We start from the raw sequence: 576,716 nt of genomic DNA on the forward strand, positions 1-576,716 counted from the left end.
GTCGGTGATCACTTAACTTCAGATGGGTGAGCGGGTTATGGAAGAATCACTGTAGAAGAAATGATCAAGATTGCAGAGCTAATCGAAGACAATTCGTATTTTATGAGGGGGATTGTGAGGGGATTCTGATTTGTCGGAATTTGCATTGATATTTTGTCTAACGGGCACCATTAAAAGTGTGACCAAGTACAACCCAGTGAAACTTGACCACAAACGTCATGATAATTGAAATAAAGTCTAAAGAGCATTGACATTTTAAAGGGAATAAAGTGTATTCACCCCTCGGCCATGAACTGACAGCATGTTTGAAGAAATGTGGAGCAAGGTGAAGCATGATAATTCATCCAATTCCCGGACATCTTTATTCCTCTGGCGTCTTAAACTATAATATACTTTTTTTTTAAAGATCACACGCTCAGTAAACCATTGCTTTTAATTCTCAAGCAGGGCTTTGCCTTCAACTGCCCAGAAAAACACGTCCAATTCGGTACAGATAAGAAATTACAATTATGTAAAATGCACATTCTGATTTTAATTACCGACAAGTGATAAAATATTCACATCAAATGATGAGAGCCATTTGTGTGCTGATGGAACAATTCCCATTAGTGGCACTAAGCTGATAAGTATTGCCAGTAAGGTGGATATTTTTAAACTACACTGTCATTTGCTGATGGATAGATGAGGTTTTACAGTATCCCGTAATCTCTCTCCAGTGAACACTATGGATTTGCATGAAGTTTGAGTATGGTAACTATAGAGAAGTGTTTAGTTAAAGGGCTCAGTTTTTACCGAGTCAACAGAATTGCTTTAATCAATTGATAGCCTCCAGTCCAACTCAGACACCGACTGCGCTCTGGACAGTTTGACGTGGTGACTGCTTGGATGTGAAAATCTGACCTGATCATAGCGAGGAGAGACGACAGAATCATCTTCCAAGTTCTGATTTGATTTAAAGAATTTGTTCTTTAGAGTACACTCTTCGATTCTGTGAGTCACTTTAACGCAATTAAATAGTTTGTCATTCTATTAGTAGGAGGAATTTGACCATGAGGAGCTCTCACTGCCTCAGAAAATGAATACAGTTTATTATCCTTCAGAAAAAGCTCCATTTGTTTAATTCTGTGCTCTCACTTTATAACTACTAGTAACTATGCTTCTGCTTGCTCAAGATGTGCCTGTCATTTCTATGGAAGAAAAGCCTGGTGGATGTAATAGGTCTTATTTTACAAACTCACAGAAAAACCTTTAGTAGTGGTTAATTAATCCATCACCCCTGGGTATCTTGTCTCGAATCACACACCCAATAAACCATTTTCTTTTCAGTTGCCACGGTCACATCATTGCTAAAAAAGGACCACAACCAAGACCCAATCCAAGTCAAATAAAAAGACACAGAAATTGGAATTTGTGGAATATTCTTTGCTCATATATCGTCCTAATAATTCCATTGCATTGCATTTGTAACTATATTTTATCAAATAGAGATTGCATTGTGACAGCACTCTTCTAATCATTATGCTGGCACAATAACAAGTCAATGATTATTCCAATCAGATCAGAAAATAAGCAATACTTTGTTTCATTGTCCAAGGTTGTACATTAGAAATATCAAAATCGAATATTTGGACTCCAATGTAAACATATTATTCACATTAGCGCACCAACGTTGATAAACCTCACAACCCGGTCACACTGCGTGTGTGAGCGGCGAATGTGCAACATGGACTGTTTTGCTTTTCATGTAGGCGTCCAAGGTTTAAGCCTAGAGCAACGTATATCAGGCATGCTAGAGATTCTTGAGATTCAATCTCTCGCCTATTTTTTCTGCGTGCTGCACGAGGTTCACGGCAAATTAGATAGTTTCAAAGTCTCTCTGCTGAATATGTCACAAACATAAATATTTACAACATAGAGCCACCTGGCGCTGGTTTCAACTTCAGTCAAAAGTGCTGACTTTTAACACAGTGTTAGTTTTTGTTAGGTGTTAATTGGCAAAGTACAAACCGAGATGTGCTTGTTAAATTTGATGTGAAAAAAGAATTACTTCACACACACACACAAGTAAAACTATGTGAAATAGAATGGCACAGGCATTGCATTTATTTCAATATCTGTCACTTTTTGTGGTATTGAGAAACACACAAAAAAAGATGTGAATCTGCTGATTTGGATCTATAGACCGAATAATGGCGAGTTGGGAAAAGGGAAACTGAGCAGAGAGCTGGGAGAGTGAAGCGATGGAGAAGTGGATGGAGACTGTGATTGTTTGCATTTCCAACAAGTGGACAACAAATGAACCACACAACAAAGGATTTGACTTTGTCTCAGTTTGACCTTTTATGATATATTTGCATTCCTGGGGAAGTCCCCTCACTCTGGGAGTACGGGTGTACTCGTGTGTACTGATTGAGTACTTATACAGTTTTGCACAGCTATAAAAATCAAAATGGCTAAATCGTCATTATGTTGTTAGAGCCATTTATCCATCTCCAAGATGACAGTTGAAGGGAGGATGTGGATAAAGGATATGAGTGGTATATCCATGTGTACATAACAAACAGGAGTAACAAATCCAACATACTTTTGACGCCTTTAACCCTTTTAAATCAGCGTCACAACGACAAGTACCTTGAAATTATAGACAAAGGAACTTTTTTCAAGGAAGGTTTGCCTGCGTTTCATCTGTAGTCTAAAGACCAGGGGAGGAACGGCAAACAGCCGGGTGACATATTTACAACCGATAATATAATCTTCTTGGCTGGCTTTGTTCAGAAAGCAACATTTGCAATTCATAAAACATAAACCCGATAAGTTTTTTTTTCTGGGGCTGCCTTTACTGCTTTGCGAATGGGATGATATTAACACTGGAAAAGAGATAAGCTCTCAGAACCAAACAGATTCAACACACCCATAATAGTGGACTTGAAGTAGGAAAACAAATTTTATGAGCTAACGATCGACAAGCAGAAATTAAACACTGGAGTATTCAACCAGTCAGGTATCTTCAGCCCCTCAAGCCCCATCCAAAAGGTTCCTGTGCTTTTGTAGAGTAATTACCCCTGAGCAGGGGGTGGGGCTAAGTTCCTGCAAAATGTCCTAGTTCCATGGAAAAGCAACAAACTAAAATAATGGGGAGAATGTTGTTGTAACCTACTGAATCAATTGTGACATTTTTCTTCTATTACCATCCCCCAAATGTACTTCAAAAACGTCATAATCCGTAATTATTCTCCATATGGAAGATGCAGTTTTCACACAGTATTGACTCCTGTCATAATTTATAAAGAAATTTGTACACACTGGCATTACATGAGACTCTCCTTACACCACATTACAATTACATACAGTCATATGTGTTATGCAAATTATAATATGTGTTGGGGGCCTTCATCCTTCAGGTTTCTCCCCCGCATGCCAACAGACGGTGCCACCTTAATTCCCACTTTGATAGACACCTTAAACCCTTTCTGAGGTCTGTGAAAAGCCCAACTGTTTACAGCTGCGACATGACTGTCACTACAAAAGATAAACAGAGGCCCGGCTTGAATAATAATGAGACCTGGCCACCTTTGAACAGATATATTCTGAATCAATCATAATTAGCTCAAATGAAATCTTTCAACGTGTTGCGTTTTCCCTCTCCTTTCCCTTCATGCAGCTCATCTCCCTCCCTGCCTTACATTCTCCATCTGTTTCCGAGGAGGCACAAAGTCATCGAAGAAAAATAAAATCATTTGGCTGTCCTTAATGTGTTTTGATTTTCCCATTAGCAACCCAGTCATTCTTCCCCACATAGGCAAGAGCATAATTAGTGTCTTTCATCTGCATAAATTTGGCCTCTGAACCACACGAATATCGATCAGGCTCGTGAGCGCCGGTGTACCTGCAAATGATGAAGTCTCCAGCGGCAGCCATAGTTGCTGTGAGACCAGGATATTTTTTGATTTTGCTCGTGACAAACGCATTAACAGTGTAAACTCGTGCCGCAGCTGTGACTGCCTGACATCACGCTGCCAGTTTCCTCGTCAGGTGATACAGAGACATCTGACAGTTCATCTTGGAGCAGCAACAACAACAAGTAATAAAATTCACTTTTCATCATCCTCTCAACATTCGTGCTCGCACGTTAGCTGGCATGCGATAATGGTACCACCGAAAAATCTCTGCTTTCACCTCCCTCCCTCAAGACACAGGCCTTTTAGATTCAAGTCAAAAGATGGCTGAATTAATCCTGTCACGCAGCCTGTCTCTGTGTGTTTATTGTTTACAATTAAGAGTGAGTATCTTTGAAACATCTGAGGGATGTGTGAGAGAAGCCCAGATGGAAGTTCACACACAAATACATTTATCAAACGCGGAATGCAGCCAACTGTTTAATCCGAGCTCACCAACACTGTGGGTATGTCAGAATAGTCAAAATAAAGATTGTATCAACTCATGTATGCTCAGCAGATATTTCAAAGTGTCATATTGCCTCAGTGGTTGTGAAGTTGTTTTGTTTGTGAAGCTGTTTAAAATCTGGAGTAATATGATCGAATTTTTTACTTCCATCATGGTTTGCCCTCTCTTGTCATGTGTAGAGTGTTACAGAACCCTGCCACAACTACAAAGAAGAACGTGTTAAAGGGGACATATTATGAACATTTAGGTGGACCTCTAAACGTTGACTCAACAGTGTGGAAGGATGCTGCTGCTGCACCAGCTCAAGCTCCCACTGCTCCCACGGCTCCCACGGCTCCCACGGCTCCCACTGCGGGGCTCCGCTGCGGAGCTGGGGCTCTCGCAGTCATGCTTACCGGGGGTGAGGGGGGCGGGGCACTCAAAACAGGTCAATCTGAAGAGGGCTGTTTTAAATATGTAACAGACATTTCATTAAGACCCCAAGGAACCATATCAACTGTGGTAAAATGGGCATAATAGGTCCCCTTTAATATCCTTACTTGAGCTGAATTCTGTGCGTCTTTAAGTGTCTTTGCCTGACAGGAATGGATTAAGTTCTGTGATTCAAATGAAAGGAAAGAGGATGGGCCTAAAGCTGAAGTGAAAACTACATTTTCTTGTTTGTCTTTTTCATTTTCCTTCCGTGGCGCGATTGAAAGGCGGTGGTTTTCCTTCTGCTAATATACACTAATCAAATTCAAACGCAAAATAAAGATGAAGCACAAACAAACAATCTTGCAATCATCAATTATGAATGAGCTGTGAACGTGTTAAATATGGCTGCAAAATACTAAAAGATGCACGACTCTAAGCAGAGCTGGAGCTAGAGGTTGCTGTGCTTCTGAGAGGCTTTCAGAGGACATCAGGGGTAAATCCTGCTCATCGTCACTTCTGGGTGTGATCGCAGTATCCTCACCCTCAGACACACATCCTGCTAACGCCTCTCCACTGCTGCAGCTTTTTCCTGTAATACTGTTTAACTGTGCAGCCTGGAAGGCATGACTACATGTTTCCAAGAGTTTAAAGAGATGATAATATTAATTGCTGCATTTAGAGTAAGGACACAGTCTCGATCGAGTTGGATTTCATCCTAACATCTGTCTGCCCCCTAGTATCTGGAATGAAGTCGACAAAAGGAATTAGGAAACTTCTCAAACTTTTAATTGCAAGTTGCAACGGTTGCAGTACGTGCCAACAAATATAATACAGAAGATGTCACATTAAACATTGACATATTCTTTTTTTCAGTTAAGTTAATGTCAGTGTTAACGACCAAGATAACTGGTTACCTCAATTGATCTACTAAACAATTTTTTTCACACTGAGAAATGTTTTAAAGCAGTGTAACATGTACTCCAGTACAGACGACTGTCACCCAGTTATATTGGAGCAGGGGTAGGCAAACTTTACTATCGAAAGAGACATTTTTCCCCCTCTGATTTAAACATATTTGATCACACAGGTTATAAAGTTATATATATAGTTACACAATATATGTAAAAACGATAGTTTGTTGCATTTATTAAATTATAGAACGACAAAAAAAAAACTGTTGACATTTAACTGCTATTTTTACCTGTTACAAAAAAGGAAAACGCCAAACTCTCATGAAGAGGAGAACAAAATACATGTGTAGGCCTACTTTGAAAGAAATGAAACACAGAACTATGCTTTTTTTGCTCATCTCCAGCTTGGTACTTTTCAGCAGAAGCTGTGTGCTTGCTCTGGAAATGTCTTTAAAACATTCTTTTTTTTGTTTGCTATTTCCTCCCGTCTCTTTATCTCCCATGATGCACTGTTTTCAGTGACATGTCGTTCTGTCATATTCTGTTCCGCTGGGAACTTTCGCATGACTTTTTTTGAACTTTCGCATTCTTTGTTTTGGACTCTGTTCTGATCATTTTCCTTTTTATTTTGTTATTCTATACCTTGTGTGTCTGGTTATCTCACGTTTTCCCTGCTTCCTTAGTGTATCTCATCTCTGGCTGTGTCCCAATTCAGAGGCTGCATCCTTCAGAGACCTCATTTGAAGACAGATAGTGTCACAGCTGCACGCCTAGGCTGAAAGGCTCCTGCAAATGAAGCAGAGAAATGCATACTTCCAATCCCAAACAATGAGGGAGCCGATGTGTGGATCCTTCTCATGCTAACCCACGCAGGATTCACTGGGGGCCAGTGAAAAGCCACACGAGCTGTGGGTGGTAGATGTAAGGGCACGACAAGATGGCGACACAAATCCTTCTGTAGACCATGCAGCCCATCTCATTGTTGTATGTTCGGTCTGAATGTGCAATTCACAAGCTCCTCTGAATGGCTCAATTCCCGATATGTGAAGTCGTTGTTCCGACTACTGTGCATTTATGTGTCTGGAAATCGGGAATTGGAAAAGAAATAGATGCTATAGACAAAATGTGTTGTATTTGTGTGTTTAAACAACAATCTGGTACAACTTTTAAATATTTGCTTAATAATTAATTGCAAATAAAAAGGATCAGGAATATTCGTAATTTTAAACATATGCATGCAGGTTATATAAAGACAACCGTATTGGTTGTTGGGTGTTTATGAGAGGTGAATAATACATGTTGTCAGTGACGTTGTAACATTTGACAAGTTGACATTAGAAGCTTCTATTTCAAGCTGATTGTAACATTGTGTTAATTGTTTTATAAATAAGGCTGACAGCAACCCAACAATTAGTGTAGCTACATTTGAACTTTGCGATTTGAGTTAGCGTTCTGAAAATTTTCCCGATTGTTCTGACACACACATAAGCATGTTATCCATAGGCTGAGTCCTCGGAAGGATGCAGCTTCTGAATTGGGAAAACTGTTCCTCCCTGCTCCTCAGTCTTCTGTGTCAGTTCATGTGTTGAGCTTTTATTTGTTTCAAGCCGCTGTTCGAGCTCCGAAGTGGATTCTTGTGTCATTTTGTATTTTGAGACTTTCTGGTTGCCCACCTGGCCTCTGGAATCTGCTGCTTTGTCTGCTTATATAATTCCTCACTGCACCAACCCACCTCTGACCGAGTCTGCGATTGGTGCCTGTTAACCACAGACATTACACATCCCTGGTGCATGTGAAATTGGGATGGAGCCCTATAAATGGCCAGTGATGGATATGTTGATAATATTTTGATAGTTTGGTCTATTATTTCAAAGATTATACCACCAGGGAACATGGCCAGTGGAGTTTGAAGGACAGACAGGTTTTAGCCAAGCAGAAAGTTCACAGTTAATAACTACTCAACGTTAGAATGCATCATTGATTTCATCAGTATTTATATTATTATGAGCAATATATTATTCATGGCCTTCACCCAATTATGATACAGCTCAGCTCGCGTGCAGACACCCACTCGCTGACATTCGCTTCTGTATCTGAGAGCGCAGAGGCAGCCAAAACAAACAATGCCCTACATTTCCATAATCTATCTCTGTTTTCAACACGGAAAGTAATAAAACTCATAACCAATGCTGTTATCTTGTGTGTGTGACACAGCTAATAAACACAAAGTGCAGTGACGTGACTAAACGGAATGAGATTTCACTTTGTTGGTTCTTGACTGATGAGGTCAATCATCCCCCAGTGGGCAGGCAAAACCAAGGAGAAGAAGAAGTTGTACATATGCAGGTATTTTTCTCAGAACTTGAAATAAGTGAAAAGATGGACCAAACAAAGACTCCTTCTCAATTGGTCACATATTTGGCTCTTAACCCCTTACTGCCTGAATTAAATTCCAATTATATAAAAAATATATTATTTGTGATTTTGGCTGTCATACAGATGCTTAATTAAGTGGAGATTGTTAATTTCAATATAGCATATATATTAGATATAAAATGAAGGTATGAGGCAAATTAGCGACATTAGGCATAATGAGGTAAAATCGTAATTTATCATATTATCCAGTCTTTTGTATGTAGATTATTGCTGCTTTTGCTTGATATCGAATAACAACATATGTTTCTGTACAATCATGCTGTTCCATCATCACAGTAGTTCAAATACAACTTAATACCTCAAAATAACTTTGCTGCACAGTCCCAAGGCGCTAGTATGTATTTTCCACTCCGACCACTAGATGGCAGCAGAGTGCTTCCAATACCTACCTTGGTATGTGTAGTATTTGCACCATCAGACACAATCGTCACCTCGGCGGCATTTAGACTGGAATGGGGTTTAATGACATCCGTCTACAAGGGGTTAAAGGCCACAGAGGAGCTCATTACAAAGCATCAGTGCTTGGTTAGAAATGGAAAATTGTCTGAGCTGAAGAATTCTAATTCCACTTATTGCCGTTTCCATGGACTTTTTTCCAGTTTATACAGGGAAGCCCTGGATCAGGAGGTAGAGAACCAGAATATTGGCGGTTTGATCCCAGGCTCCTTCATTCCGTGTCCCTGGGAGGGATACTGACCCCAAATTGCCTCTGACAACTGTGTCGGCAGCTTGTGAGTGATGAGTAATAGAAAAGCCGCTGCACATAGATGCACTGAATGGGTGAATAGCAAAACTTTCCTGTAAAGCACAAGTGGTCATCAGGACTATAATTTAAATACAGAGGATTTACCGTTTGCAGTACAGCAGGTACACGTACTTTACCCATCAAGGATTTTTGTGTCTGGGCATGATCAAAGTGATGCTCCTTCCCAGTGAAGCTTTGAAACTGCATTGAGAGTCTGATCTGTCTTCCATCCGTTCCCTATATTCCCCTTTTAACTTTATAACAATCCAAGGTCATGATTGGACTCTATTAGAAACCAAAGCGTTAAAGCATTTGTGACAGAACAAATCAGAGAGAGAGAGAGTTGATGAAGGAGTCGGGCTGGAAAACCGAGCCGGGTTTCTGAGAAGGGTTATTTCCCTCCTCAACACCAGCGGCGCCGAGTCCATTGTCAGCTGAATAACAATCATATCTGGAGTTGAAACAGAATGTGCTTTTGTGTGATTCCAGGAGAAAGCAACCTCAGAAAGGCCCTCCATTTAAAAGAAGCAGCTTTACACAGTGCATGCCTGCATGGCGGGAAGGAGACACCGGATGAGATTTGACGGGTAAAAGCATTTGGGTCCAAGGGGACGGGGAGTCTGCATGGATGTTCCTCTTTGATGTGGAAAAGTAGCACTTGAAAAAAAAAAACAGGGCTGTGTATGGTATTGATTGTCCATCGGTCTCTACCTCCTGCCCAGCCTTTGTTACTTGGAACATCACAGGGGCCACAAACGGGAAGGGATAAATGGAGGGAGAATCAGAGCACTAAGTCCCTATGCCATCAGACACCTAGGGACAGAACTCAGTTATTAGAATCCCACACAAAAGCAAATAATCTCATATGCTTGGTATTTAGATGAATACACGCAATTAATACCTTCTAGCAAGGTTGCTGAGAGCTTCAGCGTTAACAGCGAGCTGCAGCTGCACTCATTAGGCTTCACAGTAGCTGTTTGCATTTAAATGAACAGCGAGAACCTACAGTAAGCCCTGTTCATCGATGGGGATGGATCCGAGCTGCGTGTGCTTGTCAGAATGTAAAAATTACTTATGTATGACTAATAACTGTATCATCCAGTATCAGACCTGTGAAAGGTGAATCGCAGTCTCTCCATAATTTAAAGTGCTGTGAATTCCCTTAATGCAAACTCTCAAAAAATTTCAACACAGCCCTGGCGGCCACAAACAGAAAGAATTAGAGAGGAATAAAAACATAATCTGGGTGATGTACTCGCCTCAGCAAACACATACAAAAAATGTTTCAAATATGTCCTCCTGACTCATTTATTTCGATGAACTCTTTGCTACCGGCTGGTCGCTGTAGTTTTTCGAAAAGATGTTTACTTGTTTGGAAACTCGGACACTGTTTTGAAAAGTGGTTTATTCATCCACTTTTGGTGCTGTAGTGAATTTATCCACAAGCAGGGCAGTGTGTTTGTGTGTGTGTGTGTTTTGGGTCTGTGTGTGTGGTGGTGCTAATGGAGGAGTGTGTCACTCAGTGGGTTTTAAACTGAGGATTCATCGACAGATGAGTTTGGGTAACAGCATTTGGTGACATTTAGAAAAATACAGATCAAAGTTATTCTCAGACACAAAATATATAGTCGGTTTATACGCTCAAACGGAAAAAGTGAAAGTATGTTTTGCGAAATATTCACATAAGTGTGGACAGGGCATCTAATTCAGAGACAAATGTATGAACAACACTACCCCCCCCTGACTGACTATTTTAATATTTTTAGACCAGTCATTTCGATAGTCTTAATTAAGTGTGCTGTCTTTCTTCCTCCTGCCTAAAGATGTGCTTGATTTGAAAAGACACAATCAAGCACACACACACACACACAAAAACACACTCTCACACACACACACACACACACACACACACACACACACACACACACACACGCACACACTATCTTTAGGAAGGAGTCGATTCCAGATGCTCGCAGTGATTCTCTCCACTCAGGAGATATTTCCCTGACGCCACTATATCTCCTCTCTCTCCTCCGAAGCTCAAACTGAATTACACTTCATCTCGTTTCTCGGCGCCGCCGCTCCATTCAAATGCAAACCATTTTTCCAACTCTAATCATGCGCCATTCCCTCCCTGCCGTAAGCGCGCCTTTTTACATCCACCTGTGCCCCCGCCTCGTCAGTGCGCGCTGACGGTGCGTGCGCTCGCGGTGGCGCGCGTCGCTCCTGGTAAATCCTGATCGCGTGCTGGGAGCCGCAGAGCCGGGTGGCGTCGCTCGGCGCCACACCGGAGCGGGACGTCCACTGTCAGGATCAAATCACTGCGCATCTGGGAGGCATGCACCGCCCCTCGCCTCGGTACAGGGAGTCCAGTTCCTCATTATCCTAATAGATCTTATTCACCTTTCATTAGTTTTGGGACTATCCAGCAGATTAGTTTCAGTTTGCTTGTATCTTCCTCCACTCTCTACTTTTAGTTCTCAGCACAGACTCGTTCCACATCACATGATTTCATAGTGCGTCAAAGCCGCGCGGCTCGGAGTTTCTGAGCCGTTTTCTCTTTGCAGGGGATTTGTCTTCAGTCGCTGTGAGAGTGTTTTACCTTCCACTCGTCTACACGCTCTTCAAGATCAGTCCCATGCTCGCAAGGAAAGTCTGCGGTTTAGGAAGAAAGGGTGTTTTTAGTTGTACCTAGGGTATGTGGGATGGAGAGGGAGAGGCAACCCTGCGTACAAGCGCACGTCAGCGAGCCAGACCGTCACCGGAAACAGTGCAGAAAATAAAAGCATAAAAGTCCCAATGAGAAAGAATAAGCGCCGAACCCAAACGTGCTCTATGCGAAAAAAGACAATATATATTATTAGTATAAAAGATTATATATATTATAGTATATAGTAATCAAGTGTAGAGTAAGTGCTTAACCATCTTCGTGGATAAATCGGGTGTTATACTTGGTGGATCATTTACACCCTCTTTCATGACATTATAAGCTGGATGCAGTAATTTGAGACTTTGAGTATCTATAAACCTCTTCATTCATCTGCTCTCGTCCTTTGGTCACATACTTTACACACAAACAGAAACAAATATCCCAAAGTTGCATTGGAAACCGTAAAAACTCATCCTAAACTGACCCGTGTTTCTTCTTTTTTATTCGCACCCACCTCCAGCTCAGTAAACCAACGCTCTTATTGTGACAGTTCACACCGGGAAGCGTTGCTGGCATCCCGTCCCACTTGACGCTGGGTCCCTGCAGTGACGGGGAGAAGTGTGGATCGGAGGTTCACCACCTGGCGATGCGAGTTTTCTGAGTTGTGAGGCGTCTCCAGGTGTCAGTCTCATCCAGCGGCTGTCCCACCTCGTTAACCCACGCTCCCCCCCCCCTCTCTTTCGCTCTCACTCTCTCTCCACACACACACGCACACACACAGATCTCACTCACACGGCCATGTGTGACTCTCTGTGCTGAGGACGGGATGTCCGCTCTGTAAACAAGGCGACGGACTGGATGGATTCTAGGGCGCGCGCAGGAATAACGCAGTGAACTGACAGCAGGATCGGTGTTGTGGCTCGCTTCTTTTTTTGCCCGGAGTTTTTTTTTGTTCAAACCATCTCTGGAATAGTTACACACACACATACACACACACACTGGTGGGAACGTGGACGATTTGTTCCTCGGGTCCAGAGCACCTGCTATGAGTCTGGTGTGGAAAATACCTGGTGGAAGGTGTTCCGCGGGATCCAGCCTGGGAGGACAGGACATCTTTAACTGATAGAGCTCCGTTCCGTCTCCTTTTTCTTTTTCCTTTCCACCATTTCTTTCCTAATTTGTGCGTAATGTACGTGGAATGAAAATAGAGGATGGATATAACCTGGGAAATACTGCTCATTCTTCAAGCCAATTTCATTGTCTGCATATCAGGTGAGTTTATGGGCGTCGTATTTTTTTTGGGGGGTGGGGGGGGGCAGTTGCCTTGGAATAAACACGGATAAATGGTCTTTAAGCTTTTAAAAACCCGGGGTTAGGTTGGGGAGAGTTAAAAAAAGACACTAATCCACGAAGAGTGCTTGTCGGGACGCACGGTGGCAGGTGGGGGGACATAATGACACAATGAGTGTTAAAGTATTCCTGATGTTTTAATCCGTAGTGAGTCCACTTATAGATCTATGAGTGTGCGTGTGTGTGTGTGTGTGTGCGTGTGCGACCCAAGACAGCCACTGTTGTAGCCTCCAGCTCTGGATGCGCAGGCTTCTGACGCACGAATGACATGGGTGGGCTCTTTCAATGCGAATGAACATTACGGATTGTTTTTACGCTCTTTTGCTCCACGGACGTTTTTTCTAGATTCTCCCCCCCCCCCCCCCTTACCTCACTGTGCAGTGTGTTGGGCTCCAGAGGCAGGTCAGCCGGAGTTAATATTAAATAAAGCAGCTGTGCGCACCGGTGAGCGCGCGGCTCTGCGCGGTGCGAGGTGCGGATGCAGCGGTGTAGGTCACGCTCCTCTCACGGGTCTGTCTGTGCGCGCCGTGCGGGGAGAGGCGTCCGAGGACAGCAGCACTTCCGAATGGAGCAGTTTATAAAATGTCCTTACTTTACAGTGCTCTGGTGGATGCGTGACTCTTGAACGGCACTGTCTTGTCACTGTTAGTTTCCAGGCTTTGGACCGGTGTGTTTTAAATGACCTGTCAACCTAAAAACAGCGTCCTGAAGACATACAATATCATCACGCTCACAATTTGGCATCTTTTTAACACCAGTTATTCAAATTTGTTCAGAGAATTAAAAAAATAGTAGAAACATATTCATAATTGTGTGTTTTTCTTTTCAAATATGGACACGCCCAAAACAGGTAAAGCTGCATTCTGGACACAAGTTACAGATATGGCATTTTATCGTAGAACAGAAGGGCAGACACCAGGATCTTTTCTTTTTACCTTCGCCTTCAGGTTCTCATCAGAACTACGTCATTCGCCAGGCCAAGCCCTTTAGTTTTGCTTGGTTTAAGAAGGTTTTAATTTGTCATTTTCTTTAGCATTATAACATGTAATACCATCCCAAACAGGTCACAACATATGCCACAACCAGAAAGAGTCACTGTGGTAATTAGACAACACCAGTTCATCCCCCTTGTTTCCCTCTAATCCTTTTAGACCTAACCTCCATTTTGATGGACATTAAATATTTATTGGTTTAAACCAACGAGGATAAACAATTTAAATGACTGCGTCTGATTGAAGTAGATTGTATTTCATAAATACATGTCAAGTTGGACATTGGCAGATTATAGATGAAATTTGACACCCGTGGTTGCTACTGCTGCCTCAGAGCCAGAAGCTCCAGGGTTTGAACGTGCTGAATATGTTCTGTCTGTAGCTGCCCGGGCACCTCGCTCCACTTTCCTCCCACTGTCCAGAGACTCTAAATCCTGAGTGTGTGAGTAAATGGTTGTCTGCCTCTGTATGTCGGCCCTGTGATAGACTGGTGACCTGTCCAGGGTGTACCCAGTCTCCTGGCCAATGTCAGCTTGGATTGGCTCCAGCCCCCCTGCCAGCTAATAGATGGATGGGGGTCACTTTCATGGGGAGACTTACTTGGTTCTTCTGGCTTTGTAGGGATGTGTAGATGTGTAGTAGTGTAGAATTTAGGATTTCTCATCAATTTTGACTTGGAATCCTTATGTTCACATATTTAAACACTGTTTTGTTTCAAATGACTTGTCCATTAATATATTCCTTTAGATTTTTCTTGGGTTTGTGAAAGTGAGAGTATTTTCATATCACTAAACTATTTATCTTTTTAACCAATATCTGATTGAATATGGCTGTTTTATTAGTCTATTGTTATCATTAAATACATTAATGTAAAGGTTAATGCGGTGGTGTAATGCAGCAAAGTACATTTACGTACGTACTACTTAATTGCTTACTTTTAAAGTTAATGTGGTGATTTTCGTGTATTTTTTTGTACTTTTACTTTTTGCTATTTCCCTCCAACGCTGGGATAATGGGACCACATTGGACTTCAGAGGCAGAGACTGGTATATCTTGCACAGCTGATCCTGGATTGTGAACATGAGCATTTACTTCGTGCCAAGACTTTAATCTGTGATGTAATCAAGAGGCAAAGTTTGCCGTCGGTCCAGTGACAGTGAAGAGGACAGAGACAGATACTCTGTGGACACTGGGACGGCACCATTAAGTCATTTGAAAAGAGAACAAGCTGCAGTCATTAATTTGAAGCGGACAGAAGTCGATAAATAGAGTTTCTTTCTCTGATTTCTAAGCTGCGATAGACCTTTAGTCACAAAAGACAAGGATCACTGAAGAGTGCAAATCATTATCAGGCTACAAAGATATGTATCATATCTATGTATTCTGACTGGGACCGAATGATTACTCTTGAGAAGGAGCTAAAATATCAGGAGCAAAATTAAAACCTTGTAAGTACCTTAAAGGGCTTTATGTGATGTGTGTCAGTGCTGTTGCAACAACCACTGAGTGTTGACAATCCGAGCAATTTTCTCTTGATGAAGTAGACTCTGGGGGCAACGTAAAATACTTGGGGGCTTCATATTTCCATAGGTTATATCCGGGCCAAGATGTTTATAGTCCAACCATTTCTATTTTCACCGGTGCTGAACAAATTCCCCACGCAAAACACAAAATCATCAGGTTCTTTTAGCTTTTTCAGGTCCAGAAGACATTTTGGCTAAAGCAATTATTTTGAAAACCACATAGTTGATGCATTTCCCTTATTGTGTTCCGCCTCATTTGTTCTCCACACAGCCAAAGCTATAGCTCAGTCGTGACCTCAAAATCCTTACCCCCATCAACAGATTCAGCATATTCACACGCGATAATCGGTTTATTGAGGTTAGTGTGTTGATAAGTGAAACAAGCAGGGCCAAACTACCATAACCATCTAGCTGTTATCTTCAGGGCACCTGCATGGACCCTGTCCTTGTTCTCTGCACCTCCAATTAACTCAGGGGAGGGCCCCTTTTTAAAACCGTGCTCTTCTTCAGAAAACAGGGGGAATTCCTTTGCCACATTAATATATTAATACATAGTCATGGAGTCATTATATACAGTTTCTTTCAAAACTGAAGTTGGCTCCCTGCTGTGACTGGATCGGTGAGACTCAACCTCAACAGTGAAGCTGTGGAACACATAACCATGTGATCCATTGTTAATATCAAAATGTTCAGCTAGCTGCTCTAATGAGCTGCCAGGACTTTCATCGCCAGGGAATTGAACTACTTTGTATTGCTCCAGTATTGTGGCCACTTGAGAAAAAAAAACTGCCCAGTTGGAGCTAAGTATGCAAATTACATGCTTAACATGCCCCAAAGCTTTAGGCTCATTAGAGACAAGAGAGGATGCCTCTTTTTATCTTTAGTTTTTATGTATTACTATTCCCTTTCTATTATATGGTCGAATTGTTCTGAGTGAGGTCTGTGGGTTATCCAGAGTAACCAGGGCGTTACTTCCTGACACTAATGTCGAAGCTGGAAATTTTTTAAAGCAGTTATTTCAATGCTTGCAAACAAATCCACTTCTGTACTGTGGTAGAGGGATGGCCAATTAATACTGATGTTAACACAGAGTGGTGACAACTCCATCTGGAGTCTCCACTTTGAGGCCTCGTACTCCATTTTGATTGCAAACAGTTTTATTTACTTCCCTAAATTTCTTTTGTTTTGTAAATATTGGAACAAAAGTGTGTTTAATCCCTTGTTTTCCTAAGTTAGTAAAGGGGGACACAGCTTTTCTCACGACTCTTCAAGAAGGAGAGGGGAGTAATCGTCTTGACAATGATGTCATTTCATTATGGACTGCTAATTTTAAACCCTGGTTTCATGGTTAATTGACAGCGGTGCTTTGATGTTACACAGGCTACATATAGCCCGTTTGAAGTTGAACCTCCTACTCAGTCTCTATTGAAATCCATACAGCCTGTTTCATCTATGTCATATTCATTTGATCACTGGCCTGTAATTTGCTGTATTGTTTATTTTCCTTAATACGAACACTGCATATTTTCCCTGAAGTCCAATCCAACTATAGCATGATGGAGGAGGCCTCGTGTGATATGCATGCTGATGGTGTTATATGCCTATAGCTATTCAACAGAGGCAGTATGTATATAGATGATAGATATACAGCACTGGTATGGATATAATGCAGGACCGGACTAAACCACTATGGTGTCCATGCAGGTGAAATAATTGAATGTTGGGACCCTATCGGCTCTCTTTACGTAAGGATCACAGCCAATGTGAAAATTGGAAATTGTGTTACTTCACAAGAATCACACATATTCTTTTTTTACCTACAGACTCTGACAATTAGCTTTGTGTAGTTTCAAACACTCAACTTTAGTTTAGCATTTGCACCATGCAAACCCTATTTCCTAAAATGAGCTCAAAAATAGATTAAGACCGAGGGAGGGCGAGGAACAATCCAGAGCTTGTAATGTTTAGCCACACCCAAAATGCATTTATTTTTAAAATATATTGATAGTTCTTCTATTTATCACCCACACGCAGAACAAAATACCATACGATAGTAGTAATTTGGCCACAAATGAACACATCATTACGAATCAATGTGATTTTATTATTCTTGTTTATTATTCATCACCTCTGCCAAGGAGGTTATGTTTCTAATTGCATTTGTGTGTTTGTCTGTCAGGATTACACAAAAAATCTGAAGGTCTGGGTTAGGGAAGACATTCTAGTGTGGCTCCGGATCCAGGAATTTCTTTTTCACTTTCTTGAACATTATGATACAGGGCTTCTTTCAAGTATTTCTAAGAGAATACTTAATGGATCCTGATGACATTTTTTTTTGTCAAGTTTAATAGTCTGAAACCTAAAAATGTCTGTAATGTGGTGCAAATCATAATAAAAATCCAGATCTAGTGAATTTAATTGATGATTTTATAAAGGGACTGTTGCTTGACCACTTGAGTCTGGTTCTGTTTGAGGTTTCTTCTTCATAAAAGGGAGATGTTTGTTCATCGTGGGAACTGTTGTTGTAGGGTGTTGACCCTCACTATGTAAAGTGCCTCGAGCTAATGTATGTTGCAATCTGGTGCTTTACTAATAAAACCGAATTGGTATAATTAAGATTGTACTGACAATTATCACTTCAACTTCTGGCTCATTGCACACTTTAAGAAACGCGTGTGTGTGTGTGTGTGTGTGTTGTGGCTGCATCTGGGGAAAATAAGTCATACGCTCAATTTAGCAGCAGATTTGTGAAGGCAGGAACAATGATTTTGACAAGATCATGATGTGATTTCAATATAAAGCTGGTTAGTTGATCAGTGAGCTATTACCTGTGTTTTCCATTTGTTATTTATCAGTATTTCGGTCATCTTAACCCCTTGTGGACGAATGTCGCGAATTCGCCTCAAACCCCATTCCGGTGACGCCTGATGATACAAATACTACACATACCAAGGCAGGTATTGGAAGCACTCTGCCGCCATCTAGTGGTCGGAGTGGGAAATATATACTAGCCCCTAGGGACTGTGCAGCACAGTTATTTTAAGGTATTAAGCTGTATTTGTAATAATGTGATGATGGAATAGGAATGATTATACAGAAACATATGTTGTTATTCAATTTCAAGCAAAAGCAGCATCAATCTGTATACCAGAGACTGGAAAATTAAATTTAGGTTATGCCCCATTATGCCTAATGTCGCTTATTTGCCTCATACAATTTATATTAAATTTTTATCTATTTGTATATGCTATATTGAAATTAACAATCTCCAATTAATTGAGCAACGGTATGACAGATTGGAATTAATTAATTGGAAATTAATTCAGGTATTAAGGGGTTAAACTGCGTAGCTTCCCAGAACCCAGTATTAAAAACCTTCAAGGACAGTTTGGAGAGATATTATCCAAAATGACCAAGGCATTTATTTGTCTTCCATGGCAGCACAAACAAAATATTGGCATACAGGTTACTGTGCTATCCTGAGCATTTCCTGATATTTACGGCTGAATAACCACTTCACCCCAGCATGGCTGACTGCGTGCAAGGACTTTCTTCACAAACTACAAAGACTCTTTCTTAGAAGACCGGCTTGCCCAACTCAATAAATGGACAGCTGCTGTCGAATGTTCTTGATTTTGAAATATTCAACAAAATCTGGAAAACATAAATGCTCAGTGTTTAAGATTTAGGTGAAAGGTATATCTATTGGCTAGTTGTCAGACTCACAATTCTAGTCAGAATGGGAGTCTGAGACCGCTCCATTGGGCTGTGATTATGGGGCGTGTTTCAACCGAACCAGGAAATAAAATTCCTCTTCGCTCAATTGGATAGACCTACAACCAATCAGAGCAACGTAGTATGTGACGTATGTTAAGCAAAGCATTATGAGTTATTTAACGTCGGGTTCACACCGGACGCTGAAGCGATGCCGAAGCGACACTTCAGCGCAGCGCCAAGCCTTAAATAACAGCTGGCTCCCATCCACTCCCATGTTAAACCTTTGTGCTGGTCACACCGGAGGCTGAAACGCCGCGCTGCGCCAAGGCTGCCTCGCTCTGTGCAGCGATCGTTTCGGCGTCGAGTCTATTTTTTGAGCTTGACTCGAATGTATCGCACCAGGAAACTCACTGAAAAACGATTTTAAACTATATTGATGACATATTTTAAATGATATAAATGATCAAATATGCATCCCATACTTTGAAGTCCCCTTCTGTTGTCCTGGAGTTTTAATTTGACCAATGACATTATTAAATGTCCCCCTCTGCCCATCCACTACAGCCACACAAGCAGTGATACAGATAAAGAGAGAGAGAGAGGGGGCTACGTATTCTCCACATAGGCTTGAGTGGAGAATACGTAATTTACCCCCGACACCCGACATTTAACGGAGCAAACAGCGAAGTTCTTCAACATGGATGACATTAAATTAATAATTGAAGTGGAGAAGTACAGTGAGTTGTATGATCCTCAGAACATGTTGTATAAAGACAACAACAAGAAAGACAAATGTTGGGACGCTGTTGCTTAATGTTGGAGCAACAAGTAAGTATATGTTTTTAATCTACTGGATCAACGGGTGATATTATTAGCGCTGCCCGGCGGTTCAGCGTCGCTTCAGTGTCCGGTGTGAACAGCCAAGCGCCGGTGCGATTAGCGCGGTGCTTTGGCGTCGCCTCCATGTTCTCTGTTCCTTTTTCAAAAGGAATGCGCTGTCGATGTCTTCTTAAACACTCAATGGCAGCATCTACCCATCTCAGCTCTCCAGCGGCAGGCATGTTTGTTGAAAACGAATTCAACCTAAGGGCACTTTGATGACGTGGTTGATTACGTTACCGTTGATCATCTGTCCATCATCGTATAAAGCCCGCCCTGACAATCTGATTGGCCCGGTCGGGCATAATTTCTCCCCAACGGAGCGACTCCAGACCGAACTTCCCGACCTCAAATGTTGTTGGAGGGGCTAAGTTCGTCTGGCATCCAGGCTATCTATTGGCAGAAATTGAATACAAAATAATCCTAGTGATGTTTTCACAATGTTTGTTTTAACTAAATTGAACAAATGGTATATATTTACCCTAGAATGAGCCAATTATATCTGAATACTTTATATTTACTTCGGGAACGGGTCTTCTCTATGGAGGCTGCCATGTTATTTACAGTTGTCCAAACTGGACAAACTGAACACCTTTTGATTTTTGATTAACTATTTATGCAACTTCACCACTAGATATCACTAAATCCTACACACTGAACCTTTAATTTATGGACTAACACAGAGTGGGTCTGGGACCTTCAGGGGCAAGGGCCAATGAGAGTCCTGGTAGGTGATAAGGTTTTGATGCAACCACAATCGAAATCAAATGATGATTTTCAAAATGAATTGAGTATAATAACCAGCATCATTTATCAGCAGTGAATTTCGAACCTACTTTGAGCCTCTTCAGTATAAGAGCCTCCATGGTTTGTAGTTTGGGGAGAGATATCTTTAATGCCCTTGTGTATTGACTAAACTGTCTACCAATATATAAGTAATTACTCTGCCTTTAGGCTGGATTTTTCCTCCAAAGACCGAATCAGAGATTACAAAAATCAGACCAACCAGATACGCAGAAGAGTCTGGCTGTTTCAGATATTCCAGAGAAAATTGTGCATCGATTTGTGGACTCCTGTTGTGGCGAAATCTATAAAGACTTGTGTTTGCTCTTATAGAGTTCATATCTTTTATGGCAAAAGGCCAGGGCAAGAATATATTATCAATGTGCTGGGTTAAAGCAAACATTCAGTGGAGTGATTTCCACCTCTCCTCCTTACATAATCTTTTCTCCTGCAGTATTTGTTTGCTTCCTCTGCCCGGAAGTGCTCAAAAAGCCATTTTCAAACAGGACTTGACACAGTGTGCCGAGTAAACAGTTTTGGCTGCTGTTCTCCATCTGTTCAGACACACAAATGCCTTTTTTATTTTTTCACGCCGCAGCTTTGCCTTAACATAGTTTCAGCATAAATTGTCCTATCCCCACACTGTGACAGATCGGTATAAAAACACTGAAAAGGTCTCTTCTTTTTCTCTACTCTAACAGAAAAATACGAATGGAGGAAAAGTTACTTATTAGAATAGACATAAACCAACTTGCTTGAAGGAAAATATCACCTTTTGGTTTAGCAGATTGTAACTTTAAGATAAACACAGTCTCCAAAAAAACAGCACAATAAAAGATATGCTGAGACGGGCATGTTTGTGTACTGTTAACATACTTAACATCCGTTCTTTTCTTTCAGTATATGTCTCTCTCTGCCTGTTCATTGTCCATTCTTAACACCTTCGGGTTGATACAGCAGCTTGAGAAGTTTCATAAAATGGTTAAATGTAAAAATTTAACTTTTTTACTACCGACAAATACAATGACACATCAATGCGTTCATCATTTGTCATTTGGACACCAAATTAATCCACATTTGTTGCTGTAGTGAGGAAGTAGTTAATTGTTAGTTTCAGACACTGAGAAAAAGATCCTGACCCATTGTAATTGTTACATGATTTACTCATTTTCACAGATTTTAACGTGTTAATAAACCATACATATATATTTGAGATGAATTTTTAAAATAACTGAAAAAAAAATAAGCACAATTAATCTCTAAAAAACTTAAAATGTATATCTTGATTTGGATTTAAAAAAGTGTGGCTAACCACTTGTCATGATAGAAAGTACAAAATTCAACATATCATTGTGTTCAGTAGGAATTATTGTTATTTAGTAACGTCAGCCCATCGTCTATCGTCAAACACGCTTCCGGGGACAGCAGCCAATATTTGATGCATCTCGTGTAGACAGCAGATATCCAGGTCGTCTTCCATTCTCTTTACGGCCCAATGGGTCAACAGGATTTGAACATTTCTCCAACCAAAACGCAGAAAACATTACTTTTTAGGTGTGTTAGGTTCAGATGACATTTTGATGAATGTTTATCAACAGCTATTGGCATATCGAAAGAAGATAAAAGCTGATGCGTTTCGGTCAATGTGTTCCACCTCTTTTGCCCTCAACATGGACTGTTTACCCGCGGGCGACCGGAACTTGCTCAAATATGATTGGTCAAACTAGAAACGGAAACCAGACGGCTTCGGGCCCTCAAATCTTGCCCCTCGCTTACTGACTCATGCATATTCACACGCATAATCTGTTTGTAGAGATTAACGGCGGCCGTATCCTTTGAGATATTTCACGTCATGTTCATCAAAGTAAATTACTTTACAGCAATCAGCAATCAAGTTGCATTTGAGCAAAGACAACTGAGACTAATCATCATCATTTCACTGTCAGATTTTCTAATTTTTTCTATCAAACTCATCGTCTATTTGCTTGACTCACAGACTATGTCTCGAAAATGAGGACAGATGATTAGATTTTGACTTGGCTCACTTGACATGAGAGCTCCCTAATGACTGGATTTAGTTATTGAACTTTCAAGCATCCAGTTTTGCTGTGACAAAAGTCTGGAGCAAAGTCTGGAACTAAAATAATAAAATAAACACTCCAAGGACTTCAGCCCCCAAGGATTCAAATCATTTTGACACAAATCTCTGTTGAGCGACGGGAAGTAGAAGTGAAGGTCTCTAAAAAATGTGATGGCATGTGCTAAAAGTCAACAGAGTCCAAAACGGACATGCAGCTTAAAGGGTTTGTTGGCTTCTGTTAGAGAACTAAGTTTTGTCTGTATGACAGTGGCACAGCTCTGGACTTCAGAGAGAGAAGAGGAGTCAGACTGGACAAGTCATGATTGCGTAAGTTCACTGCACGTCACACTTTGTGCCATGGTCTAATAAATTCTTGATGGCAGTCAGTGTCATAGTGTACAACCTTACTCATGTCCTGTGGCCCTTATGGTTTAAAATTCAGCAAAACAATCCATCACAGTTATTTCAGAGAGTCTGAAATCATCATTTTGGCCTTCTAAGAAAATGCTGTTCATATTCTGACTGGTTGGTTTGGAGACAGGGATGGTAGCAACACTCACATTGTGGGAATTCAGTCCTAAATATCAGAGGCTGTCAACACAGCTTGAAAGATAAATGTTCACATACGTTTAGTTTTAGAATACAATCTGAAATCTGAATGAACAACTTGAGATATGCCCCAAAAGATCAGAAAGTAGCATTAAAAAGTAGCAAATGTTAATTAATAAAAATACAAATACATGTAAGTAGCATATTGTGGACCTTTAATATGCATCTAACAATGGGGCTTCATTTGTTAAAGGTATAATGACCACGTATTTTTGTTGTGTGACATTTGGATCAGAACTTATCAGAGAAACAATCTGAGTAATTGAGAGTTCAGAACACAACTTTGCAGAGGTTTCCGGTGTCAGCAAAACTGCAGACGAAACAGTTATTCTAAAAGTGAAACTGCTTTATTCAATATCTTTCACACGTCTTTCACAGCTCCTGGCAAATACCTCCTGAATGTCTGGATTTTAAGTCGTCAAAGAAAAAAAAACCTGAGCAAACCCAAGTGGCAGCGCATCTAGCAAGAGGATTTTTAACCTCAACTGCTTTATTCAGTATTTTTACCGATGCTAATCACCTGCTCTGCAGATAATTTGGCCGCGGGGAGAAGCTGACTGCGCTGACGGCAGTAGTGAGGAGTAGTCCCATGATGCCACGCTACTTCATGAAATCATGGTTGCATGATATGACTTACGTTTTTTTACTCATTTTCATTTTATACAAAATTTAGAGCCATTATCTGCTGTTTATTCTCTCCAAAGATGATGTGTTTGATCTCCTTCTGACAGCTACAATATAGTTGTAATTTTCAGCTGTAAAACTATTAACTTCAGGAGTTTGTTGGTGTGAATATTGCACCTCTCTTTACTATTACATGATCCCATCACCCTGTATGCTTTCATGAGAACAGAACTCTGTTTTAGTTGTACGTATGTTTTGCCACTGTTGTTCCCTGACAATACGAGAGGTAACAAGTGTCCAACTTGACGGCTGTCAGACCAAGTCTATGTTGAACACAACTGCTGTTTCTGACTTTGAGTGGCAGAAAAGTACATATTGTGCATTTAAAGATGATATTAAAAAGAGAGCGCATGTTGTAAAAAAATATTTTTTTTCTCTGGCCCCTATAAGAAAGCTAACTGTATATGTTCCTCTTAAATAATGACTGCATCCACTGCTGATTTATCATGCAGCTCTGAAACACATTGCAGTGTTATCCACAGTGTGGATCAGCTCTCCTGCTGAGAGTACACAATTTATCCCTTGTACCTTAAGATTTCACAGTGGTGTAGCAAAACAGACTATTGTGCTGTAAGCTGTAGTGCTGTCGCAGTCTTTAGCACAGCTGCTTTTATGTCAGTTGTGCGTGTGTGTGTGTGTGTTTATTTAACCAATCTGACAATGTCTACCCAGGACCTGGGTAGACAATGTCTTCAATGTTTTCAGTTGTTAAACTCATTCGCTCCCTTCTTCCTCTTTCCTCTGTGGCCTCCGGGCCAGACGCTTAAAATGGAATTTCACCTTGCAGGACATGTTTGATGGAAGTGCGGAAAGTTTATGAAATTCAATATTGAATTCCTCTGCAGTCGTGGCATTGAAATTGCAAAGGCAGTAATGAAGTCCCCACCTCACGCATTACTTGAAATGTTCAAAACAAGCTGTGCAAGCCAAGTGTTGGCTCCGAGGCAAACTAATATAAACAGCTGATTGCTGCCAGGGACAGGGGCCCATTAGCGGCTCTGCTTCCTCTGCTCAAGCGCATTTTGCGAGCAACTGTGACCGCCGCAGATAATCACACGTTACCTTTATAGGGAAAAAAACGTGGCCTCTGGGAAGCTTAGGAATTTAAATGGGATGATGAAATCACGGGGTAGAGCCTTTGGTGTATTTGTGAGAATAACACGTGTACCCAGCAGCCGTCCATATGCCGCTGAGCAGAGATCGCCTACAATAACTCCCTCCTCTGCTCTGAGTGGATGTATCTCACATTGCAACCCCGCAGTAGCCTCTGCAGTGAGCTTCTGTTTTAATCTCTATCCACCCACCTGTGCATGGCTGTCTGGTCCGCTGCCCTTTTGATTAGCATTTTGAGTTATGTAAATAATAATTTATTGGTCCTCAAATCTATAGCAAGCTACATAAAAGCATTAGAATCGAAATCATCTGGAATCTGATCAATTTTTCATTTGATCCTCTTATGTTTCGCTTTTTAAAGGTAGCTGAAGATATGAGGCAAGACAATTTTATTTCTAAAGGCAATTTTTATTCATAATGCACCTTTCATACACAGAAGTGGATTCAAGGTCGGATCTTTCCTTTGGCCCCATGGTGCAACGCAGAACTTAAGAGTTTAAAGAACCGATATCAGGAAGCACCACTGGTTTAGTGACAGTACCTGTGGTGGTTTCCACAGTAAAACCAGAAATGTCTTGGCTGCGGTTTGGCCAGAAAGCCAGATTTATTTTTCTAACTTAGCAATAGGAAGCTGATATTTCTCGTTTAGGGCAAAATAAGGGACTGATTTATTGACTTATGACCATACGGACTGTTCCTCTGGGCATTCATAAAACATATGTGTAAAAGTATTAAGGTATCTCTGTGAAAATGAGTTGACAAAAAGGTGATAGAACTAAATCAATGGGATGTCTAATTCCTGGTGTTAAATAAGTTCTATGTATAAATCTTAGATGGTTGACGATCATTATTTTTTAACTTGTTTAAAATTAGATCAAATCACTTGCTTTGAGTCGTAGCTTCAGTCAGCCACAACCTGAAAATAAGCATCATCAAATAGGTCCACTAAATATGTATTTGGCACATTGAAATACAAAATGTGGCCTACTAACTTTTACGTATTTTTTGAAGAATCTGTTAGAGACTCTGACCTTTCCAGTAGATAAACTTCCACCGACCTTATTGATACACTATGTATGCAGGTTTAAATGCGAGACGATTATCTACTGGGCACTTGTCTCACCGTCTTTGCTGACATTAATAAATGCAGGTGGCTGCCGCTCGTGAAAAGAGGTCTCAGCAACTTTTCCGTCAAATGACAACACTTGACATTTAGTCTGTGTGCACAGTTAATGTGTCTGCATGGCTAATATGCAACCCTCCCTCTGCCTCCAGGACTGGCGGCTCCTCCATTAGAAGAAAAACGTCCTCGCCCGGAAAAAGGACAAACTCACAAATGTATCTTTGTTTACATCTTGCTGACCTGCGGTCGTGGTAATAATGAGGGTCCTCGTCTGGGCGCAAAGGTGCAAAATGCTGTTTACAGCGCAGCAAAGCCTCTCAGGGAGGCGGATGGAAGTGTTTACATCCTGACTCCTGCCAAAAGCCAATGTTGAATTTTATTTTAAGCATTTTTGACAGTTCTCCCTAACATGAACCAAGTAGGGTAAGATGTTCTAAGATTCTAAGATTAACAGATTAGATGACTATATATAAACATAACAAAAGTCGCAGCATCACCCAAATCTGCAGTTTCTACTTCTGAAAGCATTTGCATCTTTCATTTTTTTGTTTTGTTTTTTTATCCTGCACCAATGACATCAATTGGTACCTAAGTCTGAGGCGTAGTGATTAGGGGATGGAGGAGCAGTGTGCAACCAATTGCGAGTAATTCTCAGCTGTCTTAATGATTCAGTCTATTTTTACAGCAGCAAATAACTTAATTAAATAATACATAAAGTGCACTTTGACTATTTTTACTTTGTTCCATATCCCATCCACCAACATGGAGGAGGGAGGGTTTATGACCCATACTGCTGAATGCCACCTGTCATGATTTGGCTTCACATTCCCTGAAGATTACTTTATCTAAGTAGTCTTTGTTGCCTAAACTTCACCAATCACAAAACAATTTGTTTTTAGAGCGAATAACATATGTTATATATAATGTCAAATTATGGAAGGCAATGCCAATCAACATTTTAGTTCATTTATACATGGTATAAGGATATAAAAGCAGAAAGTATACAGCCAAACGCTCAGATTATGCCTCCATTCATTATTTTAATTTCATGTTTGGTTGATAAGGACGAGTACAGTGCACATAGGGAGATGTCATTACAATTGTTCTAATGCAATGAGCATCCTTACTCACAACTCGCTTTTAATGTTACGGATCAGGGTTAATGTTGAGATCAAGGAATGAATGGAACAGATTAGAAGTCTTCTTTAGCAAATACAAACGTGTGTGTGTGTGTGTGTGTGTGTGTGTGTGTCAGCGAACAGGACCATGTGTATGTGTGAGAGTGACCACCTTCCCAGTCCCCAAGCATCAGCAGCTCATCACATCTGCTGCTCAGGAATCTGAGGTCTATCAGCCAGCTGGAGTGAGACGACCTCCACGCCAGCTGTAATTTACCACAGGGAGATGGGATGGGGGGTGTGTGTACGTGTAAGTGTGTGAATGTGGGTATTTGTGAGAGATTGACTCAGTCGGAGGAGGGAAATGAGTAAATCAGTGATGGGGGACTGGCTGAGAAAGTACAGGAGGAAGAAGGACAGTCACTGGTGAGATGGAGGCATCGCACCGCAGGTGGACAGTTTGCTTTTGTAAGAACCAATCAAAAAGCAGCTCTGCCCGCTGGATACGTACATCAGCGCCAGCCAAGCGCCCCAATTCACTCCCAAGCACACACAGGCCCTGTCAGGGAAGCCAAATCTCTGCTAATCTGATAATCCTGTGCAGATGTGTGTCCTGCCACAGGAATAGGCATAGTGTGAGGGAGATGGAGGGAGAGAGAGAGAGAGAGAGAGAGAGAGAGAGAGAGAGAGAGAGAGAGAGAGAGAGAGAGAGAGAGAGAGAGAGAGAGAGAGAGAGAGAGAGAGAGAGAGAGAGAGAGAGAGAGAGAGAGACAGAGAGAGACAGAGGGAGGGAGTGTGTTCTACAGTAAGCGGGTGGGTCACACACTGAGAGCTAATGTTTATCCAGGCGTCACTGTCCCTTCTCTCTCTGTGATAGTCACTGACTGTTTTGCCATGTTACCAGTCCTTCTGCAATCGTTTGCGGCCAATGTTCACAAAGTCTGCAAAGAGAGTTTAATGCAACTGACAGGCAAATCTTAATACCCTGACATCGGGCCTGAGTTAAAGTGATGGTTCAAGTTCTAGTCAGTGTGTGAATGCACTTGGGATAATAAGTGACAAGCAAATAAAAGTCCACAAATTTGAAATTTTAAAGGTCTTAGTTATGATCATGAACATTTAATTAAACTTTTTAAAGTAATGAGTGATTTTGTGTTCATCCAAGGTTATGGGGTCGACAGGGAAAATGTAGGACGATTGTTACCATTCACCAAACTATAAACATGAGTAGAAAAGAAATGCCAGAAAATGGGATGATGCCTTCACACGATGTTGGCAGATTGACTTATTACTGCTGCGAGTAGAGGGCATTATTAGTCCTGCTTCCAGATACGAGCCCACTCCAGATACAAGCCCTAAACAGAGAGTGTATATAAACATGGACAACGTGTCTCCTCTTTCTCCCACTGCACCAAAGTTAATCCATTATAATTTGGTTTGAGTCTGCACAGTAGTGATCATGGTGTGGAGCCATGTGATCCAGCAGACAGACGGGCTTGACCATCATCCAGCCCTAACCCAATATTTGAACACACATGACTCTGAGAGGAACGGCCAGAAATGACCCAAAACATCTTTAACAAATGTTTTTGCCATGTTCTTTGACATTTTAGTTTGAACCATGTCCAATCCACTAACATTGATGAGGCAGGTATAGGGATAGCTTTGGAAACTTTCATGTTGTATACCTCTATGTTAAGTCTTTGCATCCATATATCCCATCTATAAAAAAAAAACAACTACTTACTTGTTATGGAATTCACCTATAGTGTCTGATGCTGTCGGTTCTTGAAGGTGTTTTCCTGAAGATGGCGAAGATGTAAAGTTAGCACGAGCAAAATCAGTTATAAAAATAAGACTTATAGGGACCGATGGGCTCTGAACAGTTTATATTTGTGCAATTGTTAGTTTTTTCATTGAAGATGTTAATATTCTTACTACACATCTCAAGGGATGGTATTCTTCATTCTTTATTTGGAGGGTAGCAGGAGGAGCTGGAGCGAATCCCAGCTGACATTGGGCCAGAGGTGGGGAACACGCTGGATCTGTCAAATTGAGTGTTTCCTGTTCATATATATATATATAGAAGTGAGTTTAGGGTGCGTATTAAGTGTATGTCCCTGCTCTGTGATAAATAATGGCTGAATGACTGAGTATGGTTGACTGAGAGGACACTGCAGCAGACTCTCCCCAGGAGCTAATCTTGACTCTATGTACAGTAAGGGCATAGAGAGAACTGACGGTGGCAGAGTGGATACACACTGGGGTAAGTGCGCCGTCTAGTCACTGTCTGGTCACTGTTACAGGTAAACAGCGATTTTTGTTTTTTTCGCCCGATAGGATCCAAAGCCCAGGGAGGACCGATGTACTCACCTTCTTTAAACCTCATCAATTATTGACGGGTGCTACCGTTTCCCTCCGCCTCACCTTTTCTCTTTGAGCACAAACAAAATAAGAGATTTCTACTCTATTTCTGTTCCCAGTGGAGGAGAGTGACAACGTTTTAGAGATGAGAAGTGGGACAGAGCAGCAGTCAGACAGGTCGCCGTCATTGATCCCTTCACACGCAGCCACTTCTCTTGTGACTTTCAACAACACACCTCTGACACCATCTGGAGAGGGAGCACCACTCCTTTAATCAGTCGTCGTTTTGATGTCTTAGCTGATACTGGGGGGTGTTAAGGGTTCTCTGTTATCGCGATTTATGCTGCAGTGTGCAACCCTAAATAATGATGATCTGTGTGTTCACGCTCCACATAACATACTTTCAGTGCAGGACGCTGTCTGGAACATCAGTCACAGGGACGTGATAGAGGCTGGATTCAGATTTGTGCCGTGTGCAGCTAGCTTGTCGGTGTTTGTTTTCGGGAGCCAGAAAACTTGGGCAAAGAGAGTCAGGGAGCGCTCTCTCGGTTTTGAAGCCTGAGAGAGCTGTCAGTCAAAAGCGAACCTGGCTACAAACACAGCACTCTTTAAGCCTCCTTATCTTCAAAATAAATTTCACAACAGCACGAGTGAAATTAGCAGTTCAGACTGAGCCTCGGGCAGAAAGAAAAAAAAAAGTCACACTAACATAGTTTGCATTTTGAGTGGAAGTCAGTTCCTTTTGTGTTGTGCAGTTTCACCCAGGGGACAGGACACGCGCTGCATTTTTAATCAACCCAGTTGCCAGTTGGGATGTTTCTACATGCACCATCTAGAATCGCATGTGTGTGGTGTCTAATGTGACGGAGCAGGGATGCTGCGCCAAAGCACGGGCAGCATCCATGTTCCCTTATTCTGTTCATCATTTGACACATTTGCATAATGTCTTCTTTGACTCTTGACAAACTTTGTTAGTCTGAGAAATCAGCCATTATAATGCCATCAGGGTTGCGTTGCCTCAGGCTTGTTCACGGAAACCTTTTGTTGTGAAAGCGAGTCATGGAGTTTGAAAGACAGGGGGCATTTACCAGGCAAAGAGGGTCTGATGAAAGTCACAAATGAGTTGCATCAAAAAAACTTGATTTCACCAGAACATTATACACCTACATGCAAGGGAATTTTCTTTAAAGCCATTAACGCAATATCCATCCATCCATTTTTTACACAGCTTTACCATTGAGAGCCAATCTCGGATGACATTGGGTGAGAGGCGGGGTACAACCCTGGACAAGTTGCCAGTTTATCAGAGGGGATGACATGTAGAGACACTCACATTCACACCTTCAGTCAATTTACAGCCTCCAATTAATCTAATCCCAAATCTGCATGTCAGCGGACTGTGGGAGGAAGCAGGAGTGCCCAGGGAAAACCCACGCAAACACTGGGAGTACACACCAGCACCAAACAGGAAGAAGCCGGCTGGGATTCCAACCGGGAACCTTGGGAGGCGGCAAAGCTCACCACAGCAGTGCAGTCCCATTTGGGCAATATTCTAATTGATATGGGCTGAAACTGTGTCTCATTTAATGAGGCAAGACTGCAGTAAGCAAGATATTCATGGGGAGAAGTGTGTTTGTTTGTGTGTGTGTGTGTGTGTGTGTGTGTGTGTGTGTGTGTGTGGAAAACAATGGCATCATGCATAATGCTGAACTTCAGGCTTCAAACCTGCTTTAATATGACCTGATATATCATGCCCTTCGTTTTATGAAGTCCATAAAACAGCAAAGCCACAGCTGTGTCTTGGAAGCGTAGGTCAGAGACGTTGCCCCTCTCAGCACCTAAAGTTTTATTATCTCAGCTGCGAGACATTCAGAAAGGACATGTATCGTAGTTTCATCTACCGTGGCTCCTCCAGTTAGAATTAAATTAGGGCCTGCATGTGACTTCCTTACATACGTTTTACGATGTAAACACTGCTATATAATCTATATGCTATAAGTATTTTGTAAATTCCATAAAAACAGAATATTTACTTTAATACAGAACTGATCCAAAAACCAAGCAAAAGCACTGCCACACATTGTCATAAAGAAATAGACAATCAGGCAGTTCAAACAAGATAACCACAGTTTAAGTAGGCACAGCTAGCTGGGGAGATAGCCACGGCTAAAGTGACTTTACACATTTATAATTTTTCCTATAGTGGCTAAATTGAAAAATATCTGTATTGATAAGCAAAGAGTTCTGGTGCTTAAGTAATCAAAAACTGGGTGTTCAGCTATGACTGCCAAAAGCAGGACTTAAATTGCATTTTTATCAATAGAGGACAGACCTTTAGCAGAGTAGGGCTACATGATGAATTATAATATGCAACCCTGAGGTATAAAATTACAAGTTAATGTTGTTAACTGGTCAAAATGGATGAGCAAATTTACAGGACACTATCTATTGATAGAAACTGCCTTTCATAGCCTTTTTCTATGAAAAGTCTCCAAAGGACGAGTGTAATCCATGGCATTGATTTCTTGTGGTGAACCTTTTCGGCCTTTTTTCACAACAACACAGAACTCTGTGGAGCGTTCAGGTGAGGGATGGCACGGCGGGCGGAGGCAGGACGCAATGTTTGAATTCCGCTGCAGAGCACATTGACACGTCGTCCGCCCTCGTCACCAACAGCTCTCGAATCTTGTGATCTTTAAGTCGACAGCTTTTTCCGTGTTGTCTACATAATTGCCGTCCGTCGTGACTTAGAAACATCATCAATGTGCTCCTAGTGAATCCTTAGGATAAACACCTGCTGTAAAGTCTATTTGACATTATCCAGAGTTTCTACCAGTGGACTGGCAGGAGAAACTCCAGAGAATGTCCACAGCAACCCATGTTCTCACATATAGCCCCTCCGGAGAGTTTCAGGATATTATCCGGATGTCAGTTTATGAAATCATCATGAGTGTCTGGTAGCTTAGGAGCCAGCACATGAAGCTGATTGCAGACTGTATTCTAGGTAGGACCCTAACTGGTACGGCTTGATTTGTCTTCAAGGCCCAGATCTTTCGCAGCGGTAACTTGACACACAAACACACACACAAGACAATTTAGGTCATTGGACTTGCTTTTTGTTCCAGTGAGGAAGGCAGCTCCACATTTTGCTAATGCTAATGAGCGATTTTGGTCCCCACAATGTGAGGAACACCTAGACCACACACACACAGCCGGGGCTATTAAATACAGGCAGCAACAGGAGCTTGGTGAGATATAATTGTCTCATAAGTCAGTAAGCACAGCTGTTGGCAAGGTCAAGTTTCATTAATGGACGCACTCACAACTCGCTTTTTGGCTCTGTGTCTTTTCCAGTCCGCCGTTCTTCTTTTCTCGCTTTTTTTACGCTATTCTCCCTCTATCTGAGTCTGTCCAGTAACTGTCTGGACCCTGTCACTCCCCTCCATCCGTCCCTCTCTCTCTCTTTCTGCATGGCTGGGCTTCAGGATTGCTTGTGCCCTTCAATGAATATTAATGGAAGAGTTTGGATATTATATGAAAATGAACTGTTTATTTACTGAGTCTCACTCTTCTGGCTTTATGGGAAGGTTTAGTGGGTGCTGGCTGAACGCCGCCAGACTCCCAAGTATGAGGATGAAATAGGTTGGGGCTGTGCTAAATAGGATTCAGGTCAGTAAGAGGCTGTGGCCAAATGGATCCGTCATACAGCTTTAACGGAACCTTTATTTTTTTCAAAACAATACTACAGCAAAGCGTGGCATTGTTTGGAACCAGGGGGATGGGGGTTAAAGTGGTGCAAAGTTTGTTTTAGTGGGACTTGGTCCTGAATTGGTTTGGCTGGTTCGGTCAAATCATTTAAGGCTGTGTGCTACTAGGGAGGCGGAGGGCAGACTCCAGCCTTGATGGATCGACTGTCAGCTGAAAAAGAAGTGCTCGCATTCTTCACAGCAGTAAAGTGGAAAATACTCGCTTTCAAATGACTGCACTGCAATAAGTAGTAAAATATGAGAACGTTTCCAAATTTAAAAATATTTAATATTTAATTGAGGAAAGGCACAAGAAAATAAAGCAAGTTATACATTTGTTGGGGAGTGCAGAAGGAAAAGAGGATTAAGGAAAAAATGGGGGAATAAGCAAAACAAGGAAACAAGTGATGTCAATAAGGAAGGAAAATTAACGGCAGAGGAAAAGGGACAAAAAGGTATAAAACTGGAAGAAACATAGATGAAGAAAAAGAGGAAAGGGACAAAATTAAAAAAAAGGGGAGGGCAGGAAACAAAGAAGAAGGAACGCAGCAGGAGAGACCAAAAAGAAATGGATGTAGGATGAGCCAAAGGGAGGCATAAAATGGAACGCTGAGAAAAAGGGGATTTTGACGTATTTGCTGCAACTTGGACGACAGGGAGAAGGAGGAAGGTGATAAATGAAGCATAAAGGAAAATAAAGAGAAATGGGAGGACAAAGACATAAAGACAGATGAGGGAAAGCAAAAAGAAAGAGATTTAATGAAAATAAACCAAGAAAAATGGAAGATGTAGTAAACGTAGGAAGTGAAGAAGAAGAAAGGAAGGACGACCAATCAGGTGAAGTCCTATGATATTGGGGATTTTGGCTGTAAACTCAAATACATTGAAGTTGAATTTGACATATTTTCCCATAATTTAAGTTGAGTAGTTGTTTTCTGAAATATAACTGTTCAAAATCAGTTCCATGTAGGCGAGATGATGATACACGATCATAGATTTAACTGGATTATCGTTTAATCAAGGTTAGCTGAAAGAAATTCTGAGAGGAGTCTTTAAGAGAGAAGTGAGGAGATAATTAAAATTTTGGTAGATTGATTGCTACATTTAAAAGATAAAGGGACAAAAGTAAAACATTTGCAATAGTTCTATACTTGTTGCTCTTGGAACTAGGCCTATGTCAAACTGCATTGTCCTGTCAAATAAAAGTATATTCAGCTCTATGTCTAACAACCATTGCAAACGGCACCAAGGACGACGCAAGTGTCTTCACCAGTTTCCGACCGATGCAGTTTTCATCTTCCCTGCAGCACCCACATTGTTCAAATAGCAAATGTACTTGCCCATCTAATCACGCATTGTGGTGTAATCAGGCCCATTGTTTGCACATTACCAATCTCTCCAATCTTTAGTTATCATCTAATGTCAAATTAGCCTCTGAGGCCAATGGTCAATATTATGGGGCTTTCAGTGTAGGCAGAGGATATCTGGGCAAAGGCTCTCTTCCATTTGCTGTACACTTTTTTTTAATCAGAGAAGTCAAGGCCAAGCTAATGCATTTTGCTCTCCACACGGACCATTTAAATTCGGGTAACCAGAGCCTGGTCAAACATGATTGGTCAAACTAGAGTCCAGAAGGCTTCCAGTCCCAAACTCATGCCCCTAGCTAGATTCATTCATTAATTCATATTCAGAATCTATTTATAGGGACTAGCTCATGCTATATTTAGCCAGTGGGAAGCATTTGCACAGTTGACCAAAAAAAACCTTGTCTAAAATTACTTTTATGTTATGGATGCATTGCAGTAATCAGACCGACCGTAATATATACCCACATTACATACAGTTTCAAAAAACTGTAATTATGAAACTGTAAACTGTATCCGCATTCTCAGCCAAATTCACAATTAATTTATCAATCCACCAAGGTGCAAGTGGACCACGCTTTGAAAGGGAATAGAAGTTTTTGATTTGTTTTTTGCATTTTCTACCCATTGAGAGTCTAAGCACAACCCCTTTGTCCCTGCTCCAGTGACAACTGCTGTCAACCATCAAACTACCTACAGTGGTTTAGGACATGTCCTAAATGCTCCTCCAGTTTCCACTTAAGACCATGAACTTAGATCGTTAAAAGTGAGTTCTCCGATTCAGTTGCCCCGAGGAACAGATTGTCATCTGATGAGTCGGCCTGTGAATTTTTTTCGTCAGAGTAAAGACATGCCCAGAACAGAGATGTTACAGACAAAACAAAGCAAGGTTTAACACATGAAACTGATTACTCTCAAGTGTTAATTGGCCATTGTTATGTCACCGATTCCACGTTCACATCTCAGCAGTGAATACGATACGCCATACAGTGCCTGCTGAGACTAGCTCTACAAATGTCTCTATTAAATGAACATAGTACCTCCGGTAAGCTGGTGATCTTCCGGTGTGCCATTACCATCTCTGCCAGTATGGACAAAGTGTTTTTATGGTTTGCTTTGTTAGTACAGTTTGATTTCTGCTGGAGGAGCATGTTTTCATGGCCATGCGTACATCTAAAGGGTTTACAAGCTCCAGCTAGTAGTGCGTGACAGACTTCACACAGGGAGAATTTCTGTGACAGCAGTGCGGGGGGAGGGGGGGGGATATCAGACCTTCTGGAGGCGTCAAAAATAATTCAATCAACTCGGACATAAAAATTGGAAATTGACCCTAAAAGACAAATCCATCTGCATCTGCATCTGGAAAGTCAACCATTTTTGAAATGCAGACCCGAACTGTCCTCTCATGGTGCCAGCAATCCAATTACTTTGACAAATGTGCCATGCTTGGCTCAAAATAAGGACCAAGGAGACGACCTGCTGCATTTACAGGCAAAGAATAAAATGCTAGGAAGGCAAGATTTACAATTGTGTGGCAAAGCCTGAGTAACAGACATATCCCAAATGCCTATCCCAGCCCCCATTAAATACCAACCCATCTGAAAACTATTATCTAAATAACACCCAACTTGATGTCACCATGCTACTTCAGTGCATGTCTAAATGTTCCATTCCCCATCCCTAACCTGACCAACACAAAGTGACAAAAAAGCAAAACACAATTCAAAACAAAATGTCATTCTGAAGCCATAACACTGATACAATCGAATTTCACTAGACATCTTGTCTCATTGTCTGTGTTTGCTAAGAAAAAGTGCCTCTATTTTTAATGTCATTCGAAGGTTTGAATAAGGAGGCTGGCGAGAAATTCCAAGAGCTTAAAATTGGCTGTCGACAATTTAATATTCTGAGTATTGACTAAGGTGGAGGATACAGATGTACACCAGACGCCCCAGAGATAAATTCAGAGAATGAAGCATCATCACCAACAAAGTCTAATCCATCAGCTTTCGTGTGTTGGTTTGCAGTTTCATGCACACAGCTCATGTCACACTCTCTTTTCTGCGTTGTTTATTTTTGAACTGTTTTTCTCACACAGCAATACAAGGGGGTCGATTCCTAATAAAGAGTCAGATAAAGTTCTGTTAATGCACCTTCACATTTTTCATACTGGCAGCCTTGCATCAGTCCCTCCGGCCTGCACCCTTCATGTGACTCGCACTGAGTCGTCCTTTAGGTGCTGATAGTTATCACACGTCTCTTTTATACGGCCTTTGCATTTCTATTCAGTTTTCCAGCGTAGGAAAATCATTTCCCTTATCAGTAAGTAGCATACACTCACCTGACACAGTAGTTAATTGATAGTTTAAATGTCATGTTTTTGTATTTACCTTGCCTCTACTGTTTATCTGGGACCCTATAGAATAGAAAATGGATGATCCATCAACTCCTTCTCCATCCCACCTCCTGCCGCGTCTCGTCTGCATTTCCCGTTATAGATCGGAGGCATTTCCTTTCTGCTGATGTCAGGAAGTGTGTTGTGGGACCAGGATCAACTTTGCTCTTCACTCTCTGTCTCTTTGTTTTGATGAACCACAGGAAGTGATTATGTCTCATCTATTGGCTAGAAGTTGCTACCGCTTCCTCCCGCGGCAATGACAGGATTATATGTGATATAACGCTTTCTCATGGCAAATACGGAGGTTGGAATGTACCATTATAGACTTTTGTTTTGGATTAACAAGTAAATGAATAATTTGATTCATTTTAAAAAAGGATCATGAAAAATTAAGTTTAATTTAACTGAATGGACTAAGTAACACTAAAGGCTCTGTTATAGGCACATGGAAGAGAGGTTGAATGCATTATTAATAAAAGCAATACTAGGTCAGTCATTTGAGTCAGTAATAATTACCTGAGCTCCTCTCTTCTATTTTAAAAGCAGCAAAAGAGGGAAAGTGGATGAGATCTGAAACAACCTTTGCATCTTTAATTTAAAATCCTGGTGTCTCGTGATGATTTACAACATTAATAAAGGTGTCCCCGGTATGCTGGCTGTGTAATGTAAGCAGGGTTTGGATTATAGGTGTGAGTCTGTCCTGCTGGATTTATGCAGACTTTGTGTGGCCCAACCTTTTCACCTTTTGCTGTAGGCATGAGATCTGAGCAGATTTTTAATTATGGGTAAGTTGATGAATGATGTTGTGCTATTAGAGCTTATTGGATATGCTTTTATGAGTATACGTTTATGGGTGGAAATAATAATCACATACGACTGTTCCAAACCAGTGAGTTAGCAGCAGCTAGGCAGCGAGCAGCCATTAGCCAGGAAACACACAAAGCTGTCTGCATATTCAAAAACATCCGTGGATGGAGTTAAGACAAGACCAAACGAAAAGCACAAACTCACAATAGCACAGCTTCACAGATGGCTGCCGTCTTTGTAGTTTTATTTTTCATCTGTCCCTCTTATTTTGTTGTCTTTTGGACCCGTGTAGAAGGGAGGAGAAGGTGACAGAGCGATCAGATCTATTTCTAAATGTGGACACTCGTTTTAATAGCAGGTGTAAAATGAATCACTGAACATTATTCACGGTTATTTCCTGACTTATCCTGTGGCTGTGTATGGAGATTTAAATAATTAATGAAACCCTGTTGCTGTGCCACCCATTTGTAAAATTATCCACAGCTTCCCTCTCAAATCAGAGACGGTTTTATTATTTGGTTACACATTTTATTTCTGCTGGAGGGTGAGGAACCTAGTTGTTAAATCAATTGCCCTGTAAACCTTCTACAATTTGTTGTTGTAGGCCGCTCACTCATCACATAGAATGGCAGATTCTGATTCTGCCAATACAAATTTGGTAATTTCTCGTGTAAATTTGTTGGGTAAAAGTGTACGAGATTTTATTGAACAATTATTTGTATTAATTATTTTTACACTACGTAGATCGCTAACCATCAGAAAAGTAGGCAAATTTATTATGTGACAGTTTATTATGAAATAATCAAATATATCATTATTAATTGTAAAGCAACATATAATGCAATACATGCATTACAATTGCATATTGCAAAGTGCAGCTATCCCGAAACTAGCATATACATAATTAAATATAAAATAGAATGATGTAAAAGGGAAGGATATAGAAAGAAAACAAATCCTACAATAGAGAACATTTATATATCCGTAAATTATGGAAAACAAAAAGAGAGAATCAAAATTAATTAGACACCATGAATTAATTAAGATGACAATTTTCTTTTTGAATGGACCATTTGCATGATTCAAATGCAAATTTATTTATTGAATTCATAGATGCAGAAATGTGTCAAATTAATTAAATACCATAATCATTTGGTTAAAAACTGAAACAGATATGGGCCTACACCAGGGGTGTCCAAACTTTTTGTCCCGAGGGCCACATACAGAAAAAAATCCGAAGGACTGGGCCACTCACGCCGCCACGCCTCCTGCCATGGAGCGGACTGTTGACAGGGTGGGAGGGCGTGGCAGCGTGGCGGCGTTTTGAGGGACGTGGCGGCGTTCTGAGGGACAGCTGGCAAGTCAGGGCTGAGAAATGCAATAGTCCATTATATTACATTACATTTCATTCACAGCTCCGTACCTTCATCGACCTGCAAACCGACGTTAGCCGAGATGTCCTTCCAGGAATTGCAGGCCATCTGCGTGTCCTTGTATTCCGTCAATGACTGGTTATACAAGTGGTCATACTTTCAGGTCTCTTCTGCCAAACACTCTTCTATTTGGTCCATATTCGTTTTTTTTTAATCTTCCGTGGTTTCTGCCGGTATTATGAGGCATGAAACTGGAAATGTGACTCCGGAAAGGCTGCGTGAGGCTTGCGTAGCTTTGTCGTATAGTTCTAAAAATTGGGCAATGCACGCAAGCATGCAAGGTGCACGCAAGGGGCTCTTGAGCGTACCCCTTCTTGCATGTCTCTGAAAACACAGTATGCGCCGGCCTTAAGTGCATCAACCCCGAGGGTTCAAACCCAGAACAACAAGAATCAAGAAAGTACAATTTCTTCAAAAATAAAGCAAAAAAAAGTGCTATAAGTAAGTCTCATTTAAGTGCTACTAAGTTGTTAGTCTAAAAAAAAAAGAGACAATAATGCGGGCCAATTAAAAATGGACGGCGGGCCGCAGTTTGGACACCCCTGGCCTACACCCTCACAAAGGTTGATACAATCCTCATCTTGAATGGGTAATTCATATCCATATAATCAATCACTTTTCTATATAAAGTTGTAATGGTGTGTGCCCTGTGGAATGCTCTGCCAGCTCAGCTTTCCCACAGGGATCACACAACCATAAATAGACCTCATGGGATTAAACAGTGTCGTATCTCATCTGCTATTTCTCCAAAACTGATGATAACCAAACAGTTTCACATTCACGCTTACTAGAGTGAAATTATGGGCGGAGTGGTCCTCGCAATCTATACGGGGGGGGGGGATATTCTTTTTTTTTGTCTGGGACAGCAACTGCGTTATAACAGCCTCCCTCTATTACGGTGCACATGTGCAGCATGCAACTAAGAGAGAGAGAAAACTGAATCTGTATTGTTATTGTCAGTAGCTCGTAAGAGGATCATGTCCCAGAACTCCAAATCTCCTTTATATTATTACTTACAGTAGCTGGGATCCCAAGGGCTCTCACTTACACACACTACCACTCCCCCTCCTGTACACAAACACACAGAGTTACACTGCGCACGGTTGTTATGTCTGACCGCTCATTATTTCTTCTTAGTTCTCAGCTTCTATCTCGTAAAACATGGTGAAAATGTTCTGAGGTTGATGTAGTGGTGAACCAACGTCTCAGTGATTGCTATTAGGTACTTTTATCTTCCTTGTCACACTTATCACACTTGTCATAGCCCACTTTAATTAGCTGCCACAATGTTCAATCACTTGCACTGACACATTGCTGGGTCTTAAAAATAGAATGAAATAGAAAATACTTCACCATGTAACTTTGTTTAGGCGGAAGTTTGTCTTTGCTTACATGCTTTCATGTACATTCAAAACACATCCAAACAGACTTATTTAAAGGAAATCTGAGCTCCCACACGCATGTGTCACTCCTGATGCTTGAAGCTGGTGTGAGTTTGGTTGTTGGGGTGGTCATGGTCCAGGATTGGACATTGGCCAAATGACAATTGCTGAGAGGGGGGCGGGGCACTCAAAACAGGTCAATCTGAGGAGGGCTCTTTTAGACAGGGTAAAAAGGTCCTGTTTTAAGGTCCTGTGGTTTTTTGACCAAAATATGTTACAGACATTTCATTTAGACCCCAAGGAACCATATCAACTGTGGTAAAATGGGCATATGATGAGTCCTTTACTTAGACTGAACCGTTACTGTCAATATTTCTTATTGACATATTGACTTATTGATATGTTTTAATGCAAATTAGTGTTGTAGGAGTTACTTCTCCTGACTGACGGGACTTTATTGTTTTGAGTGACATTAAGTGGAATGATTTAACTACATTTTTATGATACATGAATAAATTAAAGCATTAAGTAGTGGTAATAACGTTTTTCACAAGGCAGGAATACAAAGGAAAGAAAAAATGAATACATTTAGTCGATAACTAGGCAAACAGAAGAGCAAACAGGACTTTACTCAAACAATACTGGTGCATACATGCATAGAGCTCTTATTCATGACCATTTAGTAGGCCTCTGTATTTGGCCAAGCTCCACCGTCAGCCACCTCTTTTGGCTAAACCAGGAAGTTTGCACTGATGGAGTTAAAATGCTAAAACCCCAAAACTAAATTGATTAACTCAACTTACAATGACAAAACGTGGTACGCACCTCAGTTAGAACACAGTCTGGTGTGTTGATGTGTTATCAGTTAAAAGAAAATGTACACCCTGTGATAATGATGAGGGAGAATGCTGTCTTTTGAATTTTTGAATGTGCCGAGACAAAAGTCCTTTTATCATATCCCTACCTCAGTTGTGCAGCTCTGGATACTGCCGTCACTCCAAGATCTGGCATTTCAACATTCACTGGCAAACTCTCCCATCCTACACTGAATTCACAAGTGATTGGTCTAAATGGCTGTCAGTCAATCAGTGTGTAGTTGTCAAGGCTGTATGTTGCTGGCGCCTCTTTCTTACAGATCCTGACATCACTCTAACAGTTAACTGTCACTGAAGCCACCATCCGTGTCCTGGTGGCTCAGTCTTTCTTCTGTAAGGTACCTGGCATCCATGATGTTGAAAGGTGGACTCGGTGTGTTGATATAATTGTCCCCCATCCTGATAAAAACAACTGTGGTGCATGCATAAGCACATGCATGTGGATGTGCAGTTCCCTTAGGGGTTCTGGTAATGATTTTGAAAATCTCTTTACCTTATTTATCAAAGAAAACAGAGTGTGAACAATCTGGATTTACCTTGGGTGTTTTTAGGAATACATCCCCAACTGCATTAAGGTTTTTAATCAACTCTCAGTGCTTGCGCTACTTAAGAATTTCTTTTAATTTGAAAAATGTACACATTGGATACATGAAAAAATTTCCATTATATTGGAAATTGCAAGTTTGATCATTATCTATCTTCTACAAAAAGTGTCCTCAAAGATTCATTTCCAGCTTTAGCCAATGGTAAAAATCCTTTTAAATCTGATTTGGCCTTTATATGAAATCGGAGAGTGTGTGTGAGCCATGAAGCTTCTCTGTTGTGTACAGTGACTGGAGATAAACTTCTGCTGTTAAGTAATGATCTCCAAACCGTGGACTGATTGCTCATTAAACCACATATTGATGTTAAGTGGTCTGCTTGGTGTCAAGCAGAAACGTTGTGTTTGAACAGACAAGAAAGAGGGTTTGTAGAAATAAAAAGAACATTTGTGGGTTTGTAGAAAAAACACTTCTAATAATCCCACCCCGGAGACATAGAGGCTCCTGTCATCTCCTTTCATGATGATTATTACGCCAACGAATTTATGCATTGCCAAGGTATCTACCAGAATGCACGTTGCAATTTCAACATGAAATTAAATTCTTTCATCCAAAAGAGATAGCAAATTTGTTAAAAAAGCACCTTGACTGGTATGGAGTGATTCTGCTTTTTTTTTTTAGTCCTCCATTTTTATTGTTTTATTTGTTTCATGCAGGATAAAAGTGGTGTTAACCTAAATTTAATTTACGAAACAATTTATCATTATGAGAAAAGAACTGACAACAATGTTGTTTTTTTTTCCCATGAAAGGGCAACTACCATTTCCCTCCCTTTTAGGCTTGTGCCGGTGAAGATCGCCCTTAGAGAAAATAGCCTTTTCTGGATCGTGCTCAACTGGCCCACCCCTCTGAAATTGAACCTTGAAATTGAAAATTGACAAGCAAGCTCGGTAACCTCCAGACCCTCGATTAAGCTGCACTTTGCGTGTTTGCTGAATGAACAGGTGAAAAAAAGAAAGTGTGAAAAGTAATATCCTGAAGGCTCAGTGGGTAATTCTCGATCACAACTCTCTCTTTGTGTTGAGACCTTTGCTCACCTCAATTATACTGTACCACCTTGTTCTAATCAGGGACTTTCTTCCACAGCTCACAGGACAGCAGGGATTTCCATGCTTATGTCTCGGAAGGCATCGGATCATGAGGGAGTGTCCATGTGCGTGTGTGTCTGTGTGAGAGTGTGTGTGTGTGCTCAGCCGGACAGAAATGAGAGGTTGCATTCTAATGGGAGGCCTTTGCTCCAAGGCGATCTCAGGAGACTTTATGTGCAGAGCCCTCTCACTGAGGAGGTTAGCAGGGTGTCTTGAAATAATGAGGGTAGGGGAAAAAAATATTGTTTTAGTTGGAGAGCTTCGAAACTTGGCAGGAGTTTTTTTTTTTTTTTTTGCTTTCTTGTCTGAATTTCAGTTCCAAGTGATTGATGTATCTGTGTCTCTTCTCCTCCTCACAGCACAGCCGAGTACACCGAAGATTCACGAAGGATGGTGGGCGTACAAGGAGGTGGTGCAGGGGAGCTTTGTTCCAGGTAGGCCTCAAACAGAGTGTGACACAGGTTTCCCCACTTAATACTAATTTCCCTGCATGCACTTTAAACACACTGTGCGCTCGATGCAGATGTCAGAGCTTATTACATATTTAGGATAACGTAAGGCCACCTTGCCATTGGCAATAGTTTTATTTTCTTATTCACAAAAGGCCTCTCTGTCCTTCCCACAGAGTTCATGCGTTTTTGCTGATTGATTGACGACATCTCACTGTTCCTTCCACTCTCTCCATCTTGTTGTGCATCTGCGTGTCAGGCCAATTATTTTCCAGAGATTGTGTTTTTCTGCTGAGCTGAGGTGCTTTTGGTGGCAGTTTGTGAGACTGTGGTAAATAAAGTTAATATCTTTCCTTATGAGGACCAAACGTCTGTGTGCAGAGAGAACAATTGCGATAATTCACATTTAGGACACATTTTGTGAGTACTCACTGATGCAAACGTTATGTTTGTGTTTAGTTAGCGAGGACATCATATGGTGGAAGTTAAGGTACTAAGTGGTAAAGGCTCAAAACTCATGAAGACTCACCGGAACCATTAGATTAGAACTTTTCACCTGCTGTCACTACAACTGCACAAGTTGTGAAATTGCACATGATGGACCATGGCTTTCAGTGAACTCTTCCTCACTTATTGTAATGTTAGCAGAGATAAGCTGCGATATCTCAATGACGCGTCTCGACGGAGGAGACTCTCTCTTTACTGCGGCAACAGTTATAAAAAAAACTACTGTAATAACAGTCTCTGCCCTGTAAAATATGGAAGGACATTTCAGAGAAGATGAAGATAACGGGTTAGAAAATGTAATTTGATTGTTGGCATTCTGACACATTCCAGGTGCTCCATGTGCTTAATAGGTTGAGTCCTCTTGAGCAGGGCTCCTCATCCTGCCCTCCGCTGCTTACAAACTATGCATGCTTGTACATTAATTGTGACAGACCGGCCCGGGATCCCTAGGAATTATGAACGTATGTTCATCGTAAATGCAGCAAGTAATTTTCCTCTTTATGTAGCAAGGCATAAAGCCAGGGTGTGGAGGTCAGGGTGGTAGATGGATGTGTATTGTGCTGCAGTTTGCATTAATGGTGGCCTTCATACTATTATTTACTTATAGTAAGCATTAAGCATTCAATTTAAAAAGGTAAGTTGATGAGACTCCGGCTTTCTGGTTGGATTAAGTCCTGAAAGCAACAAGCAAACCAGATGAATCTGTTCCATCAAACCTGGATACACTTTAGAGCATATAAAATATGAATATGGCTCCTTTAGATTTGTATAAAAATCAAAAGAATAGGAGCAACTAGGTTCACACCAGAGACTGTATACAAAGATGGACGGATAGAAATGAAGCCAATGAAGCCAGAATTGACAACAAATTAAGCCAAAATATCCTGGATACAACACACGTATAGCGATTGGAGGATGGAACCGTGGTAGTTTGCACTTTTGTTGTCCCATGTCCCACCTGCTAACGCGGAGGAGGCAGGTTAAGGAAGTCTACTGCAGCCAACCATCTGGGGGACATCCAGACGACTTTGCTTGACTCTTGTGGAGCAATCATATTGTCATTTAAATGAATCAACAACAGTCAATCACATTTCAGGTAAGGCATTCGCTTAAGGTGTTGAACAAATATACAATCGATGAAAAAACAATTTAATCCTTTCTCTCTGAGCATGGACATTTCATTTATTTGGACATCTTGACTCTACTCGATTAAAAATCCTAATTATATGCTAGTTATACCATACGGGGGATTGTGGTGATCATGCATAGGGAGAAATAAGGTGGGGTTGAGAAATCAGCCATTACAGAGTGTTAACCCTGAGTCCTTTCAATTCAACTACACAAGGGCCTTTTTATATGATGAGTCGTTCACATTATCCTCACTAAATAACACAGCAAAAAATAATCAGTTTTTTTCTTTTTGATCAAAATCACCTTCAGAAAATACGCAGGTTTTGTGGAGCCAGTAGAGCCAGTCTGTAAATGGACTGCATGTAGGACTGTGTGGTGATTCAAACCAGTTTACACTACAAGTCACATTCACGCACAAACTCAAAGTTCTACTTTCCTATTTCCTTTCACACATTCGTGCTCAGATGGACTGGAGGGGCCAGGGATCTAACCGCCGACCTTTAAGTTTGTCAACCTACTCTATCGCTCGTACATTAAGACATGACTCCTCCCCCAATTTAAACTGGGCATCTTGAAGGGTTTGAATTTTTTTGTATTGACAACATTTTACAAGTTGGTCTTGTACTGTTGAGAATTAACCTTGGCATATTGTGCTGAAAGCTGCTGTTAGGGATTGGGCCGATTAGGAAATAAAAGCAGACCATATTTGGATGATTACGCACCAAGGTATTGTGGTGTGTTTACAGTAAGTAAAAAGCATCTGTTTCCCAAAGCAAATGCAACAACTTTCCCAGTGCGTACAGGCATACATAAATAAGTGCCCGTTTGTCCTTCCCTCTGGCACCAACCGCTTGGCGGTTTGCTGCCCTGTTTAAATCTCAGCTATCTCTTCGAGCAGTTCTCCACGGCACACTTGCTTTACTAACCACCGTACAACAGCTGGAGCTGTTAAACCCTATTCATGATCCTCCTGTGGTCGTGCAGAGAATTCCCACCTTGTGCTGCAGCCGGCAGGATTTCATGGCTGCGGCATAATAGAGAAAGGAAGGAATTTCACTGCAAATGAACCTAGTATAATATCATTCTAATAAGAAAATATGGTCCCTCAGTATTATTTCTCTCTTACTCTACATGGACAGTGAGTGGTGATAAAAGATGTCATTGAATATGTATCAGTTTGTGAATTTAAACTGACATGCACATGGGGCCACAAAAAAGTGTAACGACGTTTGCTCATTTTCAAAGTAGCGCTTCTCTACTTCCCAGGCTATTTCATATATTGCTTATTTATGAGATTATCAACAACTTCAGGGACGTCGCTATAATCTAGGTTTTGAATATTGTGTCATCAGACTGTTATGGTGGCTCATATCAAATCTCAGGACCTATTTGATTGGCAGCCAAAGTAATATTGTAGAAATTGAAATGAAAATGAAACTTCTTCCTCACCAGGAAAAAGCAATAATATAAGTCACCACTCAGCTTTGGTACCAATGGCTGATTTGGCATCTCAGAGAGACGTCTCTCGGTGGAGGTCAAAAAGCGTGGTCCAGCATCTCAGAACATTTGCGCTCCAAGGTTAGCCAAGCAAATGTAATCATATTCTCAGGCCGGTATCACTGAGACTGACCTTTAGAATATTGCTTATCCTTTCTGAGCTCTCTCAATTACCTTTGCTTTCTCACATCCTCTGGTTGTTTTGACAGTGCAAACATGCCCTCGCTGAACCATTCATTCCAGTGCTGGGTCCAGAATAAGTAGTTATTTTACTGCGTTATAATTATTTGTATTTCAAGTAAACCAACATTAACAGAATGTAATTTATTCTAAACTAAAATTCAAAGTCAGTCAATCGAAACAACAATACAAAAATAAATATAAAAGTATATAAACATATGCTAAAAACTAAAAACAATTAAATAAAAGCAGCAAATCACACAAAATAAGACCAAATAAACAAGTAAACAATATTTCAAAGCAGTAGTTTACAGGTTTTCTACATCAGTATTTGCGTTCTTAGCATGCATCCATCCGGCTTAACACTCATGTTTACACATACAGACTTCTTCCATATCAATAAAACATTAAACGTGCATCATTTTGAAAGTGCAAGATAATGGAGTCACTTTACAAAGCAGAACACAGCCCATTCTATCCATATTATTTATTTAAAGACCCTTTGAGTGTATGTCAGGTGTTTTCAAGTTGATGCAACCCTAACCCGAAATAAAATAGGGGGGGGAGGGGGGCTGTTTCATTTCCTTCCTTGGCCCTACCCCTCCATATAAAGAGTCCTTCACTAAATGTCCCCCTCCACACTGAGCCACAAGGGTTCTGGGAAGAAAATCTTCCCCTAGGAATAAGGACACCACTCGCAACATCATCATGGCTAACCAACGATGTTACAGTGACAAAGAATATTAACTACCCTTACTATATTAACACAAATATTCATTTATTAATAAATACATAGTAAGTTAGCATGTTTACATAGGTTATTTCAATGTAACGTTAGTCCTGTCCATAGAAACTTCTGCCCTGCACTGAAAATATTGCAACATGAGTAGGGTCTTTTTTTCCCAACGTCCTATATGGACACAGGAGTAACGAAGGTTACTCATTACTCTCACTCATAATGTGTACATGCTTTATTTGACGGTGTGAATATTGATTTAACTGAAACACTTGCAAATGATATTTAATTAAATTTGACATTTTCTTTGGTGGATAAAAAAATATAAAAATCATGGGTATTTTGGTGTTCATTATCTTGCCAAAGGACTCTTTGGCACACAGATGGGAAAGATAGGATCGAACTGCTGACCTTCTGTTTGGAGTATGACCGCTCTATCCCCTCAGCCACAGCCGCGGTCCATGATGGGACATGAACCAAGAAAGAACCCATCACAGCTTGGTGTGATAGGTGGGCAATTTGGTGCAAATCCAAATACAAATCTGACTCTACTTCATTTAAATGTGGTTTCATCAAGGTACTATTGGGCTTTGCCAGAGGTGTGTGCTCTCAGAGTGCCGTTTAAATAGTCTTAAGCTCTATGATTGCATTTACACTGTACAAGTCCCAATTTAACAAAAACAGTTTAAGCACCTTTTCCAATTGTTCTCTGGATATCTGTCCCCCAATCCCTCCTCCCATGATGAGGATTTCACATCGCTTAGTGAATAGGTTTGTATAGAGCAAATTTGTCTATAGACTTTCAGGGTACTTTTCAAAGTGGGAACTGGGGTAAGAAATTCAATCAGTAACCGTATTGCCTTTATTAATTGGTACGTGTCATATGTTTACTTAAAGAAATAAGTCAGTAGCTGCTCACTACTAATTTAAAACAGAGTTAATGCATCATAATAAAATATTTCAGGTAATGTACTGCATCTGCATCCTAACTGCAAAGAAAGTAGAAGTGTACATTTTGTCACTTCCTTGACATTTGTGTAGTCCTGTGTGAAACCAAACAATCTAAATTTAATCTGATCCATGAATTCTTCAAACTGATTATTGTCTGTCCTGAGAATGAATCCACTCCTGAATAGCTTGGATCACAACCCTCGGCTGCTTTTGTGGTTTAACGCTGCATTTATTGAAGAGATTACTCTCTGACAAGTTGTCTTGAGAGAACTTTTCAGCAGAGAGACCAGGTGTGAGTGGAACGTTGGTCATAAAATCATCAGAGCTCAGGGTGTGGTTATTGGCTCCCTGGTATATTTCATCACCATGACCACAACGTAGTCATTGGTGAGCACTTTTCACTAATTTACACCAAGTAAGAGTCAACACTGACAATGTATGGTGTTATTGTGGAAGTAACATTTTAACATAATTTAGTAACTGCATAATATGTTGGAAGGGATCAAGCAAAATTGAACTGGAAAACACCATCAGCTTGAATCCAAACTATAATTTGTTCCTGAGAATATAAACTGTGTATTCTCCCCTAATTTCTACTCTGAACGGCACAGTCATCTTTTCTTTGTGTAACCTTGGAGTAAAAGTTTATCGACATGCACATTGGTTCTGTTGGAACAGATTAAGATGCCGAAGGTCACCCAGCATGACTGGTTATTTTAAAAGCAACACTTAGATAGTAAGTAGAGCAGAATCACATGGAGGTGATGTGGGAGTCTTCAGAGAAGGCAAGAGGGTGTCCTCACAGAATCCATTGTTTGAAAAGTAAACAAGAAGTCTGAAATGTCCAAACCCCAAAACACAAATTTACACTTTATTGTCTTTCTCTTCTATTTTCATGAAAAACCAAACATTTCAATTAACCTTGAACATTTGATGGATGTCTTTATACTCTTTTCTTTTTATTTTTATGGTATTGAGCCAGTTCATTATTGCTATTTTTGTCCCTTGTTTAAATCGGTGGCAGGGGGCTCATGTGAAGCAGAGAGGCATGGTAGAGATTGATTTAAAGAGGGAAGGCCTCTGCGTGCCTCAGGCTGTGTACATGTTCTTTTCTTGAAGAAATACTATGGTCCATATTTCTGAATGTTTGGCTACTGCAGAGGGTGATGTGTGCATTGAAAGAAGTGGGTCTGAATGTATTTAGATGACATGAAATGAGCTGAGAAAAATGCTGATGCTGAAAATGTACCTGGACGTGATACTACACCTGTTCCTTTAACCATCCTCCTCTCTTTTGCAGGTCATCCTAAAGTTTAAAACTGAACTCGTTCACTGTTAGTCTTAGTTTGTACACGGACCAATCAGTGTCCTCTGCAGAGAAAAGTTCCTCTTTACTATCTTTCAAATCTGCTTTTACACTGGCTCTCTGCCAAGGTATGAGCACATCTCTTTTTTAAAGGGAACGTCAATCTGATGTTTTTTTATATTGCGGCTGTATTCTCTGGTCAAGTGACTGCAGCAGTTATGAGCTTTGATCGGGTCAAGCTCCGATTGGCGTGGATGTAAAAATGACACCTGTCACCCGCTCGCCATCTATCTGGTGGTGAAAAACTAGAAACTCCACAACGACACCTTATTTATAATCCACTCTACGGAAGCCGCCCACACATTTCTTCCTGCTTCTGTTGGTGTGTTTAGGGGACATTTTTCACTGCAACACCCATGGAGACAAAAACTTGCTGAAATGTGGCTGGTGGGAGGGCGTAGGTGCGGGCGGCCGATCATTTGATTTGGCCCGAAACACCGGAGCTAGTGTGACATCTTGAGGTAGTGAATATTGTAGATAGAACCTTTTAACTCAAGTTAAAGTTATAGATACACTAGTTTAGGGTTGAAATCTATTCACCTACATGGATCAATCGTTACTATTGCTCCACCAAAAAGCTGTGACACAACGTAGGTGGGAGAGACCAAGTACATTTGCATTAAGTTAGTCTGAATCAGGGTTAAAATGTAATTCTCTGTTTGTATTAAGGTCAATCTGAAGAATAGTCCGTTGTTCTACAATCAGGCCTTTGTCTTTACAGTAGCAGTACATTATATATTGAGTCAGTGTGATTGCAATGCTCTTAGTTTAGTTGAGCTCAATTTAAGATAAAGGAGTCCTACTTTATTTCAAAAGAATTTCTGCATTTTTCTTATCTTTTTCTACTTTGTTTTTCATTAATTAAGTTTGTGGTGGCGTTTGACACCTGTTTTCTTTGAGCCTTGTGGCTTTGTTCCTTACTATGTTCCTCAAACAGCCCGAAATGACAGAATATCATAACTCAGATGTGAGGCAAAGAAAACTGAAACATCAAGCCACTGTTGTGTGTTCGGACTATTTGTGGGTTTCAAAGAAAATGAGTAAATCTAAGTTGGGAGTTGAGAGTGCGGTGGATGTAGAAAATGTCTCCACACACGAGTGACATCCTGGTATCCTGGAAGATTCCTTTCGCTTTCCCACATGCTCAAAAACAAGTCAACCTGAACTGATCCAAAGTGTTTCCTGTTCCATATGTGGATACCTCAGCACTAAGCTAGAAAGGAAAAAAAAAAGAAGAAGACTGGGATGGTACCACTGTGTACCAAAGTGGAAAAATACTGCGGCAGCATATCAGTGCAGGATGTAATCTTTCAACATGATAGGTTGGAGAAATTTCTCCTCCAACTGTTGTCTCCAGTGGAGCCAAATCTGTTTAGTTAGATACTCGAGACCCATCAAACAGCCTCTGGTGTGCAGTGTTGGCTGTCAGAAACCATCCTCTGCACTCTGAATGCAATGATCCCACCACCGAGAGGCTTTTCCTCGTCAGACCTGCCCCCACGCTACAGTGGCTCCCTCACTTTTCAGAATCTTATTTCCACCTACAGCACAGGGGCCACCTTGGGTACACTCAAAACAAGCTGGCAACGTGCTATTAGATATCCATTTTCTTCCCATAAACCTGCTGACGGCAAATGGTGCATGGCCCTGCCGATCGGTGCCTGTGCTCTTTTAATTGGTATACGATCAGCAATTGTCACTTGAAGAAGGGGTTTGCTACCTGCCAGACATATACCTGCCAATTAGCCTCCTTCATTGACTCAGAGAGTGGCTCAGGATTCAGTTAAAATAAAACGTTTAAGGGGATTTTTCACAACGCCGCTTTTTGGACTTTACCACCTGTGGCTAAAATTCTATAATTGGTGCTTGGTTCTTTTCTCAGTGGAAGGAAAAGGAAAGATGTTAATCAGATCCCAAGCTTGCTAGAAAAACCACGACCCATTTGTCTGATGGTTGGGAATGAAATCAAACAAGAGCAGGGGGAGAGAAAGACACGGGGATGAATCACATTGTGGTGATGAGGAGCTGTGACAAAACGCTCTGACGGGGGGTTCAGGGCCTCGGAAGATGGAGCATCAGATGTGCAAATTCCTGAAGAGGTCTGATGATCAGATAGGATGTTCGCACGTACAAGTTCAAGAGCTGTCCTCCTTGCTTTGTTAACATCAAAAGACAGAACAATAATCCTAACTAGAGCAGCAGTACACCACTCAGCAGCGTGACAATGCTTTTTATCCTATTTTACATCAGGAGAGTGGCTGACATGACAACTGAGCGCCGAAATCTTTCAGCAAAGCTTTCTAGAGGGTCACTTCAACCACTTTGCATCAAAGCATCAAAGCATTTATTTTATCACTTTTAAGGATAGATGATAGATAAATGTACTTTATTGATCCCAATTTGGGAAGTTATTGTAGGCGGTGCCATGCAGGTAACGTAGTTTTGGTTTGATTCAGCTGGGTTTCAACAGATCTGCAAATGTATTCTAATTAACTTGACGGAAATAGAATTCATAGACATATCTTTAATATATTATATTTAAATATAAGCTTTCTGACAAATAATCCAGCAACATTTCTGAACTTTATACAATTTTATTGTTAATATTTTTTTTTTTTTCTATTCCAATTTTTCAATACATTCTACCTGTCCTTACATAGGTGTGTTTTTATGCAATAGGAAATACCGGTTTACTACTTGCTGGATGTTCAGACATGACGATTAGGGTTGTTTGCATAATAAATATAGCAAAACTTGAACTGATGCATACACTGATATGGTGACAAAATATTCATATGACCTGCTTTGCACTAGGTGTTGTTTTATTTACATTAGTTTTTTTTTTCTTTTTCGGCAACACAATTAAACTCCAAATTCAGTCTGTCAGGCGCCTCGATGATCACTGAAACAGTTTTAATTGCTCACTCCTCGTTTTCATACTGCAAAGAGATGTGGTTGTTGAATTTTTTTTTTTTTATGTTATATCCATCAAGGCAGGAATCTTAGGTGCAGATCTGTATCTCATTGGAGTGAGCAAACTGTGCATACATATAATAAATACTGCTTGTCTGATTTTTCCATTTGAAGGACAAGGCCCTTCACTGGAATGCATTGACTGCAATCCTCAAATCCTTCAAATCCTTCATTATTTAGAAAAAATGTATGATCTCAGTGTGTTAATATGCTAGAAATGATCCTAATTACTGGATGTGTGACTATGACATCTATGACTAGACTCTCGAGTGTCATTTATCCAGATTTATTCCCGACATGCAGTATGAGTAGACAGTTAAACAGTTTAATCCTCAATCAACAACAATAAATTCTTCTAATATGGATCCCTGGGAGCAAATCTGTTCATGTCGAGGGCTGCGCCACGGGCCGGCCCTAGCACATTTGGCGCTCTAGGCAAGCTTCACTCCTGGCATCAAAGTATTGGTTGGAGATGTATGTTATGGGTCCCAAAATTGATACCACAGCAACAAAGTATATCTGTAGAATACAGCAGGAATGCAGCAGCAGTAACAAAACGGAGCCTTCAGTTCCACATCCAGACTGCATCTTATTCAAATTAAACACAATTTCCAGTACAAACATTTCTTTTAGTGTAACTGCATTTTTAAAGTGCATAAAACATACATTCAATCATTATGGTGTCTCTTTTCTCCAAACATCTTAATATACATCATCACTCGTAAAGAAATATAAACATTTATAATATTGACCTATTGAACATTAGCTTATAACTGGTCTTTTTAAGGCACAAAAACAATACATGAATTACAGAGTCTGTGTGTGTCGGAGCTGAACTACACACTGTAAAGTAAACAATATACTATCGCGACCCGCCTGCAAGACGACGTGCAGGTAAAATAAACACCTATACAGGCGATTGTAGTCCCGCCCACCTAGTGCGGGAGTGTCTCTCCTCACTGCCCAGCGGAGTTTCTAAGTTTCACCAGTCTAACTCTAAGTAGACAATCAAAACAACATCAACACGTCTCAATGACACCCGTGGTGATCAAGCGAGGCTTTAGGAGCTAACGTAGGAGACTCTCACCCACTACTAACCTGTAGAATACAGGATGAATGCAGCAGCAGTAACGACACGGAGCATTCACTTCCTCATCAAGACTGCATCTGACAGGACGGGGTGCAACTGCTCCAGTGCCAAACGTTCCACATGAGTGCTGCTGTCATTTACTGATTTCTCTAATGAAACTACTTAAATTATTGTTAAAGTAGTTAAATATAATATTTTACCATACCACATATAGAAGGGGGCGCAAAAATCTCTGCCTAGCAAAAAAATAAATATTTTATTTTATTTTTTGCTCGGCGCAGTTTTTGGCTCCCCCCTCTGAGTGGCGCACTAGGGAACCGCCTATGTCGCCTGTAGGAAAGACCGGCCCTGGCTGCGCCTCTAAAATATCTTTCTCTGTGTATGTTTAAAATCCAGCCGGATTTCATGGTTACAACATTAGCGCTGTAAAATAAATCTGGTGTCAGACTATGAGCCCTAGCATCTTTTTTCTCTGCCCACTCCAAGGTTCCTTCCTCTCTCCTGCCATTCAGCCCATTCTGCCCATTCTGCCCATCCTCCCCCTCATCCTCCTCCATAGCTCTGCCACTTGCCCCGGGTGAAAGCCAACATGGGGAAAGCCCTCTACTGCTCCGGGATGTGCTGTAAAACCCCATTACGTTGCTTCGACTGAGAACTTGCTGCAGGATTATGGCCACACAGAGTGAAAATGTAAACAGACCCTGAGCTCTGTTGGCATGCAAGGATCATCAGATGGCTCATCTACGAGGAGGGAGTTGGCAGTGAAATTGAGATGGCACGGCTGTGTAGCTATACCATTGATCCCACTTGGTCATGTGCTTTGATTTTTTTTCTAGACCTTTGTGTCAGTAGCTCCAAATATATCACAGTATTTATATGCAAATAGAATGTAGTTAGTTGTCAGGGGCCAAATGGACAAGAGGTCATTAAAGTGCAAAGAGGGAGGGAAGGTTTGAATATCTGTGGTTTCCTTGACAACTAACCTCTCTGTGGTTGTGGTAAAGTTAAAACACATTGATTAATCGAGTGCTGTGTTCAAGGTCAGCAACCAACTGTCAGACTCATTCTGGAGCTTAAATTATGCCATTTATGTAAAGCTAGACGACAATAGAGCTCCCAAAGTGAAGCCCAAAAATCTCAAACTCCCCCTTGTGACTGGCATGAATGCATTTCATAAACCCTGCCTCCTCCATGTTAGCTGATGTGACATGGGCCAAACTAAAAAGTCAAAATGTACATTAAATCCATTTTCACAAAGGTGGTTTCTGTCATTTAAGGTAGTTCTTATAACACAGTCTGCTCAAGTTTCAGAAAAGTTTAGTCTTATTTAGGAATACAAACAAGGTGAAGTGTCGTGATTGACGGCTCAGACTCACTCATGATTGGTAGAGTATCGACAGAACCACCACTTCATGATTACTACTGTACAGACTTTGGTTATTTTTTAAATCACCGGCACAGGGTGGCAGCGCCTGCAGCCAGGATATTTCTGGATTTGTTTTTGTACAGTGGGCGTTTTAGCCAGGGAGAACAGGTTGTCGGAAGGATTGTTTTTGGTTTTGAGGAAAGTAAGAAACAGAAGCTTGGGTTATAACACAACGAGTTTGAAGCCATTCTCGTCTCAGAACACTCAGTCCATTATTACAAAAGGATTGTTGGAATGGACTGTCATAAACTAGCTGCACTGGACTCTGTAAGAAGAAATTAATGTATGTTGCAGGAGAAAAGAAAAGGACAGAAATAAGGTAGGGGAGGTAGAAAAGCAAAATGAACAGAGGAAAGGAATATAAATAATTGTATTTCTTTAATTTTTCTTTCCTTCACCTCGAAAAACCCATGTCAGTGGGATTATAACATGCTTACACTGCACCAATATTGATGACCTGGCTCCCTCCTCCATGTTGCAGGCCTTCCAGCGCTTGATGGACATCTCTCTTGTCTCAAACAAAAGGCCTCTCCTCTACAACTCGGGTCCAGGTGTCTCCTTATGTTGCTGCTGTCTGTCTAACCGAATGTTCGTATGATGGAGTCTGTTCACATCCAAAGACCCTCTGTAGCAAAAACCCTGTATGGTGTTGCCGCTCACTGTCGGAGCTGACTGGCGGAGCGGTGGAGCCGCTCAGCAGGCCTGCATGAAGCACACACACACTCATCTGATCACAAACACATGTTAGAAAATAATTCCGACACTTTTAGCAGAGAGGAGGAAAACATGTCTGGCTGCTGTTAGGACAGTGTTTACATTTTAATAGACCTTCTTTCAATTTCTAATGTGATATTTGGAAAATCATATCCGACTGGAATGCTCAACACATACTCGTATATGCACAGGACCAGCTGTGGGTATTAAGTGACAGCGTGATGGATGGGGTTCAGACAGGATGGCCCTAATAGCCTCCCCTTTATTTACCCTGCGCTGACTGACAGAAGAGAGGAGACGGGAGAGGAGGAAAGGAAACAGATGGAAAGAACCAAGGGGAAAAGGAAATGGATGTGGGGAGAGGAGGGAAGGAAACACATTAGGAGAGGAGAGGAGCGAAGTAAAACAGATGAAAGCTGGAAGGCAGGAACGAAAAGGATGAAATAAGGGTAGAAAATGAGGAGAGAAAGAAAATTATGGAAAGGAAATGGGTCAGGAAAGGAAAGGTTTGACGGAGTGAACCGAAAAATCTGATGAAATGAAAAAAAAAAACGAGTAGAGGAGAAAATACAAAAATAAGTGAAGAGGGGAAAAGAGGTAAGGACATAAAGCAGACAACATTAGAGGGAGGTACAGTCAGAAAAAAAATGAAGAAATGACAGCAGAGAAAGAAAAAAGACGACGTGCAGATGACGGGGGGAGATGAAAGAAGAAGGGCGAGATGGTAGATGGGCAGGGAAGGGTTGAAGTGGGAGTTTAAGAGAAGAGGAGTCAAGTCTGTGTATGAACAAGCGAGGAGATGAACGCAGAGGTGGCGAAGAGGAGGTTAAGAGAAAGAGAGAGAGGCGATGAAGGGTGTTGAAGGTTGGATGGAGGGATGGTGGGTTTTCTTAAAGAGACACACAACGAAATAAACCAGTTGGAAATTGAAAAAAAAATAGTGCTCACAGTTGACGGTAACCTTGTGATGATGGGTGCAGGCGCTTTCCTCTCCTCCTCTAAATCCCTCAGTAGGTCAATGCAGATCCGTGGCCGGCTGTCAATCACCGTGAGCACAGCCGGCCTCCGACTTACACAGACTCCGGGAAAACCTACTCTCACTGTGTGGATCTGTACTGATCACTTAAGAGTTACTATGTCAAAACTGGCGGCCTGGGTTACTGCGTGCCTTCGCTCCAGCCTTATTTGAATCAAACCTGCCTGTTCTCCATTTCTCGCCTTTTCCTGCCTCTCTCTGTTTAGTTTCCTGAAAGCTCCTTTTTCTCGTTCTGCTGTTTTGATTATCAGTCAGCACGGATTTCAGGAATCAGGGGTTGTATTCATAAAGCGTTCATCAAACAAAGGTTTACTCCTTGTGACAGCATTCTTAGACAATACTTAGAAGTTCCTCTTACAAGATTAGAACTTGGTAGATAAAATATTTACAAGCTTGTTTAATCCCTTTAGAGAGCTCCAACTGTGAAAAACTGGAGGACTACTCCAGAGTTTAAAGTGCCCCTAAAACTGTGAACTTTGGAAAAGCTCTGGTTACATTTTATTTTGAAAACTCTGGACTGGCCGAAACTGAGACATTTAGAAACCACCAACCACATGCGCTTGCTGATTTGTTCTTATGAGTCCCAACTCGACTGCCAGTGGTGAATGCAAAGCGTTGCTAACACATGTCGTCTGTCCATCAAAATGAACCTGTCCTCTTACTTTTCTGCAACTAAGCAACAAACTCCAAGTAGCAGATCTGTTTCCTGCACACGCATGTCCAGTGTGCGTGAAAGGTCCTGTGAAGCACTTCTTCAGGTTTCTAAGTCGTGGACAGACATATTGAGCTGTAACGCTTGGGTGGATGGAGATTGTTTTAGCCCTAGACTACAGCACATCCCACAGCAAGGCATCAATCTGGGCTGTGCTGTTACATGCCAACAAAAGCTGCTACTATAAGATCAGCAATCGCAGAAACTGAGGAAACCCGGGCTGAAATCGAGATAAAGTGCTGATACTAACATCATCAACAAAAGCAAATAAACAAAATGCAATTCAGCATGTGAAGAAGCAACTGTTCAACCAGTTTGACACTTTATAACTTTATTTAACATTTCTGCTTCTTTGTAAATCAAACAATCTTATCCTTTAAAAGAGTCTGTCACACTTATAGAAACAGTCCACACATCCCCACTAACCCGAACTAGATTCCTAATCCTTACTGATACAGAGATGCTCTGTAAGGTTTCCCTAATCCCTCCTGAGCTCTGACTCACTGGCTAGACTTTTCTGAGATCATTCCTTAGAGTAATGCTGAATACGGCCCATGGTTTCTGTGCACTACCAAATACAAATAAGCAAACAGGCTTTTCAACTTGTCAAGTTCGCTAACAGTGTTTAACCTGTCATGAAAAGTATACACAATGCAAATCTTAACGTAGAGACCAGCTTTTAAAATGTGAGTAATAATAAACATTTTCACTGATTGGTTTCTCAGTTTTAATGATTTGTTTGGTCTATAAAGTCTCAGAAAACAGTGAAACGTGTCATATCACTGATCACTGAGTCCCCAAATGCTATTTTTTGCCACATATGTTGTCACATATGTTGGAAAAGTTACTGAAAGAGTTGATAGTTATTTCTTAAGTAATTAGTTACCAAGGAAACAAGCTTTTGATATATATATATATATATATATATATATGATATTAAGTGTTGATTCTATGACACTCTTTGATTTATCTTTTATCTCACAACAGTTTTTCAGACATTTATCAAATGTTTCATTGAGGCCCCTATTGTTGATGTGAACTTACCAGTATGGGTTTCTCCTTGACCTTGCGGTGGGAATTGTAATTTCAATATCTAATATTCATATTTTTCTTTAAAATAAAAAGAAAATCATACTCTGATTTTTGGTCACTGTGTGATGCTGATGGATTCATTCATTTGCAATAACGTTGAATCGAACTGTTTATCTGCTTGTCTGCATACGCTTATTCCACAGAGTACAAAAGAAATAAGAGGAATTTAATTAAATTTCAATAAATGCACATGGAATACTTAATTTCAGTTATCAGCCTAGAGTAGTACCTCTACAGTAAAGGTTAGTGTTACACAGCAGAGGACGAAGAAAACCAACAAAGATTAACATTTGAGAACATAGAATATTTGTTCCATTAATCAATAAAATTGTGGCGTTAAATTGCCGCTTTAGGTACAATATGTTTTGTATTTTGATGAAGACATAATGAATCATTATCCTGTCACGCTGTCTATCTGCAATGATTTAATCATCAAAAATTCCATTCAATCATCAGTGTTTATCTTCTATAACCATTACAGTCAACTAATGCATTGTTAAAGTTTCTTTTTATGATAATTGCTGCTGTAGTTTCATTAAGGCTTGTAGAAGACCTAAGTTCTGCTCAAATATGCATGTGTGGCTACGACACTGATGGTTATTCGCTGTGCTTGTTATTCGCCATGTGTGTGAATCTGATCTGCTCGTCAAATCTCTCTCAAAGTGAAGAACTGTCCTTCGATGCAATGTGTTAGCTGTGCCCATTAGCATTTGGCAGGTTAAGTGTGAGCCAGCATTCAGCCGAGGGTCCAGGCAGCCACAAGAGGCAAAGCTGCACACATTGAACACACATTCAAATCTCCCAAAGTCTCTGTCGTATCAGAGAGAATCGGGTTTATATTTCACCACAGATGTTGTTGGCAAACAGCATTTCCTTTTATTGATACTGATACTATGGACCGAGGGGATTACAAATTGCGATATAAGTCAAATAATCTGCAGTCGTCTGAGTCGGGCACGGGACAATGAAGATTACGGAGGAAAATAGACGATTACATCTGATTCCCCTTGTCTGCCTGTCCTGTTTATTTTAGGTTATGTGCTAGTCTGTCAGCCGCTGCGCTGTGTGCTTAGCTTCTCGGAGTGGCATTTAGGAGAATTAGCGCAGTAGGCCGAGCATCTGTGTACCTACAGTGCTGCAAGTTGCTGCTGCGTGTACTCCAGTCATGTCTCTGATTTGTACTTACCTTGACAGAATCGTCTCCTGTTCAAACTCCTTACATATGCTCCCGGAGGGAAACAAATGGAGAAATTGTTAAAAGCAGATTGCTAACATATGCTACATGGGGCTTTGACTCACCTCCACTCCTTCGTTTATCTGTTGTTACCTAATGTGAAGAAAGATTCAATGTTTTTAGAGTGATATTGTTTTTTAAAGATTTGGTTTGAGTTCGTAGATTTTTTCCTTTTCTTTTCCTTTTTATTGTAATAACTAAACCTGCAGCCGGAGGCAGGTGAGTAAAACAATCACCACAGAGTGACTCAGTGTTGATAAAACTTATTTTTGTTTTCGAGGATCTGCAGAGGGATGTTGGCAGAATGCAAAAGATGAGTATTATATCTAAGGTTTGTACTGTGGTGCCCGCTGTGCTCGAGAGATGTGAAGATGAAGCTGCATCCTCAGGCTTCCTGCGCTCCATACTTTGCTTACGGAGGCAGAATAGCGGTATGCATAGTAAATGTGAGGTGGCTGGTGGAGAACGAGGGCGGCTGAAGACATTATGCACTGTGGGTCTTTAACAGACAGATAGTTGCCGGTCAGACACACAAACACATTAGAATACAAGAGCCGGCAGGATCCACTGACAACCAAACCCAGGGCACATTAATTTTATTATTTTGGTTTACCAATGATGGAGTAAAACCAATAATCTCAGTGGCTTTTTTTATTAGGCTTTATCAAAGTCTTCATCAGGGTTTCCACTTGCCCTTTTGTCCTATGTTGACCAACATCACAATTTCATACTCGGGTGGAGCTAGGACAATCTGATCAAGATGCACACTCAATGCTTCTTCGGTGCATTTACATTTATTTTCATGTCAAACCCATTTTAATGGACAGATTTAAATGTGGTTACTGTTGAATAAATAAAAAGCTGGTTCAAAAGCTGATTCATACCTCTGAGCTGTTTATTTTTGAATCAGTGTAGAGTGACAGAAGCCCTGACTCTGTTTGGATTTTACACACTTCACTCGAGCTGTTTAATTTTCCCATAGCCTGGTGAGCTCATAAATTTGCTGTGATTGGCTGGGCAGCTATTCAATCAATCGAGCCCGGCCAGCTGTGGAACTCTGTGTCGTTTCATCAATTACCTCCTTTAGTAAAAAGGGATTGAAATAGAAACCATGCTTGTCTAAAAGTGTGGGTGTTGCGAGGGCACCCGCGGGTGTGATACCCTTGAGTCATCATCCTGTTGCTCGCACTCACATGCGTGCTCGCACTCAGTAAGTAGGCGTGACCAAGCATCCCGGGCACGGCTGGTCCCACACACAGAAACAGAAAAAACCTCTCTGCTGCATCTGTTTGAGTTGAGCATCTGGGTGAGTGGGAGTTTTTACTGGTGAACTGGTGGGTGGGAGTGCACTGACATCCCATTAAACCAAAGAACAAAAAAAAGCAGATATCTTGCTGTTTGATGTGGCCTGATAAAGTTGAAGAAAAATTCAGATTTTCTCATGTGTCCACTCTTCAAGGCCTGCTAAACTCACTTTGGTGCTTTCCACCTGCTGTAATGAGCGAAATGAATGTATCATGCATAAATCATGAGCATAGAGGAAACTAATTTTGATTTTAAAACATCTCTGCGTGACTATTTCAAAACCCCTTCTTATATAATTGCAAACACATCTTTCAGTGTTTGCAGTCTTCGTACGCAACCACAAAGCTCGAGTTTCACATTCAAACACTTACTTAACTCAGCTGACAATCACACAAATGAGATTTGCTCTTCATGCACGTTAATAAATACAATTTCCTCATTTTGGATCCCATCTTTCCGTCTGACTCACTTCCACCCAGCCCGGTGTTTTGCCCTTTGTCTGACATTGAGGAGAAGATAACCACATGCAAAAACATGAGCTGCTGAGGGTTGGGAGACTCCATTAAGCTGGGTACTACAGCACGACGCTGTGTAAACAAAGCTCCTCAGCAGTTCAACCCCAGTGCCAGTAGGAATTCCTCAACGGACTGTGGTTCCGAGGCGGGTGAGCCCCCCCCCCCCGCTGATAACCAAATCTTCTCCGCAAGAACCGGCAAGGACACAAAGATGAATTAGCAACGTGGAATTCAAAGTGGGGACCGAGTGAGATAGGACGACAATGACATAACTATTCATTTGCCCTCATCTTTGGCACTCCTTTCATCACGAGTGCCCAGCAGTGATTTTTTTTTTATGTTCTACCACACCGTATGCGGAATGACATTATGTTCAATCTCCAAGGGATTGCAGTAAGATGGTGATGAAAGAGAGCTGCAAAGTGTGTGTCAGAGAGAGGGAGGAAGGATGGGGTGTGTATGGTTTACCCTCAATGCAGTGTGACAGCCTTTTTACTCACTCTGCTCTTTGGAGGAATCATTTTCCTGCTCTGACTGATTGAGAAATTACAAAAATGGCACGAGACGTTCAAAAAAATCAAATCAACCCACAAAATCATTTTCAATTTAGTTACATTTGCTGAGCCTCAACTGAGTCTTTAATCCAACAGATCACTCCGTGTAATGAATATATCATTTGATTCCAGTGTTTTCTCTCAAAAGGAAATCCAACCTCTGTGATTTGTTACCTAAACCTTGACTCACCGGTTTCGTAAAGTAACACATTTTACAGGATGTGGGCTTGAAATTAATTAATGGTGTTATGCATACATGGTATAAGACCAATGAGTCTGTTCAGCTTCACTTTAGCCTTCACTGCAAAGATTTTCCACCATCTTTCATGCACTTCATCGCCATAAAGTTCTAAATTCAGTATGCCTTCTGCATGGCAATGAGCAAGTGAATCGATGGCAATGTGAGGCTGCTGAGATTATGATATTATCTACAAGCGAGCGATTGTGCCAATTCCAATCAATCTATCCCAGAGCGGCGTCCAAAGCAAAGGACTCAGTTACTGTACCTGTCAAACTCACCAGAGGGAAAAAAACAGTCACTCTTAAAACTTTGATCGCTGTGTTGAATTGTAAAAATAATTGTGAAACACTGCCGCATTGATTTCCAATCTGAAAATCTAAGAAGTAATGAGATGAAATTGTTTAGCAACACAAAAACAAGCTGAAGACTCTAAATCGCATGAAGGTGTGACTGTGAGCGTGAAGGCCAGCGTGCATTGAGCTCCTGGTGCTTAGCAACCATAAGTAGGTATAGCTAATGGATGGAAAGACTTTTAAGACATTAAATCATGTTGTTGTGACACTTAGTTTCGAGCATTTCAGCACTAAAAGGGTCGTTCACCCCCGTTGCATCTGAAAGTGATGTGAAATTTGTATTCAGTCAGTTTCAAACTGGGTGTACTCGATAGACTGGCAACAAAGGCTTTGTCTTTTAGCTCTGGGTTTGTATATCCAGTCTACAAATTGCATTTCTCTACAACTTAACTGTAGCAGCAACAACTGTATATTTTGTTGGACACATATTTGGTGACTGGGTCTTCATGTCTGAGCAAATACTGCTGAAATGTCCTTTGAAGGCTCATATAGAATGTTTATTTTTATTTTCATCAAGCTCTAGTTCTGATTCTCGATCCTTTCGATTTAAGTGGCCAACTCTTTCACTCACTACTACTACTACTAGCTTGCAAAGCCTCAAACCATATGCAAAAATGTATGTCCTCATCAAGGTAGTCATCAAGGTTTTTTATGATTTCATTGTTTCTGTCAATATTTTACTCTTCAATTATGTGACTCTTAAATCATTGAATGTAACTGTTCATGGCTTTGATGTCCACAAACACATTTATATTCTCATCCATTGTACTGACACCTCAAAACCTGGGCAAAAAAAAATAGGATTATCAACATGGCTTTGTGAACTCCTCCCTTAATATTTGCACTGTATGCATTTTCCCTATTTTTAAGTTTAATAAATGAGAGCATAATGTCATGTAATGAACCATAATCCGGGTTAACCTGGTTTAAGAAAAGTAAAGGTCTCAATGGACCTTGTTTAAACTGACACTTGATCCCGTGGAGAATTTTCCGCATTGTGAATTTGACACTGTTTGTTGTATCAGCCATCCCATTATTCCACGCTGGTGCTTAGAGCCCACCCACTGCCCTCAGACATGACAGATCGCTTCTCAGAGTTCGAGCCATTTCACACGGCCCACAGGGGGAAGCTGCAGGGCGCTGCTCCTCAGCTAAAGGTTAACCAGGGTAATATCAGTTTCATTATCACCCTTGTTTCATTTGACTTCATCCATTTCCCCCTCTGAGCTTCAAGGGGCCATGTGTCGGCCTGTCAGGCCACAGACCTGGGGAGAAATTTATACCCTGCTCGGCCTGATGTAAATTCAGTCGGCATTTTTATGAGCTGTGGAGAGGCGCGCTGAGCTGTCCTGCTGCAGTAGAAGCAGACAAATGGATATAGTTGACCAGCATCCGCAAACAAATCACAGTCAGGGGGAATCCAATGCGATTTGTTTGTGTATGTGTGAGTGTGAGTTGCAGTGAATACTTCATTTATTAGAGTTAAAACAGATTTAGATGAGATGGGCTCAACAGTCAGTCTCGTTCTGTCTTATGCTGAGTCTGCCCTCCTGGCTCTGTTTACACATCCAGCACACACTACACGATCTAAATGGTATAAATGTTATCAAAAAAGTAGAAGTGTCTTATTGGAAGGTTGAAGTGAAATGTGATGCCCTTTTCGGGTAATATAAATGCTACTGCAGAGCCGGGGCGGCGCTGCTTGATAGGGTCACGCCACAGCCTCGAGGTGATTTGACATAAGGGAGAATTGCCATTTCTTACAACTTGGGTCTTATCGTGGAAATCTGATCTTTGAGTTGCGATGACGCTGAGTTTACTGATGAGATCTGGGAAAGCAAAAAAAAAAAAACAGTCCAACAGGATAAAACAGCTAAGGGCTGACAGCTTAGCCAGCATATCTACCACGTTCCTTTCCGCGGTAATCCCTCATCACGAAAACGGTGTGCACAACCACTACAACTACGCTGGGTCACAACTGAACCAGGACGTTTCTGTCAACATTGATTATATGTTTGGAAAAGAGTAAGAATCCATTTCTGAACTAGGACAGGACTTTTCCATGAAATTTACGTTTTAGGACACTTCTCATCTTGTTGGATATTTTCGAAACGATGTTGCAACATTCCTACATCTTAACTATTTCAGTGTCAAAGCTATTTTCCAACAATACCCAAACGTAGCAGACTGTACTTCTGTGGTAGGACATCATTTTTGGCGCTGACTTTTAAGAGTTATCAAGTCAACTGGGGGTATTAAGAAATTACCCTACGCAGCTACACCTCCTGACCAAAAATGTCACCCCTGCAGATCTATGTCATCACCTCGGAAAACTGTCCTCTATTAGACCATCCTGACCTGTAGCACTGTCTGTGGCTGCAAGACCTTACAGTGTAGTGCACCAATGTCCTCAGATTAATGAAGAAACCCACCCTCAGCAAATAGGTCCATCAGAAACAGTATTGTATACATTCAAGTATGTACAAATTCGGGGCAGCTACGTTGGAATGGGTTCTCCACTAACAAGAAGGTCGGTAGTTTGATTAGTGTCTAATGGATGTGTTATAGGAAAGTGCTGCAAACAGATGCACTGTATGAATGTGTGTGTGAATGGGTGAATGGAAAAACTGTACTGTAGAGCACATTAAGTGTTCTTCCAGACTTGAAAAGCGCTGGAAGAATGCTAAACATAACATTTTCATTTATACCCTGCCAAATGGTAGGTTGAGTTAACAGAACATGAATATGTAAAGTTGATTGTACTTATTATTTTTCAGGATTAATACAGATATATGATGGGTTCAGTAACATATTATTTTAGAATATAGGAAAATGCGGTGAATAATCAGTTAAATAAGCCAGGTTGAAGCATGTTACATATACAGGGGGTCAGAATAAAAAATATTTTATACCATAGTGATGGAAATTCATCTTGAGATTTGAAATAATGAAATTCTCAGACTGGAGTTGCCATTGAGTCTTAACAATAGTAAGCTCTGCAGAGTTTATACAACAAGCACGGGTGCTCAGGATGGAAAAACTGGCTGCAAGTTCACAGAAGCCAGAAATTATACAAAGAGGCATTTCATAAGACATGATATGAAAAAAAAGAAGACATGAAAGACATGAGATCATCCTCTGTCTTATCTGATGTGTCCTTCCGTCCCCGGTACCAGTAAGAAGAAAAACCTCACCCTACCGTCACTGGTACGAATTAAAATAAAAACATCACCCAATAAGGGTTCCATCCTGTCAGGTAGACAGTATCACAGCAGTGAGACACCTAGTAAGGGGATTTCCAATACCTTAGACACTGGTCAGTGATATTTTCCGTTACACCATACATACAGTATAGGGCAACATTACTCATATTCATGTCACACACAAAAATGCAGCTGCAGTTTATTTACAGATCTACATTTTGTATTTGCTCAAGACTATCACACCTGTTTCTGATTTATTTTAAAATCTTGATGGTATTCTCTGTTACGTCTATCAGAAGGCCTCATTAGATTTGTTGGGCATTGTTGTGAAATTGCGACGATTAATTATTCATTATTGTTATGCCACCATTTACAGAATACAAACATCCTTCTTTTTACAGAATGAACTAAATCATTAATGCTGTGAAACCTCTATTTAGTCACACAGTTAATGATGTTGGTAGCAATGACTGTCAAAAAGGATAACCTCTTTCCTCTGAGTATACATCTCTGATATGAAGCATTAAAAGATTATCAGTGCAGTGTATTAAACACATGTGGGTGGGGTTCATCATATCCTGGCATAAATACGTATGATTCCCATAATCTCCTTTACAACAACTATTTACAAACATCTGCTGGCTGTCGAGTCACCTCTGTCCGTTGAGACCTTGACACACTGAACACAAGTTGCGGTCGGCAGATGGTTTTAAACCGATGACACTTCATCGAGCTGGTCTAGTGTCTTTCCAAGGAAAAGATGCACTGATTTCATTGCACTGCACGACCGGCTGCACCATGCTTCCTGTCAAACATGTGCAGGCCTGTGGGTTTGGCGTATTATTGAGTGAATGTCGGAAAAAAAATCTACACAATATGTCTATTTATGTTCATTACCATCATTACATTCTCCCTGCAGGCTTAAATAGATTCTGCGCTCCGTGCACATCTGTGCTGTTAGACTTTCAGTGTATGCATTCTATATGAATGTATCAGCACCTCCCATGTTTGCACAATTTCACATGTGCTAGTGCTTTTCTAATGAGAACATATGGCACGGAAGAGCAAACATGTAGTAATTGTGTACTTTGCTATCAGCCAAATCAGCCCCCCCCAGCATATACAGGCTTTTCTGCTGCCTTATATTGGCTCCTCCGCCGCTCGCTCCCACAATGCTCTGATTGGAAAGACTCATTATGCCGTTGTTTGCCTTTGTCTCCCATTGTGGACCTACTCATCTATTGTGGTTGATTTAGTTCCAGCACATCTTAGGCTTGTTTGTCTTTAAGTTTTGTTTCCCCAAGTGAAGTTATTTAGTTCAGTCCTTCACTTTGTCCTTCTGCTCCTGTCTTCCTCTCCCTTATTAGATACAACCAGCAGATAGGGCAAATCACTCAGTCAGGCCTAGAAATGTCAGAATGTGCTGTTCCTTTTCGATTGCATATTTAGAAAGATAATATGCACCTGGATTATTGAGGATTTTTTTTCTTGCTGAAATAAAGCTTTGCCCCTCATATGGATGTGCATTGCCAAGGCATCAACAAAATGGTGGAATCCAAAGCATCTTTCTAAGGAAGTGGATGCTCAATGCTGAAGCCAAGCAAAACTTACACTATAAAATGTCCTCAATTAAACATCATCATTAAACAAGAACATCATCCAAAACCCTACAAGGTAAATACGTAAATACGATAAGTTAGATTGCTTTCACAAACCTACAATGTTAGAAGAGAGAACCATATTGTAGCTAAACTAACATTTAAGTGTGCTAGCAATCTTGTAGTTTTAGGTGTTTGACATTTAAAATGTATAATCAATTACCAAGAAATCCTGTTCCTTCATTTATCCTTCTTTCCAATGTGATTATGTTGATATATGTACCGCTGTCCCACCACTGCCGGTAGAAGTTACCACTGACTTCCATCAGCATTCCCGATCAATCCAATTCAAAACTTTACATGGTTTGGCAGCGACAGCATGTTGGACTCCCTCTTCTTCCCCTAGAAATCATGAAATCTGTCACCATGTGCTAGTTTTTCCATTTCTCATTCCCATTGCACCCTTTCACCCATTTTAGCTATTCTCCTCTCCTTTCCCTCGCGCCATGCACAAGACGAGGAAAGGTTCCTGATCGGCTGGAAAAGAGGCTCAGTTCCAGCTACTTGTTTTCCGATTTACAGAGCCAGGGCTGTGTGCAAACACTGAATGTTTTCCCAAAGCACACTGAATGTGCAACTAGTGGAGCGTGAGGAGATATTCAGAGTTTAACTGAGAGTGTATTGTTAATCCACAGTTGTAGTTTATGACCGAGTGCCATGAAAAGGTTTGGGTTCTGTCGGCCAAAATGACTAGCCTGTTGTTTGTGGATAGTTTTGTGGGGAGAAGATGACCTTGTTAAGTTGCAGAAAAAAAAAAGAAAGGCAAAAGGGCACATTTGTTGGGCACACTAAACAATTTGAGCTCTCAGATAGCTTAACCAAAGTTTCAGAGTTGTTCAGCAGTCATCATGAGGGAAGGTCGGCAATGCATATGTGAAAGCTTCATTAACAATCTGATTCCTCAGACCTCGTCCCACAAATCAGCCGCCATGGACTCCTCTAAGCAGCAGCCTAGCACAAAAACGTAATATAATGTATGCCCATTAAGCAAAGGACTAAAAAGAAGAGAGCAGATCTTTTTCAGGTAGCTCGACTTTTATTCAGTTTGTAGTGTAATTAATAAATGGCAGTTACCAGGAACATAGTGGTCAAGTGGCGGTGTAGGTGAAAAAGGCGAACAGCTGGAAAGAAAGACAAAACTTCTGCTTGAGTGCAAAAGACCTTCATGATGGTTTAGCAGACTCTGAAGTGGTGGTTCATTGTTCTACAGTGCAGTCATTAAAATGAAACCTTGCATGCATCCTTCAAAAAGGAGCATTTCAAACAAGTCTGATGCAACTTGGAAACAAGTACTGTTGACTGATGATGTTAAAATAGACGTTTTTGGCTGTAATGAGCAAGGGAGTGTTTGGAGAATAAAGGGGATAGAGTGCCAACTGTTAAGCAATGGGGTAGATCCATCATGCTTTGGCCTTGTGTTTCAACCAGTGGCACATCGAATATTAATATGGCAGAGGAAAGAATGGATTCAATTAAATACCAGAAAATCTTAGAAGCAAATATCTCACTGTCTCTAAAAAACTCTGAAGATGGAGAGAGGATTACTTTCTAAGACAGAATAATGATCATACACACGCCTGATGTCCACAATGGACAAGATCAAGAGGTGCATGCCCCCCCATGCAGAGGGTCCAAGCTTTTGTCAGTGGTGAACATTTTAAAAGGACAATTAAAAACATGCATGTCCTGCAATACTCCCCTCTGCTCTTCCCCCTTCTTGTTCAGAGAGAAATACCCAACCGTTTTTTATTTAAATTTTATTTCGTCCATTAATTAGCTTTTAGAAAATGTGCATAATCTAGTAGTCTAAATTATAAAAAAAATATATCCTAGTTATGTTCTGGTGGCAAGTATTGCCTGCATTTTGATATATTTAAGTGATGTTCAACATTTTTATACATGCAGGGAGATGACTGTAGCAAGTTCAGGACTTTGCCACTCAAAGTCAAGATTCACGTCCAGTGTCCCATCTGGGATTATGGTGACAAGTGCCCTTTGGTTAAAGTTAGGGAACAGATATATTGAGTTTTCTGCTTCAGCTGATTTCAGATTTATGTATTAAAGAAGGTGGAAGAATGCAGAATATACCAATTTGTTGGATGGATGGGATAACAAAGATCTTCTGAATCTCAAAATCTCATGCTTGTGCCAATTTATTATGTGATATAAATCCTCTGAGAGTATATTTGAACCCATGGATGCACACTCCCTGTTGACATCCAACATTATGTCACACATTATCACAGTGTTTTTTTTTCTCACCTGATCTGAATCAGATCAAACCAAATTCAATAGGTTAAAGGCTTCATATGAGAACCTTGATCAATGGCCTGATCGATTACATCATAAACACACACTCAGACCGCATTCAATCCCCACTGTCACACGGGGGTATAAGCTGACCAACCCACGTGCCACTGCTGATAAAACTCTATTACCCAACCCATAAATCGATGTAACCCCAACTATCCGGTTCGCAACTCCTCACTCTGGGTCAAGAAAAATGACCCAGACAGAGCAGTTGTATTGGCATTCCAGAGTGATCATGTCTGGGCCATGCTGGAAATCAGAGGAGTCTTATCTAATCAATTCAATCTGGGCCAGCAGCACGTCTGGGAGAGAGAGAGACAGAGGGAGACCGCAAGAGAGAGAGGCCGAATAATCAACAGAGACGAGGCTCCGCACCCTCCTCGGCCCCTGTGATCTTTCCTTGATGCTGTGCCCCAAAACATTGATTCCTTGTTTCTGCTGCTGGCAAAACACCAAAAATTATGATAAATAGGCCCATTAACCAGCCGGCTGTGCAGAGATCTGAGCAGCGTGTGGACCTCTTGCTCTGCTCTGGTTGTTTCTTCCGACCGCATCTACGTGTGCCGATCTCCAGGCTCAGCACAACAGCACGCTGGTAGATATCCCCCTGTTGCCACTGCTGTTGTGATTGCATTTGATTTGTATTCAAATCAGCCTTCACAGGCATCGAGATGAGATTCATGGTATATTGTGTTGTTTTATTTTACAGCCAACAAATAGTGCTGGGCCACTTTGTGGTCCTCTCCAGCCCGCTGCTGCATAACTGCTGCTCAGAGGCTTTTAGTTGAGTCCATTTTCTCAATTCCAAGCAGTCAAATAGATGAACTGCCAGCAATTTGATTCAGAAAGGCGGCAAAGAGGGGAAGGCTGAAGCAGGTGTTTCAAAGAGGAAAGTCAAGAAAAAGACTGTGACGTTGGTCCTTTTGCTAGGAATTTGTGATGGTATACAGAATGGTGTGTGTTTGTGTAAACACATGTATCTAAAGTGTGTGCTTGTGCATTTTTGGTGCATTTGCAATGTTTTGCATTGCAAGTTGTGAGAAGTGATGAATCACCTCAGGCCCCTGGTGTGCAGTACCTGGGAGTAAAACCACATAATTTGTTATGGTTGTGCGTTTGTTTGTGTGTGCATGTGTGTGTGTGTGTGTATGTGTGTGCGTGTTCAGGCATGTGTATGCATGCCAGATCCTCACTACATCTCAGTGTTTTAATAAGTTGACCCGGGGAGCCACAGAGGCTGCCAGGGTGGAGTTTCACTCCCCTGAGATGGCTGGTGACAGATGGAAATACAGAAACACAGGAGATAGGCCAAAACCACAGGGGATCTTGTGCAGTCTACATATATGTGATTGTGGCGGATTTTGTTACCTCAATGTTAAATCATTGAGTGGAAAAAGGCACTTCACCTCTATCATATTTAATCAAAGTGAGGAATAATAATTTCAGCAAATTATGTCGGGTCTTAATGAAGTAACTACTGTAACAAAGGGAAAAAAAATATTTTATATATATTTTAAATCTAGAATTTTTTAGACCTGTTTGTTTTAATATTAGCATTATAGGACAATGATTCTGTGCTTGGCAACGGGTCTAAACTGTATGAAATGACTATAGAGACTCAGTAGAATGCAAACATTTGTCAAGGAACACACAAATAAAGGATGTGGTGTATGTGATGTTGGTATGATTTTATACACATGCTTTGACTCCTGAGCAATAGTAATTCATATTTAAAAACAAATCATATCTCCAAATACATAACAAAAATACATACAGAATGACGGTTATAGAGCAGCAGTTAAATGTTCAGTTAAGCATCTTTCAATTACATTATAGAACAACTGTTTTTTGGGTTATTCGCCCGATTGTTTTTTGTGTACCGGAAAGATCTGAAAACATGAAAACCTCACTCAGGAGTCCTATAATCATTTAGTTAATCTTAAGGTGCCTTTACATTGTAATGTTTGTACCATCTGTGATGAGAGGTGACAGTTTGGATAGACATGTGGAGGTCTGTGGTCGTCTATTCAATTCATTTTGAAGCAGATTCAAACCATACAGTGATGCAGAGGGAATACATTCCTCTGCTTTCATGTCCTTTTTACTATTTACATTGGAGCACTTTGACGAGTTCTCAATCTTTGTACAATCTGTACAAGCTAATGACATTCAGCCTGACACAGATTGAAACTAAGATTTTATCAGATCCATCTCTCACAGTGTGCCGTGAAATACAAATTACACCATAGATGTTGTCTTTCGGTTTAAGGGCAACTGCAGAAGATGGCGAGGAATCAAAGGAAACACTTAAATAATCTGAAAAACTTTAACAGAAGTAACAGCAGCAAACATTTCAGTGTAAATTACAATGTATTGCATCCACAATATTATAATTAACACCTATAATTGTCAGAATCATAATAGACCAATTTATTTGGTAGCATTAACACTATAAACCATCTTGTCACGGTTTATGTTTGCGTCAAACAACAGACATGTCAGCCAATGTGTGGACATTCTAGTGTTCAAGAATCAGTTCTTAACCATTTCATCAGAAATGAAGGTGTGCTTGTCTCTATTGTAGCATTGAGCCACAATCGCTAATCAGAGATTACCAGATGCCCACAGAGGCCTGGTAAATCTGCTTTTTTGTAGCTCCATCCCCAGATTATTGTTTTTAAACTTCAAATGAGTCGTCAGCCAAAATAGATTGAACACGGATTGAACTAAGATCACTCAAGGATGCTTCTCTTATAGGTCTCCCATGAGCCTATACACCTCTTTTCTCATGCTATAGGGTTAGCACAGGCATCCATTACACCGCACGGTAAATCAAGTCACATTGTGATTGTGATAGTGTAGAATGATTCTTCCCAATGATGAACATATTTACGGCCAAGCGTGAATTCCGCAACACATTTCCTCCCATGTGTAAAAGTGTGAAACATGCCATCAGTGGTGTGGGGGTGAATGTCTATTCAATGAAGCTCTGCTGAAAAAACAGTTTACAGTTGATGAGCTAATCTGTAAGTGTTGAATGGTGTCATTATCATTTGCTTAATGTGCACGTTTTAATGTGTGCATTTGTTCTGAAATGAAGACCTTGAGCATTGACCCATATGTGGAACAAAGTAGTATTAGTATGTGCTATGTATGCCAGGGATACAGTAATTAGTTTAATGAGCATTTAAGGTATCTAAGACATGGGTAGATCCAGAGGCGGAGCTGTTTCATACTTCAGTGTTTGTACAGCAGGGGTTTATGGGTTAGAAATACAGCGAGCTGGGTCCTGCCCCCTGGGTCCCGCCCCCTGAGACCAAAAAGACATAAACTAAATTATATAATCATATTTTACTTGTACAATGCTTCTGTTTGACCGCAAGCGACTGTGATAATGTAAGTGGTTTTCAAATTGTATTTGTTGTTTTCAAAAAGTTTTTGGGTGATCTTTAATTGGTTGTTGCACATTTTCACCACAGAATGAAGCTCTCTGCTCTGACCCTTTTATTTACAGACAATGGGTATTGATTTTCAAATCAAATGTGATTGGTCGACCCTGACTGCGTCTCAGGTACACCCGCTGTGAGCTGACCAGCTTCAGGGCAACTGGAGCAAAAGGGATTTCTTTAAAAAACTCCCCCAAAGATAAACATTTCTGGGCAGAGATTCACAAAGCATTAAAAAGCATTCTTAATACTGACCTGCCCCTGCAATTTAAAACATTATTTTTTGGAAATGTTGATTTTCAAACAAGGCACCCAGATAAATATATGATTGGCATACTAATAACCGCCTGTAAAAAAGCGCTCACAAGGCGCTGGCTGCTTCCTCAGCCCCCCACGATAGAGGAATGGATAGATATAGTAAATGACATTTATGCTATGGAAAGGATTACTTTCTCCCTTCGTCTTCGGAAAACTGTGTTCATCCAATTATGGAGCAAACGGGTGAGATATGTAAAACCCCTAAGACCAGACTTTGTGGAAGTATTAAATTAATGACCCTGTAATGTTGTCTTGATTTAGTGAGCCTCACCGACCCCTATCCCATTCTCTCTCAAGTCAACCTCTAACGTGTTGTTTTTTATTCGGCTTGTTTTTATTCATTTATTTGTTTTTCTCTATTGATCTGTGATTATTGTCTACATGTGCGCACTGTACCTCTCCCAAAATGTACAATGTTACCCAATTCTGAAAAAGGTTGACAGCAGAAGAAAGAAAATTGCCCTTGGGCTGATGTAAATTTTTGTATACAACTGTCAAATAAATAAAGAAAAAACACCCCCAAAGATAAAAAGAGGATAAGGAGCTTGGTCCAGACCGACTGATTTACAGATTCAGCAGCAAGTGATGAAGAAGAGCTTTCACCCGGGGCCTCTCCCGCTCTTCTTATGAGAAACAGAGGTGACTCTCTGGATCTGGTGTAAGTAATGCATTTGATTGCTTAACCTTTTGTCTTGTGAGAGGCCTGAAACCTTCCTCTGAAAAATGCAAATGGCATGAAAGTTGCCACAGTCCCAATGAGGCTACTTTATCGATGTTTACCCCCCCTAATATACTTTATCACCAGCTACCACTGTTTGGAACCATATTATCTACTATACTTGATGGGAACAGGGAGTATAATGTTACAAGTAAGTCAGTGAGCAACCCTGTCTCAAAGAAATAGATTTTGGTAGTGAAGAAAACTATGATATTTTCTATGATCGGGTTTATGAGTATTTATTCACAAAGGGCTTTGGAGTCTTCCATGGAAAGTGCCAGTCACAATGAATCTGTAAATCGCCTCTCACACAATGTCAGCTGGGATTGGCTCCAGCTCCCTGCGCAACCTTCAAAGAATCAGGGGGCATGGATGATGGATGGGTGGGTGGAAGAATGGATAGATGGATAGTTGGATATTTGTTTGTTCAGATTTGATTTATTGTGTCCTTATGATGATGGTACTAAATTTTGTTAGTTACTTTTAGGGATGTACCGATATGGATATTCTTGGCCTATACCGATGTTTAAAACAACAATCTAGCAGATAGCCGATACCGATGTTTGTTTTTTTGTTTTTGTTGTAATTTATTCAACCTTTTGTGCCAGGAAAATATTAAATAATTATTTAAAAAGCACTTTTTAAAATTATTTCAGCCCTTTATCACTCTTATCTTTAAATAAGCACAAATTCAATCAGATTTATGAAACAGTCTTTGGTTTAACTAAAGTTTATTTAACGGAGACATATTATGCCCATTTTACCACAAGTTGATATGGTTACTTGGGGTCGTAATGAAATGTCTAATGTACGGCCGATACATCGGTGCAACACTAGTTACAATACAACACATGATCATAGTGGTGCTCTTCACCTCTAATGACTATTTCAGTTTGGACAGCGTATAGATGGCTGTGGAGGAGCTATTCAGAACTAATCAATCACAGAGCTAGTGTCATTAATCATTAATAAACAGTGTTAAGTGTCATTATATATTTTTTTGTGCGCTCATGGTTTGAGTTACAGTGTGTGTATGCATCACGTTCGAACATAACTAACTTAAACATGTCAGCAACGACCAAAATATCCTGTGTTGCTTTCGTCTCTTGTTGGAATCATTTTCTGTGCTCTCTGTATTTGTTCTGCTCTTACCTATATACTTCTCGCTGCCATCTCCACAACCCACACAAGGATCATCCAAGCTCAATGTTATTTAACCTAATCTTATGACTAATGTATGTGTCTGTAGATTATGTGCAGGAATTTGAATATGGCAGCAGAGAATATTGCTGTAGATCAGTGACATGACCCACAATCTACTGCGTTTTTCTGCAGAATCTCTGAGGTGCCAGATGGCAGTAACTCAGCCTCATCGTACAGTAATTGGTCCGAAAGCACAGGGAGAGCAGTGCACCCTGCACAGTTAGAATCTCAATGAGAATTTCAATGGAATTGTTTTCATAATTGTTGTTTTCATGAACCATTGGCTGAAACCCTTGAACCTAAACCAAAAGCATAGAAACGCTAACATGTTTAAGCATCCTGCTCTCAGAGGCAGTTTATTCTGCTTTAACATTAAGTGCTGTTGTCTTATCCGACCCAACCCCTAACCTACAGTAAGAGCTTTGTCTTCCGTTGTTCTCCTTCTGCTTAATGTACACATTTACCTTTCGGCTGCGCAGCACTTCCCACAAATCACTTAACAACAGTGAGGCCAATGCTTTTAAATGTCTGGAGTGACAGCAACTCCAACATCTCCAAACAACCAAGCCTGTGCTTGGTAACACAATGAAGTGCCGCCAGTCGTTTTCATACATGTTCTGCAGAAGATCTCTGGAGAACAGGGTCCATACTCTCTCCAGTTTTCCTTTCAGACATGCACAATGTTGTGGGGGGTCGGGGGTTCACTGCTCAGGCATGTTTACAACAGCAACACATTCTCTGCAGGATTCAGATGAGGGGTGGTGCAGAAGGCAGACACTGGAAGTAACTTATTAATTCTGCTGCAGTTTTCAGCGTGTTTTTTGTTCACAGCACATCAACACCAGAGTTGGCTCTGATCACCACAAGCCCCCTTGACAACTCTGTCAGTGTCTTCTACGTGTATGGCATTGCTTTCTCATCCCCTGATTTGCTGCTCTGCGCGCTCACGTTGGATTTTTTGCGGACTTTGCACTTTGACTCGGACATTTCAGTTTACACATGCACCTCCTCCGGGGAGAAAGTGCGAGTTTTTTTTTACCATTACTATTTAATTATGTCGACAAATCTACTCAAAGCTGAACTAATCAAAGAATGAAACCAAAACCTACTTATCTGAGTCTGAGTTTTCTGTTGTCCCTTCTCACTTCCGGGTCCTTTCCGTCTAGTAAAAGCATTTTCCTACCACCCCCCTTTTCGCATGCTTGTCTTCCCCAGATTGATAAAGATATTCTTTGGATTTGATGTTCTTTGTCTAGTCAAGCTAAGAAGCGCTCCGCTCCAGCAGTCTTAACTCCATTCTTCAATTCAGTGCAAAAAGACTTCTATTGCTGCAACTACAACAAACATAGAAGTTTCTGTGTTCCTTTTATTCAGGGCAAACCCAACACTGGGATCTTGACATTAAACAGTCTGACACTTTCTCAGTTTTCAAATCCTGATGCTATTTCGGTCTTGCAATGGCTGATTTGTGTAGATTACCTTTTGCCCCTTTCATATACAACACACGCTCTATGTTAAATTTAGCTGTACCACAGACATGTTTTTCTACATGGCTTGCTCATATACATTTGCGCAATCAAATTTTCAAAGTGTGTTAAAAAGGAGACACTCCTGGTGATAAGCACCAGGAAATTCTTCCACTTCTGCTGAGTAGAAAACCACCACTGGGGAAAACTGAAATTATCCCCACTTTGTAAACCCCTGCGCAGTGAGAGTGAGACACCAGCTCCTGCGGTAAATCACAGTCCTTTTCTGTTACTCTGATCTCTGAAGCAACACATGAGCTACGACTTGAAAGAGGATTTTGAAAACAGCCTGAAAAAAAGAATAAAAAGGAGCACTCAGAGGAAGCAACAAATTAGCTCTCACTGGGCAAAAATATCTCAGCCTTGGTGGAAAGTAAAGTTGGTGCTGGGGCGTTGCATCAGCTTTTTAATTACACCGCTACAGTATGTTGTGGTAAACAGGGCAGACTAGATTACAAGAGGAAAACATCACATTCACAAGCAGGTAGCAAGAACATTACATTTCAAATATGAATGAAAGCTCACAAAGTGCATTCACAACATCCAACATCAGTCATCACCATCGCTTGATCAGTTTAAAGAAGGCAAAATGCTTCTTTATGAATTTTTGGATTCGCCACAGTCTTTTTCATTTTCTCTTTACTAATAGAATGTAAGAGTGTAGTGGACATAATTACATAATCACACTGTTCTAGTGGTTTTCCTGGATCTATTCATAAACTCACTACCACATGAGCAGGGTTAACGACACGCGATCAACAACTTACTGTGGCAATCGCCTTTCAATATTGACAAAGTAGATCTGCAAAGTTGTTAAAGGCAGGTTTAATGAAAATAATCAGACAGTCGGCGTTACAAACCATCTATCTAATAGCAACTAATATAAACACCATGATAAAATTGTCTTAGAAATAAGGTCAATAGTTGGAAGATTGGTGTCCATGTAATCAATATGTTAACATGATCACTCTCACATTACAAACATTATTTTAAAAATTAATGATTAGTGGGGTTAATTAAGTGTATGTCGCACATTTTAACAATGAAAAAAAGATATAATCTTACTTAAACATACTTTGTGTACAAATCAGAAACACAAATCTACATAAGGTAACATTTAAAAATACCATCAATCTTTCAGTCAAAAGGTAATATCATACTTTTACAGCAGACATTTTGAGTCGTAGCAAAGGAAGTACAAGTGCGATTCAACACTAATGGCTGCATGACATTTAGTTCTGCATGTTCCTATGTTCCGCTGTTACGCATGATGGCTCGATGTGACACTTAAGATGAACAAAGTCATTATTAGCGCTGTGGTTATCCTGCTATACTCTTAGACGTGTCAAAGCCCTTAAGTGACATCACTTATGTTTAATTGGCGAATGCAATTTAACAACTGAAATTCCCAAGTTCTAAATAGACAGGAGCAAAGACATAGATTTATTAAAGATGTATTAAAATAGCAAAAGTATGAAGAATGGCATCCATAGCGATCGTCTCATGCCACTCCAGCTGCATGGATGGATGGATGGTAGTATTTTCATTATCCTTTTATGCACCAATCAGCCAAAGCATTAAAACACAATTCATGGTTTTAATGATCTGTGACGTTAAGCAAAGCTGCATGACAATATTTCATCTGCGCTCTTTTTTCTGACATATTGAGAACTCGTTTGCCGGCTCCTCTCCGCTCCTGTTACCGTCTCCTTCATTCGGCACCCTCTCCTCTTATTTCTGGCTACTTTAACAATCCTCTTTCAAGTCTTTTGGCTTTTCGTTGGCTCACACTGGGCTGAGCCCTGCCCGTGTGATTGTGAGGCTCAGCTTTAAGGCACGACTCAGCCTGCAGCGGCCAGATTCATTCCTGTTTCTCCTTAAGGTCCCTGACACTGTGAAACGTGCAGAGGAAAAAAAGAGGAACAATTTCTGGTTAGTTCCACAGGTTTCTAATGGGTCAGGACATTTCTCTGATTAAAGTCACTCTGGTTTTCTCATTTAGTGAATTAGGGCTGTAGTATAATATATGTTTTCAGTTTGAAGTAAGTTCAGCCAGACACATAAAATCCTAAAGTATACCGCAAGGAAACAAATGATCATCCTCACTAGGGTGGAAATACTTCTGACCAACGCACTCTTCTTGTTCATAACCTTAGTTGTTGGAACCACCAAGTTTGCTAGAACCAGGCCACACTTCAAGCTAGCTGAACTAACTGGTCCTTTAAGTGGTCCTTACAACCCAGCTGAGGGACATCTGACCCATAATCCTTCTGAAATGTTCGACAACTTATCAAACAATTTTCTTCAACAGGGCAAAACCAGGAAAAAAACACACATTCTGCACACAAAACCATAAAATAACAAACCATCCAAGTCACAAGTTCACTTTGTTGCTTTCACCAGGAGAAGCCACCCCAAAGGTAAAAGCTTTTGCGATCAACACGATTAAAACATTTTCCAGACTCCTGCTTAACTCTTAAAGGGGACATATTATGCCCATTTTACCACAGTTGATATGGCTCCTTGGGGTCTTAATGAAATGTCTGTAACATTTTTTGGTCAAAATACCACAAGGATCATTTAAAATAGCAACCTTTTTACCCTGTCTAAAACAGCCCTCCTCAGATTGACCTGTTTTGATTGCCCACTTTATATAGTTTCTATGAAGCTCTTGTAGTTCCAAAAGATGATCTTTTATATCATGGCTTGCTGAGATGTTTGTGGTTTTATCACACAGATGCACACAGCCACCAGATTTTTACCATAGTGTTGAAAAAACCCAGCTAATCAAATTTCACCTGGGAATGTCACAATGTGAAATTCTTGTTGCTCTTGCACAGAGACATAGGATTGTCAGGAATCATTTGCTGTGCATACTGAAAGGAAAACGGGCTCAGGCGACAGAAGGGCTATGTTTTATCATCCAGTCCTCCATTCTCTACTACGCAGATATTAACTCTGTGTGCTTATTTATCTTGTGAGATAGTACCTTGTTCCCTCAAGATAATAACTTATGTGCACAAGATGAAAACATAAATGCCACCATTTGATTAGAAAAAACAAATTATACCTATAACTTATTTGCATCTGTTGTCCCTAGGCGATAACAGAGGTGAAAAAAACATACAAGTACAACATTTTTGTTATATCCCATCAAAATCTGGATCTTTCCCAGACCCTCGTTATGGAAGTTCCCTGGAAGCTGGTGAAAAGTGAACTCCGGCAGCAGATGATGTCTTATGCAAAATACTTTAATGTAGACTTGATGCATCAAGGAGACCAGAAAGTGAAACAATATACAAACACTAACAGAGTAAGATGAGAAATTGTCACTCCCAAGTCTAAAGATGTCTCCCACAGCTTCCACACATATCTCCCTCTACTCCCGTCACCCAGTCCATCAGCGCATCCGTGAATTGCTAGAATTGCTATCCTCCACATAGTGAACAGATAATGTGTGAGGATGGTCTACAATTTTCTCACAATCCCAGAAGCTGCTTTATATAACAGAAAGAAGCCATAAATATCCGACATATTCTGTATTATTGCCACATTAAGGTCTGCTTCACATACCCAGCAGACACAGAGCATCTTAAAAAGTTTTATATTATAGGAAACAGGGTTGCAGTACTCATCAGACATTGTTGACTAAACTTTAAAATATATACACAATAGATCATTAAATATGTTTTTTTCTACACACTGAACCTTTATTGCACTCATTCCACACACATAAAACATTGCCGACATGGAGTTGCCTGTAGTTTTTAGCGATTTATCAAGCTTGCAATATCTATTTTATAAGACTTATTGTCTTTTTTTTTCTTCTTTTCACATCATCTGATTATCTTGTCCTAATTGTTTTAAAATTTACCATTTCCAATTTGGTCAGCTCATGTATTGTGTTGTTTTTCATGGACCGTCTATTAGTGGCTTCACTCCAACACTCATCCCCATAGTGAGGCCCTGAGGTTAGCTGACTCAAACGTCTGTGTGAATGCATTACTTTAATCTTGTGCTTTTTTAAAGAACAAACAGCAAAGCCAAGACTTGTACACAAACCAGGATGGAAGACAATGCTCCTATTTTTAGAGTAGTAGTCTGGGAAGGAGTTAGATGTACAGCAGGCAGAGGATTACTCTGCAGATTCCTCTATAGTCAGCACCCACCCCCTCCCCCGTCAATGTCCCACTTGCCTCCCTCAGTCTTTAACTTGTAGCGCAGCAATAAGGTAGATGCGTTGTGACTGATGCGAGAAAGCGCGCGGCTAAGTATAGCCCGGGCCCTTTGTGCTCGTACCTTTCCAGGTCACAGCAGCTCGGGGGATTACAAAAGCAATTGTACACCTACACAGCCCTACATCAAGTGATACAGCCGAGTGTGCTCCTTCAGACCATTAACCCCCCAAGTGTGTTGGTGGTTTTACTCTCCCAGTGTAATAATCACCAGACGCACTGCCCACCTCGACACACACACACACACACACACACACACAAACACACACACACACACACTCCAGATGCCTCAACCTCTAAGATGAGCAACTTAGTGTAGTTTTCAGGCAATGCAGTGCTAGAGTCTGGATATTAGTCTTGGTTAGTGGGAGCGTTTCCACCATAGAGGTCAACCCAATGCCCAGGCCACACAGGATGCGTCAGCGGCATTTGTGCGTCACGAAAAGTCTTGCTTTCCATTTACATGTTATCTGGTCAGAGCAGCCACACGAGCTTGCACAAGACGCGAGCCTTAGGCGCATCTCCTGCGAGTGAGTCGTGCTGGGTCGGGCTCTCGCCTATTTTCTTTGCATGTCACGTGCGCTTCACAAGAAGACAGGCAGTGAAAATGATATTTCGCCACAGTTTTGATGTCTATCTGTCAAATAAGTGTCAAACACTTCCTGTTTCAAATCCAAAGCAGTGAATCTGTCTACTGAATCCATTCATTTGTTTTAACAAGGTTTGTAATCGTTAATATTGCAGGACCAGAAGAGGTTTGGCTTCATACAATGGAGTCCTGGCTTTAAGAGTATATAGAGCTACATTTATTTGAAGAAATACAAGTCATTCCAGAAACCCACGTAGCAGACACGCTCCCTGTGTGGACAGCCCGGTGTAGCTGAAAGGTAGAGCAGTAGTCCTCCAACCAGAAGAGTGGCAGTTTGATTCCCAGTCTTCCCCATCTACATGCCGAAGTGTCCTTGGGCAAAATGCTGAGCTGCTCTTCATAGAAAAAAAGAATGGTTTTGTGAATGGGAAAGTGTTTTTTTTTTTTTACCCAACCATTTCATCCTGAGGTCTTCCCTAAGCTGTTGTGCAGGCAGGGTTATGGTTTGCTCCGTCACGGTGCCCCCATCATTAATATCTCTCACAGTCATTACTCACTGAGCCACAAGGAGTCCGGCTGAAGAAGTCTTAACCGTAGGTTGTTTTAAGCGCAGGAATAAATGACTAATGCTCTCGCTTTTTCCTGCTGGCAGCCTCCTTATTCACTGTAACCCCTGGAAACTTAAGCCTTATTCTTCTTTCACGCCAAATAAAACTAAGCAGCAAAATTCATGCTCAGCACTCGTAGCTTGTAACAGGCAGTGGTTTAGGCCCTCTACTCCTTTCTTTATTTCTCTGTCATCTCCTCTCTCTCTATCTCTCTCTCTCTCTCTCTCTCTCTCTCTCTCTCTCTCTCTCTCCTGCAACTCCTCTCATCTCCCACTCACGGCAGGAGTGGTGGCTGCTCTCAGCAGGGTGTCCATTTTGTAAGTGCTGCAGGAGTATGTGGAGTGGCAGTTCTGCCGGCGGTGCTGCAGCGGCAAGGAAGGGAAAAGAGGTGATGATGAAAAGAGAGAGCGATCTAGCGGCGGGAGTTAGAGAGGGAGAAGGCAAGAGTCCAGTTTGTAGGAGGTTAAGGGAAGCAGGGAGCAATGCATCAAATCAGAGGAGAAAGGGAAAAGGAGAGAATAAAAAAGGGAGGGGTGAAAGCGATCTGGATGTCACAACAGTGGCCCATCAAAGGCCTTCATGTCCTCTTCAAATAATCAACTTATTTGCGATGCCATTTTGCAAAAAAACGACACGAGCCACTCGGATCAACAGTGTCACACTCAAGTCATCATTTCCAGGATGCCACTGTTGCCTTCAAATGTCCTGTGATATATGGAGGAAGACAAATTCTAAGTGTGATCAAATCTTTATCCTAAAGTTTAAGGGCACTGCAAAGGGAGGGAAAAAAAGCCCTGCATCAAACTCATATTCCTTATTTGTTATTCATGCATAAGCCCCAGCTCCTCTTGCCTCATTCATATCATACTTCAAATAATTTGGCAATCAGGCCTCAGGGGGTGTACCGGAGAGGAGGGGAGAGGAGACAGGAGAAATATGGTATGGCGTTTCAGCTGCTCAGTAATTATTTCTCAGGCAGTAGCAGAGACGCCCAGAGGCTGATGAAAGACCAGTAGATCTTGGGGGTCCTTAGAGAGCTCCAGTGCTCCATGAGAAGTGCTCCATTAACTGAGGCATCATGGGAAATATTGCGCTTGGAGCTGGACCGAAGCCCACTGCGAATCCTCTCATCAAGTAACATCTGAATACTGTACATTCTTTTTATTCTTTCAATGCAACCGTTAAATACTGTGGATTATTTGCTGTGTCCCTCAAATGAAATCCCATCCACCTCTTAAATGTTAAGATGGGGTCGGACTGAAAACATAACTATTTGGAAGGATAGAAACTGCATGCTTTTCAATCTCAGTCTAGTTATTATATCTCCTTGACCCAGAGAAATACTTAACCTTGCCAGGTCCGTGTATCTCTTTACATGGACTATAAAGACCACAAATGATACAACTCTGAGATAGAATAATAGATAGATAGATAGATAGATGGAAACTTTATTAATCCCGAGGGAAATTCAGACAATAATATATCCACTGTTTAGAATTTGTTTTGGTCTGTTATTGTAGCCAGCTCATTTCATGTTGTACAACCTCTGGTCAAGTGGATCAGCAGGAATGTTGATGAAGTACCGGAACCTTGTGGTGAAGAGCTGTCTGGCCCGGAATGCTAAGCTTTTTGATTTGCCGGTAAATCTATGTTTCAACACTTGCTCCGGATAGTGTCTGATAGAATAGGATTTTGGATAGAAGTGCCCAAAATTATCTTTCTCCGTCTGGTGGCTCAGCCTGAGAGATAGCTAAGAGTAGAGCTGCTGCTTCTTCTGAGGCAAACACACCAGTTGAGGCAGTTTGTTCATCTGATCCAGATGCCTACCGTGTGCTTTCCAATGGAGGTTTTCGGGCATGACCAACAGAGCGGAGAACCCTGGGTATAGACAGATCCCCAAGGAGGAACGGGAAGCATTCCTTGGGAGAGGGACATCCTGGACAGCCTGTGCCTACTGCCACTGCGACCTGACCTCAGATAAGGCGGGAAAAAAATGGAGGGTTGGGTTGATACAACCTCACCCTCCCCCCCTTTTTTTCCCAATGATTTATACAATTTGATCTGGTTTTAAAAGCAACCGTAGCTCTATGAAGGTCACAGGTGCTGTTACTCTCTCCACGACCAAATACACTGCATGACCATAAAGGTCAGAGTGGCAAAGCTTTAGTGGTTAAGCGGGGCTTGACGTGCTGATTACATACTGTTGGATGGCCTTGACCCATCCATTCATGGACCACATGCTTGTTTAATGCTGGATGATCGAACCTCACCGCCGAACTGATGACTGAATTAGACTAAATATATAAAAACAGCCCCTGTTTGGCGTGAACACACACACACATGTAAAAGCACAAACAGAAAAATAGCCTATCCTGTTTTCCAAGTGAACAGAAATGCAAATGATGCCGGAGAGATAAGGGATCAATGTAATTAAAAAGGGGATATGGAGGATATGTGGGATATTGTGGGAGTGCTGCACGGTATGAGGGATTAGTTGGGATTAAAGCAGCGGCAAGGGCCTCTGCTGTTTTACACAGCTCCCTTGTTTACCACAAAGAACCAAACACAAAATGTTTTGAGGCACAAATATTACACTTTCTATCTCTTGGTAACTTGGAAAAAATCGCCTCTGCTCTTATTCTTTCAAGGGGCTGCGAGGGAAAAGGCTCTCTAGCACTGGCGGCATGCATCGCAGAGGCTTTTAAATAGACAGAGATGTCAAGCATGATGTTGTCCGTTCAGTTTGTTTGTGTGAGAGTACTTTGAGAGTTGTCTAATTTCTCTAGTGTCACACTTGAGCTCCATTTCTGGCTATACAACAAATGTCCTATGCTGCCTGTGTTGATGGAAGAAAATCCAGTGTCTTAAAGTGACCTGCCTGGAAAACTTCACAATGCAGCTCTGCGTATTGGCAACGTCACATGCCTTGGAGGGGAAACTGGGAAAAACTGAGAAATACAAGTCCCATAAATAAATCATGTAGTAAGACATTGGTAAACCTCACACAGCATCCTTATGCCTACTGAGAGGGCTCATCTGTGAGGGAGACAAAGGGGAACATACAAATGTAATTCTGTAGCAGCAGCAGAGCTACTCTGCATTTCAGTGTTAAAAGCTTATTCTCAAACTGGGAAATAAAGGTTTTCTTGTTTTATATACCCACTTAGATACATATTCGTTCCGATTTTGAGAAACCTGACAAAGACATTTCTCATCCGTAATACAATGGAGTTGAATGGAATCTGATTTGTTGTGCTCACAGTAGTGACAAATTACCTCGTATAAAACAAATCACCGCCTACTCACAACAAAAATAAAACTGTGAAATTTTTAGCAAAGTTAATTCTATTTTAATGTAATCACCATGGGCAGATTTACCTGCATTTTTGAATTGAATACAAATCTTTTGCATCTATTTCAGGTTTGAAATGTGACAAGTGCTGTTGTTCTGTGTAAAATGAGCATGTTGTGCTTTTTTTTTTACAAATAAGTCTGTTTCAGTGACCATCAAAAGTCCTCCCCTCCCTGTCAGCTGGACCTTAAAGCAAGTGAAATAAGAGAACGCAGTCACCTGTGACCATGTGGCCAAATGGACTAGGCGTCTGACTTTGGATCAGAAGATTGGGGGTTTTAGTCCCTTCATGGTGGCCTAACATCGAATTGGATTTCATTTCGTCCTTCATTGTTCATTCTGTCAAACACGGGCACTTCTTTTATTGAACTCCAAAAGATCAGGCCGGTCAGCTCAGACGGTTGGAGTGAGGTGCTGTTAATGTCAAGATCAAGGGTGGTGGCCGGCATTCACCCAACTAACTGAACGCCACTCGCTCATTCCTCCCCACCAACACCAACCTGGAAATCTGGAAAGGCCAATAATGTCAAGGGCATGGTTTCAACCCCACACTGGCCAGTAATCTGTAAAACAGATGATCCAGGGGAGAGCGTGTCCTAGGGGATAGAGCAAGTGTTCTGCAACACGAGGGTTGCTGGTTCGAATCCCTCTCTTTCCCATCTGCATGCCTTAGTGTCTTTGGCAACATACTGAACCCCTAAATGGCCCCTCATAAATGTTGAGTGTACTAAAAATGTAAGTCAATTTAGACAAAAGCGTCAGCTAAATGACATGTAATGTTATGCAAAATAGAAATCTTCTGCTCTGTTGTTATAGAATAATATCTCAAAGTTATAATAATAGATAAGCAGATTATGGTGAATGAATTAAACGTTAAGTTGTTGAACCAAGGTTTTGGCAGATAGTGTATGTATATGATCTCATAATGAAGCATAGTGGTTTAGTGGAAGCTTGCCGGTACGGGATTGAACCTCTAGGTTTTGGCGTTATTAGCACCATCCTCTAACCATCTGATCTAACCCGCCACGTTTTAGGGAATTTATCTCGGGGCAGGATGAACCTCAGTGGAGATGACAACAGTGCAGATGTTCAGTCAGGTGTAATAACCTTGCAGCCCTGTGTAGAATAACATCAAATTGTGAATCAGCACCTTAATCTACAGCTGCTTTCACACCTACCATGCTCAACCCTCTTTAGTCCAGACCTAAAATAAAAGGTGTGAAAGGTGAATCAGACCAAAATGGAACCATTTGTCCGATGATATTTCAGTGTCAATGTAATTAATGACGTGAACCAACCCTTTCTGTATTTCACCTTGTTTAGTGTGTTTTTGCTTTGTTTTTTTGCCGACTTTTGCATTTAAAGCTGTGTTAGAATCGGCAGGATCAGTAAGACATGCACAATAACAGCCACGCTGGATGTTTTCACTTGCTAACAATCATAGCAACAGACTTTATTTGCTCTACACACTGAAATAACCCCAAAGCAAATAGGACCTCGCTTGATCTTTTCTCAAAGACGAAAGACGACGGAGGAGACGTGATTTCAGCTGAGGTCTTTGTAGATTCTGACGCGTGCGCCTCGCTTCACGTCGAGATGTGTAGTACTCGCTGAGGAGAGCAGCAGGAGTTTCCTCTGGGTTCTTATTCTGCTCAGTATTCCCTGCATAACCTTCCCTGCCAGAGCCAGCCTCAAGGCTCGCCCCCAGCCTCAGACACGCAACACAGGACTGATGGTTCAAGTTCTGGTCGGGACATGGAACGAGGAGGAAATATACATATCACAGTGGAGTTATATGTCACAAATGTTTAGATATACTCTTTGTTTTCCATTCTGATGGATTTGTCAATGAGGAAGAGGGAAAGATAAAGGTTTTCCCGGTGGAAGAAAAAATCAGATTAGGGATTCACTGACGTGTCTGTGTGTTTGCGGCCCTGGGAACACATGACACTGCAGATAATCTGCTCTAATAGCTCACAATAATTAAAACTATTCAGACACAAATCAGCCTCGAGCCTTCATTTTCTTTAAGCAACCGGTGTCAACATGTGCCAACATGGAGCACGCACATGCTCCCAGACTCAGCCTGACATTCATACAATGCGCAACAGAGGCATAAGGAGCTTTGCAGTGCATTTAAAAAAAGAGTCAGTGGTAATGTGTTTGTTTCATGCTTTTGCTCGCACACAAAGGGGGTGTAGTTGTACATGAACTCTGGGAGACGAAGCCATTCTAATCCTCTGCGATGAATCTTTTTTTTCATCTGAATTCTTTAAACTCACTTCAAAACAAATGTGTTAATGCTGGTTTTGCAGTGCCGCTGATGCTGTCTTTTTTTTAATCCTGGTGGCATTACACATAGTTAACAACTTTCTTTTGGTCATAAATTACAGCCTGGCTAGTCCCAGTCAGGTCCAGTCCATTCAATGCAGACACGTCATAATGCTGGCGGGTGTTCTCAGCGCTTTTCTATGGCGTAACACCAAGCCCACACTTGAAAACCTCTAGATATGAGGGGCGTCATATCCGTGTAGACTTTCAGATAAGGTACACATTAAGGTCTGTGTAGCCTTACACTGGGATTCTGCAGCAGAAGAGGTGGAGGTCAGTCTGAACTGAATTTTAGCAGTACAAATTTACTTTTAGATCAGTTATTGATGGTTTAATTCAAAGATATATTTGCATATTTTATTAGATTTTTCCTTGGAAATTTATGGAGGACCATACATGACATAAGTAAAAATAAATAAATAAATAAATGTATAAATAAATACAGAAATAAATAAATAAATGAATAAATAAAAATGGAAATAAATAAATAAATACAGAAATAAATAAATAAATATGTTAATACCAAAAGAAATGTCAAAAGAAATGTCTTAAATATATTTTAACATTTATTTTTTCCCTGATACATTTCCTTTGCATTTGCAGTGTCCTTATGCTAATGAGAAAGGCGGGCCTAACCGCAGTCTCATGCAGGATTGGTCACAGGAGTGTAATGATCCAGCCCTACTACTTCTGCCTTTCAATGCTGGTGTCCAGTAGCTGTTTGCAGCGTTGAGCCAGTTCACACTTAAAATGAACTAGTTCAAGTTCAGAGGGTTAGTTAAGGTTATTTTTTATTGGGATGATTTAGGTGTCAGTAGTCCTGACTGTGAGCGTCACGTCTCGTGTTGTACTGAGCACAAGGAGCGAGCCGAGAGGAGGAGGAGGAAACAGAAACTCCAGCTCGGTACAAACCACCTGCAGCTTCTGCTGTGATCATGAAGCCGCTGATCTCTGAGCAGATGTGACCAGAGAAACTCTGTGTTTCCACTGTTTCCACTGTTCCACAGAGTCACTAACTGGCTGTTGCACGGTGAAGAGCTCAAGTCTCAGTCACTGCCCGTGTCTCTGAGCGAGTGTGTGGCACAGCGCAGGGGCTGTGTGTGTGTAGCTCAGTTGACCAATCCTGCTCGAGACTGAGGTTAGGCCCGCCTTTCTCATTAGCATAAGGACACTGAAATCGAAAAATAAAAGTTGGAATAAATGTGGAAATAAATAAATAAATATGGAAATAAATGCAGAATTAAATAAATCAATGTCTTAAACTTATTTCCACATTTATTTATTTATTTCCACTTTTATTGCAACTTTTATTTATTTCCACATTTATTTATTTCCACATTTCAGTGTCCTTATGCTAATGAGAAAGGCGGGCCTAACCTCAGTCTCGAGCAGGATTGGTCAACTGAGCTACACACACACACACAGCCCCTGCGCTCCGTCACACACTCGCTCAGAGACACGGGCAGTGACTGAGACTTAATCTCTTCACCGTGCAACAGCCAGTTAGTGACTCTGTGGAACAGTGGAAACAGTGGAAACACAGAGCTTCTCTGGTCCCATCTGCTCAGAGATCAGCGGCTTCATGATCACAGCAGAGGCGGCAGGTGGTTTGTAACGAGCTGGAGTTTCTGTTTCCTCCTCCTCTCGGCTCGCTCCTTGTGCTCATTACAACACGAGACGTGTCGCTCACAGTCAGGACTACTGACACCTAAATCATCCAAATAAAAAATAACCTTAACTAACCCTCTGAACTTGAACTAGTTCATTTTAAGTGTGAACTGGCTCAACGCTGCAAACAGCTACTGGACACCAGCATTGAAAGGCAGAAGTAGTAGGGCTGGATCATTACACTCCTGTGACCAATCCTGCATGAGACTGCGGTTAGGCCCGCCTTTCTCATTAGCATAAGGACACTGCAAATGCAAAGGAAATGTATCAGGGAAAAAATAAATGTTAAAATATATTTAAGACATTTCTTTTGACATTTCTTTTGGTATTAACATATTTATTTATTTATTTCTGTATTTATTTATTTATTTCCATTTTTATTTATTCATTTATTTATTTATTTCTGTATTTATTTATACATTTATTTATTTATTTATTTTTACTTATGTCATGTATGGTCCTCCATAGAAATTGGAGCTAATGTTTTTTCCATAATTTCCGGTAAAACAGCAAGATCTCAATTCATTGTATTCCAGCCTGGAACCAGACACTTCAAGTTCTGGACATGGCTTGCTGTGTGCACATCCAGAGGCTGCCTGGTGTCAGTCAGGCAGCTAAGTATTAAAGTCGCTCAGGATTGCTCTCACAATTCAAATCTGCCCATCTGCTCTCGTCTCGCCTAGCTTCGGCATCCAGCCCAGAATTGACTCTTCTCTTTAGAGCTGATTAGATTTCCCCGCCCCCCCCTCCTCTCTTTCCCTCTCCTCATATGTACTCTCCATCCATCCCTCCGAACTGCCTGGAGTGTGTGTCCAGCTATTAGCTCTTTACCCTGCACATTCCGCTTCACTCCATATGTCTAATCCCTGCATTGAGCTGGTAATACCAGGAAAAAGGGCGTGTGCATTCATGTAAACATGCATATTCCCACATGCTAGTCACACCCATCACTGAGCATGTGACCCCGTCACTGGGATGACCTTCACATCGCAAAACCAGACGTTCTATAACAGATTAAAGAAGCTCTATGGAGGCATTTGACTTCATTCTCAGTTTATCTCTGTGCCGCTGCTATCTGGCTGCGATTCACAAGCATGCATAGAAGGAGCTATTTGTATGATAATGTAAAACAGACTCTGTGGACCGGCTGCGCTATGTGATGCCATGCAGGAGACAGCTGACATAAGCACTTATTGAATCTTGCTGGAGATTCAGTACAAATGTGAGTAATGCAGAGGGATTGAAAGGGAGAGTGAGAGAAATATGGCGGTGCTGGTGGTCCACCCCTTAGAAATTTCGGCGTCACCGGGCCGCTGTATGTTTGCTTCCGGGCTCGTTAGTATTTAAAAGAGGAAGACAACAATCAAAGACATAATGTGAGTCTCTTGTGCTTGTGTCAGCACTGAGAGTGGACTACAGTGTCCAGAGTAATGAGCAGCCAAGTCTCCCTTCCACCCACCTCCACTCCCACGCTGTCTTCAGAGGCTTCCAGCACACTGTGGATGATGTGACATGATATAACACACTCTCCCATCTCAATTCATATCTCCTTTTTTTTTGAGGTGCCTTTGAATAATGGGAATGTACATTAGTATACTCAAGGCTCTGAAAGCCTGTCTGGTGCCATTACCGACCAAATGTTTCATCCAGAGATAAAACACAAATGCACGGTGAGGGCCGGTCGAGAGTGTGCCATCAGTGCAAAGTATGAGCCATTGATTAGTTGTACATCTATTGTATCTGGTTTGTAGAGGAGCAGAGTAAAAACAGATATTCTACTCTGATTCACAATCCCGACTGTTTATGGTCATAACAAGTTCCAATTTAACAATTTTAAAGCATCAAAGTGCCAGAATGCACCACCTCCCCTAATTACAAATATTTTCAGATTTTCATTCTAAAAGTGAAATAATTCGAAATTCTGTTTGCTACTGCCGACTGCAACATCTCCCAGGACCACAATTGCCTGATTTATTGCACAAAGGACGTCTGTCAGCAACTGTGCGACCAAAACAGGAAGAAGATGGCCCATTTGTTCTCCCCAGTAGCCACTGGTTGCTTCCCGCAGGTAGTGCAAAAGACAATTATGGAATAATAAAAAAAAAAAGACCAGTTGAAAGGCAAGCAAATTAAGGCAAAGAGAAAGCATGATGGAAACCGACATTCAGTAGGTTTCAGTCGTACTTGATCAGTAACAAAATATGTCAATGCAACCAGGTATTTAACTTTGTCAGAGCCAAGTGGCTGAACCACAGAGTTGTTACCCATTGTTTTGTCAGCTGCCGTTTTGTGGTATTTTGCTTTCCGAAACCAGAAGTAACCATATTTGGAGAAGCAGGGGTTGAGCCTGACTGACACTGCACGCCTCCTCACACCTGCTACCATTGGACAGTGCAGTCATTCAAAACATTTTGTTGATTTAGATTTCCGTATAAACCCTGACACCGAAATATGTAATATGATCAAGCTGTAGTTTTTCTTTTTCTCAAATAATTATTTATCTGTGAAACTCTCATTACTTGACAGACAAGATGTGTTTATTGGTTTTACTGTAAGAACTTGGCTGTTATGGTTTAAAAGTCGGTTTTAACGCTACTGATGTAACCAAATGCATGATATAACTTTAGAAAACTGAACGATGCAAGTAAACCAATACAAATAGTGTCTTTGTGTTACACCCTTGCTGGCCACTATATTAAATAGACAGCAGACTGAATAACTGAATATCCGATAGATGTAGATGTAAAAAACAGACCTGTTGCTAAAAACAGGTCTGTTTTTAGCAGGATTTCACACAACACCAAGTGTCCTACAAAGGTTGCAGCCTGCGGGTTGTTGGATAAGGGTACATGATATTACTCATTACCCTTCTCCTCACAATGTAAACTTGGGCCGTGTCTTTGCTGGTATGACTTTAAATAGCTGGTGATGCATTCGTCCATCTTCCTGATTCTCTACCGAATCGTGTGTCGAATACCACTTGGACTGTCTAAGTATCGGATTGGTTTTGAGCACTCAACTGTTCTTTTATGGCTCTCATCTGTTGCGTCTCTCCCTACTGTGTGGCATGATTCTGGCATAGGAGGTAAAAGAGGGACATGACGTTTGTTTCAGGGGTCGTACTGCCTTCAGGTCTGTGTTAGACTTTTCACAACCACCCATTTGACTGAAGAAGCCACTGTCTCTGTCAAAATCTCCTCATTTTGTCTTGATTGGTCGTTCTGTGTCACATTCACTCCCCTTTATTTTGGTTTGTGTTGTCTTGATGCAATTTTGCCGCCTGCTTTGGCTCCATGTGGGAGACAGCAAATTGCCGTCCAAATGACGAGAAATATGGACATAGAGAGAGTTCTGTGGCACAATTGAATAGACGACAGAGCATAATGTGAAACGTCATCGTGAGACACCTTGAATAGACTTCCAAAGGCTGAAACCTCCCACGGAAGCAAAAGCACAAGTGTTCTTCAGGGAGATTCTGTATCCCTTTCAGCTCCAAGGCTGCTCTCCAGATAGCTACGACTGGCCTCTGACCTCCCTTTTAGTTAGGAACCTTGCAGGGCTCGAGAACAAATCCCGTTATTGTTAGCCGTGGGTCGTGCTCATCCACAGTCCTGTAAGTGGGTGTGTGAGACTTTCATGTCACCGGTGAGAGAGAAGAGGGTTTCTTTTTTTTTCTAATACCAGCGACAACAGAGAGAAGCCTGGGCTTTCAGCTCTAATATACTCCATCACTTCATTAGGAGGAACAATGTGTGTGATTGCGTGTGTGGGACAGAGAGCGAGGCAAGAGCAACGTTGATGCTGTCACTCGGCTGCCATTATGCTTAAAACATCCCACGCGGTGGCCCACGGAGTCAAAGAAGAGCCACCATTAATACCTCCCTTCTGAAATGAGACCAAGAAGAAAAGGCATACGAGGCTCATTGTCTGCCGCCATTGAAGTCCCTTTTTTGGGGACATGAAAGCAGACACAGAGATTTCTATTACCGGACCTTATCAGGCGTTTAGCAAAGAGATTAGTGGTGGTAATTTTCTTTTTTGGTGAATAGGTCATTTTTTTTTATTCTGAGCCTGTGAGTGAGAGGGTAGATAAGGCAAATGGGAAATAGATTAATTGAATAGAAGGGGAAAGAACGTTTCCTAAATGTAATTCAGTCAGAAACTAGGGGTTTTAGCACATCCTCAAGAAAACAAACAGGCGTCTGACGGTTCCCCAGGTAAGACTCAGTGGTTTCACAGAGGATCCCATCACCTCTGACTGGGGTTTCGAGGAACTGGATGTTGTTGTCACAGGTGGCATCATCCAGACTAAACAATGAAGCACTTGTGTAAATACAAGACCGAGTGCGAAGTCAGAGAGCTGTGCGCCTCATCCCCATCGTTATTACTTCAGCCTCCATATCCAGCTTTTTCTCCTAGACTTTCTTCAAAATATGTTCCATTCTGACCCCCAAGGACTCCTGTCAGTGGCACCGCTTGTTTTAATCATGTGAGATTACCCCCTGCACATTCTCCCTGGGATTTGAAGCGACAAATAAACCTGCATATGTGCCTGGACGTGCTTTTCCGCGTAGTCTTACAAACCACAATAAAATGCAATGACATGGACTGTCGACGAAGGCCGAGCCCCCTGCTGTGGTTGAAATGGAGACACAAGAGCTGTGGGGAAATTGGACGAAAAGCCGGGGCTCGGCTTTACCCTGCCGCATGCAGCAAGGTTGTTCCACTCATTTCCGCTGTGTAAACCTCCCCCCTTTTGATGCGTTAAGCCAACACAAACCCCTCTTAAAAAGGACCATTAAACATTTAGTCCATTATGTTTGCGTTTCCCCCCAAGACGTCCACCTGTTTTAACACAGACGACTTCAAAGGATAGTGATGTGTGGAAAGAAAACCTTGATTATCTCCAGGGCAGATTGTTAGAGCTGGGGATCTTTTACCTTCAGGTAATTATTACTGCAGTTGTTTTTCTGCTTGTACCTGTCTTCAGTCTCCGTGGGGGCCTGAGATATTGATGCGAAGCTCCTGAGGATAAAAGTACATTGCGAGGCGAGTTGCAAGGCGTGTGTATCAGTCAGGGGATGGAGTCCTGAGCCTGTTCTCTGCTGCTCTCTGTCTGTGCGGGGATGAGAGTATTTAGCCGTTGTAGAACTCAGATAAGGACACGCTGCTAATGTAGTGTGAGAAGCATGACTGCTTTGGTTCCCTTCAGTGATATCTTGTCACTGCTCTTGGTTTGATGTAATTGCTTTCTGTCAATGTTTTGGGCATATTCACAAAATTCACACATATTGTACCATCACTGTCAGCTGGCCTTTCATGCACTTCCTGTACACTTCTATCATGGTTACAGTCACTGGAAGCTGGAACCTGTCCCACCGTGTAGTCGTCCAGAGTCAGGGTACATCTTTTGTGACCAGTCTGTCATGTAACTGAGGATGGAAGCCCTTAGCTCACTGATGGAAGAAAGTAAAGGGGCTTGTGTGATTGCAGCACTACAGGTGTGAAATGATAAAATATGACCCAGGTCACCATGTCTGAATAATACATTCTTGAAGTTTGGCCCAAAGTCTTGCAAAGTTTTGTAGAAATTCACAGATATGCAGGAGGAGAGGGAGAACTAAAATATGTTTTAATTTCTGGAGAAATCAGAAATTAAAATGATTGAACAGCATTTTGAACATCCATATCAGCTTTAGTGAAACCTAGTCAGCTGCAAGGATTTATTTTATATTGAAAGTCTATGACACTGCTTTGGACCATTTCACTTCCACTCAAATAACGTTCACTACCGACACAAATACATTTCCAAAGAACACACACACGGAAAGTCACATGTTGTACGCTCTGGATTTGACTCGGAGATGATAGAGGGTAATGGGTTGGTTGTGGTACTGAGCTTTGCAGGGTTCAGGTAGGTGTGCTTTAAAAAATGCAACTGTGGGATACCTGTATCAGTTTTGTATTTGGGGGCATTTTGACACACGAGTAGTATCTACTAATCATTAAGCTGTATTTGGCTTGAAATAAAATGACTCTGATGTGCCAACATTACAGTGTAAATAGATAAGAGGATTAAATGTTTTATATTGTATATTTCTAATATTAATCTCGATGCAGATTAAGTTCTTGTCAGATTCTCTATCTTTGTCAGAAACACACTTTCAGATGGTGAAATCGATAGGGCCTTGTGCAAAAATAATGTTAACCTCTCCAAAACCTAGAATTGAACACTTTATGCAGTGACTGAAACAGTGTGTGGAGGTGTGAAACTAGTCTGGGATTTAACTTCTCTCTGGACCTTTTAGGGTTAGGGTTACACACATTCCCATCAATTTTGTATAGGACTACACAACTGAGAGAGACACCAGAGATCCTCTGAGAATGTGTGCCCCTGTCCCCATTAGTGCAGCGGGGATGGAAATAAAAGAGTGTTCTTGTGGAGGTGTGCTGTCTTTGGAGCATAATGAACCATTAACACATACAAAAAATATATTTACACCATTAGATAATGCCCATCTTTCTACCTAACGCTCATGTTTTAGGACTGGGAGAATACAGAGCACCTAAAGGAAACCAACACAGACATTATAAGAGAGGGGCTGGAGGAACCTCCCTCTAACCATTGGCTGACAGTTTGTCCCCTCTGTCGGCCAATGGAGGACCACTCAGACACCCTTGTGTTTTTACCATCCTCCCCCAGAACTTGCAGGCAACACCTATACCATCTAGTCCCAATACCACATGATGTATCTGCAGAAACAAATGCCCCATCTTCCTCCCCTTAATAGCAGGACATTGCATCCTCCCCCTCTTCCTCCGCTACCCCTCCAGCTCCTCCTCAACCCTCCTTGAGGGACGTGGTATTTATTATTCTGCTCCTGAGAGCGAATGCCTCTGCTGGCCGCCAGCTTGTATATCCCGGGCCATTAACAACATGACAGGAGGAGTTAGCTTGACTGGCATGTTTATTGTTCTGTTGACTGGGCAGTGCTAATGAGGCCTGCACGCTCTGCTCGGCCAGCAGGATTACCCCAGCATCGCAGGACAAGCTCAAACAGGACCGACTGTCACTGACCATTTCCCTGAGAGCACCCCGACGTACACACTCAACACACGCTCAGGTGAACATGGACATGGGACTAGTGTTGTCTTCCGGTGGTTGGATTAAGGAGTTTTATATGTGACTCCTTGACTCATTCAGCTTTAGCAAATACAGTGGTTTGTATTGGATATATACTGGACTCATTTTAAGGCTTTTTCACACACACACACATACACGCACACACTAACACTTATATATACAGTACCTCTTTTCAACAACACACTATTCAAACACAGTTGTCAGGAGCTGTCAGGAGCAATTTGGGGTTCAGTGTCAACATGCAGACTGGAGGAGCCGGGGTTCAAACCACAAACCTTCTGGTTATAGGGACAACCTTAGCCAAAGCTGCCAAACATTGTAATAAGAGAATAAGAAAGAGATCATCTCCTGGAACCGTCACCTTATCGTGGTGGAGAGGTTTGCGTGTCCCTATGAACCTGAGGGCTATGTTGTCTGGAGCCTTGTGCTCCTGGTAGGGTCTCTCATGGCAGAGTGGTCTCAGGTGAGGGGCCAGACTAAGAATGGTTCAAAAAACCTCAATGAATAACGGAAGGAGAGGAGATGTAACCCGGCCCAGAGGAAGCCCGGGGCCCCCGTCTGGAGCTAGGCCCAGACGGAGGGCTCGATGGCGAGCGCCTGGTGGCCGGGTTTGCCACGGAGCCCATTCGGGCATAGCCCGAACAAACTACGTGGCACCCCCCCTCTCTTCATCCCATGGGCCCACCACCTGTGGGAAGACCCGTTGGGGTCGGGTGCGCAGCCACATGGGTGGCAGCGAAGGTCTCTTATAATGTCTGGACACTCGGGTAAAGAGAGGGGTGGAACTGTCAACCGACCACATTCTGATTGTGAGTTGGATCAGGGAATGGGGGAAATTTCCGGATAGACCTGGTAAGCCCAAACGAGTAGTGCGGGTGAACTGGGAATGTCTGGAGGAGGCCCCCGTCCTAGGTATCTTCAACTCACACCTCCGGCGGAGTTTTTCTGGCATTCCTGTGGAGGTTGGGGGCATTGAGCCAGAGTGGGCGGTGTTCAAAGCCTCCATTGCTGAAGCTGCGGTGGCTAGCTGTGGCCTCAGGGTCTTAGGCTCCTCAAGGGGCGGTAACCCTCGGACACCGTGGTGGACACCGGTGGTCAGGGAAGCCGTCCGATTGAAGAAGGAGGTCTTCCGGGATATGATATCCTGGAGGACTCCGGACTCGGTTGCAGGGTACCGACAGGCCCGAAGGGCTGCAGCTGCTGCCGTGTCGGAGGCTAAGCAGCGGGTGTGGGAGAAGTTCGGAGAGGCCATGGAGAAGGACTTTCGGTTGGCACCAAAGTGTTTCTGGAAGACTATCCGGCACCTCAGGAGGGGGAAACGGGGAACCATCCAAGCTGTGTACAGTAAGGATGGGACACTGTTGACCTCAACTGAGGAGGTCGTCGGACGTTGGAAGGAACACTTTGAGGAACTCCTGAATCCGAATAACACGCCCTCTATGTTGGAGGCAGAGCTCGAGGTTGATGGTGTTTCGTCGTCAATTTCCCTGGTGGAGGTCACTGAGGTAGTCAAACATCTCCGCAGTGGCAAAGCCCCAGGGATTGATGAGATCCAGCCAGAAATGCTAAAGGCTCTGGGTATTGAGGGGCTGTCATGGTTGACACGCCTATTCAACATCGCGTGGGAGTCGGGTACAGTGCCGAAGGAGTGGCAAACCGGGGTGGTGGTTCCCCTGTTCAAAAAGGGGGACCAGAGAGTGTGTACCAATTACCGGGGTATCACACTTCTCAGCCTCCCTGGTAAAGTCTACTCCAAGGTGCTGGAAAGGAGGGTTCGGCCGATCGTCGAACCTCAGATTGAAGAGGAACAATGCGGTTTTCGCCCCGGACGTGGAACTACGGACCAGCTCTTCACTCTCGCAAGGATCCTGGAGGGGGCCTGGGAGTATGCCCATCCGGTCCACTTGTGTTTTGTGGATCTGGAGAAGGCGTATGAAGGGAAGTCTGGGGCCCCCTGCTTGAGCGACCCCGGATAAGCGGATGATGATGAGTGAGTGAGTGACAGAGATCATTTGCATTATCAAATTGATGTTTTAACAACGAGCAGGAAAGTGCACAGTGAACTCAAAGCATCAATTAATCCGCAGTGATACTGACTATCAATGTGATCCATTTCTGTTGGAGACAAATTATATCAGTAAATGTAACATCATGAAGGAAATTGCAAATCAGATACAATATTGAGTGGTATTTGTTTGATCTACAGATGTGTCACCTAGTAATTATGGAGTCCCTGGAGAAGTGCAGCAGTTTGAAGCTGTTAATGACTCTCTACCTCATCCACACCTCTCCTGTGAGAGAGACAGAATTTAATCAGAATACAATTATGCTATTTTGGAGATAACATAATAAACAGCAGGTCACCAAGGTAGCAAATCACTGAGAGGCAGCTGGCTGTAGTGACCTTTGTGTCGCTAGATACCTTTGTGAAGCAAAATTTATTTCAAAAGTCCACAATTTTACAAATAGTTTTCTAAAAAACTACCTGTCTCCTGAACAGAACAAAGCAATTTGGTGTCGAATAGGGAAAGTTCACTTTGAACACTTTCAGCAAATGAGCTGGATTAACACAGTCTAAAATAAAACACATTTTATTGGCAAGTATACAGGATAAGCCAAGAAAATATGAAGACTAAAAAACATTGTTTAAAAGTTACAAATGAATCAATACTTTGTTTTAAATTGAACTTTTCTTTAAACCGCTTGGAATATGTCCAAAGTTCCATTATTAGATCGTTAATGGAATCCTGTAAAAAAAGCATATCGTATGCACAACATTTTAATGCTTTACCAGAAGAAAAAAAGCTGAACATTATTATTATTAACAGCAATAATATCAAATAATGATATGATAATAATGACAAAATGAGATGCTAGAACAGCTAACACAGGACAAACAGTAGGAATATGGAAATGTATGTATTATTTAACAGTGTCTTTGGTAATGACACCATACAATTTATCCTTTGCATTGCTGATGGCCCATTATGTATGCAGTGTATCCAGGTCACACTGTAAAATCACTTTGATTCACTGACTCTTAAACCAAACACTGATGCATATCAGTGCTTTCATCACTGCTTCCTCTGGACACTGATTCAATCTGATCTCTTATTACTGAGTATTGACTCATCCAGTCCTTTCTACTATTTGCTGTCATTCATGTGCGATTAATCTTCCAGTGTCCATTTGTGTCTATATTCTGACTATGTAACTGTATCCATCTTTAGTTTTCTCAAAGATTGGACAAAGAGTTTGAGTAAATTTGTAGGCAGTTGGTTAGAATGGAAGTGAGTTGTGACAGTGATAGATTTGATGAAGATGAAGAGCTGGACGACGTCAGTGTAGCAGTGGAAATGGAGACCATGCCAACGAACGGTATTGCCAATGGTGAGGATGTAGAGGATAAAGAGAAGAGGACCAAGCACTGCACCCTGGAGGACGTCTTAGGACAGAGGATCAGTGCAGGGGATGCAATTATTGTTTAACATCTCAATTAGATTTTAGACAATTCTATGTGTACTATGCGAATCAGAGGCATTACAACTACTTTAGCAAATTGTGATTCTATCCTACAGTAGCTAACTGGGCAAATTTGTTAATCTGTTGTTAAACTTATTGGGTTTAGAGAGGCAGGGTGTATGTGGTTCGAGCTAACTAATTGTATCAACTTGCTGTTTCTATGTTCTGAAATGAGCTCAAGCAATATGTGACACTTAACACTCCACCCTTTTTATTTTCAACCATCTTGTTTAATTTTCTCCAGACCCAAGATATGACTTGAAGGGCGCACCACAGAGGATAGACAGAGTAGTGACAGCTCACACAGACTGTAGACCTCAATTAATGCAGACCCTCCTGCGCTTCTCTCTCTCTCTCTCTCTCTCTCTCTCTCTCTCTCTCTCTCTCTCTCTCTCTCTCTCTCTCTTGCTCTCTCTCTCGCTGTTTCTCTCTGTCCCTCTCTCCCACAAAGATGCATTCAATCACTCAATATATCTGCTTCCTGAAAGACATTCAAGTACCTGCGACACCCTGCCTGTAATAGCTGCCTTGTTCTGCTCATAGTCAGCTGTGCCAAGTGGTGGCCCCATTAGCACTAATGCTACAGCTGATAAAAGGGGACTATTGATGAACTGTGGTAATGAGTCTACTGTGGGCCAGGTGATTAAAGTCTCGCTACGACATGATAGTGTGTCATTTGCTGCACCAATCTTTTGTGTCTGTTGTTGTGTTCAGATCCGATGAGGAAGCAAATCCCCCTTTCCAAATAACCTGTTCATCAATTAGTTGATGCAGTCAGGAAAATGTCAGTCACGAGTAGTATTGAGGTGCTCAGACACATATTTTCTTCACATTTAAAATAAAGTTGTTGTGCATTTTTTTTTACTTACCAGTTCAATAGAGTTGAAAAAACTGTAGCCCAGTCCAGCACAGGAACTGATAACCTGCAAATAGCCAATCATGGGGCAGCAGTGCAAAGCATAATATAAAGCAGATACAGCTCAGGAGCTTCAGTTAATATTCTCATCAGAAATCAGAATGGGGAATAATGTGATATCAGTAACTTTGACTTTGACACAACGGGCTGGTTGGAGTAGATCTGCGGCTGCTGCTCTCCTGAGATTGTCACACACTGAATAAATACAGTATACTCAGGTTGGTGTGTAAATAAAAACATATGCTAAGCCGTATTGTTCTGTAAACAGAAACGCCTTGGTAATGAGCTAATGACGGAGGAGAACGTTCAGACTAACAAGAGCTGACAGAAAGGCTATGGTAACTCTAATAACCAGTCGAAATGAAAAACTCCCAGCCAAGTACAGAAATGTGTGACTGAAAAACTCTGCCTGGTCTATTAAATGTGGATTTCTGCTAAGGTTGCAGATGGTAGAGTCAAAATCTGGGGTCGAGAGTACAAACCCATAGAGCCAACCTGTCTCATGTCAACAGTTCAGGCTGCTGCTGGTGTCAAAAACCAGAAGTCATGTAAGGCTAGTTTTATGAACATGACGTTGAGTTTATTAAACTTCAGTGAACTTGAGCAAAGTCCATGAAATATCTTGTTTTGTCTTGTTTCCGCTCCCTTAAAAAATGTCATGCCCCCTCAGACTTTTTGACATTTTGGAAGGGGCCAAACCTTTGGCTGGGAAACCACCTGACTAAGCTATCTAACTGTATAGGAAGCAATACATTGCAATCCTACATCCCTGCCCCTCCCATTGGCCCTCTCCTCAAAGCTACGCCCCGAAAAAGCATGAACGTGCATGCCTTGTTAAGTGACTCGCTCCCACACTACACAGGTATGCTCACAAAGACATGAGTAGCTGTCTTTATTTCAGATGGCATTGTTTCTACATTTCTACATCCTCTCACACTGGAAGTGGACGCTGCACCAGTCACAGCCTGTCTGTCCCACCCTCGCAGCTGGAGCTGTCCAAGGTGCTAATTTCTCCACTCTCCTCTCTGACGGAGTGAAACAGCTGCACTTCATACATGTGACTGTTGTGCTGCTAAGTGTCTGACTGCTAAACAGTAATTACAGAGGCACTGCCTGTGCCTGTAGGCTTGTCTAATGAAAACAATCATTATTATTAACTTAATGAATATAGCGCTTTCATGCATTTTAGTAAACCAACATTAGCGGGAGTCACTGACTTCCTGTGTTGCCCTCGTCCTGTTGGTGAGTATAATAGTTTGTCTTACACAGGTCGGGTATAATTCCTGTTAGTTACTTTTGAAAATTAAATTCCAAAGCTTTTGGTGACCAGGGCTAAAACCTGTGTTGTGCTGTAAACAAAATCTGTGATCTCCACAGGTAATTTAGTACTCTATGTCCTGCCTCCTGCCTTCTACATGCTGCATCACCTCTTGTCTGAACTTTCCGGAGATTTTCCTTTCGTTGTGAATGCGTCTGGGCAGAAGAATTGCCTTCTGCATTCTTTGTGTGTGAGAAGCAAGCACCCGTGGAAATCGAAAACCCATTGTCCGAAAATTTTCTGGAGTTCATTTGTGATCTTTTTGGTGTTTTCTTTAGTTTTTTGCCTGTTGTCTATTCCCTAATTATGTGTTCGTGTTCATTAAAACTCTTCCCTGGCCCCTGCTCTCCTGTTAAAAGAGCCACTTCTACATATAGCTTTTTATACTTTTTGAACACCTTTCAAAGATGCAATACACTGCATGTAGATACTGTCGATGTAGCAATTCAAGAATGTGTGTTGTACACCAGCCCTCGCGCTTTTCTCTTTTCTTCCCCCGTCAAACTCACAGTCTCCATGTTCCCTCCGCCACAGATATAACATTGACAACTTTTATTTTTTAATAAATGTACTGCACCTGGTCCCTGTCCAGAGCTTTGATATAAAGCACATCTCCTTCTGTTCACAGACGCCACAAAATGTCTGTTAAAACGCCCCCCTGGTGAGAAAACAAGATGGAACCTGCAGTGCCAGAGCAGTGTTGCAAATTGAGAGCTGGCAGACTATGACAGCTCCTTTAATGCTGCTCTTAGACATTCATTATCATTAAGATGTTGTTTTCCATACCTGCTTAAGTAAGCATTTATCCCCAAGCTGTTAGGTCTCCTTCGGCACTCTCTCTCTCTCACACTCCCTTGCTCCCATTGCGAGCAAATTTGCAACCCAGTTTTGCATCAGCAGTTACAAAAGGAAGGCACTTTTTATTCTTCTCTTGATGCTCATCCAAGAAATTGACGTGCGGGATGCATCTGGGTTTTTGGAGAGGGAGGGAGAGAGAGAGAGCAGGAGGGAGCGGGGGGGGGGGGGTGTTCGGGGTGTGCTTTAGCATGTGTGAGTGCATTTCTCCAATTCGCTCTCATTTCCCAAAAACTATTGCTCTAACTTTTCAGCCATATCCAGTTGACAGAATAAAGACATTTCATTAAAGCTATCTTGGTGGCTGGGCCCGTTTAATGAAATGAATACCTCTGCTGCCTCCAACACGGGCCTGTGTGTGTGTGTGTGCATGCATATGTGTTCTTAAGTATGTGTGTGAATCTCATTAAGAGTCGAAAATAGGACGTTACTTGTTTTCTCGGCCTGGCTGCAGCTTCTCCCCTTTGGGTGTGTCTGCATGTGTCCATATAATGCCTTTTGATGTTAGCATTCTCCACGCTGCTCTCTATAATGAGAAACCATGTCTCGCCACGCTTTCGATTTATGACTACATGGGTATCCGTGAGACGCTCAGCTGAGGAAGTAATTAGTGTAGGGCGTAATTGTCCAGTGACCGTCTCCTCAGACTTCTGATCCAACCTTCACTGCAACCCTGAACTCTAATAAGCCCACAGGGACGACCCGGCGTGTACCTCGGAGTAAGCCGCATAATTAGTCCACAAACATGGCCTCACACCTCCGTGCTGAGGACCAAGCTTGTGACGGCACGTTGTTTGGTTAAATAGGTGCAAAAGACTTACAACTGTTACACTGTGTGACTTTAATGGAAAACAGTGAATGGTTCCTCCTTATGGTTGTCGATTCTTAGTTTTTTCTAAAAGCAGTTCATCTGTCACTGACGACAAATCTAGAGATTTTGATTTAATCAAACGTAATAGCAAATGTAAACCTTCTTCAAAACATTATAGCAGGCAGACAGGAGTGTTAAGACTTTGCTTAAACATTGTCATTTTTCTTCGCTTTTCACACACTTCATGCTGCTATACTTCTGGTGGAGTTGAGTGTATTGTCTACCAGAGCGTCAAATGATCATAATGTCTTTTACAATCACACACTGTCGATTTTACACTTGGAAGTTATGCTTATATATTTAAGGGAGTTTAGATATGTTATATCATCTATCATTTTCTATCTATCTTGCTTTCCTCTCATGTTCCTGGTCTGCTTTTGTTAGCTCACTCTGAGACATTATTTACTGCGTGGATGCTTAATAACCTTATTGTAGCCGTATAGTTCATTAACTCAAGTCCTGTAAGTCAATACAGTATCTAAATACCACCGTTTCCAGGTATCTTTGCTGATGCATTACTATAATAACACAAAACTCATCGGGTTGTGCATGAGAGTATATCACTTTTGATACTTCATGTTTAATATCATAGGCACATTTGCACCTTTACATCAGTGAAGTTTTCAATGGACTTTAATACTAATAGTGTATTTTTAAATGGTTGTAACCTTTTTACAAATGTAGGTTTATGGGTGCAAGTTCCAGGAGCCAGTGTGACTTGTTTGAACTGTGTAGCAAAGCAGCAAAGGCCACAAGAGTCAGAAAGAAAATGATACAACATTTTTGGATTAGTCCCCTTACTCGGATCCACACCAAAACTGCAATGGCTTCTTCCCTGACCTAGGCCAAATCCTTCATCAACTGGTAATCAATCCAGTAGTTTCTGCATAATCGTGGTTTTAGAACAAACATAAAAACAAGCAAACAAAAAAAAAATGGATCGCTGTGAAAAAAGGACCTCCATGGTGGAGGCGATGATGCAGTGTGAATGTTACACTGACATAATGGTCGCAGACTTCATGTTGACTTTGATGAACAGGATTCGACCGACTAGACGTTACCTAAGAGCCTGAACAGTCAACATTCTGCCGATGGACCACAACAGTCAAAAGCACACGATAAATAAGAATTGGAAGAGGAGGTCCCATTCCAGGAGCTAATATCAAAACGTACGGTACTGTGTGCATGTTCTGAAGATAAGGGGCGGAGCTTTGCAGAGACACTGTGATGGACTTGTACTGTAATCTACAGGGCGTACACTGAGTTCTGACGGGGGGAAGATGACAAAACGGATAGTTGAATCCTAATTGCCAAAGGCTCTTTGACAGAAGAAGCGGGATGAGGACCACCCATGAAACAAAAGCCTCCCCCCATCAGTTGCCCTTTTCACTACCACAATATACATCTTCTGTGTCGGACATCTGCAAAAGGCCACACCATATATCTCTGTCCACTTTTACAGCTTGCCAATAAGAAATGAAATTGCCTCTAACGCTTCTGAGCAGGCTAAGTGAAATATAGGCGTAGCAGTGCTATGGGAGGGTGTGTGTGTAGATTATTGACAAAGCTGCCTATGCCTCTGTCAGCAATGAGTGATGTCCCATGCCGCTGTAGTCGCATTCAGGAATCTATCAACAGCTAATAATTATGTGTACGTTTACGACAAGGGGCCCTGGTTTAATGGATCGACCCACTCACACTCCAATTCCCATTCTGCACATAGATTTCCTGTCATTTTCCTGAAGGAGTTTGCATCAGAAGAGGTCTATCTCACTCTCTTTCCGGCTCTCTCTCCCAGCGAGCCTCCCTCCATGAACAAACATATTTACCTCCCTAACTGAATGCTAGCTAAAACATTTTTTTAATACTGTGAACATCCTGTTATGCAGTTATATGTAGAGACATTAGGCTCTGTATGCAGGGACATCTATTTGCAGCAACGGAATACAATAGTCATAATTGAGTGAGTCAATTCTATTAAGTTTAAATTGTTGTTGTTTTGTTTATTAGCTCATAGTGAGCCCTTTATATTTACATCTAATGCAGTTCCTCCAGTGTCATATAACTACAGTAGCCCATTAGAGACAAACCAAGCACCAGCTCTGGAGAGGGCTTCTTGCATTTTAATGTCACTTCAAGGTCAAGAGGAGGATGAGGCGAGGGGCATTCAAATGGTTGCATTCTGCATTCTCAACACTAGAGACCACTAATTCTTTTAAAAATAATGTGGATATATGTTTCGGGTTTGATATGCTAACTGCTGTTTACTGTCCACTTCAGGCATGTGCTTTAACAAAATATACTGAAAACGTCTTTGACATGGTCCCTCGGTTCTTTTATTCTCTGTTGTATAGTTGAAATGACACATGTATTACCACTACTGCAGAAAACACATTGAGATGATTAATAATCGTTTGGTACATGCAGAAACCAAATACAGACACATTCGTTTCGTTTTTTCCGCAAATCTTTGAACTCTACATGGAGGGGTCATATTCTGTGGTGTTTCGAAACACTAGTGACTGGTGCTGCTATCCCCTTACTACTACAGCACACGCCCCAAGAGTCTGTAGACATTTGGCCTGTTCACACTACAAATCCGTTTCCGCTGCACATGCCACTGATATTGGACATTATACTGAACCGGGCAGAGTCACTAGAGACCACTTCTGCATCTCGGTCAAACATCGCAGGTCACTGGGCAGGACTTTGTGAACAGTCTGCCAAAGTCTGTCAAGCTGCTGAGCAAAATGACTTAGCGGAGAGATTGTTGAAGAACCCAGCAACCACCCATCTAGTCTCCTGCTGCTCCCGCTGCTGCCGCCACGCTCGGCTGGCATAAGTGAAGGCAGCAACTTGCAACCCCCCTGGTGAGTGAGCACTCTGTGAAAGTCAGCATAATTTCCAACATTGTGTTTGAGGTCAAATTTGGAGGCATCCCTCATAAGGCGCGTGTTTAACTCTGGTGTGGTGCAGGTCAATATATTTTTTAACTTGTGGCGGAGTCACAGTACAGGCAGCTCATAGAGAATTCTCACCTTCAGCAGCAATACCGAGCAAAGCTTTTTAATTGCAGTATGACTCAGTGTTGTGTGACTAAGGTCTTACAGTACGTCATAACTTATGTCACAGTCACCAAGCTGTATCTCTACTATACCTATTTTTCATTTCAGGTCAGTGAAAGAGAATGTCTGGATGGTTATTACAAGGTGATTTGAAACACAAGTGGTTACAGTGACCATGCAATGCCATTTTTAGCACTATATGGTGAGCTCTATATGCTTAAATTGTTTCCAAATCACTCCACACTATATTTGCATTATTCACAACACACATGCCAAGTGTGAAACCAATTAGAAAAGCAGTTCTCGTGATGTGCGGTCCCACACATAAGAGTAAGGCACAGATTTCTGTAATTAGTAGATGGATTAACACTGAATACATTTTGAATCCGACTGTTGGCAGTTGGTAGAATAACGCTACACAAATACATTATAATATATATAGGTGCATTTCCAATGATTATCCTGTAATAAATTGACATCCAGCAGGAATGAGGTACCATTAGTATTCATTTGGAGTTGTGTTTCTCTCCTGTAATCTTGTTATGTGGCTGGCTACACCACCTCCCGAGGAACACTACCTGTCTGTGTAGCTGCTCAATGCTCCACCGTGTTCACCAGCTGGTCTCCAACTTTGGCTCACTTGGTTTACTATTTGTCACTGAAAACTGTTGCGCCCTGCTGCGGTGGAGAGAGTGTGCACCGTGGAAGCAATGGAACGAGCTGGAGAGCCTACGATGCTGTGCAAAGCTGGGAAGATCTGCAGTCTGTTGGTTTTACCCGTGGTTTGTAGAAAAACGCGGATAAAAAAAAGGATTACGGGCGCAGATCGCTGAGTCACTGTTTGTCGAGCTTCTTCGGTCAAACGACACGTTCAAATCTGCACATAGCCTCAGCTGACAGATGTTGGTAGCAAAGGGTAATGAATACACTGGCACCTGTTCCACTTGACTCCATGCATTTATCTGAACCGCGTCACAGCGCCTTCTCTGTAGCATGAGCACCACAATCTCTGTTCCTCCAAGTCATGTAGGATTTGTTGTCTTGCTGAGTCTTGAGCTTTGAATGCACGCTGCGCTATGTCTGCTTCCCCTCTGATTCACACGGAATTTGCATACTTTCAAATTATCTCTGCTTTTGTTGGAAATCTCAGCAGAATTTGCATAGCACAGTTCCAGTGAGTCATCTCTGCATAATGCTGTGTTCCTAAATGGAGAATTCTGCTCCCGGCTGCAGCAGATAGTGTGGCAAAAAAAAGAAAGATGCCTCTTGCTGGAGTTGACAGTGATAAGCCTTCGCTTCCTATCCTGAGAAGGAATTGAATCTGTGGTCCCGGTGGCCAAGTCTTACATAAGAAAATGACTGGTTGCGATGCCTATCACTCCCACAGTGCTGACATCCTCTCACTGTGCCATCCTGTCCTCTCAGTCTTATAGTGCACGTGTGAGCTGATTATAGGCCGATTTCCCCTTCTCTCAGCTCTGTGATATCTCCTCCGTTCAGAGCGCGGTTTCGCTAAAAGTCCCTGCAGATTAGTTACGCTCCGGTAAGTTTCTTGATTCTCATCTGGGCACTTTCTGCTGCAGCGAGCGACCGGCAATTGATGCTACTGTATCTTCAAGATGGATCATACGAGTGCGTGGGAGCCTCATTGCTGGATTATTTGACTGAATTGAATTTTAATGGGTTCACATGTAGCACAATACAAGAAAGACGAGGGCAGCCTAATGGCGTTAATGCCAAAGCTAAGTAACTGAGAGGAGTTTTGGTTTAACTGGGATTACGTGAAATCCCTAAAGGGACACTCCACTAATTTCCCGCATCAAATCAATTCTCTCGCGATATGGTCTGAAAGAGTTTCAGATTTTTTATAGAAATATCATTTTAGTGTAATCAGTAGATTTAACAGGCCAAAAAAGCCTCACATCATTTCTACCGGGCTGATAACCTTCCTCCCATTGTTAGCTGGGCAGGTCTGAATTAAAAATAACAAGATAACAAAGTCCAAAGACCTCTCTATCGAAGGTCGTGCTATCTCTCTGCCGCACATGCTCCCCCCTTTTTAACGCCTCATTCTGTCTTTTGTGTTCCAGTGCCGTCGTTCTGGGGACTGGTAAACTCTGCCTGGAACCTGTGCTCGGTGGGGAAGAGGCAGTCCCCAGTCAACATCGAGACAAGCCACATGATCTTTGACCCCTTCCTCACGCCCATCAAGCTGAACACAGGCGGCCGCAAGGTAAGGACACACAAATGCAAACACGTGCATAGTCCCAACTGTCTGCTTGATAGATTGGGATCTTTTTTGAGCCTCGTTATGTGGCTGGCTTCTAAGATATTGCTCCTGTTGCCCTAGTGCCTGTCACTATTGTGTTACCTGTTGTTTGGCTGTCGTAATTTGATAAGGCGTGTCTCTCTGATCAATGCTCCTGACCGGGGCTTTTTGTTGGAAGACGATGTGAGCCATGTGTCTAGCGAGCGCCATCCTGGAGATAATAAACAGGACGATCCACCTATTCAAGGATGCACAATGGCCGTGTTCAGTGCAGGAAGACCCGCAACTTTATCTTTTGGGCTTTACAGATGAAATCCTGCAGCTTACCGGCGGATTAGTCAACCGTGCTGTTTATTATTTCCTCCTGTACAGTGGTGTAGCGAGGACTCACAAGTATTCCATCCTGTGCCATATGACGGCAGCTAATTGGGAAGCCCGCGCAGATGGGCTGCTTTCAAGTGTACAGTAGCATGGTGAGATTAGTGGTATGATTAGTTTATATGTACATGCTAGTAGCAAGTACAGGGTAAGCCTGAGGCAACAATCCAGTGTATAGGAACGCCTTGCATGCTACCACCTACAGAAGGGCGCAGCTGTTCTAATGTCTTCATCTTGATTCTAAAATAGACCCACGCGCTGTCCTGGGCCTCCTGTCTGATCAGATTTAGGTCCCTGGGCCTCTTACTGGAGGACGTAAGTCATTTAAGAATGAATGGTAGATCTGTCTCCGCTCCGAGAATATAATACAATTGGTAGGGAAACCTGCAATTTGAATAGTCACTCATACATTTTCTCTGTGGTATAATTTCAGCTTGAAATAAAAATTAGATTTAACAATTCCTCCTCTTGCAAGGGCTCCCCTGCTGCTGCCTCAAGGACTTCACTTTGAGAGCAGCTACCCTGCAATGTTTCCGCAATAAGGACATCAGTCACAATGGCACAGTTTTATTGCTCTTAGGATGAATCATAATGAAAATACAAAGGCGAGGAGACGGAGCAGGCTGGAGACTCAAAGAATGGAATAGCAAGAGATGTGCCACCTTGAAACTGTTCTTTTCAAACACAGAAAGTGACCAATGTTGACGTTGTCTCCCCGAGCTTTACCTCTTGCTGTTTCTTTGGCGGTGACAGTCACTTCTTCATCCACACAGATTAGTCTAGCTGTATCTCTTTAATGTCTGCAACTGGTTTCTTCGAAAAACTTTTAATATATATTCGCACAACTGGCAACGCTCTGCTAATATCCATGGCAAGTACATCACATTTCCTGCCTTTTATCGCTCCACAATAAAAGCCTCCCGCTGGTTCTCCGGTGGAGAGCTTTTATTGTAAAGCGGCAGCAGAAGGAAGCGTTTGGTTTGCACCAGCGATTTGTTCTTACGCTGAAAAGACAGCTCTGATATAGCTATTATAGAGCAAGCCCTTAAAATAGAAAACAAGCTAATATAGTTAATAAAGAATTGTAAAGATACAAGTAATGTGAGGTGAAAATATTTGAGCCATGTAAATGTTAGTACCTTATCATTGAGCACTAGAAAGGGCTTTAAAGTTCCAACCAAATCATATAGACCTCTCATTCAAGGCCCTACACGGTGTGCTGTAATGCTGTTTTGATCCATTCAGATCCATTTTGAACTGAGTTCTTGTCTTCTGAATTAATTTGGCCGGTACATTTAAAATAAGGTGTTGTAAATGTAACTTTAAGGCATTTTTATAATATATAATGATGCTTTCCTCTTTAGGAGACAGCATTTCTGGAATTGCGATAAATGCAAATGAGTCAGTTCAGGTTGATATTATATTATTGTTTGTTCAATATTAATGAATCAAACATCTTTTTAAATCGGTAGGTAGGATCAGGGCTCTAGATGTTGGGTGTAACAAAAAAAAAGAAACGAATATGAACTCACAATTTGTTTTCATTTTAGAGGAAACATCAAATACAATAGTTAAAATGTATGTATTCCTTGTATTTGTTGTCACAATCTTGTTAGGCTTGAGTAGCTGACACATTGACAGCTCACATTAACACCCACACAAGGCAAGCCCAAATTTCTCATTTGTCTCAGAGGAAACTTTCTCTCTCTTGCTTTATCTTCCCTCCCTCTCTCTCTCTCCCTCTGCAATGGCCTAAATGTAATCTGTTGTGTCTCCATCTCTCTGAGCACCTGAGCTGTCAGCCGGTGAACACGAAGCTGGCTTCACCTTGTCAGTGCTGATTCATCCCCGCTCTGTCTCCGGCTGTTTGGCAGCCAGTCAGCCTTGGCCAAACGCTACAGAGATCGGTAAAGAGCTTCCGCTTCCACTCGCCGTAGCTCAACTTGCCACCTCAACACGGAGAGAGCTTAAGGCCACTTTCTGCCCAGGAGGACAGCAAAGAGGAAGATTAACCCTCCCTTACAACACCCCCCTCTCACATCGCACACACACACACACACACACACACACACCAAAACTGCATAGGGGAAGATGAAGTCCTCTTTTAATAGATTTTTGTGCTGCCCTGTATTCTGGCTAATGAATAGTTAAAGGAAATTTAATTGACCTCCAAAGAGAAATTTTAATTAATGGCAGGGAGACATGCAAGGCTATGCACGATGGATTGAAGGCATCATAGTTATTAAAAAGGCAGTATTAATTGAATATTTACTCTGCCATAGATAAGCTGCAATTACTTGAAGAGATTTTAATGAATTTAATCACTTTGGAGGTGGAGAGGTGAGAGAAAGCGATTTTTGGAGTCCTCAGTCACTTCGTGAAGTGTTTCCAGCACATTTATGAATAGTGCTTATGGAACAGAATTAGATGTCCTTTGTCCCTTCTCGCCCGCTTTATTTCTGCTAAACGCACAGGGAATCTATTAGCACTGTGAAACATTCAGGGACATGGGCTCCTTCGCGCTTCTGTTCTGGTGCTTTGAAGTCAGATGCGTGCAGCAAAGCATTGTGAACATCAATGCCAGGTGGCAGGTTCCATAAAAAAAAGGGGTATTTAGCAATGACACATCCTTTAACTGGAATTCGCAGTACAGCAGAAGTCCTGTTTTTAAAGCGTTTAATCACATTCCTGTTGCTAAACAAGCCGCAGAAGATTGTGTAAGAACATGTGTCTCGTCTGAACATCAGGCCCACGTCTACTTCACTCTCTGTCTTGTTTCGTGTTCCTCTGTTCGGGAAAAAAAAACATGTTCCTGTAGTCCCGATCAACCCGATAAGCAAAATCTGACAAGCCTGTGTGTTGAATCCTGTGTGCGTGTGTCGTTCTACTGGCAGCTCCGAATCTGCCTAATTACAGGGAGTGTTAGGTAGAACAACAAACAGCAGGCTCTTGGATGGCAGCTGTACTTTCACTCCGGAGGGACAAACTACATTTTTCCAGCCAGCCATCCAATCAGATATCAATCAGAGAGCCAGCGTACCAGTCCCTAAATCTCTGTCGGCAAATGACTTTAATATCCTATGTTTGATAGCAGGTGTTTGATATCACCAGAGTGTTTGTGTTTGTGTGTGTCCTGTGTGTGTGAAGCTGTCTGCAGTTCAGTGCTGCTGCTGCTGCTGCTTTTGGGTCTTTTCCAGATCGGATCAGTGCAGATGTTTACAGGTACATACAAGTGCTCCTGGACCGATAGATAATACTTTTTGGCTATGATCACCTGCGGCAGATGGGCCTATGCCCTGTAACCTGTCTGCACACTTTCACCAGTGGATCCTCAAGGCTTTAGGCGCTGAATGTAGTTTTTCCTTTTTTGTCCTTAAAATAATTTTATAAGGTATAGTTTGAGTTCTGATTCCTGCTCTAAATCATTTGAACCTAAAAACAATGAACTGAGAGTGACAGAAATCAATTGGATTGTCTGCCTTATCGGTTTTAGTGCAGAATCACAGCTCACAGCTCTGTTCGGCTGCAGATTCGTGCTACTGCTATCTAACTGCAAAGCAAGTGTTGCATGTATTATGATACTAGCGATGATGGGTGATATCAGATGTGTATATCATAAAACTATTTTAAAAGGCTACCAGAACTTTTTATATTGGTGCAACTGTCCTTCAAGAACAGCACTGGATCTATAGAAAAAAGAACAAATCCTCCTTTCATGAAAGTTGTAATGTTCAGTGTGAATTTAACTGTTTCAGAGAGATGGGTTAGGGTTAGTGTTATAATATAATATAATAATTACAATAATAAAGTAATTGTGGGAGATCACGTTTGCTATTTAAGTAGACATTTTTTCTGTCAAGGAATCATTGTAGCAAAAAATGAAGAAAGGGCAATAACCACAATACCCAGCCTGCCCCAGACTGTCAAATTTAAGGGGTTCACTTTGAGTTTATGCCATCCGCCCATCCATTACTCCATTACTGCTTATTGATCCCAGGGAAAAGAGCTTGAGCCAATCCAAGCTGGTACTAGGTGAGGGGCGGGACACAGCCTCATACAGGTCCCCAGCATCTTGCAGGGCCAGCGTAGAGAGACAAACAACCTACGGTCAATTGAGAGTCTCTAATTAACCTAACACTGATCTGTAGGTCTTTGGACGTGGGAGGAAGCTGGAATATACAGAAAAAAGCGAGGCAGACACGGGGAGAACATGGAAACTCACTTTCATTAATATAAATGTCCACTTAGCCCCTCTGGTCTGGCTGTGCTCCCCTGGGTTTTTCAAACTGGACAGAATGAGCCCTGCCATAAAGAGAGGGATTATGAAAAACTGCAGAAAAGTGTATGCACACTCCAATGATGGAACTGAATGCCAGGGGCAGATCCAGGGGTGGGGCCAGGGGGGGCATCGACTCCTGCTGAAATGTGATGGCCATCTTATGTCTTTAGTCTTTTAAAATTAATACTTCTTCTTTGTGACTTATTATTAAAAACAACAACAACAACAATCATCATAATAAAATTTGTTGTCATTTTTATTCAAGCTAAGCTTATTAAAACCTTTTTCAAAGTACACAATGAGGTTAAAGCAAAGAACACTTTTCAAATGATGATTGAAAGATGTGTGGTTTTGCTCAAAGCTATAGAACTAACACTAAACAAGACTTAAATGTGCACCTTATGGAATAAGGAACTGTAAATGGGTGTTGGACATATAATCCCCCCCGTGTAAATTGTGGCCCCTTTATTGCCGCGTACTTACACAAATCCTAGATTTGCCATCAGTGAACCTGTAAATAACACTTGAAGCTCACTATTTGCTTCTGCTCTGCTGCAGTCAGTGATTCAGCTCTTCTTATTTGCTGCTGTCTCATACGGTTGATCACATTTCATCATGTAACTCTTGATTTAAATCCTTGACAATTTTCATTTTAAATTTTGCAGAAAATCTACTCAAATATAGTTAATAAAACCTGTCACTTCTGCGATTGACACACTGCCAACTGGTGGTTTTGATGCTGACTCATCTAATGTCCAGATATATGTCAAGTACTGCTCTTATTACAAAATATGAAATTCCCCCAATGGAGAGTAAGTGAGAGTGTAAAGTCCCATTCATACTCGTGTCATGTAGTAATGTTTGCTGCTGTACACAGCAGAATCAATGGCCTGACAAGTATAAGTCTTCAAACACAAGCTGATGTCAGCTGCAAAAGACAGAGAAGGCAGCTCAGTGATGTAAATATTCAATTATGCAAATAGTGGATTTCAAATTAACGTGACAAGAGTTTGGGTTGGCTGAAGCAGTGGAGTTGTCGCAGCATTACAAAAGAGAGCGGGCCCCGTGCGTGAAAGCTGCAATTACTATCATCTGACAGCGACCCCCTTCTCACACAGGCTGGGAGATTGCTCTAATTGCCTCAGCGATGCAGGGGAGAGGGATTCTTCTCATGCCCCCTGCACCACAGAGAGCTGGACGTGTGACAGCGATGTCGGAGCCAGCATCCATGGCATATCCATCTGTGAGCCTGAATCTCAATCACAAACCGCTCGACGGAGGGACTGAGGGGAGAGGGGAGGAGGAGGACAAGAGGACAGAAGAAGAAGGGGTGGGGCAGTGGCAATGATGACATGTTCAAGACATGCTGAAGGTGTGTCTTGATGGTTCACTCCAAAAGCAACAGTAGCATCCGAAATCTGTCAAAGCTAAGGAGGGATTTGGACAATCCCTCTTCGTCTTTGAGTTTCTCCAAAAATAGATGGATGAGAGGAGCAAAAATCAGCTTTAGATCATCAGCACATCGTAAAAAAAGAGTCCAGATTCGAATGGCAGCCATACCTGGTCCATACGTTCAGCACAGTTCTCCAGCTTGGGACACTTTTCCATCACAAGTTATACAGCCAAATTGCTTTTCTTGACCCCACAGCCTCTAAAGCGTGTATGTGTAGGTTTAAAGAATTGGAGCAACGCTGGACTGATGCACTGATTTATCAAAATAACCTGCATTGAAGCCCCCGAGGACATGAGTCAGTATTTGACAATTCCTTCGATCAAGTTAAGAATCACCTGATTCACTCGACAAATGATTGGTTTAGTCCTTGTTACTCATGTGAGAAAGTAGCACCCTGAGGCAGACGGAGAGAAAAATAAAGATCTTTAGGTAAGAGAGTATTTTATACTACATTTTTGATATTAAATAATATAAAAAAAATTGTACAACTATCCTCGGCCTCCCCGCCTCTATACTATTTAGAAAATCCCTTCAATCATCCCATCATAGATCAATACACACACTCGATGACAAAATGATATGAATAGTTTTACAGCGATTTAGCAGCAAGAAAAACAAACAAAGCTAAAATGTTCCTTGAACAGGTGGTGCTCTTGTTCTCAGAGTGTCATAATCCTTTTTAGCGTCTGCTTACAGGGAAGGTGTTTGTCTTCAGCACACAAGCTCCCCTCGCCTGAAATTGATTTAGCACAGTCTGTGTTTCAGTAGGTACATCTTGTTGCCTTAATTTCACCGACATTTGATAATGTGACAACATTCGTGTTTGTTTATGCGCCAGGAAACATTTAGTTAAATGGGCCACTTTATAAATACTGTGTCCTTTTTTAAAGTTCAAGCTGGGCGGTAGCTGTGATTTATCATCTGTAAATCCAGTTAATAGACCAAAAGTAATGGTGTTATATTTTATTTACATTTTTTGGAAAGAGGTTCCCTAAATAGCTGAACATGGCGGTTTTAATTAACAAACAAGAGCAACTAGTGGATTTATCAGGAACTATTTTTAGCTTCGTATTAATACAAGTTTGAGTATTTCCACAAGCCGGATGTTAACTGCTGTAATTCATAGCCTGGTCAACACACATACAGATATAACTGTTTGGGAATTTAAACATATATGATCACAATATAACAGCTAATAGTGATGTTTCAATATGAGCACATAACATAACCAAACAATTTCAGAATTACTTTTTTTTTATTTTCTGAATATGATTAAGATTAAGATGAATCTATTAGTCCCAAACACATGCACAGACATGCAAAGGCACACTCATGCAGGTAGGGAAATTTAACTTCTGCTTTTGACCCATCTGGTGCAGGACACACAGAGCAGTGAGCGACCATGTACGGCGCTCGGGGAGCAGATGTTGGGGGAATAAGGTGCCTTGCTCAGGGGCACTATACAGGGTAGGGAGACTCTTGGATTTTTGGACAGATCAATCCAGTTTCGTCTTTTGTTGTCTCTTCGTGGAGTCGAACCAGAGACGAACCAGAGACCTTCTCTGCCCATAGTCCAAGTTTCTGCCACTAGACCACCGTCTCTACAACCAATCATTCATTCTATTGGACAAGATCTACATTGGTGGCAGTTAATTGATCTTAAATCCAGTTTTCGGTTACTGTTTCTGAATGTTAGCCTGAATGATACACACAGATGACACTTTATCTGCTTTGACTTACCATCAGCTAAGAAATCAGCACGGCCAGTGGATCTGATTTGTCTTTTACTGTCGCCCTTGTCGTTGCTGTAACTGATGGTCACACACGACACATAACCCCCTGGTTGATGTATCTGTTATAACAAAAGCTATACTGTCCATTGACTTGTATTTCAGGGATTACAGGGTGTGACATTTGGACTGTTGCACTGAAGATATGTTTTTCTTCATATCTTTGACTCAGAGAACAGAATAAGTGGATAATCTCTGGAAAATGAGAATAAAATCTGTCACAACACTCTGGGGTCAGGATCAATAGATGGCTTTGCTGTAATTGGAATTTGCCAACTCCAATAAGTGCATTCAGTCTTCAATTACTCTCAAGCCTCTCCTTCCCAGTGTGCTGGTGCCGGCTCTACGAGTACAGCTGCTGTGTCAACAATTGTTTGTTCCTCCAGTCATATTCAATCACTCCCTCCCCTGACTTTGTGTATTAGTATCGAATATTAGATGCGTTTGGAAGGCAGAGAGCAGCGGCTCACCTCGGGGAGTGGACCTGGACTTGATTTGAAACTTAATTTAACAGAAGAATGAAACTTATGATTGTGTGTTCCCCGCCTGTATTTGTTTCGTGTATCCTCGCCGACAGGCTTCAATCAGCTGCATGGTCCCCCCCCCCCCCCCCCCCAGCTCCGTGTGCCGCGTGTATTTCCCTCCTGGGTTGTTTTTCGGCCTCAACACGCCGCTGTCACGCCTGTGAATCCTCTGGCCTGGTTAGAGGCATTGGATTAGAGATATGTGTGTGCTCACAGATTGAAAGGGCGGACGTCGCTGTGTGCATAGGGTGTGCGCTGCAGCATATGGCAGGATGATTCACAGGGAAATGGGTCAGACCCGGTAGTTTTACTGCTGCCGTCTCACAGCATGGACATGCAAGCGAAGGGAGGACTCTGAAACTGCACAGCATGATGCACGGGGCTGCCACCATCTTAGCGTTACAAATAGGTGTCATACTTCTAATGAAAGGAGCAAAAAAAAGGCTATTACAAGGATTTCCTGTTATTGCTACGGGAAAAACACATTCCCACTTTATTAATTTGTGTTTTTGGAACGTGTGGTTTTCCCGGCCTCAGCAACTTGTTTCATAACTTCTCCGTCTTTTCTGCCCATCGATGGTTCATCTCTCACAGAGCCGCTAATGACCTCACCAGGGAGACGGCTCCGTGGTCTTGTGCCGTCTGGGGTTCTCTGGGGTTCTTTTTAACTGATCTTGAAAAAAGTTTCTTACAGCTTTAGTATTTATATATTAACCCAAAGAATCAAATAAACCCGAAGACAATTATCACTCCACTGCAGTTTCTCTCAGCTCAGCAGAAATTATGGAGCCTTTAGTTTCATCGTTTTGTTTACACTCCCTCAGCTCCCCTCAGCAGCAGATTGTGTCTCTCACCTTTTCGATTGCAAATGTTATTGCATTACTACACAATGTGATGTATTTTCTGACTACAAATGTCTTGATGATGTCTTTTTGTATCATATAGCGTAATTATATCTTATACGGCTATAAGCTAGAGGTTATATCTATATTCCTGTAGGATGCAGAGATACATGGAAGGATGCATGGCAACATTTTTGATGCCATCTTCATGAATTCCCTTATCAGACATCATCTAGTTATCTTACATACACACACACTATCCGGACATTACATTGATTTACAGTGATTTCCTGGAGATTTTAAGGTTTTTAAATTAAGCAGGACACTAGTATTGTGCCGCAAATGTATCAGGGCCAACTCTACATCCAAGATATCTCCTCTGACTATACTGTGCAGTTTTACATTCATCCATTCACACACAGTGCATCTATGTGCAGCACGTTTCTCTATGAGAAGGGGTAATTTGGGGTTCAGTATCTTGCCCAAGGACACTTCTGCACTCGAAATGAGGAAGAGTAAAAAGAACTGCCGATCTGCTGGTTATAGGATGACCGCTCTAACCCCTGAACCAGAGCCGGCCACATACTTTAACATAATCTAACCTAACCTTAAAACAAGTCTTCACCTTAAAATATAATGATGTCCAGTTCTGGACCTGTTTTTTTTCTCCGTAATTGACACAAGTCACTTTATAATATGACTGAGTAAATAGATTTATGTCCCCAAAACATGAGTAATACCTGGACCACACAAACACACACACACACAGGAGGGAAATAAACCCTGTTTGCACGGCTGTGCTGCCAAACAGGGTAAAGAATGCTATAGTGACTCTAGGTCTGCTGGATGCGTTCGGGAGCTATATGCCAACATATTAGCTATCAGCTTTCTAAGATATGTCAACTTGTTTTGTTGTACTTCCCCCCCAAGGCAACATAAAATAAACTGATTTGTTAATTTGATGTCTCACTAAAATGGCCATAGTTCAAAATTGTTACGAAAATGTTCAATAGGTTTCCATAATAAATCCAGTGTTTTCAGTTTAACAATAAATATGTACTTATAGCAATATACCATTTTTAAATTAGAAAAAAAAAATTAGTTGGAAATATGGATTGAATGGATCTGCCAGTATTGGCAAAGCAATTCACAGGTCGGCCTCTAATAGAATATTAAGCTCTCTTTATACGTAATGGAAATTACAGAGGAAACCCTCATACCACGGGTCACTGGCTCCATATAATTCCTCCAAATACTACCTGTGCAAGATGTATGGGTCCGATCTCACCAAATCAGGCTGGTATAATTAATGAGGTCGAGCCAAGGTCCACTGGGACTGTGTGGGTCTTTGTTGCTGATGAAGACGGATTATTTAACCTAACAAGATTACTTGGCTTCTCAGAACTTAAAAATGCAAATCAGTATTTAAGAGTGCAGTAACTGTTCGGCCCGTCACACCAGGCCTGGCAGCCCTTATGGGGGGGGGGGGGGGGGGGGGGCTGTGTAAGCTGAGGGAGGCAGACTGGCAGATGAGATGAAAGAAGAAACAAGAGCATATGTCCCCGCTCCGGAGAGACAAGTCCACCCACCCACCCACTCAGCTCAGCAGGTTGAAAACAGGACTAATGTTCTTTGAGGGCGGGAGAAGCAGAGAACAAGCTCAACAGTTAAATGTAGCATCCACAGCAATGAAAAGATTGATGGATAAACATGCTACTGCTAATAATGACATATCACAATAAAGTCCTCCCACTGGCTAAACTGATTAAGGACATTAGTTAAGCAAGTGAATAGGATGGAGCCCTCGAAACATTTAAAGTTAAGGGTCTGTCTTAATTTCACAGCGGGCTCTGGGGCGCTCCACTGACACTGGTGTCCCCTCAGGGACTGCTTCTCTAACACGACAGTTGCAACCAGAGAACATCCACTTGCAACCGGGCAGAACAGGAAAAGGCTCCAGCCAGTGTCCCCCTGTAACAGTATTTAATCTTTACTCAAACAGATGAAATGGTGAACAGGCAAAAGCTTCTATGGATAGTAACAGTTAGTACTTTGGATAGTGTCACGACGATAATGTGACCAATCTAAGTGCTCAACATAGGGTATTAGGTTGAAAATGACACATTACCGAATTTACATTTTGTAAAATACCCCACAGAGAAATCCATGTGTTTGCTATGATGTTCCCTGACAGGTCAAGTGCTCATCCATTACCGGAAGATCTCTGCGCGGACTGCGTTCTAGTCTATGCAGTGAATTGCTCTGCTGAGAACACTTTTGATTATGGACATCATTATTTGATATTCATTGGTGAATCATTCAAATGGTTTTCATGAAGTTGATCACCATTCCATTTTTTAAAGGGCCACCGCCAATTTCTCGCATAAATGTTAATTTGCTTCACATTGCTGGGTCTATGCATCCGGTCATATAATCGTAAGTACTACTGTGCATTTAGCATTATCACTTCTATAGCACTGTCACTCACTGGCGGACTCACGATTGTCAGGTTGTTAATGGGTTCAAATCAATTTCGCAGAGCTAGAGAACATGTCTCTTTATTAAACTAACTCTTTTGCAAATCCTGACGCCGACATCATTCCCGATGCAACTTTACCGCTGACTTGTGGGTGGAGACTCCGGTGTTCGCTAGTAGCAGCTAATGTTGCTTCGAGGCACGGCCGTCAAGTAGAGACACTGGAGCTACTCCCATCTAACTCCACACACCACAATATATAAAAAAACAAACATATTTCATCTTTCAAAACATTTAGACCAACAGGGTCTCAAGTGATGCCACTCAATTGAATTCATCAAATACATTTTTCAGTCTTCAACCAGCTTCCATTTACAACAGAGTATAAAAAAGCCTGAGATCTTACAGTCCTGGTTTGAGAAAAAACTCTTTAGCATGACACACAGGCCAAAGTTATGACTTCAGTCTCATAATAGTTATATGGTTATATTCTTTATTATCCTGGTATAACAACTTTATTTTGTTAACTTACAACTTTATTCTCGTTAACTTACAACTTAATCCTCATGAAATTTAGACTGTCTTTTTTTACTCCTGATATTATAACTTTATTCTTGTAAATATACAACATGTTCTTGTTATATTTCCGGACGTTTTAGAGATCACTCGAGTGATATTGGCACAAATCATAAGACAAGGGCACAAGGACAATGTTGATTGATGTGTTTTCACGAGGTAACAAGCGAGTTAATCATTTAACTCCACGCGTGTGTTCATTGTTTGCTCCTCAACCTTTGCGGAGTCATTCATTTGGCGTCCCCTCATGTTGTGATACCACTCACGTGTGGCCTGCGTGACTCTCATCTGAATCTACATGTTTTTGGCTATTTATCTCTCATCCATCACAGCGGCTGACGGCGTGCCCAAAGCCCCCACTCCTACTGTATATCTGTCAGCGAGGGCCAGATGGATGATAGTCCACCTGCCGCTCCGCTCCTCCACTCACACCCCGCTCTCTCTCTCTCTTTCTCCCACAATCCCGTATTCTCATCAGCCATCACTCTCGGCCTCTGGGGCTTTTCGGACCCCGATGGGGGAGTGATGATAGCCCTGTTTGTATGGGCATGGTATTTAAGTAGAGGGAGATACAGTAGATAATAAGAAGCCATTTTCCCCCAATGGCATCTGTTTTTGTTTCAGTCCTGTTCTGGGTATTTGTCAGATAGTGGGCATTACAAACCTGATAGCAGCCAGTAGTTAGTCACAGTCCCCAGGTGCAGCATTGTCTTTTTGTAGAGAAGGTGAAATGTTTTGAAAAAAAGAAAGAAAGAAAAGCTCTACTTTTCCCCCAGCACTTTCTGGCTAACCTTTCTTTTACTTTTTGCCCACAGCTGCTGACAAACAAGTTAATCTGCTCAAATCCACACAGTTAATACACTGCATTAATTCAATTGCTGTTTGCCAGAAAACCTTTTTCTTGTTAGCTACAGGCTCTGCTGTTGAACATGTGTATGTGGAATCAGTCCCAATCACATCAGTGGGGAAATTACCTTATGTGTGGTTGTTTGGATGCACTAAGAATAGTCGTATTCCCCATTTGAGATGTTTTTGTGTATGGGTATGTTATCTTGGTTCCTGATGTTTTTTTTTTTTACATTGTGTGATAAGTAGTCATTCGGAGCACATCAGTAATCCTTCAGAAGTGGCTACAGTCAGACATCATCACATAAATTATATAGCTGTGGTGCTCCATCCCAATCGGTGCAGCTTCAGTATCAGGGCCAATTATTAAACTGATCAGCAAAATGAAGCCTCGTCAGTCATCTGACTGTTTTAGTTAAAATGAAAAAACATAATCTGGAAACACTGGAACCTTGCCAAAGCATAATGCTGCAAACAGGCGTGAGCTAACATCAAAAACTGTATAAAAAAATGATATTCACATTTACAATGCTGCTCAAATCCAGCAGATATAGTACCAGAAGCCATTAAAAGGAAACTGTAGTGCAGACTTGGTTTTCCAAATGCAGGCTATTTTACTTTTACTCATTTTAACGTTGCCTTACTTTAGGCCACTTTTGGTCTCAGCTGCCTTTTGAGCAGGAAAATAAAAAGGGCCCGTTCTCCCCCGGTGAAATTCATCATGATAAAATATTCGGTTGTAGAAACACGGTGAGGTCATTATTTCTCGCAGGGCAGGTTGGTCAGCTTCTTTAGCTGCTGAGCCAACTCCTCAAGCCCCTTTCATTTTGTCTGTGAATGTGTGTATACTCATCTCCTGTATACTCATCTTTGACATGATTCTTCTGCCGGGATTTGATTCACTGAGCAGCAAAGATAACCTTTCTTGAGGCCGGTATCAGGGCATATTTTATTAGATCAGTAAAACTATAAAGGAGACCTGATGAGATGCAGATATTAAGTTTACTGTACTTTCCTGCATCGGCCTCTTCATCCTGATGGTGTTGGCTCTTATTTACAACAGCCTACAGCACTAGAATATCACTGCATGCGCAAGTGTGTGGTCCAGTGTCACATGACCAAAACTCACACCACGATAGAAATAATTTCATATCGAGATAACGTCAATTGTCTTTGCAGATGTAAGCGGGTTCCTCCATCCTTCTTTGAGATTCGTTGCCATATGATGCATTCTGGGAAAAGCTTCTTGGAGCCAGAGGATTTTGTTGCTCTATTTCTAACCTCTCTGTAGTTTGACATGATTCTTGTGTAAATAGTAAAGCAGGTTTGTAGTGATCGAGTCTGTGAGTATGATTTTAATATCCAGGCATAATCCAGCCTGGTATTAATGAAAGACATATAATTAACACACGAGTCACACGCCAACTCCCATATCCTGGTACTTGTAGGGATGAAAACCAAAAATAGTTTCCCTGTGTGTAACAAAAAAGGTAATAAACGCTTAAAAGTGGGGTGATCTATTTTTAATGCAATACACTGTTGGTTTAAATGTTGCAAATATCTCATCAGCTGCACATTCTGTGTGTTGACATGTTCTCTTTTAGATACAAGCTTCTTGTTTTGTATCCTGTCCTGCGTCACTATCACTCTCCTCCATGTTTGTTCATGCGGCCTTCATGCAACTCCCCAATGCAAAAAATAATCCTGATGACAAAAGACATATTGCTGAAAAAAAAACGATAGCATTACATGAAAGGACAGATGTTTCATATTCCATCCTCACACAATATATATCATAATATTGCACAGCCCTACAAGTGTGTGAGTGAAAACATGTTTGGACCTTTTTCTGACTTCCTGGTTGGCAATTGCTTAGATTTCCACAGCTCTGACTTTCTCTTAGCGTTAACACGGAGCCTGGCAGGTCACAGCTTCTCATTTTCGCCAGTTAAAATGACAAACGTTGCTGGCGGCAGGTCATATCTGCTATTAATTATTAATGTTAATTCCCTGCGTAACCTGATCGCAGGCCAAAATGAAACTTTGTCTGTTCAAAGTGTTCTCTGCAGCCCGGTGTCTGTGATCAGTCAGAGATCATTTGTCGGGGAAGGAGCTTTCTTTATCACCCCTGTTCCGTCATGTGTGGACATTGTTTTTCTGTAGTTCCAACTTTAAAGTTTAGAGTAAAAACTTTTTCATAACAAATAATTTATTGAATATCATCGTTTTACAGTCAGTATTTCATTTAAGTTGCTTCTGAAATTTATGAAAAATGTATTTAATAGGCTCTTACTAGGCTAGATACATATTTATGCATATGTTATTAACATAGCTAAAAAATCTTCTCTTACAATCAGATTGAAATTGATAGCAACAGAATCTTGATATTGTTGGATACGTCATTTAAAATGACTACTATAGAACTTGTGGACAAATTGATGTCTGCAAGTCGTTAATCATCTATAGATACTTATAATGGTTAAATAGGAGCAGTCTGTGCAACACACACATTCAGCTCACTCAGATGAGTGCACCCCCCTGCCAAGGCCCAACAGTCCATTAAAAGCAATCAAGCTGCACCAAGTTCCACACACTTGGATATCAGGTCCCTAAATGCCCCTAAAAAACAATTTCCTCAAGATTTCTGTATTATTCTCTGAGAAATTAAGCAAAAAGGATGAAAAACGCCCTATTTTTAAAGACTTTAAATAAAGTTCCTGGATCCAGGTTTCTTTCTTGGCTCATGTCCAACCCCTTCACAAAATGACATGTAAATATGTGGAGTGTCCTTTCTGTAATCCTGCAAACAAACAAACAAACAAACAAGCCGACCAACTTCCAGAGGTGAAAACATGAACTCGTTGTGTCAAAACTGTTGAGCATATTTTCATTTGCATTTAAAAAAGGTTACTGTGTAATTTTAATCAGAGCTAATAGCCAGTCTGCTTGGACCCATGTGGGTATTACACATATTAACCCAGACATTTTGTAATAAGATTGAAAACCCCCGTTGACCTGGTAAGACTGCATGTACAGCAATCAGAGTGACGGCAGGTCTCCGATACATGTACCTCATTCCACCAGTAAAGCGCTAAAGGAGGAGGTAGTGTTTTACTATTAAGTCATATTTCCTAGACCCCAGGATTTTTCCTGACAGGAGAATTGCCATATCGCCTCAGCCTTCAGACAAAAAAGCTTGGGTCAAAATAGTTCCTCTACATATGAAGTTTAAATAACTTGCTTAAAGTGATCAAGTTATACAGTTACAGTGTTAATTTTTGGTCTTTTCTTACATGTTTGTATATTAAAAAAGTTTGTTTTCGGCTCTGCCAGTAATTCACTGCTCTCTATCCGTCTATCATTGCCGCTGTACACTGCGCCATCCAAATCGAGCAAAACTGATCGCGCCCGATCATCTCCTCCGGCTCTCCATTGCCTAAGTTTACTATTGTTTTTACCCAGTCTGAGTGTATACATGTGTCCCATGACGCTGTGTTTGTCAGCACAAGACACGAGCAAAATTAATGAATAAATACGCAGCTTTGAAAAAAGATTTTAATAATTTAGGAAAAGTATCAAATCAATATGTGGAGATCGGTGTCGATATTGTGACGTCACTTCAAACAAATCACCGTTTAAACTGCAGCGAATCAGAGAAGTCAGCTGATTCTGTGTCGGAGTGTGTGTGTGTGTGTCCGAGAAAGAGAGAAGGAGAGAAAGAGAGAAAGAGAGAAAGAGAGAAAGAGAGAAAGAGGAAGTTAGTGTGTGTGTGTGTCTGTGTGTTCATGTGCAGAAATGAGTATGTAATGTGATATAGCCCTTATCTCAAAAACCGCCGTTACCATTTCCTCCTGTTCTTGGACTGTCATACAGAAGCAACGCAATACGTTCATAGAAATCAATGGCTTATCACGATACACCCGATGTCATGTCTTTGCCTTCAGTTGCCATAATGGAAATGGAAAAAATTTCCCTCACCTCTTTCGACCCGTAAGTTGTTTTTTTACTTGTATTGGTTCTTCCCTGAGTGTTTGTCTAATGTTTCATTGAACAAAATCAAAGTGCCTTCATCTTGGCTGCACATGAGGACAAACATTACGGTGGTAAGTTACCTCCAAGGTCACCTTCCATCTCCCCGGAATCCTTAGGAAGCCATCCCAGCTCTACAGAGTTGCATTTAGCAATACTGATGACATAATGATGCATCTGGCAACACTATCGGAGCTGTAGGGATGCACTTAAGGGACTGACACACTGCTGAAAGGGTATTAAATATGAACGCTGCTGTATTGCTAAAAATAATGACATTCCCATTTACAGTATAAAGTATCGACGGGAGCTCAGGTTTGAGGACTAACACACGGCTCTTACATGCATTACCCAGTTCTGAACATATTGCAATTGTTGTGTTCGAGGAACGTTTAATAGAATGGAACAGAGCTGAAGTCTGTCCAAGAAACACGCACAGTGTGTGAACATACAGAGCTGCTAAGGTAAACAAAAAACAATCATAATGTAGGTTTATTTTTGCCAGACTCATTTAGAATCTCCCAAACACCTCCTCCTCTACGTTTCTTCTCACACTATTTCTCCTTCTCACTCTTTATTTTCCATTTTCCAGAATAATTACAAAATTTCCACAGGCCTCCTGTGTTTATCAGTCACGGCTCCTGTGCTGTCTTAGTGGATGGGCGTTCAACCCCACCCCCCCCACCCCCCCATCTTCTCTATCAGTCCAATAGTTTCCAATTTTATAAGGTTAGCGCTGACGTTGATTGAAACACATTGCGGCGGCTCTCCGAATCCAATTGCGTGTGTCCATCTTTTTTCAACCCCTTATGCATGAGCAGAGAGCGGGTCACACCCGATGCTTTTATCTCTGCCAGAGTTTCACCATAACTGAAACGCTACATGTTATGCCTCTGTAAATGCACATCCACTCGGGTGTTATCTGCCTTTCCTTTTTTCTCTTCATCCAATCCACCTGACTTCGCCCGCTCCCTCGAGGTGCTCTCAGCTTAGCGAGGAACAAAATATGTAAAAATTGGAGTTCCACTTTTTTGTACCGCGCCGGCTTTTGACATCTCGCAGCAGCCCTTAACAAGCGCTTTGTGCTTTCAGAATCATTTTACAATGCACGCCAGCTTTAATATTTATTCAGCAAGTGATTATGGACAATAAACTCCGGCAGCTTCAATAGACTTTTCGAGTGGATAGAGTGTTGTACTAAATGGGGCTGTGTTTTCGGGGCAAGAGAGCAATACTCAGCTTGATTAAGATGTAGAAAGCCGCCGCTCTAATCAGCACTCTTTCCAACCCTCCCTCCTACTCTCCGTCTCCGGTTCTCCTGCTCCATCTTCATTCATTCTAATGATGCCCAACCTGAACTTCTCTTCCCTCCCCTTTCATTTGAGCACCGGCGATTATGGCAGACAGTGAGTTAATGAACAGCAAATGGAAGAGGAGAATGGTATTAATCATCCCCGGACCCACCGTGTGCTTTATTATCATTCTGTTTCTCTCATCTAGGAGTAACCTTTCTGCTTTCGCCACCTCATTTCCCGCTGGCTGCCTGATGCTCCTGAGCTTCCACCGGTCATAGAATATTTCTGGAACATTAAGAAACGTTTAACAGCAAAGTCGAGGAATCTGATAGCTCGTCCTGGCAAGTCTGGGTATTGAAGAATTTTGATGAAGCCGGGCTGCTCATCTCAGTAGAATCTCCGAGGGTTTTACATTAAAGCTGCGCAGTGCATGATTAAAAATACACTCATCGTGTCAGCCAAAGGAACAAGTAGGACACGGCAGAGAGGAGCGTCTCATCCTCTCTTTTCTTTCTGGATATAATTAATGCATTAATCAAAATGAAAATAAATGTTTTGGGGATATTCTCTCTCCTCTGTATGTGGGACATGACAAACTAAAAGGGACACATCAATAATGAACTTCTTTTCACATCTTACCCGATTTTTTGTTCAAAATTAAGCTGCGCAGTTCACATTGTGTTAGGTAATGTCAGAGTGCGATGTCACACACAAGGTGATTTAGAATTTGTTAACATTAGAATAAACCATTCTTAACTCAAGGCACATTTGGTCGATTTTATAGTAAAGGCTAAAAAAAAAAATTGTGAAACAATGGGCAAGACATAAGCATTTTGTCAGTTCTTGGTAGATGAGTTTCGTTTTCCATGATTGCAAATGAGAGGAGAGCAGATTCACAATGGTCTGTCTAAGAGGGCCACTCTCGCTCTTATCACCAAGGTCCTTCAGAGCTGAATCTAATACTCACTCTTCAGTATGTGTCCATACGTATGTGTGTGCCGCGGTGAAAACCTGCACAGCCTTATGTGTGTCTAAATGTAGCCCGCCAGCCCTCCATCTCCAGGCCGGGGAGGTGAAGGATGGGGTCAGGGAAAGAACGAGGGGCCTCGAGGTGGACGTGATCCTGCTGCTAATAACGGCCTGGAAGACTCATATCGGCCTCAAATCTATAACCCTGCCCTGCTCCAGCTCCTGTCCTTGGTTGGCTTCCACCCCAATATCCCATTTTCTTTTTTGGCATAATGACACCCTACACGTCTTTCCATCTAAGGTTCTGACTGTTTTCTGTCTCTTTACATCTGGCTGAAACTGCCTTGTGCCTATAACTATATATGACATGGATTATATATGTATATTTGACTTAGCTTTGATCTTATATCTTACATTGCTTTCTGTTTTAATCTGTGATTGAGGCAGTACATCAACGAAATAGCTGAATATATGGGAAGGGGAGAATCCAATACAAGAAGCCTCTGCCCGTCTTCCTCCAAGTTGCTCCTTGTGACTTTTACAAGCCACGGTAGTGTCTCATTTTGAATAACGTTAATTTGAATGTGTTAAAAAAATATAGCCCTAACCCTAACCCTAACTACATGATCTGTAATTAGTGATGGATAGAGCAGTGGGACCAGCCCTACTCTGTTTAAAATGTGTGATTGCATGACAGGAAGTCAAACACAGGTTAAGCTATAGGATTTTAACTGTGGTGAGAACTATTCATTTGTAATTTTGTCTTCACGTTTTCAGAGAGCAATACTAACTAGTTTTAAAGGCTACTCACAACATATCTAGAAGAGTAAAGTAGGTGGGTTTGCATTATTGCTTTCACTTTATCGGTGACCATGGAGCAACACGACATGAAAAAGTCTTGCACCAAGACACATTTTAATGGAACAGACTGCGGTACTTTGAGAGACTGATCTTTTCAAGGCCTTCAAAATAACATACCTCTTGACAGGGAGAATCTAATGCAGAAATGTTCAGGAGTTGTATTATGGGTCGTGTAGGATCCGATCTTTACGGAGCTTGACCTCTAGTGAGGACTAAATGTCAGTCTACTTTTACTGCCTCCTCCAGTTGCATGGAGGTAGAATAGTAAATGGGTGGTTTAGTAGCGTCAAGATGCTCTGAGAGGAGTTTGGCTTCCAAAGCTTTATTTAGTACAACAATTTAAAATTATTATCGTTATTTTATTACTCCTCAGCCCCTGACTCGAGGGTGGTCAGTCGACTGACAACCCGAACTACCTGTAGGGGTGGTTGGCTCATAAAAATGCTGCACACAGCTGTTCACACACACTAACAGGCCTGTCCAAACATGGCCTTAATCATAACACAACAGAGAACACACAAAAACTACAGAAAAACAACCATGATACTATAATTATAATTTTGTTGTAGTTTAGTATTGTCCATAGCCAGATATATCATTCAAATTAATCTCTATATAAACTGTAGAACTGAGGAATCGTTTCATTGTCTAGGAGCAGAAGACTCAGATGTGTGTGTGCGTGCGTGCGTGCATGTGTGTGTGTGTGTGTGTGTGTGTATGGGGAGTGTAATGAGTTACTGACTTCTACATTATTGCTGGTGTGTGTTGAATTTACATTAGGGAAATATTTACTGTTTAATTTCACATCAACTTCAAACTCTCCTAATGAGTTGGGTTTAACTATGGAATGGGCCGCTTGGAGAACATCCTCCACATTCAGGCGAGATTGGAATATTAATTTCTAATGTTCATCGGTGCAGGGAAAGTCTATTGGCAAAAGTAGGTTAGAGCCAAACAGTATTTTTGTATCCATGGCAGCCGTGGATGGTTGTGGATATTCCCTCTCAATTCTGAATAAAATCCTCTCGACTGCTGATGGATGTTTATTTTTACCTCTTCTCTTACCGTCTCTGCTTTGCCTTTGGTCAGCACTACCCAATATTTCCAAAACCTCATTCTGATGTAATATTTTTACTTCAAAATATAATATCTTTGATATCCTCGGCTTTCAGGGGAGTTGAGCCACCTCACAAAAAGCACCTATCTGTGCTGTAAATTGACTGTGAAGCTCGCCTTACTTAATCATCTCAGGGATCATGGGAGCAAAGACCAAATCAAAGCTAATGACATATTTTTTTATTTGTAGGTTCATCTTAAATTTGAGTAGTTTTATCTGGCTAGAATTCCACCTTTTTTAAATGAATTTTGACTTCTTCAAATCAGCTCATCCATCATGTTTCTCGGGATCAATTAGTTATTGTTAACCTCTTGTCTTTCCTGTATAAATGTTCACTCATTATCTCTTTTTAAATGAGTAAGCACTCATTAGTAGCACTATTCCTCAGCGGCACAGCAGTATCCTACTGGTTCTGTTGTATCACAAGCTTTTGAAAAGGTTTCATTTTTCTTTTGGAGGACGAGGGATTTTAAGCAGTGGCTGTTTTGTAAATGCTCTTAAATGTCAAGTATGTTTGTTATGCAGATGGGGACGGCCTGTGTGAATCTTGTATTTGCTGCTTCGCCAGCAGAGAAACACATGGACAGCAGGTGGTCGGGCCGGTAAAACCCAAAGGTACTCGCTGTTCCACCTCCTGCTGAGACCAGAAACAATCTGGGACTTTTGTGCTGTAATTTCCTCCCGTGGAGACACTGAGAGAAGTGAGCACCGTCACCCAGACACACACGTACCGTTAATGACAAATGAAGGACGGGAAGCCGTTCGCTCCTCCTGCTCCTCCCCTGCATCACTCCTCAAATCTCCTACAACTCTGTTTTCCACCGTCGTTGTCAGATTTATTCCTCCCTCATTTCTGCGATACAAAGCAGATAACTGTTCTACTGAGAGATAAACAGCCTCAAACAGCCCTCATTATATTCTGGTGATACAAATTTGCGTTGCTTGAAAATATTCTGTCAAAAAGAAAAGGCTATCACAGGCAAAATGTTGACATTGGCCAAAAGCAAGTGCTCCCCCTCTCTTCTGTGCTTTCTGTGCTGTGCTTCATGTGCAGGGAGCGTCTCCCTATGCAGCATACAGTGCATGTGTGGTGTCAGCAGTTTGCAGAATATACAGTCCCCCTCTATAAAGGAAGGCTTGAAGATCACAGGGATGTTCCCTGCTCCTTGATGTTTGCTTAGTTCTGCCTTTTTCATTCAACTTTTCCTCAGTTAAAAAAAGGCAGCTCTGCCTCGCACGGTTTACAGCAACAGCATTTCAGCTCTGAAATACGACTTTGACTTTGTTTGGTTCCGTCATAAAACACAGCTTTTATTATGCAAACAAGGGTGGCACACCCTCTTCGGCTTTAATTACTCTGATATAACATCAAGTGCATGATTTGATTTTTCCATAACTTTTGTCTTTTATAGATCATTGATCGCCTTGTATTTTATAATGATGTAACTCATATGATCTGGTTGGACTGATGCTGCTGAGATTCGATCTACTGTTGTGTGCCCCAGTCCACAACTTCTTGTTGTCGGCAGTCTATCCCAGAATAACAGCCTGGATGTCAAATAGAAAAGCCGAACGTGTCACACAATCCTTCTGTGAACTATGTTTAGCTCAGGAATACACAACATCCATGTGCCCTCTCCAGTACAGTTGACAGTAGGACAGGTGGAATGATGGAGCTGCAGCTAGAAAGAGAGAATGCTGAAAGAAACAGCAGCGATCTGCTCCATTGTTACCTGCAGTGCTTTAATTTCTCCAGATACATTCATTCATGTGTGATGATCGCTTGTTTACCAGGTGGTAATTCTTCCAGGAACTGACTGAGGGATTAAAATGGATCACACATATTATCTAATGTGCTATTTGTGGAAAACACACATGTACCACACAGATCGCTAAGCCGCCATTGACTATGGAACGCAAAATAACAAAAACTCTGGAACTGAACATTGCTGAAAGGAGACAGGAAAGTGCAATGCTGTTAGTAATGAAGAAGCAAATAGCATATTACCATTACATTACTATGAAGTATCAGGCATTTATAAAGGCAACAAAATAAGATTACTGCACTGACGATACAGTGATGAGGTTTTTATTCACATTAATATAAACTGTGTGTTTACTCATTTTATCCTTATGCATGTTGGATATACACATATACATCTGCATCTACATTTCTGCTTATATATATATAATTTCACCAGTCAGCTTTTGTTGTTGCAACATTTCAACAATTACCTCAGTTGGTAAAGTGCCATCTGAATTAAGAAATGTAGTTCCGACAGAAACAAGTCTCAATTTGTAACAAATCCAAATGTCTTAATAGTAATTCAGTTATAGCCCCATGTGAGGCCCTGACTAGAGGGAACAGAATTTCATAAAAATGCGGCTGCAGAGGTAGAACCATGTTGAAACATTCAGGACTAACTCTACCTCTGCATAGACTGAGCAGGAATGTGGCTTTGATGTTCAAAGACTGAGGGTGATATCAGGCATGTCACCGAGGTTGTCAGGCGTGAACTATCATGACAAATCATGGCTCACAGCAGCTCACAGCAACAGAACATCCAACAGGGGGGTTTGGACACTCTGCACACTGAACACCACTAAGTGTGACTTAAAAGCTGTGCATGCTAAGAAGATAAAAGATACAAACGGAGGCCAAAGAGCGTGACGTGCTGGCTGCAACCACGCTCTGCCATTTAGCCAGATTATCAGCAGCAAGGCAGGTCGATGGGAAAAGGCGTCTGTCCACCCTGTGCAGCCAGTGGCTTAGAATGAAGCCAGTGTCAGCTGTGAAGCATTCTGCTCCATTCCTAATTAGATCAAACTGAAGGCATGTTATGTGTAAGTGTGTTTCTGTGTGTGTGTGTGTGTGTGTGTGTTTGTGTGTGTGTGCGCATGTTAGAGAGTGATAGAGTGATAATGCAAAGGCTTATAACTTCCGGATCAGTTGGTTTTTAAAGCGTCGCTCTGACCAACACCTGGTGTCCTGCTGCGGAATTGCTGCCCTTTTTTTGTAAATATTTTTACAATATTTTTCCTCTTGTCTCGTTGTCACCAGAACATCAGGCCACCAGCATCACTGGCAGTGTCAGTCAGCCAGCTGTGTGACACAGGCGTCACAGATGTCTTCACACCGCCACCAGCGCCACCGAGGACATGTGTTAGAGAGTGTTCTGTGGAAAGTGAGGCCCACAGACGGGTCGAGCCCATTAGCAATTTATCTGTCTTGGCTCTCCCTGCTCTCTGAGTGTCTCCTGGCCTGTGACCCCCCTGCTAGGTGCCAAATCCACACGACCTGTGGAATTTGTCGTGTGAATTTATATATGTGATCTTATTTTTAAGGAACATGAAGGTACAGTGGCCGGAGGGGTTGTCTCTACTTTGTTTATTTTATCTGAACATTGATGGGAATATTGCATTAGCTGTCAGGTTCAAGCAAATGATTATTGTGTGAAATTAACTACCAGCATGTCTAATCCAATTGATGTATCGTGCACGTTAAGTACAAAGTATAATCCCACAGGACATTTAAATTATTTAACTCCTCAGTGATTTGTAGCCGCCCTCTAGCCCAGTGTGGGAGATCTTTTGTGAAACCAGCTTCTTATGATCACAAACCCATATTAATTTGTTCTTTCATACAGATTCTATGTGTCGCAGAGATGTTTAAACATCATGTCTAATCAGAACCAGGAATCATACTAGGAATTTGCTAATGTTATAAATAAAAATAAAAAAAATTAAATTGTCAAAGAATGGGCTGCAGAATTCATCCTCTAAAATCTTTTGCATCATGTTCATGCTTGAGGTAAGAGTTAGAAAAATCCAAAACATGAACTTGATGCTTTGAAAAGAATGTTCAAAACTACTACGACTTAAAATTAACAAGAAATCCCTTATGGGAAGTGTGGGATCCAGAGCTTTTGTAACTTGACCCATTATAAAAAGAATGGATCACCTCTTGACAATCTTCACTTCTCTGTTTAGGAAGTTAAGCGATTGATCGCAGTGAAGGATTCCAACTTAGAAACTAAATCCTCTACATTTGACATCTTCTCATGCATGACATAGTTTTCAGGCCACCAATCATGGATGAGCTGAAAACTCAAACTGCAAGCTGCAATGATTTTTAATGACGAGAAAAGTATCGCAACTTCTCCAAAGACTGTTTCATCCGTCCTATATCGGCTCCTGGTGCCACAGCCGTTTGACCTACTTGCTGCTGCCGCTGCACATTTCCGACAGTATTGATGTAGCAGACTGTAGCCGTCTTTGTAATTCACAAGATTCTGCTAATGTTGCATGCAAACAACATATGCTCCTCTGTCAGACTGTCAGCTTGTTTGCCGAGAGGCTTAGTTCATTCTTTAAGGCAAGTTGTTTACCTTTCCCTTTTTCTGGCTCTGCTCCGCACGGTACTAATGAGAGAAAGGGGTGTCGGGTGAACGCAGCGGGGGGGGGGGGCAGGCAAATGCGACCTTTAGCAACATCCCACCTTCTCACTGTCTCTCCCCACTCACCGTGGTGGCTGCATCCATCTCTGTGCATATCTGTAACTTCCCTTGCAGGCTGTGCCCTTAGGGGGCCTGGGCTCCACAGGTTGGGGGTTAAAGACGTGGGTGGGGAGAGATGCTGGGAGATGGTGCACAAAAAGGTCACTGACACCTCCACAGCCAGCTGCATAAACAGTTGCATAACAAGGTGCATTTACTGCATATTACCGAGTTTTACGAGATGATATGGTTTTGATTTATCTCGCGAAAGCTCAAGAAGAGGTATAGAAAAACCCAGAGCATCCAATCGATCTTTAAGTACTTGTATTCGGCTCAACCCGAGCATCCCATTAGAGCAGTTACTGTCAGGGTTCAAACCCCATCTTTTGACCCCCCCACCCCTCGCTGACCGCTCCTCATTTTCCTGTTAACCCCTGGATGCTGACCTTGGTGCTAACAAGCTCACAGAACGGCGCTAATGGCAGACCTGACATGTGCTCTTCAGCAGAGGGCAGATGCAGTAGTAGCCACGGGCAACTCCAAGCCGACTACCTGCACTTCACTCCCTAGTGCCTCTAAGTGCAACGGGCAAGAGAGTATTGTACGCTCAAGTACATTTTTGGCAATGTTGAAATCTTTATTTTTGGGTATTTTAGATTTTCTTTTTTGGATTTCAGGATATCTTTTCTTGCCATGTATTAACCATATTTCACATTGGATTCTTGTCAGGGATGAAAACCCTCTTTAAGATTCCCTCAGGCAGTCCATCACTAACACTCTCCTCTGAATTTGCAATGTTCTACTGGATGATCAGCTGCTGCAGGCTGCAGGCTGAGACAGGTCTCGTAGGTTTTACAGATCAAACCCCCTGGAGCTGTCGAGTAAATACACACCACACTGGAATGATTTTTATTGGAATCAAGGGTGAACACTCTGACAGACGGTATTTTTTTATTAAAAAGGATTATAGTTCATATTCTACAGGAGCAGTTCTAGTTTAGCATGACTGAATATCACACACTTTTGCTGACTGATCAGTGATATGACGTGGTTATCTCTTCTAAGGAGGGTGACTGTGATCTGATTAGGGTTAAGGTTGGATATCTGAAGATCTGGTTTGGTTGAAGATTGTGGTCGTGGTTAAACATTGTGAGCTGTTGAGAATATGATAAGATACAAACTCAGGCCCCTCAGGTTGATGGTAATGCATGTCCCTCCACCTCCCTCCCTATTATCCAAACCCTCCTATACCACCTATATAAAGGGTAAAGCTGTTTGTTTTGAGCTGTGTTTTGTAGAATCGCAGGAATTGTATCCTTTTTCATTTTCTTTTCAAGAATCTTTGCCAAGATATTTTAACTCAGGATTTGGGGCGTTCTTGTTCTTCTGTTCTTAAACTAAAGATGTCACCATACAAATTATAGATTTGGAATGTTGTTTTTCAATTGTTGGGTTGGTCATTTGCTTCTGAAACACTCAAATCTGTTTTTGTTGAAATCCTTTTCATACCCTTATGGCCATCAATAAATACAAATTATGTGGCTGTTGCCCTCATATAGGACATTCGGACAGAATGAAATAATTGGCTTGTTTACTTGTATGTCTCTAAACAACCTGCCTGCCTGCGATGCAGCCTGCGCAGTGAGAGCACAGGCCCATTAATCTTCAGCTCTTTAGACATACACTGCTGAAGCTGAGACAACTGCCAGGAGTTAGCGTGCGAGTGACAGAAAAGTTAGCTTCCTGCAGTTGTCAGTGTTGTAAGGTAGAGCACGCTCATGTGTTTTGGGAGTGTGAGTTTAATGAAAGGGCCGCTGAATGTATGCATTTCATTTGTAGCCTTCCCTTTGTTAGCTTGTCCAGGATAACCAACCCTTACTTTAAGAGGTGTAATTTAATCAATGTTTCATCTGCAGCATTTTCTGTCTGTGACCCCTCATCCTTTGCGGGCCAGAGTGAAAAAAAGAACTGAATTGACAATAGGTTGAAGTTGTAACATGCAAACTACCACCACCATCCCGGACACAACATACACATGCATTAAAAAAATCAAGTCCTCAAACAAACATCTTTAACGATGATGAAATTGTCATTGCTTAAGACTAACGTATTCATCCGTAATATAGGGAACCCTCTAACCTTGGGGCCCCAATCAACTGCCCCCTTTGCTCACCCTTACTTGCTTACTTTGCTAAAACAGCAGGAACAGAAAATGTCACGGACCTTCGAGAACCATGTTTCTTTAAGATGATATGCTGGGAAAGTGAAAATCAGGAGATCCACCACGTTGACAATACTGACCGCCTCAGAGAAAGTCCTTGGGATGAGGAATTGTGTCTTTGTTAAACATTGCCGAGACCGGGTAGAGCTTTCACACACAGAACAGGCAGACACAAAAGCTTGCGCGCTAGTTTGTTTTTTGGCTTCATCTCATGTATTTGATTTACAAGCTTCTCCTTTCTTCCCTGTACTGGTCATGTCATTTTGCTTTCTGAATAAATCTCGCACACCTCAATTGCAGAGGCTCGCTGGCGTGGGGGCACTCGTGCTGGATATTGTTCTGAAATGATTCAGAGTCGAGACGTGTTTTCACAGCAGATCTTTTGATTTGTCACAGCAGGGAATTAAACAGGTGGAGCTAATGGCATTAATGATGGCCGCCTTTCCAATTTTATTGCAATGCGCTGCCGCAATTCACGCTGCACCTGTGTTTTACAAGTCAAAGGAGCTGAAAAGTGTTCACTCAACGTATTTACTCCTCGTTCCAATAATGGGCCATCCCAGGTGGGGAAACCATTAGTTCTGACCTACAATAAACAATAATCAAATGAAAATGACTGAATAAAATCAATGCTATTAGAATAAACATCATTGGGTTTTGCAACTCTGTGTTTTTAATCAGCGATAGAAATGTGTCTTTTCCAAAGGGGTGATATATTCCCACAAAGTAAATTATCTCTAAATCCCAGGTAAACATTGGACCTCTACTCATTACCTTTGGCCCATTTGTTCTCGCTCAGTCATCAGTGCCTGTGCGTGGCATCTGTTTGCAAGGTAGTGCGCAGCCCTGTCCCCCCCTCTTCATTTGTCACACTTAGGGGTAAAACCTTGAGAGTGCAGCGTGCTGTGCGAGCCCAGCAGAAACCACCCGGACTGCACTTCAGTGTCGATTAAAAGATTGATGACTGGAGTCAAGAGAATGAGCAAAACATGAGATTTATATTTCACTCCATAAGCCTCCATTTGACTTTGGCACAGGGCCTGGGCAATTTCACCTCCCTGTCATTGCTCGCCTCTGGGGGAGTGTCGGGAGGACCCTGTCCGGCTGATAAAACCCTCTTGCGGTCTGGAGTATAATCTAGTGAGCAATTAATTTGGAGTTTAGGCTCGAGTCACACTTTGTCCCACAATCATCTGACCAGAGGCCATGTGTCTCGTTAAGCTTTCCATCAGTCCAATGTGGCTCTTTGAGGATGTGAGTAAATAGGGTCACTTTCCCCTCAAAACAAGACAAACTAGAACTAATCCTTTGTCCTTATGGCTTTGGACTCTTTCCGCAATTTAAATACCGTCAAATGTAATAATCTTAAATCAATGCCCAGAGAATTACAATTCTCAAACTTTAATCTAAAGCCCCCTTATTTTTGTACGTTGATGAAAGCCGAAATGTGCAAGAACTCAAACATTTCATTCCACCTCCTTCTATCACTTCCATCCTCTTCTCTCCACTGTCACTGTTAATTGCTTCCCCTCCACCTGCCCATACTTGATTTCCACCTGCCTTATTGTGTGATCTGATTAAAATGTAAAACGCTGCGGTGGATGGGCTGCTTGTATGCTTGACTCCTCCATCATTCCTTATTGCACGGGGCCTTGGCTGTTTTGCAGGCAGCACTCGGGGAGCGCACGGGGAAGATTGAATGGGTCTGTGGCTTAGCGCGCTATTTCCTCTAATGCACGGCGGGCACGAAGGCTATCAGGGAGATTAATACTGGTTTGGGCTGTTTGTAACACTGGCATTTATTCTCTCCAAAGTCCCACCCTCCAGAGGGCACTTCTTCATTCCAGCCTTTGCCAGGCCTGTTTACCCAAAAGCTATCTGCTGCTTGCCTCGCTGCCTTATTCTATCCTTTCCCCCTCTTCTGTGTCTTCCTCGCTCCTCCACACCATATGTCCGTGTTTGCAATCCTCCAATCTGATCCTCCCTCTCCTTTATCTTTCACTCTCTCTGGAAATATTGTTATTTGTCTTCGCCTTCAGCGCCCGAATGCAGCCTCATCTCTGAGAAAATGCATGAAATAGTGAAAATAAGTTAAAGAAATCCAATAAGGATTAAATGATGCAGGCATGGTCACCCTCTCCAGATCCAGCAGGCGCCAGATAAACACCAATAAACTGAGGACATCTATTTTTATGATTTATGATGTAGAATGTATAGGGCACACGCTTCTTTTTGTCAGCCTCCTGAGTCATGAAAAGTGGAATACACCTCATAAAAAAAAAGAAATGGCAGAGAGAAGCCCTGCTGAGTTTTAATTCAGATTAGTGAGCTAAATAAACCTGTCTGTGGAGGTGTCAGCCACACCCCAGCGCACCGATGGGGGCTGGCCGCTGTGGAATCAGTTTCACATACAAACCTCCAGAGTCCAAATCGCTCCGTTCATTTTCATTTCTCACCCCCAACCAAGACCTATTTCTTTCTGCAGCGCAAGCATCCTGCAAATTGTATTTCCCCTGAAAATGAATTTGGGGAAAGTTCAAGGGTACCATATTTATTTATTTCCCACCCTTGGTTTCAATTTGCGGTCATATTTGCCTGGGTGCTGACACGTGGGGTTGTTTTTGTGTCGTGGCACTAGAAGAGGCATTGAATGAATTAATTTCCCTTCATTTACTTATCAATCAAGTGTTTTGGCCCTGCCAAGGAGGCCCATGTTAACAGATTTCACTGCAAACCTCTTTCAATATTGCCGTGCGCCAAGAGGGATGCACTGACACTCACTCTGGAATTATAAAACACTTGTTGTTTTATAGTTTGGGAATGCTGAATAAAAGACATGCCGTAGACGCCGAAGAGGCTGCTGTATAGTGAATTTATAAACCATGGAAGTCCAGGTATTGAAGGAATTTAGGCTTTATTAGAAAAAATGTTCAACAAAACAGGTAAACATTAAGTTGTTGAGGAAAGAAATGCTGGGGTTGAAGTATTTCTGGAAGCTTAAGAAAAGCAAACCTATAGGAGGCAGCCGATGTCTTATGCAGAAGAGTTTATTGCAGCTTGATGCCTCAAGGAGACCAGAAGGCGGAACAATATCAATATCACCCCTGAGTCCGAAGATGTCTCACACAGCACGCCAACTTATCTCCTCCCCTCCCTGCCTCACATCACACATTCCAACATGTCCATAAAAGGCTAGAGCTTCTTTCTCTGTTACATGAATGTGTTTGCATCTTATTGGACAGAAAGGCATAAAGCACATATATCTACATCACGTTGTGTCCCTGGATTTACATATGAAAAGTCCCTGATGTTACAAGTTACTTCTAGCTTGCTCTTTATCTGTAACCTGGCCTTGGGTATGGCTGGGAGGGACGGGAGTAGTGTGTGGAATGAGAGGCACTTATACTCCTAATGGTCAACAACTGGCAGATGTGCTGTGTGAGGATGCTCAAAGCTTCCTTAACAAACACAGTCAGACAATCATTCTAGTCCTCAGGCATTTTTACCTTTATTCATTGGTTTATAGGGAAACTGTTGAACAGAAAGATGAACATGTGTTCAACTTGACCGTTGGGCTGCTTTGGTGTCCCAAACCAGTATTAAGGTGGTTATCAACGTGCCTGAAGAGGTGGTCTCTCTCTGTGTTTGGCCCTGGGATGTGCTGGCGACCTGTCCAGGGTGTATCCCTCATCTTGTCAAACATAAGATTTGATTGGCCTAGCTCCCCTCGCAACCCCTCAAGAGTGAGAGAGTTTATGAGTTTATGACTTTTTGTAGCAATATTACTGCAATGTCAATCAATTATTGAGTTGCTGACTTCAACTAAGAAACCAGAATTTAACATGCCATAAGTGAATGGCCTTCACTGATTCTTGACTCTTGTGGCTGTAAGAGACGCCTCAGGGTCTCAAAGTCTTTCAAACAAAAGAGTTTTTCTAAAAGTATATATTACAGACGCAGAATGACTTTCTGTCTCCTGAGCCTACATGCTCCAGAAACTTTCTTTGTTACAAAAATCTGTGCCATTTTCACTATTTTTACCATTTATTAAATCTTTCCGCCTCTGTGATTGTAAGTTTTTTTTTTTTACTGACTTTGAGTAGAGATATTTGGAAGAGACATGAACCCCCTTGACGTTTAGACATGTTCAGATGACACATCATAGATTCCAGGTCGTTTGAAGCACAATTAACTCATAATGGTCCACACTCGTTTTTATAACTGACAGCAAGTTATATTTCTACAGATTCCGACATGATCATAAATCCAAACTTAAAAGTGGACTTACGTGATAGAAAACTGTATTTCTTCCACTGACTAAAAGAGAAATCACAAACATAAAAAACACTGTCAGGAAAATTGAGTTATTATTAATGGAAAAACAATTATGAAAAGAAGCAAGGAAGATGCTTCCTCCCCGACAAGGTTAACCAAAACAGCAACATCCATCCATTTATGCTCTGTCTGGCTTCTGTCTTGGTTTTACGTATTCCTCCCACTTGAGCAATCGATTTGTGGTGCTTTGCATGAGGAGAACATAATGCTACAAGGATGTTTCTCTATTCTCTCTAAAGGAGTAGGGAGCCTGAGTCATGTCTCTCCAGTAAAGCCATAACCGAGCCAAGCATGAAAGTCTCTGGCGTTCCATAAGCACAAGGCTTCAAAGCTTTTGTCTGAGCATTTTATTACTCATATTAAGCTTGCTACGTTCATTTCCTGTCTATTCCTGTTTCATTTATTCTTCCTGTGTAAAATCACCCACCAATTTAACATAACAGACACTTCTCAACTTTTTCAATTAACTTTCCTGTCACGATAATATTTATTGATTTACAACCATGGTTGAGACTTATCTGCAGCATGAGTCTGAAATAATCAAAATTACTGCAGGTCTCTAATTTAAGAGAAATACATTTTGATTTGTTATTTAGTTGAAAAAGTATTTTTTTTTACCACATTACAATCAAAAGTTTTAATTTAAAACTTAAATTTGTATCTATTCATTTATCAGAGTCAATTATTTTTACACTCTACACATTTGAAATCTCTTCTGTGACATATGTCTCAGCTTTCTTCACTTGATTTAGTTCCACTATGAACAGAACTAACAAGAAAGGGGCTGTTGAGTAAGCAAATTAATACTCAGAACCTACAGTATGTAAGGGTGAAATCCGCATTTGTAACAAACAGGCCATCATTTCACAAATGTAAATCTGCAATAATGCAAAAAGTTCTATGTGGACGGTAACAAGGTTAACATGTGGTGAATCATCCCCTGACTATAGTTCTTCCCTATTCTTGGGGGTGTTTTAGATTCTTCAAGCCCATTGCTTTTGATTTATTGCAACTTTGCTGTTAAGCCTCAGTCCCAGTGTTCTCATCAAGCCTCAGCAGGAAGCAGTTTCCTGTAAAAGAAAAACAACAAAGACACACTGTACATTTCCTTGCACCAAGAGCAGAAAGACAAAGTTAGCATCTACCTGGTGAGAGTGAACACGAATTACCTGGAGTTTGTCAGGACCTAAACATGGCTAACTATAACTATCACCTCACAGTTTCATGCCTCCACCAAGCAGTCAAGTTGTTGTTTATAGCCATGTCCATCCAAACTACTATGATATATGTAGTGATGTCTTAGAAATTCCATTAACTCAGTGACAAAATTCAACAGGGTTCTTCATTTTGCTGCCTCAAACTTCTCCAACTAACTAAACCTTGACCCTAAACATTCTTTTGGTGTAACATAAAATAAGCAGAACAGAATCAAAAGGCGTAGTAAACGAAAAGGTGGTGTATTTAAAAAGTCCAGACACACCATGTAATTTATATTTGGGAGGTGGACCAGTGCAGTTGAAAGAGAAAAAACCAGGGCTGCTGACAGCAGCATGAAGCTGTTTAACAATACTATTTTCATCATTACATGTGTTTGCACAAGTGAATAGTAGAGGACTTAAGGGCACTTGTCTGTAGCCTCTGACAAGGCCCAGACTTTGTCAAAAGGACATGGCCAGACCCGTTAAAATGACAGAAATGATACCTACAATATCTGGTGGTCAGGCAAACTTCTATAGACAGCAGCCTGCCGTAACGAATAGATCATAGTAATGTCCAAGATAAATGCAAACAGACAAATCAGATTCTACGTGGGATGGAACGCTACTAGGGGATCTGATGCAGGTAGAGATACTGCTTGCACTTCAGTTTAGTCAAATTGATAACTTTTTTCAGCTTCAACAGGTCACGCACAGCTGGTTCTTGTCCTGATGACACGCCACTGCTTCAGCCCCTGCTACGTATTTCGGAGTTGTTTGAAGTTAACACATCGGTGACTGTGGCAAATATGTTGATATGCACATGATGATCGGAGTGACATCATTGATATGAGCTCTTACGGCCGCCGTTAGCTGCAGAGGCAGGCAGCATCAGAGGGAGAAAGTCCAGCGGGAGAAAACACATATGTGGTTGAAGCAAGTGTCAGCAGGTGTGACAAGTGAAATGAAGACACAAAATTTGCAGTCTGCTTCAAAGCACCAGCTGAACAAAGTCTGGGTGGGGTTGAAAGTAAGTAAAAGGTGAAAGGAGGAGAAGGAGGAGGAGGAGGGGGGGGGGAGGGAGGAGGAGGAAGGTGCTCTGAGAGACTTTGTCCTTCACCTCCTCGACAGGACGACTATCCATCGCCAGAGGCCATCTCTCCGCTTCCCTTTGATCTTCCCTCCCTCTTCAAACTTGCGGCTGGGTGACAGTCTAATGATGTTCGCTGAAATTATGTTTTCTCATTTCCAATTACCTAGTTTTCACGTGCGCAGCCTCAGCGTATGTCCAGTTTGTGTCAGTCTCTCCTCGCTGCTGATTTTCTTTTTACCTCCATCTAAGGATTTTTGACGGAGGCCGATTTTCTCTTTTCAACCCCCCTATTTAATTTGTTGTGTGACTTGACTGGCAGTCTTTAGTCAGGTGTGAGTGATGGCAGTGTGTCTGATCCCTCACCGGCAGTGGTGATGTGTCAAGGTGGGATGGGCCTTGGGTAGGCTAACACTTAACGCTACAGTGAAAATGGAAATGTCAGCTTGTTATTCAGTGCACGCTAGCTACTGAGGAAGCAACTTCTCATCTTAATGGGTTTGCAGTGTTTGTGTATGTTATGCAAGGGAATAGTCATAACTAAGCAATCATAGTAATTAGCATTGCACTTATATCGTATAACCTGCCATAAATGAAGATGGCATCTTTAAGGGAGAACAAATTAAAGCTTTAAAAATGTAATTGATTTGCCTGACAGAAAATAATAGAAGTAGGATGAGCAAGCTAAAACATTAGATTCTAAGTCAGGAAAATGTAAAATGTGTCTCCATGACCACGAACAATTCTGAGAGTGAACCATCTTTTTTTTCACTGGACAATTTAACCACCTACAATGCAGGTGTTTTAATTTGTGAGACACTGTGAACGCTGCCATCTCGCGCATTTGATGCCACATTCTGCACAGGAGTGATCACTGTGGTAGTGAAGCTGTGGTAGTGAGGTCTCATCGATATGTTTCAGCAATTATGAGTGTTTCTCAATTATTTTATCATTTAATAAGTAATGATAAATTATTGGAGAAATTTGCATTTGAACATATATCAGTGCAATAAGAACTACCTGAAATGACAAGAAATCATTTTCGATAAAAATAATTATATAAAAGTACCTTTTAGTTTGAGCCATCTCCCATCCATTTATAAGGAGGAGGTAGGATTCATGATCTGTACTGAGCCAGCCTCCAGATGCTCTCGGTTCCTTTTGTTGTCAGTGTTTATATACAGTCAATGGCACAACAGCTCACCCTCAAATGTTAACATTAAACATTAAAATATGTATCATATTTGCTAGTCCAGATCAGTTAATGGTAGGAAGATGACATTAGCCACACTGAAGCTGGTAGCCTGAGTACAAGGGTCAGCTGCAGGGCAAAGGATAAAAGAGAAAATTCATATAGCCCATGAAAATATATATATATATATATATGTATAAAATCTTTGTATTTTTACTTAACACACTTTGATAACTTTAACTGTGTGTCCAGTAAAAACATATATGAATACCAAAAGAAGAAACTATTAGAAAAAAAAATGCCTACTGACTATTTTACTCTATCATCAATAAAATTAGAGTAGTGTCTCACAAAACTCTACATTGCAATACATTTGTTTTGGGCCATGATGGTTCCAGTTTAACTTCTCTCCTTCAGTCTGTGAATAGATAGAAGACAAGCATACAGGAAGCGGGATGACAGGAGCTTCTTGCAGCATTGGCCAGCACTTCTCAGGAAGATTGTGGGTGACGAAGGTCCTATCATACAATAACAAGGGCAGCATGTGTTTATCACATCAAGCACTTCTATGACCTTGGTGTGTTGATACACACGAGACAAAAGTGCATCTGATCACACACCATAGGACAGTGCTCACCGCCACCCTCATATGAGTAACAGATCGAATGTAACAGATATTTTATGGACCAATACAATCTACTTCCCCTCCCAGACTTTCAAACAAGTCTTCGAAATGTGAGAGCAGCCTGCTGTTGAATCTCTGCACAACTCTCTCTGTGTGTATCTATTGTGTTTGCTATTTATCGTTTCTTGTAAAGTGGCTTTCTCTGGCGTGGCAGTAACACAAGCCAGGGCGGTTTTTCTCATGCAGCGCGCCACCATCACGGATGATAGATTGAAGTAATACAATAAGGCAAACGCCTCCTTAAAAAGCTTTTATCTCAGATTTGGCATGTAATCAGTAACCAAGTGGACCGTGAAAACAGTTTTTTTCAACAGATACATGACAGATACCTGGTGTAGTACTCACTGAGCCAAAGGCCAAGTTCATTTCTGCACCTCAGATCCGTGTGTCAAATATACTATTCTACCATGACCTATAATTTTGTATAGACCAGATTAAATGATTAGCTGGTGTACCGGTCTGTCGCTAACTAGCGACCCCCTACCGGTCTGTCGCTAACTAGCGACAGACCGGTAGGGGGCAGCCTGCCCTGCACTCACTGCAAATAAATAGGGTCTTCACAAGCCAGAGAGACATTAGAGGTTAGTGAGCGAATCATGGAAAAGTTGACTTTTAGAAGTCAACTTTTAGAAGTCAACTTTTACGTCAATCGGTTCAACATACATCTGTTTTAGGGTTGAAGCCTTGACCAGAGGCAGGGGATGGGATGTATGGGTTGCATATTTCCAATGTGTAGCCTGCTCTTTCTCTCTCATCCTGGCACCCTGGTATCCACTCAAGCTTTAAGTACAGGGCTTGTTATCAAGCTAGTTTAATTTGAGCATGGAATTCTGCCGGCAAGTTCAGAAATACTGCCTCCTGCTTTAAAAGAGCAAATAAAAAATATTGTCCTCCCCTTGGGTTTGTCTTTTCTCAGGCTGTATATCTTGTGGGCAGGAAGGTTGGAAGGTTGAGGGTTAGGTGTGGAAGTGTGGGGGCGCAGGCAGATAAATGGTTGGTCTTTCTGGAGGTGGGCCTGGGCAGGTTCAGGCTGTGGATGACATTTTGAGCTCTGATTGCCTGCCAGGTCGGCTGACACTCGGATAGGCTGCAGTCCCACAGGGAATGGGACAAAGATAGAGTGGAGCTTGCTGTGTCACACGCACACACACGCACCCGCACACACCTTATGTACTAACACCTGTTTAACAGAGAGAGAGAGAGAGAGAGAGAGAGTGTGTGTGTGTGTGTGTTTATGTGCACTGGGTGACCTAGGTGCTGCAGGCATCCATTACCAATCTTGGGTGTGATTGAGGGGAGATCCAGCCAGTGAGCATGTCTAGGCTGTTTTATCCCTGCTGCCTTATCACCTGCCTAACCTCCTGAACCTACAATCCTGCCACAGCCTCCAGGGAACTGCAAGTCTCCACCGCACAAATCTAAGACACACAATCTACTGTAGTCCAGGGGTCAAATAAGCACTGAAATCACCAATGGAAGACACTCAACTCAAGCTAATTGAGATCCACATTGAGCTATAAAAAAGCTTCTGAGCTGCAAATCCAGCACCAGCCAAGACTAAAGGCTAATTTTGATTTGACAACCTTCATTGACTTTCCATCACTTTGTTTCCCTCCTTCAATTCTTCAGCTGGTGGAGTGCACACGGAGAGGCTAGAAATATGCACTTGGACGTAAAAACCAAAAGCAACAATATGTCAGTAGAAAATACCAGAAGCTGAGAGATAGAATTTGTCAGTATAAAAAATGTAGCCCTTGTTTTCTGAGGCAGTTGCCCCAAGGCTTCTAATATAAAATTAGAAAACAGACAGACTATTTGTATATAACCAGTCAATTTTTGTTGTTATTTTGAAGAGAATACAATTTTAAATTGTATTCATTCCTAGCCTCTTTTTTTTTTATCAGAGAATGTTTATCCCTAATTTGTTTGTTTGGTCATTTAAATCTATGGCATTGTCTACTTTCAATTTAGTTATAGAGGGCTCTTATTTTGAAAGTAATACGTAAACACAAAATATGGGTGAAGAGAAAATGGTATAAGAATGGTTATAATTGTGAAAATGTAATTATACAGTATTGAGATTAATATAATTTGTAAAACTGCAATTTTAGATGAATACATGGGGATTATCATCATTATTTACAAGCGATACACATTATTTGGTTAATATAGTAGGCCCACATTGCATGTTCCGTATTTTTCTTATCAAGTTTATTTCCATCCACATGATTTCTGTGCATTTTTAATTTGCATTTGAAAAAAATATCCATAAATAGGTTTCCATGATAGGTTGTGGTTTATGTATCCATATGAGTAAAATGCAACGGAAACAACCGTAGAGAATAAATGATGACCTACATGAAGGCTCTAACAGATTTCCACTGAGGAAGTGAAAATCACTGTAGAGAAATGACACTGTTCCTTCATAAAAATAATAAAAAAACATTCATGTCAGTTTTTATCTGTTTCACTACATTGTTTAACTGTTCTTCTCTGATGTTTCTCATCAAAATACTGAAAACTGAGCTACTTTGTGAAATTTTCAAGGGTTGTTATGTTTCCATTTTGTTCGTTGACAGTTAGTCTGCTAATACTGAACATAAACCAACACAGGCAGGGTGGGGGGTCGACAGAGCTTCTCGTTGGACTAAGAGTGCAGGACTATGGCTATTTTCTGGAAGCACTTGTTGGTGGTTTGGGAGGTGTATTGGTGGGTTAGGGTTAGGATTAGGGTGAAAGCATTAAAGCAACGTGGCTGACACATCCTATGTTAGGGTTGAACATATGTGATCACATCGCTCTTATGGAGAGAGAGAGAGAGAGAGAGAGAGAGAGAGAGAGAGAGAGAGAGAGAGAGAGAGAGAGAGAGAGAGAGAGAGAGAGAGAGAGAGAGAGAGAGAGAGAGAGAGAGAGAGAGAGAGAGAGAGAGAGAGAGAGAGAGAGAGAGAGAGAGAGAGAGAGAGAGAGAGAGAGAGAGAGAGAGAGAGAGAGATTAGTTCACTCCGTAAAACTGTATATTTCATTTTGCAATGATAATGAGGGGGACAACTCCCAATAATAATAATAACTATATTTGTGTAGCAATTTTACAATGCTATACAATTGACTCACAAATAATCATTATAATAACTATACGAATAATGTTATTAATAATAACAAGAATGAAGATACAGATAATAAAAGCAATAAGGATCACATAATAAAAGCTTTTTCCTAAAGATGTGTTGTAAGAAGTGAGATAAAGCAGTTAACCGATTCTACAAGTCTATTCTGTTGGCAGATTGTTCCAAAGAGTAGGGGCCCTCATGGCAAAGGCTCTGCCTCCTTTGGTTTTCAGCCTAACTTGAGAATGGTTACAGCACAGAGGAACTCAGGTCTCATTCTGGCTCGTAGGAGGATAACCGGTCTGAAATAAGGAGGGGCCAGCACATGCCTGGCTTTAAAGAGATACCCCAACTTTGTCTCTCAACCTTTTTATGAACGGTCTTGAAGATTCTTGTCAGATATTTGTATTGTGTTAATACAGACAGTACACTCACCCACAAGCACCTTGTGATTTAGATTGAGAAGATCCGACTTCTTCGACAATTAAATCTCTGCGTACAGAGTAAGACTGAATCAAAACTAAAAAGCTGTGGTAAAAGCCCTGACTTCAAAAGCACTTAAAGTACACCTACACAAAAATGTGCTTATGTAACTGTAACTCCTCTCTTATGTCCTCAAGAGCACCACGTACTAACTATCATAGCCGACTCAGTGGAGCACAGCTTCATAAAGTGTATCTTTTCATCCTACACCGAAGCCTCTGCTGGACCTCAAATGGAGGAGAGTAAAACTCAGTATGTTGAATATATGCAGACGCTGTAATTTCCAGTCCATCATCGTCACCCCCCCCACACACACACACACACACACACACACACACACACACACACACACACACACACACACGAGAAGGAGCAAAGCTGTCTACGAGAGGCGAGATGTGTTTACACACAGCCATAAAACCACTTATACCAAAGAATGAAACTTTTATTAACTAGCAGGTGCTGAGGAATGCTGCCTCGCTGTATTTCAAGTATTATTTTTTTAATGCTGCGCGTCCACACCCGAGAGTTGATATACTGTCACGCTGGAGCGAGGGGATTGGCAGATAAAACCTGCTGCTAATATTTAAAATTAATTTTCATCTGTGACAGGGTTGCACAGCTCAACCCTTGGTCAACGGATCCTTGGCCCAACCTCAGAGGCTTCTAATATTCCTGCGTTATCCAAGGCATCCAAATATGGCTCTCCCCGTGGCCCCCGATTGTATGTCCTATTCTCTTTCAATGCACATGTGGCCTTCCGTCATAGACCTCTTTAAAGCCTAACATGTTTATCATCCCTTTTCCCAACTGGCCTTCAGATTAAAGGCCCAATTATGCATTCTGGCTGCGTCTGTCACATCGCGCAGCGTATAAAAGCTTTCATTTCCGCTGCTCTCCCTCTGCTTTCCCTGTGTTTCTTTCTAGGGGGATGTTTATAGACCTGTTCAGTCCCACTTTTATAGGTCCACTGGTGAATCTCATCAACAGACTGATCATGTTAAACCCCCAGACAGACAACAGCTAGTGATGCTCAGAAAGCATTCGTCTGTTGTCATGAACAAGACATCTGAAGTGGGTTCATTTTGTTTTACAATAAATATTTCAGTGACTTTATAAAATCAGATGTTTTTTGAGTGTGAAGAATGTTAAATGTCTGTCTGAGCCTGGTTTGTCTTTACTGGATGACACTGCAATGCTTTGCAAGAGCCCCCCTGTGTTCAGGCTTTAGTATAGTGAGTGTTTCAGCAGAGTACTGACATTTCAAACGGAGCAGGATGTGCTGTGCGTGTCACTGCCCTTGCCACTAGGGGGCCCTTTTACATCGGGGCAGTAATAATACTAAGTGGAAATTTAAAAAGAAAGGAAATGGAAAAAGGAAACTTGCTGGTAATGCTACATCAACTGGGATGACAAATCGACTGCACCAATAATTGCCTTTTTTAGCGCTACACATTTTAGCTGTACTATTGTATTTTCTAATTAAATAATTAGAACTTACGATGTACTATCCTACAAACCAATGTTAGTGTTCTGGATTAATACCCCTTTACAACTAATGGATGTGATAGTGCAGAACATATTTTGCATTAACACACCAGCATGATGTATCTGTAGAGAGCGCAGAGGTTGGCTGCTAAGTAGGGTATCCCAGACTCCCCCCTTCTATATCCATGCTTTCTAGCTCCTCCTGAGGGATCCAGAGGCAGTTCTAGGGCACGTGAAATATGTAGTCCCTCCAGTGAGTTCTTCCCAGGGGTCTCGACGGAAGGTGCTCCGGAGACGCAGTGATGCCCGAACCACCTCAGCGGGTTCTTTTCAAGCTGCCTCCTGAGGTCTGAACTCCTCATACCTTATATCTCTGAGGCTGAGTTTGGTCATAACACAGAGCCTCTGACCATAGGGGAGAATTTAGATTGAGCAGTCCACTGTTTTCCAGCAGAAAACGACGGCCTCTGACTTTGAATTTCTGATTCTCATTCCCGAAATGTCTGTTATCTATATGAAGAGTAACCAGGGATGTTTTAGTGTGATCACATAAAAAAGATGCATTAAAAGGAAAAATACAGATTATTTTTCAAAACTCTCTTAATAGGGTTAGGGTTGGGGTTAGGGTTAGGGTTAGGGTTAGGGTCCAAGGAAAGCATTGTTTTTCACTATGATCTTTCCGGTTTTCCTCTGTGAGCGTGAAGCAGACATTAGCGCCTTCTTTACAAAAACCATGACGTTTCTGTGACCCTAACGAATGGTCAGATTTTGTAAAAACCAACAAATATATATATTTTTTAAATCGTCATTGGCTGTATGAAAGATTGTAACGGTAATCTGGGGTTTTGCAGAGTTGTCTATAGGCAACATTCTTGTTCAGCAGCAAGGCTGGGCAGAGAGAGAGAAGGGATTATAAACACAAACCCATTCTTCAGTGCTGTTTTCTTCGTAGGTGCCTGTTTCCTCATGGGACTCAGAAGCTGAAGGTCACAGATGGCCTTTCTCCTAATTGAGCACCACCCTGATTCGTATAGCCTTTATGTGTATCCATGCACTAATGTCATCATCATTATGATATGTAATAGCTCCTGCGATACAAATAGGAGAGCCAACATAACAAGCATCAATGCATATTCATCTCTACCATGCAATAGAGCCATTAAAAGAGAAAAAGTTCAACGTACATATGCGCTCAAGGCTCAAGGCTCACAGGGGAAGCAGGAGAGGATGCTTGTTCAGTGCCTGTGCAATTCAGTGCAACTCGCATTCTGCAGCTCTGAAAGGAACCTTGTGGCATTAGGTAGAAGCGGGAAACTAATTAGCCGACCACATGTACTCAGACCTGCGAGTGGAAGACAAGGTCTTTGTGATTCTGCCCAAACGCCCACGTGGGGCTTTGTTTGTTTGTGTGTTTTTATGTGCGTACAAGTGTATGCATGTACGTGTGTGCACTGATTGTTCAAGGCCACCCTCAGCAGGAGAGCCTGACTGACAGCTGAAGGATCCAGAGAAGCACGTGGAAACAAATTCACGCTGGAACAGACGGAATTGACACGGCTCTGCATGCAGCTCAGCTTCTCGAGACAACTCCCTCTTGGCTCAGCAACAATCAACAGGCAATCAGACTAAAAACTGACAAAAATATGTATGTTCACCCGCATTTCTTATACCTTGTCGTGCTCATGCATATACTTACTAATCTAAGTCTTTGGGGAATTCACGTTATTGCCTACAAATCCCAAAGAAAATGTAAAATGTCTCCACGTCCTGCCGTTGGGATCTAACGAAGCAGACTCACCACTTCCTGCCTCGCCCGACTCCTCATTCCTTTAACAGCACAGATCACAGCATGATGAAACACCGCAGCCCGCACCAGCAAGGCGAAAGGTTACAGAGGCAGAGGAGCTGGGTCAAATACTGTTGGCAAATAGTTCTGATTAGAGGATTTATTTTAACTTTGAACCCTTTGAATTTCTTTTTCAAACAGATTTATTTAAAAAAGCATTAGTCTTTTATTAGTCACAGGGACAGATATACTTCTTAATATATGTTGCCAATGAACAGTTCTTGTTTATATTAAGTTGCTCAAATTTGCTATAAATTCTGGGGAAACTGGGGATAATTCTTGTTAACCACTGTTGAGGCTTAAATAACACAAGATGCATCTACAATTTCCTGCTCTCAGGCACATGCATGAGGATGCACATTCCCAAAAATCGATTCAGATTCATTCACTCCGGCCAAATATAAACAAATTTTAATTTGGTGATTTAAAGGGCAAGATAATAAACTTAAAAATGAAAGAAAATGGTTTTGTGTAGCCCTTTTTTTAAGTTCTCACCAGCAATCGAAACACTCAATTTCATTGATACAGTAATTCTATATCTATTGGTCATCTATCTCTCATAGATCCAATTCATACTGCACTGCCACCAGGGGCAATTTAAGGTTCAGCGTCTGGCACAAAGACACTTGCAGATTGCAGCGGGGGGGCATTCACTAATTCCAATTAGTGAATGACCTGCTCCACCTCCTAGTATGAACAGAGAGGGCAAACCTGCCCCACATGCTCTCTATGTGAGGTTTCACGGAGTATGCACCAACATCTGTGTCGGGGGTCATCACTTTTTCCCCAGTCACTTAATTTGTTGGAAGGTAACTGAACAGCCTCATTAATGTTTAGCTGAAAAGTTCAGTTAAGCACAGGTGTAAGGCAATTTGAAAAGCCTGTGTTCCGATTATCCTCGATTTTACGATACTTTCAGGTGGTTTTGTGACATGGCTCGATTCATCGCCTCATTTGCAGCAGGGCATGCAATAGATCAAGTGACACTGCATTTTATAAATGACCTGCTGGACTACAAAGCACAGACCTATACAGAGGGTAATGTTTTAAGATAAGTTGAGAATCATTACTATCTAAATATTCAATATTAAAGATTTAGTAAAAATTCAGAGTTTCCATTTTTTATACAAAAAACTACAGAATAACGCTCCCACCAGCATCTTAACAACTAACCAGTTATGTACTACTTTCTATGGTATTCTGCGCTTACGATATATAGATTCTAGTAACACATGCAAACTCTTTAACAGACCCCAAATAAATAAACTTCATGAAAACAAAACTGGAGGAGACGGAAAACAAATCATTGGTTAGCATCTCTGTGACGGATCAGTTTTGTTACCCTCATTTTTCCCAGCGCTTCCCTGTGTGTGGCCATCACTCAGCGTGTAGCCTTCGTAGTGTATATTGTCTGAAGTGCCAAGTGCTGCCACTGTGTTATTGCATGCCACCGGGGCCTCTCACCACTGATTGATGGGTAAATGCTACTCATACATTTCAACTTCCATCTTGTATGGGGATGGAGGAGGGCGGCTGACTGCAAGTGTCACCTTACAATAATGGTGAGTGCCAAAGAGGAGGCGCAGATGGGAGAGCGGGGAGACAAGTGCGTGGAATTAAAGTACTTCATGGTGGACTGATGGATGAAGTGATGGATGGATGGATTGATAAATGGGTAGCCAGCCAGGTCTGCAAACAGACTGTCATGTCTGACTTTTGAGAGCATCTTTCTCTTTTTGTCCTTCTTTCAATCAACATGCTCAAACTCTGGAGGCATCCCGAGGACAACTAATTGCTCTGCTTGTTTTCCTAATGCCTCTCTTTCTTTCTTTCTGCCTCATCCCTTGCTCCACTGTCTCCCTTTCTTTATCTATCTCTCATTTTCGATTTTTTACACTTAATCCCATGTAGTCTTGCCACCTACCTGACGTCTGATAATTAGGTCATTTATCATTGCAATGTAGAAATGGCCTCTTTTTTAATGCATGTGTTTTCACCTCCTTGGGAAAAGACATGTTTTTGAACAAAATTGCTTTTTTGAGTCCTGATAGCGTTAATCCCCCGGAACAGTCATTTTAAAGCTCCAGACGCCTCCCCATCACCTTTGGTGGAGTGCAAAAGCCATTAAAAGTTTTGAGTTTACGCATAATGGCATTATGAGTGAAGTGGGTGGCCTATGTCTGCCTTGGCCTCCCTTCTGTGACATTCACTCTCGCCATATCACGTCCACACATGCACAGATACAGTAAATAAAGAGCATCTATGTTTGTCTGCTCCGGTTGTAAATAAAACAAAGTCAGGTAACTAACTGAAATGGATCCAATTTCATTAGGTTGGAACCGAATTTTAGTTTTGAGATAATATATTTTATGACCACCTAAAGATAAGGTAAAGTGAGTTCCCTAACCAGTAAATTAAAAAGTTTCGATGTGAAGTCTTAAAGTCCTTTTTCAGGAAAAAAATGTTTAAACCGAAATTTCTCAGCTGTGTTGCCGCGGATACGACCATTCGCAAGTCATTCTCACCTGTCAATCATGAAGTCTTGCCCCCTTTCTATAGCATCAAATAATGAAACCGAACTTACTGACTTGTCAGGTAAGAATGACCTACACAAAATAAACCAGAGACAGTTTACTTGACATGTATTTTGACTTCTAGGTCCTTTCCACTAACATGGATGATACAGGATGTATGACCCATGTTGCTGTAAGCCACCAGGAGGCAATCAAAACACTCTGGCTTTACTTGAGGTGCACTGCCTAATGTTCATTAATGAAGCCCTGGTCTCTTAACATATAACAGCCAAGTATGAGGGAGAAGGCAGAAGCTTTTATTTAAGGTATTGTCATACTTAAGGGCAAAGTCACACATACATAAATGTAGCAGAAGCCAAACCCTCTCCTGTTCAGGCAGGAGGCAAATCAACCATTTGCCTCCTCTGGCAAAGCAAATCCACAGCGCTGCTTCGTGTGGAGTTTAACTCTGCTGAGCTTTGACCCGTGACATTCGCCTGGATTCACATATGTGTGACTGAGCCCCAAGACTGTTGCTATTCACCAGTACTGATGAAAATTTGATTTAAATGTATCTTAGCTATTATTTTAATATTAATTTAACAGTATTGTTTAAATTAATCCAGTGCCTCGTAAATCATTAGATTGTCTTTCTGTTCATTCTGTCATGATGCAGTGAATATTTTTAATTCCTTGAGGTGTTATTGTACTGTGTAAAATTGATATACAAGATATAATCAGCTGTTCATTTAGGAGCAGTGCACTCACACCTGCCCACAGTTTGAAAAAATACAGTAGAGACTCAACACCTCTTTACAATCAATAACAAATAACGTACATTGTTTTACCTGCGATTATGCTGCGAGAACGATTTCCTCTCTCAGTCTGACTGTGTTACATCGAAACGTGAATAATAAGATGATCCGGCTGCATTTCAAAACATTCGCGATTTAAAAAATATACAACTAATTGCACAAGGGACTGATAGACTGTACACTTCATCATGAAGCCACAAGGAGAGACGTGCCTGATGTGATTTTATTATCTATGTCAGGGGTATTTTTTTGTCTATTCAAATTCAAGCCACTGCAGGTATTTACGGAGCGATTCAGGAAGTGTAATGCTAACCTACTTTGTTATTTTGCAAGTGATTCTGTGTTGTGAGAAAATTGCATTCCAGCCTCCTGAGAGAGGTGAATGAAATGCATGAGGGGCCACAATGATTTGATTAATATGTGATGAAAAATGATCATTATCCAAATCAGAGTCTGTCATTCTTGCCGCTTCACTGTCGAGGGAGCCAGCCGTTAAGGTTTTCAGAGTTTCTAAATGATGCGATTGTTTTTGAGACCTGTGTTATTACAGGAAGCCAGGAAATTGGCATCACAGCAACTGTAAGATTTCTCTAACTGCTCACAGCCACGGCATACTTTTCATTCAGAGTCATTAACCCTAATACATTTAAGAAAAAACTACACTCAGGATGTTAGTTCCCCCTGTACACAGCCAGTGTCTGGTATGTCACTTTGTAAGTGTTCACTGTCTAACTTTAACCTCCTTTTTACCATTTAATACTTGGTGTGATTACATTATCCTCACTACTTTAACCTCAACCATATCATAGTGTCCATATGCAGGTAATGTAGACAGAAATTGTTTGAAAATGTTTGATGCTGGATGGTTAACAACTTTGTCACTGAATGTAATTTTTTTTTGCAGTATTATAAAATATTTAATTACACCTAATGCCTTTAATAATTGCAGTTCTTTTAAGCTGCTTTCAGGCTAGCTCTGAACTCGGGATCCTCATTTTCTCTGGTTAAAAAAACAAATGTCCGACTGAGAGGCTCTGGACTTTCTCCTCAGTTGCTCCGGCCTGCCCCCTAGTAAGAACTCTAGGTAACGCCTGGAGGAGCCCGTGTGAGAACACAGACGGAGAACCTCCAGGATTCACAGCGAGCGAGTAGGCGTGTTGATGGCTTTTTTAACATGCAGCAGACGCAAAAATTGAAAAACACAAAAAAGGAAAACAAATATCTGAAAACATGTTGCCACACACTCAGAGGACACAGACAAAGATGTTTATGGAGCTTTTAGTGATGAGGGTTGGCATTGATGTACCGTAAAAAAAAGCATGTGATCTTCACAGCGGAATCAATACGTCTCATCCTGCCTGTTGCTCCACCCCTCACCTGAATTCCACCCCTCACCACTGCCAGAGAGAGTCCAGTCTCAATTGTACCGACATCATCAGGAGTTAATGTCTGTTAAAGACTTTAGCTGAATCTTATTTGCTGGTGTCTAATATATGCACGGGAGAGTGTTTCTCGTTGTCTCACGAAAATCCAGGTGCCTCCAGGCAGCAATGTGCCAGCAAAGGCAGGGGGCGGGAAGGCCGCTAGCTAATGTGCATGCATGTAAACAAAGCATTATTCAGAAAACTTGAACATTTTGATTGGTAAATGCATGTTTGCAAACTTCTGAGGCAGGAAATGCAAACACTTGTTTAACCTCAAGGTTACACACACACACACACACACACACACAGTTTGGCGAGCAGCACTGCATGTAAACACGAGTTTGGTTTGCTTACAAGAAAACCTCCACAGGGCAACTCTAAATTCAAAAGAACTGCTGCATTGGGTGGAACAGCCACAAGGACAGGCTGTGTCCAGGCTCTCAATGCTGGCAGGAGAAAGTGATGACCGACGCATCACAAAGGTCAGGCCCTCACACAGTAGACAACAGAGGATCAGTGAACATAAAACACATCAGTGATTATAATGATCTTGTTGTTAATCACTCCTTGTTTACACATCAGAGTATTTACAGCAGCATTTACCAAGACGAAAGGAAAGCATGACTCTACATCCTGTGGCCTTACTTTTTGCATTCCTGATGTAATGCAATATTGTCAACTTGAATTACTTTTGGTAGATATTTTGTCGACAGAAGGATTTGCCGATTGCTTTCGTTATTGACTTATTTTGGACTTGACAATAAATAAGAACTGAACTTTTTCCTTGTGCAAAAGGCACCGTCGTTCTCTGTGCGATGTCAGTTTAAGATTTGAGATTCCCTTGTGGCAGACATTCGACTTGTCCACAAAAGTTTGGCTTTATCTTCAAGGGGGATACCGTATGTATGTTTTCTGTGGTCATGAAGGGAGATATTGACAACTGGCTGCATCACAAACCTTGGTCCTGGGGCAGAATCCTGCACATGCAGGTCAATTTTCTCAAAGTCAAATCTGGACTTGCCCGGACACGTTAATGTATGTGACTAAACCCAGTGACCACTCCTTGTCCTCCTGTTTACAATTTTTTCATTTGTATTTTTTTTTAAGTGTGAATTGTCGCAAAACCTGAGTTCCTGCAGTAATCAAAAACCACTGAGAACTCATTCACCACCAGCTATTTCTGTCTGTATGTGTTCCATTTTACTGTACGGGCTAGTTCGCTGTCGGTAGTGAATGTTATTTGTGCAGAAGTGATTGGGTCCACATATAAATTGGCTCAGATGTTAAAGAGATTGCACAACTGTGTTAATTTCTGATTTCTATAGAAAAAAAACATAATTTTAGATGTATTTAACCTGTCGGGATAGGAGTTTATATAAATATATTTTCTACCTTCTACACAGCTTTCTCGCAAGGAAGTTGCTGAGCTGCTGCATTATGGAACATTTAGGGATCCAGTGTATACCCCAGTCACTGCTGCAGCAGTTTTCTGTCTGCTTTCTAATTAGGGGATTTGTGAGATTAGGACAGATTATAGCACCGTAATAGTACATTTTAGGAAGACCCCTTTAAATACTCTCCCTGATTCTACTGTGCAAACCTTGTTTTTTCCTCCCTGGCAAGAATACCATACAGAAGATGATTAAATGTGGGGACATTTAAAAAACTTAAGTAATCGCATCATCTACTCACAGTTTCCTTAGATCTTTTTTTTTAATAATTATTTTTCTGCACACACACTTGCACACAAACAAACTCCCTACCCCCCACCCCTACCCCACCCCTAATGTCCTCTGTAATACTAGACACACACAAGTGCTCTGTGAGGGTCCGGAGATCAACAAAGATGGGCGAGACACAAAGAGTTTCACAACTCACTTACAAGCGGGCTGAGTGATGGCCAGCAGGGAGGAAATCAATAGCGGGAGGGGAGACACCATCAAAGCTGTCCATGGACCAGCATCCCGTCACTGTCGACAGGTTGTAATCCATAAAGCTGGTGTCTCCCCCGAACAAAGAGGGAGGCAGGAGGCTCTTCTCTTATCTCTATCAGGGCTTTGAATCACAAAGACAATGGAGTTGGGGGGGGCTACAAGGAAGTAGAGTGAGGATCAGCCTCTTCGGGAAAAGAACGGGTCTCATGTTGTCTGGCCGTTGGATAATAGATCAAATTGTTCGACTATTACTGAATTATCCCAGTGAGGTGTCCGTTCGTCCAACAGACTTTTCTTTAACTCATAGCTATTCAGATAGAAATTCACAGTGGTCGGCTACCGTGACAAATAAAGGCAACAGCACCACATATGAAAAAACTCAGACTTCATTAACTTCAGAGTTCCACCCACACTGTTTGATTGACAGGTGATTTCTGACAGTGGAGCTGGAGACAAACCCACAGGATTGACCCTGGGTCTGAGATTCTGTCTGACTGACAACTGTGAATTTCTGTGTAAGTCTTTAAATCAACCAAGTTAGAATAAGGATTCGAAGGGACATATATATCGTGCTTGTAGTATCAAGCCATACCATTAGTTAGACCAGATGGTGGCAGTGCAGCAGCTTCTCAACCTCCTGGTGATGGTTTCCAGCTTTCTTTTAAATGTATGCAGATAAAAGTGCAACGAGGGCAAAAAACGGAGCTCCTCTATATTTACAACCAATGGCCCAGCTCAGGTGAATCTCAAAGCAGTTCTCTGCAAACTGGAGCTGCTGAGGACTCAATGCCCTGCAGCAATGAACTGTAACCGACTACAGGGTTTAAGGAAAAGCGGAAGTACGTACAAAAGAGCAGATGATAGTCAAGCAGGCAAGTACGTTAGCCGAGCTGAAAACGTTTACATAAACAGGCCGGCTATTCCATTGCTGTTGTTGTTTGCCCACATTCAGTCACTGGATGACATAATGTGAAATAGAGCATTCATATGGAAATGAGAAACTTGTCGGACATGAAGAAATTTGTCGGGGAAGACTTAAAGAGGTAGCCTCTTAACATGTTTTAACAAATACTGGTGCACAAACTGGTTAACAGCTGTTACTCTGAAGCAGTTAGATACTGGCCACATTCTTTTCTAGGGGAGTTCAAAGTGTTGCTAATTATTACTGTTGACATCCCCCCCCCAAGGAAAAAAGGCTAATGATGCACTCAGGGAGCTACCCGATGATATGTAGTTCAAAGCAGCCAAAATCGAAAAAGTGTAACTTACAAATCAATTCAAATAACATATTTCCGGAAACTTTTGGGGAAGCGGCGCAACAAAATATTCCATGAGTTTTTTTTTTAAAGCAGAAACATTACATGGTTAGTCCAAGACAGTGGTGGGAAGTCAACAGTTTCTCCATTAAGGTAAAGACAACGAAGGAGATCATTGTGGATTGTTTATTTTTAAACAGGGCCCCTCCCCTTTATATCAGCGAAGCAGCTGTTGAGATGGTCCATGGGGAGCCTTTCAGACCTTGTGTTCACATCCGTCCCCAGTGCCTCATACCCAGATGCCTCCTTAATGCTTCCTGAGATCTGATCACTTAAATGAGGTCCTCTGACAGTTAATACAATTTCAATATGAATCCAAAGTATTTTTATTTTCACAGATATTAACTCATTCTGGGTAAAAACAACATCATTTGTTCTCCCGGGGCGGTGATGCATGTTTGTGTGCACGTACAGCAGGGAGTTGAGATCTGATAACAAGCGGTCACAGGAGACACGTACAGGACGCATTTTAATACCCGGTGTGAACAGATGAACTTAGAGCTGTCCACGTGTGATTGGATCTCACAGGACGAGTGTGAATACAAGGTGTGATCAGGGCCTGCCTGCTGCACATTGTGATAACCGAACCTGGACGCGGTGGAGAGACCGAGGCGTCAAGCTCTTCAGGGGGGCTGAGGCCCCCTCTCTGTGGCAACTCAGTTCTTATTTCCTTTAACACTTCTACAGGTGCGATTGAGAACATCCTCACCTTGTGCATCAAGGACAGACACTGCAGCAGGGTGTTAAGGAGTACGCCGTCCCCCCGCCGCCACCACTGACATTTACATCAGCAGGTGCTGGAAAAAGGCCTCCTGCAGCACGATGCACTCTAGCCACCCTGCTGACAGACTGTTCACCCCAGCTTCACAACCACCAGGCTGAGGAACAGCTTCTCCCCTGACTGGGCACCGCTGTTATTCCTATTATCAGGGCATTGCTGCAATTTGAGGCTGATGGTTCCAGCACTGTTAGAATGAGAAGATCTGCAATCTCCCTAAACAATTGCTGCTTCTCGTGAAACAATATGCTGCCATGATTACGGTAGTTTCACACCAGGGGCTTCGCTGCAGCTTGGGCCCACCTGGCCATCTTTATTTATCATTCCGATTTTTACAGTCCTGTCCTCACACTCTGCTCACTTTATGCTTTAAAATGCTAATAACGGCGCCAGACTAGCGACTCATTGTGTTCCCTTTCATGTACAGCATGTCCTGTATTCAAAATGAATAGCTCTGTGATTGAGGAAAAAGACTCACAGCTGTTTACCTTTGAACTGCATTGCAACAATGTGTGCCCAGAAATGTGTGGTCCTCGCAATCAAATCTAAAGTTACAGTCGTGATTTACTCTTTGCAAACATGACTGACCCATTCTGAGATAATCACTATCTTATCTGTCCATTTTAAACAAATGTCACACATAAAAAAGACACAACAGAGCTAGCCTGAGAATCATCATGTCTTTAAATATGCTCCAGTATAAAAAGTAATCCAGTGATAATCAGTGAGGATTTATGGGGGAATTGCAAACAGGAATTGCTACTAACGAAATCAACAGTTTTAATGGGGCCTTTGTGACAGAACATAAACAAATAAAGACTAACATGTCATCTACTGTGAACACAGGTTATAAAAGGTCTTACTTATTTCTCTAATTAATTCCAGGAAAGGACTTATGAATATGTAAATGTGTTAGTAATTAAAAAAGGTATTTGCCTTTATAGAATTGCTTCTAATTTTATTCAGATAAGGTAACTAAAAGTATTTTTATTGCTGCAGGTCAGCTGAATGTCTACAGAAGCAGCATCAATATCATTTTTAAAGGGTGAAGGTATGAATAACATATTGTTAATGTGTGTATATTGATTTTGATTTAACTTAGCAAACCTTTCAATTGAATATTTCGCCTCATGTAATTTCACCCCAAATTAAAGTATCTGAGCGCTGTGTCTGTCTACCCTAAAGCTGCCAAGGAAAATCAGTTTATCGGCCCAGAGCACTCACAGACCAACTGCATACATTGTTAATCATCTCACGTGATTCCACTCAGCCAATCAAATCTGTGAATTCTGATGAGTGTTCAGACTGAAGTTAAGGTGGAAAAACAGACAGATAAGAAAAGGGAAAAGAGTAACTTCACTAAAACAAGAAAAGTTGACACCGAAAAGTTGTTTTAATCAAACTGGTCAGATTTGTATATATTTATTCTTCTATTCAAAACCGGTATTTAATCTGTTCTAAGATACGGCCAAGAAGAGAGACACTGATGTTAAATCTTATTTATTTGTTAAGATGTCTTGAGAATTGGTTGAGGAAACCTAATTTACATGTTTTAGAAATATCTTCATTTCTGAACAGCTCTCTGTCACAAACTTTATTTTTGCCTGACATGAAGAAAGAGCATTTGTTTTTTTTATTGCAGTACGTTTTTATAATCCATCCAGTTCAATATGAAGATTTTACAAAACATATTCAGTTGTTCACTACATACAGATATAGATACATCTCATATTTGAATATATTTTGCAACGAATTATAACTCTAGACATTATGATGGTCTGCACCTTTTGCTTGAGGACATTCTCTCGATCTGGACCTCAAGGAATTTGAATTGAATACCTATGATTCAGCCCAACCAAGTCAATAAGAAGCTCCTCTATTTGTTTCTTTTTAATTGATAAAAGTTACTAAACCTTTGAGAACTGTAAATGAATAAAGTTAATGGGAGTTGAAAGCTTTTTTTTTGCTGTACTGAACGCAGCACTTTCTCTGTGTTGGTGGGGAGGCAGAAATCCCCCAAAACATGGAGACAAATTCCAAACGACCAAATTCAACTTTACTTGTCATAGGTTTGAAGAAGCAAAGCATTTCTTATGTGGACCCAGTGTGTCTGTGTGCTACTTTGGTCATGTATGTGCATGTATTATAAATGGGTATTCAGGCGAGTCAGCGAAGAGGAAAGCCCATTGATCCAATAAAGATCCGACCTGACACTCGCAGACACACTCCCTTCTCCCTGAGTCCGATCCCTCTGCCTCTTTCAAGAGGATTTAAGTCTCTTTTCATCCTCTGGCCTCATTGGCTCCTTCCACCCACTCAAATGTGTGTGTGTGTGTGTGTGTGTGTGAGAGAATATATGCATAGCCTCACATGTTCATCTGTAGACATCCATTCAAGTGTGTCTGTGTGTGTGTGTGTGTCTGCTAGTGTGTGTGTGTGTGTGTGTGTGTTTGTGTGTTCATAGATGGACAGGCTCATGTAATATTCAGCAGACCCTGGAGCCCCTGAGTGCCACTGGTCTGCCCTGTGCTGGAATAGAGGTGTCTGCCCTCATCTCACCTGGTGACTGCCAAAGGAAAGACTACCGCCATAATCACTTTACTACCTCCACTCTCCTCCTCCTCCTCCTCCTCCTCCTCCTCCTCCTCCTCTTCCTCTCTCCATTTCTGCCCCCACCTCCTCATTCTCCTCCAGGCTCTCTCTATCATCGTGTTCTGTCCTCGCTCACTTCCATCCTCTGCTCTGTCGTCTCTCTTATATTTGTACCCTGCTGCCACTAGGCAGTCACCCCTTCACCCGCCTATCAGGTCCTCTTCTCCTTCTGTCTTCTCTCCTTTTTCAATTTCCCTGCCATTCCCTCAATTATTTCCATCTTTATTGTCCTTCTTTGGGGCTCAGTCTGCAACCTCTCCATATCTTTCCTTTCCTTGTGTCATGCAACATTTACTCATGTCGGCCTGTTTGCTGTCAGCGTGGCAGAATTAGCCCGTCTGTCTCAATTCCTTTACTTGAACCTGCAGGAAATGACAATGTTGCAGTCTGCTGCCATTATTTCACACATCAAAGGAATGGAATTGAACCTTGTGGAGCTGAAAAAAAAATAACCCAGGCTTTCTATCGCCTTGTTCACCTTTGCATCAGTCTCATTGCTCGCTGCCAAAAGGGGTGTGGGACTCTGCAGGCTGTGTACATGTGGGTTGGTGTGTTGGTTAGTGTATGTGTGCCTGTGTGTGACGATGTCAGTTTGCGTGGCTGTCTGTGCCTCCGTGCATGCTTGCATCCACAAATTACCAAAGTACGTCAGCAGAGTGTTAAGTCTCGACGCTCCCCCTGATGGCGAGGGACTGAAATGTGTCTAAATGCAGCAACAGCAGAAAGCAACAAGTGTTTTCAGGGCTCAAGTAATCTCTTTACCATGCTTTAATTTGATGTTCTGTGCAGGGACTATAAATGACAGCTCATTAATTGGAAATCTGTCCTGGTTTGAAAGAATGTAAATTAGGCAGGGGATAATGGTATTGATGAAGTGGTTAGGCAAAGATTAGTATGTGCATATCACGCAGCACAATTCCGAAATAAACAACTTTGTAAAGCAAATAAAGGTTTCTTTTAAAAACAATTATTTCCTCCTTTTATATTCCACACCCAAAATAGAGTGAGAGAGTGAGCGTGGAGGGAGAGAGACAGCCAGCTAGCATATTGCCCATCACCTCCAGTGCTTTATGTTAACTTTTAATATATCTATAGCCTTTTGATAGTTTTCTGGTTTGACTGCTGTATTTCCTTGCATAAAGGAGTCCTCGGTACTAAAATAAATACCAGGTCTATACAGAATTTAAAGCTGTGCATCTTCAACTGTCTCCCTCTTTCTCTCTCTCACATTTATATCCATTTTCAGGGCAAACCCGATGTAAAAACACAACGCAGGCAGAAGCAGCTCTGCCAGTGTGAACAACAGACAACGTAGAATCATGAAACAAAACCGTGGAAGTTGGGACCACGATTTCGGTCTCAGATTAAGAATTGTTACAGACCTATTGGGGTTTGGTCTAAAATACTTATCTTTTTTTTTAAAACCATGTTAAATATGCAATTATTCATTGAATGGTGCTTTTGAAAAATGTCAAGTTCAGTTCAGTTCAGATCTGATCTAAACTTTCCCTATCTGGATTAGATTAAAAAAGAAAAGCAGATGGGGCAACTGTCCAGGATCCTCAGCTACCCTGACCTCTTACAGAATCATTATTCATGAGACCCAGTCTTGTAAAGGTGCCCTGTGTCAAAATCAAAGTGCATATTTAGAAAAAATATTGTGTTCAAACAATTTAACTAGTGCCAGGTACAAGTTTAGTTTTTATGGTTTGATTTTTAATTTGGACCCCACATCCCAAACTGAGTACTCCAGCCATATGTTGACCGATAAAGTTTCTGTACAATATTACAAGAATTCACTGACCATTTGAGAAAATAAGGACAAAAATAAGTAACAGTCCAACATATTGTGTATCAATGGTAGAACTGTGTTTTTTTCCTGTGATCAAATGCATGCTGATTCTTGGACATACAGAAGCTGATGATACCGCCATTTTGATGATGCCACCATTATAGTGCAATCCGCTGAGCCATCTGGATGCCTGTTACACACCCAATTACAGCCACCGAAACAGTAAAGTCCTGACATTGTGCCGCTCCATACATCTGGTTTGACCGAAATAGACAATCCCCGAAAGATGCTCACGCTTGGGATCATGACAATTTGCCTTTTTCTTTGACACAAAACAACAAGGAGGAAAGGAGCAAATTATGTGTGATATTGCGACAGCTGCACTTGCCAATGTAAAATGGAAGCAGACAGAATGGGTGGGACGTGTCAAGTGCAATGGGAGTTTCAAGTCAAGTGGGTAATGCTCTCACCAGCCATTTTTTTTTGCGTGCGAGTATGTGTGTGTGTGCAGATCTATTTGGACTGAGACGGTATGGAGTTATGACGTGTTCGCAGGCACAGTCTTGAACATCTGGCCGTCTTTTTGAAGTACCCAGGTGGTTAGTGTAGTGACAGCCGCACCGCTTCCCTTCTCGCCTCTCAGAAAGACCGAGGGAGCTTGACAAGCCTGACGCCTCCCCCCTTTCCATGCCTCACCCCCAAAACCTGTCTTTTCTCAGTGTCCTTCCTTGCATTATGTGCCACCAACACCACCTACCCTCCATCCTGGTGGTTTAGGTCAGAAAGAGCAGGTGGATACGTGCTGACACGTTACCCTGATGATCCCTCCCCATCAACTGTGGTCTGCTGCGGGGAGCACAAGCAAACTGATGCTTGTTGTGGCCAGTTGAACATATCAATGAGCGGAGCTGTGCAGTTTCCAAAGGTTAGCTCCAGAAGAATGGAAGAAGTGAACAAGGCAAAACCAAAGCAGGACACTGAAGTGGTAGAGTCTCTAAACCTTACATTGTCCACCAAAACTTCTGGCGACCAATCAGAAAAATTCAAAACCCGTTGCTCTTTGTAATAAATCAATAGACTCGACCTCAACACTCTTGGAGGCAAGACTGATCCCAAATGCTCGATTGGAAGTAAACATTTTAGCTTCTAAATAGCTTTGCAAGGGTTTTTCTTTGCTCTTTGCTCTCAATTAAAATGATAAAACTCTTCTCCTCCGTCTGACGTAACTTGTAGCAGTGTTTGGTTCAGATAAAGAAAAGAGTGCTGAAAAGTTTTTTTTTTCTTTTTTCGGCAGTTAGAAATTCAGAAGGAAATGATTTTTCATTTAAGTCAGTCTTCCTTTTTACATCCTCTACAGATTAGAGCTACATAATGCATATCTGTAAGATCAGAGATAGGATTCTGCTACTCCGTGGTTTCTATTCTCTGCAATTTTGATTTCTATTAGTCTGATATATGTCTGATGTACTAAAAGTACTAATTGGTCCGAGATGTACTGTAGCAATATGACTTATTTTTTTAAACTGAATTGAAAGTCAAAAACAGACAACATTGTAAGCGGGACATAAGAGCGACGTATGGAGGGTGTTTCCTCTAAGGCTGCGGTCCACGGAGTCCGACCATGTTTCATTCCGTCTCCCAAACAGCATGCACCTCTGTTCTCTAATTTAATTCACCAATCAGCCAGTGTAATTACGGCCCAAGATCTGCTCTGCTGGGCAAAATGGCCTCTGTCTTATGCTCGAGTGGAGCAAATGAAAACCAGTGCCCTGTCGCTCCCCACGAACAGAGAGACGGACCTGAAGGAGGGCAGCGGCGTTTACAAATGAAAAGCTTTACAGATTAATCAGGAAAGCCTCAGTTGTATGCTTCTGGTAATTAAGAGAGAGATTAATGCCGATGCTAATACGCTCTTGTAGCTTATGAAATACTATAAGTGAGATGAGAAGTTTTATGGGAACACAAGGGGAATTTATAAAATCGGAATCCTGTGTTTGGGGTATTAGTGAAACTAAACTCCCCTCGTCTTCCAGGTATCCTTCCTTTTTTCACATATACTGCGCAACCTGTGCTCTTGCTCCTCCTCTCTGCAGTCCAGCATTTTCAATCAGCACCTTAGACCTCAACCAGGGGTTTGAAACCTGTCTCCTATTGAGGGAAAATTATTGAACATGTATATTTTTTGTCAAGAAGTCGTTTTTGTCTCAGTCACATCTGTTGACGCAGAAAAACTAAAATTATGTGTCATGACAATTTTGGAGGGAATTTCTGAGCTACTTTTTTTTATTAGATTTATGATTTCTGTCACAGGCTGGAGTCTGGAGTCTGGAGTCTGGAGGGTCCCAACCCAGCTCCTGTGCTCACTGAATGGGTTTTTAATTAGTCACTTGTCCCCGACCGTGACTGTCCTCAGACCCGTCAGACTCCCTCTTCTGTCTCTCGCTTTCACCTTGTGATCAAAAAACAGGGGGAGATGATGCTAAAAAGATATTGCTGTAATTTACCATACTACCAATAACGCAGATGCTTGGGGTTTTGCTCTTGTACCTGCTTAGGGGTTGTAAATAATAAATTGAGCATCAGGGGGCAGTTTCAGAGATCCAAGCAGTGACCTTCTGGTCCCAGAACCAGGCGTGACTGTATGCTCACCCCTGATAAGTCCACAAGGTGCTGTTACAGCCCTTTAAATGGGTTATCTTGTACTGTATGGAGTCACAGGTCAGCTGTTATCAGAGATGTTGAGACCGTTCCTGGCGTGCACCCTCCACACAACCTCTAAGGTTGTACAAGAGAGAGATTAGTGTGGAGCACTGAGCCTTTTTTTAAGGTCATGATGCAACAAAGATGAGATTATACAACTGAGCTCGCAGAGTCTCACTGTGAATATAAACTCTCCAGGCACTTTATAATGAACACATTGATACTGGGTAGTCCCTCCTTTTGCTCTCCAGACAGCCTCAGTTCTCTCTGGCGTGGAATCTACAACTCGGCTTTGAGCTCCTTCTCCATGTTAACATGACTGCATCAAAGCCCATGGTGTTCTTCTTGATTCTGCTCTGCAGACTGTCAGGGACTGGAGTTCCCTGCCATTGTTCCTGAAACCAGTTGGATACTTTTGATTTGCGACTTCCTGTTGGAAGAAGCCGTTATAGGAAGGCAAACTGGTAAAGGTGAACTTGCTTAGCAACTAAACTCAGACACATTGTGACATTCAAACCATGATATATTGCTATAAAGGGCCAGAAGTGAGTCCAGAAAACCACACATCACACCACCACCAGCAGCAGAAGCACAGGATAGGTTAGGTCAGTGGATTCAACATTTCCCCTGAGGTCTGATGAACTTCAACTGGAGATCCTGACACATGTCTGAATACTTTTAATCATCGCGCTGCTGCCTCGTGCTTGGCTGACGGATAATCGCCCGAATGAACAGGTGTAGAGGCGAAGATAAAGTTGCAGAGTGGAGAAGCGGATTTAACTGCTGGATCGTCTGAGACTTTTCAATGTTCAGTGTGTGGGAGTTATTTCCAACCAAAGCATAATGTGGTTGTAGCTTTCAATTGACGTCAACATAAACGGGCATTTCACATTAAAAGCTTTGCAATAGCTCATGAGAATAAGTCTTTATTCAATATAGCACTGCAATGATTTGTCATAAAATCAATCAACAAAAATGTAATGGGCAGCTTTTTAATAACTTATTAATAATTTAAGTTCTGCTTAAAGACTGCTGCCAGGTGTTGGAGCTTTTCATGGTCACACTTTAGACAGCATTTTATAAATATTTTTTTATTGCTGCTTGACATCTGATTAAGTCAACTTTTACTCCGTGGGCCATTATAATTTACATTTCCCTTATTTCCTGGTATTTATTTTCCCAGATTATATATCAAAGAAATGAGAAAATATAATCGTCAATAATTAATTTGATCCCTAGTGGCAGCCCGGAGTGAAGTGTCTGCAGCCGGTGACTTTTATTGACAGCAGCTCAACGCTGAGTGACAAACTGGCAGCATAGAAAAGGACTTAATGAGTGTGTGGGAAATGTTCAGAGAGAGGGAGGGAATATGAGGAATCTCACTAAACGCTTTTTGGCCTTGAATTGTTTTCTAGTGGTTTAAACTCTGTAAATATGTTTTCCTTTTTTTGGGTTAATTTAGCCGACTACAGTCTCGGTCCTGCTCATGTGTTTGCCGTTGGTTTCTACCATTCACCTTTGACAGAACAAACCAGCAAACTGTCGCTTCCTCCTCTTCCACCTCGCGTTTTCTCTTTTTCTCTCTGACTCATATCCCTCACAGCTGCCCTGTTCTGTCATCTCCCACTCCATACAGATGTTTCATCCTCGTTGCTGCATCTTCCTACCCTCCTCTGCCTCCTCTTCGACATGATGTCCTTGTCCTCCTAAAACTTGTCTCTTTCAGCCGGCTTTGAGGCTTGACTGACATGAAACGCTTCTGTGTGAAGAGCTCTCCAGGACATAGCTCACTAACACGCAGGCTAAAGCCTGAAACATGCTTCTGCGACTGCGTCTGCGTCTTTTCACGCCGCTGTGGCGCAAGACTCGTTTTCATTCATGCTTCCCCAACCGTTGCGCGTCTTACAAAGCAATTCCGCGCCAGAACACTAGGCGGAGTAATGCTTTTTGTCGAGACGACCTTAGAGACGCCTTCTTTCTTCTTCGTCGATTGTTTATTTACATAGCCACTGCGGCTCCTCATAGCCTTTTTCTGGCGGACAAATCCGCCAGTCAGTGACAGGTTATACAAGTGATCATACTATCGGATATCTTCTGCCAAGTGCTCTTCTATATGGTCCATATTCGTTCTTCTAAATCTTCCGTGATTTCTGCCGGTTTTATGGGGCATGAAACCGGAAATGCCGCTCCAGAAGGGGTGTAGAGCAGACCAATCACAGCCTTGCGGGCTGAGTGAGCTTGCGGAGCTTTGCCGTAAATTTTAGAAAAGGGGGTCGACACCCGTCAGCACGTAAGGAGGGATACATAAGCACGTAAGGGACCCGGAAGGGCTCTTGCGCTTACGGGCCCGTGAAAACGCAGAAGCATGTTTCAGGCTTAAGAGCAAACAGAACTGACTAGATAAGTAAAAATGTCCAGTTCAGTCAGAACTACTTAGTCATTTTGGATTGCAGTAGTTTTATTTGGCAGCTTGTCTCTGTCCTGGGACCGTCCCTACCTTTCTATGAAGATTCATGGAAAGCCTGAGGCAGGGACAGCAGCAGCTCCGTAGCCCTTAGAGGAGAGAAGGCATCAGTGACAACAGGCATGACATTGATCGAGTCAGATCCTGCATGAAAAGGAGTTACTGGGGGGGAGATGGTGTGCAAAGCTTGAGGAGGAAGAGTAGGCAGGCTGACGCATCTTTAATAGAGTACCTTCAGGAGACTTGCTATTTGAATGCATAGAATGGAACCAGCTAATGTGTCCGGGCTTTGAGATCTGCTGATGTCAGCCGATGTACCAGGATTGTGGGCTGAGCTTGACATTATCGCCTGACTTAACTAATACTATGTTCAATTCTGGACTTACACATTACCATTTATTTTTGCGCATGTACCTACTATCTAACTATATTCCCCATAATGTTCCTCCAATAGGCCGAAGGAAACATTCCAAAATAAAAACAAAACGATCTGCATATACATCTTGAAGAGCACATAATGCCTAATCAGTTCTACATCCTATCAAAAAGACATAAGAAATGCTGCTACTTATGTAAATTGTGCCCAATTAACATTTACCAGATTTAAAAAGCATTCAATGTTTCCTTAACCTCAAGCACTGCTGTCATTCACACCCATTAAACATGTAGCATATACAGTAGATATGTCTCATTATTTTTTTTGTAGTATGTGTAACATTATTTTTAGAGGCAAACATTTGTTTTACCTTTTACCACAGTATGAGCGTGAAATTAATTTAGAAATCCATGTTATGACCATCATTTCTAGGAGGCAGCTGCTTTTTAGCTTAAAAAAACAGAGAGCATCAGCATGAGAAAATGCTTGTTTCCTCTTGAAGAAACAGTTGTGCCGTGTGTGTCGCTCCACCACACATTCTCCACCCGATCCTCCTCATCTTTGACGGTTTGGAGCAGACAGACAGAAAGACAAAGAGCCTGGCAGCTGATTTATCCCTGGGGTCGAGAGCTGGACTGGTGGGCTGTTCCCCCTCTTCCCCATTTCCCTCGTTTTATATTGGAGGGACGTCCATTGACAGCACACACCATCTGATGACGAGCATACAAACTTCAATTAGCCTATTTTAAAAGTAATGACATTTAATAGTGGTTTAACCAGCTGGAAAGACAGAGAGAGAAATCATGCGTGCAGGCAGAACGAGCGACATGAGACTGAAAGCTATCAGTGGTGTTATCAGCGAGGTGTGCTGAGCTGCACAGAAACCTCAACCAGATGAACTTGTTGTGCAGTGTCGATAATCATCCTGCACCATCTGTTTATTACATTACTCATCAGTAGATGTTTCTTTATGTGAGAGCGAGTTTTAGAGTGCTCTGCTCCCAGGTGTTGCTGTAGCGTCACCACTTCCAATGAGGGGTTGCTTACAGCTGTATTTGCTTGGTTGGGTTTGAAAGTTTTCTCCAATGCTGTTCTCGTACACAAATTCATTCAAGTTCTACTTTGCCGCTTTTGTCCATGATATTGGATAATATATAAACGCTTCCTCCACACAGTCTGACAGGCAGGGGTGTTTGCGTGGTACATATGCAGCCTCCATTCACCTCATTCTCTCAAAATTAACTAAATGTCTCTGTAGCAATTAAGGATGATGAGCTATTTAATTCAATACAGGCATATGATATATATAACACCAATGATAATATGATATAAAACGAATTTATGATTAATAAACGGAAACACCAGGAAAACTAAGGGGGATTTCATTGGATCAATTACACGAATGGATCTATCTAGCAATTCAAATAACTGTAAGAGGTGTATAATACCAGCTCATCTATAAACTGAAATAACACATGACAGGCATATTTATGTATTTATAGTCGTATAGTCATAGAGCAAATTTTAGGATTTCAGAATTTCTGTTTTATCTACCTTAAAAACAGAAATACCTTAAATTAAAGACTGTGTAAGCAAGTAATTTGTCTCTCAATATCCTATGCATGCCAGTAAGTGACGACTGAAAACATATTCAAAGAACGTTAACTATGTTGTACTAAATTGTGAAGTTTTTTAATTGTGACCATTTTACAGCATTCCTTTGTTCGCGATTTTTCCTGAAACCACACAATGTCATCATCAATGTTAGTCATCAACATGGATGATGGAATGCAGCCCTCATTAGCATATCAACCCCTCAAACTATATAAAAGAGAGTGAGCACCATCTCATTGATGATTCTCTTCTGCCGCTGTTCTGCAGGGGAGCTCATTTGTCAGAGGAGCCGAAATGAAAACTGTGTTGTTCTCCGCCGATCGAATGTGACTAGTGGCGGAGCTCGCACCACACGCTAGCACCTGCACAGAAACACACAAGCAGGTGATGAGTTCAAGTACATCACAAGTAAAGGAAGCTGGGAACAGACGTTGCTGCAATCAAACACAACACTGACAGTTAGTTTTAATGATACAGGTGTAATTAGTTCAAAATGTGTCAAAAAACAGTTCAACAGCCCACTTTGCTTAAGTAAATGGGCAAACTGTGTAGAGTGGGAGGAAAAAACTTTACCTGAAGGCAACACCAAGCCCGGCAGCTGCGGAAATCCCCCCCACTTAGGGAGAGCTGTGTACGGGCTGTAGAATACTTTAGATTTTGTCATGATTATGAATCAATTCTTATATACTTCATCAACTTTGCTTGGGTGATTGATAAAACATTGCTAGATATAACTGAGCATCATCAGCATCACAACAATAATTTTCCAAGTAGTAACATATATAAGCAAAATAATAAAGGAAAGAGAAGGGCACCCTGTGGAATGCTGAAAAGGTGATCATGCTTTTGTGGTACATGGTCGCGGAGGCTAACAAAATATGTTCTTCCAAGGAGGTGTGTTGATCTGTTCACTCACTTTTTCCCTGAGGACTTTTACGAACAGTTTGTTTCTCCCTCGTCTTGCTTTTGTCTTGTGGGAGCCTGACTTCATTGTATCTAACTAACGGATAACCAAAGCCTATGAAGAGAGAAACTTACTCAGAGCAGGAGAGTTGACATGACTATTATATTTACAAAAATAGGGCTGGGGAGATGGACATTACACTGAATTTACCAAGTTTGTAACTAGTTTTGATCTATTTGTCTACATTGGACACTATCATTTGAGATGCAGACATGGGAGAGGCGGTGGACTAGTGGCAGAAAGTTGGACTATGGGCAGAGAATTCAACGGTGGTCTCTGGTTCGACTCCACTGAGTGACAACACAAAAACATACCTGGACGGACAACACCTGGATCTGTTCCCCACTGTCTAAGTGCCTACCCCACCCCACTGTCTAAGTGCTCCTGAGCAAGGCACCTTACTCCCCCAACACCTGCTCCCCGGGCGCTGTGCATGGCTGCCCACTGCTCTCCTCCTGTGTTCACCAGATGGGACAAAAGCAGAGAACAAATTTCCCCCCATTTGCATGTTGTGTGTGTGTGCATGTATGTAGGACCAATAAATGTATCTTATCTTATCTTATCTTAATGACAAAAAAACTAATTTATCTAGTCATCATCTTAAAAAAATGTCTAAGTTACCTCTGCAGCTTTCCTCAGGTCTTGCTGTGTGCCAGGATCTTGTCTAATTATTAATGTTTTCAAGATGAGTCCTATGAAGTGAGTAGTTCCATCAGTTCCATTACTGTCAGCAGACAGATTGACATGATACGAGTTGTCTTGACATGGTTTCCCTGACTATGAAAACCAATATCCTTGATATTTGCCTATCAGAGTTTCGCATTTCGATGTCAAATCCACATTATGGAATTGTATGGTGTGACAGCAGGGAGATGTGTGTTAAAGTATTGACTTCTCCTCAGGTAAGACTGTCAGGCTAATGTACTGTCATGGGAGAAGGCTTACCGTAATGCCTCTGTCTGTCAACAGACTCTGTGGGTTACCCGTGTGTTAGGTGAGACGTACCTCTGGCACAGGCGACCAAATCAACCTCCCGTGTCCCAAAACACACAGGGCTGGTGTATGTCATCACATGGACTCTACACCAATGTCTCCTCTATTTTCTCTCTCTCTGTCTCTGTCTCCCTCTGTGCCACCCCTCCGGGCAAACACAATGGTTCCTCTAATAGAGCAACAGGGATCAGCTCCAGCTCCAGAGCTCGCGTGGGGAGACGTTAGGGATGTTGGAACGACCTTGAACAGATCAGAACACCGATGCCTGGGGAAGGCTTTTTTCCCAAATGATGATACCTAACACAATTAATTGAAAGTAATGAAAGGAAAATCCATTTAATCTTGCTGTCAGTTCCGTCTTTGGATTTGTCCACAGTTTGAGACAATTCTTATTGCCCCTGTCTGGGTGCAAAGACTACGCTCATTTACAACCCACCATACCTTTCAAGCTAGCTGGGAAGACTTAAATTTTAGTTTTTTTGTAGTCTGTACACTTTGTTAAGATCTCTTAGAAACTTAAAGGAATAAAGTTACTAGAAAAGGGTCAAAGTTGAAGTTGAAGAGGTGGAGATATCCTGGGTTTCAGTCCTTCATACGAGTCAAGCTACTTCAACACCTCCTTCTCATATATGTCCCATAATGCGACTTATTTGAGCATTTAATAGACCCTCACTGGTCGAGTATACCTCCAACATTCCGTTGCATCTGTTTGTAACTCAAGGTCAATTTGTTTTTTACCTTGGACATACACAAGATACACAAACTAATCTGTCTGGAGCTCTTGTTTTCAACTCCTTGAATCCTAAAAGTGCTCAGAATAATGGGAAGATATGTTACTGTAATTCCCTGACAACTGAGAAAACTACATGTTATAATGAAGATTGTTACTCTTACTCTTATGGAGTTGGAATTCTCCTATCCTCCACCAATGACTTTCGAACACCAATCGCATCCATTTTACCAGCCATGGTGGGGCCAGATCATCCCCTAAGGTAGATAAAATGTGGTTTTATCTGGACAAGAATAGCTCCATATCAGAAGCAATGCTAACATGCTTGATAACACATCACAAGACTATTCATGTACACCGGTCATGGGTATGGTAACAAAGTTAGGGCCTGGATCTATCTGCTTTTTGGATTGACAACAACATGAAAGTTTAGCAAGCAAAAAAAAAATATGGGGAGCCCCTTTGACCCATAGAACTCGAGAAGGAAAAGAAAGAATGTGTTTGTCCAGACTAAAACACCTGTCCGCAGATTCAAAAATCAATTTTTTTCAAGGAGTAGTGCAGATACCAGGCCACATGTAGCAGGAGTACTTTGTTACAACATTCACACAAATGTTTTAGTCTAGTCTAGTTCAGTAGCTAAGGCATTTCAGAACAACATCTTCCTTATTGGTGTTATCAAAGTTGGAAATAATTCAATTGTTTTCATCAAGGTAACTGTAAGAGTTTAGTTTATGTTGTGCAACCCTATAACGCTGAGCAATCTGAGATACGGGACCGACAACTCCTTCAAATGTAACATCTCAATGAACCACTTAGGTTGTCTTTCTTGTCCCTACTCAATAGGACTATTGTCAATGTAAGAATATAATCATGTCGTAAATGATTATCACCAGTCAAATTTTGGTTTGGTTTATGTACAAAGACCTCTGAGGACCTTTATCTCACAAATTCATTTAAAGTCGTGTGAGACACAAAAACGCAACTCCATTCCCTTTGAATGTATTGAGGTGGAGACGGGAACTTCAAAACGTGTATGCACATACCCCTAAGCTTTCATTTATGCTGTCTGTAGAATGAAAGCTTAGGGTTGATCATACATCAGAAAAGTCAAGTACAGCTGGTGGATATTTAATTTATCCGACTAAGCTCAGCAGACGTTCCTGATTTGGCCTATAACCAATGTCTGTGCAAAACAGAGTAGATGCATTTTCAAAATCATTCGAGAAATATTGTTTATACCCGTTGCCCTTCTGCTGGCGGCCCGTTGACCCCTTCAAATCTATTGGCCCCGTTGGAGTTCATATGCAGCTACGTTCAGTATATGCTTATGTAAGTCGCGCAAGCATCGACTGAGAGCAAACCAAAGAAAAAAGCAAGAGATTACAAGTGAGCAAGCAAACGAGTTGTGTTTGTGTGTGTAATTGGATGCGGCGGTGTTTGTGTACACTCCCGCGTATACATGAATTCATGGTCTGCATCTCTCACCGTCGGCCTATCAGTCTGTGCGTTTTCTGCCTCCGTCTCCTTGAGGGATGAGATAAGCAGCTGAAAACTTTTCGGAGCCAGAAGCAGCAAAGAGAGAAGAGGATGAGAGCTTGCCGTCCAAATCTTCCCTGTAATCCCCTGCTGGCTCATTCTTTAGCTGTAATTATGTATCAGATATGAGTACAACGGGCAGACCACATCCAGGACCGCAAAATATTACAAATTGTTGCTTTTCACCCAAATTTGGCGAACACTTGTTCACTCTCTGGATGAGTGCAGCGTCTCTGAAGATCTGCTCAGCACCTGTTTGGGTGAATTGTTTCAGCTGGCCTTATTGAAAGCTATTTGCCTCCACTGAGTCGTTTTGAACCTCTGCCTCTGTATGAGTGTTGGAGTTTGCCGTGGATTGTGACAGTGTTTGTGCACAGGGAGACATTAAACCAGTGTGGGTTGCTTTCAATGCCACATGCTATTTATTTGTACTTTGGAGCCAAAGTCATTACTGCCTTGATTACTGACACATTTTCAAATTCTTATACACGGAAGATGTTGGTTTGGTTTGCATTAAAAGGAGCTTGGACACCAAAGGTTAGCTTTACATCCTGCGTCCTGCGTGTACATACAAAACCATTTACAATTACCTATTTTACACCCAAGTTTGCAGGTACATGCACATTTTTAAGCGCAAGTAAACCCGCTTTAAAAAAGGATTGATTTATTTGACATTGCCAGTAGTTTGCATTTAAGTTTTTCGCCCCTGATGAGTCAAGTTCAGTGTCTTTCTGTGAATTCAGGAGCTCTCTCCCCTCAATGTCTTTTCAGTGTTGCATCTTGCAAGATAGGAAGCAAAAACAAAAAAGTAGCCTACAGAAATGTTTATGCTTATCAATGCACTAATGCCCGGAAGTCTAATGCGTGTCATAACTTTGAACTAGAAAAGGTGCAGCATCTAGAATGTCTAAATAAAGGAGAATAAATTTGGCGCATTCACCGGACGTCAAACGAAAGCTGATTGCACCCGGGGCTCATTCCCTGACAAAAGCCTGATGTTAATGGCTGTCAGTGGGTCTCTGGAACAATGGAAACGTCTACTCACTTGCTCTCGGGCTTAGGACCATATCACATGATCTTCATAAGCATTTGTATCAGAATCAGAATTCAGAATCAGAATTATTTTTATTGCCACGTATATTTGCATATATTGGCAATTGCCATGGTGTGGTTGGTGTGGTTAAAAACAAAAAACAACAATATATAGAGTAAGACAATATATACAGTAAGAAACAATATGTTATGGAGATAAATTATGTGCGAGGGGGGGGGGGGGGGGGGGCTTGTTTGTGAGCCCCACTGTCATGGTGAAAAAACTTTTCAGGTGGCGTGAGGTTTTAGTCCTGATAGCCCGGACCTTTTTCCGGATGGGAGTCTCTGGAATAGGTGGTGAATGGGATGGGAAAGAACCGGCAATGATATTGCATCCTCTCTTATTGGTCCTGGAGTGGAACAGGTCTAGGAGAGCCGGCGGGTCACAGCCGATGACCTTCTCAGCTGGCCGAATGATCCGCTGCAGTCTGCCCTTGTCCTTGGCAGTGGAGGCAGCAAACCAAACAGTGATTGACGTGGTGAGGATGGACTCAATGATGGCTGTATAAAACACAACCATCACTTTCCGCGGCATTTTGAATTTTTTCAGTTGCCGTAGGAACAACATCCTCTGCTAGGTTATTCAGTTATCATGGTGCATGGATGCTTTACCTTTTCATTATTCATAGCACTTTAAGCACTTCTCATGAGCTAAAATGTTATCAGCTCAGTGTCCACTCCTTCTGGAGTATTTCCACTGCATTAGCCGATTAAGTGACCATAAATAAAGCATGAGTTAATCCCCAAATCAAACAAAACTGAGCAAACTCCACCTGCTGATACGTTCAAAATCAAGTTTGAGTGACTTAACTGTGGAGTTCTCGTACCCCTCATGGAAAAAAGTACTGTATAGAGAGATGCACTGATGAATGTGTGAATTGCAAAACTTTAAAACTCATCAACACTAGAAAAGCTCTATATAAATACAGACCATTTACCATCTACAATCTTATGAATAAGTTTAAACATTTAGTCAACCGTTCATAAAGCCACACACAAACACACACACAAAGAATGCTGCCCTGACTGAAGAGTTACTGAGGCAATGCTCAGAAATGACAAGCAACAGATTGATCCGTGTGTATGCAACTTGGTTAAGGTTGCAGAGAGTTTGTGACTCTGTCTAAATCAGCCTTGCAGTGACTCCTGGTTTGAGACTGGACATAAAGTGAAGCAGTCTCTGTACTGAGATGTGCCAAGGCATCAGCTGTGACCTCCCTGAATGGTCTGGAGTAATAAGTAGTAATAAGTAATAAGTAGTAAAGAAGTAATAATTCCACCCACCTCCACCTTTGGTTTTCAGAGACAGCACTCATCATTCAGACAGCCAACTGTTGAGTTCAGCCGCAGCAGGAAGGAGAGAATGTGAATGTGAATGTGAAAAAGATTTACTGAATCTACTATATTTTATATAAATAAGGTCCCTTGAGCTGAGCGGCCATTGACAGCTGTGGTCTAACCTTGAAGTGCTGAGATGTTAGACTGGATCTGCATTGTTTTCATTTGGTTAGCACAAAACAATGTGTCATTACTGCACATCGGCAAGCCCTACAACTTTACACTGATAGACCATTATTAAAAGTCATTGCACACCAAATCTGTGTATTTCGCCTGAAATCGTCATACTTTTCACAATAAAATAAAAAAATTCTGAAAAAGTTTGATCTGCATGTGAAATTCTGTCAAGATTGGTTAGACCCAATGTCGATTTTCTAACAAAGTGTACTAGACTCAGTGTGAAAGGTTTCTGACAATTTTATTAGATGAAAGATTGCACAAAGGCGTTTCACACCAAACAAATTCATCAAAATAGACATGATAAACATCCCACCTTATATTCCCTTCAACGTTGCTGTTCTTTGGGTTAAATTGCAGCTTAGGCTCCATTGGGGCATCACTGCCCCCTACAGTATAAAACCATTCCATGTAATGGATCTAGCATTCTCAAACTGTGCTCCTCTCATGCTTAGCTGGTTAGCTGCTCGACCGCAAAATCATCGAGATGGGCTGCTTCACTGAAACATAACATTTGGCCTTTTTAAGCGTTGACACAGATTAATTTTTACTAGTTAGAAAAAGGCATAATCTGGTGAGCGGCTGAGTATTCGCTAATGCAAATTCGGGTTTTTGTGTGTTGACGTTACCTCAGTCGAATCTTAGCAGTTCTTCTTCTTCAATTAGCTACGTCCACTGCTGCAAGGTCTCTAAATGTCATGAGCACTCACTGTGAAATTGCAATTAACAACGTAGTAAATAAGTGATCAAGAAACACTCTCTCGCAGGCCTGGACGGACGGAGGGACATCCAGCTAATTAAGATTTTATGATCAATTAGAGGCATTTGCAGTGAAAGAGAACAATAACTTGGCACAAAGCAACACAGGAACGTAATGAAGAGAAAGAGTCGTTCATTTTGTTCTTGATTGTCGTCCGTGGATATACTATAGATTCCAGAAGTGGGAATGTGTATGTATTTTTGCAAAGAAGACACCGCCCCCACCTCCCCCCCCCCCCACACACACACACACTCACACACACACACTCACCCACTCCGCTTGGGATGCACCTCCAGCCAGGTTGGCGTGGGAAAGGGCTGTGAAGTTCACCAGGTAGATTTAAGGTGGCTAAAAAGTTCCCTGCAGTGCCACGTCTATGCCTTACACGTTTAGATGGGAAAAGGCAAACTGGATTCATTTTCCTGTTCACAAAGAGCTAAAATAAGATTGGAAAAAGAGAAAAAAAGGATTGAGGGAGTGGAGGAAGCGGTCCCAAGACTCTAATGCATTTCAGGTTGAAACCAGATCATGGACAATTAAAGGAGAAATGGCTGACAGAAAGCCTCCACGGACGCATCTCAGAGGGAGACTAATTCCACTCGCCACATCTTGAGAGGAAATGTTGTCTCTTGCTTTCATTAATGGCAGCCGTTTGGAATCCTCTAAATTCGACCTCGAATGTATAAATCATCAAAAAGAGAACAAATTAGATTTTGCTTTCTCTCTGCCTCACTTATTTACCTCTCCTTTCCTGCCTCACTTCTGAGTGCGACATCTGCTAAATATCGCTCAGTCTTTCAGCCTTGTGTTTCCTCTTTTGTCAGATATCCCAAATATATATGCAAACCATCCCCTCCTGTTCTCCACCCTCCATATCTTCAAGTGCCAGATTATTCTCAATAAACACAGCAGAGGTAGAAAGACAGAGACAAATGGGGAGTCAAAAAATATAAGGAAAAAGGAAATATTCCGGGAGAGTCAGTTCCCTGTAATGAGCGTGACAGATTGGCCTCTAAACAGACTAATTGTAATAAGGCATATTCCCTTTTAAAAATAGATGAGGAGTAATGAGGCAGGGACACAGAGGACAATACAGAGTGTAATGACGTGTGTGAGGCCTAAATGAGCGTCTCTGGAAGGCACGGTGCAGTACGCGAACATGTTGTCTTTTGGCACAAAGCAGCCCGTGGCCCTGGGCAGGGCAGCCGAACATCTCGGGTGGATTAAAGTCGTAGCGGGGTGTCGAACACAGGCGGCTCGTTTACTTACCCACCGCGTGAGTCTGCGAGCTTTCATTTGTGATCAGTTGTGTGTGCGTTCGGCTTCTGGTTCATGGGTAGGTGTCTATTTTCGTTGTTTTAATCTGCATTTTTCACACAGCGCTTCAGTGATGGTGGTAGTGGCGCATGAAGAGGATGTCTCGGGGGTGGGTGGGAGGGGGGGTTTAGGAACAGGATTCAAGCTGCGACACATAACCACATCACATATTTATTCTATTTTTTAAATGCTTCATTATATTTTAATAATACAGAGAAATAATTACTTTCATTTTTTTATGTTTTTTATGATAGTTTCAAATAAATAAAAGTATTGCATATATATATATATATTCAGTTTGGTGTTTGCCCTAGTTATAAATGAATAATGGGCTGTTATCTGGCTTTAGTTCTTTTGACCATAGACAGAATTCCCCACATTTGGTGTTGAAATTAGAATTTGTAGAGACTGGTTAGTTTCAGACATTTGTGTACATTCATGAGAACATTCTAATGTGGGCATTTGTCTTCTTCATTTTACTTGTGTGAAGATAATAATCTGATTAAGATATTGATTTTAAGGAAGCCTGCATAAACCTTGGTGCAGAGAACCTACTGTTGCTAGAAGTAACAATTACAAGAATTACAAGAATTACAAATTACAAGAAAACAGTTACATTACACTTGCTCTTTACCTCTACCAAAATTGGTGAAACAACATGGGTTTCGTAAGAACCCAAACAATGTAGGTTTCGATCCAGGAATATTTTTGAACACCAACATTGTTAGATGTTATTTTTTACATTTTCACTGATTACCATAGGACTTGAAAATCAGACATTTCGAGGAAACTGATATCGACTGGTCCTTGGCAGAGTTCTGCATTCTATTAAATGCAATTGCTCCTTGGCATATGTTTTTATCAAAAGGGACTTACACTGGATTGAAAACACCACAGCTTCAGTAGAGTAGGAAATGTTGAAGTTAGTGCCGAGTCATAAATCTCTTGAATTTAGAGTTTGTTCATTTCCTGTTGGAGGTATTAGTACAGGAGGTGCTCGTGGAGCTGAGTCTTGAAGAAAATCTTGAAGATAGAGAGATACACCCCGGCTCTGACAATAACTGGCAGGGAATCAGAAACGAGAACACGCTGGACTGTGTTGTTCCTTGTGTACTAGAATGACATTCCATGGAGGAACACAGTGACCAAGAAACAGGTGACTTGACCTTGTGCAGTCAAAATTAACCTGTGGAGGTCGATAAGCAGCGGAGTGACGTGAGCCCTCTTAGTCTGATTGAAGACCAGTTACACCATCAAATTCTGGGCCATCTGTAACGGTTTCACTATATCTGAAGGGCCGGGAGGGCATTGGAGTTGTTGAAGTGATTCTATTGCACACTGAGTTAGGTAAGGCCTTTGTTTTTGTACAATGCAAAGTGGCACAATAGCTAAAAGAGACGAAGATGCTATTTTAATGTGAGGAGTGGTTTAGTTGAAGGTGGCAGTCTGTCATTCATGTGGACGCCTAACTGAAAATTAGGCTGTTGTAGAATGAACTTATGCACATGTAGCATTAATATTAACGAATCAGAACCAACTATGCACAGTGGGCTCAGATTTATTTGTACTGTATTGACAAAGATTTGCAAAAATAATTAAAATCCTTGCAGCATAATGGCAGAGACACCATGAGGCTCGACTTAGTCCAGATAGGGATCCCACATGTTATTGCACTGGTCTATATTATAAATGTATTAAACATATAAGGTACTCCAATGGCACTAAGTCAAACAGAACTCCCTGCCAGACTTAACAGTTGGTTCTTTATTGTCATTAATCCCCCCGCAATAAGATGTTCTCCCTGCCCGCATAGGTGGGAATACAGTTCAACCTCTTATTGCTTTTTGATGCTTTATATCTGCCCAGGAGGAAGGGCACTGAGTCCATCTCCTGATCCAAACCCAATATATGTAGCACTTTGAATAGTTGGTTTACGATGTGCAGCATGACCAAAGTCAGTGAGTTCCAGTACTAATTCATGGTAGTACAATTCAAGCCAATGGCCAAAAGAGAAGGGGTTGAAATAAAGTCTATGTGCATTTTGAGTATCACCTTAAACTGTATTTCGTTGGCACTGATGGAATTGATTCAACATGTCTCCAGATATCTTCCCACTCCCTCTCATTAAATGCAACAGAAAACTGCTCTCATGTGCCCCTAAGCCCCTCCAGGAACAGGGGGTGCGAAACACATAAAAAAGACAGACTTTTTCCAGATGTTTGGAATAACAATTTTTCAACAGGGGATCTTTCAGGGATGCCAATTAATGTTGTGCCGTGCAATATATAATACCTAATCTGCAAATAACAAAAGAAATCCTGCAGGTTTCTCAGTCAGCTCTCACTCTTTATTTTGATATTTGTCGGTATCAAGAATGTATAAACTTTGAATCCGCAAGGGGCTCCAGGGTGCGTTTAATTTACTATGATAGAGTTGATATAGAATGTGAGCTTTTTGAATGCTGCAGTGCAGTTTGGTGGTCCTCTTTAGGTCAGCTCTCCCTCAGTGGACACTGGATTATCTCACCAGCCATTAACACTTTACATGTGGAAGGAGAGGCTTAACGAGGCGTCAGCTCGGAGGAGGTGGTTTTCACAGCTTATGTCAAGCTGCGTCATCTCATGGCCCCATATGTTGCCCTTTCATGTGACTCTCTGTGAAAGCAGTTTTATAAAGATGACTTATAAACAACCTATTGCAGTGACAGCAGGATTATCACAAGACTGATGTCGTGGATTTAAATGTAATGTCACACAAGTTGAATGATTCACACTGGAAAATGATGCAACAGAGTTTTCTGCTTCCTTTCAGAATGAGAACTCCAGAGTAAATACAGTAACCGTATAATTAAAAATAGAATATTTCATGACTTGTTTTTGTTGAATTCATTATTTTTTGTCAATTTGAAAAGTAGAAAGGCCAACTTTCACAACTATTGTGAGTTGAAATAATGTGTGCACGGTGCAATTATTTAAGATAGTTCCTGGGGTAGGATCACACATATCCAAAAGCGGGCAAACGATAATCTCTGGCTGAATGTGGGCAGTGCAGGATGTGACGCATTGGGGAAAGCAGTTGCCTGGTCTGTTGTCAGTTGGAGGTTGTTGTAGTGGTTGATGCAAGAGCTGCTTTTGGTTGTTTTTAATGTCTCCTGACTCACTTCAGCAAGGACGCCTCTCTTTTGAAGAGCAGTTTATAATTTTAATGACAGACATCATACATTACCAGCAGGTACGACACAGCTTGTGTCGGGGTCTCCTCCATCTTGCTTCACTATGAAAACTACAGCCACCGATGGCCAAGTGGGGTCAACCACACAAACGCTGCTGGTATGGGTTGAGGCTGTGATGTCGTCAGTGAAAATTCACTGTTGCTGAACTTAACATGAAGCAATGTTGTGGATTTGCTTCGCTACAGGCAGCAAATGTTTTATTCAGCATCTCGCTCGCATAGAATTGAAGTAAGCGGGAGGTTGGGATTCACCTCCTCTAAATTTGAGTCATCATGCACTTATTCGTCACCAAATACCATCAGGGAGGAACCCGATTGGTCGGAGGTTTGTTCTGTGTGGGTCCTGACCCCACAGAGCTCAGCGTCATGGAATCAGTCTAACATCACAGGAAATTCAAAATCAACTTCCTATTGCTATCTCACAATAAAAACCTTGCAATGCAAGGGTCATTGTGATCCTTCCCTTTACAAGTAGAAACAGTAATTTGTTGCTTTTATTTGAAAACAAATGCATAGTGTTAATTAGTTTGATAGTTAAAGTAAAAAGAAAAGGGGAAGCTAATGAAAAGCTTTTGTTTTGAAAAATAGCATTACTTTTCTTTGACAAGTAGAGAATCTTGTGGAAACATACATCATCCATCCATTCAAATTAGATTAAAATGTCACAATACTTGCAGCTGCTGAGACTTTACTTTGAACATTTACTGTAACTAAAATACTACTTTACCTATATGTCTGTAAACATTTTTTCTGAGTTTAACTTGCAAATCGGCACCAACATTGAAGAAAAGGATCTTCCTGTTTTTCTAATGTCCAGGGCATTGGTAAAAAGGCAAAGTCTTTACTCACAGTCCAAGTTTTTAGACACAGGAAGTCAGTTCAAATCAGGCAATCGAACAAAGGCGAGGGGCAGGCAAAACTCCCAAAACCACAAGCAGGGTTCATGAAAAGGCTGCACAAGGAAAAGCATGAGGGAACCTGTGCCAAGAAGCCAGAGGAACAAAATGGAACAAACAAAGCAGAGCTTGTACAGTAATTGTTTTCTTGGTACTGAACCTATCAGTTGACAGGTGAGTGGCGAGTCAAGCAGGTGACAACCTGGAAGTGCAGAATGACTGAAAATAATTGGCTACTACACATGAAAACAACAGAATCAACTAACTAGAGTCACAAACACCTATATAACTACTATGAAATCAACTCTTGGTGGGCAATTACAGCTCTAGGAACACATACACACCCACACACACGTATATACACCCACACACAGATACATGTCTAGGTGCTTTTTAGTCTTTCAAGCATCCATCAAAGAGAGACTGATCTTGAAACTGAAGCTGGTTATGATTATCACGAGATAATAAAACACCAGACTCTGTGCTTGCCATGGTGCCATTGGGACAACAGCTTTCACTGTGAACTTGGATCCAGCTGCTGTGGAGGCAAACTGAAATCAGAGACATGCGAGTGTAAAATTCACTCTCTTCTTGGCTCTTTTGGTTTTAATCACATCCTAAATGCCTCTACACATACTGAGTGATGCAGCTTTGAATCACATCAAATACTTTCATTTCTAAAATCTATCCAGGCCCTTTCCTGAAATGTTTGTGTTCTAATCAGTCCAGAGTATCTCATTCTTAAAGATTAATATGATGCCTTTTATCTCTCATCGTTGTATAAATAATAGCATAGTAGCTGAGCACGAACCTTATCTCGTAAATAATCTTTATTTAACAGATAAGACACATCAGGCCAATCAAATACTAGAGTCCTTAAACGTCTCAGCAGTGGTCACAGGCTATATCAACCAGGGTGAAACTAGTTGTGTTACCGTGAGCCGAAAACCTCACATCAAACCAGTGAGATATCAAACAAGCCTGGAATCAGTGCCAAGCCTAACTGTGACCAGCAGCTTCCCATCAGTGTGATGTAGAAGCAACTTAGCCATTAGCAGTCAGCGTTTTAAAAGCCCATTCAAATTAAAGACAGCGTCAACAAAGCAGCTGGTTTTATCGAGGATGTTGATCCAAGCAGGCCATTTTCTTCGTACAGCTAAGAGGAATTAATTGGCAAAACAAGAGTAATCGGTGGATACTGATGGACACACACACACACACACACACATTCATGTCACCATCATTTCAGAGGACATTACATTGATTTGCCAAACCCTAACCTTAATCTTAACTTTAACCTTAACGTAACCTAAATCTAATTCTAAACCTAACTCCATAATGTGACTGTGGAAACAGATTTAGGATCCCACAACATGGGTAATACAGGGACCACGAACACTCACTCACACACACACACACATTTTAGCATTCATTTCAGGGAGAGAAACCCCAACCACTTCTTGCCAAAGCCGAACCCTAACCTTAACCACTGACCCAAACCCTTTCTAAATTGAGGATAAAGCTTTTGTCCAATTGCAAAAGCCATTCCTGAACTGAATGATGACCTATAACAACACACACACACACATGTACACACACAGAGGACTGGCAGATCCACACACCCAGATGCCAGATTCCGTCACTCTGATCATTTATTTATTTGTAGGTCTCCATGATTCCGCTCCTGTTTCTCTGAATTTGATGCGATCAGATTTCATGAATCACACGTCTAACGGACGGAGCCCCAAGGAGCATCGCATGTAGAAGAAAACATCACTGTGATTATTACTATTCTGCATGAGACTGTCAGCACCAGGGAGAGAAGAAGAGGGGGGGGGGGGAGGCCATATCGCCCCCCGCTAAAATCAATCACATAGAGGAGGATGAGTGCAGCATGCTGATGAGCCCTCATTGTATCCTGTCTTTGTTGCTCTCTTGGCCTCCTCTTCACAAAGACTGAAATTAATATCAGCTCGATAGAAACCTTTGAAAAAATGTGATGCATCTAAATTAGAACTTCAGTATCAGGAAAGTGGTTGTGAGACCTACATGCAGTAGATGGTTATCAAGATTATTCTACATTAATCTGACAGCTATAGGTAGTTAACAGTTTGTGTGGTTTGATTTAAAAAAAAACAATATGATGAAGAAACCTACAATAAACAATCTTTATAAAAAAGACGTAATTAAAGACTGAACCAGCATTGTAAACTAAGGACAGATTAATATGCATTTCACATGAGAACACGGGGAGTTGAGTTCATCATGATAATCTCTTCTCCTCCTGTCGGGGGCCATTAAACTATTACACATGAGAAGGACACAACGAGGAGATGAAGTGGGAGAGCGTGGCCTAGGGGATAGAGCGGGTGCTCAGCAACAAGAAGGTTGCCGGTTCGAATCCCACTCTATCCCATCTGCATGCCTAAGTGTCCTTGGCAAGATACTGAACCCCTAGATGGCCCCTCATAAAATGATGAGTGTTCTAAAAAAAATGTAAGTCGCTTTGGATAAAAGCGTCAGCTAAATGACATGTAATGTAATGAAGTGAAAAGAGCAGCAGTAAAACCTCAAATGTTTTTTAATCTGAGGAACATTACAGGCTTGTACTCGCTCCGACACAGATCTGGTGTGTTTTAGTTTTTTTGGCTGACTTTGATTTTCATTGACGCTTAGGTATTAGTCACCAAGTGTCTTTCCTTTTGCAGCTTTTCCACCTCAACCAAGTGCAGAAGGTCCCTGCGATAATCCAACCACCTGTTTTTTTATGTGCAAATTGAAAATACGCACGTAAAAAAACAGGTGGTTGGATATGCCCTGTTTGTCCTATTACTCTGTGTAATTCACAGACATTTTTGTTTATGATTTTATCTTTCTATGATAAATTCACCCTTTTTTTCCTGGCGCATACACTCAGGTGGGAGAAAAATGCTGTTTATGAGTTATTAACAGTTTCACCAAAGAGACATTTCCCCTCTAAACTTCTCAGCTGGTTTTATTTAAATTAGGTCCAAATGAGGTCATGTTATCTATCATTTCACAAAAAAGCTAAGATTAAAAAAGAGAAAACAAATTTGTGCATCAAAATGTATTTGTTTTTTTCTTCTCTCCTATTCCATAAATCATCCTATGTGCATAACTGTGTTAGTAGCTCCAGCTCCAGCGGCTACAGAAGCAAAATGCTGTTTACACACTGATACATCCGTATTAAGGATATTATTCTCTCATGTATTATAGTATAGGAGGGTTTACTTCTCTTTAAAGAGATACTGGAGACTGATTTTTGAGCTGTAAACTGTTCTTTGATTTAATACAACAATGCTGGTGTTAATATCGCATTCATTACCAAATGTATAAAACATGAATTCATGGGTTTGAACATCTCCCATCCCTTCCTGCTGGTTGAGACAAACAGCTGAAGCTGGTTCTAAAGACAATTTAAAAAAAAATATTTTAAACATTGTAGGCTATTGGAGTATTATGATATTGATATTCATGCACTTCTTTCACCAATGTGTGCTTATTACAGAGACAAGCATGTGTTTTCCATGTGGTCCTTCCAGACAAAGTGTGATAATATCACTCTGTTTTCCCTCAGGCCACGATAAGCAAAATCCTCTTTAACCCAATTCAGCGTGCTGCCTTTAATGGCAGCTGCAGCGTTACTGTACATCCTGGAATTAACTCATCATACTCAAATAAATCGATAAATCCGTCAAATCCCAGAACATGTCATTTAATCCCCTTTTGAAACCTTATTTTGAAAATGAATCTGAAGAAGAGAAGCCAGTGCCGAGAGATTAGACGATGCACGTCGAGTTGAATTTGATGACGTCTGCTGCCTGCATATAGAAGGGCACAGTTGAAGTTGGTTAAGTGGGCCCCAAGGTGACACGCAAATAAACACACGCATCGGAGCCAGCTGCTGGCACTGGCAGTATGGGGGGAATGCTGGGAGCGTGCGGGTACAGTCTGTGAGGAAACAAGGATGCATGCAGATTGCAGAGGCAAATGCTGCCTTCATGTTGTCAGCAGATTGTGTTCACTTGCCTTTCCATCTGCCCTGACCATCTCACAAAGAGCAATTTGATGGCTTGTTTGGCAGTGGTGCACGCCAGGCCCACACTCTCATGGTCACAGGCCAGTGTACTGTTTTATGTAGCGCAGGTTTAGATGCAGTGCAAAGTAAAAAAGGGTGGATTTGTATGTCACTCTCAACTGTGGGCTGAAAAAAAAAAAAAACAGCGTTTGTGTTACAGCTGAGGCTGACGGGAATTGGTTTGGCCGGGATTGTGTCATAAACTGAAGTATTGGACGAATTAACCTGATGGGGGTAGTTGACGAAGGTGAAGGGAATCAATACATCCTGAGGGAGACATGAATATCTATCAACTGTCACACTAATCCGTCCTGCAGTTGATGAGAAGTGACCAAAAGCTAAACATGTAATCCTGCTGGAAAAACAGGGGAGTTGAGGCTGAGGATGGAAATCCTGCCAAAGCTCTTGCCGTTGTATTGAAAGTGATGGACCCGCTGATGTTCATTCCCCGAGCTGCTCCACTACTGTGGCTATAAACCCTGACTTAAGGTTCTTTTACTCACATTTCTTGGAGCTTTCTGCCACCTCTCATTGTCTTAATCCCCAGGTGGAGTTTGACCAATTGCCATTGAGAATTTTATTACTGATTTTAATAATAATAATTATAGGTTGAATTGATATAGCGCCTTTCAAGAGGCCCAAAAAGAAAAGAAAGTAATTTGCCCAGAGAAAGGACAGAAATAAACAGTTTGAGGAGTTTTTTGAAGCCGTCCAGAGATGCAGTTTCATCAGGGAGAGAGTTCCAGAGGGTGTTGGCTGCGACACAGAAGATTCTGTCTCCAAAGGGTCTCAGTTTGGTGTTGAGGATGGAGATTAAACCTGTTTGAGGACTGCAGCCTTCTGAGCGGAGTGTAGGGGTGGAGGAGGTCAGGTAGATATGGTGGGGCTCGGGCATGAAGGGATTTATAGGTGAGAAGGAGGAGGTTGTAGTCGATGCGGGCCTCGATCTGGAGCCAGTGGAGGTGAATGGGGGTCACACACTGGAGTCTGTTCAGGACACTGTCTGGTACAGCAGACAGGACTCCATTACAGTAATCCAGGCGGGAGATAATGAAGGATGAGGATTTCTTCCACGGAGTTGAGGTGTGGGGGCCAGAGTCTAGAGATGTTTTTGAGATGTGAGAAAGCGGATTTGATGACTAATTTGACATTATCTAGTTTTGCCAAACTTCATATAATGTTAACTGATGAGAGACAAATAATACAGTTGGAAGCTCTAGTATCAGAATATCAACCCTGAGACAAATAAATGTTAGGTTTTAAGTCTGTTCACTCAAGAGACACAACAGCATGGTACTGTGTGTAGTTGAGTCTTGAAAGTGTTCCATGAATTTGTTTCCCACTCTCCAAGTAGAGCTGGAAAGAAAGATGACATTAATTTGATTTAGCCACTTTCCAGCTCAACTTTAAAACACAGCGAACACTTTGATATCCCTCTCCACTTCTCACTCTTAAAAAGAACAGGAAAGCAAAGAACTTCCTTCTTTCCCACTGTGTAATATTCAGTTCATGAATAGTATTCAGGATATTAATAATATAACATCTTAACTTCCTTGAGATGGTGACCATTATCTCTTCATCGAACTTATTTCGGAATACAAAACGTTTCTTTCTTCTTGAACAAAATGGTTACGGCTGAAAAAAAAGATATAGAGGTTATCCTGTTTTGCTTCTCTTTCCCCTTGACTCGGTGGGGTTGTGGCAGATCATGGATTAGTCTCTTAGCAGGGATTATAGAGTGGGCAGTAAAGATGATTAAAGACTCCTCCAATACTCTGCCTTTGGGGGACAAATGGTGAGAAAGGGAGAGGGAGCCGGGGTGATTGTGCGAGACAGAGACAGGATATATTTCAATGCCAGCTCCGGCTCGTTTGTATTGTTGACTGCCACCGGCTCAGGGAGCGTAAATCAGGGCACATAACCGATTCAGACCCTCGTCAAAGTGTGTTTTCATTGTTTTGCACCGACACGCACCCTCATAACACTAGTACAAAAAGAGACAAACTCAGCTGGGGTTTTGGTGAAACTTTTTTTGTCGAAACCAGTTATCGGACTAATTGCATGTCCTGACTGGAGCTCTAGAAGTTTGTTGGGTTGAATTAATGTGGCGGGTAAATACCTTTGTTTGTTTGTTTCCATCCATACATTATCTATAGCAGTTTTAAGAGCAAACCCCTGATGACTTTGGGTGAGAGGTGTGGTGCAACGTGGACGGGTGATTTGTTTATGTGTTTGTTTTATTGTATCATGTTCCTCTTTTATGCTGCAGTGACAACTGTTCTAACACTGCGAGAAAAAGTCCCATACCCAACCTTACCTCAACCGTAGTTCAAACAACAAAATTGCTGCATGTCATCCACTGCAGACGGTTTTTTTCAGTATTTTGAAACAAGGCTGAATAATGCAGATCTCTGCACCGGTCAGTGGCTCAGCTACAACTGCACCAAGGCCTGTGAACAGCAGCTGTAATGTTTGGGTTGTTGTTAGTAGATCTCCCTTTTCCCCACTCGCTAAACTGATCAAACTGCCGCTTAATTCTATCCCTGGGACTCCTTAGCTGTTAAAATGGAGGTGAACCCTGCTCCAGTGATGGAAACATATACGCACAGCACATTATTATCTCAATTGGTAACAAAACACTGCACTGTCGTCAAATAACTTCTGCCAAATTAATCCAGAATGCAAAAGTTAATATTTTCCTCTTTGTCACCCTCTGAAATGATCAATGGTGCACACGTCTTTCTCGCTGTCTTGTCTCAGAATTCAATTTGCTGTTTCTGAAATGGGTACACAAAATGAAACACACATATTTAAGAGGTTTCTCTTGTCAAGGAAAAAGTCCCGGCTAATCTTCTTATCTACCTTCTTGGCCTCTTCCAAGATTTCGACAAGTGTACTAAATTTCTGTTAAAAGTGGGAATTGAGAAGGTCCAGGGCCGGCCTTTCCTACAGGCGACATAGGCGATTGCCTAGGGCGCCACTCAGAGGGGGGCACCAAAAACTGCGCCGAGCAAAAAAATGAAAAATAAAATAAGACAAAATATATATATTTTTTTTTTGCTGGGCAGAGTTTTTTGCGCCCCCTTCTATATTGGGTATGGCCCAAGTAATTTAAGTAGTTTCATTAGAGAAAACAGTGAATGACCGCAGCACTCAAGTGGAACGTTTGGCACGGGACCAGTTGAACCCTGCACTGTCAGGTGCAGTCTGGATGAGGAAGTGAATTCTCTGTGTCTTTACTGCTGCTGCTTCCATCCTGTATTCTACAGGTTAGTAGTGGGTGAGAGTCACCTACGTTAGCTCCCAAAGCCTCGGTTGATCACCACGGGTGTAATTGAGACTTGTTGATGTTGTTTTGATTTTCTACTTAGACTGGTAATAACTTAGAAACTCCGCTGGACAGTGAGGGGAGACACTCGCGCACTAGGTGGGCGGGGCTACATTCGCCTGTATAGGTGTTTATTTTACCTGCACGTCGTCTTGCAGGCGGGTCGCGCTAGTATATTGTTTACTTAACAGTGTGTCGTTCAGCTCCGACACATACAGACTCTGTAATTAAGTCATGTATTGTTATTGTGCCTTATAAAGACCAGTTATAAGCTTATGTTCAATAGGTCTATATTGTAAATGTTAATATTTCTTTATGAGTGATAATGTATATTAAGATGTTTGGAGGAAATAGACACCATAATAATTGAATGTATGTTTTATGCACTTAAAATGCAGTTTCACTCAGCGAAATACTTGTACTTGAAATTGTGTGTAATTTGAATAAGATGCAGTCTGGATGAGGAACTAAAGGCTCCGTGTTGTTATTGCTGCTGCATTCATGCTGTATTCTAATGAGGCATTAATCGAGGTACGTACCTCCTTGGTGTTGTCAGAACATGCTAGCAGTGTCCGAGTAACTTCGACGAAGTTACTCAAAGTTACTTTGGGGGGGGCGCCAGGAGTGAAGCTTGCCTAGAGCGCCAAATTTGCTATATAAAAACATAAAAGTGCACTGGTTTTGTTCTCCTCAGCTCCAAAGCTTTTAATGGTCTGGCACCATAGTCTCTTAAAAACTTGAAAGAGATCATATTACTTCGCTAAAACCTGTACATGTGGTTCCTTCAGTCTCCAAATGCAGAGTGGGAGGCCGATTTTTCAGCTGTCAGGCTCCTCTGCTGTGGAACCATCTTCCCGTTTGGGTGTGGGAGGCGGACACCCACTCCACATTTAAGAGGAGACAGGAGAACTTTCCTCTTTCTAATGCAGCTTATTGTTCGGGCCGATTCAGGCTTCCTTCCCACCATCTTAGTTATATTCATGATGCACTTAGCTCGTCTATCCTCCCCTCGCTCTCCATCTGTACCCATTCATATTCCATTAATGCATGTTACAACATTGTCTTCTCTCTGCTCTCCCTTCCTGTCGCTCTCTGCAGGTATTTCTGCCTCTAGGGCTGCAGAGTCTGGATCTCGCTCTGCCCTTTTTTTTAAATCTGAAATGGAACTCTGTCCTTAAAGTTAAATCATGTTTTGGCCTGTAGTCCCTGAATGCCGCAGCTCAATCAATACATATCATCCGGGCTGCCCTGGAGAGCAGTGCAGCACCCATCTGGTCCTTCTACTGCATGTGTGCGTGCGTGCTTGCGTGTGTGTATGAAGGGCTGACAGTGACAGCTGGCTGGTGGTTTGGCACTGAGGCCAAGTGATGCAGGGATAAGTGTCTTAGCACTAAACACACTTTGTCGTTTCCCCCCCCCCCCCCCCCCCCCCCCCATACACACACTCGTATGATAAAGTAGAGCTTCTAAAATGCAAGCGGCTGTGCGGCGCTACAGAGCCACAGAGACAGAGGTGATAATGTGGGTGGGAAGGGTGAGAAAATATGCATCCATTTACAATCCAGAGTGTAAACCCGCCGTAAAGAAAGAAGAGGGACATATTTGTTGTGCACATGTCTGAGCATCGAGACGACCCGCAGAGTAGGAAAATGGCCGCATTCCTCAGAGAACAGATGTAGAAGATGTAGAGACACTCAGAGATTTGATGGCACTCTTGGAAAGGGGGCTAAAGGCTCTGCTACGATTGATGGATCACAGTGGGAGTGGTGCATGCGCGTGCGTCTGATCATGCGTGTATGCATGCTTGTTTTTTTTTACTCCCTTGCTCCCACTAGTGCAAAAGTGTGCTTTAGAGTGAGAGTTAACATGTGTGTGTGTGGGTGAAAGAATGTAATGATCAAAATCTGCAGGAGCGGAACCATATTTCCCTGAGGGCTCTGTGTATGGGACTTGTTTTCAATGTCCTGATTCTTTCTTTCTGTCTTTCTTTCTTTCTTTCTTTCTTTGGTCCATGAGTGACCTCTAACTAATAACTAACAAATGCCGTGAAATGAGAAAACACTAACACAACATCTGCAGCAGGTTCCAACCTGCCATGTAAATGTCCCCAGCCCATCCCTCATTTTTAATTGCACATATTTCCTCTTACATCCAGGCCACAGGATGCGTGTTTATCAGCATCCATTTTCTCAGACATGAGCAGCCAAACTGCCCGGAACGAGACTTGAAGATGCATGGCTTCATGCTGTAGACACCTGGCATTTATAGGTTGACTCTTATTCAACGAATAATGTAGTTTTTCCAGAATCCTCACTTGTTAGCTTCGCAGGAGAAACACACTGCACACACAACACATTGTTTCAGATACTTGCCCCTCCTTCCCAGCAGCAGGTCACACCTCCTGTACCATGAGAGTATTGAGGAGAATTTGGATGCTGCGTTCAAACACAGCTATGCGTTCATTCCTGAGAAAGTTGCTCACTTGGCACTTACTTCGAGATAACTCTACCATATTTTCCACCATTTTGTCCCCAGAGAGCATGAGTAGTTGGTATAACTGCAGACTTTCCATGTGTTTTGGGACTAAATCAAATTGTATTCTTATCCCTCATTTCGCCCCCTTGTACCTTGTACCCTAGTAGTTCCAAACAAATTGACCCCAGTGTGATTAATACAGGTGTCTGAATCGTATTGGATTTAATGGAATATTGAACAAGGGGGACAAGTAGAAATCAAAGAGTAAAATCTAACACAAAACCAACAGAAAAAACTGAGCTCTGAACGCACACACACCTGTGGATGTTGCTAGCAAGCTACAGATAACATTGGTACTCCCAGATTGTTTGGGGGCAAATAAAACCCTTAGAGCAAAAAGCCAGAAGTCATTTTATATATTGTTGTTATCCATCCATTTGCTGCACTTATCCTTTGAGGCTCCCAGGGGTGCTGGAGCCGACATTTGGGGCGGGTTACACTCTGGACACCTTCATGTTTGGGTCCTTTCAGTTGGGATATTTTCTATCTTTGGACATATCCATGTAAGACACCAATTTCTAGCCTTGCTAAGGGAAGGTAACCATGTCCCCACATAAAAGTGAATAAGCATATCCTTCAACTTTTGTATTTCATAGCCTTTTTATTAAAGGCAAGGCAAAATGAGTCAATCCCTCTTTTTTATTTTCTTTCTCATCATAAAATTGGCTAGACCTGCATAAAGTAGAGGATGCATATCTGAGTGTGTTAGTGTGTGTGTGTGTGTTGGTTCTGGCTGAGTGTGTGGTAATGATTTAGCATTATCCCACTGTTGTGAGCATCTCTCAGCCGCTTTAACATCCTAGTAAGCCGGAGGATCCTAAGGGTATGACGGAGAATGTGTGTGTGCGTGTGTGTGTGTGTTTGTGCGCCCATTTGTGTATTCATGTGGCTTCCCGAGTGTGATTGTGTGTGTGTTCGTTTCTTTCGCAGGGATTGATCTCGGTGTTATTCACAGAAAGGTTTGAAAGGTTCAAAGCTTGCTGTGGCGCTCGCTCTCTGCTCTCCCCGAAGACGAGGCATTGATGTTTTACTTTCCAATGCGTTGTTTAGGAATAAAGGTGAAAAAAAAAAAAGAAGTAGAGGTGTGCAAAAAAGGATCCTACCCATCAAAATGCCAATACAGGGGAGGAGAGGATGGAGTTTTACCTTAATGGATGTGAGAGCTTATAGACAGAGATATCGCTCGATACCTTCTACAGCCCACTCTTTTTCCACTCTAAATGAATATTGAGGCGTGAATTTGAAGCAAATCACTCCTGGAGTCTCGAAGTTGACAGCGACGTCCCGCATGATGATGTCACTGCTATCCGAAAAAGTTGGTCACGCACGGCAGAGGATGCAGCAGAATGAAGAATGAGCTGTCAGATGGGTCCAAGTTACCTTATCTGTTTGGACAGCCACTTCTGTCCTTGCTTTACTTGGATCATTTAAATACAGCGGGGCGGGGCGGTGATACATCACAGCTGCTTGTCAACGCCGGTGGATACTCCCGACATCCATCAGCCTCTGACCAGACATGCCTAATGACGGCCATCATTTCCACATTACACATATCTAAAAGTGATTACCTCGATGGAGCGGCTGCCCAGCTACTCCCTTACTGAGTGACAGCGGCGCTGCTAGTCAACCCGGCTCGGTGGCTGCCATCGATTAGTGCCTGCTCTCGAGGAAGCTAGGGATGCCACTGGGTATTGATCGAGCATTAGCACGACCGTTAAGAGATATTGACCCTGACCATCTCAGTGTGTCCCATGGATCAGTGGTCAGCGGCCTTTGGGTGCAAGAAATACCGTATGACTGGCATGTTGATGTCTCAGTCACCTAGCAACAGGCTCACAGTCTCAGGCTTCAATGAGTGCGACTACATCTCAGCTTATTTTATCAGTGTCTGTTTCATTGGCACTCACCGACCCAGGTTTTTATCATATGCTTCCATGTAGTTAATTAATGAATAGTTACAGCTCTAGTGGGAAAATGCCTGATATCTTGTCAAATTTGAGAATCTGGAATGACAACACATTTGAGGTTGTCATCTCTGGCTCTGTCAATTTTTCCAATGTTCTGCAATCATTAAATAATTAAGCAAAGGATGAATCGATAATATAATTAAATTCCAGCTCTATTTTTCTATCAACTTTTTCAAGTTTGGCATTATGTTTTGCTGTGTTAATTAAAAAAAATACTAGCCACAGAGCTGACTGCTTATTTTATTCATCTTAAATCATGTAGAAAGCACAAGGCAGAGGCAGTGGTCTAGTGGCAGAAACTTGGACTATGGGCAGAGAAGGTCTCTGGTTCGTCTCTGGTTCGACTCCACAGAGAGACAACAAAAGACGAACCTGGATTGATCTGTCCAAAATTCCAAGAGTCCCCCTACCCTGTCTAGTGCCCCTGAGCAAGGCACCTTACTCCCCCAACATCTGCTCCCGAGCGCCGTACATGGTCGCTCACTGCTCTGTGTGTCCTGCACACACATGGGTTAAATGCAGAGGTTGAATTTGCCTGCCATTGCATGGGTGTGTTGTGCATGTCTGTGCATGTGTTGGGTATAAATAAACATATCTTAATCTCTCTTAATCTTAATCTTAAACAAGGAGGACATGTTTACAGGTTCAAAACCTTTACACTATAACAAGAAGCGAACATCGGCTAAATCTCTGTAACTCTCTGGGTTTGTTCCCACAAATGATCTCTCTCACATAACCGATGCTAGTTTTTCATTTGTTAACACAAAAATACTAATTTGTGAGAGTAATTTTTCGAAAGCTTTTGTTCTTCATTATTTTAGTGTATTTTTTTCATACATAATCTGTTGAGTAGCGTGACTCTGTTTTCATTTCATGGTTAGAGTGCAAACTTGGCTGCTGCAACAGGCTCACTGGGGTTTATAATTATGCACAGGTTGGTGTGCATGCTGCAGTTTGCACAGATATGAGGTGAAATTTGTGTGAATACAAAAGAGTGGGCGAATGTGTCTGTACAACTGTGTTCTATCTTATCTGTTCAATTAATGGTTTATTTTTTGCTAGAAAAGCTAAAGCAATTAGCATTTTACATACTTTATATACTACATATAGATGTGTATCGCGAGTATCTTCTGTCTGTGGAGCCACGTTTTTCATCAAACTTTTTTTGATATAGAGTTTTTTGGGTGCACATATTACTATGTTTTTTTCTTTGCCTAGACAAAAGAAAAACCTGTTTCAAACAGGGCTGGATTACTGCAGCCCAAGTCTGAAGGATTTAAGGACCACTTATGAATCCATGTATGTTACTATAACCTGCTGTGTACCCAGGAATTCATTTGGGTGATTATTCTTCTCTTCCGGTCAGTTATGCTTTTGTGCAGCCTCTGCAGATCCTGGCGCTGTATTACTCACCATGATCTTGGCTGCAGCACAAATCCAAGGTAGCTGGGGAGGCACTGCTGAAAAAGAATCTCTAATCAGGGACTGGTGAGGAGGCAGACTGAGGGAGTGCTAGAATAATACAGTGGCAGAGGAGGTCCACTTGTTTGATCATCAACAAAGTGTGTGGCTCCTCGGACTGTTGATAAACCTCCAAAAGATATGATTATGTACCGCATCCGCTGCATGTGTAGGTTGACATATACATATTAAACTAGATTTGAAATTGAAAAGAAAAAAGCATAATCAATGTATTTGTCCAGTACAGACAGTATGTGAGTGCATATTTGATAGCACTGCAGTCTGCTTTTCCTGTTCAAGGTGAAAATACAATGCAGTTGCCGCATTTCCTCTACTGATGAATAGTGGCTGACATGATCAGAGTCTGCATAGTGCCTCTTGAAAACATAGCTTTTGCATAATATGTGTAATTTGTGTTGAAAGTTTTTTATTGGAGTGCTACATAAGGAAATAGAAGCTCTTTGTTTGAATTGGAGAGGCAGAAGACTTGGACGTGAGTCAGACACCAATCACAAATGTGAAGACTTGAGACTCATCATAATCAAGAAAGATTCGCAACACAACCTTGAATTTAATACCAGAGAATTGCTACTTCTTTTGAGCATCAATCTTTTGACTAGGAATGACTTTGTGTTCTTAAGCTCAAATATAGAAAAATGCGTGTTAAGCAACAGACAGAATAGGACAAATCATGATTTCTTTAGAACTATAACACAAAGTCTGTGCCTTATGTCGTGTTGGTCTTGACCTGAGGACTTCATGTGAGTTAAGACTCTTGATATAACAATAGATTTGTGACTTTATGCCAAGAGACAGCATAAACCTAATATTGGTAGGTTGGTAGGTAAGTGGTAGTGGGTGGGTTTAAGTAGTTCAGTAGGTTGTGGGGGGTTATGTAGATAAGTAGGTGGGTTAGTTTTAGGTAGGTAGGTAAGTAGGTAGATAGATCTTTATTTGGTCCTTTATGAAATTCATAATGTGCCATACAGCATATGTTCGACAGGCAAACCACTATGATGAAACACAACACCATACATCACTATAAAGAAACCTTTTGTTATCACACAGAGAGGATCAAGTGTTTTCCTTTCCAAGCTTATTCAGCAGTTCAGGGACAAATGATCTGGTGGCCTGTTTGGTTTGGAAGGACAGCAACCTATAGGGAATGTAATACATCTGTACTAATCAACCATCCCTCCCTAACCACTCGTGACTCACAGATCACATGGAAGTGTCGACCAGTAATCTCACTGGCCATATTGACTATTTTATGTAGTTTCCTTTTCAATGAAAATTAAAAATACCAGGCAATGTAGCAAAAAAACTAGAACACTGTCAATAATAAGAGAAGGGATGATTATATCCATAAGTCTTATTTTATTTAACCTTTTTATTTTAAAATCTCCTTTTCACCTTTTATTATTGTCCCTATATATTTGCATTCATCCATCCTTTCACTTCCTTTCCTATAAATAAAATTGTTAATCATCGGCATCAAGATCACCTTATCTGATGTGGGGACCATTCCTGAAAACAAAGGTTTTGTAGTCTGGTCGGTCCTGGCGAAAAAAGAAGAAAAAAAATGCTCATAGAATAATTAGGCTGTGAATGATGAATCATTATTCTACTAACATGTGTTTCCAGTGTTAATGAGTCAAGGACTCTGCCGCGAGCCCTTTAACTTCAGTGTCCCCACTTCAATCGACAACAGACGAAGTGATTTTAAAGCTTTAAAATGAGACGAGGCCGCTGCTCTTCTGCCTTCCTCACTTTCTTCCTTCCTTTGTTTCATTGGTTCAGTTCTAAGTCTTTGATTCCACTGTGTTTTGAGCTGCGCATCCAGCACGTTGAGCAGTATGCCTGAAACCCCGACTTTCATCACTCCCCGTCTTAGCACACATTCATTTAAGAGGCAATCTCGCTTTTTTTTCTCTTACGACTTCTTGTCGATAGTCGTAACCTTGCCATACTTGCTTGTCTTTTTCTGTTGTAGCCCCGGGATGTGAATACCAGCCGTGAATCACATACATATCACGCTGGAACTCACTGTCCAGTGTCTTTACTCTATCACAGCGCAGTCCCATATGTTGCTACTGTCCAGAGGCTTTAACCAGTTTCAATCACAAGGTGTCTCTCTAATTCTGGGCTTTCAAACACTTTCCAGCCACTAGGAGACCAACTCTCTAGTCATTTTCAGTTCACACCCCTAGAAAATAAGCCGAGTGATAATGAAGTGAAAAATCCGGGGTTTAAAATTAGACTTGTGGCTGCCTCAGCCGCATAAAGAGAGCCTGAGGGCCAGACATAGGGCTTTCCCCTTTTCCATCCTCCAGTGGGTCGCTCCTTTCCACAAACAAAATAAATAAATCAGACCCAAGTACCCAGGAGCAAAGTGTCTGCGTGGGCGACCTACCCTATTTTAAGACACATTATGAGGACAACCTTTTTCTCCATCTCTTTGATTCATTTTTCATTACCCTCACTGTTTTCCTCCAGACTCCATCCCTCGTCTTTCACCTCGCTATCTTCTCAATGAATTGCAGTACAAGGAAATAATGGTGTTATTTACTCATGAAGCTCTCCTACCTAACAAGTTAAACCTCAAACAGCACAACAGTACGCCATGTCACCGCTGTATTCTGTTTGGGTTTATGTCCTTCAAAATGTGTTTGTGAAGTTGCTAAATTGTTTTTCACATTAAAGCCTCTCAAGTTAAATTACTAAATGGTTACTCTTAGGCTTTGTTCTGCTCAAGTGCAAAACACAAATTTGAGGCTTTCCACTTGAAAAATGGCCTCTGCAATTTCCCGTAGTTGTCAGCTGTTGGAAGCAGCTGGAGCTGTGGAGTGAATCCAGATCTTCACAGAGAGATAAGATATTGTGCTTCACGCTGGCTAACGCACACACACACACTTCTCTGCTTTTTAACCAGCCCTCAATGATAAGAGGGCGACGGCAGCTTTGCAGTCCCGCACACTGTCTGAATGCTAATGGGGTTACCAGCACAATCGGAGTTGTTAATGGGCGAGTATCCTGACACTAATTTAATTTATTCCTGACCTGCTTTCCTCCTCTACCCAGAGAGTGGTGGGGTATGTTTCGAGACCCCGGTGTTAATGTCACACAGGTGAACGAAGTGTAACCAAGGCATGCCTCACTCCTTGTGGCTCAGTATCTACACAGAGTCAGAACCAAAACTTAATTCTGCAATGAAATACACTGCCACATGCAGGAAAAGTCTTGTGTTAGAAGATTCTTAATTTACTTTATTTACGGATGATCAAATAAGTTACCCTTCCTAAAGCTCGACACTAGATATAATGTTTTCAGATAGGGAACAAATTTGCTGAATCAATATGGTAAGTGTGAGAAATTGTTCAGGCTCCCCGGAGCGGATCTGCGTGAGTCCCTGGAGAAGTTATTAAGCAACATTAGTAAATTTCTCACAATGAATAAGACTATCATGCCATGTCTATGGAGTTTCAGGGGTTAACAGCATTGCAGCCAAATCTAGCCTGGTGATTACAAAGCTTCTTCGAGGCAACGAAAAACATGCGATTTTGAAGCATTTGCTGAAAAGACTAACGCTGTCTTACAAAACCACTAGAGGTCATGTTATGAATTACACATAATCACTTGACCCATGAACAATATCCAATTGTTACTGCTACTGTGTTTAGTTTTGGCAATAGTCACGTTCCATCTGTGACTTTAGCTGTAAAGAGTTAAGGGGATTTTACATCAAGATCATATAAGTTTCTCATATATAAGTTCATGTAGGAGCACCAGAGTTTTTCAGCATTTCTGTTATTTTGTATGCATACAAGCATCTGTGTGCTTCTGCCCTTATCACACATATGAGCCGTGTTGCCACTCCCCCTCCGTCTACCCTCAAAGACATGGCTCATGAGAAAACAGATGGCATTGTGGGAAAGGTTCCAGAGCATCGCTTCCTACCAGGCCGTCATCTCACTAGCGACGCCTCGACGGATGCCACTTTACACCTGCACACTGTCACTCAGAAGGCCCTGATGAAGCTGATGCTAGGAATAGAAGGCTAGAGAAACCTCATCTTCTTCCTCTCCCTTTCAATGTGTCTTTACTCTGAGCAAAATTTGCTTAGAGGATAAGCAGCATCCAATCTCCTGTGGGAAGGGGTTCAGAGTAAGACATGACAAGCAGATGGTTTTTAGAAACCTTGCATTAAAGTCCATGTTGGGTCACTTGATTGTAATCAATTCGAGCTTGACCACATATCTAGAGCTGTGGTAAATTCACCCATAACGCTTTGGAAGATGGATCCAATTGGCCAAAACAAAGACAGAGTTCTATTTACAACAGTAATTTGGGTGCATGACTGTTCCAAACTTGCAATGTAGCAGCAGCTATACCAGGCATTAGCCAGTAAACACTGGAAGCAGCTATGGTTCAGGAGGTGATGATCCTTGTCCTTGCCCAATCATCCTTGGGCAAGACACTGAACTGCAAATTTTCGTTTAAGGCTGTGCTGCTATTGTTGTGTGATGGAGAAAGTGCTGGACATAGTCTAAATGTATTAGTGAATGACAAAACTGTACAGTCAAGTGATCAGCAAGAGTAGAAAAGATCAAATAAATACAGCCCATTTGACCATGAAGCAGTCCTCTTCTCAGTCCTCACATCATTTAAGACCCCTGAGGATGGGGTTAAGATGAGACCTATCCAAATGTAAGAACACCCAATACCCAAGCTCAACAGTTTCTATTATTTTTCTTTTGTATCTTTATGTTGTTTTTTGGACCAGCGCAAATGAGAGAAGGATGTTATGTTAGATGGAAAGAGCAGATCTCAATGGAGACACTGGAGATATTAATACAAGTAGTAAATGTAGTCAGATTTAAACTAAATACCAAAAGAATCTGAATATGAGTCGTACATTTACTCACTTGGCAGATGCTTTTATGCAAAGTGACTTACACATTAAGGACAACACTAAAGCCTTGGTACAATGGGAGACCTCTAACTGAGTACTGAGTGCTAAATCTTATCAATTAGATTAAAGTGTTAGGTTAAGTGCAAAGTAAGTGCTAGTTAGTTGTGTTAGGCTGTTAGAGGTGTTAGGAGAGAAGGAGCTCTCAGAAGAAAGTAGTTAGCAAGAGGTTTTTGACAATAGAGGGACATCACAGCTTTGACAGCATTTTGTAGCTCGTTCCACCATCAGGGAGCCACACATATCAGCAGACTCAACCTCAATCACAATTAAATTCTTCTTTAAGACCAGAATTCTCAGCTCACGTTCTAAACCATACTGAAGTTTCAATCTCAAAAAGTCTCCATGGCTGATCGCCTTTAAAAGCTTCCATTTATTAGGCAGCTCTTCAGGTTTCCAAAATATTCAGATTCAAGTATTGAATCAATATTAGCTTTTAGACCTAGAATGAATTTTTTCCATTGACTACTGTATACACAGATGCAAAGTCAGTTTGCTGGCAAGAGACTACCTTTTATCATGTTAGGATGTATTAGTTCCATACCTCTCATTCCGAGACAGCCCGTCAGCCCTATTGACAGCCCGTCAATAGTATCAAATATTTATCGTCGTACCTGTCTTCCATCAAAGCCAGTTTCATCAAGCTGCCTTTGCCTGTCTTTGCCCTGAGGTAAGCACTACAATGTCAGAAAAGTGGGAGTGAAGAAAAAGTCTATTATTTTTGTTCACCCTCTCGATACTTGTACACTTTATGACTTTGGCGGAGCTGAGAGAACTTTTAAATTCGGGAACAAGATGAACTCTCTTGCAACCTTGCTGAATTCCAAAACAGAGCCCTTGTCCACTATTTTGATTGCAATCATCTGCTCAGACAGAAAAGCTTTGACATTATGCCATGCCTTTTACGTGTTCCCCCTTTTCTACCTTATCAGTTTTTATTTGATTTCCAGCGGTGGTAGCAGACAGCTAATCTTGCCGATTGGCTCTGTTCTGAAAGGTGGCACTGTGTCAGGAATAACAAAAATGAGTGATGTGCTCGGGAGGAGAGCTGGCAGCAAGCTCAGGGGTTGCTGGACAGAAGGTAGACTCAGTGGCCGCTCATCATAAGCAATTAAGTCAGGGAAGAAGGAGGTCTAAAGAGGAATTCAGCCAAGAGGAGGCACTGGGATGAAAGAGCACTCAATTCATATATAAAGTAGGAGTAAAGTTTTGGTTCTAATCAAATAGCTGTATTGACTTTTGTGCACATATACTTCAACTAGCAAAAAAGACGAGTCTTCAGCCATCTTAGTGGCTTAGTGAGGCTGTACTTAGATATATGGTAATGTAAGCACTGTATCATGTGCAGAATGACAATATTAATATACCAAATGAATGATTGCAATGTCCGAATCTTGGCATGCCAACATATGTTATACACTGAATAATGTGTAGCTGTTGCAAGCCATTTAAAAAAATGTCATAAAACAAAGTAGACTTGGCTTGTATTGAAAATGAATATTTATACCAAAGTATATGATTATTATTATTCAATATTTCACCCGGAACAGCGGAATTTTTAAACTGCTGACGATACTGCTGGTGGCAACAATGAATCCCAGAACTAAATGGGTCATGAATTGTAGATGTAACGTGTTTACATCACCCTGTAAACTGCTGCTTCATTTGACTGTTATATGTTGTATGATATATGTGATATAGTATGTTATTATATATAGTATGTTATATAGTATGTTAGTATGTTATTTTTCTATTTTGTAAAGTCGTCTACTGCGTAGATGTTGCCTGCCAGGTCACAAGAATTTCACTGCTCCGATGACGCTGTCATTGGTGCATGGGACAATAAACTTTGATTTGATTTGATTTGATTTAATATGGTGATCAATGGGATAGTTCTAGAGATTTTAAAGCATGTATTTTAGTTCAGTCTGCATAGAAGTAATAGTACAAGTGACTGACATAGTCTTTCCTGGAGCCAAACTACTGGCTTAATATTTAAGCAAGCCTGTCTTTATCCCCAAAAAACATGTAACTTTCTGCTTTCACAACAATACAATGAGTATAATTTTGTTGTGCTTTTTTCTGCATTGAAAATCACATTAAAAAAAAGGAATGAGTCATACACAAGAGACACTACTCCTATAACTCAAAATTGACAATTTTCAAAGCCACAACGTTGTCGAACTATCTAATACTATCTTACTTTTAAAATGAAAGTAAATAAGCATATTCATATCCAACCATTCCTTCAAGATCATTGTTGACTTTTACTAGCAGAGGATTACTCTCTGAAGGCTTAGTACGTCTGGCCATGGTTGATAAAATAACATTTGGTGCAAATTAACACTTCACACATGAAAACTTCTTGGTGTCATTCGGAAGAGAACCTGAGCTACCAGAGTTGAAAGAAAGCATGCAAACTCATCCAGCCCTTGATCTTCACAGCCTCAGGCCTACTGCCAGTTTTACTTGTGTCTTCTACGGGAGGATAAGGGTTTCGCAAAATTTTTACACGGAGCACATCGTTTGTATTTTAAGTCATCATACAAACTTAATTGTGTCAGTTCCAGAATCCGGGTTACACATTTCAATCAAATTGTCGATTCAAAAATTAAGCTCCCAGCAAGATTTGCAAATGTAACAAGAAATCTCCTCGCCAACAAGTGCCTGATCCAATTGATATGGTCTGCACCCAACTGTGATTGCCATGTTCTCATGAGTCCAAGCAAACCCGACAAAGGGAGAAACCGCCCAAGGGCAAAAAATAACTGCCCTAAAAAAACGGGGTTGTAGAACTGAGTAACAATTGAAACATGCTCGGACCAAATTAAAGACAGAGAGGAAAGAAAAGAGCTGCAGACAAGGACATACTACAGCTGATTCTCAGTCTCAAAGAACGGACTTTAAATGATAATCCCTTGACCATGGTTAAGACAGAGTGTTTCAGGCAGGTACTTAAACTGGCATGCTGAATAAACTGCCTCCTTTAACTCCAGTCCCAGTACATTTTATTCAACATGTTTTGGTTGACAAGAGGAGTTATCCTAAAATGCCATCATCCTGAAGGCCAGATCTAGGAGATGCTTCTGAGGCGCTTTTGAAGTTCCCTTTTTAACACAACAGACATCTCTGGATAATCACGGACACAGAGAAAAGTGTACACAGTATAAAAGAGAATCTGTTTGTGGGCACAGAGGTGCTCAGAATAAAACATTTAATACTTTTACACTTTTTAAACCACACATGCTCCCCTGATCACTTTCTTCTAATATGATTAAAGGGGAAAGGATGGTCCCCTGTTTTCAAGGAGGCTGTTAGACTGTCACATTAAAGGAGCCCAAAGCCTCAGCAGCAGTATTCACGCGCATCAGTTTCTCAACTGCCAACTATTAAGAGAATTACTGAAAGGAGAAATGTGTTAAATGGATTCCATGCATCCTTGTGCTTTCTGCTGCAGTCGGTTTCAAAGTGTTTGTGGGTTTAGTTTTATTATTGTCCATCACTCTCTGGGGGAAGCCGACAGTCAGATGTGATTATACCAATGTGAATACACCGTTACTGTCAGAAAAATAATCCTCACCTTCTCTACACAGGGTTGATATACAGACCCATGGAACTGAGAGATTTCTGGCTTAAGGGAGCTATGATCTCCAAATATATTTTATGTTGTTTGATCTTAGATTCTATACACGCTACGTGGTGATGGTGTGACTGTGTAGCATTAATAATTGAGCACGCTCATGCAATGCAGAACTTTTGTAATTTATACCTTGAATAGTGCAAGTGTGAAAAAGAACACAGCTGCTTTTGAAAACAATGTGCATCACCATGCATTTGATCTTTCCATCGAGTTAAAAAATGAAAGTGCATTCTTTTAAGTTAGTCCCTGAGGAAGTGGAGCCTGATTGGATTCAAAATTTTTTACACGGGTCTATCGGATTGTTGCTTACATCACTGAGATAAAGTTTAACAGGCTGGACTGATCATAGATCATAGACTTGTCTGTTTTTTTTCTCTTTCTCTTCTCATGAAGTGCTTTTCTGGTCTGGAGGACCACTTAAAACACTCCAGTACAGTTTCCAGCCATCCAGCCATTCATACAGTGCATGTATGGACAGCAGTTTTTCTATGAGGGGCAATTCTGGGATTATACTCTCGTATTTTATTGTTGTCATGTCAATTTACTTGTCGCATTTCCCACTGCTGTCATAGTATTTTCTAGCACAACAGCCCTAAAGCACATTAACGGTTCAGTGTGTAGAATTTAGTGAGATCTAGTGGCAGAGTTGCAGGTTGGTGCTGAGGTCCCTCACTTCACCCATATCCCCAAACATGAGAGAGAACCTGTGGTAGACTTCAGTTGGGTTAGAGTTAGTCAGGGGGGTTTCAGTTTGTCTAGTTTGGGCTGCTGTAAAAACCCTGTCTGCCTCCAAAGTGATATGAATATAATAACATGAATAAAATTCCAAGAGATAGTTTTAATGTCTTACTTTTTTGAATTTTGAATTTATTTAGCCACCGAACCCATCAGGGACTTGTCCAAATGTCTTACTCGACATCCTTTTCCTACTTTCCTACTCTTTGTCAATCACAGTGAGTTCACAGTGACAATGGCAATGACAAAGTATTCTCTAGTTTTGGGTTCAGCATCCTGAGTCATGCTTCTCAGAACTTTGAATAAACAGGTGAACAGCTCTTTGTGTAACAGTGGTGTTGTAGCTTCAGGGCTCTGTGCACTGAGTCCCGCAGTCGGTTTTTAGTTGCTGATTACTGCAGGTCACTTCTGCAGTTTCAGACAGAAAGCTGCAACCAGCATGCACCTCAGGCCGAGTAAACAGCCCATTCTAAACAGGTACGTTTAGAACAGGCACCGCCCTAGTAGAACAGTACTAGCAGTAACAAAGCAGCTAAACCCCCCTTCTTCATTTCCAGCATTAATATTGGAGGGGCTTTGTTCAACAGAAGACCTTTATTGTAGCATACATTTTGGTTTGTGGCAGGAAAACTCATTACATTAAAATGACTGGGTTCCATGTCATTGTGCAAGTAACAGTTTCAAGCTTTGACTTATGTTACTAAGCCACCTTAAGTGAAAGTTGTGAAAAAAATTTAAAGTTTGTCATGAAAAACGTTTATGTTTTCATGAAATTGACAACTGTGCCCACTTCATGCAACAAGGGGCCAGTTATGTTGTGAATTTAAAATGCTCTTTCCAACTCTCGATTTTACTTTTTACACCTTACATATGGTGGTTTTTTTACACCTTACATATGGTGGTTTTTACACCATATCTGTCATTTTTATGTTTAGAACAGCATTATGCTTTGATAGAGGACAGAACAAATTCACTAGAGTGTCTTTATTTTAAATTTAATGGAAACCTGCCCCGCTTTAAACAAATCAGTTTGTTATGCCTTACTTGAACCACTAGAGGAAAGCTAGAAGTACTTCTACCTTTAGACATGCAGTGATTAGACTAGTTTGTTTCAAGAACATTCTGGCTTTAACCACACATATTTGCAATGCACAGATGTCATTGGCAATAAACATAATCCAGGGTTTTTAAAATTATATTGTTTTATATGGAAAGAAAGGCATCATTACATTTATATCCTAATACCTCAGATCTGTGTTTTGAACTCATGTAGCACTAATGCAACAACCCTATGGATAACTGTATGTCGGTCTATAACTTCACCGTGAGACAGCCCATGCAGCCCTGCTCGTATTTAATGTATCACAAGCAGTCTTTATTCCCCTCTTTTCCTCCTGTCTTCTGATATTCTCTGCATACATTTCCTCCACCTCTGTCCATTCCATTTACTCTCCATATCTTGATTGAAAGAGCACCAGTAATCTTGTATTTTAATCAAATACATGATGCTTTTGCCATGATTCAGTGCTTACAGCAGCAGGCCTTAAGAGAAGATATTAAACCCCCCCCCCCCCCCCAACGGCTGCTAAAGCATGTGTGCTATTCACAGTTGCTGTCTTATTTAGTGCATTCATCTACTTTATGAACGTTTCAACTGTGGCAAGTACAATACTCCGACATTTTAAACGTTATTACTTTTTTTGTACAGGTGTAAGATTGTCAGAGCTAAAACCTCTATTCATTAGTTAATGTAGGCTTTTATAGTTGTCCGATGTAAATAGAGCACTGCAGCCTAATAGCTGAGTGCACACAGTAGTTAGTGGAGACTTCTTGTAACAAGGGGTAAAATACTCTATTGATCTGTGTGCTCAGATAATGATGATGGTCCTCGTGTTTTTTCTCATTACAAGCACGCCACTGATGCTCTCTATTAGCGTACCTGCCCACTACCACCAAGTTTGCCCCAGACAGTCAGCAATCTCCTTTATGACTTGTTTACGTTCGCCAGGCTATTACCTCTAATGTGGTAGTGCATTGAGATCATCACTATCCGTTAGGGGAGGATCGGTATGCAGTGCAATTGTCCTTTTCAGCCCCATCACTCCTGGAAGCTTCTCGGAACAAATTAAAGCACATTTAAGCTGCTTGAACAAAATGGGCTGCACTAGAGGGGCTATAGGAGATGCAAAGCGGTGACATATGACATGAGGAATCGGGACAAAGGGTGCAACTTAGGGTGGGTGTCATTTACACTAATAAACAAAGGAGGCCTCAACGCACATTACACTGCAAGCCCAGGTTAGCATTGTGTTTCTTTATATTGCTGAGGCTGTGATCTCTTCTCACCACTGTGCATCTATTTATTAGAACGGTGTGTTTTTTCTAAAGCAAGCCATGTTGCCAGCTTCCTCTGTTGTGTTGGTGTGTTTTTGATACACTCAGTTTGATGGGTTGAAGTAGCTGTCAGTACATGTGCAAAAGCTTGACAGTGTGTACCAGGTCTCGAACTGTAGACCCCGATCCTCAGTCAAAACAGACAATCAGGGATATAAACTGGGAGTTCAATGTTAGCATAAATATGGAACTTCGCTAAGGATTTTTAAGCAAAACAAAAGACTTAGTTTAATTATTTTGTAAAGCATCGCGAGATCATGGGAGCCATTGCCAATGTAAATGGCATGATTGGTTTGAACATTGTTGGAAACATTCTGGAATGTCAACATTATATATAATGTAGGTCTGGGCATTTTTAGATCATATGTATGTAGTCAAAGAATTGCAACATAATACTTACTATAAGATAAAAAATATGTATAATATATAATATGATATTATAAAATATGCTTAATAAGCTTTAAGAGGCTTCTGTTTCATTTTCCAATGTATAGACGGGGGTTAAAATGTGCCTCCTTTATTCCTGTTATTTTTAAGCTGATTAATAAATGTTTGTTTGCCTTGGACATGTCATGCTATCTTCGTAAAGTTATACATTAAAATATGTGCTTTATAAAAACAAGAAGAACCCAGGTCACCTATAGAGGCTTAGTTATATCCTGACCACTACTATTTAGCAAACATGACTCAAATAGGAGGAAGTGGTGTGTTTGTTGGGGACTATTTTCAGCAGCAGATTAATCCACGCCACTGTGGCTCTGTTGAATAGCTAGAAAGACCCAAAGCCAGGTTGCATTTAGGGCATGGGAACATTTAGGTGCAGCCCATTATCATGAGTCCAGAATTCATGGACTGTTTTACGCTGCCTGAAAAACTGAAGTGTTTCCTGGTGTAATTTAGAGGCAATTTGTTATAAAAGCTGAGACAGTATAATCAGTGTGATGTTATAATGTTGAGACATGAGATGAGCACAGCTAGAAGTGTTTTTGTTGATTGTCTCGCAGCCCAATATACACAGTCCTGTGCTTATCTGACAGGCTGGATTTATGTTTATGAATATATAGCACAAAAAGCCAGTGATTTTCTGAAATAGATTCAGCGCAGAGTGAAAATTTGAACCCCACATCCCGCTCGTAATAATTACTTCACCACTCGCCCAAGTGTCGGGACTCCAGGAGAATAATGAGAAAGCAGATTGGAAACTAGTGCCTTTGCTTTGTTTGCAACCTTTCCACTGCATTGACTTTGTCTGGTAATTGTTGCCGCAGAAACATGACAAATGAAGTAAGCAAGTTTTATTCAACTGTACCTCCCACCAGCTGGCTAAATGGGGCTAAATCTGATCTCTTTCAACCCCCTTCTCATTAGATTTCCACTTAGAATGTGAGTGATTACGTGCTTTCATTCTCTTCTCAGAAACTTTTCGAAGTTTTCTCCTGCTCTACAAAATCACAACTTTTCAAGTTTTATCATTTGCAAATCTAAGATTGCATCATGTGGAGCTTCTCTGTCTTTTTTTTCCCCGCACAAGCTGCACCGTGATGTTTCGGCTCTATTTTGCTGTTGTGAGTACTTGGCTTCACTAGCCGGGGATTATCGATCCCCCAAGATGAAAGAATTACCAATTAGAAAATGCTTTTTACTGTACATGCTGTGTTAGAGGCCGTGTCTCGGTTTCACTGTTGGACAAACACGATTACACTCTTCTGTTCTGTCATTCCAACCACACTTCACTACCCGCGCCTCCCAGCCAGCCTCTAGCCATTTACCCTGACATGAGCAATCAGCCTGAACAACAGATATTGTCTGAGAAAAAAAGCTGTCATACTGTGCACAGAGTGTTCACTGTTTGCTATGAAACAGTCACATGAAACAATATTGTGAAGATATGAAGCTGACCAAGCTGAGAGGCTTATATCCCAGCCTTTTCTCTTTTGCCTTCTGACTTTTGTCTACTTTTTTAAGGACTTTCATAGATGTGTTTAGCTTCTAAGTCTGTTATATATAAGATAATATACAAAGCAAATTTAGATTTTATCTTTTTCATTTTACTGTTATTTCAAAGTGAGGTCACGAAACCAAATGATGACAAACGATGGTTAATCTAAATAATCCACAGATCATGTCTTGTAACGTTGTTGGTTGAAAAGTCAATGTGTTACCGTATCATGTCATTTTCTGACCTTATCTATACAGTATGATGACATTATTCCTGATGGGTTTTTTCATTCACAAACACAAACACACACACACACACACAGAGTCATGTCTCCTTGACTTTAGAGGAAATTACAACGACTTACATTCATTTCCTGGATACATACCTTAACCACAGTTACTACTTGCCTAACCCTAACCCTAAGCTGAATCTAACCTTAAAAGGATTTATGTTATGGAGACAGGCTTTTTGTCCCCATGAGGAAAAACAATCCCCATAATGTGACTGCGTAAACAGATTTAGGTACCCACAACATGAGTAATACCTGGACCACAAACAAACACACGCTCTCAAAGGAGGAACACATTAATCAGCTACAACATTAAAACAGGCTTCAATGTTGTGGCTGATTGGTGTGTATCTGGGGCCTCAGGACATTCACTATAATTCATTTCTCAAAATGAAGGCTTATCAGACAACAACAAACAACACAAGGGGTCTTAATATGAAATGAAAAGTAGGAAAACAGTGTTCCAGTATTTAAACGTTGCAGTCCAACAGAAGTTGAGTTGGTTTCACTAGGCGCAAGAACTCTATCAGAACAATCTGGTTACCATAAGGCTCCTTTATGCTTCCTTTAGCATAAAAAGAGATCTCTCCAATCCAAACAATGTCAATGTCACTGCCCTCATATTTCCATCTCCTCAAAAAGTCCCACCATAGTTGAAATTTCTTACTCGTGTCATATGATTGTCTCACTTACACTATTGGCTAGACAGCCCCTAATGATTTCAGTTGGTACTGCTCAGTGTTGTCTGTATCTGTAAGCTTTAGAAGACGTGCAAATAAAATGAACATAGAGTATGGACAGAAGGCTCCATCCGTTTCTGTATAACTAAAGTTGAGCTTAAAATAGCCTTCAAGCGCCATTTTAATCTCAACCACTCGTGAAGTAAAACCAGAGAAAGTGGAAAAGCTAGTCATATGTGTATTTATTACTACAAACGACAGCATTACTCAAAGTCTCATAATTGATATCAGAGTATTTTAATGCCTGATGTTTGGAAAGTTCAGGAATCCACATAGTGTTGACTATACGTGAAATATAAAAACCCAAACTTCCCTTTGCTCGCTACTCTCTACCTTTCCATCCACTGACTCCAAAACACCTCTCTCTTCCCTCTCCCTGTTCTTATCTCCTCTTTGCATTGCCTCCCCTTCCTCTCTCCTTTCAAATCATTGATTTTTTCAGAACTTCTATAAAATATTTACAATGTGTGGGCCGACTTCTTTCTCTGGGAATTTAGAGGAGGGGGCGTGATCGTTTTGAAAGCGAGTGGTAAAAAGAGTGAGGGAGCGGGAGAGGGGGGAAAAGCAAGGGGAGCGGAGAGAGAAGAGAAAGAGGCCGATAAGAGCGTTGGAAGTCCACCATAACTCGCCGCTTGAATATCAATGGCTCACTTTGAAACAAGTCCTGATTATAAATAAATAAACAGCCTCGTTATTCAAGGCTTTTGTAATACCATGTTTACCCCTAAAACCTTGCAGCCCGTCCTGAGCGCATTCTGGTGATTTCAACCTTTGAACACAGCTCTTTCTTGTTCTCCATCTTTCCCTGTGCATTGTTTTCACCTGGGGCTGCGCAATCTTCTTTTGTCTGTCAAAATGTGGTTTCACTTTACAACATTACCTCTCCCTCCTTCTCGGATCGTTTCCTAATTAAATAAAGCCCTCAGGACTGTAAGCGTCTAAGCTCTGTCGATGATCTAGGCTTCGACAAAAACTTGAACTCCTAATCTGTCAAAAATGCAGGACAACGGCCTCTCCTCATTTCTGTAAATCATAAAAGATCTCAAGAGAACCTGATTCTCCTCAGTTTTTTTTAAGGCTTTTATTAAACAAATGCCTGCCTGCTCTGTCAAGTCAGCCTTCAGTCATGAGTGTTTCACCACTATAGGTGTAAGTGGACTTCACATCATAGTAGAAACATTGTAGTTGTTTTATAACTTTCATTATTGTAACCGAAATAAACTTCTCCTCAAATATGGAATACAGATATTAATACAGCAACGAGTTCAAACGGCTGTTTCTGCTCAAGTAGATATTTCTATAGGCCAACTACTAACAGCAACAGCACATACTTTTTGGAAGGATTGTAAAAGCCGTCTTTTATCACATTTTATCAACATAATATATTAATCAGACTGAGCAAATCAAAGCATAGTGTGTAATGTTTGTGGTTATCTTCAAGCCAAACCCCAATAACTATCGTGTGGTACAAGAAAATATAACTCCCTGTGCTGGAAGGTGCAGTGTTATAACTGAGCACAATCTAGGCATCAAGTGAGTTTGTGGCAAAACTATTTAATACAATTCGGCAGTCAGAGTCAGTCCATGTGTTTCAGCTAATCATCATGGTTGGCTGGTTGCTTAGTTTTTCAGCAAGATCACTCAAAAACTATCAAATAATTTTTCTTCCGATCTCCTTAACAATTCAAGACAAGACCTGTTTTGATATTTTCCCCAATTTCCAGGGATTAATTCATGGATCCTACCGGCCTGTTTATTGAAATGATATCTATAAGTGTGTAATTTAGTGGGGCTTGATATAATTGAATGGGATAGTTGGGCCTAAGCAGAGGTACGTGCTCTACTGAGTGCCATTCTAGTTCGGTTTAAAATTGGAACTTATTATTAATAAAATGCAACATTGCTCAATTCACCGCACTCTGCCACAGTTTTTTTGCTACAGCCTCACTGACTCTGCTTAGGCCTTTGGTTGCTAATGTTAGCAAAACCGATCCTTCCATGTAACATACACTACTGAGACAGTTTTCTGATATCATGAGACGACTATTACAGTTATGTTAACCCTCCTTCATGTGTTCTTTCTCAGGTGGGAGGGACGATGTACAACACGGGCCGCCATGTCTCTCTGCGCCTGGACAAGGAGCATCTGGTCAATATCTCTGGGGGTCCGATGACGTACAGCCATCGCCTGGAGGAGATCCGGCTACACTTTGGCAGCGAGGATGGTCAGGGCTCTGAACACCTGCTGAATGGACAAGCCTTCTCTGGAGAGGTGAGAGTGTATGCATGTGTGCTCGACCGAAATTATAATACAACTGGTCGAGATAACGACAGTACGCAGAAAGTTGAGGCCTGTGTGTATGGGTCAGTAAAGACGCCAGACATGCTGGTATTCACTTTATTTACCTCACAGCAGCAGCTTTTGCATTATGAGTTTCTCTCAGACCACATTTTTCAAACTTGACAAGGTGAAAATGGAAAACCTTTGATAGTGCTGTTGACTGCAAATGGACATCTCCACGGTTATAAATATAAACTCTGGGGTAGTAAAAAGAGTACTTATATTTACAGCATTTCAGCATAGCAATAATATAAATTGTATCATTCATGTTGAGTACCATTGAAAACTAACAGGATCCCCTTTTAAATTCACATTTTCTCGCTAAATAAAGCTCTTATTTTCAATGTGACTCCTCTGGCCTTTGAGCTCGGCTCCTCACAAGTCTCCTGGTGTTTTAACTACAGGTTATCTATCAACATGTCAGTCCGTTGCTGCTGCACCACACGGCTGTTAACCTCTGATCCGTCTCTCTTTGTGGACAGCCGCATTGTGCATAATCTTGGTGTCAAAATGTATACTCTTAGTTTGCTGTAGACTTCAGTGGGGATAGCTTGAGACCAAATGGTGGTGAATATAAGGAGAAGTGGCTGCACCAGAGCTGAAGTAGGTGAATTTAAAGGGGATAGTTCACCCAGAAATGAAAATGCACTCATTATCTACTCACTCCTATGATGTTTGAGTCCACAAAACATTGTAGGAGTCTCAGGGGTAAACAGTGCTGCAGCAGAATCCAATACAATTGTATTTTGTTTGAATATCCTACTTCTACTTCCCCATTCGGTACAGTATCTCCTATTACACCCTTGATTTTTGATAGTTTCTCCTTCTTCTTCGTTCGGTCTAGGGGCGAGTGTGTCTTGGAGTGTAAATCAGAGTTGTCTTGGCCACATTAAAATATTTTGTCCAGTCCTATTTCCCTCCTGAGCATACTCCCAATTCGAGTGGTAAATTGCAAGCTCAGTTCCTCCACTCCATGCTTTGCAATAATATAAGCATTAATTTGCTTCACCGTTATAATATACTGTGTCCTTTTATGTTCTCTGTTTTGGTCTCCACCAACACCTGAAACAAATGTCAGGCTCTATAACTGCTAAATGCTCCACGATGTCCAATAGGCATTTGATTTCTTTGTCTCTCTGTTGTTTGATTCAATGAGGAAGATACCTCACGCTATTTTACTGCAACTGTGTTTGATGAAAATGGTGAAACAGAACCAGTGCTGCATAATTGAACCGCAAAGGTTCATCATGACAAGCAACTTTACATTTCATAAATTAATTTGATCCATTGTTCATATACAATTAATCCAGCTTTAAGGTATCAACCAGTAATTCTTCACACAATGACTCTTTCTGATTGGACACTAAATTGACATTGCATCAGCCCATTAGCCGAGATTGTGGATTCTTGCTCTTGTTATTGTTATCAAGTTGACAGAATGTGCGGTTTCAAGATATGACACTTATTAGGTTTTAAGTTATGTTCTAGTTACTGTCACAACTCTGTATCCCACAATGTACATCTATTGCTAAGACACATTTTGCAATGGACGTTAGCTGTGGAGTTTCTTTTATGTATTCCAGTGAATCACGTCTGCCCCTATCATGCAGAGCAAGCTTTCAAAGGACTGTGCATGACTGTGGTACACTTATTATATGCTAACTTTACCCAGCTGAGTTGGAATTCGTTTATTGTCCCCCCATAGATAAGCTCCCAAATTTTTAATGAACTATATAAATCAGGTTACACATTATTTTTGTTTTTTAACAGATAAATGTTATATGATTTCACCAAGTGATCTGCTTTTTCGAGTCTGTGGTTGCTGGGGGGGGGACACGTCAACTCATGGTCTTCTTTTTTGTCGGCTGTAGATTTTGGTAAGGTGGGTTTTTTTCTGCCGTTTTCACAGTAGCATCTAATCTCAAAGCATCACAACGAACATTTTAAAGAGCCCTGGGAGTAACACTTTCTTCTGTTGTCGTTAATTGAGGATTGACAAACAGCTTTTTGGTGCAGTACTGCCTCTAATATTAGTAACACATTACCTACTTCCATATGCCAGTAAAATCAAGGGAAAATATATTTCTTAAGACGGGATGATTGTGACTATTTGAAATATTTAAAAGCATGACAACTTTGTAATTATGTAATTAAAAAGGATTTCAAAAATGCTAGCATTAAATGTCATAAACAAATGTTTTTATAGAATCCTCCACTATCATGTTCTCATGTGTCGGTTTTTCAATTACCACAGGGAAATGACAACAATGCACTGAGGTAACTTTAGTCAGTAACAGGAGCTGCAGGCCCTTGCACAAAACTCAGTGATAAACTTTTAAAATGCAAATTGTTTCTCCAGACGTGAACTTAAATTATAGCAGGACCAGTGGGTACACCAACAAATAAATACATTTATAAATCAGTGTGCTCATTACTAAGGTGGCAGGGAAATCATTAATTGAAATCATCGCTCCCCACAGAAATATATCCTGTCGGAGTGAGGCTTTTGTCCATCTGCAAGCAAGATTTAGTCAAATGAACTGAATGTTTGAATATTTGTTAAATTAAAATAGTTTTTTCTAAAGGCAATAGCTTCAATTGGTCCTTGATGGGTGAATACCTTAAATTTACATTTCAAGTACCGTTTGATTTTGAAAAGCTACCTCACATCTTAATGAGTCAGCATTTGCTACAGTCTGCAAAGAATCATGTGACACTCCAAATGAGTTTCCACATGATGGCAGCAATTTGCGATTTGCTTTTCAGCCGGCAATGAGTTGTCCCTGAGATGGCAGTTAAGCATTTAACTCTTGTTCCTGCACACATCTTATTGTGCATTAACATAAACACACACACACACACACACACACACATACACTGTTGCACTGTGCTATTTTAAAAGTTTGACAAGTGAAACAATTAGCTTCCCTGGCTTTGAAATCATAAGTCACTCACGCCACTGAATTCCACTGCTGCCATCTTATGAATAACCAGTTTGTGTTGGCAACAAAATAATTGCAGTCTTGACAAGCAAATTTATTGTAATTAATGACAATCATTTATCCTCCCCTCAGCGTCTGAGAGCTGATATTAAAATCATTATAAAAACAGTGTTTACTGCATCCTCCAGGGTGGAAAGAGTCGAAACCCATATGCGCACACGCACACTCAATCACACAGATATATCACGGCTCCTACTGGGGATACATGCTTTACTTCACCCCTGCCGTCAGGCCCTGATTTGCCCTTTGTGGGTAAACACTGTGTTGGAGGAGCCGTTCAGAGCCAAGTGGAGAAGCTCAGAGGAGTTTTGCCGATATGTGAATCGTGATGCCACGTTGTTGCAACATTGCACTTAGCTTCCCTAAGACAGGCAACGGAGGGGAAAATGTGTTTGTAGAAATTAGTGTATTAAAGGAATAGACATGCCTTTAATATACTGACCATGTGTACGTTTGTGCAGACTTGAACACCCCCCCCCCCCCCCCTCCCCCGGCCAGGTTGCTTCAATCCCAAAAAGATCAAGACACGACTTCAGTGTCCTTAGTAGCAGCTTCAACCTTGTGGGCAACAATGCACTTTGTAATATTAGTTTTGCCTTGAATTTGTCCACATACTAACATAATTGGTAGATGCTTTGCATCTGGACACAAAGCACTGAATTAAAATCAATCCACAAAAATCGGTGGAAAAGGGCTCTTCAAAGAGTTCAATGATAATTCAAGGAACAATGCGGTCTCATGCTTCCATCAGCTGCCGCTTTAGATAACTAGAGATTCTCATTGCAGCTACTTATGCACAATGCGGCTGTCCACAAAGAGAGACGGATCAGAGGTTAACAGCCGTGTGGTGCAGCAGCAACGGACTGACATGTTGATAGATAAGCTGTAGTTAAAACACCAGGAGACTTGTGAGGAGCCGAGCTCAAAGGCCAGAGGAGTCACATTGAAAATAAGAGCTTTATTTAGCGAGAAAATGTGGAAAATCAATTCATGACCAAGCTATAAAAATCTGGGTAGAACTAAACTCAGGCCAGTGAATAAAAGCAAGTTAACAAAACCAAGTGACCTAATAAACACAGAACAAAGGGGGACATAGATTCTGAGGGATTGCCCTGATTACACAAAAGATAACCCATTAATATTAATGTAACTGACAAAAGCAACTAAACAGGATATTTGAACAGTCTGTAGCTTGAAATAAACATAACATTTTTATTGATCAAAAGAAAAAAATATCTATGTAAATACACAAAAAGGAGTTTAATGAGATACACAAAATCGGCTACTTTCGTAGACTGATTGCGTTAGATAAGAAGGCTCCTCCAAACGCGGCAGACAAATGTGTCCTTACACCCCCGAGCAACAGAGGCTCCACAAGATGGATCCTTCACGGCCCAGCATATCCCATGATTCCTTGCGCTTAGTGACGAACTGTTTTTCAAAAAGGTAATGGCTGCAAATGGCGAGGTGAAAACGTCGGGTGAATTTATTTCGAAGTGAAAGTACTCAACCGAACAGCTAACATTTCACGTACAACGATTTTCAACATATTTCATCCTGCGAAGAATGTTTTCCTCTGTAGCTCTGTTGCTAGGCGACGGCTTTAACGGCAGGGCAAGCTGGTGACGCAATGAGAAGACTATAGCGTCTCATTTCTGTTCGGCAGCGTAGACTGGGTCCTCAGCAGGGTGCGGCTGCTGAATTGAAACACAGCTATAGCACAACAATTCAGTGACAAACCACCATTTACACCTATGGGCAATTTAGATTCATAAATTAAGCTACAAGTCTTCGGACAGTGGAGGGAAGTAAGAGTGGCTGTGAGGCGACAGTGTTAACCTCAAAGTATCTAACAATATAGTCAACTAAATAACCCTGATCCCCCCTTGATGTGGTAGGCACTTTGTACAGCCTTATTGGCACTTCCTGTATCCATCCTTTTGCTTGATAACCCCGGCAGTGGAAGCATAGAAACTCTGGCTCCAGTAAAACGGAAAAGAGAATTAGAACAAATAAAGCTCACATACTCGAAAAAAAATTATAAACTATGAGTATGTTGTATGCAAAGAATTATGCTACCATTAATGTGTTTGCGTGTATGTGCATTTGGGTGTAAAAACAGGGGGAAACCTGAAGTATTAAGTGTCAGTGAGAGTTATGAGATTTACCAGCTTATACTGCTGCTCACAACACTTCTTCATTGTTCAGTCTATTTGACAAATACATGCATTAGAACTGGATATAGGTGACCAGGCAGGATGCAGGAGGAAGGAATGGAGATAGGCGGGCTGACACTCAAGCTGTCTCTCTGCCACTTTTCCAAACATTTGGAGGAGAACAGCCCGAGTCTTTTAACTTCTTTTCTCATACTGGATTTTCACCTCATTTCAGATTTCCCTTTTGATGCGTAATGTAAAAAAGATTTTAATCAAAAGAGCCTGTGCTAGGAATATGCGCCTCAGAAGTTTCATAAATGTATTTTATCGGTACATTGGAGACTTTAGGAGGAAGAATAAACTAAATATTTACTTAAAAATGAACAGAAGCAATGAAATAATCCCAAAAATGTATATTAATGACTTAAAGGGCCGATATTGTGTAAAAGACATTTTCTGGACTTTTACTATCCATAATTATGAGAAGGGGGTGAGTAGGGACCCGCAAAGTATGAAAACAATCATACTTCACTCAGTCCATTTAAGAAATATGTTATTGAAACGTTTCGTACCCCCCCCCCCCCCCCCCATGACTCCTATGGGATCGCACTGGTCACTCAGCCCCACCCAGCAGGTACCAGTCCAGCCTCCGAACCAACCAACCCCGCTCCCCACCCCTCCACACCGAACACGACACCAAGCAAACTTGTTGCTAAGCTAGAAGCTTGTTAGCTACCGCAGACTAACCACAACAAACATCACTGAAGATACACTGCAGCATGGAGGGATGCAATGAAGAGAACGTGTCCGTGCACATTCCACCTCAGAATGCAAAATCAGCCTGTTTTGTCCGCAGCTCCAGAGAGAGGCAGACTGTATAATCTACAGTTGTTGCTGACTGGTTGGTTGGTTGGTAAGTTGGTTGGTTGTGGAACTTCTAGTTCTAAAATCTGGCACCAAATCAAGGGCATATACTTGGTTGACAACATGTGGTCGAAACTGTTGTCAAGACTTTACATGAGGATTTATAGTAGTGTTTGTATTTTTCAGCAGAATAACTGACACCACTGCTCCAACAGACTGATAGTGGTATCAATGGTAGGGCTTCCAAACTGTGGGGAAAACAAGACCAGGGCAGGTTCTTGTTTAGTTTTGTAACATCCCATTCCCCTTTGCCATGTTCTCCTTGCTCAAACAACTGTTTCTAAGTGAAATGGCAACTAGAAAACATCCTCCTCAATTCTCCCCCACCTCCCCAGACAGTGCACCCCGGGCTTTCATCGAGCCAGAGCTGTGACTTCAAGGCCCGCTGGGATGTTTCATAATCAAAAATGCAGAAAATTCTCTCACTCTCTCCTCCTCTCTCTGACAACCTCTCGCCCCCATCTGCAGATGAGTGGTGGCTGTGCATGTCCTTGAAACGTGAACAAAGAGAGAAATATTCAAACTTTTTAAGGCAAAAATCCCTCTGCAATGGCAGCCTGTGGGAAGATGCAGGGAGGGGGGCTGTGTGGGTGTGGGTGTGTGTATGTGTGTATCTGTGTGGGTGCATTACCCTCCAGAGCTGTTGTCTTTAAATCACCACTGAATTTCTCCATTAATTGAGACTTTTTCTCTGCTTGCTTGTCACTCATGCTCGGTGGGTGTGTGTGTGTGGGTGCGTGTGTTTGTGTGTGGTTAGGGTGTCTGCGTGCGTGTGTGTGTTTACAGATGCACCTCTGTTGTATGCAGGTCTCTGTGTGAGGGATAGAAATTGATGTACTGTGTTTTCAATGGGTTGCTCCTTCTCTACAAAACATTCCAGTACTTGAAAGTTAAATTATGCAGCTTGTGTGTGTGTGTGTGTGTGTGTGTGTGTGTGTGTGTGTGTGTGTGTGCGTGTGGCCAGCTCAGCGCTGCTACCCTAGAGCTGCTATGTGGTCTAATCTGAAAATGAAACACCTTGGTCTTTTAATAAGTGCTAAAATATTCAAAATATTATTCCAACATCAGGGTTGACTCGCCTTTTAGACACCCAGAGAACACTCTACCATGCCATTATCCTCTGATTAAAAAGAGAGCGGTGTTTGATCAGAAATGCCATTTATAAGTCAATCTCATTTACACTGATACAGCACATGTTGATACCGATGTCAATATCTCATTCGCTTTAATCTGACAACCTTCCACAAAACATATCATGCATAATGTGAAATCCAGGCAGAGGTGGCGGTACAACCACACGGTAGAAGTTTGCCTTCAAGTCTTTGTTTGAGAAAGCTTCTCTGTCAGAAGCACCGCTCAGAAAAAACCTAACCAAACTCTGACTGAAAACTTAACATAAAAATGAGGGAGAAACTACAAATAATGAATTTACATGGATCAAAAAAATAAAGGAACCCCAGTTTCCTGGCTCTCAGTCATGTGTTTGACCCCTTCAACCCCCACCCCAACAGGCTCTGTATGTAGACTTAACCCCTCTTTTTACTACCTCACCTGACTTCATACAAGCTGTCTGGAAAAAAGGCTTACTGGCATTAAAGCTTTCCTGTAGAAAGCCTTGAAGGCAGACGTCTCCCATGTGCACAATGCAAGATGCCCGGGTTAAAGGACCATTCTGCTGAATGATTTAGCAGTTAGAGAACGGTCGGCAGGATGGTAAAGTATACCAGAAGTGTTTAGATTGATTTCCTTCCTTCCAGGCAGCCACTGCGTTGTGTTCACTTCAGTAGACTGTGGCTCCACAGAATGGAAACATAGGTGATCCATCACGGAGAATAATTCATCTGCTTTATTCCTTCGTCAAAGTTATGTTGAAGTAATACACTTGGTATATTTACGAACAGAGCAATCAGGAACTTACTCTCACACATCAACGTAAATGCAACATCAACTTAACCAAAACAAACCTTCACACTTCTATATTTATATTATTGTTTACCTTCTAATGGTGACAATCTGGCAATCAAATGTAGCTTATCATTGATTGTTTTTCCTTGACTTGTAAGAATACTCACCTTACAATGAAATAAAAATGTTATGTTCAATACTACATTTTTTTTGTAATGAACAAAATCATCCCCAGTTCAGGTCAGGCAATGGAACCTTAACATGTGTGTCATGTCTGCAGGTTTCAGGTAATCTATCCTCAGTCATTATAATGGGTCTTTAGAAAAGCTTTTAATTTGGAACAGCAATGAGAGTTTTAAAGATGGCTCCTGTTTGCAACGCAACATGATCATGAAATTAACTGACTGTTTTGAGTTAAGCTTCAACCTGGAAAATTGCAAATTTAGTGGAATGGAAAAAAACCAGTTGTTACCATGCTATGCTTATGCACAGTGGTGTGACCTTAATGCTATTTTACAGAAAGGCGAAATTATTTTGGAACTACTGGTCTTTGTGGACATTGGGAATCACTGAGGTCTTTAAGATTCATTATTTGGAGATCATACAATTTTACTTCCAACTTCTGACAAACATTGTATCTAAGAACCCCACTCTTAGCTTTTTAGGTTAATGTTGACATTGATGGATGTCTTTTGCTCATGGGTTAAACCATTCAAAACCTTTTGGAACAAAGCAGTCATCATATAATTTCTGAACTGGTCAATATCAATATCTTATATTTAATAGTATTTTTAAATATGTAATTTACTACTTTACTACTAAGGGTCACACAAACCCCAAAAAGTTAGTCTTGGAGTTCACCACCATTATGATCATTCCTTCAGTGTCATTGAGGAGGTTTTTATCAGAAGCCACATTTTCTCCAGAGGTCTCGAAACAAATGGACCACGTGATTAGAAATGTTTGATAACTAAATAAAGCAGTTTCACAATAAAATATGTCCAACATTATATTTTATAACTTAAGATCCATACATTCAACAACCAAAATCCTTGATCCTTTTTAAATAAATTGTTAGAAACTACAAAGATCGAAAAAGTGTAGCATAAAATGTTAATAAAAATACAGATCTATTTAAGTTTAAAAATAGCTGGAGACATAATGTAAGGACATACTTTAACAAAATAAAACATACGCTAAAACATGTTTTAATACCTTCATCTAGATCAAATTAACCAGCCCATGAGACAATTCATGAATACAAAAAAAAGAAACACAGAATTTTTTTTTTCAGGAAAGCTATTTTATCAAAATAGAAGCAAATAACATGTAACTTAACGCTGTCCTTCAAGATGCTCCCTTCTTGCTACATACCTGTCAGGTCATGGTCAAGATGAATGCAACTCACAGGTAGCTGTTATGTGTCAGTGCAGAGAAGAATCATGGCGGTTGTGAGTAAAGAAAAGTGTGTATTGTTTTAAAGATAAGCCAATGTGTCCCATTTAACAATCTCAAGCCTCATTACAGCTTGAAACATGCAGCTAAACTTGATGATAATTGGTATAAGGATAGTTTTGGGTGCTCATCAAGCTGCTTTCACAAAACCAGATCCTGACAGAGACAATGTAACAGAGGCCAGGCTTTGACTCAAGATATTGAATAACATTGAAGGTGACCACAGGAATTAGTGTGTGGGATATCTTCTGAGTTTGATACAAGGGAGAACTGCTGTCTTTGCCAGACAAGCATGGCACTGCCAAAGTTGAGGATTTATTTTAAACAATTTGCTCTGGCAATGCAACGAGCATCATGATCATCATCATCACTACCATATCAAGTCAGAACAAGTAGAAGCAGTTCCAGCCCCTGTGTATGGACAGATAAGTAAAGTTTATAGTAACAGGATAATATATTTGTGTCGTTTCCTTTTTATTCAATCACAAATAACAGTTAAAACAAAATAAACAAACGGAAATAGAGACAAATACATATACAAATATAGAATATAAAATATGTGTGATAACTGATAATGGCCAGTGAAGGTTTCATTAAAATGGAAATGGCCTCGATAGCAAAATGGGTTCGGCTACTCCTAATCTATATTAGAGTTAGAGATATACATTTGATACAGTACTTTCTATTCTCTTATTTTCCCTTACTAATGTTTTGCACTACAGAAAATGATTGAAAAGCAATCACTGAGTGGCTGTCAACTCCATCACCTTCTTTACCCGTTATTACCTATTCTTTACCTCCTCTGAAGAATCTATACGATGATGGACCAAAAAACTGGAAATATGCTGCGTTCAAATAATATTTGTGCAAGCAGAAGCAGAATGACGATAACAATAATGGTTGTTGTGTTAAAAAAGTTAGCCCTAACAAACCGAAGGAGACAGCGCTCTGTGCTGCAGACAGGATCCAGCTGTATTTGTTACAACTCTTGTCAAGTGTATCAGAAGGATTCGCCATAGGCAGCTGCTCCAAACATTTCAAAGCCCCATCAATCACAGACACACTGCTCGTATGTCCCCTTTCCAACACAGTCACAAACGCGAAAAATCACATCCAGCTACTATCGCTGGTCACAGAGCTCTCCATTAGGAGAGCGCATTCCGATTCCTTTTGTCTTTGATTTATCATTAATCTCTATTAAATGGCACATTAATCCCTATTAAATAGCACATCTTTGTGTGATGCTTGTGGTTGATCGTCAATTAAAAACACATCACTACATTAACAAATAAATACTCTATAAACAAAGCTGACTTAATTTAAGATTATGAAAGATTAGCAGAGTTGTATCAACCCAGATGATGGATACAAAGATGATGATTTCTATAGCTTTGGCTGTCTTCCATCATCCAGTAAAACATCTGAATTAAACAAGGTACGCCATGTGCATAACCAGAGTGGGACTGGTGCGGTAGCAGACCTCGTCCGTTTGTTTGCTTTATGGATCAACACTGCAGTTAATCTGAAGGAGGAAGGACAGATGGCTGGGAATTGAGATTGAGAGAGTCATTTCGAATTCCGGTCCTTTTAAACCCCCTCTCACCGTTAATGTTGAACACCTCTCTTCCGCTATCGACTTGCTGCCTTCATATTTCCCTGCCCCACGGGCCAGGCTGGCCATTATGCGATAAAGAGACTGTCATGCCCACCCCCCTCTCCAACACACACACACAAATACACCCTCATGCACACAAACACAGTCCTGAGAGCACTGACCAGCCAAGCCGTAGTGACCCTTTACACTCAGATCAGCGGGGTCTCAAACCGTTTCCACTCAAGGGAGCTTCTCACCTGAAAATGTGTCAGTAGCCTTTTGGTGAGATATTGCTCTGTTAAGGGTTTTCCACCATAAAAATCATTAAATTCTAATGGAAAGAGTCAATGACCATTGTGCAAAATAATCAGGCAGAAAATGTGTCATTTCTGGTGTTGACCATCAATTTTGGTTGTTTGAAAGACATGGGGGAATTTCAGATACAGTAACCCAGTGGGATAATTCAAGTCTTTACAGAATTTTAAGTAAAATTGAGTAGCTATTGATAAAACAGCTAAATGAAGACTACTGAGAAGGGAGTGAGGGCTATATCAAAGACAAGAGAAGACTTTATAAATCCAGAGATAAATTATTTTGCCAACTTTCTCTTAAATTACAGTACAGGATGATATAAAGTACAATTGAATACAGTTTAATAAAAACACAATAAAGAATGTCTAAAATACGAGTTAAGATAAAATAAGAGTAAAATTGTATTGTTAGTTAAATCCAATTAAGTATATAATGAGTAATGCAGAACGAGTGTCTATTAATAGATAGCGATAAACATGATAATAATATAAGCTAATTTAAATTAGAGAGATAAACTTATTCTTATATATATAACTAAAGTGGCAGTAAGTTGTTATAAAATTATAATGGAGTTGTAACATGTAATATGGGATATTGCACATGATATTGAATAAATATGATGATAAAATGATGAAACAAAAACAGTAAGGTTACACAAATTGTACATGAAAGGTGTTAACACACATGAGTTGTAATATTGCACATGAAAAAAGAGAAAAAAGCAGCAGAATATTGCACTTATATTGTGTATGTTGTTGGAATTATTTCTAAGTGTAAACTTGCGATCTTCAAAGTCTTACTGATCACAAATAGATGAGAGAAGTTTGACTTAATGAACATTACTGATTCTCTCACATGCAGAATTCTGACATTACAGGAGTTAAATGTGGGATATTAAGTTAGATTAATACCTAGACCACTACCAATGAGGATGTCATTCGAGAAAAGTGAAAATTTTTGGAATAGCCAATCAGTACTTGATCAAATCAATGTGATGTAATGTGTTGAGTTTGATTTGTCTGCCAACTTCTCTTTTTGCCAGAGCTCTTAAGAAATGTCTGCTTCATCCATTGGAGTGAGGTCATCGTTTTGGCAGCCCCACTTTCAAAGATTGGTTCCTCGATTCAAATCTTTTGTCATGTGATAATTTATGCTTTATTATGTACTTACCTATAAGCATTCAGTTAAATAAATATCCTCATGTTTTGCAAAATCATGAAACTAGTTTCAATATCATGAATTCAAAACAAATTCTTATTTAATAATTATGCCAGTTATTACAGATTACACAATTTCTCCTTTTTTATTGCTATAGTATTTATACACGTTGCTTTCTTAACTAATATAATTATTGGAAAATTACTGTGATCAACTGTCATTTTAATTTTATATTTATATCTTGGATATTTTTACATCCAACCTTTGTAATTCTGGATACAATTTGAAGTTTTGTTACTTACATAATTGTAGCTCCTTTATTTATCATATTTATTTACACAATTTACAATATTTACATTATACATCTACTTTTGTCCTCCGAATTACACATCACCAAACCTGGTTTTACCTGTTCCAAAACATTTCCAATACATTCACAAGTAGTATATTGTCAATCAAATTCCCCATTAAAATGTTGATGCTAACGCCTTGTGTGATTCCAACAAAATGCGTCTAAAATGATCTTTAAAAAACATATATTTCATCTTGTTTAAAATGACAGGATGTTAGGTTTATTATCCAGTACAGGCGTAGAGACAAGTATAAGTAAATATGGATATCTATTAATTTACACATGCTAGTGGAACAGATGCCGATGCTAATGAGATGAGATGGTTGCTTTTTGGCTTTAGCACTTTTCGTTTGGATTTGAATGCTAACAAAGATCGTGGTTAAATGCTGTCTGCTAATAATGCAAACAAAGTGGGAACAGAATGTTTAGGCTGCCCCTTTAGCTGGGTAGAGGTGTTACTGTATCTGGCAGTTAGTGTCCATCTGTTTGAAGAGAGGGACATTGTGATAAATGATGCAGTGCTGGTCAACAAGCGGTAGCTCTTCTCCTCTGCCCTTTCTTCAACTGTTTCTCTATCTAATTACGATCTCTATTTTCTCTATAACTCTTTCTCTTTGGATCTCCTTCTTCTTCGTCTCTCTTTGGCCGATGTTCTCACTTTATTATGGCCCACACTGGCCTTTTATTGCCCAGTGCAGCAAACTTTGTGCAGTTTGTCATTGAGGGAGTGTGGATGAGTTCTTTTGGCAGCCTATGCCACTCTCACCAAAAAATCTAATCAGATCAGCGCGGCGCCCTAATCACTTCCTCTCTCGTCCTGATTGCATTTATAGACGTTCTGTCGCTCTGCGCTCCCCCAATCGAGCATTTCATAATTACTCTCCTCTTACATTTGTTTATTTATATCCGCCAGTACAGTATGTGCCGAGTGTTTTGCCAATGAGCGAGGATGAGAAGTTTATGAAGGTGACGAGAGAAAGACTGAGGGGCCTTTGGGATAGATCTAAAAATCATTACCCTACTTTTCTGCTAAAAAAATGTGAGCTTTACTACCTTTATATTCATAGTGGCTCTTTGTGTAAATTACCATAAAACATATAGTACTTTAGCCAAAAGGCAATAGGTATGAATCCTTAGATCTTTCAGTAATATAGTTAAGTTTTGACAATTTAAGTCAGGACCAGTGGCAAGTACTTTTCTTTTTTTTTACTAAAAGTCAGGACTCTGGAAGAGCGCTGTAGTTATACTTTTTCAACCGTACAGACAGGGAAATCTGTTTACCTATTTATTTTTGTCTTGTTTATCCAACAGATCTGTTACTCCAACTCTACTTTGAGCTATTCCTGAATTGAAAGTAGTTTTTTCCTGCATTGAAAGTCTGGTTTTTAAGGTGGAGCTTGGCTCTAATATGATGTGGATATAATCCACAAGTTTAAGACACACTTTTACATTTTTGAAACATAACCAAACGTTGGGCTGGCCCACCTTAGATTCACTGACACCAGGTTTGTGGTATCTCGGTAGCCTGTAAACTGTAATCTCCCATATTTTACACTTTTTCCGTGTTTTATTAAACTTTTAATAGCTATAAAAATATTTATCTATAAAAGAGTTTGGCAATGTAGTTCTGCAACTCTTCTCTCTGTAGCTCTGACAGCATGACATTTTTTCACGAGTCAAGCGAACAGAACAGAGGGTCAGGGCCTCTATTCCATTTGGTTAAAGAGAAGCAATGTCCTTATTGATGCATGACCAGGATAGCCACAGGTGACAGATTGTGTTTACCACTGTCTTTTGGTAAGATTCCTTGGAAAATGCAAATAGTAATCATGAGTCAGTGTTTAAATGACCTGAAAATGCAGTGCAAATCTGACTAAAATGCTGCAGAGAAGTAGACATTTTTTATTCAAATATTTAAAATGCTGTTTAGAGATATGACAAAACATAAATCAGATTCTAAGTAAATACTTTGAGAAACCAAATCCTGCGAGGTATGACAGGCTGTGCTGGGGCCATGGAGGAGTCACTGTGGGGCTGCATTGCTGTGACATCACAAAGTTACACAAACTGTGACAACTTGTTCTACGCACAGTCTCTGAAGAGAGGCTGTGTGAATTTCTACATAGATTCAGCATTTTGATTTATTACCTGAATTATAATCAGAACATTTACATTTTACAATATGAGACCTTAGGTGTTAGTAGGTTAATATCAATATCGAAGGACCTGTGTGGGAGATCTCACCTACAGTATGTGACGCATAGTGTGTGGCAGTGGCTCGGGAGGTTAGGCGGGTCGACCATTTAACCAAAAGGTTGGCAGTTCAATCCCAGTCTACCCCATGCAACGTGCGTAAGTGTCCTTGTACAAGACACAGAATCCCAAAGTCCCACTGAACAATGGGCCAGCAGCAAAGTAAAGCACACAGATACAGTGTGAATGGGTTAATATCAAAAATGTTCTGTAAAATGCTTTGAATGGTCAAAATTTGAAAAATGCTATATAAATATAGGACTGGTTCCATCTAGTGTGCAAATTCCAAGGGTTCATACCTTTGGCTGCTAAATGTGTCTTGGGCATCTATATACGTTTTTAATTAGGTTAATCCACAAAAGACCTGTTTTTCAGGGTTGATTCAGAGTCCAGTGTCAATATGACGAAAAGGGAAGTACAGAAGATAATTATTAGGCTCAAAATAAGTCTGTCCATATCTCCAGAAACACCCATCAGTATGGGAGCCTATATTAAAGGGCAGAAAACTTGTAAATGGCACGTCCAAGTGCATTAAGAAAATTATCTGTATGGTGAAGGAAAGCAAATGTGTGACTGCTCAGCAAATCGAGTATGGTCTAGTCAGATTCCACAATACTTTATGTACAGAACCACAGTAGATTTACCACAAGATGTAAACCCCTGGTATACATCTAAAAGAGAGTCTAGACTAGACACCAAGGAAAGTGGCTGGAGTTTTGGAACAGATTTCTATTGACTGATAAAGTAAAAGTCAACCTCTACCAACATTGGAGAGAAAATTGGGAAGAAAAACTATTTACCCCCCTGACCCCAAGATGTCAAACACAGCAGTGGTTCTGTTATGTCTTGTTTGTATATCATAGCCACTGGAACTAGCAAACTGAGATAATTTAATTCCCGAAGAAAGCAACAGGACAAATGAAGAGCTATACAGGAGGATTATCTATGGTCATATTTATTAAATCTGTCAAAACTCATGGGACAACATTTTGTCATTCAGGAGGAACTTCCTGAAAATCACTTTAAAACCACTTTTGCTGCTTTAAAATGGAGCAGTACCTCCTGCCCACGTCCAAACATCATTAAAATGCAGGAATATTTAACAGCCGTAGTGGATGAAGCAGCTGTGTCAGGGAAACGTTAACCTCATGCCGGGAGATGGTTTATACAGTCTCACCTTAGCCTGTTAGAGCCGGATGGCCTTGGATAAAATGATGACAGCTCCCTGCCTTTTTATATCCCTTATTACTTCTATCCACATCTATACTGAGTATTAAAATGTTCTGAACACCAGCACTTCTGATTAAACTGAGCGTGAATCCATGGGACAGATTTGATCTGACATCGATTTCCCCTTTAAAAACATCTGACACGATGCAGTAGGGTGGAGGGGTTTAACAGAATGAGAGATTATTGACTAAAGGCAACCGGATATGGATTTTATACAGTGTGTTTAACTCTGATCTATTTATTTTGTCCTCAGTGTGGAGATCAGCCTTGCTTTCTTACTATCATAGCATTTATCAGCCCAAAGAAATTGTGATTTCTTTTCATTCAATTTCTCCGCATGTCTTTTCTATATGTTTCAGGTTCAACTGATCCACTACAATCATGAGCTGTACACAAACTATACAGAAGCTGCTAAAAGCCCCAATGGACTTGTCATAGTGTCCATATTCATGAAGGTAAGTCTCAAATATGTTTAATAACTTTGGTCTGCAAATGTGCTGTTTTCACTCATAGTAATTACATTTTATGTCGACATGCCCCTTTAGAAGTACTGGAAATCCAAAAGTCTGGCTCTCACATTTATTTTTTATTTTTTACTTTCCTCTACACGTAATGAATTTGAGCTACAATGACCTGGTCTAGTCAGCGTTGAAGCATTACAAGATGGCTACATCATATAAAAAGTATTGAACGTGTGGAGCAAAATAAAGAAGGGCTTGACATTATGTTAAGTGCAATTTGACTTGTCATTTACAAAAAGAACAGGTATTACCAATAACCAACACAGTGACTGTATCGTTGTTTTTACATGTCTACCATGAGAAATGGAACCCGAAACGCAATTCCAACATCATTCATTTTATTACTGTGACATGTCAAAATGTTTAAAAAAAAAGACTTGTAGCAGTGACACATCAGTATTTTTTCACTATTTTACAATACTAACTTATTCAAAGTCTCACACTCCCCTGGCCATGCCATGAATTGTTAACGCAATGTACAGTGAATACGGAAGAAATTACATCAAATAAAAATTTGGTGTGACCACCTTCTACCTTTTTTAAATAGCAAATTGTATTGGTACAAGTTCACACAGGTTGTCAAGGTACTTAGCAGTTAGGTTGCTTCAGAGAACTTAAAGATCATAGGCAGATACTGGGGCGTCTGTGTGGGACACATGTTCTGTTGTTCTAGTTCTTGGTCTTCTTATCTGAGGATAGTTTTTAATGACTGGCTGTATGACTCTCTAAATAATGGCATGAGCCTCTAGAAAAGCTTTGATGATATTAAATACACATATCAGACAGAAGAAACAGACAGGTACCAAAAATGTTTATTCAATCATGGAGCACGCTAATCTCTGAGTGTTTCTTTACTCAATCAATCAGTCAATCAAATTGTCTGTACAGCCCATATTCACTTATCACAATTGTTCTCATGGGCTTAAAAAAGGGACAACATCCTCTGCTCCTTAACCAAAATGGAAAAGTCAGCTTTAAAGTGATTGTCTCAAAGACTCATCGCACAGCAGAATAATGACATGATGAAGGACACTACAAGAAGGATCTGGTGTTTCTCTGTGGCCCTCTATTAAACAACAGATATAACAAGTATTGCCAAACTTCTGTAGCATTACAACCTTTTTTTCTGAGTGGGATCTGTGCTGAATTTAGTACGAATGAGAAGTTCCTGTCTTTGCAAGTCATGCATGGTACTATCCAAAGTGAGGATTTGTTTCAATCAATCAATCAATCAAATTTTATTTGTATAGCCCATATTCACAAATTACAATTCATCTCATAGGGCTTTAACAGGGTGTGACATCCTCTGTCCTGAACCCTCAGCAAGAGTAAGGCTTAAAAAACCTTTTAACAGGGTAAAAATATGTAGAAACCTCAGAGAGAGCCACATGTGAGGGATCCCTCTCCCAGGACGGACAGAAGTGCAATAGATGCCACGTGCAGGAGAACATCATCAATAATCAAAGTCTCTAGCAGCATTGATGAGGGTAGACATCCCGAAGGACAACCCCAACATGACATGCCAAGCAGTCCCGCTGCAAGCACAGTCCATGCTCAGCAACCATCTAGACCACGATCCACCATCCAGACCAGACGCCACTCCTCAGTCACCGTCCACCGCTGCCCACCAGGAGGACCCATCACAAGCCACCACCGCGGTCCTGGTCCACCGCCCGGGCCCAATGCCAACGCGACACAGGGTCCGCCACCAGCACCACGATCAGCCCACATGACTCAGAATCCACCACATTGGATCCAACACTGCGACCCCCGGTGTGCGATCCACAAACCGCAATCCATGGTGCAGTTTAAGAGGCCCTGGATCTGCGGGTGATAAAGCAAAGGGATTCCGGGGAAGGGGGATAGGGATGGAGAAGAGGAAGGAGAAGCTGGAAAGAGAAGCTCTGTGTGTCATGTGTCATAAAATAGAACAAGTAACGTTCTGGCGCACTAATTAGCTCTAACTATAAGCTTTATCAAAAAGGAAGGTTTTGAGCCTACTTTTAAACAGATGGTGACTGCCTCCCGAACTGAAAGTGGTAGATTATTCCACAGCCGAGGGGCTTGATGGCTAAAAGCTCTGGCTCCTACTCTACTTTTAGAGAATTTAGGGACGACAAGTAGGCTTGAATTCTGGGAGTGGAGTGCTCTAGTGGGTTTTATTAACAGCTCTTTAAGGTATAAAGGCGCTATATTATTAAGGGCCTTGAAGGTGAGGAGGAGAATTTGAAATTCTATTCTAGATTTAACTGGAAGCCAGTGTAGCGATGCCTCATATTGGAGAAATGTGCTCTCTTCTCTTTGTTCTCGTCAGGACACGTGCTGCGGCATTTTGGACAAGCTGTAGAGTCTTTAACGACTTCCTGCTGGAGCCTGATAATAATGAATTACAATAGTTCAGTCTCGATGTAACAAAGGCGTGGACTAGTTTTTCTGCATCTTTTTGTGAAAGGACATGTCTAATTTTTGAAATATTACGCAAGTGGAAAAAAGCGGTCCTAGAAATTTGTTTTAAGTGACTATTAAAGGATAAATCAGGATCGAAGATCACTCCCAAGTTCCTAATTGTTTCATTGGAAGCAAGGGCAATGTCGTGTAGCGCAGCTATATCATTAGATAATGCATCTCTAAGGTGTTTGGGGCCAAGTATTATAACCTCTGTTTTTTCTGAGTTTAATAAGAGAAATTTGCGGGTCATCCAGGTTTTTATGTCCTTGAGACATGTTCGAAGTTTAGTTAATTGATTACTTTGTTCAGGTTTTATTGACAAATATAACTGGGTGTCATCCGCATAGCAGTGGAAATTTACCGAGTGTGTCCTGATAATGTTTCCTAGTGGAAGCATATATAATGAGAATAAAATTGGGCCGAGCACAGAGCCCTGTGGAACACCATGATTAACTTTGGTGCGCACAGATGACTCATCATTAATTTGCACAAATTGGGAGCGATCAGAAAAATACGATTTAAACCAGTTAAGGGCGGTTCCATTAATGTTAATTAACTGTTTCAGTCTTTGTAATAAAATTTGATGATCAATTGTGTCGAATGCTGCACTGAGATCTAACAGAACATTAGTGACTTTTGCCAAGGCTGTCTCTGTACTGTGATTGGCTCTAAACCCCGATTGAAAGTCTTCATATAGATTATTTACCTGGAGAAACTCACACAGCTGATTGGCTACCACTTTTTCTAAGATTTTAGAAATGAAGGGGAGATTAGATATTGGCCTGTAATTGGCTAAAACCTCTGGGTCTAGGGTGGGTTTTTTGAGTAGGGGTTTGATGACCGCTATTTTAAAAGACTGTGGTACATAACCTGATGATAATGACAGATTGATAATGTTAAGTAACAAACTATCAATTAGGGGCAGAATTTGCAAGTAATTTGGTAGGAATGGGATCTAAGATACAGGTTGTTGGTTTAGAACCTGAGATTAATTTGGTAAACTGATCACGGGTGATCAGAGAGAAGCTGTCTAAGTAATGGGTAGGATTCTCAGCCGTTTCTGAGATCTCTGTTGTTGGGAGGGTATTAGTGCCAATTGAGGGCAGGAGATGGTTGATTTTATTTCTAATAGTTTGAATTTTATCATTAAAAAGGGTCATAAAGATATTGCTATTTAGGGATCGAGGAATACTGGGTTCGGTGGAGGTGTGACTCTCTGTCAGCCTGGCTACAGTGCTGAAGAGAAACCTGGGGTTGTTTTTATTATCTTCTATTAGTTTTGAATAGTAGGCGGCTCTTGCTTTGTGGAGAGCCTTTTTATATTCTTTAACACTATTCTTCCAGTCTATTTTCAACATTGTTGCTGGAGCGCCACTTCCTTTCTAGTTTTCTTGATAATTGTTTGAACTCATTTGTCTGGGAATTATACCACGGAGCTAATTTACTATGTTTGACATTTTTCTTTTTTAGAGGCACTATTGAGTCTAATGTTAATCGTAATGAGTCTGCAGAGCTATCAACGAGGTGGTCGATCTCAATGGAGCTCAGGGTTTTAAATAATTTGTTGTTTATATCTACTGCTAATACAGGTTTAAATGTAGTTGGGATTATTTCCTTAAATTTAGCTACAGCACTATCAGGTAGACATCTAGAAAATGAATTTTTTATTAGTGGCATATATTCAGTTATTGAAAAATCAAAGGTTATTAAATTATGGTCTGATAGAACTGGAATGCGTGGAAGAACTGTTAAATTTTCAATTGCGACACCGTACGATAATACAAGGTCAAGTGTGTGGTTACCACAATGAGTAGGTTTGTGCACACACTGACTGAAACCAATAGAGTCTAGTATTGAAATAAATGCTACGCTAAGGCAATCTTTATTATTATCAACATGAATATTAAAGTCACCAACAATAATAATTTTATCGGTCTTTAGGACTAAGTTTGATAAAAACTCAGGGAATTCCTTTAAAAATTCAGTATAAGCCCTGGGAGCACGGTAAACTACGGCAAATATGATTGGCTGTTGGTGTTTCCTGGATTGGCGTGGAAGACTAAGAACCAGACTTTCAAATGATTTGTAGCTGAGTTTAGGTTTAGGATTAATTGATAGACTGGAGTTAAAAATAGCAGCAACTCCACCTCCTCGCCCAATTTCTCTAGGAACCTGTGAATTGATATGACTGGGGGGAGTAGATTCATTTAGACTGACATAATCATCAGGATGCAGCCACGTCTCAGTGAGGGACAATAAATCTATGTTGTAATCAGAGACTCTTTCATTAACTAAAAGAGCCTTTTTTTCCAGTGATCTAATGTTTAAAAGACCACATTTAAAAGTCTGGGTTTCCTGTATTGTTTCAGAGGTTGTTTTAATTTGTATTAAATTTTTGTGTGGAGTTCTCGCTCTATTATTGTTTAATTTCAATAATTTAATCGGACGGTGAACAGACACAATCTCTATGGGGTTTTGTGACTGATCCAACTTGTTTGAGCAAGTAATTTTGTCTAAAGCCAGCTGTGAGTAGCATTATCATCACAACCATCTGACATCAGATGCCTTGCCAAAGAAAGAAAGTTCCATCTGCTGCATTAGAGAGGTTAGTGAGTTTTGTTAAATTATTTATTTTAGCTTGCGAAAGATGTTTTAAAAATTGAATTGGGCCTTGATGGGAAAAATTCTCCCCATATTATTCAGTTTTCTTTGCCAGAACAGTCAGTGTATGTCGGGCTACAAAGGTTAAGAGAAATTTAGATTCTATGCAAAAAGCCTCAATCAATCTTAAATGTGTACAGTGTGTCTCAGAACAAGTTTAAACAGTTTAGAGGTCGCAAAGGGATGTTTCTAAGTAGCCTCACTTATCCTGAAGACAAATTGTATATGACTGAGCCAAGACATGCATCTATGCAAAATGCCAGTATCTAAAGGGAGGTTACAAAATTCACAAATTGTTCAGGGCTGTTGATGAATATGAGGTAGAATCATATGTTACCGTGTGGATTTTGGTGATTTTACTGAACAATTTGTCAAAATATGTTCTTTTTCAACATTATTGTTTCTGGGTTGGATTCATCACACTGGAATATGAAGCCACATATTTGTTAAAGAACTCAGTCGGAGGTGAAATTTTGTTTCTGCATGGTGGTCGCAGGGCTCCCACACCATCACTCTGCTGCTCAGCCTGCACATTTTCCACAAACAATTAGCAATCCAATTATCCTGCTATGCAAAACAATGTGCTACTTGGCTTTATGTCAGAGCTGAGCAGCAGCGCTAGGGTGGTGGCAGCTCTCCCATGTCTCTTTGCTGTGTATGAGAGGTTTCCATCTTGAATGAGAAGAGGCTCAGAGATCAGAGCGCTAGCCAACGTCCTCAGCACTGTGAACAAAAAGGCTGAGAAGTTTAGCTGCTGACTGCTGATTAGTTCCCCAAAGTCAAAGGGAACATCCTTTAGTGTTGAAGAGCCAGAGGAGACGCTGACCCAGGGTCAACCCTCCTCGATTCTCCCATCTAGCCAGCAGAAGAGTGCCTAGGAGAGGAAATCCATTCATTGCTTAGCTGCTCTTACATCTGTCAAACACAAAGGACAAAGTTTGTAAAGGGGCTTCTGAAGGCAAGAACATTTAGAAAATAAAGTTTGGGTCATTAGTAGGAGTTGTTTCAAGGCTAGTGGCATGTTAACCCAGTCTGAATATGATAATCTGCGCGAGATATCTGGTAGAGAAGCCTGTGTAAAAACCTAATGGTCAAACAAGTTAAATTAACAACCACAGGGTTAATGACATCCAATCAAATTTCTATTGATTCATATTTGATTCACTTCAAATTTTTGGAAACCTGAAAATAATATAGTCAGCTGTTTTAGTTAGTGTACCATGAATTAAGTGTTACACAAATTCAGTAGCTGTGGTGTGGTTAATATGTTCTCAACTACACTTGGATTTGAACTGCTTCTCCCCTCACCCGAGCTTCTTCTCTGTCGCAACAGCAGATAAGGATAATCATCTTTATTATTTTATTTCCTGCTGGTCTCAGGCCAACCAATGGAGATTATTTTCAAACAAGCCTTAAAATGTTTTTCTACAGAAAATCATTAAATTAACAACATTGTCACTTTCTTTCTGAATACAACCTCTGCCGTTTACAAAATCTCATTCTGTCTTCAGAAGTACAATTGGTATTTAGGATCATGCACACTGCTGCTCCGCCGGCTTTTTTCAGCTCCCCTCGGAGCAAATGAGCAGAACATCTCGATCTGCTCTTAATTCAGACCTAAACTTCCCTCGGTGGGGGACTGCCTTTGTGCAAGCTGCTTTCTCATTTATGTCCCTCAAACATTGCAATATGCTTCCAGCTCAGCTAAAAATTTGCACAGACTTTAACTCCCCATGGTTTTAAATTTTGTCTTAAAATATTTATTTAAATTTTCTTTGTCATGTCAACAATAATTTGACTGATTCAGATTTGAACTGTGCTTTATTGCAATTCTTCGATATATATTGAATGATTGTGCTAGTGTATGCTGATGTGTACTCATCTATTTCTTCTGTATAACTTATAAGTTGTATGTAAATTAATGTTTTAGTATTTGGTGTGTTTTAGCTATAGCTTGTACCTGCCCAAGGTCCGCAGATGGAAATTAGCTGAAATCTGGCATAAATTATCTATTCTCATTTTGAGATTAATGTTTTTGTGCATTGTCCTTGTTTAAAAAACATAAACAAGAATATATACCCTTGTTTCAGCAACTAAGCACTTTCATGCATGTTTTTTAAAAACAAAGGTAAACCGGCTATGACAGGATTTTCATTTTCCTTTGCCAGTAGACAGGATAGCTTTCTGTTGTCATGTTCAAGATGGAAAATGGGGTTTTAAATCCTAGGATAATGAGATCAACCTTTTTTACATTTCCCCATATGTATCTTGTGATGCCATCAACCTTCACAAGGGGAAAATATATCTTCCATCTTATTCTTGCCAAATTGTACTATAAGTTTATAAACCAACACATTGTTGAGTGATTTAGATTTGTTTTAATTTAAAAGTAGTGAAAGTGTTTGTGGTCACCAATTTGTAAAATGTCTTAAACTATTTAGACTAAACCTTTTTGAAACAGGTCTACCAAAAAGGACCTAACTATTTTACCTAATTATGCTGATCTACTTTTTTTCACACCCTTAGAAAGATACATAGAACACAGTATTCAGTGAAAGTCATTGCAAAAGTACAAACGCAATTTGTATTGCAAATTCAGAGGTAGTGAAATTCAGGGAAGACACTTTTGTTCATGCCTGTTTCAGTAATATCCACATAGATAGCCCATCAAAAAACACAATCATGCTCACATATGTCCACTCACCTGCCACCCACTCAGCCACCCAGCCGACTGTGTTTGATCAAGTCACTCTGTAGTAGTGTGGTGCAGATAATTATCCACATTTTTGTTCTAAGCAGAAGACCATTTTTCTGAAAAAAATTCTTTTTTTTTCATTGACTTGTGCTTTATAACTTTCCGGTCTCGACACTGTGACTAAAAATGCCTGGAATACCCCCCACCACCTATTCTAGGCATGGTGTCGTGAGGCACGATTTAGGACAGCAGTGGGTGACTGCAGCTCTGTGAGGAAACTGGTGAAAACTAAACTCTCTGTCCAAAAAGAGGCATTGGGGGTTGATTTTACAGAGAAGGGAACAATTTCTCCCAATGAAGCACCCACTTGAATGTTGACTGATGTAACAGCTAGAAACATGTGGATGTTTAAAATGGGTCTCATGGTTATCCTGTGTCTGACCATAAGGCCCTACGGCTGTAGTTCTCTCCCATCTAATGTGAGGACATTCTTGGAATGGAAGAGACCGGATAACTGAATTCCCCCTGGCTGCTTTTCTAGGAAAACAACCAAATAGAAAGAAACAGAAAGTAGGAAAACTAGGCAGCTTGAGTTTCTGGTGGAGCTAAAGTAATTTCAGTTGAAGGGAGAGGAGGACAAGAACAAGCACATCGCTTTTTGCTCACTTTGCCAAAAGACATCTCAATGAGTAGAGTATAGAAGGTAAATGGCTTTGTATTTATATAGCGCTTTTCTAGTCTTGATGACCACTCAAAGCGCTTTACAGTACAATTCTACATTCACCCATTCACACACACATTCATACAGTGCATCTATTTGCAGCACTTTGTTATTCTATGGGGGGGCCATTCCGGGGTTCAGCATCTTGCCCAAGGACACTTCGGCATGCAGATGGGTCAGACTGGGGATCGATCTGACGACCCTCAGGTTGGAGGACGACCACTCTACCCCTCAGCCACAGCCGCCCCCTGTTGTGAGGGAAGGAGGAGTCTAAGTATGGCAGGGGGGTGTGAGGTGCTTCCTTCAACAATTAGCAATCATGTCTCCGATTTGGAAACTGCCCCACACATATCGCACATCACTGAACATTAAATAATTGAAAATTACTCTCTGCTATCGTGTGTCTGTGTGTGTGTGTGTGTGTGTGTGTGTGTGGTCCAGGTATTACTTATGGTTTGGGTAACAAAATGTGTGTACACAGGTGTATTCTTCTTCATGGGGTCAAAAAACAGGATCTTATCATTTTTAAGTCATGTTTTAAGGTTAGGTTTTGGTTAAGATTAGGGTTAAGGTTTAGATTAAGGCTTGGGTTAGGCAAGTAGAAACTATGGTTAAATTTGGGGTAAGTCTCGAGGAACCAGAAGGTCGGCAGTTTGATCCCAGTCTCCCCCATTCCCTACCCCTACCCAATCCCAAAGTGTACATGGGCAAGATACTGAGTGTGTGTCTGATGTGTCATAGAGAAATATGACTGTATGAATGTGTGTGGGTGAATGGAAAAACTGTACCGTAAAGAGCATTAAAACTCTATATAGATCCAGACCATATTTAACTACTCAGCATGTCCTGACTCCAAATACATCAACACATAATGTACAATCATCCATCTTATTAACTCTCTGAAATATGACTTTAATGTGAAGCTAAATGTTCACTTGCTCTTCTTTTGGCCCTGTTACATTACTGTAACCCCGGCAGGGGAGAGGCTACATGTAGTTTAAGGGAGAATGGATCCTGGCACGTTCATCTGTGATAGTCTGAAACTTGTTTTGATCCTCTATGAAGTTGTTGTAGAGCAAAAGCACAATGTATTTGTTTTCTAAAAAGATAGAATATGATTTGTCATGGCAACAGTGTGTGGCTGTGAGCTGTTTCTAATGGTGTCTTGAAAACAGTGGGAGCCTTTGTTTTCCAGAAGGCAAAGCAGCAGTAGAGCAGTAGAAGAGAGTGTGGGAGCTCCTGACTGTGCAAAATACATCAGTGGGTTTAGATGTTTCATGAGCGTTAAATGTGATGGGTAAAAAAAAAATGGCATTATCCTTCAGATGCTGGACCAAGTAAATTAAGTTGAGTTTATTTTTCAGTTGTCGGTTTAATACACAATCTTGGGTTAGGGTTAGTGTAACATTAACCCTTTTCTTCCTGTCCCTTTCATCCAGATTGCTGAGGCACCGAACTCGTTCCTGAATCGAATGCTGAACAGAGACACCATCACAAGAATAACATATAAAAGTAAGTGACTATGAAGAAATCGAAATGTCGAACTGCTGTACCACTTTTTGTTGTTTACTGTTCAGTTAACCTGCAACTTGGTATTGGGCTGTTAGCTTAGCCTGTGTTAATGCTCCTCAAATGGATGTACATTTACTGTTCTCTCTTTTTATTGTTTGTATGCTAGATGTTGTGTGCAGAGCTTTCCATTAACAGTCTACGGTGCAGAGTGAAGTTAGAAAACTTTGAGTTCATCCCACCTGGTTTATCTGAAATTAATTCATAGTCAATGTTTTTATTGAAATGAAACTGAATTTTCTTTGTAACTGTTCGTCTGTTTTCATAGCCAGCTAATTCAGAGGTCTTTTAAGCCATTAACACAATCTTCAGACCCAAGTTCACAACTTTTCAAAACAAAAGCTCTGTAATTCAGCTTCATACATAGCATCGCAGACACAAAATGAACAATGTGCTTTTACTTTGTATACAAATTATATGAATGCTGCTGCCTTGAAGGAGATTGGTACCTGCGCCACCATTGAATGTCTGATAAAACGAAATAAAAAATGTCAGATGATAATCAAGATAATGTAGCAGCGATTTGGACTTGTGTTTTGACCCAGCTTCCGACCACTGCTGTAGTTCATCCGAGGATGTCGAAGAAGACATGTTCAACTCGGGCCGCAGAATGAAGGCACACTGCCCAAGGCCCCCCCCCCCCCCTACTGGCTGCTGCAGAGCACCCTGTTTATACACAGTTTTGTAATATCGGGTCCATTCTGAGATATCGTGGGCTATGATTGGAAAAGTGCTGTATGAGGGAGGACTTTACCAAACATTCAATTGTTCAATAATCAAACAGGTTTTACTTTAACAGACGCTCTGCTTTTTGTCTCTCTCTCTCCAAGCATCATTTTTTAATTTCAAAGTGATAGTTCAAGGGATGCTGCGGAACGGGGATGATGAGAGGCCTGCATGAGAACTCTTGATATAGCTGGAGGAGGATGTTGGTGAGGAAGCATGTTAGGCAGCAGTCGACAGCCGCTCTCCCGAGGTTTCCCTCTGCCAGCCTGCCATGGTGCAGAAGCAGCAACGGCACAGAGATGGCCCGGGGCTATCTTGAAAAAAGAGACCAATAATTGTATTAATGGGGGGAGCAGTGAGTGGATGCATAAACACACTGACCCCTTGTGGCAGGGAGGAGTCTCAGAGGCACTGAGCGGCGCAAGAAGCTGCCGGCGAGGGCTGGTGGGGTTGCTCCTCCGGGTCCAGCTGGAGGAGCTGAAGAGGAGCACGGATTCTGACAGCTGTCAAAATTCCCTTAGATACACCATGTCACACCCACTGACACACACACAGACACAGAGTCGCACACTGCCCCCTCAAGCTTATGAGTCCTTAAGCACATCCCCTCTCAGCCAGTAATGCTGCCTGACTAACTCTTTTTTAAAAGCACATATGTGAACACATCCACACCATCCAAAGAGAATTATTTATCTCAACCACACCATCAAAGATCAGTGATAGATCTGTTCTTCAGCTTTTGTAGGTGGAGGCGTAATATCATATAGAGCAGAACAGAGAACAGGGATTTGCTCTTCCAGGTTTTTCATAAATTAATATTATTTTGATGAGTACTGTTTACAAGATGCAGTATGTAATAGTGATGCAGATCACAATATAATTTGCATTAAAACTGCAATGGTCCACCACATTGACCCCATCAAAAATACGCAGCCCATTTGTCAGCAGAGGCCCAAGAGATGACAAGTTATTGGGAGCCTGCTAGTGAAGTGTGAAGAGGAGGAGAGAGAGTTGCACTCTGTCTAATTAGAGTCCTGACAGTGGAGACAGTTTAGAGAAAAGAGCTTTTGTGCTGCATCACCAACAGCCCATCATTCACAGAACAGTAAATGATATGTGAAATAATAAGTGGGAGGAAACCTTTTGAAAGATGAGCTCAGTGTGTGATGAGGGGGGTGTGGAGGGGTAAGATAACTCTGCAAGCTAAGAGGGGGATGTAGTCTATTAAGTTCCCGCCCAAAAAAATACTCAGTGTTTAGTGACCAGCATGATTATTGAAATGACTCCTCATCTGCTCCTTTTATTTTTCAAATACACTATATCCTCTATACACTCTGCTCAAAATGTTATGGAGATTTTGATGGAATTATACTGTAACAATAAAACGTAGACATACCACAAGCTACAAGATCACGAAACAATGCTATATGCTCTTGTAAACACCACAAGTCTGTATAATAAAAACCGCGGTTGAAAAAAAAAAGTTTTATTTGCTATGTCAAGATGAAATAGTACACTTCCCACAATCCTCAGGTTTAATAGCCACGTCTCTGATTGGTGGAGCTCGCTGTTAATTTGGAGATGTTTACCAAAACCATGGAAATCATGAAAGCTACGATCAGATCGTTCAGGGTTACTACACTAGCTTGTTAAACTATACTCCATATGAAATACTATACACATACATACGAGATACAAACAAAAATATTGCGACACTATATTAAGAAAAATCACAATGGTTTATGTGAAGTGTAGTTCCTTCACCTTTATCTGTCTTTATTTTTTCCCAATATGTTTTTTTTCTCCAAATCAAATGTTCTTATGGTCGTTATTAATCTCATATCTTGTCGTCCTGGTGCCAGGATTAAAAAAGGTTTTATGAAATGTCAATGGAAAAAAATGTATGTGAAACTTGCTGAACACACAACCATTCTAAAAGTGGGCAATCAAAGTTATGCTGCAAAAAAATTGTCAACATGATCTACTTAATTTAATTATACATGTATCTGTGTGTGAGCCAGCCTTGTGACTGGTAATCTACTGATGCTGCTTCCCTTTAATGTTGTCAACAGCATCGGCAGATTACCAGTCACAAGGCTGGTACACACGCGCACGCAGATACCACAGATAAGCAGAATGTTCGAATGTCTTCACTAGTTAGTTCCCTTGTTACTTTGTCTATCTGCTTGTCTGCAGAGTCAGTTAATGATTCTCTCTGGGTTTGTCACGACAAACTGTAAAATAAAGAGTCATTTGATACACAGATAATATGAAGATACTGATCATAGTAGCTTTAATAGAAGTCATATCCTACCTGACATTGTTATATTTCATGTCACCACTTTACGTATTGCTAGGAAGATTTCCCTTAACAAAGGTTCTTGAGCATGTGGGGGAATATAAATACCCAGGTTATATCTCCGTGCATGTGTGTGTCACTACACTGTGGTTCTCAACCTGGTCAACAATGATCTAATGACTAATTTAACTAACATCTGTCTGTCTGTCTATGTGGAATGCATATCTCTGCAAATGTTAATCGTATCTGCTTCATACATGGCATGCGTCTTTTGAATGGCCAAGGGAAGTGGATTGTCAAGTTTGGTGCGATTTTGATCATGGGATAATTTCAATAGTAATAAAAATGTATCATCAGGCAAACTGTGGCATCAGTCTGTGGACTGAGTTGAAAATGTCTTCTTCAACGACCTTGGACAAACTACAGCAGTGGTCAGCAATTATGCGATAATATCTGTCCTGCCAGATCATTTTCATAATTGAATTATTTTCATTTCACTGACTGACTGTTGTTTTGGGTACTCTTCTCAATCATTGCAGCAACAAGCCAGCTTTTATTTTGAAAAGTTGTGAACCTGTGTCTGAAGATTTTGGCCATGTTTCACAGAAATGAATCACAAATTGTTAGTTTTTCCTGATTCTTCTCTAATGTTTTGTGAAATACTTATTTTACCTTTGCAGGCCTTTTAAAAAACTACAGTGCTGTATCATCCTCTTGTTGATACATAATAATTCCCTTCTCCCTGCAGATGATGCGAATCTACTGACTAACCTGAACATAGAGGAGATTTACCCAGACACAAGTAGTTTCATCACATATGAGGGATCGATGACCATCCCTCCTTGCTTTGAGACGGTCACATGGCTCGTGATGAACAAGCCTGTGTATCTGACACGTATGCAGGTGAGCCTTCGCCACCTATCCACCCCTGAAATAACTCCCAAAATACACACATGTTTCTCTGCTGTAGAGACATGTCTACAGAGGACCATTAGTGTCACAGATTTGGTTATAAACAATTTCTTCAATTAGTAAGTTATCGTAAAATAAATATATACATTCATACATTAGCATAGCAATATATGAATCTTTAAATAAAAACGAAATCCCATGATGTTTTAATGGTTAATAAAGAGCAGAATTATGAATAATTTATAAATAAAGTATAAATGTGGCAAATAATTGTCCAAATTACAAATCACATTTTACACAATACATTTTTATTGCCAATTAAAATATCAAATAATTAATTAGATGTAATTTACTCTTTTTGGAATTTATTGTTGACTTTTAGATCAATAAAAACATTTATAAACAAATTCATTAATGGCTTATCTTATTGCACAATAAATCATGAATTAAAGAAAATGTCATGTCAGCTCAATAATCATGCTTTTGCTCGGAAAGGCCAGACTCACATTTCCATGGTGCCTATGCATACTCATTTTCATTTCATTTTCTCTTTTCCTTGTCTCCCTATTTTATTTAAGATGCACTCTTTGCGCCTGCTGAGCCAGAACCAGCCGTCTCAGATCTTCCTCAGCATGAGCGACAACGTTCGCCCGGTCCAGCCGCTGAACAACCGCTGCATCCGCACCAATATCAACTTCAGCATGCAGGGCAAGGACTGCCCCAACAACCGGGTCCAGAAGCTCCAATACCGAGGTAGAGGTGACAAACTAATTCACACTGATGCTTGTTTATCTCTGTGTCCATCGTGCAGCTACATGATAGGACTGCATTTATGCACTGTTTACGCCTTGACGACCACTCAAAGTACTTTACACCATTGGCCACTTTCACTCATCCAGTGCATCGGGTTTAGTTTCTTGCCCAAGCACACTTCAACATGTAGGGACCCTGGGATCAAACCACCAGCCTTCCCTTCAGTGGACGGCCCACGCTTCCTCTTGAACCACAGCTACATTTTATTAGTCAACACATTATATTCATCACCCTAATAGGTGTTCAACAAATATGATTTACTCTGAAGTAAAATTCGATGTTTTTTAGATTTAGGATATTTCTACACAAGTGGCCATTGTCTATTGTTTATGATAATTATGCACTCAACAAAGGATTTGTGGAGAGCTGAAATTATGCCAACATCACTACAACATAATCCTGCAGAGCAAGGAATAGGAGTGAGATGAGCTGTAAACAAGACAACAGCTCAGCCAGAGCATCTAAACCTACAGTGGCTGAGTCCCCACACAAGCATTTTAACAGAAAACACCAATGCCAAAGCCACACAATGGATGTTGACCATGAAACTGGGGACGAATGTGAGTCGTCATTTGTGAGAACTTTGACAAGCCAGACGCGATACAACTGTGAAACATTTTAAGTGGCAACTGGCTTGTCTGGGTTTTTCTCATACCACAGTCCTCTTGATCGCAGAAAGGGAAAGCGTTGACAGCAAAGAGTAACTGCTTGTTTCATTGTTGTCGCTAACCTCAAGCTTAACCTAGAACTTAATATTGCAGCATGGTAATTAAAGGTTAATGGAATGTGGGGCGGCCCTGGCTGAGGAGTAGAGTGGTCGTCCTCCAACCAGAAGGTCAATGGTTTAACCTCAGTCTAATTTGTAATTTTGTATTATATACGATAGGGAAAACGAGATACTAATGGATAAATAATATGATCCATAATAAGGTACTGTCTTTGTGATAATGCTTAGAATATCTCCCAATTACTTGAGCGTAAGATTATTTGGACACAAAAAAAAATTTCACTCAAACACAGCTGCTGAGTCAAATGATCCCTAACATGGTTATTGTTCCGACCGACTTTCCTGCCCCTCCACTGTCATCTGTCTTTTACCCTCTCACTGGCCATTTTTCTCATTCACACACTAATGACACAGCGAACAGCTTCCAATCCACATAATGACAGGAACTACCTGGTGAAAATTGAAAAAAATTCATTCATAGAGAGCCCCAGACTCAAGCCAATAAACCTCACACTCTACAATATTGGATCTCTCCCTAGCTAAACATTTTATATTAATTAATTATTAATTATTTTCCTGAGCATGGTCTTAGCTTTTTTTTTTTGAACTGAAACCTGAAGGACTTCATCTTTCTCAGACACTAAGTCTTCTCCTTATTTCACTTTTTCATCTTCCAGGGGACACACATAAAAGAGGAGGTGGTAGGTTCACCTTTCACCTAATGTTCTGTTAGGAATGTTCCAACACACAGTAGAATACTCAGAAAAGCACAACTCACTTTGACCCTCTACCACCTCCCAAAAAGGGTTCAACTGTTTTAAGATTTTATGTCCAGTGTTCCGCTCAGTCATGGTAAAATCATTTTTCTATGATTAAAATGATCATGTTAATGACCACACTGATTCAAAGTGCTTATACGAGGTATCAATATTGATTGCAAATCTGGTAAATATCTTTCATTGATACATAGCTGGCTGAACCAATTAACTTGTTGACAACATTAATGATCAATCGATATTTGCATTGCCTGACCCCAGAGTGCTTTCTTCCACAACTGACATTGTTTTAAATCGATCACCCGTTCCCAGTCTTCATAAAAAATTTGGTGATGGATTTTTAAAACACTGTCAGTTTTGGAAGAAAGCACTCCCTCAAGAAACGATAACAAACTACTGCCATAATTGAGGCATCTTCCTTGCAGGTTGTTAAACGTCAGAGCTCAAAACTCTAATTTCTAATCTGCCTATTAAATATTGTCGATTCTGAAAGCATGGCTGCCTTACCAAAGGGATAGTTCACTGAAAAATGTGAATTCCCACATTATGGGTTCACATTATCTACTCACCACTATGCCGAAGAAGGGGTTGGTGAAGTGTTTGAGTTCACAAAACCCTTCTGGAGGTAGACAGCGTTAAGTGGGGAGGGCAACTTCACATCCGAGACTCATTGTGATTAATGGCATTCCTCAAGGAAGCATTGCTAGTCCATTGTGGTTTTCATTGTACATGCTCCCACTTGGAGACACGATTAACCATCAGCACGTCAACTACCATTTGAATGCTGATGACACAAATGCACACGTCTGTTTCCCCACATGGCCCTGCGCTGCTTGCTCTCATTCCTTGTCTCACTGACTTTAATGGCTGGATGAGTAAAAACGTTTTAAAAATTAAATGAGAACTTAGAACACACATCACAAAATTGGGATTCCAACTGAGTGAGTTTAAATGTTTACAAAAAAAGTAACATCTAGTTGAACTGGAGTCAGAATCTTACCTGTAAAGAAATGATATCAAAGTTCTGCACTGCCTGATACATTGAACAAGCTACCTGTACCTTTCAGAATTGATTTAAAGTTGTTTTACTTGTTTATGAAGCTTTAAATGCCCCTGCCTTTGAGATGCTCTATAATATTATGTTCCAGACCAATCACAATCGTCTTCCACTGCTTTTCTTTCTACATTTTCCTGATGTGCAATAACTTTTTCTTCAGCCTAGGTCTGGTTATATGTAGCCCCAAAAATGAAGAATTGATTACATATTGATTACAACTCTTGGTAATTCAGTTTGTTTGATTAATCAAACAAAATTTAAAAAGTATCAAACTTTATACTTCACTTTCTGTCTGTAATCAGTAGGTAAAAAGGGGAGTTCATGATAAAACTGCTCCATCCGTATTGTGCTTCAGTCTCTTAACAGTGAATGTGTGCTAAGACAATGAAAAGGAGCCAAAGGACATTTAAACATTTACTCATATTGTGGACTGCACCAAAAGCACTCCCTCAGCCTACAACATCCAAACACAACCGGGTTCACCTTCAGTCCAAACATGAACCCATGTCAATGATCATCCCATCCCTGTCAAGACTGAAGGGGTTGTGATCTGAGGAGACATACACTGCTCTAAAAGATCACTTTCGATGTTCTAACTGGAACATAATGCCCGTGCCTATTGGTGAGACCATAGATGGACTGAAAGACAGGCTGTTCGACTTCAGTGTGGACATCTGTGCTCCAGCCAAATCGGTTTTCCTAAGAGGTTGACCAGGGAAATCAAAGTACTCCTAAAAGAGAAGAATAGAGCACTCAGGTCAGGGAGTAGGGATCCAGAAATAGCCGTCAGTGAATATCAGACAAGGAAAGGAAGCCTGGAAGTGGAAGCTTGAGCAGAGAGGCTAGGGCAGACCAGGAAGGTCTGGAGAGGAAGAAGGACCATCATTGGTTACAGGGACTGCAGTCAGAAAGTAACAATGACAGAGCCAATGAGCTTAAGTGTTTCTTCAATGAATTTGACATGTAGCCTGACATTGACCACTTCGATCAATATCCACCAATCAACAGTGACACCACTGTTGTCCATCCCAACTCACACAGAAGCTGGGCTTCTGTGTGAGTTGCAACTGTCCTATATCCAGCCTTGCTTGCTCTGAACAAAACACCATTTCCCCTGAGAGCAGTAGCTGGTTCTGTTGGCATGCTGCAGCTAGACGCTTCCTTTTGGTGCTAGGTGCAGCACTTGATGTTTATCAAATGATGTGCAGCAGCACTGAGGCGGCAGTTAGTTCTCAGCTGAAGAGCTCCACAGGCGGTCCTTCTTTCCTTTGGCCATTTCTCCTCTTTCAGCACATTTCCATCAGAATTCTGCTGCTAAACTACTATAAATTGTTAACCCACATAACGCTTATTTTTGTACAACTTGATCGATCAGAGTAAATTTACTGTTAATGTACTTTTCCATTTTTTGACTTTTACTTGCACATTTCTTTTTGCACATCTGCATTGTCAATTTTTTTCTCCTGTCTATTTTACACTAGTTTTTACTTGTTTACTTCCTCTTTTCCAACTGAGCGTTGAGCAGTTGCAACAAAGAAATTTCCCTGCAGGCATAATTAAATTTTTCCTCAGTCTGATTTTAATGAAGTATTTATGCTCAGATACATTTTTAAACTACCTGACAACCTCTCAGTTTCGGGCTTCATGAGGTTACCTTTTTCAGCAATGCTGCCCATATCCCATCAGTCACTTTGATGAGAATAATATTTTATATTAATGATTGGAATTGTGGTAGGAACTGAAAAAAACATAAGCCCAGAGTTGCAGTATAGCAGAATTATCTTTTAAAATGCACGGCGATTCTCTTCAAAGGTGTTAATTTGCCAGACCCAGATAGGTCGTAGTTTCTGCAGGTATTTACGTCCTGTGAACTTATGTCAAGATATATATTTTGGTCATTATTTGTTCTCGCTAAACTCAGCTTCAGGGGCGAACATTCCTCCCAAATGTCCTCATGTAATTTGTTTTAGAAACGACATCTACATGAATTCCAGGGGATTATTGCTTGATCTGGGCTGACTAATATAATTAATAAACCTCATATCAAATTGGATTGCTGAGCTGAGAGTCAGCCGATGTTTGTTGAAGTGAAGGGAAAAAAAGGAAACAGGCAGTACAAAGTGAGACGGCAGGACAGTCAGAACACCTGTTTGGCTCTGACTGGCAGAACTGGCTAAAATCGGGCTTGTCACAGCTCACTGCAACCTGGGAGGTGTTGCCGCAGTCTGCCATCTCCTCTGCTCTGTTTCAGCCAATATATCTGGTCCACAGATGTTCCCTTTCACCCCTGAAGCGAAAATACGCTTAAGGCGAGAAGTAGCCCAAGTCTCCGCTAGTCACTTTGTTATTTCCCTCTTTTTCTTTTTTTGCTCAGGATTTTCTGTACTGTGGCGGACACGCATCATAATTGTCTTTCCGTCTGCATCTCTCTCTCTCTCTCTCTCTCTCTCTCTCTCTCTCTCTCTCTCTCTCTCTCTCTCTCTCTCTCTCTCTCTCTCTCTCTCTCTCTCTCTCTCTCTCTCTCTCTCTCTCTCTCTCTCTCTCTCTCATATTCTTTCTCTGTGCATCTTATTCAGTGCAGCAGTTGTGGGGAGATTTCGAGCCTGCCCATCCACCTCAGACCCGCCTCAGCAAACAAACTTTGAAGAGCAAGCCAAGAAATAAATAAATAAATAAAACAAAGACATAAAAAGCCAAATTAAAATTTGCAGAACTGCTTGCTTCATTGTTTGGAGATTTGAAGGCCTTTTAAAATGAAGTTAAAAAGGGAAAATAAATCTCTGATTATTTGTGTAAGGTCAACCTTTAGAGAACAAGCACCGAGACACAGTTGTCCACCTCCCAGGGGAGGTGATAGTCAGGCTAACTGAATGTGCAATGGTGGAGGTCGGGAGCTAATAATGTTGTGTATGTATTTGTTTGTTTACTGTTTTATGTGTCCCACCTGATGAAAGGAAACATGATTATGATAGCACTCTCTTAATAAATCCCTTCTTTCACAGCAGAGAGGCTCCTTTTTATCAAATTACAATGTTTACTTGGGTTCTTGGCGTCTCCTTGGGCCTGCTATAATTTTCTGTCAAGGCTGCCATTCAAATCCTAATGAAAACAATTCAGACCTCACTCCCATCCCCCCCACTCCCCTCCCCAAACATCACCCACATACCACCACTTACCTAGGCTCATTCATTCCTTTTTCAACTGTGTGTAATCGCTAAACATGAAATATCGTGTGTGTGTGTGCGTGTGCGTGAATGTGTGTGTGTGTGTGTTGGGGGGGGGGGAGCAACTGAACTGTGGTGAGAGCCGCATATATAAATCACAATTCTCACTCCTGTCCTTCTCCTCTCTTCCAGTGAACGAGTGGTTGCTAAAGTAGCCTCCCTTGGATGAGCATGGAAGCGAGTGTCAGAGATGGAGAGCAGGAGCGGGACGAGGCGAGGGGAAGGAGGGGAGAACGGAGGAGGTGAACCCTGGTTTGAGGCTGCATCTCATCTAAGATTATTTCATGGCATTGTATAAAGACAAACAACACCAGACATTATCCGAAATTAAGGGACTTTGCATTGCGAGCAAAGAGACTCCTCTTTTCATACATACAGAACTGTTTGAACCCTCGATCTAACACATGCTAACAAGTCCTGTCCCCCACTGTACGACTATATCTATACGGACATTTTGATACCAATACTTTTTTGGGAGAAAAAAAAAAAAAAAGACACTTGGAAAGAAACAAAACAAAAAAAAAGTTGAAGCATTTATTTGATAGCCTCCCAACCACTAGGACAATGTTGGGACTTTAAAGCCTTTGTACATAAAGATGTTGCTATCAACGGGAAAATCCAAGGACTAAGTCACTGCCCCCACCCTGCCGGTCAAGACTTAAAAGTGAAGTCACCTCGATTCACACGGACGTTTCATTACAGTCACGAACAAGGCATGCAGTCTGCGAAAACCAACAGAGAGGGAACACCGCCTTACCTTGTCATTTTTCCAAAAATAGAGTCATGTCATGGGAGACGAGTAAATATTTACAGGCTTTCTTACGGCCTCAGAGCAACCAGTGTCTTGGCCTCGTTTGTACATATTATAATTATCAATACTGCAGAAAAATCAATATGTAAAGAAACGTAATGAATTAACATTGAAAAAATATATATTAAGAGGAGTTGAGAAATTTAAAAAGCTTGGCACACTTTGAATTCTGGAGCAGTTCTCAGTCTGAGCTGATGCCTTTTTTCTGTTTTATTGTTTACAATGGTCATACACTGTGTTTGAGTAATGTTATCAGCCCAATAAATGTGTCTGAAAAGTTCACTTTGGAAAATGCTTCACTATATGAGGATCTGACTTATTGTATCTGTACCTGTTTTGTACCGTTCCATATTAAATGTGTTGATATGTCAATATAACCCATATAGGCGTGCTCAATAACGCCAGCACCACAGAGGAATCACCCGAGATCTCATGGCGGCGTTTCCTTGACAGAGCGTCCGAAACAGCCTGGCTCACTTAGCATTTTTTCCGTGATACAGACAAAGCACGCAGGGGAAGCTCTGTCAGGGTTACCGTGACTTGTCATGGTCTTTCAAATCACATCAGCAGCCATCAGGGGACAAAGAGGACAGGCCCATGCCCCTCCTGTGCTGATGGAGGAACACAATGCCTAACACAATGTTCTCTTCACATGGAGCTGAAGAACAACTTTGTTGGGATTCTCTGCCTGGTTCACTATAAGTGGTTAATGTGGGGAAGGTTGAAGATATGGGGGGGGGGGGGGACACAACTCAAAGCCAGAAAAAGATCTGTAGGAAATCAGCTCACATGAGCAACTATACAAGACAGTAGTTATATAATAATAATAATTAGAAGGACGTGTGTGCCCCTAATGACATCATGTCTAAATTTACAAAAACTGTATCTTTATATGGATCTGCTCCAGCTCATGAATATCACTCTGTTAAATTTGCAGATCTTTCTCACCAAGATCCATGATTCTTTCTAGGGTACATAAATGAAAAAATCTCTTAATTATAAATAGAGTGAAAGTTAAAATTCCTGTATCCACCCCCTGATCCAAATCCGCACCAAAATGTAACTGTAACTTCCTTGGCTCATACCTCACAACTAACTACGTAGATTACAACAAACCTCTTTGATAGCAGCATTATTATTAGTAGTTGTAGTAGTAGTAGAAGTAGTAGAAGATTCTGAAAGTAAGCAAACCCCATTTCTAAAGACTAACTAAAACCAGCCTAGGTTGAAAACCTAACCTATGTGTGATGTAGTTCCCTTCACATCTAGATCACGGTGGTAAACCGTGTGGCTCGTTGGTTCATTCTTTTTCTTATCTTTATCTTTCATTTTTATTCACACTTAACATTTTACTTATTTCTTCTCTTCATGACTCCTAACCCACAAATAGGAGAAACATATAATACAATCCCCTGCACAGGTAGATGAGTTTTACATTTTAAATAAAAACTTCTGGGAAGTGGAAACAGACTTCCACACGGTCACAGAGAGTAAGAGTTGGCTCAGTTATGAAATCCTGCTGCGCCATGTCTCTGCTGCCAGGATGCTAACAGCACTGTCAGTTACACACCTGAGCTGAGAGCGTCAGTGGCTGACTGACAGTCTAAACAGGTATGTTCTGTAGTGCGGGTGTTTTAAGACAATGGTCGCTTTGTCAGGTTTACAGTCTGACATGCTACTGCTGAAGGAAAGGTGCAGTGAGTCTGCACAGAAAACGTGCTTCCGCTCAGATTAGTATGTCAACATGGGCTCTTCTCAAACTGTTGGATGGACTCTTAGGGGGCCGTCTTACAAATGAAGCTAGTGGCAGGTGTTTCCAGATAGACCCTTCGATTGAGGGTGTTGCACAAAAAATAGACTGTCTCACCTCTGTACAGGTGGCCAAGGGCTACATAACGTAGGTGTGATTGTCCGAATGTCTGCTTCAGAAAGTCATTATAAAAGGAAGGTTCAGACAGAGGTGAAGTCCACACTTCCTTCACTCATGTAAAACCCTAACCCTAACCCTAAGTAAATGTAAAAGTACTTATTCAACCTCTTTACTCAAATAAAACTAAAAAAGTACGAGCATTGAAATGTACTACAGAGTATAAATATAAAAAGATGAGACTTATGTAAAATTATTATATTTTGAAGAATAGTTTACTGAAACCAGTCTTACTTTAAATCAAATAAAATACAATAAACTACAAACATGGGTTTAAAGCAAGAAAAGATTGAACTGTTGTTTCTCTTTGTCACAGACATACGAGCCCACCTCTTCTCTGCGGTTGAGTCTCACTCTCGTCTGTTTTCTGCATTATGTACTGTATGTTGTGCATAATATGGTCTGATAGATATTCAACAAGGAATCATCTTTTCTGCGTTATCGTCTGATACCCTTGCAGCGCTTGATTATGCAGTATTTATGATGATCAAACAAAAAATACAGATGATTCCAAAATAATTCTCAAATCCATAAAACAAAAGTAACCAGCCTATTTTGGAGTAGAAGGTACAAATATCTGTGTTAAAATGTAGCAAGTAAAAGTTAAATGACATCAGATACCTGAAAAAACAAATAAAGTATTTGTAATTTCTTACTTCCCACCTCTGGGTTCAGAAACTTCATGAGCAGCCTAGTGAGGCTCATGCCACTCAATGACCACATTAATACTCTTGTGACTGAATGGCAGCAAATCCCTGCAGGGAATTTCTATTCCAATGTCTGCATAACATAAATAACTTCTTGTCTTCACAATCATGAGGATCCTAAAATGGCCGTGATGTTTTATGGCTGGTGACAGGGTACACCAATCGAACACCAAAACTATTGCAAGCTGTAAAAATGTAATATTGGAGAGTAGCTAAGTGACATCTTGTCAAGGTTATTTTATTATATTTTGCAGGCATGGCTCCAGACCTCACCTCTGCAGTTTCCTGAGCAGCTATATTTGTTTTCTTTCGAATAGCCTGCAAGCCTGAAATGAGAGCCTCTTTAGCGGGCTGTTTACGCCTCCTAAATCTACTTACAAACCTTCATTGGTCTTTTTTAGAGGCTTATAGTGTTTCAAGGTGGTGAACAGCAAATGCCTTTTTCAGAGGTAGAACATTTTTAATTAAAAAAATGTTATACAATGTCAAATTTAAGGCGACTCTCCACAGGAGGATATCTTAATTATGAGCAATCCAAAAAAACATTATACGGGTTTAAACCTAACACACAAATCCTGCCTGGCCTTGTGTAAATTGAAGCACTCGGCCCTGCGTTGTCTGTTTGTGTCAACAACCCCCCCCCCCCCCAGACCTCTTTCATTATCTCCCAATCAATTCAGGATGCCTCTTCTTGTAGCCCTGATGTGGAGAGAAATACTGCCTCGAGCATGTGGGAGTACGAGTGCACATGGACATTTTCTGTTTACTATCTGATCTGTGGCCTTTCTTTTTTTTCTCTCCACAGATCTGTAATGAAAAGCTATCTGTGGGGAGGGAGGGAGGGAGGGAGAGAGGGAGGGAAGCTGAGGAGAGAGATCTCAGAGGCCACAAACGCCCAAGGTTATGGAGGCCATTATTCTACCTGATGTAGGAGATTCAGGATTGAGCCAAAGCTGGAGGACGTATCATAAATACGCCAAATGATTCCCCCCCCCCCCACACACACACACACACACACACACCACAACCTACTTCTACACCCACACACATCCTAACAAATAATCACCGCTACCGTTGTGACTGCACGTAGATCTCGCCGGACTCGACCGCTATCTGGCCCCGCCAAAGGGAATGAATGTTACAAGGTGTATATAAATTGCCGCACTCAGATGTTCAGGGGGGGACATTTAATGATATTACATTAATAAGATCGTAATAAGGCGATGGCATGCAGGGGAGCCGGAGTGGAGCGGAACAGCTGCCGAGCCAAATCGAAAGACGTGCCCGTCTCCGCATGTGCGTTGGCTCTCGAGACACGCCTGTCCAGATGTGTGCAGCAGCGGGGTTTTCAATCAGTCCTGCTGCAGCACACTCCAGCTTCTCTCTCTGATTCAGCTCAGGGGAACTTAATGGGGAGTCAACGAACCTGGAAATAAAAGGGCTTAGTTTCAATTACACCAAATATTTTTCTTTTCAACCGTCGCTTATATAATAATATAATTTATTTGTATAGAGCTAGTCACGGAACTCAAACACACATTATAAAAGAAGGACAGGCTAAGGATAAAAACATGGGAAGTCCCAGAGGTTGGCGTCAGAGGAGCGGAGGGTTGCGTGAGGGACAATCTGGTTTTGGGGGGCTTTGTGGGTGAGGAGGAAGATTTTGAATTGGATGGCGCTGATGGACCGGGAGCCAGTGGAGGTTCTGTTGGAGCAGGGGTGATGTGGTCACAGGACCTGGTATGGGTGAGCAGACGAGCAGCAGAGTTTTGGGTGTACTGAAGTTTATTGAAGACTTTGGAAGACGTACCATAGAGAACGCTATTGCAAAAGTCGATTCTGGATGTGAAGAAGGTGTGGATCAGGGTGGACCTGGAGATGACCTGTGGTCAAGAATGACTCCACGGCTGACATGCTGGGAAGGAGACAAAGTGCAGCTGTCACTGGTGAGGCCGAAGTTGATGGTGGATTTTATCAGAGATTCAGGACCAATAATGACTATGTTAGATTGTTCACAGTCGAGTTTATGGAAATTATTATCTAAGAACACTGACAAAGTATTGCTGGTTACAACAACTTCATCCAAACTCTTGATGTTCCATCCAGATCTTGGCCGTTACAACCACAGGTTAACAATTGTGGCCAGAGGTATTGTGATGCAGCCAACGATTCACAAGCCCACTACTAAACCTGAAGGATCTCAAAGGATTTATTCATTTTTATCTTTTAACTGGAAGTAGCCACTGCGCTGGGACACAGTCAGCTGGTTAAATGTCCTGCTTGCATATCAAAGTCATATTTTAGCTGACTCCACATTTCAGTTTGACTTTCTAAGAGAACACGCCAGCTTGACAAATAAAGAGAAATCCAATCCATCCAACCTCTCCCTTTCTCTCAACTGATGTGAGCTTTGTTATTTTCAGATGACTCAACATAATCTGAATAACTGTCATCCATAATGCATCAAACCATTGTTACAGTATGTATATTACTGGGTTTAATGGCTCACTTGCATGACCTGATGTGTATTTCTCACCCACTGGACCTGAAAGGATGGTATCCATCATTTTAGGTAGCTCTTATCTCACCGATATATGTTCAAGTGTGAATGTTTCTGGTAAGTTTGGTTTAACTAGTTATTTGATGCTATAATAAAGGGGTGAAATTCTATCATTGTAACCTTGATATCATGGCTCCTCTCCACAATGACTACTGAGCACACTCTATCTACAAATGACATCCAAAGTGCAAGATGGCAGCGTCCATATCCAGGACATTTTAGCTACAACAGAAGGAAGTGGAGACACATCATCCATCTTTATACACGCTCTGTGGTCGACACTAAGGACTCAGAATATTCATTCACGGAAGCAGAAGATTTTATCAATGAGGCGCCTGTTAAAAATTGCATAAACCTGGTTTTCTTGCGGCCCAGCTGGACTAATTTATACGAGAAGATCTCAGATTTGATACACCACACACGGTACATACAGATGCCCTGACAACCGCCGCAGGCTAAAAAAAACCCGCAGCAAGCGCCTCTGCAAAAGTAAAAATCAAATATTTATCAGTAACAGTATTTCGAAAGATGTCGGTGAACAAAAAAATCAAGGCTTCAAAAACCTAATGGTTCCTCAATGTATATATCCACAACCAGATGTCATACACAACTAAACAACATCAGTAAATATTTATCAAGTCGCAAATATGTTGCTAATCAGAATCTTGTCACATATATTTGCATATATTGGAAATCGCCATGGTGTGGTTGGTGCACTGTACATAAAAACAAAACAACAATATATACAGTAAGACAATATATACAGTAAGAACATACATGCAAGATGTTCACGGACAACGTGTTTGCTAATTTCTCAGACAATATCCACTTGTATTAAGGTTTTATTAAAATGCATAGGCAGTAGGCTTGCAGTGACTTCAGACATAACATATTTATTTCCATTCACCCAAAGCCACCATCTCTTCCTGCTGGTTTTGTTGCCGAACCCCAACCACAAACAGGACTGTGGTCTATTTTAGGTGAATGGAACACTGGTGATCCACCTCTGCCTCGTTAATAATTGTAGTGCTTCATTGGAAGTGGCTACATTTCCTTGAAACCCTATTTGCAGTTTGATTGTAGCCGATATATACATTTCATTTCTTGGAGATTGTGCTCAAGTTAATATAATATGTACAACTTATTATAACATTCATTAGGTCATGTTTGTGTAAATGCTCTAGGACTAGGTAAAGCCAAAGTAAAAACCTCAGACCTCAAACCTGGACAGTACGTGCTCCTTTTTTTGGAGACGAGAATTAGCACTTCTACTAAAGACAGCTGCTAACACTTAACACTAAAAAGTTATTTGTATGCAGTATGTCATCAGTAATTTATTTTAACAAGTTAAGCTTAATCTAATTGATCTGATCTGCTTGGTTGCATCTTGTCTCATGTTTCACTTTTTTTTGTGTACCTGCTATTCCCCTCTCTTTTCCATCACCCACTTTGTTTGTGTTTAAATGTTTTAGGCTTCATCATCTGAGCATGCATTTGTACACCAGTTAGTGTGTGACGCGTCCCACTGGTGGACCTTGGAGGTATGGCAGGTGGGTCTCAGGGCTATAAAAACTCCTCCAAGAATATTCCCTCCACACACACACACACACACACACACACTTGTTTTTTATTTGAGTAAGGACACTCACTGAACTAAATGTTTTACCTAGCCCCTTACCCTAACATTAACCATCCCAACTAAATGCCTGACCCTTACCCTAACCTCAACTTACATCTAACCCTCATCCTAAAATCAAGTCTTAACCCTCAAACAGCTCATTGAAAGTGGGTCAGCATGTGAGGACCAGCCGACATGTCCTCACTTTCTCACTATCTGTGCAAGCACACACACATAAACAGCAATCCCCCACAAATAGCTTATTTCACATGTTTATATGAATTAATGCATATGAAGGTTCAATACCATTATATGTTTGACTATTATTTGTCACTTGTCAGACAATTAAAATAAAGGCGAAGAGCATCAACCTAAGGTAACGATCCAGACATTTCTCATACATAAGATTGATGGATAACGCCTGGGCCACAGTCACATGCAGAACATGATGGCTGCATCAACGCCCTGTTGCATCTTGAGGGCATCTGTGTTTCACACAGGGAGTGTAACTGCAGTGGGAGCTGGTATGTGAGGTTTCTGGTATGACTAGTGTTTGTCCTTATATAAGTGTAGGTCTATGCACTCAAAAAGTAGGACTCCCTATGAAGCTGTGTATCTTCAGTCCTACAATAACAATAAAAACCTTGGTAAAAGAAATGAATGGAAAAGGAACCGCTAGAGTCGTTTACTTTGACACAAGTACAGGATTGGAAGCTGGACATTGACACTGTGTTGAAAGACCATTTTCTTAGAAGAAGATACATCTTAAGAAGGCGTCAACACTCACAAATTACAGATTCAATTTACAATTTACCAGTGAACTGTGCTGCTATTTAGAAAGAATTAAGAAGATGATAATATTAAAGGTCTGATTGCATAAACTTCCCCGCTCAAATATTCCACACAGAACGATGAGCAAAAATGAGCTGGATAATCTACTTATTCCATAATCACATCCTCTTCGGGGGCCTCCAACCCTCCCACAATCATCCAGCGTAACTCAGCCTGGACTAACAGAACACAGCCTCCGAGGATGCTAATTAATTCCACCATTCATTTATTCTCAGCTGGGTGCTATTCAGGATTCTCTTTGTCCTGCAAGACAACATTATATTTATACACGGGGTTCTTAATTTGTGCATTATGAGTTGTGTTCCCATTGCAGCTGCCTGGCGGTGGTTAATGACTTTCTATCTGGGGGGTCCCAAATTTGAGGCTCACAAAAGCAATCGTCCCAAAATAAGATAATACTTTACGATGAGTGTTTAGCAGAGGATTTAACCTCTTACTGTCCCTGTAGCTTCTCGGTGCAACTGGACAAGATATCAGTTGGATAAGCAGTGATAGAAATAGCTGTGAACACTGATAAATACTCTTTTTCCAAATGCTAACATCCTGCCCTTCTTCTTAGGGTTGACAGAAAACTGTGTAGGGAGACAACATGTTTCCGAATGTTTACTCTGTAGTAGTTCATTCTTACAAGAGACAATTTTCATGTTGTGCCAACCTTGAATGATGTCTGAAAGAGCAATTTACAATAAGGCGGAGCACCAGATCAGTTTTTGGGGTATTTATAAAAAGTATACATAATTATTCATGTTTTTTTTAATTATAAAGCAGACGGGGTGTGTCCTGATGGCACATCCACAACTTTTGAATCCCCTCAAAGGTAAATGTAGTAGTCGCAACATTTTAGCACATTAAGTGTTTTTAAACAGGTATAAAAAGAAATGTAAGGATAACAGTGTATGTGGAGTTCTGTGCTGTCTCTGTCTGTGTGTTCTTTACATTTCTGTTTTGTTCAACAAATGATTCATTGTGGTTTTGAGCTTTAAAGATGGTAGTAGGAGTATTTCAGGCTTGATGACTTTCCTCTGCTTCCAGGCTTTATGCTAAACTATCTGAACACCTCAGCTATGTGCTTTACACACAAACCTGAGAGTTGCAATCTTCTCGCCTCCTTCTTTGATGTGCAATAAAATAATCAATTAAGTTGATTCGGAACTGATATCTACGGTGTTGATCAAATAAATTCACATCTTTGCCACTGTAAACACCTGGTCACCTGTCCTAAACTACTTTTGGCCACTTAGAGAAGCAAAGATACGGAAAATCCAACACAGCCTTGCATGATGCCTTCCAACTAGCGAATGTAAGTCCATGATTTTACTTTCGTTTTGAGTCTTCACAATCTCCTTCAGTTCCCAAATGCTCTCAAAATCTCCACATGATGTTTGATGTCGGGACACATAGGGTTTATCAGGGCTTTCCTGCTGAGGATAGCAACTTGCTGAGTCCTACCATTGATTATGAGATTAGAAGTGAGTGAACCTAAAAGCGGGGTTGTAAATCCAAAACAATTGGCTGTAATGTGCTAAAAAGCTCTGTAGACCCGCAGGGGAACTGCAGAGGTGTGGCACAGCAACATTTTACACATCACATATAATATGGGCCATTGATAGTATAGTTATATTTATTAGTGAGGCTTTAAAATGTATATAATGTCACATCTTCCTATAAACATGTTATAGATAAAGCAGACAAGGAGCTATCATAAAGCCGCCTTAACCACTTTCTCAATTTGTTATAGCCACAAAGTTCACTTTGTCCCCGAGAACAACTGACGAAGATGCAAAATGGGTAGATAACTTATTAAAGTCCACTGGAAAATGTGACCTTATTAAGCACTTAATAATGTCTTACGTGTATTTTATTACAACGCCCGGCTTACAGCAACTCTAATGATAAGACAATGTATTATGTATGTTATATTGCGTCACTCAGGCATAGATACGGGCTTTAGGGAAAGAGTTACAGAGCATATCAGATCCCGATTAGATCATTTCTTTTCCTCTGTGACCACAGATGGTACTGGATCCTTGAAGTGTCACACGCATCGATGGCGAGCCGAATATCTGCACCAGCACCACATATGGCAATAATGAAAACACTGGAACGTGTCACTGGGCGTGTCAAAGTAAATACAGCGCAAACTGACGGCACATTGGTAGTTTGTGCTTCAAAGCGACATGTAGAACACATGTAATGGGTGATTGATTGACATAGTGTAGCTGAGTACACGCTGATAACCTGCAAAGACTCTCTCCTGTCTCTTAAACACACACACACACACACACACACACACACAGATAACAGCCTTTAGATTTCTGAAACAAGCCTGTGCTGTTGCTTCGTGCCATAAATTTCCTCCAATGTGTGCAGCTGTTTTAAAAGCTCAGTGAGTGTCGCCGGCCCGCGAGTAACCAGAGGTATAAAAGGCTGCAGTGGGGCAGTGAAACATGAAGGACTGCTGCCTACATTATGACCCTTCTCTCTCTCTGCTGCCCGCTTTATCCTGCTTTTATTAACCAACAGATGGGCTGCCCTCTCTTTGCTCCAGCTACACAGAAAATGCACGTCTCCTGTGTGTTGTTTAAATTTAACACAGTTGCTGAAGAGAAGATGGGTTCATTGAATGCTGAAGAAGGTGTTCCCGTTACACACACGCCTGTCTTGGAAAGTGAGCTGCTGTGAAATAATCTCCATGTTTGTGTGTCGAATTAGAGACGTATGTGGATGAACAGAAATAAAGTGGTTTAACAGATAAAAGATTTAACATGTATTTATATTTCATAAAAGAAATACACCCGAAAGTCATTGTGCTCTATCGTTGCAGATCCAGGATTGCGGCTTTAGCCAAATCGGGGATTGTGATTAGAAGTAGATTGCTTAGATATGTAATATACCCAATCATTCATCTCTGTCAGACAACTTCTTTTGTATAAATACTTAAAACATTGATACACCTCTCCATTTATGATAGACACTGTCTTCCATCATCAATGTTCTTAATATTGTTATTTTGTTGATGCTCTGGTACACATGGCATCTGTTGCAGCTGTGTCCGTCCTGGGAGAGGGATCCCTCTCATGAGGTCCTCTCTGAGCTTTCCTCTTCTACCCCCGTTAATTGTTTTTTTGGTAGTTTCGCTTCACTCTTGTTGAAGGTTAATGATATCCCAACATGTAAAGGCTTAGGAGACAAATTGGAATTTGTAAATTATTTGATTTATTGATTGATTAGTTGTTCGGTTGATCGACTGATTGAAAAAAGGCCTCAGAGTGTTACAGATTTGAACCAGTAACCTGGGATTTACTGAGACAACCACAGTACAGTACAGCTCCACAGTTTGAGGTCATCAAGTGGCCAGCAGGTCTTTAAGAGAATTAATAATTAAGACCACACTGACCATACTTTAACAACATTACCAGCAGCATGATAATAGTGTCTTGATTTTTGTTAAATCTTATTACCTGTTTCTCTGTTTTTCTTTTTTTATTCTTCAAATCCAATTAAAAGAAGGAAGGAGCTCTGTGGCACCACACCACATTAATTATTCATTGTGGGTTTTTTCAGCGGATTCCTGGGAGCTCCTGTGAATATTAAAGACATGGAGGCAGCCGACAGGCCAGATGTGTAACATCGCTCTCATCTGACAGACCTCTCTGGGATTCAACCACTTCCTCCTCCTCTCCTCATTCCCAGAGCTTTCATTCACCACCTCTGCCAGGCAGCTGTAAACTCACAGAGTTTACCTGGGTCCTGATCAGTGATATAAAAGGCCAAGGCTGAGAGGCAGCTGGTTATTGAAATGAATACGTTATCTTTATTAACCACAGCTAAGAAAATGGAGAAGCGTATTTAAGCTAAATTATTCCCTACGTTTTTGAGGAGTGGTTCTTGTAGAGCTGGTACAAATTGCTTTTTATACAAAAGTCTAAGTAACTGTTAACTGCCATACTTGCCAGCATGCACTGTTTTCCATCAAATATCTTCTTTAAAAGTGCATCGGTCTGCTGTGAATTCCAAATGGACACATAGTGCCACTTGTTTATTATTTAATGTGGCAGTGCAGAGCAGTACATGACTTGTGCATCTGCTACAAGCTGGAATAACCCATGTCTACTTCATGTGTCCGCTTGTCTGCTGACCAGCCATCTCTGGATGAGCCGATCAATAATGCAGCGTGACAGGAGCTTGTGAGGTTGGGGTTAGTGAAGGTTTACATCTGTAGCCTTGTCCTGAACTAAACAGGTCTGCTGTGTCTTCAATATGCAAACAATTTGTGTGGCACAGTGAACTTTTAGAGGTTTCTTCATTATTGTGGCATTTTTTAATTTTTAATAAAGCATGTATATCCATCCAAGTAATGCAACATTCCACTTTATGAATTCTCAATTGAAGCAGTGATTTAACACCCAAAGAAATCTTGGTTTGCTGAGACCCCTGTGACATCAAACTTGAATGTGGTCACAGAAGTGATGCCAGTTCTCGTCAGAAGTGAAACAGGCTTTTAATTAATGTCACTGACTTTGTGCTCTCTCTCTCTCTCTCTCTCTCTCTCTCTCTCTCTCTCTCTCTCTCTCTCTCTCTCTCTCTCTCTCTCTCTCTCTCTCTCTCTCTCTCGCTCTCTCTCTGATTCCAAATCAGGATCCAGGACACTACATACCAACAACTGAAAAGCAATTAAAGGGACATTGTATACCCTGTGCACGCTGTACATGCCCCAATCAGGCAATGGCAACTTTTTTTATACTAATAATGCCATTGTATAATTACGTGATTATACCATATGATGACAAAGGGTTATTTTAATCTAAATAAGATGCTATTTGGGCTTCATAGTGACGTAATTCCTTTTTTTTATCTTTATACAATCTACCTGTTGTCTATGGTTCTATTGGAACAAGAGATCTGGTAAAATATATTTAGTTTTACTCTGTATGATGGGGAATCATTTTCTGATCAATACCAGACTTAGGTTCCTTTTTGTTGATCTTGACCTTTGATTTTGAGATAACATGTACTATGGCCATTGTTTCTATACAAACACACACACACACACACACAGAGGTAGAGAGAGTGAGAGAGTCCGCCTCAAATTGTAGAGTACTCCATACAGTAGACTGAGAGAAGGTGATTAGCACTGACAGAGAGACAGTGAGAAAACTGACATTTTGATATCAAATAACACAATGATAGACATCATATCACATCCGAGCATATCATGGCCTGCAGACAATGTACTCACCGTGTAAAGTTATTTCTCCATTGCATCGCCCTCGGCATGCATTTTTATAAGACTCCTACACAAAAACACCAGTTTAGTTTCTATTTATGGTTCAATGTTCGTGAGTCAGTGATGCAAAGCATTGAATAGAGTCACCGGATCAGCTCTGAGCATGTAAGACGTGTAGCAGCTGTAAATGGGGCGGATTTGTATCAGAATCAAAGATGAAACATCAATGTCACCTTGTTTTCCTTCTCTTTAAACGGAGCTCTTGATGCCATGTCACTGATCTTTTGATGAGGGCCTGTCACTGTGAGCCGAACACCTCTGCAGTAACATCCTTAATACAGGTGCATAATTACAGTATCTTAACACTACCAACTTGCTTTACTGATAGGTCAAGAGGGCATACAATAGATCAATCTGACAGTAATATCCCTCTGCTGGATCAGCAACAAACTACTTCAGACAGTCTGATGCACTTTTAGACTGAATATTTTGTGTCTGAGTTGTGATACAGAAACAGACATTTGAAGCTTCTCTGTGTTCCTTATGCGAGGCATTTAGGGAACTTAGGTAAACTGCACAAGCCTCTGCATTCTCATCAGCCACACGCTGCGCCAACAATAACCACAACTAAATTGTCAACCTGTGGGAAACACTGGGAAACATATAATGACTGTGTTGAATTAAGAATTCAATCAGCAATGTCCACACAGTTAGACAACAGCTATCTCCGATTGTGAGCAGTCTATGAGAAATATCTCTTAATAATTAAGTCACCTTGTATCTCGATAGCCATCAATAAATAGAGACGTCTGAAAAGAACTGTACTAAACAGGAACAATCATTTCATTCTAACCGAATGGGCATAGCTTTGAAGAGAGGGCCAATGGGAGGAAGTACAGGAAGTGTTGTTTGCTTTTTGTGTTGTGTGGCCTGCTCTTTCTTTTCCAGGAGTACCAAACCTAGCTTGAGGTTCTGTCACAGCTTCATCTATGGTTTTAAAACCACAGCTACAAATCCCATTCAACAATAATTGTGTTGAAACGTCAGAATGACAGGGCACCATATCCAATCTCACTGATCTGGCAGGTTCCGGAACAGGATCCAGAACAAATTTAGCCGTGTGCTTAACCATGAGGGAATATCAGTGTTGTGTCTCTTCAGGAATGCATCTGTGATATGGCAAAATTAAGGAATGTCTCCTACCAGTTTTTTTACTGATGATTTTCCTTTATTAATATATGTCAGCCTCTCTTCTAGGATAACTTTTTTTGACTTCTTTGTCCTACTCGTGGGATCCAATTAGGATGACTCTATAATATTATAAAGAGCGTTCACACCATGCTGACAATTTAGTTATCATGCCTGACCTACACAGCCAATGAAAATGGAACAATTTTCCTCTGTGGACGGTAGAGTTCCACCATCTCCTGACGTAAAAACCTCAGTCTTGCCAGGCCATTTGTTTTTCGGAGGGACTGAAATTATTTTTCACTTTGCTGATCCTTCCCCAGCGTCAGAACATGACTATAAACTACGACGTCAAAAATAACAATCTCTAAAGACAAATCTGCTCCAGATTCCTTTCAACCGGCTAGCGTTCTTCTCACTGTGAAAGTTTGCTGACGGATATGAAAACATAGGCTTTTCCGCCCTGACTGCCGTAAATAATTCTGTCCGACCTCGACATTGAGAATAGTTAATAGAAAAAGGCAATTTTCTCCCTGGTTGTCTCCTTTGCAGTTGTAGGTCATAAAGAGGTAGCAAAATTCAAATGAGAACGTTTCATAACCAGTTTAACACTCACTGTACACTGAAGGTGAAAATGCCACATGGTGAGTCCTGAAAGTTTCTGAAACACCTGCTTGTCTCTCTATACTTTAAAAGTAATGACAGTTTTCTTTTTTTTCAAATGTTTTCCCAGCATTAATGTTTGTACACCTGCTACCTTGGCAACGATACCAACACTGTACTTTCTTTTCATCTCTATTCATTTGCAAGATTTGCACTTTTAGCTTTGGTTACTTAGTAACTAGGAATGCATTATACAACAGAGGAACTCAACAGGGATGAAAATGTAGTTGCCTTGAGTGGAACTTTCTCTGCAAACGTGAAGTCATGTTTGCATAACAAACCTATCAAGGGTTACCTCTCCAAGGCGTCAGTGGTTTGGACTTTGTCTTTGATTTTCTCTGCCTCCGTCCTCTTTATCCATACCAAACAGCTATCGTGGTATTTTTTGAAGGTGAAACCAGAGCTTGCTTATTAAATTAATATGACTACGCTCCATACGCATTACCACCCTGTTTCACTGCTATGCTTCTGTCTGAGGAGTATGATCAAATCTGCTCAAGTCAAAGTTTTTCCACAGCGAGACATATATTTAAGTGAATTTTAAGAAGGTCCCGGCGTTAAGCCAACAGCACAACTCCGATTTGAACTTTTGCTGCATGTGATTCACACAAACTTACATTGTTCAGTTGTGCAGAGGAAGAAGCCAAAAGATAGGGACACAAATAACTGAAAAACAAGGGAGGAGTGCAGAAGTCTTTGCAGGTAGGAAGGACCAGCTAATGGAAGATAAGGGATTCAAACACAATGCAGTGTTAGATAGCCAGTGATAAATCATCCAGCTAGCTACTCAGATGAATTGGCCTCATCCAGGGTTGCATATACTGTAAAGTGTTTAGATAAGTTTAAGTTTCAGGTCTTCAAGTGATTTATCTTTTAGCCATAATAGTGATGTTACACTGACCATAATTTGTATTCTTTAGTTTAGATGTTAGCCATAACATGTCGTTTTGTGTATTTTTGCCAGTCTATGATAGTATTGCTCAACCTGGACTACTGCTGCTCTAAGACAACATTCAACAATATAACTAATCTATCCATTTGCATTATTCACTGTGTCTTCTGAAAAACATACTTTATTTTCTGGGGGATATGACCAGAAACTATATGAAACCCAAAATTTGATAAACATCAAGATTTACTTGATAAAATGGCACATAATTATTTATTTTTAAGTTTAAACTGATTGAAGGTTGTGGTTTTAAACTCTTCAGACAAGAGTTTTATCTACAATGAAAATGACTAATACTTGATAAACACTGTGCTTGCACAATGTATAAGCGTTGGACTTTGATTATATTGCTATTAATGAAAGTTATGTTAAGATGGATTTTGTTTTATTGTCCAGCCCCGTTTGTTTGTTTGTTTGCAAGAAAAATCATTTTAAACCACTAAGTGGATTCTGATATTTCATCACATGAGTCCTAATAAGACTATTTCAAAATGTCATTTCATTTAACAACATGAGTACAACATGTGTGCATCTATATAAGACTGGGCTCAGTATCTAGTTGCTATCTGCCAGGTCTGCAGGGTTTGATAACAAACTTCGGCGGTTTTAAGCTTTTTTAATTCCTGTCCTCAATCCTTGTCTGCATTACTCTAAAAGACACATCGCACCCTAACCGTAAAATAGCTCCCTGGAAGCCCAGAAGATCAATCAAAGTAATAGAATGAGTAAATGTAAATGTGCAGCTCCATTTCCCGTAACAGTAGCTGCTGCAGCTATCAGAGGCCGGCTCAATCTGTCCCTGTCAGACTGAGAGGAAGGGAGAGCGCTGCAATAATATATTCAGCCAGAGAGAGATGGAATATGGGTGGTGGTTGCCATCGAGGTGGGGTGTGTGTGTGTGTGTGTGTGTGTGTGTGTGTGTATAGTATCTGGGTGTGTGTATTCATCTGAGACAGGACTGCATGGATCACACTGGTCTTTATCTCCTGGTATAAACAACATAGATATTGCATGAGAATACAAGCAAAAGGGGGATGAATGCCTGTTGCAGTGATAGCTTCAGAATGGATAGTGGAAAGATCAGGGAGCTCTGTGTGTGTGTGTGTGTGTGTGTGTGTGTGTGTGTGTGTGTGTGTGTGTGTGTGTGTGTGCGTGTGTGTGTGCATGTGCATGTGCGAGTGCGTGTGTGTCTGCCGTCTTGTCATAAAGTCAAATTAAAGCAAGCCACATCAAACATATTCTAAATGCCATGGCGATGAAATATACTCTGTGCTACGAGTCGTCTGCCTGGCTATCATTTAGAGCAGACATATTTGCCTCAAGATTGTACTTAATTTGCAAGCCTTTAAAGATGTCCTCTGAAGGACAGGACGCATACAGCTGACCAGCAGGATTTATTCATCGTGGAGGTAGAGTCCAGGAGTCGTTCATGAGCCAGAGGTAATGATGACTATGGGAAGAGATGAATAAAAATGCCTGCTCCCACCGTTGTTAAGGTCTGGATACAGTCTGCATAGTTTGTAACTCTGTAGATGGACAACTTCATATTCAATATCTTGGCAGGCAAAAGAGATCGAAACACACAGACGTCAATTATCTGGAACGGCCTTCAAATGTGATGATGTTTCAAGAAAAGAGAATCATATTCCTGACTTTGGATTGGCTGAAAGCTTCATCTTCACAATTTGCTGACACTTTCAGTAATGGCGTAGACCAAATAAGTTATTTTATAAATGCAGTAAATTTATATCTTTTAATCATACTGGTGCAATGCCTGTCCTAAACTTCTGTGTGCAGAGCCTTTATAAACAGTCTATGAAGCAGAGGGAAGTTCATCCTACCTGGTTTGTCTATATTGAAGATTTTATAGTCATTTATTTTCAGAAAATTAAACTGAATTTGCTATTATACTGTTCACATGTATTGTTTAAGTCTGAATGATTTACTGAACTATTAACGGTACATACCTTGAATTTCGGCTAATTCATGAATCTGTAACTTACACAATCTTCAGACCAAGACTCACAACTTCTTAAAATGAGAGCTAGCACTGCAGCAACAAAACAAATGTTTCACTTTTACTTTGAAGACAAATTGCCAAGCAGGAAGTGATTATATGAATGTTGGTGCCATTAATGTGTCTCAATCGATATAGTGAAAAATAATTAAGCTATCAAAATGATTTGTGGCAATTTTGACCAATCCCCATGATTCTGTTACTAGTCCGGTACAAGTTTTGGAATGTGTAGTTGTTAATCCAGCTGTCAGGATTTTACCTATTATAGGAAAAAGTAAGTGGATCACTTTACCCCGTTGATTTCTCTGGTCTGTCTCACTTTACCCCAGCTAATTTTTTTTTTTAAACAATATTTTAAACATATTTTCACTGCCCTTTGTCCTGAAGACATTCTGATCTTTTCCATTGTTAGGAAACATCCTGAATTAATGGGAAATGTGTACATTTTACTGATATATCATTAAAGGTATATCATAAAATGTAAAAAAAATGTCTCACATTACCCCGCTCTCCCCTACTCGATCCACAAACTGTAATTCATGATGATGTGGCCACAGCTGCGGCCCTGGGTCCGCGGGCGCCAAGGCAAAGGGACTCCGGGGAAGGGGAACAAGGGTCAGAAACATGTATTGATGTGATATGAACTACTATGGAGAAGAGGAAGGAGAATCTAGAAAGAAAAGCTCAGTGTGTCTTGTGTCATAAAGTCCCTAAAATACAAGATATACTGTACGTAATCATATTCAATTTAAACCAGACTGCCAATTTACATCTGTTGCCCCAGGGTGGGCAACACTTTACAGAAATATAGAATACATATAGTAGAAAAAACAAATTACATGTTGATTTCATGTTCAGACTCTATAATGCCTTTCATCACTCTCTCCTGCCGAGATTTATTCTGTAACTGCTCAAAACGGAACCTCTCCATTCAGATATACTGCTGCTTGTGTAGGTGTCCTGTGCTGCAGCTGAAGTCCTTTCTCGTGCCTCCAAATTGATTTCCTGGATTCCTGGATTTACTATGCTCCTGCTCGAAACTGTGTGCCTGCGCTCTGATATATTGTTGCTTGCACAAGATTTTTCCAGCGCTCCAGCATAAGCCTAGTTTACATTCAAGCAGCTTTTCTGCACTCGTGTGCTCAAAGATTTCTGCTCTCTCATTTCATGTGCAATAACCCTGTCAAAATTCCCTAACCAAAAGAAGGCCAGGTACGGTGCCACCCAGTGGTCATGTTTGTACTTCCCTTTCTTTTGCTATTTCTTGTGCCAAATGCAAAGCACCATAATATCATTGTGCCAGAGAAGAAAACATTGGGACGTTAAGTGTTTGGTATTGGGACAAACCTCAGATTCTGTTTAATTGCTTTTTTTGTCATTGGAAGTTTAGGCAACCACAGAACCACAGTTATAAAAGTCTTTGAATAACATTTTATGTAACAGTGCAGATATTTTATTACTTTTCAAAGTTCTGTCAAAGTTTGTTAACCAAAACATCTACCCCAGCCTGATGTCTAATATGCAGATTCACTAACCCTGAAGATGTATTAAGAAAAGTTTCCCGCAGTGAGGAAACAACAGTTTGGAGAAAACGCTCCTTCCATCTACCGACAGACGACCCCAGGGCAGTGGTTCATTTTCATACCTTGCCGTGGAAGGGAGGATTAACATAAAGCTGCCCTGAAACAGCCGTGGCCTCACAGGTCCGACCAGCAGGATGACAGGCACTGTGGAAATGTGGACTGTGTCTCAGCCTACCACCGTGTGACCTATGGACTGAACATTCAGCGAGAGAAGTGTGAGAGAGCCAAAGGAGCTTCATGCTCCATTTTGTGAGGCAACAAGGAATTTATGAATCTTCCATTTGACTGAAAACTCTCCTCAATATGCTTTAATGTTCCTATTATTTTAGCATCCATCAAAATGACTGGACTATCTCTGATTAAACTCTGGACAGGTTGGCTCTTTTATAAACTTGTACCTTTTTGGCTTTATTGTACTAAAAATTGAACCCCCTCGTGTCCTCAGATTATTCCACCTTACTGACTCTCCCCTTCATATCCAATCTGTTAATTGCAGTAATCTACCGATTGTCCAAAAACAATGTAGTCATCCAACCATAATCCTGGCTCCATTAGGTTATTACATCAAGTTGCCAAACTGTCCCGTTTTGTAAGGCCGCGTTCACTCTCAACTAAATTGCTGTTTTCCCCCTCGTAATTATACCTGTACACCGCGCACGCACATGCATTTGGAGGTGAACTCCATCAGGATATTGCAGCAAAACAGTTTAAAAGGTAGGCGGCAAAAGTGATGAGACCGAGATGGATAGACAACCACTCAGACCCAGTGAGCGGGCGGCGAGGTTGAATCGGGACAGACAAGGTGACTGAGGTAGACTCCCACAGACTTCCCTAAGTGGGACACACAGCGGGGGAGAGTAGTTCAACCTGTCATTCAGACACCACTGACAGAGTTCCTTCTTTTAACTTATTAATCCCTGCCCCTGGGGGAGATGATGTAGTCTTTGAGGACACATCAATACAATTCTAAATAACAGTCAGTGTCTTATAGCAGCATTGGTTTATCTAAGGGGAAATTCATACTACTATGTCTTCCACTTTGCTACGGATGCACTGGTGGTCACATTACACCGGAGTTATCGAGTCGCCAAAAACGGAGAAGTTTGGAAATGCTGCCTGCCGTATAACAGATCTGCAGGGCTGCGTTTTAGTCTGGCGATGACGTAAACACAGCCGCTTGCTGATTGAATCTTTTCAATCAAGTCGTAGCTTCCCCTGATTTGTCAGGCTCCTATCAAACATTCCTCTTCTGGGAGAAAACAACCATGCTTTATCCTCGGCTACGCATCATGGACAATCAATTACAAGCGTTCCTGACCCTGATTTCTTTGCCAACAGCTGTTGTGCTGTTAAATTCTGAATTTTTACAATGATAAAATTGTTAACACTTGTAGGAGACGAGCTGTTATTTGAGGCAATCGTTTATTGCCTGGCTCTTTGTGCCACAAACAACCGAATGCTTCCATTTAACACCGGCACACACATGCCCAGTGTACATGAGCACACACAGGATTTAAACTGATATGGAGCAAAAGCGGGAGTGTGGACAGAGATTGTTTTAGTTTAAAAGTAAAGATGCAGCCAAAGTCTCAAACTTCACCCCCTTATGTCACCAGAAATAAACCTTTCTCACCGGTGAGTATTGATCCCTGGAGAGAACAGATACATTATTAAAAAGGGAAATGTTTCAACACACTGATACATCAACAATGTAGCCGGGGGGGGGGGGGGTAGAAAGTAAGCAACGAGAACTTTTGATAGTTTTGTACGCTTGCAGATGAATCTTCTGTAATTTCACTTTGTTAGGATTTTCGATGCAAGGCTTACTCGTAATGGCATATTTCCATATTGTTCAAAAAGATAAGGTGATTTGCATTATGGAAAGACAACTACTGCATCGCTGTAAAAACACAAGAGGAATTTAATGCACGAACTGAGACCAACAACAGAATATTGCTCAAATCAACATTGGGAAAATAGTTTTTCTCTCTCCTTATCTGTTTTTCCTCTTATAACACAGCCTATGGCTTCTGCATTCTAGGCTTGATTTGTTAAAAGCAAACCGGTGTTTCTGTGCGCCCACGCAGCAGATGAGTAAACAGGGGGTTTAAAATGTGTTGTGAAATTTAAAGAAATGAGAGAGGGACATGGAGCAGAACATGAGGAAGCAGACAGTGTTTCTAGGACAGACAGCGTTCACCAGTTTGTCCCAAAAAAATCCATCAGCACTCACTGTGAATTGCGGCATTTTATTTTTTCTAGCACCATCTCTTGCACTCGTCTTTATCATTTCACCCCGTGTCTGAAAATGACTTTATCCACTCGGTGCGCATCAGGCCGACTTATATTACGTGGCGAGAAGAATTGTCACGCGGCCAATATCATGTCTGGTGTGAGCGGGAGCCCCACTATGCTCCTCTCTCAACATCATTTCATTCACCTCCTCGCTGGGACACAACAGAGACAGAGAATCCTACATGTTAGCATGATGTCGGAGAGGGCGAACTCCTCCTCACTCTCTTCACACCCCGTTTCCTCTCGTCTGATGTTTGCTCACTGTATATGCAAGATGAGGTTTACATGTCTCCAGGAAGCCAATTAAAAGCTAGCCTGTGGCTAGGCTGCACACGATTAAAGTGCATAACGTGGCACATCCAGAATACTCTCTGTCTGCGCTCATATTGTAAGTCACGCGTGCAAATCCGGATGTTGTGATTACACTTTGTTGGGTCTTGCATGGGTTCAAACACAACACATCCAGTTCAGTGGTGTCTGTTAAAGCTCAAAAACAGAAGGAAAGCAGTTTATCCCTGTGGCCACAGCGTTTCATACAAATGGATTCACAACCGCTGACTTATACCAGGTGCACACACTCACACGCAGCTGCACCTTTGAACACATTGTATACATGTATTTTCAGTAGGGCCTAGTTTGCCTTGAAAACTAAAAAGTATTAAAATAAATAATACTCACAACTGTATTCCACCATTATTCACCTTAATGCATAACTACTTCACTATGGTCCACTGTTTGATTTTATAGGACTAAATTAATGTAAACTAAAGTGTCACATTAATAATTCATATGAACATTTTAAATAAAATGAAAAATTATAAAATATTTAAGAAGCTTATAACTCACCCATTATTATGAACAGTAATCATCTCATTTCTAAATTAATCAGGTTTTAGAGGACTTTTTTACTTTATCATAAAAAAAATTAGCACTAAAGGGATATTAAGGAAATTCCTTTTTGTCCTTCTATGTCTCAACAGGCTCAGATTGTCGATTGCAAAATGATAATTAATGGTGACAATTGATTATTGTTTGTTATCGAAACCACACAAAATACATTAGATTGCAAGCGGTCGATTTCGAAGAATTCACTTCTGACAGTTAATTTCCCAGTTGTCGTGTCTCTAAGCAGTCATTTTAACATTTAAATAATTGAATGGTGTGTTTTAAACTCATCTCTTAGTGAAGATCTCCATCCTTGGTGAACATGATTACTGTGGAAAACGATTGCGGCGCTGAGGTGGATGAGACAGTGTTTGGAGAATAATCCGCAGTGAAAGGGATTGGTTGGAGTTTACTGTGGATTAATAGCGTCGCTCATTTCCCATGCATCCACTGTATTGAATTCATCATCCAGTTTTAAGATTAGCTTATGAATTATTAAGGCACCTGAAGGGAACTGTTGTAGCTTGAATCGATAGTTGATTGCTTAAAAAAAGCTGTTGAGTTTCTCACACGGCTGAAAGCGGAGGTCATGGCTGGTGGTTAGCTGCCAGGGATACGTTCATCATCAGATGTAAAGATGTAGAAAGTTTGGATCAAAACGTTATTGTTGTCGCCTTTTGGAATTAATTCCACGTGCCGTCTCAGCTACAGGGTTTTGTCTCCCCCCAGTGTGTGTAGGTCCGAATGTAATCATCTCCACATGATTAACTTGGGAGCTGATCATTCAAAGATCATGGTCGACAAAATATGGTGTGAAAATAATTTCCCAACACATCCCCACAGACAATCTGAAGCTCATATTGATCTGATAATGACCATGTGATTATCAGCTCATAAGTGACATCATGACTTGAAGTGAGACAATTAAGCTGTAATGTATTAACTTTTGCGAACGATATGACAGCAGACACAATGTCCAGCTTGTTGAGCCAATCCTCATAATATTGATGATCTTAATATGAAATGTCAATATTATAATGTAAAACAAGTGACCGTTGCCTGATGCAGTATGAATGCATGGCATCCATCCCCCCTCAATGCTTTTCATTGTTCACAGCCTTTTTTTTGTGTGTGTTGAAATGGTATACATTAATTTGGTGCTTGTCATGTCTCATTGGCACTTTACATTCATACAGCACTTCTATACACAGCACTTACCTGTACCAGTACACAGGTTGCTACAGGGTTCAGTGTCTTGCTCAAGGACACTTTGGCATTCAGAATGCACAGCTGCTCATATTTGTGAGAAATATTAGTTTCACTTGATTGTCTGAAAAAGGTTTTTCTCTACTAACCCATACGTTGCAGCCATTGATAGGCAGAGCCAGACAGGTCAAACTGTTGGACCTTGTAAAAACTGACACTGTCATTGAGTGTTTCCATAATCTGTTCAGCTGATAAAGCAGATCCTGCAGACAAAAGGCAGAAGGGTCAACAGTGCCTGAAGAGTATGCAGAGACCGGGACGCTGTGTGACAGCAGAAGAAGGCTCATGGTTAACATTCCTGCAGCAAGCCTGCTTGAGACAGAAGGGCAAGTTTATGACACCGGGGTTAGGTGGCTAACGGCTATTTCGCTTTCTATTGCTTTACTTAAAGCACAGCTACATTCACTGGGCAGTTTATTAGGTCCACTTAGATAAAAGTAATGCATTTAAACACAGCCCTACTTAAAGGAAAATAAAACAAAATCAAGATAATAATGTTTTGTTTAAACTGTTCTAGAGAGTTGTTTATTCAACTTTAATGATCATTTTGGACGCTGTAGCTTGTCTGGCTGTTATTATTATACAGTTTTATATTGTGTTTCTTCCTTTTAGTCTTCAAACTAACAAATTTGGGATGGGGCAAATGTATAAATAAATGGCTGAACTTCTCATCTCTCAAATTAATTTAGTATAAAATTGAATGAACACCTCTGATCCTCCAAATTTGCAATTTGCAAAAAAAAAAAAAAAAAAACGACCATCACTGCTAGCCTTCACTTAATCGGAGTAATTGAAGAGGTGCCAACTCCATAGCAAAACAAAATCCTTCTTGCTATGAGGCGACAAACCACTGCTGCCGTAGTATTATACAAAAATGCTATTGATATAAATTTTTGCAGGGAATGTCTGTTTAAATTTTCTTTTCTAATGCCTGACTTTTATTCACACTATAAACAATGGGGTCCCTGTTATCTACTGATAATTATAATGAACTCAGTACGAAACTTTTTTATGATCACCAAAGGTTGTTGATTTGTGACCTGGCAGCTCAAGACAATTCAAAGACAAAACTGAAAACCAGAGGAGGAGGAGGTTGTGTGAACCAGGACGAGGGGCTGCCTCACATTGGTGGGCAGTGTAGAGACGACATATCCTTGAAGAGCCATACCAGTGGAAGAGAATCCTCCTGCAGGTGAAGAAGAAGAGCTTTGACTGTGGACAGTGTCTCATCCACAATCCTCATCCACACATTGTGCTCTGTGCTACAAAGGCTGCTGGTTAGTATTCCTCGTCCTTTTTCTGTTATCACAATTCAGAGCTGTAAGCTTAAAATGTGATTGTCAGAAGTCTAAGCTGCATCAGAAATAACTGTTGCTGCAGATTCCTCAAGGCCTCTTCTCTGGACCACAAACAGCTGTGACACTGCTGGAGAGGTGGCAATCATCCAATAAAGGAAAGACGAGAGCCTTACCTCCAGCCCTCACGGCCCGCTATCAGTGTACTTTGAATCCTCACACAATAGCAAGGTATCTAATTACAGGTACTTTGAAAGGGATCCTTTGGGACTAGAAAATCTGGGATGGACCGAGAGACAGTGATATTGCATCTTTCTCGCTGCTATTGCAAATCCTACTGCCTCCTTAAATAGGAACCACAGATGAGTGCAGCTAGGGTCACAGACCATTACTGTTGACACAAGGTGTGCACTGGGCCACAGGAAGCGATGTTAGAGAGGCAGCCGACAACTTTTGTGCCCCTTCGGGTTCCAGGTGCAGTAGCAAGATGCCAGTAAAGACCGCATACTTTCCCTCAGAGCCGGCTCCTGACGAAATTATCAACACTACTTTGGAGATAACGGAGAATAAGGAAGAACTGTTGACACTGAGGTGAACTGAAGTTGTCAAAATGTTGCACTGAACATTCTGAAAGCTATTGTAACAAGGTGCATTGCATAGTAATGACCTATTTTGGGTAAAAAAAAAATCCTTGCAGATTTAAAACATCACTTTGGGGGGAGGGAAAGTACCTTTATAATGAAGCAGCAGGAGAAACGGTGTGAGTCTGCAGAAAACATTGTAAAAACCAACAGTTAACCTGGATTTAAATGTCTAGTGGCATTGAGAAGTAGGTTGGTTGTTTCCTGATCTAGTAGGAAGAAGGGTAAATTGAATGTCGCCCTTCAAGTCCCAGAGCCCTCTCCTTGGAGTAAATACCCATCCATGTATCACGTGGTTTTAACTCATCTTCTCCTCACTTTTGTTTCTCCGTCAAATGGATTTTTTCCTCCTGGAGGTTTGGTTTGTTTTTGGCAATTCGGCTAAAGTCCAAAAAAATTCTTACAATTGTGACGGGAATTTTACCATTTGGGCATTGATTGATGGAAGGAACTACTTTGATGTATAGAAAGATGAGCAAATGCAGTCCCTTAGGAATCAGGGTGTTTTGCTTAAGCAATTGATGGTTATATTACTTCCTAACTTACAGGGTCATTTAACAAACACTTCACAGGAAGGGGGATGTAAGGGGGTTGTAAAACACTGATAAGCGATCTTTGAAAACAGATGTTTGACTCGAGGGGCGTGAGACCAAGTAGAAGACAGGATACTGATTACCTATTTTTAAGGATCAAAGAGGTTAATTGATAACATGTGTTCCTCTCCAGGAGGAGCTTGTAACTGTATAAGAGGGATGTGTGTTCTGTATGTCATGGCTCATTGTATGAAATCTTTGCCATGGTCTTGTACACTGATGCCCATCTGCAGATGCTGAATTAAACTACCAGAAAGAACAATTGCAATGACTTGTGCTTGACTATAGTGAAAATTCTATGACAATTTTGGCGTTGTCGGCAGGATCACTCATGTGAGAGGACGTTCTGGATCTCAAAGCTGAAGGTAAATAGTGCACAAAAGAGTCTAAAAGACTCTTACCTCAACCTCCCTAAACAGTTTGGAGACGTGAGGACTGGATGCTGAAGAGAAGGGATGCCCTCTCACTGAAGTGATCTATGCGGACCGAGCACGACAAGCAAACAGTTTCTTTCTGGTGAGTAAAATTCTGATTTCGAAAAATAAACTGGGTTTATAAGGATTAAGAGATTCACTCATTTGTCAAAGTGAGGAGCAGACGTGCTTACATGGCAAGGTTTTGGAAACCGGTGTAGAATCCAAGAAGCTTCAAGGTTTGGAACCAATAAAAGTTAAACTGGGTTTAACAAAGTCAGGGTTTGGAACCACTGCAAAATAAAAGTTAACTGGGTTAACAAAGTCAGGGTTTGGAACCACTGCAAAATAAAAGTTAACTGGGTTAACAAAGTCAGGGTTTGGAACCACTGCAAAAAAAAAAAAAAAACAAAGCTCAACTGAGTCAAACGAAATAGATATAGATATATGGAGTGTTTATTAATTTAAACACAACTTTAAGATTGAGCTCTGACGTCGAGTTTCATGATAATTATAACTATTTTCATAAAATAGTAATAGCATTCTCAAGTATTTAGTACCTGGAGGCGTATAACTGGAGAGAAGTGTGTGTGTAGAGATTTGAATGATATTTCTCTAAAGGTATTAGGATGCACTAAGGGTATTTAAAAATGTTTTAACCAAGAGAAAAACACATTTATAAAAAAAAAAAGGGGAAAGAGGTGTTCTTAAACCTCCTAGGAAAAGTAACTACGTTAGATAGAATTGGGTTTATTAAAACTAAATATAAAAGACAATAATTTCAAATCAAAACTCAAATAAAAAAAAAAAAAAATATAGATAAATAAAAGAGATATAGATTAAATAAGTTAAATAGGAATTAGGAAAATTTTTATTTTTTCTCCCGTACCAGTGGAACTTTTGGTCTGCAAAGAAAAATGGGTTTAAATATCAGTAAAGAAAGGAAGAGGAAATATTCTGTAAATTCACCACAGCCTACCTCTCCTAATGTGCAGTACATGATAACGAATTATGGCAAATGTTGTACTGAACAATTCAGCGAATGGATTGAGGATTGTGGCTTTCCGAGCACAGGAAGTTTAAGTTTGAATCAGTTACAGCAACTCAAAATTAAACTGCTTGTGAAAGAAGAGCGGAGTAAAGAGGATAAGCAAAAAAGAAAAAAGAATAAAAAAGTTTTTGTACCGAATTGGGCAGCATATGAATGTTGGGTCACAGAAGCAAATATCAGAGATAGAAAGCAGAAGGCAGGGACTGATGTTGTCTCCAAGTGTCAGTTTCTCCACTTAGATCCTGATCTCGACTCAGCTCCGCCAAAGGGAAGACCACAGCCGTCAGCGGTGCTGCATGGGGACCAGCCGAGCGCTCAGCCGCCACCGCTGCAGACGGCACAGGCGGCAGTTCCAGCCGTCTCTCAACTCTACCCAGACCTCGACCTCCCTGCTGCGGAGGGAAAAGACAGCCCTCCAGCCTATAGCACTCCGTGGTCGGCAGCTCACACTCCGAAGCGCACCCGAAGAGGCACAGATTACGGTTTAAAAACATCCTTACAAGCACCGATGGTGGAGGTGGCCTCAGGAGATGGTAACACTCAGCTGATTTACAGACCATGGACATTCACGGAAATGAAGGAATCTACCATTTCATTTCTCCCACAAGTCCTAAGCGGGGGAACACAGTATGCAGTGCAATTAGAAGCTTTTTGCAAACAGTTTAAACCAACGAGTACTGAACTGCAGAGACTGTTGATGACGCAGATGGGGATTCAGTTTTCCAAAGTGACGAGAGTTTTCCCCGCACAGGAGCAGAGATTGGTGAATCCAGATTGGGCCCATGCTGATAACCATGGATATGGACAATTCATAACTGATCTGTGTGAGGAAATAAGACAACAGTTTCCCGCAAGAATGGACATGAGTAAAATTTCCATGTGTAAACAAGGTGAAGATGAGACTGTGACCGATTATCTCCACAGGCTCTCAGAGGTCCACACTGCAAATAGTGGCCTCGAGAGGCCGAATGCCATGGGGGGGCAGAATCCTATCACCCCGTGGGAAGCTCACTTGAGGGATCGCTTCATCCACGGCGTCAGACCGGAGATCAGTGAGATGGTGAAAACAAACTGCATCGCCTGGGAGTCTGCAACTCTCGGGAAAGTCGAGTTACATGCCACCCATGCTGAAAAACTCTTGAACAGTAAGAAAAAGAAAGAGAAGTCTGAGTTTACAGAGCAGCTACAAATGGCGCAGCTGGCGGCATATCAAATGCAAGGCCGCGGCAGAGGGAGAGGTCGATGGAGGGGAAGAGGAAGGGGACGTGGAAGAGCTGACGCTTGTTTCATATGTGGCAAAGTTGGACACTGGGCGAGGGATTGCCGTGATAATTCGCACACACAGTGCGATTGACTGGCGGGGGAGCTGAGGACAGATCCGGATCCGAGTGGTGAAAACGTTGAGACGGAGAGGAAGTTTCAACACTCACATCAATATCGTAAGAACACTGACACACACACACCATGTAAATTAATGTTGGACAGAGAGCAGATGATTATGAAGGCTATTAATCATTGTGAATTTAAGCAGGAGATTAATAAAGAGAGGCTCATTGAGCTTTATGCTAAATATTCACATGATGCATATAAACAGATGCCGGAACACACGATTGTAGTGGGTGGTAAAGACATCACATTTTTGGTAGATTCGGGGGCCACAGAATCAGTCATTAAATGTGGAGAGTTTGATATTACTCCTAAAATGAGTGCCAGATATCTCAGAACGATTGGAGCAACTGGTACTACAGTGACAGAGAGATATACTGTACCATTGTCTTGTCATGATGAGGTTGAAGGGAGCTTTAAACATTCATTCTTGTTGTCACCGCGATGTCCAGTAAATCTTATGGGTAGAGATTTGATGTGTTCATTGGGCATTATGTTAATCTCAACATCACAAGGTATAGTCGTAACTAGAGTTCCACAAACATCAGTGTTTGTGAAACATGATAAAGAGGATTTGATATATTCATATCAATGGAATATTCCAGACTCTGCTCTCACTGCTGTAAATAACACTCTTCTGCAACAGGCAGAATCACTTAGTACAGATGTATTAACAGATGTTATGACAACACAAAGCTTACATTGTACAGCACACATCTCCGTTGGAGCAGATCATTTATTTGAGCAAGACTGGTTTAAAGAAGGCCAGGTTAAAGACAAACTTAGGCTGAATTGGCTGTACTGGAACAATAATCACTGTGTTGTATCAGTAGCTCTAACTGACTCACTTAAACAAGATTTGCTTAAAATGTCACATTCTGATCCTTATGTTCCACTAATCAAACCCAGACAGGAAGAATGGAACGATTTGGAAACTTGGACCAAAAGGTGTAATGCAGCTACTGGATGGGAGAAAACATCTGATCCTAATATTGATTTTCACAGAGGTTTGAAGGTGAATCGTAGGAGATTTTCTGCAGAGATAAATGCAATCAGGAGTGTTGAACTCATTCCTGATATAGATTTTATCAATGTTAAACATACACCGCAAATAGGAAAACCTCTTGATATGAGTGATGAAGGATTCAGTTTTGTGTTAAATATAAATGACATTCCTGAATTGAATCAGGTACCGTCATGTGTGTGGGCTGAGCACAAATATGATGTGGGTCTAATCAAAGGAGCAGACCCAGTAGTGATAATCCCTAAGTCATCATATAGACCATGTCAAAATCAATATCCATTGAAAAAGGAAGCAGTGGAAGGTATTAAACCAGTCTTTGAATCTCTTTTAAGGGCTGGGGTGATAGTTCCATGTGAAAAATCTCCTGTTCGAACACCTATTTTTCCTGTTAGGAAAATGAAGGAAGCTGGACAACCACAGGGATGGAGATTTGTACAGGACTTGCAAGCGGTGAATGCTGCAGTCCAGGCTCGTGCACCAAATGTTCCGAATCCTCATACTATTCTTTCACAGGTTCCATCTGAGAGTAAATGGTTTTCTGTGGTTGATTTGTCAAACGCATTTTTCAGTATTCCCATTCACCCCGACAGTCAGTTCTGGTTTGCATTTTCTTTTGAAGGAAAAATGTACACATTTACACGCCTTTGTCAGGGGTATTGTGAGTCACCCACAATCTTTAATGCAGCATTAAGGGACAATCTGGAATCACTAGATCTACCAGCAGGCAGTGCCCTTTTGCAATATGTGGATGATTTAATGATCTGTTCCCCCACAAAGGAGACGTGTGTACAGGACACAGTGGCGTTACTCAAACATTTAGCGGCAAATGGTCATAAAGTTAGTTTGTCTAAAATGCAATTTGTTTCGGAAAAAGTTACCTTTCTGGGTCATATAATCACAGCAGAGGGTAAAACCCTCTCATCCAAACGAATTGAAGCTATTCAAACTATCCCAAAGCCAGAAACAAAGAAACAAGTCATGAGTTTTTTAGGGATGACTTCGTATTGTCGGCAATGGATTCCACATTATGCTGAAATAGAGGCACCATTATCAGCAATTGTGTATGGAAAAGGCCTCACTGCAAATAACAGAGTCACTTGGACAACTGAAGCTGAGAAAGCTTTTGTTGATTTGAAGTTAGCTATGCAATCTCCTCCGACTTTAGGATTACCAGATTGTACCAGACGCTTTACACAGACTGTGGATGAAAGGGGCGGGTATATGACATCTGTGCTGCTGCAGGACCATGGGGGACGACTGAGACCGGTAGCATATTTTTCCTCACGACTTGACTCTGTGGCAGCAGGACTCCCAACCTGTCTCAGGGCTGTAGCAGCTGCTGAGAAAGCTGTGATTGCATCACGTGATGTTGTGGGTTATGCTGATTTGACGTTACTGGTGCCACATGCTGTTTCAATGATTTTGCTTGAACAGAAGACTTCTCACCTTTCAACAGCTAGATGGCTCAGATATAACACAGTGTTACTTGAAATGCCAAACATCACTATTAAGAGGTGCACTGTTCTTAACCCCGCTACTCTTCTCCCTACACCAGGTGATGGAGAGCCACATGATTGTGTTGCAGTAATAACTGAAATTTGTTCTCCCAGACCAGATTTACAGGATGTACCGCTGGTGAATGCAGACATGGAGCTGTTTGTTGACGGCTCAGCATCAAGAGATCCAGCAACTAGTAGAAACCAAGTGGGTTTTGCAGTAACAACTTTGTATGATACAATCATAGCTGAACCACTCCCATCACAGTATTCTGCACAGGCTGCAGAATTAGTTGCGTTGACTGAAGCATGCAAACATGCAAGAGACAAGAGTGTCAACATCTTCACTGATAGTAGATACGCATGGGGGGTGGCACATGATTTTGGCAGACTTTGGGCTAATAGGAAGTTTTTAACCTCTACGGGTAAACCCATTACACACCATACCCTAGTTGCTGCTCTTCTTGATGCTGTGTTGCTGCCTAAACTGATTGCAATCTGTAAATGTGAAGCGCATACTAGGGAACTTGACTCAGTTTCACGGGGAAATGCCAGGGCAGATGCTGCTGCAAAGGCTGCAGCAAAACGTAGCCTGCAGGTTAATTATGCTTTTGTTTTGGATGTGCCTGTGACACCTAATGCTGATTTACAGGAGCTGCAAGCGAGGGCAGCACCAGAGGAGAAGGTTGCTTGGAGGAAAGCAGGCTGTTCTGTTTCTGACGGAATTTGGTGTGGGCCAGATGGAAAGCCTTGTTTACCTAAATATCTGTTTCCTTATTATGCTAAGTTGATACACGGTAAGGACCATGTGTCAAAAGGGGGAATGCAAGCAGATATACAGAAGTACTGGTTTACAAAAGGATTTTCAAACTACTCAAAAAGATTCTGTCAGAAATGTGTAATTTGTGCTACGAATAATATTGGTAGAGGTATCCAGACTGCACAAAGTGCACATCCAGCACCAAACGAACCATTTGATCATTTACAGATGGATTTTATTGAACTAACACCAAGCGAGGGAAAGAAGTACTGTCTCGTTGTGGTTGACATGTTTTCCAAATGGGTAGAGGCTTTTCCGACTTCAAAACAGGATTCTTCAGCAGTGGCAAAGGCACTGCTCGGGGAAATCATTCCTCGGTGGGGAATCCCAAGAAAGATATCCAGTGATAATGGTACACCATTCGTAAGCGCAGCTTTAAAGAGTGTTGGTGAGTATTTGGGTATCGATATGCGACAACACTGCGCCTACCATCCTGCTAGTGGAGGAGCAGTGGAAAGAGAAAACGGCACATTGAAAAACAAACTGGTAAAATGCTGTGAGGAAACAGGGCTGACTTGGACAAAAGCATTGCCAATTGTTTTAATGTACATGAGATCTAGGGTGAGAAGTAAGAATGGTTTGAGTCCTTATGAGGTTCTCTTTGCACGTCCAATGGAGACAGGTATCGGTCCTGTTAAAAGGCAGCTTCCTCAGACCAGTCAATGTGAAGATGAAATGTTGCGATATTGTGTAAATCTTTCCTCTGTTCTCTTTGATATCCACAGGCAGGTGAAAGACGCCCTACCAAAATCCATAGACGGGGAACTGCATGATTTGAAACCAGGAGATTGGATTGTGGTGAAGGACCTGAGGAGGAAAAGCTGGAGAGCACGCCGGTGGAACGGGCCCTATCAAGTACTTCTTACCACACAGACGGCAGTGAAGGTTGCAGAGAGGGCAACCTGGGTACATGCAAGCCATTGCAAGAGGGTACCTGAGCCAGGAGTGGATTCTTCAGGACAGAACGTGCGTTGATGTCAGCAGGTGGTGTTTCCAGCCTTTGATTGTTTCATGCCCGCAAGGAAAGGGGTGTGGAAACCTTTAGAGCTACACGTCTCTAAAATTCAGTGACACACTGATTAAGAGGTTGGCAAGAGGAACACTGCTGATATTCAATGGCGCCGACGGACAAACAGTGGCATCTGATGGGACGGACGGTGCGCGGTTGGAAGGAAGGGAAGTGCTCCCTGTTCTTGCTGACTGTCATCTTCGTCCTACCACTGCTGCTGTGGAAAGCAAGCCAAAACAACTCAAGCATAAAAGAAATAACCAAAAGAGAAGTTTCGTTTGACCTCTCTGATGAACAGATAAAACCTGAAAATAATGCATGGTATGAGACCATGAAGGTAATCGCTAGGAAAATCACTAATGAGAGCTGTTATGTCTGTGCACAACTTCCTCATGGTGTGGGTACTACTCTCCCACTTAAGACCATCCCACTTAACACCTCAGAGACCTTAGGAGTACTGATAGCTTTCACTCAGGGGGTTTCACTAAAGAATAGGATTGTGCGAGACATGACTAGTAAACTTAAACTACTGAATATCAGTGTAGTTAATTATGGGGGTTCCACAGCTCGATTCTGGGACATGTCTTTGGTGACAGATCAGGAAGTTCACCAACCTGTGATGACAATAAACCCCACCGGACAGTTAGGCACTGTTTGTTTTACTAGACAATGTTTTATGGCTGAGGATCACCATCTGGGAACTTCACCATGTAAGCAAACGGTTATAGCTACTTGTGGTTTGAGATGGGATCGGGGATCATCAGAAACATGTAAATATAACGTGCCATTTGTTGCTCCGTTAAATTTAACTAATACTATCAGTTTACATAGACCAGGTTATGACAACCCGGTTGTTAGTATGCCTTCTAGTGATGGGTATGGGTCTCTGAGGGAACATGTGTGGGTGTGTGGGAAATATGTTTACCAGTCACTCCGACCGGGGTGGTGTGGGACTTGTTATATTGCCAGATTAGTGCCTTCTGTTACCTTGTCATCTAACCTCACCCACTTCCATACAGATTATACTCACTATTATGTGCCATCCAGACATAAGCGTTCCACAGTAAGAGTGTCTCCAGGAGAGAAAGGATTCGGAGGATTCTTCCCTTGGTGGGGAACTGTGAACAACGCACACAAGATAGATGGGATTGCTATGGAACTGGAAAATCTAACAGCCCTAGTGGGGGCAGGTTTCTTATCTCTTTCTCCCAGTATTCAGGGTATCAGGAATGTGGCTCTGCAGAATAGAGTGGCTTTGGATTTGATGCTCGCAAGTCAAGGGGGTGTTTGCCACATAATTGGGACAGATTGCTGCACATACATACCTGACATTTCTGATAATATGACGCATATAGTTTCCCACTTAAATGACCTATTGTTTGAACAAAAGAGCAAAGACTTTCAAATTCCTGAAGGATGGAATTGGGGGTCATGGTTAACAGGTTGGAAAAATGTACTGTTGAAATTTTTGACGCCTATTCTGATTTCATTTTGTGTATTAGTGTTGTTTGCATGTTTTATTGTTCCTTGTGTTAAGACTATGGTAACTTCCCTCATTAAGTCTATGATTGGGCAATATGTTCAACTTCCTGAAACTAATCAATCCTGGACGCTTCCCTTCCAGGATGATGAGATGATTTAAAATTGTATAGAGGATGTTGAGCCTGGAAGTCTCAAAGTGGGGAATTGTGACGGGAATTTTACCATTTGGGCATTGATTGATGGAAGGAACTACTTTGATGTATAGAAAGATGAGCAAATGCAGTCCCTTAGGAATCAGGGTGTTTTGCTTAAGCAATTGATGGTTATATTACTTCCTAACTTACAGGGTCATTTAACAAACACTTCACAGGAAGGGGGATGTAAGGGGGTTGTAAAACACTGATAAGCGATCTTTGAAAACAGATGTTTGACTCGAGGGGCGTGAGACCAAGTAGAAGACAGGATACTGATTACCTATTTTTAAGGATCAAAGAGGTTAATTGATAACATGTGTTCCTCTCCAGGAGGAGCTTGTAACTGTATAAGAGGGATGTGTGTTCTGTATGTCATGGCTCATTGTATGAAATCTTTGCCATGGTCTTGTACACTGATGCCCATCTGCAGATGCTGAATTAAACTACCAGAAAGAACAATTGCAATGACTTGTGCTTGACTATAGTGAAAATTCTATGACACACCTCAGCCATAATATTAAATATTGCCAAAGAGGTGACATATTGCACATCCCTTACAGCCATCGTTTACATTCAATTCTGTAGTTGAGTAGCTTAATAGTCATGGCCAGAAATTAATGTGTAAAGGGTTCAGCTAACATTTGGGGACTGAATCTTTTTGCCAGAAGGTAGAACCTGGAAAAAGTTGTGGGTCGGGTAAGACATAAAGATTTCTGCTGGTCTGAAGACAGCCTGCTCATAAATCGTCTGGAGGGACGGATGGTTTCTAACCCCTACGATCTTCAGGGCAGTCTGCACCAGACGGTTGATCTGTGTCTTCAGCTGCACAGTCAGGACACTGTACCAGTCTGTAATGCCAAATCTTTTAAGGCTCTCTAATACAGCCTGGTGGAATAACAGCATAAACCTCTGCTTCACTACACCCTGAATCCGCATAAAAAAATACAGTCGCTGTATGAGTCTGAAGCAGAGACTGTCAACATGGGACTTCCAGCTCAATACATTTTGTACACCTTGATACCTATATGTTACTTCCATGAGTAATGTGAACACTGTTGAACAAGCTAACACTTCACATTGGATCTACCCCGTCTTTAACACACTTTAAATTACTACTTACAACACACCTCTTCTCACAGGCTTTCTCCTCGAGTTGATTCATTTCACATCACAGCTGATTTTATTTATCTGATCATATATCTTATATTTTATTTCATTTGTATTTTATTTTAATTATTTTCACATTAATAATTGTATTTTTTTTGATGATGCATTACGTTTTACTGTCCTTTTGTTGTACCATTACATCTTTAAAGCCCTTTGGTCCACCAAATTGTTTTAAGTGTGCTATATAAATCAAATTGACATTGACATAGACTGTACCGGCCTGAGACTGCCTACCGTCCTCGGGTCAAATATTATCTCTCAATTTCGGATTGATACACCGATGTCTTTGGGCATCAGGTCAAGGATGGCTGTATCATTTGCAAATTGAATGATGTTCCTCAGGGTGGAGTCTTGTGCAATTGTTAGTATATAATGTGAGTTAGTGGTGGTAAAGAGAACAACATGGTAAACATAAGGCTCGAGCAGGCCGGAGCTTGGATGGTGTTGTTTGTCATTACACCATGAAATCAGTTTTAAAATCATACTACCAAGTTTAAGACGAAATTTTGTCTATTCCATCTTTAAGTGGAAGTAGCACAGACTGAGGACAATATTCCAATGGAACTGTTTCCCACCAGGGGTGGTTCTGGCTAATTGGAGGCCCTGGGCAAAGAACTAATTTGGACCCAGCCCAAAAAAAAAAAAAACTAAAAAACAAAACAAAAAAACAATCCCACCCACCAAAGCACCAATCCTCTCCAACCCCACACCCACCCAGACACACACATGCTTAATGAGCCATGTTATGTGAAACTGCCATTTATTGTGAATTGAAATGACTAAACAATTATTTTACTTATTTACAATTATTTACATACTGATTAGGCAAGGCAGGTCACTCAACTGAGACTGCCCTCCTTGCTGTCTCTCAGCAGCTTCACACTGCTAGAGCAGCCTCTCTCTCCTCTGTCCTCATCCTTCTAGACCTCTCTGCTGCATTCGACACAGTGAACCACCAGATCCTTATTTCCTCCCTTCAGGACCTCGGTGTCTCAGGCTCTGCTCTCTCCCTGCTCTCTTCCTACCTCAATGAACGCACTTATAGGGTAACTTGGAGAGGGTCTGTGTCTGAACCTTGTCCCCTCACTACTGGGGTCCCTCAAGGTTCTGTCCTAGGTCCTCTCCTCTTCTCTTTGTACACCAACTCCCTCGGCTCTGTCATTCACTCGCATGGCTTTTCCTACCATAGCTATGCTGATGACACCCAACTAATCCTGTCTTTTCCCCGATCAGAAACACAGGTAGCAGCACGAATCACTGCCTGTCTGACCGACATCTCTCAGTGGATGTCTCAACACCACCTGAAGATTAACCTTGACAAAACTGAACTTCTTTTCCTTCCAGGGAAAGACTCTCCCATCCACGACCTGACTATTAACTTTGACAACTCTGTGTTAACCCCCACTCCGACGGCTAGGAACCTGGGCGTAACACTCGACAGCCAACTCTCCCTTACTGCCAACATTTCTGCAACAACACGGTCCTGTAGATTCATGCTGTACAACATCAGGAGAATACGCCCCCTTCTCACTCAGAAGGCGGTGCAGGTTCTGGTCCAGGCTTTGATCATCTCACGTCTAGATTACTGTAACTCGCTCCTGGCAGGTCTACCTGCTACTGCCATCCGACCTTTGCAGCTCATCCAGAATGCAGCAGCTCGACTGGTTTTTAACCAACCTAAATTCACTCACACTACTCCTCTCCTCCGCTCCCTTCACTGGTTACCAGTGGCTGCTCGCATCCGGTTCAAAACACTAGTACTTGCGTACCATGCTGTGAACGGATCCGGTCCAGTCTACATCCAGGACATGGTCAACATTACACCCCACCCCGTTCACTCCGCTCTGCTTCGGCCAATCAGCTCGTTGCTCCCTCACTGCGAGCTAAACAATCATCAAAAACACGACTGTTTTCCGTCCTGGCTCCTAAATGGTGGAATGAGCTCCCCATTGACATCCGGACATCAGAAAGTCTACACATCTTCCGCCGAAAACTAAAAACATACCTCTTCCGACTTTACCTTGAATGAAAAAAAAAAAAAAAACACTAACAACTTTTTGAAACTAACACTTTACTAGCACTTAAATGGCACTTACTTATAGCACTTTGTAGTTTTGCTTTATTTTAAGAAATTGTATTTTCCTGATTCTTGTCGTCCTTGGTATGTACCCTCGGGTTTGAATGCACTTATTGTAAGTCGCTTTGGATAAAAGCGTCAGCTAAATGAAATGTAATGTACTGTAATGTAATGTAATGTAATGATTAACGTTACAGCAAAACGGCTGACTTTAACATCTATTTTGACTACGTGTGTGTGTGTGTGTGTGTGTGTGAGAGAGAGAGAGAGAGAGAGAGAGAGAGAGAGAGAGAGAGAAAGAGAAAGTGAGTAAATAAGTGTGTGTGAAATGGAGATGTGTGTGTGTGTGTGTGTGTGTGTGTGTGTGTGTGTGTGTGTGTGTGTGAGAAAGGGAGAGATGTGAGTGAGTTAGTGTTTGTGTAATACTAACCCAGGGGTAGTCAACCTTTACTACTAGAGCTATTTTTCCCCAGTTTCCCCCAAATTAAATCTGTCTGGAGCCGCAAAACATATTTGATAACACAGGTTATAAAGTTATATATATAGTTATGCAATATATATACATACTATAGTTTTTTGCGTTTATTAAATTATAGAACGACAATAAAAAAACTGTTGACATTTAACTGCTATTTTAACCTGTTACAAAAAAGGAAAACACTGAACTCTTATGAAGAGGAGAACAAAATACATGTGTAGGCCTACTTTGAAATAAATGAAATACAGAAAAATGCTTTTTTTGCTCATCTCCAGCTTGGTACTTTTCAGCAGATGCTATGTGCTCGCTCTGGAAATATCTTTCAAAATTACATTTCTTATTGTTTGCTAATTCTTCGCCACATATCAAGCATACAGGTAAACCTGCATCATTGGCAGTAAAAGCAACTGAATCTGTCCACGCAGAATTAAACTGAACGAGCTCTGATCTCACTGAGTCTCTCTGAGCGAGTGAGCGGGGCGGGGGGTGGAGCCCCGGGGCCTATGTGTGTGTCCGCTACCTGGGAGCTCGCACCCACACATTCACCCGCTCCAGGTATTTCCTGACGGCCTGATACGATGATGATTTAAAAAATGAACGTGAACGGTACGTTCATATGAAACGGTTCATCATATGAAAAGTGATTTGTTAAGTTCACCGCAACATGCACCGCAACATGAACAACACTGCACAGGGAGCCACTGACCGGGAGGGGAAATGTGAGGCGGAACTAATGTTTTGAGTCAAAACTTTTGACGTCCGCATCTCTTTAACGGTGGAACTGTAAACAAATGGTTATTTCGCCGTAGCCAGCGGCTCTACAGCGGCTCCCTGTACAGTGTTGTGCGGGTGAGTATTTGAGTGTGTGTCCCCAGACAGCACACACACACAGGCCCCGCGGCTCCGCCCTCTCACATTCGCTCAGAGACACACAGTGAAATCAGAGCTCGTTCCTGTGTAGCAGCCTGTGAGTGACAAACAAGACACGGTGTTCAAAACCCAAGTTGAAAAGAAAGTACGATGAAGCCTGTCTTGCTCTTGGGTTCACATTGAATGAAGGAGGACATGAGGAGTGATTTATTTGAATTATTTAACCACTTCATTATGAGCCTTTAATGAACTCTTTAAAATGTGCTTTATTTTCAGTTTCAAAGATGTTGGCACTTTCTGGGTGCAAATGAATGTGTAAATTCCTCGTGACAGTAGTCCATAGATGTTGACACCTCTCAAGAAAATCCAAAGGCGAGAATTGAGAGCCAAGATTCTAAACGGGAGCTACGAGCCAAGTTCTTAAACAATGCTCTCATGCATCATTTGCAGATCATTGCTCAGTGCACCTGGAGCAATAACTCAGCACCTTTTCTTCCGCTTAGGTTTTATTTTGCTCAGTCTGCAGCATTTGCTAAGTTCTTATGTATAGATTTAACATTTTAGATCTTTGTTGCTACAAAAACTACAAGAATGGAGTTCTAAAATCTCCACTTTTGAAGCCGTAGTCTGTCTTGCTAAATATCACAAACTTGACCCATTGAATGTGTTGCAAAGTTTATTATGATGACTTTAAAATATCCAATCCACCTGGGTCTAAACAAGGCATTCATAACCTTGGATATTTATATTTTACACTCTGGAATTTACCATCATGTCTTAATTCATCCCAGATGATCCATTTCATTACTTTGTTTAATTCCCAAGAAGCAAATACATACATTGACAAAATGCCTTTTCTGTTTGTAGAAGTCGTAAAGGTACAAGACGGAAATTGAATGGCGGTGTCATTTGCTGGAAAGCCTCTCTATGGTACCATTGCACAAGTAGCAGATGAAAGTTTCCCTCTGAACTCAGGTTATGTGAAGTCTTACACTGCAAACTACAACTGCAGGATGTGTCTGCTCAATCGGTGGGAAAAATTACCTTCATGCGAAGATACACATTAAATTTATTAATGAATTAAAATAGTTGAGAATATGTAAATTGTTGTTTTGAAATCAAACACAATAACAAATAACTCCTTAGTGTTTTTTCACGCTAGCAGACACAAGTTTGTTTCTTCAGAATAATTGAAGCATTACTGTTGCTCTAACTAACAGCAGCTAACTAAGGAGCTCACTGAACAGAGAAGACATGAAAGTTATCAGGTTTAATGGGGACTCTTTGGTTTAAAAACTACTAAGGTTTGTCAAGCAAATAAGTACATTTGTTGTCCAGTGCTTTTGTTTGTTTTTTTGTTTGTTTGTTTGTTTGTTTCTAAGGTCTGGGTTCTGAAAAGTTGTTAAGTTTAAGATGCGGCTGTTGATCTTGCTAGTTTCAGGAGGCAGGTTAGTTGAAATCTAAGCAAATACAGCACACAGTCAGGAAATGAAACTACAAGCAATGTCACTGGGGGAAATTTCCCTATGACATGAAACAGACCTAAAAGAAAACAGTATTTTCATTTAAATAAGATTAAGTTAGAAATAAAACAGTATTATGAAAGTGAATGATGAAAAAATATTTCATTATAAGGAAGATAAATATTTCAGGAATCTTTTGTTCATTTGTATGTGTGACACGATCATTATATTATGTTTTTTTCTTGATGTATTATTGAAAACTTAGTTGTTCCATATCTAAGTAGCTGTGTGACATAAGAGTCAAGTACGCACATGCGCACAAACACACAAATACTTTGCGCCTCTATGTTCCTTGATGTAAAAACCCACTTTAATAATACAGGGCTCCTGGCTGTGCTTTAGCATCTTTTATTCATGTCCTCACCTCCCTTTGCATTGGGAGACGTTCTGCTGCTTACGCCACTGACACCACAACTGGCATTTTTCTACTCCACATGAAGCAATTTGAGGCTTCACCAGAATGTCAGCTAAAGTACAGTAAAGTCAGTGTTTTCACATCAAGTGTTAAAAGGTCACATGTATGATATTCACCGCAACATGATACACTCCATGGTAGTGCTGGCAGTAAGACAGCAGCATCAGTAACAGAAAGTTAACTAACTGTACCTTATCACCCCACAGGAAAAGATATGAAACATTATGCACCTATCTATATAATTCAGCAAAGGAGGTTATGTTTCAACCCCTGTCTGATATGGGTCAGGGAAGAACACAGCACATTTTTGGCACGGACCTGAATTTGGGGGCAGATTCTGGACTTTTTTCAAGATTGCAAATGGTTAGCCCTTATTTAAATTCATGGATCTGGATGAAAAAAACTGGAACATTTAGGAAACTGATATCTATGAGTAGGGGGGATTTGGTGCAGCTGGATTGGATTCAAGGGGACTATTGGGCAATAGCAGAGGTATGCACTCTCCTACATCCTTATTACTTATGCATTGAGGACGAGAAAAGCCAGTTCAGAGTCAAGTTGAAGCCGTTTAGTGGCTCATTGGGCTCCATCTCAAAGGCCACACCAACATTGACTCTGGCCTTTTTCTTTCTTTTAACCTTTTTTCACTGACAGTGGTGTGCATGCAGGTTTGTTAAATGCAGGTAAATCTGCAAAATAAAGGCGATGGACTCCCACTCTCTGTTCAGACTAATTTTAGCTGGAAAACATGGGCTGTGTCTGAATTGAGGGGCCACCTAAGAAAAGGAAACAGTCTTGTCCACAATTGCTTTCCCTAATCTGCGTCACCAGCTCATCCCGACCTTATTGCTGGTGCCTAGCTAAAGAAACTCAGTTGGAAACAATGGTTCGGTGCCATAACCTCTTTGAAAAGCAGTTCATCACTGAAGCGTAAGGAATCCTGCGATATATTGGCCAAACAGGGATCAACCAGTTGGAAAGGATAGAAGGATATATTTGTCGGCCATATCTTGTGATGCCGCTATGACGCTGCCTCCGATTGAGATGCAGCATTGGTTTCTTCAGAAAAATAAATTATGGAAGGTTCCACTTGAACTGGACTCAACCATCTCATTTTTAAATTTTAGAAGGGCAAATGATTTCACAGGTAGGGACTCAAATGTGTGGAGCCCCTGAAGTCCCAAAAAAATATATATTCTTATCTTGGGTGCACAAGTTAGTATCTTGTGGGAACAAGTTACTATCTCACAAGATAAATACGTTGGGCACACAGAGTTAATATCTCCGTAGTAAAGACAGAACTGGCCGATGCTTGGAAGACAACACTGAGTAATGTTTAAGGTTTTAAGAATTTGTTATTATGATTGAAACATAGCCCGTCTGTCGCTTGAGCAAATGATTCCCTGACAATCCTGTGTCTCTGTCCAAGAGCAAGAAGAATTTCATTTTGTGACATACCCAGGTGAAATTAAAACTAGGTATTAAGGGAATTTCTCCATGCTATGGTAACAATTTGGGATTTCAGGGGCTCTATATACACTCGTGGTCCAGAAACCATAACAAAGAACAGAAGCTCCCATCATAAACTTCCCCTCCTTTTATCTCAGGACACCATTATTCTACTATATCTTAACAGAGAAAGTAACAGAGTAATTTAAAATCTCAAATATAGAACCTCAGAAGGTAACGCTGTACATATGATTAATTGTAGACTGTCTGTGTTGATACCTTAATAACTCTCATCCTTTTGTTTCAGTGAGTTGTAGCATTTATCAGCTGACACTGATTTAATTAATCTGATATTTTAATCAGATGAGTTGCCTCTGGGGGGGATTTTTCTTCTAGTCTAATTTAGTTTGCCTATTTGAGTGAATTGCACATTATAAAATGTAAGTGGTGACAAGTAAGTGCTTTTCAGAGATCATTTTCACTTAAAATATTACTTAGTCGGTTATGTTCTCCCAACATTGTCATTTTTGTCACTTACCCACAATACTCAGTGACGCTAAGTGAGCACTCATTACCACGGTAGATGTGAATATTATGATGTGTGCTCCATGATTTATGAGTCAAGATAATATTCCACAAGGATGAAATAACAAAATTCAGTAACCGTCAAACTGAGCACACTTGAAAGTCGCAGTGTGGGTGAATCTGCAGGATTCAGCTCATTGTTTAACTGTCCAACACTTTAACTTTACTTAACAGTAAACATACACATTTTTGGCAAAAGGATACAGACTACAGTGGGTTCCTAAAGGTGTTCACTGAAAATAGCCGCAACCTGCTCAGCATCAGACAACAGACGGACACAGTTCTTTAGAATAAGAGGGTGAATATTGGCGACGTCTGGAATGCTAATTTTTGAAGTAACAGTTTAAAAGGTCATGAATGTAACTCACGTTTTTCAGTCCACAGTTATTTTAGACACCTTATTGCCCTTTCTCCCCAAGCAGTTGTCTTTTTCCCATACACCCCACACATTGTTTGAATAGCAAATGCAATTGTGCCCATGTGAACACCCATGGGTGTGTTGCTGTTAAAATGAGGTGAGGTGAGGCGCACTGATAGTACATTGCTATCTTGAGGCGATGGAAAAGTGATTGTACTTTTGACCAACAAAAACTTGATCTGAAGTCAGTGGTGCAGTGTTTCCCTGTTATTACCTCGGCCAATGAAGCTGTTCTCAGTGCTGTTGGTATGTCTGTCAGCAGGATAATGATAAAACCACACAACCAACTTTATTTAAACTTATTTAAACTTTAACTCAGGGAGCGGCTTCAGGGATTTTATTGTCACTTCCTTTAACATTGTGAGACATTTGCTGAATCTCTCAAGAAATAATGGGGAGATCTTGATGAAAGAATTCATTCATATCATAATGCACTATTATTTTGTTTCTACTTGATGCTTCTACTTGTTTGGTTTTTAGGTCATAGTTCAGAGATGACAAACAGGAACTACTGCAGTTAAAGTTACATGTGGCCAGTGTGCAGCTCCAGCTACCTTATCGCTTCCATCTTTCATTTGTGTCCTGGAAAGCATTGGTTATGAGTTATAGTTTACAATGAAGTATGATAACACATACGTGTCTAATCTTATCAGTAATGTTTCTACAAGCTACAGCTATAGACACAGCAGATGAATGGTGTATTTATATGTTGTGATGTTGTAGCACAGTGGCGTGCCATACTTGCTTTAAAAAAAAAAGTATAAATCAATGAATTAATGAGCTGTCCTTCCGCCTCCCCACCCCAGTAAATTTGACACAGTCCTTTAAAACACCACCTTGCCTCACGCATATATGTCTGCGCGGTACACCCATATGACGGAGGTGCAGTGATGCGATGTACATCCTTTCATTGAGTGTATATAGGGGCTCCAGGGAAAAGATTTAGGAGGGAAGTTTCTTTTAACCTTTCTGAGAGTGGGGAGCCTTGTGCTGCACAAAGAGAATTATTCAAACTCCTCTCAAGGTATTCTCCCGTAATAGAATCGTAGAGGGGAGGACGGAAAATCCTGCGCATGGACTTAACATGCATATGTGTCACTGTGTGTGCATCAGTACAGCATTAGTACTGTGGGTACTGTGTACGTGTGCCCCTCGGGTAACACTAGAAGTAGTAGGACAGGGACAGACAAAGCCAGACAACGAGAATAAATCCAATGAAATATGCAGGCAGGGAGACCGAGAGGCAGAGAGCACCTTTACCTGCTTTCATTTCCTTCCTCTTGTCTGTGGGGAGGAGAGGCTGAGATGAAAACGGGAAATAGAGGGGGATGAGAGAAGACATAGGGTATGGAGTCGTGTCCCTGGATGGATGGAGGTAGAGATGGTTGAGAATAGAGAACAGATGACTCCGGCTGCTCTGGGGCCTTCCATGGCCTCCAAAGCAGCACAGGTTGTCTCTCTACCTCTACCTCTATTACCGTTTCCAAAACTGATCTCAGAATCTCTGGTGATCACTTTTAATAATAATAGCTGTAGTCTGGAATTAATTCAACAGCCCTACTTCACCATTTGTATTAACAACTTTGGATGAAAGTTTTCTTTATGCCTGCTGTAAAAGTTATATTACAGAAGAAGGAAATAATTTAATGGTAACAGTGATAATAGTTTATTACGACTTAGTTCTTCAGCGTTAAACTTTAGTATTGATCTTTTAAAGAGTAAGTTTATGCATAGACTTTATGCGTCGTCCGTCTCTTAGTCTATGAGAAAATGACTCTACTTCTTACTTGATATATAAAGTAGGTAAACATTTCCCAAAGGTGTTTATTGTCCCAATAGCTCAACTCTTCTTCAATACAACATGATGTTGAACTGCAGTGTTAATTTTGGCAGCTATTTTTGATTTAGTCTTAGTCTTAGTCTTTTGACGAAAATGCATACTAGTTTTAGTCACCTTTTAGTCATTTTAATCCTTCTTAGTTTTAGTCTAGTTTTAGTCGACGAAACCAAATTCCATTTTAGTCTAGTTTTAGTCGACGAAAACTAATTACATTTTAGTCTAGTTTTTGTCACATTTAATAGCCACATTAAACTCCTTTTCTATAAAAACATATAGCTGCAGCCTAATAGCTTAAAAATATATATTTAATTTTAAATGTGAAAACAAAAAGGGAGAGCAGGTCAGACTGGAGCCAGACACAGAAACTGAACATCGGTACAAACCAACTGCAGCTTCTGCTCTGATCAAGAAGCTGCAGCGCTGATCTCTGAGCAGCTGAGACCAGAGAAACTCTGGTTTTCACTGTTTTCATAGTTAAGAAGCAGTCAGTCACTGAAAGGCTCCTCGTTGAGAGCGAGCTCTGCTTTCACTGTCTCTCTGAGCGAGTGCGCGAGGCGGGGGGCGGAGCTACGGACCGGAGCGCTATCTGGGGCGCACACATACACAGACACACAGACACAGTCTGATGTTTTAAAAATGATTGTGACTTAGTCAACCACCAACATTTTCGTCTCGTCTCGTCTCGTCAACGAAAATTTCGTCATAGTTTTTATTTCAAAGATTCGTTTTCGTAACGTCTTCGTCTCGTCTTCGTCATGGAAAAAAGGTCGTTAACGAATATATTTCGTCATCGTCTTTGTCAACGAAATTAACACTGTTGAACTGTAAATGATTGTCCCATTTAGAGTAAAATAGCCGATAAAATACTGTATGCACTGGGGATGCCATGTGATCGACAGCTGATATTCAGTTCAATTTTATTTACAAATTGTTCCAAATCACAACATACATTTTCTCTAGGCACTTTACAGGTCGAGGCCTTACAGGGAGAGGCGGTGGACTAACAGCAGAAACTTGGACTATGGGCAGAGAAGGTCTCTGGTTCGTCTCTGGTTCGACTCCACGGAGAAACAACAAAAAGACGAACCTGGATTGATCTGTCCAAAAATCCAAGAGTCTCCCTACCCTGTCTAGTGCCCCTGAACAAGGCACCTTACTCCCCCAACAATCTGCGCCCCGAGCGCCGTACATGGTCACTCACTGCTCTGTGTGTCCTGCACCAGATGGGTCAAAAGCAGAGGTTAAATTTCCCTACCTGCATGTGTGTGTTTGCATGTCTGTGCATGTGTTTGGGACTAATAAATGCATCTTAATCTTAATCTTCGTGGAGTAGGTAGAGCCCTCGGTGAGCCTCTGTCTCAGGCCTTATCGACACGAAAGATAGTACATCATAGTGTAAAACAAGGGCGTTGTGTTTTGTGTTCCAAGTAGAGCTGTACAGTGGTACCTCTCCAGAGCTCAAGGTGGCACAGCAGCATTACTTTAAAAGTGTCCGTGCAATAAAAATAAATATATATAATATATATATGAACACATTTTATTTTCTCTTACTATAACCTGGTAACTGTCTATTGATAGGATCACTCAGGAGGGATGTTTATACCATGTCTACACTCATCACCCACTTCAAGCACTGAGTACAGATATAGAATTGGAACAAAGTGCAAGTTAATGAGTGTCAGTAGATTCCTGTTGCAGTCACTATACATTTAACCAAAGAACATCTGTGTCACTAAAAACCTAAAACCAGGCCCCACTTGTACTATGTCTGCATACATGAATATTGTGCAGATATGTACAAGTATAAAAGGTATATATATGCACATAAATATATGTTTATATATATATAAAACATCTTTAAGTCAGGTTGTTGTATGTGGAGCTTCTATTGGGGTAAGAACATATCTGAAATTATGTTTGGTAAATCCTCTGCTTTTTGCTTCTTGCCAGGCAACTTTAATATTGATGAATATGTTTTTTTCTAATTTGGTTGTTAAACTTGAATGATCCTTCAAATAAAGTAAAAGTAACAGGGACTGCATGAACTTTGCAAGATCACATACTTTATTTTAAGGAGGAAAAACATTTTCACAGTAAAAACCACTCAGTCAGATTAAATGAGCTGCTGCTTCTTACAGTCTTTATCAAACCAGCAGCTCAACACTGCATGTGTTTCCACACCATGTTGCAAAGCACTTCCCGGTTCTGACGCACAAGACTGCACTTAAGACACAAAATTAATTTCCAAATAGCAAGATGGTGAGATGATCCGTTTAGCGTGACATCCAGTGTGCCTCAGCACTGTTATATTGGATTTGTTGTCTCAGAGCTGATAAATACAAGAGGGCATGCTGATTGCAGGTATTGTAAATTTGGGTCTTTCTCTCATTTCTTTTATTTTTTTGTACAAAATGCAAGCCTTTCAGCATATTCTTTTAATCATAGACATGTTTGGTCCTTTGTTGCTGTTTTCGTATCGCAGCAATCTATCAGGACAAGCAAGTCAAGCACTGCTTGACCTTCTAAAGCTAAAAATATACAAAAGTAGATGGGCACTCTGAGTGAGTATACCTCCGCCAAGGCTAATGCTCTATCTCGCCAAGTCAAAGGAGTGCTTCCCATTGTCTAGAGTAGACTGTGATGGCCTGACACAGTTCACAATGACCCAGATTTTTGTTGCACTTCTAATATGCAGTTAATACATGTCATTTGGCTGACGCTTATAGTCAGTCCCAATGAGGCACGACCCTGGTCTCTGAAGTCAAGACGCCACGGACACCAGTTTGATTGTTTGAGACAAACTTCCTCTTTGTTTATGTGTTGATCAGACTAATTGTTGTGTTTTTTGTTTAATAATTGTTGTGTTTAAAAAATTGAATTTAACAGGTAATGTATTCAACATCTATTAGGGGCCACCTAGTGGTTCAGTATCTTGCCCATGGACACATCGGCCTACAAATGGAGAAGACTGAGGATTGAACCACCAACCTTTTTGTTTGAGGACGACCACTCCAGTGTAGATGGTTCAGTGGGTAAGTTAGAGAGCAGGCGACAGAGAGAGAGTGGGCGTGAGATGGTGAAGCTGGGGACTGGAGCAGTTAGCAGTAAATGCTACAAATCCTCAAGACCCAAGATAAGTCCCCCTACACACTCACTGCTCTCACAGATTCTGGTCCATCGACAACTGCTGACAAGTATAGTTGTCACAACAGGATCATAGGTCTCAGTGTAATTTATTTATTTACACACTACTGCTGTTTCACCCTGAAGCCGGGTACACAGGGTACGATCTGCCCCGTTTTCCACTGCTGTTTTCTGGCTTTGTCCTGTGTCATTTGTCGTGCTGTGTCCTGGGGAGTGAGAGGAGATATCAGAGGCTTCTGACCACTTCGCAAGTTCAGATGATATAAAGAGCGTTGCTAGTACAATGTCAATGTCAATGTCGATTTTATTTATATAGCACATTTAAAAGAACTTGGTTTACCAAAGTGCTCTCAGGTGTAAAAAAAAAAGTAATACATCATAGTTCAAGTAATACAAGTTAAATAAAATTATTATTGTAAAATAATCAAAATATAACAAAATAAAACATAATATAGATAGATACATTTCTTGGTCCCACACAAATGCACAGACACACGACATGCAAATGGGGGGAAATTTGTTCTCTGCTTGTGACCCATCTGGTGAACACAGGAGGACACACAGAGCAGTAGGCAGCCATGCACTGTGCCCAGTGAGCAGGTGTTGTGGCAGTAAGGTTCCTTGCTCAGGGGCACTTAGACAGTGGGGTAGGGGAGTCCTCTTGGACTTTTGAACAGATCCAGGTGTTGTCCATTCTGGTATGTTTTTGTTGTCACTACGTGGAGTTGAACCAGAGACCATCCAGTCAGATTTTCTGCCCATAGTCAAATTTTTCTGCGACTAGTCCACCGCCTCTCCATACACGATAAGATGTAGAATACAATGTAGAAGCCTCAGACGTAGTTGATGTCTTCCAAGCCACTTGAGTGTCCACATTTCGACGCCTCTTTTTTGGCAGTTCTAGACAGAATGACACATTTGATCAAGGCAGCATGTTGCTCCCTTTACTAGCATTGCTGTCAAATCCTGAGCTTTTTCTCTCCGTCTCAGTGTGAGGTGGCATTTCTCAAGGTGCACTGAGTGTGCCCAGGCTAACCCACAGAATGGAGGGACTAACTTTGCGCCACTGTCACACACTGTTCCATAACCTGGTTTGTCTTGACTTAAGTACACCGACTTTGAGTTTCATATTTATTACATTTACGAAAGCGGTTTAAATTGCGGCCCCCCCCCCCCCTTTGTGTGTGTGTGGGGGGGGGGGGGGTATAGTGTAGCCAACATGTTTTTGAGCACCAACAGCACTGAAGTAAAGCCCAGACTTTTATTCCAGCTGAATAGAGTCTCCAGCTCTGCGTCCCTTCCCTCTCCGAGCTGGCTCCGAGCTGAAGCTATGGTGGGTTCCACTCATCTGTTGTGTCGTGCCAGGGTAAATAATGTTCAGTTTGGGATTGGTTTCACACTCAAGCACTCCTGATTGATTTCCATATGCACCCTTGTGATAAGAAGGGCACTGTTCGCAGCATCCTTCGGATGTTATCTCTTTCCAGCCCGGTAACTGATTTCATGGATGCAGGTATGCTTCAGAATGTCTGATATCTGGGCAGCTTATTGACGTCCTACTCTACATCCCATGACTTTTGACCGAAATAGGAAAAAGGAGCTTTTCAGAATGAGGAAATCATCTGTTTGCAGAGAATAAGCTCCCAGCGGGTCTCGTCAATGCTGCATCGATGTGACCATTCCCTCAAACTTGACTCGAGTCAGCGTTCGTATATCAAATGTGTGATGTGAGAAGTAATGCGGCTCTGAGCATGTTTCATTTTGAAGGCTTCAGCTTCACTTACTGCACTGGTGGTATCAAAATATGGAGCAAAAACACACTCACCACGCAATTCCCTAATTGTCAAAGGATGTCCTCAACTTCTGCAGTTCTCTCTCTCTCTTCCTTCTCTCTTCTCCTTGGCTCCTTAATGCTCGACGCTCCTCTACCACACTCTGCACTTGGAACTATAGGAGGCATTATTTTTACAAAAGGTGAAGGTCATCATTATGCAAAAGGAAGACGTTTCCGGGTGTCGTGCATTATTCAACTTTCCAACATTTTCCTCCCTTTTTTGGCCCTTGAAGTTATATTTTTCTTAACTCATATATCCTGACTTGGACTCTGAGTATAGCCTTGGTCCAGACTTCTGAATCGCCATCCACATCTCTGATTTGCTCAGTTTTTCAAATATAGGCATGACTACAATGTGAAAGACAGAGGCAGCCAACCTTTGAGTATAGTGTTCTTTCTAACTTGGCTATATAAGTTTTATTTAGAGAACTGAACTGCCGCTCAGCATATGGTTTTTAATTTGTCCCATTGGCCAAGAAACTAAATCTCCTGTTGCCCACGCCATCATTATAAAAGGTACATATCACTCTAGATATATCCGCTTAAATCAAGAGTGATGTTGACTCATTTGTTGCAAATACATATTTATTATTTTAAGTTACTTGATATATAGAAATATAAATTCACAACATATATGACATATGCTTAATCAATGTGTGTGTATGTACATATATTGTCAATTAATACTTATTGTGAAGTTTTATATGTGTACATTTTACAGCATTTATATGAGTCTTGCCCAGACCTTGGACCTTTGCCCCAAACAGCGGCTGTGAGATCAGCCTAGCAGAGAGTGGGGGGGTGACGATACTCTAAACATCACATCTAGTGGAATTTAGCAGCAAGAGTTGTACTGAATACTCAGTATGTTGAAGAATATGCCATGTGAGTGTTGCAGTAAATTCAAGTTGGCGGCCCGAGCCTCATTTCTGGTTCAAATTCACTGCAATAAATGTCAGCTGTTAGTTTTAGTTTCACATTGCAATTTAGGGAGCGAATGAAAGACTTTTGTATTATTTACGAATGTCCTGTCATCATCTGCTCTGTGAGCTGTCTACCTATAATTGACATTGATTTGTGTATACAGGAGTGTCTGACGTCGGTGTGCTGTCAATTTGGCTATTGTATTCACTAACACGCTTTAATAAAGCATATAGAAAAAAAGCTTAAATGAAGAAAATTAATGAACTTCTTCACTTCGTTAATAACTTTGCCACTGTAATTTCATAATGGTATTCCTACCAGCAAAATGTACATCTCCATTGTTCAATCATTGGAGGCGAATATTCAAACAATCCTCCATTGCACTTCTGTTGACTTCTTTTACTTTTTTGACTTAAATTAAAATGTTTATCTGCGTGATATAACAGTGTAGTTTAAGAATATCACGCTATATAAGACTTATAAAGTGGCTGATGTTGGTTAAACAGCAGTAGCCTATAAGTTTAATAGCTAATATTAGCTAATAAAAGCTGTTGGTCTTATGTCAAATTCAGGCCGTGTTGGTATAAGGGTAGAAAAACTGGAACTTTGCGTTGCTACTTATTTTGAGTGTCCATGCATCGATGCTAGTCGAACTATATATTGGTCCTTTTAAATTACCTGACTAGACTGTATTAGTGTTAATATTTGATAAGCCGTCTCTGCCAGTGATTCTGTCCTTTGCGGCAATTTGTTAACTGTTTGCGTTTCTGTACTTCTTACGACCCAAAGAGAGATAACTGCGGTCAATAAAACCTATAACCTCAGACTGGAAACCCCATTTTGGAAGTTGATTTGAATCGTTTTCAACATGGTTCCAATGCAGCAATACCAGTCCAAGGAATGTAGAGTCAAAACAGTCAGTGTAGAACAGCGTTATTTTTATATTTTTTTGACCTCTTCCAAAGTTACAAAGACTTTCTTGAAGTGTCCTTGAATAAAGGAGTAGAAAACAGAGTAGAGAAATCTACTGCTTTGAAACACATGAAGCTGTCTAAAAAAAAAAACTCCAGTGGTGATGAAATGCTGCTCTCTTCACTGAATTAGAAGCAGATTCTTCTGATAACACCAGTGCGCTTTATTGGGTCTAGTCATGTCCAGACAGCACTGCAGTATGACCTCGGCTTTGACATCTTGCCTGTGTTGGAGTAAGGTTAGAGGCAAGCTTAGTGTCATGCTCCGTCCTGATTGGAGCTTCCACTTAGTCTTCAAGTCCAATCATCACTCTGGACGGGAGACACAAAGCTTTTGTCTCTTTTCCCACATCCTGCTAGAACCGAAGGTGATTGGTGTGTGTGAGGGATAGAAACAGAGAATCTGTGTGCATTCAGGAGCAATGAGCCTGTGAGTCCATACATATATTACCACCTCCTTCCCTATATTGGGCTGTGTTTTATTACTATTCATAATTCTGGTGATATTGACACAGTGATAAGCTGAATTGAGTTTATGAGGCTTCTCCTCTGAGAGGGAGACCAGCACACACCTCTGGTTGAGTCAGCAGAATAACATGAAAACTAATCACAATCTAATGGATCTCCAAGTCCCAAGGTCACAGAGATGTGAATAAAGCATAGCCTGGAGCACGCTTGGGCAATTTCGTCCTGTCCGCGTCCAGACCACTTTTGGAGGAGTGCTACATTGGTGTTGGATTTGCTGGAAATGAGCACTGCTTGCCACAGGCTTTATTTAAATATGCGTTTTCTCAGCAGGCATACCATCAGTAATATCTGTTGTACTAGAGCTAGCCACTCCCAAAGCCATTGTATCTACTTCCTATGGGTAATTCAACACCACAAGGAAAAATGGAAAAAGTATGAAATTTGAAATATATCTGGTTCAAGATATAATTTAATGAGATAAATGTATACAGAAATCACAAATACAGAAAAACACTGGAGCAAGAAGTGAAACAACAGGAGACACACGAGAATGTTCCTTTTCAGAATAAAACAGGAAAGAGGGGCAGTCAACAGGGAGCTGAAGAAAAGAGCTGGGGAAGTCAAGGGAACAGCTCAGATTGGTGATCCTGGATGAACCTCCGGAAGTGACTAAGCTTGGTAATTTAGAAACCAACAGTAAGATGGTGAACATGGTAAACATGACCTGCTAAACATAATGTTGCAATGCTGACATTAGGATTTAGTCTTTGGACTGTGGAAGGAAACCAATGCAAATACAGGCACAACACGTAAACTCCACACAGAAAGACCCCGGCAGTTTGAATCTGAGGCAACAGTGAAAACCACCGCTCCACCGTGGCTTCAAAGTTCTCTCTCAGAATTTGTATTTAATGCTTCACTCCACTATTTATTTTCTATTTTCTTGTGTGCTAGTGAGTGCAATTCCCTGGCTTGAGTTGGGGGTTGGCTGTCGAAAATAGTGTCCATAATACCAATGTGAAATAAAACATCTGTTTATCTTTCTGTTGCAATTGGAACAGCATTCAATACTTTAGTTACAGACATGGTTGAAACAAAACATTATGCAATCTTAATAAATTCAAGTCTTAAGATTTTTAAGGACACAAAGTTGGACATTTTTGTGTTGTCCTTTGGAAATATGTGAGCTTTTTTCTCCTAAAGTCCAGCAATGTTTAGAGATGAGAGAACCTCAGGGCTTTGGATTTGGAGACTTTGAAGGATTGCACTATTAGTAGTTTTGCAGTTGAGAAAGATTAATTTATTGATGGTCAGAGCTGGGTTTCTGTTATTAAGTCATACTTTCGCCTCAAGAAAAATACATTGACAAGAGGGTTACGTTGCCCAGGTCTGCAGTCAAGTAACCATAAGCAGTGATGCTATTTCTTTTTTATTCTTTTCATTTGGCTGGTTCCCGTCGTTTTGATCCATTTTTAAGTGATTTTACAGGCCTTGCACAGCTGGAGATTTTAGAGTAGCCCCCCTCCTGTTATTTTTGAATAATTTAAGTGTCTTTGCTCAGTGATATCACGCAGAAGACAGTCTGCTTTGATATTGCGTGTGGAGCAGGACCATCTTTCATACACCTTTTCTGTCAAAGATAAACCACGCCGAGTGGGCACAGTGACACCAGCATCAAATGATTAATTAAGACACACATCATGTAAGACAGACAATTCAATTACAGCTTGCGAACTTAAACTATTCCGTTAAATAAGGTGCAGTGAATCAGACGACATGCAATGCAATGAGATACATTTTTATTTTCCAGACCAGCTATGGTTATAGTGTCATGTATTCGTTAGGGTAAAACATGTTGGCATGTGCTTAAAATATAATGACAGGCTTACATTTATGCTGCCTGTCCTCTGGACTCTCAGACATTCTCAGAGAGTCCTCCAGATGTTCATCTTATTTGCTCTCTACCTTTTTGGGATGACCTTTGACCTAGGGAGTTGTCTCTGACCAGTTAATGGATGGGTTCAGAAGGAAGGTTCTTGACCAATGTGTTTTCATCTTCAGGTACAAAAACATGTCCTTCTTCAGTTAGAAATCCCATGTTGGATGTGTTTTACCTGAAGTCATGGGCGGAACTAACCTCCCCATATAACTATGCTTTCGACCCCTGCAAGTCAGATTTCACTTTTGGCTTGTGTATCTCCAGGTATCTAGATGCCCGTCACGACCTGTAATTTCTTGTTGTAAACTTTGTTATACTGAAAGTACTGGGTCCTCGGAGTCCTTCCTTCATCATCAACAACTTCAACAACAACATCAACCTCTCGGCTGCATAGAATATACCATAATAGCAACCACTCACAGAGAAGGTGAAACAAAATTCCTGGATCCACCCATCAATTAAAATCTGCACCCAAATTGAATGGGTTCTTTCCTGACCCATACTTCCACCAAGTTTCATGTTAATCACTCCTGTAGTTCTGTTCAGGGTAACGATGTAACTTTTTATTTAGCAGCAACAGCGGACCCTGCAGCCACTGATTTCAATTACAGGCTGGTGCATCATATTATTTTCAAGTCATAGCAGATAGTGATTACTCATACATAGTTAGGCATGCCCACAGTCAAGAATACAGCAAATACAAATACAGCAACCAATCACAGTTTCCCACCTGGAACACACAACATAGCTAACTTTCCAGCTTTTCAACCTAGCTGCTCGGCTAGGGCTTGTGTGGATACTGCTGTTTGTGCTACACGGAGACAGTTAAGTCCACGAGCAGATGACCACATAAGATTCACCAGCTGCATATTTTTTCCTTTTTCCAGGGCACATTTTGCTGCTTGATGTCAGGCAGGATGTGTATTTGCATTGACATGATTTGATTGGCTGTGCTGCCACTTGAAAAGTTGAGTTTTCCTCAACTTGCACTGTAGAAAACAGAAAGCAGAGTGAAGCAACAGTTGCAGTTTGGCAACAGTTGAAAGAGAATGAGCAATGTTTTGGTTGTAGCCTCCAACGTACATATGTGAGGGCTCTGTATAGTCAGGCTGTAACTGGAAAACCACTGAGTGGTCATGTGAGACATTTTTTAGATTTGCTCCCCTCTAGGCGAGCTAAAATGATATATCAGTAAAATGTAAACATTTCCAATTAAATCAGTATGTTTCCTAATAATGGAAATGATCAGAATGTCTTCAGGAAAAAAGGCCAGTGAAAATATGACAGACCAGAGAAATCAGGGAGGGAAAGTGATGTTACTTTTCCACTTTAAAACTACCATAACAACACATGTTGTAAATCCTGACAGCTAGATTGACAACCACACATTCCAAAACTAAAGTCGGACTAGTAACAGAATCATGGGGATTGGTCGATTAAGCACATTTATGATTATTATGATTCATGTGATCTCTTGCACACCCTAGCTTACCTGCACATTGTTTCTCTGTCCAATTGGCAGGGACAGGGATATATTTTTTCTCTGCTTATTTAAATGCCACTTCACGGCACTTAACAGGAGCAAGGCCATGCTGGTCAGCTAGTTGTTTCAAGTGTTTGGCAAGCTCCTCCTCCATCTCATCTGTGAACATTATCTTTGCCTCAGCTACTGTACCCCAGGCTACTGATTTTACTTCCCCTTTCCCTTTTTTCTTTATGAATCTATTGAGGGTTGTCTTAACAATATTTCTATCCCTTCCAGCTTTTCTTAAGGACTTCTTTCCTTGCATGACCTCAGAGGCTGCACTCTCCATCTCTGCGAGGGGTGTATGGCCCCAGGTTGTCTTCCTGGTGTAGTTTCTTGGCATGATGGCTTTTCTACAATGTTTATGACATTCAAAATAAAACATATGTATTGTACTATTACACTAAAATAGGTTTAAGAATAAACTTAACTTGTGCTTCATGTCTCACTTTACCCCACAGCATTTGTCTTACTTTACCCCACAGCCAACATCTCTTGGCAATACAGGCCAATCTTCAGCTAGCATCAATCACATGGTTTTATATGTTGGAAGTTCACCAACACATATGATATAAGTTGTTGTACCTGAATAAATTGTTTTGACACAACAGTTGATTAAGTTCAAATCAAGAAAATTTACTTGCAATTAAACACATTTTTTTGAATAAAAACATACTATCCACAGCACCAGCACCAACTTCTCCTTCATGGAAAGGAGGGAATGGGAGGGGCTTGAAAACATAATGGTCACATGACCACAAATGTGTTCCGTTGTCTAGATACAGGGGGTGTCTCACATTACCCGATGTCTCACATTACCCCGCTCTCCCCTATAGAGTTTAATTGTCAAACTATTAATCAAACTATTAAATTCTAACAAGTTGTATACTTTATTTCTACTTAAAACTAAATTTAAGCACAGGTGGATACACCTGGTGGGCATTTCTGCATGAAGGGACTCCGACAGTGCAATTGTGTGGGAAACAAGGTCATCAGCACAAAGCTGTGTTTTATGAATTTATTTATAAGGTAGTAAAAAACAAAAATTCTATGTTATGTGCATTGGATGTTTTTCACAATTCAAGTAAGTCACAACAGCTATTACAAAACCATCATTGTACATACAGGAGTGTAAACCAGAAGCAACAGAAAATGCTCAGCGAAAATGAAAAGTAAACTAAAAATCAATGGTGTGGTCTGCTAAAAGAGCTGACTGTGGCATTACAATCAAGGAAAGCAAATCAAGGATTTCATCATAATTGAGGAGAGATGATCCCAGAATGAGAAAGTTACTTTTTAAATGCACTCCCAGCACTTCTTACCCACATGCAGATTCGAGGAGCATAACAGACAGCATCAAATTAGCAACAGTAAAGCTCTGACCAAGTTTGTCTCGTGGAAAAACATTTTGGAATAATAGGATCAGTGGTCTGGCTTCTCTGAGTCTGTGACCTTCTCTAACAGACACACATAAACACACACACACACACACACACACAAACACACACCTCCCCTTGTCCCATCTAACCTCGCTGCCACCATCCTTCCAGCCGAACCTGAAATAATTCATCAGCGTGTTTGTCTCAGAGACGTGATCCACAAACAGCTACACATCCTGGCGCCAATCATCTGGGAAATTGTTCCTCCAGAAGACTAACATTGACCAGACGAGTTCTGGTGGGTTTTGTTAGGAGGCAATGATACATTCAGTAAGTACAAACACAGAGCTGATCGAACTGGTCTTAACATCTGCATCCATCTGGAGATATGGACACTCTTCAACAGTATGCTTCTGTTTCTCTTCGATTATATCTGTATCGACAAATCACTTTCATGTACAGACATCCTTTTCACTGCTTTTGTCAATAATCAATGAAATATAATGATTTCCCTTGACAGCTTGACTCTCAAAACATTTCGGCAGTAAAACCACTATTAGGGGTCCATGTACCCAGACCTGGCCCTGTTGTGCCACTTTTCAAACACAAATTATGTCATGTTTTCACACCGCACGAAAATGTAATGCTCTCTGAACAAGGCTTCAGCAGCGTAAGTGCTCCCAACACTTCACTAAATTGGAAGCGGTAAAGAGGTATGGCGGTGCAAATAAAAAATGGCGTTTGCAGCCATTTTACACTCATCCTTAGCAATTTATTTTTCTAGCAGCAGTGAGCATGTTACCTATTCGCATTTCTACGTGTTTTATTATTACACCTTATCATATAGTAGTAAGAAGCCTCCCGGTTTTCTTGTGAATTCATGTTCATTCTTGGTCTATTTTAAATTATGTATTATCAGGTTGCTCTAATTCCATCAGTTAAACAACAGAGGAATGTCACATTCACCACTGTTTAATCTGAGTTTACTTTACCGATGAAAAAATACTGTTTCCATTCACCATTTCTTCTAATCACTGTTTAAGTTACTGTGGATCAAATTCAACACATCATGCACAAAGTGTCAAATTAAAAGCCCTTTTGAAAGGTGTGCAGTGTGTGACATTGTAAGGAGGTGAATCAAATTTTTTTTGTAAAGAGAAACTAGAGGAAAGCAAATTGGTGTGTACGACATGAATCTCTTGTTGAGATAGATTGAGTGCAGTGGAAATGTTCATAAGGTTTAATTGGTTTCTTGTTTTACCATAACCACATTTTAGTTTTCAGCACACAAATTAGTTTTTGTCCAATTTCGTTCCTATGAGCGTTGCCTGTAACTTCCTATCCATATTGTTGAAGTTATTTCTCCGCCAAGGAGGTTATGTTTTCACCCCCATTTGTTTGTTGGCCGTTTGCATGTTTGTTTTTAAGCAAGATCACAGATAAACAGATTTCACAAAAATTGGTGGAAGGATATTTTATGCGTCAGGGAAGAACCCATTGTCATTTTCGTTAACATTGTGAGATAGGGCATCTTTGAACATTCTCACCATTTTCTCAGGGAATAATAATTAATAAAGAAAATCTGGCATATTTATGGAGCTGATATCTACGAGTATTTGAACTTCGGTGCAGACTGTCAAGCTCTACATTTTGAAAATTGATTCTGTTGTCTTTGCCCAACAGAAAGGTTTTGAGCTGGGACCTAGTCTCCCCTGTTTGAATAATTGCCTATAAATCAATGAAGTAGAAATTGCAAATCTTCAGGGTGCTGGCGTCTACTTTTGTATCACATGACACCAAGTCTGACCTGGCAGCCAATCTGCTGCTTTGTTGCCCAGAACAGGAAGAGTTCACTGTGTCTGTGCAGAGCCAAAGTTCTCTCATTGTGGCAGATGGTGGAATGAGAAATAAGCAGATATAAAAACACAAATCCTGTCTGGGAACTGAAATATTAAAGCTCCTCCAACCACAAATGTTTACATCAATAATGGATTAAATAAAAATTTGTTATATAGGCACTAGCCTACAGAGATTAACCATCCACTTCTGGAGCTCTACAGTGACTTTTAGTCTCTTTTAATTTGCTGTTTTGGTTTTTCCAAACTCACATGCACTTCATTTTCAACCACTTCACGCAGCGGCTTCCTGTGAAAATGTTTTGACTGACAGCCAGAGTTTGTGGTGAGTTAATCAACCATCTAGCAGGGGAGTAGACAGATGTTATTCTCAGTTTTTGAAACTAAAGCTCCTTAATTAACAGTAATGTATAAACATGCAGATGTTGTAAGCAGACTCTCATTTCTGGCCAATGCTAAATGTCAATTTCATTGGAAAAAATTAAAAAAAAATCGGCAGCAGCAGATTATGAAAGGCTAATTTTGATACAAACTTATGGCTGTGGTGTGTTCAATATTGTTTCTTGAAAAGTCTGTCAAAACTGTAATGTTAGAGGTTAGAATTTGATCATGAAACAAGTTATCTGCACAAAGTTTTCCTCAGCTCTATAGAACAAGTTTGTGTTTTTCACCATTATGTTTTGGTTTTGCGTCCAGAGAATGAAGTTTTTTATTCAGGCCCAAGCAGCTGTTTTGGGCTAAAATTCTCTTCTACACCAGGTGTAAACTGCCTGTCCAACGCCAGACAGAGGAGATTTAACGACTAACTGGTGGACACAGTCAAACAGTTTGCAGCCGTTAGCAGTTGGGTATTTTTTCTCAGGAGTTAAGGCCAATTTATGCTTCTCCGTTTTGACGAACAAGGACAGATAGGACCGCCTTTATCACTGTCGAACCTCCTCTCCGGGCTTCATGGAGAGCTTTTCGGACAGCTCTGATTTTTCTAACTACACATCGGCATGACGGCGAGCCTACAGATAGCCAGAGGCCGTGATTGGTCCGCTAATGATAGCATTTCGGAACGACATCATTTCCGGACCTCAAACTTCCTGTTTCATTTCCTATATCACAATAAACCCAAACACCACTACGATTCTACGATTAATGTGACAAGTTTCTTAAGCCAGCGAAGTTGTTCCGGCTGACAGTGGCTGGTTAGAGCAATAACGGCATGTGTGTACGGTCACATATGGTTATAACGAACTTTCATAACGGCTGTGCAAACACATGCTGTCACAACTTTAATTCCACGGCTATCATGACACTGTTTCTCAAACACCGTCAGGTTAAAAGAAAACACTCTGTAGTAGTTAGTATCGGGAGTCCCTGCTGACTGTGTGTGGAAGCTGGGGGGAAAGCTAGCTGCTTTTGTGTAGCTTCAAGCTGTTGAATTAGCAACGCAGATGGAAACAAGACCGGGGAACCGCTGCGCTAAGAAACGATAACATAAGCATTATGACCCGCTGGGTGTCAATTTATTTAGTTACCATCGTAAACTGTGTGTGTGTGAAAAGCCGGGAGCAGGTAAATAAACAACGTGGACTTCTTCTGAGAAATCATGAGGTAGGCACCCAATTGTTTTCAGCAGCGGAGATCTATAAACCAAAAAGGGTCCGTCTGTCCATCCGTAATGGACTCGGACAAGCATAAATTGGCCTCTAGTGGTGGACACAAAAACAGAGCTGAGCTGTTGGGTGGTCAGAAACACAACTCCAAATGAATGCTGTTGCTCTGTGTCTGTGAGGCAATCAGCAACTTTGCTAACATGTTCCCTGACAGTGTCTTCTCAAGAAAAACAACAGAACCACTCCTCCATAAGTAACTGCCCTAAATACTACCACAGTTATATGTTCAAATTCTAAAGACCTCTAGCGTCCAGAAGATTGTGACGGGGGTAAAGGAGGAAGTCAGCTGATGTTAGCTCAGAAAGAAAGAAATTAGAATACACTGGAATTCGACCATTCATTTATTTTGGCTGTGCATGTTTTTGTATACGTTTGTTTCCAGATGGCAGTGGTAAAAAAAACATGTTGCTTCTTAAACTAATTTGTGCAAAGCTCCTTCCCTGTTGCTTCACCCTATAATGTTCAGACTAATGTTTCTTGGTGGAATGAGTCTTCACTGCACGACCTGGCAGTTCAGGAGATACTCTGACATACAAGTTCTTTTACCTCATCGGGCACAATGTGAGGAAAATAAAGAGTTTAAAAACACAGGGAGGTAGTTGTGAGAAGTACTTGAGAGATTATTTGAGATCACTATTGCTGATATACATCATGTGCTATATGATGGAAAGCCACACAAAAGCCGCCCTGTTGTGGAGCATTAAAGTCATTGCATGCTTAATACTAAGCTAATCAATACACATGTAATCCAAAGTTGGTTAGTGGCATTTTGCTCGTCATTCATCCGTACTTAACAACGGCAAGTTAAATCGAGCCATTCAGAATAATGAGTGCCACGAGTACATACAGTAGGTCAAAAGCTCTTTTAGTATTAAATTAAGGGTATTGAGTCACGGGTATTAAGTCAATTGAAGGATGAAATTTGAACACAGCATGAAGCGGTGGAATTTAGAAAGGCTCAGCGGTAATTGGAGGAGATGCTTTAGCGCCTAACCTTCTTTTTTCCTGTTCACATGGGGAATGAGAACAATTTGCTGTGAAAGGGTTCTGCCTGGAACAGCTTGCTGAGACTGTAGTCAGACTATTGTTAGAAAGGCTGTGACACTCCATTCAAGTATCAACTCTTATCAATGAGCTGATTGACTCCCTGTACACATTGTTTTATACCGTTAGCTAACAAATCTAACACCACACGGGTTCAGTGATGTGCACGGACACAACAATGACCAGCCAGATCATGTGCAGATGTGGGGTTCAATTTAGCGTTAAGGTTACATGTCCATGCTTAGAAGTATCTGGACAAAAGAGTGGTTACACATTTTGGGAAATATAACTATTATTATGCTTGAGAGTCAGATGAAAAGATTGATGAGGAAGACATAATCTCATGTTGGATCATTAAGTATGGAGCAGAAAGATAGTAAGTAGCTTCCAAACTTTGTGAGTGAAGGGAGTAATCACATGGGATACACTGGTGTTAATCAATGAGCTGCTTCTTGCTTGTTTTAGACTGATGTTCAGTCTTCATGCTAAGTAAAACACTAATATTAATTTCCTCTTTCCACTCTCGACGGAATATCGATACAGTTATTTTGCAAATCTTTTATTGTATTACTATAATGCATAACTGTTGTAGACAAGATATTCTAAGTTCCCTACCAAACTGCAGTAATGCTTTGCACCTTAGCTCATTATTTGCATATTTTGATTTCTAAAATATTAGCCTCAGTTTATGTTCAATGCCCCCATCTTAAAGGTGGGTGATGGGGGTGATCAGACCATAGACTGTTTACCAAGATGGACTACACAACAGCGCCTTCAAAAGTGAAGTCAAAGCAGCTTGATCGCCATCTGGTGGCTGGCTGCAGTATAGCTTATATTATACAGTTCAAATACATTTCTCTCAAATGTTTTCTATGTCTTCTAATGTGTATTAAGGTTGTAACTAAATGTTATTTCGAAATATTGTCGATAACTTTGTTGAATATTAATAATTTGTTAAAGAAACACTAAGAAATACCATCACCATTTCCTGAGGTGTTCTAACACCTTGCTCTAAAAGAACAGAGATAAATAACAATTAATTAAAACTGAAACTGATTATAAAACAATTGGTTGTTCATATTTTTCAATTTTTTCCCCCTCTTTTTATTACTTGTTGCCTCCGCCGAGGGGGTAATGTTTTCGCCTCTGTCCATTGGTTTGTTTGTCAGCAGGATTACGCTGTTACCTACTCCCGGCTTTAGTTTTCTTTCTCTTCCTTTTCCGTGCTCTTTCTCCTCGCAGGTGTGTAATGCGCATGATCACTCTCTCTGTCTCTCTATCTGACCTCAGATAGCTGACGGCTTAGATAGTCATGGGGGAGAGTACAGTGCCTTGCATAAGTATTCACCCCCCTTGTACTTTTCTACATTTTGTCACGGTATAACCACAGATTAACATTTATTTCATCGTGATTTTATGTAATGGACCAAAACAAAATGGTCCATCATTTGGAAGAGGGGGAAAATATTAAATGGATTTCAAAATTATTTACAAATAAAAATCTGAAAAGTGTTGAGTGCATATGTATTCACCCCCTTTACTGTTAAACCCCTAACAAAGATCAGGTGCGACCAATTGCCTTCACAAGTCACATTTGCAAGTCACATAATTAGTAAATAGGGTCCATCTGTCTGCAATTTAATCTCAGCATAAATACACCTGTTCTGTGACGGACTCAGAGTTTGTTGGAGATCATTTCTGAACAAACAGCATCATGAAGACCCAGAGCTCACCAAACAGGTCAGAGATAAAGTTGTGGAGAAGTATGAAGCAGGGTTAGGTTATAAAAAAATATCCAGAGCTTTGAACATCTCATGGAGCACCAGAAAATCCATCATCAGAAAATGGAAAAAATATGGCACAACCGCAAACCTACCAAGAGGAGGCCGTCCACCCAAACTGAAGAGTCGGACAAGGAGAAAATTAATCAGAGAAGCAACCAGGAGGCCCATGGTTACTCTGGAGGAGTTGCAGAGATCCACAGCTGAGGTGGGAGAATCTGTCTACAGGACAACTATCTGAGTCTACTCCACAAATCTGGCCTTTATGGAAGGAGGGTGGCAAGAAGAAAGCCGTTGTTGAAAGGGATCCATAAAAAATCCCATTTGGAGTTTGCCACGTGGGAGTCACAGCCTGCTTGTGGAAGAAGGTGCTCTGGTCAGATGAGACCAAAATTGAACTTTTTGGCCTCAATGCAAAACGCTATGTGTGGCGGAATCCCAACACTGCCCATCACCCTGAGCACACCATCCCAACAGTGAAACATGGTGGTGGTAGCATCATGCTGTGGGGATGCTTCCCTTCAGCAGGTACAGGGAAACTGGTCAGAATAGAGGGAAAGATGGATGGAGCTAAATACAGGGAAATCCTTGAAGAAAATCTGATGCAGTCTGCAAAAGACTTGAGACTGGGGCGGAGGTTCATCTTCCAGCAGGACAATAACCCTAAACATACAGCCAGAGCTACAAAGGAATGGTTTGGATCAAAGCTTGTTAATGTCTTAAAATGGTCCAGCCAAGGCACAGTCCTAAATCCAATTGAGAATCTATGGCAAGACTTGAAAATTGAGGTTCACAGACGGTCTCCATCCAATCTGACTGAGCTTCATCTTTTTTGCCAAGAAGAATGGACAAACCTTTCCATCTCTAGATGTGCAAAAGTGGTAGAGACCCCAAAAGACTTGCAGCTGTAATTGCAGCGAAAGGGGGTTCTACCAAGTATTGACACAGGGGGGTGAATACTTATGCACCTAACAGACGACAACTTTTTGTTCTCATTATTGTTTGTGTCACAATAAAATATATTTTGCACCTCCAAAGTACTATGCATGTTGTGTTGATCAAATGGGAAAAAGTTTATTTAAGTCTATTTGAATTCCAGTTAGTAACAGTACATAATGGGGAAAAGTCCAAGGGGGGTGAATACTTATGCAAGGCACTGTATCTGGATAACACAGCCCACTGTTGGTTGGTCCAGATCATCCCTTTTTTCCTTTCTTTTTGGCCAGGTCTCCACAGATTAACTAACATGATTTGTTTATTCTGTGTTTTGTTGTTGAACTTTGTTGTCAACGTGACACTACGAAGAAAGAAACCCTTTGAATCTTGGGGTGAATGCAGATAAAAGTGAAGATCCAGGAATAATATTTCACTTTTTTTAACATCGGATCATTTTTCTCCAGTTTGCCAGGGAATAATGATAACCAGGATCTTGATCAAACAAGTAAGGCATATTTAGGGCAATAATATCTATGAGTGTGTGCAGTTTGCTGCGGTTTGATTTAATTTAAGGGGACTGTTGGGCCTTGGCGGAGGAATGCGCTCTACTGAGTTACATTCTAGTTTTTACATTGATCTGATGCTTTCGTCTTCTTCGCTGTGTTCCCGTATGTAAATGAAAAATGTAATAAACCCAGGCAGCGTAATGATGCAGGACCAATTAACGAGCAGTCACACATGAAATAAATAACAGCGAATGCCATTTGTTTCTGCACTTCACCGTTCCCGCTTTCTGTCGCGTCTCAAAAAACACATTTCTGCACAATGGTAATGATGAACCACACTATCAGACAGTTCTTCAGATTCACTCAGGTATTAGACTCTGTGATACACAGACACAACACCTGCAATAGTACCATACACAAGCTGATTGGACTGAATATCATTTAGCCCGGACTGACTCAGGTCCTGGGTGGATCACTAGGAACTGAGCAGATCAGAGTGGGCCAATACCTTTGCTAACGTTATGGTAATGCAACAGAAGACAAATTAAAAACGATTTCCCAAAAAATAAATTGAAATCTAATCCAAACATATGTTAAAAGGTTATTTTCATAGTAAACTATATCTTTATGCCTGTAAACCATTATATTTAATGACAGTATCCAACAGACTACTAGCTAACCATAGCCATCATGAAAATAGATGAGTTTGTAGGTATAGGAGCTAGCCGAGCAATATCAAGTTTGTGTGTGTTCAGGATCTTTATATTTCCTTATTTTTCCTCAGATCAGCATGTGAGAGAAGTCACTAGTTCCCTCGTCAATGAACTGAAGGGACTCGTTAATTTGCACCAGAACGTTTCTTTTGTCTTTGCAGACACACACATATACACACACTCACACACACTGTTCCTCCTCTTGCCCGTCTTCTGGCAGTCTTTTGCCCAGCGGCACAAGAAAGTCACTCGGCGTGCGAGGCGGCGCTGCCCCAGCACGCTGCTGCTAATGAAGGGGAGAGAGGGATTAACCAACGCAGAAAACCTTTGTGAAATCAGACTGACCACACCCCACTACAAAGCAGTTAACTTTAGACATTATTTTATTGCGTGTAATCCTCTGCCACCCACAAAATACAATACAAAAGTTATATCCAAATAAAACAATATCCAAGGTGGACGATGAATTCAGTCATCTTGCAGCCTGAGGGAACAAACTGCTCATATGTGTGATGCTATACGGCAGCAGATACTTCTGTGTTTGCCTTTCGGCAGCAGGATGAACAGAATGTGTCTGGGGTGGGCCTTTTGCCTTTTCGTATCCTTCGGGCTCTGTGAAGTCATCTCACCCCACTGATACCGCTGATGCTCAGTGGGTACTGATGATATTCTGGATGGTTTCCATCACCCGCTGCAGAGGCTTCCTGCCCTGGGCCTTGAACATCCCACGTGTGATGTTTCCAGTTAGCATTCTTTCTGTTGCTCATCTGTGAATATTTGAAAGGAATTTATTTTGGTTAAACTTCCTTACGCAGTACAGACATGTCTGAGCTTTCATTGTCAGGGTGGTGTGTGATGAGCATGTACAAGTTAAACCCTGCTCCACCTCAGCTCATATGGGTTGATTTGGAAACGAGAGCTTCTTTCAGACATGCACTGAACTCTGAATAATCATCTGTCATTCTCTGGAGGGCTGTAATGAAAACGCAAAAGTCTGAGTGAGAGGCCCCAGACTTTGTCCTGATTTTCTCCTGCTAGCCCTCTAGTAATAACTCTGGAGTGCATATATTCATATTCAATGTTAATTTCAATGTTATTTAAATTCTATATATTATTGGAATAATACATTATAATATTTTATAGTGATTATAATTATGTATTGATCTACTATTACAATAAATATTAATAATATACACATAAATTGAACAATAATTATCCTATTATCAAAAACTATTATAATGTGTTGTATAATATTCTGTAAATATACACACACAGAGTAACACATATAGTATGTTATAGTCATGTGTATATGTAATAATAATGCATGTTATATTCAATGTTTATTCAATTCAACTTACATCTTTCCCGCATTCTAATATAACTAAAACAATGAAACTAATGAAAACTAAACTGAAACAAACACTTTAACAGCGCAGAGCCTGGCAAAGGGCCAACGATTACAGCTTCGCCGTTGCTCAAAGTATTTAATAATCTTTTTCGTTTGTTTTAAAATGGCAAAATATAAGGAATTTTCCAAGACTTTCACAGAAAATCCCATAGAGCTGCTGCGATAGTAACATTATGAAATACAAAGTGAGGGCTGAGGTTTCACCGATAAGCAGTGGAAGCTGTGGCGTTCAGATATGTCCCCTGTACCTGATGGTACATACACTATCCATGTCAAAGACATGCGATGAGACCCCAATGCCACAGAGATTAACACCGCCGGGACGCAAGTTGAACCCAAGCTATGATAACCTTGTCATCACTTGTCAGGTGTGTAAACCTCATCACCATTTATGTTTCATCCCGGCGCAGAAGAGGCTGACGGTTAATCGAGATCTAGACCTTCAGCGATTCCTAATCTGCTCCAACGCATCTCACAGCAAACCATTCCCCTGCTGTTCCCTTGCTTTGCCTTTTGTCTGAGGGCCCTCATGATATATATAACTATAGTGTCTGGTACTTCCTGATAGAAGGATATCATAGACTTATAACAGCTAAATGATCTGCCACATAGCATGTCCTAAAGGAAGAGTTAAACCGATACCATGGGAGTGCTTATGGAATGATAAAACTGGCTCAATAACTCACTGTTGAGGAGCGTACTGTGCCACAGAGACACATTAAGACCTTGTAGGAATATTAGAGAGATATCATAGAATATAATGGGACTTATTTGTTGGAGGAATCTTGATATTTTCCCATTAATCTCAAAGGGAGACATTAAGTGAATATAGAGCTTGAATCTTTTTAAATATAATATTAAAAACACAGTGAGGGGACACTGTGTAGCAAAGCACAAATCACGCATCCTGCCTCCCTCTGACAGAATAGCAGATAGTAGTCTTGAGAAGGTAGTCATGGCAACAGGGATGTCTGTGACACAAAAGCATGACACGTCCACACAAGATACACAGATACACATCTCAGCTCGATCCAGATTCAGTGTTTTGATGTGAAGAAGAAAAAAACACATTCAGAGTTGTTTGTGCTGCTAAAGTATAGAACTGGGTAATAATGATAGCAATAGAAATAATGACAGTATGGTTCTTTTGTAATCATGGATTTTTATAAGTAGCTTTGTTGTTGTTGTTTTTTTGATGCTCATGTTTCTCTTATTTATTTTATTTATAGTAGCTTTGCAACACCTTTTCTCCTCCAAGACACCAGACCGGACACAGGAAGGTGCTGCATTCAAGCACATATACACACTTTCTAATTTTTATTTTAAATATTTCCTTTATATTCCAGAGAGGAAACATATTATTCAGTATATTGCATATGTTGAGCACTGTAAAAACCTCCGCTTACTCAGTAGAATCGGAGCCTACATATCCCAGATGTGAGCGCTACCATCTTGTGCTGAAGAAGTATGGTTTGGAGTCTATGCTGTTGCGATCAGGGGATGACAAGGTCATGCTGATAAATGTGCCAATCCCAAGCCACTCGACCAATCACAAGCCAGTCTCAGCTGTCAATTATAATATTTCAACCCGTTTTCATAGAATCAAATGACTAATTCAATGAAAACCAGTTTTACCGGAAAAAGGTCTCATTGCACTTTGACATACATCTGTGCAATAAGAATTCCCTTAGAATGACAGCCACCCTTTTTATGAAAGATTTATTTCATGTGTACTTCATGTGGATAATACAGTCAGCTACCAGGGGGCAATCAAAATGCATTGGCTTCAATTTTGAGGAGCATTCCTGTCCTCCACATTTCAATATTTCAAAAGACAATAAACCTGTGGAAATATCATTACTTCAAGCCACTGAGGGGGTATTCCAGGGTAAAGGTTAAATGGCATTTGGTTAGATGTAATATATAATATAATATATATAATAGCAATAACAGAACATGTTTGTAGTAACCTAAGATAACTAGCTAGTACTTATAAATTACAAGCTAAGCTAACAAGCGAAACTTATTAGTTGTAAGTAGCCTACACTGCACGGTGGATGTATACAGTTTAGTTTGTACTTGTTTTGAAGGTTACGTGACCAATGTTCCCACAGTGGCAGGTTTGCATTCATAAGTCAACTATCAGTCACCATATGACCAAAATCATGAATAGTTCATCATTATGAGAATATTACAGCCACACATCTAACTAAGCAGTATTACATGATACCAGGACTGCAGTGGTTGTAATTAACATGGCATTAAGTGTTGTGAAGTAGTATGTGTGTTGAATGATTTAATTTACTTTCTTCAATACACAATAAACGTCAATCTGACCACTTTGACCATTCCATTTGGCTCTATCTTTTGTCACAACCACTGGATCATAAAGCAAAGAAAAATATGTATATGATTATACAAACTGTAAATATTCTGTTTCCCTTATTTGGAGCAAATAAAATGTTTTTTCCTAGTTTGTGTTACTTCTATTTGTTTTGTTGTGGTCACCCAGTATCATACAGAGAACAGGGTCTAATAACATTAGATGTCCTTCCTGGAAAATCACCAGATTCCCAACTCACCGCTACAGGTCCTGTGACCTCCGCCCTCTTCATGTGAAGCCGTTTTTTGGAGTCTAACAAATTCCTGAGGGAATTATTTGTTGCATTTGAGTTTAATCTCTAAAATGTAACCATTTTATTTTGTAAACCTGTTTGCACATTGTCATTTCATAGAATATTATTGCTATATGTTTTAAATAATAGATGGGACTGATTAATAGCTAACAACATCGACCACGTTTAAGAGCATTTTCACACCTGAAGTCCGGACCCCACTCCAAACATCATGTCTTCCTTACACTGTTTACATTAGATCCAGTTAGTTTTGGTTTCATATTTCAAATGACTGAGCGGACCTTATTCATCACCTCTGCATCTACCTATACTTAACATTGATTGGTTTAACAAACCCTGTGAGATGCAGAACTGCTGTTGTTTAATTCTGTCTTAACTTTCTGTAATTGGTTGAGAAGTCCAAAGAATCCTAAAAATGTATTCACACTGCAAACACCAATTTGAACGATTTATTCGGTGTGGTTACGAGAACACGTCTTTGTGATTGTGGGCCAAGGCACCTGTTGTGTCTGTGGTCCAAGGCACCTGTCATTTTGGTTTGGACTACACTGCCAATTTCCAAAGTTCTGGACCAAACAAGGTTGGTGTGAAAGTGGCCAGTGAAATTGAAGAACCAAATGTTTCCCATGCCCGTCCACAGAGATATTGCACCATTCAAACCCCTTGGAGAAGACTAAACCAGCACATCTTTCTGGTTATTACAGTTTTGACCTTAGGACACAGGTCAAAATGGTTACAAGGAATATAGCTTCTGATTCCTCTGCAAAAATGAATTTCAAATTAAGATGAGGTCCTCTGGCTGCCTGGTGAAAAAGAGCCTGAGGAGAAAAGGAACCAGGAACTGCCACAATAAAAGACTCACTTCAGTCCCGTCTGAGCTGAGGTTGCCTCTCAAGACCAGACCGCCATTTCTTTTCTATCAGGGTCATTTCAAAAGTGGCACTGAAGCCTGCATTTATCTGACAGCCTAAATCAGTCTCTCTGGTTACACACAGCACTCAGCCAAGAAAATGACTTGGCACTTTTTTTTCCATTCACATAGGAGTTGTTATTTGCAAGCTAAAGAATAGCTTTTTAAAAGAGCAAAATTTAGCAAATGAATCCATAAGGACAACAGCAACATTACCCAGCTTAATGGGTGCTGCTTCGAAGTCAGTATTTGATAATCACCTCATTATCCTGCAATCAGTCAACATAAGAGCTGAGTATATTAATTATATGACTACCCAAAAAGATTCTTAAAAATGCTCCTCTTTTCTTTTTTTACCAGCTTTCATCGGCTGGCGGCCGAAAGGAACAGGCAGTTGGGTTATGGATCTTTCACTCCATCATGGGTAATGGGGTAGACCGGAGGGAGTAAATAGGCGCTGAGCTAGAGCTGATGGACAGCAACACCAGGGGCCAAGGTTGCATTCAATACCATTTATTCAAGTTGATATGAAGGAGGAAGTCTCGTGCAAAAGTGCAGGGCAAGAGCCGTTGACTCCTTTGGCTCTTGGTTTTCAATCACAGAGGCTAAACAGAGACAGGAAGTAGTGGGAGAGGTGTAATAATTTAAGACAACCTGCTTATGTGCTTTATGAGGCGCAGTCAGAAAGTTATGGTCCTTGAAGTTCCTCAACCAATGTTTTATTTCATATACTGTACATCAAATTACTGTATTGTCAGATCTATGGCTTATTTAAGCCTCCTTCAACTTATTGTTTAAGCTGTTGGTTGAAACGCCTACTGTCCATTACCTGCCCAGCGCCAAATAAAATTATTATTTCAACAGCCAAAGAGCAGAGGCTGAAAACCAGGTCAAGCAAGAGCAGAAGCCATAACCTACATGTGATGGCAGCTGTTCACCAATCCCAACAGAGCAAGCCAGCTGGCCAATCAGAGCATCCTGGGCTTTATAAGGAGTCTTAAACAGACAGTTGCTTAAACCAAGTGTTTCAGACAGAGGGTGAAAAGAGGCGCTGCAGCAAATGGACAGTATGAGAAAGGGGATGTGTGTTCTGAGCATTAGAGCAGGAAAACTTTTCACAAAATAACCTAAATTAAAATTGAATCTGAACACAAGCAACATATGGGTCCTTTATCCAAATGTAAAATATACATACATATTTGATCTAACTTAATTTTGGGTATCAGTTGGGATCCGATGCAAATCTTTCTAACTCTTTGTTGTGTTTGGAATAATAGCTTTTATAAGATCATGTCAGATGCTGTTTTTATTCCAGCTTGTTGTGGAACACTGCTGCCTCCATGTAGCCCTAAAAAGATTAATTAATTCAGCCTTAAAGCCACAGTCTGATGTTACTCAATTCAGAGACACATGGCACTTAAATTTAATGAGAAAATGCTTATTTTTACATATTTCTCACAGGTACTTCCAACTGCGCATCCTGCTCTGCCACAGGGCGTCGATCACAACAACACGTCCCTTAACCGACCATGGGTTTTCGCCATCCGGTGTTTGTCCCTCTGTGTATTTCTTAGCCCCCATGGGTGCAACAAACAGTTTGCAAAGGCTCACTGGGGGGAAGGAGGCAGACTAGAAAAGAGGCAATGAAGAATGACACAACACACACACACTCTCTCTCTTTCCTCCGCCAACCCCCCCATCTTTCTCTCCTTTTCTCTCTCACTGTCGACGGGGGTCTACCTGTCTCTCCTCTCTGCTGTGAAGTAAAAGAAACTTTTTTCTTGTCATGTGCAGTGGATGTCGCTGTGTAGCTGCATAAAGATCCGACACCGTCCAGCAGCGGTACAGCCAGACATGATGCTGTTAGCAGTCAGATACAAAGACGGCCTTTACACATCTCTAAGAGGACTTGTCACTCTCTGTCGTGCATCGCAAGAACTATAGGGAGCAGGCCACTCCATGCCCGAGGAGTTTGGGTGCCTGAATTAAATGGAGCTCTCCCAATGGCATCTGCTGAAGGCATCCCAGAGGTTGGAACACAAGAAGCCGTATGACATCTGTAAATGATGGGAGAGTAACCACCTCCCTAGCTGGTTGTGTGCATGTAAAATGCATACATCGTTGAACTTCTTTCCGTTTATTTGTGTGCGCCTGCCCGTGTGCGATTAGGCAACTGTGTGCTTTGTGCTCCTGTGAACTCCCTGCAGTGTTTTCAGCTCCTCTATCAAAGGCTATTCCCAATTTGTTACTGTGGATCAAGAAACTGGGACGGCAGCAGAATGGAATGTTAATAATAAATAAAAAAAAGAACGGCCTCCGGGGGCGCCCTCGCTGCTGTATTACCAGTGTGGAGTGAATACAGAGTGTTTGTGCAGAGGCTGCAGACAGTACAGTGGGTGGTTGTGGTGGGGTTGTGCGTCCAGTTTGATTTGACTTGGCTCTTCAGGGATATGGATAAAAACCCCTGAGAGCTTCTCACTGTGTATTTTAGATGAGAAAAAAAGATCTGTGTTTTGTGTGAAATAAACAGGGGGCGTGGGTACCTGACAGCATGCTGATGAACAATGGAGAGACGACCACTCTGATTTTGCGAGATGTGAGATCAATGAGAATTTGATGGGGCGTAGTTTGTAGCTCCCAGCCCCTGAGGAAGGAATGCAAAGTTGTTAGGAGATCTTCTGTTCCAAGGGCAGATTTAAGATTCCCCCTGGTGCTGTTAAGACTACGATTTAAAGAGTATAAGCTGATGTCTGATAAGGGCCTCAGGGTACCTTCCACTGCGCCTTTTCCTCGAGTCCTGGTCACATTGTCTTAAAGGCTAATGGTGTGGCTGTTTGCACTCAGGTAATGGCGGAGAAAAGAAGGAGGGATACTGACACACTTGAAACATTTCTAATGTCAATAAAGATCATTGCTTTGCCATGAAAAAAATGGTTAAAGATGATTTCTTTCATTTTGTCTAGTTGTTATCAGACTAATATTTGTTCATGTGCTAATTTTTCAGATAAGTTCTCTTTTTATTGATTTTATGAGTACAAACATTGGAAAAACAAAACAGACAACAAAACAAACAACAACAACAACAACAAAAAAAGATAAGTTCGGTTTTAATTAGTTTTCAGTTCATGCTATAAGACAGGGGGAAGAAACAGGATTGAAAGCTGAGACAGGTTGTGATTGGTTGAGCACTGGTTTCGATAGAACCTCTGTACCAAGGCTTCATTCCACGATCAGTACCCTGCAGACTGACGGCAAAAGGTCAAGATGGCGGCAAGGGTATCTGGGTTATTCTCCCTTCATTTTTAAACAACAGGAGGAAGTGGGGTCACATCGTCCATCTTTATACACAGTCTACACTCTGTATGGTGAGGAAGTAAGCTCATACAGCATCAGGAACAAACATTTGCTACTGTGTGAAGATTTAAAATGATTTGCCTTCATTAGGACGGTGTGTTTCCACGACTGTTGTTTTGTTTTTCAGCAGGATAAAGAAAAAATGACTGCCCTACATCAGTGTTACATCACCTGTGGCTGAATCGGAACAATTCCCTGCATTTGGTGGAATATCTCCAACCAGAGGGGTGTAGACTTTTGAGAAGAAACTTTACTGTCCATAGTTTTGACCATGATGCTGTAGTTTGATCTTTCCATAGAGGAAGCTTTATTTACAGGTTATCGGGTTAAAAATAGTGAACCTTTCAGAAGTAGAAGAAATAGTGAACGTTAGCTTGATAACAGAACAACACTTAACTTCTGGTCATCATCGATTATGACTCATACCAGAGGGTCAGACAAGGGAAATCATGCAGTTTACTATGGGGTGTACTTCCATTCAGATAGATACATAAAAGTGATCATTATAATCCTTATAATTACAACACGTGCCACAACTGTTAAATGTAAACATATATACACTTAAGTTTGCTTTATAAAGGGCATGTTAAAGGAAAATTCCAATATATTTCCTAGTGTATTTCCTGGTATAAAGCTTGTTGTTTCATAAGCTTTTGTTTACAGATATGTTTGCAATTGAGGCAACCAGGGCGAAGTTACCATGTTGCAGGTTGAATTTAGTGGTCGAGGAAGTACTCAAACATTTTACGTGAGTAAAAATAAGTACCGCAACACTCAAAGTACCAGATAAACCTTTCTACTTGAATAAAAGTAAGTCAGTAGTTATTTTTATGAAAATTAAATAAAAGTAAATTGTCTTATTCCCTAGGTGAAATGGTCAGTTACACTATTAACTGGGTCTATTGCATATTCAGTTTAATACAAGAAAAGCACAGACCCTGTCATATTAATAAAGGAAGCTTCAGATTATTCTACTGAAAACACCTGAGCGGTTGAGTCTCACAGCTTCTCCCAAATCTATTTCACATCTTTCTTCTTCGCCAGTGATGCTGCGGCTGCATGAGGAGGCGGGGTCTAATGTTGCCTGCCCGCTCTGATTGGATCAATGAATCAATTCCCCCTTTCGTCATTGTTTATGTTTTACAAATATATAAAAAACAAGGTGAACATGTGACAGAATGCTTTCAAAAAATCCTACATTTAATAGGTACTTAAATACATTTAAGATGTAAATGTATTTTTTTTTACTTCTAACCACTGGTTGAAATGGGCTGGGAGATTTGCATTAAATGGTGAATCTACACATAGAGATAAGACTGGGAACGTTAGAGGGACTGTGTTGGGAAATATCAAGCATGCTGCTCATCTTTCCACACGGCATAACACCTCCTGTGACATGACTTTGAAGCATGGCCAGTGTTAGGGAATCAGTTAAATAATGACTTTTTACAGACAATAACAGATGTCCTTGTTCAGGTTTGTCTGACGTGCATTTGCAGATTCACAGCAGCCTCACAAATGCACCCTTGACAGTGTGACATCACATCACTCTTCATGACCGGATGATTCTAATGGAAACAGACAGCAGAGTTGAAGAATCTCCCTGTTCCATGCTGATTCTTCATCCTTATTTCACACTGGAGCTTCTCAACATGAATGGGCTTCTCGTCGAGCCCCACCGCTGCTAAGACCGAGGCAAGCCTGAAGATATTAAAAATGCTACATAAAATAAAACACAAACTGACACACCCTACACCGTACAGGAAATCTTATCTGGGCCGTTTATCAAAGTCTTCAGCAGTTTTTTTACGGGCATATTTATCTTTCCCTGTCCTTTAGTTTACAGGATACATGTTGTGCTCTGCCTGATAATTTATCCAACCTTCAAAAGCTTGACACATGCTGATGATTTTCTCCCCCTTTCGAAACAATGGAGGTGGAATGTGGTGCACGTCTGCCCCCTGGTGACGGAAGACGATCCCCCACAACAATCACTCACAGGGTATGTTTTCCAATATTGTCTTAAATTGAGTGTGAGCAGATTCATTTCACACCTTCATCTCATTACTGAGTATGTTAATATGCTGTGAAACATTAATTCACACAGAGTGCTTTAGATTGGAAGTCTGTCGAGAGACGTGAGGACATAACATACTGTATATAGGGGTTCATTGTGCACAATAACACAATTAGCACCATTTTTAGAATACATGACAGGAAGGTGAATGATTGTCGTATTAAAATTTGAAACTCTTTTTAAACATTTTATATTCTGCTGATTAAACATCCTCAGGAGTTCCTCCAGGATGAAGGCTGGGGAATACCAACAGTCAAATGAGTAACCACTGTGTGGAAATGAGTTTGTAGTGAGTTTATGAGTAGAAAATGTGTTTATTGATAGTCTATACAACACTAAAGGATGAAATGATAGTGGTCTAATGTAACATTTGCTTTGTTGAAAAGTTTACACAAGAGTTAAAACTGAGCTTTAAGGATTATTAGTTTAGTTTATAGAGTGATTAAGCAGTGCACATCCTTGAAATTAGTATTACTAGAGCTGTGCCTATTCTAAACCTGCCTGTTTGGAATGGGCTGTTCTCTTCTCCCTTGTCAATACTCTGGAGATCCTTCACAATTATTCTTTGGCATTAGTGAGTCCTCCTTAATCAGATCTACAATATACTGTCACCTTTTATTGTTTGCATGGTTGACTGTCTATGGTGCAGAGTGACGTCAGAAACCTTTGTGTTCATCCTACCTGGTTTGTCTGAAGTCTACCTTTATCGTCCTTTTCATGAAATGAAACTGAATTCCCTTTATTTTTGTTCATGTGTGTGGTTTATATGTAAGTTTGATGGATTTACTTACACTTCACTTCCCTGGACCACTAAGAATACACTTACCAAGTGTTAAGCTGACAGATAGACAGAAGTGGGCAGAAGTAGTAGGTAGATTTTAGTTATGGCTCAGTGGCTCAGGAGGTAACCCAGCTCATCCACTAACTAGATTGTCGGCAGTTCGATCCCTGTCTCCCCTGATTATTGTGAAGATGTCCCTGTGCTGGCAGTGCATGAAGTGCTGCACATCGATGACCACACAAAACGCTTCCCAGTACAGATTTGCCATTCACCCACTCACACACACATTATTATAGTGCGTGTAAGCGCTATATAAATAGCGTGTAGGAGCCAGCCTGTCTGGCTTAGGGGTTCAGTAAAATGAATGTATTTACAAAGTGCATCATGCATAAACCATATCAAGCTTTTTTCTCTTCTTAAGCAACTTATTGTACGCTAAGACCTGCGGGTAAGGATGGATCACCAACAGGGCAACTCTCCCCAAAAGCACAGGGTTTACGCCATATCGCTCTGTCAATGTTATTAATCAGCCATTTGTTGGAACATTGCTCTAAGTGATCGTCAAGCCTTAAAAAAAAAAAAAAAAAAAAAAAAAAAAATCTGGTTGTTTTAGTTAAAATTAAGCCTATTTGTTGTAAAGTTGTGTTTTGTCTAATCGCTTTAGGAGTTTCTTTCCATGTCAAGCAATTAACAGACAGCAAACCTGGAGCAAGGTAAGATTGTTTCTCGCTGTAAGAAGGCCAAAACCAACAATTACGTTAATCATAAAGTCCAATATTGTTCTCATGATCAGTGTATGAAATGCAAAAAAAGTGTGAGTGCCCATTATTATTTCCTGAACCCTGAGTTAACATATTCATAATTCTTTTTTTTTCTGGCTAACTGTGAAAATCTGAAAATATGGAATCTATTGTAAACTGGAGAATGTTCCGACGTGAGAAGCTTGTTCCGCTCTTTCTTTGGTATTTTAATTGCCCAATTAGAGCACAGTGAGGATTCACAGAGCAGTTGTTCTCTAGAGTTTTATGTCCAATGATGAGACGGTAAAATGTTGGAAGAAATGTCAAATGAGAGAGAGCGGCCTGAGCAATGGATCAGAGAGCCCTTATTTCCTCTCTAATAAATCCATTGAATTATTTCATGTTATCTGAGAGTGAATTCTGCGCATTTAATGCTTTACAATGTCCACATGCACACAATGACAAAACTTAGGACACTCAACAGTTCATAATGTACACAGCATAAATGAAATACATATAGTGCACAAGAATACATTTTTGCCATGTGGCTCCCTAATGATTTTGTCCAACCCTGTATTGAGATAATTTTACGTCATCATAATTTTTTTTATGATCTACTTGATAATTTACCCCATTATTTACTTTATTATTCACTCTGCGTGCTAAAAACCTGATAACCAACACACACCAAAACAAGTGCACTCTGCTGAGGCCTTTTTCTTAAAAAAAGAAAAACATGTAACCTTGTTGTTTTCGAAGAAAAAAGTTCTGCCCATAGATGCACTGTATGAAAGTGTGTGAATTTAACATTCGATAAACAGGTCCTACTTTAGCAGTTAAATGGTACACCACTGAATACACGATGTGATTCTAAATGTAATGTTAAACCATTAAAAATAACCATTCTGTTAAAACTTAAGAACGAGAATCTCACTGCACAAAACAGGATGTTTTTTGAAAAGTGTCTTCATTCTGTCAGGACAGGCTTGGGTTTATTTTGGATTGCTGTCTTATAGAACCTTATAAACTCTATTGCAAAATACTTTGGATGATTCCAGGCGCTTTCTTTTAACACGTCTAAACTCCGAAACAGCAGTATGTGGAAACAGGATTATTTTTTGGGCCGAGCCCTGGGTTCACTGTTCCCCGACATGTGTTCTGAAACTATGCACACTGTGGGTTTGGGTAAATTTAAACATCTATAGCCATCATTCTGAAGTTGCACTTTAGTTGAAATTTTATGAAAAATTATATTTTTATGGGTCTATTTAAAGAAATAGCTTTGATAGCTCACGACAGCACAGCACTTTCACCCTGTGTAAGGTTCAATAGTCCCCTTTTAAAATCCTCTGAGTGCAGGGTTATCACTGAGCATGGGGCTGCTACACATAAATGCCACATTTACACATTATCGTGTGCATCAAACAGATTCCTCAAGTGGATATCTGCCCGTCTGAGGAAAAAGGGAGAGTGACGGGAAGCTCTGAAGCACTGCTCTTCACGTTTCTCCATTCCCAAGATATAATCCTCTTTCCTTTTGAGTTGAGGTCAAATAGAGGGAGGTGCCACGGGGAAATCACGTTCTCATGAATGAGACAATTACACACATCTCTTACTTTCCACCCTGCAAAAAACCTTTTCTGTTTTTTGCTCCCAGCATCCTTGAAGTCTCCCACACCTCAAAGCTAACAAGACGTGAAGGGAAGCAGAGGCCTGTCCCAGGGTTGAGAGAAGCTGTGTATCTTTCACGGTATTGCCAAGTTCTGTGACCTGAACTTGGGGTGATCTGATGAAAGAATGCAGCTTCGCTTGCATGACTACATGGACTTAAAGCTACTGAATCATGTTCTTTAACAACAGCTTTTGGGCAAAAGCTATATAGAGCCGGCATAAAAGTGCATAAAAAAGTGAGGGGTCCTCAAAGTGTCAGTTCAATCCATTCATTACAATGTCAACCCGAAGCCTAAGAAGAATGAAGCAAATTTATTTGAGAAAGACAAATGTTGGAGTGATGAATTTACAATTAAACATCCATATTTTAAGAACCAACTGCAACAAAAGTCAGGACAAACTCTAAGATTCCATTTGAAATTTGTCAATCTTTTGTATGTCCGCCTTTATTTATTATGGCGGAGCAGATCCCCTGGCTATGGACAATACCAGTCTTTACCCTTCTGCGGAGAAGGGTTCTGCCATTCTTCACACATCATTGCTATCTGCTACTCGTTGCTGGAGGTGTGTTTTTGTTCTACCCTCCACTTTAAAATGTTCTATTGGATTTAAGTCAGAGGACATACTTCATACAGAGTTAGACTTGTTTCCCAACAGTGTCTGGGATCATTTGTCTCTTTGCCAATGACTCACCTGCCAGGCTTCTGGAGACTACAAACTTTTTTACTCGCATTCATGCTGCCAACTTTAAACGTTATCTTTGATGGTGTGCACTCATGCAGGCCAACATTAACAAACTCACCTCCATGTTTAGTGTGCAGCACAGGTTATAGACTATAAATATGGACAAAATGACAGCTAGTTCCCTAAAAGTGGTTGCTAGCTGCAGTATAGGTCATAAACCCTGCCTCTTCCATGTAAGTGTAACGGACACAGACCAAGCTAAAATCACGTCCTTCACTGTGATAGCCACTGGAGTTGTGACTGGTGTCATCATTCTGGATCTCAACTTTTAGTCTTTAATACATTTGCATTCATTAACATTATCTCCTAATCATTTTACATATTTTCCCCTTATCCTTTCCTGGCTGTGTCCCTATCTATGCCTGCCTGCATGTAGGACCAGGAGTGAGGCATGCTGCTCATCTCTTAAGCCCATTTAACAGCTCGTTACACATTCGTCTCTTTCTCCTTCTTTTCCTCTGTTCCAGGCACTCGTCATTTCTTGGTCAGGCTCCATTTTTTGCTAATGCGGCGGAAATGAGCCGTGGGCATTGCAAAGTGAAGTGGAGCAGATTTGTCGTGGCATTTTACTACACTTGCACTCCATGAAAACACAAACAGGGCCAGGTGTAACAAGGCTCGACACAAACAGGGGCAATGAAGACATGGGCGAGCCCAATGATACAGAAAGCTTATGGTTTGGCCACTCTAATTCAGTTGGACAGCAGTTAAAACACAGGGGGCTGAGGTGTTACACTACACATATAACGCTTGATGAAACCAGATTAGAGGGGAGCCACAGAGGTGCTGTTCCACACGGAGTTCAGCATCTTAACGGTGAACGACATGACTATGGTGTGGTCATGATATAATGTATAAAAAAGGATTGAAAATGAAAAATAAGAGAGAGTGCACTTTTCAACACAGGTCCCATTCTCATAACGCTACGCCATTCCGGCTTATTACGAGAATAAAACTGGTTGTAAAATATTCACTACCATTTTTCTTGGGAATAATTATCTTGTGAAAACCTGATAAAAATGTTTAAAATGATCTTTTCATAAAACTATAATATTTACAAAACATAAAAAAAGCAGACATTGAATTCAAGTATTGATAACAATATTGGGAACATCTCATGAGTTAGACAGTGGCGTCCAGTGTCTGCTCAGGGTCACGGGAGCTCATCATGAGGAAGAGGCGTTTGGAAAGCTCTGGGCCGACCCTCCGAGTGGTGGAGGTCACGCCTTCGCCTCTGCGGATCAGAAGGTCCGACAGCAAGGAGATCCTCTCGCGGTCGGTTTTGCACAGACTGTAAGCCTGCAGAGAGACACAGCCATATTTTGTATTGGGGGGGGGGTATATGTGCTGATGTGTCAAGGTGAATATGACTTGAAAACATTTGGATCTAGATATCTTGCCTTTAAATCTCCATAAATGAGTAATTTCTCATGTAGGCTGCACTTAACTTTAAAAGCTGATTTAAAAGGGTACCAGGAAATAAATATATGATAACTGTAAGATACATTTAGAAGTCTGTAGTCGCATCGCCGCTGCTTTTCAAAGGCTGTTATGATTAATAACTTAAAACACTATAATCAACAGAAAAAGCATAAAAATGTAAGGAAAAGGGAAGAAAAGACAAATATTTAGGCATTTTATGTCGAGGCCTTTCTATAAAAGTGAAGCATAATGTCTCTTTCTTAATGTTGGCCTGTTTTTGGTTGTTTAACTAGTTACTGCATGTGTCAGCCCTGTGTTAGACTGGGTGCTCGTCAGAGGTGTATCCTGTATTATGCCTGATGTAAGGATGTTATAGTGTCAAATCATGATAAGTTCTAAACCGGCCTGTTGTGTTGCTGGCTGCACTTTTTTTTTTGTGAAACTGTAAAAGTGACCTGCAGTGATTGAGTTGAAAGAAAAGTGAAGACAGGCTGCTGGACTCAGTCTGCAGAACCCTGAAGTTCCACTACCTATTCACCCATTCATTCAGAATGTATTGAAGCTCCACTCAGTACGCAGAGCCTGCTACCCGGCGCTGGTCACCTATGTAATCTAAGTTTTTTACTGTTTTATGTATCATACGTCCAAATCCCACCAAATTCTACACTGCACTTCTTTAGGCCCGGAATCGTATACATAGGCAGTGTGGCTCGAATTAGATGAATGGTTCTTGAGATAGGCGTTCCACATTCAGAGAGACTGGTTTCAGTAGATGGATAAATATTTTTTGTCACAAGCCCTTTTTTCTATTGGTAAAAAACCCCACTAACACCCACTAACATCTGGCTTTTGTCTGCAATGGGAATGGACACACTCTGCGTTCAATCCCAGGTGAAATGTCACCGCAGAAGGCACAGGGGATGGAGAGGTGGCGCCCATGTGAATGTGCTAATTTGACAACACAGTGAGGTGAGAGGGCGCCTCAGAATGCTGAACATTACGCTCTGCGGAAAATAACAGTGAGGCGACTCCTCTCCTGGAAAACCTGCGTATATCTGCTGATTTTGGTGAAGCAGAACTAACAGTAGCAAAGAGAAAGGACAAGCATAAATATGTAATCATGGGGTATCCTGAATGAATGAGCAGCTGCGGTACCTTCTTGAGCAGCTGTGGGGATGGGTAAGCTGCCAGGATTGCTGCGGCCATGTCTGGGCTGACTCTGTTGAACTGCTGGATCTGTCTCTTCCACACCTGCAGCAGGCCCTTACCAGCTCTATCCACCCGCTGACCGCCCGCCCACTCGCTCTCCAAGTAGAAAGAGAAGCCCGTCTGCTCCCTCTCTCGCCTGACAACACACACGCACGCACACACACACGAGCAAGAGACGTTATTGTTTGATCTGCAACAAAAGCATTTGACACAGTTGTTAAGAGGAAGAACTACTTTGGCTCACTTGAAAGGGGCCTCTGCAACTGCTTTGGTTGTCATGGTGATGTGGTCGGAGAAGTCTTTCCAGGTTGACAAGTAGCGGACTGAGACGCCAGTGTGGAGCTGGAGATGTGCCACTGCCTGATGGGATATTGGACGACAGAAAGATGTGGATCACTATTGAACAAAAAAGACTGTTAATTTATCTATTTAAGAAGCATCAGACACCTTAGTTTATATATAAATGTTTGGGATTGCAGCCAGAGAGTATTAAATCTGATTATCAAAATAGGTAAATAAATGAATACATGTTAACACACTCAATTAAATATTCGCAGTGTTTAAGGGCTAAATTCTGGGGTTGAATAATATACAAATGAATGGATTATATGGTGTCGGAGTTAAAATGAATTACATGCATGGTTTTAGGGCTTTTTTATGTGGAAAACATCCATGAATTTTCTGCTAAAAAGATTACCCTCAACATTTAATGGGAAGGTTACTTTTTAAAGAGACGATGCAGATAATCAATTTGAAATACATAACTACATACAAATCCACTGATTTTATATTTAATGTCATTAAATCCAAAGTAAAATAACTACATCGTTAGTAATAGGGAAATTACTTGGACTTAAATTTAGACGCTTTACAGATCCTAGCTGTGGAAGCTTTCGTATAGTTATCTCTATGTAAGACGTAGATTCAATATTCATATGTTTTTTTTCCTTCGATGCTTTTGTATTGTATGTACTTGATACTATGTTGTGTTGTATCTGGACCGTGAGTCTGGATAACAAATGTCGGCATCATCAACATAATAGAAAGATGAAGGGATTCATTACCACAATGAATAATTAAACAAACGCTGGTGTTCTTCTTCCACCAACGAACCCACCTCTTCTACTTCAACCCGTGACACCTCAGGAAGCGCCTCAGCTCCAGCCTTCTTCCTTGTCTTCCTCACTTTTCCTCCGGCTCGCTCTTCATTTGTAACAGCCTCTCGGAACTTCTTCTGGCTTTGTGACTTCTGGGATCTGAGGGCAAACAAGAAATCGTCGGTTTCTTCCTTTTTGGTATTAACACTCAGTGTGTAGTCTGCCCTGGTCTCAACATGTGGGCAGCGCCACTCTCTTTGCTTCATTTCCCCTCTTCACACAGTTTCCAGCTGAGTTCCTCCAGCTGACAGTTGTATGTGACATGTTACCAGACACTGGGGCAGCAGAGGATATATTGAGGTTAGTTTACAAGGTATCTGAGTGCTATTCCTTGTTGTCTTTTTAACATTTTATTATAGTGCTATACTTCCCCCTGCTGTACTCATTCATACCGGGAGCCATTTGTCTTCTCAGCCTCCACCACCCAATCAACCAACCGTCTTGTTGGCGTTTCACCTTCTTCACTGGCCAAGCGGGTACAGGAATTCTGACCCACTGCCTCTGGGTTATCAAAACATCACTAAATGAAGCCCCTCCCAAATTAAAAGAAGCAGATGATGTCCGTTCCCACCTGAAGTATTTCTCCATGTCGATGACCACCAGGCTGAGGAGCTTTCCAGGGTTACGTCTCTGCTGGTCCTGCACCCACGACGTAAGAGTGGGATTAGCGTCTGACCTGCCGTGTCTCTCTTCCTGTGTCCAATAGAGTGAATGGGGAGCAACGACAGGTATTAATAAAATTCACTTTACCCGCAACTGTGTGATATAGCACAAATCCTGCACTGTCTCCTGAACGTGAACAAAAACATGTATCCAAATCTAATGTAGGACAGGGGGGGGGGGGGGGGGGGGTCAAATGGCAGGAAGTTGTGGAAGTGTTGAAGGCTTGGTTATGATGAAAAAAGTGTGTGAAGGGTCTCTCTTCTTCTTTAACAACATAATATAACTCGCTGAAAGGATTTTCCTTGGTTTTGTCAAGCCTGAAACCTGCTCGTTTCTGCTGGTGACTTTAATGTAGGCCAGCTGAGCTGCTTCCTTCTATAAAGGACCCAAATTGTGCAATGAAATCGCTCTATTTTAGATTAAATGTTCTAAAAACTCATTAACCCATTCACACTCACATCCATACAGTGCATCTATGGGCAGCATTTTTTCTATGAGAACAGCACAGGCATCTGGGGCAGTTTGGTGTTCAGTGTCTGTCCCAAAGACTCTTTGGCGTGCATAATGGAGAAGACTGGGATTGAACCACTGACCTATATATTTTTTTTTTTTATTTGACCTTTATTTAACCAGGAAAGTCCCATTGAGATTAAAAACCTCTTTTCCGAGGGAGTCCTGGCCAAGAGGCAGCAACAAATAACATATGTACACTCACAATATTACACTCACAACATATAAACAGAAATTAAAATGATAAAAAACAGTTACAAGTAAATTAAGATTCATAAAAAACATCTACAAGTAGAAGAAGTGGTCTGAAATGCTCTCATCGTAGATTTAAAAGCGTTCAAAGAAATCATTTCGGTTAATTTGAAATCTTTTTGCAGCCAGTTCCATGTGGTGGGAGCAGAGTGGACGAATGCCCTTTTTCCTGATTCAGTGCGGGCCAATGGAACTAACAAAAGCATCTGATTGTTTGAGCGCAGACTGTAAGTAACACTTTTCTGTGTGATTAAATTACAAATATATGATGGCAGTAGCCCAAGCATGGCCTCATAAATAAAAGTGCACCAATGTCCCAGCCTCCTGGTGGACAAAGGAGCCAACCCACTCGAGAATACAATTCACAGTGATGGGTCAGGGCTCTACAGTTAGTGATAAACCTCAGAGAAGCATGGTAAACAGCATCAATCTTACATAGACATTTAGCTGAGGCGTTCATATAAATCAAATCTCCATAATCTAAACTGGATAAAAACGTTGCAGTGACAAGCCGCTTTTTCACCTCAAAAGAGAAACAAAATTTGTGCCTGAAGAAGAAGCCCAATTTAAGTTTCAATTTCTTCACAAGATTTTCAATGTGGGGTTTGAAGGAAAGGGAATCATCAATCAAGACACCAAGATATTTATAGATATGAACCACCTCTATGACATTTCCCTCAAGAGCGGACACTGTGGGGACAGTTTGAGGTACTTTCTTAGAGTTTGAAAACAACATTTGTTTAGTTTTTTCAGTGTTGAGGACTAATTTTAGTTGCAGGAGTGTGTGCTGGACTGCATCAAAAGCTTTCTGCAGAGATTCAACAGCTTAAGCAGGAGTTGATCCAAAACAGTAAATAATTGTGTCATCTGCTTAAAAATGCATGTTAGCATCTGACACGTTTTTTCCCAAATCATTAATGTACATAATGAACAAGAGGGGTCCTAATATTGAACCCTGTGGCACGCCCTTGTGGACACTCACAAATTCAGAACACAGACCATCATATTTAATACACTGAGTCCTGTCACTCAAATAATCTGTGAACCAGGAAACTACATGATTTGACAAATCAAAAGGAAAAAAGCCTATGCTTTAAAACAGCATGGTCCACAGTGTCAAAAGCCTTTGACAGATCAATAAAAAGTGAAGCACAGTGCTGCTTCTTATCAAGAGCAACTAATATATCATTGATCACTTTTGTAGCTGCAGTGATGGTTCTGTGTTTTTTCCTGAAGTCTGATTGCAGTTTTGAGAGAAGATCATTAAATGTTAGAAACTCTTTTAACTGATCACACACAAGAGATTCAAGAATGTTTGACAAGGCACACAGATTTGATATTGGCCTGTAGTTGGTTAAAGCTGCTGGATCACCTCCTTTTAATAAGGGGGTAACAAAAGCTGACTTCCAAACAGATGGAATTTCTTTGTTTTCAATTGAGAGATTAAAAAGGATTGTAAGAGGCTGTGCTACAAAATCAGCTGCTATTTTTAAAAAGTAGGGCTCTATTGAATCAGGTCCAGGGGATTTTCTGCTAGCCAACGTTTTGAGGGCTTGATGCACTTGCTTCACAGTAAAAGGTAAGAAATTAAAGGGTTCTCCTGAAAACCTTGGAGCTTCTGTGCAGGGAAACACAGGGGCTGCTCCCGTAGAATCAAACAAAGAACCAGATAATACAAAATGATTGTTAAAACAATTTAGAACCTCAGTTCTATCATAGACTGGGACTGAGTCTTTTAGAACAAATATCGGAAGAGCCGGAGGACTTTTACTTACAGATAAAGATTTAATTACTTTCCAAAATTTCTGTGGATTATTAAGGTTCTCAGTTGTGACAGATAAATAATATTCAGATTTAGCCTTTTTAATAAGAGTAGTGCATTTGTTCCTTAGTTGCCTGAAAATAGACCAGTCAGAGGCAAAATCACTTTTTCTGGCTTTGGCCCATGCCACATTACTTTGATGGATGGTATCTGACAACTCTGGGGAAAACCACGGATTATCTCGTCCCTTAACCCTGAATTTCCCGATGGGGGCATGATTATTTACAATTTTCACAAAGTGTTCCTTAAAGAATGTCCAAGCTAACTCCACGTCCGGCAAAAGACCTATGTGTCCCCAATTTACCAAAGACAAATCATGAAGGGATCAGATTTTCAGTCACATCTATGTGGACAACGGAGACACATTAGTACCAGGTGTAAATATGATCAGATCAAAATCGTATCGAGATACGATCTGAATATGAAACACATGTTAATGCAGGTGTAAATGGAGTCAGTGTGACCAGGAGGAGCTGCAGTGTACCAACCTGAACGTAGCTGTGGATCAGAGAGCTGAAGTCCTCAACGGTCATCTGCATCACTACATGAGCCTCTGGTACACACACGGCGTCATCTGGCTGAGATACACACGCAGAACACACAGGAGATTGTCATTTATAGTTATTTAGACAAATTGTATGATTATGTTGTGATGTTATAACACATATAAACCTGCTTCTTGTTCTCAACCTGCGTTTTTTCTGTTTGAGTCAATAACAGAAAAAGTCTCACAGTAACCAGTTAATATTCATGCTTCACCTCAATGTATAAGACATAGTGTTTTCCTGATAACCATCAACATCACTGTTGAAAATTCACATTCTTTATTAATATTGTAAACTTTTTAGTTTTTGTCAGGTTATGAAAATTTGTTTAAGTGTCCGTAGGGCTCATAACTTCAGAATTAATGAAGGAAACATATTTGCACAAATTATGTGCCTACGAGTTAGTTGCTAATTTAACAGTACTGAATAAAGATGTGGTGCAAAGACCTATGCTAAAATACACCATTAAAAACAGTGCAAGTACAAATAAAACAACAGTGGTTTTATTAATAATCTAATCGTATCTGGATCCAACTTCAAAGAGACGGAACTCATGCGACTTATCTTGTCAGTCGAATTTTCTTTTTGGATCTTGATGAAAACTATCAGGGACATTTAGGGAACAGAAATGTATACGTTGTTGCAGCTAGATTGAATTTAAGGACATTTATTTCTGCTGTAATCTGAGCCACTATAACCTTTCACTTGCTAAAAGCCCCCACCACCAGCATGTATAAATATGTGTCCGGCATCTTCTACTCATGGAGACACACACAACAGCACTGCTGCTGGAAGAAATCCTGGGGGAAACACTGGTGTGTGTGTGTGTGTGTGTGTGTGTGTGTGTGTGTGTGTGTGTACACCTGTGCAGAGGGAGCCCTCCTCATCCAGCTGACACTGCGTGGGAGGGGTTGCTTCTCTATGGCACAACTGCAGCCCAGAGCCTGCACAGACGCCAGCAGAGTCCCGCCGCCCTCCAGCTGTAAGAGAGCTGCAAACACAAACACAGACACCAAGATAATGGGCACAATATATCCATTTAACTACTTAAATAATGCCTTCAAAGCATGCACACACTTGGCTTAATTTGCAGTCTGAAATTGTCTTGGACAAATATGCAGAGAACCATAGGACACTGCCGACTCGGATGGGATTTGCTATCAGTGCCAGGTAATATTTTCTATTTACCTGGGTCCACAGCCACCACCATGTGCTTGATACACTCCTCTGGCTTCAGGGCCTTGGCAGCCTCTGCCAGAGCTTTTCTCTCTGCTTTCTGCCTCTCCTGCTCCAGCCGGAGCACCTCCTTGTCCCCCTGCTGTCTCTCCCTGGCTTGCCTCCTCTTCAGAGCCTCCTCCCTGGAGGCCTGGATCTCCCCTGCCTTCCGCTTGGCAGGATTCCTCTTGGCAGGGGAGGTGTCGATGCTCCCTGCACTGGAGACGGGCTTCGTACATGGCCATCGCTGAAGGAGAGCTGCCGCCTCCTCTGGACCATCTGAGGCACTATGGCTCACCTGACGGTAGCTGAGCAGGGGCTGTGGTTTTGGAAACCCATTCTGGCAGGAGAGCTGCAAACTGGGCAGATTGGATGGGGAGTTCCGCTCAGCATCTTTCCCATTAGTGACAGCGGAGGAAGCACTAATCACATTGTCTTGTCTGTGTTTGAGTCTCTGTGCCAGAGGGACATAAGGTTCATCCTCATCGGAATCGCTGCTGATCATCATTACATCAGCCACCCCCCGGCGTGCACCTGCTTTATTCTTCCCTGGGGGTAGCACTGCGTTTTCTGCATCAGAATCAGCCAGATCCACCATGTCTGCTTTCTGTCTGTGGCGACCAGGCTGGAGGAAGTCAAACACAGGCAACTCCTCGTCCAGGTCGCTGGTGGAGTCGCTGTGGCTGCCCATGTTGTTTCAGGTCCAAGAACAAGCTAGTGAGATATCAGAGAAGAATTATGAAGAGGGGCCGCAAATTAGAAAGCCCCCAGATAGCCTTTGCTTCTGTTGGGGGGAAAGAAACCACCAGGCTTCATCCAAATTTCTTACAATTTAAGATGTATGTGTGGTTGCCATTGGATAATAGTACCTGACTTATCCCAAACTAAAACAATAACAGGGGACATATGACAGTAACTTCGGCAGAGCTGGAAACAAACCAGCTGAACTAAAACTGAAGTTTGTCCATCAGAAACAAATGGCGTTTTGAGCTGAGTCTGGCACAACGTTAACAGTGGAGCCACAGGGGCGTCATGTACAAAGACACACAGGAAAGCCTTTCGTTTCGCACACTCACGACCTTTCATAAAGTTCAGATGTAGGATACTTTAAATTAGTATCGACTACTCACAGTAGCGTCCAGTTACAGTACTGTGAAGTAGTTGAAGTATTTCCACGGACAGTTAGTTGTGAGACACGTTTGATTTCCCCGGGTTATGGTGCGTTCAAGCTCCTGGCAAGAACGGAATTTACACAAGTCCATGGTGGGTTAGTGGGAAAACCAACACGGACACGACCCCTAAATAAAAGTGATACATTCGGTTTAGTTTACTGAACATGTAATATTGCACAAAAATACAACAATTCTTAATTTCTTGTATGAGAGCGAATCAAAATGTGTTTTTTTGAGGATGAATAATCGGAACCGCCATCAGATCTGAAGTAGTTAAAACACTGCTCATGGTATTTTGATATTCTAATTAACCTGAAGCTACTTCTAATGTCATTTAGCAACAATTCGGGAACTATTATGAAAAATATGTTTCGTTTACATGCACGGTTACGTATTTTTATTTTGGATTTTGAATGCAGCGTGCGTAACTGGATGTGACGTAGTTACGTCGACGTTAATCACGTAGTCCAAGATGGCAGCGCTGGCGTCCTTGATGCTGAAGTCTCGAGCAGGTATGACGTTTTTACGTTTATATACTTTCTGTTTTGTACTGCAGTTATTGAAATAATCTCATGAACGACAGAAGTTTGTTTATGAATTCCCAGCAGCCCCTGTACACATGCGTTTTAATGACCTGATATCTACGAGCTAACTTAGCTTAGCTAGCTCTTCATGCTGTGAATGTGTAAATTAGCAATGAATGCTACAGACATGTGATGCCACTGTAAGCGTAGGTGAAGTTTGTCAACATCCAACATATATGTTACATGATTTTAATCGATGATACTGTCACAAACGTGTGTTTACCTGTTGTGTATTCATAACAAGCGACACACCTACTGTGAATGTGCCTGATCAAACCTCTTGTGATTGAAAGTCCCACTCCTGTGTGTGTGTTGTTTGAAACCTCTCTGTGCGTTATTAAAAAATGCAGTGTGCTTTACTGACAACTTACATTGAATGAGTAACACTGTTAAATCAGTCGTATTCTGAATGGAGTCTGGTTTGTGCTGTGTTGATGTCAGGGCTCAGACTGGATGTTTCTGTTTCAGGTTTGCTGGCGCCTCGTCCGTCCTCTCTGCTGGAGCCTGTGAGATTCGCGTCAAAGAAGTCCGGTGGTAGCTGTAAGAACGTCGGTGGAAAGAGCCCCGGTCGGAGATATGGCTTCAAGAAACAGGATGGTAATTCCTATGTTCAAGATTTTTTTTATTTGTCAAATGCACAACAATAACATTAAGCAGTTGCTGGCAGTGAAATGCTTGAGTCTCAGAGTATCTTCTAACAATGCTCAAGTAATTACACACTATACAATAAAATAAGATAGAAATTAAATAGAACAAAATAGAATATCAAAATAGGAAATAATGTATATATCTAAATATATATAAACAGCTGAGGAGAAAACAAACAACAGAAGTGCAAATATGTCACGGTGCTAGTTTGGTGGAGTCTGGGTGAAAGCCTCAACTCGCCCACTCATTGGTAGTTTCCGTTGGACCTCTCTGTCAGTTTCCCTACATCTCCACCTTTTGGTCTGTTCTGGATTCTGTCACTATATTATTTCTAAAAGCTGATCCACAGTGTAAAGACACATCTCGACACACGATAAGAGTTGTGCTCCACACTTAAAACATGTGTGTTTTTCATCAATAAAACCCTCCGTGTATTTTGGCTTTGTTCAAAATGGTTTTGTTCACGTTCACTTAACTTTGACTCTATTGTTATTGAAGTTTAATTAGACAGTTTGTAGTAAATGCAGGTGGGGACTGCAGAAGCTGATTTGGTTACAATTTCATACATTCTAATAATTTCTATCGATCATCCCCCATCATCTCTGTGTAATGTCAATTAAAACACTGTCAGTATTGTCAATGATTGACTAACACAGTTTTTTATATACATTTTTCAAACCATGCTCAGGGTTCATTCAAAATGTGATTAATTTAGACTATAACAATCTTTAAACATAAAACATAATCCCTACAGTGTTCCTTTAGTGGTGATATTCTTCTTGTTACTGTGTAATTACATTGATAACAATGTGGCTGACCATGACTCTCTCCATCCATTTTCTAAGGAAACTTGGTCCACGCCGGTAACATCCTTGCAACACAGAGGGTGATGAGGTATCACCCAGGAGCACATGTGAGTAGACGCATTCTGTAGCAGAGGTTTGAAACTGACAACGTTTCTGGGTCAAATGTGAACTTTCACCGTCTGTCCTATAGGTGGGTATGGGCAGCAACAAGACCCTGTTTGCTCTGGAGGAGGGCCACGTCAGGTTCACCAAGGAGGTCTACGTCCCAGCACCACGCAGCCAGCTGTCCACACGGGTCATCACCAAACTGCCACAGGGAGCTGTGCTCTACAAAACTTTCATCAACGTCCTGCCTGTCAAACAGGAGGGCAAGTTCAAGCTGGTGGACCTGGTCTGAAACTGACTGGACTTTCATTCTTTCCTTTTGTGTGTTCCTGTGACACTCACAGAGGATCATGTGCACTCTGGAAAACTCTGCCAGCCCGGGCTTCGGTCTGTGATCTTCCATGTGCATTTAGGCAGAGACATTGAGTTCCTATACTGGATAATAAAGTTTTATATGTGTCAAGGGTAGTGGCGTTTTCTGTTGCTTAGTGGTGGAAGAAGTAACACAACAATGTACAAAATCTCTGACTTACTATCCTCCAAATGTTTATGTGGTTTGAGTATAATGCAACTCTTTTGACTATTTTTAAAGTAATGTGTAGTTCAAAACAAAGTTGAATCTTTGAAACATTACAATTGAGAACTGAGAAGACATTGAATCTTTATATATTTTGAGTTCCACTGCTCTACAGGGATGGGTGTCCGCATTTCAAAAGACAGATTAAGGCACTTTTTAGCACTATTATTGTTCAAAATTTTTTTTTAGAAAATTCATCCTGTTGACAGAGATGACAGTAAATTAGGCAAAGGAGATGCAACAAAGGTCCCAATGAAGATTTGAAACCCAGACATTGTGGTTTATGGTTAGTGTCCTCAACCCTGAAGTCTTTAACCAAAATGTTCTTTCAACCACATAACCTTCAATATTTCATTATTTAGAAACAGGCTTTCATGTTCAAATTAAGTAATTTACCCAAACATGAATATTGTAATACCCCTTGTTATACTAGTGTAGTACCAAATACTGACCATAAGATGTCATCGTATGGAGGACCATACATGACATAAGTAAAAATAAATAAATGTATAAATAAATACAGAAATAAATAAATAAATGAATAAATAAAAATGGAAATAAATAAATAAATACAGAAATAAATAAATAAATATGTTAATACCAAAAGAAATGTCTTAAATATATTTTAACATTTATTTTTTCCCTGATACATTTCCTTTGCATTTGCAGTGTCCTTATGCTAATGAGAAAGGCGGGCCTAACCGCAGTCTCATGCAGGATTGGTCACAGGAGTGTAATGATCCAGCCCTACTACTTCTGCCTCTCAATGCTGGTGTCCAGTAGCTGTTTGCAGCGTTGAGCCAGTTCACACTTAAAATGAACTAGTTCAAGTTCAGAGGGTTAGTTAAGGTTATTTTTTATTGGGATGATTTAGCTGTCAGTAGTCCTGACTGTGAGCGTCACGTCTCGTGTTGTACTGAGCACAATGAGCGAGCCGAGAGGAGGAGGAGGAAACAGAAACTCCAGCTCGGTACAAACCACCTGCAGCTTCTGCTCTGATCATGAAGCCGCTGATCTCTCAGCAGATGTGACCAGAGAAACTCTGTGTTTCCACTGTTTCCACTGTTCCCCAGAGTCACTAACTGGCTGTTTCACGGTGAAGTGCTCAGGTCTCAGTCACTGCCCGTGTCTCTGAGCGAGTGTGTGACGGGGCGCAGGGGCTGTGTGTGTGTGTGTGTAGCTCAGTTGACCAATCCTGCTCGAGACTGAGGTTAGGCCCGCCTTTCTCATTAGCATAAGGACACTGAAATGTGGAAATAAATAAATGTGGAAATAAATAAAAGTTGCAATAAATATGGAAATAAATAAATAAATATGGAAATAAGTTTAAGACATTGATTTATTTAATACTGCATTTATTTCCATATTTATTTATTTATTTCCACATTTATTCCAACTTTTATTTTTCGATTTCAGTGTCCTTATGCTAATGAGAAAGGCGGGCCTAACCTCAGTCTCGAGCAGGATTGGTCAACTGAGCCACACACACACACACACACAGCCCCTGCGCTCCGTCACACACTCGCTCAGAGACACGGGCAGTGACTGAGACCTGAGCTCTTCACCGTGAAACAGCCAGTTAGTGACTCTGTGGAACAGTGGAAACAGTGGAAACACAGAGTTTCTCTGGTCACATCTGCTGAGAGATCAGCTGCTTCATGATCAGAGAAGAAGCTGCAGGTGGTTTGTACCGAGCTGGAGTTTCTGTTTCCTCCTCCTCCTCTCGGCTCGCTCATTGTGCTCAGTAGAACACGAGACGTAACGCTCACAGTCAGGACTACTGACAGCTAAATCATCCCAATAAAAAATAACCTTAACTAACCCTCTGAACTTGAACTAGTTCATTTTAAGTGTGAACTGGCTCTGCAAACAGCTACTGGACACCAGCATTGAAAGGCAGAAGTAGTAGGGATGGATCATTACACTCCTGTGACCAATCCTGCATGAGACTGCGGTTAGGCCCGCCTTTCTCATTAGCATAAGGACACTGCAAATGCAAAGGAAATGTATCAGGGAAAAAATAAATGTTAAAATATATTTAAGACATTTCTTTTGACATTTCTTTTGGTATTAACATATTTATTTATTTATTTCTGTATTTATTTATTTATTTCCATTTTTATTTATTCATTTATTTATTTATTTCTGTATTTATTTATACATTTATTTATTTATTTATTTTTACTTATGTCATGTATGGTCCTCCATATCATCGCACTGTCAGTGTCCCATATAGTCAAATTATAGACTCCCATTAGTTAAAATGAGCAAAAATCATTTTAAAGAAAACTAGCTGACTACAAGTAGAGTCATCAGTGATCCTCATTGTATTCAGGCTGACATTGGAGGTGACACATTCAACACAATTCTCTTTACATACATTTCTTAATTTGAGTGAAACTATTCTTAATGTTTCACTGTATCATAATTGATATGCATTTGTTGCTTATTTAGTCACACGGAATTCATATTTGAAACCAAGTTTTAACAAGCGTTCAGGTCAAAAACAGCACAAAACTTAAATGTTGTTAAAAAGGTGCAATAACCAAACTAACCACAAGATGTCACCAAATCATCAAATGTGGTCAGCTTGACGAGTGTCCAAATTACACTTTCAAATCCAGGTTTATTTCCTCATAAACTTTTTACAAGATTTGAAAAATACCTCTTAAGGTTTATGACTGTTGAAAGTAAAACTAACATTTCGACCTGTTTTCCTGAATCAGGCTGTGGTCTGATCCCTGTGTGGAATTAGTTGAGAATGGTTAAAGTTTATCAGTCAGACATGTTGTCAGTATTCATCTAACAAAGCCTTCTGCAGGAGTACAGAGGCAAATGTGGACAGAGAGAGTTTGGGTAAAACCTGGTACACTGTTTGGGAGTTTGAACGCTGTCGTTATGAAGCACAGCACCTGATGGATGGTATTCTAATCTGTAGATGATGGAACGTCACTGTGAACTGCCCTCTCTGATTGGATAGTGTACTGAGGTATATTTACTTGAAGCATTTGAACTTTCTTGCTTCTCTGTCCAGGCCAGTATCAGTGCAGGGCGTCCTCAATGGACAGCCAAGTAGGATCCCTTTTACCTAAATCTAACACACTGAACCTTTAAATCATGCTTCCATTTCAGCTGTAATCTCTCAAGTCCTTTCTGCTCCATTGTTAAATGTCTGCTTCCACTTTTTTGTCAAGCTGCGACTTTTTGGCCGGCACCTGGCCGAGCTGGCGTCCAATGTAGTGAGATGTCAGTCCTCTTCAGCGGCGGCAGGTCATGCGTGTCATCCATCTCTGTCCCCTTTTCATGCTTAACAATCGTACCAAATAAAGGCAAATTGCACCAAAAATATGTTTTTTTTAAAAGCCTTGAATTTGTTGCTTTAAATATGAAATGGTCTTGTAAATGAAAATAGTGTATTGTTTTGCCAAAAAGCCACAATTGTGTGGAGAGTTTCTATTATAAGGCTTGAATGTAGTTAATTGCATCTTTAAAAATAATGTGTATTAAGTTCTCTTACTTCGAAGACAGAAACTAACCATGGTGAAATATTAATTTACTATCAAAGACAATAAATAAAAGTAAAAAGAAGAAAAACATTCCAATCCATCCCCAAAGAAGCTTATTTGTCAAACCTTTAAAAACTCCTTTTATAAGTTTCTTTTAAAAGCAAACTGTGAAACCAGCCAGATATTGCTCAGGCAATGCAGGGGTTTATTGCTCTCACCCTTGAGTCCGACTTATTACCATGAAAATACCTCCGGCCAGAATCATGAAAATATGTTTGCAGCTCTGTCTCAGAGAACAAGTGTTTCCTTCCCTGAGACGCTTTCTTGGCCCTGATGGCATCATTTTCTTGGCCCAGCTACAAGGGTCAGTAGCACTCCGTCCTCATGCTGTGGCTTGGCAAAGAAGTCCAAGACCATCGCGGAGAGAGGGCGGGTGGGGGGAGGGGGTTGTGATTGCTGTGGATGGATTAGCTGAGGCTGTGAGTGGCCTCGCTGAGGTTTGAGGATTCATCCTGGGCGTGGGCTGGCAAATTAACATCCGCAGGCTGCAAAGACTGGTGAAGGCTTTCTTCATACGTTGGTGGAGGCTGAGATGGAATGTGGTAAAGTAAATATTAAGTTTTGAGATACTGTAGCTAAGGCTTAAAAAATAAGTCCTTGATTTGAGGCATAAAGATCAGTTTGCTAATCAAGGAGTGGTAACTATTTAGCTGGAGGAGGCACTGTGGCTCTTCTGTGGTTCAGTTAAGAGCACCTCTCAACTGTCTGAGGCCATTTTCAGAACCAACTAACTAACAAACCAACGAACTGACAAACTTGCGAACCAAACAATGAACTAACAAACAAACTAAGGAACCAACGAACCAATGAACCAATGAACTACTTAACTATCTAATTAATTAATTAACGAACAAACAGGAACAAATTAACCAACAAACTAACTGACTATCAAACTAACTAACCAACGAAAGGAACCAACAAGCGAACATACTAACAACATACTAACAACATACATAAGCTAGTTATGAATAAACTAACAAACTTACAAACTAAAAAACGACCTAACTAGGTAACTAGACAATGAACAAACTAACTAACGAACAAACAAACTCGTAAACGAAATAACAAACAAACCAACTAACCAACAAATGATGAACCAACTAACTAGCTAACCAACAACAAAGTAACCAATGAACAAACTAACTAACTTACAAACTAACGAAATAACTAATCAACTTAAAAAAATCTAACAAACCAAACTTAAACTAACTAAGGAACCAACCACAAAGGAACTATTGAACCTATTGAACCAAACAGACAAAACAACAAACTTACTAACAAACCAACCAACTAACAAACCAACCAACTAAGTAATGAACTAAGAAACTAACGATCTAACTAACTAACTAACTTACTTACTAACTATCTTACCAACAAACGAACTAAATAACAAACTAATTAATGAACAAACTAATTAAGAGACAAATTAACAAATAAGCAGACAAACTAACCAACAAACCAACAAACCAATGATTTAAAAACCAACAGACTAATTAACCAACACCATAACGGACAAACCAACCAATGAACAAACAAACCAAACAACAAACTACCCAATGATCAAACCACTGATTCATATTGATTCATTGTTTTTGTATTGTTTTGGGGGATTTGTTAGTTATTTTTTTTGTTGGTCTGTTAGTTTGCTTGTTGGTTGGTTGGGTGGCTCATTAGTTGGTTGATTGGTACCTTAGTTTCTTGGTATATATATTCCTTGTAATGGACCAAACACTCTTTTGTCATTTCCCACCTCATAATTGCTGCCAGTGATGTCGAAGCGCTGTGCGATCATACGATAGATGTGCCCCTGTTTGTCCTTCCTGCAAACGGTCTCGTAAGAAGGCAGCTCCTGCAAGTGGTTGTCATTTGGCTAGACACACACAAACACACACACATTCAATGTTCTGATAAGAAAAGCGCTCCAAAGATACATTTGCCATATTTTCAACAAGCCTTCTCAGCTGTGATCTCACCTGCGGTCCAACAGCAGCCTGGTTTATGGCATCTCTGTGCTCATCAGAAAAAGTGGCCACCATTGTGTGTGTGCTTTGGTGATGAGATTCCTCAAGAGGAGGAGCCTAATTTATAAAGATATAAACATTTTCATTTCAGATTCATGACAAATTGTTTCATAGGGCCATTCAATCTTTCTCAGTGTTATTTTTTAAAAGAAAAAAAAGAATTTTTGTTCTCCCTCTGAAGACACGACGATGAGTTGTTCTTACTGTGTGTTGTGCTGCTCTGTCAGTTCTCCATTCTAACCTGAGACAGTATTTCGTGTACAGGTACAAAAGCAGAAGCAGGAGCGCGGAACCATATATTAACCAGGCCACTGAGGTGGAGGAGAGAAAAGTTATGAATATGATGAAAGGACAAGAAATGTATCCTTACTCTGATAAGACATAGAAACAACTTTTGTTAGTCTATTGAAGTTATGCCAGATTTGTTTATATTAAACTGCTCTGTTCTGTCAAGACCAGTTGAGATGAGGGGAGAGCAATGGGGAGAGAGGAACTACACTGCCTCATTTAATACTATACCAAGCAGATAGGTGTTTTCAACAATCAGTCTTTCATAGAAGAAAGATAAGTGAATATCAAGCAAATTTAGTAATATTATTGATATTATTGAAACATTATTTTGCTGAATTTAATGTCTCACATTTCACAAATGCATTTCATAGCTTTTACAGACTCTGAAATCTTTAGAGAGCACCTACATTTGAACATTTAACCTGCATGGCATTCCACAAAATTTATCATACTGTACAAACAGAAACTGTTTCTGCATTTAAATAACTATTTAAACGACATGCTTTTTCTCACTTAACGGCAGTAAGTTGAGTTTGGACAAAGATGAAATGTTGTACCTACCTAAATTTAGCAAGAGGTTGATGTCCATTTTCTTTCTTGCACGAGTCTCTCTTGGGCTCTCCGTATACATATCTTGAAAACAGAATCAGCCTTTTGCAATGAAGCTGAAGGCAAACGTCTGACTCTAATTTGCAGCAGGTAAAGATTTACACCAAGTCGGTAGAGGGGTTGAGTTTCCATCAGAAATAACTCACCTCTAACTAATGAGTTATGTGCAGACCCTAGTGGAAGTTACCAGAGATGTGAGAGGATCAGGCTTTTTACTGATTAATGGGCATGATGATTTGTAGACGTTTTAAAATAGTGCTTATTGAATGGTTGAAAGCTGCCCCTTTGAAATTTGATAATACCATAAGTTAAGCCTTTGTATGCCAGATTTAAGAGGAGAATGAGAATGTACAAAATGTAAAAATAAGAGATTTGTAAAGAATAGCTGCGGACATATCTTTTAATAAATTTGACAACAAGTAAAACATTTTCATGATAACTTCACCCAAACTGAAGTCATAAAAAAGAGCAACCGACTGTTGTAAGACTTGACTACTGAACAGGGGCGGATCCAGGGGTGGAGCCAGGGGGCTGGTGGTGGTGGTCACTAGCCCTTATCACTTTTATTTTCCAAGATTTATGAAGGACTCAAAATGAACTGTTTTCAAAATCTACCTATTAATTCCACTAATGGAATCTTTTGAACCATTCATCTTACCAGCTTCACACTTGGCATGTGTATTGGTAATGGCCCATGGAAGTGCAGTGTCGTGTTTGGTGCAATTTGGACATGCAGTACATTCAATATTAGTAATTAAGGATAAATATGTCACTTCCTGTGTCGGTCACACAGCGCTGAACCACACCAACTAATCACACATTATGGTCCCAGCCATCAAGTGTAGATGGCACAGTGAAAATGTAATGTAAATCAAATTAAAGTTGTAAAATGAGACTTACCTCCTTTTGGCAGTGGAAGGTGCTGTCACTGTCACTTCATAAAGACTAATAGATCCGTTCAGGTCAAAACACTTGTTTCTCTTCAGATCGTGAAATTATTTTACCTTCGAAACCGTCTAAGACATCAAAGGAATCTCTGAACCCTGTCACTGTGACATTAAAGCAAACTGACATAAATGCATTTTTGATTAATTCGAGTATTCGAGCTGTTGTTTCATATGAAGCCTGGGCGAGTAAGTCACAATCAAGCGTCTTTCATGTAATACCTTTGATACACAACATGGCTGAAAGGTGACCCGGCTCAGTTTTTAATTTCTATATCTTTGAAGTGAATGAATTTCATCATTCAATCCTTCAGGTTTTCCCCAATTAATCCTTATTAAACTATTTTCTTTGTTACTTTTTGAAGGTTTTTTCTTTGTATCACTACCATTCTAATGCACAACATGGGTAGAAAATTAGCTGAATTAATTTCCAGTGTTGTTTTACGCATGAGTGTTTCTTTGCTATATCTTAAAAATAAATGTATTTTATCATTTAATATTCTCAGTACTCATCAAATATCTTTGTTTGGAGTAACGGCAGTCTTACATCAGTTCAGGAAGGGACTCTGATCATGTGACAACATTTTGGTTCTGATTTGACAATGCACAGTGGAGTTATGACAACTGCGTCTCCCTTAGCTAAGGATCATCCTTCACCGCCCTGTCAGGGCCACCGTAGAAAAGTCACGATTCTGACTTTGGTTTTATGGGATTGAACAAAGTTAACAGAATTTACAGCAATTTCGTGTGTCACAGCGACATGTTGAAATTTGACACCATCACACAGTGTTTGACGAAAACTCACACTTTTCATAAGAATTCATCATCAATTTCATGAAGCGCTTCTGACAACGTTTGACTTAGTTGTGGTCAATGGATGAAGAGGAGTACCTCATGTAAGACGTGCAAAAACGTGTAGATGTCATCCGGCTCTAGGAGGAGTTTAGTAAGATTCACAACATGTAAAACGGTCAAAGTGGCCACTAAATCCAAAATGGCCGACTTCCCATCGCAATCGAATTCAAATCGAACAAAATAACAGTGCCCTCATTTTGAAAAGCTGTGAACTTTGGTCTGGAGATTGTGTTGTTTGCTTATCAGACCTCTATAATAGCCGGCACACAATATGAAAAACAGTTAAGTAAATCATTCAAACTTAAATAGGCCTATATGCCCCATATATGAACCGTAACAAATCAAGTTTCATTTTTTGAAAAAACATTGGATTTCAAATCTTTCCTGGTAAAATGAACGCAAAGCTGTGACTTCACTCTGCCCTATACTTTTACACTTGTGACCCTTTGTTGGACAGAGCTCTGACATTCAGTGATACAAGCCGGAGTTCAGCATCATTCAGCTTTCTACTCATTCACTCCAATCTCCTCCTCATCCTTCATTCTAAGGAACTTCGTTTCGTTCCATGAATGGCCGCTCAGCATCCTCCGCCTCCTCCTCCTGCTCCTATCATCCCTCACCCGCTCTCCTCCAGTGATACTGTGTGGCGTGACGCGGTTGAACGATCACGACGTGCCTGTTTAAATGTTAAGTGATGGAGGCAGATGTCCGTAGACTGTGATTCACTCTCAAGGAGAGAGGGAGAGAGAGAGAGGGGGGGGAGAGAAAGAGAGAGAGAGAGAGAGAGAGAGAGAGAGCGCGCGCATTGGTCCCTTCTTTATTATCCTCACCAAGCTCCTCCGCTGTCAGAAGCGCACAGGGAGGACGACGGCATCATGGAGCGGATGGAGTCCATGGAACCGATCTCGGCGAACTACACCACGGCTTACCCGGAGATCCAGCCCGACAGCGGCTACGGCTCCGGGGAGACCGAGAGCCAGGCGAAGACTCCACCGGCCCCGACGTATGACGAGGAGTTGGTGCACAAGGTATGGAGACAAACAGGGTTTAGATGGGATTGTGTGACTGAGACATTTGTCGGATCCAACAATTGTACTTTCCCCTTCGTATTTAACGGTAATATAAAAAAATAACGTGCCCCTAAAGTGCCTCTATACACCGTCCAGCTCTATGTCTTATTGTCAGATTTGACATTAAAATTCTCAGGTCCTTAGGACACACACGCACACACACACAAACACAAATACGTCTCCACACGCAGTTGTTTATTAGAACTTTGCATTGACTTATATTCATTGTGGACAGCTTTACCTACCAAGTCCAGGCGAGTCTCTAACCTTAGTTTTGACTATAAAGGTGTCGGTTCCCAAGCTGGTCCTGGCAATCTAAATGGTAAAGGATCTGTATTAGATTTTATTTATATTCTGCCAAATCCTAACATACATTCATTTGAGGTTCAATATCCTGCTCAAGGACACTGGCAGACAATGGTGGAGATTGGAACAACTGCCATTCTACCTCTATAGCCACAGTGTTTGGGTCAGTGTTTATGATTGAAAAGCAGTAAAGACGTAACAAAAACGAGAACACACACACACACACACACACACACACACACACACACATTTTGAGTAATGCCTTGTAGATTTGTGCTCGTCATTATCATGAGAAAGAACCCCACTTGTTTATCTTCATTGAGAAGTTGCATGGAGGCAGAATGGTGTGCATCATGGCAGAGTCATAATCGGGCATTCAGACTGTAAACATGTCACTACGGTGAGGCTGCCAGCGTGTCACCTGTCCTCCCTTTGGAATTCAGACATTGTTTTCATCCACCACCTGTAGAAGCTCCGTGGGGAGGGACCTCGTTCACAGAACACATCTGATCATTGAGGATGAGGACAGACAGAGGGAGGTGCAGTAGAGGGCACCCCAGGCCAAGGGTAGAACTACTCAGACTTTACACATCAACAAGTCTTTTGCGGCCCCAGGGGGGACGTGTGCAGAGTCTGACAAATTACCTCAAGCGACGGTGGTGTGTAAAAGTGTGTGTACGGTACAGTTTTACCTGTCTGTCTAATCTCCATCGCACATCTCTATGTGTGAGATGTAGGCACAAGCAATCAAATTGCGGACTCTCTGATTAGTGGACAACCCATTCTACCTCTTGAGCCACAGTCACCTCTGTGTGAGGGTGTGTGAAATAGATACAGAGACTTAAGTGACCTTCTAAAGTGCATTGAACGTACATAACGGAAGAGCACTAAATAAATGCAGTTTATCTACAAGTTGACATTTGTAATCATAAACATTGGACTTGCCTACACACATCCACAAATAATGAGTCAAGACTCCAGTCATTCACTATGTTCCTTCCATTGCTGACTTTTGAACTGCTATTGGAAAGAACATAGAAAAAGAGAAGTTCCCTTTTGGCTTCAGGGAAATGTCACATTATTTTACATTTGTCATTGTGAGGGAAGTCAGTCAAGGCCTGTGTTATTTTTATATCTGGCCGTTAGTTTGCTGCGCCCCACTTCACCTTGTTAATATTGGTCGCCTTGGGAAATCAGTGTGCGCACGGATACTGTTTTATTTATATAGACACTTAACTTGAAATCTGATATCACAGCGTTATTATAGATTTTTTGTTCCTCAGAGCAGGACTGTAGGTCAGAGAACGTCATTAGTGAGAGTTTAGTGAGAAGTGAATTTCCCCAAGGGTTGATGGTCCTGATGAGACATCAACTTTGTTGTCCTAATGTAACCCCAGTGCTCTTAGAACAGCTTCCTTTAATTGCCATAGTTACTTTGTGTGCCTGTGTGTGCGTGGGTGTGTGTGTGTGTGTGTGTGTGTGTGTGTGTGTGTGTGTGTGTGTGTGTGTGTGTGTGTGTGTGTGCATGTTGTGTAGGGAGCCGGTGCTATGCAAAAGTGTAAATTATCGCAAAGCAAGCTGTTCTTTCAGAGAAATATGCGACAGTACTTTTAGATATGAACAATTTGTCCATTTGGCCTTCCATTATTTCTCTGTCTCATATTTCTGTCTTTTGCATTAGCTTCTTTTGACTCTATTCTATCTCCGCTCTGTTTCCCCCAAAGAGCCATGATTACACAACAGAACAGGGGCTTGTTTGAGTGCTCTTCAGTTAGGCCAGTGGTTAGATATGGACCTGAAATGACTCTGTACATTACACAATCTCTTTATCTTTCCCCACCATGGTGATATTAAGCTCCAGGCAACAGTTATATTAAAATCCATACACTGTTGATCTTATGATATATGAATTGATATTCTGCGACTTGGTGAAAGATGTCCTTAAAAGTCTTTTACTGGTCTAAATTAATGTACGTTTTTTCTTGTGAAGGATTTTTTAAATCCTTTTGAAAGACCAAAAAATCCAACGTGTTCCTCTCTCAATATGTTTTAAAATCACAAACCTGTTCGTGCCTCTCAACCCAAATCCCAGGTGTTCCCATTAGTGCTGCACTTAAATCAACATTGTTTATATGAACAGGGACTAGGTATATGGTCAAAAATGTCGCTCATAGCTCATAAAAAAAAAAGAATGCCTGAGTCTCCAGTTTACTTCAGCTCTACGCTGCACTTTATTGTCTTCCATCACACTGTTTTGGTTTTAAGGGCCGCAAACATCAGGCAGCTGTTTCCTGTGGTTCCTGTGTTTGAGGTGCATGTATCGATGATTTGTATTGATCTCCTTTGTGCTTCCATAATGCGGATGGCCTACAAATCAATACAGTGCCTTAACGCCTCCTTTGGAGACAATGCTGCTCACATTACGCCATATCGTTATCCTATAATGTTACAGTGAAGATGTTTTTCTGAACATATTCATGAAGAATGAATTATTCTATTTGTTACTCACAACAGTTCCTAAAAACACCTGCTATCCCCAAATTAGGTTATTTCACACTGATGCTGAGGTAATATGTTTAAATTTATTATCTGTTCATTTTAATAGTAATTTTATAGGCAAAAAATCTTCTTTATACATTACATTGTACATTTGTATCTGAGACTACATTACATTTTACATAGCAGACACCATAATAGATGAATGTATTCACACAGTTTTCGAGTACGCACGCATCTTGAGTCTTAGAGGAAGAAATCCTACACATGCAGTCATACACACCTTGCCTTAATGTTGTATAGCTGTGTCATCTATCAAACTGAAGCTTCTCTAATCTGCTCCTCTACTGCGGCTTTGAATCCCGGCAGTGCTGTGTCATAAACTGTCTAAATTAGTGGCAATATGAGAACTGTCAAGTTAAACTACACAGCAGCCCGCATCACTTTATTTGTCCCTTCAGGAAGAGAACTGTGATGTTTCTCATGTATCAGGCCGAGAGGATCAACAGAATCTAAGAACTGCAAATTTACAATTTGCTACACTGCTCTCCAGTGAAGGGTCTTCCACACTTGGACGGCAGGGAAATTGACTGGCACTTAACAATCCCTTGGATTAATAAATATTCTCTCTTTCCTCATCACTCTCTCCCCACACCACAGACAGACACTCATGTGCACAGTATACTGTTTACATCATCCCTGTCTAATTCCCGGACATCTGTGGTGCTTTCACTTAATTGCCTCCTGGCTCCTGTGGGGTTATATGAGACAGGCCCGACTTCCCAGCTCAGTTACCATGGAAACAGCGTCATGGTCTTCTCCCACCACAAATCCTACACATACATCCTGATTCTCATCAAGTCTACATAAGCATTTGTAATTCTACGAGGATGTTTTTTTCCCTTTATTGGTTCTGTCCTCACACATTCACAAGCAAATATTATCTTACACGCTCTCAGTGAGTTCCAGTAAACAGGCTTTTATTACGTCATCGAAGGATCAGATGATGATAATGTTCCTGCTGGTTTGTAATATGTTCTGTGTTTTAGTCACAGCCAGTGTGTGTGAACATTTCTGATATTTCATTATAATAATATAATATAATGTAATGTAATTACCCCAGTGTGGGAATTAAGACTACATTTTGCTATATGCCAAAGTAAAACAGAGTATTAAGGCCACTAAAAGGTAAAAAAAAAAATCTGAGAATTCAAGACTAAAGATGTAATATTGTGAGAGACTACTGGGAAATTCAGGAAAATACAGCATAAAGTTGACTTTTATTATTAATATTTAATTCCTGTAAATGTACAACTTTTTTCTGGGAATATTAGAACTTTATATTTCCAAACTTTAGACTTTTATCTTGTAATATTATGACTTTATTCTTACAAATTTATGACTCATAATATTATGACTAATTTCTCGTAAATGTACTTGTAATGTTGTGCCTTCATCTCTGTAAATCAATTTATTTTTATTTCAATTTCTATATATACAAAATATTGGATATTAAATATATATTTTCCCCTTAAAGCGACCCTATAGGACAAGCATGCATTGGCCTCCCTCATGACGAGCACATGCACTATGAGCTATGTGCTACTTACTATGTGTTGGATTGGTTTAGTAGCCAACATCACCTATAGCATCACTCCCAAACATCTCAGTTAGTCCTTAAATTAAAAGTTTATATCTTGTATATAAACAAAGTATATACATAGACTTAAACATATGCACATAGTTAACCTAAGCAATCACACAATGTACATTTACTTTGCTGTGCTAATGTTGATCAAAGTAGCTCTACAATGTAAAATGAGAAACATTTTGTTGAATATTTATATTTATTGCTGTTTGTTTGTACAATATATCACATAAATAACCATCAAGTACAAAATCTACTTTTCTTGAGTCAACTGAACACTAGACACCTTGATTTGAGCCAACTCAACAAAATAAATCCTAACCCTAACCCTAACCCTAACCCTGCAATATCTCATTTTGAAATCAACAGTTTCAAAGGTTGTAGTTGTTCAGTATGCTGGTATGCTAACATACAAAAGTAGCCCCATTCACTAAGATGATGCTGAAAGGAACGTCAACAGTTATTATATTCATCTTGCAGCGATATCACCTGTAAGATACATGCCAACTGAACCTGTTCACCGTTAGTCATATTTGCTATGCAGCTCTTCATCTTTCAACATCTATACATGCAATAAAGTCACATGTATAGATACAGGGAAAAAATGGACAGCCTAGTTTTTGAGACAACCAAAAAAACGTTTGTTTGTTCGAGAGATCCAGACTAAGTGGTTTGAAACATGTGACAACTTATATTTTGTTATGCTAGTTCCAATGCTCCACAGGCATTGAGCATTTTATTGCTTTAACGCTTCACCATTGATTAAATATTGAACATTTTAAGCATGGTTCCTCTTTCACTCTCTTCATTGGCGTGTGATTCAAATGCAGACTGACTAAATTAAGTCACTGTTGACGCCTGAGAAAAGCTGATGTGAAAATTCAGAAGCAGAATGTGTATTTTCTCCCATGCTGAGCTGTGGCACTTTCCTGTGGGTTTATCAAAATTCCCTGAGATCAAAGTGAAGCTATAAGACCTGTCTGTGAAGAAAAGCTGCTTGAGCCTCTCAACTCTAATCCTCCCTCCACCTCCCTTTCAGCCTTTATCATTCATAAAGCATTGAGTTGAAACTGAGCTGCGGGTGAAAGTCGGCCTGGTTCAGCAAATATTTGCTTCTAACCTGACTTCACTTTTGACTTTCTCGCTGTGTCTTTCTTGTTTGGCCTAGTAAGTTTGGTTGGTCCAAGATTGAGGTCACTTTTGGTCATCTAAATCAGGGCATTAAACCAGGACCACGTTCACAAGCGGGTCAACCAAGACCACATTTGGAGTTTTGTGTAACTGTTATGCATCTTTGACCCCACGAACTAGGAAGGTTGGAGTCCCTGCTAGCTCTAGAAAGTAGGCCCGTGAAGCGCTGAACTCTTCTGACTGGTTGAGTACTCGAGTATTTTATTTCAGACACAGTGTTAAAGATCTCTGTCTGCATGTACATTTTTCATAGTCTCTCAACACATATGTGCAGAATAAAGCACATTTGCTGTTGTTGCAACGTCGCACACATAGTGATGGATGACATGATGGCTCACCTAAAGTGAAGCCAAAGCATCTTGATCACCTCCTGGTGGTTGGGTACAGAATAGCTCATAATTCCCGCCTACTCTATGTTAGTGGATGGGACATCGACCAAGCTAAAAAGTAGTCATCAAATGAAGAATTTGTATAGCGCCAAATCATAATAGACCTAACCCAACAGAGCATCAATTTGGCGACTGTGGAGAGAAAAAACGATCACACTGGTTATGTCTAAGTGCGATTTTTTATAATAAGTTTGTTTTTGATTCGTTATTTGATGCTATCCAAACTGAGTAAAACATCTTGATCGACAGCTGAGACTGACTCATGATTGGTCTCATTGGACCTTGATACTGCGGCTCCATCTCCATATCAGACTCTATCTTCAAATGCACAAGATGGCATCATCCGTATCTGGGACATTTTGGTTTCATTGCCTGTCCGACACTTTAAATGGCGTCAATGTTTTCTGCATTACCGCCACCTGGTGGACTGACATTGATCGGCTTGTTGGTTTTTCATATGTCAGCGGTCTTGAAAAAAAACAGACAAGCTGTCTGAAGGAACCTTTGAGATCCTTTAAGATTTGGTTTTGAAACATATTCTAAGATCATATTACGGAAATGACAGGAAATGAAGGTGGAACGTTCACTTCTGTGTGTGGAGGTGTTGAGTATCTCAAAGTGATTTTCTTCTTAGTGGGCTAAAAATGAAAAGACAGGCCTGTCTTGACTGCCGGGCCCTGCTGACTAACTCGTTCTGAAGGTTATCTTTCTCAGCCAATGAATCACACTGTAATAGCAGCGCACTGCCAAGCTTTTGAAATGCCCAATATTGTTTGTGCTGCTTAGAAACTGAAGTTTCCACCGTGACGCAAATGTTGACTCATAACCCTAAATTATAAAATGATTGTGAGATATCAGCCAGTAAGGAATTTCGAGGGTGGCTCTAATTCCATTATAGACCACTTAAAGTCGTTTTACTCATACTTTATCCAAGTACACCCACTGAGAGCTTTATTATTAGTACATTACTAATAATGCTTGAGTCATTGATTTTGCTCTTAAATTGGGTCTTTGTGACACGTATTCAACAAAATGTTGGAGGCATTCCTCTGAGATTCACATTGATTCTGCAGATTTTGTTGGATTGGATTCAAGTTGGCTGACAGTTCATGAAGTTTGAGACGACTTTTGCTTGGTGACATTGAGCATAATCCAGATGAAAATATGCATTAGCATTAGAAAAGTGGCTGTGGCTCAGGAAGCAGAGCCGGTCTGTGACTGAACCTGGTCTGTTGACTGCAGGCAGGTTGCGTCTGTGGATTCACGCTGTTCTTGTCAAATTCTGACCTGACCATCTGCAGGCTCCTGTCCAGGCTACTTTTATTTCCAGTTGAGTGACCATAGCCTGGTTGCAGTTTTCTTTCTGAAACTATAAGAATGACCTGCAGTAACTGAGCCATAGCAAGTACAGATTTGCTGCAGTCCACAGAATCCTGAGGCCACCAAAAGCTGTTCACTTGTTTACTCAGGGTTTGGTGAAGGTCGACTCAGTACGCTGAACCCAGATCTGTAGAATCAGCTACGTTGATGACGAGCCTGTTTATTCAAAGTTTATTAGAGTTATATGTATCGCTGTAAAAAACATTCCAAATGACACTGTACTTCTTTGGACTCTACATGCTCACGATATGTGTTCCATAAACATTTATGGAATAATTAGAGAGACATGGTAAATGGTCTGTATTGATAATTATTTTCTAGATTTGATGAAAGCGCTTTGCTGTACAGTTTTATTCCCCATCAGCCATTCACAGCTATTCATACAGTGCATCTATGTGCAACACTCTTTTTATGGGCAATTCAGGACTCAGTATCGTGCCCAGGGACACTTCGCCTTGCAGATGGGTGAGACTGGAATCGAACCACAGTCTGTTGAGAACATTATGAAGCTTCTGACCTGTGTCTGCATGATTTTCTGCATTGCACTCGTGTAACTGGATGAATGCATAAGCAGGTGTATTACTGTTCCTAATAAAGTGCTTGTGTGTATGTTAAACTCATCAGGGATCCTGATGCTGATGAGACTCCTGAGTGTTCTGTGTGTGTTTTCCTGCAGACAATCCTGGTCGGGGACAGTGGAGTGGGAAAGACGTCTCTGTTGGTGCAGTTCGATCAGGGCAAGTTCATTCCTGGCTCCTTCTCAGCCACAGTGGGCATTGGATTCACGGTGTGTGTGTGTGTGTGTGTGTGTGTGTGTGTGTGTGTGTGTGTGTGTTTGTGTTTGGGGGCATGTGTTTGTGCATGTAAAATGTTTGTTTCTCTTTCTCTTTTGAAGTTCAACTGGATAAGTCCCAAGTGTCAGTTCAACAAAATTGTTTCTCATTTATCTACCGTGCTGTTAGATTTGGCTCCATTTGCCAAGATTCCTGGGTCTGCTTCTATATAATGAGCCCTGCTTCTATACAATGATAATGAATGGTAATTTGTATTATAAAGTTATACACAAATTAAGTTTTTTTGAATGCTGGATAACACATATTTTTAGATTCACATAAACAGAAAACAGAATTGCCCCTACATAGCGTTCTTTCAAATATGGTAACCTGATAATTCTCTGTGACATAAATTAAAGGAGCTACTTGTACCACCAGAGACTATAGAAACATATTGCTTAGGAAGATAACGTCTTTGCTGCACACCAGCACAGTGACTCATAGGCGGCGAGAGAAGTACCTGTTCCGTTAAGTCTGTGTGTGTTGGCCCCTGTAGCAATTTTGAGGATGTTCCTACCTGTTCCTCGAGTGTGTTCGTTTCTATTTATGTTAGAGGGATAAGGGATGACTCACTAATAGCCTGCAGACTGGATTGTTTTTGCATGGCAGCTTGTTATGATGGAGGCAGGTTTTATTTTAGAAGTGAAATGGTGAAAGTTCACTACACATCCTTATTTAGTAGCCGATGCTTGAAGCTGGGTGATATGAGATCTACAGCAGCTGTCATGCTAATGGCTAACATGCAAATTAACCAGATAGTTCTTGGCAAAGTCACAAGCACATAGTCACAACATCAGCTGCTGAGAGTAACCTAGCTCATCAGTTCATCTAAAACCCTAGTCTCTGCTGTGGAGCATTGAGAGGTGGAATGAATGGTACCACACTTGTAAACCTATAATGCAGTAATAGCCTTCTCAAAGTCCTGATACTTATAATCATGTGGAGCTGATGAGCCAGAATATGAAGTTATTTGTTACGTGTATACTAAAGTAAAACTTAAGATTTTCCATATTTCCTCATTTTAACACAGACAACAGACTGATCTTCTGATCAAATCGCTCTTTATTAAATCAATACAAAGCAATCATTTAAACTTGTCCTTATTATGAGCTCTTGATTTTCAAACCATTTTCTAAAGTTAGACAGATTATTTTAAATTTTATCAAATGACAAATATATAAGTAGCTTTGAAAAGATGTTATTAATGACTTCTCAGAACACATTTCCTAAGAGAAAACATTTATTGTTTTTACATTGCACATCCGTTTCAGAATTTTCAAAAACAAACATGGTGAGACCATATAAGTAACAGTCGACAGTGAGGTTGACAGAGGGGTCTGTGGGTTATCCAGAGAAAGAGGGACACTGATTTATAGAAAGGAAAAATGATGCTGTTGAGTTTTGACATGTATTTTTTCAATGTTTCGAAACAGAGGCAGACATTTTTAAACCTGTGCTAATAAAGTGGAAAAAGAATCATGCATGAAAGTAACTTTAAAAGTAATTGTTTAATGAAGGAATTGATCCTTTAGTCATTACTATGTCTGATCATCATCTGTTCTGTGTCTGTACATCATTTAAAATCTGCTTCTGCTTTCTAAGAACAAAGTTGTGACTGTGGACGATGTAAAGGTCAGACTACAGGTCAGTGAGTTCCTTGGTGTGCTTTCACTACAACAGCCTGTTTTTAGAGCGCAGGCTGGTTTTATTTTCGGGCACCATGTGTTGTGACAGAAAATTATAGTCATCCATGTGAAACCAGGCCACATCACCAAGTATAGCTCCGCCCCCCCCCCCCCCCCTTTTCTGTTTCAGATTTGGGACACAGCAGGACAGGAGAGGTTCAGAAGTGTGACACATGCATATTACAGAGATGCACACGGTATGCCAATTTACTGAGTCACAGATTTCCTATTTCAATCCACAACGGTGACAGTTTTGTACACACTCACATTATTAGACACATGTTCATCTGTTGGTTTTTTGTCTCCAAAGCTTTGCTCCTCCTGTATGACATCACCAGCAGATCGTCTTTTGACAACATCAGGGTAGGTCTCGGCTTTAGGGTGGGGAGACATATGGAAGAGAGTGGGTTGGGAGGAAGGGAAAGTGTTCTAGTGTGCGTGCCTATAATCTGTCTCTGTTGTTCCAGGCATGGCTTACAGAGATCCATGAGTATGCACAGACCGACGTAGTCATCATGTTGCTGGGCAACAAGGTGAGATTGGAGTGGTTTAAGAATCTCAGCAAGTGAAGGGAAGAGTGTTAGGGAGGAGAGAGAAGGAGCATGTGCATGATGCATTTCATAAAAAGAAGCAAAATGAATCCTTTAGAGGAAAAGAAACTGACCGACAGAGGGCGTGGTTATTACTATTTATGTATTCTCTATCAGCAATAAGATTGGAGGAGTTCTGAGTCCAAACTGAAAGGACAGCTCCGTGAGCTGCAACGCCATCTCGTCCCACTGTTATAGCTGTTGCCTAGCAACACAGCAGAAGCTGGACACACGAGAAAGTTTAAATGCCAGTTGAGTGAAAGTGGCACAGTCAAGCATTGCTGTCATTACTCCTTTGAAAAACGGTTTATCACTGAAACTAAATGAATCATGGGAAAGGTTGGGCAGGGAGGAATCTACCCGTTGGAGCTTTTATTTGTCATGATGCAATTGTCAGCCGCATTTGACAGAGCCTTCAAAGTGGGACAGCCTAGTCACATACAGTTACCTAATCAGAGTTCAATGCAGCTTCCGAAGGATGTGGCTCAGCTGTATATATTTAAGAAGCAGGGCAACCAAACAATGCCCTGATGAGTTGAAGCCTTTACATGTATCTTGAAAGAGTGACATTTTACAACCTGCATGGTTTTATACATCCGTGACTACAAGAGGAAATCTTATCCTGGACTCCGACTTCACGTTTAAAACTAGCATTTATTTTCAAGACTCTTGAATCTTGCAAGATGAAATATCCAATAGTTTTTTTCGAGGTTCTTATTTTGGCACTAAGTAAACAATGAATTGTTTCCATGCGCCTATTTGGATGAAGCGTATTTGTTTTGTTAGATGTTAAATATCCCAGCCCTGTTTTAACACAACCGATGGTTTTTATCAATTGGTTTGACTGTGCGGCACCGGATAAAAACTATTCCCCCAAATTTGTTTGATTTGAAGCAACTAATACAAAACAAAAGATCTGAATTTAATTTTTTGGAATAAAGGTCAGAATGATAACACCCACTTTTATTCACTGCTTGTTTTTGTCTCTGCTGGATCTCTGCGTCAGGCCGACATGAACAGTGAGAGAGCGATCAGGAGCGATGAAGGAGAGAGGCTGGCCAGGGTGAGTCATTCATTCACTACTGTACAACCACAGCTGATACTGGGGGTTGTTCTGAACGTAACAGGCAAAATGGACACTGCATTTATTACACCTGGTAACAGGGTGACATTTTAATCCGGCTAACATCTTGTGTTAATGGTCCCTGAATATAACTGTGACTAGACTCTCTATCCTCCAGTGGGTTCAAACTCAAATTAGAATGTTTACTGTTCTGTACTTTCTAAATGATTGTTCCCCGTTTTTTGCTCCTGTTCATGTCTACAGGAGTATTCAGTTCCCTTTATGGAGACGAGTGCCATGACCGGAGTCAACGTAGAGCTGGCCTTCACTGCTGTGTCCAAGTAGGAAACACACAATGTCACTTAATGTTTAATTCAGACTCTGCTGAATTCAGACATGCACTGAGCTCCAGAGAACCTCGAGAACTACTCTGGATTGTCAATATGTATGAACCCCAGAGTGTCTCTAGCCAGTCCCCTAGTATAAAGCCCACAGAAACTCCAATTAAGCCAAGGTGAGAAAACAACAGCAGATTTACCGCATGATTCACCACGAGCGGGTGGGCATGTTGATGACGTCTCTAACACTGATGAAAAACTGAAAAGACTAAACAAAAATAAATCAAATATCTCAGGATGAAAAAGTGGAGACACACGCGTAGAAGACGCAGATGAAGATGTCAAGAGAGCTTTTGGTGAAACGGGCCCACGCCAGTGTTGATGTGCTGTAAACAAAAACATGTGATCTCCACAGCATAATCAATACGTTACATACTGACTCTGCCTGCAGCTCCACCACTCGCCTGAACACTCCTGAGATTTGTGTGTTGTGGTGAACGTGTCGGGCGGATAATCTCCTGCTGCGTAGTGCATGTATGAAAGGCAAACTCCAGTGGTCATGTCTGAAAACGTCATAATTGTTCTTTCGACCCTGGCTTCCTCCTTTATCATCAGTATGGAACTGATAATAATGTCACATCTGGGTTTTTTTGTGTCAACTTTTAGTATTTTTCTTCTGGAGCAGGGTACTATTATATTCCATGAAAGCCTTGTTTAACTTATCTTTGTTTAATAGTTTGGTGATCATGTAAGGAGCAATGAGTATATGTCAATCTATACATCAGCCCTTCAGATAAAAGTAACTTAATTTGAAGATTTAAGATAATTTGCCAGTTATTACATTGTCCTATTAATGCATGTTTCCATTAAATGTGAACATATTAAAGGATCACTTTAATTGGGATGCAACCCAGTTATTTTTCATGAATTACATGCACAGTGTCAGGGATTTTGGAAAAACAAAAAACTTGGATTAATACTTTAAAACCCTTCAAAAATATTTAACAAGGTGAATATTCATAAAGTTCTTTAATATCTGGCCATTTTAAGTTGTTGTTTAAATCCATGGCTCTCTCCATTTATTTAACATTTATATATTTCTTACTTACCATTACCAACACTAAATTTATGTTGGATCCCTAATTCATTTGTATCCATAAATTGACCAATTACTGCGTACCTTTGAAGATTGTTTTTACCCTGTTATAAGATTAAATTCTTGAAGGCTTCACAGATTCATTATAGGTTCAAATGATCCATCCATACTGTTTTAGGAACTCTCTGATGTGTGGTTCTGTTCTTCAGGGAGCTGAAGCACCGAGCCGTCCAGCACCCCAGTGAACCAAGTTTCCAGATCCATGAATACATTGAAGCACGGAAGGAGAAGTCAGGCTGCTGCAGCTACTTCTGAGTCCTCCTCCATACACTCTGGCTGAACAGACTGCTGAATAGGAGGAAGTCCTGTTAACTCACTTCTGCTCCCAAAATATGATGCTGCCAGTCACCCAAGACGAAAAGCCAAAAGTAGAGCAGTGGAGGACGAACCAAGCTATAAACTCACAATACTGCTGGCTGCAGTTTCTCCAATACTTTAGATTGATTTTTATCATTATCATTATGATCATTATGATCTACTGAATATTTGTAGTAGACATTTTCAGCAAATCCTTACACTATGTTCTTTGCTTTCTATATGAGAGTGAGATGATAAGATCAATACAATTTCAAAGGTCAAATAGCTATATATACAGAAGGTGGAAGGCAACTGGATCACACCTGAACATACATCAATGTGATAAAAACTACGAAAAAGACAGAAACCAACACCAACATTTATTTTCATCTGATGTTTAAATTTGGTGTTGCATCGAGCCACTTGGGGAGATCCAGATGAATTCGCTTTACTTTTGATGAGCTGTCATGTCGACCATCTTTATATACAGTCGATGATACAAATACATTTGTTCGTAAGTGACTCACAAGTTATTCAAGTACATTTGTGGCATTCACGTATGGCTAACGTCAGCATGCTATCATGTTCATAATGACAATGCTAGCATGTGTGTTACACAATATAAAGTACATCTGAGGTTGTTATAGGAATAATCACAGCCTATCCTCAGGGAATATGAATTTCTAAATCAAAGTTTTGATAATCTTTGTTGAGACATCTCAGCAGTAAACAGAAAAGTCACCATTTACATTATGGTGGCGCTAAATCCTCTGATGAGCACGGATGTTTGAACAAGATTCCATGTTCATTTTTATTTTATTTTATTTTAACAGCACTGCTGGTGGCTCTATAGCTTTAATGTTGTCTTATAGATATGAGTAGTATTAACCTTGTCATCTAGTGCTCGGCAAGAAAGCAAAGGACGCTGTCAAATTATTCCTATGTGTAATTTATGCTTTTGTTTTAATGGATTGTTTTTATCCTGCAAGGTAATATTTGTTGATATTGTTGATTATTTGCCTTACAAAATCAGTGACGCACAACCATCATTGCTGCAACATTGTGCAACCAACAGGTCCAGACAAAGGCCACACACAATGTCTGTGTCATGATTCAAATCCAAGTGTGTAGACACAAGCCCTGCCTGTCCGTGACTTAGTCCCACTGCTCTATTCCTCAGAAACTCCTCCATAAGTGATAGCTGGAGAAAATGCTGATGTGTCAACGTTAAAAAAGAAAATGTCGCCTGACATGTGTGGCAGATAAAAGTTTGCTGAATACCCAGACGGAATATGAGATGCTTGGATTTCCGATGTTGTCCTTCATTTGGGAAACACATAAAACAGGTGTGAGTGAATTAACAGGTTTTTCATAATTGTTTACAAAATGTTGGCTGCATTACCTTTCTCCTATAACATATATTTATGTATTTATCTATTTATTTATTTATTTCAGTTTGCATGTCTGCTGGATTGCATGTAGCAGATCTGTGTGCAGTGCCTCCAGAACATACAGTATTACAATCTATTTATGTTTACATCGAGATCAACATAGAAATGTGAACAATTAATGTGGATATCTAATCATATTTCAACTCAGGGCTCTCAGGGTTACATATTGTTTTGAAATACAATACCCCATGTGTAACAACCCCACCTATTAAAGCTGCATTCTTTAATGAAAATGAATTTAGGGTTTAGGGTCTGGCAACAATGTATAGGTTTTATCTTCACATTCTTATTTTGGTCGCCACCAACTCCTGAGATACCTGGTTCTTTGGCTGCTGTGTTCTATTCTTTGCAGCTTTATCTATCTGTCAGACGCCCTAACATCCAAAAACAATTACACACATAATTGTTTCCACCAGTGACTATATAAAACTATTGTTTGGTGCAGATTCAAAGCACTGATGATGTCACAGAAACGGTTTCACGTTTAAAAGAAGCACGTTTATGAACAGTATGCAACAAATGTTTGATATTGATCGATAACTGTATGCTCTTTGTCAGCTTCGGGCAGCTCAGGTCTTGATCTACAATGACTCAGATTGTGGCCATTAGACTTTGTATACACTGAACAGTTGTTTGTTGTCGGGCTAAAAGTTATATTTGATGTGTTGTATGCTGCAGAAAAAATAAATTATTTTAACTGACCAAACGTTATATCAAGTGTGTGTGTGTATGTGTGTGTGTGTGTGTGTGTGTGTGTGTGTGTGTGTGTTTGTGGTGTGTGTGTGTTTGTGTGTGTGTGTTTGCATAAAGAGGGAGGAAGAAAATAATTTTGATTGACTTTACTGTATTGAGAAACTATACAGAGAATAAATATAAACTTTACTTCCTGTTTGCGGGCCAAGCCTTCAAAATAAAAGCATAGGTAATTTACCACTGAGTTAAATAATTGTTTAATATTGTGGAATCATTCCTAATAGATACAATTTGCTTATCTGTGTTGAGAAATGATGCAAGTCTGTGTGATTTGCGCAAAATCTGCTTCAAAAGGAAACTTAGGATCGTTTACATTTTTGCTTCTCAAAAGTGAGGGAGCTGCTCCCAATGATAATATATATTTTTTAAATATAAAGGGCCCATCCTAGGGTGAAGAAAAACAAAAATTTAGTCGAAACACACCAGTGAAAACATCAAAAGGATTATTTATATTCAGATTCTGCCGATAGATCTAAATCTTACACACTGAACCTTTAATTGAGTAAATACAATATTTATTTTATGTCGATCTTATGAGTAAAACAGATAACAGATAAGTCCTAGAGGTCAAAATTATAAAAAAATTACCAGATTACACAAATTAACCCTACAGTCATACATACATACATACATACATACATACATACATACACACATACATACATACATACATGTCATGTCAGGTCATGATGCTCTAAGACTCCATCTAGTCTTTTGTTGAAGGAGTCCATGAAACCTTTGATCCTTTAACGGTTCCGGACCAGATTTGAATAATTCTCTACTCCATTCATCTCTACATTCACTGCCAGAGATATCAACTCTGCGCGCAGGAAGGTTTTATTTTGAAAATCTCAGGACCTCTTCTCATCTCATTAATGTAGATAGGCAGTGATATGGTGTAATAACACTGTGAGCGAACTGTTGCAACTCAACAGGTCAGGAGGGTAGGGCGTGTGTGTTAGTGTTCGTGCACGTGAGGAGGAGTGAACTCTCAGCGTCATCAGGGGAAAGTTTCCAGCGGCTCAGTTCAGCGGAAGTGAAGTGCGTCGAACAGGTGTCTGTGTGCTTCTGTTGTCCTGGGACTCGTCAGCGCGTTGTGAAGAGTTTCAAGTGGTCCGTGCAGCTGAGGTCTTTAAAACATGTCGAGCCTCCGACCCAAACTGTGCGAGCTGGAGAAAGGACCCAGTGGCTACGGGTTCCACCTGCACGGGGAGCGGGGCAAGACCGGCCAGTTCATCCGGCTGGTGGAGCCCGACACCCCCGCCGCCGCGGCCGGGCTCCAAGCCGGCGACCGCCTGGTGTTCGTGAACGGGGAGAGCGTGGAGGGCGAGAACCACCAACAGGTCGTCGGCAGGATAAGAGCCACCTCCGGGGCTCTGGAGCTCATCGTGGTGGACGCCGAAACCACCGAGCTGCTGAAGAAACACGGGCTGCAGGTTCGGAGAGAGTACGCCACGGAGGGGATCCCTCTGCCCGGCGGGGACAGCGACTCGGAGCGGGCGGAGACACAGAGCAACGGCACCCCGAGGGAGGCCACCCCTGTCCCGCGGGAGAACGGGGACACGTCCTCGCAGAGGTCGGACAGGCTGAGTGTCAGCTCCAGCATCAAGGTACGGAAAAGTCCCTCTGGTTGACCCACTGCATACTTCTACTGTGTTCGATTCCACCTATCAATACATCCAGCTGAATATTATAGTATTTTAAAAAAAAATAACTGGAAAATCAGTTAGCCTTTATGTCATTATGTGTCACAAAACACTGAACCTCACTTTCTTTAATTTATTTTGATTCTCTGAGTTTCTTAGTTTAGAAGCTGTTTCTTCCACAAATACCCAGATGGAAATGTGTGTTTCTGGTAAACAGCACTTTGTACACCTGGTGAATGAGGGTACTTTAGGACATCAGTGCGTGAATAATGTGAAAAAAATCAATATTGTCATAAAGACATATAGATCATTGTTTTGCAGCATCATTTAAAACGACTGATACATTAATATCATCAGTATACCATCTCACAGTCAGATCACTCAGATTCAGTGAAGAGCCCCTGGTTTGTATCCTCCGATCTGATCTGAGTTCAGCGTCACCTGTAATAGGTTTCCTACCATGTGGCCACTAACAGAGAGGTGACACAGCACAGTGAAATGCTACCGGCCTTTGACTTCCTCCTGTGGAACAAAGTCTTTGTCATTTATATGTCCCACAGTCTCTTTGCTTACCGTTTTTAATTCCCCCGTCAAGTTTGGCTTGTTGGATCAGATGCCTTGTCATACAGATGTAAGTCATTGAGACATGTCATTTTAACACCACTACATTATCCACTGGTGTGTTCAATTATATGAACTGATATAATTGAATAAGTAAGCTCTTATTGCTTGGCCAGACATTCAACGATCAAACTTTCAGAATAAGCTTTGTAGAAAAGGGCTTGGATTAGTAACAATACTAATGATCTGACTTCATATCTTGGAATCTGAGAATGTGCACCACATTTATAACTAAAGTACTTTGAAAGACCAGGTGTTTGCTGTGGGTTCTAAAACAATTTCAGAAGATTATTCTTTCAAAAGCTTGTAAACCCTGATTTAATTGCTGTGTAATAGCCTTGCTGAAGAACTGTTGAACTGTGAGCAACTCAGAACCAAATTTTGTGAGTTAATTACTCAGGGGGGTGTCTCCAAATGATTAACTTTAACTTTAAGCTGACCATGCAGTCAATAGGTCAAGGACAAGAAAAATCCGGTCTGAAAGACTCCTTGTCCAAGGTATCTCCACAATGAAAAGCGAGACGATCTAAAGCTGATATTGGTCAGAAAAAGATTGGCCAGTATATATGGCATTTGATGAGTGAAGAACGTCATGATGTCCCCAAATTAAGTCATGTATAGTTAAAAAAATCATATTTTTAAAGCTACAGGTATCTCTGCATCCAATAGGACTATAGACATGATATAAAGCTGATTTAGTTAAATTTATGATCACACAGTAGGATGACATCATCTAGTAGCCTAGTAATGCATTGATGTTTGCAACCAATAAGATTAGAGACAAAATGCTTTGAAAGACAAAGCAGACACAGGATACTCAGGGGGGCAATCACAAAAATCGACTGATGCTATGAAAACAACCAAGAATTAAAGCAACAAGAAGACAGCATCACGTAAAAGCAGAAAGTACAAATAAAGAGGATAGCAACAATAAAAAGAAAAGGACGATATTAAGTACAAGCAGATAGATAAATATTTGGATAAGAAAATGGAATAAAAACAATAGAACCTGAAAAGATGACATCACACAAAGAAGATGTGTGTCAATGTTTGAAGTATTTATACATAAGAGAAATGTCTGAGATTTTAGGGGGCAACAATGGAAAAAAAATTGAGTAGTCATTGTCAGTAATGGTATAGAGTATGTGAGTCGGCTTATTGTATATAAAGCAGTCGGGTCATAATCATAGTCGCCACTATCTACGATCACAATCTACGATATAATCCAAGACATATTAGGCCTTAAAAAGTAAAAATTTCAACTTTGACAAGTCTTTGAAACTGATGAAGAAGTCTTAGATATGTTTGTGGTCTCTCCTGCTGGGCTGCTTAAATCGTCAGTGGTTTATCTCTTCGTAACACTAATAGTAGCGCATGCTCTCACAGTGGACCTAGCAGCTCTCTGCAGCAAAAATGAACAACCAACAGAAAAGAGCCACACTTGGCCATTATGTAATGGTTCAATTCAATTAAATGTGAACGAGCAATTACCAGTGGGAGAAGTTGATCCAACGGTGTTAGTCTCTCTAGCATTTAGTCAGTCAGACATAGACAGTCAGGCTTTTAGGGCTGTCCAGGCAAATGTAGCTTATTTAAGGAGAGTTAATTATAAACAAATTTCAAACCACCACCACCACCAAATGTCTGCTATAACCCAATACGGTTTGTATTCGCATTAGAGGCATTAACAAACTCTGCCCCAACAACGCTGGGTCCTGACTCTTGAAAGTAATCTCTAGATGCTTTGTGGTTCTATGGCAACATTGAAAGTGCCACTACTCTGGACTTTATACATGTTAACTAAACATCAGTTAAGCATTAGGAAAAATTAGTTGAGCTTAAGAACACTGAGGAGGAGACTGCAGCCAAGGCAGAAGAGCCCAGATTAAAAAAGCCAAGTTCTTGAGTACACACAGAGCCTGACTAATGGTCAGATACTGGCCTCTGATGCCAGCCTCCAAGTGGGATAGACTTGAGTGGGCCTGGCCATTGATGACGTAAATTTAGCCCTGCTGGGCATAAAAATGTTTAAACAATTGTTTCTTTCACGTCTTTGCCGGTGGTTAGACTTGGTATTGCAGCCCAGGGCTCAGTCACTAACCTTTCTTCACTCTCAATACACCCAAAGCCTTTATGGTGATAGTCTTAACAAGGGGTTGGATATCTAATTCTGCAGAGATTGCTTTTTTTTTGCTCGCAAGATAAAAGCCTGAACTCAGCGAGCATGTCATCATATTATTGGAACATCCTGGCCTCCAGCGACTCAGTCCTCCAGCGCACCAAGAGGTCTGTTGGTCACCATAGAGACTCGGAACAGCAGAGAGAGAAGAGTCTTTTGTCAGCAGTGTTTGCATGGGGAGAAAGACTTCTAGGCCAGGGAAAAAAGTAGAGAGGGCTCTCACGCCTCAACAAGGAGGCCACGCTGACCCTGAAATACCTACACCCTCACTTTACATACACTGTCAATGGGACTGGAGTGGAATGAGAATGTGTGTGAGTGCATGAAATAGCAGTTTGTTCTCGACTTGTAGATGTGAAAATGTCAAATAAATGATGAGATAATAGGATCCTAGATGAATGGGTGTTCAAAGATAGGAGGCTAAGTTTAATTTAATGAGGTTCTTGACCAAACATGAATAGTTGCTGCCATTTCACTCCTCTGAAGTAATCTGCACTGCTGCTTTGTTTGTGAGAAAATTAGTTTGCTGGTCAGCTTTTAATCGACAATCCATTGGTTAGACAGGACACTGATTTACCACATTTACCCCATGGTCAACAACCCTTTTCCCCCTGTGGTTTGCACTCTTTAACACCTGGATCCATACGCTCAGGGTGACGGCCGTGGAGCAGCACGGGCAGCTATCGTCTTTCCAAAGGATAATTTCTTCTTCAGTGTTTCACAGCATATCTTATCACTCAGCTCATGTATGAGCCTTTGAAAGGGCAATTAATCTGTCACTTTGTTAGGTCAGGAGTAGGGAATGTTGTAAATCAAGATAACCTCAATGTTACTCAACATGGCTGCAGTTGGTTTATTCCATTGACTGGATGTTTCCAGCTATGGTATCAAACCAATTCATTACATGTGGACTTCTTTAGTACGGTTGCTGCAACCAATGAGTGTAACATTGTGTCTCAGGCATTAACATAACTACAAGCATTTTGCTTATGTAGCAATGCACTAAAAAGTTGATTAGTCATGCTGTTGCTTGCGCAATACTGGACTTTACAAACTTAGTACATGTATAAATATTTCATTATATACTTTCAATTTTTTAAATACCTTCCACCATGTTCTAAGCTGGACTTTTTTGATCTTTAGAGTTCAGGCTCATGTTATGTCAATGTTATTTCTAAATTACCACAAACTGTCCAAAGCAGTTTTTCTACTGCAGTTTAAGTATTAACCAACATCTACAATTATTGATATATTATATTATAATTGGTAATATCAGCTGATATATCGAGCTCTTAAATCTTTAAGTTGATGGCCAGAAAGATTATAAAAAATGTATAATTAAATTAAAGATGTGGTCAGGCACATTGTTTGGAGCTAGTGGAAAGCGACTCCATAAATAATCAACAATAACCTGGTCTGAAGTCAGTGATGCAGTATTTCACTGTTAATTTAAAGCACATTATAAAGATAAGTTATATGCACCTACGTAGGTAGGTGTACAATGTGCAAACACTCTGCTGGTTACACACAGATGGTCTGCATCTGCACAAAGTCACTGCAGGGAAGTCTGTTATTACCTGGAAAATCTGTCTTATATTAGCAATTGGCACACCTGACTTTTACTAAATGGGAGATGGTATTCTGAATTGTTTTAAGCAAGATTGTACAAAAAAAACTGAACATTGGGTTGGGTCAGGGAAGTACCCATTCAATTTGGGTGCAGATCCAGATCAGAAAGCAGATCCTGCTTTTTCCATCCACTTTCTTACATTGCGTTTTGCACCGTTGTCCATTGATTTCACAGGAAAAAATTAAAAGATCTTGATGAAGACAACAGGCACATTTAGGGGTCTGATATCAATGAATTTGAAATGTGTTCGTTTTAAAAGATAGGACAAAATGGTGAATATCCCTTGTGCGATTGATTGAATATAAAGGGAATGTTTGGCCTCGGTGCAGTGCCACTCTATCTGATTGTATTTTATACCTGAACCCACCCATTATTAACGATGAGCCATTTAGAACCATGCGCCTCATGTGGCCACCAGTTTCCCGCTGTCAAACTAAAGTTGATTTGAACACATCCTAAATGCATTGTGCCATGCTGTTTGGACCATGTGTTGCATTTTGAAAAGGTATTATTTAGAATTTTCTGACATTTTAAAGACACAGCAATTTGGGGGATTAAACCACCATCCTAAAATATTGTGGTGAGACTGTACTGCCCTTAAAAATAACTCTGTTGAACAGAAATATTCAATTGAGGTACTTCAATTGATAAAAATGAAATTCATGTTTTGTGGATGACCCACTCTACCTCTTGAGCCACAGCTGCCCTGTTATCCACAACAGACTTCATTTAAGTGCTGTTGGCATCAACGGACTAAGATCATCACTGCCTCATTGTTTTCTTGGAGACAAACTCTAAGCAAAGATGCACACAGTTTTAAAACAGCCCCTGCTTTTGTCCAAGTCATTGCCCCACAGTCTTTTCCTAGGATTGATTCCTTAGGATTTAAGAACAAGAAGACATAGATTAATTTTCAGCATTTTATGTTTAATCAAGACTTTGGAGCCATCACTACTATGATCTTTTTGATCCCTTCAGCAATGACTGGACCGTGAAGTTAAGCTGTCCACTGAACGTCTGTAGATCCATGCAGATTTTATCTATGGCTTTGGGATGACAGGGATTATAATTCCATTTGGTCCAAGTAATTAGTTATAGTGTCTTTGAAGCCTTTCCCTCCTGAAAGAATTGACAAGACTATATTTGACTGTGTCCTCAAGCTATAGCGTCAGGCTGCTTCTTTGTTCATTCAGAAGTTTCTAAAGTGAGAAGGCAGCAAATGCGATGTCTTCTGAAATATGGAGATTTTAGATACTTAGTGTCACCCTTTTCATTTCCAGTCAATCTATACAAGATTCTCTGAAGCGTCCATCCATTACAGCTTTTTATCTAGGACTGGGTCATGGTGGCAAAGAGGTCCAACGATTTTCCTCTTGCCTTCCACTCAACCCAGCTCTCCATGGGCAAGCAGATTTTTCCTAGAATACTTAAACGGATAGTTCAACGAAAAATGGAAATTCCCTTCATTTTCTACTCACCACTATGCCGATGGAGGGGTGGGTGAAGTGTTTGAGTCCATGAATCACTTCTGGAGTCTCTGGGGTAAACAGCATTGGGGCAAAGTCCAATACATTTAATGCCAATCGCGACCTCTTCTTCAGACGTATTAAAACAACAGAAAAACATATTTCCGCTAGCTTCTGTACCTCTGGTAGTGAAGATTTGGTCCAAAAACACATAGTAAATGACCTAGTTTCGAGACAATTATGAATGTCGGGTTTGAAGAAACTTGTATGACACAAACAAGCAGTATGGAGGCCTGTTTGTTTTTTTCTGTTTTATTACGTCTGATGTCCTAGAGGTCACCTAGGCTAAAGATGGTTTACCTCTGAAACTCCTAAAGTGTTTTGTGGAGTCAAACCCTTCACCCACCCCTCCATCGGCACCTTCACTAGCTTTTGCATTAAAAGGATAACCTGGACTTCTGAAGTACTAAGCCTGCTATCCTGAACTTTATCTGATGGCAACTTGCTAATGGCTAACAATGGTACCAGTGAATGTTTCTCTTCATATTATTGTAGTAAAATGTTACTTGACATTATCAAAATGCTAATCTTCAGTAAAGGACCTGTGCTATAATGATTTATATAGGTTACCAGACCACTTTGTTCTTCCATTGTTCGACCTCATCTTGTTGTCTGAACTTTGGAAATTTTGTATTTTCTCCATTACACTCACACAACAAGCTTTGGTGTGTGATCTATTCTCCACTTCCTTGTGGCTCTTGTTTTAATTTTGGTTAAATTGTGTCTAGAAAAAAGAATGTTTAAGGATAATGAATCTTTAAACTAACTTTAGTAGCATTTGGGGCAGGGACCATGTCTATAACCACACACACACACACACACACACACACACACACACACACACACACACAGACACCACATATAAACATGACTTCATACGTATACAAGGCAGGTTCCTCTGTCAGTAGAGATGAGGACTGTTGGATGGAAGCTGCATGTGAAGAAACCACTTCCTGTTCTCATAGCTAGTTGCTATAGTGCTGAGGCCACATTGTTTGTCTTTGTCCCAGCCAGATAATGATAACCATGATATTACATACAGTGGCAGCTCTATGCAGTGTCCTGTATGTGTGATTATGTAAGCCAATACCCTCCTCAGGCAGTAAACACAAAGATATATTCTAATCCAGCAAGTGCATAGTCCTTCTGTATGTACAGTTTGGACGTAACACAGCAAAATTCAGTGGAGGATCATATGTGTCACAACACGTTTAGCTGTCATGTAAACCTGTTCGGGTGGTGCTACAAAAATAGCTCCATTTGTTGACATGGGGCCGTCACCCTGTATCTGAAGAACTAGTGAATCATGCGTTGGGGTATAGCCTTGTTTCCCTTCTGTAGGACTTAGCCCAGATATAGTTATTTACATTTTCACACCACACTCTATTAAGGGCTTTTTTTCGCCCTTAGTTCAAGGTCCTCCCAACAAGTTAGTCTTCACTAACCAGGTTGGAGCACAGGACCTGATGTTTAACTACAGCGAGCTGTAAAACCATTAACCTTTGATATTCAACAAGCTTAGGGAATGTTTACTGTGGCTGGTGCTGTCACAGTTAAACTAGGCTAATGCTGCAGTCAAACTGTGGCTGTTTGGAGCAGTTTACAAACTCCATGTTGTTTCTATGACAATATGTGTTAAGTTTCATCCACTGAGTCTACAACCACACTCACATGATTAAGCTTTAAAATGCATCACTTCTGCATCGTTTACAACTGGTGTTCACACTACAGCTCTGGAGCTGCTTAGTCCCTGACACGTACACTTCTGAATCGCTCATCATCTTGGATAATGAATTACAAGCATTGCTAACACTTTCAGTGTTAGCAACAGTAATAGTCGATTCTAGAAATTATTGGTCCTATCTTTTTGGCATTGCTGTAACTTGTTCTTTGTCTTCTCTGTAATTAGGCAACTGCGGACTAGATCAACCTGCCTGTTGGCCAGTGTGCTTGAAAGGTCATGTGACAGACATGTTAGTATGGATGGAGATTATTTCTGTTAAAGTGCTGTAATGGCCGTCTTGACAGAGTTCAACTTAGTTTGTTTAAAGCATTCAGAGACCTGGCTGGTTTGTTTGTGGTGAATCCCCACAAGGCTGCAAGTAATCTTCTGTAGTCTAATGTGATCTCTGATCTCCCTGTGGAGACAAACCACAATGGTTTATGTTTCTTCTAAATTCCCATATGCCACTGACCTGTCTGGGTGTCAGCAGCAGGGATTGGCTCCAGCTCCTGCCGCCACCTTCAAGGATGAGTGATATAGAGAATGGATGGATTACTTTTACTCTTACTGGCTGATCCTTAAAGACAGCAGTGTATCTCATTCCCTTGTGGTAGCTTTGTGATGGTCATAACTAAATGTTACTTTAATGCAGCGGCCTTACAGATTTCCTTTGTTTTCCTGACTGACAAGAAATAGTGTACAACAGGTCAGTTGATGTAAATTAAACAAAAAAAGTGAATATGTTCAATATGTTATGCTTCCTGTCAGTTTAGCTGCAGGGGAAAAGTTACTTATCTCAAATGTCAAGGATGAAAACTCAGCCAAGGTCACGACAGCTGAATATATTATCACGTTGACCACTTTTATTTCTAACCTCTCTACACTGGATATTACATACGATTCTCATTTACTGTAGGTATTATTTTAAGTTGTAGAGTATTGAATGTATATTTATGTGTTTAGATGCATAATAAATCAATTATATAAAGGGTAGGCATGGAGAGATATGTGATGCTGCATGAGCTGAAAGAGACAGGTCTCGTAAAACAACAGGTTAATTTCTGTACTTTGGTCCATGTGATTCACCGCTTCAGCAGTAGAAACGGGCTAGACTTCACACTGCTCCGGCAACTGCTTTTCTAGTTTTGATGAGCAATAGTTTACTGTATTAGTTTTTAATTTTTTCCTTAGTTTTTTTCGCTATTCACACACACATTAATACAATGTTTCTCTTGTTTGCACATGGAGAGTTCAGCATGCTGAATGGGGAAAACTGGGATCAAACCGGCGTCCTTCTGTTTATAGGACGACCCACTCTAACCCCGGAGCGGCTAAATCTGAGCATACTCATGATATGTATGTTTTCAGATTGTTGAATATTTATAAATCTTCTGATGCAGAAGTCATAGATTACTATCTATGTAACATAGCCTCAGGAAGGTTTTCATGATGGTAGTGGTTGTTCATTACATCCTAAATAGTTGCTGCTAATAACTAATTTACAAACATTTGAATGGTCCCAAAGTTTTGGGGATGAGGCCAGTTCTGGCTATTGAAATTATATAATAATAATCAAAGCATTGTGTATTGGTTGAGTGGCCCTGCACTATTTAGTGCTCAGAGCATTCTCTGTATCTCAATGTGCACTGATATATTGTGCATCACTTAACAAGTCACATTATTACATGTGTAACATGCCTTTAGCTATAATATACTGGTGTCCAAAGTAGTATGTTCCACTGGGTAACACTTTCTAACAGCATGTACGTGACAAAATGTTTTAAACCATGAAATGGCATACCACTCGTCAACATGGTAAGAGTCAGTATGGGCGACTGAGTACTGCACAAATACAACCTTCAATGCTGGGATCATCTTATAGTTGTTGGCCAGTCACATATTATATCACAGAAGTATTTCAGATAGACTTTGGGTGTGGAAACACATCCTCTTTGATGTGTTTCCACAGCAGAGGATTGCGTTAGCATGAAAACACTGAAAATAGTTTCAGAGTTAGCATGCGGAAGAGACTCTGCTGACTGCTGGACTTCAGCCCGTGGTGTCATTATCATACAGCACCCACTGCCGCTGCACAGTTTGATTACGAGTGGCGCTGCTGACAGTGTGGTTTTCCTGTGCGCACTGACAAATCTGGTTTTCCAGTGTGTCAGAGACAGCTGCTGTGAAACACAAAACCTCTCAGCATTACCTTAATGTTTCTATATGTTCTCATGGCAGTTGCATCGTTTGAGCGTTACCGTAATGATCTGTGTTTAATCAGTTCTCGGCTTCAATAAAAAGCTCCACGGCCTTTTCGTACTGAGGCCAAATGCAAGGGAGGCAGCAAACAACAAAAGGCTGCTCTACACAGGCGGAGACACCTGCTGGCCGAATAATTAAAGGAGTCTGTGGTGAAATATATTATTTCAGCTCTGCCAGTAGACAGGATGATCATTCTAACTGAGGATTGTACAGAAAATGTCAACAGTTTTGAATCTGATCAATGAGAAATCTGGCCTGGTATTCTCCCTGAGCTTCTCTCACTCCCTCCCTTATCCCTCCTCCACCTCCCTGCTGGGTGCTGTCTCAACGCCCGGGACCTTGGCCCGTTAGGACTCTCTGTACACAGGCTGACGAAAACAACAGACCTTATCCAGTGGGGAGAGTGTGAAATCTGACCAGCAACATATGTCAGCTGTGAAACAGAGGCATAGACCTACCTGAGCATATCACTCGCATGCAGAGAGAGATAGGGATTAAGGTCAAGTGTGATCGAAAGAATTATGGCAATAGGAATCAAAAATGTCTGTTTCCCATGTGTCCTCACAGTTTGCTTCTTTCATTGATTCTCTGGCAGAGAGGCAGAGCTAAAGTGTGAGTGAAAGACAGAGGTGGCAGTCTCTGTGCTCATCTCCTGTGGTGTAGTAACTGGATTAAAGTTTGCTTGTTCACCTTAAATGATGGGTTCAAATACTCTACAGCAGCCAAGAAGTGCTTGTTAGATCCGTTGTCGGAACTCACCTTTTTGTGTAATGGAGATCTATCAGGGTAATCAGAGTAATGTGTAGACGCCACTTTGATTGTTATTCAATTTGAGCAAACATGCACGAAGATAACAAATTAGCATAATCAATGCCCCCTTAATACCATACAAGGCCATGCACTAGTGCACACTAGTGTTCATTCATGAAAATATCATCTTGATATCATTATCAAAAAAAGTATATAGAAGTCAAATTGATTTTAGAGATCCAGGAAAGCAGAGGTATTATTGCTGTTTGATGGGTCGCACTGTCACTGAAATAAAGAAAAAATAGATTGACATGAAAAGAATGACTCGCCACAGAAAGGCGAACAGGTCTTGCATGAGGCCCATTGTATCGCTGCTCTTTGGAGCTTGATTTCCTTAAAACAGCTGATTGCTGCTGCTAAAAAAAGGTTGAGGAGAGTGGTGGGACAGAGAGTGAACCAAAACAATGATTGGAAAGATGTTAAAAAGGCTCTGTAGAGCTGAGGTGAGCTGTGTGTTCTGTTGGTTGATCACTTCAAATGAGACCTCTCACATACATGTCATAATTTGAATCGACTGTTGCAGCCCCTGACCAAGAAGGAGGTATATGCCTCTGCTTGTTGTAGAAAGAAACCTGTAGCGCACAGCATTGTGTACCTTGCACCTCACATGTTATATCATCCGTATCTTCTTCATTAACAACCAGGAGTTACGTGGGTTTTGTCATAAATGTGTGATTCCATCCAAAGGTTCACCCGAGATCCCGAGATCCCTAGATCGACCTGCCCCACCCGGGGAGCTTCAGCAATCATCACCTACTCTGATTTGATATTAACCTCTGTGAAATTGTGTAAGCCCCATTGTGAGTGTTTGAGAGGCAGTGCGTCTGCCTTGAGTCAGCGCTGAGGTTCAATGGATGATCTTCATGGTCACTCGGCAGAGAATCATTGACAGATGTGCCACTGATAGAGGATGCTGGATTGATTGCTGTGGTTTTTATTAGGTGATGGAAGTGCAACAGGTGGTTGGGGGGGGGGGTCATTTTATCAGGGCGTCCACTGTTACTGCACATGTCAGCTGTAAAAAGGTTTAGAGGTCGTTTTTTTACATAGCTGTGGAAGTTGCTGAACAAAATGGCGTTTCTCACATTCTTATGTGCAATAAACAGAACAATATACATTATATAAAGAACAACAAATACAACTTTAAAAAAACACAACAAAAATGATGAAAAAATGTTAACACAGCACAGAGGTATTAGGTTTAAAGGGCATTTAAGTTATACATAGTGGTTTATAAATGGTATTTACTATAAAAAAGTAATACTGTCAAAATTATGGGATGGCAAGTCAAATAAACCCTGCGCTTGCACTCAAGTATGCTGCAGAAGTTAATTCTGAATTCTGATTTCCGAGGACCTATCAATGAAATATGTGACATTTAAGATAAGACATTAATTTGTCAGTTCTCTTTATTTTTGTTTAAGTTTGTATGATATTGACTGAGTGACAATTTTTTATTTATTAAGTCCACTATCACAAGTTATAAGATGTTTACCATAATTTTAGTTATGACTTGAGTTAGATGATATCTTGAATTAATATCATCATTTTGAACGAGTATTACATGGTTCTGACTTTGCGTATTTTATGTAAAGAGTCCTACTTGAAATTAACTGTCTTACTGACATTCTGCTGTGTGTGTGTTTGTGTTGGTGTGCAGGATGAGAGAGGTGGGCTGCGGCCTCGTCTCTGCCACATGAAGAAGGGAGCTAACGGCTATGGCTTCAACCTGCACAGTGAGAAGACTAAACCGGGCCAGTTCATCAGAGCTGTGGACGATGACTCCCCAGCAGATAGAGCCGGACTCAGACCCCAGGACAAGATCCTCCAGGTACACAACACACACGCTATCCCACTACTCTGTGTGTGTGTGTGTGTGTGTGTGTGTGTGTGTGTGTGTGTGTGTGTGTGTGTGTGTGTGTGTGTGTGTGTGTGTGTGTGTGTGTGTGTGTGTGTGTGTGTGTGTGTGTGTGTGTGTGTGTGTGTGTGTGTGTGTGTGTGTGTGTGTGTGTGTGTGTGTGTGTGTGTGTGTGTGTGTGTGTGTGTGTGTGTGTGTGGTTAGGAAACAGAGATGGTACCTAACTGGAATGTGCGTATGTTTCCGTGTGTGTCTTGTACGTAAAGAGTGATTATTGTTGTGCGTCTGATGCACATCGCAGGTTTCTCTCTTGCTGTGGGAGTGTGTGTGATGACCAGGTCTCCTGACCAGGTTGAACAGGCTCAGAGTTAATCCACTTACTGTTTCTGTGGGCCGAGTTTCAGTCTGCAGGACCTCTCGAGTGCAGGAGCGAAGCAACAATACGGAGGCTGGACGTGTACAGTAGTGGTATAATCCTGTATGTGTGCAGTATTCGCATCGACATTCAGTAAACGGGATGTGGTGGGGGCTTAGGAGGTGGATTTGGGGAAACAGAATGCGGAGAATGTGATGAATTCTTAGCAGAGGTCATGGGTCACTTTAGATGAACATAGTTCTGTACCAGCGTGGGAGCTGCTGAGACTGAGACGTTCCTGACGGTATTCCCACCTCAGCTCTGCCTCCCACTGGAATTCCTTCATCACTTATCTCCCTGGATGCTTGATTAGATCCAGTGCTGGGAGTAGGCTTGCACGCCACGCCCTGTAATAACACATGTGCCAGACATTTGCCAGCACTGGTTGGGGTACCATTACTGATATCTTTACATTTAAATATAAGGATAAATCACATGCTTCGCCTTCTCCTTTATGTGGGAGTTAGGGTCATGCTATTATTTAAGTTCTATGTTCCAAGAAACAGGAATATCTCCACCAGTGAAAGCTGACATCCTTTTCTTCATTGTGTAGGACCAACTGGAATGCAATATATAAGTCTACTTTGATATTACAGACATATAATTCAGGGCTTGAAAGTTACCCATTTTTATTGCACAAGTGGTCAGCTCTAAGTTCTTCCACCTGGCACAACTATGTGTCTCCTGTGACCATTTGTGGTTGGAATTCACTTCCTGCTCTTAATACAAATAATCATGTTTTCTGTGTGTGTGAAAGTGAGCTGCTTCAGTGTCAGTATGTGTTATTGCAATAAAAAATTGTTTTTCATTTGAAAAGAAAATCGATATTTGACAACCAGTGGTGATTTTCTGGTTGTGGCCACAAATAGTGATCTCTGCGTGACCGTATATTTGATAAAAGATCAACATTGACCTTATATAAATCTGGAAATAAAGAGTGTGTACATGGAAACTGGACTGGTTGTTAGAGGAGTACAATCATAGTATTTGTAGTTATTTCTATGTTGAGATAAACGTTGGACTTTTCCTCTCCTCTCCTCTCCTCCCCTCCTCTCCTCTCCTCTCCTCCTCCTCTCCTCTCCTCTCCTCCCCTCCTCTCCTCTCCTCTCCTCCTCCTCTCCTCTCCTCTCAGGTTAATGGTATGACTGTAGTCGGGATGCAGCACTCAGAGGTGGTCGGGGCCATCAAGGCCGGAGGCGACAAGACCGAGCTGCTGGTGGTTGATGCTGAGACTGAAGAGTTCTTCAAGAGATGCAATGTCCTGCCCACCGAGGAACACCTAACTGGTAACACACACACACACACACATGAACACACATACATACACACACACACACACACAAACACGTGTTTTTGCAAGTGAATGTGGATGAGAGGAGAGGCCTTTACGTTTTCTTTCCCCACTGTAGGACCTCTTCCTCAGCCAGTCTCAGAGAGAGCATCAGAGGACAAGGAGGTGAGGACCACTACACACACACAAACAAAGACAAACACACACACACATGTTCCCTGACAGACAGTGGCTTGAACATGCCGCGTTGATCCTCTCTGGACATTCCTGGTAGCAGATTAGGACGGCCTGGTCAGTGTTATGTGAAGCTGTCTTCATGTGCGCTCTGTCAGGTCTGGCTTGTTAAACTCTGCAACACAGATACACTCTGACTGACAACATTTAGGAAGACTGATTCTGTATATTCAGAATGTCTACTGGTAGTGGAAATACATCAAGACTCATCTTCAGTTTCTGGCTTTTTTTATTTAGACTTTTTACATCACAAGTAAAATCTTTTTTCCTTTTATTATTATTTATTACATTGTCATTGATTTCAGCAATAGTAATTCATGGATCTTGAGGAAAAAGATATGGAATATTTAGGGAACTGATATCCATGAGTGTGTGATTTGGTGCAGTGTTGAATTTACTGTTGGGCCTCGGCATAGTTGAGCGCTCTGCTACACTTGCTGCTACTGTTATTACCGTAATCACTTGCCGTTGTTTTGGTCATAATAGATTCTCACTTCTGCTACCTGGAATTTGGGAGTATCAACACTTCAAATACACTCTCAAAGGCCTCACGCTTTGACCCATTTGATGGAGTGGACATAATGACAATTCATTCAGAAAACTTACCACCACCCTTCTGTCCATAAGCAAGTGAAAACAACAATGCAAAATTAGGTTGAGTTGAATGTATTATTGTTTAAATATCAATCCACAACCACAATCTGATAATTTTTTACCTTCTAGCTTCTGCTGTCTTTCTAAAATGGTCCTTCACTCAACTATAGTGGACAAAATAAAGAATTAACCCTTGTATGGTGTTCGGGTCTGTGGGACCCGTTTTCAATGTTTTCTAAAAGAAAAATGATGCGATAAATATTTTTTTCAACCTGAGACTCATTGGCCTTGGCTCATTTTCTGTGATGAACATATAAAATAACATATTTTCAGTGACTGTACACTGTACATCCCCCCTACACATTTACATTACATATGAGGTGTTCGGATCCACTGGATCCAGGACTACAGAAAGTGTTAAATTGTACATTTCAAGCACCTCTGCTCCCACATTCCTGTATATAAAATATAGATGTTTCACGCAAGACAGAGGATCTTGCAGGAAATCCCGCCCCCGATATGCAAATTGGGGCCGGGATACAACAAATAAATAGCTTTGACAATCGGGCTCCTTATCACAATCCTTGAAGATGGCAAAAAGGTTCTCTGCTCAGAGGGCCTTAGAAATGATTTTTGAAGAGAGAACATCCTTGGTAGATAATGAAGGGGAAGAGTTTTCAGAATATGAAGATCATGTTTCTGTAGATTCAGATTCTGACAGTGAGCTTGAAGAAGAGGATGAGATTGACCATCAGCCAGCTATGAAAAAAATCCATCTGCAGTCAGGCCCAAATCCAGGCAAAACGTTTTTTCCAATAATATCTTGATTGTAATTGATCAGTTTCTTTGTTTTATTGCATTTTTTCACAAAAAACGAAAAGCACTCTTTTTCATAAATGTGATTTAACAGGGGTAAATAACAAATATTAACCATATATGCTGTTTTTATTTCTTGTAATTAGGATAAAGTAAACATCTGTTAAGTATTTTTACAAAAATTGTTGTAGCTGTATTGATTGAAAGACCGAATAATGCAGTGGGTCCACCAGACCCGCAAACATTGGCTGAGTGACCAAAACACGAATACCATACAAGGGTTAAATGAATTTGTTAGATATGAGGGAATTACACAAAAAAATCTTTGAACATCACTTTTTTCCTGTATTCCCAGTAGGAAGTAGCACATCTCATACACAACGGAAATTCAAAGTACTTAAGAAAGTGCATTTCAAAGAAAAAAAAACAAGGCAACATTAAACAGTGAAATACAGGATACAGAGTTTAAATATTTTGAAACGATTCAAGAAGGCAATAGCTAATAAATACTTAATTGATTACCATGGTTAATATGAGATAAGCTCTATTTACAGTCTATGTGAGGTTTATTGTGGTTTTTTGCTGCAAAGTTTCTCTGGACTTTTGTAATTAAGGTTTGAGACGATCATATGGTTAAAGTGAGTAGTATGTTCAGCAGGTAGTTTTTTGGCCCTCCCGTCCTTCAGGCATCGCTCCGAATAGTGCTACTGTGGGGTCTTGTGGGATGTCCTGTTGGTATATCCCTTTGAGGGCATCAAAGACCTATCTCCAGTATGTGTTTAACTCGGGGCAGAGCCAGAATATATGTGTGAATATACGTGTTACACAGTCCCGCCAACACAAGTTGGAATGCATCGAGCCCATCTTGGTTAATAATTCTGGTGTTCTGAAGAATCTGGTAATTATTTTCCATTTAAATTTCCTGCAGGTGTCTGTAACTAGGTGTGCCTCTGTGTACATCCCCTACCAGGTACTCTGTGGTATGACCTCGCTCATTTCCGCTTCCCATCTCTGCTTTATCAGTAGGGAATTATGTAGACTGTTATATAGATTGCGTATTGTTTTCAAATCCTCGTTACCCATCTGTATTTCTATTAAGAACCCCCTCCTCCCTAGTTAGTTTGACAACTCTGGGGCTGCGTCGCTGTACAGTCCTAACTGCAGTCACCTACTTGAGCTTCCTGAAAGTAAAGTTGCAACCACTTCCTGTCAGGACATTGTTGCTGTCCAACAAAATTAAATCCCTGCTCTTACTTTTCATTATTATTGTTCCTTGTTCGTAGTATTTCCTGTAACAAAGCAACCAACTGCAGAGTCTGCCAGTCATGCTTCCTGTTGACACCACACACCCAGTGTATGTGAGTGGTCAGGTGATACATGCCTTCAGATGTATGAAACTACATTTTAATAAAAATTCCTAATCGCAAGGATGTGCAGTGCAAACTACATTTCACCTAGTGCACCTTTCAGGTTGCGAGATTATTGTCGTCTTGTACTTCCCCATGAGTAATACCCTCAGTCACCACACGCTCTGGTGTAAACGTTGTAGCTGTGAATAACTAGCGCTGATGACATCATTAGGACTTGAGTAAAGTTGACAAAAGGCGTGTGAAGCCACAGGAGACGTGATGGGACACGTTTCTAGATGGCCTCCGTGATCTTGACGTGTGAATTCAGCGAAGGGCCCTTTAATTAGCAGACAGTGTGGTGTGACGTTCCACAGGCACAGCAGGGAGAGTTTATCAAAAGTAAACACTCTTCTCCCCCCCTCCCTCCCCTCTACATACAAACACAAACACACACACTGACAGTGACAACATGGGAAAAGTGGATTGGCCCCTCTGGTGACATTCTGGCTGACCCTTCACCATGGCAACGAGAGCTCAGCTCTGTGCATTCCCCCCCCCCTCCCTTCTCTCTCTCTCGTCTGTGTCCTGGAGGATCATGGGATTGAAGTGGCTTTAACTCTGGAGGCGAGTTGGGGATTATGCAAATGAGACGCCTAACGAGCGCTGTTCACATAGTCGCACACGCAGCTAGAATCTCACTCCGCCTCAGCAGGAACAATCACTCATTCACCGGCGGTTGCATAACCCAGTGCCCGGCCTAAACACCACCTCTGACCCGCACTGTGTGTTTGTGTACGCACTGGGTTTCATCGGCTGCCAACATAAGCAGATGGGTCCGGTTGTTCCTTAATGCCAAGAGGAAACGGCTATTTCCCGTTATTCATCTATGAAGCCGGACTGATGGAACTTCCCAAACTAACTCACCTCTCTCCTCTCAACTTGTCATTTCACCATTCAGTAGCCTCCTCATCTCAGATCTACACTCGCACTAATGTTTGCAGAGAGTTTTGATCCGGGCTCAGGTTTTCTGCACCTTTTTAAAAAGAATGAGCTCAGTCCCATGATGATTTTACACCTTAGCTATCTGATGTAATTGTTTTAATTAAGTCCCTGTAGCATTTCTTTTATTTATTACCTCCTTGCTGTGTTGTATTTATTTGAGATCAGATTAGATAAAGATTAAATAGTGTAAAATAAATATGTAGGAGATTCAATTTAATATCAATACTTGGTGCTGCCGCTTGGCCCTTGTTTGTTGTTTACATGTTTTTCGAAGAGCAGCTGCTTCTGCATTCATTCATGCATAGAGTGAGTCCAGTGTACTGTTGAAGAGCTCCCGCGGGGGAGAACATGAGCAGGAAAGTGTTAATAATATGTCAGTGTTTTCAATCCTGCTCACAGATAAGTGCTGACGCAGAATCTCAGCTTTACATTAATAAGTGAGCTGCACACATCAGGCTCCTGACCGCTGGGCTCTACTGACCTCTGCTGGACAGTACGGTCAAGTAGGATTTTGATCAGTAATGAAGTATTTTACTCCAGCAAAGAATCCAAGGAAGGAACAACTGGACAGACATACTAAATATTCACGAACAGTTATTTTTTTTAAATCAGATTTGACTGGTTATTCCTTACATGTAGTTTTTATCTCAACATTCATGTGGATTGGGGTCTGGTCTAGTTTGCCCCAAAGAACAAGGGGACGTTGCTGAATTGGTTTGCGATTGCTGATCAGATAAATATAGATACACTGTACATTTTATACAGGAAATGTCCCTGTTAGCTTTTTTAAATCCTAATTTAATTCAAACTACTTTTAGAGTAGCCTTACAGTACGAGCTACACAAAACCATTCTCATACACACACACACACACACACACACACACAGAGAGAGCTTTTATTATCCCACATCATTCACATACTCCTAGTACAGCCGTGAGGTTCAGTATCTTGCCCAAGGACACTTCGGCATGCGGACTGGAGGAGGTGGGGCTCCTTAGATAATGGATGACCCGCCTAACCCCCTGAACCACAGCCGCATTATTGATATTTCTCTTAGTGTCATCAAATCTTCATCAAATGTTCCGAGCCCAAGCCAACCACAAACATTTTCTATTACTGTGATTCACCGGTTCCTTCATTGAACACACACACACAGACACACACACAGTTCTGCTACCAGTAGTGTTTTTAAAGATTTAAAGAGAACTACTGATGCTTCTCAGTATGAGAGGCAACGAGGCAAGGAGTAGTAAAGCTAACACAATGCTGGTTTTGTCTTTTAGCGGGAAATAAAACAATAACAGATTTATATTCTAATCTCCCCCTTACACCCGCTACATATGAACACAGTGTCTGTCGTGTGTTTAAACAGGCGTCAGCAGTGATCAGGGCTCACGTGCCGGCGAGTCCCACAGCTTCCACTGCCTCGTCCGACACCTCCCTGCCAGCAGCCAGCCGCAGCTCCCCACCTCCAGAGGTACAGTGTAATGCCTCATTTGACTTTTTGTTTCTCTTTGGCACATTATTTTGGAATACATCCAATATTGTTGTGATTGATTTAAAGAAATATAAAGAAGCTTTAGCAGAATGATAATGGCTGCCGCCAGGACTATCTAAGAAAACAACAAAAGCAAGCCCTTGAGACGAGGGCCATGGTAACATATATTGTTGACTAATGTGTGTGTGTGTGTCTGTGTCTAGGTTGAGAGTGCCCCACAGCAGGATGACAGCCTGGGTCTCAGTATGTCATTGGCTCAGGCCAGAGAAAGAGCCCATAAGAAACGAGCCGCCAAGAAAGCCCCGGCAATGGACTGGAGCAAGAGGAACGAGATGTTCAGCAACTTGTAAACATCATCTTCATCGGCATCATCTTCAGTTCATTCTCCTCCAGACTCGTCCATCGTGACTCCAGAGAAATAATCAGCCCGCCTTCTGTCTGGTTTCGCTTTTTTATCACAGTGTGACTGAAGAACACAGTTTTTATTTAGAACATTTTAAAATCCCCCGTGTGGAAACAGTATTATTTGATGATTCTGTTGGTTTTAATTTAGGGTTTTTCCACATTTGAAATGTCACTGTCACAAACAAGAATGAATGTTAATATATTAAGAAGAATGTGGGAGAGAGAAAGAAAAGTAATTTACAGTTTTTCTCTATAAAAAAGAAAGACCACGTCAGGAATAGTAGGAAAAGTAGATTATTGTCAGAGTCGTGATTTAAATTCAAATGAATGTCAGACCCTTGGTGTCTGTAATCAGCAACTAGAATTAAAGAGAATTTTTGTGTCTGTGAATGAACGCCGAGTCCGTGAATAACATTCCATGACGACAGCACAGTCAGAATGTTGGCGTCTGTAGACGTATGAGGAGACTGTAAGTTCTGTGAGGTTCGTCCAGTCATATTCCCCCCCCAGGGCTTCTGCCCTCATTATACGTGATTCAATGAAATAATTTTTTCACCTGTACATACATGAATAAATGATTTTAAGAGGAAACAAGATTTTGTGCGAGTCCAGATAAGTTTGTCCTGATTGTGATGAGATTTAAAGATGCACATGAGAAAATATGAAGGTTCAGATACTCATGGAGAATTTGCTAACAGATACATTTGATTTAACGAAACTGAGTCTGTTTTGTATTTTACATTGTGGAGCTTAGAAACATTCATGTCACCCTAAAAAAACAAGGGCCACTCAAGTCTTGTTACCATTGCAGTGGATCAGTGTTTAACATGACAGGGCTCAGTGATGGAGCCAGATTGGTTCGCTTCATGATTCTGCTTTTTGGTTTTACAGCGTGTCTAGTGCGTCTGTGTGGGTGAATGTCCTTTCAACTCGACTTGGGACACAGACTTTTTTTTTTAAATCACTTATATTATGAAGCCTTTTATTTCCTTTTGCAAAATCCCCCCATTTCCCCCAGGGAACAATCCATGGATCTTGATGAAAAAATAAAACAGGCTTATTTAGGGAACTGTGAGATCTGGTTTTTGGTCATGGTGGAGGTGCGCCCTCTCCTGGGTGTCATTCAAGTATCAATTCAAACCTTTAATTTAGCCTCAAAACCATTGAGGTTTCCCTCATGATGAAATATCCATAGTTATTCAAAACAAATTTAAGACAAACAATTCTCTGTGAACTGAACTGGATTGAAATTCAAGTTTCAGCATGAATCATCTAAAATCCACTTTACTTTTTATGTGAACACACCCAGACAAACACTTCCATTACAAATTCTCTTTTTTAATGGCTTCCAGGATGATACAGTGTTATTTATCAATACTATTAACAGTTAAAGTAACAGGCATCCTTTAAAACTGAACAGAGGAACAGATAGTGCTAAGACTTCAATGTCTTGGTGTCAAAATGCTTGAAAACATTCCGACTCCCTGATAATGTTACAGTTCAGCTACATGTTCTCACGGTAAACGTTGGGGAGAGGTTTATGAGAGCAGTTATAAAACAAGAAAGTAAATCAGGGAGTGCAAAGAGATGAAGGAATAAAGGAGGGTTCACGGAGAAGCAGTGGATTCTCTGTCAGCGTGAGGAAGTGGAGATGGACCGATGGATGCAAGCAAAGGAAACCACATGGAAGCAGAGATCAACTCTCTGGGATAAACGTGGCCGAATTAAACCTGAAGAATCCACCTCTATTCTGTGTCTAATTGACGTTTTAATTCATTCTAAGACTCTTAAGTTTCCTGCTTTAACCTTCACATGTCTACGTGTAGCCATTGCTTATATTCAAAAGGGGACTTTTATTTTGTAGGAGCATCTTCGATACAATTGCGTCTTCAAAGATAAAGATGCGATTGTGTATATGTTACCCCATCCTCATCCCTACGATGAGCCTTCTATGATTGGTTAGAGGAGCATGGGCTCGCTCAAAAGTATCTTGATGTTATTAAAGAGACACACTCTTGTTTAAAGTTTAAGTTAACATAAAAACTGTAAATGTTAAAGCAAGAAACTAATGCATAGTGACACTGGAATAAGTTTGGCAGACACATGAGCAAAATGATAAAACACAAAGTTACATTACATTATATAATATACATTTTGTTACTCCATTTTAAATAAAGACTAGGGAAATAAAAATATAATTTCATCAATATTTACTGTTAAGTTTGATAGTGTCTCATTTTAATGCAATTTAAATTCATCTGTTTACAATAGTTTTTTTTAAATATAAAAATGGACTTTACATATTCTGGTGGTACGTGACACACTGCACACTCAGCTCCTCTTTAGACACTCCTCCTCTCACAGTGCATGAGTCATGTTTGAATAGTGAACGTGTTCGTTCAGGATGTTGACCTTCCCTGAAAGCGTTGGAGAGCATCTCCCGTTCTTTGGAAACAGCACATTTACAGTAAGTTCTCTCCGCAGCACCCTGAGGCGAGCTGAGGGGAGGTTGGCGGAGCTCCACAGACCCTAAATCACCACTCGGAGAAGCAGAACTTTTAAAGAAGTTTCCTCACAAAGAAACGTCTTAATGTGCCACTAGCAGAGGATCCCAGACTTTGGTAAAAACGTATCTGCTACATACACATAAATGGAATACATTGCTTTTTACCGCAAGAAAGACATTTTCCCATTTATTGACAATAAGCAATAATGGAAAAGTGGTCTGAAACTTTTGGAACCCAGTGTATATAACAATTCTAATACACACCAGTGCTTTAAACACTAAGTCAGTCAATAGGAACGCCATTTGTTAAAAAACAAACATATAGAAGTATAAATATATTCAATATAAAGATATCTGACTACACACATACACAGTGCCACCATAGATTTATCTATATATTTACAGGTGACGTGAATAAAATGGACCCTCTTTCCCTTTTAGTGTTAATGTACTGAACATACACACATGTCCGGAGGCTGATGCTGCAGCCACTGTCGGTTATCGCTCCAGTAACATTCCCAGGTGTGTGTCCTCGGGCGAAGTGCTTGCGTTGAGAAAAAAAAAAAAGGGGGGGGGGGGGGGGTGATGCTGTGGAGTCCTGCAGCGGCTCTGAGCTCCTCTATCTCTGTGCTTCTCCTCTGTTTTCTCCCTTTGAAGAAAGAGGCCGGGGGGTCACTCCAACATGGCGTCCAGCTGATCGGCCAGGTCGTCAAACATGTTGCTGATGTCGTCCAGGATGTTTCCTGCTGCCTTCGCGGTGCCGCTGCCGCTGAGGAGAAAGAGACAGAACAAGGTTTCAGATACAGAACGTAGAGTCAAGTTCTCCTACAGCAAGTTATTGACGTAGAAAACACGCTCTGTAAGACTTTGATGTTGAATTTGAGCTTTTTTGCTACTTTATATTTATATATATTCACTTTATCTACTTTCTTGTATCATCTTTCTTATTCATGAGACATCTTTGAGAATAATTGTCAATTCTTTTAATACATATCAGCTGATATATCCCAATAGGAAATGTATTTGTTATAACCATCAGGCTCAAGTTTTATAAATATAGTATGAAGAAATACATGAGCAGTTTTATGCCTCTCTCTCGTCAAGTCCCTTTCATGGGAACGTCAGTGGTCAACATTTGTTTTAATGTCCCTGAGAACAGAGGTACGCTTCACTGCGTTACTTTAAGACGCCTGTACCTGCTTAAAACCTCTGGTTACTCTTCACCTTCACATTTCCAGTGATCTACATGACCATGACTGTGACCGCCTACCAACGTGTGTGTGTGTCTGTGTGTGTGAGCAAAGATCAGGAGTGTTTACCTGTCCACACTGCTCCCCTGTGCCAGTTTGTTTTCCACCACTTTGAGAGCAGCCTCCAGTGACGTGCTGGTCTGCTCCAGCCTCTTCTGAGCCAGAAACTCCAGACCGGCCACGCCGGGCTGAGCCGCTCCTGCTCTCCCGATCAGGCCCGGTAGTGCCGAGGCCGAGTACGAGGGGGAGGATGAGGCGACGAACCCGGCACTATGGCCCATACTGAAGTTCGCTGTTGATGGCGAGGCCGTGCTGTGCTGAGGGAGTCTTAGAGGAGATGCACACACACCGGCAGCTTTCTGTGGACTCTCAGGCTTGGACCCCATCATCTGAGGAGGTTTCCCAGCTTTAGGACTGGGTATACAGGTGTGTGTGTGTATGCTGCCACCCAGCTTCGGTGAGACAGTATGAATTTGTATGCTGGTTAGTTTAGGAATGGCTGTTTGTGGAGAGGCTGGTGTCAGTGGGGTGGTTGGTCTGCTGTTAGAGGCTTGTTTCAAAGGACTGGATGGTTTAGAAAACACTGGCGGCTTAGGGCCTTTTCCAATGGAGCCAACTCTCTGAAAAATGCTTCTCAGAGGTTCTTCATCGCTCAGCGTCCTCAGGTCCCCTCTGTTGGGAGTGGAAGCCTCCTCTGGCGTGGATGCGTCTTTGTCTTTGAGCTTGTGCCGTCTTTTCACTGTGTCAGACTCCTTCAGGTTGAACTCGGGGACCTCCAGGCCGTTTGGGCTCTGGAGCGGATCCTCAGGAGGAGTCTTGAGATCAACGTCTGCCTGGGGGACAAGTGCTATCCTGGGCCGCTGTTTGATGGTCAGGTTACCCTCCTCAGCGAAAGGCAGGTGGTCACCTGAGCTGCGCTTTGGAGATGCATTAGCACTCTTTGATATTCTATCTCTTTTTCTGTCTCTCTCTTTCTCTTCAGGTGTTCCCTCTGTAGTTCTGCTTCTTTGTCTGTCAGCGTCTCCTTCTGCCCTCTCACTTCCTGTCCTCCTTAAGCCACTTAGGCCCAAGGCGGGGACAGGTTTTGTGTGCTGTAGGATGATGTGAGAATGAATCGGAGAGTAAACAGGGCTGAAAACAGGGGTGACGGGGATGTGGGTCGGTGGAATGTCTATCCTCCTCGATGGACTGGTGCTGCCGCTTCCTTCTAGCCTGGCTGCGATGCTCCTCACACTGCCAACGCTCTCAATCTCCACGCTTCCCATCCCCTCTGGCTCCACCGCTTTCCAGTTTCCTGGTTGGCATGGTGGGCTGCCGCTTACTGAGCTCATCCTCTTCGGTGGAGGCGGGGGCGGCCCTTTGCGTCGGGAGCGCACAGCGAAAGAATGGCTGCGGTTGATCTGCCGTTGGGCCCCCGTAGTGCTGGTGTGACCACGTCCTGGCCTGCGGGACAACGTGGCGTAGGAAGGCATGGCTACAGAGGAAGCAGTTGAGCTAGATGGAGCAAGGTCGTCGTCGTCATCTGGCTCGCCATCGGACAGGGCGTAGCGTGTTAGGCTTTGGGCGCGTTTCTTGTGCGTGCCCCTCTGGGCGCCATCAGTTTGGACCTGTCCAGACCGGGGCCCCAGCACGGGGATGGCCCCTGCCAGAGGCTTTGAGAGGCCCTGTGGAGCCGCGCCGACGCTTCCTGCCAGAGCCTGCAGGTAACTGAAGGCTTTCTGTGTGGGGGATGGCTGTGGAGATGGAGAGGATGGTGAGGAGGACGGCTGGTGCTGGGGCTGATAGAGGCGGTTAGACTGGACATGTTTGGCCTTCGGTGGAACAGCTGGGTAGGCAAAGCGAGGCATTTTGCTAGGGGTTAGAGGAGGTGTGAGAGGTGAGAAGGGGAGTTTGTTGGGAGTCGCAGACCGACTCTGGTGATCCCACATCTCGGTGGGTCGCTGTCTACCTCTGTTTCCAGGACTACTTCCTCCTCGCTTTGCTTCCTCGCCTCCTCCACTCTCCAGACTCTCCTCAGACCGACTGGCTGTTCTGGCGGATGACGGCATGGCATGGTGCTCGTTAGAATGTCCAGAAGTACCAGAATTCCCAGAATGCTCCGAGTGCCCAGATTGCCCAGAATTTCCAGAATTTCCAGAATTCCCTGAGCCACGTGACCGCATACTAATGCTCTCCTGACTCACAGACATGGCCGTCATGGCTGCTGCGGAGCTCACACCCCTGATGCAGAATGCTTCTGCGGCTCCTCCACCCGCCCTGCCCATCATGGCACTCTGCAGCTCAGCACTCAGCTCGCTGTCCTGGAAGGAGAGGAGGGCCCTGGGGGTGCAAGGGGAGGAGCAGCAGGTGTCAGACGGGACATCAGAGCGTACATGAGCGTGCACGTTGTGCATTGGAGGGTGTTCGATAGCCACCAGCTCCAGAGCTCCAGGGGGCTTCCGTCTGAGAGTGCCACCTCCGGTTCGGTCAGCATTGTTACGAGAGCGCTGAAGGTCAAAAAGTCTCTTCACTGCCAACATGAGCTTCTTCTGATGACCTGAAACAAACAAATGACATTAAAGCCTAAAGAGCATACAAGTCAGGTTTATGTCATAATTGGTAAATAGTAGGCAGCACAAGGTGGTACAGTGGTTAGCACCTAGCAGCAAGAAGGCTCTGGAATTGGCTACAGCCACCCCACAACTCTAAAAAAATGACCAGCCTAGATAATGGTTGAATAATATCTATAAATAGATTTAATGACAAGAATTTGGGAGCAGAAGTCTTCGAGATTAGAAAAAAAAAAATTGTCTGGACCTAAAACTACTAAACAAGTATGACAGTGTGTGTTTTGTGTTGGGAAATGTTTGAGTTGTGGCACAAAAGAAACTAACCGGACTGTAAACACTATTTGGTGAAGGGAAGGAAGCGTCTTGGCCCTGATATCCACTGTCTACACCAGAAACCACTAAATATTGGTCGTAGCCCACAAGGCTATCAGATGGATGGATGGTAGGAAGCAGCCTGTTTGGCCAAAGTGGAAATAGCAGGATCATTTAAGAGTTTCATTGGACTCCTTTGGGCCAGTTGCTTTAAAGATTGCGCTCTTGACCTTGTACAGTAGTAAAACTGTGAGTTTACTGAACTAAACATTATATTTTTTTCAATTAATGTGTTCTCCTGTCAGAATGTACAGTTTCACTTTAAACATAGTCTATTCAAATTGCCATGTCTCTATTGAATCTGTAAGATATTAATTAAGACATGTGATAGACACTAGTAAGGTTCGTGTCTATCAGAGGCTTCAACTATACTATGTTGTGTGAACTGTAAAGTTTGTTTGTGTGAAGCTGGTAAAAAGTAAAACTGCCTCAAATGGAACATATTAATCTTTTGATCAAACCATTGACATCTACAGGAAATATCCTCTGGTCTCATCCCTCACCTAGTTTGGTGATGCCTATTTCCTGCAGGTCCTCCCAGGTGATGTCTTTGACAATAGTGATGGAGTCATAGCCGTTGTCGCACAATCTCTTCTGGTACTGAGGAAGTCCAATAACACTCAGCCACTCCCCCAGGTCGGACTGCCACAACAAACAACAACAGAGACATGATCATCCTGTATGTTGTGTATTTATATGACTGACCATGAGGGCAGTTAGACAAAAGAGAAACTACGTAAAAACGTGCCAATAGAAGAGTTTTCTCACAGGAATGTAATCAGGCAGCCACTCAGGGATACTGAGCTTTCCAATCTCCGTAGAGATCTTCTTTCTGTGGCCAGGTTTGGTGACTCCGATGGCTGTCAGGTCCTGGAGAACAGATCACATGGAAACAGCCAGTCAATGAACAACTTAATAATAACAACAGGAAATCAGCAAAACAAGGAACAGGACAGAGGAAAAATTGAGTTTTCATTTTATTTAACCACCACCGCAGTAAATTGACTGCTTTTAAATCACTTTTTTATGACAACTCAATGCGCTTTACACAAAAATCCATTCCACAATTGTCACACATAATTTGCACGCTTTAAAGAAAAGTGTCTTGCCAAATGACCCTGGGGAGTGGAGGAGCTGGGGATTGAACTACCAACCTTCTGGGTAGTGGACGATCAAATCTAACTTGTCCATGTGTTACCAAAGAGCTAGTGTATACGATGCTGCTAAACAACAACATTTGAAATTGTGGAAAGGCCAGGGACAATTCTTCCAGTTTGCATTTGAAGTCACAAACATTTGATGGAGGGTAGAAAGTGATTTTCTTCTTCCCAAACCATTATTCATGTCATCAATCCAACTGAAAAACCAAGAGGAGTGTTTATCAAATACCAAAAGTTGCAATGCAACAATTGGATTCTGTCCAATCACAAACAAGAAGTATTGTCCCTCTCTTTTCATAATCTGAAAGGCCATTGTGTTAAATGTTGTTTTGTGAAATGCCTTTCTGCTGTGCTTTCTAATAGGATTTTATGTTTTGATCATCAGGGCCACTGTGGGAAGATTTACATTACATTACATGTCATTTGTCTGACGGTTTGGTCCGAAGCGACTTACAATTAGTACGATAAACATTTGTGAGGGGCCATTTAGGGGTTCAGTATCTTGCCAAGGACCCTCGGCATGCAGATGGGCAAGATTGGGGTTTGAACCGGCAACCTTATTGTTGGCGAACGACCACTCTACCCCATAGGCCACACCGCTGATGAATCAAAATGTCGTATTAGGTTTTCTCTAAGTAAATGAATTGATCTTGATTTACGGGAGAAACGAGGGAAAGAAAAGGAGCATTAAAACAATATGGTGATGGAGGGTGGTGAGAAGTGGGCAACAGAGAGTTGGTATCACGGCAGAGGGAGCTCAGTATCCAGTATCATCAATGATATCATATTCATGCAATTAAAAACTGAAAACTAAATTCAACATTGCCAGCTTCTCTGGGTCATTGACATGAGGTTGGCTTTCTACTGCATGTAATGTGCATTTGTCAACATATTTATCAATTTGGATGTTTTTCCTTCTTACCGACAATCTTTTATTTTAAATTCACTTGGCTTGTCGACATAGGGTTGAAATGCTTTTCTTCATTTGCTTCTGTGCAGTTATTATTGTAGAAAAATAACCAAGTTAACCAGCTACGCCAATAATTGCAACATGCTCAATGTGACTCTGAAACACACCTCCGGGGTCATCCTGCTGATGGTGGGCACATCATATCCTGAGCTGATGAAATTGGATGTGTAGTGCTCCAACTGGAACTCGCACAACCACTGGTAGATGGCCTCAGAGTCCTAACAATAGAGGAGGGAGATGTATGAGACTTAACACACTCACACACATATACACACACTAAACTTTCCTCAACTCACCTTGCCCTCCAGAAGGTGTTCTGGTCGTACGAAGCCTTTCTGAGGAGTGCCATTGACCTGCCGGCGGGAACCACCTACAAAACACACATGATCAATCCCACATGGCGACAGATGCTTGATTTAGTGAAGGAACCAATAAAACACTGTTGGCAGAGCATTGACCTAATTAACATGTGTCATATGCACAAGCAGTGAAGTAATACAAAAGCATACACAGCTGTCTGCAAGTGTGTGTGCGCGTGTGTTAGGTCTGTACTGGGGACTTCAGTTGTGTTATCTACCTGATCTGAAAGCTCACTGAACACATGACTCATCTCCCAGTCAGGACACATAACCACACATCTCTGAGGAAAGCACCTTTTCCACCATTTTCTGTTTCAATGCTTCCTTTTGTTCAAGGAAATGATTCAACTACAACATTCTCTATGTGAGTTCTGGCTATATATGTTGCATATAATTGTTTTCCACTCATGGACAATCTCTTGGCGGACAGCACTCAAGCACAGTCTTGCTGGAGTCTCAGTTTTGCTGCTAGGTCTGGAATTAAACCTGCACAGCATAGGTCAGACAGCATCTAATGAAGAGAGGTATTTGTCCTCAGGGTGAGAAACAAAACTTCAGAAACTTCTGGGTTGAGGAGAGAGTCTGCTCTTCACAAAGCCCGACACAGAGAGGAAACCATCAAGTAGCTACAATCGAATCATGTCAATATTATACAAAAATATTAGAATAAAATTCATGAAATTAACTTGTAGTTATTTTCATTTCCAACCAGAAGACAGATCCTATTAAATCCTACACTGAAGTTCGGAACATTGAGTTTAATCTTCACTGTTTCCTCTTGGTCTCGACATTGTAACAAAAATTTTGTAAAATGTTATAAGCCCCCGGATAAAAATATAAATATCTCCTCAAATCAGTACATGACCTCTTACCCTTCAGGAAGAACAAGGGTGGTAGAGCTCCTGATACCTGGCCCTTCATCCTTCCTCCTGATCTCTCACAAATACTTCACACTCCTTCCACTTCCTCAGATTACTCAGTTGACCTGCTCTGGTTTTCTGTCCTTCTCCTTCGTTTACCAGACATGTTTTGCCTCTTTTGCATCTGTTCCTGTCTCCTCCCTCTGACCACCCCCCCACTCCACTCCTAATTTCTCTTGTTCTTCACTCCTTCGGGCCTCTTTGCTGTTTTTTATCCAGAAGTCAGCAGTGACCTTTGGCTACCACTAGCAAATAATTTTTTAATGTTTGCAAAGCCCCCTCGGCAGAAATAAAGGCTTGAATATGGAGAATACAACTGTTTAATGGTTTGTAGTGTTTCCTCAGAAAGACGGGCTGCGTCACTGGGAGAAACCAGTGGTTTTATTGGTATCTGTGGTGACGTGGGGTTAAGTCCATTCTCTCTCCCTCAATTTCATTTCCTTTCAGTCAGATGCCAGTAACAACTCAATCTGAACAACAAATGCACTGCATTCCTCAGGTGAAGTGATGTTAAAGATCGAGCTGCTCACCACAATGTAAACCTCTATCCTCAAAATGCATCTTAGTGTCAAACAATGAAATGGTGTATATTGTCCTTCTGAGCTTTTTCTTTTGCAAAGGCAAGATTTCAAGATAGAACTCAATGTTTTAACCCTTTAGAATAAAAATGAGACGTATAATGGATTATGACTCATCACTGGGTAAAATGTCTGAGAATTCACGCATTTGAGGAAAGTAAATTATTATAATTAACTTAAATCATAATAGTAAAGAAAACAGGGGGAACAAATCTAATTTGAAAAGCAAACACTAAAGTTGTAATTTTTCAAAACTTAAATCAGACATTTGTATGAAAGTAAAGAGAAACCGAATACTTTGAGAATGAAGTCAAACTCTTACCAGAAAATGTCATAAACATGACGAGAGACAACTTTTTTTCAAAAGGAATCCAGACAGACAGAACACATATAATTTGAATAAACAGTGTTATTATCACACTGAGGAAGAAAATGAGTGATATTTCTTTCTGTGACTTACCTGCCGATCCATCAGCCTGTTTGCTGCGATCTGCTCCTGCAAGATGGATGTGGTCTCCTGATTCACCAGCAGAGGGAGTCAGCTGCATACAGAACACATGGCGGAAGTTGACATGAAGGTGAAGGATTGAAAATATCCACATAGGCAAGTAGATATTAATCATTTATTTTTGAAAAATCACTACTTTATACTGGTGAAAAGAATCTGTCATGTTTCAACATAATAAAACAGGGTTTTAGGGAATTTTTACAACAAGCAAAAGTGCATTTGAAGACTTGTGATGGAGTGAATTCAAGATTGAGGGATCAAACATAGGACATACTGTGTGTATTATAGTGTTACAAGACTATAGAGCTCTATGGCTTGATCTTGTTCGCAGGTCATGTCAATACCTTGCCAGTTTCAGCGTTGTGGCGAGTCCCGTTCTGTTTGTGGCTGCTTTCCGAGCTCTGGCCACTACCGGCGCTGCGACTGCTGCCCACACTGCCTGCACTGCTGACACTGTGTCTGTCACCTGAGTGAGAAATGATGGAGGGGAAGCAGAAAAAAGAGAGAGGTTGTAGGGTAAAATGAGAAGAAGACTGTAGCGTGTTATTGACTGACAGAACTCTTGCTTTCTTCCCAAGAGATAGATGAAAAGATTGAGTGTCTGCGTGCACATATGGGGCTAATGCTGGGAGGCAATCATTTTTAGTTTAGCTTAGCTTGAGGACTTAGGGCAGGTGCAAACAGTGCTGTCCAAAGTTTAATAAAGTGGCAACAACTCTAAAACTCAAGTTTTATATATTATTTAGAGAAATGTAAACAAAACAATTTGTGATTTTTAAAATATTTACATTTGCCCGGAACCAGAGGTCGCATAATTTCTCTCATTATTAAAGTAAAAATGCAAAAATAACTACAACCATACATATTATAACTTACCACTTTATGAAATTATTTAAAATGTTTAATGTAAAGGCTTCATGGTGGAGGGAGGCACACAAGCAGCCCAAACATTAACTTGTGAATCCAGTAAATCAGAAGAAACACAGAAGTTAAGAAAAGGCTCTAAATGATTACTGGTCACTTACCATTATGTCCTGCTGCAAGAAAACACCTATGGTTACAGTAACTGAATCATTGAGGGTGCGGGTGGCAAGGGTGGTGTCGGGAGTGCGGGTGGGGATTTGCAGGGTGACAGCATAAGGTCAAGACTTTGGGATATAAAAAGGATAAAGATGGGAATAAGCTTCCTTAAAGCAGCCCTGTTAATCAGAATGGCGGGAAGCTGGTGAGGTTCACACAGGGTCAGGGTTTGGGGGGATTGCAGGGTTGTTTGGGGCCACACACTCTTACCAGTGGGGGAGCTCCTGAGGACCCAAATGTCCTGAGTGGGGCTAGCAGGACTGCCAGGTGATACACCTAACAAACACACACACACACTTTAGGCGCACAATCACGGTTACCCTGCACTCACTGCAGAGCCGGGAGTGGATCTATGAAGCCCACCACAGGACTGATGGAGAGGAAGCTAAGATCGGGGGGGGTTGTTTGGAAGGGAAAAGTGAAATACGGGGAGGGCTTGAATGTGTCACAGGTGGTGAAAAGAAACTCGGACAAGAACAGGGGCTGTGCACGTGTGTGTTTGTGTGTTAGCGTGTGTGTACCTGCTGGATCATGGCCAAGGGTGAATGAGTCGTCAGACTGAGGGGTGGAGCCATGGCTTGAGGGCGGAGCTCTGGATGCAAAGTGTTGCCGGTGGCAAGGCAGTGATGCTTGACGGATGAGAGTGCCCCCTATGGGTCAGGGAGACAGGTTTTGCTTGAGGTGGACATGCATGAGTGAAGGAAAGTCGATCATGAACATGCATGTGTGTCGGTGTCAGTTTGGCGTGCATGCATAGGTATATGAACATGCTGTAACACTGCGGTGAAAGCCACCTTCATTGAAGCCCGGAGACCACACTGTGAACTTTATCACGTGTTCTTGTTTGTTGAGTACATGGAACAACAGCTGAAAAAGGGCAATTCACTGTAAATCCTCTCTGGTGTTACATAAGAAGCTGTTGAAAGAGAGTGTAAGATCACCAACGACGCAGAGAGGGCTTACTTTGTTGTTGGTCTACGGCTGCTGACACCACTGACATTATCACAGAGCTCAGGCACGCGCTGACACACACACACACTGCTGAGTTTGCCTCATGAGCAAAGAGCCTGTCGCCGACTTTAAGTCAAACTCTCTTTGTCCTGTATCTTCTCCCGCAAGAATGAGCATAAGCACGCACACACACACACACACACACACACACACACACACACACACACACACACACACACACACACACACACACACACACACACACACACACACACACACACACACACACACACACACACACACACACACACACACACACACACACACACACACACACACACACACACAATATCCCAACGTAGACTGTGAGGGTTTTAGCACTGAGCTGACACTCGGCAATCTGGCCATAGTAATCCTATTAATGTGTGTGTGTGTTGGTGTTTGTGGGTGTGTGTGAAGCCTGGCTTGTTGAGGAGCTAGAAGTGGTTTATCACGTGCATGTGTGTATTTATGTGTGTCTATGTATGTTGCTGTTACTGAGGCCCTCATTGTGCTCGTCCCACAGTTTGAATGTCAATGACTTTGCAGCTGCAGAACAAACATAGGGCTCATATTTATTTTATTCTCAGGGATTACATCTTTACTAGCGCGCTGAACCCTCCAGTGATCACGCATGCCAACATGACACAAAGCACTGGTGTACAAGTATTGAGATACAGTATATTCTTAGCCCAGATATAACCATTGACATGGGTCAAGTTGCCCCTGTCAGCTCAACCCCTCCAAATGAACGAGTCAAATTTCGCCTTAGGCCTGATTATAACGATTATCTGTAACAAGTTGTTTTTGTGTACCTGTACTGTTTTATAGTATTTTTTAATATCACCCAGCCACCATGTGAGGTATCCCAAATGAAACATACCTGCCTTGTTGCTAATGCTAATTGCTAAAATACAGATGTGGCTTCTTCAGTTGTGACTTCAATGTTCACTTGTACCATCAGTGGGACCTGCAGCCCCTTCCTGCTGTTACTGTAAAGCCCATTCAGCTCATTCAGTGTTTGAAAACACAGTGAGAGCAGAGGACTGAGTGGACTCATTTGAATTGAATTGAGAAGGACCAAGAAGAGACGTTGGATCTAGAAGAGATGGCGGAGGACTTTCCACATTGACGTTCAGACAGGTATATGGAACACTTTGTGCAAAGGAGGCAACTACTGTGTTGCCAAGCAACCAATGATTTTGTCAGCGTTTGTCAGCTGCTTTGGAGTTGTCCTCAATTTCTAAACATTGCAACATTTAGATTTATAAAATTCATTATTGCTACATTAAGCCTACGCACACCTGCTTTGGTGTCCATGGACTATTAATGTGCCGGAAGGCACATGATTTGAAATCCTTGTTTGTATAAGATGGAATAAACGTATATGATATGAAATACCAATGCATAAATACCTGGTGGCCGAAGAATATTTTATCCTTTAATTTATTTTAAACATATTTTTAATGTCTTTCTCATATTTTGAAACCCAGGTTAATAAGCTGTTAAAATCGTGTTACTTTGTACAGACACATGCTTCCGTGGACCCCAGGTCTATCCTTTCTTCATGTAAATGTTGTATTCGTACCTCATTGCATCTTAAGCCGTTTTCAGACACGCATTCCGAACTGAACAACACAATCAATAAAGTAGAGTGTCCAGGTCAGATGTGCAACAACAGAAAAACACGAGTATTCAGGTGAGTGTGGCTGCTGGGTAGAACAGGTATCTAAGGTATCAATTCTGCTGCAGAAAAAACTCTACGCATGTGCCCCCTCTGTTATGTATGCACACATTTTTATTTTCCTTTTGTGCGTTTTTCATTTTGACACATTATCGCGGTAAATCCTTCTGACATTTTCTTGTTCTATTCCCACATGGGCTCACAAGAGTGCTCGCAGGGAAAACTCTGAGAACTAAAAGTCAGTGCAGATGTTGTGTGCGTGTTGTTGTTTGTCTACCTGCTCGTCTGCTGAGGACCTCCACCACTGAGGGCGGGAAGTATCCCACTCGATCCGTCCCCCGCTGCGTGTCATGGACGTGACCTTTCCACCGGCCGTCTGCGTGCTGCTCCACGACCTGACACCAACAAATCATGAGCATCAGCTGAGACGTGTGTGTGTCACTGCAACCAGCATTACCATTGCAACACTGCACAATCACTAGACTTCTATAGAATATAAACAATCCCTGTAAAAAAATTCGATAGTAACTATCAGATAATTAACATGACAAGGTGAAGGTCGAAATTATAGTGGAACATTCTCCCTTTGTCAACTGTGCATCAACTCTTAAGAATGCATGTCGTGCATGTGACTCCTCCAGGCATGCCTTTTTAAAACCATAATGAGAGCGCCAATGAGAATACAGATTATATTCATTGTGAGTGTTAACAAAATGCCACCTCTGCCCGCCTTCTCACACAATACTGCACAACAACGCACAAGTTCATACAGGAGTCAGGGTCATTACAAAGGCTTGAATCAAGATATCAAAATACACATCTGTAAGCAAGTAAACAGACAAATGTTCACCCACGTGAATTAGTGGAAAACTCCTTCTTGTGTGCACGGAGGGGTTGAGCAAACAACACCGGTAATGAGAGAGTGACAGCAACAAGTCTGTGCCCGTTTCTGTGCTGTGTTCTCCTGCTCAGGGTAAACAAAAAATGTTCCTGCAACATCCCACACCAATCCACCATAACAAAGTCTGCATCATATAATCCTCACGCTGCCTGTGATTCCCCTGCCACTGACAGAAGCAGCCGCAAGAAGGAAACGAGGGATTTTTAGCCCAAATGATTTTCTCAGCAGCTCCCAAGGACATTATATATTCACTGTGGATAACTCCTACAAATAGAGATTTGTAAATCTGTGTATCATCAGTGTTTCCGCAATAACCTATAGTAGCAAACATTACCAGAGCTGACGCCTTATATATCTTTTTAGATCTCTTAACCTGAAACTTCTAACCCTAACCCAAACCTTACCCATGTTTTTTTGAAACTTTCTGTCATCATATTAAACAGATGTTTTTTTGTTCTCAATGACTCAGAACACACATTATGTTATCCTCTGTAATTTCTTTTCTCTCTAATTTAATCGTTTTCGGCTCAAGATGCCGAGATCAGGCAGTGCAGTATCTTTGTTCTTTGAGATGATGATCAAACAGTCGACAAATTCTTGGTCGACAGACATGACAGCTCACGTGTTTGGACCTGGATAAATTACAGCTCACTGTCTTTCATAACTTCCATGGTAGAGGTTTCTGGAAAGTGCTGTTGACTTCCGCCACAACCACAGCGACATCAATAGTTACAGCCAAGCTCCTCCGGAGGTAATATCTGAAAATGGTTTGTGTAACCCATGTTATCGGGTTCTGCCTGAGTCATTTTTTCAATACCGCTGAAAAATTGTGTAGAGCACATTAATGACCTGCCATCCAGTCTCCTGCTTAATGTCTCAGTGCTCCAATATGTTTCTGCTTTACAAATAAAGAAGGCAGGTAAGGAGCCACTGTTCACAATTTATCTGTTTATCTAAAGCAGCAGTGTGAGTCTGCTGAGGAAACTCATCAAGCAAAACCAAGAATGCTGCAGAGTGACCCTCCTGTTTCTTGTGCTAGACAGCCAAAAAAGGGACCTGCTCAAACAAACATAAACAACGCAGACAAAGACGTGTACCATAATGAGCTCTCCAGCCCGGAGGTTAAGAGCTGTGGGGTCGTGGAGGTTCCAGTAATCCTTCACCGCCCTGACCTGTAGAGAACTTGATGCCTCTGCAAAGACACAGATAGATATAGAGTCACATCATCATCTTATTTCACTATGTTCTGACACCTTTTCTCTGCCAATTATCAGCCATTCCCTGTCTCTGTTTTACCAATAATCCAAATTTCACAGAAGCCCTTATATCAAGCACTGTATCAAACACACATTATTACGAGAGCTACTCACCTCTGAGCAGCTGTTTGATTTCCCTACTGGCTGTGGAAGTGGTGAACTGGTTGACGATGTCCAGAGCTGTCTGGTTGTAGGTGTTGCGCATGTTCACGTTGATGCCAGCCTAAATAACCAATTACACACACACACATATATACACACGTCCACACAAACATTAGGATCACCTTGGGTGAGATGCACTTTTAAAACAAGCCCTCCCTTAAAAGCCTCCCTCCTTCATTAAAAAATAACACTGTGTGCGGTGTGAAGTTTTGAGCTTTGTCTCGCTGCACCTTCAAAACAAAAATATCACAATCAGCCTTCAAATCCCACATCAGCTGAACTGAACATATATTTGTGTCGTCTTTGCTTTTCTCACGACCCTGAAACAATAAGCGGTGTAGATAGTTGATGAACTGATGGATTTTTACTTACATCAAGCAGCAGACGCACAACTTCAGTTTTGCCGTAGAGGGCAGCTTCATGCAGCGATGTCCCCGCTTTGGTGGATCTGTTGATGTCAATACCAGCTTTCAGCAGCAACCTATGAAATCAAATCAGAAACATGTATGTGTGAGGGCCTGGGGAACACTCACAAACAGATTAGTCCACTAGACTGTTTCTCATTAAGACCTATACGCCACCACTTATCAACCCACCCCCACACACAAGATAACTGATGCGTCTCTGGTCCTGTCAGATGTAGGAATGCTGATGGCGTTGGATCCAGAGAATGGTCCACACGGAGGAGGAGAAGGTCCTGAACTCGCTATGTGAAGGTTGCATCAGGTTATGAAGATGTAAACAACACTGAAACTCTACTTTCAAGTTATTATCCAGCTTCATGCGTGCGCACAATGTTTTCTTTTCTGTGCATGTTAACTGGAAGCACATTCAGGTCACAGGACGCGACCCTGCTGTATCTGCTTTCTTCAGAGTTACAGTATGTTTCCAGCTGTCAAATTAATTACAGTTAGACAGAATAAGTCACTGTGTTAAAGCATCAGTTACAGGCTACAAAGCAACAAGGATCATGGAGCCAACATTGTGGTTTTTTAAAAAGTCTTATGGCCACTTAAAGTGAAAAACAATAGTGGTTGAGATTAAAGAGATAATATTACCAGAATAAAGTTGGAATTTAACAAGAAAAAAAATGTTTTGGGGAAATACAAGGAGAATTCCTGCTTGACAGAATTTCCCTTTTGATCCAAAATCTTGAAACAATCTCGCAGTTTTTTGAGACACTATGACACCACTTTGAATAGGCAAATCTGTGTGGTCCTTTCTTCAGACTAGACAGTTTCTTTCCCAATCTTTTCAAAGTCCTGATACTTATGATGTGTAATATTACTTTATTCTTGTAAATTTCCGACTTTTTTCTTGTAACATTAAAGATAAATTATAATAATATTGCAACTTTATACTTTGAACATTACAACCTAATTATCGTAAAATTCCGACTTTAATCTTAGAAGTGTAAAACATTTTCAGTAATATTATGACTTTTACAACTTGGCTATTCTCTTCTGAGATATTTATTTTCCCTTTAAGGGTGGGGTTCACATCTGCGTGACATCTGTTATAAGGGCAACTGTTGTTTAAAAAAAAATAGTTTAAGAATAGTTGGAATGCTACGAGACGATGATGAAATTATCACTTTAGGGCAAAGAATTATGAAATTTTCTCACAAACTCAGCAAAGTCAAAATTATGAAACATAACTTGTACTTTTATAACAATCTGTAGTATTACGAATTTGAGTGGAAATTGTGCTAGAACTGTCTGTGGTTAAAAAGTCTACTGGTGACTAATGACATGTAAATGTAGCTTCACATGACAAGATCTCACTAAGTAGGGCAACTAAGGAGGGTTGGATAGATAGGAGAAATCTTAAGACCTGATGCAGTGTGATGAAAAAAGGAGACCGAAGCAAACCTTTTGTAGTCGGCACCTTCTTCCTTTGCTCAGCAGCAGCAGTGTTAATCTGGCTGATGTGAAACCTTGAGAAGGCTGACTGTCTGAAATGTCTGTCATTAAGCTTAGACTTCTTCTCTGTGCTGCAGATAAGCAGTTGGTTTACTCTCATACTACATATTCTACAGAAACTGTTAAAGGAATAGTTCACCCAAACATCTAAATTCACTCAGAAGGTGGTAAACAGAGGTAAACAGCTTTGCAGTCAAATGCAATACAATTGAGGTAACTGGTGACCACTTCTTCAAACATGAAGAAGATATAAGTACGCCAATTTGGAGGGAAGGGGTGAGCAGCATGTTGGGGACTTGCTGACTAGTTTTATTGCACACGTAGAACATTTCCCCACACAAAACACAAACAGCGATATCTTGGAGGTGTTTTTCTTCCAAACAACACTTTAGCTAATCTCTACTAACAGCTACAGTCTCTATATGGAAGCAGAATACACTCCAGTCAATGCTCCCCACACAGACTGTTTCCCTGCAGGAAACTAAAGCCTATACTCAAATGGGATTGGTGAACATTGAGACAGAAACTAAAAAACTTCCAGCACAAAAATAATGTCGCTCCCCTACAGATACACATTATCAGGCAGAATCTGTTTAATGAATTTATGGTATTGCACACATTTCTATAAATATGTGCAGATGTGTGTGGAAACTATCCTCACGGATTAGAAAAATGTGATTTGTCATCTCTGTGTAAGATCTGTACAAAATTTGAGGAGTTTCAGACAGACTATTGTGACACATGTGGTGCAGCATCTTCAGGGACATTTCAGAATGTAAGACGTGTGTGTGTGTGTGTGTGTGTGTGTGTGTGTACTGGGTGTGAGAGGGTGAGGCTGCAAACAAGGGCAGAGAGTTAGAAGTAAGAAGTACAGCTGTAAACAAACAGTGAAAAACGCATGTGCAGTTAACGCAGTTTCTCAAGACCCAAGCCAAGATTTCTGTTAATGTAAAATCAATAGCGAAAGACAGATCATGTGAGGTCACAGGGATCTTGAGCTGTGACCAACAAACACTAGCCAGGGTGCTCCTGAGATATTTTTTTCATGAGAGTGAGACAGACAATGTGAAAACAAAATGCTTCCAGTTGCGGCTGTTGCAGGCACAGAGGCATAAAAACTAAGTAGAAGTCTGCTGCATAAGTATGGCAGTCTTTTAAGAGACATAAATCCCTTAGTGGGAGATTGCAGGGAAATTCTGCTGAGTAAACTCTGAATAAACTTCTATTACTATTCAACATTCCAGTTCAGGGGAGGCAGATTGGAGGATGAGGAGGGCGTAGCAAAAGTCTCCTGATAATTCAGCGAGGATGGGAGTCGTTAGCTGCATGTCTGAGAGGCAGGGTGGAGTGACTTGGCTAAGTACATATTTTCACATATGCTGGCCCTATAAGTCCCTATAAGCTGCATGAAGAGTGTTAGGACGCATTCTACAGAGTGGTATGTTGAAGCTGGAGACTGACTGGGTTTGCTACCTGAGGAGAAATGTTGAGGACCTGCAGCTGTGCATCGAGGACTGACACACGCTTTCTGTGTGGTATCAATCATAGTAGCAGTATTCATTATAAGATCAGTGGTAGTAATTGCACCAGCAAGAGCCCAACCTTTTAGTACTGTAAGTAGTGGTAAAGGGGATGTAAAGTAGTAGAAATCATAGTAGTGATGGCACTGATGGCCCTAATCATAGCTATAGTGTTAGAAATAGTTGTTGCCAAACTAGAGGTGGTTTAAGTTGCACTAGTAGCTGTATAGTATTGTCAATGGTAGCAGTAGTTGAAGTAGTTGTTTTAGCTGGAGTGTTGTTACTGTATAGTAATCTCTATATAAAGACTTACCATGTGACTAAACAGAATCTGTGGTTGAGGGACAACATTTTGGGGTGGAAACCCCTCTGGTTTGCATTTGAAGTTTGCCTGCTCAAAAGCTTGAGCAGGAAATTCAGGTAAACAATCGACGTGGAGAGCAAAAGATTCAGAATACATTGACTGAAATGCATCAGCCGGAGCCACCAGAGGCTAATTCGTCATCAGACGACAGCCAATAAGCTGTGAGATTACCGTATAGTGGCACCAATAGCAGTGGCGGGAGTAGCATTAGCAATAGTATATGTTGCAGTAGTATTAGCAGTAGAAATTATAAAAGTTCCTGTAGCAGCAATTTTAACATAGAGCTGCTTTTAGAAGAGCACTGAAATGAGGACCATCTCCGTAAAAGGTTGTATGATAGAACAAATTTCTGAGTGAGAGGATCCAGACTTTGTCCGGAGTTTCGTCTGCAAGCCCCCTGGTGAAAAGTCCAGATAATGTCCGTGCCCATGCGAGAATACAGCAGGAGATACTCTGCAGGATTTACCGCGAGCAAGTAGGTTTGTTTAAGACGGCTCCTTTGATGACCCAATTGTAGGGACGTTCATGGAGTTCATGCCAAAAACGGCCTGGGTGCCTCTAGTGGGGAGTGCACTCGAAAGGTCGCAATGGTGGATCCAGTATGGCGGATTCCATATCGTGCGAGCTGATCGTAGTGGAAATGGCTGATCCTGTGTCGCGTTGGCATCATATAATGGTGGTGGACCACGACAGAGGTCGGCGGCAGATGATGGATCCCAATAGAGAGGCAGTGGACAATGACTGTGGACTATAGTGGATCCAATCTGGATGGCAGATCATGATCTTGTTGGCTGCTGACCATAGCCTATGATTGCAGCAGGACTACTTGACATATAGAATTGAAGTTATCCTTCAAAATGTTTACCCTCATCAATGCTACTAAAAACTTTAATCTTGATGATGTTTTCCTGCACCTGACATCTATTGCACTTCTGTCCGTCCTGGGACATACATGTGTCTCTCTCTGAGGTTTCTACGTATTTTTACCCTGTTAAAAAAAAATTTAGTAGTTTTTCCTTACTCTAGCTGAGGGTTAAGGATAGGGGATGTCTCACCAATGTTAAAGCCCTATGAGAAAAATTGTGATTTGTGAACTTGGGCTATACATATAACATTTTATTGATTGATTGATATTATGGTTAATAGTAGCAGTCCACAAGTTGTTGTATAAGGAGCAGTCATATCAGAGATACCACAAGGTCTAGTAATAAAAGTAGCAGTAGTGGTATTGATAGTTGTTGAAGTAGCAGTCTTAGCACAACTAGGTAGTAGTAGGACTAAGAGTAGTAGTATTGATGGTTGCAACAGTAGTAGTTGCACTTACAGTTGCAGCAGTAGTACTAGTTGTAATTGCTTTAGCAGTAGCACAGGTTGCAGCTGCATAATAATATATTATTAATAACTATTAACGGGCAGGAGTAGCATAAGTATCACTGGCAGAAGTAGCAGTATCGGTAGTTGTAGAAGTATCAGTAGTCGATATAGGAGCAATAGAAGTAGTATCAGTAGAAGAGCAAGGAGCTGTAGTAGTAGCCATAACAGTAGTGGTATTAGTAGCAGTAGCAGTAGTGGTAACAGTAATGCAGAGGAAGGACTAGTGGTAGCAGCAGTATTGATGGCAGCAGTAACAGCTGTATTGGCAGTAGTAGTAGTTGAAGTAGAGAGAAGCTGTCAGAGAGATGAAAGGGTAGAGAGACGTCTATTACAGTGCAGACTGCTCCTTCCTGTCATCTTACTTGATGATGTCTTTGTGTCCATTCCTGGATGCCAGGTGGAGGGGGGTGGTGGTTGGAGAGTCAAGGCTGTTGAGCCCTCCGTCCCCTTCTAGCAGCGCCGTCACCATGTTACTGCTCAGCAGCAACTGAGTCACCTAAAGACAAATCAAACACAGCAAAATGAAGAGTTGGCTGTAAGAAAAGCAGAGTGGCAGAATTGGGGCAAGACTTTCAGAGTTAGCGACATATCAATATATATGCAAAACCAGGCTATATTGGGTGACTTGTACTGTATATGGGGTCAACGTAGTGCAGAGAAGCTTATCCGTTACTCAGCAGCTGTCCAAGGGTACAACACGCACACACACACAGACAAACACACAGAAACACGCATACACAGACACACAGACAGACAGACACACACACACACTCAAACATACTCACAGACAGACACACAGACACACAGACAGACACACAGACAGACAAACACAATGGGTCAGAGCCCCGGGTTTCTGTTCTTTCACAGCCAAACTACAAACATACCAGATGAGAGAACATTTTATCAGTCATGGCAAGAGTGTGTATGTGTGTGTCTAACTCTGAATTATAGAGCCAGCTACACATCTGAAAGCCAAGCTTATCCACCAGTGTGACAGACATCGGTGGATATGTGTGTGTGTGCGTGAGTGTGTGTGTATCGAAAAAGCTCGACTGAAGTCTAACGCCCTTTGATCAAAGAAGCTTAGTTTATCTGGGTTGCTTTATCTAAGCCGTAGTTCATTTTTGAGATGTTTAACGTTCCCCTCAGAAAAGGACTAAAAAGGATGTTTTCACTTGCAAATAACTGGATTAGAATAACTAAATGAACGAAGCAAATCATTTCATGGAGGTTAAGTCTCCCAGTTTCTTAATGAAAAGAGCTGCAATAGGAAAACATTCTTCATCGGGCACTGGTTCTCTATAAAAGCCTTTCTGCCTGGAAATAGTTACCAATTAATATCAAACAGGTCAATCAGGTCTCCCTTAAGAACCCATATCCAGAAATACTGACTAATCAGATCGGATGTGGTGGCATTTTACTATTGGTATTACATTTTGGTGTATTATAATTATAATTCCATGGTTTCAAATATGATTATTGTCTTAATATATGTTTGTGCATCCTATTGTACCCTTTTTATCTTAATAAATAAACAAATTTAGACTCATCACATTTTTTTATTTATAATTTTAAATTAATAATTCATATTAGTTTATTATTTTACATCAGCCTCATCTTGTATTACTCAATTGCCACTTTGTATGTGGAAAATAAGAGATGTATGTTTTCTGTGTATAAACATTGTTTATCTTACACCTAAGTTTTGATATTGATGATGCTGACAGGACACCCATCAATCTTATCAAACTAAGTCTATCAAATACATTGTGTAGATTGTACAAAATGGCAAAGACTTACTTTTTAAATGAAATATCAACATTCTGATATGTTACAAAATGAATACATATGCGCACACACAAACTTTCAACAAATCTTTCTATACCTTTAGTCTCCCAAACTCACAGGCCAGATCTAGAGGAGTCTTCTTCGCCTTATTTGTCATGCAGGGGTTGGACTGATGCTGCAGCAACATCTCAGACTGAGAGTGAAAGAGAAAAAAAGAACATAAGTGACATCACGTCATGTGTGTTACATTCCAATCTTCCCAAAACATTGTGTGTGTGTTGATTTTTTTTTGGTCTTTTGAACAGAAGTAAAGGAACACAATACCTCTGGCCCAGCCTGTGTCAGTTCTGAGTTTGTATTACTATGGAGGTCAGGGCTGGCTATGGCTTACATGTTGAGTTGTGTGTGAGTGTGTGAATATGTGCATCTTTCCGTTAAGACATTCCAGGAGCCCAACAGATGAGGCTGGAAGGAAGGAATGTGTGTGTTCAGAGCCTGTAGACCATGGTGAAAAACCTGTGGCACTGCATTAATGGTATTACTGGTATTGATGGTGGACAATACAGGCTAAGACACAAAGGGGGTAGATTTCAGTGAAATGTGAGGACTGGCAGCGCCTTGAAACTTTGCCTTTGGCTGCTGAGGTGTGTGCACTCACCACCTCATAATGTCCATACTGAGCGGAGAGGTGTAACGGTATCTGTCCATCATGGGAAGAGGAGTTGACTGAAGCGTTGGCTCTTAGCAACAATAAGACAGAGTCGGCTTTACCCTGCCATGCTGCATAGTGGAGGGGACGCATGCCTAGAGACAGGAACAAGATGATCCAATGAGATAGGAAAGAAAAGACAGTGAGATGTGCAATACTGATTCTAGATGTCAAAGTTAATTTACTAGTCACAGGGTGAGTAAGCCCGTCTGTGAAAACAGTTGTCATATGTCCTCTGTAGCTCTGATAGCGCTTTGACCTGATGATGTCATATGACATCACCAGGGCTATCAGGTTGTCTTTGTTTAGGCTTTGACATTACACATTTTTAACAAAAAAATTAGTCACGAAGTTGGGGCTGAAGTTTGAAAGATGTCTCTGTAAACAAATACAATTAACTGATAATGTGAATTAATAATTGACACGTCTGTCAGTTGACTGGACCGCTATTGTCCTCAAGAAATGAATGTCATCACCCACCCATGTACATACGGACCTCTATGCAGACAACTGCGCACATCCCAGAATTTGTGACCAGGCTCACTGTAAGCGTAGACTTTAAATGTGCCACGTACATTATATCCACCTTCTGGAATGTGGGATCAGCTATGCATGCATGGACCCCCATTTAAGAATTAATGGAACCATGCGCATGTACGTGTGACCAGACCGGGTACACAACTCTCAGCGGACAGGGAATGCAGACAGTATGGTCAACCCTTTGAGCAGTATTGTGGAGGATATAGTGTTTTAGAGGCTCATTTCATACTATACTAGAGGTCAGGATATCTCTACCTCTGCACCTTCAATTTTGAGCACTAATTAAAAGAATACTATTAAACCAAGGAAATTGTGTTTTGACTCACATCAGATTGGTTTTCTTTTCATTTGTCAACAGGATTAAGCAAAAAAGCTGAAATGATTTGACACCAAACTATGTGGAGTGATGGGGCCTGAGCCAGAGATGAACCCATTTTATTTTTGGTGTGGATCAAGCTAGAAAGGCGGCTCCAGGAACTGTATATCACTTTCCATAACATTGAAAGATTGACATTTTCAACAATCTCTGAGTAAGTAAGTCAGATTTGATGTAAAGCAATTTATGGTGTTAACAGCGATGAGTGCGTACAGTCTGGGGCCGTTCCAGATAATAATCCAGATCTGACAATCATGTGCAGGATTGTATATCTCCGTCAGCCTTGACGGAGATATGCGCTCTCCTGAGTGTCATTTCAGTTTACTTCCCCATCATCACCTAAATGTAATGCTAAACGGTTTGGACAAAAATGGAGCACTATTGCAGGGAGGGATACGACAGAGATTTGCATATGCACACAATGCATGCAGATAAAAAACATTAATTGTTCGTTTTTACATTTTCCCATTGACGGAGCAAAATGTCACCTTCTCATTTCAACAGATCATTTTGAAACTCGCCATTTATTTGATCCTCAAAATCTGAAAGTGATCAATGGAAGAGATAAATTGCTCACGTCATAATTTCCCAACTGAGGGTCTACATTTCATCTTGCTGCTCTGATAAATTACCACAGAGTCAGATAAATCTCCACACATCTCGCCTTGCGAAGTAGTTTGTAAAGTTACAGTGGGCTCACTCCTGAAATGACTGCTTTTACTGTGGAATATAGTGCCTCAGCTCTCCTTCCCTGAGGGGTTAATGTCATATTTAATTTAAGTGTAGTACTTTTCTCTGACATAAGCAATTTTTTATTTTCATGGTGACGCTGCTGTGACAGGCTGCAGGACACCTTCAAGTATGGAAATGTGACATGTTGGCATGGAAGTGGTAAAATTAACATTAATAGAAAGGGAAACTTTTGGAATCTATCACTGGCCTCACAGGCTGAGATATTTGCTTACGAGCCCTGTATGCCTCTTGTCTCTGCAGCTGAGATGCAACTTCTGCACAAATTCTACTAAATCTGTTCCACTTGAGGTCTGGAGATATTCGTCGCTGCACTGCTCTCAATAAATGGCCGGCAGACTTCAAAGTAAAACATATTTATTCATATGGGTCCAACTTATTTTCAGCTGAGAGTGTCAGAAAGCTATTGAGAAGGTTTCAGGGTGGATTTAACCTCAACTGACTTCTCAGCCATGAACTTTTAGTTATGGGCTAGTCTGGGGACAGTGGTTCAGCCTGTAAACATCTTCATCATTGTACCGTTGATGTCCTTGATGTCCACCGTGGCCTGGGCCTCCAGCAGCAGGGACAGCAGCTCCGTGGTACCCGTCAGAGCGGCATGGTGCAGGGCGGAGAAGCTGTAGATGAGACGGAGGTAGAGACAGAGGGGGAAAGTTGTGAGAAAGAAGGGAAGGAAATAAGGAGTGGGGTTATAAATCACACTTAAGACTTCAGAAAAGGATTCTATAACTCAACACTGAGATGATGGGAGTTTTTGTTTTTGTCTGCCTGTCTGTGTGCATGTGTGTGAGTTCATCTAAGCGACAGAAATTAAATGTGCATGTGTTTGTCTCCGGTTGTCTGTCAGATTGCAGCAGGGAGAAATTAAAGACATAAATTCTTGGCAACATATTTTTTTTTTCGCTTGGAGCGACACAGACAACGTGAGTGTTCAAGGGAATGTAACCCTCCGAGGAAAAACACGAGCAGCACCAGAGCTAAAACACACTTCCCTCAAGTCGGAACAAAATAATGACTAACTAAGAGGTGGGGGGGCTTTCAGGTGAATTCGCACAGCCGCAGGACCCGAGCTCTCGGGCACCAGTGGTGATAAACAGCCCGGCTACACTTGAGGAGAGAATTTACTGTGATAGTCTCAGCACATTATGATACTTTCACTGGAGGCAGCACCGACAAACAAACATTCCATCATGCTGTTTGTTTCAGTGAATCGTTGTAGCTCATGTTGTAATGTACGTAAGGTATTGTGAAACTTGTCTCAGTTAGGGTTGGATACCCTACTCTGCCCTTTTCAGGGATCAACCAAATTATGTTGGTCCAAGTAATTACAGGTACACTTTAAATTAAACAGTGTCACATTTGTGTTAGTTAAACTGTGGTTAAACAGCTGCAGTGTTTGAGCTGCAAAATACAAAAGCTGGCCAGGGCAACAAGTCTGACCTGAGGAAACAGAGCCTCCCCAGCTACATTAGCAGATCTACAGCCAGTAACACAGAAGTTGAACCCTCCATGGACAATGAAACATTGAAAAGTTTGATCAATTAGACGGTTGGATTCAATTATTGTTGGACATAACTGGGGCTTTTTTCCCACTGCATGGTTGATCGCTTAGAAACACTGAAATCCTCTTCACGCCCTGATTGCCATCCATGAATAAAGTTGTGCGTCTGTGGCCCTCAAAGGACTGTAACAAACACGACCAATCACTTCATCCTAACCGACCTGTGCTCTCACTGCACATGACAAGAGCCTTCAGCCAGAGACACATACCCCGTCTCGGAAAAGTCAACTTCTAGCAGATGCTAGACAGTTCACGTTCATGTGTTTTGGGTGCATAGCTTTGACGAGAGGACCGGTGTAAGGGTGTGAGAAGTATCAGTTGCTCATTTTCAGTGTATCCTGCTCTTGTATGCTTTTCCAGGATCGCCAACCAAAATCTTTGCCTTTTGCACAATCAGCAAATGGCTGTGTCCAAAATTCCTTACCATGCTATTAAATACACTAAAACAGCATGTGTGAAGCAAAGTATGAAGCAAATAGTATGTAAATAGCACAGTATTTAATAGGTATATTTAACAGAATGCACTGTGGTTGGGCAGACAACAACAGAACAGAGAATGCACGTACAACTTTGCCATTGTGTTGCTTTTGGACATAGAAAAGGTGACTCACAACAAAAAACAGAAATGGACCTGTTTAGACCTGGTTTTAACATCGGTGTCAGGTGCTCTGATTGTAATTGCAGGTATGAACCCGCACAAGACGCATTGAGACCGCATTTGAGATTCATTCACTCAGATTGTATTCTGAGGTGGTCTGGTTATATTTATTCTTCTCTTTGTTTGAGATACATTATGTATCAACAGAGACTTTCATTGTATTTTCAATTAATTTCAAACAAACCAAATACGTACATGTCATAGTCATACTGCTAAAAACATTGCATTTGGAAACAATGTGGCTACATGTGTATTTGTGTATGGAGCAGGGAAGTGAAAATCAATCACAAGTGCTCACTCGAGACACATTGTAATGCCAGGTGTGAACACTGGCACAGTTTTTCTGTCAATGAATGAAACCAAAGTCGTTTCCAGACTGAAGATGACGGCTGTATTTGAATGAATATATGCAAACCCAACTTTTACTGAGAGTTAAATAAGAAGTTTAATAAAACTACAATTACTGAGCTGGAACAGGATATTGGTCTGGTTTACCCTAAAGACTGAAAGCAGGTCCAATCAGCAAGACTGGTTCTAGCCTCAATCTACCATTTAATGATTATCTAAATCTGCAGTTCGGTTCAGATCTGGATTTTGAGCCAAATTTGGTCCTAGCTTCCTTTTTTCTAATGTGTTTTTTTGTGTGGGTGTTTTATGAAGCCATGTACTCCCCATGTGACGCAGAAGGATGCCAGGAAATTTAGAGATTATGAAGATGTGTCTGTACCTTCATACAAAGTCTAAGGGATCTCCAGACAGTCAGGTGACTTATCTTATCAGTCACATTGTTGAGGCCTCCATGCTGCTCAGCCACAAACACATCTTAATTTATCATTTTATCTCCTCTTCCAGCCGACCATACCTTATTCAGATACTGAGTCAACTTTTAACAACACTTACTAAGACACGCACAGTCTGAATCTGTCTCTCAGGGAATGATGTTGACTCAGTGACAAGTGACTGTTTGCTCACCTTCCCCTCTCCTCTAACCCCCCCCCCCCTCCCGCACTGATCTCATATATCACAGGTAAAACCCTCCTCTGTATCACTCTCTCTGTCTATCACTTACACACACCCTCATGGATGGACATGTTTAATTTCAACACCCCTATTGTGTATCACCTCCCACACACTGCATTGACCCAACATGTAGACACACGCATCCGGCCTAAGTCAACACACACACACACTAACTTGCATGGGGGATTCTGCATGCTTGATGGCCTACCTCGATAGGTTTTTAAAAAAGCACACCTCTCTTTGTATTACATAAACAGAGTGGAAAATGGGGAAAACTACCAGGGTCAGACCAACGGTCCACTGGCCCTGAAACTGGCCCTTAAACCTGCCCTGCAACCACTATAAGTGGTTGCAGGGCAGCTTTAATTGACTAATCACTGGCTATTCCTGGTCAGTGGTTAGCAAAGGGCTCTTGACCCAGTTTCTAGCATCTAGCTCGCATACTTTGGAGAGTAGATATCCCATGCAAGAATGGAGACCTTGACAGGTGTAGCAACAATGAGGGATGGACCTTCACACTGTCAACTGAAACCACTCCAGCTACCAGTGGTGAACTCAGAGTGTTGAGAGCTGGGCATTCAACTCATCAAAGTACTCCAAGCTATAAATATGTGAAGTTCATTGCTGACTCTTTGGTATTCATTTCACTCAATATGAAAATGTGTTCGAACATGAATCTGGAAAAACTTAAAGTGTTGCTTGCTTTTTTTAACCTAATGGTCTATTAATTTTTGTCTTGCAGTTTTAGAGTTGTCATTTATAAATGCGGCTGAAAAATTCTCATTTTACTTTTCAGTGTTCCTTCCCCCGGAGGGACTAGATCGACTTTCTGTTCAAGAAATCAGTGTTTCACCCACAGGAGGATAAATTAACAGGCTATCACCTCTTTAAGTGCATACTTTTTTGGGGAAAAGTAAAATGAGTAAAAATTTTTGGGGAATAAGTAGACTGACTATCATCTGTTTTGAGTCTTTTATTTATTTGTTTATTCAATGAAAGAATAATCTGATTGAATGACTTTTTCTATGGTTTTAGGATAGTAACCTTTTCATTTCTGAAGACAAAGTGACTGAAAATGAAGATAAAATTAAAGGAGATTAATTATAAAATTTGAATTAGCAGAGAATGATTATTAAAAGAGAGAGATTAAATTGAATACTTGAAATGCTAATTTGTTTGGCTTTCTCTGAATGAACTCTGGAAAATGCCCGCACAGTCGGGATCGGATCTTCTCCATATGTAGAACCCTGCAGGTGATTCTACATATGGAGAAGGTCCCATCACAACAACAGGAAATCTACAGAGTGTACCGGTGAGGGGTGGTGAAGCATGTAGAAGGCAGTAACGTATAAATTCCACTGCTAAGGTGTTGTTTCATAGTTTGCTCTTCCAGTCACTCATGATGAATGCATGACTTTATGTGGAGTTTTTACCTGGGGGCTGCCAGGGGAAACTCCAGAGAATTTCTGCAGCAACTGACTCAGACATTTGTGTCCTCCGGATAATTTCTGAAGTTCAGTAAATGTCTGAAAGCAGCTTCAGTTACAAGTTTCTTAAGAAGAAAGTGTAAAATGAGAAGAAGTTATGCTAAGTTAATTGACTTTTTCCCACAGAATAAAGTATGCCTATCAAATTCTTGTATTTGACAGGGTTTCTACACAAATTCTTGATTCTACTCTCAACAAAGTCAATTTCCTGTAATTTACTACATTGATGATTACTCTGACGCACTATGTGTCACTACATGTGTGAGTGTGACTTGGGTATGAATCACGCTGTGGAGACTACAGATGAACAGGAGACTGCCAGCTAAAGGTAGGGCATTGTTTTTTGTTTTCAATCTGCACGTCAATCAGGACGTAATGACTCTTGCATTGCATTCTTTTGACTCAGCCTCACGCTTATCTCACAAGCTGGGACACACATGAGCACATCCACACATACACTCCTCTTACCCGTCTGAGTCCTGGTAGTTGATGTTCAGCCTCTTGGTCGAGCCAAGCAACTCTAGAAAAAGACAGAGAGGGAAAAACGGGGGTGAGGGGATGATGACCATTGGCATATGGTGACATATTTGTCTTTTCATGTGAGCTCTACAGAAATCCCTAGATCGCTGCAGGACACTGTGTGTTTTCTTTCCCTGTGTTTTCTTTTCCATGTACTTCTCCCCGTCATCACTCCTTCATTCAAACAACCCGACAACCCCAACGGGATGGAAAGCTTTCCTCACCTCCTGCTGCCTCACAAATCCTTCTCTCGATGCGTCTGACATGCTCATGGCAGCTCAAAGATTCAAAAACAAATGATCGTGCCTTGCAGAAATGTACTATTCCGCCTCATTTACACTGACATCTTAGATCTTTAGAACTGATAGTGACTGCCATGAAACACAAGCATGCCATGACAAAACACACAGTCCCATTCATTTATATGATGTTTTGTCCTTTTTCCAAAGCAGCACTTATAAATAGGCAGATACTGAACAAGTTGTTTTTCACTCACCGTGGAGCAGACAGACTGCTACTTGTCCCATCACCTCCTCATGCATTCTGATCTCCAAAAGAGAAAATAATGTAGTCTCATCTCTTGACTCTCACTAGTCCTGCTTCAACATACCCCTGCCACATTAACCAAACTTTACAAAAAATAGGTGGCTAATAAAGTTCAATTCAATATCTTTTTTAGAAATTCTTGCTCAATGTCTCCAAATTAGTATGTTTAGACAAAACTAACTTCCTCTTCTTTGTGCATAATCCTCTTTCCCCCAACTATCCACCTCCAGTCAAATCTGGCCATCATCCCAATGCCTTACTCAAGCCTTAAATCCTCATGTGAAATCATATCAAACCAGTCTTCCAGACATCAAATACGAAACATCTATCTCAATCTCACATGTTCATCTTCAGACCCTGACGAAGACTGGAAACACACTGTTAAATATGCTTGGGCATCCCACATCGGAGATCTACTGTAAAGGCCCTACTGTGCACCGAGACCCACACAGAAACCAAACTGCCAATTCAGAGCCATTCATCACAGTCAATCTCCCTCACTGTTTTCTCCCACATAGGTGTGGAACATCACAGCACTGTTCCAAGTATGTGTGTGTGTGTGTGTGTTTCTATGTGACTGTGGGTTTGTGTGTGTAGGAGAGAGTTAGGTACAGTGAAGAAAATTAGTGCAAATTAACTATTTACGCTTCTTGTTCAATTAGCGAAAGAGCCAAGCTAATCAGCTACCAAGCCTGATAACTGCCAACTAGCGAGCTAGTTAGCTGAGAAAGCTTTTCTTTTCACTTTTATTGAATAAAATGGTGTAAAATAGAGAGCACCTGCGAGGAGGTGGAAGAAAACAGAACAGTTGAGTAAATAGAGGGATCACAATTCTTTCTGGTCATCTAGCTACTCATTGTTTTGATTTCCCTTAATTGTTTTTTGGGCTTCTACCAAGAACCCAGATATATATTTCTTTTACACCGAAACGGGTAAAAGCAGTCACTGACGATCAGGGCCAGAGTTGATTAAAAGCCATATCATCTGACCAAGGAGTGAATGCTCCTTGCATCCATTCCCTTCGGAGACAAAACGCCAAATGTTAGTGTGTGTTAGTGGCTTTTGGCCAATGGACAAGGGGCTTTACAATTATTTTCCATAAGAATGATGGCTGAAACTATGAAGCCTCACTCGATTAGTAATAAATCAGAATGATCTTGACAGAAAAATGTATTACGTAATTTCAAAAGGGAATGTTTAACAGCAGCAGCTGCAGAAAAAGGCTTCTTATGAAAAAGCAAACTCTTGTAATAAATATTCCATACAAAATGTGGAGAAGAATAAAAGAATATGAAGCAGTTTGCAAATTCATAGCACATAATTGGGTTCCCACTGGAGCCCCGATTAAATATTGAATTATGTTCTTTCTGGTTTATTGATGTTACTTTTCAGCTCACACTGGGTAAAAATACAGTACATTTGGGGTTTTGTGCATTGAAAAACACAGGACCCGGAGTAGAAGCACAAAGAAAGTTTTGACAGACCCCAAATAGATACAAAGGTGTTATATTCAAGGAACTTTGTCCTGGAACTCAGTTAATGAAGAATGCATTCTCACTCATTACGAAATCAATTCCCACTGGAGCCTCCCATGTCAGCAATGCAGAGATTCACGGCACTGCAGTGGCTTTTCAAGGAAATTCTATGCCAAATGGCAACATTAATGTGCACAGCCTGGATACAGCCATGCTTCATATTTGATGTTATCCTTCTGCAGCAGCAGAGTGAAGTTTACCAACAGGCCTGTGGTAGAGCTGTTGCAGCTTAAGACTCAACTGCATGAAAACAAGAGCCTGAAGGCACAAAAAGCCACATTGATAATGAGACAGATAGAGGGGTTGGGCGTTGGGCTGCTTGCCAAAACGGGGTCTAAACAGTCCCAGTGGTATGGATAGAACAGGGCCCTTTCAGGAGTTCTAGTTACAACATGAGCCGACATTCCTCACATAGCACACCCACCATGCTATCCTACTCGCTCGTTGTCTCTCCGGCTATGTATCCACAAGCCTGACATCTACCTTTTCTCTGCACTGCTTGCTGTTCCCTCCTTCCTGCTTCTGCACAAAACTAGTAGGGGGGCTCCTTCTGACATCAGAATCAATTAAATTAGCAGCATGCTGACTTAATGTGTGTGTGTTTGCATGTATGTGTTTGTATGTGTGTGTGTGTTTGTTTGTGTGTGCTCCCTCCCCTCAGCCATCGGAGCCGGTGCAAACAGATGTGTTGTATATCTCAAGCATTGTGTTTTCTTGCAGAGACAGGGAAATTATAGGCTCTGCTTGCTGCTGAAAGCTGACGTCCCTGCAAACAAAAATGATGCATGCTAAGAGTTGTCTGTTTGGAAGCCCTCTATTGTCTTCTATGGTTACAACAAACAAAGCTTAGAAACCTTGTGATGCTGTGTTTTTGATAGCCTTATCAGATGCATATGCAACACTCGGTATTACTGTTATTGTGCTCCCGCTGCACCTTCACATTAACAGCTGAGGCGTCCCGGACAGAGAAAAGGGATCTTGAGTCTTTGATGTGTAGAGCGTAGTTAACGGCGCACAAAAAGAAGTGGAATAAAGAGAGGAGGAGGAGAAGTCAGGGAGAGAGGGCGATCTATTCCTCTATTGAGGAGATTAGAGGGATGTTTTTGGTGTCAGGTGCACAAACTAAGAAAACATGCAAGGTACTCAAAACGGGAGTGTGCAAACAGCCCCGAACCTCTTCAGAGGGAGAACAGCAAGCGATGGGAAAACCTGGGAAATGAACATAAAAAGGAACAGACGACCAAAAAGAGAAAAGGCGGCTTGCGTTTGTTTCGTCTCAAGCAGGACTCCAGCTGGCTAGAAGGAGCATGTGTTGCTTTGGTTTGCTCGGCTACAAAACTTATTTCAATATGTCTTTGATCGTGGTCCACAAAAGCAAAGAACTGAAGGGGAAAATGCATAAAAATAAGAGGAAAAAAAACTAAAACAAAATACATAGTGATCAGAGGAGCAGAGTCGCATCAGAGTTGTGTGCTTCTTTTGACTGCAGGGAACACTGTCAACAATACACAAGCAACTATTATTAACATTCACTCCTGTCCAGTTTTTGGTTTGTTTGATGGTTTTTCAGCAGGATTACATGAAAAACTATTGAATAGAATTTCACAAAACTTTGGTGGAACAACATTGGGCAAGTAAAAACACATTCAATATGGCACTGATCTGAAGAAAAAAATGTTTTGCTTTCTTTAACATTTCGAGACTTCCTAGGGAACAACACATGGATCATGATGAAACAAATCTGGGGAATAATATCTGTGAGTGTGTGCAATTTGGTGCACACTAACTGAATTTACCTGAACTTTGGGGCGTTGGCGGAGATATGTGTTCTACTGAGTGCCATCCTAGTTTTTAGCTAATATATTTAAAAAAAATGGATTAGTGCAACTCTAAAGATGTAATACTGGTGAATCCAGCTGTCAATGAGTGCATTTACATTAAAAAGGCTCCACTAATGCATCTTAAATGTTGCTTCTATGTTCTACTGATGATAAATCAAGTGCAACAGAGTGCAGCTTGCAGACATTTGCTATTTCTTTAACTGCGTTAACATATCTGAAATGTTTGTCTCTCGGCTACTTGTCTTGCAGTGTTCCTTAGATATAGTCTGTTCTAAAAGTGGATCATGCACGTATCAGGACTGACTTCTTTACTTCAATGTCTTTCAGGAAAAGAGAGAAAAAGCCTTTGCACAAACAAGGAAAATATTCCTTGTAGTTTTACCACAGGGAATCCAAACCCACTTCCACCCACACAGGCTTCTCATTAACAAAAGCAGAAAAGGACACTTGATTCAGTTGCGGCTTGGGACGAGCCCCCGCACCACAAAGGGCAGGCGGTAGCCGGCATACAAACGGCAGAGCCAGGGCGGCCTGGAGCGAGACCAAAATACAGGGGAGGGAGGAAAGGGGGTAATTTAAGGTCATCATCTGTCTCTGCCGATAACTGGTTTGTGGTCAGGTGAGGACCTCATCAAGGGAAACACTTATCCAGGGAACACATCAATCTAACTACACTGATTACTGAGAGGGTAAACATAGCGCCTTAAACCAAACCACCAGGGCAGAGTGGGGACAGAGCTTTCCTCCAGCTGTCCCACGTAATTCCTAATAAGGCTCCAAAAACATAAGGAATGCACACGATTCTCCCTTCAACTCCCTGTTGTTGTTTCTCATAACATGGACGACAGTAACAGAGGTTAATGCTTAATACAAATCATACAAAATGAAGGAAAGAATGAAAAAAATCAACAAACAAATTAATAATCCAGGAAGGCGTCTGCAACCTTAAATTAACTTTGAATTCCCAGCTGAGAGTGTCTCCCGCTTGGCTTCAGCAGCGCCGGTACCCTTGGCAGGAGGTGAGGTGGTGACCAAATCCCTGTAGGAGTGTGCACTTCACAGTCATGTGTATGATTGTTAACAATGTGATCAGACATGAAGTGACACCTAGCTGGAGCCATCAGCCACCTCTTTGACAAAGATCCAAAATAAAAGTCCAGATCTAGTGGACCTACATTCTAGATTCTTTGTCAGCACGTAAAGTCCCAATATGACGGATTATGCTACACAATGTACGTCTGAACAGGAAAGAACTTGTCATTGCTAGCTTACTACTCAGATCACGATATGGTTTCTGTATCTGTCATCATGGATTAAGTGTATCTATAGTGTGTACAATAGCTATAAGGCTATAAGGAATAAGGAGTTTAAGGGGACAGTTGGACCATGGCGAAGGTAAGCTCTCTACGGAGTGCTTTTCTGCTTTTTGCAAAGCAAATGTTTAAACTGCCATAAAATACTAACTGAAGTTGAATTTGTGCGCTGTCTGTCAGAAATGTTTGGAAAGGCATCTCATTGTCAAGTGTAATCATCTGTAATCCTGCTATAGACTGATATGTAATGCATGTTAATGCAGATAGGTGAATGGAGGCCCAGCACAGCTGCCTACAAAGGCAAAAGAAGCCCTAGAGCAAAACTCAGCTTCAGTCTTTAAATAAGTGAGTGAGTTGCAGCCAAATCAGGCTTCCTGACACGGTGCCACCTGCAACAGAGCACCTATTGTTTTTCCTTATACCAAGAGACTATGAGTTGTAATGCCAATGAAAACAAAAGTGGTTGGCTTGTATGCGTGTGTCTGTGTGTTTAAAACAATGTGTTGAAAGTGTATTGTGGGCTGTGTGCATGTGCAGTGTACCAGTGTTCTCCTTAAAACTACAGAGGAGATGAAGACGGTATAAACAGTGCACACCAAACACCCAGGGGCACACAAATACACCAAATTCACAAAGTGACACACTTTAACATCATCAATTCTTCATCAATTGCTTCATGGCTGCATCGTTTGCTATAAGAATAAACGCTGGAACTGGGTCTTGAGAAAAACCCTTAACATCAAAACAGCCCCGGGATGTATCATCCAATAAATTTGCTCCATTGTTAAAAATGTAGAGAATAATCTCCTGTGGTGCCGCTGGCAACTAGGTCAGACACATTCAATATTCGCTGACAATGAGCCAGTGTGAAAATGAAACAGATGATCTGCAGCGATGTGTTGCGTTTGTTTATAAGCGTGTGTGTGTCTGTGCACGTGAAACATGTGCGTATTTCCTTTTAACAAGTGTAAACACACCTGCTGGTTTCATATTACATAACATGTCTCAACCCTGCACCTCAGGGATAAAACACTTTACATTCCATTCAAATCATCTGTTTACTTTGACTTATCCCAATCACTCCTATTTTTCCATGTGCTCTTTCTACTACACATAATGCGCTGGGTTAAACAGTTTACTACCTCAGTAAAATAGCTTTGGAGCCAACAAAAAAACTGTGATGTTAGTAACATTCTAACATTCACCCAGGATTGTGCAACATGATGATATAAACTGAATTGAAAGAGAATATAGATTCGGCCAGCCATAATGACCACGATATTAGATTTCGATCAAATTTCTGTATGTTGTGGAAAAGGATTTATCTCATCTCACTGGCTCTTGCAAATATTACATGTTATCTGCAATGCAAGTGGGAAGCTGTTGAATGATCAGGTATATTATTTGTAACTCTAAGCCCAGGATGCTCTTTTTCTGCATGCCATCATCTTGTGACGTCAAAAGGCACATGGGACAAACCAATTCTGAACAAAGTACACACAGTGTTTACACCTAAATGATGGTTAAGTAGTAAAGTGCAAACCCTCAACACCCTCCCAGGCACATCATGCACATGCATTGAGACAGTCTAGCCTTCAACCAATGAGGGCCCCTCTCAGCTCAGGGCCCTAGGTAATTGCATGCTTTGCCTTCTCTGTAACAACACCCCTGATAGTAAAGTAACATGGACTGAGGTGCATAGGAAACCAAATTTGATATTTTTGGTCCAGGATGTACAATTGGGGTGCTTGGGGTACAAATGGTGGTAGAGGTAAAGGTGATACTTTGTTTTACAAAAACAGATTCCTAATTGTTTCCCATGTTAAAATCAAGTTACACATAATATAACCAGGAAACCTCCTCTGAAATTAGAGCACAGTAGGGTTTAAACAAGTGTTTACCATAATAGGATACTGCCTTACCAACAGGTATTTATCCTCCAAAAGGCACAATGAGAGTGTAACACATAATGTCCTCATTCAAATAAGCTCACCCCTCAAACATTTTATAAGACTGCAACAATCAATAATTATATTAATCCCACGTCAAACGCACAAACAATAAACACCATCCATTTTAGTCTGATGAGATATTCCATTTCCTTTTTTCATTTCTCTGCAGCAAGGTGACCGAGAGATGGCAGAAACCAATCCCTCTCCCATAACTGCAGCTATTACCGAGGAGGACTGGGGTGTAATGAGAGGAAATAAGACACAGGTTCATGAAGAGTTCACCTGCATGGAAAACGTTTGTGTATTTGTCACCCAGCTTATGCAGTCTCATCGCTGTCTGCTCTTTGATGCCATGGAGTTGTTTCGTGTACAGTGTATGCTCTCACCTCTTGGGGGTTTTAATATCATTCAAACAAAGTCCAGACTTCTCAAACTCACCGATGACTGTGGGCACCTCGCCATGGGATTTGTTTTGTTTTATATTGTTGAAAATGAAGTCGAGCTCGACTCAATCATCTGCTGTGTCATTACCCCTCCAGACCAGACAAAATACACAATGTGTTGAGCTCTAAAGACTTCTAGTGCAGCTCAAAGTCTTGGGCTTCCAAATAGTTTAATTAGGATATAAATCTTGATGCCATATCTGATCATGCTGCTGAAGTAAAAAAAAACGATTGACTTAGCATGTGTTACTTTTCTCACTCAACCCCTGCAGCGAGTTAGTGAACTGTCATGTGATTATTGGACTTAGGCAAACACCAGCATGAGGTCACACACTCTAACGTGTGTGGAAAAGTCATTACAATTCTCAATTAGCCAAAGAGGCATGGATCAATACACTCTTGCCTACATACCATTAAATGCTACTTGAAGGTTCGTTTAGCACAAAGACTACTCCCTGCTCATGGATGATTCTAGTTTTATCAAACACCAAGACCTACAGAGTGGTGTAGTAATTACTTGACTAACCTCATCCAACCATCTCAACACAAAGCAAAACAAAGCCAACCAAAACATAGGCATCGGAGCTGAGTCTTGATATTTTTTTTATTACCAACCAAAACCAGGACATGTTAACTATAATGTACGGTTGGTATTGATGATCTGGTCACATTCATGGTCTTGTTTCTTTGATCAGATCTTGAGATGTTGAGTTGAACCTAATTCTGGAACACAAACACCACACCCTCACATTGACACCCTGAACAGCAGGCACACAGAGAGACTCACAGGATCAGTATAAATATTTTACAGTCCATGGGTCCACCAATGTGGTGTCCCACTCAAATTTGTTCAGGCAGTCCTAACAGCCAGTCGGACAAATAAGAAATTCATTTGGCATTGATTATACCTGCCCAGTTATCAATATAACTGAATCTGCCTTTATCATAGCACTTATGTCAGGGTTTCTAGATCAGGTTGGGATTCACTCATATTTACTAGGTTCTTCCTTGGGTCATGCACCACCCCCCTCCAATTCCGTGGAAATTGGTTTTGAATAATCATGCTAACTAACGCTAAAACAATAACGTCTTTGATGAAAGCATTTCCCACAGAATTAATTAAATCTAAGTTTACCGTCACACCCAACAAATTCTGAGAGACAGGTACACAGACTACTGAGTAAAAGATAAGTTCTCATGAGAGAGAAAGACTGCAACTGCATTGCACACCACAAGTGCAGCTGAAACTCTGAGGTCTGACTGTCTGCGTTTACAGTAAAAACGTTATGGAGCATAGCACAGGCATGCTATAGCTCAGAGTAGCGCGCCACACACCAAGCTAGAGATGTACTACGTTATTATGAAAATTTCTGTTCATATTGAAACGGGCCAGGCAAATTAGAATATGGCTGACAATCAGTAGCACCATGTAAAGGAAACAAATTAAGTTAAAACAAAGATAAAGAGAGATTTTGATATCAACTGATATTAAACCACTGGATTAAAAAAATCTACTTTTGCGAATTTGACCATTAGAGATGCTTTCAATGGATGTGTTACATCTTAAAAACCTTCATACAACCTGTTTCCGTCTTCGGAGAAGCCAAATAAGCAGAAACTAATTGAGGAAAGGTTGCAATGAAAATCTGAAAAAACATCAGTGAGGCATTCTCGGATTCACCTTGTTCGCTCCATATTTGCCTAACATAAACAACTGATCTGTTCGCAGAAGTATCATCCAAGACTCTATGAATAGTGTCTTATTATGAAGCACAGTCACTTATCAAACAAATACAAAGCCAGGGGATATGAAGAGCCACCGCGGTTGTTTGTTGTTGATGGTGAGCTCTATTCGCATCCAATTCAGGCTCACAGATGGGAAGAACAGGTGAATGAAATGAAGGGATAAATGAAAGAAAATATAAAAGACTGAGATAATGTAGAAGATTAAAGCCAACACCAACCTCTCCTGCTGTTTCTCATTAGTTCTAAGAGATACTGACGCAACCCAGTTCCAGATCAGGAGACACACTCCTCACACACATATGCAACACAAGAACACAGACAAAACTTCCTTGTCAGATAATTACATTATGATTGTCTGTACATGCAGAAAACCACTTCCACGAGTACTCAAAGTACTCCGCCTACAGATATCTTTATTTTTGTTATTGTTGTATCCATCTTATCACAGAGCCAAATCCAAACACTTGAATACAGTTCGGGGGCATGTAGAGGCAGGGCCGAACTCGGTGACACCGTGCCTCACAGGCTGAAGGCTACATTCATTCACCTGCCTGACTGACAGCTTGTTTTTCAGTAAAAGAGGCAGAGAATGATGCTAAATGAAGATCAGCACCATACTAAACTATGTGCACCCCGGAGAAAGTAATAAAACACTGGTCGGGCTAGATCAAATGACACTGTGGATTGACTCTACACATACACACAGCTTAATTACTTCAGTAATTTCCTCGACAATCCGAGACAGGCTACCCCATCTGTCAGGAGGAAAGGGGTCAGGATTAATGTGTACTTTCTTGTGTGTGTGTGTGTGTGTGTGTGTGTGTGTGTGTGTGTGTGTGTGTGTGTGTATGTGTGTGTGTGTGTGTGTATCTGATACCATGGAAGAATAGTTCACACTGCTTGGCTGCTAACCAACTGTCTGGCTTTAAAGTAGAAGACTGATTAGCCCAGTTAGCAGGTTTTCCTTATTTGGTTTACACATAAATTACAATACTGCTACAGAATTGAACTACTAAAGAAAAGAAAAACAATCTATGGATGTGTTTGGACATGTACAGTATTTACAAGTGCCTAGAGAATGTACATACTGATATTGCAAACATATGCATAAGTACAGACCTCCTTAGGTACCCTTAAGTCTTACCGACTTCTAATCTGACACTAGGCCAGATGGGATATCCCTAATTCAAGGTAAAGGAATGAAGGCAGGAGGGAGGCCAAGATAAAGGATGGGGGTAGGGGTGAGGGTGTTGCTGAGGAAAAGACGGATCTGCCAAAAGAATATCCTGCACTGAATGGGTTAGGATTAAAAGGAATCAGTTCAGCATATACACTTATTAGCTTTTTTATTAGCTTCTTAATAAGACGAGTGTCCAATTCAAGCTCCTCTTCTGTTTCTGACCTATAGTGATGAATAGATCTCAGTGCATTTTTGTGCCAAATTTGAAGATATTCCCATAAGGTGCTCCTGAGATGCTGCATTCATGAACACGGGTTTGACATATAGTCTAAATACACAATGCCAATGGCAACAGCTGTCATCAGTGCAACATTAACATTTAACTCATCTCCAAAGGTAGATTGTTGATGTGAAAATCTAGAATCTGTAGCGAGTCAAGAATATAGGGCTGAAGGTGTTTCCTTTGTAGTTTAACCAATCACATTTGAGCAGGCATTGGTTGCCCGCAGGTAAACAGTCCTTGTGGAAAGCAGAAGTGGTGGAACACATTGACTGAGATGCAACGTCTTTTGTCTATTTATCTGCCTTCATGCAGATAGCTGTTAACAGAGATTAGCCAACAGGTATAACTCTTTGTGTTTTGTGTAGAGAAACATTTGACTCATGTGGGCTTAACGGACTTTAAACAGTGTACACCAAACGGAAGACAGAGTCTCAGTCTGGATATCCACAGTCTGCACCAGAAGCCCCAAAATATTGCCCGTTGCACCGTCAGTCTAATTGATTGTTGGACTGACAAATAACTTTATGTTCATGCATAACCACTGACCATAAATATAATACCTGATAAAATGACTTGCTGATTAACACCAACAGTTGGCAATGGTTTTGTCAATTAATTCATCTTTATTTTTTTTCCCCCCGTTTTTTCTCAAGCAGTCATCAGGGCCTCTGGTGATTATAAAAAAGAGGGAATGTTATTAGGATATTAATAAAAATGAGCTGTATGAATCAGCTTAAGTTGCCATCCTGACTTTATGGCTTACTGTGTGTCAGCTGTATGTCTGGTAAAAATGTGCCAGAGATTTGTGAAGTTCTGAGTCATACAATGTGTGGCTTATATGGCCAACACAATAGATGTTCAAATATGATCTTTTGCCTTTGTGTCATGGCTCTTTGTCCATCTGCCCATTGAGAATCACCAAAAGGCCTCGTGTTTAGCGTGACAGAAGAGAGGGTTGGGCCGTGGGTCAAGATGAAAGAGAGCATGTGTTGCAACAAAAGACATTGTAATCACAGAGGCCTTTGAAGAACCTCTAGTCTCTAATGGACCCCATTGAGGGAGGGTCCAACAACACCCTCTTTAGGCAACGCCAAGTCAAGAGGGTGTGAGAGGGCAACACTCTGGGCAAGATGACTTTATGAGTCAAGCTGTCACTCTAAATGCAACAGAATATAAATAGCTAACAGAAGCCTCAGCCTGCTGTGTAACACACACACACTGCCCTCTCCGAATTGGACCAGAGAGATGATATGTATATTATATAATATTTTATTTTAATACTTAAGTTTTAATTTATTTTTATATATTTTATTTAAGTTCATTGCCAGCGACTGACTTGACAGCTTGCAACAGCTAGGCAAAAACAGGGAGACTGTTTAAGGCGACTTAAATTGACTGAGCACCCAGCCTGATGTCAGCAGATGGCTGATTGGAGAAGAAACCTCCCATCTCAGCTCCCCGTCCATCAGCTACAGTAGCGCTGCTAATCCCTCCAAGTCTCTTCTGCCACCTTCCAGCCTGCTCAACAATTGGGTTCCTGCACCTAACAGAGCTGCTGCTGCGTCAACACAACATTTTGTGTTTAGGGCTGATGCTGGTTTTATTATGATATCCTCTTTAGCAAAGGTCAATATTTGCAGTGTAAAATTCCAAGTCTCTTTACTTAACGCAAGATGAGATAGGAGCTACGTCTGTTTGTATTTTAATCTCATTTGTAGTATTGTTTAGCTTAAGAACAGGAAAAGCTATTGACAATGAAATATTTGTAGTAGGTCAGGAAAGGCTGCACTCAAGCACAGAGGTCCTTTTAGCTTAAAGAGAATGTCAACAAGTTTAGTCTTTTTTCCCTCGTGCTGTTTTAGTATGCTAAAACTGACAGGAATATTATCAAGCCCCCTTTCCAATGGTAAAAAAACTCATGAACACCCAATAATATCTGGCTTTTGTCTGTTATGGCAATGGATACAATCAGCTTTAACTCCCGAACAATGACTCAACCCAGACAAACGTTTTTATAGGGGTTTGGCTTCCTCCTCTTTCTCCTCCTCCTTCTTATTCTTCTCCTTATCAGCAATACATGTTGCACGTCTACTTATTGTTTTTTGCATCTGGGGAACAATGTGTAACAGCATTTTCTTGGTATTGTGCAAAATGAAATGATGCAATGCTGGCAGGGAGTTGAAAGAGCTTTTCAGATTCTGGTGCGTTTGTGACGTGGAAAATGACTCAATCGCAGTGTGCCCACGTTTAAAAAGAACTTGCATGAACTCGCTAAATTTTGTGTAAAAAAGGTAGTTGTTACATCCATCAGGGTGAGATTAGAGAAACATGTTTGTTTGTGTGTTTGTCTGTTTGTGAGTAGGAGTATGTAAAAAGTACCAAACTTGTTTGGGCATGGAGACTGGGAAGAATCAAATTACCTTTGGCACAGTTTGTATTCATGGGTAGAAGAGACTCTACAACGCATGACTGGGTGGAAGCTTTCAATAAGCAATCTCAACCACTTCCCAGATAAGGAAGGATCAAGAAGCAACCTATAGCAACATACCAAACTAGGCAAATATTGAATATTGGTCATTTTCCTCAACTTTGAATAAATACTCACAAATAGTACTTGACTATATGCGAGGTTCTCTTACATTATCGTGTGAATTTTCTATTATGTAACTCAAAGGTTATCTCATACTCCCTTTCTCTTTTGTCTCAAACTCTAAGTCCTATGCATCCAGTATGACCAGCTGACCAGATGCCCCTTTTCACCAGCCTGTATTTGTCTGTACTCCACATGCTCACTCCCTCCCTGACCCCCAAGGCCCCCCGCCACTCCCTACAACTTCAGGGTGCAGTCACAGGGCAGGTGCCTCCCTCCTCCATCTGCACCCAGCCCCGGCCCAGGGCTTAGCCTGGGGCCTTGGGAATGTCCAGCATGTCGGCCTGACACCAGTACAACAGCTTAAAAAGCACCTGACCTCTCCAGAGGATTTTCACTTATGAATAAGTTTTGTTTGTAATCACAATGTCACTTAAACTCAGTTATTGGTCACATAAGGCTTTGAGAGTAATCATAAGCAATCACAATCTTTGTGTTCGACAATACATAGAAAATACCAATAAAAGACACTAGAGGCTGTAATGCTATATTTGTGATTTGTCATGTTTTTCCTGACAATACAAACATGCTGGAAAAAATAACATGGTAAATATTTAATTTCAGCAGGCGGACCGAAATGTTACATTTGTCCTTGGGCGCATGGCACAGGGATCATATAAATGAAGAATTTTTCTTTAACGTATCATTATAAAGGAAATGTTGATTGCATAATGGAACCACTAGAGAATTATGATTTTTGTGTTTAGATTCCTACGCAATTCTGTCTGCCACTGGGTATGTTATTATGCAGAAAAACTTGGACTTGATTTATGGCACATACGACGTGAATCTGCCATCTTGCAACCAAAACGGCAAGTAAGAAGCACTTTTGATCTCTCTGGTTGTTATTGTGGCTTCACCACATGCAGTGGAAATCGCAGAGGGTGGAACTATGGAAAATAGTCTATGGATTTCTGTGCTAATGTGTCTGCTGCTGACAATAAAATTTCTTTCAGGTTATATATTTGAGGACAACATCTGCTTCAACTGGCACAATTATCAATTTGTCTTCCATGAACTTGAACTTGAATTTCAGCTGAATCTACATAAAAACTCCCTCCAGCAGTTTCATTTAAACTAGTTCTGAAATGGACACTTCACCTTCATTCACGTGCTTTCACTTAATCTGAGGCTACATCCATATGCCTACATTTTAGTTAAGAACAGGATTTTTGGACTACAACAATCTCCGTCTACACAAGCGTTTGGGCACTGAATCAGTGACATGACATGACCTCATTCGAATGATGGTGTACACAAGAAGCATTTGGTTGTTAATTGCAGAAGAGGTCTACTACACAGACCCAATCAGCAAGCGGTTTCTGCCCTGCCAGAATAAAACGCAGCTCAGGAGTTTTCAAACTGAAACAGGGCCAGCAACGTTTCCAAACTTCTAATGGCTCTATAACGGCAGTTGCATCGATAGCAAAGTCGATGCATTTTCAATCTGACATGTAGTGGTGTGGATATTAGTTACTAACACATACAGATAAATAAAATGTTTTCCCTGTTTCAATTAATTTAATTATTATTATGTATCTTTTTCAATATGTCTTTATATATTTTAATGGAAAAGTCATTTTGAATCGTCCACAATACTCATTTTTGAGCCGCCCAGTTAAACCACAAGGTGCTGCTATTCCGAAAGATATGAGGTGCTTTGCTAAGGGGCAACTTGATGGTGGTTAATAAAACAGAAGAGAACGTTACTCATTTACTTTTCCAAGCCAGTTTGGCAGCGATTCATTGTTCCCAAACCAAAGTACAGACACACACAGAAGTACGAAAACAGACAATATCACTTTCAATATTCTCTGCCAAGCAGCTCTCACTGTCTGTGTAGTGTGTAACAGGCTTTTTCCTGACAGCCACAGCTTTGTTCTCAGGGCTTGTCATTTAGCATCCAGCCATGCTGATGAAAGCCCAGAACAGATAACGCCACAAAGAGAGGCTTCAACTTCACAGCCTGCTTGGCCTTGACTTTCCCTGGGCTTGGATAAGGGAGCACCCTGTCATTTGGGACAACGCTACTGTAAAGAGAGCTCGCCTGTCGCCTGACTTGGAATCTACAGATAAGGAACTCTGAAAGAAGAAGAAAGCCCACTAAAACCCACACAGCAAGACATGCGTGCTGCAGGGGTCTGCATTTAGGAGATTAGTCTGTGTTGTGCCACAGTTTGAATCCACTTAGTTTCAAATTGTCCCTGACCTGTCTGCTGCGGGGGGCTGTGTTATGTGGTCGACAGCTGAACCAGTTCCTGTGGTTATCGCAAAGAAACTGCACTTGGTTTAGAAGCAACGGCATAGCCACTGGCAATAGCTCTGACTCTGCTATCATTGTTCTGTTTCACAGTGGAAAGAATCACACTCCCAGGCCGGGAGCACAGAACAAAAACAACATTGCATAGAAATAATAGAAAACCAACAATCCCCCTGCCTCTGTGGGCTCCATACTTACTGGTTTTGTTGCACTTGACTTTGGAGAGAAGCTTGTGAGCCAGCAGGAGATCCCCGCTCTTCACTGCCACCAGCAGATCCTGTTCTTTCCCCATGATTACAGTCTCAACCGCAGACGCACTAACTGCTCACAGTCGGCAGCCTGGGTCACTTTGGTTTGACTTTTGAATGCTCTTTCAGGCGGACGGGTTCATCAAACGTTTGTCAGAGAGTTCACAGACAGATGCTGAAACTCAGCCATGAGGTGGAGTTGTGAATACTGAGCCTCAGCAGCAGCTAGAGAGAGGGAGCATGAGGCAAACTGGCCCAGGAGGTCTTCTTCCTCAAGTTGTTGGAGTGTGGATCCATTCTCTGGGATGAAGGTGGTCTTGGAGTTATAGTAGAACCGCTGGAGGGTCAGTTGCCTGCAGGGCTGAGAGTATGTTCACAGTCTGCCTCCTTCAACCTGGAGGCAGCAGCCAGACCTGCCTTTACACTAGAAAGGAGACACAGAAAAATCACTTTAAGTTTATGTATGATCACAGATCACCATATGATTATGTAAGACTGGGTATCAAAGGTTTCCTGTAGCAGAGAATCAAAATCTCTGCTACAGAGATTCTGCTTGGTTGTTTTTAACTTAATCTTTGATCACTTTTTTTATATTTAAATCATATTATCTATATCCAAAAAAATAAAGGATAACTTTATTGGCTATTGCCTGCAATTAAAGCAAAGCAATCCATGATGTCACTGCATTCAAAGTGAAGGAGCCGAGTTCCCATTGAAGCCTCTAACACACATGTGTGTGAGTGCTGCATTAACTCCTAACATTAATATTGGTTCTGCCTCAGTAGGCCATGACAGTGTGGTAGTGAGGCAGCAAGCACAAGTCCAAGAGTCACGACAACAGAAAAATCTCTTGAGCATTCAGACAAGAAGGGACGTCTGAGTAGAGCATTCAGGGGACAGGACATGATGTATTAATTCCGCTGTGAAGATCACATTTTTGTTCACAGCACATCGACACTGCCGTCGGCCCAAATCCCGACAATCTTGTTGTATTTCCAATATACATCTTTGTTGGTGTCTTCCATGTGTATGCCACATCTTTTTCATCCCATTATTTATTTGTTTGTTTTTTCAGTTTCACATAAGCTGCATGTTAGAAACATCATTAACAGGCCTAATCGCTCAAGATGAATCCTCCGGACATTATTCTACACGTGGGTTTTACTTGGAGGCCCGAAAGCCAAACTCTGGAAAATGTCTACAGCAACCGAGTCGGACAACACGTTCTAACATACAGATCCTTTTTTCAGGGAGCCTATCCGCAGTTCAGTGCATGAAAGCATCTTTAATAAGCACCTAAGGACTCTTCATTGAGATCCAGATTCTGTTGCTGACATATAGATTTTGACCCGACTTGTGCAACTCCATCTGCAATGGCTCTATGAACCAACTCACCCCCCCAAGAGTGCATGGGAGCCACTGGCTTTGTCTTTAACATGTTAGTAAATAGTGGTGTTCCAGTACATGATGTGCCATGCTCAAATTTCCATTTGTCTGACCAAAAGTACAAAACAAGACATTCAAGATATTCAATTTACAATGACTTAAGTGAAAAGTAGCAGATCGTGCCATTTAAAGAGCTGAAACCAGAGAATGCTTTCTTAGTTGTCACTCTTTACTTGACAAATGACAAACAGTTATTTTTCCACCAATCAGTGCAGCCCATTCAGCAGCATGAGTGCCAAGCTAAAGTGTTGACCTGATTGTGATCATCAAAAGAGTTTTTTGATGGATGACTGATGTCAGGGTTCAGGCCTTCGACTTACCCCAACTACTGTTTGTTTTCCCAGATCCAGGAAGCCCAGTCCCTCAGGAGTGTGCAGCTAATCTCTTACTCTTCCCGTGCAGGAGTAAAGACTCTGTCCATTGATAACACTCCTCCTGAAATATAAGGAAGCATCTTTTTCCAGTCAAGCTGTGTCTGGCACTCTGCCAATTGATGTCTTTGGAAAAAGAAGGAAAAGCGAGGCACAGATGACTTCTGCTTCAGAAGCAATTCAGCTGAAATCGCAGTCCCATGGGACGACGGATGGAGAAACAACACTGACGATAAGCAAAATAACCAGAAGACATTTTCTCATGCAGGGGTAAAACAGTCCCTCTGGGTTTTGTCTGATTCTAGCAGTGACACAACATCACTCGGGCTGTGTCACTGAGACACACAGCCTACAATCACAACAGGAGTCCAGGAGCACTGTCTGTCCTGTTCCTAGCAGTCCTTAATTTCAACTGGATTTGTTTTGCAATCCTCAAAAGCATTACTATTCCCTTTGTCATCCCAACAGACACGACACACCCACTCAGGTGAACACCCTTCTTCAACCCATGCTCCACTTTGCAAGTCAAAAAAACACGAGGAGGCCGTTTTCCACTTCCAGGCCGGTTGAGGCTGTTAAGACAGTTCAATTCAGTTCGGTTCAGTTATTCCTCAGGTCTAACTGGGGTCATCGTGCAGCAGTGTTGCCCAGCAGCAGATTCCAAACGCGTGTCTTTGCACTGACATATGATCTAAAACTAGCCCGGCACCTTGCCAGCCAGTAAACAACTGCACAGCCGTGCAGCCCCTCACCAACACCAGAGAGAAAATAAACAAGGGGTCCCAAAATGGGAGGGTTTTGTCAGGTTTTGTCTTAAAAAAACACAATCAGGAGGTATTTAAAGAGGCAAGTGGGAGCAACTCAATTCACTGCCATTGTTTGTTCCGCACATTTCTCAATAATTGGGTTTTAATGTTAAAAACAGGCTCACTTATAGGATTTAGAGCCTAGATGGGGGGGGGGGAGAGAGTTGGATGGAGAAGAAGGGGACTGAGGAGACGCTCTGTTCAATCATGCGGACCATATCAGACCCCAAATGTCATATTTTAGCTATTTAATCCCATTTGGCGTGTCAGCGAATAAACACATCCACAAAAAAGACATAGAAGTCATCATCACTGTTGTTTATAAATTCGTCATATTCCAAATACAAAAAGATCTACAGCAACACCTTGATCTCCCGACATGTCCCCTCGGGATTATGGCAGATGAGGTGAGAGAATTACATGTTGGTTAACAGAGGTGCTGTGTTTGGGTGATTAAAACAAATAGCTGTTCACTTCTTGTTTGTAAATACATGACAGGGCTTTGATAGTTTGTCCTCTGAAGTGTAGTTTGAACTACGGAAGCTCCACACAAATTCGGCCGGTGTGGTCGGCTCCTGCTGAGGAACGAGCGTTGGGGAAAATGAACACAAGACTTCGGCGTTTTCCTGAACACGGTACTCTGTCAAGTTCGTCCGCTGCCATGTTCGCGGTGTCGACCGTGTCGCCTCGGTGGGTCGCTAAACTTGTCAGCCTCAACTGTCAGAAGGCTGCTCCCGCTCCAAAACACGCGTCCGTCTGTCGGTACCGAGCCACTGACAGAACAACTACAGCCGGGGTTCGATTCCCCCTCAGCTTTAACTTCAGAATGATTGTGTATGAGGAGATGGACGCTTCTCACCTGTTGTGGCCGGTGCAGGTGCCGACGGATACATTGACATCAGAGTCACTGCGGGAAGCAGCGCCGGACAGCACGAGACCGAGGAGCGGGCGTCAAGCGGACTGTGGGACTTCAGAGCACTTTCCGGTAGTGACTGTCAAAGTAAAGCTCGACTAATTAACGTTCCTGCAAGATCTTAAAACCATTCATTGACATTGTTTTATCCTTATTGCATTTGTGGTCCGTCATCTGCCATCGTCTGCATATAAGCGAATTATCCACACTGAGATTTAGACTGTGGATTTCTAGAACTACTGCGCATCAACCTTATTGTACTGTTACCTACCACCCGATGAAGGCTTTTATTTTGAAGGCAAATTTACATAACCTCTGCGAATCTAGCAACTAATATTACTTCATCAATCCGACGAACTTGACGGTTTGTTGACGGAACCTATTTCTGGATTACTGGGATCAGACAGACAGATCCCAACAAGTTTAATAGATGAAGGGGAAAAAAATACAATAATATACAAACTCAAATAATATGAGATTTTTCTCTGCCTCTAATTTAGTGTTTAAAGTTTAATTGAATTTCTTTCAAACATATTTCTTTTAAAACAAAAAACATAAAATGACCCTCTCTGGAATTTGAAAGTAAAAGTTGTTATCAATTAATTGATTCGTCTCCTTAGACGGGAGCAACGGATTGTTCATAAAAAGCACAGGCCCCCGTTGACCGTGCAGCCAATTACACTCCGGAGACAGTGTAGTTATCTTGTAGCGCCATCTGCTGGTGTGAAAAAAACACTGATACAAGTCATGATGGTCATGATCCAATGTCATACTCTTTTCTACGGTGGCCCTGAGAGCTCAACTAACAGCAACTTAAGAAAACACATGCAAGTTGACAAAACACATGCAAGTTGACAAAAGTAGCAAGCAAAGTAAGAAAACAGCTCCATCAATTTCACAACACAACACAACACATTAGAGAAACGCGCAACAAATAGTCATACGTGCTGAAAATAGAAACACGTGCTGCAAATAGACACACGCGCTGCAAATAGACGAACGCGCAGCAAATAGACGAACGCGCAGCAAATAGAGGCGACAACACAACGGAAGTGTTTCCAGAGGACAGCTAAAAGGGATGGACACAGGAGACACTAAAACGTCCAATACACCATACAATATGTGCGGAACCGAAATTGTATAGTATATTGGACGTCTATTTGCTGCGCGTTCGTCTATTTGCAGCGCGTGTGTCTATTTGCTGCGCGTGTATCTATTTGCAGCGCGTGTGACTATTTGCTGCGCGTTTCTGTAATGTGTTGTGTTGTGTTGTGAAATTGATGGAGATGTTTTCTTACTTTGCTTGTGTTTTGTCAACTTGCTTGTGTTTTGTCAACATGCATGTGTTTTCTTAAGTTGCTGTTTGTTGAGCTCTCAGGGCCACGGTACTTTTCTCCTGTTATTGCATTTCCAACAATTATACAATGAACTGTAAATCTGTTTTTATTTAAAACAACATAAACACAATTCTCAGGTTGTATTTTTATCACATTAACATTTTCAAAACTTTAACTCGAATGGCACAAATTAAAATGCTCTAGATTTTTATTTTGATCTGCAACAAATTACACACACTCTTAAATATCAGCCCCCTGACTGTGCCTGTTTTTTCTTTTATTAATCAAGATCCATGAATTATTCTCTGAGCAATAAAATAAAATGTTTAATATCTCACAACGTTAAAGAAAGTGAAAACATATTCCTGGATCCACATTTAAATGTAATGGATTCTTCTTTGACCCGTTCCTTCACCAAGATTCATGGAGATCTGTCCAGTAGTTTTTAATGTCATTTTGCTAACCAACACACAAAGAAACAGAAGCATATGAAACAAAACCTCCTTGGCGGAGGTAATTATATAGATTGTCTAATCTTCATTTTCATAATCCAGGCTCAGAGGGGTTTTGATAATTCTGAATATATTTGACTTGTCAGGATCATTTTTGGTGCCTCAATGTGAAGACTTCTATATAAAAGGCCTCAATCTTCACACGTGGTCTAGCTAGATGACACGAATGATAATGAAAGTGTGATGATATGTGTGCATTTTATTCTCTCATCTCCATCATTGAGTAAGCTATACAGTAAAGCTCCAATGCTAAACTGTTAAAGGTAGCCTTGTAAAATTACAATGATGTAATTTACCTAAAAACAATCAGAATAAATAAATCTCGCACATTTATTGACACTTCTTTTCATGAGCTTTCATAAGTTCCAGACCATTTCACAGAGCGAACATTTGTGTGGTTTCTCTGCCGTATGGCTGATCTGGTGTCTCTTTAAAATCCCTGCACTTTTCAAACATATATCACAAGTTGGGCACTTATGTGACTTTTCCCCTGTATGCTTCCTCCTATGTGCTGCGAGATAATAAGTCTCAACAAACCCCTCACCACACTCCTGACACCTGAAAGGCCCTTCCCCAGTATGATAGTGAATGTGTATTTTCAGCTCTGAAGCAGACCTGAATCACTTGTCACACTCATTGCATGAGTAAGGGTTTTCCTCTGTGTGGGTTAGATAATGTCAGTGAGTTCACACTTCGGAAAAAAGGTTACCACAGTGGGAACACGGGTATAGGACACCCATGTGGAGTTTTGCCACATGGAGGTCCAAACTTCTTTTGAGCGCCTTAAGGCCTGCGCATGGTTCTGCAACTGCGGCTGCTGCTTTTCACTTGGTTTTGTAGACAGACTTGTTTTAATTTATGGTTTAAGGGTTGGGTGTGTTGCAAAGCAATTCAACGCCAGAACAGTAGGTGGAGTAACGTTTTTTGTCGAAGATCGAAGGTCTATGAAGCCTTTGAACTCTCACAACACTTAGTGCACAAACTGGGTTTGTGTCTCAGATTAGGTTTTCTAAATCTTGCCACAACTGTGAATGACCTGTCGCAATCCACACAATACAGTGAAGAGTCAGTTGTTTTGTGTCTAATCGTCTTTTCCCACTTCGGACTCTTGGAGTTCTGGCCTATGGGACTAACCTGATGAAATCCTTGGCTCTTATCTTTTACATCTTCTAACTGTTCTATGGTACTAAAGGTTTTTAAATCTTGCTCAGCCATTGGTCCTCGCATGTAGAGGGAGGCTGTACTTCTTCCTGACCATCCAGACATTCATTTTCATGAGTTTTGAAGTCGGTTGACAACAAAATCCCATTGGCTTTGGGTGGCGACTGTGTTTGTCTGAGAAGTTCAGGGGCTTTGGTACAATTATTCAGCACACATTTGACACCGGTCTCGAAAGGTCATACTGGAATTGAAAGAGTACAGGTTGCTCCCCTGTATCTGAGTCCTCTGATGCCTTCTCATATCTGATGCACGACTGTGTGTTTTACTACATGTAAACGTAACTCTTTTACTGTATATATTGTTTTTTTTATATTGTTGTTTATATTGTTCGTTATTGTTGTTTTTATAAAGTTGTGTGTAAAGTGCACCAACCACATCAAGGCAATTTCCTGTATGTGCAAATATACATGACAATAAAAATAATTCTGATTCTGATTCTGACACGTTCTGCTGGAAGACACATCTGGCGGGCCCTTTTTAGACACCTCATTTGTGGGTCTTACTGAAAGGTTTTCCATCGCTGGATGTTGGTACTGTTTAAGTGGTCTTTGGGCTGCAATCACAACAGGTGTATACAGTGCAGGTGACAGCATCCCCCTTGGATATATGGTTTTTCATTCTCTCATCAGTAATTGTGCTGCCGCTGACCTTGCTGTCATCTTTTGTACATTTGTTGGTCTTACGAGGGATCAAGACTTTGTGAACACTTTCATATGCGGCCCTGACTAATACCTGGACCTGCTCTTCCTTTATAACATGTGTTGTCCAACAGAGGACTTGTTTACTGTGGCAATAACTTCCTTAATTTCAACATAATAACCAACTTGAGCCTCAACCGCACAAGAGTCTAAACTCATCTTATCCGCTTCCGAAGACTCAGCAGGTGAAACAGTGGATGGAATCTTATCCCCTAGTCATTGACCTCTGTTAACATTAGATTCTCTTGTTTTTTGTACTGTCATTCTCTGTTCTGGCATTTCCTACGTGTTTTCCCAATGCAACAGTATCTCTTGTCAGTTCTTTGTTAAATGCATCCATGTATTCACTTAGCACAGTTGCATCGGATACGCTCTAGTCTTGCTCTGTCAAGGCTGCTGTCACAGGGGGCCGACAGACAGCTGAACAAATGCAGGGTTGTCTGAAGGTTTTAAACACGTAGTTAGTAATACACATAATGGGGGTGTCATCGATTTAAAACATCAGATCTCCACCCAAACTGAACTGCATGCTTTCATCAGTTACTGAGAGTGACAGAGAGACTGCACTCATTCTGGCAGTACTCACAGCCCAGTACTTATCATCCAGGCAACCTGTTTCGTGAGAAAGATAAGGCAATGACATTTTCAAGTTTTCTTGAAAAAATGTATGATCCTTTAAAAGAGGAAGATGAGAAGATTGTCATCAGTTCATGTGTGTAATGTTCAGAGCTGGAGAAACTATATTATCCTTTTCTTCACCATAACACTGCAGCAAGGGAAACAATTAAACAGGCTCTGGTCAGAGTTCAACAAAGCTAGGCCCAAACCTAGTGTATAGCTGGGCTGTGAACAATCAATGTAAGAAATTGAGGATGTTGTTGAAAATACTTGTGGATCAGCGGTACTCCAATTAGCGTTTTCATGACATCATTGTGTGGTATTTGCATTTTGTGTTGTTTTATTTTTTTGCGTTTTCTTTCTTTTTTTTTCTTGAAAAGTACCACTTTGCTTTTAAAGCTGAACCTTGATAAATCAGGATTTGGAGAGAGGATTGGAAAGATATAAATGCTGTCACTGGAATACAGATAGACCTGTTTTTTTTCTTGATCAATGTCCAAATACAGAATTTACTATGAATGAGATGAGCAAACAGAATTAACAGGCTACAGTCGGATGAACGATTTTTATTAAAAGCTGTAGCTGTAAAACCATGGAACATGTGACACATTTAATAAGTAAACGGAAGTATGTAACACCTAAAGATGGTTGACGATTTAGTCTCTCATCCTCAACATGTCTATGTTTTTAAAATCTCGGAGACATAAATACAAATTTGCAAAAATGCACCAAATACAATTCTTTCCAGTCTTGAGATCATTTCTAAACAATAAACACAACCCGTGCAAAATATTATAAATTATGTCGGAAAGCAGTCGAAAATTATTAGTTTTTTTTTCTTCAATTAAAACATTATATGAAAGGATTAAATGTTACTCATCTAGTCAGTAGTCAAGTGTGTGTAAGAGCCCTCGTTGAGTGTGTTTAGATTCTGTTCTACATAAAAAAAAAATCTTAGAGATGAAACTATTGGTGAAATAATAATACATTTATATCCAACACTGACTGTAAATTCAATTAAAAAAAAATTGTATTGCACCAAAACACATTTTCTCGAGGCACATTACATCATGTCCATTCTCAAATAGAGCATGTGACATCAAAGACTATATGTGCTCATTGACAAATGACAGAGTCAAAGGCATCAAAGCCACTTATTTACAATGAACCAAACAAAGACTAGGCAGTAGATGGCGGTAGTACACAAACGCTGCAGGAAATTGAACAGAGAATAGCACACAGCAGCTGGCACGAGTAGACAAATTCTGGGTTCTTGTTGTTGTTGTTCTTCTACTTGTTCTTCTACTTGTTCTTCCTCTTCTTCTTGTTCTTCTTCTGAATCTTGTCCTTATTCTTCTTCCTCTTCGTCTATTTCTTCTTCTTCTATTTCTTCTTCTTCTTCTTCTTCTTCTTGAGGTTAAAGATGGTACAACAACAGTCAGGTGAGTGAAATGGACATTGGCGAGGAATATGATCGTGATAATGTGTCTGTAGCAGACAGTCTCTATCAAAGTACAGAATTAAATTCTCTGAAAGAGGGGAAGCAGGTACTCAGCCATGGCTCCAACATATTAACCTTTTATCCAGCACAGAGATCATGGCAGGCAGAGTTATGATGGTTAGAGTAGAATGTAGATTATCATTATTTTCACCACAGAAGAAGAAGAAGAAGACGACATTAGATAGCGCCAATAAACCAAACAGAGAAGTAGATGCTAAAAGTGAGTGGCTGAAATAAGACTAACAACACTTTGTTTTAGAGAACACAACGTTTTTTGCATACATACAAACCATCTGTCCCCACCAGTCCCTACCAATTCTTCATTCCTCAGTGTGGATGTTTTTAAAAACGATTACACAAAACAACAGATTTTCTCTAACCTTAGAAGAAGCATGCAGTATTTTTGTGCAGATCTGGAGAACAGGGTGGATCCAGGATTTTTTTCCCCTTCTTCAACAGTTTCACTGTATTCCCAGAGAAACCATTCATGAATAATTCATAGCCCTTAAGGAAGAACAATCTGGCACATATGGGTCTTTGGATTCATGAGGCCCATGCTCTTTATATACAGTCTATGGTTCCATGTTGTCATTACTCCTGTTTGGCGAATGCAAATTAAAATAAAATGTGAAAGGAGGAATGTACCATAAAGTTAAAAACATCCAACTCTAGATTGAAAAAGAAATAGATATCAAGTGCCAGAGTCAGTAGATTGTTTTCAATAAAATATGAGAACGCTATTAACATTTTAAAGTTAGATTAGGACTGTCTTTATTATACATTTTTATTGGCTTCATTGAGTTGCTTGTATTCTGTGTTCTACACTGTCAATCTCATCACCCTTTCTAAATCAATAATTTAACCTTTTGTCCCATTTTGGAGGAATGATTGTGCTTGCCTTTTATAGTTTACAATTAGTGTGTGCAACTATGCATGTTGTCGCACATGGTCTCCCCAACTGTCACTATAGAAATAAATTGCATGCACATATAATCATTAATAAATCCAAGAATAAAAACAGATGATATCTGTTGATATAAATATCAGATTTCTTTTTAATTGTATTTATATATCCCATAGATTTACCTAGATGATTATGTCATACTATACTTTATAGCTAAGGTGTTCTTCACTGCTTTGGAAAAGGGTGGGCCTTTTGGCCCCAGCATTTCTCCTCTAATGCCATTTTCATTTTTTAAGTCCTGGGTTTGGTTGCTCTCTTTAGGTTTAGACCCAGAGATTGACAGTGGCTTGGTGGTAATTGCACAGGTAGGTTGCTTTGTTCTGTAAACTGCAGCTAACTTTTGCATCTTGTTGCAGCTGACCTTTGCAGCCTGTTGCCTCTCAGCAGTTGTGGTCTCAGCTACTGTAGAAACGGGTGGGCCTGCTGGCCCCAGTATTGGTTCTCTCATGCCAGCTGCTCTGGGCTTTCCTTTGTTAGATACCCTATGGTTCTCAATTTTCTTGGAGTAAGCCAATTGAATGGTACTGGTCTCCTCATGGTTTAAGTCCTTAGTTGGTTTGCTCTTCTGAGGTTGAGAGACAGAGATTCTTGACAGTGGCTGTGTGGTATTAGCAGAGGTAGGTTGCTTCGTTCTTCTGTCAGCTGGAGCTGACCTTTGCAGCTTGTTATAGCTGACCTTTGCAGCCTGTTCCCTCCGAGCAGTTGTGGTCCCAGCTACTGGAGAAATGGGGGGACATGCTGACCCCAGAATTGGTTCTCTCATGCCAGCTGCTGTGGGCTTGCCTTGGTTAGATTTATTTTGCTGTTCAATCTTCTTGGAGTTAGCCCATTGAATGGTATTCGTCTCCTTACGGTTTAAGTGCCTGTTTTTTTTACTCTTCTGAGGTGTAGCCCTGGAAATTCTTGACAGTGGCTGTAGGGTAATAGCAGAGGGAGGGTGCTTTGTTCTGTAAGCTGCAGCTGAGTTTTGCAGCTTGTTGCAGCTGAACTTTGCAGCCTGTTGCCGCTTCGCAGTTGTGGTATCAGCTACTGTAGATATCAGAGGGTTGGCTGACCCCGGAATTTGTCTACTCATGTCGGCTGCTGTGTGCATTTTCTTTTTTAGATTTCCTGCAGCGTTTGTGCATTACCACCATCTACTACTGTGTCCTTGTCTTTGTTCTAACCCTAACTCTAAATAAGTGGCTTTGGTACCTTTGACTCTGTCAGTTGTCAATAAGCACATAATGTCTATGATCTGATGTGCACTATTTCAGAATGGACATGATGGTGTTTTGGTGTAATACCTTTATTGAATTTACAGGCAATGTCGGATATAAAATTATTATTATATCACCTTACGTTGATCAGAGGTAGAAGCCATTCAGGAGAGACCTGACTTCTAGGATGAGGTGTGGCTTGTGTTTAGTGGACTGTTGATATCAATTTGATCAAAAGATAGCAGAAGATGAACATTTGGTAGGGCTTTAAATAACTTTGGCTTCATATTAGATGATTTCAAGACACACATCAAGAAATGTCCTCTTAAAACCTTCGGATGCAGTTTTTACGAAGATTCTGAAATTTACCATTTTTCTTCTCTAGGTTTTGTTTCAGAATCTACACAAACTCAAGGAGGGCTCTTACACACACTTCACTACTGAATAGATGTGTATCATTTAATCCTTTAATATTGCTTTTTAATTAAAATAAACAAATTAAAATAATATTTTATCATTTATAATATTTTGCTGGTATGTGTTTGTTTACAAATGATCACAAGACTGGAAAGCATCATTTTATTTTTACAAATTTATATTTGTCTCAGAGATTTTTAACACATAATACAACATTTTCCATCCAACGGTAGTCTGTTAATTAAAAAAAACAAGTTTTGAGATGAGAAATGATCCAGGAGATGGAACCACTGACACAGAACCCTGGTCTGTGTCCAGATCAGAGCATGGCTTGGGCCACAAGATTCTGTCTGAGTGGTCCACGCCAGATGCAGTTTAAGTGAGCTGCACTGAGTTAGTGTTACTCTGTGCCTGACAAATGATTACAGACATGTGCAGTGTAAAATATCACCCCAGCTAACATGATCAACCCGATCGTTTCAATTTTTTCAAGTGGTACTTTGTAAAAAATGTCTCAAAAATAAAACAACCTTTGCCTGTTATATGTGAAAGTGTACAGACTTTGGCACCTTTCATACAAACAATACCTATCAAAGCTCTTTCAAAATAAAAGCAGTAAAGATAATAACCAATGTATTTCTGTAAGTGGAGGGTTGGGACGCACAAAATAAAACAGTTAAACAGTATAAAGAATGAAAACAGTTTGATTTATTTGTTTCTTTGACATCATTATTACAAGTGCAGTGCCTGTGACCTGTGTGCAATAAAAAAGATGATCTTAAATCCAGCATACCATTTGAAATCTGAGCATTATAATTCTGACAAGGTTATAAAAGTGCAAAGCTAAAACAGTGGACTACTCGTTCAGTGCAGTTTTATCACGCCGCAGAAATGCCTTCTCTGCTCCAACATGGTTTAATCTAGCGGAGCAAACTTCTTCTGGTTGGAAATACATTCTCTGAGAACACCACTGTTTTACTGAGCGTAACTATGATGAAGGGTTAATGCGGTACAATTTTATGTATTAGCTTTTTGTGTCGCTGCATGCTGTAGAGCTTAGGGAAAGCCTTTCCGCAGATGTGGCAAACAAATGGCTTTTCTCCCGAGTGTATTTTAGCGTGCTCTTTGAGAAAACACATTTTTATAAAGCCCTTTCCACATACATCACATTTATACGGTCTCTCTGTTGTATGTTGTATAAGGACATGCTTCTTCACTTCAGAGGTTGACCTGAAGAACTTGTCACATTCGGGTACGGTGCATTTAAAAGGTCTCTCTCCCGTATGGATCAATTTATGTCGAGCGAGTGTCGAAGTGGAGAGCATCTTTCCACAGTACGAACACGGATGGCGGAATAGTTCGTTCAAGTGCTTGCTCCTCTGGTGCTTTTTCAGGGCTCCTTTCTCTTTAAAGGATTTCTCACATTGGGAGCAAGCATGTCTCTTCTCCTTTTTACGCTCATCGTGGATGAGATTCAAGTGCCGCAACAGATTGGAGTTCTGGGAGAAAGTCTTGCCGCACTCCGGACACAGGAATGGTTTCTCTTTCGTGTGGACCCTTTCGTGGTAAACGAGATCTGAGTCCGACCTGAATCTACAGTTGCATTGGGCACACTGGAATGGTAGGTGCCCTGTGTGTGTCCACTCGTGTAGGATCAAAAAGCGCAGCCTGGTTAAAGTTTTGGGACAGTGGTTGCATTTAAACGGCCTGCTTATTTTATGGACATTTTCACAATGCCTGAGTAAGGGCATAAACAGAGTGAAGGTCTCCTCACACCGGGTGCACCGGAACGCCTTGTGTGAGACTTTGTGCCTCGCCAAGGCCGCCGTGTCTCGTAACACCTTCCTACACACACTGCAGTACAACTCATCGTGTGTTAGTCTGTGTCTGTCCAGTGAAACTTTGAACCTGAAGGCCTCTTGGCATTTGTCACATTTGTAAAGATTCTGGGCTTCGTCCGGCTTCTCCGGATCTACCTGCTGCTTACCGTACTCATAACAGGTTCTGAGCATGTGTATCTTCAAAGATGAGAAGAGTTTAAATCTACTGTCGCATCCAGGGCAGGTGTAATCACCTTCAGGAAAGTGTGTTTTCATGTGACTCCTCAGGCTTGTATCTACATGCTTCTTGCAGAGAAAGCAGTAAACTTGATGGACTTTCTTCGAGGTGCTAGCTTTGACGTCTGAATCCAATTTTCTGTATGAATCAGCCATACAGGGACTTCCACTAGTGGTCCTATGGAAAGAGTCCTCATCTGAGTAGTAAGGCCGTGAGTCATCTTCAATGCAGTTACTGATAGGAGCCATATATGAGGAGTGGATGGAACTCTCATCGTCAGACACCCCTTGGGGAGCCCTGCTGGGGGATTTTGCTTTTCTAGAAGAAGGTTTGCTGACCGGGAGGGCCTGGTCACGAAGTCCTCTTTTCTCTTTCAGCAGAATCTTTTTCAGCTTCAGGCCTCTGTTTCGTCTGACAGGTCGAAGCTGCAAAGATTGGGGCATGTCAAGTCTTTCGAGCTGAACACAGCATTGTTTTACTCCAGCAGCATCATCCGCTTGACTTTGAAGACGGACAACATTTTCTTCACGTCTTGTGACATCGCCCTTTCCACATACATCACATTTATACGGTCTCTCTGTTGTATGTTGTATAAGGACATGCTTCTTCACTTCAGAGGTTGACCTGAAGAACTTGTCACATTCGGGTACGGTGCATTTAAAAGGTCTCTCTCCCGTATGGATCAATTTATGTCGAGCGAGTGTCGAAGTGGAGAGCATCTTTCCACAGTACGAACACGGATGGCAGAATATTTCGTTCAAGTGTTTGCTCCTCTGGTGCTTTTTCAGGGCTCCCTTCTCTTTAAAGGATTTCTCACATTGGGAGCAAGCATGTCTCTTCTCCTTTTTACGCTCATCGTGGATGAGATTCAAGTGCCGCAACAGATTGGAGTTCTGGGAGAAAGTCCTGCCGCACTCCAGACACAGGTAGGGTTTCTCTTTCGTGTGGACCCTTTCATGGTAAATGAGATCTGCGTCTGACTTGAATCTACAGTTGCACTGGGCACACTGGAATGGTAGGTTCCCTGTGTGTGTCCACTCGTGTAGGATAAAAAAACGCAGCCTGGTTAAAGTTTTGGGACAGCGGTTGCATTTAAACGGCCTGCTTATTTTGTGGATATTTTCATAATGCCTGAGTAAGGGCATAAACAGAGTGAAGGTCTCCTCACACCGGGTGCACTGGAACGCCGTGTGTGAGACTTTGTGCCTCGCCAGTGCCGCCGTGTCTCGTAACACCTTCCTACACACACTGCAGTACAACTCGTTGTGTGTCAGTCTGTGTCTGTCCAGTGAAACTTTGAACCTGAAGGCCTCTTGGCATTTGTCACATTTGTAAAGATTCTGGGCTTCGTCCGGCTTCTCCGGATCTACCTGCTGCTTACCGTACTCATAACAGGTTCTGCGCATGTGCATCTCAAAAGATGAGAAGAGTTTAAATCTACTGTCGCATCGAGGGCAGGTGTAATCCCCTTTAGGAAAGTGTGTTTTCATGTGACTCCTCAGGCTTGTATCTACATGCTTCTTGCAGAGAAAGCAGTAAACTTGATGGACTTTCTTCGAGGTGCTCGCCTTCACGTCTGTACCCGATTTTCTGTATGACTCAGCCATACAGGGACTTCCACTAGTGGTCCTATGGAAAGAGTCCTCATCTGAGTAGTAAGACCATGAGTCATCTTCACTGCAGTTACTGATAGGAGCCATATATGAGGAGTGGATGGAACTCTCATCGTCAGACACCCCTTGGGGAGCCCTGCTGGGGGATTTTGCTTTTCTAGAAGAAGGTTTGCAGACCGGGAGGGCCTGGTCACGAAGTCCTCTTTTCTCTTTCAGCAGAATCTTTTTCAGCTTCAGGCCTCTGTTTCGTCTGACAGGTCGAAGCTGCAAAGATTGCGGCATGTCAAGTCTTTTGAGCTGAACACAGCATTGTTTTACTCCAGCAGCATCATCCGCTTGACTTTGAAGACGGCCAACATTTTCTTCACTTCTTGTGACATCGCCCTTTCCACATACATCACATTTATACGGTCTCTCTGTTGTATGTTGTATAAGGACATGCTTCTTCACTTCAGAGGTTGACCTGAAGAACTTGTCACATTCGGGTACGGTGCATTTAAAAGGTCTCTCCCCCGTATGGATCAATTTATGTCGAGCGAGTGTCGAAGTGAAGAGCATCTTTCCACAGTACGAACACGGATGGCGGAATAGTTCGTTCAAGTGTTTGCTCCTCTGGTGCTTTTTCAGGGCTCCCTTCTCTTTAAAGGATTTCTCACATTGGGAGCAAGCATGTCTCTTCTCTTTTTTACGCTCATCGTGGATGAGATTCAAGTGCCGCAACAGATTGGAGTTCTGGGAGAAAGTCTTGCCGCACTCCAGACACAGGTAGGGTTTCTCTTTCGTGTGGACCCTTTCATGGTAAATGAGATCTGCGTCCGACTTGAATCTACAGTTGCACTGGGCACACTGGAATGGTAGGTGCCCTGTGTGTGTCCACTCGTGTAGGATCAAAAAGCGCAGCCTGGTTAAAGTTTGGGGACAGTGGTTGCATTTAAACGGCCTGCTTATTTTGTGGATATTTTCATAATGCCTGAGTAAGGGCATAAACAGAGTGAAGGTCTCCTCACACCGGGTGCACTGGAACGCCGTGTGTGAGACTTTGTGCCTCGCCAGTGCCGCCGTGTCTCGTAACACCTTCCTACACACACTGCAGTACAACTCGTTGTGTGTCAGTCTGTGTCTGTCCAGTGAAACTTTGAACCTGAAGGCCTCTTGGCATTTGTCACATTTGTAAAGATTCTGGGCTTCGTCCGGCTTCTCCGGATCTACCTGCTGCTTACAGTACTCATAACAGGTTCTGCGCATGTGCATCTCAAAAGATGAGAAGAGTTTAAATCTACTGTCGCATCGAGGGCAGGTGTAATCCCCTTTAGGAAAGTGAGTTGTCATGTGACTCCTCAGGCTTGTATCTACATGCTTCTTGCAGAGAAAGCAGTAAACTTGATGGACTTTCTTCGAGGTGCTAGCTTTCACGTCTGTACCCAATTTTCTGCTTGGAGCTATCGGAACTTTAGGACCTCTAGTGGCAGGTTCCTCATTTGACCATGAATCAACTATTCTGGAACTTCCACTCGGGGTCTTATGGAAAGAGTCCTCATCTGAGTAGTAAGACCATGAGTCATCTTCACTGCAGCTAGTGATAGGAGCCATATATGAGGAGTAGATTAAACTCTCATCGGCAGACACCCCTTGGGGAGCCCTGCTGGGTGATTTTGCTTTTCTAGACACAGGTTTGCAGACCGGGAGGGCCTGGTCACAGAGTCCTCTTTTCTCTTTCAGTAGAATCTGTTTCAGCTTCAGGCCTCTGTTTCGTCTGACAGGTCGAAGCTGCCAAGACTGCGGCGTGTCACGTCTTTCGAGCTGAACACAGCATTGTTTTACTCCAGCTGCATCATCTGCTTGACTTTGAAGCTGGTCAACATTTTCTTCACGTCTTGTAATATCGTCAAAAGCTAATCCCGTTTCATTTTCCCCAGGAGTCAAGTTAGTTTTGTCAGTCTTTATTTCACTTGTGTGATGCTCTGTGAATGAGTCAGTATTTAACTGTGCTGTATGAGGCGGCGCTAAATGTTCCTCATCCACATCTGATGTACCTGACAGCACATAATCCAGGATGGTGGCTTGTGCTTTTTTCTGTGTCTCGGTTATTTTTGCGAAGGGAAGTTTGAGCGCTGAAGTAATGCAGGCGCCATCCAGGGAACCATCTGAAAAGAAGAAACAAAAACATTTTAATTAAAGAGTGAAAAAACACAAAATCCTAAACTCTTTCTGCTACATGTAAATTATTTGTGAAGCTCACGGAGAAGGTAACCAACATTTTACAGGGAAAACTTTGACTTGTGTTAATAGATACATTTGTATTTACCTAAATGTTTGGTAACAAGGGTGAGGCCCAACAATTCAAACCCACAACAGTAACAATCTAACACGTTAAAGATGCTGTGGTAAATGAGTTTGCACATCCAGCAACGTTAACGTTAATCAAAGGTCACCTGTTTCTAAAATTGCCTCAGGCTACATCCATGCTAATACACTTTGGTTTTAGTTTTCTGTCCAGTTGAGTGTTTGAGCTATATATATAAGTGGTAAACTCTTTGATGGAAGTTTTCTGGAAGCTGGTGAATGGAGAACTCAGGCAGCAGCGGTGGTTCTGTTACTAACAGTAAGGGTTAGCAACTCTTTGCACTCATCACTGGTAGTTGAGTTGTGACTGGTAGGAAGTAGACATGGGGGACTGTCTCAGGGTTAACAAAAGTCCCATCTTCTAACTAAAAGAGTTAGCAACAGTGATCTATATTACAGCTTAAATGTGTGGATTAGTGTGGACGTAGCCTACATCATACATCTTAATAAACTGAATATCTTTTGGTTTTATGAATGTTGGTTTGACAAAACGAGGCATCCGAAGAAAGCTATATGGATTCTGAAAAGAAAGGTGGTGACTTTGCATCTTTTTAATTATTTTCATGTTTAATTAACTAATTAGTAATCAAAAAATATATTTTTTAAATCTAATTGACATGTTAATGGTTACCTGAAGCTAGGATGCAGTAATTGTACAGGGTTCAAAATTTGATGCACTCCCTAAGGTTTTTTTACAGTTTGAAATTGAACTGAGCTGCAGAAAAGCCTTTGTTATTTCCTGTTTATCAATAAATTATCTAAATTATTTGTATTTCGCATAGCAACATTTTCCCACTCAAACAATGGTTATTCATACTGTATTCATCAGTCTATTACACTTATCACCACATATTACACTTGTAATGGACACCAATCATTCTATACAGAACCGAAGCCAAGATCTGTATCAGGTTGAGTGAGGGTGTCCTCTCAGAAATTACAATGTTGACATACAACATCTGGAAACAAGGGTGATAAACTGAGTAAACCCATAAGTCAGGAACTTTAAAAACTTGCCGTTGTGATCCAGTTGGCTGAGGTCTTTTTGATACCGCAGCACAATGCGCAGCTCCTCGTACTGAGACACAGACTCCAAACAGTCCTCCAGGACAGGGGATGCCTCATCAAGCATGGAGGCAACCTGGAAAAAAGGAAAAGAACGGTGCCTCTATAGAGAAGCAATATTCAAAGCTATGAAGGTGATGTATGTGTTGTGTTAAGTATGAACCTGTTGGAACGGTTGTAGAGGAAGAAGCGTTTCAAGCCGGGACAGAAGCAGCCACGTCAAGGTGTGAAGTGCTTCATCAAATGTCGCACCAAACTTTTCAGGGAAAACGTTCTGAAAGAAGAAAATTTTTTTCGTTGCTAAAAAACATACAGAAAAATCACTCAGTCTTTTAAACATCTGAAATAAAAGATTTTATAACAAAGACAAGGGACTAAAGTTTGTGTCCCAGCTTAAGTTACTCACACTATAGTGTCTTGTATGGACAGTAATGCACATTCTCAGCTAACAGGTTTAATTTACAGTGAATATTGATCACATGTAATTTCTTCATCACTAGTTGAAGTGTGTTGTATCATCAACTGAAATGTCGAGATCAGAGACTATAAATAAAGATGGAGGACATAATAGCTACCCAAAAGTGAAGCCAAAGCCTCTTGATTGCCCCCTGGTGGCTGGCTGCAGTGCAGGTCATAAACCCTGCCTCCTCCGTGTTAGTGGATTGTGTAGGGATCACTTAAAGTATATTTTTCTCCAAGATGTTGTTTGTCATGTAAGACATTTCTTATCACACTGATGTTTGATCAAGTGCTATTTTTCCAATCCATTTGTTTTTATTTACTTATTAGGTATCCTAAAAATGCTTATTATGAAACGTCATGAATGACTGTTGAGACTGACTTGTGACTGGTCTGGGGCATGTGTAGAAGGAAGGTACTGGCTCCAAATGATGTTTTTGGTACAAAGCAATACTGTTCGTTTGTGGAATATTTCTGGAACGTGGGAATGGAGTGGAGATTAGTTGTCCATCTTTATATATAGTCTATTGTTTTGCTACAATTACAAATAAAATAAAAGTCTGTAACAGAAACTTATCAAAACAAAATGAGTGACTATTCCAGTGGATGACGACATTTCTACATAATTGTTATATTGCTAAAGGAAAACTACTAGCAGGTGGCTCTTTCTACACATTAGTTGCACTCTTTTATCTGTACATGTTCAACAATAACCCTGACCTGAAAGAAGTCTCCCCTCTTCTCTGGATCTTTCAGTATGCTCTTAACATCATCCACAAAGTCTGAGTTTGGCACTTCCTCATTAGTGGCTCCAGCCTGCCAGACATGAAAAAGCTTTTACCATGGTATCATTCAAATTACAGCAATCACCTTCAGTGTATGGTCACTTTTAAAAAAGCTAATTTCTAATAAACTGTTTATATATATTTTGAAATAAAGACGCATTGAACCCACCTCCACTAGCCATGCCTCGATATGGTTCTGCATCCTTTCCAGGTGTGGCCAAACAGCATCAAAATCCGCAGTGGCTTCAAACTGACATAAGTCCAGGATCAGCTAAAAGGACACAAATGTTATCACAGTTACAGGAAACACTTCCTCCAAACCTTAGACTGAGTCTATTAGCCCCAAAGCTTAGCATTACTGCATGTCCATCTAAATGTATAGACTATAAACATAATCTTAAGTTCATATATGGCAGAAATTATGTTATCATGGCACATGGTGAAGTAATACATTAACTATTGCAACCAAAAAGATTAGACAAACACTAAACAGCTTATTTATATCAACCAATCATTGTAATCGTTTTGTGAAAATTATGTCCTGATGCCCAATATACCTTTTAATGCTTTTCATTAAACAAGTTCCACTTTCTCATAGGTACTGGTTGTTGCCGAGATCAATTCCACAATATAAAAAGTCATTTGTTTTTGTATTTCCCAGTTGTAAGTCTTAAAACAGGCACTGTGTTAAAGTCAATCCCAAGGCCAAAAACACAGCCGGCATCATATGGTAAATATTAGTGGTTAAGTGGCTACTGCGCCTACTCACACGTGTTCTGAGGCCCAGGATGAGTTGGAATTTCTGGCGGGTGGTGAGCAGCTCCGGGACGATGTCTGTGACCGTGGAAACAAACTCCTCCAGCATCCCATAATTGGCCACAACTTTCTTCTGGATGGTCTGCCAGACAGCTGCTGAGACCAGCCGAAGTGGAGAGACCATGAGGCGAAGAGCAGAGAGAGTAGGGCAGGAACCTGAGCGCAAATGTAAGCACATCATTTTATCAACAAGGATGATTTCCGTTATTTGTTTGTTTGTGAATAATTGTGAAATATGGTTCAGATACAAATAAAAATCTGGATCTAGTGAATTGAAATTTGGTTTCATAACGGGAGTGTTGGCCATTAGCTGAGTCCTGAATGAAATTCTAGTTTTGAATGATCTTACTTTTATTTATTTTTAAAGGCACAATATCAGCTGGAGCATATACAAACCAGAATAATCTGCCCACAGATGAGCAGAAACTGTTACAGACATGCTAGAGCTACTGACTCTTGGTCATATACTCATTACTCAAACAACTTGGACCTGAATTCTGTGTAAACATCCTCAAACTTGAACATTTATGTTATTTCATTACACACTCTTTTATTAGGGAAATTAAAAGGCTGTCTCAGCTACAACTCAGAGCTTCCATCATACGCAAACACTCACTTTCAAAATAAATGAGAGCAGCAACTAAAAGTTTAACTCCATCAACAGCTTTCACTTCAACTTCTGTCAGTGTTTCAACAGGTTTCAACTGCTGGTTCATATTTGCTTTTGTGCATTTTGCTTCTGTCTGAGCCTGTTCAGTCACTCTTGGTAAGTCCTAATCAAACAGACCTATAATGTCCCTTTGTATTGTTTGTGTGCTGGACGTTGTGTGCAGAGCTTTTTTAATACAATCTATGGTGCATCGTCTTCATCCTACCTGGTTCATCTGCAATGAAGATTTTATAGTCAATATTTTTCATAAAATGAAACTTGATTAAATTTATTATATACATTTTATTAATACTACTGAATGCATTGCATGTTCAAATCTCACCTAATTCGACCCTGCTCTTCTTTGGGCAATTTTCAATGCACATGCCAAGTGTGAAGCCGAAAAGCTGATAAGGTCCGTGAGATACGTGTTCCACAGTAAGACGGTAAGATGTTAGAGGAAATACTAGGTAGGGGTTTGTAATTTTGAATTCAACAATATATCTTTAAACAATCTACTGGAAATGTAGTTTTTTTTATAAATTGTGTTAAAGCTTAGAGATAAATTGTTACTAACCATACGAATAGTCTAATTCTGATTCCTGAAAAAAACAAGAAGCTCTGCAGTCCATGGAGATTTGTGGGATTTCCTCCAAAGAAAAACTTAAACTCACATTGGTAAAAACTACTATTCTGCCATCACTCACATGCTGAGCCACTGACTGGACATGTCAAGAAGAAGAATCACAGTGTGTTTATGGAAATTGATAACCACGAATGACCAAGCTCACAATGTTGACACTGACTGAAGTGTTTCAACGGTTAGCTTACGTAGCTAGCTAGCAGTGTTTACAGTGTTTCTTGGGGAACGGCTACTCACGCTCTCCTTTTGAATTATCCTCCATCTTGATTAAGGAGATAATTCATTTATCGAAGGAAAATCTCTCTTCTCTTTTCTGTATTGTTTGTTTTGTTTTTATTAGTGATGTGTCCTCCCGTGTCGAGTAATCGAGGATTTTTTGTCATGTGACTAAAACTCTATTGGTGCGACCATAGAGGGTGCGACGCTGTTTTTGTTCCGGGTTTTCTGTTTTTTTTTTCACGCCAACTTTATTTAAAACTTGTATTTGTACAAGAAACAATAACCTGGTGAAGTGACAGCCCCACTGAACGACAAGACAGGAGTATAAATAAATATTAGGCATACAAAATAAAACAGTACATATATATCTGCAAAATGGTATTTAGTCTATCTATCAGCAGTCAGTAAGTCTGTCGATAGCCTAGATTCAGTTTAGAATTTGATTTAACTAAATTTCAATAATACATGAGCACTAATGTTAATTGGAGATTGTATAAATGACAGTGTACTGAAAGCAAAATAATTTTTTTAATGTCAGTTCAATCCTTAACATTTTAAAAGTTTACATTACATTTATATTGTCAAATCCGTCAATTGAGTCCAGAAAGTAATTTTTAATATATAATAATTTTCAATATTTGAACATTTTAAGAGTAGTTGGATAATGAGCTAGTGAAATTTTAATGTGGACTTCTTTAATCTATTGGTGAGTCAGAAGTTATATGGTAATGTCCTCTGATTTGTACCTGCAAAGATATTCAGGGTTTTCTGAGATGTTCCACAGCTCCCAGTGATGTCATCCAATCCAGTCCTGACCAGTGTCCAATCTCAATTCCATTTTATGCCCTTTTAACTAACGTTCCCTAAGCGTCAGTCTCATACCACTGGAGGGAGCAACTGTCCTTTGACGTGTCACTTGCACCACTACACACATGCTCATCCTGTTTGAGCTCATTGTCAACACAGCAGACAAATATTTCCCAGTAAGTCTTTATTTCTGGTGGCAACATCATGCAAAAGCTCTGGTGAGGTATCCACAAGGAAACTGGGAACGTTGTGCATAAAAATGCAAATGGAGGCACAAGTGTCTTGAGAAAGATTTGTTTGGTCTTCTGTAAAGATCGTGCCTCTCGTCTACCCCCCCACCCCCCAGGAGTAATTTCCAAGGGTTCAAATTATGCACAGCACGTGGACAATTCTATGGACTCTGTTTAATGGAAATAAGGAAGATACAAAATAAATACATCTGCACCTAAAAGGAAATAGAAAATCGCTGTAGTGATACTTCACTCAGCACATTACCAGTGAATTTACGCATTTTAAATATTTAAATGAAACATTTAAATTAAATAGGATGGGGAATGAACTTTAATTACAGGTGATAATTGGGTAATGAAGTGACTATACAAATGAAGAATGCCATCTACAGTGATGACAGTTCATGGTTGTCCTATTCAACCCTCTAATTTCAGTTTGTGTTTCTTCCTACGGGGTGCCATGTCAATATGGTAAATACCACAGAGGCAACGCATACTGGTTCAATTTAAAACTCAAAAGCTTTGTAAAGTGGTAAATTACGGCATCCATCGTAAGATGTATATTCCACAGGGCATCAAGGGAAATTAAAAGAAATAATCATACATGGGAATGCATACAGATTAGGAAGTGAATGACTTGCCCACCAAAGTTATGAGGATTCAACAAAGTCCTCCCCAAGTTGATTCAGGAAAAACAAAAGCACATTTATTTCCATTGCAAATACTATTACAAACGCTGAAGTCAGTAATATCCCACCACAAGAAGTCCGCCTCAGTATCATACAATGCCAAATCACAGGCAATTTTGTATCTTCAGCTATTATTCACCAATGTGTCAAATCTTCAGAGATCGTATTTTTATGTAGAAAACTTTTCTTGTTTTTCTTTTTTTCTTCCTTTATACAGAGAAATAAAAAACAGTTAAGGCAAGATGCGTCAAACAGAAATCCAAAGGCCACGGAGCAGCCTCTGCAGGTGTTCCGACTCCACTGACTTTGGGTCAGAAGAGGGTGCAGGCAGCAGCTCCCACTCGCTCTCTGTCTCAGGCATCTTACTCTGGCGGGAGGGGAAGAGGAGGAAGTGGTGGTGGGGGTGGTGGTGGGAGAGTGGGGTGGGGTGTCAGAGGTGTCCACTAGCACTCCGCCTCCCCTCCAAGTCCCCCCACTTTGAGTCTGCCAAAACACTCCTCTTTGGCACTTTAGGCTGGCAGACTCAGCTTCTTTCCTTTGAGTACTGAAATGAGACAGGGCCGGTTTATGTTTAACGTGACACACAAACAGCATGCTATAACAACAAAAATACAAAGTGTAACAGCCCACAAACCCTACTTACTGATTCACAAGTTTGCGCTACATCTTACAGAATAAAAAGGAATACTTTTGGTATTTAGTATAGTCAAACAGATAGTTCTGGGGTGTTTGTATATACGTGTGTATAGAAAACACACTAGTTTAGGGACCATTTCTTTGGTAAAAACAGTAGTTGAGTGAGATCTCTGAATTATTCACAGTAACAAGGAAAAATATTTTTTCCAGTAGCAAAAATTTAATTTCCTTCAGCTTCACTCTCCTGTGGCAGGGGCTGAAATCTAATGATTTCACTACATTAGTCAAGACTATTTGCAGAGCTGATTACCATTAGGGATGGGTGCAAAAATCCTTTGTCATAAAATTTCAGTGGGTTTTGCCTCCCACACATGTCTGCTCATGTCTACATCTCCAGTTCCCTGAACTCTGGGCCTTCTTTTAAATTATATATCTCTGAGTTTCTGTGACGAATGATTTAATTTGATGTACACAAATTATGGTGTGATAAAACTTCACAGTGAACATCTGAATTTCATTCTTGATGTGTTTATTTGCAATAAGCATTATAATGACTTGTTTATATTAAAGAAGCTTCCTAAAGGTTCCAGTATGATAAATTTGACTATAGTTGGTAGAAACCTGGAAAAGGTAGTCCAATTCAAATATGGTGTGAGGAGCGCAATAGTTCATGTCGGGACTCTCACAATGAGAACATAACATTCGTTATGATGCTGACTTCACTTGAAGCACAACCCCCCCTAAACATTCTTATATGGACATGCACACTGGATTGGAAATTTATTTTGATTTCACGTATAAGGCTAAAGTAAAACAGTAAGACAACATTGGTCTTGAAATAGACAATTGATTGACCACAGAATTTTAGAATGTTTTTCTGCTTTAACTCTAAATCAGCATTACTTCAAACCTAACCAGCTAATGTAGCCACACAAAACTTCTGAACCTTTTTTACACTGCTTTATTAAATTAGAAGAAAAATGCAGCGGCACTCACCTTTTGTTACATACAAATAGAAGAAATCGCAATAGAGGATGGTCTGCACCACTCCAGCAACGATGGCGATCATGTCAAAGAATCCCTCAAAGTAGAACCTCCATATCCAGTTGATGAGGTAGAGGGCTCTATAGAGTCCCAAGAAGAACAGGTAGTGGGTGGTGATGGTCTCGGCCTCGCCAGTCTTGCTGATCATGAAGAGCTGGGGCAGGATGGCCACCGACTCCAAGTAGATGGAGAATGTCCAAAGGATCTGGGAAACAGAGAGAGGAGGATATGATGTTATAAATATATAAAGAGCGCTGAAGTGTAAATTGACTACAGCAACGACCAGTGATTAGAATGACCTCACATATATTTGCATAGATTTCAAACTGAAAAATGTTCCACTTCTGTTTAACTGGAAGGCAACTGTGACATATCCTATTGAGGTCATATATATATATATATATATATATATATAACTGTTATCTAAATTAAGCACATGTTCAAACCACATCTCTTTTTCTATACGCATAGGGCAACAAGTAGCCAGGTCAGATTTTAACCCACATGTGATGATACAAGTCATGCTCAGGGAATGCTGCACCAGCTGTGTGTCTATTTAACTTTATATTGATGCAAGTAGACACATCATCACTTGATTAAGTGATGAATATCTACTATGTATCTCCTACTTGGTGTAACTGATGTGTAGCTAATATAAGCCAAATAGTTTTCTTTCTCCTTTTCAGATTGAAGATTAGAGGAGGTGAAGTGGAGAAGGGTCATATCTAACCAACACAATAAACGTCAAATTGAAACAATATGCCAGTAACTGACCAAAGAAAGTTGGTGGTTTACTCTAACCATCATGAATGCCACTAGCTTTGAAAAACATATTTCTCCATGTAAACATTTACCTAAACGAGGTCATTACATTATTTGGCCTCCTTGTTATAGTTACGATGCTCACTGTTTACATAGAAGAAACGACAGAATTGAAAATAAAACTTGATTATTTGATGAGAGGAAAATCTGCTTGCAACTGTTCTGGAAATTGAATAAACACTGAGACATATGCATTTCTGCTGTAGATAAGGGGTATGTGGGATTTCTTACCTCCAGGGGAGAGAAGTCGTGGTTAACCAAAAAAGCCAGACCACCAACCGGGACCACCAGGAACTCCACTCTGAATGTGTCGTGGTTCCCGTCGTACGTCGCCTTAAACTTGGCGTAGATCAGGTACACGGTGGCGTACGCACATCCAATGTAGATGACCTGAAAGATAATTACAAAGCCAAAACATTAAAAAGGTGAGCATCCTCTGGTGTAGATATCTAATAGTCTACCATGAACGCATTCAAACAACACACGCAAATATGTTGCATCACGCTGGACAGGCTTTGTCTTTTGGCAAACACAGGTGTGTCGGCTCTGTGCACTAGATCAGCATCAACACTGTGTGTTTAGTGCTTGGGAAGAAAAAAAAACTACTACAGGGTGTGAGAATGACAGTTGAGTGTTTCACCTTCATCGTGGTGTTGTAGAGGGAGATGAAGGATGTGAGCAGGTCCAGGTAACGAGTGGTGAACACCAAGGCAAACAGGACCTGACTCTTTCCAGATATACCTGTCAGGGGACAGCAGAGGGCACTGAAACATTTTTAAAGCCAGGAAGTGATTGTGTACATGTAATGTCCTGGCTTCTAAAAAGGGATAATATGCTTTGATAGTTCTCTTATCCTGAAGAAAGTCTGTCCAGCCAGACTGTTGTGATGCCATTTGCAGATGATCTCAGGTGTCTTGCCTCAATTCACCTCCAGCAGTTGCTTCACAATTACTTAGTGGAAACAACAGGACTTACACACTAATCACCTGCCCACTTTATCTCAGCAGGAGGAACCAAACCATTCATTAATTCATTCATCAAAGTTCAGCGTGTGCAAAGATAACACACATGAAACACCAGGGGCAAGACTAGGAGAGCAGAAGCTAAAATCATAAGATAACGGCTTGTTTATTGGTTTGACAGACTGCAGCCTGGTGTGAAGAGGCCGGCAGTCAATGGCTGTCTGCTCAGCACAACACCAGACTTCAACCTGCTCTGTTTATCTGGTGCGTTGGCAAGTGACAACACCCTCTCCATGGTCACACCCACAGTGACAGTGATCAGCGATCACCACATCAGTGGTAGGACATTGCCTGCTGTTGATAATGATACGTCAGTTTAGGGACCGTCACTGTTGGAACTTGTATTGGCGACCACAACTAATGCAAAGCATGAAAGGAACTGACGTGCACGCGGAGCAATCAGGTTTGATCCTAAGCAAACAGCCTTCATGACATAACCAGGGGTGCTGGGTGTCTTGCAGAGACAGAGAACTGACCTTTGACCGTGAAAAGAAGACATGGAATCACAGCAAAGATCCATCAGGATAAGGCAGCAGCTGATTACTCTGAAAGTCGCAAGGCGAATGTAAAAGCATGCAACTGTGGACTGGCTCCCCTGCTGCCACGTCAGAGAGCTCACAGCCGGATAACGCAGCACGAGAGGCCAACGTGCAACTACCTAGCCCCCAGGAAACGACCAGGCCCTGGGTGTTGAACTGCGTTGGCCCTTGGGTCCCCTCGTCTCTACCCTAAAGTTGGTGTGGGCCCTCCGCACTGCCAAAGCTAGCTAACGAGTCAGTTGCTGGCTGGCTTTGCACCTAACAGCCACTTCTCCCGTGCCAGAGTGTTAATTAAGTTTCACAACACGTGCTGTCATGTTAGCAACAGTCACGATGTCAGGTGTGGCTGTTTATATATGTGATGACAGGACACGCCGCTGCTGTGGACAGTGGTGTAGCCAGCGAGCTAACGTTAGCCTTGAACCGGGCTAATGGGTTGAAATAGGAGACACAGCGCAGCGCAGACCTTGTTCAGAGAGTTTATTTACATGTGCGGACACATCCTGTGTAACACAGGGGGGTCAGACCACCTGTGAGTAAGTGTGCGGCACTACTCACCGGCACAAGACCTGGTTTTCCATATCTTTAGCAGCAGGATGATGATGGCTGCGAGGTGGGAGAGATCACCGGTGAGCCTGAAGACGTTCATGTTTGTTGGAGCTCCAGCTGAAGCGAACCCGACGTTAGACCCTTCTCAGAGCTCAGCTCGTGTCCGGTGGCTGTTTGGTTTTCAGAGCTGACAGCGCTGGACGACACGGTGACACCAGCTCGGGCTGATTCTGGCTCCACAAGACGGGAAAATGGCGAGGAAAGCGCGACGTGGCCCGGGGACGTGGCCAGGACGACGGCAGCCAATGGAAGACGGGAAGCCCCGGAGCGCTCGGCCAATCAGAGGCAAGAGAGCTTTAATTTGCATAGACTACGCTACGTTCAAGCTATGTGGAAAATATAGTAATTCCGGTTTTCGGATTTCCCTGCACACCGCTGCCGTGTACACGGAAATGCAACAGTGAAAGAATTCACCTATCACCAATGGTTTCATAATGGAGGATAGAAAATCGGAATGCTCCTTTAACAATTAAATAATACTTATTTTCTGACCAATGGTTTCATAATGGAGGATAGAAAATCGGAATGCTCCTTTAACAATGAAAAAATACTTATTTTCTGTACAAATGTACATTTATAAGAGCCCCCCGAGATACTCAGTGTATGTGTGTAAGAATTGCTCTTAATTTAGATTCTAAACTTCCAAAAAGTCTTAGTATTAAGTGAATATTTGTCAACAGTTTCATAATTTACTCCAAAGGCTGAAGGTAAAACTAGATTTAACCCATATTGACAGGCACTGACAGACAGTGAGGCCCTATTGAAATTATAAGGATTATTAGGGCCCAAGCATCGAATGGGTGGAGGCCCTATTGATATTGGAAGAATTTTTCTTCTTCTTCTTCTTCTTCTTCTTCTTCTTCTTCTTCTTCTTCTTCTTCTTGTATTATTATTATTTCCCTTTTCTGGCTTTTTCAGTGCCTAGACATAGTAAAAAATGCTTGAACCTTTGCAGAAAGCACAAAGCCCCAAAAAGCAATTGCATAGCCAGAACCCTAATTTGCAACCCTAACACTAACCATTCACAAATTTGGGTTTTCCCTTCCGAAGGTCGTAGAAGCTCGGGTATGGTACCAATAGATCGGGAGTGCCCGCATTAGTGCGGGTAGAGCCTAGACGCAAGTCTCTACTATCTTCTTTTATCCATAACCCTAACCATAGCCCATAACCCTAACAAAATAGTTATTTTAGATGCAATCACTAGTAAAGGGATTCCACAACTTTTAAATTCCGCAAAACATTTTATTCCCTCACATACACAAATTTGTACATTAGCAGGAATGTTGCACGGCATTGACGTGAAGGCATTGGTCTGTTATATAAATGTGAGTGTGCAATTAAATACTGTTCTTAAAACCAATGAATAATCATTCACTCAATATTCACCAAAATGTTTCACCTGAATAACAGAATGTGGAAATCCACAATATTAGAAATCATACTTTGAGCCATTTTCTACCTTTATTCTTCAAATAAATGATGAATTTGAAGAATGGTGGATTGGTTTCTAGCCCACCTGCATTACCTCCAGAGTCCAATTGTGGGCAGTCGAAGTATGTGAGTAAAAGAGGGAAGTAAAACATAATTTTAATGTGTGCCCTCTGCTGCCCTCTGCTGGTGGTCTTCTGTTTCCACTCCAGACAGGAGGTAGCTCAGGCCTCCTCTTTGACGTAAATAATCAGATCAAAGTTCACCTGCACGTCCTGCTCCTGTATCAACTTTCAAAGTGACGTCTTCCTGCTTCTACATTTTGGACACAACATTGTACACCTTTTAACTTTGTTTTAATGTATTAGTTAATCTTATAATAAACATAATCCTATAATTCGTATTCTTGTAATAAAAAGCACCAGACATTTTACCATCAAAATAACTTGGAAACTGAGAATTAAAAAGCATACATAAATGTCCAGTCTTTACATTACTCCGACCAGGATTCAAATACGTCCTTTAAAGACTGGACTGTTAAACGTGGGATAATTGAACTCACCTCTGTCAGACTCGGGGAAGCAGGCTCTCCATCCCTGTTGTGCTGCCGCTCTCCGGCTGCTCGCCTCTCCTCCTGGAAGCAGACTGACTGATCTCATACCGACACGGTGCTTAATATGCCCGTCTTGCGGCGTCCCTGCAATCTCTCCTTAAACAGCGGAAATTTGATCATCTCCCAGCAACATCACAAAGGCTGCGTTTGATGTACAGAGGAAACGTGTGGAGGTGACTCGGAGACTTGGAAAAATTGCCTCTTTTATTTCGTATTTACGGTAATCATGATTTAGAAAGGGAAGCTACACTCTACACCTTCCTGTCTCGGTTGTATTTACAGAAAAGTCAGTAATTGGCGGACGCACGCAAGCCGCAAGAGGGGGCGTGTCTTGATTGCTTACGCGCCTGCGAAAAATCTGGCTGTAAAGCATCTGTGATCGTTGAGCTATAGTGATCTAGAGCGCCGACTCGAGTGTCAGCTTTTCCACGTAGCTCCGTTGTCTCGTGTCTTTTTAGCTGTTTTAAGTTTGTTTATCCTTGTTTACACTTGCTTTTCAGAGGCACTGTGTAGATATATTTCGATGCTATGGATACACCTACGGAACGAGTGCAACAGGGCAGTCAGCACTTTGTTTACACGAGGGATCAGCTCCTCGCACTGCGGCCACGAAATCATGCCGGCGCAGTTTCCCCCGTACCGGAGAAGCGGGCAAGGCGCTACGCCTGCAGAAGCTGTTGATGTTCGTGTATGATGAGAAATGTAAACTCGCTGGCCAACAAGACAGCTGAGCTGGCAGCCTTGGTGATGAACGTGAAGCTGGCAGAGATTGCAGCTTAAAGCCTGAAGGCCAAATTATACTTGTGTTGCACGGACGCATGCATGCACGCAAGACACGCAACACGCCCCTTTCGAGCCCTATGGCGGCTTGCGTGCGTCTGCCAATTTTTCTAACTATACGACAAAACGACGCGGGCCTCACGCAGCCCGCAAGGCTTGTGATTGGTCGGCTGACTACATCCCGTCCAGAGTCTAGTTTCCGGTTTCATGCCCCACAATACGCGGAAATCACGGAAGATTTAGAAGAACGAATATGGACCAAATAGAAGAGCACTTGGCAGAAGAGATCCGAAAGTATGACCACTTGTATAACCCGTCACTGACTGGCCGATTTGTCCGCCAGATATAGGCTATGAGGAGCCGGAGTGGCGATGTAAATAAACATTCGACGAAGAAGAAGACGTCTCTTCTTTGTGTGTTTTGTTTTCGAAAAAAAAAGTTACTCCGCCTAGTGTTCTGGCGGTGAATTGCGTTGCAACACGCGCAACACGTTTAGGAAGCATAAACCAAAACGGATCCGTCGATGCAGCTGCGTGGCCTTCCGTGGTTGCAGTCGCAGGACTATAATTAGGCCTTGAAACATGCTTCTGCGACTGCGTCTGCGTCTTTTCACGCCGCTGTGGCGCAAGACTCGTTTTCATTCATGCTTCCCCAACCGTTGTGCGTCTTACAAAGCAATTCCGCGCCAGAACACTAGGCGGAGTAATGCTTTTTGTCGAGACGACCTTAGAGACGCCTTCTTTCTTCTTCGTCGATTGTTTATTTACATAGCCACTACGGCTCCTCGTAGCCTTTTTCTGGCGGACAAATCCGCCAGTCAGTGACAGGTTATACAAGTGATCATACTATCGGATATCTTCTGCCAAGTGCTCTTCTATTTGGTCCATATTCGTTCTTCTAAATCTTCCGTGATTTCTGCCGGTATTATGGGGCATGAAACCGGAAATGCAGCTCCAGAAGGGGTGTAGAGCAGACCAATCACAGCCTTGCGGGCTGAGTGAGCTTGCGGAGCTTTGCCGTCAATTTTAGAAAAGGGGGTCGACACCCGTCAGCACGTAAGGAGGGATACATAAGCACGTAAGGGACCTGGAAGGGCTCTTGCGCTTACAGCCCGTGAAAACGCAGAAGCATGTTTCAGGCTTTAGGCCAAATTATACTCGTGTTGCACGGACGCACGCATGCACGCAAGACACGCAACACGCCCCTTTCGAGCCCTCTGGCGGCTTGCGTGCGTCCGCCAATTTTTCTAACTACACGACAAAACGACGCGAGCCTCACGCAGTCCGCAAGGCTTGTGATTGGTCGGCTTACTACATCCCGTCCGGAGTCTAGTTTCCGGTTTCATGCCCCACAATACGCGGAAATCACGGAAGATTTAGAAGAACGAATATGGACCAAATAGAAGAGCACTTGGCAGAAGAGATCCGAAAGTATGACCACTTGTATAACCCGTCACTGACTGGCCGATTTGTCCGCCAGATATAGGCTATGAGGAGCCGGAGTGGCGATGTAAATAAACATTCGACGAAGAAGAAGACGTCTCTTCTTTGTGTGTTTTGTTTTCGAGAAAAAAAGTTACTCCGCCTAGTGTTCTGGCGGTGAATTGCGTTGCAACACGCGCAACACGTTTAGGAAGCATAAACCAAAACGGATCCGTCGATGCAGCTGCGTGGCCTTCCGCGGTTGCAGTCGCGGACGCACGCAAGCCGCCAGAGGGCTCGAAAGGGGCGTGTTGCGTGTCTTGCGTGCATGCGTGCGTCCGTGCAACACAAGTATAATTTGGCCTTAAAGCCTGAAACATGCTTCTGCGTATTCACGCGCCCGTAAGGGCAAGAGCCCGTCCGGGTCCCTTATAGCCTGATGTTGTCAGACTCATAATTCTAGTCAGAATGTGAGTCTGAGACCGCTCCATTGGGCTGTGATTATGGGGTGTGTTTCAACTGACCAGGAAATAAAATTCCTCTTCGCTCAATCGGATAGACCTACAACCAATCAGAGCAACGTAGTATGTGACGTATGTTAAGCAACGCATTGTGAGTTATTTACTAACGCCGGGTTCACACCGGACGCTGAAGCGATGCCGAAGCGACCCTTCAGCGCAGCGCCAAGCCTTAAATTACAGCTGGCTCCCATCCACTCCCATGTTAAACCTTTGTGCTGGTCACACCGGAGGCTGAAACGCCGCGCTGCGCCAAGGCTGCCTCGCTCCGTGCAGCGATCGTTTCGGCGTCGAGTCTATTTTTTGCGCTTGACACGAGTGTATCTCACCAGGAAACACACTGAAAAACGATCTTAAACTATATTGATGACATATCTTATATGATATAAATGATCAAATATGCATCCCATACTTTGAAGTCCCCTTCTGTTGTCCTGGAGTTTTAATTTGACCAATGACATTATTAAATGTCCCCCTCTGCCCATCCACTACAGCCACACAAGCAGTGATACAGATAAAAAGAGAGAGAGAGAGGGGGCTACGTTCTCCACATAGGCTTGAGTGGAGAATACGTAATTTACCCCCGACACCCGACATTTAACGGAGCAAACAGCGAAGTTCTTCAACATGGATGAAATTAAATCAATAATTGAAGTGGAGAAGTACAGTGAGTTGTATGATCCTCAGAACATGTTGTATAAAGACAACTACAAGAAAGACAAATGTTGGGACGCTGTTGCTTAATGTTGGAGCAACAAGTAAGTATATGCTTTTAATCTACTGGATCAACGGATGATATTATTAGCGCTGCCCAGCGGTTCAGCGTCGCTTCAGTGTCCGGTGTGAAAAGCCAAGCGCCGGGGCGATAGGGATTAGCACGGTGCTTTGGAGTCGCCTCCGCGTTCTCTGTTCCTCTTTCAAAATGAATGCGCTGTCGATGTCCTCCAAAACAGACTCAATGGCAGCATCTACATATCTCAGCTCTCCAGCGGCAGGCATGTTTGTTGAAAACGAATTCAACCCAAGGGCACTTTGATGACGTGGTTGATTACGTTACCGTTGATTATCTGTCCATCATCGTCTAAAGCCCGCCCTGACAATCTGATTGGCCCAGTCGGGCATAATTTCTCCTCAACGGAGCGACTCCAGACCGAACTTCCCGACCTCAAATGTTGTGGGCGGGGCTAAATTCGTCTGGCATCCAGGCTAGGTCCCTTACGTGCTTATGTATCCCTTCTTACGTGCTTACGGGCGTCGCCCCATTTTTCTAAAATTTACGGCAAAGCTCTGCAAGCTCACTCAGCCCGCAAGGCTGTGATTGGTCTGCTCTACATCCCTTCTGGAGCTGCATTTCTGGTTTCATGCCCCATAATACAGGCAGAAACAACGGAAGATTTTAAAAAGAAGAAGAAGAATGTTATTCGGTTGGAATCGTGAATACACTCTCTGTCATGGTTCACCGTGTGTTTGTAATGGAGAACACGACTGGTAGAAGGTAAATAAACAGTCAACAACGATTGCCACACCCACAAAGAAGGCGTCTCTCAAGTCGTCTTCGACAAAAAGCATTACTCCGCCTAGTGTTCTGGCGCGGAATTGCTTTGTAAGACGCGCAACGGTTTGGGAAGCATTAATGACAACGAGTCTTGCGCCACAGCGGCTTGAAAAGACGCAGACGCAGTCAATAATCTGGCTTCAGTTCACCACCTCACGTCTGCATCGTCACTTTCCCGTCTCCACAACGTTCGTACGCATGGGTCTAAGTTTGATTCGAAATACGTACATTTTCCCAACTTTGGTGTGAGAAGTGGCGTACGCAAGTTTCAGGCCCCTTTTTGTGCGTACGCAACGGTTCTAAATCTGACCCCAGGTGTGTCTGCTAAAACATGGCTCAGACGACTCCTCTCTGTTAATGTTCTTTAATTTGGCAACAGCACAGTACAACATATGCCTAGAACAGGCAGGGCAGGATATGGCTGGGAATACGTGTGGTTCCATAAAAGGAAAGATAAGTGCGTGCAGACTACACACCTACTGTGATCTACTGGGGTCTGACGGTGATGGACCTGATGGGTCAGCTGCCTCGCATGAACCAGGAGGAGATCACGGACTTCATCAAGTCCTGCCAGCACGAGTGCGGAGGCATCAGCGCCAGCATCGGACATGATCCCCACCTGCTCTACACGCTCAGCGCCGTCCAGGTGATTCACATGACCAGTCGAACAGATTTCTGTCTGTTACCGTCAGGTCTATAACATCACCTGGTTGATCCATGGTGTTTGGTCTTTTCTGGTTTCTGCTCTGATGACCTCAGATCTTGTCTCTATACGATAACCGATAGAACTTAATCTCTCTTTAATGTGTATTTATCAGCACCAGTTATTCTCAACAAGGCGTAATGCTCACAATACAATGCAGGTTATGTTCTGTAGGTGGGATTTGTTGTGTAGAATTTTACTTTAAAGTCGTCCAACACGACAAACTTTCTAATTGAGTTTCAGTTATTTTACCCAACATATTTCTACCATTGCAACTGTTCCCCTCAGCTTCCTGACGTGTCCTACTCATGGTGGGTGCTGGCGTCACTGAAGATCATCGGCAGGATTCACTGGATCGACAAGGCCAAGCTGCGAGCAGGCATATTAAGCACGAGGAGACGGGGGGGGGGGGGGGGGGGGGTTCACTGATAGACCAGGAGACATGGTGAGCTGCCAGACACAACTTCAGTCCATCCGTTTAAATATTCTGTAACAGACGGCTCTTTAGAATTAATGTTTTTAGTTTTTTAATAGTACAAATTAACCTCAAACATCTATAGATTATTTCAAGTCTCCAAATAACAAGATCTTCATGTATGTGGACTGTGGACAGAAGCTGTAGAACCTGGAGAGACACGGGGAGAACATGTACACTTCTCCTAAATTACAGAAAATAGTAAATTATTTTTCCTCCGATCAACTAAAAACCTTTGTTCAGTTTTCTCTCAAAGAAATCTCTGTTACAATCTTTACATTTTGTTTTATTCTAATGCCCAAAGACTTCGTCCCTTCTTCCTCATCGAGCGTCCTCCTCTCTGCAGGTGGATCCCTTCCACACTTTGTTCGTAGTCGCCGGTCCCTCCCTCCTCGGGGACGAGCTGATCAAGCCGGTGAATCCAGTGCTGTGTATGCCCGAGGACGTGCTGCAGAGAGTCGGCCTGCAGCCTGACCTCCTGAGCTAGCACAGCTCCCCAACATCACACACACACACACACACACACACACACACACACACACAAACACACACACACACACGCACACACACACTGCCCTACTGAGCACAGACACCCCCCCTGCTAGATGTCAGGAGCAGAGAGAGGACCACCACACATCCTAGTCCACATTTCACACACAGGCTTCTGACTCCGCGAAGGAGAAGGTGTGAAAGTCTCTGAGCTTTCCTGTCTTCAAACCCTCAACCACTCGTTATCCATTCACGTCAGGGTTCTTCGGGGTCACTGCAAGAAAATGATGAATTTGCGAAATGGTCTTAGACGGAGATGTAACCTTTTTGTTATGAAAAAGGCCTGGAACTCATTAAACAACATTCCTTAACTTCTGTTCATTATGTCAGTTTGAATGAAAACTTCTGTGGCCCAGGAAACGGGTGTGGGAATGTTTCAGCCTCTTTCTTGCTCTCGTCACCTTTTCATCAAACCAAGGAGGTTATTACTGTCATTATTTGTTTATCTGACCAGATACCATTACCGTTTATCTGACCATTATTTGTTTATCTGACCAGATAAACAAATAACCTTCCTCCTCCGTTCTGCTTGGACTGAGGTAGATTCAGTTTTCACTCAAGAGATTTGCACTTTTAACTTTGAGGGAGTGGACGGATCGTGATTTTAAAAAGAAACTCTACAGAACAGAGAGATTGTTACTTAGGAAAGCGTTGGAGGAAGGAGACAGGAGGAGCTGGAACACATGATGGTGTCTCATCATGGGTTTGTTTAATGTCTTATCCACAGGCTCAGCTGATTTAAATCCACGTGGATCAGTGCCGTGTTATGTTGCCGCTGTGGACAGAGGGCTGCGTTTGTCTTCACTCTGTGTGTAGAGGATTTCCAGTCTTATGTTCAGATCAAACTAAACACATTCTGTGAAAATGGCTTTTGAAATATTTAACATTTATGAGCTTTGTCAAACTAGTTGATTTGCACTCGGACGTCCCTGTTGTTACGAACAGGAAGTGAATCCGATATTAAAGCTTCAGTTCCACTATTTAACATTTCTCCGCCTTGTGTGAACATTGAATTCATGATTTAATCACATTATGAGGTTGTGGGTTTATACAGTAACACCAATCAGAGGAGGTTTACTGGATAATAAATGACAACACCGTGAAAGACAGGTGTAATAACATGAAATGTCTTCATAGAAATTATACATGTTGTTTTTATGACTAACAATCATACATCTAAAGTGTTATAAACTCTTCGTTAAACGCCTGACTGATAAATATAATTGTGTTTTTTCGTTGCTATGCAGATTTGACAAATGTCATCTTGGTTTTAAGTTATTCCTCATTTCTGGAACAAATGTGTCTGAACAAGAATCCAATGATCTTGGATTTGTGAGCTGCTATGATTGTATTTATGTTTGTTTATATTTTATTTAATTTAAAGATATGGGGACTTTAAAGGATTACAAAAATGAGAATCTAATGATTAATAAAATTGAATCTAATACAAAAATACAGCCATTTAATTTATAAATGAGAAGTTAAAATGTGAAATTTTATAAAAATATATCAATTTAATTATTAAAACCTATTGGTTTAAAATAATTCAACCAAATCTAATGAAGTATAACCATATAGTAATTACAAAATATGTATAAATATGAAAAAAATGAATTTCTAATTTCTTTATGTAGGTATTTGCTGATGCTACCATTTTTTTCCCATATTATTTCCATACATCTTTACATTTATATATACATATCTTGGAGAGAAACATCCTACAGGTTAATTGTAATTGAATATGAAGATAATGTAGATCTTTGAATCCTGAAACTATCTCTGATACATTTTGATAGGATGTCTGTCTGGACCTGGAGTTCTTCACCAGATACTGGAAATACCTGTCAAACAATTATATACAGTCATATTTAACAGTGCAAGTTTATTGCTTGGACATAACCTAAATAATTGCCAATAAACTGAATCATCAGTTGATCACATGTCTCCAGTATCCATGTTCACAGTGGGTGTGTTTTGGGCGACCTGGTGGTCACGTGACCACATTATGCCAGACAACACCTCAAACATGTCATAGCTGCATAAACACAGAACCTAGTAGATACACACATACAAAAGATACAAGTACAAATAAGAACTATATGAGGCGACAAGCTGCTGAGACGCTTTCAACGACACGGTGCTGTTTGATTGTTTGGGTTTCGACCACTAAACAGACCAAACGAGTGGAACCTGAGTCGTTGATCCTGAGGCGACGGCAGCTCATCGCTCAGCTGCTCCTCCTGGTCTGAACAAAACACAACTGTCTCAGTTCATCACACATACACACACACATACACTGAGTCCTATCCCCTATAAGCACCAAACCATGGAAAGAACATGTCATGAGAACAAGCTTTTTTTAAATACTTTTTATTGACTTTACAAAAGAAAAGTAAGAAAAAAGAAAATATTCCAGATGCAACATGTCGTTCTGCTGTAAGGAGGAGTTCTGCTCGGCCCTGTTCCCCGGGGGTCTCCCCATCTCAATTTCCTAGGGGCTCCGCCTCCCGCAGCCAGGTGAAGAAGGCTGTGACGGTCTTAAGGGCCACGCCTTTACCAAGCTGCTCGTCCTGGTCTTTGCCTGTCCCATACTTGCAGCACGAGTCCTCGGAACTGACGTCCTCTTCGCACATGCAGGTGAAGAACATTCGGAGAAGGTCTGGAGAACAGATACATGTCAGTCATCGTTTCAGCTGTGACCAAATGGAAATAAATCACATTTTTCTGTGAAGTGAGACCAATTCTTAATCTATCAATTCAATTAATGAGATTTGTATCTAGATAGGAAACAAACAATGTATGGTTTAGAAATTACTGAAGACGGCATTGTGTTTTGCAAAACTGAATTGGAGTCGTAGCGATGTTCCTCTAATGACCAAATCAAGTTAATGTCAGTGGAGAACAAATTTGAGATTCAAAGTTTTAATCCAAATTGTTCCAAATGTCCTTAAAGTGCTTAAAAAATAAACGGAAATATGAAAATCTACAATTCCATATATCATGTGACAAGAAGCAAAGCTCCAGAGAAGCTACTAAATGGACCTTGGAGTGAACTCTGATGCAGAACTTACTTGGAGGCCGATCGAGGGTGACGATCAGCTCCTGAAGATCTTTAAGAGCTTTCATCTGCTGATCCTTCTTCGAGTGCCGGTCCTCCAGGACCACAGGCAGTCCCTTCTGCAGGAGGGCGGCGTGCACAGGACAGCTGGTGTTTTCTGCACAGTGAAGCAGGAGGCAGAGTAAATTCATCCGCTCGGCAGAAAGTACATATTGTAATCAGCGGTGCGATTTGAGCAGAGCAGAGGAGTCTCTGCTCCGGCTGGTGGGGAGCTTACCTTTCACTGCTGCCTGACACACAGCCGTCATCAACTCCGTCAGGTAGGGAGAGGAGCTCTTCTGACTTCTCTCCAGCTTCTCCTGAGAAACGGAGAACAGAGGAGGTGAGGAGGAGGATGTTTTCATTGGTTTAGTCAGTTTGTCAGCAGGATTCATCAAAAACTACTGAAGTGATTTCCAGGAACGTTTGTGAACCGGGGAGGAAACCGTAACATTTTGGAGCACAGGTGGATCTAGGAATTGTATGGATGAGATCTTATCAACAGTCGTGGACCAACATTAGCCTCAAGGTCCGAAATAGAAGTATATTCCGTTACTTTACAACGAGGTGTAACTCAGCCCCACTCCGTCTGCCCTTCAGGATTTTTACCACTGACTCGCAGAGACTGGTTGATGTCACTTTTCCTACCTTCACACAGTCGAAGATGTCCCTGTCACAGGCCATGTCTTCCAGCATGATTCCCAGCATCTGCTTCTGTAGCTCCCAGGGAGACCAGCTTCCCTCAGACAGAGTCGCCTCTGAGCTGGAGGCGTCTGAATGAAGACACTGGAGCTGCTGTTAAAGTGGAGACAACATTGATATGGTGAGGAAGTATAGAGGAGAAGGACAGCGTGGAAACAATAAAAACCCATTATGAAGTAAATTCATTAGAAAACAAAGACGTATGTTCAAGACTTACTCTTTGATTCTTCCCTTTAAGAGGGTTTATCTATGAAATTGAAATGAAAAAATCAGTTGACAGGTGGTCAGCACCTTAGAGTTGTTAAAGTGGAGGAGCTCCTCGACGATGGACGGGGACTTCCTCATCACCTTCTCGGCTGAGGACAAGTCAGAAGAGTCTGACTCCCTGTCTGAGGGACATTCACTAGAGTTAGCCCGTGGAGGTGGGAGATGGACCGGGGGGCTGAGAGAGGCGGGGAGGGGAAGCTCCGGTTCTCTAGGGGGAGTAGTGGCCTGAGCTTACCCACTCTCATCGGGGGCTTCAGGCAGCACAAGCCCAGGTGAGGCAGACCTCAGACCAGCTATCAGCAGCTGGTTGGTGTGCTTCCTGCGCCTCCTCCGCTTCTTGCTTGAACCCGTTCGACTGTTGGGGGACAAATAAACAAAGAGTCATAAATGATACTTACTTTGAAGAATTTGAATGTTGGACTCTTTACAATTGTGCAAATGAAAGAAAAATCGAGACCCACTCACCAAAACCAGGTCTATAGTATCCTGCAACATATACCGTATCCGAGGGGACGTCTTCCCCTCTGTGACGATATCTTCCATATAGTTAAAATAGTGATCCATCTGAGAGAGGTGAGACACAGAGAGAGATGTTTAATTTGAGACATGAAGGTCATGTTCAGCTTGACTCCATTCAATCCATCAGACAGCAGGTTGCAGATATTATTGTTCTACAGAGTTGACCAATTGTCCAGTTTATCACTTGCAACAGTCCTGACCGCCCGAGATGAAACCACAACATTCCATCAACAGCAGCATGAAAACTGTGATAGCCAGAAACAAAGGGATGCAATTCACTGTAACTGTCCAGCATTAAAGCTTCCGTGCTGAGGAAACGAGCATGTTAAACAGGATGAAACTCCTCTGAAGGACAAGTTGCATGATTCATGAAAAGATGGTCATTAAAAAGTGATGCATTGAGCCGAACAAAGCTGAAACAATCTATCAGGACCTGAGTTGCTTTTCACACCAAAGCCACTTCGTCGTTGTTCGTCAGCAGCTTGTCCAAGCAGTCATGCACAATGAAGTTATTTAGCATTTTGACCTTGAAGAGTTCGCCGATGAACTTGATATTTCCGATGGAACGCCGCCGGGTCATGTCCTTGGCCACATCATCCACCTTGTCTTTCTCCAACTTCTCCAACTCCTCATGACAGCGGCTTATCAGCAGCTTGCGAAAGTTCACTGTCTTTTGGGGTTTGTCAGGGGTGGGCACTGTGAGCTGCACATGAACATATGTGGAATGAGGTCAGTAGAGAACATAAGCATTCAGATAATATAAATAATTAGTTTTTATATATCAACAAATTAACATTTTCGTATCTGGATTATTTTGATTTTACTGACTAATATATGTAAGGTTATGTTATCAAATGATGGCCGACAGAAAATGTAATAGTTTTCTAGAACTATTGTTAATAGAGTTTATAATTAAGGATATGCACATTTAATAAGTTGTGTTTTAAAGCATTATTTGTGACTGATTTTCAAACTCCTTAATAAATAGTGGGTGTCGTCTGGTGTAGACTCTAGAGGCATCAAAACAATAAAACCTCATCATCACACTGTACTGAATTTTGTTGCTTTTCACAGCATTATTCTGCATCAAGGCAGAGCTGAATATTAACCAATTGATCCATTTGCTGCATAAACATTTAGCAAGTTGTTGACTGCATATTGACACATTTCGTGCACACCCCTCCGATAGATGGTTAAAAGATTACACTTAATTCCTCAACCGTTTTTTTGCATCTTCCAGTTTAGGAAAAAGCTATATTTATGTACTTCTCCAAATCCAATTCAAACAATTACATTACAAACACAAGACTCTCTCGTTCCAAAGTCGACACACTTCTCTGCTCAACTAAGCGACCTGCTTGCCGTGGCGAAGCAGTTGCACATCTTCGCGTAGGCCACCAATGAGCTGGTCTCGTCCATGGCTTTCTCAAACAGCAGGTCCACGACTCCTTTGAGCTGCTCCTCCGTGTCGATGGGCGAGTCCTTCACCTGCTTCACCAGCTGGAGGAACTTCTGAGGCGTCTGCCAGTTCAGGATACTGTGGACCTCCTAGAACAGGTTCTGAGGGGAATAACTCACAACAGGTATTTAAACTCTGAGATCATCAAGCACAGAGACCATTATCTCGCTCCACATGAAAAACTAGTCTTATTGTAACTGACAATGATTTTCCTATATTTACAGATTTAAACATAATTTCTACTGGAATTTCCAATAATCTGAAAATCTTCAATCATGTAGAATAACATTAATGATCAGAAAAGTCTGTATATGTAATTTCTATATATGCCCACTGCTTTGTGGATTTCAGTTTGTGTATATTTGGTCGTACCTGTGTTATATCTGACTCTGGTTCCGCTGGGAGGCTTACCCTCTTCATAACTGGTTTGCAGGCCTTCCCTGATTTCTTTGGCTGAACATCAGGTGGCACAAGCCTAGGTGAGGAAGACCTCAGAACAACGGGCTGCAATTTTTGCTCATCATCTGGTAGAAGGAAAAGTATAGATGAATACAGGTCTTCAGTATTCAATCAGCAACAGGTAATATTTTTACCAATATTTTATATTTGTATTTTTTTTCGGCAACATTATTGTTAAGGTTGCGAGTGTGAAACCGGCGCAGGAAGACCGATAAAATAACGTACTACAAAAGGTTCCACCTAAGTTCAAGGAGCCCTGCTGACATCACACCTTGTAAATGAACCGAAAGTGAAAATGTTCAGTGTGCAGCGAGTTCTAGGAAAAACTAGGCTGCTCCAGAGATGACATGGTCTGGCATTGGAGGCAATGACACAGCAGTAAAATAATATTCAACTTATTCTAGAGGGTCTAATGTTACATTTTTACAATTGTGTCTGTGATATGCCAAATTTGACATATCACAGATCATAATTAATGGAGATATGGTCTTTCCACGTTTATTATTTAGGGGTTCTCTGACGGTCATATCTCCATTAACATGAGAAATGTTTCTCATATCATGTTAAAAGCTCTTGAGTTAAAACTGCCTCGGTTAGATTGTTAAGAGTGGCCCTCCTTCCTCTTAGGATCTGTGGAAATAGCTTAAAAGAATGGTGAGAGTGTTGGGTCAGACCTGGCCCTGGTTTGGTGTCGGAGGCCCCTTTTTGGTTCATCACGATTGGCTGATTAGTGGGGTCGACGGCTTTAGGAGTCTGTTTGCCAGGCCGTTTGGAGTGCTTGAGACAAAAGAGACAAAAGAGCCACAGTGCAGGTTTAAAGGAGAGAAGTGAATGGCAATGGCGGACCTGAGTGGATTCCGTAGAAGCATACACACAGTATAGGAAATCTACTGTAAGAGACAGCGAGTGATAAGAAACAGTGACGGGAAGGAAGAAAGTATAAAATGAAACACAATACATTGAATTTACTGTACAGCTTTAAGGAAAATAAAGTGAGAAGTTCTTTTTCACAAGTCATGGCCTCTACCTACACATCCGTAAATAAATAGTGTGTAGTGATCGTAGCAATTACTCTTTTGTGTTATTTTCCAATATTTGTTATCTGTAAGCCTTTAACTAGATAATGTCCTGAGCGACAGCCAACAGAAATGTAACAGTTTGGAGTCATGGTGATCTTCTTATGAGAAAGTGAGACGTGTAAATGACACAGTCGCTGTGCCCTGTCTGCCACACACGGTGGAGAGCAGGCTGGTTGGGCAAGCGTGTGAGAGAGAGAGAGAGAGAGAGAGAGAGAGACAGAGACAGAGACAGAGAGACAGAGACAGAGAGACAGAGAGAGCCTCACCTGTTGTTGGGTTGGGCGAGAGGAGCGGTGACCTCGAGGAGGAGATGAATCCCTGCTCCCTCGACCCTCTGCCATGATCTCCTCTGGGATGTCCCTGCCACGCTGATCAGGGTCCCGGTTACGGATCTGGGAGTACATTGACACAATGTGTGTGAACCGTCTGCTGTGTTACACACTGCTTAGAACTTAAACATGATGCATCAAATCCATTAACCATGGACACAAGCTATAAATTGAAATAAAACATAAATACAAGAAAATATATAGCAATTGTATTATCTTTTTTACATTTTTCATTCTGTAAAATAAAACCAATTCTAATAAGTCTATGAAAGGCTCTTATCAGCTGACCTCACCATTCCAATTAAATTGTATGCATTTAACTATAGCACATTTCCTACACATTAAACTATAAACAAGTATACATACATTTACATGATGATAAATGAATTGCAGAGTCCCCAAACATTTTCAGTTTCCAATCTGCATCCACACCCGTTTTACCAGACAGCAGATTAGTTCCTCCACAAAGGAGGTTATGTTTTATTGTTACAGTTTCACTTTCAAAGAATCTTGATGTTTAGAGTGGTAATTTCCATAAACTGGTGAAATCTAGTTTGGATCCAGGTTTTGTGAATCAAAGATTAGAGCGGAGCGCTCACTCTGCTACCAGGCAACAATCTCTCCATCCCTCAGCTAAAGATCCAGGCTGATGAACTGAAGCTAACTCTACACTTCCTCTAACTACAGAGACATTGGGCAAGCGTGTGAGAGTGTGTGAGAGAGAGAAAGAGAGAGAGAGAGAGAGAGAGCCTCACCTGTTGTTGGGTTGGGCGAGAGGAGCGGTGACCTCCAGGAGGAGATGAATCCCTGCTCCCTTGACCGTCTGCCATGATCTCCTCTGGGATGTCCCTGCCACGCTGATCAGGGTCCAGGTTACGGATCTGGGAGGACAATGACACAATATGTCTGAACCGTCAGCTGTGTTACACACTGCTAAGAACTTATACATGATGTATCAAATCCATTAACCATGGACATGAACTATAAATTGAAATATAACATAAATACAAGAAAATATATAGAAATTGTATCATCCTTTTTACATCTTCATTCTGTAAAATAAAACCAATTCTGATATGTCTATGAGAGACTCTTATCAGCTTACATCATCATTCCAATTAAATTGTATGCATTTAACTTTAGCACATTTCCTATACATTAAACTATTAACAAGTATATATACATTAACTTGATGATAAATGAATTGCAGAGATCCCAAACATTTTCAGTTTCCAAATTGCATCCATACCCATTTAACCAGACAGCTGATTAGTTCCTCCACAAAGAAGGTTATGTTTTATTGTTACAGTTTCACTTTCAAAGAATCTAAATGTTTAGAGTGGTAATTCCATAAACTGGTGAAATCTAGTGTGGATCCAGATTTTGTGATCAAGGATTAGAGTGGAGCGCTCACACTGCTACCAGGCAACAATCTCTCCATCCCTCAGCTAAAGATCCAGGCTGATGAACTGACGCTAACTCTACACTACCTCTAACTACTGCGGTGAGACATTGGGCAAGCGTGAGCGTGTGAGAGTGTGTGAGAGAGAGAGAGAGAGAGAGAGAGAGAGAGAGAGAGAGAGAGAGACTCACCTGTGGTGGGGTGAACATAGAGGAGGGGTAAATTCGAGGAGGCGAAAAAAACCAGCCCTCTCGACCCCCTTCCATGATCTCCTCTAGGATGTCCCTGCCAGCCTTATTGGGGTCCAGGCTACGGATCTGGGAGGACAATGACACAATGTGTGTGAGCCGTCAGCTGTGTTACACACTGCTAAGAACTTATACAGGATGTATCAAATCCACTAACCATGGACACAAACTATAAATTGAAATAAAACATAAATACAAGAAAATATTTAGAAATTGTATCATCATTTTTACATCTTCATTCTGTAAAATAAAACTAAATTAAATTGTATACATTAAGTTATAGCACATTTCCCACACTTTCAACTATTAACAAGTATATACACGTTAACATGATGATAAATGAATTGCAGAGTTCCAAACATTTTCAGTTTCCAAATCGCATCCACATCCATTTTACAGACAGCTAATTAGTTCCTCCACAAAGGAGGTTATGTTTTATTGTTACTAGGGTTACAAAGGGGCGATTTTTTTTTTAAACTGGCTTTGCATTTATTGGCTGTGTCTGGGGAGAGTACACTAGAGAGAGGGAGTCAGCATTTTGTCCCGGGTTGTATGAAGACTGTGAAGAGAGGAGATGGAAAGAGGGAGACGGCTTGTTAAACACAAACAAGGAGCTGTGCTGCCATCTGTCACTCGTCATTTATTCTACACAAGTCACACTTTACAAGGAGACATTATGCACATACTCAAGTTCATAATGTTCAACTGTAAACCGTGGTGCGTTGGACACATTGGATCTATGGAAGCTAAGACTTCTTACCGAAGAAATGACCCATGAGAAGGGTTTAAATAAGTATACATACATCTGATGTAAGGGTTTAAAAAGACTAACTCTAACATAGCCTAACAAAACATTTTTCTCAACTATTTGAGGGATGTAAACCTTTCCCTCAATGGCTAGCCTCGATTTACCAGCTGGTCCTCTCTGTTTTGTTATTTCCCCATCCAGCCTGCATCACAGTAAAGCAACCGATACAAATTTTTGGTTTCACCAACCTGTGCTTTTGGACCCTCTCTGTGTCTGGATAGTATACTAGATGGGCTGGGCCGTTTTTATCATAGCCTATGAAAACACCTTACTCACATCTGGAGTCCAATTTGCTTTTCTCTTGCTTGTAGGCAAAACACATCGATCCGAATTTTTGTAATTTGGATATGTCTGGTACCTTGCCAGTGAATAGCTCGTATGGCGTTTTCTTTGTACGCCTACTGTAACATCTGTTTCTCACATAAGCTGAGGTCTGTACAGCGTAGTTCCATAGCTTATCTGGTAACCCGCTTTCTATCAGTAGGCCTCTGCTCATATCATAGAGTGTTCTCCAACCTCTCTCTGCAGTGCCATTTTGGTGGGGTGAGTATGGAGCAGAGGTCTCATGTCTAATCCTATTTTTTGTTACCAGTGTCTGGAAGTCTCGACTTGTAAACTCAGTGCCGTTATCTGAACGGATACACTTGACTTCTCCATAAGGAGCTATGTCAGCTAAGAATCTTTCTGTGGCCTGCACTGTATCACTCTTGGACTTTAGAAAGTATACAAGCATAGTGCCTGAGTAGTCGTCTGTAAAGGACTGTGCATATCTGTGTCCTTCAATGCTTGGTGTTCGCATGGGACCGGCTATGTCAGTGTGGACTAGTTCTAGGGGCTTCTTTGCCTTCCTATCTGGCTCCCTATTTCTTGTCTGTGTGAACTTTCCCTGTGCACACACATCACATAACTTATCCAACTCTACTGCACCTCCCTTTATCTCCATGCCCTTCACAACACTTTGCAACATTTTAACATCTTCATAGTTACAATGACCCAATATTTCATGCCACGTTTGCATATCATGACATACTTTACATTGATCAACATCCTTCTCAACAGTTGGTAAGTAATACAAATTTCCATTCTCATGAATATCAAACCTGCTACCATCCTTGGTGATCATGCGACTGTTCCCCTTCTGGAAGGTGATTGTCGCTCCTCCATTTGTTGCTCTTGCCACTGAGAAGATGTCGTGTGGATACGATGGCATGTAGAGTGCATCTCGTAGCTGCGCTGTGTGTTGTCGTCCTGCGCTGTCTAGAAGATGTATCACCGCCGTTCCTCTCTGTTGTGCTCTTCCACTGCACTTGCTTCCGTCTGCTAACTCCACTGAGTGGGTCTCTGGCTGGAACGAGTTGTCGAAGCTCTGGAACTTGTTGATGTCAATCACGATGTGGGAAGTCGCCCCTGCATCCACCATGATGCCATTCATTTTCATGTTGCCTGGTGGTCTTTCACTCTTAACATATTTGGCCATGAAGAGGTGGTCTTGGTCGTCATCTTGCTCCTCTGCAACTTTTCTGACTCCATCTTGTCCCCCCTTTTTCTTACAAAGTGATTCTGCATGCGTATTGTTCTTACAGTTATTGCACCACACTTTTCTGTAACACTTTCTCGCCATGTGTCCCTTTATTCCACACTTGTAGCAAGTAATGTTTGCATCTTCTTCTTTTCTCAATCAATCAATCCGCCACCACCACCACGATCAGCCCACACGACACAGAATCCGCCACACAGGGTCCGCCACCACCACCACGATCAGCCTACACGACACAGAATCCGGCCACACTGGATCCACCACCGCGACCTCCTGTGCGCGATCAACAAACCGCAATCCATGGTGCGGCCACAGAGGCCCTGGATCTGCGGGTGATAAAGCAAAGGGATTCCGGGGAAGGGGGATAGGGATGGAGAAGAGGAAGGAGAAGCTGGAAAAAGAAGCTCTGTGTGTCATGTGTCATAAAATAGAACAAGTAACGTTCTGCCGTACTAATAAGCTCTAACCATAAGCTTTATCAAAAAGGAAGGTTTTGAGCCTACTCTTAAACGAACAGATGGTGTCTGCCTCCCGAACTGAAAGTGATGGTTTATTCCACAGCAGAGGAGCTTGATGGCTAAAAGCTCTGGCTCCTACTCTACTTTTAAAGACTTTAGGGACAACAATTAGGCCTAAATTCTGGGAGCGGAGTGCTCTAGTGGGTTTATAAGGTACTAACATCTCTTTAGCGTAAAATGGCGCCATATTATTAAGGGCCTTGAAGGTTAGGAGGAGAATTTTTTATTCTATTCTGGATTTAACTGGAAGCCAGTGTAGCGCTGCTAACACAGGAGAAATGTGCTCTCTTTTCTTTGTTCTCGTCAGGACACGTGCTGCTGCATTTTGGACAAGCTGTAGAGTCTTTAACGACTTACTGCTGGAGCCTGATAATAATGAATTACAATAGTCCAGTCTCGATGTAACAAAGGCGTGGACTAGTTTTTCTGCATCTTTTTTTGAAAGGACATGTCTGATTTTTGAGATATTACGCAAGTGGAAAAAGGCGGTTCTAGAAATTTGTTTTAAGTGACTATTAAAGGATAAATCAGGATCGAAGATCACTCCCAAGTTCCTGACTGTTTTGTTGGAAGCAAGGGCAATGTCGTCTAGCGCAGCTATATCATCAGATAATGTATCTCTAAGGTGTTTGGGGCCAAGTATTATAACCTCTGTTTTGTCTGAGTTTAATAAGAGAAAATTGCGGGTCATCCAGGTTTTTATGTCCTTGAGACATGCTCGAAGTTTAGTTAATTGATTACTTTGTTCAGGTTTATTGATAAGTATGACTGGGTGTCATCCGCATATCAGTGGAAATTTACAGAGTTTGTCCTGATAAGGTTTCCTAGTGGAAGCATATATAATGAGAATAAAATTGGGCCGAGCACAGAGCCCTGGGGAACACCATGGTTTACTTTAGTGTGCACAGATGACTCATCATTAATTTGCACGAATTGGGAGCAATCAGAAAAGTACGATTTAAACCAGTTAAGGGCGGTTCCATTAATGTTAATTAACTGTTTGAGTCTTTGTAATAGAATTTGATGGTCAATTGTGTTGAATGCTGCACTGAGATCTAACAGAACGAGGACAGACACAAGTCCCTGATCTGAGGCCATTAAAAGGTCATTAGTGACTTTTGCCAAGGCTGTCTCTGTACTGTGTTTGGCTCTAAACCCCGACTGAAACTTTTCATATATATTATTTTCCTGGAGAAACTCACACAGCTGATTGGCTACCAATTTTTCTAAGATTTTAGACATGAAGGGGAGATTAGATATTGGTCTGTAATTGGCTAAAACCTCTGGGTCTAGAGTGGGTTTTTTGAGAAGGGGTTTGATTACTGCTATTTTAAAAGACTGTGGTACATAACCTGATGATAATGACAGATTGATTGTATTAAGTAACAAACTATCAATTAGGGGCAGAATTTCTTTAAGTAATTTTGTAGGATTGGGATCTAAGATACAGGTTGTTGGTTTAGAACCTGAGATTAATTTGGTAAGCTGATCATAGGTGATCAGAGAGAAGCTGTCTAAGTAATTGGTAGGATTCTCAGCCGTTTCTGAGATCTCTGTTGTTGGGAGGGTATTAGTGCCAATTGAGGGCAGGAGATGGTTGATTTTATTTCTAATAGTTAGAATTTTATCATTAAAAAAGGTCATAAAGATATTGCTATTTAGGGACAGAGGAATACTGGCTTCGGTGGAGGTGTGACTCTCTGTCAGCCTGGCTACAGTGCTGAAGAGAAACCTGGGGTTGTTTTTATTCTCTTCTATTAGTTTTGAATAGTTAGTGGAGAGCCTTTTTATATTCTTTAACACTATTCTTCCAGTCTATGAGGTTCTCAACATGGTTACTGGAGCGCCAGTTCCTTTCTAGTTTTCTTGATAATTGTTTTAACTCATTTGTCTGGGAATTATACCACGGAGCTAATTTACTATGTTTGACATTTTTCTTTTTTAGAGGGGCTATTGAATCTAATGTTAATCGTAACGAGTCTGCAGAGCTATCGACGAGGTGGTCGATCTCAATGGAGCTAAAGAATTTGTTCTTTATATCTACGGATAATACGGGTTTAAATGTAATTGGAATTATTTCCTTAAATTAAGCTACAGCACTATCAGGTAGACATCTAGAAAATTAGTTTTTTATTATTGGCATATATTCAGTTATTGAAAAATCAAAGGTTATTAAATTATGGTCTGATAGAGCTGGATTGCGCGGAAGTACTGTTAAATGTTCAATTCCGACACCGTACGATAATATAAGGTCAAGTGTGTGGTTACAACAATGAGTAGGTTGGTGTACACACTGACTGAAACCAATTGAGTCTAGTATTGAACTAAATGCTACGCTACGGCAATCTTTCTTATTGTCAACATGTATATTAAAGTCACCAACAATAATAATTTTATCGATCTTTAGGACTAAGTTTGATAAAAACTCAGGGAATTCCGTTAAAAATTCAGTATAAGCCCTGGGAGCACGGTAAACTACAGCAAATATGATTGGCTGTTGGTGTTTCCTGGATTGGTGTGGAAGACTAAGAACCAGACATTCAAATGATTTGTAGCTGAGTTTAGGTTTAGGGTTAATTGATAGACTGGAGTTAAAAATAGCAGCAACTCCACCTCCTCGCCCAATTTCTCTGGGAACATGTGAATTTATATGACTGGGGGGAGTAGATTCATTTAGACTGACATATTCATCAGGATGCAGCCACGTCTCAGTGAGGGATAATAAATCTATGTTGTAATCGGAGACTATTTCATTAACTAAAATAGCTTGCTGTGGCCTCCACCCTGTCTTGTAAACGTTTTCATCACATTATCTGTGATTGGTTCTGTCATTTTCATTTTCTCTGACTCCTCAAAGACTCGTAGTCTTCTTTTGAAGTCTGCAAAAGTGACGCTGTCTTCATTTTGCGTCACATGGACGGCTAGCGGCTTGAACGAGTCAGGTAGCCCGCTTAGCGTCATGGCCACGATCAGTCCATCACTATGCTCTCTCCTGCTTCTCTTAATGCAGTGATGATGTTCTCTGCTCTTATTAAATAGTCAGTAACGGTCTCGCTGTCTGCCATACGAAGCTTGGTTAGAGATGTGTACATATTTATAATCCGTGGCTTGCTCTTCCCAGAATAATGTTCTTTGAGTATACGCAGGGCTTTCCTGCCATCATCAGCAGCCTCATGTCTTATTAGCGATAGGCTCTTGTCATCTATTAGCCTTACCAGCTCGGCGTAGCAGTCTGCATTCTTCCGTCCGTATTCGTCGCTCGCTTGATCTGGTTCTCTTTAACTTCAGAATATGAAGGCAGCTTAGGAATCTTGTTTCCCAAAGGTCGAATTTTTCTTCGGATCCGTCGAATATCAGCTGGGGTGCTGGAGCTCCTGTAGCTCGGTTAGCCATCGTAGCTTCCCGTCACTTTCTTTAAGCTTCTTCTTGCTATCGCGTAAATACGTCGCTTTAAAACAATTCACGCTTGCTTCATCTTCTTCCCTGGGCCCATAACCTGTTAAGTTATTCTTACTCACTTAGCGTAAAAAGTATGAGCAAAACGTCTCCTTCAAAAGTACTTTATTTTTCTTGAACACCGGCCTAATTATAGTCCTGCGACTGCAACCGCGGAAGGCCACGCAGCTGCATCGACGGACTCGTTTTGGTTTATACTTCTCTAACGTGTTGCGCGTGTTGCAACGCAATTCACCGCCAGAACACTAGGCGGAGTTACGTATTTTTTCAAAGACAAAACACAGAAAGAAGAGACGTCTTCTTCTTCGTCAACTGTTTATTTACATCGCCACTCCGGCTCCTCATAGCCTATTTCTGGCGGACAAATCGGCCAGTCAGTGACGGGTTATACAAGTGGTCATACTTTCGGATCTCTTCTGCCAAGTGCTCTTCTATTTGTTCCATATTCGTTCTTCTAAATCTTCCGTGATTTCCGCGTATTATGGGACATGAAACCGGAAACTAGTCTCCGGACAGGGTTGTAGTAAGCAGACCAATCACAAGCCTTGCGGGCTGCATGAGGCTCGCATCGCTTTGTCGTGTAGTTAGAAAAATTGGTGGACGCACGCAAGCCTGCAGAGGGCACAAAAGGGGCGTGTTGCGTGTCTTGCGTGCATGCGTGCGTGCATGCAACCCGACTATAATTTGGCCTTAACGGGGAACCAACTGACAACACAGGTGATACAAACAGATACCGTAACATCTCTAACAAACGTGCAATAGTGCTACCGTAAAACAATAAGAGCGTTCTCTATAATGATAATTTAACAGTCTTGTGTCTTTTTAGATGGTTTAAGTTTGTTTATCCTTGTTTGCACTTGCTTTTCAGAGGCACTGTGTAGATATATTTCGATCCTATGGATACACCAACGGACCGACTGCAACAAGGCAGTCAGCACTTGTTTACACGAGGGATCAGCTGCTCGCGCTGCGGCCAGGAAATCTTGCCGGCGCGGTTCACCCCATACCGTAGAAGCGGGCGAGGCGCTACTGTGGATGCAGAGCTGGTGTGTTGGTGAAGGCGAGGCGCCTGCAGAAGCTGTTGATGTTCGTGTATGATGAGGAATGTAAACTCGCTGGCCAACAAGTGTCAGGTTCTCTCAGTTTAGTTTGTGTACTTCTGTCTGTGTTTTCTGTTTCCTGTTTTATTTTGTAGTCTCTGTTCCTTGTGGGTGGTTTCTGTCTTCACTTCATGTCTTGGTGATTGTGTTTCTAACTCCTCATGTGTTGCACCTGTGGCCAATTATCCCCTGCCTTCCCTGTGTGTATTTAAGCCTCTGTCTTTCCCCTTGTCCTCTGTCGGGTTGTCTGTTTTTCCAGCCTTGGTCCATGTTGCGGTTCTTGCTGTGTTCCATGTTGCTGTTTTTCCTGAGTCTAGTAAGCTTCCTTGTGTTTTTGTCTTCTTGTTCTAGTTCATGTCGTTTCAGTGTTTCAATTCCGTTGGTGTTTGTTTTGCGTTTTGTTAAGTTAAAGTCTCTTTTTGTATTAAATACACCTTTTGTTATATACCTCTGCTACTGGGTCCATCTCCTTTCCTCAAGTCGTGACAACAAGATCATCTACACCGTTATCGCTGGGATCCAAACTCAACATCCTGAGGCCTTCGTTTCAATTTCGGGGGACTTCAGTCATGTTACCCTGGACTCGACTCTGTCTGCTTTTCACCAGTTTGTGTCAGCCAATGCGCACACTTTAAAATATGTTTTTGGACTTTCTAAAGTAATGAACGCCATACACTTTTTGGAATGCACTTGTAAATAGTTCAGTATTTTGTCTACTTGGAATTGTTTTGCAGTGGTTTTTGCACATTTTTTACATTGATATTTGGCACATTGTATTTTTATTGTCTGTTATAATAAAAAATTGGTTTCTTGTGAAACAGTTGAGTTAGTTTTTTTTACAATTCTAAAAGTCAGCATAACAGGTAAGATCATCAGGTCATCCAGGGCTACGCGACACCGGTGTTCTGCCATTGCACCACGCCTTATGACAAAAAAGAATTGCATCAATTAATTTCGCACGCATATAGCAGGTCCATAGGTGTTCATACAGCCTGCTTTATAAACAACAGGACTGCTCATATGCCTAAAGACACTGGTGTTCTGCCATTTTACCGGGTCTTCTGGCACAAAAGAATTGCATCTATTCATTTTGCACGCATATAGCAGGTCTATATGTGTTCATACAGCCTGCTTTATAAACAACGACAGTGGTGATTGCTGATGACACCACTGTCATAGGCCTGATCACCGGCGACGTTGAGAAGGCCTATAGAGAGGATGTCAGAGCCCTGACATCTTGGTGCCAGGACAACAACCTCCATCTCAACATCAGCAAAACGAAGGAGCTGATCATGGAATACAGGAAGAGACGAGAAGAACACGCCCCCTCTCCATCAACGGGGCCACGGTGGAGCGAGTCAGCAGCTTCAAGTTCCTCGGGGTCCACATCACTGATGACCTGACCTGGACCCATCACACAGACTCCATCAGAAAGACGGCCAGACAGAGGCTCTTCTTCCTCCGCAGGCTGAGGAAGCTCCACATGGACTCCAGGATTCTTTGCAACTTTTACAGATGCACCATAGAGAGCATCCTGACTGGCTGCATCACCGCCTGGTATGGCAGCTGCACCGTCCTGAACCGTAAGGCTTTACAGAGGGTGGTGAAGTCTGCCCAGCACATCACCAGGAGAGCACTACCATCCATAGAGGACCTCTACACCCAGCGGTGCAGGAAGAAAAGCAGCCGGATTATTAAAGACCCCTTTCACCCCAGCCATAACCATTTGTGCCTGCTGCCATCTGGCCGACGGTACCGCAGCATCCGGGCCCGCACCACCAGGCTCAGAGACAGTTTCATCCCCCAGGTCATAAGACTTTTAAACTCCTCTGAACTGCAATAACTCCATTAAACTAGCACCGTGACATATTTGCATATTTGCACTTCTGTTGTTTTATTTTCTCCTCAGCTGTTCATATATATTTAGATATATATAAATTATTTCCTATTTTGATATTCTATTTTAAACTATTTCTCTTATTTTATTGTATAGTGTGTAATTACTTGAGCATTGTTAGAAGAGAGCCTGAGACTGCTTAATGTTATTGTTGTGCATTTGACAAGTAAAAAATCTTGATCTTGATCTTTCCTCAAAAAAAAACAAGACTGCTCATATGCCTCAAGACACTGGTGTTCTGCCATTTTACCAGGTCTTCTGGCACAAAAGAATTGCATCAATTCATTTTGCACGCATATAGGTGTTCATACAGCCTGCTTTATAAACAACAGGACTGATCATGTGCCCAAAGACAGAATGCTGCTTCTTTGTAAATAGTTGTCTAGTATTATTTGAATAGCTTGTATGTGGCACCTTCTTTGAATGCAAAGACAAAATAAGACAACAAATGGGTATGGAAACAGTTGTTTATTTACAATTCTAAAAGTCTCAATATTAGAAATCATACTTTGAGCCATTTTCTACCTTTATTTTTCAAATAAATGATGAATTTGCTAAATGGTAGATTGGTTTCTAGCCCACCTGCATCACCTCCAGAGTTCACCTGTGGGCACTCAAAGTATGTGAGTAAAAGAGGGAACTAAACACATACTTTTAACTTGTGCCCTCTGCTGCCCTCTGCTGGTTGTCTTCTGTTTCCACTAGACAGGAGGGAGCTCATGAGATAAGTAATCGTACAAAGTTCACCTGCACGTCCTGCTCCTGTATCAACTTTCAAAGTGACGTCTTCCTGCTTCTACATTTTGGACACAACATTGTACACCTTTTAACTGTGTTTAATGTTTTAGTTAATCTTATAATAAACATAATCTTATAATTCGTATTCTTATAATAAAAAGCCCCAGACACTTTACCAACAAAATAACTTGGAAACTGAGAATTAAAAAGCATACATAAATGTCCAGTCTTTACATTACTCCGACCAGGATTCAAATACGTCCTTTAAAGACTGGACTGTTAAACGTGGGATAATTGAACTCACCTCTGTCAGACTCGGGGAACCAGGCTCTCCATCCCTGTCGCCTCTCCTCCTGGAAGCAGACTGACTGATCTCATACCGACACGGTGCTTAATATGCCCGCGGCGTCCCTGCAATCTCTCCTTAAACAGCGGAAATTTGATAAGCTTCTGAACACGACCACTGTTCTCCACACTCTGCAAACATCATCTCCCAGCAACATCACAAAGTCTCCGTGTGATGTACAGAGGAAACGTGTGGAGGTGACTCGGAGACTTGGGGAAAATTGCCTATTTTTTTAAAAAAAGGAGATCGTGCAGCACAATTATATATTTTATTAATTACTATAATTTTAAAGGCCAAATTATAGTACTGCGACTGCAACCGTGGCTGGCCACATAGTTGCATCGACGGACTCGTTTTGGTTTATAGTTCCCCAAGGATAGCGCGTGTTACAAAGCAGTAATGTGTTTGTCGAAGACGACCTTAGAGACGCCTTCTTTCTTCTTCATCGACTGTTTATTTACATCGCCACTGCGGCTCCTCGTAGCCTGTCAGTGACGGGTTATACAAGTGGTCATACTTTCGGATCTCTTCTTTCAAACGCTGTTCTATTTGGTACATATTGGTTCTTCTAAATCTTCGTGGTTTCTGCCGGTATTATGGGCAGTGTTGCCAACTCCTCAATAAGGAAAGTACCTATTGGCTGTCCTAAAAGTCGCTAGATGTCGCTAAATGACTCCATCGCCTAATTTGCATGTTATGGTCGCTATAGGACGTACAGAAAGTGAGAAAAAAAAACCTTAAATATGTTTAGAACTTAAAATAAGCTTTCTTCTACAGAAGCGCATTACATTCACTTAACAAAAACATTATTTTGTTTTTCTGGGATAATTCCGAGACGAATTATAAAATCAATAAAAAATAATAGTGTATGCAATAAACTTCCGTATTCTTCTGTTGATTCTTTTTTTTTTTTTATATCTTGCCATTGAAATAGGCCATCACTTCTGAAAATAACTTCATGACTTTAATGCTGTATCTAGACCCACATACATAAATCAATTTTGTCCTGTATTGTTAAATGTTAGAATATCAAATTCAATCAAAAGGCTGTTATGTGGGGTGGAACTTCTAGCTCTAGGTTCAACCCTCCTCCTTCGATGTGCGATGCAGGATGATGTGCGCCACACAATGATCTGCGCCGCAGGACGGTGTGAGCCGCAAGATGAAGTGCGCGGCAAGATGATGTAGACCGCAGGATGAAGTGAGCCACACGACGATGTGTGCTGCAAGACGATGTGCGCCGATGTGCGCCCCAGGAGGATGTGTGCAGCAGGACGAAGTGCGCCGCAGGATGATGTGCGCTGCAAAATGATGTGCGTTCACTGCACGATGATGTGCTCCACACGATGATGTCATCTGGCCAATAACTGAATTCCCTCAAAGAATAAGAACCGCCTCTGTGCCCACCCTGTGTCTGATTATATATACTGTGGACTTAGGATTGAACCGGGCTTCTTCTCGACATGATCCAGTGAACCTGGTGACTTGTCCGGCAGAACCCCAGAGACTCTCTGTAAGTATTGTTCTTATACAATAAACTTGTTACTGTGAAACTTTTGAACATTGAATTTGTCTAATCATTGCCTTTCCCATCTGAACCTCGAATCAACGAACACAACGCTGTCCGGTCCGGACGGGACCGGGCTCGACAGCTGCAGGATGATGTGCAGTAATGATGATATGTGCCGCAGGATGATGTGCCGCACAATGAGGTGCGCCACAGGATGATGTGCTGTGATGATATGCGCTGCAGGATGATGTGCGCAGCACGATGAGGTGTGCCGCAGGATGAAGTGCACCACAGGATGATGTCTGCCCCAGGATGATGTGCGCCGCACAATGATGTGCGGTGATGATGATATGTGCCGCAGGATGAAGTGCGCCCGATGATGTGCAGTGATGATGTGGGCCGTAGGATGATGTGCACGGCACGATGAGGTGAGCCAGGATGAAGTGCCCAGCAGGATGATGTGCACTGCAGGATGATGTGCTTCACATGATGATGTGCGCCGCAGGATGATGTGCGCTGCACGATGATGTACACCGCAGGATGATGTGCGGTGATGATGATATGCGCCGCAGGATGATTTGCGCCGCACGATGATGTGCGCCGCAAGATGATGTGCTGTGATGATGTGCTGTGATGATGTGCGCCGCACGATGATGTGCGCCGCAAGATGATGTGCGCCGCAGGATGATGTGCGCCGCAGGATGATGTGCGCCAGGATGATTAGTTTGTTAAAATCAGTTCATCCGACCTTTGACCTTTATCCTTCTGCTGAAGCAGTGATGAAGCTGAGTGTTTTCCAGAGGTTCATACAGATGTTTATAGACAGACAAGAGTTCATGGAAGTGCTTCATGGTGTTGAATCATTCTGCTCACATAAGGCTGCAGAGAGGTTGCATATGATAGACAGATTTTAGACAGTGATCCTTTTTAGTTAAAACTGAAAATGTGACGAAAGTGGACTCAAACCTCATTTTATGTATTGTCAAAATAATTCTTATAAACGAGTCACCTAACCCGGATGCACACAAGGGTTTTCTCAAGGACTAATACCAGTGCGTGTTATTTAGTGCAGATCCAAATAATAATCTAGTTCATATAAATGTGGTTTCACAAACAGACTGCTGGACCTTGGTGGTGGTGTGCGCACTAAGGTTTGTTAACTATTCACGATATTCTTCTATGACTTCTGTAAAGATTCATTCTGAAGAACGACACCTCATGTTCACGCAGTGACACAGAAAACAAGAGTGGAGAAAAGCATCATAAAATGTATCGTTTTATTGAGTTTTCATCATATCATATCACACTCTCTCAATGCAAATGTTGCATTAATTGTGGCACATTTCAAAATCGTCCGCTGTGCAGTCACACACGAGGTGAACACCACTGATATAAAGCGAGACCATGTAACTATTTGGAAGAAACAAAATCTTTCTCTTACAAAAAACAGATGCATAAACACAGACACATCTTTGCTTAAAGTTGAGACTCAAAGATTAGCTGCGACAGCCATAGTTGTTCTGGTAGTTAAAGCTGGCAAATGTTAGAATACTGTGGTTAGATATTGCTGTGTAAAGTTTGCCTTAATGGCTTTTTACCACTTGTGTTATCATTACACAATGTTTTACCATGAAACCTGCACTTAACAGTATTTTACAAAGAAGCAATGCATCCAATGACTTTATTAATGCGAAAGTTGTTCATAATTGCTGTATTTTAACTGTTGTTGTTTATTTCCCACCCAAAAATTTACTCTAAACAAAGTCCTTTCCAGCCACAGCAGTAAGCTGATTTCAGCTTAAAATGACAGACAGACCAATTTAGCAGCGATGTGGTGAACAGTATAATAGTAGCTTAAGAGCCAGATATGTCTCTCAGGAGATGGTGGAGACCAAATGGCCAGAGAAACAACTTCATACATCTCTAAGCATTACTCAGTCGTTGTCACTTGTGACTGCAGTAACTGCTGTTCAAAGTTACACAGGCCGATTTTAAGAAGGCCTCATATTACACCTCTTATCACTATTATCAAATTTAAAATGAAGCATTTCAACACAAGGTGCTCCATTCACCATGTCTGTGCATACACTGGTCCTTTGCAATAGATGAACAGTTAATTCATTCAGCAATGATTCTTCCAAGTATTAATACAGAAGGATAAAACACTAACAGTAAACACTTCCCACAAATAACAGACTTCAATTGAATAAACATCTACAACATGATGACATGTCTTAGAAGACTTCATCTTCTGTGGCATCTCAATAGCGGTCAATTGCCACTTTTGTTTTTTTTGCTTAAAAGGTAGAGGTATCACTGTCACACAAGATGGCTGGTAAACGTAGGAATTACAGAACCTGAGCTTCACATCTGACCCACACCGTTTGAGCAAGTCAGAAATACCGTGTTGTACGAATGAAGCTTATGAAAATTGCACTAAAACCCATCCAAGATGAAGTTAAGAGCCTTGGCTGCGCAGCGGATTTGCTTTTCACTGAGCAGCCTCTTCGCTCGTCTCTGAGGCCTTGAGAACAAAAACTGCATCATCAAGCATGTAGTAATCGTTGTACATGTCCCCTTCACATAGGTATGGCAACCGGGTCACCGCCTCCACCTCAAACCCCGCCCTACTGAACACCTCATCCGACATGCTGGTCACTTGCTCCTCCCATGTCTTTCCTTTTATTTTAAGGTGTTCTGTGGGACGCTGCCATTGTCCTCCTGCAAAGAGGGAAGTCTTTTAATTGATGCTAGGCAAGTAAATTCATATTTACTCAGTTTCTATCAATATTCTTTTGGAATGTGACGCACTGAATCCCAACTCACCGACTTCCACATAGGGCTGGAAGGGAAGCACCGCGGCCAGGATGAGTCTCCCCGTGTTGGGAACGAGCGATCGCTTGATCTCCCGCAGGAGAAACATAGGGTCGTTGCAACGGTCCAGAAGGTTCAAACAGCTGATGACGTCATAGTGGAAACCAGTCTGCTGCCACTCGTCTATATCCAGCACTCTGAGCATGACAGGACGTGAGAGAGAAAGAGAGAGAGGCATTTGTAGTCAGAAGTGTTCTCTGTCGGATTCCACAACAACAAAAATGTTATGGTGATTAATCGTGATAGTCAACATCATCATGATGATGTCAGCCATCCCAATCTTAGGGGACATGAAAATTCAAAGCAGTTGAGCCCAGACAGTATGATATCACTCTGCAGTTGGGCTGATATAATTAGTGCTGTGGAATGTCGATCCATCCTTCAGCTTGAACACTTCTCACAAGTGAACACTCCAGAGATTGGTCTGCTGTAGTGAATGCATCTAAGCAGAGAATCTACTCTTGCCTTCTTCATATGTAAAAGGAAAACACTGGAGAAAATGTAGTGATGTCACACATTCGATACGGTGTTATGTGTTGCCATATTATTTTTATTTCTAATAAATATTAAGCTTTATTTATATTTTGAACGTCTTTAGCCACTTTTAACTATACTGATAAACGTGACAGTTTTGGTCACTATAATCACAAAATGTTCTCTGTCTACTCCACATAGTAAGGCCCAAGCTAAACTGTAGTTTGAATCAAAAACCGTCTTGATATGAGGTGCTGACCACTTTACCAGTGTGCAGTATCCATCACTTCAAATTTACTGAGACAACATAAAAAAGGAAGTTTGCAAAGTACAAAAACACAGTTATATCGTACTCTGACTGCTCTTGTCATCAAGTCTGAGATCATGTGAAGCAGTTTTCACTCACTAATTAATTAAAATCCATCCAGATCTTTGCTGGAATTAAATCAGCAAGAAGTAATGATATCCTGCTACACTGTTTAACTGAAACATATGTGCAATAACTAAATTTAATTTACAATATCTTACCAGCAACATTAAATGGTTAAATGGAGGAACTGAAATTAATAATAGTATACAAAAGTGTGGTTCTATAAAAAAGAGAGGGATAAATACAACATGATTCAGCACATCAAGACAACGGGTAAACATGGAGGTAGCTGTGAGTTTGCATTTTCTACTCACTGCATGATCAGCAAATTAAGATGTAGATCAGACAACTGGAGAGATCTCAATAACAAATATGAGAATAATAATAAATATATTATTACTGGTGCTTTTTCAAAAACATCTTTTAATGTTGTGATCGTAGCGCCAAGCTAACTAACTGAATATGGCTCAAGATTTGAAAGAGAATGAAAACAAAAAACAGAAATCAAACAGCCCACTCACTTGTAATTCCTCCTCTGAAGATGCCATCTCATTGGTGGCGACACCTCAGTTGCATAGACCTCGTTGAAATGGGCCCCCATCACCTCTGTGACGCCTCCATCCCCAGCTCCGAGGTCCAGGAGCCTCTGTGCCCTCCACTCCGGCTCAATCCGGAGTATCTGCTGGAGCTGCGACGCGGAAAACACAAACATGGAGCCACGGCCCAGATACCTGAGAAAGAAAACAAGCACTGCATGAGGATACACTGACGGATGAAACAGGGGCAATGACTTGGCTGCACTGCTCACCCATTGATGGAGGTGCGTGAGACCAGAGGGCTGAGGACCGTCGATACAAAGGAATGGTAGAGCTGGGTGAACATCCAGCCAGACTTCTCCACACTCTGCTTCAGAAAAGCCCTGGTGTCCGAGTCCAGGTGGCTCTGAACGAACAGGGGCCTCAGAGATTCTCCGAGGAGGTCAGGACAGCACCGGTACCACTTCAGAGAAAATGAAAAACAAAATAAAGAAACCATTCAATGCCGTCATTGAATATCTGCTTTTTATTTAACATGTACCCAGATAGGCTAGAGAAATCATTATCAGTCAGGAGGATACTATGTTAGATATTAGATATACGTATCAGTGTTTATTAACACACCAGCATGATCTGATGACATGGTTGCTTCAAGACGTGTTGGAACACAGCGTTTGAATTTCTATATATTATATTTGCATTACTCGGGGAATACAAATATATTGATGTACTTATTTGTCCAACTGAGTACTTGCACTATTTTGAAAAGTTGCACAGCTGTCCACACCTCCTTTTTTTTAAATCTCAAAAATCTGTATATTGCTTGATGTTATATCAGTGTGACTATTATATATTCACATTTATAACCAACATTTACATTTTGATAGTTGTAGTCACATTTAATAGTATGCATTTTTTATAGCTAACAAATACGGGATTTTACCTTTGGATATTTTTCGGTTCAATATGTTTATAGTTTAGGTGAACAAATGATTTCTGGTAATAAAGGCAACGCTGTGCTGAAAAAAAAAAAGATCGCACTCGATCTCATGGTAAATGTGCTTTACAAAAGACGACTTAAAAAGTGGCAAAACAGCCCTAACCCGTAGGGAGTAAGTACAAAGAAACAACAGTGAAGAAAACCGATCCTGTCTACATTTGCACCGGCATGTTTAGCCTCGCGCCAAATCCCATTGAAAATACTAGAAGTCTAACCTATGAGCTCGGTTATTTGGAACAATGCACACAGATGTTAGTCCCTAGTCTTCATGGAGGTAAGGAATGAAATGAGTCTGTCCGATCGGGGAACAGAGTGTGACCATGCAGCTTCGCACACCGCCGATCGCCAATCTTTCGTACCTCTTCAGTGTCCGCGGCTGCCGCGTCGCCCTCGCTCACCATGTTGGAAAACAACGAGCGGACGAGCGGACTGCGGACGTACTTCCCCGTCCACATCCTCCGGATGGAGAGCAGGAAGACGACGTAGCCCAGCACCCAGGCTGCAAAGACCAGAGTCCTCAGCTGCAGGTGACACATAATGGACAATACTCTGAGTGCGGGAGGATCGGTCTGTGAGGAGTCGAGCAGACTGGCCGGCGAGATGTGCTTAATATTGGATGATACACAGGGTGATGGCGGCCAATTGTAAAACAACACGCCAGCGCATGTCTCCCGTTCCAAGACAAGAAACAAACAAACCTGAGGGTGCGGCGGCTTTGACACAACCCGCTGCTATTTACTCTCCATCTTAGTCGCTTGAAGCCATTGTCTGATAGTAAACATTGAGACAGTGTCTGAGCTCCTCTTCGTCTTCTGCTGATTTATTGGCGGTTGGCAAACCAGATTATATGTGAATATGTGAGCGCACTATACAAACCGTCTATGGCTCTACATCCACACACAATGCAATAGGGTTCCTCTGCTTCCGGGTTACTTCCGGTGTTCTGCCGAGTTCTGCCTGCATGAGAATCGCATGTACTTCGCGGGAGCCCGCGCATCTCCAGTGGGCTCCCAGAAGTCATCGTCTCCACTTCAGTGTCCTGTTTAAAACCTTTGTTGGTGTTTCTTAATGATGATAAATGATCCGGTGACTATTGTTCATGATGTTTAGATTCATCAGTGATGATCAGAGTCGGTTGAAGGCGCGTTTCCTCGTGGTTGGCGTTAAAATGTGGAGAATTCCCAAAATGCCAAACACAGAATTCATGTCCTACTTTGAGTTATTTAGTGGTGAAGATCTGAATGTGTGACTCCATCTGCAGAACTGCTGCCTGATCAAGTATTCCAGCATTAATGACTCCAGAAATAAAGTTTTGAATTGTTTGGCATGAGTTTGATTAATTGCTGAGATTGTCATCCTCCTAAAAAGAACCTTTTCATCCTCATGGCTCGTGATGACAACTCTTCATGTTTATTATATTTGTATTAAACTGGTATAATCCATCCCACAGCAAAAAAATAAAATAAATATGATTTGAGAGAGATTAAATACGTGGCTTTATACTGTAGATCAGCAATTGAGAGTCGCTGTTGACATTTTAAGTACAATAAACAACTTAAATAACTTCAGTGATCTGAACATTATTTACATATAACGGCTTATGTTATGTTCAGGTCAGAAAGCTACCCACAACACATATATTATTATTTTATTATTATAGAAGTAGAGGTACTGGGAATATTTCTAATTAACTGAAGTAAAACAAAATTTCTGCGATTTTATTTTATAAAATATGTTTGACATTTTGTATAAATGTAAAAGTGTCCCGACGCTAGGGGGCGGTATGACATAAACTACTCACTTCAGCGACCAGGAAGAAGAGGTTTAATTCCTACCAATCAAAATGGAGGCGCTTGTACTTGATTAGCTGTAAATATCCTAAAATATACCTTAATATTTGTATTTCTCTAGCCTGTCCTGAGTTTAATATAACAGCTGCATTTATGCTTATAAAATGTGTTAAGCGATTCATTAATTATCAAAATAGTGCGATGATTTTATATTTGCTGCTCAAGAGAACAAAGGATTACTGCAAAATCTGTTTGCCTAAATGTTCATTAAAAAATATATATTTAGTCCATAATATTATGAAAAATGAATATCCATCTTTACACAATTAAAGAATGCAATGTAATTTGATGATGTTACGGCTCAAAGTCACAAATTTATATTTGCCATGTAATGAGTGTCCATGTGTCAGTTGTTCTGCAGTGTTTAATGAAATCATTTTTTATTTTTTTCCTGCCAGATGACCAAGCAGTTGGAGACTTTTAAATCAAACCTGGAGGAGTTTATCAGCAAGCACAATCAAGAAGTTCAAAAGAACTCGCAGTTCAGGGTTCAGTTCCAGGAAATGTGTGCCACCATCGGAGTTGACCCACTTGCCTGTCAGGATCTTCCACTATATAATTGAATAAGAACTCTTAGGGAAGTTGGCTCAAATCATATGTTTTATGGTCATATCTTATCAAGTTGATCATAATAATTCCTCCCTTGTCCACAGCTGGGAAAGGGTTTTGGTCGGAGATGCTTGGAGTCGGTGACTTCTATTATGAGCTTGGTGTGCAGATTATTGAAGTGTGCCCTGAAACCCAGAAACTGAGGTCTGTAATTTGTCAATGAAAACTCAGTCACGAAAACCCGTATCTGTGTTTATGTGACTGCACTGCTCCAGCCTCATAACGTGTGTTTTCATTTACGGCTCATTACCTTGGACGAACTCCATCAGAGAGTACTGAAGGGACGAGGTAAATAAGCTCAGGATGTGAGCCAGTAAGTAAAACTACTCAAACACACACAACATTTATTAGCGGTCTTGCGGTTTTCTCTATCTTCATTTAATATAAACTATCTCCAAAAAAGAATATCTGTCTCTATGTATGTGGAACTCATATCTCTCGAATCAGCTTCATGCTTGGAATGTCTATTATAAAATTAAAATAAAAAATTGTCTTCACAGAAAAAGCACATCTTTCATGTTCTTGCTGTAATGTATTGTACTCTTGAAAGTTATGACCTTGGGTCTGAAGATTGTGTCTCCTACTTAGAAGACCAGTAATTGAAACCTACATATAAACCACACATGTGAACAGTAATAAAGAAAATTCAGTTTCAATTTATGAATAACACTTATAATAATAAAATCTTCATTTCAGACAAAACAGGTAGGATGAATACAACGTTTTTTAACTTCACTCTGTGCCATAGACTGTTTATAAAAAGCTCTGCAATAAAAACGGACAGTATCTTGTTAAACTGTTTGAGGATGACTCACTAAGGACAAGGAATAATTCTGAGGTAGCTCTGGAGCATCAACACAGGACAAGAACAGGAAGTTCTTTATTGGTCCATCATCATGTTTGTATTATGAATGTCCATGTCTGGTCTGAGTTGTATTTTAATCATCATGGTTAAATATGTGCAACTCAGAGACGACTTGATGAGAGCCATAGAGAAGCTGAATGAGATGGGGAATGGTTTTGGGATGATTCCTGTCGGTGGCTCTTTCTCGGTGCAGTCAGTCCCAGCAGAGCTTAACATGGATCATTTTTGGCTGAGGTAACATGCAGCTCCTCGGTTCTTGGTTTAAGGTTTGGCCGAGGTAGAGCTACTTTAGCTACGTTCTTGCTCTGTATCTGTTTCCATCATTAATCATCACCCAACATTGACAAAATATACATTTTATCTGATTATATCTGAGGAAGTTATTTTAGTATGTCTATGACAGTTTTGTGGCTGTACTTTCAAAGCTTTTTTGTCTCATAAGGTCCTACCTGAGTTCTTTATATTCTCCTTTTAACGCAAAAACTTGGACCACCTGTAACTTTGGTTCAGTATCTCTTGAGCCAAATCTGAGTTTTGGGCTACAAAATATGAAATAACTATCTTTAAAGGAGACCAGAGTTAACGGCAATCAAAATATGGATGTCTGGTTCAGGGGTTTGAATCTTATATAGATTTATTTTTCAAGTTGCATAACCACAGTATTCTTAACGTGTTCATAGCAGTTTTGATCACATAATCTTTGTCAGTGACCTCCCCACTCAGTCATGTAGTTAATTAACCAAATGCATTTGCAATGTCTGTCTTAAGTTTGAAAAGGGCCGAAGTCTTGATGGCAGTCTGACAAGATCAAATATTTCTCTACCACTTCCAACACGGCTCAAGTCTAAAATTAATGCAGGGCCATTGCTTTAAGGCACGAGGTCAATAAAGTGAGAAACATTATATTGGAACCTTGTTCTTCCTCTTGTGGGCACGGTAGAAACTGTATTATTTATTATTATGCAATTATTTTATTATTGTATTATATGTTTAAATAGAAAATAAACGTTCAAATAGATAAGTCATTTTAATTACATATCAAAAGTCAGTCATTAGCCTAGCCAAGAGATAAGACAGCTCTATAACCGTGTAAAGTATTCTTGGTCAGAAAAGGGTTTAATTATAGGATGTTTCACTGTGGGAAATACTGATGTCTGTTTCTTTCTATGTTCATTTGTAGAAGAAGGGATACGTCACAGTCGGTGAGATCAAGGAGAGCTTGAAATGGGTTAAGGAACGGGCTTGTCACGTCCTGGTGAGTGTCTGTTTATTTCAATACATGGCCGCCAGACTCTACCTTCAGTAGTCTGAATAAAAGTTACTCCTTGAAAAGACATTGAATTCAGTCATAAGCTGTGTGAGCCCTGAAGAGAAACCTTCGTTCTTGTGTTTCTAGGATCCCCTGCTGAAAGAAGGCTTGGCCTGGTTGGACGCTCAGGCAGCTGGCAAGGCACAGTACTGGCTACCTGCTCTCTTCTCCGAGCTCACGTCCTGCGATGTCACACCGGAGGAAGCCAATCAGATGAAAGCCTAGACAAAAGTAAATGATGAGGTAGAGCTGGACCATGAGCTGGGGACAGTTTAAGAGACATGTTGGTGAAATAAGACATTTCTGCTGGAAAGACTGGTGTGATGAAGATATTATCCTTAGTAAAGGATATTATCCTTAGTAAAGGATAATATCATATAGGGCATTATGGGTAGGCTGCCCCGTTAAAGACATTGTTTGGGAGTCCAACATGTTATTAATAAATCTGATTTTTCTTGTTTAATGTACAATCCTGCCAGCCTCTCACAGAACCCTAGTAGGAAGTGGGATCTACTCACCTCATTCCAACAGAATAAAAGCTAGACTTGTAATTTTCTTAATAAATAAACAAATACATAAATTGTACCAAATAAAATTAGTTATACGACACTTAGCAAACGTGGGAACATAGATGAATTGTTTTTTTTATTTTGAGCTTTTATACATTATTGACAAGATGTTGATGCGGAACCATTGAACAGTTGCGGCGTGTCGTCGGACTTGTTCAGGTCGGACCGCGAAGGAACCGTTGACGCACAAAGATCTGCTGTGCCTCTTCGGTCTTTTCAACACAGTCATTGAATCATTGAGTTTGACTCTTGTCCCGCCACAGACAGTGTTCCCTCTGACTGGGATGTCACAGTGCTGATTCACAGGATGGACGGAGACACTTCTGAGTTACCAGGTGAGTTTAAACATCTGGTGACTATTTTTATTTGGCTAGGCCGCAACATAGCCCGCGCGCGGGAATAGCATTGCTAGCTGTGTAAAGATCTGGTTTGAAACATGTCCCTACCCATCGGATTTAGATCTAATTAAGACAAAATACTGCATCCCTTTGGTTCCACCACGCAACTGAAGCGAGATATTGTGGTAAAAGCTGCATGTATAAGTGGAAGTTTCGGGGTTCCGGGCTATGGCTAGGTATAGGATCTGCCGTCTTAGCTGACGCTAGAGCTAGCTGCTGGCAAGCTAGTGGAGTTGAACTGGAACTTTGTTTATCCTTCTGGACAATGATGGTCAACACAAGTATCTGCATCCTGTCTATTTGAAAACATTTGCACTTTCTTGTGTATTTCCACATACCGACAGAAATGTGTTCCGTCATATTCGTCTTAATCAAGGCTTAAAGGGAGGCTGCAAAGATAGAAACGGATCCTCAGTTTTAGACTGTTTTGGTCATCACTGTATAGACTTAGTATGATGACACAGTAATGAAATGTCAACATCAGGAATCAACCTGTTACTGTGTGACTTTAAGGCTTTAATGGGTAGTTGGGTAATAACTGTCTGAACGTATGATGCTCCAACATCAACCAACTTTATTGTAAATATAATTAAGGTGCAACTTAAATGTCTTCCCTGTTTGTTTCTCGGTACACCTGAGACAATAACCTCTTAGCATCCAATCCGGCAACGTTGAAAACCTTGACAGGCCTTTCGATAGGTTGATTAAGCCAAACAAAAATATAACGTGGGATTTCCCATGTTTTGTTGTTCAGAATCTTCCCATGCAGATAGTTATGGTTTACATAGTTAAGGTTTGGAGATACCCTGAAGGGAATTAATTTTGTATCCTGGTTCAAAAAAGGAGATGTCTAGTTTGTAGTGCACACATCATTGAAAATGAAAGAAGACGGCATCATATCTTTCCTGATATAAGATGTAACAACCATCACATACTGTATTCCTGGATAGATAGATAGATGGATACTTTATTAATCCCGAGGGAAATTCAGATCATCCAGTAGCTTGTACACTTAACACTTCACTAGCATATATACATAAATCACATGCATCACATACGGAGAGCATATTTACAGATACAGGAATGGAATGCAATGATGTGATTGTGTCAGTGTCCAGTAGTAAAGTGTTCTTGTGCTGCTGGAGTGGATAGTACAACAAAATATAAACTGTATACATATTATAAAAACAGCAGAAATATATATATATATATATATAGGAATATCAATCAATCAAATTTTACTTGTGTAGCCCATATTCAGAAGTTACAATTTGTCTCATAGGGCTTTAACAGGGCGTGACACCATCTGTCCTTAACCGTCAACAAGAGTAAGGAAAAACTACAAAAAAAAACCTTTAACAGGGTAAAAATACATAGAAACCTCAGAGAGAGCCACATGTGAGGGATCCCTCTCCCATGACGGACAGAAGTGCAATAGGTGCCACGAATATGGTAGACTCATGCCGACTAACACTGTATATTGTTAAAATCTTCTATCTGGGGTCAGATGTTCATCTCCTTTACGGCACACCTGAGAAAGAGATACTGCCATGACTCTTTGTTTTAGTGTCTCTTTTCAGCATTAAATTGAATTTTGTTCCCTTGTGCGCAGGTCCTTCACTCTCCCTCTCCACTTTGCGCCTCCTTGTCCCACCTATTCGACTGATCTCTGCAGCAATCTGGCAGACAGTGGAGCAGAAGATTGTGTCGGACTATGGGCTGCTCGAGGAGTTCGTATTCATGGTCACAGAGATTGTCCCTCAACTTCTCTCCACCAGGCAGCGGGCTGAACTCATTTTGGGTCTAAGAGCACGGGTAAGGAAACATTTTTGTGTGTGGGAGAGTAGGACATAGTGAGTGGACAGGTAATAATCACAGAACCAACACACTTTAATCAATCAAAATTGATTTCTAACGCCCCTATTCACAAATCACAATTTGCAATAGTCATAAATCTCAATTTGCGTCACAACATTTTAAACCTAGATGAGTTGCTGATTACTTTATCAGCTTTTGCTCTGTGGTGTGGAAAAGATTGACCAGAATCCCCCCCCCCCCCCCCCCCCCCCCCCCCCCGCAACAACTAATCGATTATAATCAATTATAAGAATAGTTGTCAACTAGTTTAGAAATCGATTAGACAGGCCTTTTATAATGCACAGCACACACATTGACAGCGTCTCCAAAGGTGGGGGTGGCAAACCATCCACTCCTGTGCCTTGTTTAGCTCACTTGAGGGTGCCATCTGCTTTCTGGAGTAATCGTTAGAAAAGACAAGGCAACCACGTCAAATGTGTGCAAAAATTTTACATTGAAACCTTCAGAGACCTTTATCTGCAAACTGTGTAAAGGTAATTACACATGGAACAGCAGCAAATCATGGCTTTGGTATGAACCTGAAGAGACAACACATTGGAGCTACTCTTCTCTCAGTTTATTGGTGGATCGTAAACAACTTCAGGTTCATACCGCAGGGATTTTTTGCCATGTCATGTTAAATCCGCTTAAAACAGGTTAAAGAAATAAATTATTCTATCACAGCTTTAATGTCCTAAGCACATAAACTAATGCCTGGAAGATGTTTACATGAGACATGAATTCAGCCCAGTGTAGCTTGTCTGCTGTGAGCAACGGAGACTGTGTGACTGAAAGACACCTCCAATAGCTGTCCTATTCAGCAACATTTTTTGTCTCAATCAAGTTTGACTATTAAGAATTATAACACATTAACATTAACAATGTCATTAGGACAAGTCATGGCTTCACTGTGATTATTACGAATTTGAATAGATCAATAACATCATTCTGAATTGTCAAAACAACATCTGTGATTCACTTTTAATTACAAAACTCAAATTTTCAACATCTCTTATTACATAGTATGCACCTATTCACTGGTTCTAGATGCTTCAGGCAGAACATTACAATCTAGTCCTATTGCAACCCGAGTGTTGTCGTTGTGTTGCGGTTCCTTATTGTGGTTTACTCCAGCATCAGCTCTTCACACAGCAATCATAAACCTTGCACGCAAAGACCCACATATATATTTTGACTTCAGGGAATAAAATGCATAAAGTATGTACATGACTGAAATTTTCAAATGTTAGACATAACATCTTTTTTGCAGGTGTGAGAGGACTGTTATTCAAAGAAATGTGTTTGCTCATTGGCATAAAACAGCTCATTATTTTAGACATGCTTGATAGGAAAATTTAAATGGGCATATGCGCATATTTCCTCACAATCACTCTTTCATTATTGCTGCTGTCTTCTGATTGTAGCTGATCCTGGAGTTATGTCGCTCTGAGGAAACTGCCGACCTCCAGATAATTCAGCCACATCTTGACCGGATGCAGAACCTCAGATTTCTGTGGAATGTTGAGGTGAGTCAACCTGCAGTCTACAATGTACAATGGAGTTTTTCTGTGGTCAGGATTTTACATTTGTTTACATCACTGTTATGTGACCCCTATTGATTCAACTGACTGCCTTTAGTAAGGTGCTTTTATGTGTCAGAACAGCCGTAGCCAGACTCATTAGTTTTGGGCGTCAGTCGTCAACATTCTCTTCTTCTACTATCTGAGGAACACCTCGAGCAAATGTCTTCAGGTTTGCTACAAATCTTGACTTGCACTTGAGAATTAAGTGGTTTGTTTTATCCCTTGTGTCTTATTTGCAATATTATTTTTCAATATTCACGTATTTAACGCAACTGTCTAATAAAACAGAGCAATGACATTTATATCCTAACTTTCAAGGGGTCATCTTCAGTGATATGATTTACTGTAAAAAACATTGTTAGAGCCTGTAACAACATGACGTGTAAGAGAAAGATCATAACCATACATTCTGTTACTTGACCGTTTGGCATACGTCATCAAGCACATTGTGAGAATTCTAGTTTTCTCTTATTTTGGTCCCCTGACTATTATATTATTAAATGAATACTCAGGAATCATGGGACGGACCACACTTCACATCTGGGAATTCCATATCTCCTCTATCAAGGAGCTTATGTTTCCTCCCCTGTACGTTTTTTCGATTGTAAGCAAGATTAAGAGAAAACTACTTGATGGATCAACATTGAACTTTGTGTAAGGATGTGGTCAGAATCAAGTTAGAACTCAATAAATCTCTGTGCGGACGTATGGTATTTTCATCACTTTAGCATTGAGAGAGAGAGGCAATTTTTAGTTTAGGATTGCAGACTACTGAGTGCCATTTTCATTTGTTCCTAAATGACACCTGCATTGAACCATCTCTTGTTCCAGACTGAAAATGCAGATCAAGACACTCCAGACTCGCAGTTCATGAACCTTGTTAGCAATCTGCTCCAAGGTCCTGCTGAAAGAAGCAACTTCTTCCAGGTATGTTTTGGCTGTATACTGTGCACACAGATGTTTAGTATGCTTTTATGTAAATCTATCAAATGTGATTAATGTTTAAATGAAAATTCTTAGTTTTATGATGTGCACTTGATTACTCTTTATTTGAAAATGTATGTCTTTTATGTACAGTTCGGAGATTTATAGATTTCTATGTGTTCCAGGATGTTTTCCCAGCAGACTTTGGCCCCACCTATGACAAAGCAATCCAGACACTGATGTGGCTGTTTTTGTCCAGACTTGAAAAGCTTCTTCCTGCTCAAACTCTCCAACAGGTACGCTGAATATATCATTTCAGGTTATCACACTTAACATATATCTATTGTTGCCCTTCATACTCCTCCAATATTGACACTTTGCCCTAGAGAGCAGCAGTTTCTGTATGTAGCATTCTGAAATTCCCAGTTTTAATTTGTGATTACTTCTTTTTTTTTTGCATTTTCTTTTAGTACTTTAGAATTTATATGCAGGCTTACGTTGCATTGTTTTAAAACTCATGGCAATGTCTTTTTGAAACTGTTTCAAGTGCATATAAAAAAAAAGTAATTTCAACTCCCATTGATGAATTGTTGTTATCTTACGGTTTTCTTTCCCTTTATCAGATTGCTTCTTTGCTCAGCAATGCCTCTTCTGTTCTGACTGAATGCATGGAGACTTTGGCTCAACCTCAGGAGCTCAAAACCCTGCTGGACTCTCACAAAGACCTGAGTCAGCTGGAGGATATTGGTGAGCTATGACCCATTCACACAATATAATAGATATTACATGTTTAATAATGCAGTCAAATACAGTGTGGTCCAAAAATCCTAAGCCCAGATCGCAGACTTACGGGCCCCCTTTACTTGATGACAATTTGTTGTCATTCCGCAAAAGTGGTTTCAGTAACGGCATCTAAACATCTACGTACTAGATCCATAAACTTTGGTCTGTTTTACGGTCTGTATGTAGAACGTGTCTCCTGTGTACCGTTTAACCAATCAGCTTCCCACTTGGCTTGTTTATTGTCAATGGTCCAGTGAGTTTGGTGTGATTTGTACACGCAACTATTTCAACATTAATGAAAAAAATTATAAGCAAGCAGTCATGACAACAACTTTGATAGAATTACTTCCTTCTTGTTTTCAAAGTAATAGCACAACATCCGTTTTGTTGCTGCTATGCTTTATACTGAGTGGGAGCAGACATATTATTTTAGAAAGTTGTGAACTTGGGTCTGGAGAGTGTCGATTGCTTAACAGACCTCTGAAATTGCAGATATGCCACTCTTTGAACCATAGATTGTATATTAAAAGCTCTACCATTTCCAGTGCGCTAACAATATAGAGTGATCATTTTGTAGAACTGGTTATGGAGGACTCATTAACGACAAGGAATAATTGTGAAGAAGCTCTGGAAAATTAACACAGGACGAGAACAGATCATTTCAAACAGGCAGGTTAAGAATAGGCACTGTACTCGTATTCTCAATGAGAATAGTTTTTAACATGTTATATAGTTTGTCTTTCATCTTAATTGGCTTCATGTGTCAATTTAACAATTGCCATGATTTCCTTTTCAGATTCTTACATTGTCGATAGTGGCATCTTGTCAGCCCTGTGTCTCCCTCCTGTGGAGCGAGTTGTGATCAATGAACAAACAGTAACAGAGGTGGAGAGTGGACTCGTCTATACAGTCTGCACAGAGATGGAGGTGGAATCTGAGAACAAAGAGGTGTACGAGGAGGGAACCGGGAGCACAGAGGCATGTGTCCAAGCTCCGTGGTTTGGTGTCAGCAGCGAAGTGAAAGCAGAGATAGACTCTGTGGAAAGCACGGAGGCCACTGAAAGTGAAATGGCAACCGATACCCCTGATGGCCAATCGGAAACCCTGATAATCGGTGTGGACGGCCAGGTTGCAGTGCTCGAGGGCATGGAGAAGAAGCCAAAGAAACGAGGGCGGAAAAAGAAATGCCCTGTAGATGAAGATGTTGAAATGCAAAGCAGAACCAGGGCGAAACAGCCAGACGTAAATGTTTTGTCAGAAAGACCTGTGAGAAAGAACCGTGGGCTCAAAATGAAAGGGTACCTTTCACAGTGGAGAAAATCAGGAAAAGAGGAGGACACTAACAGTAGCCCTCAACAGTTCACCACAGCTGAAAACAAAAGCAGTGACTTGGACAACAGAACTTGCAAAGTGTGCGGCAAGGTGGTGAGTAAGGCCAAGTTCTTGGAGCGACACATGAATCGACACTCGGAGGAGCCTCTTTATTCTTGTCCAACGTGCAAAAGGATTTATACGAGTTTGCGGTTCTTGCAGCAGCACAAATGTCCAATTGTTTCAAAAGCCAAGGCTGGCAGGAAACCCAAGGGACAAGAGACTGAGGCAGATGAGGGTGAACAGTCATCCAGCGGGATTCCTTGTGAGGCAACCAACGAGGAGCAGCCGCCAGACGACACCGACCACGACCCCGATTACGATCCTCCTGCACAGAAGAAGTCAGCCAGAGAATCAGTAGAGAAAAGCCCAGAAGAAGAAAAGACTTTGGCGGAAGGTCCATTCTACTGTCCCCACTGCAGCGCAGAGTTCAAGTGCAAACAAACTTTTAGGTTTCATTTAAGAAACATCTGCTACAGTGAGCAGCAGGTGGACCCAGACAAGGCTGGGGATGTCAAGAATTGTTTCAGGTGCACTGAATGTGACAAAGCGTTCAAATACAAATCAACATTGGAATCCCACAAAATGACTCACAACCCGCTCTACTGTGAGGTGTGTATGAAACTGGTACGTGACGCCGAGGCACTGGCGATGCACAAAGAGTCCCACACACCATTTCAGTGTAACCAGTGTGAGGAGAACTTCCCTGTGTTTAAGGCCCTTCACAAACACTACATCGATGTCCATCATCCCACCGAGCCTTTCACCTGCACCCACTGTCAGACCTCTTTTCCAAGTTTGAAGCGTTTCATCCGACACGAGTGGAAGCACACCGGCTATCAGCCATTTCAGTGCCCTCACTGCAGTAAGCGGTTCAGATCTTACTCTGACCTCGTGGAGCACCTGAAGAAGCACACCAAGGCATATCCATTCCTCTGCTGGGAGTGTGGCAAGAAATTTAGGCATGGCGTAACGTTGACGAGGCACGTGGAGCGCGTGCACCACTCCGGCGAGCCCATAACGGAGAAACCCTTGCCCACCTTCACCTGTGCGCAGTGCGGGAAGACCTTCACTTCCAGAAGATGCCTTATGAAACACGACAATTTCCATCACAAGGGGATGCGGTTCCCATGTGAGCACTGTGGGAAGGGATTCTTTGGCAAGGACGCATTGGTGAGGCACACTTTGATTCACACGGGCGAGAGGCCTTTCAAGTGCGACGACTGCGACAAGTCCTTCAGGTCCATGGCGGAGTTAAAGATACACAGGAGATACCACACGGGGGAAAGACCATTTAAGTGCAACATCTGTGAGAAAGGTTTTGTCCAGTCCTGCTTTCTGACCTTACACATGCGAACCCACACAGGGGAGAGGCCATATGTTTGTGCAGTGTGTAGTAAGGGCTTCTCGAGCTTGCATGGCCTAAAAAGACACAGAAGGCTTGTTCACGCATAGATAATATTAACCCTGACGCAAATGCCTGTTTGAATATTCTCTTTATTTTCCGCTTGTTGAAGGAGGACAGAGGGGCGAATCAGTTGAAAAGAAGAACTTGGTTGAGGATTTGACCTCTTGCTCAAAGATGCTTAGTTCAGGTTTTTTCAGCGGAAGGACCATTTTGTTTAAGATGTCAGCAACATTGTTATCTGTGGCTGTCGCAGCCTGGATTGATAGGAACTGTGTAATTGTATAGTGGCTCACGAAAATGTAACCTTGTATTTTTTACAGACAAATTTGCTGTAGCGCTACATAAGATTTGTATGTATAAGTGATAAGAACCTTAATTCCTTTGGGAATTCTTTATTCATGTTGAATAAATCTGGTGTTTAACTCCAGGTGTCAAGTCGTTTACTCAAGACTGATGTTAATTGAACATTTAAAATAATTGTTAATGTATTTTTTTGAGACAATGTTTAGCTAGATGTAACGCGGGTATGGATCAATCAAGGGGTTTTATTAAAGCACTACATTGCAATTATGAGGTTTTGGTCTTAATATGTAACTTATTGTACGTGAACAATTGTTGCTTAAAGTTATAGTTAAGAAATATCAGAGCTCAAAACAGCCCTGGCCATTATTATTCGAACAGGGAGAAAAGTTTAGTGGTATTCATGACTAGCAATTAACCAAATGGGGTTTGATGTCATGTCTTATTTGCTTTTTTCAGCCTGAAGGCATTTCACCTACTCCAGACATTTGGACATTGTCACTGTAGCAATTGATTTGATTGGTTTAGCTTCAGGGTCCTGATGGTGGCTCGCGGCCCCACAGACAGCGCTTTCTAGGACACAAGCATAATGGAGAAAGAAGAATTTAGAAAATGTTATTATTGCATCCAAACCCGCATTGATCCTGAAATTCTACTATTCAGGTCAGTACTTCATGCTGCTTTAAGAATCAAAGAGTTCTGTAATGAAATAAACAAATTAATAAATTATGTTTCCAGGTATTTGGCTCTCACTTGATATTGTGTTGGTTTTTTATTTATATAGCGCTTTTCTAGTCTTGATAACAACTCAAAGCGCTTATCTTTATCTAAGTTATCAAATAGTCTGTTCTTGAAACATCTACAGTCAACCGTACAAAATATTGACCACCCCAGATGGGACTCGAACCCACAATCCCTGGCTTAGGAGGCCAGTGCCTTATCCATTAGGCCACTGGGGCTAGATAGGCACACCTCACCATAAAATTTAATTATAAATCTCATCATTTAAATTGTATTATTTATAAATCGTAAATGGGCCTGACGTACGCGAACGTATCCGATGGTGATGTTGTGTAGTCAAGGCAGCTTCAAACCTCCGACTCTATCAATACTTAGCCCTTTAATCTTTTTTGGGGCCAGCGCAGCTTGTCAATTAAATCATAAACTCTAGTCCAATTGTCTTTGACCACAAAGACTATGCACTGTGATGCACTGATCATTAAATTGTCCACTATGGGTTCTGATCAGTTTAAACCTTTCTTGTATCAGTGCTTGTTTCACACGTTTATTATTTGTGCAGTAATGACATGCATGCACATATATTATTATTCCCCATACTTCTTATTATGTGTTTAGTAATGTAATACATGCATATATATTGTTTTCAGTTCTTCTGCCATAAATGTGTGAAAAACAGGTGACAGTTTCAGTGGTCATAGATCGAAGCAGGCTCTAGATAGTTGCAAAGGTGAACGATTTCACCTTTTCCAAGCGGGCCAGTAGACCTTTTCCAAGCGGGCCAGTAGACTCGCTCAGTATCTCATCCTCTCTCTCTCTCTTAAACCAGCCAGTCTGTCCGTGTCTCTCCCTCTTTCAAACTGAAACAGTCTCTGGATCTGGCAGGAAGCACGCAGCACATAATCCAAATTTCTCGAGAGGAGTTTTCTAGTTCCTATTTTTGACCGTCAACGAGGATAACACATGATTCCGCAGTAACACTTTTGCTCAGATGTGCCGGCGGAGCACAGCGTAAACTCCCGGCGCTCCTGACTGCTGACAGGAACCTCTCTGTTGTTTTCCTTGTCTCTGCCCCGCACACTCCGGAGGAATGGTAGCGAGTTAGCTCGTCACACTGGACACGCTGGATTCACTCGTTAACGCCACTGCTGAGGGCTCGGTTGAGAAAACAATGAATTTACTACCGACTAATCCTCACGGCAATGGGCTCCTTTATGCAGGATTTAACCAGGATCACGGTAAGAGGCGGCGCTGTCATGCTAGTTGTTCTCCTCCCGAGCAGACATTGGCAGCGTCGCGGGTGCAAGGCTAATGGTGCTAACCCGTTTACTTATCATAGAATTCATTCACCACATCATGTAACAACCACAACCTTGTGTTTAACATGATTGAAAACAACTCATGGCAACGCCGTAGTGGCGCTGAACAGTTTGTAGATGCTAGCTTTAGCTGTCATGTAGCACCGTAGCTAGCCAAAGAGCTAACGTAGCCTTTTCATTTTCAGTCAGCGGTTAAGGCAGTAAACTCGCTAACGTTGGGTCAACATGGCACGGGTTGTTAAATAAACGGCGAATTCGTTAAGCTGTTCATTAGTATGAACCACTCTCAGGTAGCTGATGAAAGGTTACTTGGCCAAAAGCTAATGTTGGCTAAATTTCCTCGACTGTCATACGTGCCTTGGTTAACCCAGGGGCTAGCATTGGCTAGCTAACAGCTAGTTAAGCTAAGTTTGACAATACCGCTGTATTGGGCTCATTTTATGTTATATCTTTCCAAAATAAACTTACGCGTATTCAGATTACCGGGCTTAAGAGGTACGGGCACACCTGTATTCGTCGGTAAGGTTACAACAACTGTTATTCAAATGATACGATCCTCAATTTACACACCCACACATTCACACACGCCATCAAGTATTTCCCTTCACCGACTGTCTCAGTAAACATCGATGCAATGGACAATAATAACTACAGTAATGTGGTACAGGTGCTGATCAGCCGTTTAAGAAGTGACACGGGTGTAACGTTATCAAGTGACCGACCACCTCACATGACCCCTCAGAGAAACTATGGCTGCCGACATCAGCAGTCTCGTATAATCCCCAGCAGAAGTTAATCATTTGTTCCATGATCATGGTCAGTCCTGTGGTTTTTAGAGTGTTGATCATTCTGAACAACTGCACCGGGGTCTGTGTTGTCCAAAGACAAAAAAGGCTTCACGTGTCATCACTGCCATTACTGTCAGGACTGGTGGTGTGTGGGTGATATCATTGGAATTGGATTGCTATGGCAAACCCTCTTGGTACTACAACACATGTCAATGCTTTTTGTAGTTGTTGGTTCATGTCTGATCGCTGCTCTTGTCTTTGTGCTCATCTCTAGGATGCTTTGCCTGTGGAATGGAAAATGGATTTCGTGTGTACAACACCGATCCTCTCAAAGAGAAGGAGAAGCAAGGTAACAAAGTCTTTATCATTGGCAGATAGAAAACATTATTCCAAGTTAACAGCCAGTAAAGTTAATGTATATTATTAATACGTAAGTTTAGTTTAAAACTGAAACTTTTGACAAATTGAAATGTGATCAATTTTCTCTTATAAAACAGCAAAAAGGCTGTAATGGGGGCTGCATGCTGCCGAAATAGAACAGCTAACTTAACAATAGACAATTTATAATAACAACTTTAACCTGAATAACCAGAGGCAACTGAGAACTTACCTAGATGACATGACACATACTGTCTGTTGTAGTTGCTATGTTATTATTAGGCTCATATTCATAATTAGTAGCAGAGTGATTTAGGTTAATTGTCAGGAGATCAGCAAAGCCTGTGTTTGTGTCTCTATCTGTTCACTACGAGCCTTGTATGGTTCACATAATTGTGCTTTTGTATTATTCAAGTATGAAAATTATTGGGTTGGTACATATAGTTTTAATAAAAATAATTGTCTATAAGGTTCTAATAACACAGTTTTTAAAGATCATTAATATGCAATGCTCAGCAGTCGGCTTAAAAGCCTTTTTTCTTTAAAGCCGAGTGCAAAGCAGTGCAAATCATTAAATATGGAGAGATGCAAGAGGAAGTTAAAAATGTCTCTGCCACAGAGTGAGTCATGGTGGCGTCCAGACTGCCCTCAGTCAGCTTTGGAGGATAGAGCAGTATAAACTGTGACTTGGCTATAATCTCGGAGCCGTCCTCCACTCTTTCCTCAGCTCAGCTTCTGATGCTGCTGCTCCAGTTGCTCTTCGTCACCCTCGTGTTCCTCAACCTCTCATGGCTTTTTCTGTGCTCCTGCCATGCTTACCCCGTCTTTCTGACTGGGCAGACTGGATTTGAAATCATCATTGTCAGTTTAACAACATATGACAATACAGCCTAATTGTTCCATAATCCGAATTCCAGGTATACCTGTTCCAAAAAGCACTATTCCCAAATCCTGGCAGGTTTAGCAATGCAGTGACTCTTGTCCTTTGCTGAGTTTGGATTTATTCAAAGTGACTTTGGCCCAACGAGAGGGTTGAAACTTGGTTGTTATTGGCCAACATGCCCAGTCCCAAGACACACACATGCAGCATGCATTGTGTTCACCCTGGTAGTAGGCAATCAGTAAGGGATTATAAAAAATGTGTAGACTTTTTCACCCCCCCCCCCCCCCCCCCCCCCCCCCCCCGGCCACCGATGCAGCAGTCGATGTTGGACATCCCAACTCTAATATGCTTTTCCCTATTTGTTTTGGCTATCATTTCGATGGATGGCCAGGTTTTATTAACTCTCCCTTGGTTTACTTTTGAGTAAACTCATTCAACTACTCATTCTGTGCTGAAAGCATGTAGAAACTCTTTGCTGCTGGTGTTTGGCAAGTTAAACACACAGAGAGGCCAGTCTCACTCTGTCTTGTCATTATGGTTTGCCGTCTCTGGGGAGCGGAGTCATCACAGAGGAATAAAAGAAGAGTAATTATAAGAAGGGTGCAAGCACAAGCACACTCACATGTCATATTATCTGCATTTTCCTCTGACATTGATAAACAGTCCTACCTGTTATTAATATTACCATTAACTTTCAGAGTTCCTGGAGGGCGGAGTTGGCCACGTGGAGATGCTGTTTCGGTGTAACTATTTGGCACTAGTGGGAGGAGGGAAGAAACCCAAGTATCCAACTAACAAAGGTTTGTGAAGCCTACTTATGGTATCTATTCTGATACAACAGCATGAGTAGAAAACCGACCTGAAGGTATTTAATGGTCTTATATAGATTAGTTTCCTTTAGGGCATTTAAAGTCTTAATCTATGTATACGCATATCTTATATAAATTATTTTGCCTGTCATAGGCAGTGATGTTAGTTCTTCAATATTGAGCATTTGAAGACTAAAAGAGGGAGAGTTGTGACTGTGGGTTCTTTTCTGGTGGAGTTTCAGTGATTATCATCCAACTTGAATCAAACACAGTCACTAATCCACTCTGCATGCACATGTGTTAATTCAGCAAAAATTATAATTAAACAGTCCAGGTCATAGATTGAATTAATCATGTCTGTAGGAATTATCGATATCGACAGCCAGAACTACTGATGTAGTTTAAAAGGTTGTCAGAAGGTCATAGATGTAACTTGATTAAAGGGTAATCACTACAGAACCTTCTGTTAAGTATTACACTTATTGATGTGATTCAGTTGAATGTTTAACTTATTATTATTTTGCTTGGTACCTGTAGTAATGATCTGGGATGACCTGAAGAAGAAGACAGTTATTGAGATTGAGTTCTCAACAGAAGTTAAGGCAGTGAAGCTTCGACGTGACAGGTAACCAACTTTGTGCTGCTTCATCTGTACAAGAATCAGCTCCTGTCATTTTGTCAGTGGAAATCATTTCATTAATCATGACAAAATAGGTGTTGTGCAATGCATTAATGAGTAGATGGGAGGTTTATTCATCTGACACCCACGGTGTGAAGATATTTTTTTTCTCTAGGGCAAACTTAATCACCTAACAGTATTGTGGCATTCTTCTTTCGTGTATCGTCTTCATATGTCCAACTTCGTGTCGTGTAGCCACTCCCTCGTCTCAGGTCCCACTTGGAAGAGGCCCTCCTCTGAGGGTGGTCTATGCCGGGGACAGGTGGTGATGATGTGGTCGGCAGTCTGCTCAGGCTCCCCGCACTCACACGCTGCACTGTCTGTTAGGCCCCACTTCTTCATGGACGCTTTGAAGCAGCCAACCCCTGTGCGAAGGCGGTTCAGGAGGGTCCATTGCCGGCGAGGTAGATCTTCTCCCTCAACGCCACCTCCAGGATCCTGGATGTAATGGTGTAGGCGTGTCTGTCCTGCTGACTCCCACTCCTGCTTCCATGCCGCTGCCAGCCAGGCTTTGGTTGTCAAATCCTCCGGGATGGAAATAAGCATCTCTTGTGCGGCCTGATTGTATGGGTGGCGGGACTTGAGTCTGCTTGGAGGTGTTGCCATGGTGGTGGTTTCATGGAGGAGGTGCCAGCTGTGTTCCTGGGCTTTCCTTGCCAGGGCGAGGGTAGCAGCCTCTCGCCGTAGGCCGGCTGGCGCTATTCCTGCTAGGACTGGCAGGTAGGACACGGGGGTGGGTTTCAGGCAGCCACTTATGATCCGGAGGGCATTGTTGATGGCCGTATCGACCTTCTTGGCATGTGGGCTTCTACTCCAGGTTGGGGCACAGTACTCAGCTGCAGAGAATACGAGGGCTTGTGTGGAGATACGTAGAACCTTTGCCGAGGCCCCCCAGGTTGTACCAGCTAGGCGCCGGATGAGTGAGACCCTTGCTGTTACTTTAGCCCTCACTTCATCCAAATGCTGTTTGTAGGACAGTGTCCTGTCTAAGCGTACGCCCAGGTACTTTGGGGACTGCTGGAACTCCAGGGGTTTGTTGTCCACTGAGATCTCCAGCTCCCTTCTTGCTTCCCTGTTGCAGAGGTGGAATGCTGCTGATACAGTCTTTCCCTTACTGAGCTGCAGTCGCCAGCTTCAAAGGTAGGCAGCCAGGACGTCCATGTCCTGATTGAGACCCTCTTCAACCGCCTTCCATGTGGGCCGGTGTAGCATGATGGCTAGATCATCCGCGTATCCATACCTTCTAGATGTCGTCCCCGGTAGGTCAAAGATGTAGATGTTGAAGAGCATCGGTGAGAGGACAGACCCTTGTGGGACCCCGTTTCTCAGCCTCCTGAGCCTGCTGCGCTGGCCGTCACTGGTCTGGAGGATGAAGCTGCGGTTTGACAGCATCTCCATGATGAAGTTGACCATATGACGGTCCGGGATTGTTCTCAGCAGCTTCAGGTGGAGTCCGCGGTGCCAGACGGTGTCGTAAGCAGCAGTCAGGTCCAGTAGTACCACCCCAGCTTTGGTTTTGGCGTGGAAGCTGTCCTCGAGATCTTGTGTGAGAAGGGTTACCTGGTCCACTGTAGACCTGCCCCGGCGGAAGCCAGCCTGTTCCCTCGGTAGCTGTGAGTAAACTACTGGCTCAATTCGGCTGTGTATCATCCTCTCCAGGATTTTAAAAGGGACGCACAGCAACGAGATTGGTCTGTAGGACTTGGGGTCATCCGCAGGTTTGTTGGGTTTCAAGAGGGCTATGACAGCGGCCTGTCGCCATGCCCTTGGGAGCTTGGACCTCCGGAGGCACGCAGAGAAGAAAGCACACAGCCAGGCGGATGTTATTTCGCTCTGGTGGATCACAAACTCTGGGTGGATGTTGTAGGAGCCTGGTCACTTGCCTTGTTTGAGTTTGGCCATAGCGTCCTTGAGCTCAGCTGGTGTGAAATCTCCTGACAGGTTGGCATTGACCCTGGCTGCCCTAGAGAGACTGGATACCTCGTGGGATGTTGAGCGGGCAAACTCTTTGTAGCCTCGTGGTATGGTTTTCTTCGCTGCCCCTGTCAGCACTTCACAGTAGGCTGCATATGCAGCATCCACATTAGGAGTGTCTGGGTCCGGGAGGGTGACAGATCTTCTCTCTGTGTCAACAGAAAAAGCATGCCAGTTGGCCTTCCGGAAATTCCATCTTTTGACAGGCTTCCCTGCGACCGGCTGCACCAGTGATGGTATTCTGATGACAGACGGTCAGTGGTGTGATCGGGGGAACCTGTCAATGACCCTTCTCTCTGGCATCGGATCCTTACTGTGGAACACAGCAAAGGCGAGGTCTGGGTTGGTGAAGGTGTTCCATCTGGAGGAGTAGAAGCTTGGTGGCTCTTTGGGGTCAAACAGGAGATGGGCGTTGGCATTGGAGGCCCACTCGCTCAGCGTCTCCCCATCCGGTGTTGTGTGGGAGTATCCCCAGTAGGTGTGCTGGCAGATGAAATCCCCGGCGTAGATGGCGGGTGCTGGGGTAATTGGGAGGGCCGATGTGGACAGTACACATGGTGGGGGCTTGTACACGTTCACAACCGTTGTTGTCTGTATCCTCGTGGACATCCACTCGAGACTAGCGCCTGGAGGGGATTGGCCTGTGGCTGTCCAGCTGAGGTCAGACCTGACAAAGGTGACCATCCCGTGCTGCCTGCTGAGGATGGAGCCGGCGAGGTGGAACCCGGGCAACCTGAGAGTCTGCTTTTCCACTGTGCGTCTCCTGAAGGAGGACGGCCGGGACTTCATGGGAGTCGGCGAGGTGGCGTATGATGTCCAGTTTGGTGGTGGTGAGGCCCTCGACATTTAGCTGGAGCACTGCCAGGCCCTGGCGCTCGATGGTCTGGATGGCTGCCCGCCCTGACGTGAGCTTGCGTCCCCCCGGCCTCTTGCGCCCTGATCTGACAGCGTGACGATTGGGTGGCGACATTAGTTTCATGAGCTGGTCTTGCACCATATCTCATTACTTGCAGGGGAGGCCGCGTGGAGGCTGTCGTCTTCTCTCCCATTGAGACGAGGACACACGGTGACAATGCAGCCTCATCAGTGTTTTGTACTTGGCATTCAAAATCTCTTGATCCTCTTGTTGTCAGTGGAGCTGCCTCTGTCTTTATCAATGGAGCTGTCAGAGAAGTGGTAATCAGAAGATTTCCATGACTTGTAGTTACATTTGTATCTTGAGTGTTTGTTCTCATCTGTTCCTAGGATTGTGGTGGTCCTGGACTCAATGATCAAAGTGTTCACCTTTACCCACAACCCCCATCAGCTGCATGTGTTTGAGACCTGCTACAATCCTAAAGGTCAGTTCACTCTCCAAGACCTCATCATCCACAACTACTCTATGACTGATTCAACTTTCAAATGTTTCAGGTTAATGCTGCAGCCAGGGAAACAACTGGCTGCAGCTTTAGCAAATATTTGGAGCCATTAAATAACTTCTAAGTCATAAACCTATAAATGATCAATTATAACCGGCCCGTTCCTTCTCTTTCTTCCTTTCTCCTCAGGTCTGTGTGTGCTGTGTCCTAACAGTAACAACTCTCTGCTGGCGTTCCCCGGGACTCATTCAGGCCATGTGCAGATAGTGGACCTGGCCAACACAGAGAAGCCCCCAGTTGACATTCCCGCCCATGAGGGGTCGCTCTGCTGCATCGCCCTCAACCTGCAGGGCACAAGGATAGCTACTGCATCAGAGAAGGTATGTCATACCAAGACCCTCGATGTGAATAGAGAAAGAAAAATGCACTCTGGGACCTTTTCAGTTTTGTGGTTTGTTTCTTTTGTTGCTGACTTGTGTCCAATCCGTATTTCCACAGGGGACTCTTATACGAATTTTCGACACGTCTGCAGGTCAGCTCATACAGGAGCTGAGACGAGGCTCTCAGGCAGCTAACATTTACTGGTGAGAACCGAGCAGCAATGCTTCTGACATCTATACATCTGCTACACCAAAATTAGTGTGTATACATGAGTTTTTTAAACGTGGCTAAAGCTGGCGATTGAACACACTGCAAACTGAAAGGCACTCTTATTTCCCTGTCTTGCCCAATTAGTGCATTCACACGGGTGTCTTGTTTACATCACTACCCTATTGAGCCACAGCCGATTGATACCCTTGTCTTCTGCAGTCATTTGACTCAGGATTGAAGGGAGATTGTATTAATTCCCACTGCAGACAAAAGCCAGATGTTAGTGTGTGTTAGTGTTTTTGTCCAGTGGAAAAGGAGCTTTAGACAAACAAACAGACATTTTGTTCATATATATATCATTAGATAAAAAAACTTAGCAAGAGAAAAATATTTTTTTGTGTAGATGGAGATGATTGCTGCAAGCATCTGTGGATTTAAAAAAAAAACTCAAGGCAGGCTTCACTGGTTACATTTGCTCCTTCAAGCCTTTCTATGACCTTTGTCTGAGTCTTTCCCACAAATATGTGAAGTATATGGACAGATTGCAGCTGCAGTGTGAATTTGTTCACTAAACTAATGGACAGTCTGAGTGCTTCACTCCAGCACTTTGTCAGATGTATGTTTGAATTACTCTTGAAGATTGGCTGTGAGATCCCCTACATATGCTCCCATTGTTTTCAAAAGACCCATGAATTAATCAGTACTCCTGCTTACAACAGTTTCTTATTCTGTTGGTAAAAAACTCGACCATCTGCAATGTGTAGCGTACCCTCTGAAATGGCTGCAACTGGCAAAATGAATGCTATAAGAGGGTCACCTGATCAACAGGGCTAGGGTCAATAGGCCCACTTTTACTATAAAGTGGCAGCTCATGACCAGCGAAAGAGGATTTCAAAATAAAAGCAAGGTTCCAGCGGAGTCATAAAGTCAGTGAACTAACTCGGTCAAAGTCCCTTTATTTACTGAATGAAGCAATAGTGTGTTTGGTATTTTTATTACTTAAAAAAAAAAAAAGTGACATTTTATCTCCAAAAAGTTTCATAATCTAATTTTTTTCGTTTGCTACCATTGCCTTGGAAACCACTGCACTGTATGTTAATAATAATTTTATAATAATTCTACACTCACTATGGTAATCCTGCCCGTGTCACACAAATTAAGCCTGTTCTTTTATGTGTTGATCTGAATAGGTAATTGGTACACAACTGCTTGTATTGTCCTTGCTCTTATGTCTTTTATCTGCTTTGTCCCGTGCTTTGTCATCCCAGCATTAATTTCAACCAGGATGCGTCCCTCATCTGTGTGTCCAGTGACCACGGCACAGTCCACATCTTTGCTGCAGAGGATCCCAAAAGGAACAAACAGTCGAGGTCAGTTTCTGAAATAAATAATAATTCAAACCGGTCAAGCAGCTGAATGAATTCAATTACCAAAACAAAAGTGTCGATATAAAAAGTAAAATTTGTGTCCTGGCTGCGTGTCCCTCTCTCCGCAGCTTGGCATCGGCCAGTTTTCTTCCCAAATACTTCAGCTCGAAGTGGAGCTTCTCCAAGTTCCAGGTCCCCTCAGGTTCTCCCTGTGTGTGTGCCTTTGGTACGGAGCCCAATGCTGTCATAGGTGAGTTCAGTTTGGACTGTGATGCTTCCTTGATATGGCTCATGAAGCTCTGTTATTGACTGTTGTCTTAACTTTAATTCTTTTTACCGGAGGCTACAACAACCTGTCTGGTGGCTCATTTATCTAGCTGGTAGAGTTCATGATAGATAGATATTTAACATATATAAATGTTCCCAGATATCTCCAAAAGCTCTGCTGGGTTCAGTACTATCAGTGATAACTAAAATTATAAACATCAGACCATATTAAGAGATATAATAGAATAATGTGAAGCATTTCGTAGGAGTGTGCAGAATGTGTATTACAGCTTTTTCACATTGTCACAGGACAAAAACAGATTCCAGTCTAAATGTGGCGGGAGACAAGCTGTTCACATCTTAGAGCAAAAACAACAAATGAGAGAGACACACTCGGTTGTTATAGAATTAGGTCCAACCAGCTCAAAAGAATGCCGTCTATTACATCAGTCATTTCCATTACACTTCTAATGTTCAGTATTTCTTCAAAGCACTTGTGTGTATCTGTAAATTCATTCATTTTGAGATCACTGTAGAAGCTGGAGTTTGACTTGCTGTGGTGTTGTCCTGCTGAACTCCGGATAATATCCTGTAGTTTTTGAAGGGGCTGTGTGTGTGATGGGAAATGTCAGAGTGAGAAGTTTTGGACATTCTTTAGGTTATTTTCTGGCCAGCCCCCTCTTTGAAAAAAGAATGTCTGATTGAGCCCAAATGAGAACTCAGAAGATAATCTGAAGGTTTCACCACAAGCGAGTGCGTGTGTTGACGATGTTTTTACTGAAAGTATACAAATATCTCAGGATAAAAGACTGGTGCCATACACATAGGAGACGCCGACCAAGATGTCAGCTTGGAAAAGACAATACGATTGGTGTCGAATTGCCGTAAACAAAAAAACTTTATCTGTGTGTACCTTATGTCCTGCTTACCAAACCTTTCCTTAGCTGAATGCGCTGCAGACTTCTGTGTTGTTGTGAACGTGTCTTAACGGACAATCGGCTGCATTGTGCATGAGGAGTGAAAGGCAAACAGACCCGTTCTCTGGAGTTCACGTTTGAAAACAACTTTATTTATCTGACAATGTGCTCAAACTATATTTGAACAACAGAACATGTTCTGGTAAGCTGGGGGGTATTTATCGTCACTGCTGTGCTGAACATAGCAGTTGGAAGCGGGGATGAGATCAGAGCTTGCATCTCCAATTTGAACACTGCATGTTTCTACAATTACATAATTATCCATTATACAGGAGTTGACTGTCTGAACTGAATTGCCATCACTGAAAGCTGAAGAACTTCTGTTTCCTTTGATATTCTCTCCCGTGGCCTCATTCAAATCTGATCCCTGGGATTTTATTGCCCACAGTGTCAAACAATGTATTAAAAATCCAAGAAACGAGTTTCATCGAGTACAGAGATTCTTGGCTTTGCTCGAGGTTTGAGATGTGGATGGTGAAAGTCAATTTTCATCTTTGGTTCACTCAATAACATCATCTTAAATGACGTTTGAATATGATTCTTCCCTGTCACATTCTTATAAAAACCAGACTCCCCTTGTCCTGTGTGTCTCGTCTCTGTTTGCTGACTGACATTTACTCTCTTTTGTCTCTCCCTCTCTCCGCCGAGCAGCCATTTGTGCTGACGGCAGCTACTACAAGTTCCTGTTCAACCAGAAAGGGGAGTGTTCCAGAGACGTCTACGCCCAGTTCCTGGAGATGACGGATGAGAAAATCTGATCTTTGACCCATCTGCAGACCTGCTATTACACCGCCTGTTCTCTCCGGTTTCTTTTTTTCAGTTGCGTTTACATTTTGGAGGAGACAGGAAATGTTCCCCGTGGCACTTCTCCTTATCTTGACAGACTCTGTGACGGAGCACGAGATGAAGGGAGGACAAAGAAAGAGAAGCACAGACTCTGGAGGAACTGTTAATGTGGACAGATGGAATCACCAACAGGGATGCAGACTTTTGTCTCACAGTCTCGTGAGGACTGTCTCTGGACAGAGGGACACACACACGCCGACTCTATTCCCCCCCCAAACACAACAGAAAAGAGGGAAAGTTATTTTTTTGAAAGAACGACAGCTTTTTAAGACGTCTTCCCAGGAATTTACAAAGGATGGCTATTTTTTATCACATAGATGATTCTGATAGTTAGAAGGATTGAAAATATTAAGATTTTTGTCAACTAACACCACCTAACTATAGGGAGTGCCTCTGAGACTGGAGAGAATCTGTATGTGTGAACATATTAATGTTGTCATATATACACGTGTGTGTTTGTGTATATACACCGATGTACCATATTAGGCGTTTGCAAAGCAGGATCAGAACGAGGTGAATGGTTTTCTCCACCTCTGCCTTTACAGTTTAGGAACATTGGAGCCACGCTAGTATTATTAGATTTTCTTATATTCACTGTATAAACACAATGCGCCAGACTGAACTTCTAAATACCTAGAATTGTACAAAATATTAGCAAAAAGAAAAAATAACATGTATTTTGTTTCTGTCTTCCTTCTTTTTTTTTTTTTTTTTCATACGTTGTGCAATATGTGTTCTGAGATGCTTGTGAAAGTTGAGTGTTGTTTCCGCCCACATAAGAAAAGCTTAAAGAAACAGTTAGACTTTTATTTGGAAATGTGTCTGCTTCACTTTCTTGCCAGCTTTTGTCCGGATCAAACAAACGAGAAAGAATGTGGTTAGTGAGCTTTAGAGATGATAAGCTTGCCTCCCTGTTTCCAGTCTTTATGCCCAGCCAAACCAGACTTTATATAAAGATGAACGACACGTCTCCACTTCCTGTCGATGTACGGATATTACCCCAAATATCGGTGCCGCCATCTTGCAGTTTTGACGTGATTTGGAGCCGGAGTCTGCGCTTCAGTGATGGTGAAATTCAGCCGCAGGATTGGGCTGCTTCACGCCTTCAACCGATCACAAGTCAGTCTCAGCTGTCAATCATGTCATTTAACAACATTCTCTAAATCCAACCATGAACACTTGAATATACATCAATGTGGTGAGAAAATGACAGAACCCAAATTATTTGACGAGTATTTTGACTTTTTAGTTTGATCAGCATCAGTCCCATCTGCAAAGATGGAGGAGGCAGGGTTTATGACTTATTCTGCAGCCAACCACCAGGGGGCGATCCTGTTGATTAGGCTTCACTTTCAGGAAGCTGTCACGTCCTCCATCTTTATATACTATCTTTGAGCCAAATCTAGCTTAAATGTTCAGTGTGTAGAATTTAGTGATGTCTAATGGTGAAGTTGCATTTTGTGGTAAAGACGTCACTATTATTTTATTTTTCAATTCCTGCAAATAGATCCCTTTCACCTAAATCTCACACACTGAACGTTTAAGCTTCACATTTCCAGACATGATCTTACCTCTGGCAAGAATGTGACTCAGCTTATCTATTCCAAACTACCGAACAACTTCTTTAAAGTATTTGTAAAAGTTGAGTTGGTTCTTCTACCTGAACGGGAAAGCTTCGGAGCCAAATATGCGCACGCTTCCATCCTTCATCACAAAACTATAAAGAACAATCGGTTCGAGACTGCACTTCATGTATGTTAACACACAAATAAGCCAAGATGATTCAATTGAGAACCTCTGATTAGTGATAAATAGTTCTCTTGATACACTTTTCATCGACCGGTGTGGCTCTCCAACAGTTTGTCCTGAGTCACATGTGTCTGTGAACTTCTCCTCCCTGCTACTGACACCATCCACACTTACTCATGTAAATCAGGGAATCTGAATCTGCTCTGTGGAACCCAGGAGACGAGTGTGGATCCACCACAGCATGTACGCAAAACTGTTAATGTGTTGTTAACATAGTGTTCATTTTTTTGTTGACTCAGTGCAAAGAACACATCACCTGTGTGTTGCTCTCTACATCAGATTGTACACGTGCAGGCTTCACTTTTGTTGAACACACACACTCGCAGCACACAACCACAGTGGGGACGCTGCACAAACTGAAAAGCCAACCTGTTTCTGACACACTCAGAATGATTGTAAAACCTGCGTGTAAACTTGTGAATAAAATTTAACATCTGCTTTTACAGTTAAAATTCATGGGATCTTTCATCACTGGATAGAAGTGTAGTTCTGTCCAGTGTGTTGAATTGAATCATCTTTTTCTAAGCTAATTTAACAGTAAATGGAATGTATCTTAATAGTTCTTTTCCGGGCTTGGTTGATCACTCAAAGCTCTTTACAGGACAAGTCGCACACACACATTCATACAGCGCTTCTTTAACAAACACTTTCTACTACACACACAGCCAGCACCTATGAGGTGTTACCCTGGTAGACTGGTATGAAGGGTTCAGCATGTGTGAAACAAACTCGGACCGCGTGGCTGCATCCCACTTTGTGTTCTCAATGAAATTATTTGTACCATTCGAGGCAACAGCTACCGGATTCAAGTGCTGTACCTTTATTCCATTTTATTTCTATAGCATCACATCCCAACACACCTTGTCTCTAAGTCTCTCAATTCAAGATAGATGCTTTCTTTTATCATGAATATTGTTTTGATGTTACAAGTGACATTTATTGCACTTCTGTCCGACCTGGGAGAGGGATCCCTCACTTGTGACTGAGGTTTATGTGGTTCTTCCCAGTTAAAAGCTTTTTAGGGCAGTTCTTCCTCACTTTTGTCGAGGAAGTCACATCCTGTACAGATTGATACGCCCGATGGGATAAATTTGGATTTGTGATTATGGGCTATACATATGGGGCAGCTGTGGCTCAGGAGAGGGCCATCCACTAAACAGAAGATTGGCGATTTGGTCCCAGTGCCGACGTGTCCATGGGCCAAACACTGAATCACAAATTGCTACTGATGTCTGTGCCAGCAGTGTTTGAGTGCATGATAGATAAAGTGCTGCACAGAGAGAATGTGAGGATTGCTGAGTAATGCTGAGAGCTCACAGTAATGTGAAGAACACTGAAGATAGACGAACAGACGTCATTTTGATTTGCATCTCTATCAGAAAACCATCTGATACACGATATGATAGAAGTCACCATTGTCCACCATCAGCTCCAGAGCAGTAGACAACTGTGTTTCCCAGTACAGGCTTCCGGGTGTGTATGACGCAGGATGGAACGCCCTTCACAAAACAAGCAAAATGCCCCCTGGTGGAATAGTGGTGAAAACATCATGAGCTTGCTTGATGTCCAGACATACAGGCCTAACTAAAAACTCATTGATCTCCAGTGTTCAGCGCATGTCTGAAAAGGGCTTTACACACTCTAGGAACCAGAAGTGTATTCAGGGAGTGAAGTGATCTAATGGGACAATACAGTGCTACGACCTCTTTAATATATGATGGTGCTTGATTACTAAGGGCCCTTGTGTGTATGAGGAGAAGGATTTTGAATTCTATTCTCGATTAAAAGGGGAGCCAATGCAGAGGATATTTTTAGAAGACTCATTTTCCTGTTGTTTGGCTTTATCTCCATTTGTATGATCGCATCTCGTTGAAATGACTTAACATCCTTGCCTTTTAACATGGTCGAATGATACTTGATACAATTTTTTTTTTTACATTTTCCAGACCTCAGATTCAAAGGAAGCTTTTCCAACCTGTGGTCCACACACTTCCTGGAACAGCCTTAGCCAACAGGGTGGAATGCACTCTGAAAACCTCCTTTAACCAAACTTCACAGCAAGTGATGTCTCTATTCCAGATGTTCACTCTTAATGAGACACACGAATAAGTCGTCATTTCGTCTCTCCGACCAAACAGGAAATAAATGTTTACACACAGACAGATTTGGACTTTGCCCAGCAGAGAAGGCCCCTTTTACTCAAATCAATACAAACCAGGATGTTATGTGTTTTAAATAAATTTATATATAAAAAAAAAAGAAAAAGGAAGCATTTACCAACTGAAGCAGAACAAACACCTATCACTTGTTTTTCCTCATGTAACATAGAATACAATCTGAATAGACTTAATTTTTTATAGCCTAAACAGAATAAAAATAATCGAGCAAAGAGACGTCCAACTTCAACACAAAGGTAACAAAACAACCAATGATGACCGGGGGGAGGGGGAATACTGAGAGCAAATTAAAATAAGAAAAATAAAAAATAACAAAGAACTAAGAGGGTTAAGTGCAGCACTGGTCAGAATCATATAGCGTAGATTCAGTCTAAATTTTCTTCAGTTCCATATTCAGTTAAATCTGCTCAAGTACATTGTCTCTAGATCCGTAACATGCAAGCTCAATGAAGGATATGGTCAAATACGCATGGGAATATACTTTTTTTTTATCTTGTAGGATATTTGTAAAATATGAAAAAATCTGCAGATGTACAGTGATAAAGAAATTTCATTTTGCATGAATGAGCAGAGAAAAAAGAACAACCACTCCATAGATAGTGTTTTCTTTAAATGAAAGAAAGAAAAAAAAAAGAGACTACATTCATTTCACTGAACAAAGAGTCCACATACAAAAACAAAACAAATTAGGATTCCCAAAATATTATGTTTCGATGTTTAAATGTTCTTAAAGACCCCATTTATAGCTTTTTAGTTATCTTAATTATTACTAAATAGTATCTGTGCCTTGGGAAACGGAGAAACACTCAAAGATCCACAGATACACTTGTACAACGGAATACTGCATATCTACTCACGACTGGGTTAGGTAGGTCGACGTGGAGGCTAGCTGCCAGAGATGGGAATGTCCACACGAACGTACACACAAACGTACACACACTTCCCTTATCAGAATACACTACTGGTGATTTCACTTGGTTTGACTTCTCTAATCCGACACACAGCTAAGCACTTGTCTTTAATGCTACCAGGACCAGGCTCCTCTCTGTCTTTGGCGAGGGTCAAAGACTCCTCGCTTGTCCAATAAGTTTTTTTTTCTTCTTTTTTTCTTTTCATCTAGAGATCTGGATTTTCAAACCTGTGTTTCTTCCTGCCACCTGGGTCGCAAACTTCCGGGCTTCACAGTCATCAGCAACTCGTCTCCACTTCCACTTTCAATTTGGTCTGTAGTCTTTGCATCGTATTTGGTGGTCTTAAATATATGGAAGAGGAGGAGTGGAGGGGGGTGGGGTTTCGCACATTCTTGTTAGTCCCGTTTGCTTTTCCACGTCTCGTCTCTTTTTTGGCACCTTGAAGTAGATGATAACCAGGTAGGATGGAGGGGGCGAGGGTGTGGAAGGTGTGAGGCTCAATGCGTACAGGAGAGCGGGGGGGTCAGGAAGCAGATCGGGGAGAGGCTACTTGTCACCGACCTGTTCACAGACCCCTGCTACTCCGGCTCTGTCCGTGGTGCCGTTGTTGTTGTTGGCGGCTGCTGCTGCTGAGTCTCCCTTCTCTCCCTCCTCCGTTTTCACTCGCTTCGATGCAGCCTGGTCCTGCAGATTTCCGTTCTGCCTCTTGGTGGGGAGGGACGCGGAGGCCGAGGCGTGGGTCGCCAGCAAGTGGAGAGGGTTCGCAACAGCTGGAAGAAAGAAGACAGGATTTATTAAAGACTACAGGATGAGGTGAAGGGGTTCAAGTAGCACTCTCTCTGTATAGAGTGCTAAATGGTGTTTCTAGCTCACAAAAAAAACAATCTTAAAACTACTACAACTCATTAACTGAAATACACTTAATGAAGAGACACACTAGAAATGTGTCTGTTGGAATGTTAGAGCTTCGATTAAAAATGTATGCATCACTGTTACTGTTAATTTCTGTTTGTTGATGTCCCTCCTCGTTGCTTTATTTTTATTATCACACTAAAAACTTGTAAAGGATTTGTTCAATGCAAATTTTTTCAGACCTGCAGCAGCGGTACTAGGTCAGGGTAACACGATACGAGATTGTTGACGTTCGTATCATAGTTTCAGTCTAGGTTTCTGAATGGTTAATAAACTGGTAGATTTAGAGCTGGCTAAAGACTCAAATCTTTATTTAAGTAATTTCTTTCTCTGGAAAATGCAGAAAGACTAAAGCCTTAGACACTAAATCAATTTGTTTACGTAGGCGGATCTCAAATCTCACTAATTCCGATGCCTTCTTTGTCATATACAACATTAAATAAGGACAAATCTAGGACACGTGGCGGCTTGGAGTGTCCGGGATCTAAACTGGTTTGATAGCAGACACCAATGCAACTGTCTGCACACTATTCAGGTGCATTATTTAGATGCAAATGCACACAGGGTTTCTGCAGGTTTCAACAAGAGAAATAAATAGCTGTATCATTACGAAAGAGCTACAAATGCCTGAGGCATCATGAAATATGCATGCCACCAACACGTTTCTTAAAATAACAGAAGTATTGTTAAATGAATGTTAACATAATTAGGATCAAGCTAAAAGTATTGAAGACCTAGATTGTAATATTTCAATTTCAAATATTTAAGACTTTTAATGTCCTGAAATTCTGATGAATTGTAGAAACCCTGTGCACAAGCCCAGTGTGAGTAGTGTGTGTGTGTGTGTGTGTGTGTGTGTGTGTGTCTCACCTGTGCTAGCAGCAGTAGTGATGGGGACCAGATGAGTCCCGTTTTGTGTGATGGCCTTTATTGGGAGCTGGTGCTGGCCGAGCGGGGCTTGTTGCACAATGGTAACTGTTGTCAGGGGAGCAGGCTGAGAGCTCTGGATGATACGACTGACTCCCCCTAGAGATGAGCCTGTGATGGACGGCACCTGCTCCACTTTCACTACACGGTGAGAGAAACTCACATCAAACTCAATGTATGTATACAGTCACAGGAAGATGCTCCAACAGACACGAGTGACACGACGCGACATGGATCTGCTCTCACCTTTGATCTCTTGGTGCGCCCCCCCTCCGTTCTGCTGAGGTTCTGAGTTCACTTTGGCAGCAGACTGTGCGCCAAGAGTTGTCATGGTGACCGTGGGAATCTGGTGGACAACGTGCACCGTCTGCATGACGGATGCGGAGTTCACCGGCGTTGTCACGATGGCTGGCGATGCCATGGTGTAGGTCACAGGCTTCATGGTCGTTTGAGGCATCTGGCGCTGCACGGCGATCAGTACTGGCTGGTTATTCAGTGGGGAGCCTATCAGAGGGCAGGATTCAACGTCATTAAAAGGACATAAATTAATAAAAGGTGCTCCCCTTATCTGTATAAGCGTTGTGGTTTACCAGTGGAGTTCTGTGCAAAGCGCGCCTCTTGGATGACAGCGAGTTTGGGCTGGACTGTGGTGGTTTGGGTGGGGGCTGGTGGAGGGGTCGTCTCTGGTTCCATGGGGACTGGGGACCCCTCTCTGGACAGGCTGTCTGGAGTCTGGACCCCACTGGAGTGGGCAGACAGTGCTCCTGTGTGGTTTGGAGAGGCTGGAGCGCTCCTAGAGGAAAACAAAACATGGGGTGGTCTTTGCTGCACAGAACCATCCACATAGGAGCCAAAACCTGATACGTTTTTTTTACCTGGAGGAAAGAGGTCCCATCGGGGTCCTGAAACAAGGCACACCCCTAGGCCTGCGCTTCCTGAAGGCTTGTTCAATCAGCTTGCCCTCGGAGGAGGGGTCGATCCTCCAGAACGAGCCTTTGCCTGGCTCCTCCTGAGAGCGGGCCACTTTGATGAAGTACCGGTTCAAGGACAGGTTGTGACGAATCGAGTTCTAAACCACCAGCCAACAGAAAAGACACACTTGTAGTGATCCATGATATAGAAGATTCCCAGGTTGCTGCACAGGGTCTTTTTGGATTCAGCATGTAGCTTTGAGCACCTTAGCTTTCTCTCAAGACGAGCAGCTGATGAGCCACACTTAAGTTACTGATAAACTGATGACCGCTTCATGATACAGGTCTACTCAATGTATCTTTGATTTAAAAAAAAAATATCTGAACCCAGAGTGACAACTTCAAATGCATCCATTCAAGATAGTTACAGTACTATTTCAAACAAAGAAAGCCTAACAGATAATCTCTTATCAAAATTAGCTATTGTCAATTAAATAGCAAATTAATCAATGCAACACTACATGCCTGAGCATTTGGAATTTCCAATGATAGACCATACGACTGGACTGACAAATGATCTGACTATGACTGGACTGCACATTAATAACCATTCAACAGACATGCACAGTGGTAGCAAATAGAGAAGACACCAACCTGCCAGCCTTTATCAGCTGTTCTGTAGTATGGATAGTTCTTGGTGATGTGGGTGTATATTCCATTTAGTGTTAGCTGTTTATCTGGGGCCATGGTGATAGCTTGGACTATTAGTTGTGCATACGAATATGGAGGTTTGGAGTCGTCCTGTGGAAAAGGAAGAAAAGTTACTTTTACATGCTACAGTGAGCAAATTTGGTCAATCACATACACGCACACGCCTCTATCAGGTCACGCCTCATGTGACATGATCTCCGTCAACAAATTCGGACCCATTGTTGATATTCATCCATATTCAACCCACTTCTCATTCTGCCCCAACTCGCTCTCACCTTTGGGCTGTCTTCACCTGAGGCCTCCTTGTCGTTTTCTGATTGGGAGTTGTCTCCTATAAGGTCAGCGGCCAGAACGCGGCCTGTCCTGTAGCTCGAAAGCCCCGCCCCCCGTGGACTTGACGGACAGGAGTTTGCTGCACTGTTACATGGAAAACATTTGTTAGGATTTCACTGTAAATTGAAAAACTGATTAGTCAACTGACAAAATCACTGTAGGTCCGGACAGTATGGCATAAAAATGCATGATATATTGGGAACTGTGTTTTCAAACCAATACGATGTCCGATGACCATATCACATGGCCACATATACTAGACATGTGTGTACTGGTGTAGACAAGAATTGCTTGAGTCCTAGCTCCCCACCTACACACGTAAAAAGTTGTATCATTGTAAAATGCAGAATTTAACTACAGTTAGCAAAGACAACAGAATCAGCCACTTTGGTCATTGATTATCCACGTTAAGTTCTACCACGGTAGCTGAGGATAATGCCGGTTGTTTTCTTCTGGAAGGGGGACATGTGATAGGAGCCTGATGAACAAGGACGGTTTAGTCATGACCAAATAGTGAGCAATCGTATCCAAATATACATTTTTCAGCCTGTCCAGACTAAAACGCAGCCCCAGAGTTCATTCAGACTCGCTGAAACTCCCGACTAGTATTGACGTAAGGCATTATTTTGGCAGAGTGTATGCGTTTTCAAACAAAAACATAGTAGCCTCAGATCCTCTATTTACTTGTGGTGGTGGGTGGTTCATTGTATCAATAAAGTATATGCAAGGTGGAAGAGTATAACCCAGGTTCTTTTCTGTAACTAAAGTTTAGACGTGTCCCCTAAAAGGCTCACATGCAGACAGTTGGTAGATACTACAATTTAGCAATGTTCCCTTAAAGGGGACATATTATGAAATTTCCACTTTTGTAGTGTTTCTACACGTTATTTTGGGTATCTGGCATGGCTACCGTCCCAAAAACTCTGGAAAAAAAACCCTCTCACAATTGGTTGTGGTTCCTCTATGTCAGAACCGATACGCTAGAGTGCGTTGAATGGGATTACGACCGAAATAAACGCCATAGTCACACCATGCCCATGTAGGGAGTCTCACTACATGGCCTTGGACGAGCAAGCTAACGCATAAACAAGGGACCCCGGAACACCTCTAAACGTTGACGCAACAGTGTGGAAGGATGCTGCTGCTGCGCCAGCTCAAGCTCCCACTACGGGGCTGCGCTGAGGCTCACGCAGCCAGGCTTTGGCCCACCTGACTCTGGTTCAAAACGAAATGGTTGCAAGATTGCATCTTCGTCTCCAGTAGCCATAGTTCTATAGAGGTAATGGATAGCGAAAAATCGGGTGCTTGTATCTCGTGAAGGAGGGAGGGTGAGGGGCACTCAAAACAGGTCAATCTGAAGAAGTCTGTTTTAGACAGGGTAAAAAGGCGCTGTTTTAAATGATCCTTTTGGTATTTAGACCAAAATATGTTAGACATTTCATTAAGACCCCAAGGAACCATATCAACTTGTGGTAAAATGGGCATAATATGTCCCCTTTAACATTTCATCTGCAGATGATTGGCAGATTCTATTTCAGCGAACCAGATTGAGCATATCTACGTGGGCGGGTCTTAATCATCCTATGTGCGGTGAATCTACTTTCTGGTTCAGTGCAGTGCTGCCTCCCACTGGTATAGTTACATCATTGCCCCTTTTGAGCTGTGAGGGCTCTACCAGTAAAAATGTTTACCATAAAAAGGAAATTCATACCGGTGTACTTTATAAACCGTTTATATCAACTGACAATTCTGCCTCTGAGCACTAGAAACTGCTGTTGAGGGTTGCACATAAGCAACGCTCCCCCGCTCTCTCACCTGAGGGTACCAGTAGGTGAAGGCAGTGGGCTCATTAGGTGGGCGATGTTGTCAGGAATGTTTATGGTCAACGGGGAAATTTGTGGTTGGATGGGCTTGACCGGTGATTCCGGCACGTTCCTTGGCTCCTTCTTATCACTGGACAGGGCTGTAAACGTGATCTTTATGGTTGTGCTTGGGAAACGGAAACAACACCTGAGGATGGAAGACAAGTACAGACACAAGAACAATTTAATTTAAACACTAAAACCAAAACACTGATATATTCGGACTGTTATTTAAGTAAGCCAATAGGTGCTTATATAAGCTAATAGATTTTAACATTGTATTTTATTATTTTAGTTTAACAGAAAAAAGTTGTGTTTACACTCTCGCAGTGAAACCAGATTTTAAACATATTATCCTTTTTCAAAATAAGACAAAGATTTATCGTTATTAGTATTGAAATTCTGCATATCAATATATATTGCTTGAGCTTTTAATAAAAAAATTGCGTAATCGTTAATATATACTGATATTATGTACATCTTTAAACAAATAAGTGGGAAATTCTATGCTTCTATGTTTGTAACGGTATCATTGTGCAGATATGCCTCCTGCCTGGTAACAAGCAGGCCAAGATCTAACTCAAGCCGAGATTCAGCCTCACACTGTTTAAAAATGGACGTCCACCGTGACTATTACATAACGAAGCATGTCTAACATGTCTAATTTAGAATTAATGGGGTATGTTTGGACAGACTTTTGACACCTGGATGAATTACTACTATGGAGTGGTGATAATATAATCCTACAGAAACATGTATGATGTTTGAATGCAAAATGAGAGTAACCACAAATAAAACTGTTCAATGTGAGTTTGGGGAAAGAGGAAGGAAAAGACTCAGTAGAGTAAACATATGTAACATGAGGTAAAGATGACACTGAGCCAGACTTCACTGACAACAGCACTAACCTCAGCTACCTGCCTGTCCCTGTAATGGGAATATGCTATTGTGTCATTAATGTAAGCACAATTCATCAACAGTCTCTTGAGTAAATAAAGCATAGTGCAGTCTGTGGTTCAGCAGGTCAGACAGAGTACCTGTGAAGGCACAGACTCACCTGTTCGCCCCTGTTGCTAGCATGTTAGCTCGAAAAATGAAAATTCACTCATTATCTACTTTGCCAATGGAGGGGTGGTTGAAGTTCTACGAGTCCATAAAACATTTGAAGAGTTTCTAGGGTAAACAACCAAAAACAACTCCATCAAAATGTCCGCTACTACCGGTAGCAGACATTTTGGCTAAAAACATGGTGTAAATGGTGCTGTTCGGTGTAGAATTGTGAATGAAGTGGCTAATGGACATTTGGGTGGCACCACAGTAGTAGTATGGAGGTAGTTTTTTCTTGTTGTCTTTTACGTTTGAAGAAGTGATCACATTTACCTCAATTTTATTGGATTTGGCTGCAACAATGTTTACCCCTGAAACACCAGTTGTATTTTATGGACTCAAACACACACGCCTCCAGCGGCATAGTGGCGAGCAGAAAAATATGCTAATTTTAATTATTCTATATACCTCTAAAGAACACATTAAATTAACATTGTGTAGAAACTAGTGACACCTAGTGGTGAAGTTGCATTGTGCAGCTGAATACCCGTTACCTCACCCTGCCCTTCCAAACATGAAAGAGAACCCGTAGCAGCCTTCAGTCGTCATAAAAACCCAAAAGGTGTTTAGTTTGTCTAGTTTGGGCCACTGTAAAAAAACATGGTGGCCTCCGTAGGCGGGGCGGGGTTAGGGTAAGTTTAAATGTTTAAATTCAAAAGGCCCAATCAAGGTAAACCAACAACAATTCATACAATTAAGATGACACACACACAAGTGCAAACATCGCTAAGATTATTGTTACACATTGGACCTTTAAAACCAAACTTCTATTAGAATTCAGACATATTTAACCTGACGTACTTGGTTGTGCGTTCATACAAACACTGGTGAAAACACACTCAGGTGGTTATAAAGCCTTAGACGGCGCTCTTCAATTCGGCATACATCACGCACGACAATAATAACATACAACCTATAAACTGACTTCCACAATGGTGAATAGCAGGCAGCAGTGAGCCGGCTCTTAGCCATAGCATGTCTAACCGGCGTGTCAGTGACGTGCAGCGAAGAAGAAACCGCGACATATGTGCGATGGAGACCGAGGTTTGGAATGGCGTTAAATGTGCTTGTGAATCAGCGGAGCGACGCTGGTGGTTCTGTGGATGCTCCGTGTGACGTTATCGCCAAGAGAACGAGGCTCCGTGTTGCTTCGCGCAGCACGTGCGACAGCGCTGCGGGCTAACAAAACAATAACAACACATGAACACACGCACAACGCGCGGCTTCTATCGTGATTCGGGAGAACTGCTCGTGTAGGCTCTTACATTCGCGGAAGCTGTAGAGGTGGAGCCCCTCTCCTCTGGAACACCCCGTCAACGAACACCCCGTTTTTCCCCAGGCAGCGGAGGTAGAATTCCCCGGTGCCGGTGCCGTCCTCTCCCGCCGTGAATATCTCGAGGTGCCGCCGCGAGATGAAGCTGGAGTGTCCCATGCTGACGTCCACGGAGCCCTGCGACGAGTTCCGGCCGATGGTCACCGACCTTTTCTTCATCAGGTACTCGAATTCTCGGCCCTCGAGCCGGGCTACAGCCGACCCCGACATCCCGCTTACCACCGCCATCTTCTGAGGTTTCTGCTGGAGAGCCGGCGATGTGCGCTGAGAGCGAAGCTGCGAGCGGGTTACAGGTGATTTACAGAGGGGGGGTGCTTTTGGTTTTGTGGGGGAAAACACGGGGGGGGATCCGAATTTACACCGTGGAGAATTTGGCTAGGAACGTGCCAGACCGGGGACACAGCGGCTCCGACCCACCGCCGTGTAGCAGAGGGGGCAAAAAAGAAAGAGAGCGGGGCTGGCCAATCACAGGAAGCCAAACGGACGGAAGTGCCTCGATGGACAACCCCCTCGACCAATGGGAGGCCGGCCCGGGCAGGCAGATGTGCGGTGTTTACCAATGACAACAATAATAAAAATAGCCGTAGAAAATGGAGTTCGGTTGCACCGCAGGCTGACACGCAGATGAGTGGGGGGGAAGTAAGAAGCGGTGCAGTGATTTCCGGGAGGGGGATTACATGTTCCAACAGTCAGAGGAACAACATGTGCTCCGCAATTCATGATTGTTAACGATCAAATATTATTATTATAATTATTTTATTTATCTATTGTTTTTATTATCATTAAAATTATAACACCATTCTTATAATAATCATCATTATAATATAATAAATATTTTGTATTATATGCAGCCTCCCCGAGCAATAATATTACTAATAATAATAACAAATGGCTCTACGACATCAACATCTAAAGAGACTATTTCTCTGCTTATAATAAAGCTCCAAACTTTAGTGTCTTCTTGTTGAGCTCTTAAAAATATAGGATAGAATAGAATAAAACAATTGCTGACATATTGTCGATTTCAAAGGTTTTGGTTGCAAACTTAGAAGCAAGCACCTAAATACCGTCTATGTTAGTCTTATGTCAGTTTTCTGTTTCAACAAGGAAAAGGCAGTTGTTGCTAGGTTACAGTAGGCTGACTCCTCAAATCTACATCTAGAGCTGCTCTAGGCAAGGATATAACAAAGCTTTCCTTTTTCCATTTTGAGTGGGCCATTTTATGCTTTTATCAGATAGTGACAGTAGACTAATGGCAGGAAATGGGGATGGAGAATGATATTCAATACAGCTCCCAGAGTCATACATGAAACAATGATGTTAGGCGGCTAACACTTCAGCCACCAGAACTCTGCTGAGACAACCCTGATATCCTCTGACAGCCGCTCTACAAAGTACAAGCTACTGAGCATGAAAATGATGCGACTCCTGTCTCATGTCCTCAATCAATCTCCCAATCCCACTGAACCCAAGTGGTAAGATTTGGAGAGATGTGTGAAACAGCCCCACGTGCATCATGCAAACACAACATGTTGTCATCTTGTCACTGTTCCATACGCAGAGCACATCTGATAATGTGTGTGAATTTATCACACATGATCCAAAAACCGAAGCCATGTTCTTGACCTTGGCAACAGGGGATGGACCCATATTTACACTGAACTAAGGGCGAACTTTCATATGTTTCCCCAGAGCTTTGAAAGAGTTACAAATCGTTATGTTATCACATGAACAAAGTGGAGATGGCAGCTGAGGTATCTCCATGATAACTGAGTAACGTTAATCTACTGATGAAGACCATGAGCATGTGGAAGAAAGCACTGAAAAAAACTAGTAAGAGGAGCTTGATTGAGTAGAATAAGCAAAATTTATTATAATAATAATAATACAACTAATTCTGCTTATGTAGCTTCTTTCAAAACAGCTGTTACAAACAACAATAAGCAATTAAAAACTCAAATAAATGACACAAATTAATACAATTTCATATGAAATCAAAGATAAGATAAAATAAGATAATTCTTTATTTGTCCCAGCCTGGGGAAATTTGCGGCGCGGCAGCAGCAAAGAGGACACTCCAAAATAGACAAATATGATAGTAAATAAAAAATACAATATAAATGTAGTAGAAATAATATATACAAGATAAGATAATCCTTTGTTTGCCCTGTCACAGGAGTAACAGGGATGGTAAAACATGAGAAGCATTAGAAAAATGTATGAATAAATAAGTAGACTTACAACTAATAAATTACATTTAATAGTAAAATATACCTTCTTACAAAAACAATAAATATAATGCAAAGGTTGTCATATGTAAGAGTTTTAAATGAGCTCGTCACCATCATAGTCCTGTTACATTATTTAGTACCGTACATAGATAGTGTATTAAAAAAAAAGAAGCATGAATCCAGGTCCGTGTGGAGCAGATCCACCAGCCGGGGTTTCCATACAGCGGGTTAGTTTACTAAGTGTCGTCTAGCAGCTACCACGCTGTGTGTTTGTGTGTGTGTGTGTGTGTGTGTGTGTGTTCAGTTGTCTGTTGTCTGTGTGTGTTGTCTATATGTGTGTGTGTTTGTGTCTGTGTGTTGAATAATGGATACACAGTGACTCGCACTGCGCGGACACTTGCTCTTCACACTGTCCCGACACCACGAGCGGACCCTGCTCTTTCTCTGCCGCCGGCGCGTGCGCGTTCACCCAAGCGTACCAATCATCAATAATCCAGAGAACGCGCTGCACTCTGAGGGAACCACGTGTTCTCCGTCTATGACGCAATTACAACCGACGGAGCTCCATAGCTGTGTCCCACACACAGATTCAATGTGAAGTCAAGGGACGCTTACTAGATGTTTTCAGATTCTACCGACATTTTAACATTATTATATAGATATTCTGTATATACAATATATCAATTTATAAATAACAATATATATATCTGTCCATTCCTTTATAATATATCAGAAAGGGAAATGATGGGGACATTTCAGTATTTAAAATGTAAACATATAAAATATATCTTCTGATATACAGTATAATCTAATACTTTGAAAACACCAGTCTGAAAATGGTAAATGGCTTTGAATGGAAAAGTGGACATTGAGTAAAGCTTATGAATATGCAGGATTTATTCAATCCAGATCAATTTGAAAATAATGAAAATGTCAAAAATACAAACAAAAAAACTAACACCTAATAAAAGTAATAAAGAAATTCCTGGATGTGTAATCCTGCTGACAAATAGAGCACAACCATAACCTCCCTGGCAGAGGTAATTAAAGTATAATTTATAAGAGTAGCAATTAAATGTCAATATTAATGTTCATATCGTTTAAACATGTTGCATCTATTACCACATATTACCATGTATTATCTTTGCTTCAAGGAGCAATTTTATTCATGTAGTGCCATAAAATATGTACAAGTAAAAACGACACTATATATTAAGACACAAATATAGTTGCAATTGTTAGCATTAAACAAGATGAGATGCTCTGGTGTGTTTAACATTAGTAGATGTAGTAGTCTTATAAATAGTAACTGGATTTTCATGACTTGACCTCAAATGCAATAAAACAGCAGTCCAGTCCTGCCACCTGCTGTTGTGCTATTGTAATGCAGGCATGTCTAAGAGCTTAATTTTCCTGTTGTCAGAGCTTGTGAAGTGATTGTTATCACCAGTAAGTGTGTGTTTGTTGATGTGTTAAGGTATCTCCAGTATCCACTGGTGTACTTATCCACAAGTTCCATATCTTAAGAGGTTAGTTAAACATTTAGATGTTGGGTTTTGTATATTTTCTGAAAAGGAGTCAGGCCAAGCAATGCTTTATTTGACATTACGTTTTCTGGTTCCACAGGAATGAATAAACAGAAAGGTTTAACACCAGCAAGATTAAAACCTGCAAGCATTTGTCATCATACAAAATGTGTGTGGATCATTACTGGCCTGTAGAGCTCATATCATCTCATCATCTCATTTTCGTCCGCTTATCCGGGGTCAGGTCGCGGGGGGAGCAGCTCAAGCAGGGGGCCCCAGACTTCCCTTTCCCGGGCCACATTGACCAACTCTGACGGGGGGATCCCAAGGCGTTCCCAGGCCAGTGTTGAGATATAATCTCTCCACCTAGTCCTGGGTCTTCCCCGAGGTCTCCTCCCCACTGGACTTGCCTGAAACACCTCCCAAGGAAGGCGCCCAGTGGGCATCCTTACCAGATGCCCGAACCACCTCAGCTGACTCCTTTCTAAGTAAAGGAGCAGCGGCTCTAATCCGAGTTCCTCACGGATGGCTGAGCTTCTCACCCTATCCCTAAGGGAGACGCCAGCCACCCTTCTGAGAAAACTCATCTCGGCCGCTTGTACCCGTGAACAAAGATCGACCGGTAGATCGAGAGCTTTGCCTTGCGGCTCAGCTCTCTTTTCGTTACAACGGTGCGGTAAAGCGAACGCAATACCGAGCCCGCTGCTCCGATTCTCCGGCCAATCTCACGCTCCATAGTACCCTCACTCGCGAACAAGACCCCAAGGTACTTGAACTCCTTCACTTGGGCTAAGGACTAATTTCCTACCCGGAGTAAGCAATCCATCGGTTTCCTGCTAAGAGTCATGGCCTCAGATTTAGCGGTGCTGATCCTCATCCCAGCCGCTTCACACTCGGCCGCCAGCCGATCCAGTGAGTGCTGAAGGTCACAGGCCGATGATCCAATGAGGACCACGTCATCTGCAAAAAGCAGTGAAGAGATCCTCAGACAACCGAACTGCAACCCCTTCCCACCACGACTACGCCTCGATATCCTGTCCATGTATATCACAAACAGGATTGGTGACAAGGCGCACGAACATTATGCAAAATATCTGGTTTTAACCTAATGGATGAAACCAAGTGCACTGACTGTATATAGTAGTACTGTGAAGCTTTGCACTTTACCTTCACAAATGTGCTGCACGGCATTTCAAAGGCGGGGATGGAAGACGTATTCAGTTTGTTTAAGTAAAAGTACCAATACCAACGCACCAGGTAGTAGCCTATGTCTTTAAAATTAAAATCCTACCTAAGTAGCTAAAAGTGCAGTCAGTGAGTCCCATCAGATTACATCATGGCCTCTGTTCCTGTCAGTTTTAAACTGTTCCTCTGTCTGCTGCTATCAGACTGCGATCCAACTCTCGTCCACACTCCACTTTTCACCAGGACCAGCATCCAGGGGCCCCTCCACTGACCCCATCAATCATATTGCCAGGATCCATGCAGAGCTCCTGATGCAGTGAGGTGCACATCGAAGTCATTATTTGTTTACCGTTTGCTTTATAGCTTTGATTCATAGCCAATACGTAGTTGAATATATTTTTGAAACATTCAAAGGAATGAGTATTGTCATAAGAATTGTTAGTATTGTTAGTAGGTGAAAAGGACATTTCAGATGCCCTTCAACTTTCAGCCGGGGCCTGAGCCCCCCTAGCCTCACCTCCTGATCAGCCGCTGCAGTGCAGAAGAAATATGGAGCCGCAAAAAATATGTAAGGTAATGTTCAAGAAAAGTACAATTAAGGTTGTGATTGAATACTTGAGTTGAGCACTATCAGAGGTAAGTATTGTACTTTTTACTCCACTCCACATTTATCTGACTAATACAGTTTCTGCTCACATAGTTTCATCCAAATGTTCAAAGTTAATCACCCAATATACCAATAATACATGTAGTTACAATTTTATAAAAAGCTTTTACTGTTTGCAGTTAATAGTACTATTCATAACTTTATTTATAGAGGACTTTTTAGCACAAAGTGCTGGACAACAAGAAAACAAATGTTTACTAGAAGACCCAGATTCAGACTAATTTCCTCAGGCTTTTCATTCCAGAGCCTTATTAGGGCCTGACCATAAAGAGCCGTGTGTGATCATATCTCTTAGTTCTAGTTCAAATTCCAGCTGCTGAATTTTGCACAGACTGCAGGACCAGAGAAAAAAAAATCGAAATTCCTCCTCATCAACGTCAAAGACAAGTTTTGACAATCTTTAATCACAGTTATTAGGTTTCAGGGGCAAATGCTTGTTCACATATTGGGTTTTTGAATAACTATTTTAAACTAAGCTGAAAGCTAAATTTTTTTGATGGACTTTTTCTTTTTCTTAATATTAAAATGAGTTGATAAACTGAAACATTAAAAAAAAAAGTGACAAAGAAGCAGAAAAAAAAAGTAATCTGAAAGAAGAGATTATTTTTTTCTTACAGGTATTTATACTTAAGTCAAATATCCCCGTACCTGTCACACTTGACATTTCTGTGAAATAGCATCACATTAAACACTGCCCTGCTGCACTGTGAAGTGCTGGCAGGACAGTCAACAACCAAACATTACACCTCCGCGAACTTAATCCCTGTCCCCTTTGTCACCAGCGCGCTGAGTAGAGTGTCATGTTCAGTTGACCCAGGGCAGGCATTGATGTGTTTGTGTGTGTGTGTGTGTGTGTGTGTGTGTGTGTGTGTCCTGGCTGTGAACTGTACAACAGGTAATGGAAAGGCACATGAGGTGTGAGGTGGAAGCTGAAGCCTCGGAGACAACATGGACAGAGTGATTGTGACACCTCAGAATCACATGTCGATTCTCCTGGAGACTTCCGAGCAACCCCGGTCGGGTTATGTTGTGCGGCAATGCACAGAAGACACTTTTCCAAATACGGCTTGGATTGTCTGGGCTCTCACTTTTAAGTGCAGATTAAATATGGTTTGAGCAAAGATGTGCCGCTACATTTTGAAATCCATTATGTTTCAATTTCTTGTTTTTCTCTAGTTTATGAAGCTCTACTCTAGTGATCTGAATTTGTTTAACTCAAGGGTCATTCTGGTGTTAAGCTTGAATACCAGCCGCACTGTGAATATGTTGTGTCCACTTCAGGAATAGGGAAACAATTCGCAGCACATACTTGATGTTAAGTTTGAACAAAAGCACACTAACATCTTCCACACATCTAGTTACACTGTATTTTGTTTTATGATGTTACAATGTTAGATATGCACAGGTTCGTCTCCCATTCTTGTAAAATGAGAGGATCCTCTTAGCACCAGTCGCTAGTGAGCCAGTCGGACTGGTTTCTGTTGAATGGGTTGAGCGACCAATACTCAGATTTCACAACTGGAAAAACACCATAGAGATGGTCAGGAACAATGGCCTTAGAGGGAAATCAATAACAAGTAAGAGAACAAATAATGAGCAGCAGCATCGCAGTGATGGAAATGGAGAGGAAATAGACAAACGGGACAAATGCTGGTTCCTGATTTTAAGGTCAGAGTGAAACATCAGTAAAAAAAAAAGGTTCAAATAAACAAAGCTTATCAAGTTAAACAAAACAATGTAAACACAGAAGAGGATTGGGGGGGATGGCCCGGGGCTATCTGAGGTTCACGCTACCAGATTCAAAAGGTAACAGGGCTGGAAGCAGAATATTTACATTACAAAGTTACAGATGCAAATGATATTTGTAGTTAAATATAGAAATTGACATGTATTTCATTAGTTTAGTCATAGTTATTTGGCATTCATCAACTTCATGCAGAATAAATGATTAAAGTGAGTATTAATGAAATTATTCACATTTAAAAATTAAGACAAAACTCCAGCCATGCACCAGAATCTGACGTGTTCAGCATATAAACATGTCCATGTTTGTGCTTCACTTTAAGGTACCGTTGTTCTGAGTAGAAGCCAAAATATTTTTTCCCCTCAAACGAAAAAGAACAAAGATGCAATTAAGAAAATTGCTTCACTTAAGAACACATTTTCTCCTTGTAATAATTAAAATAATGAAAATCTGCACCTGTAGCTCCGGCTTTGTTTTTTTCGCTTTCCAGTCCAAGTTACCAGAAAATGGTTTGGCATCGCAGAAGGAGCTGTAAATCTCAGATGGGGAGCAACTCCTGCATCGGCACCTCCAAGTTTCCAAGGTACCAGAAGATCCAGAACACCAGGCTGAGGAAGATGAGGAGGGGCCCGAGAAGACGAGGAAATCCCAGAAAGTGAAGGGAGCAAAGACCCCAATGAGGAAGAGGATGAGGCCTGCTGCATCCAGGAAGACGGCAACGAAGAAGACCAGCAGACAGCGCCCGAGATAGGCAGTGTAATCCATGATAGGAGCAGTTGATCATTAGGCAATTATAATTTACTGCGAAAAATCTTTAGAAGCAAAATAAACAAAGAGGAAACTCTTCTTCCCGTCTCAGTGCCGCCTGCAAGTCTAGGAGTCTGATGACAGGGAAGAGTTTATCAAACTCGGGTCACATTCCTCTCTCTATCAACATCTCACATCTTTTTTTTTTCATGACACTGACTGACGGAGGTGAAATAAACCTCCTTAATGATGACAAGAGATTCAACGGCTCTATCGCCCTTTCACATTATTTGATAAAAAAAACAACTGGGAAATACTCAGGGGGCTTCAAACCTTCAAAAAACGTTACATTTGATAAGTGACAATGTGAGAAAAATCAGCTTTTCCTGTGAAGTGTGTGAAAGCTAACAAACAACCCTGTGAAGGAGGAAGAGACGGAAAGAAAATAGCTGTTTCTTGCACAGCTCAAATAACGGGCGTTACTGCGCTGTTATCTGATATCAAACAGTATCAGCTGCGCGGACGCAGAAACGCCTTCAAAGAAACTCGCACAACCACGCCGTCCAATTAACGTGTAAACTTTATTCCCATGAAAATTATTTACATCTGTCCAAATAAACAAGATCATTAAAAACTTAAGTCTGCAATGTACAAGTTAAAGACGGTTTCTTCCTCTGTGCACAGCTCATCCATTTGGTGTGGGTACAGAGCCTTTTCCCTGATTAAGAAATTCTTTTTTTTTTTAAAGTGACGTTAGTTCATTAACTCAACAACTTCAGTCATTGGAAAGCAGCATGAGGAGGGACAGCGTCCTCCAACACCAGGGAAGCAGGATGTCACCTGTAAAGAGGAAAGGTGGTTTTAATATATGTTTGCAGGTTGAAATAATACAAATTCAAGAACAGTTTGAGAAAAGAAATACACAATTTTTACAGATGTTGAAGTCTTTTTTTGAATTAGCTGTTTAAAACTGATGTAGGAAAGGTGTGATTCCATTAAGGCTCCGGGTATTGGAATATGAAATTGGACTCTGCTTGAGAGATGTGTGGGAGGATGAGGAAAAGACAACTGTCTGGTTGAGTAAATCTGTTAAATAGTTCAGACAATAAGACGTGAAGAAATGTCCTCTCTTTGGATTTTTTTCATTAAATGAACAACATACATCCTAAAAAGTTAAGTGCAAGAATTTGAATGGGTTGCAAATGTAGCTGCGTCATCTGGAGGAGGACGTTTTGGAGTCGTTGGAAATATTATGCAGGATGACAAGCAAGAATAAATAAGTGATTAATAAAAAGGCACAGAATCTATTCATGACTAAATAGGTTAGGTCACTTTATATTCAGGGTTTTCTCCAACTCAGGCCCTTATCAGCCAATACATTGCGGAGGACGTTTAGTTTGTTTAGGGTAAAAACAACATCTGTGAGGCCGCTGCAAATGGTTATTTTCTCAGTTAATGGAATCATCTGCTCAGTTCTTCTAAATTACTTTGTTAATCCTTGGGCAACAAACTGACGCATTACTATGAATAATGTCCATTAAATTGTCCTAAAGCCGAAGTTAATATCTTGAAAATATTGTATCTGAATAAAAAAATCCCAAAACACAAGGAAATTCCATTTACTGTCAAATGAGATGGAAAAATAGCATGTAGTTTCCTTTCAACCTGAATATCATCTCTGGACAAAACATTACAGAAAATAAAAAATGTCTGCCATTTGCACATTGCTGTATCAAAATGTTACTTGTAAAAAGCTTTTGAATGGTCTAAAACAAATAAGCAAAGTCTCCCGACACACCTGTGCTTCATGTAGGTGCAGAAGCACACAGTGTTGAAGCCGGGTGACAGAGAATATAGATAAAGGAGGGTGCAGTGATCAATGAAAACATCCAGTCATGCCACTGGTCCCATGCTCTGGAAAAGCTGATCAATCAGTGACCAGAGCAGCATGATGTGAACACACAGCACCACAACAGAAGCAGATGGTTGTGGGTTTATACGATATTTACTATGTTTATTCATTCACTTTTAATTAAGGAGAGAATATGTTTGGTCACGCGGGACACAAAATTCATATCTATTATTATATTCTTAGCCATGTGACTTTGCGTGCGTATTTTGCTTTACAATGACTGGCGGAAAAATAAACCGAAAGAACAAACCAGGCTGTCGACTATAGCCCTTTAAATAAAGCAAAGGATAAAATTATGATAAATGATGATGGATCTACATCGGTTGACATTTAAAAACACCTTAGAGTTATTAGAGAAGACTGATTTCAGTCCCACAATAAACGATAAACAAGGCCAAACACTCCCCTTAAATTCAATCAAGCCTTACAGCTAAGGCAACAAAGCAATGCAGATCACGAAACATAATCTCCTTTTACAGAAGACAAATGGGTTGATAAAAAGGCAAACCAAGTTAAAGCCTTCCTCCTTTTGAAACCACGTTTAAATCCACTAGATCCAGATTTGTATTTGTATTTGGAGGACACTCCTGAATAAATATGCTTGACTTTTTTCCCCAAGATCTGCATATTTTTCCCTAGGAAATTGAAAGAAAACCCTATCTTGCAATGTTAAAGAAAGAGAAATAAATACTTCCTGGATCCGGGGTTAGTCCGGAATCATGCCAAAGTTTGATGGGCTCTTTCTTGGCCTATGTCACATCCTTCTACCAAGTTTTTTTGAAAACCATTCTGCCGTTTCTTATTATTCATTATAGACAAGGGTGAAAAAATAACCCCCTCAGTGAAGGTAAACATTATCCTGCGACAGGATTGAGCTAAATACTGCACCGAACACTGTTAAACATGAAAAGCTCACAGCTTTGAGTTGGATTCACATAATATGAATACATGTGCAGCTATTGTGATCATTGTGTCAACCTGAAGCTAATCTCATGTTACCTAACTGGTAACAGCGTCACCTAATGCGTGTTAGGAAATTCTTGTTTGCTGTACACCTGAGTCCATCATTGTTACAACATTTTATCTGTGCAGGCTGTTGTTGAATCTGATGGTTTAATAATGGAGCCAGCTGGCTGCATGTTGTCCTAAGGTGGTGGCCTGTGTTCATTGGGGGAATGTCCAGTGATAAAACCCATTACATTATGTGCTCTCGGTCTTGAAACCAGCTTCCCCAGTGCAACTCTAACCTTATATTTATCTATGGATAGGCCAACAAAAGACAGCCTGACGCACATTACTTTAAACTCTACCTACACAATACAATTGACTAATTCAACAAGTAAAATCGAACAAGATACCTATTTAATTAATCTAATTATGTTCTCAATTACTTAATCTTTGGGCAACAAAATGACAGAGTACAAGAACAAGTGCCCATCAAAATGTCCCAAAACTCACATCCCAATGCAAAGACATTCCATTTGTTGTCACATAAATCACAAAATCATCCAATATTCACAGTTTTGAAGGTGAAACCAAGTAGTTTTTGCTCATGTTTTGCTTGAAAAAAATACTTAAATGACTATATCAAAATAGTTTTATATTTATATTTTATATTTTATATTTGCTTTAAACGTAGTAATCCATCAATTCAGCTGTGTTCTTCTGCAAACATTATAGGAAAAAACACAGTGGGCACATATGCGTGATTGCTATAAATTAGAAAACAAATCGTTGCCCAAGAACGGAGCCCTGGGGGACACCACGCTGTTATCTGGCAAATCAGCAGAATCTTGGAAACAACAAAAACACTCAAATGTCTGGGGAAAAAAATGTACTGGCTCATTTTCTAAAAAATATCTTTCTGATTGCTCATTCCTTGGCCGACTGCAATAGCGATGAGTATCGATAGCACTGCTACTAGAGCAGTAATGATTCGTTAATGATTGATCAGACAGAAAAAAACAGTCAACCATTTTGATAAATTGCAAAGTGCTGTAAAACTTTGTGAGGATTTCTTCCTTATCTTTGTCATTTGTGATTAGTTACTTCATATAGTATTTAAATATCAGTAGGAAAAAATGATTATTAATTAATTTCTAAATTTTATAGAGCAATTAATGGAACAATGATCAAAATAATAAACAAATAATGAAAATACATCGTAGTTTAAATGATAATTCGCACATTTTCAAGTTTCATTAACTTTTCTATTAAGTAACTTCCTTTCTCTGCTCCTATATTATGGTTTAAATGTTCCTTCAAACCCCTTTCCCTCCTGACTGGATATTATTCTGGTTAAATACTGGATAAATACAAAATCTATTAGTTTGATTTCATTGCAGATTTGTGACCTTAAAGTTATCTAATCTAAAAATGAGTGCCTGAGTTGCAAAGCCACTAATTAAACTAATGACCAGAGATAATATGGAACATGAACTTAGTTTGTGCAGTGGCAGACGTGCCCTGCTCTCAGTGCTCCTTTGCCTGGTGTATATCAAAGTGAAGGTACAGTAAAAAACAGTGCGTCATAGTTTCGTGTTTGTTCTTTCGACCACACCATTACAAACAATGCAATATCTGAAGATCATTAGCCAGACTAGATAATATAGAAATCAGGGTAGGGCCCATTACAGTTAACTATGTGGAACTACTGGCTGGAAGGAGTGTGTGTGAAGCACAGGGTATGATCTCTCTATTTGGGCCTGGCTCTACCTATGCCTACCTCCATTCCACTGGATCAATAAGCACTGCTGAGTTCCATTAAAAATGCAATCCTGCCTTTTGGCCCAAAGGGTCCCTGCCTCGCCACCCGGTTACAAGCAAACTGACAGCTAAAATAATGCAGAACTGTGAAGGTGAGCAGAAGCGGTCAGGCTCATTAATTATAAGCTGCCACGGGCCACTGAAGATCTTTTCACAGCAGCCAGGGAAAATTAATTATTATAACAGATATTCATGAGCAGAGTGAGCTGGCAGTGTCCTGAGGGAGGACTAACGTTTGCGTGAGGGAGCCCATTCCTCAAGACTGCCTTCACTCTGGGTGTCATCTGATCTCTAACAATAATGTGAGAAATTTCCTGCTGGTGGCAGGGGTGAGAGCCGGGGGAGGCACAGTGCCACCGCGCAGTACACCAAGGATGCCAGCAGCAATCATGATGAAAGAGTTACAGCAGCGGCACTGAGCAGCTCACGACAAGGCAAACAACAGCCGGCTGACAGAAAGGGTGCAAGCAGGGCAATGTGCTGAATATTTATGACTTTCAATTATGATTGTTTGTTGGTTTTGAGAGGCCCCAGACTTTCAGAAGATCATGAATTTTTCAAAAGGATTGCTTTAACTTTTAGAGAATGCAACAGGTTAGCTATGGAGTCCAGACATTTGAAGTAGGTAAGCAGGGAAATAGGTTTTCAACATCTCAACAGCACAAACAGGTCAGAAAACTTGACTGTCGACTTGGAGGCTGTTGAGGTAGTGTTCATCCTTCCTGGTTTATCTGCAGTGAAGATTTTATTGTCCTGTGTTTTCCATAAAGTAAAACAGAATTTGCTTCATTGCTGTTCACATGCTTTTACATAAATATGAATGATTTACTTACCTGGTGTTATTTCTTCATACACTGCATGTCAGCTATTCTATTCATTCATTTTTAATGATACTGAACATTTTGCACCAAACTCTTCACTGCACATTCTCAGGCTATCTACAATAGAAACGCCAAGTGTGAAGCTGATGAGAAGAATGGTTTGTGAGATATGTTCCATATAAAAGAAAGATGTTTGTGGAGGAAGGTAGATTATTATTATTATCAATATTATTACACTAAATTAACTGAAGCTGTTATCATTAATAAAAGCACTACATCTATAACTACTCTTTATTCCCACTATAGCAACCCGTGAGGGCTCAAATATGACAGTGGCACAACTGGCATCTCTCTTGTCTCCCCTCTTTCCAACCCAGTTCTCTTCTCTCACCCATTTCTTCCACCTCATCCCAACCGGTCGAGGCAGGTCGCAAATATGGACTCTGGTTCTGTTAGACCTGTCAAAAGGGAGTTTTATTCTCTCCAGTCGCCAGCAAGTGTTGGGGTTCTCTATCATTTGAAAGGTCTCGACCTATTCTGTGTTAAGCGCCAGGAGATAAAGCCTGTTGGGATTTGGTGACATCCAAATAAAACACAAGTGAATAAGTTTTCTGGGTGATAGACGCACCTCCTGTCAGAGAAGCCTCTCCGCTTTGTCAACCACTCCCTGCAGCCTCACGTCAGAGCTCCTCAACACCCCCAGCTCCAAGTTCTTCACAGCCAGAGACGCGCACTCAGTCCCTGAGTCAAACCCTCTGTTGTCGTGACACGACTTGGCTCCCGCGCGGCCCCCTTCCCACGTAACCCGAGAGGGCGCAGCCGCCCGCACGTTGCCGTTCATCTCCTTCCCGTTGACCATGTTCTGCTTATTCTCCCGGGCTTCCAGGGGCTTCAGACCGCCCTTGGAAAACCGCTCGGACAGCTTCCTGACCCAGTGCGTAAATTTGAGGTCCAGGGGGCCGACGCGGTCCTCCCCGTACAGCTGCACGTTCCCCGTGTACCACAGCACCCACCAAATCAGGCTGAGGAAGATAATGACGGAGCCCGTGTAGATGAGGAAATCCCCGTAGAAGCGCCCGTCCAAGTTCAGGTTGCCGAAAACCCCGACCAGCAGCACGACCAGACCGACCGCGTCAAACGCAACCGCGAGGACGAACACCGGCGCGCAGTTCCCCACGCAGTCGTGCGCCATAGCATGGAGCTGGCGAGAGCCCGAGTAACGGCACCGAGCGCTGCAGCCGGTTTTTCAGGACGCACATTTCCCGCAGCTTCCACCTGTGCAGCGTTCACCTGTGCACAGGTCCCGCCCCCTCCGATACGTCACCGGGGAGTGGGCTCCCAGGGGCCGCAGATCTACATGCTGCATTCAAATGCACACCGTACATTCCAGGCCGCAGATCGTCCCGCCCCATTGGGGCAGGTAGCAGATAAGCGCAGCCAAATATGTTCACCTCAGTTTTTCCATGTTTTTCTCTGACTCTCTGAAATAACTAATTGTTATTTGATTTACATCAAACAACATAATAAATAGATTTAAAGAAATCACAAATCCAAAGTTTTCTTTGTAACCTGGATCTAATGAGATTCCCCCAAAGTCAACTTTATTGTCTTCACTGCCATATGACATAGATATATATACAAGAACACGACATGAACGCACACACCAGTAAGTACTCAAGCGACATATAAGTACACAATATATAACTATACAACATATAAGTGATACAACAATAGGTAGCCTACTCAAGCAACGTACAAGTAACACAACATATAAGTACAAAACAATAGGTACCTAAGTAACATATAAGTAACACAACGTGTATCTACAAAACAATAGAACACAAGCGATAGTTAAGTTATGTCACATCTATTTATACAACATTAAGTAGCCCACTCTAGCAGAGCATGCATGCATCACAACATATATGTCCAAAACAATAAGTACTCAAGGAGGAAAATATAAATACACAACATATAAGTACGCAGTCAAAAGGCACATGTTTAATTTAACTTTTCACATTTCTTATGCAAATCCTCCTCAACTCCACACAGCCTTGAGAGAGTCTTGCCTCTATTTTTCCTATAATTTCTGACAGATTATGAAGTTATTTCCAAGTAAACTAAACAGAAATCTGATTGCAGTTAAAGAATTCTTAAAATAACTGTCAAGCTGTAAATCCCATCAAATTATATCACTTTGAGATATTTGTTAGGCTTTACATGGCTTCAACACCTGGAAATAGATGTGTAGGAAAGGGAAATTGAACTGGTGACATATTTAAAGGGTCATTGTGTAAGATTTGGGTGAAATTAGACCGTAATTGATTATAAAATAATCCTAGTGATGTTTTCAATAGCGTGTAATCATAAAAATTCTCGAATTGTTGTTTTCTTTACCATAGAATGGCCCCTTTATATTTAATCCCTCTATATTTACATCGGGAGCAGGTCAATTCTGAGTTTATTACAGTAGCCCACAAACTAAACACCTTTTGAGTTTTTATAACCACTGAAGGCTACCAAAGGTTCTCTTCCATGTTTGGAAGGTGAGAGTGAGGTGAGGGGTGTTCAGCTAACAAGACTGCATCTTTATTGCCTGTTTTCAAATTTAGTGTCTTGGTTTAAAAAAATGGGACTCATTAGAAAACATAGTATATTTATTTGCTTGTATTGAAGAAAACCATACAGAGTGCACAGACACAGTGCAAGGAATTTATGAACTCCATCAAATGTCAGGCCACGTAATGCGAACCAGGTCTTAGAAGTGAAACACACAGTAGAAGTTATTCAATTTTCCCGGCAGACATGGCTCTGTCAGTATTGAGATTATCCTGACTAATGATGGCAAAGTGTGTCAAGGCATGGAAATGATATCCATGTGAGACTTCAGCCTGCAGCCTGGAACGTCACACCGATCAGAAGTTGTAATTTAGCCGTTTTCTGCTCTACCGTGGTCAGTGTGGGATTTGAATATTTCCAGCAGCACTTGAAGGCAGCAATATTCTGCCCCCTTGGATGTCTGAATGGCATGCCGCATTTTCCCAGCAGCCTCCTTCAGCCAAGATCAAACACACACACTTGCACACACGCACAAACACACACCCCACAGTCATATTGAAAGTGCAACCTAGTCACAGTATGAGGAATTTCATGATTTATTAAGCTCTCTGATTAGCTGGGAGATGCGGCAGATTACATGGATTTCCTTCAGTGAAGTCCTTCATGGCTCAAAGTGATTTCTCTGCCATATGCAGGGCATATGCTGCAGAACATAACAAGGAGTTAGGAATGAAACGGGGGAGGATCGTGGCATCTCACAGTGGAGAGAAAAAGATTCCAGCTATAGCAACGGCCCGAATGTTAAACTAACATAATAAGTAATTTGAAGTAATCTCCGACTATGAGTATAGTGGGAGTGAGTAAAACTGAGAACTGTATACATGCAGGGTTCATTTGCTGAATTTCACAGGCCAAGACGCAATCTGCTCCCATTCGTTGCTAGAGGGCGCCAGTCATCTTTAGAACAGAGACGAGCCGGCCTGCAGCACTGCACTGGAAACTCACTGCGTTGCTTTTACCCCCCCCCCCCAAAAAAAAGATCATCCTAACTCGAACCAATCGTTTTTTTTTCTCCCCCTTTGGTAAAAATGTCTGATCTGGTTTATCTACCATCCATTACCCAACTCAGATCAGCCCTGTATCCATTTTTCTTTACAAGACTGTATATACAATATGCCTACTCAGATGTACAAATGCTTTAAATATTGACACACTTTTCCATTATGTTACACTTTTTTTCTTCTTTTCTAATAAATCTTGTTGTTACTCATGTTGAGTGTTAATGGTAGAGGCTGTACCACTTCCTTAAGCCCGATGAGAACATTTTTGATTTATGAATATCGGTTATACAAATTTAATTGTATGGATTGATTGATACTCCTATAAGGATATGGACAAATATGCTTACATATAAAATATTCCTACTCACATATAATACCATTATTGCCTACACCTCTATTATTAAAATTGTCATTAGTGCTCCTTTCATCTCTGTCAGACCTTTCTCTTAGTGTAAATACTTAAGACATGGGTACAACCCTCAGTTAATACTAGACTTGGTCTATTCTCGTCAATGTTCTAGATATTGTTATTTTGCAACACACAGCATCTATTGCATTTCCGCACATCCTGGGATACAGATCCCCCACATGTGACTCTGTCAGGTTTCCAAAGTTATTTTTTTATGTTTATTTTTTGTGATAGTTTTTCCTTACTCTTGTTGAAGATTAAAGACAGAGGATGTAGTGGAACTAGTTTGAGAAATGACCAAAAGCCCTAAAAGAATATGTTCATGTACAGAAGCATTAAAACACATACATACATTGTGATGGGTCCTCCTGGTGGGCTGCGGTGGACGGTGACTGAGGACTGAAGTGGCGTCTGGTCTGGATGGTGGATCGTGGTCTAGATGGTTGCTGAGCATGGACTGTGCTTCATCAATGCTGCTAGAGACTTTGATTATTGATGATGTTTTCCTACACGTGGCATCTATTGCACTTCTGTCCGTCCTGGGAGAGGGATCCCTCACATGTGGCTCTCTCTGAGTTTTCTACATATTTTTACCCTGTTAAAAGGGTTTTTTGTAGTTTTTCCTTACTCTTGCTGAGGGTTAAGGACAGAGGATGTCACACCCTGTTAAAGCCCTATGAGATGAATTGTAATTTGTGAATATGGGCTATACAAATAAAATTTGATTTGATTTGATTTGATTTGATTTGATTTGATTTGATACATGTATACAGTGAATATGTGTTTACTTCACTTGTCAAAGTTGAACTTAAAAGTCACCATGAATACACTGCAATGCAGTGATGCTGAGGCCTCTGGTTTGAAGGCAACAGGCTGTTTTCTAATGGACTTCCTTATACAGCTCCAGTGCGGTGACATTGCTTTGCAATGACAAATATTCCTTAAATTACCAGACTGTGGAGCTCCTCTCAGCTCCACTGAGCCTTTCAACCTCTTTGAGCTAATTTGTTGGTTTTCGGGGGCAAACAAACTCGATGTCATAACATCTGTTTTCCTCCTGCAGCAGGTAATTCCACTGCTCGCTGACTGCCCCATGCAGCGCAGAGCCGACACACACAGTTCACATCAGGCTGCCCAACAAATTTACAACATGTGGCTGCTACAGAGCCAGATCTTGTGCCAAAACAGGGAATCAGACTTACATCTGTCAAGTGGTCAGAGACAAGACTCAGAGTATAAAGTGCCCATAGTGCTCCATGGCAGCCAACAGCTGCCCCGATGTGCCAACAAATACACTTTTGATGCAGGTTATTAAGTTACTGCATCCTTTAAATGATTCTCATGGCCAAACTGTATGTTAGGTGAAAATCGGAGCCGCACTGTTAAAAATCATATTTATTGATTGTTAGACCTCTTGGGGACAAGCTTAAAAGACAATGTAGGAAGCCCACCCCCTATTAAACGTATAACAGTGACTGTATTAACAAAAAGAAGGAAATGTAAAGGTTGGAATCATGTTTCCGGAAACCTGGTTAATGTAAATCTAATGTCCTGTCCACATGTGGATATTGAGCAAAACAGACTTTTCACCTCTGAATCTGGAACCCTCTATTTCAAGTCATGAAAATATTTATTTTTATAAATGCCTTACAAAGTGCGGATTAAAAAAATCTTCAGTCCCTTGTCCAGTGTGCACATGTGAAACAGAGTGTTTTGTTGACAGTGCAACTCATATGGCCCCCAGCGTTATTCTTTGGTATTTGACGGCTCGTTGATGTAGACTTTATCGCCACCTACTGGCCTAGCATGCTTGTTTAAACTGTAGTCCAAGTTAATGTGGACAGAGCTTTTTTTTTTTTTTTAAATGAAGGGGGAAATATCTGGCAGTATTGCAGACAAGGCCAAACAGTACCTCTACTTGTAGCTCTGTTTTGGTCTCCATTGTGTAGATGCACAAATTAACAGTTAACTTTGTCTGCTCTTTGGTGCTATAGAGCAGCACAGAGAAGTGGAAACCAGGTGGATGAAAGTGGTGAGACTGAACCAAAAAGCAATTTGCGGGACGTGAAACTAAAGACAATTAGCTTAACGTCTCAATAGAGTGTAGACCTGCTGAGCCGTGAGATAAATCTGTGGATTTGTCCTCAATCAACTCCTTTCACATCACACACCGTCATTTGATCAGCTAATAATACAAAACTCTGATCAGTGCAGCTTTTCCTCCAAATCACTTCTGAGGTTTTAAGTATTCTGTTGCTGATCACGACTTTTGCAAAACGCAAAAATGGATCAGTGCTTTTGAAGATTTTTGATTTCCAAGCCACTGGCTCTATTTTCACTTACCTTTGCAGTTTATTTGAAGATGTGGATGAGGAAACAGAGCAGCTGTAGAGAGTTTGTCCTTTTTTTTTTAACTACACAAGGATGTGAGTCAGATCGGTTCACACAGAACATTTTAATGTTACAGAGCAGACCTAAGAAAAAAACTTTGAGTTGTTATACCAAACCCCTGGAGTTGTGAAGAGGGTGGAAACAAGCCAAGTGAAATTCTCCAAAAAATCTGCCCCAAAAGACGTTTTCACTCAAAACAGCCTGAACTTGTCTTTTTACCCACCCTCAGTGTGAGAGCTCAGAGAAGAACAGTTCATTCACTCACCCTTCACTTTAGTGTGTAACATTTTGGGGGCTGCAGGGTCATCACTGAGCAGAAGTTCAGTTAGTTCACTTATTGGTCCAAGTAGATGATAAACCCTGGTTGATTGTGGTACAGTTTTATTACTCTTCCCTCCTACTGCTCTTGGGCTTGTGGCGGGTACTCAACTCACATCACCCATGCCCATATTTTATTTTTATTATCACCACACATCATGATCTGAGCCCTGCTTTCTGTCAAGTAGCCCTGGTAAAATTGGATAATAATACAAATCGTTCCACAGGCGATACAATAAATTTGCTTTTAAAGACACGGAGGTGCAGAGACATTATGAACTGCAGAGACCCGCTCACCTCGGCAGTGTTGGATAACTTAGGAAATGCTTGCTTTCCAAACCAAGACCCTGGAGATTGCATTATAGTGTAGAATCAATCAGAAAAGACATGTAGCACAGAAACAATCTATCTGTGCCAGGAAGAGGTATGATTGGAGAGTTAAACCTTGTCTTCCCTTTGAACAACTTCTGGATGTGAAAGAGCTGGAACTGTATTAAATAATTGAGAGTTGGAAGGTAATTGAGGACATAGATCAATAATATCTAGGGGGTTGCTCTCATTACAGAGATACCCAGACACTTCCCGAAAGTTAGCACAATGATGATGAATCTGGAGGAAAAAGGCAGAGAGAAAGAGAGGAAGGAGGAGGAGAAAGGGAGCAAGGAAAATCTTAAAATTTAACAAATGAGACCCATTTCCCATCCCTGCTTGTCTCATCAGAGCTTCATATCAAACCTTTTGGATGTGGCAGGTGGTTTGGCCGCCTCACATTTCAAAATGTCAGATCTCTGTGCGTAGAAATGGGGATCTTTCCAGGGAGCCTGACGGCTTCCCAGGCCCTGATTTCCCAGAGGATTGGCAGTCTCGACACGCATGGGCGTCTGTGAGCATTTAAACACTCAACCCCCACACCCCACTCACCCATCCAGCCTCCCACACGGCACCCAACTCCTTATTACAGCGTCTTCTATTCTTTCATCCACTATCTCCTCCCTGTTTCTCCTCCCCCATCAAGAACGCATCGTTTCGGCTTCTATCACCTGCAAAAATAGACTTGCTCACCTTTTAAGGAACTCGTAGGATTAAACAGAGTCATTGCATTAAATGTTTTCTATGCCTTGGCCACAAGTGAAGAATGAGGAGTCGATGAAGCTGGATTTTCAAATCAGAGCTGGTATCTTTTCTCCACCTGGGGTAGACATTGGACACTGCATTTTAACTGATAGAGTATTTCAAGGGAGCAGTTTATCCCTGAGGGAGCTCAGTATGGAGAGGCAGAGCTGCCATTCATGCTGGAAAACATAAACACACACACACACACATACACAAACACACACACACACACACACACACACACACACACACACACACACACACAGCTGCCTACACATTTGTTTACAGGCACTTTGTTTGTATTAGATTAATTCGCTGGTTTCAAACTTAATCCTCTGCTCTCACTATGTCCCATTACTAAATGTAACTGGACCTAATCCAAGTTAAGTCCTGAACCAGAGTTTTGAACTCTTATTAAAATGAGCTTTGGTCAAATCGTCCTCTAAGTTTGAAGCTAAACTGAAATTGGCTCTCAACAGACAAAAGGACAAAACTGTCTATGGATTAAACTTTCTATTGGGCCCTGAGGCGATAAGCTGCTGTATGGGGCCAATATCGTAAAAATACTGAGATTTGCGATTGCGTACAAGAACATATTTTTATTCAGAATGATAAGATCAGATCTGTAAATATTTAAACCTTGTAAGTGTTTTGAGATTTGCAAATATATTGAGAATTGTACATGTATGGACAAATTTCCATGTGGGATAAATACTTAGAAACCAAATAAAAATACATTCCTCAAAATGTTTTTTTGTTATCCAAATTGATGATCACACAACAAACAGCAACTCAAATCAACTGAGGGATTTCTAATGCTTGACAGCAAAACAAACAAATTGATCAGGGATGTTCATAGTTCTGTTCGGAATCTCATCAACCCAAACTAATATCTGACATGGCTACTCTGAAAAGTTGTAGTAATATAGTGTTTAGTAGCACTTCTGTCTCATCAAACTGTCGTATACAGCACTGCCCAACTCCTCAAGTTTCTGCTACAATATATTAATGTGCAAAATAAAGCACAATGACTTGGTATCCACAGTTATTGTTTATAATGGCTAACATCATGACATCAACTTGCATTTGAGTGGATACCCAGCTTTGACCTCTGACTTTCAAAGTGTAAATGAGTTCAACGTAACGCAGCATGACTTTGCCTGTCTGTGGTTTGGTGGGAGCCAATTCCCTTCGCAAGTTACTTAAAGCAGTGTGTTTCAACCAAAAACGGATCGATTGTGGGCTGGAAAACTAAATGGGCTGAAACATGCTAAAAGACTTCGTAGAGCTAGGAAAAACATTTTAGGAAAACAGTGTAGTAGATTAAAAACAGACTTTAATTTACTATAAGTCAAAGGATATATTAAGTATTATACACTGCTCAAAAAAATTAAAGGAACACTTTTTTATCAGGGTATGGCATGAATTCAATTGCACTTTTTTGATAATTATCTGGTCAGTTAAGTAGCAGAGGGGGTTGTTTATCAGTTTCAGCTGCATTGGTGTGGATGGAATTAACAACAGGTGCTATAGAGGGGCAACAATGAGACGACCCCCAAAACAGGAGTGGTTTTGCATGTGGAGGCCATTTCAAGTTTCTCCCTTTTGATCACTTCGACTGGTTTTCCATTAGTGTTGGCTTTAGCTAGAGTCATTATCTCTACTGGGAGCATGAGGCGATTTCTTAACCCTACAGAAGTTGCACAGATTGTCCAACTCCTCCAGGATGGCACATCCATGCGTGCCGTTGCAAGGAGATTTGATGTGTCTCCCAGCATAATCTCCAGAACATGGAGGAGATTCCAGGAGACAGGCAGTTACTCTAGGAGAGCTGGACAGGGCCGTAGAAGGTCCTCAGCCAATCAGCAGGACCGATATCTGCTGCTTTGTGCAAGGAGGAACAGGTTGAGGACTGCCCGAGCCCTAGAGAATGACCTCCAGCAGGCCACTGGTGTGAATGTCTCTGCCCAAACAGTCAGAAACAGACTTCATGAGGGTGGCCTCAGGGCGCTACGTCCTGTAGTGGGCCCTGTGCTCACTGCCCAGCACCATGGAGCTCGATTGGCATTTGCTATAGAACACCAGAATTGGCATGTCCACCTCTGGCGCCCTGTGCTTTTCACAGATGAGAGCAGGTTCACCCTGAGCACCTGTGATAGATGTGAAAGGGTCTGGAGAAGCCAAGGAGAACGCTATGCTGCCTGCAACATCGTTCAGCATGACCGGTTTGGTGGTGGGTCAGTGATGGTCTGGGGAGGCATATCCATGGAGGGACGCACAACCTCTACAGGCTAGAGAACGGCAGTCTTACTGCCATTAGGTATCGGGATGAAATCCTTGAACCCATGGTCTGACCCTACGCTGGTGCAGTAGGTCCTGGGTTCCTCCTGATGGACGATAATGCCCGGCCTCATGTGGCAAGGGTATGCAGGCAGTACCTGGAGGATGAAGAAATTGATGCAATTGAATGGCCCTCACAATCGCCTGACCTAAACCCGATAGAACACCTCTGGGACATTATGTTTCGGTCCATCAGACGCCGCCAGGTTGCTCCTCAGACTTTACAGGAGCTCACTGATGCCCTTAGACAGATCTGGGAGGACATCCCACAATACACTATCCGTTGTCTCATTAGGAGCATGCCACGACGTTGTCAAGCATGCATACAAGCACGTGGGGGCCACACAAGATATTGAGAAGCATTTTGAGTTGCAGAAATTGAATTTTGTCAAAATGGACAAGCCTGCCACATCACTTTTTCACTATGATTTTCGGGGTGTCAATAAAATTGAGCCCTCTGTAGGCTGAACACTTTGATTTCCATCAAAGATGTGGAATCCTTTTGTTCCTAAGACATTAAACTCTCCATATAAGTATAAATATCCAACATACTTTTTTTCACAATGAGATCTGATGTGTTTTCAAAGTGTTCCTTTAATTTTTTTGAGCAGTGTAAATAGAAGGGCACAATACCCAACAGTCCCCTCATGAATCCACATTTGAATTGATTCCAGATTTCTATTTGGATCTGCAAAAATATGGACACACTTGAATATCAGTTCCCTAAACACGGCAGATTTTTTTTTTTAACAAGATCCAGGATCCAGGAATTATTCTCTGGGAAAAACAAATGTCAAATAACGCTGGATCTCTCTTAATGTTGAAGAAAGTGAAAAACAATTCCTGCACCTGCCAAAGTCCACACTGATGTAATGTTACAATGTAACCTTCTTGGCCGAGTTAATCATAGTTAATCTGAAGCTTTCGGGCACCAGGGGGTCTGGAGTACTGGGTTCCTGTTGGTTACCATTGGGCAATTCAGCCATCATAAGAACATACACGGTACATGAATGCAAACATAGATACATATATACATACATACATACATACATGCATACACATGTATTTAGAGTAGTTTAGATACATTTGATCTACTTCTAAGAATGAGAGATAGTCAAATTGCTTTTCTTCTCCAAACCGTTGTCCTTATATCTGCACACCCAATACAAGCAACATCTTTGAGGTCTAAGGTCATCTCTCATCAGCTGTTGTCCTGAGAAATCCTCCCTCCAAGGACAGCCCCGGCTGTTTATTGTCGCCAGCCTTGGCGTCTCCTGTATGTGCGCCACTTTAACATTCCCCAGGAAACTGAAAGTGGTGACGCCAATGAAATCTCTTCCCCACAACTCCCATCCTCCACTCGGAGTGGCTATTGTCTTCACCCCGGTCATATAAATCAGACCGTTTGCGAGAGCGGAGGAGGACTGAAAGGGGAAGAGGGAGGGAGGGACAGAGGAAGATGGAGTGGAGGAGAAAAAAAGAGAAACACTTCTTATGGCCAAACTGTCCTCTTCAAGGTCGTCACAGTGATTGGGCAGCTGTGAGGAGGACGGGACTCAGGGAAATGAGAAAGCACAATGTCCAGTGTATGTCATTTTCTGCAAACACATTTCTCACAGCACTCCAGTTCTCCTTTTCCCTCTTAAAGGAGCGTAAGAGCAATTTCAACACAATCTTGCAGTAAAATATACTTGACCAAGTTTCATAGTGTTACATAATTTGGGGTGGATAGCTCCACATTGAGGAACTGCCAACTAATCAACACCGAGGCCAATTTTCGGTGGACACAATTTTCTAGCCTGTCAGGATCAAATCCATGTCAGATGATGTATTAGCTGTGTCTCATCACATCATCGTTACTCTATGTTCATGTATGTCCCAATGCAGCAGATGTGATCTGGTCCTTTTGACAGCAAGTGGATATCTGTAACTCCCAGTCGTCGTTCTCATTAGCCTGAAAGTAGGTGTGATCGAACAGACAATACATGAGACGGTTGAGCCGGCTGACCTTTCCAGGAGGGTCAGCAATGTCGGATATGTGAATTGTTAATGGTTTGGTTCACCCAAGTCAAATATATTGTAGATATAATTATTAATATTTTTTGTTTTTTGTTTTAGAGTGTAGGGGTGAAAGAAAATTGCAATAATCGCCTCCAAAACCATATGAACATCAATAATTTCTCCATTAAATGTTTCCAATTCAAACTATAAATTATAAAGTAAAGGATAAATGATGCCCATCGTTTGATATGAGTTGTTACTTATTTTATCTGTGTCTGTGCACATCTTCGGGAAGCTTAGGGATGTGGGAGAAACAGACAAAACCGAGAAATAACACAGGCTAACGTGGCAGTATATGCAATACTTCAAGTGAGACATCCAGTATGAGGAAGAAATGTCAACAATGTTGAACAACTTTTTAACGAGCAACTTTTTAAGTTTGCCCAGGCATCAGGGACAAACAGCTTTGCCTCTTTCTTAAAAGGGCATTTTATAGCAACCTCCTCCACCATCTAAATGTTTGTTGTTGTCAGAAAGTCTTCGCAGCCCTCCAGTGGATGTAGTGCTTGACTACAATACCAACATGAAGGACACATTGGAGTACGTGGACATAGGGTTACTTTGTTTGAAATGGACATATGTCTTTTTTTGTATACGTAAAGGCCGCATTAGCCTGAAGGCCTGTGAGTAACCCAGATCACCACCAGGTTTGTAGAAGGCGACGTTGTACAATGTTTCTTCTCTGACATCCACTGAGCTGGGGAGCAAAACCTCAGAGACAGATATCATAAAACATTTACTAAATAATCCAATATTGAATATTCAAAAATATGTAAGCCACGTTAATGTCATACCCCGAACCATGAAAGACAGAGTCACAGCTTAGTTCATTTATCTTTGCTCGCAATGTAGTTAGTGTTCGAACCTTGGTGATGTAGCCACTACCCTCAAGGATGGTTGACAAATGTCTGTAGCTGATGATCTAACCCTAACACAGTAGCCACAGAGAAACACTTAGGTCAACTTAATTAGAGTAGCTCTCCTCAAGGCACCAAGCAAAAGACGAATATCCTTGAGTTACTATTAGACACAGCAGCTAAGAGCTAGTTTAAGCTAGTAGCAAATTGCAAAGATGTTCTGCTGCTGTTTGACTTTTAAAGGAAAACACTCTTGTTAATGTAGCAATGTCTCCAGTTCAATAAAGTGGGTGAGAAACATTTGACTGTCCGTTACTGTCATCAGCCACTTCATCCAAAATATCACTGTTTTGAATCCTTGTGTACCTGGGGACTTCAAGCCTGCTGTTAAATTTTAAAACTAAATTGCATCCATTGTTTCCCCGCAACAACAGAGGTCCAGTGTCTTGCTCAAGGACCATTTGGCAGAGCAGAGAACAGAATCATGGCTTCACAATGCTAATGCCCTTAAAACGGTACCATTTCAAGGTCAAATAACGTTTCCCTTCTAATATTTGGCTGTGATAGACACGATTCTGGGATTCTGCTACTGTTTTTGTTGCCTGCAGTCTGAGCCGGAAAGAGAGAAAGTGATGGAGACTGAGAGCGAGGGAAGAGAAAAATGGATGCCGTTGGCGGGTTTGTGAGAAGGAAGATGGGGAGGAGATGAGAATCCCCCTTATCTTACACGGCAGTTACACTTTTGCGGATTTTTATCTCTGCTGGCAGAGAGGCATGTGGGGCTGGCTTCATCTCGCCTTTAACTGATTATCTATTTGTCAACATTTCTCACCATTTCCCCTTTTCAAAGCCCCGGGGAGGTCTGGGAATATTGACTTCCACTTCAACAGATTGTAAAGTCGGATTCCAAATTGAGCGCGGAGGTTTCTTCCCCTGGCAGTCCTGACTCTTTACCCTCAAGTGTACACCAGGGCTCTGAATCACAGTATTTAAAAATCGACCCCACACACAACAGTAGTGTGTCAATTACCGGACATCTAATGTTTAACCTGCAGGGAACAGCCTGTGATAGAGGGGAAGTACTGGCAGCAGTTGTCTGTAGGCGGCCGGAAGATCAGACCTGCAGCAGCAAACCCCCCCCCCCCCGCTCACTGTTAATTTTCAATTCGTTGCTTATTAGTCAAAATGTCATTCCTCTGTCCTCCCCGAGACCATGTTTTTGGCCAATGTGAAACAAACAATTGAACGAGCAGAAAGGCTTAATATGATTAAAACACGATCAGCTGCGTCGGTGGCAGCAGCCACAGTGCATAATTGGATTACTAATGGGGAACACAGATGAATAGCGGTGAGGAGAACAGAGCTCCAGACGGACCTGGGTGAAGTGGGATTTTCTATTCCGATGCAGCGAGCATATTGTGGTGAGAAAATAAGCACGATAAATCATGTCACTGTCCCTGATGTGAGGAGTCATTACATTTTTCAAACGGGTGAATTTTAGATAACCTCCGTGCATGTCCTTTCAGAAACGAATTCCAAGACAATAAGGGCATGACTCATTAATTTGATGAAAATAATTATTTTCCTGTCGAGACTGTCCATTGATGTGAGAATGTTAC

The 576,716-nt window shown here is 41.3% G+C and overlaps 15 protein-coding genes, 1 long non-coding RNA gene and 1 other non-coding gene across 27 annotated transcripts; 9 read left to right on the forward strand and 8 right to left on the reverse strand.

The window, feature by feature from the left end:
- The first annotated feature begins 12,201 nt into the window (after nucleotides 1-12,201).
- ca10a (carbonic anhydrase Xa) lies at nucleotides 12,202-256,860 on the forward strand. The gene is made up of 9 exons (XM_062413725.1): nucleotides 12,202-12,832; nucleotides 43,950-44,024; nucleotides 110,599-110,741; nucleotides 217,946-218,131; nucleotides 234,901-234,996; nucleotides 245,027-245,099; nucleotides 248,930-249,084; nucleotides 249,672-249,846; nucleotides 255,823-256,860. Exons 1-9 carry the CDS (start codon nucleotides 12,772-12,774, stop codon nucleotides 255,843-255,845), a joined length of 987 nt encoding a protein of 328 aa, XP_062269709.1. The 5' UTR covers nucleotides 12,202-12,771; the 3' UTR covers nucleotides 255,846-256,860.
- Nucleotides 256,861-290,072: 33,212 nt separating this feature from the next.
- On the forward strand, nucleotides 290,073-291,930 carry LOC133931654 (uncharacterized). The gene has a single exon (XM_062378584.1). The coding sequence runs from the start codon at nucleotides 290,073-290,075 to the stop codon at nucleotides 291,606-291,608; it is 1,536 nt and encodes a 511-aa protein (XP_062234568.1). The 3' UTR covers nucleotides 291,609-291,930.
- Nucleotides 291,931-337,028: 45,098 nt separating this feature from the next.
- Nucleotides 337,029-347,479, reverse strand: eme1 (essential meiotic structure-specific endonuclease 1). The gene is made up of 9 exons (XM_062413717.1): nucleotides 347,395-347,479; nucleotides 346,238-346,978; nucleotides 345,913-346,040; nucleotides 344,993-345,082; nucleotides 341,829-341,950; nucleotides 341,218-341,356; nucleotides 340,345-340,460; nucleotides 340,047-340,236; nucleotides 337,029-338,768 (listed from the first exon to the last, which is right to left on the reverse strand). Exons 2-9 carry the CDS (start codon nucleotides 346,953-346,955, stop codon nucleotides 338,592-338,594), a joined length of 1,680 nt encoding a protein of 559 aa, XP_062269701.1. The 5' UTR covers nucleotides 346,956-346,978; nucleotides 347,395-347,479; the 3' UTR covers nucleotides 337,029-338,591.
- A 399-nt stretch (nucleotides 347,480-347,878) lies between these two features.
- mrpl27 (mitochondrial ribosomal protein L27) lies at nucleotides 347,879-350,042 on the forward strand. Its single transcript, XM_062378920.1, has 4 exons — nucleotides 347,879-347,948; nucleotides 348,489-348,617; nucleotides 349,514-349,581; nucleotides 349,665-350,042. Exons 1-4 carry the CDS (start codon nucleotides 347,909-347,911, stop codon nucleotides 349,869-349,871), a joined length of 444 nt encoding a protein of 147 aa, XP_062234904.1. The 5' UTR covers nucleotides 347,879-347,908; the 3' UTR covers nucleotides 349,872-350,042.
- A 9,205-nt stretch (nucleotides 350,043-359,247) lies between these two features.
- LOC133931995 (ras-related protein Rab-37-like) lies at nucleotides 359,248-375,031 on the forward strand. The gene is made up of 9 exons (XM_062378999.1): nucleotides 359,248-359,470; nucleotides 367,599-367,709; nucleotides 369,358-369,399; nucleotides 369,571-369,637; nucleotides 369,751-369,803; nucleotides 369,908-369,973; nucleotides 371,037-371,093; nucleotides 371,358-371,434; nucleotides 372,737-375,031. Exons 1-9 carry the CDS (start codon nucleotides 359,318-359,320, stop codon nucleotides 372,840-372,842), a joined length of 732 nt encoding a protein of 243 aa, XP_062234983.1. The 5' UTR covers nucleotides 359,248-359,317; the 3' UTR covers nucleotides 372,843-375,031.
- A 1,017-nt stretch (nucleotides 375,032-376,048) lies between these two features.
- LOC133975773 (Na(+)/H(+) exchange regulatory cofactor NHE-RF1-like) lies at nucleotides 376,049-397,544 on the forward strand. The gene is made up of 6 exons (XM_062413748.1): nucleotides 376,049-376,698; nucleotides 389,146-389,316; nucleotides 390,891-391,044; nucleotides 391,168-391,214; nucleotides 396,418-396,522; nucleotides 396,747-397,544. The coding sequence occupies exons 1-6, from the start codon at nucleotides 376,228-376,230 to the stop codon at nucleotides 396,891-396,893; spliced, it is 1,095 nt and encodes a 364-aa protein (XP_062269732.1). The 5' UTR covers nucleotides 376,049-376,227; the 3' UTR covers nucleotides 396,894-397,544.
- Nucleotides 397,545-398,265: 721 nt separating this feature from the next.
- LOC133975774 (caskin-2-like) lies at nucleotides 398,266-448,319 on the reverse strand. Of its 3 annotated transcripts, XM_062413749.1 has the most exons (21): nucleotides 448,261-448,319; nucleotides 444,729-445,202; nucleotides 428,731-428,782; nucleotides 424,056-424,153; nucleotides 421,820-421,965; nucleotides 421,259-421,354; nucleotides 419,736-419,869; nucleotides 414,566-414,674; nucleotides 414,146-414,254; nucleotides 413,873-413,967; nucleotides 412,152-412,269; nucleotides 409,722-409,850; nucleotides 409,411-409,476; nucleotides 408,465-408,586; nucleotides 408,073-408,154; nucleotides 406,052-406,125; nucleotides 405,863-405,973; nucleotides 404,394-404,495; nucleotides 404,129-404,267; nucleotides 400,774-403,240; nucleotides 398,266-400,223 (listed from the first exon to the last, which is right to left on the reverse strand). In XM_062413749.1, exons 2-21 carry the CDS (start codon nucleotides 444,820-444,822, stop codon nucleotides 400,127-400,129), a joined length of 4,440 nt encoding a protein of 1,479 aa, XP_062269733.1. In that variant the 5' UTR covers nucleotides 444,823-445,202; nucleotides 448,261-448,319; the 3' UTR covers nucleotides 398,266-400,126. The 3 variants fall into 3 exon arrangements, with proteins under 3 accessions (XP_062269733.1, XP_062269734.1, XP_062269735.1); XM_062413750.1 differs by lacking the exon at nucleotides 409,411-409,476; XM_062413751.1 differs by lacking the exons at nucleotides 428,731-428,782; nucleotides 448,261-448,319 and having other exon boundaries at nucleotides 444,729-444,832.
- Nucleotides 448,320-457,469: 9,150 nt separating this feature from the next.
- On the reverse strand, nucleotides 457,470-467,610 carry LOC133975786 (zinc finger protein 91-like). Its single transcript, XM_062413767.1, has 7 exons — nucleotides 467,450-467,610; nucleotides 465,874-466,076; nucleotides 465,274-465,375; nucleotides 465,040-465,135; nucleotides 464,024-464,134; nucleotides 463,813-463,936; nucleotides 457,470-462,596 (listed from the first exon to the last, which is right to left on the reverse strand). The coding sequence occupies exons 1-7, from the start codon at nucleotides 467,472-467,474 to the stop codon at nucleotides 457,783-457,785; spliced, it is 5,475 nt and encodes a 1,824-aa protein (XP_062269751.1). The 5' UTR covers nucleotides 467,475-467,610; the 3' UTR covers nucleotides 457,470-457,782.
- Nucleotides 467,611-468,622: 1,012 nt separating this feature from the next.
- Nucleotides 468,623-474,036, reverse strand: kdelr2b (KDEL endoplasmic reticulum protein retention receptor 2b). Its single transcript, XM_062413768.1, has 5 exons — nucleotides 473,779-474,036; nucleotides 472,300-472,400; nucleotides 471,891-472,049; nucleotides 470,790-471,042; nucleotides 468,623-469,701 (listed from the first exon to the last, which is right to left on the reverse strand). The coding sequence occupies exons 1-5, from the start codon at nucleotides 473,867-473,869 to the stop codon at nucleotides 469,667-469,669; spliced, it is 639 nt and encodes a 212-aa protein (XP_062269752.1). The 5' UTR covers nucleotides 473,870-474,036; the 3' UTR covers nucleotides 468,623-469,666.
- On the forward strand, nucleotides 474,021-482,211 carry LOC133931778 (geranylgeranyl transferase type-2 subunit beta-like). The gene is given in 4 exon segments (XM_062378731.1): nucleotides 474,021-474,114; nucleotides 480,612-480,790; nucleotides 480,904-480,951; nucleotides 481,669-482,211. Coding segments are annotated over 4 exon segments (462 nt in total). The 3' UTR covers nucleotides 481,810-482,211.
- A 2,034-nt stretch (nucleotides 482,212-484,245) lies between these two features.
- Nucleotides 484,246-498,657, reverse strand: LOC133976068 (eukaryotic translation initiation factor 4 gamma 3-like). Of its 7 annotated transcripts, XR_009924810.1 has the most exons (11): nucleotides 497,511-498,657; nucleotides 493,348-494,103; nucleotides 491,376-491,501; nucleotides 490,538-490,663; nucleotides 489,720-489,845; nucleotides 489,049-489,151; nucleotides 488,288-488,439; nucleotides 487,811-488,016; nucleotides 486,983-487,159; nucleotides 486,403-486,501; nucleotides 486,015-486,292 (listed from the first exon to the last, which is right to left on the reverse strand). XR_009924810.1 is itself a non-coding variant. In XM_062414156.1 (8 exons), exons 4-8 carry the CDS (start codon nucleotides 486,013-486,015, stop codon nucleotides 484,355-484,357), a joined length of 603 nt encoding a protein of 200 aa, XP_062270140.1. In that variant the 5' UTR covers nucleotides 486,016-486,292; nucleotides 486,403-486,501; nucleotides 486,983-487,159; nucleotides 487,811-488,431; the 3' UTR covers nucleotides 484,246-484,354. The 7 variants fall into 7 exon arrangements, 1 of the variants encoding a protein (XP_062270140.1); XR_009924805.1 differs by having other exon boundaries at nucleotides 487,811-488,439; XR_009924809.1 differs by having other exon boundaries at nucleotides 487,803-488,439.
- A 6,967-nt stretch (nucleotides 498,658-505,624) lies between these two features.
- mettl9 (methyltransferase 9, His-X-His N1-histidine) lies at nucleotides 505,625-509,746 on the reverse strand. Of its 2 annotated transcripts, XM_062414151.1 has the most exons (6): nucleotides 509,295-509,746; nucleotides 508,956-509,117; nucleotides 507,869-508,059; nucleotides 507,582-507,791; nucleotides 506,169-506,353; nucleotides 505,625-506,063 (listed from the first exon to the last, which is right to left on the reverse strand). In XM_062414151.1, exons 2-6 carry the CDS (start codon nucleotides 509,049-509,051, stop codon nucleotides 505,834-505,836), a joined length of 912 nt encoding a protein of 303 aa, XP_062270135.1. In that variant the 5' UTR covers nucleotides 509,052-509,117; nucleotides 509,295-509,746; the 3' UTR covers nucleotides 505,625-505,833. The 2 variants fall into 2 exon arrangements, with proteins under 2 accessions (XP_062270135.1, XP_062270134.1); XM_062414150.1 differs by having other exon boundaries at nucleotides 508,956-509,746.
- Nucleotides 509,747-510,850: 1,104 nt separating this feature from the next.
- On the forward strand, nucleotides 510,851-513,449 carry LOC133976072 (uncharacterized). The gene is made up of 4 exons (XR_009924811.1): nucleotides 510,851-511,199; nucleotides 511,325-511,368; nucleotides 513,101-513,175; nucleotides 513,317-513,449. It is a non-coding gene; the product is annotated as an uncharacterized LOC133976072 (long non-coding RNA).
- Nucleotides 513,450-513,969: 520 nt separating this feature from the next.
- Nucleotides 513,970-522,549, forward strand: LOC133976050 (zinc finger protein 135-like). Its single transcript, XM_062414133.1, has 7 exons — nucleotides 513,970-514,133; nucleotides 515,809-516,011; nucleotides 517,478-517,579; nucleotides 518,468-518,563; nucleotides 518,746-518,856; nucleotides 519,184-519,307; nucleotides 520,140-522,549. Exons 1-7 carry the CDS (start codon nucleotides 514,106-514,108, stop codon nucleotides 522,167-522,169), a joined length of 2,694 nt encoding a protein of 897 aa, XP_062270117.1. The 5' UTR covers nucleotides 513,970-514,105; the 3' UTR covers nucleotides 522,170-522,549.
- A 759-nt stretch (nucleotides 522,550-523,308) lies between these two features.
- On the reverse strand, nucleotides 523,309-523,381 carry trnar-ccu (transfer RNA arginine (anticodon CCU)). Its single transcript has one exon. It is a non-coding gene; the product is annotated as a tRNA-Arg (tRNA).
- A 610-nt stretch (nucleotides 523,382-523,991) lies between these two features.
- wdr45b (WD repeat domain 45B) lies at nucleotides 523,992-537,657 on the forward strand. Of its 2 annotated transcripts, none has more exons than XM_062414148.1 (10): nucleotides 523,992-524,398; nucleotides 525,542-525,616; nucleotides 527,227-527,328; nucleotides 527,875-527,962; nucleotides 531,236-531,330; nucleotides 531,538-531,728; nucleotides 531,847-531,932; nucleotides 533,208-533,309; nucleotides 533,435-533,556; nucleotides 535,202-537,657. In XM_062414148.1, the coding sequence occupies exons 1-10, from the start codon at nucleotides 524,332-524,334 to the stop codon at nucleotides 535,306-535,308; spliced, it is 1,035 nt and encodes a 344-aa protein (XP_062270132.1). In that variant the 5' UTR covers nucleotides 523,992-524,331; the 3' UTR covers nucleotides 535,309-537,657. The 2 variants fall into 2 exon arrangements, with proteins under 2 accessions (XP_062270132.1, XP_062270133.1); XM_062414149.1 differs by lacking the exon at nucleotides 523,992-524,398 and adding an exon at nucleotides 524,441-525,461.
- A 1,712-nt stretch (nucleotides 537,658-539,369) lies between these two features.
- Nucleotides 539,370-548,816, reverse strand: foxk2a (forkhead box K2a). The gene is made up of 9 exons (XM_062414134.1): nucleotides 548,322-548,816; nucleotides 545,903-546,097; nucleotides 544,030-544,171; nucleotides 543,698-543,844; nucleotides 543,008-543,201; nucleotides 542,723-542,925; nucleotides 542,379-542,636; nucleotides 542,076-542,273; nucleotides 539,370-541,063 (listed from the first exon to the last, which is right to left on the reverse strand). Exons 1-9 carry the CDS (start codon nucleotides 548,615-548,617, stop codon nucleotides 540,840-540,842), a joined length of 1,857 nt encoding a protein of 618 aa, XP_062270118.1. The 5' UTR covers nucleotides 548,618-548,816; the 3' UTR covers nucleotides 539,370-540,839.
- Nucleotides 548,817-576,716: the final 27,900 nt, after the last annotated feature.

Source organism: Platichthys flesus, chromosome 20, assembly GCF_949316205.1.
Source record: "Platichthys flesus chromosome 20, fPlaFle2.1, whole genome shotgun sequence".
In the NCBI taxonomy this organism is placed as follows: Eukaryota; Metazoa; Chordata; class Actinopteri; order Pleuronectiformes; family Pleuronectidae; genus Platichthys; species Platichthys flesus.

What these genes read in the sequence shown, in the direction of transcription:
- ca10a (XM_062413725.1), top strand. Translation starts at nt 12,772, where the DNA reads ATGGATATAACCTGGGAAATACTGCTCATTCTTCAAGCCAATTTCATT. An exon ending in GCAGGGGAGCTTTGTTCCAG is followed by an intron (nt 44,025 to 110,598) that starts GTAGGCCTCAAA and finishes TTTGTGTTCCAG; the next exon opens with TGCCGTCGTTCTGGGGACTG. An exon ending in TGTATCTGACACGTATGCAG is followed by an intron (nt 249,085 to 249,671) that starts GTGAGCCTTCGC and finishes ATTTTATTTAAG; the next exon opens with ATGCACTCTTTGCGCCTGCT.
- LOC133931654 (XM_062378584.1), top strand. Translation starts at nt 290,073, where the DNA reads ATGGCGCCGACGGACAAACAGTGGCATCTGATGGGACGGACGGTGCGC.
- eme1 (XM_062413717.1), bottom strand. Translation starts at nt 346,955, where the DNA reads ATGGGCAGCCACAGCGACTCCACCAGCGACCTGGACGAGGAGTTGCCT. An exon ending in TGATCCACAGCTACGTTCAG is followed by an intron (nt 341,951 to 344,992) that starts GTTGGTACACTG and finishes TATTGGACACAG; the next exon opens with GAAGAGAGACACGGCAGGTC. An exon ending in GACATGGAGAAATACTTCAG is followed by an intron (nt 341,357 to 341,828) that starts GTGGGAACGGAC and finishes GTTTGCCCTCAG; the next exon opens with ATCCCAGAAGTCACAAAGCC.
- mrpl27 (XM_062378920.1), top strand. Translation starts at nt 347,909, where the DNA reads ATGGCAGCGCTGGCGTCCTTGATGCTGAAGTCTCGAGCAG. An exon ending in GATGCTGAAGTCTCGAGCAG is followed by an intron (nt 347,949 to 348,488) that starts GTATGACGTTTT and finishes TTTCTGTTTCAG; the next exon opens with GTTTGCTGGCGCCTCGTCCG. An exon ending in GGTATCACCCAGGAGCACAT is followed by an intron (nt 349,582 to 349,664) that starts GTGAGTAGACGC and finishes TCTGTCCTATAG; the next exon opens with GTGGGTATGGGCAGCAACAA.
- LOC133931995 (XM_062378999.1), top strand. Translation starts at nt 359,318, where the DNA reads ATGGAGCGGATGGAGTCCATGGAACCGATCTCGGCGAACTACACCACG. An exon ending in ATGTAAAGGTCAGACTACAG is followed by an intron (nt 369,400 to 369,570) that starts GTCAGTGAGTTC and finishes TTTCTGTTTCAG; the next exon opens with ATTTGGGACACAGCAGGACA. An exon ending in GCCTTCACTGCTGTGTCCAA is followed by an intron (nt 371,435 to 372,736) that starts GTAGGAAACACA and finishes TCTGTTCTTCAG; the next exon opens with GGAGCTGAAGCACCGAGCCG.
- LOC133975773 (XM_062413748.1), top strand. Translation starts at nt 376,228, where the DNA reads ATGTCGAGCCTCCGACCCAAACTGTGCGAGCTGGAGAAAGGACCCAGT. An exon ending in GTGTCAGCTCCAGCATCAAG is followed by an intron (nt 376,699 to 389,145) that starts GTACGGAAAAGT and finishes GTTGGTGTGCAG; the next exon opens with GATGAGAGAGGTGGGCTGCG. An exon ending in CCCAGGACAAGATCCTCCAG is followed by an intron (nt 389,317 to 390,890) that starts GTACACAACACA and finishes CTCTCCTCTCAG; the next exon opens with GTTAATGGTATGACTGTAGT.
- LOC133975774 (XM_062413749.1), bottom strand. Translation starts at nt 444,822, where the DNA reads ATGGGGAAAGAACAGGATCTGCTGGTGGCAGTGAAGAGCGGGGATCTC. An exon ending in GTGAGTTTGGGAGACTAAAG is followed by an intron (nt 419,870 to 421,258) that starts GTATAGAAAGAT and finishes ATTTGTCTTTAG; the next exon opens with GTGACTCAGTTGCTGCTGAG. An exon ending in GGACACAAAGACATCATCAA is followed by an intron (nt 414,675 to 419,735) that starts GTAAGATGACAG and finishes TTGATTTCATAG; the next exon opens with GTTGCTGCTGAAAGCTGGTA.
- LOC133975786 (XM_062413767.1), bottom strand. Translation starts at nt 467,474, where the DNA reads ATGGAGGATAATTCAAAAGGAGAGC. An exon ending in AGAGGGGAGACTTCTTTCAG is followed by an intron (nt 464,135 to 465,039) that starts GTCAGGGTTATT and finishes TTCTTCTTTCAG; the next exon opens with AACGTTTTCCCTGAAAAGTT. An exon ending in CTCTACAACCGTTCCAACAG is followed by an intron (nt 463,937 to 464,023) that starts GTTCATACTTAA and finishes CCTTTTTTCCAG; the next exon opens with GTTGCCTCCATGCTTGATGA.
- kdelr2b (XM_062413768.1), bottom strand. Translation starts at nt 473,869, where the DNA reads ATGAACGTCTTCAGGCTCACCGGTGATCTCTCCCACCTCGCAGCCATC. An exon ending in TCTACAACACCACGATGAAG is followed by an intron (nt 472,050 to 472,299) that starts GTGAAACACTCA and finishes ATTATCTTTCAG; the next exon opens with GTCATCTACATTGGATGTGC. An exon ending in ACGACTTCTCTCCCCTGGAG is followed by an intron (nt 471,043 to 471,890) that starts GTAAGAAATCCC and finishes TCTGTTTCCCAG; the next exon opens with ATCCTTTGGACATTCTCCAT.
- LOC133976068 (XM_062414156.1), bottom strand. Translation starts at nt 486,015, where the DNA reads ATGAGGAAGTCCCCGTCCATCGTCGAGGAGCTCCTCCACTTTAACAAC. An exon ending in ACATCTTCGACTGTGTGAAG is followed by an intron (nt 485,289 to 485,616) that starts GTAGGAAAAGTG and finishes TCCGTTTCTCAG; the next exon opens with GAGAAGCTGGAGAGAAGTCA. An exon ending in CACCCTCGATCGGCCTCCAA is followed by an intron (nt 484,531 to 484,942) that starts GTAAGTTCTGCA and finishes TCTGTTCTCCAG; the next exon opens with ACCTTCTCCGAATGTTCTTC.
- mettl9 (XM_062414150.1), bottom strand. Translation starts at nt 509,132, where the DNA reads ATGTGTCACCTGCAGCTGAGGACTCTGGTCTTTGCAGCCTGGGTGCTG. An exon ending in CAGCCGCGGACACTGAAGAG is followed by an intron (nt 508,060 to 508,955) that starts GTACGAAAGATT and finishes TTTTCTCTGAAG; the next exon opens with TGGTACCGGTGCTGTCCTGA. An exon ending in TCACGCACCTCCATCAATGG is followed by an intron (nt 507,792 to 507,868) that starts GTGAGCAGTGCA and finishes TTTCTTTCTCAG; the next exon opens with GTATCTGGGCCGTGGCTCCA.
- LOC133976050 (XM_062414133.1), top strand. Translation starts at nt 514,106, where the DNA reads ATGGACGGAGACACTTCTGAGTTACCAG. An exon ending in GATTTCTGTGGAATGTTGAG is followed by an intron (nt 517,580 to 518,467) that starts GTGAGTCAACCT and finishes CTCTTGTTCCAG; the next exon opens with ACTGAAAATGCAGATCAAGA. An exon ending in CTGCTCAAACTCTCCAACAG is followed by an intron (nt 518,857 to 519,183) that starts GTACGCTGAATA and finishes TCCCTTTATCAG; the next exon opens with ATTGCTTCTTTGCTCAGCAA.
- wdr45b (XM_062414148.1), top strand. Translation starts at nt 524,332, where the DNA reads ATGAATTTACTACCGACTAATCCTCACGGCAATGGGCTCCTTTATGCA. An exon ending in CAAAGAGAAGGAGAAGCAAG is followed by an intron (nt 525,617 to 527,226) that starts GTAACAAAGTCT and finishes ATTAACTTTCAG; the next exon opens with AGTTCCTGGAGGGCGGAGTT. An exon ending in TAGCTACTGCATCAGAGAAG is followed by an intron (nt 531,729 to 531,846) that starts GTATGTCATACC and finishes GTATTTCCACAG; the next exon opens with GGGACTCTTATACGAATTTT.
- foxk2a (XM_062414134.1), bottom strand. Translation starts at nt 548,617, where the DNA reads ATGGCGGTGGTAAGCGGGATGTCGGGGTCGGCTGTAGCCCGGCTCGAG. An exon ending in CAGCTGATAAAGGCTGGCAG is followed by an intron (nt 543,202 to 543,697) that starts GTTGGTGTCTTC and finishes CTGGTGGTTTAG; the next exon opens with AACTCGATTCGTCACAACCT. An exon ending in ATGGGACCTCTTTCCTCCAG is followed by an intron (nt 542,926 to 543,007) that starts GTAAAAAAAACG and finishes GTTTTCCTCTAG; the next exon opens with GAGCGCTCCAGCCTCTCCAA.